General features: G+C 52.2%; 3 protein-coding genes, 3 long non-coding RNA genes and 1 pseudogene across 34 annotated transcripts; 4 read left to right on the top strand and 3 right to left on the bottom strand.

The window, feature by feature from the left end:
• Positions 1-6323: 6323 nt before the first annotated feature.
• Stk32b (serine/threonine kinase 32B) lies at positions 6324-277406 on the bottom strand. Of its 5 annotated transcripts, XM_046423485.2 has the most exons (13): positions 277078-277405; positions 200050-200105; positions 197384-197522; positions 179506-179657; positions 100953-101126; positions 61489-61526; positions 53447-53536; positions 32170-32273; positions 24600-24716; positions 22353-22478; positions 19410-19541; positions 18347-18411; positions 6324-8228 (listed from the first exon to the last, which is right to left on the bottom strand). In XM_046423485.2, exons 1-13 carry the CDS (start codon positions 277084-277086, stop codon positions 8090-8092), a joined length of 1341 nt encoding a protein of 446 aa, XP_046279441.1. In that variant the 5' UTR covers positions 277087-277405; the 3' UTR covers positions 6324-8089. The 5 variants fall into 5 exon arrangements, with proteins under 5 accessions (XP_046279441.1, XP_046279442.1, XP_046279443.1 ...); XM_046423486.2 differs by lacking the exon at positions 197384-197522 and having other exon boundaries at positions 277078-277406; XM_046423487.2 differs by lacking the exons at positions 197384-197522; positions 277078-277405 and adding an exon at positions 263401-263513.
• On the top strand, positions 11045-19841 carry LOC124078615 (uncharacterized). Of its 25 annotated transcripts, none has more exons than XR_006846976.2 (9): positions 11046-11308; positions 11878-12430; positions 12677-12730; positions 13222-13350; positions 13663-13933; positions 15661-15828; positions 17050-17096; positions 17250-18500; positions 18634-19841. It is a non-coding gene; the product is annotated as an uncharacterized LOC124078615 (long non-coding RNA). The 25 variants fall into 25 exon arrangements; XR_006846972.2 differs by having other exon boundaries at positions 11878-12552; XR_006846974.2 differs by having other exon boundaries at positions 11047-11308; positions 13262-13350.
• A 21866-nt stretch (positions 277407-299272) lies between the features above and the next one.
• Cytl1 (cytokine like 1) lies at positions 299273-303078 on the top strand. Its single transcript, XM_046423842.2, has 4 exons — positions 299273-299422; positions 301199-301243; positions 301420-301548; positions 302512-303078. Exons 1-4 carry the CDS (start codon positions 299273-299275, stop codon positions 302593-302595), a joined length of 408 nt encoding a protein of 135 aa, XP_046279798.1. The 3' UTR covers positions 302596-303078.
• Positions 303079-333797: 30719 nt separating this feature from the next.
• LOC124078840 (U6 spliceosomal RNA) lies at positions 333798-333897 on the top strand (annotated as a pseudogene).
• A 5336-nt stretch (positions 333898-339233) lies between these two features.
• LOC124078799 (uncharacterized) lies at positions 339234-354252 on the bottom strand. Its single transcript, XR_009224812.1, has 2 exons — positions 353998-354252; positions 339234-343027 (listed from the first exon to the last, which is right to left on the bottom strand). It is a non-coding gene; the product is annotated as an uncharacterized LOC124078799 (long non-coding RNA).
• Positions 354021-355571, top strand: LOC124078798 (uncharacterized). The gene is made up of 3 exons (XR_006847057.2): positions 354021-354152; positions 354419-354513; positions 354881-355571. It is a non-coding gene; the product is annotated as an uncharacterized LOC124078798 (long non-coding RNA).
• A 47262-nt stretch (positions 355572-402833) lies between these two features.
• On the bottom strand, positions 402834-406853 carry Msx1 (msh homeobox 1). The gene is made up of 2 exons (XM_046423735.1): positions 406170-406853; positions 402834-403880 (listed from the first exon to the last, which is right to left on the bottom strand). Exons 1-2 carry the CDS (start codon positions 406636-406638, stop codon positions 403438-403440), a joined length of 912 nt encoding a protein of 303 aa, XP_046279691.1. The 5' UTR covers positions 406639-406853; the 3' UTR covers positions 402834-403437.
• Positions 406854-417462: the final 10609 nt, after the last annotated feature.

Genomic DNA, 417462 nt, shown 5'->3' with positions numbered 1-417462 from the left:
AGGGCTGTCCACACTCAGGACCTGGTCCCGGCCTCTGGAGTCTGGCAGTGGTGGTGGTTGCTGTCCCGTGTCCACGTGGCAGGGCCACGGTGCCCGGAGACTTGGGGGAGCCTTCCTCTGGGCATCTGTGGGGGCCTGTGGGTGACAGAGCCCTTGTCGGTGGGCTGTGAGTCAAGCAGGTGGCTCTGCCCACCGTGCGGGGCCTCGTCCATCAGTGAGGGCCTCAGAAGAGGCCCGGCACCCGGGGAGGAGGGGCTCTGCAGCAGGGGCCTTTGAACTTGGGTGCACGTGGGCTCTGCCCTGGGCTCAGACGCCGACCTCCAGCCTCCTGAGGGTCAATTTCTTTCTGTGCAAACCCGTCCTACTGGTTCTGCTTCTCTGGGGAGCCCTGACCAGTCCATCTGCACGCTGTTCATGACAGTGACCCCCAGAGTCAGCCACTCATCACCGCAAGGCAGCGGGGTGGTGGGCAGAGGCGCAGCCTGGTGCTGGACCACCCACTGTCCACTCTCTGTAGCTCTGTGGCCTCAGGAAAACCGCCAGGCTGCTCTGTGCCCCAGCTTCCGCTGGCTGGACTGACACAGAAATGGTGCCCACCTGGGTGACCACGAGGACCACGCACGGGTGCCCTGAGTGCTGAAGGGCTGGCTTCCTCAGGGCAGGGAGGGGGTGGGGAAAGGCACAGAACCGCTTAGCGCAGCAGCCAGCGGGCGGGCCATGGGGCCAGGCGCCGTCCTCAGAGCCTGCTGGGTGGCGCTGTCCACCCAACTGTCATCTCCAAGCCAGCAAAGCCTCGTTCTGGGTTGAGTCTGGATTCAGTCAGGCCCAGGAGAAGCCAAGACTATTTTTCAATCAAGAATTTATCTCGTCAGGCGGTCAGATGCCTGGGAGCGTCAATCACGGGAATTGGCTGCAAATCCAGGAACTGAAACGTCCTAGTGACAGCAGGTCAAAGGGCACAGACTGCTGGTCGGGCGGGATGAAGACACCTGGCGCTAACTCACAGCACGGGGACCGCGGTTAACACCCCTGCACTATAGACCAGGAGCTGCAGACAGACCCTTCTCACACGCACACACACACTCATGCACACACACTGCACACACATACACAAACACAGTGCACACACCATGCACACAAAGTGCACACACTCACACACCCATGCACACCCATGCACACACACAGTACACATGTGCGCACACACACTCACAAGCACATGCACACGAACACACACACCCACACAAGGACAGCCATTGTGTGAGGAGGTACATGTTAATCTGCTCGGCTGTGGCAGTCCCTTTGCCGTGTGTGGCAGAGCGCCATGTCTACACTTCCCACCTCTACCAGGTAAACACCTAGGGACAGGGCATCCTAGGGACAGGACATCGGGGGCAAGCGTCACAGGACGCCACACACTCAACCCAGGATGATTCATGAAGTCCTGCTCGGGTCCCCAGGCTCTTAAAGCTGCAGGCACAACCTCATTTGTAAATTCAAGCCTTGGAGACTTGAGGACCTTGGGGCCCTGGGTTCTCACAGGCAGTTTTAGGAGCCTGATGCCTAGCCAGGCCTGCACGTAGCGGGCAGTGACAGTTTACTGAATTGCATATGAAATGACAAGTTAATATCAACCAACAGATCTTTAAAATGGAAGCATTTAAACAGACTGGCAGAGGGCCATTTTTTGTGTAGAGTTGTTAAGGCTCGTGCCCATCAAAGCCTCCAGCGCCCCATAGGGAATCCCACAGAAGTTCTGGAAGACGTGTTTCCAATCAGTGTTTTCTATTCAGAGAGGGAGGGTGGCGTAAACCCTCAGCCCCATGAGGACACCCTGGTTTAGCTCCGATCTTACTTTGCAAACACTTATTGAGCACCTACTATGTTCCTAACACCAGGTTGGTGTGGATGTCAAGGTGTGTTCTGCAGCACGGTGGGGTGATAACCCTCCACGACCATTCGTTGCCTCTTTTATAAAGAACAAGGAGAGCGGAGTGCAAAGGTCCCCAGCACAAAGAAAGGGAAAATGTTTAAGGGGATGGCAATGCTGAGTATCCGTCCACCTTGTGGCACATTGTGTACCTGTGTTGAATCATCGCGCTGCACCCCATAAATACGCACGACCACTATGCCTTAATCTACACTCAAAAAGTCACATACAACGATGTGCTGTCGCCTGAAGGGGCTGGCAGTCCAGTTGCCTTCACAGATCTCACAGAGCACGTCGGATGTCAGTAAAAAGTAACCAGCTCTGGACCCTCCTGGGCGGGAGCAATCCTTGGATTGGAGATGAGGCATGAGGCGGGGCTTCCCTGGGAGGGAAGAGCACATAGAATCACACCGTGAGGAATCCGCTGGTGTCTCTGGTGGATGAGGCGTCTTTCTTTGTCTCCAATTCTGAACTAATGCAGACAGAGGAGAGGGACAGGCAGAGATGGAAATACCACCGTTAAAGGCCGCGTGGGCTCGTGCCCCCAGGCGAAGGTCACAGGGGTCTCCTGTGTCTTGGTCCCTGAATGAGGAGGACTAGGTCCCAGTCACAGGAGCTGCTGGCCAGCACCAGTCTCTGGCCTCGACACTGGCAGCAGCAGGAGCATCGCAAGTTCAAGGCCAGCCTGGGCCATTAGTGAGACTCATGGTCTGGATCTGCAGTGTTCCCTGAAAGCCCGTGTGTGGACGGCTCGGTTCCCAAGGCAGCGATGCCCAGGGGTGGGACTCTTGGGGAGCGGGAGGTCACGAGGACGGTAACCTCATCAGTGGATCCACCCGTCTGATGGGCTGGTGATGGAGCAGACTCCCAGGAAGAGGAGGAAAGTGAAGGCAGGTGGGGCCTGGTTAGAGGAGGGAGGTCACGGGGGTGTGTCCTTGGGACTGTACCTTGTCCCCGGCCCCTTCCTCGCTCTCACTGTCTGCTTCCCACTGCCCTGAGTGAGCAGCTGGCCCCTGCCATGCCCTTGCCTCTCGACCTTCGCCTCCCCCAGGCCCAGGGCAGTGGAGCCGGCCACGGCCCCGACCCCGAAGCCACGAGCAGGTGAGACCTTTCCTCCTCTTGTTGCCTTGTCGGGTGTCTTGTCACAGTGATGAAAAGTGTCCAACACAGGAAACCTGACTCAATTAAAAGTAAAACACGCTGGACGGGGCCGCGTGGAGGGGCAGGCTGCATCCAGGCCCGGTGCTGGAGGACGGGGTGGGGGAGAGACGCCTGAGAGACCCGAGGGGTGTGGGGAGGCCCAGGGAGCGTGTGGTCTTGGTGGCATTTCAGCCTGCTGACCGCGAGGAGTGGGAGGTGACATCTCGGGGTTTGTGTGGCCCAAGGTAAAGGTGCTAGGCTCTGTCCTCCTGCCCTGCTCGGGCACTGGCTGCGGCCTGGGAGGGTGGCGAGGGTTGTCCTCGGCTCGCCCAGCTCTGCAGGGCAGGCCCCAGGGCAGGGCAATCCCTAGAGGTCACAGGGACAGAGCCCTGAGCGTCCAAGCATAGAGTGACGGGCTGTGCTCCCAGAGCTGCTGGAAGGTTCCGAGGGCCGAGGACTGGGTCCACCAGGGCTGCTCTGAGGGCAGTGTGGAGTGGGCCTGCGCAAGCCCCTGACCTGGGCAGTAAGCAGTCCTCCTGGCGCAGTCCAGGGGGGCAGTGTGGGAGGCCGGGGTGCTGGGCTTTGAGTGTTCCTGGCTCAGCCCACCCGCCACATGCGTCTGCTGTGTGGGGTGACAGAGGGCAAGAGGCAGTGTCCCTATGTCTCCAGCATCATCTCTTGTGATTATAAACACTTTAGAAAAATATGATAAAAAAGTTCACACAGCCCTGAATGGGATGAAGGAAAGAGAAGTCCCCGGCCCCAGAGCCACTGCCCGTCCCCCGGAGAAGAGCTCGACTCTGGCTGTCGCTCTTTATCCTTAGACCAACCAACTTATACGTGATGTCTGTGTGCGTTTGTGACGGGGTGTGCAAGTGTAGAGAGTGGCTCTGGGTGGTGCCCGCTTGTTCTGTCCCCGGTCTGTCTGCTCTGCCCACACGGCCCCCTCCCGGGCCTCCCGGTTCTCTTGATTTGGTTTTGCCCGCCTTTGTTGGAGGTAAACTGACTATAAACAGAAATCAACGTATGCCTCCAGCTCCTCAGTTTCTCAGGCTCCTTCCCAGGCCCTGAAGCTGATTTTGAACTTGCAACCCTTCCTTAAAGAAGGTCCCCAGAGTACGCATGCTCAAAAAATCCCTCAGAATCTAGATCTGCCCCATAACTTCATGACATCTACCGAACGACACTAAGATACAACCCTGGGCTACGACGAGGCGGATAGGCCTTCTTATTCGTCACCTGCAGACTCCTCCCATTGTGAGGAATGAGCTGTGGGCCCTGCCGACAGTTCCCTCCACCTTCGCCCGTCCCCTGGCTTCCATCAGCCACGTCACCATCTCATCCTCTGTTTCCTCCTCTATGAAATGGGGACCCTGACTGCCCCTGTCCGGGGGTCGGGGAAATGAGTGTGCCCAGCTGGGTGTAGACCAGCACTCAGTGCCGCTCATGGCTAGCATGAAGGGGTGGTCAGACCTGGCCCCTGCTCTTTCCTCCAGTCTGTGACATTCCTTCCACTTATCTCCCCAGCTGTTTTATGGAGGCTTTACTTTATGTTGGCCATAATTTTTAATTTCCGGGAAACTCCTTCCCGTTCTTCTCTTTTTTCCAGAGCGGCTTGCCCTGTTATTTATGGCTGCAATATCTTTCAATCTCTTTGAGGCTATGAATTCAATATTTTAACGTTCTCTTCTGTTGGGGGAGGGCTGCTGTCTGGGCTCACCCTGGACCCCTCTCCTGTGCAATTGATTTTCCTCCACGGCTGACCGTGCTGGCCTGACCTTCAGGTTTTCAACACAGGATCCAGCCGAGAGCCCAGGTGGCCCTGTGGGTCTCTGCCAAGTTCCTGTGACTGGGTTTGATCTCTTGGCTTTGCCCACGAAGGGAAGGTTGGCTGCAGGTTTTGCACCTGTGGGGGGCATCTGTCAGCCATGCTGGTCTGCACAGATGGACTGACAGACAGGGTGGCACCCCTCTGTCCAGATGAGGTCGGGAGGTCTCCCCTCCAGGTGCATCTCTGTGTCTTTAGAAAGCAGAGCGGTGATTGGGGTCTTGGAAAGAGGAAGCTGTCGTGGGGTGGGTAGAGGAGCCGTGGCATGGCGAAGGCCTAGCTTTTGTTTCAAAACCTTTTTTGAGATAATTTTAGCCTTATCAAAGAGCTGGGAGAGGAAGATCCCGGGGTGGCAGTGGAGCTGGGAGGAGACAGGAGGGCGTCCATAGCTGGCCGTCCCCATGGGGCATTGCATGGGCTCCCGGGACATCCATTCAAGCACTGCTGATGGCCTCTCAGAAGATGGGCACTGTCAGGCAGGGTGGGTGCCTTAAGGAGGGAGATGGCACTAGGACCTGGTCTCTGGGGGGAAGAGGACTAGGGAGGAGCAGTCGGGCCCAAGGACTCTGTGGCCAAGGCGCACAAGGAGTTCACGAGAGGTCTCATCCGGTGAGGTCAGGACAGAGGGGCTGGCCTTCAAGAGACGAATGCTGGACCGTGTCCACCCAGAGCCGGAGCCAGAAGTCATCGCTACAGAGAGAAGGTGTGAAAGGCAATGAGGCATGAAGTCAGGCATCTGCGCAGGAGGGGCGTCAGCTCCTGTGGCCTGGGTGGTCATTGGGACAAGGGGCAGGTAGACCATTTTTCTCTGGGTAGAGAACTTTCTGTATTTTCCTCCTGGTGAATGGACTGTATCTCTATAAGTAAATAATAATGATGATGATGATGTAAAGTGTGACCAAGTGGGGAGAATGTGAGTTGCCAAGCTAAGCTCCATTTTTCTGTGGGCAAAGTGGACCCAGGACTGATGTGGTGTTCCCCGCCCCTGCCTTAATTTGGACCTTAATATCCCCCAAAGGCCTATGTGTAGAGCTCTGTCCCCGGGTGGCACTATTGAAGGTGGTGGACCTTCAGGAGGTGGGGTTTAGAGAGCTACATGGCTGGGCGCTCTCTCTATACCCTGGAGCTGGACGTGGGTGGTCAGCTCCGCTGCACACTGCTGTCAAGTGGCCTCCTTCTCACAGGCCACAAAGCTGTGGTGCTCCTGATCGTGGATTAGCACCTCTGAAATCACGAAAAGGAAAACAAAACAAAACCCCTTTCTCTTTGTAAGTTGACTTCTCCCAGGTATTTTGCTGCGGTGACCACACTGACCCACCCCCATCCCACGTGTCTCTATGCTGGATTAAATTTGAGCCCCTTCACTTGGAGAGGAACGTGGCCCCTCCCGCCCACCCTGAATGAAGAACCAGTTTGTAGGAAGGAACGTCCAAGAAACAGTTTATTCTCAACAAGGAACGCAGACTTGACAGAGCCAGGAAATCCACTGTCCACAGGGCTGGTTCCACTCAGCTCCCACCTAGTGACTCAGCCCCATGAGAAATCCTAACGGCCCAGGGTCACAGTGAAGAGAGGGGCGGCCATTGTTTCCTGGAGGGGCAGGACGGTGCCGGATGGGGACCAGAGACCAAGTAGTGGGCAGAACACAGACTGACGTGGGCAAAGCAGGCTCCACAGAGCCCCAGTCCCAGGGAGGAAAACAAAGACTTTTTTCCTAAATAAAAATATAAAACCTTGTCATATGTTAAAATGTCCCTTAAGAATCTAAGGATGACCTGGACGGCCCCAAGGATAGATTTATCTCATGTAAAAACGAAAAATGGGAACCCCATAAAAAAGTAAAACAATCAAACTCTGCAGGGCGTATGGACATCAAAGCCTCAGGGAGAAAACGCAAAGAATCCCAAAGGTGAGCCAGGCTGGACCCGCAGAAAACCACCCGGCCCACCCAGCCTGCACCAGGTCTCTCCAAATGACGATGGGGCTGCACTGACATGGATGATGGTGATCACAATGGTGGAGTCCAGTGGGTCGTCCACTGTGCCGGGCCTGTCACGTGCAGGACCCCGCTATTGGTCCTTTTATTCCATTTTAAAGTGAGGAGACTGGCGCTCGGGTGATCATGTGCCTGGCCTGCGATCTTCTGGTTGGCCAGCAGCAGGGCTGGAATCTGCAGGCCAGCCTGACCATGCTCCAGCCTTCACTGCCAAGCCTCAGCATCTCCCAGGTCCGGGCAGGCTGCCCCTGACTAGGCCAGAAAGCAGTCTTTAGCAAAAACTTTCCTTTAGCACAGACTTTCCAAACATGCACAATTCCTAATACTGCAACAGGAAGCTGCCCATCAGGGCTGGTCAGGTACCCACGAGCCCGTCTACAGCCCCCCTGGGAAGGAAGATGTGGGTGTATGAGGGGGTGGGAGTTCTGTGGCCGGGCTGAGTTTTGGGGGAGCCTGGTTGACACTGTGGGAGTAAATGCTGACCAGTGACCTGACTTCAGCAAAGGGCATTCAGAGGGGGCGGGGAGGAGGGAGTGAGACTGCTGAAGTTAGAGGTGGGAGGGTCTTCTGTGAACCCGGGAGGAGCACGGTGACCATGGGGACCAGGCTGGTCTGCACGGTTCCAGAAGGCAGGGCGTCTGTGGCCAGCCGAGGATGTGAATGGAGACACGACAGGGTTGCTCCAGGATTTGGGAGTAGAGTTGCCATAGGAGGGTGAATGCGTCCAGCATTTACGCTGTCCTCAGGGATGCTGTCTTCCAGAGTGCCATCTGACAAGCCAGGATGGGCCCAACTGCAAGGTCGCAATGGTCTCATTGCTTTGGGGAATGGAAGTGCACATCAAAGATGAGATTATACGTTGTGTGTACAGACAACTTTACAAATGCCTAAGGTCTTGCATGTCTGTTATCCAACTGGATTCTCACAATGACCTTGTATCTGGAGGTGGGGCAGAGAGCTGTTTGACCCCTTTGGCAGATTCAGAAAACTGAGGCACAGAAGATGTGACTTGTCCAAGGTCACACAGCAAATCAGTGGGACGCAGGGACCAGAACCCAGACTTTCCAGCTCTAAGTCCAGGTCTCTTTCTGTATCTGATGTTTTCAGGGTGAGATGGGGACTGTCTTAGCACAGAATGGGGCTCTGGGTGGCCAGGGCAGAGGCGCCTGTGGCCCACTGGGCACCTGCAGGTGGAAGCTTAGCTGCTGCAGCCCCGGGAGCAGGCGTGGGCCAGGATGTTGTTGTTGCACCCGTCCTGGAGCTTACTCTGGGTCTGACTCACAGCTCGGCCTTCCGTGTCCAACATCTGGCCGCCTGGTCCCTGCTGCCGCCTGAGCCTGCAAACAAGAACAGCGTGGAGCTGCATTAGTGTTGAGGAGCTGGGGTGCAGCCGCAGGTTCAGGGGAGGCACCTGGGCAAGCACAGCCTTGGGCCCGCCTTCCTGCGAGGGGGGCAGGATGCTGTGCTCCACATGCCCTGTGACCTGCTGAACGCACAGAGCCTCGGCTTCTCTGTCTGAAATGGAGATGATAATCCCCATCTCTCAGCTCCCCGTGAAGAATACAGAGGCTACATAGAAATTCACCCAGTTCACAGCCAGCAAGGTGCTGGGTGAGCCCCCCAGCATGGTTCAGGGTGCCCCCGTCATGCCTGGGAGCGGGTGTACCCTGGCAAGCCAAATAGCCAGGATCCCCGTCTTCACAGGGTGTAGTCTAAAGGGGGAGATGGTCACTAATCAAACAATCCCACAAGTAAATATCAAACAGTCAAACATGGACAGACAAAACATCCCGGGGTAATGTCAGGGACTGGATTCTGAACCCTGCATTTCTTCGCAGCTGGCCACCTGGCCATCGTCCGTGTATCTCAACATCCCTCCCTTTTTGATCTTCAAGTTCAGGTTCATCCTCTCCTGTACCACAGCTGCCACTGTCTGTGATTGGTGCAGGCCAGAGACAGAGTTGAGCCCTTCCCGGGGGCAGTGAGGGATTTTAGAATGTCCCTCAACACCCGCTACTTGGGTCACATGGCTCAAGTTGTTGAGCTTCGTCTGAGCCTCAGTGTCCTCGTCTGAAGGTGGAGATTCTACTGGGGACTTGGCGGGAGGCTGGGGGTCGCAGAGCGTGTGCGAAGGGTCTCAATAGGGCTGGGAATGACACAGATGGCTCCTAGTTCTACCTTGTTGTTCCGCTGAGAGCAGCCTGACCTGACACTAGCGGGCTTCTGCCAGTCGGCCCAGAGCAGGCTGTCAGTTACCGCTGTCCTCATGAAACTGATGTCAGCTTACGCAGCAAGTGTCTGTGTGTGCTTGTCACTTGCAGGGCACTGTGAGTGACCTCAGGACAAGCGCAGCACAGCCCGTGCCTTGGGTGGCCACAGCTGTGCCTGTGAACGTGTGTGACAGTGTTGAGCAGAGCGTCTGTGACAGCGTAGGTCTTGGAGTGCGTCCTTTAGGTGACACAGAAGCACCAGGGGCAACACTGTCTCACAGGCCATGAGTTGTGGCTCCTGTCCCTTGCTCTGTCCCCACAAGGCCTGGGATGGGGGTCTGTTCCTCTGCTCCGGCAGCTCCTCAGGCAGGATGGCTGGCAAGTGGCCATGGCTAAGGCCCATCATCCTGGAGCAGGGGGCAGGACCCAGAGGACAGGACTGGGATGTGAGGCAGGGCCTCCTGGTCTGGCTCACAAGGTGATGCTGCAGAGTTCTCTGCACATGAAGGACAAATGAGCCCCATGGAGACGGTCTTTTAAGTGCCCAGTCCTGGTGTTTGGGTGTTTTAGTATAGCAGGGCATGCCTACACAGCTCGTGTGGGGGGCCAGCGTGGCCCCCTCCAGACACAAGCTTCAGTAGTTATTACAAGACAGAGTCGAGATAGTGACACGGGGGCCCGTGAGTGTCAGGTGGGCTCTGACATCTCGTGGGGCTCAGGAGAGACCTTCTGCAGGAGACAGCACTTGAGGTGGCCTTCAGACACTAGATGGGCTTGTGATTGACCCGGTGGGTGAGTGAGGGGACATGAAGGCCAAGGCTGGGAAAGTGAAAGTAAGGACCAGGCCCTCCCGAGAGCTCGGGGCTTCAGCCATCCTCTGGGCCAGAGCTATCAGGAGGAGCAGTGGAGTCACTGAGAGCCGGGGGAGTGGGCCAAGTGCAGGAGCTCAATGACGGGGGTCAGGTCCTTGCAGCTCAGTTCCAGGCTCCTGTCCGAGCAAGAGACATAATCAAGAAAGATACCCCCCTGTTGTGGACCTGGAACGTCTCCAAAGGCTCATTCAACTCAAGACTTGGTCCCCTGAGCAGCAGTGTTCAGGGATGGGGTGTTGGATGGTGATTGGATCAGGAGGGCTCTGACCTCATCAGTGATTGACCCTTTGAAGGATCCGTGGCTCCGTGGATTACTGGGCCGTGGCTGTAACTGGGTGGTGGACCTGGCTGAGGGAGTGGGTCTTCCCCTTTCTCTTGCACTCTGCCCCCAGAAGCTATGAAGTGCGCAGCTTGGCCCCACCATGGTCTTTTCCACGCTCTGAAGGAATTAGAAAAGCTCACGCTGCAAATGGGGATTTGTGAACCAAGACAAAGGCCCAAATCCATCACCCTGCACCAAGTGCTCACTTAGAGGACGCGCCTGCAGCCCAGGAATCTGACTCTGGAGGAAGTGGGGAGATTTTACACACACTACCAGTGGTAGCTCAATTCCATTCATGCAAATTGGCTGGTTATCTCCACAATGACAGGAACATTTAATTTATCAGGGAACTTATCAGATTAATCGTCATCTTTGTGACCAGAATCCTGAGTGATGGGTATGAGCGCCCTCCACCTCTGAACTCCAGCACTAAATGCCTGGGGGAAGTGCTCTGGGGGAGGACCCCGCTCAGCAGAGGGGCTCCGCAGGAGGACACGTTGCAGTTGGTAATGATCCAGGCTCGAGGCAGTTTGCAAAAGCGAAGCCCCACAGAGGAGAACAAGAGAATCAATACTGGCAAGCAAACCAATCTCCACGCTCTGACCACGCCAGGACGGGTCCAGCTCAGCGCCACATCGTTCTTAGGCAACCAGCCACAGGTGAGGCCCCACCTCCCATTTGAGAGAGGCCGGCTTCTTTGTATGTTGCAGTTTAAAAGGCGAAAGTGTTTTGCAATGCTCTCCCGTGACCCACGTCACCGGCTGGTCTCACCTGACCCTGTGGTGTTGGGTGGAGGGCTGGAGGGAAGAGCAGAGTCCCGGCTCCGGCCAGGAGCTTGCCCTCTCCTCCAGCCTCTCTCCTCATCTGTACCCAGGGGACAACTGAGTCTCCTCAAAGAGAAACTGAGGGTCAGTGAGGCCTCCTCCTGACACGGCACCGATGACCCCCCGCCCCCAGCTGGGTCTGTAGGCCTCATCCTGGACGGGGGTCAGGGCAGAAGCCCCTGAGGAGTGGTGGGTACCGATGGAACACGCAGGAGTGGATAGGAGATCAGGACCCAGGGTGGACGAAACAGAGCAGCAGGCTGAGGGGGGAGTCCAGCCCCCGGGATCTCGGGGAGCCAGAGGGGTCCTGTTATGGTGAGATAATGCAAGAAGGTTCGGAGGTGGAAGGACTGGGTCAGGAGAGCCGTGACCTAATCGATTCCTGATGGGGATTAACGGCGTGTAACTGTGGGCAGGTAGGTGTGGCTGGAGGGGGCCTCACCAGGGACCTGCCTTGGGGGTATGCATTTCATCCCTCATGAGCGGAGTCTCTCTGCTCCCTGGAGGCCAGTCCTGACCTGCCTTCCCCCACCACCTCTTCTGCCATGATGCTCTGCCTCACCTGAGGCCCAGAGCCATGGAGCCGGCCCTGCAGGGACGGAGACCCCTGAGACTGTGAGTCCCAGCTGAGCTCTGCCCCTCTGTGCTGTTGTCATCAGGTCTTTTGGTCACAGCAGTGAACAGGCTGATTAAAAGGCCCACAAGCCGGGAACCAGGGTGTGGACCCAGCACCTAGAATCGACTTCTGTCTGTTTCAGGTCCCTCTTCCACTGGGCAGAGCCACAGAGTGCCATCTGAGGCCTCACAGCCCCAGCATGGTGACCAGCCGGGGCAAGTGCCCAGCAAGGTATGCTGGAGGGATGGGGGTAGGTAAAGGCATTGGCGGACAGCCTGCGCCTCACCCTCATGGCAGCAGTGTGCCCAGGCTAGGGGGCTGTCTCAGCATCCCCAGGGGAAAGGAGGTGGCTGTGATTAACCTGAGTACGCAGGGCATCCTAGCGGGACAGGAATCGGGTTGCCAAGCTGGCAGCCCTGGTGGACTTTGGACGGTGTGAGCTCATGTGCCCTCGTGGCTGAAGGAGTCGGGACACGTACCCCTGGTCTTCAACAAATGAAAACAGTGTTTGACGCAGTGCTTACTGAGTGGCAGTGTAAGTCTGTACCTTAATCATTAGCAAACTCTCCTGCCGTGCTCACGATCCCATAGGACGAGGGGTCCAGTCGTTCCTCCTACAGGGCTCCTGGGCAGTAGGTCTCAACGCCCTGCTATCGTTTGGACCTGGAGTGACCCCCGAGGCTCATGTGTTGAAGGTTCGGTCCCCAGGGCAACAATGTCCAGAGAAAGGGCTTTGGGAGGTGATTGGATCACGAAGGCTCTGACTCCCTCAGTGGATTAATCCTGTGATGGTTCATGGCTGAGTGGACTGCGGGAGGTAGGGGAACTGTAGGAGGGGGACTTAGTTGTGGGGAGTGGGTCCTTGGTGGCTCTATTTGTCCCTGGACCCTTATCTCCACCCCTCACCCCCTGTCTCTCTCCCTCTCTGCTTCCTGGCAAAGCCATGTGGCCAGCCGTCTGAGCCCCCACATCCACCGTGATGGAAATGGTCCTCTGTAAGTAAATTCCACTTAGTGTTTCCTAAGGGGCTCTGAGGGGCACAACATCCTTCTAGTCCCTGATGAGATTTCTCTTCCTAAAGTAAACTCCATACGACTCCCTGTTTCCCTTTGAGGCTCCTCATTTACTGGGATGATCACCTGGTAGCAATTCTTATCTCATAAATTCAATAAGAGCCCTTGGCCAGAAGCTGTAGGATTCTGTCTGCTTTATCCTGTGTGGCCTGAAGCAATATGTATTTGAAGAAGCCTTTGCAGGAAGCCAGCTGAACTGTGGGTGGGGGTGTGAGGTGGCAGAGCAGGGTTTGGTCGGAGTCTCCCTCACTCTGCCCCTTTGCTAATGAGATCCGCTCTGGAGAAAGGAAGGAGTGGCAGAGATGGGTTCTGAGTAGCCAGGGCTGGTTCTGTTGGCATCTACCCACCGGGATCAGGAGGAACAGCGCCCACCCAAGGGGGAGAAAGGGACCAGAAATGATAACTGGTTGTAGGTCACAGAGCGTTATAGAGGTGCCCTGGATTTGAATGCAGGACCCTGCGGTTCCTGTCTTCCTGGCTAAGCACCCCTCCCCATGATCCTTCCTGGCCACTGTCACCAGCAGACTCCTCTAGACTCAGGGGTGAGGCTGAGCTGCTGTGTGTCTGCTGGGGTAAGGGTGGTACTTGCTGGGTCCTCTCGACACGGGGAGGACACAGGAAGGGCCTGCACTGGGGGCTGATGGGTCGGTGGCCAATAGTTCCACTGGGCTGCCCCTCTTGGCACGTGGCAGGGTGACACTTCCCAGCTTCCCTGGGGTTGGGTGGGGCCATGTGACTGGTTGTGCCTGGGCGTGAATTGCAGTGTGTAGTGCTCCTGGGGGGCTGAGCATTTAACCAGCTGTGCCAGCCTCTCCGGGGACCCTGCCCTGCTCCTGATGCCTGCCATGCTGCAGGTGCTCACGGGAGTGAGGAGAGGAGGTGGCGGAGCCGGCGGAGCAGCACCCCCGCTGAGCTCCAGGAGGGACAGTGTGTGCAGGAAACAGAACTGAGGATGAGATGGTGTTGTGTGGTGAGTGGAACCCAAAGCGACCTCCGGCCGGTCCCTCCCAATGTCAACACACACTTGCAAATCCAGGCGGCAAGGAGGATTAACTGTGGAGCAAGTGAAATTGATCTCAAGCCCAGGGCACGGCATTCGGCAGCTTTCAACACTCAAGAATCATGGTGAGCTTTGTCCGTGTACTGTTCATTTTCTTTTTCATCTTTTATTGGCTGCAACGAACACGTCAGGATCAGCCAACCTCTTGAAACTGGGCTGCGATTTTCTCTGATTGAAACCTGAGCGAACCTGACACGGCCCTCATTTCCCATGCAATTTCTTGATTTCAAGTTTTGGCTGCACCATGAAGAGCCTGTGGACTGAGCAGCCTTGTGGCCGCCTTCACTCCCACCTGAAGGCCCTTCTGCCAGTTGCAGGTCTATGAGCTGATTGTCCCAGGCCACTTCCCCTCCTGTGGGTGCAGGTCTGGGGCCCAGCCTCCCTCCCCACCTGTACCTGGTGGGGAGAACATCTTCCGGGCTCATCTGAGGTTCCCAGCCACCATTCAAGTCAGAATCGTGTTTTTATCAGTTTCACTCCCTGAGAAACAGGAATTAAATACCCACGGATAGACCTGGGGGAGGATGGAAGGAGGAAGGGGCTGCAGATGCCTCCCGAGGCCCAGCTCACTGAGGTGGCGCTACCTCTGCATCCTCACCCAGACAGCAAGGTCTGGGCCGCCCTGTTTAGCCCCAGACTGGGAGGAGCCTCTGTGTGACAGGCTTGAATTCAGAAACCTGGGCTTTTTATGTTCGCTGTGTCCCGGCAATGGACGGGGTTTGAGAGGCTTGTGCCAAGGGCTTTTCCCACTTCACAAGCCAATCTGCAAAACACAAGGAATTGGGTCTCCCTTTCTCACTGTTGAGGCTGGTGATGAGATCAAAGAAATGTCAACGCACTTTGCAAATGGCACAGGGCTTGGTGGAGTCTAGGAGCCATTGATAGCAGCCCATCTTGCTGGCACAGAAGGGGAACCTGAGGCTCAGAGAGGCTTGGGACCTCACCAGGTCACAGCACCCTGAGAAGCAAGACCAGGGTCTGCCCCAGTCCATCAGGTTCCCAAGCCCCAGAGGAGTCCCACTCCTCAATCATCCTACCACGATCGGTACAATCCACAGCCAAGAACTGACCACAGGAGATGGCAGATTTCAGGAGTAGCAAGATTGAGAAGCCCAGGATTAAAGGACACGACCTAAAACCATAAAATCACATAAGGATGTCGATTGCTGTTAATATCAATAGAATTAAGTGTGTTAAATGCAGAGTTTTAAGGTGTAATAATATCCTTGCGGGTTCCAGAGGCAACTTTAAGGAGATTTTAAATTTGCCGTTTCCTTAGGAGTAAGAAGGACAGAAACTTTGGCTACCTACACCCCCTTTTCATCAGGGCCTTCTTATTCTGAGAAACTCTATCAAATGCTGCTGAACAAACCTCTTGGAAAAGTCATCCCTGCTCAGATCCTTGGCTAAAAAGAAGGGGACAAGCCCCACTGTGCATTTCTCAAAATAAAGGAGCTTAGCCGGTCCCTGGAAGCAGGTGCTCCACCTGGCTTATGGCCTTTTGCTGGTTGAGACCAGTAGCCAATAATAAGCTGCTTTTGCAGGACACCGGGCAGAACTGATTTTAATTTTGCTCTCTGTGTAGAAACTAAGGTCCAAAGAGGGTAGGCCCAGGACACTTCCTGTGTCCCTGCAGCAGGCGCTGGTGACTGTGCCCTGGCAGCCTGCAAGGCTTAGTATTGCTCTGCCCATAGGCTGTGGGCATCCTGAGGACCTGGGTCACTTCTGCATCTTCAGGGACCAGTCCAGGATTATGGTGTGTCTGTCAAGTGACTGAATGCGTCTCCTGCAGGGGCTGGTGTGGTGACGGTCTCCCCAGTGCCCTGGCCCTCAGGGTTTATGCAGATGGCGGCTTGTTCACTGTGGCGGGAGCTGCAGGGACCTTCTCTTTGCCAAGGGCCTTTTCCAGCTGAGGAAGCAGGCAGACCTGCACCATGCAGGAGACAGCAAGTCACACAAAGTAAGCCCACTAGTGTCCTTCAGCCAGGGAGGGAGGGCCAGGCGTTGCACATGGATACTCTGGGGTAGGGGACAAGGGCTGGGAGGGTCTGCAGTGTTAGGAGATCCTATGACTCAACTTAGCACCAAACAGAAGCTGCTCAGTTGGGCACAGTGCTGTCCTGCAGACAAGGCTCTCAGGTGTCAGAATGAACAGAGCATGTTCAAAAGAAGGTCCAGGCCTCCTCTGTCCACTTCTGGTTCAGAAGGTGTGGACCAGGGTGCTGTGTTAGGGGCAGGACACCACCAACTAGGGGCTTAAAGCAATCGAAAGCTCTTCCACAGCTCTGGAGGCCAGAGACACACACCAGGGTGCAGTGGGCTGGCTCCTGCAGGGAGGGCTGTGAGGGAGAGCCTGGTCCTGCTTCTCCGGCTGCTGGTGGCTGCTGGCCTCTGGGCTGCAGACCCACCACTCAGTCCCCGCCTTCCTCCCCACATGGCCTTCTCACGGGTCTGGGTCTCTTCTCCTATTAGGACACCAGCCATGTTGGAGTCAGGGCCCTTCCTACTCCACAACAGCTTCATCCTAACTCATTACATCTGCCATGACCCTATTTCCAAATAAGGTCACATTCACTGGTGCTGGGGCTTAGGACTTCAGCACATCTCTTTTGGGGTACACAATACAACCTATACCAGCTGCACAACTATAAGGTCACCCCAGATGATTCTGACAGGGGCTCCTGGGCCCATGGTGCCCTCCACAGAAGAGGCCTGCACCTGCTGCACGTGGGCAGGGGCAGTCTGTGGAGGCCAACGGCCAGGTCTGCAGAGAAAGAAAGAAGATTGACCCACAGGGCCCAGGCTTGGTCCACAAGCCAGGCTCCGGGCTCAGCATGCCCGGATATCTCCTCCCACACGGCACAGGGAGGATGTTGGGAAGAAGGGCCTTGGTTTAATTTTTTGGATACTTAAGTGCCAACACAGCAGGTGCTCAAACAAGGGATTGAGAGAGAAGAGGAGGACACACGGTCCCACGTTTTCCTTGGTTTCAGGCAGCTTGTGCATCATGATCGACTTTTTTACACTGGAGAAACTGGGGCAGGGCGTGCTGTGGGGAGGAGATGTGTCTCCCATGTGACGAGGCAGGATGGGATCTGCCAGGGAGGGGGGTCGAGATGCTTGGGCTGAGTCTTGAGGGGACAAGGCCAGGCCCTCCCACCTGAGTATCTTCATACCGCAGGTGAGCAGAGGCACCCCTGCCCTGGCAGCCGCCCCGGGAGCAGCCAGGTACGCAGCGAGGCGGACACAGGAGCAGGACGGCAGTCCCGACTCACTGGTGCCCTCTGGCCACCTCATCCATGCTGCCTGTGTGTGCCAACGCCGTTCTCGACGCCCCTCTGTTTGGAAAATGACTCCTACTCTCTTCCTTGACTTTGCCAGCGCCTGCAGTCGGTGCCAGCCTCACTGCAGAGCCATGACCGCAAGTCTCCAAGGGCCGCTCGGCACACCGGGCAAGTCCACGTTTTCCTAATCGATTTCCCTCTCCACGTCGGTGGTGGGGGGGAGCATTGAATTGGGTGAAGCTAAAAGCAGCCAGACTCAACCCCTAAATGACCCCAGGGGAGGAGCCCATTCCCATTTGCTTTCAGAGGGACACACTGTGGAATCCAAATTGAAGCATCTTCTGGGACACAGCAAAACGCCAAATGCTCTTGCTGCCGGCTCGGGCTCTGCTCTGCTCAGCCTTCGCGGGCTCCCATTGCCAGCCGGGCACTCTAGGTGCAGCTGGGCCATTCAGAGCAGATGCCTGACCCAGGAGGCTGCCTGAGCCAGCGGTCACAGACAGTTTCTGAGCTGAAGCTCCTGGGCCCGGTTGTCTAGGGCTGGACTGCCCAGGATCTGCAGTGGCCCGTCACTATGCATGGTGTCACTCCCCTTCTGCAGACCTCACTGGGAGCAGACCCTGCCCTGCCCTGTCCTTCACCTCCCTGCCCCCTTTGGGAACTCAAGCGCCTGCCCATCGGCAGGTCCCCACCTGCCCTGCAGCCTCCCTTCTCTGTGGCTTGTCCCCGTGTCTCACCTGGATGTCTTTCCCCTCTGCCTTGCTCAGACTCAGGTGGGCACAGTCCCCCCAGAAGCTTCCCTGATCCCCAGGCTGGGCCGGCACCTGTGTGGAAGCCACAGCCCAGGGCTGCCTTTCCTGTCAATGACCCCTGTGCTGCTGTCATCTGTTGAAAATGGATGGACCCTCCTGGAGGGGAGGGGGCGCCACTGAGCTCTCTCTGTCAGCCCTGGGCCTGGGTCAGTTGGGTCCCCTGGGGTGTCCCTCCCATGCCTCTGCTCTGACAAACCGGCCTCTGGCTCTTGAGCCCCCAGATCTTAACACCAGCTGGGCCCAAATCTGCGTCCTCCACCTCCTTGGCTGAGCAGCTCCTGGGGGACATGCCCGGGGCCTCAGGGCAGCCTTCACTGACCATGGTTCTCCCAGGAGGGTGTGGCCGAGCTGAAAGGCTCTGCCGGGCTCAGTGTGGACTTACTTCTCTCTGTTGAATATGATGAATTCCTTCCGCACTGTCTCCAAGCACTGCTGCAGGTGTCCATTCTGTCAGAGAGCACAGAGAGGTGACTGAGCATGGAGCACTGTCCAGGGACAGGCGGCAAGGGACACAAAGGAAGGAACAGGAGCTTCAGGTCTGGCCATGCGGGGCCCAGCCCAGCGCCTGGGGAGGTGCGGACTGCGTGGGCGGCTGCTTCTGAGGGGGGATGGCAGACAAGGGTTTTTCTCAGTTTTCAGCTTCACATCCCCCCAAACGCCACGTTACAGGACGATGGATCCCAAGCCTGTGGGTGTTCACTGGGCCTACGTGAGAGGAGCATGGGGAGAAGAAGTACAAGACCGCGGTGCCAGGGGCTGGGGCCAGGAGAATCCTAGGGCTCCCCAGGAGCAGATGCCAGGACCCCCCACACCACAAATGCTCGCTGACACTGTCCCCGAGGCCCCCAAAGCCACACACTGATGCAGGTGGCGTGGGAAGCTCGCTCCCCTCTTGTGCTCCTCGCGCTCGCAGGGCAGGGGGCTCTGTCTCTGCAACACACACAGCTGCTCAGGGCCGAGGGCCCCGAGACTTCAGAGGGGACGAAGGTGTTTATTTTCTTTTAAAATCAGAGGGAAACAAGGAACCTTGGCATCACAGTTCATATTCATCTTGATATCAATGCTTTAAAACCAAACCAGATTCTTTATAGGGGAAGGGGCTGTTGAGGGTCAAAATGCATCCCACCAAATAGGCTCCAGTCCTGAGCCCTGGTACTTGTGCACTCGGCCTCTCTGAAACGGGATCTTGCTGGTGTGATCCAGTTGGTGACTGAGAGTGGGTTAGGGTGGGTCCTAAAACCAGTGACTGGTGTCCTTCTGTGAGAGCCATGTGGAGACACAGGGACACAGAAAGAAGGGGAGGTGAGGATGGAGGAGGGGTCCCCGCGGCTGCAGGGCAGGGACACAGGATACCCAGCTGCTTAAGCTTGGAAGGGCAGGAGGCCCGCCCCTGCCCCTCGCTCGGCACTCTCCCCCAGCCCTGGGGACACTCCTGAAGCACTCACCAGGGGGCAGCTGTCCTTGGTGCCGTCTTTGGACCTGTGCTTTGCCAACCTCTTCTTCTTTTTGTGAAGGGGCTTGGATTCTAGAATCATCTCTTCAAGTTCAAACGTGGGGTCACAGTTCAACCTCCCTTTCTGAAGTGGGAAGAAAACAGGTCACCAGGCTGCGCTGTGACGGGCGCTCCCCTACCCCTGTTCTCTCAGGAGCCATGTCAGACACCCTCTTCCCAGGATGAACGGGACTCTTCCGCCCCTCGCTGTCCCATTAGCTTTCCTGATTCACCCCTGTGCATGGTTTTCATGAGAGTGAGCTCAGTTTTCCAATCTGATCTTCTCCACTGATTAATTCATCACATACACATTCTCATGTCATTTTTATCTTTTTCTAGAAATACATTAATTCTATAAGTATTATAAACCATTTTATAATCATTATGATAGTTTTCATTATTTCATTTAAAATGCCATCCATGATTGACATCTGCCCCGCTCCCTGTCCTGGTTGCCTGTCCCCCACACTGGAGCCCTCGAGCCCTGACTTGAAGGCCTCAGACCCATTTCCCTAGAAGTCATTCTCTGTCCTAAGACCCATCCTGGGTGACTGGCCCAGGATGCCAGTCCCCCTAGCAATGTGGTCAGCGGCTATGACATCTGCAGCCCCAGAGTCACGTAGGGAAGACCCCCAGAGCTGCTGCTTTTTGACTTTGAACGGGTTTCACGCCTGCCCGGGGACTCCGCCCCTGGCCTGCAGTTGGACAGCCAGCCCTCCCTTGGGTTCTGGGCAGTCGCCTCCAGGAAGGACTTGAGGTGGGCCAGGCGTGGAGCCAGTCCTCCCTGCTTGGGTGTTCCTGGACGTTAGGACCCAGGCTGCTGTGACCGGGCCAAGAGGAGCAAGGCCAGCACAGCCCCAGGGTCCGCCTGCCTGGCCTCGCTGGGTGACTGGGAAGACCCCTAACCCTCGGCCTCTACCTCTACCCGTGTGAACTGCGGAGGCTCAGAGGCTGCCCAGGGCTCACTGAGATGGCGCTTGCCAAGCTTCCAGCAGAGCAGCTGCCTGACCGTCAATAACCGCCCTCCTGCTGCTTCACAGGTCCCCTGCTCCTCCCTGGACCCCAGCTCACTAGCCCGTCGCCCACCTGCCATCAGGCTGCCTCACTGGCTTGGTGCCCTCAGGGCCCGGGTGGTGGCCTGAAAGCAGGAGGCGGAAGGGCCTTTGCAGACAGAACTGGGGCAAGTGCTGGCCCTGCCCCCTCTCTGAAGGTCACTGACCCCTTCTGGGCTGAAGAATGAGGGAGGCGATGCGGGCCTTATGCATCTGCCTGAGAGGCCCAGACGAGCTCTTGGGCCCTGCACGCGACCGTCCTTGTTATCGTCAGCTTCCTTCTCAGTCCCAGGAGCCGGGCTACCTTTCCATGGGACCTTCAGTGAGACCCTGTGGATCCCCCAGTGCTGGGGGCTCCCCTCCGCTTGGGGCCTGGGGCTCCCTCCATCATCACCAACTTCTGGCACATGCTGAGCCCCTGTCCCTGATTGCACGCACCCATCCTCCTACACGTGCCCTCTCCCAGGGAACAGCTTCACTCGGGCCTGCTCTCTCCTGGCCTGTTTGTCTGCCGTCCGTCTGTTCACGCATCCACACCTGTGCAGCCCAGGGCCACCCTGGACAGGTGACTTACCCTCACCCAGATCACCCCTGGGATGCACTGCCCAGTGGCCTGAGGCTTCCTGAACACAGGCAAAGCTCAGAACAAGGCCTGGCACAGAGGGCATCTCAGTGGCTGCATCACCCACTCGTTCACCCTCAAGGCAAGCACACACAAGGTCTGGAAAATGGAAGCTGTTCTCACTGACCAGTGGGCCATCACCTCTGGAAGCACAGACGTTGTCACATCACATGCAGACACACTCACACACACACACACTCAGACACGTTCACACAGACGCAGACACAGAGTGAGCCAAACAACACCTGAACTTTCCCAGGAAGATCAGTGGGGCAGGACCTGCAAACCACTCCGTGTTAGCCTGTCCTGGCCCAGCCGAGGGGCGGGGAGCCAGGGAGCCCTCAGGCTGCCCTGGGGCCTGGGGAAGGGCTGGCCTGCTTAAGGACAAGCAGTTGTGCAAGGCAGGGACGGGACACCTGCTTGTTGGGAGAAGGCAGAGGCCCAGGCGGGCTTTGTCCTAGAGGCTTCCTCTGGAACGCTGGGCAGGCCATGGAGGAGCCGACTTCTGAAACCTGAGCCTACGTCGCAACACGTTTGTGTGAAGGGAACTGGAAGCCCTGGACTCGGGGAAACTGATTTGGAGAAACATTGCGCATTGTCATTACCCTATCATCATCGTCGTCGTCGTCTTGCTATTTTGCAGTGCTAGGGATCGAATGGGAGACATTAGGGGCAAACCTCCCCGGCACGGCTGATGTCCCCTCAGTTCACTTCCGGTCACTTTCCCTGTGGTTTTATTCTGCTGCAGCTATAAAATCTTTGAACTGTTCTTTGAAACCTGGGCTTTCTGCCACCTCCAGGTGCGTCATCCTGGTGGCCCCGCTGCCCGGGAGTCTCAGGACCCTCGCGTGCCTGGCTCCTCTTTCATTCAGCTCTCTGCCAAGCGGCCCCGCCTCCTCACCTCCCCTGCACCTCTCCCCTCCTGGCCTTGGCGGGTTTTGCAGGCTCACTGGCGGGCAGGCCCGTCTCTCTTCCTGTACGAGACAGTCCACGCAGGAAGGACAGCAGACCGGCCGCTCCCCCAGTGCCTGCCTGCACCCCTGTGGTATGTGAGGAAAGAGGCTCAGCAGACCTTGAACTCCAGGCTCAAGTCCACCCTGAATCCCAGCAAAACGTGAGCCCATTGGTGCTCCAGTGGCCGTGGCCAGCTGCAGGGGTCATGCTTAGTGCCACAGTGGGGACCTCTGAGGGGAAGTGTGACGTCAACGGGACCCCCACTCACATTGGGTACAAAGCCGGGTGTCAGCGCCTTCTTGAACACTGCGTCCCAGTTCATGTCAGCCAGGTAGGGTGCGCTCTGAACGTCACTGAGGCTGGACAGGCGGCTCTCGGGGTCCTTGGTCAGGAGCTGTGGTCAGGGGGCAAATGTGCTTCCTTGAACTGTGTGTCCATAGAGGCGAGCAAGGACTCAGAGGGTGGGGGTGTCACCTGGGGACCATCAAGCACGAGGTCTCCGGCTTGTCATGCCCATCAGTGTCCTGCCCTGTCTGGACTGCAGTGGCAGCACCAGCTACACGCCCCTCCCATAGCCAGGGAGGACAGCCAGGCCAGGCAGCTTCTGCAGGTCGTGGGCTGGGGGCTGTGGGCAGGGGGCTATGGGGCAGGCCCAGATTCCCAGCCTCCACACTCCTTTCTGGGACTAAGTACCCACAGGCCTCCTCTCCCGGACGCCTGCAGACTTCCCGTCAGAGACAAGGAGGGCACCAGCCTTGACCTAGGACTTCAACCTGGTAAAGGAAGGTGCATTTCTCCCTGGATACCTACGAGGTGACCCAGGGGGGTGGCCCTGTGTACAGCCAAGGGGACTGTTTCTAGCTTCTCTTCAGATGGACTTTCTGCTAGTAAGGGAGAGGCAGCTCGACACGCTCAGAGGCTCCCCCTCAGCTCCAGGTGGGGCTTTCCAAGTGCTCTGGGTCACAGGTACATGGGGCACAGGGCTAGAGGTAAAAGAGCAGGGCCCTATCCCTGGGATGCCACTGAAGGGCCAGGTGGCCTCAGTGAGGTGCTGATGCTCTGCACCTGTTTTCTCGTCAAAGCAGGAGAACGTGGCAGACCCTCCACGCCAGTCCCTCCACGTCAGTCCCTCCATGCCAGCCGAAGGTCAGGGTGAGACCCCATGGTTGGCCAGGACCTGGTATGTGTCTGGGGAACTGTCTGCAGGTGGGAGCCAGAAGTCGGACCCCTCCCCACACCACCAGTTCACTGCCATTTGTCACCTGTCATTGCAGAAGTGTCCCAGCTATGGCTGCTGGGTAGGCTGCTGCCACACCACCTGAAGCCACCTGGCGGGGGTTGTATCTGCTGGTCACAGTGGCTCTGTTTAGGGGCTGTCCCCAGAGGATGGGTAGAGGTTTAAGCAGGCTCCATCTCAGTGCTCTCCGGAGTCCACCGTCTAGAGCAGCTGTTCTATAACATGCCAGTGGAAGCACCCGGGGCCAGAGCTTCTGCCTCGGTGGGTGGGTAGGGAGGGTGGGTTCTGGCGTGCGGGGGACTTCTGGATGCTTCTGGTGATTGGTGAGGGTTGGGAACCACTGGCACTGGGACCAGGTGGTGAGTTGCCTTTAAGATACCATTAGCTGATTGGAAATTCTCAGGCCAGACGGCTGCCCCAGGACTGAGGCAGGAGCGAGGAGGACTGGAGCTCTAGACCTCCCTCCCTCTGCCTTTAGCAGCCCCATGGCGTCCACTGAACAGTTGTGCTCTCCTGAGCCTCCCTCGCCTTTCCTCCCTCTGGTAGGGGGACAGCAGCCAGCCCTGACCACAGGGGTCGTAGGGATGAAACGGGAGCCGTGGCCCTCAACCCAGGCCCTCAGCCCACACTGCTGTGCTTCTCGTGGCTGTGCCGACCACGCACAGGACTTGAGATGCCATGGCAGGACCACGGAGTCGACAGTCAGAGTGAGAGCCCTGGACGGCAGCTCCCGTGGGCTCAGGTTGCGTAGTTAGAAGATGGCTTATTCTCACAGGGAGGGAACCCAGGTCTCCTGACTGTGCCAAGCTGGAGCCAGCCTCAGAGGCATGGGGAGTGGGTCAAGACAATCAGCTGGGACCCCGCGGGAGCTCTGGGGTAGAGCCAGAAGGTGTGCATTTCTCACAAGCCCCCAGATGGTAGGTGGTGCTGGGCCAGGCCTTGCACCAGTGGACAGCCTCTTCCTCTACAGCAGCAGTCCCTGCCCCAAGTCAGGAGATGCCCAGTTGCTAACAGCTCCGTGGGCTAAGAGCCAGATGCATCAAGCATTTGTATTTATCAGGAGTTTGTAGAGGAGTGAAAGGAGCCTGTGGCTTTCTATCATGGGCTCTACCGTCTGTGGCTTTGTAATCTGGTGTCCTCATGGTGTGGCTCGTGCCTGGGTATCAGAGCCCAGCTGAGCGTCGACTCTGTGGTCCTGCCATGGTGTCTGCACTCCTCCACTTGCGGGCACACCTGTGTCTGCCCTAGATGACCGCAGGTAGGGCTGCCCTCCCTTACCTTCTTGAGCAGGGCCACCATGCCCTTGCACCACGTGGAGGAGTAGTGGACACGCTCCACCTTGAACATGCTGAGGATCTCATCAATGGGTGTGGCCGAGTGGATCTCATATGGCCTCTGAAACCAAAGGACAACAGCCAGGTCAGACGAGAGCCCTGGAAGGCAGCACCCGTGGGCTCAGATTGCGTAGTTAGAAGATGGCTTATTCTCTCTTTCAGGAAATGGTGGGTGTTCATCTTTCATGGTGGGGCAGGTGGCCTGGACATGTGCTGACCACAAACAGGCCCAGGGGGCAGTGTTGGAACCCAGCAGGTGGGTGGCACTGTTGTGGCTACAATAGGTTAGTGACTCTCTGAGGTCACCTAGCCCATAAGTGTCAGGTGCAGAACTCACACCTGGGCAGCCTGGCCATAGTGCCTGCTCTGGTCATGGGCTCCTGTGTGGACTCCTACCACCCATCTGGCACCCAGGGACACCTCCAGTCACAGCTCCCACCCACTGGTGGACCTCAGTCACCAGCTTTATGTCCTGGTTGAGTGGGAAACGGTCATTCTTTGGGTCGGGTTGGCTTAGGGGTGGAGGAGGCCGGACTTCTTCCACCTGACAGGGACCTGCCATCCTCTCCCATGTGAGGATGTGCAAGCTCTGCTCTCTGTGCGAGGTGTACCACGATGCCACCTGCTTTCCAAGCCGGGTCACCAGCAGCGTCTGGCTTAGCTTGGGAAGCCTTTCTCGGCCGAGACCATGGAGACGCAGCTGCCGGAGCATGAGTCCCCTTTCTGCCTTGAAGGACGGCTCTCGCAGAGCCCCTTCGCCCTCCCCGTGGCTTTGTGATCCACCTGGTTCCAGGTCTGCACTGTGAGTGACTCAGGGCTAGAGAAGCAAAGGCTGGTGCAGGACCAAGCTGGTCCTGGAGACGTTTTGCGGAGTGAATTCTAATTAGTCCACGTGGACCTGGATGTCTAGGGTGGAATTGCTGCATTCCTATTGGTGGTAAAATGACTGCTATCTCCTCCAGGAAGCTGAGGGCTCCTTGAAGTAGGGGGGGGGGTCTATTATGGTCTTCCTGTTCTTGGAGCCCTGAATCATGTCTGCCATTGAGCAGGGTCCTGGAGCATGAGGGCGAGGGTGCTGCATCAGGCCATCCGCAGGAGGTGAGGGGCCACTGGCCATGAGCCAGGCAGCACCTGGGATCTGAGGGCACACAGTCACCTGCTCCGGCTGCCAAGGCTTCAATTCCACAGGGCAGGTGGTTGACTGGGAGCTGTCCATTCTGTTCCATAACACGCAGAGCAAACCCAAACCCGTGGGCTCTCTTGACGGCTGGTGAACTCGACACACTAACCTTCTTCAAATATGTCTTTGCTTTCAGTGGCCTGTTCCCATCTGCAGGGGCCGCCTGCTGCTGCACTTGAAGGATGGGGTGTCCTTCACCAGCAATGATGACCAGATCAGAAAGAGCAAAAGCCACCTCAACTGAGGGTGCTCATCATGGTTGGGATCGGTCTGGTTCCCTCTAGAAGTGGAGGGAATTGCAGGGTGACAGAGAAGGTAGCTTTGTTCGTGCGACCAACACTCTGTATCCTCCTGAGTTAGTGACCATGAGTGTGGCTATTTTACAGAACACAAATCAGGGGCTCCACTTCCCAGAGCTGGGCACTGAGCTTAAAGCCCAGGCAGGTGACCCACTGAGGCATGGCCACAAACACTGCTGTTCTAGGTGGAATTGTTACTCGCCCCCCCCAAAGAAATCTCACGGTTTGAAGTTCGAGCCAAGACTTCAGAGTACGACCTTGTGTGAAGATCAAGTTGACATGGGGGCATTAGAGTGGACCCAATACCACTAGTGCCCTTATAAGAAGGGTAACTGGGCCCCGAGAGAGGGGCACACAGGGAAAAGAAGAGGGAGGAGACGGCCGTCCACAAGCCCAGGAGAAAGGCCCAGAACACACCCTGCCCTCACGGCCTGCAGGAGGAGCCGGCCCTGCCAGCACCTTGGCCTTGGACGTCCAGCCTCCAAAGCTGTGAGGTGAGGAAGGCCTGTTGCCTAAGCTCTAGGCTGTGCAGCTTTGTTCTGCAGCCACAAAAGCAAATGAGACTCCCACCTTCCTCCAGCGAGTTCTGACGGAGGGTCTGACTCTCCCTCCCTCCTGTGCTGTGCGCTGACGGGCCCATCCTGCTGGGACTGCTGGGGTGGGTAGTGGGGTGGTGACGGTGCTGGTGCACGACAGACAGGCAGCAGAGCCATCTGGTGTGGACGGAGGGCTGCGAGGAACCTGGGGGCTCCTGTGAGTGCAGGGGCAGGGGGTGCTTCTAAGTCCAGTGGGGTGAAAGGGTAGAGCTCGGGACCACCACCTGGACATGGGCCAAGGGCTGGGAGCTGGGCTTCCGGGCTGCTCAGGGTCACTTCTCACCTTTTTCTTCTCAATAAACCATCACCCACCCTGTGCCAGCCCACCCTGGGAACCCAGCTTCTGAGAGCACGAGGACACTGGAGACCACGTAGTCCCACCTCCAACTCCATTTTGAGGACTGAGGTTCAGAGATGGAAAGAGCTTCCCAGTGCTCAGATGATTCCCTCTTCCTGCTCTACCTGTAGCGCCCCGACCCCCAGCTGCAAATCCAAGCACCCAGGGAGAGAACCCCCCGAAACAAATGAGAAGCCTCTTGTGGTTGCCACGTCATCCCTGTTTCCTTCTGGCCTGCTCCAGGCACTCCTCAATCCTGCTGTCCCATCAACCTCCGAGGGAGCTGCCCTCTCTGTCACCCTGCAATTCCCTCCACTTCTAGAGGGAACCAGACGGATCCCAACCATGACGAGCAGGACCACAGCACACCTCCAGGCCAACGCTCCAGGTCAGCGCTTTCAGAAGCACAGAGGCCTGCGACGGAGACAGCCAAGACTTTAGGCTGAGGTTTGGCCCGCGTCTGTCTGAGTGGGTGTAGGGAACCAGGTCCTCTGACAAGAATACTGGGAAATCCTCAGATCAATATTCTGTCTGCTGGAGAAGGATTCTATTGATGCTTAGTTCTCACTCACTGGCCTGAGGACACGTTGACCCAGAAAGCCAGTTGGTGTTTATACAGTAAAGTAATTGCGTGCACTGCTGGTAAAGCGATTTTAGCAGCAGGACACTGGATCTACTCATTATGGAGTGCAGGTGTCTCTATTCTAAGAAACTCAGTTTACAAAAAAAAAATGTCAATTTAGAAGACAGAGAGGGAATAAAGAGGAAGAGAATTGCCAGAGACCTATTATTTTACCTGCTAGAGCCGAGCTGGGCTTTGGAGACCATCTAATTGAATGCCCTTGCCCCAGAATTCCACTACAGAACAAGAAGAGTTGGTCAGGCACCTTAAATCTCCAAAGCCTGAAGCACACTTTCCCCCTGGAGCCGTCAGGCCACCTCTGCCGGGTCCTGGAGCCCAGGAAACACAGAGGGAAGTCCCTGAAGGATTCCAGAAGCCCTACTCTCCTGTGGAAGGAGGGCAGGGGCCTTTGCCTCCCGGACTCCTGGTTCAGGGAAAGTAGCTGTGAGCCTTACTAGGTAAGGGACAGTCAGTGCCCAACCCAAGGGCCACCTCGACCCTCCCTCAGGTGGAGCCGCCCACCAGGTGTGCGCCTGGTAGTTCTCGGTTCTGCACCCCAACCTCTAGGGGGAGCTCCAGAGTCTCCTCTAGTCACTGGCCTCTGCTCATGCCCAGTTTCTCCATCTGCCTGTCCCCTAGGAGTCCCCAGGATAAGCGCTAAGGTCAAAGGCAAAGGGAACACAGGTGAGGGAGGTGGTCAGTGGGCAGGCAAAAAGGAAGACCTGGCACCACAGAATATCACCCCCAAAGAAAATGGGGCAGTGAAACACCACGTCTCTGAATGCCCCTCCTGTTCCCCCAAACCTAGCCAAGTTAAGGGAACAATGAGAACAATGTCCAGACACACTTCATCTCTAAAGACCCTGCTTTCTCATGCACACAGGGACGAGGACATGCTAGTGCCATCTCTAGAAATTGACTTTCCTGTGTGTGACAAGACAGCTGTTCCTTGGGATGCTGGTCAGGCCAGCAAACTGCGCTGGCCTATGCTGATGACGTCACTGCTTCTGCACCTGACATACAAAAGCCCCCTCTGAGTGGGGACGGGCGCAGGACTGAGGGCACTGTGGAGAGGGCACTTGTGCAGCCAGCTGCCCCTGGAGAGAACACCATGTGGGAGAGGATGCGCGGGTTGGTGAAGCACCCTGAGGGTCAGAAGTGCTCCCTGAGGGACAGAAGTGCTCCCTGACAGCCAGTTGCCACTGAATTCTTTGTGAATGGCCACTGGTGTCCTGTATGCGTTCCCACATCTCCTGACATCTCTCCCTACGCTGGTTGCATTAGAGGGCTGGTTGGTGACCCAGGGTGACGGGGAGCCTGCTCTCCAGGTGGCCTGGCTGGAGCTTTCCCTTGCTCCGCAGGCCTGTGGGGAAAGGAACTGAGACTCCCCTTTGGCTCTAGGAAGCTGGATCCTGCCCCTGCCTCCTGCGCAGTCTGTAAGCCCCACCTGTGCTCACCCGAGCCTCACACCCTGCCCGTTCCCTGACTCCTCGTGGGAGACAGGGCTGTTTCCTGGGCAGGACCGTAGCACTCCCAGGCCCCGTGGCCGACAGTCCATATCAATAGCGCCCCTTTCCCAGCCGACATTTCCAGAGCATTCCAGCTCTGAAATCCTAGATCACGGGCAGGGAAATTCCCTCTGACTTTTTCATCTTCTAGAGGGTGGGTCAGGGACACTGCCACTGGGGAATTGCAAAGAGCGTGGGGAACTTTAGATTCACACTTGGCACCAGCAAATGCGAGGGCTTCTCAGTGGAGCTTTTGACTGCAGCAATTGTTCCAGAGTGAGTGCAGAGTAGCCCTTTGCATAGGCCCATTGCCTTCCGGGGAGAAGTTTGATCCAGTCCTAAGTATCTGGGACCAAGGTTTGCACTGTCCATAGCAGGTGTCCTTTCATTCAGTCACCCTGTGCCCATGCCCAAGGCCCCGGGCTGACCATGTGCTTCGTCCTCTTCTGTTGAAACTGACATCTGGATCTCCTAGCAGAATTCCCAGGAGAATGAAAAATGAAGCCATTATTTTGAAGCAGCAAGATTCCCTCCATCCCTGGGGCTTCTCGCCAAGCCTCATCTTTGACTGTTCTGGTCCTTTCTGCTGGTGGGCATCCAGCCAGCGAGGGCAGCTCTGGCCAAGGTCCCTTGTGTGGTGGGTGATGTATGACTAGCAACTGCTGGCAGATGCCCGCGGGCTCTGGTCCACAGTGTCGGGAGCCTCACGTCCTCCTCTGAGCACGTCTATCCACAGAACCAAATGACGCAACCAGAAGCAAGTAAGATTGTGGGCTGTTCATTCTTTATTCAGTGCTGGAGAAAATGAGGAAATTCACATTTCTTTCTTTTTTTTTTTGCATTCTAAAAACGCCGCCAACTATAATCTTGTTTTTGAGGAATTTAGGGAAAATAACTGAGATCAAGAGCAGAAAATAGTGGCCTGAACTAGAGGATGATGACTAACATTTGTCCTCCTGGAATGCTCACGGCCCACAGACGGCACCCATCATTCATTCACACCATTACCACTGCCTGTGGGGACGCCCACCATGAATGACCCTGCCTGGCCCCCGGGGCACCTTCTGCCAACAGGCTGCACACAGCTGTGAGAGCAGGTCACGGCTGCAACCGGTGGCAGGAGCTCTGAGCTCCAGTAAGACCCAGGCCCGGTCTCCCACGAGCAGTGCACAGACCCTCTGACCGCTGCTCCAGAGAGGACTGAAGGTTGGTGTCCCCTCCATACAGTGGAGAAAACTGTGGTCCTGAGGGGTGAGGTGGCCTTATTTTCAAACAATACTTGTTCTGGGAAGGCAGGCCTTGAAAGTAGTCTTATTCATAATGCTTTCTTCATGAAAGAAAATATGGGTGATTAGTTCATGTACAAAACTCAACTTAAAGTGGATCGAGGACTAGGAATTAAACCAGAGACCCTGCACCTATTAGAAGAAACAGTAGGCCCCAATCTCCATCATGTGGGATTAGGCCCCAACTTCCTTAATCAGACTCCTATAGCACAAGAATTAAAATGAAGAATCAATACATGGGATGGATTCAAACTAAAAAGTTTCTTCTCAGCAAAAGAAACAATCAGTGATGTGAATAGAGAGCCTACATCTTGGGAGCAAATTTTTACCACCTGCACATCAGATAGAGCACTAATCTCTAGGGTATTTAAAGAACGCAAAAAGCTAAACACCAAAAAACCCACAAATACCCAATCAATAAATGGGCCAAGGTCCTGAACACTCCTTAGAAGATGATTTATAAACAATCAGTAAATATAGGAAAGAATGTCCAACATCTCTAGTAATTAGAGAAATGCAAATCAAAACTAAGATTCTAGCTCATGCCAGTCAGAATGGCAGCTATTAAGAACACAACAATAAATGTTGGCAAGGATGTGGGGAAAAAGGTACACTCATACATTGCTGGTGGGACTGCAAATTGGTGCAGCCAATATGGAAAGCAGTATGGAGATTCCTTGGAAAGCTGGGAATGGAACCATCATTTGACCCAGCTATCCCTCTCCTTGGTTTATACCCAAAGGATTTAAAAACAGCATACTACAGGGACACAGCCACATCAATGTTTATAGCAGCACAATTCACAATAGCTAAATTATGGTACCAACCCAGATGCCCTTCAGTGGATGAATGGATAGGGGAATTTTGGTATATATACCACAGTGGAATATTACTCAGCATTAAAAGAGAATAAAATCATGGCATTTTCAGGTAAATGGATGGAGTTAGAGAAGATAATGGTAAGTGAAGCAAGCCAATCCCAAAAAACCAAAGGCTGAATGTTTTCTTTGATATGAGGATCTTGACTCATAATGGCGATTTCAGGGGAGCATGGGAGGAATGGAGGGACTCTAGATAGGACAAAGGAGAGGGAGGGAGAGGGAGGGGGAAGGGGTAGGAAAGACCGTGGAATGAGATGGACATTTACTACCCTAAGTACACGTATGAAGACACGAATGGTGTGAACATACTTTGTAGACAACCAGATAGGAAAAATTGTGCTCTATGTGTGTAATATGAACTATAATTCATTCTGCTGTCATATATAACAAATTAGAATAAAAAATAAAAAACAAAAAAATAAAATATGGGTGATTAGTTGGTTGTCAAGTCGCTCTATTACTCATCTCAGCTATTAAATGCAGATGAACCAAAATCAAAATGTTTACCGATCGCCCCAGCCCAGCTCTACAGCACAGTCTCTACCCTTAAAGGGCCTTGATGGAGCCAGGGAACCAGGCTCAGGGATTTCGGGTGCGTTCAGAGGGGAGCTGGAAGCCACAGGGCTTCTGACCTGGTGTTAACCGGCAGCAGAAGGCAGGGCTGGACCAGGAGCCCACAGAGGGCCCTTCTCATGCTCAGGGCCCTCCGGTGACACAGCTGTGGGGACAGAAGCCCATGATCCACCCAGCCCACATGAGAACCTCAGTCCCGCTCCATGGTCCCTCCTGTCCCCACGCATCTCACCCAGCCCCGCAGCAGCTCGTAGGCCGTGACGCCCAGGGACCACCAGTCGACAGGGTACGAGTACCCGGGGCCTCCGTCCACGTACACCTGGAAGACTTCGGGGGCTGCCAAAGACAAGACAGAGAACACGTTGCACGTTACAGTTGGTGACCCCGACCCTGGAGGGGACGCGGGGAAAGAACCCAGCTTCTCGGGAGGTGCAGCCAGGATCCTCTCTCATGGCGGTTCCCGCCCTCGGTCAGCCAGGAGCAGGCTCCAGGGCAAGGTGCAGCATCCCAGGAAAGAGTGGCCATCTGGGCAGAAGGCAAACAGGAGCCCTAGAGGCCCCTGCTGGAAGGGCGGTTCACGTGGCCACGGTAGGTGGGTGCAGTGAGGGGGGGGTTGATAAATAGGGCGGGCGAGACCCGTAGCGAGGAGGGGAAAGCTGAGCCTCCTGCCCAGCTCCCTGGCCAGGTGTCCCCCGGGAGGCTTGGAGCTCTTTGTGCCTGGAGCTGCCTCAGGAGCAGTGCTCTCTGGACACAGGTGGGATCTGATACGAAACACCCAGAACAGGGGAGTGCACCAGAAGGCAGAGGGCGGGGTGCCAAGGGCTGGGGAGGGGAGGGGGTGGAAGCAGCCGCCTTAGGGTTCTGGGTTCCCTCTGGGTGTGATCCTATTGGGAACTAGATGGAGATGATGCTGCACAGCACTGGGGCCGACTGCATGCCACTGAACGTCCACTTGAAGGTGGTCAATTCTGTGTTCTATGAATTTCACAATAGAAAACACAGTGAGGGATGGGAAGAGGGACCACCGAGGTGGGGAGGTGGGCCCCTATCCTTCAGGGCACGGCGGCTGTCCTGGGAGTTCCTGCCCATAGTTCCATGTTTCAGTTTCCAGAGAAGACAAAGTCTGTCCCAGGGAGCCACATGGGTTGTGCTTGAAGCCATCTGGACTTCATTTCCAGGCTGGCACTAGGCATGGGGGCAGGTGAGAAAGAACAGGGCGGCTGGTGGGGAGGTGCAGAAGGGCCTGGGCAGCCCCGGCACGATGGCGGGGAGGAGGTGGGGGCAGGGCCTCGTCAAAGGAGCGCGGAGAGGACTTCTGATGAGGCCGACTTCCTGCTTGACAGAAGCACTTGTGGCCACAAGACACAATCAGACAGACGCTCCCCTCCTTGTGCTCCTAAGCGGGGGATCCAATAAAATAACTAAACAGACACATGACGGAGGGGCACCGATCAACACCAGGAGGAGCACACAACAGGGGAGCAGATAAGGGGAGGAGGAAATTCCAGACCTTGAAAATAACAGGCCTACCCTCCCCACCAGAATCCAGCTCTGGGGCCCCTTCTCTTCAGACAAGTCTGTCTGTGGCTTTTGCAATGACCCTGCGGCTGGCTTGCCATCTCTGTGTCCCGTTCTTCAAGTCTTTGCTGAGCAGAGACCATGCACCCAGCACCCCTAGACGGTCTGACCAGAGGCCCTGTCGAGACTCTCTATTTTCTTCCCATTTCATGTGGTGCTCCTTTCCCTTCTCCAACAGCATCCAGGATGCGCCAGTGTCTGCCACCCTACACAGACAGATTCCAAGAGGGACCCTGAGCCAGCTGCACAGAGCTGGCAAGTGCTCTGCTCTCCGCTGTGTCCCTGTTGAATCAGGCTCACGCCTAGGATCTTTCAGTTTAAAACATGCTCTGGGCCTGGAGGGAGAATGGGGAAATCCGGAGCTTGAGGAAATGTCCCCTTAGGTTATTTGATCTCGACAAAGGCCTGTGGGAAACAGGCAGACAGGCGGCTGGCTGGAGCAGGGTTCAACAAGCTACCTGAACTCCCTTGGCCTCCGTCTATAAAATGTGCCTTAATAGCAGTGGTTTATTCATTGACTGTCGGGAGGATTAACTAGGCTAACACAAGCCCGCCGCTCAGCAGGATGCCCGGCCCAGGGTGCTCTGTAAACAGCAGGCATCATGAATGGGGGTTGAGCGGCTGCTCTGCTCTTCCTTAGCCGTCCCACCACCTGCACAGTCACCCAGACCAGAAAGTGGGTCTGTCCTGAACCCCATCCTCCTCAGCCTCCTCTGGACCCTGAGGGTTTGCATTTTCAGCATCTTTTTGTGGGTCCCTTCCTGTGACCCCCAGTTCAGCCTGACTCCAAACTCAACAAGCTGACCTGTTCCCGAAGCATCTGAGAGAACATATCTACTGGTTTCTCAGCATGTGCTGGGTCCAGGCTGTGTTCGCCCACGTCCCACCTGGATCCCAGGACCTAGCCAGAAGCTGAGCTTGAGCACACCCTGAACCACAAGCCACACGCCTGTCCCCCTTCCCTCTATCCCGAGGGCTCTGGGAGAGGAGGAGCCTACGCATCCCCACATCTGGACAGCTGCTGGACAGCAGGACAGTCCTGAGGAATTCAGGGTAGAAACTGCAGGTGACTGATCCTCCCAGCTGTCATGACCAATCAAGTGACAAACCCCCTCCTCCCGCAGCGCTTGGGGCTGATGATTGAACAGAAACTACACCTACGTCATAACTCTTATGCCATCAAAATGACCGCTTTGGTGGCCTAGAGTCATAGTGCTTAACCTTGAGGGCCAGGTCCAGGTTTAGAGCTGGAATGACGGGCACAAGCCGTGTCCCGGACAGCAGCCTTTCACAGATGGGTGAGTGGCGGCAGGTGCTGTGTTGGGGGTCAGTGCACACGTCTACCTACCCTCCCAGATGCCAGGGAGATGGGGGCCACATGAGCTCCATCTTCAGATGAGGAAGCTGAGGCACAAGGGGGTGTGTTTGGAGGCAGCACCCTGAAAAGATATGTCCAAGCCCCAATGCCCGGTACCTGTGAATGGGACTATATCTGGAATAGAGTCTTTTCAGATGTAATTAAGTTAAATATCTTAGGGAAAAACAAAGGACCCTGGATTTAGGTTGGGTTCTAAACAAAATGATTGAAGTATTAAAAGACCAAGGGGAGTGGGGTTTGGGACACTGAGGAGATAACTCTGTGCAGAGTCCAGAGTGATACGGCCACCAGCCAAGGACACCTGGAGTTGCCAGGGGCTGGAAGAGGTAGGGGCTCCTTCCCTGGGGACTCCTGGAGGAGTATGGCTTTGCTAGTGCCTCGGTATCAGACTTCTGGCTTCCAGAACTGTGAGAAAATAAGTCCTGTTGTTTAAAGGCAAGGGACTTGCCGGGGTCACCTAGAAGCTCAGCAGAGCTGCAATGAGTGTCTCTGGGCTTCAGAGAACAAATCCTTCCCCTGCACCAGGGACCACCAGGAGGGGACTGAGCTTCTGGGATCAGTGTCTGATACATTCTCTGCTTTCTACTCCTCCCTCCCAAGCTTGCTACTCAGCCAGTACACAGTAGGTGCTTAATAAATGCATGTCACTAGCTCTTTCACCTTTATGCCACAGAGCTGGTCCAGCTTGTCCATGTCTGTCTCAGAAGTAAACGCAGCTCTCAGGCTCTTGAAAGGTCTGTGTGGCAGAGGTGACGGGTCCTCTGGAAACCGCTGGGCTGTGTCCCCTCCTTGTTAGAGTTGGCTCTTGGCTCAGGAGGAAGAGCAACTTGCCCCAGCTACCCTCTTACTCCCTCTAGGGGTGACTCCAGGTTCGGGAGTTTGCATTAATGCTGCAGGTGATGCAGCTGTTCATTCCAGGAAAGATTAACAATAGTGAATAAGAGTACAAGAGAGCCCTCCTAATAACACGATATACTGTCATAAAAGTCATGGGAGTGCCATCTGCTTCTCTCTGAGAATATCTTCTTCTTCTGTATTTCCTCTTCTCCTCCATATTCCCCTCCCCTCTCCTCTTCTTCTTCAATACAGGGGATTGAACCTGGGGTACTTTATCACTGAGCTACATTCCCTGACCTTTTTTATTTTTTTTTTTTACTTTTGAGAATGGTCTTGATAAGTTACTCAGGAGTGCCTCAAGCTGTCAATCTTCCTGCCTCAGCCTCTTCGGTCATTGGGATTCCAGGCACACACCACTGTTCCTGGCTTATACTTCTTCATGTGTGGTATGCATGAGCCACCTGATGAGATGAAGTGAGTGGCAGGCATTGCAATGTAGCTTTAGGCTACCAAGTAAGAGCTACACTGTGATACTGTTACTGTTGATCTGATAACATAGTGACTAACGGGAGGGTAAGCTATATAGTATAGATACACTGGACAGAGGCATGATTCACAGCCTGATCTGGACAGCATATTTTATCACACTACTCAGAACAGCACAAACAATTTAAAACTTATAAACTGCTTTATTCTAGAATTCTTCCTTTAGTATTTTTGGATCACAGTTGATCTTGGGCACTTGATGGCAGGGGGACAGCTGTATTGTGCCACTGTGATTGCCCATGCCATGCCGGCTCCCCCCGCTCAGCTCTGGGCTGCTACCGGAACACCTCATCTCTCTCCCTCCCTCTCTCACTTCCCTAATTCACCAGGCCCTGTCATCAAAGATGTAGCTCCAGGGCCACATTCTCCAAGAACTGACCTGTGCAGACAAGGCTCTTCACACAGGCGTGGACCCTCAGGATGGCGCACTGTGCTATTATTGTCTCCTCATCCCTGGGCCACCTGGAGCCTTCCTCTTTGCCCCCACACTCTCTCCACCTCTTTCTGCATTTGACTTAATGGTCTGCTTTCTCTCTGGGCTCAAAGCTCCTTGAGGGCAGGGAACTTCTGTTTTCCCTGGTCCTCCATGCCTCTCCTGGCATGAGGACATACAGGGAAATCTGTTGACTGATTAAAAAGATCAACAATCGTGATAGAAACAACAAGCATTTATACAGCCCTCCCCTCAGGCCAAGCCCCGTTCCAACCTCTTTACATACAGTTTATAAATAAGCTAATCTTGAAGGAGCAGCAGCCGCGTGCAGAAGCCTGTTGTAGGAGCTCAGCAAGAATTCATCCTCCTTCCCAACAACGTGGAGTCTGAGCCAGCTGTCACGTGTCCCACTGAGGAGGGAGCCCTACGCTCTGGGCCAACACTGTGAAGGACTCTTGGGGCAGGAGAACACTGATGACACAGTGAGCAGATCCTCTGAGTAGGCTGTGCCACACCCAGCAAGGCTGTCCAGGCTCAACGTCTGCATAGGCCTGCTGAGATTACGGGTGGATGGAATTCCTTCAGGTCATCTAGGAAAAACACCAGCTGAAATTTCTTCCAATGCCCCATCAAAGGAACAGCCACCAGCAAGTCTGTCAGCAGCTCCTGGAAATGCAACTGCAAACATCACCACCTGTGCACAGCATTTGTGTGGAGCTTGGGAGACACAAAGAGCTCTACCTACATACAATGAGCCATCCCGTCCTTGAAGCAACCTGGGCCAGATGAAGAAACAGGCCCAGTGAGGCCCAGGGAGATAGTGAGTGGAAGAGCTGGACAGGAATGTCCTTATAACTCAAAACTCAGGCTCCAGACAGTGGTTCCCTTGTTACTATGAGAATGAGAAGCAGCTTTGTTACAACACCAAGCGTTGCCATGTTAATGTGGCCGTTTACTGAGCACCTACCAGGTGCCAGGAGCTCTTTAGGATTCTTTGCATGGTATGTCCTCCCTAGAGAGCTAACTCGACACACTGTGCTGAGGCCAGGGACCTACTGAGCTCCACCTGCTCTTTCTCATTTTATCCTCAGGAGGGACTTGCGAGGTGAGTACTATTATCATGTCTATTGCAGGAATTCGAAGCTTGGAGAGATTAAGTGCCATGTCCAAGGGGACCCAGCTACTGAGGCTCCAGGCCCCAAATGAACCTGGTCTCCTCCATTCTCCAGGGCTAACCACAACAACAGTCAGAACCTCGCTCTGTCTCCTGCGAAGTCCTTGCATTTCCCAGCATGATCCCATCTTTATGTATATGATGAAAATAAAACTCTAGATAATAAATATGTATACACACACATGCGTAATTCTGCATATATCTTATGTTTTATAGTGCAACACCTCTCCACAATTGATGTGTCAATTCAGTTGGAATCAAAAGCAAGTGCATTTATGAAGGTCCAGGAACTTCACCTTTGAGGAAATCAGGGTTTTGATACGACCCAAAAGAGAAAACAAGAGGTTTCTCCATAACATGCACGTTAACACGATGAGGGAAACTGTTTGGAAACTGGTTCTGGATTCCCCGCAGCACCCGTTTCCTTCCCCCACCACATGCTTGTTGTTTAAACAGAGAGGGGGAGATGTTGAGAGCCACAGCCAAAGGGGCCCCAGCAAACTTCCAGCTGCCAGCACCCCACCTCCCGAGGACTCATCCACCCTCTGCTGTGTGCTGCTTGCTCTGTGGGTTCCTGGGAACCATTAGCACACCGCTGGGCACCGTGGAGCCTTGGCTGTGCCCCCGGCATGGCCCAGGGCAAGTGAAGACCAGCTTCGCCTCCTGCCACCACCTCCACCAGCAGCTGAGTCATTCTTTGGAAGCAGATTTGAAGTAAAAATTGACTTTGGATTCCCAGGGCAGCAGAGCACTACATAACTGACCTTCCAGAGGGCGAGGGCACACAGTCTGATGAAAGAGGTTGTCTTCCTTCCCCTGAAAAATGTGTGCACGCACTTGCTGGGATTGCCACCCTATGCTACCCACACGGACTTCATTTCTTCACTAGACCAAAACCACCAACAGCATGATGACCTCCTACAGTGACCTTGTCAGCCTGCCGCTCCAGGGCCGTGAGCGCTGCTGAGGGTCCTGGCGGCTGCGGTGGAGAGGGAGATGCCCGTCTGCCCCTGGCCTGCGCTGACAGCTTCCAGGACCTAGTTCGGCAGCAGTCATTCCCTGCTGGGCTGAGGACAGAGAACCCACGTTCCAGCCTGGAGGAGGCATCGAGGGACTTTCCCTGGTCCCCCCAGTGTTCTGCCCTGGGAGGCAGAAGCTGGAGGAGTGAAATGTTTGGCCCAGCCAGGGCTGGCCCCCAGCTCCCCTTCCCACTGAGACTTTCACGGCAAGACCACGTCGCCAGCTTGACCTCCCGGTCCAGGACAGCCGGACTGTGCAGCTGGCACCTCCGCCTGCAGGTCGCTCGGGCACAGCATCCACCTGCCACGCCCACTCCCCCTCACGGCCCCTCTCCTGGCTTCTGTCTCAGCCGATGGTCTGCTCCGTGGCAGTCTGAGGCCGAAGGGTCAGGCGGGCTGACCCCTTGCGAGCCTCTGTGTCTGAGCACTTGATTCCTCGCCAGCCTTGTCACTTTCCCTTTCAGGAACTTCCTCCCTAGCCTCCTCTGCCCTCTACTCTGCTCTTCTTCATCTCTGCCTGCCTCATGCACTGGCCTTACCACCTCCTGCCTCCACTCTGGGAGGCCCACCGCCCCCTGCCCCTGAAAGACCTTTCCAGGTCCACAGGACCAGGATCAGAGAGCTCGAGGTGCCAGGCTTTTACCACTGAGACTCAGCTCCCAGCATCCGGCACCACGGCCTTGGGTCATTTGTATCTCAGTTTCCTTGTTTGTAGGAAGGATAACAACATCTGCTACATTAGCCTTTTGGGAAAATGGAGCCATGTGTACTGTTCACTGAGCACACAGTACCTGCCCCAAATGCTCTCCCATCGAATGACTGCTGGTTACTGACATGCTCAAAGCACTGGCTTAAAACCATTTTACAACTGACTGTTCAACAAAGGTCAAAATCCTTATCACGACAACTTTCTAAAAACAGGCCCCACCACCCCACGGCCTCCTACCCGGCCACCATCCTTTCTCCATCCATTGTGCTGACTTTGAAGAACAGGATGCACTTTTTAACCTTCTATGACTTACTTGCCTGATAATCTTCACTCTGTCCTTGGTTCTCACGAACTCCTATTTATACTTCAAGACCCAGACCAGATTCATGCCCCCTGGGGAACAGTCATGGAGGCCCTTGTCATACCCCTCCTGGCCCAGAGATACAGCCATCCACACTCCAGACTCTGCCAGCCCTTGCCCATTCCTCCCAGGAGCATGCCCAGCAGCGTGCCCAGCAGCATGCCCTGGCTGTGTCTTAGTAAATGACACTCACACCCTCTTTCCTGGACTTTGAGCTCTCTGAGGAAAGAGGCAAGACTAAGTCAGCCCCAGATTCTCAGGGACTCTCACCAACCTGTTCTGGAAGTAAATGCTCTGTGCATCACAGTGGCAAAGAAGTTGATGTCACAGAGTCCTGGCTTGGGATCCTGGAGGCTGCCTTTACTGGCTGTCCGTCATTGTGCAAGCACTTTACACCAGAATAAGTTTCCAATAACATGGCATAACAACGGTCCCCACCACATGACAATATATATTATATATATATATATATATACACACATAAGATGTGACAACTTCAGTTCCAGGGGTGGCACAAAGCATGTTCCAGACAGATGTGAGCTAGTTTTCAATACTGAACAGGCAATAAAATGCATGTGTAAATGAAGGCCCTGCTCCATAGAGGCACCAGCTGGACATGTCCCCAAATGATTCAATAGCTCTGTCATAATTCTGTGCATTAAAATGTACCAAGAATCTGTGGAAAATAGAGGTGAGCAGCAGGCTTACCTCTCCCTGGATTCCTTGGGGTAATTTAATTTGCTCTGCTCATAGCTAGCCAGATGAACTTGGGTATCACATGCTTGCATAGTAATTTGAGATAAAAATGAAACCACCACATCAGTCTGATAATTTTTCTCTTTCTGGGTATGTTATTAGCATTAAAAGCAACAGAAAAAAGGGTTTCATTAAAGTGTAAGAAACTGTTCAGCTATTGACCATTAGGACTTCACAATTGGCAGGGGAAGAGGAAGAGGGGAAGTTTAGTTGGCTAATGAGTAAATAGGGACACACTGCAGAAATAAAACATGAACCAACACCAGAAAACCGCTTCATGGTACTGGGTCAGAATCAACTAGTAGATGGAAAAATCGGTTTCCATGGAGAGTGATAGTCTAGCTGGAAACAGAGGATTGATCAGTGCAGGTTACACAGTTAATACGCAACACTGGGGATGAGCTTCTAAATACCATCTCATGCTGATAGAAAAATTCACTTACATACAGGTTGAGTAGCCCTGAACCAAAATGATTGGGACCATAAATATTTTGAATTTCTGATCTTTTCAGATTTTAGAGTATTTTCACATACCTAAAGAGCTGTCTTGGGGATGGACCCATGTCCAAACATGAAATCCTTTTAAGTTGCATATATACCTTATGCATATAGCTGGAAGGTAATTCTTTATAATATTTTTAGCATGCTTGTGTTTTCACTGTGATTTGTCACATGAGCTCAGGTATAAACTTTTCCGCTTGTGGAATCATGCCAATGTTGAAAGCCTTTTGAGTTTTGGAGTATTTTGACTTTCCTATTTTTGTTTTAGGGATGCTCAGCCCACAGCACCACTCTCTTAAAGGACTCCAGATTCTCTGTTTATCCAAGACAATTAATGCTTTCTAAAACTTTCCCACTGCACTTGCCATAGGGACCGAAAGCTCCAACATGGCGTTCAGTGCTGCGTGGTCTGGCCCTGTCTGTGAGTAGGGCTCCTCTTCCTCGCTTGCGTTGCTCAGGTCAAACTAGTTTTCTTTCAGTTCTACGGGTCACACACACTCTTTTTGCTTCAGGGCCTTGGCAAATGCAGTTCCTTCTCCATGCACTGCTTTGCCATCTCTTTTGAACAATCGTGACTCATCTTTTAGGACCCAGCTGGAAAGTTGACTTTTTTAGCAAAATTGCTTTGGGCCTCTCCAGTCTAGTGCATCTACCCCATCATCATCTCTCTTTTCCCTGACAATTCTTACAAAGATTTTAAACAATTTTGTTCGGTCTACAAGGTACAAGTTGGAGTGTCATGCCTAGCTTAGTGATGGGAAGAAGCTAGAAAATGCACATGACCCTAACTTTTCTGGAACCCACTAGCTTGAAGTCTGGAGAAAGTCAGACGCCTCCAGCAGAGAGGGAGGTGTTGCCTTGGGAGTGTTGTGGGAAGAAGGCAGGGCTGCCGACCAGAGGGTGGGAAGACTTCAGCTGAAATGCTTGATGAAATGCTCAAGGTCGGGTTTGGGCCTAAGTGACAGAATTGAACCAATGTTTTTCCAGATACAAAGGGAATCTGCATCTTCTCACAAGGTCTTCTCTATAGACCTCACTGTGTGGTCAGGAAAAAGACCAGGCCAGGAAAGGAGACGGCAGAAGCTTACCTTGATGGCACAGGACTTAGGGAAAAGAATAACTGCTGTGTTAGGAAAGGTAAGGACTGCTTGACCCATCTCCCCATATCTTGATGGAAAAATGTCTTAGGCTCATGGAGGAAGGCAGCAGATTCTTCAAAAGGCACAGACTAATACCCATGAGGGTAGGGGATTGAACAAAGATCATGAAACTCTGCAAGGGAAAGAGAAAGAAAATCATTCTGAACTCAAGACAGTGCTCTCCTCCTTTGGGGAAAGGGACAAGATCAGTGAGAAATACCTTTAAGAGTCCCAAGACCAATAGACACAGACCTTCCTGACTGAGCCTGGACCAAAACAACAATGATCATGTACGGCCCCCACCAAACGAGATCATCAAGTGTCAGGTACCAAGATGCAGGAGCCCACTGCCAGGGCAAGGCGCATGGAGAGGCAGAGGCCTGCAGGCAAACCTCGAGCTGAAGGTGGAACAGGGCCATTGAGGAAAATACTCACTGGTCTGATTCTAGAGGTGGTGCGCTGAGGGGAACCATAGCAGAACAAAACCCGTGTCAAGCTCAACTCCTGACCAGATTGACTCATCCCCCGCCCACACCAACGCAAAGGCACAGAAGCAGAGAAGTCAGTACCATTCCTAGGAATAGACACAGTCCTACACAATGTCCAGATTTTAACCCAAATACAGGACATGTGACAAAGCAAGAAACAAAACCCCATTGTGAGAGAGAAGGAATTCAATAGAACCATATTCAGATATGAACTAGGTGTGGAGACTGATAGACAAAGAATTTAACATGTGTCACTCTCCCTAGTGAAGAACTGTAGAGCTTGCATTAACCACAGGAACGTAGGCATTCTGTGCAGATTCAATAGGTATTTCAGCAAAAAGATGGAAAGTATAAAAATAATCACACAAAAATGCTAAACACAAACACATACCAAAACAGAGTGCCAGACATGAAAACATGGTTCCAAAAGGCTCATCCACAGACCCAAAGGGAGGTCAAAAGAAGTTACTTAAAATGAAACTCTTAAAAAGAAAAAAAATGGTGGTAGTGGTGGTGGTGATAGGGACAGAGTATCCAAAGGCTGTGGAGGAAGTTCCAAAGGTCTATTTATGTATAATTGGAATCCCAGAAACAGAACAGAGAAATACAGAATGCATCAGAAAAAATTTTTGCAGAGATAATGACCAAAAAATTTGCAAAAACGACAAATCATCAAAGTACATATTCAAGAAGTTGAGAGAACATCAACAAAGAAAAACATTGAAAATAAAAACAAAACCTGATACATCCAAATACATCAGATCTAAAACCAAAGATTAAAAAAAAATCTTGGACACAGCTCAAGAAAAAAAGCCATATAACCTACAGAGGAACAGAGGTAAGAATCACAACAGATTCATTATCAGAAACATTGTAAGTCAGAGGCAATGGAGTGACATAAAGAAGACCTGGAGGAGAAAAAAGCTGTTCACTTAAAACATGTATCCAGTTAAAATGGAAATCGATAGTTTCCCAAGAAAAAAAAATTTTAAAAAACAAATGAATTCATTCCCAGTAGACTTGCATTGTAAAAATGTTTATAGGAAGTCCTTTAGGTAGAGTGAATATGAGGTGCTACCAAAAGAAAAAGTGAAGCTACACAAACAGAAAAAGAATACCAGAAATAAGCAAAAAAGGTAAGCATAAAATTAAATTTAAAAATTTTTAACCACTATAAAATATAATTGAATATCTGAAGCAAAAATAAAATCAGTGAATTTTGAATTTATAGTAAATAGCACAAAAGATGTATGCAAGGATTTGAGAGTATGTTTTTTTAGAGATTCTTACATTATTCATATTCAAGCATAGATTCCAGTTAATCGATAATGCACATTGTAAATCTACATCAAACTCTGAATTGTTGATTTTAAAAAGAGGTATAAATAATAAGCTAATAGATAAGTTAGAATGGAATCATAAATAATCATCAAGTAATTTAAAATAAGGTAGAAAAAAGGAACAGAGATAAAATACAGTGAGTAGAAGAATGAGAAAGATGATATACTTAAATTCAGCCATATCAATAATTACATTAAATATAAATGGCCTAAATATCAATGGCAAGGCAGAGATTATTAGAGTAGATAAAAAATGCCATCTATATGAAGTACACTTTAAGTGTAAAGGCACAGAGACAGGTTAAACAAGGGGCAGAAAGAGGAATTGATGGGAGTGTGCAGGAGGAGGCTTATCCTGACCCATGAGAGAAGACTTTTATCATCTGTTTTTGACAATGTCATGCTTGTACCCCGAAGTCTGCCATGGTCAGAGTCCTTACATCATGATAAACAGCAAAATCTACAAATGAGTACTTTTTTCTTTCTCACCTGAGGACATTTGTTAAGCACTTACCAGAACACTACTGAATACATCATGCAAACACTAATCAGGAGAAGGCTGAAATGGCACATTAATATAGTTGTCCCTCTGCATCTGCAGGTTTCAAATCCAGATTCAACTAACCACAGAGTAAAAACATTCAGGGAAAATAAAAGTCTGTACTGAACATTGTCAGCTTTATTTCTTGTAATAATTTCCTAGATAAATACAGCATAACATTTTTTAATAGTCTTTATATTGTATTTATTATATACAATAATCTAGACAGGATTTCAAGTCCACAGGAAGATGAGTGTTTATATAGTACTACACTGTAACATAAAAGGGCCTTGAGCATTTGTGAATTTTGGTACTCTGAGTGGGGGGTGTCCACTCAGAGTGAACCAGTCCTTCACAGACAGTGAGGGACAACTGTGTCAGGCAAAGTGGACTTTAGAACAAGAAATGAAAAAGATATTACATAATGACCCATGCGGCAATCTGCCACGGAATGTAACTGTCCTAAGTATGGAGTCCCCTTACACAGAGCAACAGAATACATGAGACCGTAGTGGAAGGAAAATAGACAAACCCACAGTTGGAGTTGGGAGTTTCTACCCTGTTAACTTGGTAACTGATATAAGAAGTAGGCAGAATGCAGCATGGATAGATAGAAGACCTGAGCTACACCGTAAAGTGCCTCAATCCCACGTTTAAAGAACGTGTGACCCACAGGAACGTAGGCATTCTGTGCAAGTGTACAGACTACTCACCGAGACAGGCCATGGCGTGCTGTAAGACAAATGACATCCGCAAGACAAGTGAGAAGAAAGGAAGAGAAATCACGTCCCATCTTTCCCCTGATCATTGCAGATTACACCAGACGTCAATGGCAGAAGGGCACATGGGAAAGCCCAAATATTGTCTGAAATGTTTGTAACTGAATGAAAATGGACACGTAAAACATCAACATCTGTGGGAGACTGCTAAAGCTGGACCTCAAGTCTGTAGCACTAAATGCTTACGTTGGAAAAGAAGAGAAGTCTCAGTCAATTATCTAAACTTCTATTTTAAGAAATTAGAGTATGGAGAACAAATTAATGCCAAAGTAAGTAGAAGCTAGAAAGCAATAAAGATAAGAGGAAAAAAAACAATAAATAGAGGAAAACAATAAAGATAAAACCACTTCTTTAAGAAGACCAACACACTTGATAAACCTCTAACAAGAATGACAAGGAAAATCAAAGAGAAAGCGCAGTTACCAACTTGAGGATGGCAAAGGGACATCGTTGCTGAATCTTTATTCATTGAAAGGATAAAAATGGGTGTTACATAGGCTCTGGTTCTAAGTGTCCCCTTCTCTAGAGTGACCATATGAAAGGTTATTTAAAAAGTTAAATGAAATAGGCAAATTCATTCATCCCAGTGGCACACACCTGTAATCCCAGCAGCTGGAGAGGCTGAGGCAGGAGGGTTGCAAGTTCAAAACCAGCCTCAGCAACTTACTGAGGCCCTAAGCAACTTAGCGAAACCCTGTCTCAAAATAAAAATATAAAAAGGTCTGGGGATGTGGCTCAGGGTTAAGAACTGGGTTCAATCCCTGATTTAAAAAAAAAAAAGCAAATTCTTTGCAAGACATAAACTATTAAATCTCAATTAACTTATTTCAGGAAATTGAATTCATCCTTAAAGGCCTTCCTGCAAAGAAAACGCCAGATCCAAACATCTTCACTGTACTGTTCTACAAAATCTACCAAATCCATGCAGATAGAACACTACCCTACGCAAGTCCTTGTTTCAGAAAATAGAAAGGAAGACCCCCACCTCATGCTACAATGCCTGCGATACTCTGATGCCCCAACCACACAAAGTTTTTATGAAAAAATAAAAGGACAAGATTCCTTAGGAACCAGATGTAAATATTGTGAGCTAGACATGAGCAAGCGGATCCCGGCACTGTGTAAAAGGAACCAGACATCAGGACAGATGGATTTATTCCAGGAATGTGGAGGCAGCTTCAGCATTTCAAAATCAGCCAGTGTGTTTCAACAGACTATAGATGTTTGATTATCTCAACAGATTCAGAGAAGCTCTTTGACAAAATTCAAAATGCATTTATGATGAAAACTACAAACTGAAAATAGACGGGATTTCTCAACCTGATAGAGAACAGGCACAAATACCTCACGGCCAACAGCAGCTGACTGGAGGAGCCCCAGATGGTTCCCACCCGCGCAGGCCAAGAGCTTGTGGAAGTCTTAGCCAGAGCAAGCAGGGGGGCTGCATGAGGAAGGAGAGCACCCGCCCTGCAAAGAGGAAATGAAACTGTGGTTGCAAACATGGTTGTCTAGGAGTAATCCCAAAGAATCTATTTTTACAAACTGCTAGAACTGATAAACAAGTTTAGTAAAGTGGTAAGATACAAGGTTCATACGCAAAAATGATATAACTTTAACTTTGAAATTAATGATTGGGAACCCATGATTTTAAACAGCGGTACTTGAAAATCCATTAAATACTTAGGTATAAGTCTAGCAAAATATGTGTCAAATCTGATGCTGAAAATAAAACACACGCACAAAAGAAGTCAAGAGGACTTAACTCATGGAAAGGTATTCTGTGTTGACAGGTGGAAGATTCGTCTCTCTATGATGCACTTCTTTCTAGAATGTCACACAGAGTCACTGTAATCCTAACAAAAACCCAGCAGGATTATTCTCTTGTAGAAATCAACAGCCTGGTTCTAAAATTCACACAGGAGGGCGAAGGACATAGTAGAGTCAAGAAAGCTTTGGAAGGGTTGATGGTTTGTCCCTAATGTCAAGCATCATTACAAAGCTTCAGGGAAATTATCAGCCCAAGGGTGGACGTTTGGCAGGAGCAAAGCAGAATCCAGGGGGAGACCTGCACATGTTTGGTCAACTGAGTTTGACGAAGCCGCAGAGGCGCCTGGATGGAGAAGGAGGGTGCTTTCAACAGCGGTGCAGGAACTACTGGTCGGCCATAGGAAATCCCAGAAGCTCGGTCCACACCTCAAACCTCGTCCACAGGTTGAGTTACGTAGGCTCTGGCTCTAAATGTGAGACCCCAATGTGTAAAACTCCCACAAGAAAGCAAAAGAAAAAACTTTGTGACCTTGTGTAAGGAAAAGAGTTCAGTTGTGACCGAAAATGCAAGATCAATAAATGGAAAGTTGAAGCTGGAACTCACAGACATGTAGCACTTCTGCTTTTTAAAAGATTATTGAAGACAATAGAAAGTCAAGCCACTGACTAGGAGGAAATATTGCAAAATACCTCTCTGACAAAGGAACTATATGCAGAATATGTAGAGAGCTCTTAACACCTAATGAGAACAACAGAAATCCGGTAAATTACTGGGCAAATGGTCTGAACAAGCACATCACACCAACCATAAGGATGGCAAATAGGCAAATGGAAAGAGGCTCAGCCCTGTTAGTCGAGAGAGAACTGCAAATTAAAAACACGCCCTGCCTGTTAGAATGGCCAATAAGAGGGCAGGAGGAGGCCCCGCACTGTCCAGGATGCAGGGCAGCGGCGTCTCCCACCTGTGGCTGTGGGAGGGGAACTGGCAGCCGCTCAGGGAAACCGACTTCTCGGAAAGTCAAGCCTACACTTACCTCGGGAGCCAGCAATCCCAGGGGAGGGGTTCACTCTAGAGAAGGGGACGCTACGGTCTAAAAAACCCTCATGTGGATGTTCATCGTGGCTTTATCCACAGCTATGCAAAACTGGTCACAACTCAAACGCCCTTCACCTGAGGAGCGGACACATGTGCATGCGCCATCCACCAGCGCTGACCGACTCCCCACAGAGAGGAGCCAGCTGTGGGTACACACAGCAGGAGCAGACCCCCCCCCCACGCCTTCTGCAAGAAAGTCACGGAAGAGGCCATGCCCACGAGATGCCAAGCCCACGGCCTTCTGGGACAGGCGGAGCCATGGGTTGAACACCGGCCCCTGGTTGCTGAGGCCTGGGGTCGGGGATCCTGGGAGGGGAGGAACTTTCGAGTATCTTGGTTGCGGAGGAGTTCAGTTCACCTGAGCGAGAGCCTGAGAGAGGGAGCGCACTGCCTAACAACTACCCCTCAAAAATGAGCACCTCAGTCTACAAACGTAGCAGCCTGTGCCTGTCCCCACCATGGCCAGACCAGTGAGGGTGGGGACACTGCGTGAGGAAGGAAGGAGTGAGGCCTGCATGGCCGACTCTCAGGAAGGACGGTGGGCACGGGGCCTCCCTGCTGGGGCTGAGCACCAGCTGCTGCTGCCTCTGGCACAGAGCAGCTCCCCCACTGTCCTCAGCTCCACCGTCAGTCTGCAGACAGTAGGAGTGTTGCAGGAGTGACCCTATTGTGGCACCCTTGTGGGCTCACTATGGCTGCCTTGGGGAGAGAAGCCGAGGTGTGGTGAGCCCCATCTTCCCCTGTGCACCCACCCTCCCTGGGCTACGCCCACTGGTCACGCCCATTGGTGAGGGTGAGGATATCTGGGAGCTCGTCCTGCAGGGAATGTGGGCATGGCCCTGGGCTGGTGCTCAGCACATGCTCAGTAAGCAACCACCTAAGTAGCCGGAAGGACAAGGTTATCAGCTGCCAGGCTCCAACACCTGCCATCTGTCAGGCATTGTGCCGTGTGCCTCCTGCACTGCTGCCATCACGTCCCCTCCACACACCCCAGTGGGACACACTGCACCCACCGCGAACCCCACTTCCCAGATGAGGACACCGAGGTCTTGTGCCCTGGACGCCGGCGCTGGGCATGCACTGTGCCGGGCACTTCGTGCGCCTCTGTTGGGTAATGAGATTCGGCAAGTCCAGCACCGGCCCCTAGTGGAAGGCATCCAGTTGCTCTGAGCTGAAGCCCTCACCTCCCTTGGGCCCACCCCTGGCAAGCCTGGCCCTAACGCCTGTCACGGTCACTGTAAGGGCCTACTCAGAGTCTGGTTGTGCCTGTCCCAGCAGTGACTCACAGGCTTGCGCCCCAGGAGCGCTGGGATCTGAGGACCAGGCGCCATTGTTCCCCTCTGTAGCCCCAGTGCCTGCGGCTGGCCCCGCATGCCCTGGAGCCCCGAGTGGCGGCTGGAACATTTCTGACTTCCAATCTGAGATACTGCAGAGAGACTTTTCCCCCCTTCACTTTCGAATCCCATGTGCTCTTTTAATTAATGAAAATTCAGTTCTATGCAAATGTTTCTTCTGGGACCATCCTCTGTGAGCAGCCTTTTGGGAGCTAACTCATCAGCCTCTTCCCTGAATCCGTGTTTGGAACATTCTGGGAACTCGTTATTGGGCCTTTGAACCGAGGAGCTCAAGTGAGCGAGATCAACAAGCCCGCCGCCACTTGGCACTAGGAGTCGGCAGCGCTGGGAACCGCAGGCTTTGTTTATTGAGAGCTCTTCACTTCCCTGTCTCCCGCCAGACACCGCTGCCTGGTGCTGTTCGCCTTGTGCCTCTGAAAATGCAGCCATTTGGAAAAGCAGGCGTGCTCCAAAGCCCACGAAGGTCTCTCCTGTGCATTCATTCATTAATTCAGGCCTGAGGCTCCTCTAATTAGGACACTAGCAGCCCCGAGTCTCATGCATAGCTGGGACAATATATTTATTTTGTGTCTGACACTACAGCTCTACAATATCGGAGCTCAGTGTCATAAAGGTGACAAACCTTTTATCTCGGCAAAAGCAAAGACTTTACATCCAAATAGATGCGGCTTCAGACTCTGGCCCCTTCACTTACACCTGTGTGACACCAGCAGGGCCAATTGGCCGCTCTGGACCTCAGGCTCCTTATATACCAAATGAGAGGGATGGAGAAAGCTCTCAGGGACCTTCCAAGGATGAAATGTAGCAACAGGTACAAAGTAGGGCCACCATACAAGTGGGTTTCTTATTCCCTTTGCAGCTGGGGCCCCTGTGGGCGTATCCAGCGGGTCCACTCTCCTCTGCTTTCCTTCAGTGGGAGGCCAGGGTTTGAGGTGGAGGAAGGCCATACAGCTCTCCAGGGGCGGGCTCGGGAAATCTGCTAAGCATGGAGTCCAAAGCAGGCCGACTGGTGGGAGCTGGTAGCAAACTGCCTTGAATGTCCCCAGTGGTCCAGGGGCTACATTCCTTGGGATCATTTTGCTTTTTGGAAACAGCCTAGAAACAGAACTAATTTACAGGATTACAGGGGAGGCTCCAAGTGGGGGTTCCTACCGCCATCTCCCCTCTCTCTTCAGCCCTCCCATGGGGGTCCCTCTCTGACTCTACCTGACCTTTCCGGCAGGGTTCCCGAGGCCTCAGGTTGGTGCTCTGCTCTCCTGCTTCCCCGCCTGGGATCTAGCCCCTTCCTGAGGTTTGCTGATCTGGGCCTGGAAACCGCACCACCACACCTCCAGCCCTCCTCACTCCTGGAGGACATCGACTACCAATACGAGGTCCCACAGCCACCTCACCTGCAACGCCCTCACTCCCACCACACCTCCAGCCTGCTGCTGCTGTGACCCCCTCCACAGGAGGTGCTACTGCGACCCCAGCTGGCCAACCCAGAACCTTGCCTCCCCCCTGCTGCCCCGTCAGCTCCCGGGTCCTGCCCATCGGATTTCTCTTGAATCTGAAGGCAGTGACCTCCTTGGTTGAATAGGCTCTGGATCCTTCTGGAAAGGGATTTCAGAAAGGTCGTCGAGAAGGGAAGCTTTGCTGGAGTGGGCAAGCCTCCACCCACGGCCGGGGTCTTCACAGGAGCCGCTAGTGAACGCGCACGTTGTCAGGCCCTTCTGCTGGAGGAGCCACGTCCCGAAGGCCAGGCTGCAGCCGCGCTGCTGAGTGTGGGAGTCCACCAATGACGTCCACCGGGGCCAGTCACCCAACCTCTCTGAGCACCCCCCGCACCCCTCCCCCGTCTGCTCACCTCCTAAATGGGAATAAATAACCGTGCCAGCCTGGCGTTTGTGAACATCAAAGGAAGCGATCGGCTCCGTTCCCGACAGTTAACACTGTGACAAGCCGCCTGTGGCTTTGCCATGTTTTTACAATGTCATCTATTTATTTAATAAGATGAATGAAAACAGCTTAGCTTCTGAGATGGCAGCACAGATTTGGAATCTCCAGATCTGCACTAAACGCAAAGCAAACAGCTATATCAAAACCCCTTGATGTATCTGCTTCAAAACCAGGTTGTCCCCAAATACAAAACACTGCAGTGACGAGTGATGTCTGTCAACAGGAAACAGAGACGCCACGGAGCAGCAGCCGGCCAGCAGGGTTCCCTGGGGCCTCAGTGGAGCTGGGGGAGCCAAGGGTCCCTGTGGGAGAGAGCCGGGGGGGACCGGCATCAGAGCAGCGGGCCCTGCGGACCAGGGAAGCCGTGCCTCAGGTCGGCCTCCTCACGGCCCATTCAGCCAGCAGAGTTCTCCTGAGCCACGTCATCTTCTAAAGTCCACAAGATCGCGCTTCACTTAGGAATGAGCAACAGGAAAGTATCAGATCCCACACAAAGTTATTGTAAGTGGAAGGAAAACGAAGAACAGAAGAACACACTCACAAGGCGAGTACCCAGAAAGAAGGGCCAATAAATCAGAGGAGAAGTGCCATCCCTGCCGCTTCACCAGAGCTGAGTCAGGCGGTGTGTGGTTCCACCAACGGTCACACAAGAACCGGGCCGTCAAGCACCCTGGCCCCGTGCGGTCCCTTCCACACAGCTGCACAGGTGACTTGCTTTGACCGACTGAAGTTCAGAAAATGTGACACAGCCATGCTGCTCAGCATGTGGGGATTATGTGCCTCATGTTGAAACTACTGCCGCTGTGACAGGAGGCCCACCCCAGCCCCTAAGAATGGGAGACCACATAGAGAGAGGCCCCTCCACCTGAACTGACCCCCAGTGGAACTGACCCTCCGCTGGGGCCGAGCGCACGTGGCAGATTGAGCTCAGCCAACATGCAAACAGAGCACCCACCAACCAACAGAATGGCAGAAATGACACCCTGTTGTTTGTCCAAGCCTCTAAGTTTTAATGTGGTTTGTTGTGCAGGAATTGGTAGCTAATATAGGATTCAGAATCAACAACCACCAAAGACATGACACAAAATTAAGCAAGACATGAGAGTACAATACAAATCAGAAAAAAAAAATGCCTCAGAAATCAGTCAAGAGAACTCAGGAAACAAGAGACACAAAGGGAAAATCATTTCAGAAGGAAAAACATCGTAGAAAGCACACAGAGAGACACACAGATAATGCCTTAAGGGAACCGTCACAATGAGGTCATTGTAAAAGAAACAGAGGAAGAGGTAAAAAGGTTTGAGAGAAAGTCACAAATATTGAAGACTGGCAAAGAAGAACCAGCGTTCAGATAAAAGGCACCCTGGCAAGGGGCACTACAGCCAGAGACCAGGCACCTACTGAAAACAACCTTTCCGTGACAAGTCCCCAGGGAAAACCCGCTGGAAATCACACACTGAAGGAGCACTGTGTACCGAGGCATGCAGACCCAGAACATAGCACAGGCGGTATTCTGCAATGCTCCTGGACTCCAGTGAAAAAGGAGACATATGGTTTTGCTCCTACCTGGGCAGGCCAGAGCCGAGGCTTCTGGCTGAGTAGAAACTCCAGCAAACCCAGGGGTGTGGGTCTTGCAGAGGGGACAGCTGGGGAAAGGCCCAGGGCTGGAGAGCGGGGCACACACTGGGAAGCTGGGGTCTGGCGTGGGGTGAGGAGGGCGTGGGGCAGCCGCCAAGGAGGAGAGGCAGGAAAGGCTTAGGTTGGGAGCACTCACCCATGTAGGGCTTGGTGCCAGCCATGGACGAGGCCTTCTCTGCTCCTCTCACCACCGTCGCTATGTTGAAGTCCGTGATGTGAACATGCCCTGCAGGAGCACAGATCACCCCAGTTAGCAAGAAAAACCCGGCTGCCCACCTGCGTCCTTGGGAGGTTTGTGGAAAATGTCAGGACTTCTGCTTAGAGACATGTTTTATCTGACCCTTCAACACTGCCATTCTGTGTGCAGGTCTCAGAATTTGGATTCCTCTGTACAACATACATGTTACTTATGGATACCTAGATTGAGGGCAGGAAAAAGGAACAATGGATTGAAAGTTGAGAGAGGCTGACCTCGAGAATGAAGACTCCTGGTAATCAGCCCAGAGTGTGGCAGGGCTGTGGCCCGGGGTCCGTGGATTGGCTGTGGCTGTGAAGGTGGGAGGGGCTTGTTCACTGGGGTCAGTGGGGTCCTTAGCACAGCCCAACTGGACTTAGCATGGAGGGGGCAGGGATAGGATCGCTTCCCGTCCAGTCTGAGGCCATGGCAAGGACGAGACAGGAAAGAAGAACGGGGACAGGGGACATGGGGTGAAGGTGGGGGGAGGAGAAGTAGGGAGGAAGTTCAACGCGCGAAAGAAAGGCGGCTCCCAGAGCCCCGAGTCCTAGATCTAAAGGCGGCCCACTGTCACATGGTGGGAGGATGGCTGCTCGGCCCTTCACCAGGCCTGAGGCCCCAGTGGGGGGCGTGGGATCTCAACGCGCAGCTGGGAGGGGTGGCATGCACCAAATGGACCTGGGGGGCCTGGAGGACGCCTCCAAGAGATGGACACACTCCTCCTGGAGCAGGTGCCCTGGGGTGTGCAGAGGGTCCCCGGGGACTGCCTGCGGGAGGGGAGTGCCCATGTGAGCAGCCACAGGGGACACAGAGCACCAGAGGTCTCCTGTGCCAGCTCCACAGCTCAGGCCAAACCGCGAGCCCAGGAGTGTGCCCCAGCGGCTGGGTGGCTCCCTGGCCAGTGCCCCAGGGAGACACAGTGGTGAGCCGCTTATTCCGTGATGATCTCCAACTGCTCAACACCTGTGGACAGAGTGGAAGCAACCAGCCAGGCCTCGGCAGGGACGGGTGCTTGCTCTCAGCGTCGTGATCCAGCCAAGGGAGGCTCAAAACCACTCCCCCGCCAGGGCCCTCTGTCCTGCACCCTCCTGCCCCTCACCACGAAGGCTGGCAAGTTCATGTTCCTGCTTGTGCTGTGGGGTGTGTGGAGGTGGGAGTGTTGGTCACTGCTGCGCCCCATGCCTGAGCAGCTCCATGCCTGGTGACACCCACCACCACTGTGATGTGATTTTGGAAACTTCACATAGGGTTTTTATTTGGTTTTCTTTCACTTCCCCCTTTCCTTCAAAAGGTTAGTATTTGCATTATGAACGTAATACTAGCTCATTATAATAAGTCAAAGAAACAGAACATGATTTTCAGTCCACTCTGATCCCTCCCCAGTGACTCTCCCCACCAGGCAATCACACTGATTGGGCTAGCTTCTCCATTAGTTTTCTGTTGGCTTAGGCACAGACATTGGGCCTTTGGTCAGCTCTTTCAATAATGAGTTCATGCTCCATGGGTCATTCTAAAAGCTACTTTTGCATTTAGCCATGTACCATGGATATCTTTCCACATTCATCTGCACAGGTCTATCTACGAGACCTACAATCCCTTACCCTTTGTATCTGCTCTCTGTTGCTATAACAAAATACCTGAAATGTGATAACTTATTTTTAAAAAGAGGTTCTTTTAGCTCATAGAAAGGAGGCTGAAAGTCCACCTGTGTGTGGTCTCATTTCTTCAGCCTCTGGTGAGGGTCCTCTTGGCTGCATCATGACATATGGATGATATTAGGGCTGGAGCCCATGCAAAAGGGGAAGAGTGCCTAGTGCCACAGGAGGCCAGAGAGGGATGCAGGGGCCAGGCTCATTTTTATAACTTGTTCTTGTGAGGACTGACTCACTCCATGAGATCAGCACAAATCCTGAGAACAGTGGCCTAAGGACCTAAACCCTCCCAGGCTCCACTTGACAGGTTCCACCACCTCTTGCTGCCACCAGTCTGAAGCCTACTCACGGAGAAGGCGGAGCTTCAAGTGAGCAGGGCAGTGGCCTCGAAGCCTGATCAAACCCTGCCTGAGGCCAGGCCATGCCACTCCACTGGGCTTCGGGGCCAGCAAGGAGCCAGAGAGGGCAGAGGGAGTGCAAAAGGAGCTGGAAGGGGTGGGGTGTGGACTGCACAGGACGGGGCTCTGGGCTGTGGTGAGGACTGGGGCTTTCAGTCCACACAGGGGCTCTGCTCTGCTCTGTATCCTGAGTAGACCCCAGGACGGGGACAAGGACAAGCGCAGGGAACCCAGTGGCTCACTAGGGAGAGAAGACATGCAAACCCTCTCCAGTCGAAGCTGCTGTTCTTTAGGGCCACAGGTGGCACAGGATCAGACCTCATGTTGGCCCTCAGGACTCAAGGAGGTGGACGCGACCTGAGGATCCAGAGGGAGCCACCTGCCCAAGTTCCTGCAGCTGACGGCGTGGGATCCTGCGGGGTTTCCAGGACCCTCACTCCACAGAGCCCAGTCCAGGGCCCTCACCTGTGTCCTCCGGGCCCTCAGTCAGGGGGCCCTGCTGCAGCTGAGGCAGACCCGCTGGCACACACCCCGGAGTCTGCGCAGAGCGGTGACACCCTGTGTGACAGACAGCAGGATTCCATTTCTGCTTCCCCAGACGTGCTAATCGATGGGCCGTCACTCCCTGGTGCGTCCTCTGATGGTCGTGAAGATGTAGGAGGTGAAAATCAGTGTTGAAAAGCTTTCCTACGAGCGCCTTCTTGGGAGAATGGAAATTCGACTGCAAAATGTGCAGGTGAGAACCAGGCTTCAGGTTATCTGCTTCTCATAAATGGAAAATATCCACGATTCAGAGGAAGGAGACGGGGGCGTCGCCAGGCCCGTTAGCGTGGTTCTAATGAGGGGATCAGCAATCAGTAATGAAGACAGCAGCCCCGCTCTGGGCTGTGCTCGGCCGAGTGCATGGGAAGCAGCTCACCGCCCAGCCTTGGGCACCACGTGGACGTGCTGGGCTTCGCCCGCCCGCTGCCTGGCAGACTCCTGATCATTCTCCAGACCTGCCCTGTGAGCCGCCCTTTATCTCCTGCTTCCGCTACCAGGAGCCTCGCAGAAACCCACAGGGGCTGGGGTTTCTGTGTCATAGTCAGTTTGGGTGACGGTGATGGAGTGCCCCAGACAGGGCGTAAGCCACAAGCACAGCTGCTGGAGTTTAAATGGTGTCTTCCTAAATCACGTGTCGGGATTCCATCCCCAGGGTGACAGCAGCAGGCACCCTCTCAGAGGCAGAGCAGCCCTCACCAGACACCCAACTACAGATGCTGAACCCTCCGTCACCTTGATCTTGGACTTTCCAGCCTCCAGAAGGGTCACACACGTCTATTATTTATGGACGGCCCAGTCCCCGATCTTTGGTCACAGCAGCAGGAACAAACCAAGATGCACGCCCTGCTGGTTTACAGGTGGCCTCTCCTTGCTCTGTGCTCCCACGGTGGCGAGAGTGCTGGTCCCTTTGTCATCGGATCAGGACAGCAATCCCACAACGGGTGTCACCTGTGACTTCATCCAAACCGTGTACCCCAACCCTCACCTTGGGGGTTGGGGTCTTGCCGTATGAACTAGGGGACACATTCAGCCCACTGCAGACCAGGTTAGGCCCCTCCTCTAGATGATCTTGCTCCCCTCAGTTGTCACCCATCCTAGTGTCCACTATTCTGTGTCAGTCAGCTCTGGCCTAGTCTGCAGAAGAGACTCTCTGAGTGTTTGTTGATTGACCGACTAACCCCCAAATAACAGAGTGGGCACAAGAGGCCAGGAGGCAAACCCGTGCCTTCCTCCTCCTGGAGACGGACCACACTGCCACACGCCAGTGCACTTTGTCTCTCCACCTTCACTGCTGTGGCAATGGCACGTTTTTAGCCTGACCTCAGACAGCAAGACTCAACCGCCCTGCCCAGGGTTTTTGTAACCGCCAGGCCAGGGTCAGGTTGGTGCCAGAGGGAGCTGGAACGCTGGCTGCCAAGAACAGGACACCACGGGGCTGACTCGGAAGGCTCTGTGTCATTCCTCCCACTGTCCTCTGGGGGCACCTACTGCCTGAGTTGGGGAGGGGCCGGGCCTGCAGATGCTGAGCACCTGTGGCCACAGGTCATGGAACTGAAGAAGGAGGATGGGGACCAAAGTCCCACAACCCCCACAGTGGGGCTAGAATCGCTGATGTGCAAAACCACCACAATGTTTCCCAGGTGACAGTGGCTTATGCCCTTATGCGCAGGCTGGTTCCGGGGCCTTCCCTACAGGACAAAGCACCCGGAGCTCTCCCAGGTGTGGCCACTTGCCACCGACTGAAGGCCACTGCAGCCTGGAGCCGCTCTTGCCTGGGGCTTAAAGGGTCACTGCAGGAGGAGATGCCTGGGGACAGTCGGCTCTGCAGGGCGGGTCTTGTTTAGTTGCTGTGACACCTTTTAGTCTTGTCCTCTGGAGTCACTTTGGTGGGTGCCACACCTGCCTGGACGTTCCTGGGCGTGGGTGTAGAGAGGGGCCCACGGCCGAGGCGGAGCAGGTGTGACGGGCGGAAGGCAGTCCACAGGCGGCTTCTCCTTCCCAGGAGTTTCACCCAACTTGGTCTGTCGCCGTCTCTGCTGGCCTATGGGATCCACATTAGGCCAGAGCCAGAGGTCAGAGAGGTGCTGCTGAGCCAAGGAAGAGGAGGACCGGGGCTGCTGGCCCAGCTGCTCCAGCGGAGGACAGGCTCCTCCTGCTGGCTGTAAAGAATCACCACGCTCCGTGGTGCGCAGATGGATCCCTGGCTGAGGGACTTCGGCCAGCGTCACACCACAGGGCTGCGCTCCCTCTCCCTGCACGACCACCACAGCTCACACTGTGGGACAGCGGCAAGAGGAGGGAGAAACAAGCTCCCGGCAGGAGCCTGGCCAAGCTTCACTGGCCGCCGGGCGCCGGGAGATGGATTTTGGAACATGTTTTGCCTGATACAGGAGGCCCAGGAAGCACTCTGCCTGCTCCAGGCCGCCCCGGGGACACAGGGAGCTCAAACCACAGTGAGTGAAGGGTTGCTGAGCCCGGGGCTGAGGTTTGGGAGGGGCACTCCCGCCCTGCACTGTTCCAGCCCCTCCCCTGGATGCCCTGGGACTCCGTGAAGCTCTGCCTTTCCATCCAGTGGAGCTGAGGGCCGCTGGAAACCCCGGCCCCAAGGCTTTGGGAGAGTGCAGTTGGTTTCCATAACCTCTTCTCCACTCCGTGGCTCTCCGGGTAACGTTGCCGGATTTCTGCGCTGGTCAGGTCTCACGGCTGACCACGTCTCTGTTGGCTCTTCCTAAACCATGACCCCGGGTCCCCGGGTTCTACGATGAACTCCAGGGAGTTTAGACCATGGCCCTCCCCGCTCAGGAGTTCAGGAGTAACCCAATTCTCTCACTTGGCTCCACCGGGGTTCCTCTTGGGGGAGCACAGACTCCTCCCCAGGTCCTGAGGGGCGGGCGGGGAGCCCCTTCTGGCTCTCACACAGATCCGGCCTTCCTCAGCAAAGAAGGGGACGTCTTGGCCTCTGTGTGCCACGTTCTTGTTTTCTTATTTGTCAAAATCCCACGTGGAGAAGATGGGGTGTCGCGGCTTGAGCTTTGCGCCTCTCTCCATGTACTGAGATCTGAGCCCCCAGGACCTCAGCATGTGACCTTGTTTGGAAACCATGTCCTTCAGGTGTCATCAGTCATGATGAGGCTGTGCTGGAACACTGGGCTCCCACCTGACCCACGTCCTGATAGGGAATCAGGACTCAGACATGCACACCGGGGACATTGTGTGAGGACTGGACCGGTCGCTGCCTGCCCAGAAGCCACCAGGAGAGGGACCTGGAGCATGGCCCTGTCCTCACTTTGTGGACTCCCGGGCCCTAGGCCTGTGAGACAGCACTTCTGTGGCCTAAGTCTCTCTGTTTGTGGGACTTTATTATGGCCGCTCTAGAAAGTACAGGGGCTGTTAATTGGTGGCCTCAGTCTCATGCACCAGGTCTTTAGGACCCCAAGACCCTCCCCTTCACCACCGTCAAGCAGAAACCTCCTGTCCACAGCCTCCAGCCCTCCCAAGGGCACCTTGAGCAGTTCTAAACCATCCCTGGGCTTTGTCCCCAGACTCCCCAAGCCCCTTCTAGAGTGATGGCGTCCACTGTTGGCTGCCCAGACTGAGCCGCACACCTCTGCCCCTTGCTTGCCTGGGGCCCCACCTCCTTCTCGGCTGCCCCGTCCCTGCCTCTGAGCGCCGTGAACAACACCTGCCCAAATTTTGGAATTCCTGGAGTCTCGCCTCCTGGCATGCAGGGGAGAGCCCAGGAAATGTTTTGACAAGGGAGGAGGGTGTCCAGCTGCTCTGTGACACGGCTGCTGTCACCAGGTGCGGAAGAGCCAGGCCGGGCTCCTGATCTCCACTGTGTCCTCCCAGTCCATGCGAAGAGCGGGTCCTTCTGAAGTGCTGGCCCCCAAGATGCTCCCTGGACCCCCTTCATGGCCCTGGTCGAAGGTGGGCGTGCCCTCCTCCCGGAAGCCCTCCCTGGCCCCTCCGTGGCCTCTGCCTTCTGCTTCCCTAGCCCAGCCCTGGCCCTGCAGGGTCACGTTGGCAGTTTGGGTTTCTGCCCCCGCCCCCAGTCCTGGTCACACTAGGACACCTGGAACTGTAGTAAGTCCCACTGCTCAGCACCGTTCTGCAGGTTGGCTTGGCGTGCTCTTGAATGCTCGTTGGTGATGGCAGCAGGGACAGGACTGCTGCCCCAGGACTCAAGGTCTGTGGCCAGAGCTGGTCATCCTTTGGTCCCCAGCTCAGCACCTGGGCTGTGGCAGGTCTGCATGACGAAGGAGCCACCTTCCCGAGTGTGGAAGGAGATGAGGATCATGTCCCCTTGTTGTCATCAATGAATGTTGAATCGGGGCCCTCGGTGACATCATAGGGCACAATGTGCGAGCTTCCCTTCTGGCTCTGGCTCCCCTCTCCATCCCTCTTGGGGAAGTTCAGCTGCTCCCCACTCCAGCCCATGCTGCGAGAGGCCTGGAGTGCTAAGCCCCTGCAGCCACGCCAGGGATTTTGAGTTGAGGCTACAGTGATGGTTGGCGGCAAAGCTGCCGCTGGTCCCCAGTGTGGCCGCTTGTCTGTCTGCTGGGCGTCTTGGGCCGTGCTCTTGACCTGTGGTTCTCAGACCTCACCAAGTGTCACGGCCAGACTGCTGACCTTGACAGAGGCCCAGGCTCCCGAGGACAGGGCTGGCCCTGGATGTCTACAAAGTCCCACAGGTGAGCCAGGTGGGTGAGCCGCTGACCTGGTGGCTTGCTGCTCCAGATGTGGCCTGTGGACCTGCAATGTGGGCCTTGCCTGGAGCTGCAGAATGCAGAACCTCGCCCCCAGCTCAGGCCTCCTCAGCCAACCTAGGAGGGACCAGGATCGCAGGCACAAGGGAACTTGGAAGTCCTGACAGCCAAAGGGGACAGCCTAGGGGATCAGGGACCGTCTAGGGGACTCTCCACGCCCAGCTCTGGCTTGCCGACACACTCCATTGTGTCCCATTCCCATGGCAACCCCAGAGGGGCACTTTTTTCTATTTTACAGAAGATGACACTGAGGGTCAGAGAGGTGAGTGACTTCTGAGTCACAGGTCCATGGATGGGGACTGGGATTGGAAACCCAGAGGTCCCATGCTGGTCCCCACTGCACCCCGTCACCCTTAAGCCAGAATATGATCAGCAATGACTTCAGAGCCAACTTCCCAATGATTTCAGCTTAACTCACCGTGGCAGGACCTAGACAAAATATGACACCAACGTTCATCCGCCAGGAAGGAGACCAGACAGGGTTTCCTCGTCGACCCTAAAGTCCAGCCCCCAGGACAGGACCCCTATGTCCTAGTGCCCCAAGCCTTCCCCCAAGAGTCCCTGCAAAGAGCCCGCGGGCTTACCATGCTCGTCCAGCAGGATGTTGTCTGGCTTGATGTCCCTGGAAAAGAAAACAGAGCGGCTGGCAGTGTGTTCCTGGGGCCCGCTGAGAAGCGTCACAGACTGCGGGGCAGAGGTGACAACACCCTGTGTGCTCGTCCCTCCCCCCACAAGGCCTCAGAGGGGGCGGGTGTGACCGGCAAGGGGCCCTGTCCTCCTTCCTTCTCCTCTGGAGTGGCTAGCAGGTGGAAAATGTATCCCTCAGTGTCACTAACGGGCGGCCTCCTGACCCACCTCCACGGTCATAGAAACCCCGGATGTGGACATTTAGATGTCAGTCTTCACCGTCACCCTGGACTGCAGAGTGGTAGGTCGTCTGCGTCCGCCCTGTGGGCGCCACTGCCTGGCTGACCCTCCTGGATAGCAAAGAGCCCGCGCAGCTCAGCCAGGGCTGGGGATCTGGAAGTTCTGCGCTACGTCCTCATCAGAGCAAAGGCCCCCGGCTCCAGCTGGCTCTCCACAGCCAGGGCCTTGCTCCTGCGCTCTGTCCCTGGCACGGCTGGGTCACTGTGAGCACAAGGAAACCCCGGCGGGCACCGCGGGAGAGTGGACCTGAGGCACCAGCTCCGACGTCCCACTCATCGCTAACGGCACGAGCCTGCTGACGCTCGCAGGGAACCAGAGTGGACAGACACGCGCCCCACGCGGGCTTGAGGTCAGGAGACGAGGCCCACGACCGCTCTCTCCACATAACGAGCAGTCGCTCCTGCGCTGCTCAGGTATCAATCCCACCGACACTCACGGAGGCCATGTGTGACAGGCTGTGCCGTGTTGGCCTGGGGAGGAAGGGGACCCTCAGCCGTGTTCTTGACTTCTCACTTTCACTGTGACCTTTTGAGCCCCTGGATCTTGATGAGCATGAAGTAAGTGGGCGCCTGCTGCCACGTTCACAGAACGTCTGCTGAGAACTAGGGGGTCACTTGGGGAGGTGGTTAGGGAGCCCACGGGGTTCCCCTGGGAAGGATGATCTCGAGAAGGGACAAAACAAAAGGCGGAAGACCCCACGTCACACAGGCGTGGACCCAGTCAGCAAACGCTGCTCCCCGCCCAGGGGGCTCCCAGCAGGTTCTCTCCAGCAGGCGTGAGAGGAGGGGAGACGAGGCGTGTGTCCTGATGTCCACACGCAGCTGGGGCTGGGGATCCTCCCACGGCGTCCTGGGGCTGGCGCGGCCTGGCTGGGCATGGGGGCCAGGCAGGAGGGGGCTGAGGTCCAGGGCACACGGACCACAAAACCCCCGGGAGGGCCACGGCCCAGAGACAGCGTCACGCCAGGACAGAGGTGGGGTGCGTGGGACAACAGACCCCAGCTGTGGCCAGGTGTGCGTGGGGCTGAATAGTGTCCCCCACTCCCGTCCCCCGCCCTCAGAACACCACCTTCTCTGGAAATGGGACCTTCTGGATGTGATTAGTCAAGAATGTCAAGAGGACACTCTCCTGGATGTAGGGCCACCCCAAATCCAGTGACCTGGGTCTTTACAGGGGAAGGAGACGGGGGTTTGGACACACAGAGGAGATATGGGGCAGACCCTGGGGTGGCACAGCCACAAGTCAAGGAGGCCCGGGGCCAGCAGTGGCAGGAGGCCAGGGGAACCTCCCGTGGGCCTGTGGAGGAAGCACGGGACTGATGAGTGTGTGTGTGTGTGCGTGTGTATGTGTGTGTGTGAGTGTGTGCATGTATGTGTGCATGGCCGTGTGTATGCGTGTATGTGTGTGCGTGTGTGTATGTGTGTGTATGTGCGTGTGTGTATGTGTGTATATGGATGTATATGTGTGTGTATGTGTGTGTGTGCGTGTATGTGTGTGTATATGTGTATCTGCATGTGTGCATGTGTGTATATGTGTACGTGTGTGTGCGTGTATGTGCGTGTGTGTATGTGTGTGCGTGTGTATGTGTGTGTATGTGCGTGTGTGTATGTATGTGGATGTATATGTGTGTGTATGTATGTGTGTGTGCGTGTGTATGTGTGTGTATGTGCGTGTGTGTATGTGTGTATGTGGATGTATATGTGTGTGTATGTATGTGTGTGTGCGTGTGTGTGTGTATTTTTTGGTACTGGGGATCTAACTCAGGGGTGCTTTACTACTGAGCTGCATCCCGAGCCCTTTTTCCTTTCTATTTTGAGACAGGGCCTCACTAAGGGCTGAGGACAGCCTCAAACTTGTCATCCTCCTTCCCCAGCCTTCTGAGTAACTGGGGTGATAGGAACGAGCCAGGGCGCCGGGCAGTTCAGGTCATTGTAAACTACCAATGTTGTGGTCATTGGCTGTGACGGCTGCAGGAAGCCAGCCATGGAAGGAGAGGGGGCCACACCTCAAGAGGTAGCCAGGGCACCCACTCACCACAGAATCACTTTAGACAGGGCCACCACCCCTCCAAGCCCCCACCCCCTGCTGATGGCATCTTGTCCATGAGGATCGGGGGACAGACACAACCAGCTTGGTCACCAGACCCCAGACTCCAAGGAAAGGAGCTGTCCTGTCTGGGGGCCCAGCATAGGCACTGGCTCCCTGGTTCTGACCACGCTCACCCAGCCCCGCTGCCTGCTGTGCAAGTCCTGCCTCTCTGCCTCCTTTGCTGAGTGTGTTCAGCGTCTGGATCATGGCCGGTTCCTTCTACAGCACTCTCAGCCCAGAGCAGAGTCTCAAGCATTTATGGGTGGCCCTCGGTAGCTACCAGGGACAAAGAATAAGACACACCTGGCCCAATGGACCTGGTGTCTTGGTGGGCTAGGGGCAGGACAGAGAGCATGTGAATAAGTGTCAAGCAGGCAAGTTGGGACAAGTGCTTTGAAGAAACGGGACACGGGTCTGGAAGAGTCCTACAGGGAAGCCTCTCAGGAGGGGTGGCACAGAGCTGGCATGCCAGAGCAGGGGAGGCTGGCTCTGCACGGTACAGGGGGCAGGTCTGGTTTTGCAGACGAGGTTGGGGGTGGTGAGGAGAGACTGTTGCACGGTGACAAGGTTCTGGCCCATGGAGTATGGCCGAGGTGAAGGGAGGCACTCCCTGATCTGGTTGTCACATGGCAAAGTGACGAGTCCTGCCCCTGATTATGCTAGCCAGTGCAGACTGGGTGAGGACCGCCTTCCTGGCTTGGGATGGAAGCTGCCAGGTGGGAGTGGGCCGTAGGCAGGACATGCAGCTGCCCCCGGGAGTCGGGTAGCCTCTGGCCAGTGAGTAGAAGGAGAATGGGGACCTCGGGCCTCCAGCCATAGGGACAGAGCTCTGCCCACCACCGTGAGAGCTGGGAGAGGATGCTGACCTCCAGGGAAGAATGCAGCCCAGGGCCAGGGGCTTGCAGTCCCCTGAGTCCAGAAGCAAAGGAGCAGGAGAGCTGGCGGCACCCTGGCCCGTGGCTGGAGAGGAAGAGCGTGGGTAGTTAAGCCACCAAGTTGGTGTGGACTGGCGAGGCAGACGCAGCACCCTAGCCGAGACCCTGTGGTCTCCGAGCCTCATCTTCCTTGTCTGGGAAACGGTGGTGACAGCAGCCACCTTGGTGCAGTTGAGTGTAGGAACCCAGAGCAGCGGTGCCGCAGGTCCAAGTGCCGAGGGTGACACGGGGCCGCGAGAGGTTCTCCTTAAAGGAGAGAGCTCTGGGGCCAAGTCTCCAAGTTTGAGCAAGATGAATTCGGTTGCTTTTCCATGAGACTCATGGGGCAGAGCTGTGCGGAAGAGGCCGCGGGTCCGAGGCACTGGGAATCTAATAAGCAGAGCGTTTTATGGCAGAGCATCTTATCAGAGCCGCGCTCAGCGGCTGCAGGGCCGTTTCGGCCAGGCCTATTTTTCACATTGATTGTATCTCAGCTCCAAAGCGGCCTCCTGTTGAAAATGGGCTCCTACATCCAGAAAGGGCATTGGAAGACGGTGTGGATGGGGACGGATGGGACGATGTTTTCTGAGGCCAAACTCATAAATTCAGAGCTGGCAAAATGACACTGTGACAGAAAGCATGCATGAGAGGCTATGCAACCCTGCTCTCGAATTATCCCCGGCCCTCAGATAAAACGCGCCATCAAATGTCAGCCAGGCCATTTTACAGCCACAGGGACGTGGCCGTGATCCAGCAGAGCCCATGCCCAGGCTGCCACGGAGGGTCGTGAGGACGCTCCTGCCCGCACCCCTGCGCGGAGCCTCTGAGGGTGCCTGCTGCCATCTTGCCCAGCAGCAAAGGCAAGAGCAGCCCAGTGGAGAAAGGGCTGGGCTGGTGCAGTGGACACCTGGGTCCGTTTCACCCAGTGCAGGGGATGCACTGTCGGTGTGCATGGGTGGCCGGGAGGTGCAGACAGACGCAAGAGACCAGTCCCCAGCCTGCCTCTTGCTAGCCGTGGAGACGTGAGCCCACAGGCCACCCTGAGCCTCGGTCCCCCCAGCTGTATGCTGGGTGGTAACACCTGCTCCACGTGGTTCAACGAGGATTTGGAGAGCTGGTCCCCATGGGAGGGACCGGAGCAGGGTGGCACAGGGAGGCAGACCTGCTGCTGCCATAGAGCAGGGCCAAGGCTGCCAGGGCTGAGGCCCAGCCCACAGTGCAGGCGCTGGGAAGGGGACGGGAGGCCGTTACAGGGAGTCACCTTGGCCACTGACCCCTGGCTTGGTCAGCACTGATGGGGTAAGCTGATAGGGGGCAGGCGGCTGAGGAGCTGGGCTCTGACGTTGGACTCCATTGGCAGGGATCCAGCTTGTGGAATCAGTAACAAGAACGTGGACGCATGGCTACTCACTGAATGCCCTCCTTTCTCCTGCTTCCTGTGGCGGCAGGGCTGTCACGGACCTCACCCGGGCACCAAGCCTCATGTCAGTGGCAGGGCTGGCGAGGTTGACAGCTGTCCTGGCCAGTGTGCACTGAAGCCCAGTCTGTGGATTTAACAACGTGTGCAGGGTACAGGGCTGGGGACCGTGGGGGCATTTTACATGTCACTTCACTCAGTGCTGCCACAGCTCCCCGAGGCAGCCGTAAGAAAGAACCTTCAGAGAGGGTCAACAGTGTGCCAGGCTCCCTGTGACTCTCCAGAGACCACACATCAGCAGAGGCGAGGCGGTTCTCCAGATCTGTGCTCTCGGGCTGGGGTGTGGGCCTGGAAGGGAACTAGGGATCTCGAGGCCTAAAGCCAGCAGCACTGATTCAAGGAGACACGTACAACAGATACTTCATTTAAAAATTACATTATTTGCATTTCTGAGTGCTTTTTATCTGGTACAGAAAACCTGACAAATAAGGCTGCAATTTCTCTTTTAACATGACCCAAATGGCCTCCCAAAGCCGAACTCAGCCCTGTCCCTCCTCTACCTAAATCCCCTTACGGTCTCTGTTGCCTACAGCACTGGTGGGCAGGCCCCGGGATTCTGTGTTCCAATATGACCTCAGAAATGAAAAGGGAACAATGAACCAACCTAGATGCCCTTCAATAGATGAATGGATTAAAAAATGTGGCATTTATACACAGTGGAATATTACTCAGCACTAAAAATTAATAAAATCATGGCATTTGCAGGCAAATGGATGGCATTAGAGCAGATTATGCTAAGTGAAGTTAGCCAATTCCTAAAAAACAAATGCCGAATGTCTTCTCTGATATAAGGGGGGTGACTCAAAATGGGATAGGGAGGAAGAGCATGAGAAGAAGATTACCACTAAATAGGGAAGAGAGGTGGGAGGGAAAAAGAGGGAGAAGGGGTGTTGCACGGAAGATGGAAGGAGAACCTCATTGTTATATGGAATACATATATGATGTTGTTATGAGAAAAAGAAAAAAAAAGTGTGTCACATTAGATTGGATAGAGAGAAAGGATGGGAGAGAGGGGAGGAGTAGGAGGGATAGGAAGGGCAGCAGAATAGCTGGGGACAGCCGCCGGCTCTGTCATGGTCTGTGAATGAAGCAGTCACGGCTGTGCCAAGGGTGAGAAGCAAAATTCAGAGGCACACGGGGCCTGCTACGGAAGCTCTGCCTCGCGGGAAGGCCCATGCTGCCACTCAATCTCCCTCTGGCTCTATCCTTGAGGCCGAGCCATGCTCGGGGCTGGCTGCTTTCCTCCTGCCGAGAACACACACCAGCATGGTGGGCGCTGTGCCCTCCCTGGGGCAGTCAGCTTGTTGTTCCCAGGTGCATCTCATGGAGATCTGGGAGCCTTCAGGATTCACACACATGTCCGGGACACACTGGGTCAGGGGATTCCTCCGTGCAGGAGTGGGCCCAGCAAGACACCTCCCTAGGCACAACGAGGGGTCACGTTCCCAACCAGCTCAGACTGCATCGGTCTCCCCAGTCGGTTCTTAGAAAGCTGAATGGCGAAGGTCTGTCCAGAGCTGCCTGCTCACCAGAGGGCAAGCTCCTACAGACAGAGCCACCGCAGCAGCCCTGGAAAGCCCAGGCGAGTGGGAGGGAAGTGCCCCAGGGCTCCACAGGGACGGCAAGACAGCCTGTGGGGACTGATGAGGTTTTAAAGGCAAGAACACAAACAACCACTGAAATCCTCACTCACTGAGCTGTGCAGGGCTCCGAGTTCCTCATCTGCGAAACAGGGATTCAGCGAGCTAATGTACTGAAGGAACCTAGCCCAGGTCCTAACGGGGGAGGGCCCCAATGCTTCTCCACTCTGTGCCACCCCCACTTAGCAGGAGGTTGGAAGGATCAGGATGTGGAAGAAAGGAGGACAGACAAGCTGACTCCCAAGTGGCTGTGCCTGTGTCTCACCTTCTTGCAGTTTTATCACCCACAAAGCCCTTCCTGTCCTGCAGGTCACTGAACCTACCTGCCAGGCTCAGAAAACCAGCCCTGTCTGCTTTGTATGAGGGAAGAAGCTGGAGGCTTTCCCTCGGGCCCAGGTGAACAACGGCCACAGCAGGATTTGAACCTGGCTCCCATCTAGTGCTATCCTTTCCCAGCCTCTGGGTGGGGCAGAGACATTGGGCAGCAGAGCCACTTGACTGACCACAAACACATCGCAGTCCTGGTGCCTGTGAGCTCCCTCCTGCAGCTGACCTGGCCCGTCTCCACCAGGCCAGCCCTCTGCACCTGCCAGCTCTTGGCATGGTGTCACTGCCTCTGAGAAGTTCCCCCGGAAGCCCTGGGGACCAGGTCGCTGTCTGCGTTTTCCTATTTGTGGCTGCAGGGGGGACCACATGGGTATCTGTGCCAGAGTGATTATGTCGTTCATGTTTCCTCTCCTAGTAGGAGCTGAGTCCACTGGAGCATGGCCCACAGCTGGCCCTGCAGGCCTGGCACGAAGCCCGATACACAGTAGGTGCTTAGCAGCAGTTGGAGACATTACTGAATCTGTCACTAATCAGGAGGCACCAGGTGGACCCTGCCTGAACTGCATGACATCTCAGTCCGCGGGTCCTGAGAAAGACCCAGGCGTATGTGCACGTGCCAGTTAGCCTCAGGTCCCTGCTTGGGGCTCAGGCCGCTGGTCCAGACAGGGGACCCCACACTCCCTGCCGGGGCAGCTACTCACAGGCTGGCATTCCCCAGACCCCGCCCCCCTCCATTTTACTTCCCTGGCTTTGGGCAGGGGGGGAGTCGCCAGGGAGACTCGGGACCCTTTCCTCTGGCCCAGCAGCAGGTCCTGGCTGCACCTCGGGGCTGCTGTGGCTCTTCCCCAGCACCCCACTTCTGGGAAGATGCCAGAGGAGGCCCCGTTCCCACTGAGACAAGCGCTGGTGAGAGGTCAAGTTTGTTCCTATCTACGCGTGAGAGAGGTTCCTACTGGAGTCTGAGCGCATGTGGCAGGGAGCCCCGAGGGCTGGAGCTCTTCAGGGTACCCAGCGCACAGCCATTGACACTCACCCTGTGCCAGCCAGCTCGGGTTGGAAAGCGCTCCCTGAAAGTCTGTGTGTTGGAAACCTCAGGCCCAGCTCATGTGCTGATGGTACTGGGATGGGGCCCATTAGGATTGAATGAGATCGTGAGGGAGGAGCCCCCAGGATGGGACCAGACCATGTGACACCCTGTGCTACTGTAGGAGGCAGCAACAAGGCCTCCTAACAGATGCCAGCAACTCCACACTGGACTAGCCCACGAAACCTGTGAGCTAAACAAACCCTTATTCTTTATAAATCATCCAATCTACTGCATTCAGTTGTAGTAACAGAAAATACACTAAGACCTGGTGCCTGAGTTGGCTCACAATGAAAGGCTGTAAGCCCTGGCTGATTCCGGGGAGGGTTCTTAATCTCTAGCCCCAGCAAGAGGCATAGCCTCATTAAGCCACGGGGCTTCAGTGGCTGGCCTGGCCCCTTCGGGAAACAGGCAGGATGGCTGTGTCTTATCTGCTGAGTCCTTCGGGCTCCTGTGGGGCCAGGCACATTCAATTTGATTGGCATGATGGGGGTGGGAGATAATCACCTTGTGACTCACAGCCTGAGGACACTGGTGTGGGTGTGGGGCACAGCAGGTGCAGATTAGCCAGAAAAGAAACAAGCAAATGCCCCCAACACATGCCCACTCACCCGTGGTGGCCTCGGGACCCAGGGTGCCCCCCATAAGGAGGGATGTCCCTGCTTTGATTTTACTAGGAATGCAGAGTCTGTGTCCAGACATTAATATTTTAAGAGCTGCTATTTTTAGGGCTCAGGCTCTCTGTAAAGATCTCCCAGGGGGACATGCTGCCAAGATGCATAAGTCACAGAGCCCCAGACAGCCCACGTGAGGAGGGAACTCAACTCCATCTGGAAGGAGCCATCCCTGGGCTGGCAGCCTCTCTGGGCCTGGGTCTCCTCACCTGGGCGGTGGGCTAATTGTGTCCACCCCTCTCTGGGGGCCATTGTGAGAATCAAGTGCAATGATGCATAGAAAACAGTTCGTCCAGCCTTGGTCTAATAAATGCATCCAACATTTAAGAATGCTTAATTCCCAAGTCAGGAAGCCCCCCCAGGGTCCCAAGGAGAGCAGCAGACTGAGGCCGGTGGAAAGGCATCTGGCTTTTCTGCCAGGTGTTGAGATTCAGCTTCATGGATGACACAGAGCGGGACCTGGGGACCCTCTCTTCACTCCTTGCCCCACAGCCCAGAGGGAAGGAGCCAGGAGCCCCTGCAGGAAGGAGGACGGTCCTACAGTTGACACATGGCTCCTTTGTGGGTGCTGTTCACGGGCATCACCTGTTCTTACATCAATCCTGTGTGCCGTCACCCCCACCTTATAGAGGAAGAATTATTCCCATCATCAAGAACACGAATAACAATGAATTGGGTGAGGCCAGGGGACAGGCGCACTTACACGTTGTTGGTGGGACTGGAAATCAGTGAGACCACTTTGGGAAGCAGTGTGGAGATCCCTCAAGAGACTAGGAATGGGACCTCCACACGACCCTGCCGTCCTACTCCTCGGTCTTTATCCAAAAGACCTAAAGTCTGCACTCCACAGGGACACGGCACATCAGTAGTTATGGTAGCTCAACTCCCAATAGCCAAGTTATGGAACCAGCCCTGGGCCCGTCCACAGGGGAATGGATAAGTAAAATGTGGTCTGTAGACCCATGGAGTTTTACTCGGCAATAGAGAAGGATAAAATGAAGTCATTTGCTGTTAAATATCTGGAACTGTAGAGCCTCATGCTGAGTGAAACAAGGCGGACTCAGAAAGTTGAGGGTTGGATGCTTTCTGTTCTATGTGAGAGATAGAGAGAGGGGAAGGGAATAAGAAAGGGGATCCCATAAAAACAGAGAGCACAAGAGCAGAAGAAGGGGACCAGGGGGAGGGGGGGTGGGCAGGGGAGGCACCGGGGACAAAACCCACAGATTATGCTGTGTTCATGAGTGACATATTACAGTGGGTCCTGCTTATATGTATATCACTATAATACACTAGCTAAAGTGACAATGATGATAATAATAGTAATAATGGAAGGGAGGTCACTAGAGTAGAGCCAGCAAATCAGGGGAGGCGGGCGGAGGAGAAGGTGTTGGGAAGGAGGTTGGTCAGATCGCCTTCGTGCAGATGTGGACAAGCACCTGGTGCTCATGTATGCAATGAGCCCCGGGATTACGTATAATTATAATGCACCAATAAAAAATAAGCTGGATGTGTGGCACACACCTGCAACTGTAGCTGAGTGGTGACTGTAGGCAGGCAGGGTGTGCTGGAGGGGTGGGTCACGGCACCTTTGGAGTACAGATTTTGTCCCTAGGCTGAGCTCTGCTTCCTGCTGCCCTGTCCTGAGCGGCTGCCCTCTGCCATGATTTCTGCCACCAAGTTCTGCCTCACCTGAGGCTCAGGGCCATGGAGCTGCTCTCTATGGACTGAGACCTCTGAGACTGTGAGCCAAAACAAACCTTTCCTCCTCTAATTGTTTTTGTCCAGTCTTTTGGTCACGGTGATGGAAAAACTAAGACAGAGAGGAAACTTCATTATGTTCATGAGTGACATGTTACTAGTTACTGTCCTCAGGGGGTCAGAGGGGTCACCGCATCGCCAATCCCAAGAGGCCCTGACAATGGAACCCGTGAGGTCTGGAGAGAGCTCCTGACACCAGGGTACACAGACCTGGGGCAAAAATGCAGCGGGGGGTTGGGAAGCAAAGCCAAGGAAGTGGCCCAGAGAACAGAACAAAAAGCCCCAGAGACGAGATGAGAGAAGGCTGACCAGGCAGGAGTCGGTGCAGCAAGTGCCATCCAGCATGAGGAGGTGCAGGGGACAGAGAGCAAGGCCCGGGGGCCGGGAAAGGAGGCCGGAGCTGCCAGGAACCTGCTCGCGCTCTGCACACAAGGGCCAGGGGCCGTCCTGTGGCGTTGCAGATGCTTGGAAGGGACAAAGGGCTCCGTGTGGGCATCGGGAGTGTGGGGGGTGAGGCTGGGCTGGCAGGCAGGAGCAGGGGAGGACACGTGGCAGGGGGCCGCTGAGGCCTCACCAAGGGGCTGGCGAAGACCACGGAGGTGGGGGGCTAAGGAGTGCTAGGGGGTGACGTGAGGTGGCACAGACCAGCCTCACTCAGTCTCACTGGACTGTGGATGAGAAAGCTGTCCTCTAGATCCTCATTCAGTCCTTTAATTAGGTTCAAGGGGAGCTCAGTTGTGTTCTGGTATCTGACGCCAGGCGCTGGCTAATCTGCCCTCCTAATGAAGAAGGGATTGGCGCTCTTGGCAGGCAGCAGCATCTGGCCAGCCCTGACCTTGGGTTGATTTCACTGTATTTATTTTATGGTCTGAATGTTGATGCCCCCCAAATGTCAAAACCTAACTCCCTATTCAATTAAAGGAAGTGGGGGTCCTTAGGGGGTGATCAGGTCACTGGGGTGGAGCCCCCATGTGTGGGTTAGTGCCCTTGTTAAGGAGGTCAGAGGAGCTGCCTTGCCTGTTCTCCCAGGTGAGGACACTCAGAAGCTGCCATCTGTGAGGACCAGGCCCCTCCAGGGACCTTGGTCTTGGGCTTCCCAGCCTTCAGAACTACGAGCAGTGTATTTCTACCATTCATGAATTAACCCGTATAAGGTAGACAGCCATCTTCTATTTATGATGAGCAAAACATTTCTTCTTTTTTATTGAACACAATACTTTTATTTTTTATTCATTTATTTTTATATGGGGCTGAGAATCAAACCCAGTGCCTCACACCTGCTAGGCAAGCGCTCTACCCGCAGAGCCACAACCCCAGCCCCAAAGCATTTCTTCTTTAAAGGACTTGCGGTAAGTTGCCTGGAGAAGAGGGTTAGTCTGTTATAGAAGGCTACTTAAATAGCAGTGCCAATAGTGTGCAGAGAGGCAAGAGTCTCGAGGTAGAGCACTAGTCTCTTAGATAAGCTCCTGTAGAAAAGTACCACAACTGGGTGGTCCAAAATCAAGGTATCAGCAGGGCCATGCTCTTAGGAGTTTCCAGGGGAGGGGGCTTTCTGCCTCTCCTGATGCAGGTGGTCCCTGGTGCCCCGAGCTGTGACAGTACCACTCCCTCCCCTCCCTGCCTCAACTCCTCAGGGCCCTCTCCCCTCTGTCTCTGTGTGTCCTTCACTGTCTTGGGACACCACTGGATTTTGGGCTCCCCCTAATCCAGTATGGCCTCCTTTCCGTCTCTACATGAACGACCTGCAAAGATCCTGTTTCCAAATGGGGTCATATTTCGAGGTCTTGGGCAGAAATTAATTCTAGGGGACCTCTTCCATCACTGGAAGTAGACTCTGATGGCAGCAGATTTAGCAGAGATCATAAGGGTTGAAGCTAATGGCAGCATGACTGTGGGGGACACTGAAGAGTCCCAGCCAGGGGGTGACACACTCAGACTGCAGAAGGGTCACTGCTGTGCAGGGGAACTGAGGTCAAGATCTGGAATGGGCGTGGGGGGTGTCAGAGACACTTCCTAGGGGCTCAGCAGGACAAGAGGGGAACTCGCTGGTACAGGCTGTCACGAGTCACTGGGGTGGAAAAGGCCGAGGAAGGTCTTGCTTGAAGGAAGGACAGTGATTTCCTGAAACACGTGTGGATAATTGGGCTGGAAACCCTCGGTGGAGAGCATGGTCATGGCGGTGGATTGGTCCCAGCTGCAGGCCTGTCCTGGCCCCTCAGCTTTCCTGGCCAGCCACTTGGTCCTATCCGTAAGAAGTTGCCTTAGAAACCCTTGGAGACTGAGGGGAACATGCCCTATGGCACCTGGCTGTTCCTTGGAGTGGCAGAATAAGAGTCTTACCAAGAGAGCTGATTCAGGAGCTTTACTTGCTCGGAGAGGAAAAAAGTCTATGGACGGTGCACAGGACGCCAAGCAGCTGCCCAGACAGCCTGTGGGCAGCCCCACCCGACAGCCAGTGCCCCACCTGACACCTGACCCAGTCTGGAGAATTCTCCCACGGGGGCGGTGGGGGGGAGCTATAACAGGAAGGAGAGTTTGGAAGCTCTGGAGAGAGACTCCCAATCTGCCTCCATGGAATTCAAGATGGACAAATGACCAAGCCCGGCTACTAAGAGGACAAATTCCTTCTGCCCCTGAGCAGGAAGGAGGCACGCTTGCTGTGTGGCTTTCCTCTGGTTTTCAGCATCTCCGCCCAGGGTCCCAGCTATGGAAGACCCTGACCCAGGGCTGCATCCCCAGCTCATCCGCTCTCCAAGGTCCTGAAAGGCCTGGCTGCTGCCGGCCTGTGCAGCTGACCCTGCTGATCTCCCCAAGGATTTACACTTCCCGAACTTCTCATATCACTACGCTCTAAAAACGGGTTCCCGTGAACCCTATGGCTATGTCTCCTCTGGGGAACTCAGATTCCTCCAAGTCCCCAAGTCATGCAGCCTCTGTGACACCTCCCTAGACACTCAGACACTCCCTACTCCTACTTCAGCATGAGTAGGGCCACTCCAGACCCGTTCACTGTGCGTCTCCCACGCTAGAAGAGAGTGCTCCATGGAGGTTTGTTGCATAGATTAATCAATAAATGGATGAATAATGGATGGATGGGTGGATGGATGGAGAGGTAGATAGATGAATGAACAAATGAGTGAATGAATGAGTGGATGGATGGATGGATGGATGGAATAAAGCATTGCAGAATGAGGGCATGGCCGAGGGAGCATCGGGCCTCTCCGGCAAGGTTCCCTGGGCCTCATAAACCAGCCAATAGCCAGCAGAGCACTGCAGTGAACCCCCAGAACTCTGGACTCAGTCATGGGTTTGACCCACTCTGCCACCTCTGCCTGGGTGACCTGGGAGGCCTTAACTTATTACAGCTGTGCTGTGCCAGACAGTGTGACATCTGCTGCCTCACTCAACCCTCAGCACGATCCAGGGGGCACTGTCTACCTTTGGCATCAGGCAGGCTTGGGCTCCTGACCTGCTCCTCCAGCCACTGGAGAAGCCCAGCTCATACCCCCGCGTGTGTCTGGAGGGAGCTCCCCCTCCGGCCTCCTAGCCACACTCAGCACTCTGTTCTGATCCTCCTGGATCCTTCTGGGACCTCCGCCTCCTGCTAGGCCTTGTGCTACTGTCCTGGTCAGCCCCATCTGTCGCCCCCTCTGCCCGTGCCTGCTTGTGCTCAAGTGCACCCAACAACGGGGTGGACACCCCTCCTCAGCCCTCTAGCCGTGAGGTTCTTGGTGACTCCACATTACACACCAGAACCCAGGACGCTCTCTTCATTCCCCGCCCCAGGCAGGAACCGCCTTGAGCCTGCTTCTTCCCCTCCCAGGGACACTTTCACACGAAGGGGCACCAATCCAACCCTATTCTCAGCCTCAGCCACTTACTGACCTCCTGCAGCATCCTAAGCAGAGTGTTTGAGCATCTGCTGTTGTTCCAGGTACTAGGGATCCAGGAAGGGCGAAAAGAAAGCAGGAGGTCCCTGTTCTTGGGAAACCTATGCTCCATCCCAGGGAGGCAGACTATTAACTGGAACAGCTAACGAGCTGCGGGCTCCAGGTGAGAAGTGACGCATCTAGACTAAGGTGAGATGAATGGACGGGGAAGGTGGGGTGACAACTGGTTTCATATGTTAACTTTGCTGGACCACGCTGCCCAGATGCACAAACCTTATTCTGGATATTTCTATGAGGGTGTTTATAGACAAGATTAATATCTAAATTAGTGAATACAGCCCTCCATTATGTGGTGGGACTTGTCAAATTAGATGGCGCCCCAAATAAAATAAAACCCTGGCCTTCATGGTGAGAGGAGTTCTGCCCACAGTCTCCAGGACTGAGCTGCGACACTGGCTGTCCCCAAGCCTGCAGTCTCCTGGCTCCACCCGCAGACTTCAGACTTGGCAGCCTCCACAGCTACATGGGCCAGTTTCTTAAAATAAATCTCTTTCTAGATACAGTGTGTCCAGCCTCAGGGAGGGGTTGGGCCCAGGATCCTGAACAGGAGTCCCCCAAATGCCCGAGTGTGGAGGCCTGGTCCCCAGAGTGGTGCTGTTGGGAGGTGCTCCCGACCTTCAGGAGGTGGACCTACTGGGAGGTCTTTGGGGCATCAGGGGCATGCCCTGGAGAGGGACTGCAGGATCTAAGTGCTTCCCGTGCCTTTTTGCTTCCTGAGTGATGTAGGGAGTTTGCTCTGCCACATATTTTTGCTGAGATGTCTGCCTTGCCAGAGCCCAAAGGACCCCTTGATCACAGACTCCAAATCCAGGAGCCAAAATAAAGTTACAAGTGATTATCTCAGACATTTCCCTGTGGTGCTGGAAGCCAGCTTGGTCACTCAGGTCCCCTGTATAAAATAGTGTGAATTGGCCAAGAACCTGTGCACATCCTCCTGTATGGTTTAAGTCGTCTCTAGAATAGTCACAAAGCCTAATGCACTGCAAGTGCTATGTGAGCAGATGCTATCCTGCAGTGTTTAGGGAATAATGACAGGGAGGAAAGCCGATACTGGATTGTGTCCAGTACAGAGGCAATATTTTTCACATTTTAAGAATTTGTGACTGGTTGAATCTATGGATCTGGATCCTGTGGATATGGGGACCCAACTCCCTGTACACACGCTATTGACTCCGTTTCCCCAGAGACTGATGCAGGGGAAATGGGTGGATTGGTGTGTTTGGCTGCAGCGACTTGGCAGCTGTGGTTGGGCTGGGAAGCACTGGGCGTCTGGCGTGGGCACTGGCTGCTGTCCCCCGACCTGCTCAGTGCTTTCTCTGTGAGCTTGTGCTGCTTGCTCCTCCCACCTGTCCTCTCCTCTGTCCTCCCTAAGGGGGGGGGGTTGGGGTCAGTCCTGGAATGTCTCTTAAATTTTTCTCCATCACTCAGAATTTGGGGCAAACTTCTTTCCTCTGAATTTTAAACTTCCAGAATTTCACTCTATTAAGTGTAACTTAGGAATGTCTTGAGTGGATCTTTGGTAAGTGGCACGTTTATCACCCAAGTAGTCATGACTAAGGAACAAAATAAACGAGTAAAGTGACTACAGGTGATGTATTGGATACTCAAAAGCAGTTGAAAGAGAGGAGTTCAAATGCCCTCACCACAAAGAAATGATAGCTATTTGAGGTGATGGATATGCGTTTAGCCTGATTTAATAATCCCTCAATGTGTTCATGTATTAAAACACTATGTTGCACTCCATAAGAACATACAATTATTAGTTACAAATAACAAAAATCAAGGGAAATAGAATCAGAGGCCAAAATATTGCCTTTTTCACCAGGAAGAGTAGTGAGGAAGGATGAAGCAGAGCAGGAGGGCCAGAGGGCCTGTGGCCTGCGCCCAGTCAACAGGCGAGGTGCCCACTGGCCGTGGGGACTCTGGGCGAGCGGAGAGCTCTCTGCATGGAGAGGGTCTGCTTAGTCAGATGTGTAGGAAGAGCAGAAGACGTGGTCTGTGGGCAGGACAGAGCCAAGCAGGCAGGACACTAGGTCTTTCCAGATTCACTGACCTGAGGATTCACTCTACTGCTCCTGGTGGAGAGGGCCAGGAGCCCAGAGAGGCCTGAGTCACAGTAACAGAGCTTCCCCCAGCGGAACAGAGGTCAGCACTGGGGTGGGGTGTGTCCATCAGTGCAGTGGGGCCAGCCATCTGTCTAGACTGGTGTGGCTGTCTCTGTTGTGTCCAGCAAACCCAGCCCTCGCTGGCCAAACCTGAGCTCTGCCCATAGCCCAACCTGTTGAGAGCCACAGCCGAAGGGGCCCCAGCAAACTTCCAGCTGCCAGCAAACTTCCAGCTGCCGGCTGATGATTGGCTCACAGCGGCCCCAGCAACATCTAGCTGATTGGCTCTTCGGCCCCAGCAACATCTAGCTGATTGGCTCCTCTGCGGTGATGCTCATTGGGCTGTTTCCCTGCCCTTTCAGACCACGGAGCTGCTCATTGGGGGACTTTTTTGGCTCCGCCACGTGACCCAGCCAATCGGCCTCAAGAGCAGGAGGATTGTGGGAGGTGGAGAGAAGCTTGGGTGGGAGAGAGAGGCTTGTGGAAAGCTGGTGGTGGCAGTTGAGGCTCTGAGGGTTTTTCCTGAGAGGCTGTTTTGTTTGGCGTGTGTGGTTCTAAAAATAAAGTTAGTTTCTTTTGACAAGTGGCTCCTGATTGTGCCCAGCCAGACTGCGGCACCAACCACCCTGGTGGGACTCAGACACCAGGTTGATCTTAGTTGTCAACCTGACCAGGCCATGAAGTACCCAGGTATTTGATCACCCGTGATTCTGGGTGTGGCTGTGAGGGGGGGTTGGGAGAGGTTAACATCTGTACACTGGATCAGTACATTGAGGAAACACACCCAATGGGTTAAGGCCTGCCCAGGACAAAGGGGCTGGTGCTCTTTTCAGCTTGACTGTCTGAACAGTCTTCTGACACCTGGGCGTTTCCCGGACTTTGCACTTGAACTGGGTGATCAGCTCTTCTGGGCCTGAACCTGCTGCTCACCCTACAGATCTTAGGACTTGTTGGCCTCCAAAATCACTCGAGCCTGTTCCCCGTGCTGAGCCTCCTCTCTCGACACCCACCCCACTGGCACTGTTCCTCTGGAGAACCTAATTCAGTGGGGCCAGCTGCACCTGCCAATGATCAGAAGCTGGGCTTCCCCTCACCCCCTTATCTTCCTGGTGACTCCTTCCCATATTGAGCCACGGCTCCTAAGCTTCTCCTCATCCTCCAGAGCTCTTGCTGCTCACAGGCCGACCCCACAGCTGTTCCAACCGCATCTTCCAATTGCTATGAGTTAGTATCCGGGTGAATCCTTGTAGACCTCGGATGAAGGAAAAGAGGATCCATTGCTGGAGCCGAGGGCCTTATATCTTGAAGGAGCTCAAGTGTTCTGGTCTCATCTCCAACTCTGCAGGGCTCATGGAAGAAGACTCAGCTTTTAGGCTCTGTAGCATGAGATCTCTTGCAAAAATCAATCTGAATTGAGGAAAGAAATATAGATGTCTAGTGGAGAGGAACCGCTCTGGTCTGATAGAACCCCCTTCCTTCCTCCTGCTGAGGCCGAGGGCATGAAGCATGCAGATACAGTTATTTTTGTCATGGTAGAGAGGAAGCTGAAATCTTATTAAATAGTCCACTGATCCAGGAAAGGTGGGAACAGAGCCATCGTCTCCTTTTTAAACATTCGGAAATTTGAGGCCTCTTCTAGGATGAAATATTGATGCCACTTTCCTTGGTAGGATGGTATTGTAAAATAGTAATGGCACTGTCTCGGATGCACAAGGGAGCCCAGGGGAATGAGGTTCCGGGAGTCCTGGGTTACCTGAAGCACCAGGGCTCTGTGACAAGGAAGGCTGGCCCCTTAAAGAAAGCCAAGTGCAACACAGCCCAGCCAGCCAAGAGGCCCAAGACCTGGGGGCACCAGGGTCTCAGCACACTTGAAAAGAGCCCACTCCTGCTTCACGGATGGTGGGAAATTCACCAGAGCTGCGTCTGACCTTCTGCTTGTACCCTCCCTGACACCTCTTGCTGGCGCCCTGGTCCCCAATCCTTTGTCTTTGACTTCCCCAAAAGTGTCCCTGTCTGACGGCCACTATGCATCTGTCTTGCATGAGGTCGGTCATTTGTTGGCTAATTTTCATTGGCTTCTGCTGCCCCTTGTGCTGTACCGCCTGCTCTCTTCAGGGTGCGTGGGCCCATGCTGCTCAATCTTTGCCTGTTTCCAGGGCCACAGAGACCTGGCTGGTGCCCTGTGCTCATCTATGCATGCTCTGCTCCTACGGAGGTGCAGCCACCCCTGGGTGTTGCTGCCACCTGCAAGATTACCCCTCCCTGCCCCTAGCTCCATAGACCAGACCTTGTGAGGGCACATGAGATAATGCATTTGAAAACACTCATCCTCACTGTATTCCAGAAAGGTCTGACGAGTGACTTATGCAAATCACCACTGGGTCATACAGCAGGTGATAACGACAATGGGAGGGAAGTAGAACACACGCCCCTGGTAGCCTGGCCTCTGTGCAGTGCTTTGGTGTGGACTGAAAAGAGCTCCCTCCCCAGGCAGAGGCCAGTGAACTATGTTCTGGGGCTCAAAATCTCATTTTTATAAATAAAGTTTTATTGGGACATAGTTACTCCTGTTCACTGATGTCCTGTTATTATGGCTGTTTTTATGCTATAGTGACAGAGGTGAGTGACTGGGGCAGAGACCCTCTGACTGTGAACCTGGACTACTTACTCTGGCCTTTAGGTGAAGCTGGGCACAGCGGCTGGATTCCAGCAGCCACACTCCCCCAGCTGCTGGCTGTGTCACCTTCATATCACCTTGTGAGGAGGCGAGGCAGGAATCAGGCTCAAGACTGGCATAGACTCTCCCGGACCAAACTTGAGGCAGGCTACTCTGAGCCCTCTCTTCCCCTGGGCCTCATCCTTGGGCTCTGACTGCAGGCGGCCAGGTCCAGTTCTACAAGAATCCTGCTGCAGTGGTTTCGTAAGAAGCCCACCCTTGATACCTGATTACCCTCGGGATCACATACCAATGTCCCTGGCCTGCCATCAGCAAGAATCTCACTGCCTCCATCTGGCCAGAAGCCCCTACCCTTGAAGTCCCTCCTAGTCACTTTCCACCCACTGACCCCTCAGGCAGCTCCTGGGCTCTGATCCCTGCCTGTCCCTGCTGTTTTTGGATTGATCCCGCCGCTCCTCGGATGTCCTGAGTCTTGATGTCCACTGCAGTAGCACTTCCTTATAGTGTTAACAAGAGTCAGAAGTGCATGCCTTGGCGGGGGTCCTGTGGCCAGGAAGCGGAGGCCCCACGGCGCCAGCTCAGCTCCTGTGGCAGCAAAGCCTGGGATGGCGCTCTGCGTCACCTGCCTCTCTGAGCTCAGAGCCTCTTTCACACCCTGGACCTGGCCTTGAACACCAGAGTGTCCCCGCTGCCTGAGGGACAGCTCGCTCTTCACCACAGGGTGCTGACGTGCCTGTGACACAGTGCTCACCTGCTTTCACCACCAGGGCCACCATTACTCATGCTCCAGGCTGTCACTCTCCCTAACGGGTCCCCCAAAGCTTCACCCATTTCCTCATTCATTGATGAGTTTCTGCACCTCCGAGGTGGCAGGTGCTGAGTCAGCCAATGAAATGTCACGGTGAGCAACAAGCTCTCTGCAGGAGCGCACAGCCTGGTGCCCGGGTGACCCGGTCCTGTCTGCGTGCTCCTCCACCGCCGCGAGGCAATTCACTGGGCCCATATCTGGCCAAGCATGGAACAGGATCATGATGAGATGCTGCCTGAGAGCTGGCCCCAGGCTCCGGGAGTGGACTCGCCCTGTCGGCACCCCTGCTCTGACCACAGCAGCTGCTTCCCGCACACTCGGAGCCAGTGAGTGCAGACAGCAGGAAGGCTCAGGCCGGCTCCCCTGCCTGGAGGAGGTGGTCTTGCCCCTCCCCTGCCCAGGAGGACGGAGGAGGTGCCCCCATGCTCTGAAGTCAACAGACCCCCAGGTAGACGTCAGAGCGGATGAATGGCATCCTGTCCCTGGCGCACACCTGCTCAGGCTGTGAGCCTGCTGCCAGCCTCTGCCCTTCTGAACAGCAGAAGAAAGGATGAGAATGAGAGACGCAGATTAGCCGGAATTAGGTTTGGTCCCTAGATAACTGGGACTTAAATAAAGAAGGAAGTTATGTATCTTCCATGTAGAAATCTAGAGGTGGCCAATGCAGAGCTGGCTCAGCAGCTGGGGCCAGGGCATCTTTGGGAACCAGGGTCTCGCTGCTGTCCTTAGGGTGTGGAGCCCTGGGAAGGGGCTCTAGGTATCACGTCTCTCTCCAGGTAGCAGGATGGACCAAGGGTGGAAGAAGAGGCAAAGTGTCAGGGGAGTCTTATGACACTCCTTAAAGTGGCCTTGTGACATTTCTGCTCACACCTCATTGGCTGGGAGCCAATCACATGGCCACAGGTAATGCGAGGGAGGCAGGAAGTGTGGCACCTATTCTGGAAAGTCCCGTGCCCAGCCGCAGTTCAAACCCTACAGACCCTGGGAAGAGTGGCAGGGCGGGCGCTTCACCACCTCTGCCCCAGCAGGGCAGTCCTCCCACCCGCCCAGCAGCTCCACCGCAGGGACGCATGGGCTGTGCTTGCTGCGTCCTCAGGGAAGAGCATGAGAGCAGCGAGTGTGGGGGCATATTCTTCTGAGGCCTCCAGAGGGCGGGAGAAGCAGGATCCACTCTTGAGCCCCCATGTTAGGGAGTCCCCTGCCAGGCCCCCCAGGAACCCATTCATGCTCCATGACAGATCAGGCGTAGGCCACCCAGACTACCTGGTGTACGCACTCCTTGACCTTGGACATATTCCTGTCCTTCTCGGGCCCGAGGCTCCTCATTTATGGCTGGCAATAGCAGTAGGCCTAGCTCACGGGTGGTTGTAGGATTAGTGAGTTGTTGAAGGTCAGCCCCTTAGCACAAGACCTGCCAAAGGCAAATCTGCGAGCCCTGCAGTCCCCGCTCTGCCCTGTGTGTCCTCTCCAGCATGCTATGTGAGGAGAAAGGGGCAGCGGGAGGCTGGGTGGCCGGCCACTAGGTTGGACGGCTCCAGCTCCTTCTCTACAGGATGCAGATTGCAGCCAGCTTCCCCGTCACGTCCACTTGGCTCCAGTCCTGCCTTCAGGGCCACCTAATTTAGGCATCTTTCCCCTTCCATCTGACAAAGGAGAAGTCACAACGAGCTGTCCCAGAGCTGCCCTGTGGTATTTCCAAACCACGGGAGTGACTAACTGCCTCTCTGCTGGACGCTGAGACAACATCTTCAGCGAGTAACCTTTCCGTTTCTGCTCAGTTCTTGGGGGAAGCCCGAGTTCCTTCCAGGAGATCAGAACTAAAATCTAAAAAGAAGTGGAAGTGGAGAGAAGGGGGGTGCAGGCTGCCGGAGCCGACAGATGTGGGGCTAAACCCCTCTTACAGCCCTCATAAACCTCCACAGCTTTCACCCTCCCTGGGCCTCGGCAAAAGCAGGAGGGGTGTGGTTAGGGAAGCCCGGCCGTGGGCGGGAGGACTGAGTGAGTCGCACCCGCAAGGCGCTTAACAGAACCTGGGGATGCACGGGGCGTGCAAGAGATGGTGGCCACCCTGAGGTCCGCCACGGGGATCGCCTACCCCGTGTTACTTCTTGATCCTGGTAGCCAAGGAATCTGGATCAACTTCAACAAAGACAAGATCAGAATTGGGACCCAGATCCACCTGGGTAAAGTTCCAAGATCTTCTATTCAACCCAAAATATTACAAAGGCCACCAGGAAGCCAGACACATCAACTGCCATCTGAGTGCCACCTGGGCCAGGTGACCAGCGCTTGCCCGCCTCTTGCCCGCCGCAGTGGGAAGGCTGTGCACGTTTCTTTTCCTCACACGTGTTCCTCTGTCACTTCCCAGGCAGCAGCTTCTCAGGAGCCATCTCATGTCACCTGCACTGTCGGCCAGGGTGTGCGCAGTCACCCCATTGAACAGATGAGGAAAATCAGGATAAAGAGATCAAAAAGCTGGTTCCTGTGACACAGAGAGCGAGTGGCAAAGCCAGGCCCCATCTTGGTTTTTCTTCACAAATGTCTCACCCTGTTTTAATTTATCTTCCTTGTTGAACCCTTCACAAAGGGAAGGGGAGGGGAAGGGGACAAAGGGACCCAGTTGTGAAGGGACACTCTGTGTCTCAGCACTCAGGTCCTTTCTCTTACCCTGGCAGTGACTCAGAGGCTCTGACCCATTGCCATTTCAAGGGAAGAGGCTGGTCAGGGGCCAGGGGTCGAGGCAACTTCCCCAGAGAGCACAGCTACAGTGAGCTGAGCAGGTCCTGACCCTGCGGCGGGCTTCTGTTCACAGAGTTCTCGCTCCTTCCATTCCTCAGTCCCTAGGTCCCCTGGACATGGACACTGGCCACACATGCAGCTTACAGACACTAACACATGGCAGGAGGACACGTCCAGGGCCTCGGCAACCTGGACTACCATCAGCTCTCCTGCACATCTGCAAACACTGGCGTGTGCAGCGCTCAGCTGGCTCTGACTCAGGTCTCCCGGACGCTGCCCTCGGCACCCTGCGCCCTGGGCAGGCTGACTCTCAGCAGCACATCTTTGCCACATGCAAACACACACACTCAAATTTGTGGCAATTTCCTCTTCCCCAGTGACTCACTCATCAGTCCCTTTTGAAAAAATGAGTAACATCAACATCAAAAATGAGCTCCCAAGTTAACTTTTCAATACTCCAAAGGAAAATGTGTGTTGAAGTGTTAAAAATGCCACCTGCTGCCACACTCCACAGAAGCCTCTGGATGTTCATGCAGTTGGTGGGGCTGGAGGCTTCCAAGCAGGAACGTCCCTTCCCCAGCTCAGCATCTCAGGCCATGGCAAGGAAACACTGCGCGGCTCTTGAAGAACGCAGGGAAAGGGCTGGGGCTGGGGCTCAGTGGTGGAGCGCTTGCCTAGCGTGTGCGAGGCGCTGGGTTTGATCCTCAGCACCACATGTAAATAAGTAAAATAAAGGTATTGTGTCCACCTACAACTAAAAAAATTTAAAAAAAAAGAATTCAGGGACAGGATGAGGGAGGAAATGCCAAGGGGTTTTAAAATGAGAACGAAGACAGTTTACAGATAAGGCTTCCCTTAGAGAAACTGTAGAGGTTCTCATTGCTCAGTTCACTCCCTTCTAGAAACACCTAGAACCTCCCATGTGCCGGGCACTGTGCTCACTGCTGACAGTGTGAGGTGCACAAAATGGTTCAGAGAGGGAGGCAGATGTCCAGTGGGACCTTCTGCTATAGACATGTGCAAGGTTCAGTGGACACACAGAAGGGGAATGATGACTTTGTTCAGGAATCGGGAAGGATTCTAGGAGGAAACAGGCATTTTATTTTCCAGGAAGAGTTAATAAAAGTGGGACATTTGGGCTAAGAAAACACCAAACGCATGAAGGCCTAAAAGCTTAAGTGTGGGTAGTAGATGGGGTGGGACGTTCTATCTGCTCAGCAGGGGTCGCTGCCCTCTTCCTCTGGGAAGCCCCCACCAAGGAATGTGGTCCCAGAGGGGCTGTCTGTGGAGTCAGACCACGAGAAGGGGGATTACACGACTTAACTGTCTATATTAGAATATTCTCTCCCTCTGGCTACAGGATTTCATTCAGGGATAGTCACATGACTCAGGCAGAACCAGTCAGAAGCTTCTCTGAGACAGATATGTGACTCAAGAAGAACCAATCAGGAGCTTCTAGGGATTGGTGAGAGAAAAGACCTTCCCCTTCTACTCACATGGTCCAGATGGCCCAGTTGGGAACACAGCAGCATAAGTTGGCGAGAGCCTTGTTGCTGCCTCACTGGAAGACAGCTGTCTGCAAAATAAGCTAGAATAAACCTAGAAAGCACAATCTCTGTCTCTCTATCAAACCAAAAAATCAGATATGCTGATTTTCCAAGTTTTTACATAAAATATTCTGTTTTCATAACCTTCAAGTTGGGTTTTTATTACTCTGCATTCATCCAAACTACTATGACAACTTACTATCCCTTAATAGCTTAAATGGAGCAAGGAATCAAAAGAGAGTTAGGGGTCAAATCATGGTGGGCTTTGAACAACTGGACCAAGGAATTCTGACTTCATCCTGTGGGCAACTGGAGTGAGGGGATGATAATTTAAAGAAGCAAAGTGACACAGTTTGCCTTTGTTTCCAAAAGATGTCTCCAGCAGGGGGTGAGTCAGCCTGTTTCCTATTCACTAATTTATGTAAATATTGGGAAAGTCTCAAAGTACTCAGTGGAGGTGGAGAGAAAAGAATGCACATTCTGAAACTGCTAATTTCACTTGACTATAGCAGGAGGCAGTTTTCCTCTTCAGTAACCAAGATTATTTAATTAGCAATGAAAATTGAATTCTTCTATGTTAACTAATGGGGTAAACACTTCAAAGGACATCTCTCACCCAGCAAATCCCTACAGGTGACATGACATGTGTCACAATTAGTAAGCACATCGATTAGTAAAGGAAACAAAGGCACAGGGGGAGTCTCATGGATGTGTTTCTCTGCCTGCGATTCTTTGACTGTCGAGAGCAGCTCAGCACTGACCTGTTTTATTCCTCATGATCCAGGCCTAGAGGTTGCTTTGCCTTGGCCTACAGGGCTCAGACTGGCGGTCCTTAGAGTTTCTAAAAGAGATAATGCTAGGTGATTATTATTAGTGGCTGAGCCAAGGCCCTGGGTCTATAGCCAAGGCCCAAATCTGCCTTTAAGGAGCAAAGTCTGCCTGGCCACCTTGGGAAACACGAGGCCTGGACTCTGAGTCACTCTCCAGGGTCAGCACTTGGCTCACCCCAGGGCCGTGGCAAGTCATAGCTCTCATCTTCCATTTTCCATCTGTTAATAAGTAGCATCCTAAGATAGAGCCTAAGCTAAAGAGAGACTGCAAGAGTTAAGTGAAATAACGCAAGACTTCAAAGTTCACATTCGACCATCCAAACCAGTCTATAAAAGACACACTCATGTCGGAGGTGTACACCCTGATAATGCACATTCCACAATCCTGACAGCCAGGCTCTGTCAGGCTCTGGGAGGTGTTGATGATAAACATGGCCAAGCTTTTAGGCACAGAAACCTGGTGGGAGAAACCCACAGTGACCTTGAAGACAACAGGGACTGGTCACTGTGGTGGTGGAGGTGTCTTAGGAGGGACCTGGGAAACAGAGAGGGTGAAGCACTGAGCTCTTCCATGGGTTTTCCCCAAAGTCATGGCGGGGATAATGCCTGAGTTGGGGGTGACATCATAGCAACAGTGTTTTATAGGCAAATCACCCAGACTTGGGAGATGATTCCCAAGAAGGAAACTGACAGTTTGCAAACAGATCATGAGAGCATGAGAACTGGCGTGCCCCACCCAGGGCCTGGGGCTCGCTGGCTGTCTGGCATCTGTGTTTGCCTCCCCAGCGGCAGGGCCAACCTCAAGTCCCAACATCCGTGGTACTTTCAGCACCAAGGAGAGTTCCTCCAGCACCACAGGCCATTCTTAGTGCTCAAAAGAAAACCCCGGGGTGTACAGAGCTTCATGATGACAAAGTCTCTCCCCATTAAAGAGAACATGTTTACTATTGCAGAGAGAAACTTGGTTTCCATGTCAGGGTGCTTAGAATTTCCAAGTCCCTATCCTGGTGGTGACAAGGAGGAACCTAAACCAGCGAGGGTGCTACAGGTTAACTCTAATGGTTAGCACCTTCCAGAGCAATTCCACTTCAATTTCTCACTTTACTTCAGTGTCACAGGAGTTCACCTGTGTGGCCATCTGCCACTGGCCACCCTGACCTCAGCTCCTCCTATTAGAATCCCTGCTCTGTGGCTGCTAGATGTCTCTTTCCTAAGTGAATCACTAACTAATCCCCACCATCCACAAAATAAAGTCTACATTCTTTAGTTTAATAATTAAAGCTTCTCATTAGGGAGCTAGTCCAGATGGTTCTTCAAGAAATTAGAAACAGAATTACTGCATGATCCAGCCATCCCTCTTCTGGGTCTGTACCCCACACAACTGAAGGCAGAGTCTTATCTGTGTCCCCAGGTCCATAGCAGCAGTGTTCCCAATAGCCGTAAGGTTGGAAGCAACCCTGAGAGCCACCAGCACATGGAGGGATAAATGAAACGTGGTGCATCCATACAACAGAATATCACTTAACTTTAAAAGAGACACAAATTCTAATGCATGCTACACCACACGTACAACTTGAGAACATTAAATTAAGTGAAATAGGCCAATCACAAAAAGACAAATACTATATGATTCCACTAATAGGAGCACGAGCAAAGTCAAATTCAGAGACGGGAAGTGGAGTGGTGGTGTTCAGGGACCAGGTGGAGGGGACGGGGGACTTCTTGTTTAGTGGGTTCAGGGTTTGAATTTTGCAGGATGAAAAGGGCTCTGGTATCAATCTGCCACCAATCAAAAAATTGTCCCAGCTGAGCTTTCCAGTGTCATTCCCCACCCAGCTAACATCCACTGATCAACCCTCCCAAAGCACCCCTAGGCCTCCCGCCTCAGTAATGCCCCCAGCCTACACCACCTCCGGTCCTCAGAAGCAGCCTGCCCCTCTAAGGGGGTACACTCACCTACTGCCCAGTCTTCTGGTCTCGCCTGGCACCCTCCCCAGAGCACGGCAGCCCTCCCTATTGTCACCATGGGTGTGTCTGAGCTCCCCACCCTGGCCTGTGGAGACTGGCATGGTTCTGCCTGTTTCTGTCACTCTAGAATGTGGCTTCGGGTCTGGCACCCCACAGTGGACTCCTTCAGGTGGACAACAGCCGTCCTCTGGGTTGGTCTCTCCAGGTAACTGGGCTGACATGGGAACAGCCATGGAGGTTTCTGGAAGTATGCTCCTCAGACCTCCAGCAAGAGCCCTGCCTTCTGTCACCCGTGGGGTGGCCACCCCTCTGCTCCTGCCTGCAGGCCGTCTTCCACCCAGCAGCCAGCGTGAGATGGGAAGAGGAGCAAGCTACGGCTCCACTGAAGGCCTGGCCAGCCCACGCCGGTCCTGCTGAGAAGCTGCAAGGCTTTCCCCGCCCGCAGGTGAAGGCCAAGGCCACGGTGGTCCCCATGGCCCCTCACTTCCCGCCACTCTCCTGGTGCCCCTACTGCTCTCGCCCTTCTGGCTCCCCCGCAGTTCCAGAGACACCCGGCCTTCCTCCCAGGGACCTCCATCCCTCTGCCTGGAACACCATGCGTAGGTCGCCACACCTCACGCCCACTCCCTCCAGCTTTCTGAACGCGTGTCTGCGTCTGAGTGGTCCTTCCCCAATGCCCTCCCCATCCCACACTCACCCACAGCATCTATTACCACCTGACACCTTACAGTCAACACTGCATGTCACTGTCTGCCCCCCTCCCTGGAGAGGTGTGCCAAGAAGGCGGGAACTGGGACAGTCTTCACTCCTGCCTCCTTAGCCTTGCATAACACGGGGGTGGATGGAGGAGTGAGTGGATAGGTGGGTGGGTGTGGGAGTGAACAGGGGGGTGGGTGGATGGAGGAGTGAGTAGATAGGTGGGTGGGTGTGGGAATGAACAGGGGGGTGGGTGGGTGGGGGAGTGGATAGGTGGGTGGGTGGGCAGTGAATGGGGGTAGGTGGGTGGGGGAGTGAATGGATGGGTGGGTGGGCAGTGAACAGGGGCGTGGGTGGGTGGGGGAGTGGATAGGTGGGTGGGTGGGTGAGTGAATGGATGGGTGTGTGAGTGGACATGTGGATGGGGGAGCGGTTAGGTGGGTGGGTGAGTGGACAAGGGGGAGGATGGACAGGTGGGTGGATAGCTGGGTGAACACCTCAGCTTTCCCAAGACTGCTTAGGATGCCAGGTCTAACAAAATGGAGGTAATGCCAAATTCCAAACTAGGAGTCACCAGCCCATAAACATGGAAAACACACAGTGGCTTCCCCTGCCCTTTCCTCATCTCAGTCCGCGTCAATGCTGCTAGAAAGCGTTACAAGGTAAGGCTGACGCTTAGTGACCCTTCGCTGAAGATCCCCTACACACCAAGGGAGCAGCAGCAGAGCCCTCGATGGTCAGTGAACCTGCCAACAACGTCTTTCTTTGTCAGTTTCTCCCTTTGCAGAATGTTCCCTCATCTGCCACCAGCAGAATGCTGTTCAGACTTCAAAGCCGCCTCCTCCGTGAGCCCAGGCAAAGGTGAAGGGTAGCAACTCCCCTTGTTGGAAGTCTCAGAGCACCTGTCTCTGCGTCTCTCTGGGTTCTTCCAGCCCTATTTTGTCTTTGCTTCCAAAAAGGAGAGGAGGGGAGGCTGCCCCGATTGTAATAATAAAACAGATACATGTGTGCAACTGCGGGTGTGCATGTGCATGCTTGTGTGTGCCCGCGCGTGTGTGCGTGTGTCCTGGCACCTGGTGGTGAAAGCTAAAATGTGGTAACTGCTATTTTTAATAATCATGAGAGTCTCCCACAAGGATTGTGTCTTCTCGAGTGTGGGGCTTCCCTCTCCTTCCTTCTTTAGTATTTTTCTTTTTCTGTGTCTGTCTCTGCTCTCAGAGCCCGAGCTTTGAAGCTTCCCCATTACTGCCTGTGGAACGGCCCAATGAATGAGAGAGACTGGACTGGGAAGAGGTGATTCAGTGCTGCGGGGAGGGCGCGGGGAGGGCGCGGGCAGAGCTTCCGAGGCCTTGGTGTTCCTGCCACATGCTGACATCCCCCCCAAATGCTGGCCCGACTCCTGATGCTGCGCTCTTCGTCTCGCGTTTGAACATGTTCTGTAAAACAGCCTCTAATTTATTGGATCCTCTTAGAGATTTGTTTTTGGTTTTCATATCCTGCTCCCAGATTTCATCCACTTTCTTTCACATTTAGTTGAGACCCAGGTCCTTATTTCCAAAATTTATTATCTGGCATAAACACTTTCCGCCCAATTGCGGGTGCAATTTGTCCCTAGAAGATGGAACAATCCCTTTAAGGAATAAATTGGATTCTCTTGTATCTCACTTTTCTATCATCACGAAGCCATAAATTACCAAAATGCTCGCCTTCAACAGAAGGGAGCCCAAAGCTCTTGCCTCGAAATAACCAAGTGACTCCTGAAATTGAATTGGAATTTCATCTAAATGACATTCTGGCATGTCTTCAATTTTTTTTTTCCATGTGAATATTTCTCTCTAGCTGATGACCTCAGAACCATAGGGGGGTTAAGGATCACGATGCCGCTCTTAAACCTGATGGGAGTTGGCAATCTAGTTTTAGTTCAACGGGAGTAGAGGGGTTTGGGAAGTTCTTCAGGATATGAAAATATGCCATATCAATTTTATCCTAGGCATGTTAATTTCTATTATTGACGTTGCTGGGGGCTTAGTATGAGTAGGCAAAACCGTGCCATGTGTTCTCTGTAGATTATTCCATCATCTTCACACAGGTCCCTTTTAAACCAACTGGCTAAGGAGTGGCACTGGGATTCCAGCTAGGTGGTCCCATCTAAAGTTAATTATGCTTTGATTTTCTTCATTAAAGGGATGATGTGCTCGTTAAAGAAAACTTCAAAACAGAAAAAGAAAGAAAGGGGAAGGACACGGAATCTCCTTCCGTCCCAGGGCACTGGGAGCTGCTTCTCGGCCCTTTTTGTATAACAACCAATGTTTCTTTCCATGGAACTTTACAAACAATGCTCCTTCTCTCAAGACTATAAAAATAACCCTTTTGGCTGCAGCAGGGTCCTCCTAGGAAGCATCCCATGTGGGCGTGAGAGCCTCCTGCTGTCTTCATAGGACGTACGCAGTCTACTCCGCCATTCCTTTTCTTAGGTTATTTCTAAACCATTGGTTATCACAGCAATGCCATAATAAATATCCTTGTGCCTAAAGCTTTCCTGCAGCCTGGACTAGAGTCTTAAGACATGTTCCAGTAAGTCAAGTTCACGGGCCAAAGTGTGCTGATATTTAAAAAGCACTTGACCCTTCCAGCTAGATATCTTTCCCACCGGGCTGGGACAGTCTATGCTGCCTTGGGGAACGCACGCTCAGGCCTCCCAGAGAGTTCCCTGGAGTGTCTCACATTAGGAAGCAGGCTCCTTTCCCCAGAGGCAAAGTCTCATCTAGCTGTCATCGGGGGCTCACTGTGTCCTTGCAGAGGATCTGAGTTTTGAAGAAAGGATCCCGTCTGTGTGTATCTGTCAGGGTTTCCATCTTGTTCTTTAGACACTGAGTGGCCAGATGTGGCCCTGAGACTTGGTGGACTTCAGCCTCCCTCACAGCAGAGAGAACTCACTACCTGGGCCAACATTCTCAATTGCTTGGGCTTCAATCATTCAGTCTTGAATCAGTAATACATTAAACACCTCTTGTGTTCCGGGACCTGTATCGGGAGCCAGGAAATTGAGACAACCCTGAAAGCACGGGTGCTGCAGGAGAGGGGCCCTGCTGCCTCTGGAGCAGACGGGGCATCTTCACAGGGCAGTGCTCTTGCAGCTGGAGCATGATGGTGTGGGCAAACTATGCCCCTGAGAGCTATGTCCAAGTCCTCACCCTGAATCTGCAAAAGTGACGTTACTCAGAAGTAGGACCTTTGAAAACACGACTAAAATACCTTGAGATGAGATCATCCTGGATTTAGGGTGACTCTATGCCCAGTGACCGGTGCCTTCACATGGGAAAGGCAGGTCTGAAAGAGGGGGACATGGGGGGGGGGTGGAGAGGGGTGGATGCTGCCACCAGTCACCCCATGCCAGGAGCCACCAGCAGAAGTGCCAGGGGACAAGAGCCTTCAGAGAGAATGAGGCCCTGCTGGCACCTTGGTTTTGGACTTCTGTCCTCCAGAATTCTGAGAGAACGGATTTCTGTTGTTTTAAGCCATCGAGATATTGGTGACTTGGTGCAACAGCCACAGGTCACGAACATAAAACAGCACCAGGCTCCTTACACCCCTCCCTTCCTCACCTCCATGCCAGCCTCTACCCCGAGAGGTCAAGGTCTAGGCCAGGGTTGGGCACATCTCCTCAGGGGCTGGCCTGGGTGTGGAAGCAGAGTGCACAGGCACGGCTCTCCCACCACCAAGCCACCTCCTCCCTGACTCGTCCTCTCCCATACTGCAGCCCTGTCCTGGGGGTGACCGGCCCTGGTGAGCTGGTGTGCCTGCTAGCCCCTGCCATGGCCGACCATTCTCAGTGTCTGCCCCTCTTGGGGGAGCCTCCTGGCACTTCTGGGTGTGACGCATGGACATCCCCCTAATGCAGCGATCCCCCACCAGGGCTGGGCTGCCTGCATAAAGCACATCTGACAATGTCTGGAGACATTTTTGGTGTCACTGTTCCCAAGTTGCCAAGTCCAAACTCACTAGGAGGAACGGGTTCTGCTTCACTCTGCTCTGACGGTAGGAACGTCTTTACTGAGAGATTTGGGGCCCTCACCCAGCTAGAAGGTGGTGCTTGGGTTTTCTGCAGAGTCATGTTCCTCAAGGAAGCTCTGTATGGGGTGGCACGGCTGTGGGTTGGGGCAGGATTCTGGGTTGACGTCCCCCTAATGCAGCGATCCCCCACCAGGGGCTGGGCTGCCTGCAAAGCACATCTGACAATGTCTGGAGACATTTTTGGTGTCACAACTTGGGGGCTGGGGGAGTGCCTCAGGCGGTGAGTGGGTGGAGGCCACAGATGTGGCTGAGCCTGACACAGTGCAAAGGACAGCTACCCTGTGACAAAGTATGCCAACAGTGTTGAGGTTCAGAGGTCTGCCCCGAGGCCTCAGCCCCACGGTGAGTCCTGACAGATGAGATAAAGCTGACCAGGTGGCCAGGGACCACGACAGGACTTCTTACAGAGGATCCTCACGTAAAGGAAGGAGACGGCGGGGGGGAGATAGCAGGGCCTGGAGGAGGAGCAGGAGCTGGGGTGAGTGGGCCACTGAGGTCGGTGGGGGGGCCGGAGGAGGGAGCTGAGGCAAGTGGAGAGGGCAGGGGTGGGTCTGCCCAGGGGTTCCTGTAGCCATTGTTGCAGAGGCCCATCTTTACCGAGCTCTTACTAGGTTCTAGGTTAACATGCGACAAACCTTATTTCAGTTTGTTCTCTCAGCATCCCAGGGAGGCAGAGTGTTAGGTTCCTTTGGTGAGTGTATCTCATTACCACAGATTTAGGGGCTTAAAGCAAGAATGTTACCTTCAGTTCTGGAGGTTGGAAGTCCAACGTGCAACATCAAGCTGTCAGAAGACTGTGTTCCTCCTGGGGCTCTTGGGAAATTCTGATCCCTTCCTTTGTCCAGGTCCTAGAGGCAGACACCTGTGTTTCTGGCTCAGGGCCCCTTCCCCACCATCGAGCCAGCCATGGTAGGTAGAGGGTGAGTCCCTCTCTGTTGCGTCTCTGTGGCTCCTCTTCTGCCTCCCCCTCCCACATTTAAAGACCTTTGATCTGGGTGTGGTCCAAGTGTGTCCCCAAGCATTCAAGTATTGGAAGTTAGGTCCCAGTGTGGCAATGTTAAATGTGGGCCCTTTAACAGGTGGAGCCTAGTGGGAGAGTTTTAGGTCATTGGAGTGTGGCCTTGGAAGGGATTAACACGGTTCTCAGAGGAGTCTGGCCTCCTGGCTTCTCTGTCCCTCTCAGACATGTTTCCACCCTGCTATTTGGACTCTCAACCTCCAGAAGTGTGAGCATAGGAACCTCTTTTCTTTGTTAAGTACCCAGGCTCAGGCAATGGGAAGTGAACTCATACAGTTAGGTCTACCTGGCTGATCCAGGGTAATCTCTCTATCTCAGGGACAGTCGTGGATGAGCGTCTCAACCCATCTGTACCTTGATTCCCTTTCCCACTAGTGAAAAGTTGATCAAAAACGTTGAACCAAATCAACTTCCATGAGTTTTGAATCAGTGCTATATTCGAAACAGTGAACAAATGGTTGCTGTGCACAGCTTCCTGTTTATGTGACCCTAGATTTGAAAAAAGACCAGGAGAAGAGAAAGTGGCTGGGGATCCGAGCCTTGTGTGAGGTGTGTGGAAGTTTCCTCAAATTGGTTCTTTTCCTGTGGACAGGTGCAGTTCAAGGCGCCTGCCTGTCCACCAAGACCCGGTGAACCTTGCTTCCTTCTCTTTATTTGACTGAAGGTTGGTTGAAAGCATTTCTTCATGTGAAAAAATCACGACTATAAAACAGTGCTAAGCAAAACCGGAGAAGTGTTTAACACCAAGTTTGAGACGTCTAGGGAATTCTTGCTGTAATAGATATTGGGTCCCCACTAACTTTTGAGGAGCTAGCTCCCCAGCTCTCAGAAATACCTGGCAGAGAAGTTCCCGACAGCAGGGCAGGACGCGGACCCTGCTTCCTGCATGGAGCTTGTGGCTCTGAGTGGTTCTGAGGAGACTCTGCCCTTCCTGCTCTTCTCCTGACTACGGGCCAGGCCCTGTGTCCGTGAGGAAGATTAAAGAGGAGCTAGAAAAGGAGGCATGACCTGCCAGCTGTTCTCGGGAGACCATCCAATCTCACTACTACACGGGGACACCACGGTACCGAGCTCATTATTATGAGAATTAAATGAGATGACTTTGCGTGCGTGTGCATGTGAGTGTATTTCTCTATAAATAAGTTACATGTGCTACATACGTACAATCACATGTATGTGCCACCTGCACCTAGAAACACCCCCCCACACACACACACACACGCCACCTTACACACATAAGCATGTGATTTCCAGTGGTCTCATCACACAAGCACACAATACATTTGATTCACTGTCGTCCTGGTTACTAATTGGATTTTGGACAACCCGTTCCTCTGGAAGCCTGGTGTAACTAATCCTGCCCTGGATGAAGAATCTTCCTGGAAGCACATTCTAGTGCTTCTGATCTTCTGGAAAAATCACTCTGTGACAAATTGGACCACATCACCCCCACGCTTCAACCAGTCGAAACAAACAGGGCCCCTTGTGGTCCGTCTCCAGCACCCTCTCCCACGCAGGGTCCACCCGCCCTGTGCCTTCTGCATTCCTGTCCTCTGGGCTAATTCTTGATTGTTCCCCCAATTGCAGGCCAAGCTGGCAGTCTCTTCCTGCCCACTCTGTGCTCCTGCCCCCCACTGGTCTCCCCGAGTACCTGCAGCTGCTGACTGGGGACCTACCACGGTCTCATCCTTGGTGGCAGTCTTCTGGCCCCTGAGATGGGTGCCCCTTCCCCTGGGAAGCTGCTCAGGTGCAGGGGCAGCATCTCAGCATTATTTACTGCCCCCAGGGGCTCACTCTGCTTAGATGCTGAAAAAACCAGGAGACACTTCAGATGCCTCAGAGAGCAGATCCCATTATTTGAAGACAATGTCTTATTTTGAACCACGGTAGCATTTTCCTGCTTGAACACTACCACACTCACCAGGCTCCACCCTAAAATACCTCCTGTTTTTTGAAGACCCACATCACAGGTCAGATGGAACTCCTGGGTTCAAAGTCAGGTCCTCCAAAGAAGAGAAGAGTGAGCTTTCGAAAAGAAGCCAAGACAACTACATTCCTTGTGAACATTTTCTCATGGAATTTGCATAATAGCCCAGTGAAGTCCATGCCAAGAGGCCATTTTACAGATTATGAAACTGAGGTCCAAAGAGCTAAGTTGATGGAGTTAAGTAACTCACCCACGTCCACCAAGATGGAAGACAGAAACCCATGGCCACTGTTATGGTTTAGATATGAGGGGGTCCCCAAAAGCTCATGTGTGAGACAATGCAAGAAAGTTCAGAGGTGAAAGGACTGGGTAATGAGAGCCTTAACCCAGTCAGTGAAACTAACCCCCAGTGGTGAGTGAAGGTGGGTGGGGTGTGGCTGGAGGAGGTGGGAGTCCCTTTGAGGTTTATAAATGGTGCGCTGTGCTCCGTCTCTCTGCTGCTTTCTGGTCATGTCCTTCGTTGCTTCTCTCCACCACACACTTCCACCATGATCTTCTGCCTTGAGCCCTGAGGAATGGAGCCAGCCTTCTATGGGCTGAGACCTCTAAAACTGTGAGCCTCAGAATAAACTATTCCTCCTTCAAAATTGTTCTTGTCAGGTGTTTTGGTCACAGCACTGAAGAAGCTGACTAAAGCAGCCATCCAGCCCACACGTGCACTTATGGAGTGGTTCTCCCACTCCCAAGTGTGCCCACTGTCAATCAAGCCACATTTGTCTGTGGATATAAAGTACGGGCCTTGAAAGCATCAGGCACATATGCAGTGGGGGGTTTATCAATTCAGCTGTTGAATTAATGCAAAACACCCCACAGCATTGCCATTCATCCCTATGCAGAGCATGAACAGACTCACATAATTTTGAATCTGTACACATTGGAAAAGGGATTTATGAACCATGTGGGAGGGGAGAGATGACTAATCTCTGCCAAGTCTCTAATTTAGACTGGGTAAGGTAATTCAGCTGCACAGTCAGGGTTCTCCAGAGAAGCAGGACCAACAAGACATACCTAGATATGTGGGGGCTGATGACTCAGTCCTCTGTCTGACGCTGGAGGCCCAGGACAGCCAGCGTGTGACTGCAAGACCAAAGCCTGAGAGTTGGGAGGCTGGGCACACAGATGCAGCCTGAGCCTCAGCCAAGATCCCGCAGCAGCATCCTGAGGACAGGAGGGGTGGCATCTAGGCTCCCCATGGGAGGTGAATTCCTCTGCCTCCTCCATGCTCTTCCAGGCCCTGGGGGTGGGTGCTGGGGGATGCCTGGCCACAGTGGGGAGGGCCTCTTGCTCTCCTCATCTCACCTGTTCAGATGCTGATTTCCTCTGGAAACCTGCTCCCAGACATCCCCAAATAATGTTTCGTGGGCACCCCTTAGCCCAGTCAAGTTGACACTCATGTCACACATTTACTTAAGGACTCAAAGCAGTCTTTAGATTACTGAACAGTCCCTTCTCTGGGGTGTGTCTGAAATCAAAGGGCAGGTGACCCCCACGGGAGAAGTGTCTTTGAGAGTGAGTTTAAAACATTGCCAAAAGGAAATGGCTCCAGCCAGCTGTGCTCCAATGGGACAGTCCCCTTTCTGCTGGTCCATCCTGGCCTCTGCTCTGGGAAGCTGGCATCAGCCTCGAAAATGTCTGTATGATTCTGTATCTCAGGGAACTTGGGGACGTGGGTCATGTAGTGCAGAGTGCAGGGATGGCTGTGGTAGTTCACAAAGGGCCGTTACCAGATGGGTGAAGAGCTCGCTCCTCTTGGGCCTTCAGTGAACCCAGCCACAGGAGCATACAGTGCCCTGGCACCCTCCTGACCAAATGGCCCAGTGCTCACGGGCCAACCCCAGAACCACGGCGCCTCGTGCCAAGCTGGTGACGGTCGGGTGAAGCAGCCTCACGCTGACCCTCTGCGTGTCCCACAACAAGCTCTCTGCTGCCCACAGCTGTTCTCCTGTTCCTTCTCCTCCTCCTCCTCTCCCCCTTTATTCCATTGTTTCCATTGTTGTTATTTGTATCAAAATTGCACAGGCAAATAGTCAAAGACAGATCGTTCTGCAAGTTTTGCTATGATACAGCTACCATCCCTACCATTTTCCCTCATTTGTCCTTCCCCATCCATCCACCAGGCTGTAATTGGGGCATTTAACTCCTTCTCTCTGCATGATGGATTTGTATGGTCTTTTCACTTTTTGATTTCAGGCTCTCTCCATTGACAGAGAGGGCTTGACAGCCTTTCTTCTCTCCAGTCCTTGAGACACACACCCATCCTTCCCAGTCCCCTATTTTCTCAAAGGAATAGTATCGTATTTTTAGTTAGATCAATTTTCAGGTAATTATAATGAGGTATTATGTACACAGATGACCCATTTAGTGAGCTGAATGATACGCAGAGGCAGTACAAAATCCACTGTAGAAGATTTTCACTCCCTAAGAATAGTAATTGTTTTACTTGGAATCATTGACTTTTTAAAATTAACTTTTCCCTAATTTCAACTTCAGGTTCTTTACCAGCTAAAACCTCTCCTCTGGAGGCAGCCCTCAATTCTCTCCGTCCTCCCTGAAGAAGTCCCTCCTGGGGTCTTTGACCTACTCAATCACAGCTGGCCTAGGGCTGCCCTGAGGGACAGTGGACACCCTTCCACACCATCCCCGGGACCTCCTCGCCCCTCTTCTTTGCTGGGCTCCAGCTTTCTGGATCATCTTTCTTCTTCTTGATTGGTCCCTTCATTTGAGTCCATCTCATTTTCTGGTACTCGAGAGAAGGCGTTTGGAAAGCACGGGTCTTGGAGACCTGGAAGTCTGGAAATGCACGGCTTTGCCCTTGATTGGCACGTCTTCACCGCCTCCTGGACTCCAGGAAATGCAACCCGTCCCATCCGTCAGCCTTGAAGCTCAGCCTCTCCTCTCCGGTACTTGTCAGATCTGAGCAGTATCTTGCTGGGCTCCAGCCACAGCCCTGCGCCCTTGGGGTTCTTTGAACCTGGAGGCTCATGTATTTCAGGTCTCGGGGGTTTTCTTTCATGATTTCCTTAATGATTTCTTCCTCTGTGTTTTCCCTCTTTCTCATGCTGAAATTTCTGGGCTGGGCCTCTAATTTTCTCATATTTTCTTTTTAGGGTACTTCATGGGAGTACCCTAAAAAGACTTTCTTTTCCAACATAGCTTCTGTTTTCACACATATAATTTGCAAGAGCTCCGACGTTCTTGTATTTTTTTAAAAAAAATGCCTGTTCCTGTTTTATTCTTGCAAAACACTCTCTTATCCCTCTGAAAAATACTGATCCTAGCTATTTGGACACTTCAGAGTCTCCAGGTATTCCTAGTTCTCCGGTTTGTTTGGGTCTTGATGCTCATGTCAGAGGATTCCCTGGATGTCTGATAATCCCAGACCTCTCAGCCCTAGCTGGGAGCTGATAATGAGCGGGGACTTCCAGCTCCACTCCAAGGTGCCCCGGGCCACCTGTGACGTCACAGTTGCTCTCCTCTTGGCTTAGTCACATTGCCACGGAAACCATTTGAGCTTCCTGCTGGGGATGAGGCCCATAGCCATCACTGTCAGACCCCAGTAGGAATGAGGAGGCGGCCATCTCGGCATCTGGCATGGACATGTTTAGGTAGTCTTGCTGTTTTTAGAGCACCCAACCTGACCCTCCGTCACTCTCTTTAGGGGACTGGCCCTCAGCCTCCTGCCAGGGCCGCGAGGGGCAGCCATCTAGTGATGCTGTGGGGAGGGGCCGGGGTGCTCGAGACCAGGGGTTCCACCAGTTCCCGGGCCGTGGCCTGTTTTCTCCCCCTCCCCGCCCTCCATAGCATCCGCTGCCCATCCTGGAAACTCCAGGGGATTCTGAGGTGTTAACAGTCTTGGCTCCCCCAAGGACAACTTAACACCCAGTTTCTGGTGTCCGAGTCATCTATCGCTCTCCGCCTTCTCTCCAGTGCCCTCATGTGTGCTACAGTGTCTATTCAGTGTCCCCATCCTTATGAATTTAAACATCATTTATTTCTGTCATTGCATTGGGACTTTGGGAGGGAGAAAGTGTCGGGGTGTGTGTGTTTCATCTGTCTTCTTCACCAGAAGTTCAAGTCCCTGTCCCCTGAGTCTTCCCAAATCACTCAAGTTAGGAGCAGACGGGCCCAGGGCCAGAGCCCAGCTGCACACCTGGAGCCCCGCCCGCCCGTGGGCTGAAGGCTCCCCACCTAGGAAACCGCTGCTTCCCAGTCTCTCCTGGCGTTTCTGCATCTGCAGACAAACTGGCTTGGCTCACCTTGGCAGTGTGGTGCTGCCAGGGAGAGGCGAGGTCCCCAGGGAGGCAGCAGACACTCAGAGTTTATCCGAAGCTCAGAACCAGCTTTCCAAGGTGAAGGGACCCTCCCTAAGCACAGCACTGACTTCAAAGCCTCCTGCTCCCAACTCAGTAGAATAATGCCACAGTGACCCTGCCAGCCCGGGAAGGAGGGACAGAACCTCCCGTTCTCCCCAAGACACCCTGGAGCAGAGAAGCTGAGGCCAACCAACCACGAACCCCCGTGCCCTTCCAGCAGTGGGCACGGGGCAGTTGTGCAGGCAGCAGGCAGGGTCCACCTCGACCGGGCCGTAGGGTGGGCTTCGGTCTGTAGAGAATGCGCAGCTCAGATCAAACCGCGGTGCTTTCTCTCCTCCCCAGCGGCAGCCACTTCTAACTAAAGTGAGGGGTAGAGCCCGCCCATGGTTCCTGCAGACTGTGACCCCTCCCGCGCTCCAGCCCAGACTCCCGCCAGCAGCCGGTCACCTGTGGATGATGTGGTGCCTCTGCAGGTACTCCAGGGCCAGGGCCAGCTCACAGATGTAGAGCTTCACGGTCCCCTCAGTGAAGTGCACGCTCTGCTGCAGGTGGTAGCGCAGGTCCCCCCCCAGCAGCAGGTCCACCACCATGAACATGTCCTCCTCGTCCTGGAAGGAGTACCTAGGGGCACAGAGGGACAGAGAGAGTCAGGGCGGAGGCGCCACCAACGTCCCCAAGACCAGTGCCCCCGTCTTATGGAAGAGTAAACTGAGGCCCAGGGAGAGGCGCTGAGGGGAAGCGGCAAAAGCTCTAGGTCCCCAGGTGCCTCTTCACTGCTGGGCCTCGCTTCTCACGTGGCCAAGGTGAAGGCCAGCATTGGTGCCCAGGTGCTGGGGGACAGTCTGTGCTTCCACCAGCCCTGGATCCAACACAGTCTCATGTCTTTCTGCTGCTTTCGTTGGACGCTTTAGGTCCATGGGGCTGCAGCTTGGATCTGGATGCTCCCCAAGGCCCTGATTTGAAGGCCTGGTCACCAGCTATGGCACTATGGGGGAGTGGGGGACTTGGAGGAGGTGGGGCCTGGGGAAAGGAAGTCAGGTCCCTGGCAGTACGCCCTTGAAGTGGACGTTGGGACCCTCCCTTCCTCCCTCTGCTCTCTGGCCGCATGCTCCCACCATGATGTTCTGCGATGCCACAGGCCCAAAGCAACAGGCCAAGTGACCATGACTGAACCCTCTGAAACTGTGACCCAAATAACCTTTCCTCTTTTGAAGTTGATTGTCTCAGGTACTTTGTGACAGTGGGGGAAACGTGTTGTCAGGATGTCTTTGCTGTTCTTTGAAGATGCTTCCCTCTCCCCCGAAGCCCCACATTCCCCATGTGTGCTGCTGAGTCCTACTCGGAGCTTGGTTTTGGAACCCTTGAATGCTGTGGTGCTCTGGGACACCCCAGGCCAGGAACAAAAGGAACTGGCAGGGTTTACTTTATGGCCTTAGAAACTGACTAGTCAACCCCAGCCCCAGAAGTCCCACACTGCAACTGGGAGCCAGCAGGAGAGGAGACCCGCGGGCCTGACGCACCCCGACTGCTGTTCAAAGTGTTCAGGATCATTGTGCCCCCCAATCGTGAATCTCCCAGCTGTGTACCTTGTCACAGGCGTTGGGCTGTGTGCTGGGGATGCTTCCCTGCAGGAAGGCACGGTCCCTGGGAGAGGGGGCCTGGCTGACTCTCACTGACGGAGCAGGGACGGGTGCCATGGAGATGAGGAGAGGAGGAGTCAGCTCTCCCGCAGGTGGGTGTGGGTTGGAGGGAACAGGAGGTCAGGAAAACAGGGCAGGACTGACCAGAGGGACAGCCTGAGCCAAGGCCAAGAGGCTGGTTCAGGGACCATTATTCACACACTGAGCCACAGCCATGAGCCACTTAGAGTCACCAAATGGTCACAGCCAGGCCAGGTAAAGTGGGGTACAGGCCTCACTCTTCATAGAGGAGAGATGGGAGGAGTCGTGGAAGACGCATGGTTAGTCTCCTCCTGGGCTGTGGGGGTCGAGGACAGGCCGAAGCTGCCCTTCCCGGGCTGCTCCAGGCTCAGAGATGCGCATTCCTTCCCATGCAATGGCACCACGAGCCTTGGGAGGTGTGTGTCCCAGATGTCCCCAATATTTGCCTGTCTCTGGGTCTGAAGATACCATTTCTAGAAGCTTCAGTGAGAAAAGGTTGCTTTGTACAGAAAACTTTAGTCTTTAAATTCTATTTTACGTGATTTTAAGGTTTACGACATCAAGAAGTTTAAAACATACAGAAAAGTGATTCTATGGGTGCTGTGTCTTGGATCTATTTGCCTGCACAGGGTCAACATCACTCATTCGTTCAAGGATCCTTTCCTGAGGGCCTCGGCTCCCAGGTTCCCTGCGAGGCCCCAGGGGAGGGAGTGACGGAGGGAGTGACTGGCAGGCGGGTCCTTCTCTCTATGAGCTTAGATGCTTGAGGGGGAAACAGGTGAGCAGTCTCTCAGGGAGTAAGCTCAGAGAGTGACAAGGACCACGAGGAAATGAGGTGACGAGGAGGGCTACCTGAGGAAGGGGGTCTGGGAGGCTCTGAGGATTGGAGCAGGGCTGGACACACGGACAGGAGCAGCAGCAGGGGGGGGGGTGGGACACTGAGCTGAGGAACAGTGAGTCCAAGGCTCTGAGACAGGACAAAGCCCAGGGAGGGACCCGAGTGAGAAGCCAGCATGGCCACAGAGAGCCAGAGACACAGCCAAGGCCTCGGGACCTCTGGGGCCAAGCCCTCTGGTTTGAATGTCCCGACCAAAGCTCCTGTTGGAAACCCACCCACTGGGGAGCTTGGACAGGTGACCGTCAGGAGGGGACTCGTGCCATGGGTTAGAGGGTCAGAGGACTACGGGGTTGTGGGAGTGGCCTGGTGGTGGAGGCTCCTCGGACAGGGGCCGGCCCTCCACGTGCTGCCTCCTGCTGTCATGACCCAGCGGGAAGACCCTGCCAGGTGCCAAGCCGATGCCAGCCACAGGCTCGGGCTTACAGAACGGGGAGCTGAATAAACTGAATTTGGGTGGTGAGTTTCCCAGTCTGTGGTCTTCAGTTATAGCAACAGAAAATAGACTGACCTGGAGGGAAGGACTGGATCCCATTCCAGGAAGACGGAAAATCACCTGGGAGGTGAGGCGAGGGAGTTACCCTGCCTGCTTCCTCCCTATGCAGCTCTCTCTGGCACAGGGCGGAGGATGGATGAGAGGGGCATCGGGGGCAAGTCAGCAGGGCTCTCCAAAGGACTGGCTGAGGCAGCTGAGGCCCTGTGGAGACTGCTGGTGCTGGGCGTGCAGGACCCCATGAGCGTCTGGCGAACAGCACCGTGGCTGCTGCCACCAAGGGACAGCTCTGGTCCCTCTTGTTTCACCTCACTTTGGGGTTGGGGGCAGCCACCTGCTCTGGCAGAAGACAGGTGGTCCAGGACCCTCTGAGGGCACCAGCTAGGGTTTGGATCTGTTTCAGGACATGCTCTGCCAAGTGATCTCTGCTCGAAGGGACACGCTGCAGCATAGCGGACTGTTCACAAGAAATGTTAAAATAAGGCTGGCCTGAGACCTCAGGCTGGGGACACGGGCCTTTTCCAGATGCAGCTGCTCCGGATTCACCCTTTGAATAATGAATGTGGCCTGGAAGACCATAAGGAGAGCCCCAGGAAGGGGCTCCTGACACACTGGAGCCCGGGAGGGCGCCAGCTGACGCCCTGGTGGCTGGGAGGAGAAACATCTGTAATCTCGTTTTTCAACGTTGTTTTACTCATCTGGGTGCCTTTTCCACAAAAAGTTAAAAATAGATGTTCCTAGTTTCTTTAAAATCTCTGCTTGATTTTTGTTAGAATAATATTTAATTTACAGATTAAAGAGAATTAACATGTTTACAGTGTTGAATATTTTTTTAACCATGAACATGGGACATCTGTCTTCTTTTATGTCTATCAATAAAGTTACAATTTTCTACCTGAAGGTCCAGTATATATATATTTTTTATCCCAAGATTTTAAAGGCAGTTTTATTGCTATTATGAATATAATCTTTTTTTTTCCTTTTCCTTTTCTTTTTAGTTGGCTAACTGGCCGTTGGGGAGGTAGGAGTGCACTCTGACATCACATATGTTTATCTTGTATCCAGACACCTGTATCCATCTCTCAGTTTTAACCCTTTTCCACCGATGCTCCATGTTTATTTGCCACATAAAGATGACTAGATCTCCTAAAAACTGCCCTGTTTATATTAGTCCAGCCCTTATTATGCCTTATATTTCCTTTTCTTTCTTATTTCACTAGCCTGGGGCCTCCAGTGAAATGTTGGGTATAAGACAGGACTATGGCACTTTCATCCCACACTGAACTTGAATGAAGCATTTCATCATTAAGTAAATGGTTGCTGTATGGATTAACATCATTCATCTACATAGGAAAGTTCTTTCTATAAGGCTAAGAATTTTTATCCTGAGCAGATGAAGATTTTTTGAATGATAAGCGGTCTTTGCATTTCTAACTAAACCCGACCTCTTGATGAACACGTGTGGGCACATGCACACCTTTCACTGAATCAAGATGCCATTATTTCACTTAGGACTTTCAAATCTCGTGCTCCAATTCACCCAGCCCTTATTTTTGACTTGAGCTATTTGACATTGTGCTTCGTCACCTGGATCTTGCCTTTGTTTGTTTTCTTTTGCTCTAATAAATACCTGAGGCTGCGTAATTACTAAAGAATAGAGGTTTATTTAGCTCATAATCCTGAAGGCTGGGAAATCGTCTGCATGGTGCCAGTATCTGTGCAGAAGCTGGTTGGGCTTCATGCTGCACCCCAGCCTGGAGCTGGGTCTCCCAGGGCGGGGAGGGCAAGCTGCCAGCTCAGGTCTCTCCTCCTGGTCTCATAAAGCCACGAATGCCATCAAGTCCCACCCCATGACCTCACCCAAGCCTAATCACATCCTCAAAGCCTCACTGACAAATACCAGCACCACATGACTTTGGAGACTAAGTTTCTAAGACACGAATTTCAGGGGACACAGTTAGATCACAGCAGAACTGGAAGAGTCCTTGGATGCATCTGCTAAGCATGGAAGGGTTTAGGATTCAAATACAACACGCCTCCCAGATGCTCAATTTGTATTCGATAACTGACGGGCTATGAAACATTGCATTAATAACCGCGTGCTCTGGACTTATGATTCGCAGCGGAACTGTCAGAGGGCCTCTCATTCAAAATTCCATCAGATGGCTTTGGAGGAACAACATGAATTTTCACAAGGAAACTTGCAGACTGGAATGAATTCTAACGAGGAAGACCAAATGTAAAAAGAACAATCATTTAAGCAATAATTCAAGTTGTGGCTTTTCTTGCTACAGATCCATATTATGCCCTGGGCCACAGACCCGATGTTCCCAAAGAGACTCGATATGATTCCTGGAGAACAGAGAATGACCTCTCACTGACCCCTCTGTGGCTTCCAGCGGTTCTGCTCTCTGCCATTGTCCTTTATGATGCTGCTTGAGCTACAATCATAATTATGTCCTCGAAACAGCGCCGCACATTGTCATGGACATCTGGAGTCGGCAGATGAGAGCAGTACAGCCGACCGCGGAGAAGTCTGGGTAGGAGGCTTTCCTTGCAGGGCCGCGAGGGCACGCCCTGGTCTGGCTGTTGCAATGTGCCAGGGTCCAGAATGCAATGTCTACCCTTTTATTTTTTATAAAATCATCAATTAACTATCTTGATCCAAACAGGATTCAAGTGACTTCATGAAACTCATAACATGATACAATTAAAAATGTGAGCCAATGATGAGGTTAAAGAATAAAGTAAATCCAAGAAAATCAGGCAAAAGAGCCCCCAACTTATGCCCAAAGATCCTGTCTGCTTGCCTGTCTGCTTGGGGAAAGCTGGGTGACACCGGCCACAAATGTGTCTTCAACCTTCCCAGAATCCAGAGCAAAGGGAGAAATATGATTAGCTTCATGATTCAAGGAAGATGTGAAAAAATTATTTAGGAAAAGCATGATTTTTAAAGATTGACACAATTATAGATATTCTTGGGCACAGTGATTTTCCAACATATATCTACACTATGCAGAGGTCAGATCAGGGTATTTAGCACACCTTCCACCTCGAACAGTCATCATTTCTTCTTGTTGGGAATATTAAAATTCTTCTAGTTATTTTCAGATGTACAGTGAAAAGCATGTTTTTCCTACCACTGAAACCAAAGGGAAAATTTCCCCACTGGATTCTTATAAAGATGGTGTTCCATGATGTGATTATGTGGGAAAGATTGTCTTCGCAACCCTAAAGTCTCAACACAACTTTTTAACAGGGTGACATCAAGGCAAGTCTCAAGTTACATCCCAAATACCGAGAGCGACATGTGAGAACTAAGTTAGTCAGTTGGAAGAATCATACTAAGTATCTGTTGCCAAAGGGGATGTGGGTCTTAGGTACAGCAAGACCCGCTCGCTGCTAAACACAACCAAAGCCACCCACCGGGTGCTTGATCGTGGGACTGGAACACCGAGGGCACCCCACATGGCCACGCAGGCTCCTCTGACCTATTTACTGTGTTTACATTGAAGTCTAAGAAACTGACTCACTTGGTTCTCACATGTCGCTCTCGGTATTTGGATGTAACTTGAGACTGGCCCTGATGTCACCCTGTTAACAGATAGTATTGCGTTTAGGGTTGTAAATATGATTTTCCCCATAAAACCAACAGCTGGAAACCTATTGATAGATGCACACAATGCTGAGGCAGGCAAAATCGTCCACATTCAACTGGTTTTGACTGTGGAAGTGACCATTTCATGTGGCTCAACCTAACACAGAGCAGCTCGCCATTTAAACCACCACGATGACTTCCTGACACCTCTGGAATAAACTCACACTTCCTTGACGAGGGGAGCTCACTGTGCACATTCAGCCATTGGACAGTTCTGCAGAGATGCTACTCCTCCACACACTTTACCCTAAACTCTGCTCCCCACATCTTACAGATCACTTGATTAGACATTCTACCTTTGTTGATCTATTGGGTGTAGAATTGCAATGCAACTTTAATTTTCTTTGATTGAAAGAATGTGTTCGAGCCAGGCACAGTGGAGCACACTTGTAATCCTGGTGGCTTGGGAGGCTGAGGCAGGAGGATTGCAAACTGGAGGCCAGCCTCAGAAGCTTAGTGAGGCCCTGACTCACAATTGAAAATAAACAAAGGGCTAGGGATGTGGCTCAGTGATTAAGTGCCCTTGGGTTTAATCCCCAGTACACCCCACCCCCAAAAAAGGGTATTTGTTCGCTGAAGCTGCTGCTACAAAGAACCACAAACTTGTTGGTTTAACACAGAGATATTTTCTTACAGTTCTGGACACTAGAAGTCTGAGGACAAGGGTTGGTTCAGTCTGAGGCCTCTCTTTAACTTGTAGATGGCCATCTTCTCCCTGTGTCCTCACATGTTGTCCCTCTTGTGTGTCCTAATTGCCTCTTCTTCTACGGACACCATCCATATTGGATTAGGGCCCACTCCAGTGACCTCACTGTAACTTCATTACTTCTCTGTCTAAATACAGTCATATTCTGAGATAGCAAGGGTTGGGGCCTCACTACATGGATCTGAGGTGGAACAACTCAGAGTAAGGCTGGTATATGCTTGGGTCTCCATTTGCCACTTGGGCCTGTTCTTATTCATTGCCCATTGTCTGGAGACCATTTCTTACTCATCTGTAGATGCTCTTTACATATTGGAGACCAATCCTGTAATGAGCATACCTGTTGAAAATATCCTCTCCGACTCAGTGATTTGACCCTTCCATTTTTTTTATGCTGCTTTTATTTTACTCCTGTCCATTAGTTTGAACTTGTTAATTGTGTTTTACTTCCTGTCCCGTTTGATCTACCCAACAACAGAGGTGAGTTAAAATGTATCGATTTACTACTTTTCCTTATGAGTTTAGCAGTTTTTGCTTTACATGTTTTAGCTCACTGTGAGGAGCATCAGGTTCAGAAATGTGACTCATTCTTTTTATCAGGCTGCAGTTGTTTCCAGGAAAAGCCTTCTTCCTGTTACGTCCAATCTGCGCTACGATCATTTCCAGGTCTACCTTTTACACCTTTGTTCGGTCTCAGTCGTGGTCATGAGGGTGCTGCTGTTGGTGTGACTCTCGCAAACAGGCCACGCACAGGGTTATTACATACCCAGTCAGGAGCTGGGTGCTCCCTGGAGTCTGGCCCGTGGGATTCTGTCGTGGTGACGGTCGCTGTCTTCTCTTCCTCCACACCTGCCTTTGATTCAATGGGTGGCTCTATTTTCTTGGCTAGGACCCTGTCTTTAAACTTCAGTGCTCACATTTAAACCACAGCCCCCCTCCCCAGGAGGCATTGAAATAAACAATCCCTCTACATCTTCCTTTTCAAACCGCAGCAGGGCCTTTGAGTGGCTTTCCTGTGACCGTTCCTTCCTCGGCATCCTTCATATCAGCGTTGCCCGAGCCACTTTTTAAGACCTACATTTTAGAAGTGAATCTGCCATGATCTTACTCGGTTTCCTTGTCGCCCTTTAGCCCTGCTCCTCCCTCTCTCGCCGACCGCCTCTGGGTACCCGCTGCTCTCCGCGTCCTCTCTTCTGTTTGTGGGTCTTTGCTTTGTTCTCCTGATGGAAACGTCCCCAGAACAGGCTGCTCTACGCTGACAGCGACTTGCTTTTATCACACGTGACCTACCCTCTCGCCCGACGTGTATGATTTCAGTGTCAGACTCACGTCTGTTCTGTGATTTGTACCCCCCAACAACGTATTGTAGCTCGGTTGTTTTGAAGAGTGCTGTCTTTTGACCTTCCTGGTAGGGCTTGGGCTGCTTTATATCCCACCCTTAAACAGCGTTTGGGAATTCTGAGTATGACTATGGGTCACTCACACCACTGAGATTTTTACTTTTTTTGTTATTAATCACCATGTTTTTGTTTTACCTTTAAAATTTCCTTTTGGTCATCCTGTACTGGCCGAGCAGTGACAAGGTTCCTTTAGTGCTGGTTTGTCTGGGAAGCCCAGCCTGGCCGGGTGTCGCCCTCTGGGTGGGCAGTTCTTCCTGTGCTCTGACTGCCCGCCCCGCTCTCTTCTGGCCTGCAGGGCTGCCCGGGACCTGCCGCGGGCCCTCAGGAGACACCCTCCAATGTAGCACTTCTCGGTGCTGACCCGAGCTCTTCCGTGGTCTCTGGCTGTTGATGATTTGGTCGTGAGGCGTCTGGTGAACCCCCCTCTGGGTGGAATTCTGTGGTCACCTCTGGGAATCCTATACCTGGAGGTTGTCTTTTCCCAGGTTTGGGATCTTCTAGCCATTGCTTAAACACACTTCCTGGGCCCGTGCCCTTGCTCTCCGTGGATTCCCATGAGGTGAAGGGTGGCTCCCTGATGGTGCCCAGAACGTCCCCGGGCCCTCTTCCTTCCTTGCCCTGTGGGCTCCTCTAAGGGGACAAGTACACAGTGGGATGACATTCAGCCTTCACAGGGGAAGCACTCTGTCATCTGCAAGGATGTGGATGAACCTGACGACATCATGCTAAATGAAATAAGGCAGCACAGAAAGCAGGGCCCGCGTGCGAGATCTGACACACGAGCACGCAGGGTGAGCAAGAGGGTGGAGCAGCGGTTGTCAGAGACTCGGCCACGGGGCGGGGTGGGGTCGTGACCAAAGCGTAGGAAATGTCATGTAGACCCGAGAAACAGGTCCTGAGATCTGTGGCACAGCAGGGTCTATAGCCAATGATGATGATCATACATTTCAAAATAAAAGATACCCGTTAAATGTCTCACCATAAAAACTGATATGTGAGGTGATGGACGTGTTAGTAGATTTGATAATTCCTCCTTGTACACACATATCGAGACATTATATTGGACCTCAGGACTGTATGCAGATATGTGTTCATAAAAAAATGATATTAATAGAAACAACCACTCTGGAAGATGGAGATTCCTCCAAAGAGGGGGATGGAACCACCATATGCCCTGGCTATCCCACTCCTTGGTATTTATCCCAAAGATCTGAAATCAGCCTACTGTCGTGAAACATGCACACCAGTGTTTACTGTAGCGCAGTCCACGAGAGCCGAGATATGGAGCCCTTCCAGGTGCCCATTGACGGACGAGGGGGTAAGACAGAGTGGCATATGTCTAGTGGAGTCTGACTCAGTCACAGGAACAAAATCATGCCGTTTGTCGGGAAGTGGACGGAACTGGAGAGCATCACAGTAAGTGAAATGAGCCAGATTGGGAAAGACAGGGGCAAATGTTTATAGTCCTCATATGGAAGCTAGAGAGGGAAAGAAAAGGAAGAAGTAAAAGGGAAACTCGAGAAAAGGGAAGATCCATGGAGTAGAAGTGAAGGATCAAGAGGGAAGGGGGAGGGAGGTAGGAGTGGGGGACAGGGGACGGAGAGGGGGACAGGGGACGGAGTGGAGCAGACTATACTAGGTGCCTGTGTGGATGTACCTCCACGCATCCAATTCCATATATAACTATAACGCACCAGTTAAAATAAATAAATAAAAGATAATAGAGCAGAGGAAGAAAATCAGGGGAGGAGGAAGGGGGAGAAGGGGGTTGTGCTGAGGATCGACTTGGAGAAAACTTTGTCATATGCATTTATGAATATGTCAAAAGGAGCTCTACCATGATGTATAAGTAACTGTAATGTAATAAAATAAATGAATAAATTTAAATAAAAATAATTCAGACAAGAACAGAAAAAAATGTGTACTGCAGATGTATGTGATGTGTAAATAATAACGAAGACCACTTCCTGACAGATGAGGATGGTGGAAACACAAGGCTAAGAGAGTAATCCATAAACTGGGCCACTGTGCCGACCCCCACATGCTTTCTTTTCTAAGAAGCAATTTACCTGCAGCCCTGCCTGGCTTAAGTGGACAGGCCATGTCACAATCCTCAGAAAACTGCCTGTTATCTATCTGCAGGAGAAATGCAGGCCCAAGGTAATGTCCACGGAGGAACCCAGGACTTTGTGACTGGATCCTGAAACTCAGGGAGGTAAGGATAGTTCCTCCTAACAGTGAAACCCGTAAGAATATGTGGTTAAGAATCCAGTTAGCACTGGTCAGCGTGGGCACGGTGACCTGGCGTTGAGTCAGCGGTTACCCTGCTGTCAGTCAAAAGTCAAGAGGTGAACCTGGGCGGGACTCTCTGGAAATGTCTCTGGGATCCCCAATAAAACGTGAGTGCAGGAGAGGCGCGTGGTCCCTCTCCTCTCTGAGAGGACCCACTCTCTCCCTTGAGAGTGTCCCCTTTTGCTTTTCCTGTCCCTTCAATAAACTCATTCCTGTTACCCTGAGCGACAGGTCTGACATCTTTCTGATTTGATCACGAGAATCGGGGTTTGAAGAGGGGGTCTTCGTGCTGCCTCAAGTTCTCAGAGGGTCCCAGCTCCGTAACACAGCCACTACACAACTTAAGAGGTGGAACCTGTCCCGTAGCCCCCAAGCCCCTCTGGTGGCCCCCTGCCTGCCTCCTTCTCTCCTCCATGTCCCAGATGGAGATGGTCTTCTGAAATTTAAATCTACCCCTGTATTGCTTTTTTATAGCATTAATATCATTGTGCCTATGTATATAATGTGCGGTTGGGTTCAGCATGTTTTTAAATTTACATCATGGCATGATTGTCCTGTAGTGCTCCAGCATACACATGATAATAGCTGAAGTGTTGATCATAATCATAATAACTGTGATAATATAAGCAATATAGCTGCAGGCTCCAGTGCTTACGAGGAATACTTCTGGGTTTTCCAATTCGCGTGTGTGTGTGTGTGTGTGTGTGTGTCCTCACCAGAGCCCATCAGAGACCTCCCTGTTGCCTCCCGTGCTGATGAATGATCAGGTGTGGCTCACCCCTGTCTACCCGGGTCCACGGCCTCCCCTCTTCGCCCACCTCACAGTGTAAAGGCACCAGCCTGGGGAGGTGCATGCTGCACGCTCCGCTCTGCAGGCCTCTTCCTTCCTACACAGGAAGGTTGTCCTTTCTTTTGAGCTCAGTTCTGCACTGAACGTAACTCCTTTGTATGATGTATTTTCCAGCCTCTCCTGGAGTTTCTGCTGAGAGGCTGTTCACATCACGGTGGCCTCGCCTTGCTGGGTGGACAGGGAAACTCCCGTCCCTGACTCACTCCCCGGGGGGCCTCGCTGTGGCTACAGGACTCCCTGTCAGTGACTAGCAGTGAGGTCCTGCACAGTGGCTTCTCCATCAGTCCCTCACTGCGGGCGGACAGGCAGGCAGCCGAGGTAGACGCCACACCCGGGGCATTAACATCAGCCCCACCCCTGGGTCACCACTCATGTATTCATTCAGCAGATGGTTGACAAACCCCTGCTGAGTGGCAGGCGAGCTGGAGTTAGCTCTCCCAGCTCCAGTGTGGCCAGAAATATTGTCACTGATGGCCAAGGAAGTGTCCCAGAGGGCCCCATCACAGGCTGTCAGCACCGGGTCACTTAAATAACCTGAAACTGGCAAGGCAACCCTTCCACCCATGAAAGAAAAAATGAAAGGCTTGTGAACGCTCTCAAACAACCTGGCAATTTGAACAGCACAAGACCAGGTAGGGTGAGCAGAGAGGTCACCCTAAGGGCCAGTTCCTACACCATCTTTTAATTTGGGGGGAAAACACATCCTTCTGATTCTCACATCACAGCCAGGTAGGCAGGTGAGGAGGTTTCCACCCACATGTCACAGACGGAGACAGTGAGTCCAAGAGACCGTTGGCAAGCAAACACAGAACCCGGCTCTTCAAGTCCTCACCGCCTGTCCCAGGGGATCCGTGGAGACCCCTCAGGACCGCGGCCGTCTCACTGGTGTCCCAACACTGCTAAGGCGACTTAAGAATGCACTGGCTGCATAAAACACCTCCAGATAATTTTTTTTTTTGGTTTGGTTTTGTTCTGCAAATGACCTTCTGTCTAACTGTCCTTCCACTGTCTTTTACTGAAAATATAAGTGAGACCCACACACTCCTGCAGATGGTTCCGATGGCGTGGGCTCTGCGAAGCCTGCCCTACAACAGGCCAGGGCCTCCCCGCGCCCTCCAGCCCAAGGTTCCTCAGACACTGAATAACACCTCCCGAATGGTTCCCAGATGCCCTGTGTTCACTACAAGGGTTTGGAGCTGGGAGAACCAACTCCAGAAGACGGAGGCTCCTCTGGAGATGCCCTGGCTGCTCCAGGGTGGGCACCACAGGGGGGATCCAGGCCAAGGATCAGCAATGTAGCAGGTACTCAAAGAGGGTCCTGGATCTGGGTGACCTCGGAGGAAACGTGGAGCCTGCAGACAACCTGGGGCGGAGGGAAAACAGGGCTGGGCCTCTGGACGGAGCCGGGTGGAGAGCAGGGCATTGGCCAGGGACGGCTCTCTGGGCAGGTGCTCCGGGTGTCCCAGGGGCATTTCCCTTCAGGTCCCATGGTCATTGTGAAGTCCTAACACACCAGCAGTGTTAGGAGGAGTAGGCCAGGAGGCCTGAGCAGGAAGGCTGTGTAGTACGTCGTGGCACAGACCCGACCAGGACTCCACTGACGTCGGAAGAACTGACAACAGGTGGACAAAGACCCCTGTGTGGTCAGCCCTTCAGCTTGACTCTCGGCAGGGACACTGAGTGTGACGACCCTTCTGCTTGGGTGCCTCGTAATGTGACAGAGACCCCGGGAGAGCACAGTCTGTCTCCAGGCTGCGGCTCTGGGGCGGTGAGGAGGAGAAGCTGCGTGACAGAGGTGCCGACCCCGGATCAGGGCACACGCCAGGGAGCCTGTTGACTTTTAAAGGAAATAAAAACTTGATAAACGTGACGGCACGTCTGCCGGGTTGTGGACCGACCGTGCCCTCACGCGGTGCTGCAGTGCAGGATGCCCTGGGGCCTCGATGACCGGGTCGGACGGGGGTGCGGGACTCCGGCAGAGCTGAGAGCTGCCGCGGGCAGCGCGTGCTGCAGACCTGGGCCTTTCCGAACAGCCGGAAACCCGTCAGGAGCTCCCCTGAGCTTTTGGCTTTAAATTGTATTTTTATGTTATATGAGTGCCATGGCCATCATACATAACAGTGGGGCTCGCTGTGACACATTCACATGTGCGTATAACAATGCTGAGCACTGCCCTGTGTTCGAGGGCACTGTTAGAGCAGGTCAGCTTTGTGAGCCCCTGCGCAATGTCCCCTGAATGCTCAGGTCGGCCAGCCTGGCTGGTGGCTGCAGGATTATTCTCAGTCCCCTGTGGGTCCATCAGTCGTTTGGGACGTGCTTATGCTGGCCATGGGAAGTTTGTCCCCTGACACACTGACCAGCATGGCCCTGACCGTCCAGCAGGGCCCTCTTCACCTCCAGCGCCCTGCCGGCACGCTCCCTGTCTGCAACTCTGCCCTACCGGCTCTCCACACCTGGGCTTCCCAGACCCCTGGACTCTCCTCAGCCCCTCCCCCTGAATCTCAGCCTGGAACCTCCCTTGAGTCTGTAAATTGGGATCGTCACCACAGCCCCTCGTTACCTTCCCCTCCCTCGGGACACTGTCCTCCAGGTCCTACACCCAGTGTCTTCCAAACCACCGCGTCGTGTTCTCTGGTTGGCTGCTTCAGACACAGGGGCGGATTCCATCCTGACCAGAGGCAGAAGCCCCTCACCTGCCGCCTGACACAAAGGCGATTTTCCAAAGAAGTGTTTATGCAACTAAGGTCCACGGCGTGGACTGGTGGCCACACTGTAGAACTCCAGTCCGGGGAGGGTTGACGGTCACCCACCCTAAGCCAGCGTGTGGACCATGTGGACCATACACACTGCTGATCAACAAGGCCACTTCAGAGGGTGCTGGCCACTCGGGGTGATCCTGTGGTGCCTGAGCGGCAGTGGGGGAAACAGCCAGACCCCTGATGGCCAAGGGCGTGTCTCTGAGGAAGAGGGACCTGAGCCACTGGGGAGGCGGCAGCCACACCGTGGTACCAAGGACACTGCTGTTCACACTGACAAAGCTACAAATGTGAATATCCAAGTGGGGGACGAGCTGGGTGCATCTGCAGCACAGGAGGAGGCCAGCGAGGCCGCAGGTAGTGAGAGGCAGAGGGCCGCAGGGTCTGTCAGCTTCCTCCCTAGCCCCAGGGAACACGCGTGCAGTGGTGTGGAAGGGCTGCCCCACACGGCAGGAGGAGCAGGCGGCTGCCACCCCACCCTCCACAGGGACACAACAGGCTCCAGGGGGACTGCCACCGGCTGCAGACCAGTCTTGGCTGCTCCCAAGGGGAAGGGAAGGCCCTTGAAACAACAGCTGTCCTGCGGCTGACCCTGCTCCTGGAGCAAAGAGACTGTCCCGCAGCAGGCCCACGCCCGGCACAGAGGCCGGTTCCTCCCCAGGGAAGGTGGAGCTGAGGAGGACGAGGCACCGACACACTCTCTCAGAAGATGTGGTGCCAACAGCACCCTGCAGTGTGGGCTGCTGCTTGTGGTGACAGTGGCACCACTTCCCAGTCCCTTCCCCACACCCCACGAGCTGGGTTCTCCCTCTACACAGCGGCTGTGAGGACAGGGAGACGTGGGGAGACTCCGAACTTCTGAGGAAACGTGGTTGAGTCCCCGTCGTGTGTGTGACCTTGGACAAGCCCAAGTGTCCCGAGGCTTGGCCTCCTTCCTGAGACCCCTGAGACCCCTGAGGCCACTGTCCTCTCCCATGTGCTCTGGGTCAGCTGCAGCCACCAGGACGGCGATGGGGTGAGCTTCCCCCCAAGACGGAGGCCCGCTGTGCACACCTCCAGGTAAGGGAAGGGGTGCTGAGCTGAGAACAGGGAGCGGGTGGGCAGGGGAGGAGTCAGCGCAGCCTGTCACAGGTACCCTTCCTGCTGCTCAGTGGTAACGACGCACACCCAGCTGGATTGAAGAGCCTGTCGTGGCATTGCACCCAGGGCTCGGTCGCCCTGGACACCAGGCGACACTTCTGCCCTTGCCACCCGCTGTGCACAGGGACCTTGCAGACCCTCTCCCTCACAGTTTCCATAAGATGGCTGCCATGCGGTTTGGTCTTTTGCAAGCAGTGCATGTTCTGAGAGTGAAGTCCTCCACCCAGCTGTCCACGCCATCCTGACTTCAGCGTCCAGCATGGTCTTCAGGGTCCCCATCTTGAGTCCTGTGTTGGTCCATAGGCTGCCCCTCTGGTTGGCCTTCACTTAGCCTGTGTGTAACGGCAAAATGCACCTAAGAGTGTCAGATGCAGGTTCAGCCAGAGATGAGAGAGGCTGGGGAGCACCTCCAGGACGGGTGACCAAGGCTCCCTGTTGAGGGCCACAGCCGAGTCGGGATGACGCATGCCATTTTTGCCAGAAGTAGTGGTTGAGAGGTGACGCCAGCGAGCCACTAAGATGATGGCTTCTGAGTTCTGGCGGAGTTCCCGTTGAGTTCCGGTTGAGCTCTCGCGCGGGGATTCCTGAAGGGTTCGCGTGGGTTGGGGAAGTGCCGGAGGAGGGATTTTCTGGTTGGTGGTTCCTGGAGGAGCCGCTTGGCGTTCGGGAGAGTTCCTGGGGAGCGTGTGTGGAGTGTGCTGGTGGAGTTCAGAAATAAAGTTTGTTCCTGCTTCAGTGGCTCCTGACTTGTGCCAGCCAGACTGCGGCAGTCCCCCACACCCTGGCCTCACCCTGCTTTGCAGTCAGCATGACTATGATCCCTCGTGTAGAAAAGGAGCCTCGGCCTCCCGGAGGTCAAGGGGAACAGCTAAAGATCACAGAGATGGATGGAAGGGCCCCCCACCCCCACCACTTGCCTGCACTCCCCTGAGCAGGCCAGGCCAGGAAGGGCCAGGCGGGAGGACCCAGCACAGGGGAGACGGAGCCCAGAGTCTGGCTGCGACCTCCACTTTGCATTCCTCGCCAACCTCCCGGCTCTTCGAGGTTTCATCACCTTCTCCCAGAGTTGACACCACCCCTTAATTGAGTCCCATCTGTGAATCTAATTAACCAGCTGCTGTCAGAGTCTTCCAGATCATTAATTAAAGTTTCCTTTGAAACCAGACCTACCCTTTACCCTCCGCTGTCCCCTGCAGCCTTCCGTGGGCTCTGAAGGGAACTGCTTATTTTAACCCCACGTTTTATGCTCAGTTTGCAAGTCGAGTCGGGTGTTGCTACCAGCTCACAAAGTGAATTTCTCCAGGGACAGAGTGGGAGCCAGCTCCAAGTAGGGCTTATCAAAATCTAAACGCAAGAAATTGCTTCCCAGTGCTGCTGCTGTTGTCGTCGTTGATATTCGGCAGTTCAAAGAAGTATCGATATAAGGCACCACAGTGGCCTGGCTTAAATCCTGAGCCTACTGATACATTGGGGGATGAGAAGAGAATGTGTGAATCAGGAGCTGTCTGCATATTATCCCTTTCATGAAGGACATGGACACCCAGAAAATTACCTTGAAGAAGTGACTCAAAATAAGGGAAAGATTTGTCCACACAGATGCTCACGGTGTTAAGTGGTATGTGCTGGAGCTGTCTGAGCCTGCTATCTGATGACAGGAGAATGGGTAAGTAGGCCTTGGTGTCTCCAGTGGCGGAACAGTATGTACCACTAAAATCAGCCCTGCACAACTACAGGGAAAGCATTTGGCATATTCCAGTAGACTGTAAAGAAGACAAAAATTTAAAGTCTACAACGATTACATAAAACCAGGTTTCTATGGCCAAAGACCACAATGACCAGAAAACATCAAAGGAGTCCATTTGTGGGAAGGTTCATTTCCACGTTTGAGGTTAAGCTATTATTTATGCAACGAATGAAGGTCAGCCTGCCAGCATTCAAGACATTCCTGCCCACCTCAGGCTGGTGTGACAGGACACCTGCCCTGCGGCTCCCTGTACTGGGCCCTCGAAGTCTCCAGGAAGCTGGCCCTCAGCACTGCAGTCACGCTGAGCCTCTCCCCCGCCCCACGTGCTCCCTTGTCTGAGGACACCTGTGCAGAAGGCAGGTGCGCAGCGGGCTGGAAGAACAAAGGAGCAACTCTCCTCTAGGACTCCAGACCCTCTGCCCCGGGGGCTGAGCTTCCCACCTCCGTGGCCTAACCCTGAGGTGGGTCCACCCCACTTCTGTGGCCTAACCCTGAGGTGGGTCCACCCCACTGCCCTGATTCTGACCAAAGCCCAGGACACTGCTCTCCCCTGTAGGACTGGAATAACTGATGGTCGGTACAGAATAAGAGAGCCTCAATCACTACCTCACACTATGTGCAAAAGATGATTGAAGCTAATGTTAGCTCTATCAGTTACATATATTTTCTAGAGAAATCTAAGAAGGCTATCTTTGACCTGTGGTAGGCAAAAATTAGTAGTGGATAGAAAACAGTGGACATAAAGAAGAAACCTGGTAACTCCAAGTTCACCCAGGTAAAACCTTACTGTGATTGCACAAGGACAGCATGGATGAATTTAGAAGCAAGCCATAAACTGAGAGAAAAGATTCGTAAAATACACACCCAATAAAAGAACTTTTATCAAGAATATACAAAGGACTTCTACAACTAAGCACTTTAAAAAACAACCAAACAGACGACAGATCTGGACAAGCATTCACCAGGAGGAGACAGAGGTACAAAGAAGTAGATGAAAAGTTTCTTACGTCCTTTGTCACCAGGGAAAGACAAGTTCAAAGCACAAGGAAATCCCAGTACGTGCCGACAGGTCATCTACTAACCACCTCAGGGCCGATGAGGATGTGGAGCAAACCAACTCTAGGCGTAAAATTTTGTGATGGCTTTGAAAAACTCTGCCCAGTCTTAGAAAGTGAAATACCTGCTGCCCCCGACTCAGCGTTTCCACCCAAGTGCTCACGGGAGAGAGAAGAAAGCACAGAATGCTCACAGCAGCCCTACAAAAACCTACAGCCTGGGGACCGCCAGCACACCAGTCAACAGAACAGAGCGACAGAATGTGGTATTTTTCTTTCTACTGTAAACTACACAGTGATAAAAGGGAACGAGAGGACTAAACCTTAGAAACATCACGCTTCATGAAGGAAGCTAAGCACAGCTTTTTCTCACTATAAGAAAATACCTGAGATCACTGACTTATAAAGAGAAAAGGGTTATTCCTGCTGCCAGTTCTGGAGGTTCCCTTCCATGGCTAGTTGGCCCTGGAGCTCCATGTCTGTGGTGAGGCACCAGGTCACGGGGAGACGTTGCTACTGAGCAAGACACTCACCTCCTGTCAGGAAGCAGAAGGGGCCACCACACCTTCGAGGAACACATCCTCAGCAACCCAAGGACTGTCCCTATGCCCACCTCCTCCACGTCCCATCACTCCCAACAGAGCCACAGCTGGGGACCATGCCTTTGGGCTCCTGGGGACATTCAACATCCAAACTATGTCAATGGAGGTGGCCACGGCAGCTGAACGAAGAACCCAGCACTCTCCTCGTCCTCCACAGTGCAGGAGGACTGGGAGACACGCCACCTTCAGACAGTGGGTCACTGGATACATCAAAGGGAAAGTTAAACAATTCTTGAAGCAAATGAAAATGGAAGCAGAACTTACCAGAACTTAAGAGATGCAGCCAAAGCAGTACCAGGAGGGACGTTCATAGCAATAGCAAGGGATGCCCAGATCAGAAAGTACGCTTCAAATAGATACTGATGTACTCACCCCAAAAGGAAAAGAAAAGTAGAAGGAACACAACCAAAATTAGTACAATGAAAGAAATGTTAAGAATCTGGGCAGAAATGAACACAATCAGAGGAAAAAAAAAACCATAAAAAATAAGTGAAACAAAGAGTTGGTTTTTTAAAACAAATAAAATGGATGAGTCTTTAGTTAGACTTAAAGAAAAGAAAAAAAAAATCCGATGTGGCTGAGAATGTAGCTCAGTGATACGGTGAGTGCTCAGCATGCACAGGGTCCTGGGTCAGCCCCTACCTGCTGACCCCCCCAAAAAAGCAGGAGAAGAAGGAGATGAAAGAAAGCAGGAAAAGAGAGGAAAACAAAAATTAAATAAGTAAAATCAAAGGTGCACAGGAGACATTACAGCCGATGCCACAGAAAAACAAAAGACCATGAGAGAGTTCTGGGAACTCCCAGGCACCAGCAGATTGGCAAAGCCACGTTCTAGACACCTACAACCTACCAAGATTGAGCCCTGACCATGTAGAAAAGCTGAATGGAGATTAGATCAATAATAAAATTCTCCCAAGTTTAGGACCAGATGTCTTCACAGCTGAATTTTGCCAAACTTTTAAGAAACAGCAATTCTTCTCAGATGAGTCTACAAAGTAAAGGAGAGGGAACTCTTCCAAACTGGTTCTGTGAGGCGAGAATCACCCTGCATAAAAACCACACAAGGACATTAAAAAAAAAAAGTCAGGGGTGTGCAGAGAGCGATGTGAATATGTTACAAAAAGTCCCACCATTATGTACAGCTGCAAGGAAACAATAAAAAAGAGAAAAAAAGACACTGTAGACCAATGGAGATGAACATAGATGCAAAAATTGTCAGCAAAATGCCAGCAAATTGAAACCAACAGCACATCAGGAGGATCAGTCACCATGATCAGTGGGATGTGTCAGGGAAACGCAAGGATGGTTCAAGGTACGTAAATCAATGAACCTAGCATACCCATCAAGAGCCTCCTGTGTATCTTCTCTGTGTGGCTGCTGCCACACAGGAGGTGGTCACCAGGGAGCCACGGGTAAACAAAGGAGGGAAAAGGACACTGCTGTGTCCTGGTGCTCAGCCCAGGCCAGAGCACACAGGGGCTTCCCAGGGAGGGTTTACGCGCGAGAGAGAGAGGTTTAGCACCTTCCATGGGCAGAGTCAGCTTTCAGCAGAGAGCTCACCAGTTCCCTGCCTGTGCAGCCCAGGCCGACCCTGAGCCTGCTCCTCCCCTGAGCTGCAGGTGCACTCGAGAGCCCAGTGAATCAGACTGGTGCGTGCCAACAGAGTGGACACGGGGAGGGAACTGGTACCAGCAGGAATGGGGGTCAGCAGTTTGTCGGAGGCAATGAAACGGAGCGAGTCCCACCTTCTCCTGAGTCACCATATGTGCTGACCGGGCATGCACCAGGGATTGTTGGCTGCTGCGCATTCACATTTGATTATTATATTTGCCGTTTTAATTAAAGTTGAATATTTCTGCTGCTAATACTGTCAAGATCATCACTAACTGTCATCAATTCTCGGTGCTTCTTCTGATAACAAAATTCTGACCTGCTACCAGAGCCTTTGTTTAATCCAAATAAAGATGGCCATCCTTGGGATAACAATGGTCATAAGGACTGCTGCTTTCAGTGTCCACTGTGTATCAGCAGCTGTCTTAGCTGCTGGTCTATAAGAGACAAGGCATAATTTTATGTTTGGTACTACTGAGGTTCATTCCTGCCTCAGTGTTTTCCTAGGCAAGTTACACTGTTTGATAATTGGCAAGTTACTAAACCTCTCTGATCCTCAATATCGTTATGTGTAAAACAGCATACATTGTAGAACACTTGCATAGAGCCGTGAACAACAATAAGTTAAGCAGCATGATGTGTGGTTGGGACTTTCATGTCCCTCACGTCCCCATGGTCACTATCTTTTCAAATCACCTGAAGCGGCACTGCAACTTCCTAATGACCTTGCTGCCTCCTTCCTCTCTCCACCGGTGGATGCACGGTCAGTCTTCCCAACCCCGCATCTGAACGCACGTCTTCCCCACGTGCATAGACTTCTAAAGACCCCCATGTGGCCTGCAGGACGATTCCCCAGCCTCATAACCCGGTGCCCGGCCTTGACAAGCCAGGCCACGCTGAGGTGACGGACGCTGCGAGACGCCCCACCCCCATCCCAGGCCGCAGACTCCTCTGCAGCTGCTGAAGGCAGAGGCTGTCCACTAGCATCGCCTCGGCTACACAGAGCCACTCTGCCAAGGTGACCCCGTCCTGGGGCAGCTCAGTGACGGGCTGGTCAACACGGGGGTAGCAAGCCTGGCCCCCTCGCCCTGACCTGGAGAGCTGCCCAGCCAGGACACCGTGGGGCATCTGAGGCTTAATCATGGACGCACGGGGGCCTTGGCCTCCGCTGCGGTCTGGCTCCTTCCCTCTGTTCCCTTCCACAGATGGCGACCCCCAGGTCCTCCCTGATTAAACACCCGTCGACCACTTCTTGGGATTTCCACCTCAGTCTCCTTTCCCACAGCACAGGAGACTCCTCCAGGCTTCCCTCCCACCTCTCCCGCCTGCCACGTGCCCAGGTGACCAGCTGACCGCCATTGGCTGACCACGCTGTTGGCTGACCAGCTCGCTGCCTTTCCGGGTGCTTCCCTTCTTTTCCAGAAGCCGCTTTCAGCCTCGGCAGCCCGCTGCAGCGGGGTTAGGATCAAAGGGCACCTTCTCTGGGAAGTGGACCCCGCTCGCCTGTCAGTCCAGGCCGAGCCAAGGCCCGGTCCTCGGGGCTGTGGGACGTCCATGTCTCGGGCAGTGTCGACCTTGCTGGGCGGCGGTCCCTGTTCGGCCGCCTGCTTCCCACACCAGCTGGTGCTCCTTCTGGCCCATCGCCGTCTCCGCGGTGCCCAGCAGGTCTGGGGCACGCAGGAGCTCAGCAACGTGCTGAACGTGGCGGCATCTCACCGCGCAAGGTGCCGGGAGCCTGTGGATGGTGGGAGAGGCTGCTGCTCATCAGCCTGTTGGGGAGCGAGGAGGCTCCGGAAGCTCCCCCCTTTCAGAAAGCCTGGGGAGCTGGGCCTTAATGCACAGGTCTCTGCACAGAAGCGGGCACACGTGGCAGTGGCTGGCTCTTCGTCACTGTGACGGCTCCCGACTCAGGCTGCTGGTGGAGAAGAGGAAGTTAATTTCGCTCAGGTTTTGCGATTAGTCCAGGATCTGGTGGCCCACTGGTTCGGCCTCTGGTGACGTGGTAGATGGTGGCATTGTAGGCGCCGGTGGTCCCATCTTGAACAGGAGCAGAGAAAGAGGGTGGGTGGGGCTGGACTTGCTCTTTGTAACAAGCTTCTCTCAAGAGCCACCAGAGGGACGGCCGCAGAAACTCCTCATGCTCCAGGACCTGAAGCCCTCCTGCTGGGCCCCGCCTCCTGCAGCTCCACCTGGGGGCAGGCCCTGGTCCCCAGGGCTCCACGGAGCCACATTCACTCTGCCCAGTGCGTGGGCTGGCTGTGGTTTCCACGCTCTTCCACCGCAGGCTGAGGACCCCAGGCAGCTGGCCAGCAGGACCTGGCCCCAGCCACGCCCCCGGGCTCCGCACACTGGGCCCCTCTGGGTGGCGTCCCCCGACCTAGCCCCTCCTCCCACACTCCCACAGCTGACCGACGCTTCTTCTTCAGGGGCCCTTCCTGGGCTCCGTGAGTGGGGCTGGGCGCCCAGCTCTGCAGTCTAGGGCCTCGGGTTAACCCTGCTCCTCACCCGGCGACCCACTGAGCTGCTTCCTAGGGAGGAGCCCTGCCCAGCCCCTTCCCTCCCGGGGTGCACTGCACCTGCAGCACCCTACAGGCTGTCAGAGGTGGGAGGAGGGTCTGGAAGCCATGGTGAAGGGACATCTGAGCACAGCAACCTTCTTGAGCCGCGAGCGCCAGCTCATCCAATGCTTATCTGAATGACTATGAAACAGCGCGGTCACTCCCTGTGCCTTGGGGAGAGGATGGGGAGAGCGAGGCCCAGAGACGCCGGGTGATGACTGAGGCCCGCGGGCAGAACCAGAGTGCGGATGCCAGCAGTCCAGCGCCAGGGCCTGAGCTGCAGAGCCGCCTGTCCGCAGTGACTTGTACAGCCACTCAGCCAACGCACACCCCGAGCACCTGTGCCAAGTGTGGTCCTATGTGCCAAGAACACTCCAGGGAAGAGAGAGATGAAGGTCATGTCCTTGGGGAGCTCCTCTCTAAACGAGGCAGACGGCAGATGACAGGTCAACGACAAGCCTCGGGGGCTGCTGAGAGCTACGAGGGGGTGTAGATTTTTGAGGGTGGTGACTCTAGATGAGGTGACCAGGAAAGGCTTTCTTGAGAGGATGTCATTGAGCAAAGGCCTAAAGGACAAGGGGAGAGTGTGTGCAGACCTCTCGAGAAGCACCTGTGTCCTTGGAGGAAGGAGAGAGAGTGCAAAGGCCCTGAGGCAGGTGGGCAGCCAAGGAGCAGAGAGGGCACAGAGGGAGGGCGCAGCAGATGGCGAGGGCCAGAGCTCGTGGGGTTCTAGGCCACTCGGGTTGACCCCTGCATGTGAGGGAACGGCTGGGTGAGTCGAGAAGACAAGAGCAACGTGACCTGGCTGAGGCTTCACAGGATCACACTAAGCTGCTCTGGAACCAGCGAGAGGGGCAGGCAGAGCTGGGGTGACCAGGAGAGAGGCTGCCCCACCCAGGAGGGAGAGAGGGTGGCCTGGGCCAGGCGCACGCCGGGAGGTGGTGAGGAGGCTGGGTTCCGGCTGCTCCTACAGGAGGGGTGCAGTGTCCTCATGGGCCAGGTGTGGGGCCGGGAAGGAAGAGCAGCAAGGGAGCCCCGGGGTGTGCGGCCTCTGGGGGGCCCTGGGACGGCAGCCAGGGGAGACGCGAGCGGGCTCACAGGCACGCTGGGGACGGGGAGACGGCGCGGGCCCAGAGCCTGGCGGTCTGGGGCTGGTCGCGTGGACACAGACCCGGAGAGCTCACTGAGGGTGTCGGGCTCTCGCTGCAGTGACACCCTTGGGCATGTCACTCTCCACCCAGGAGGTGTGAGCCCACACCCCACGGTGCTGTGAGGAGCTCGGACTTGGAAGGCCACGTGGTCTGCCCGTCACCTGCTGGTCAGCCAGGACTTGACCCAGGCCTGTCCACCGCTGCGCCCACTCTGCGGCCGCCGCTCTGGGCATTGTTCCACCCTTTGCTGCAACTCGCAGCCTCCAGTACCCGACCATGTCCAGCACCGCCACAAGTGCTTCCTACCAACGGGCTTGGTACTCTCAGTGGGACAGAGAGGACAGGGACTGAGCAAGTCACTCACACAGTGACAGCGGACCTGACCACAGCCGCCTCTCCCCAGTGCACTGGGGAACGAGGTGGGACCCGCGGGAGGATTCCGGGCTCTCCCTGCTCTGCCGAGAGGGCACTGGCGGCAGGAACCCCGTGGTGGAAGCAAGGAGCCTCATGGGGCTGCTGGTGAGGCCAGAGTGGCCGCTGTGGAGTGGGAGGAGCCCACGCTCCGGACTGGAGGTGTCTGCTCCATGCTGGTGCCACAGACCCAGTGGGTCAAGCAGACCCCCTCCTGCCCTCACACAGCCCACTCCTTGTAGGAAGAGGAGAAAAGAAACGCACCATCCCAGGAGCATTCTGAGGAAGTTGAGTTCACTGGAGCAGGGACCTGCGGAGCCTGGTTCCAGAGCCCATGTCCACTAACAGGAAACCGCAGGGACACAGGAGTCACTACGCAGCCAGAGGAGGCCTCCGGACAGGCATCTGACCTTCGCCTTCAGGTTGGAAAAGCAGTGAAGGGGCCTTCAGGTGGACTGGGGGCTGCCACTCAAACCTGGCTGAGTGTCTGCAGAACGGTGGTGCTTAGGGGGCCCCAAAGGGCACGCTGGGTGAACAGGAATGCAGAGCTGGGCGGGGCAGGGCCTGCTGGGCATCCCCTCTTCCTTACACCAACCCTTCCAGCTCCGCGTCCACCAGACAGCCTCAGGCCCCCGTCCTGGGAGCCCACGCCTGGACTCCGCCGGTGGTTTTCAGCCTATGATAAAACTATCCGTCAATTGAATTTTACAGCTGTGAGAGGCAGCCTCTGGCTTCAAAGACATGATGTGTGTGAGATGAAGCACTTGCAAATCCACGGGGCCCTCAGAAGCCACTGATCACTGTGTGGTCCCAGGAAGGTCGTGTCCTCTCTCTGGGCCTGGTGCCTGCGTCTCCAGCACAGATGGCCACCCGATGAGATCAAACACGACCTCCTCGCAGTCAGAGCAGTGTCTGCACGTGGTGTCCGCTGCATGTTCAACGCCTCCCAGAACACCCCAGGAGGCACGCACAGCCTGAGAGACGAAGCGCACGTGTTCTCTGTGGTCAAGAGTGTTCAGAGCAGCTTTATTCACAACAGCCCAAATTATCAGCGACTCAAGTGTCCAACAGCCATAGGATAATTTAATAAATTGCAGTGTATTCATACAGCAGAACGGCCGTGCAGCAGAGAGGCAGAATGGATTTCTGACTAACGAGAGTCGACCAGGGAGGTTCCAACCTCAAAGACATTATGCTAGTGAGAGAGGTCAAACCTAAAAGAAAGCTTACTCTATGACTCTAGGCACCCACAGTTTAAAAGGGGCCATGCTCACGGCCAGTGCTGGACCTTGGAGCAGCAGCAGCCTTCTGGTGAGGTACTGTTGGGGAAGGGGAAAGAGGGGCCCTCGGGGCCCGACCTGGGTGGTGGGCACAAGGTGTGCAGGCGTGCAGAGCCTAGCTGAGCTGAATGGGTTAGACAAATCCACTTTGCTTTACATGGGCCACCTTGATTTAAAAACTGAGTTTATAAAATCCCTTGAGATGTTCCCTAATGAAGAGAAAGAGGAGATCAGATGACAGTAGTGGTCTCAAAATGACACAGAGCCCTGCAGAAGCAAGCCATTAACCTGTCTTCCAGACACCACCGCACGCATGTTCCTATGTCCTGTGGCAACCAAAGCAGGCCATGGGCCTGCCATTTCCCACCTGAGTCCTGAAAAGGCAGGTGAGAGCCCTTGGTCATAGCCCACAGAGACCATGCTCAGAACTCCTGTCCCAGTCTGATGCTTTGATTGATATCTGCCCGCCCACGGGACCACCCATGGGGCCAGAGGGTCAGACTTTACTCATCATAGTCTCTTCTGTAGCTAGACAAGTGCCTCGTGTGCAGAAGGTGCTCAGGATTTTTTTTTTTTTAAAGGGAATGATGGCATCTAGGAATAAGCCAAAGAATCCCTTCAATGAAATGCTGGTTGAAGCATGAAGATAACTCAAAATAAAAAACCCAAATCATAACATTTGCTTTATTTCATGAGTCTCATCTTTTAATTTGTTTATTATCTTACAAAATATTTGTGTAACACCTGAAAAATTCTATCAAAGAAAAACCACGTGTGGGGTCAGAAGACAAGATCCAACTGGTCAAGTTCATCAAAGCCATCCAGCGTACATTCTGCTCCAGCTAGATCTTAATGAGAAAGTATTAACCAGGAAATCCCCAAATGTTTGGGAATTTTGAAATATATTTCTTAAAACTCATGGGCCAAAGTGGAAAGTACTATGGAAATTACAAAGTAATTTGAACTGAATAATAATGAAAATATGACATATTAAAACTTTTGTGATTCAGACAATTCAGGCTTGGAAGAAAATTGTAGCCTCTAAGTGTATTGCTAGAAATGAAAAATACCTGATGATGAGGGATCTGTACATCAAAACAAATTGAGTTAAGGATCTTAACTAAGGATCAGGAAATATTTTTTAAAAGATAGAATCAATGAGATAGAAACAAACATACACTATGGAAAATAGGAAAATAGAAAACAATATCACAGAAAATAGGAAAACAATATCGTTGATATGGGGAATAAAAAGGGGCATCACTACAGATCCCACGGTCATAAAAAATACAAGAAAAAGGTATGAATTTGAAATCCAGGTGAGATAAGAATTTCTAGGAACACAGGCCTTACCAAAACTCCTGTGAAGAACTAGAGACTGTGAGTCCTCCTGATTCTGTCAGAGAAAAAGAGAATGATTTGCCAGTTCTGGGGCTCTAGGTGGAAAAGGCACTCTGCTCGCTCAGTGGAAACAGAACTGAAAACATGCACCGTCGGGGGCCAGACGAGGTGTACAGAGGCTTCTTCAGGGAGAGGTGGGGGGTCCCTCCAGGCAGAGGGACAACACAAGCCCTGCCCAGGAAGCCACAGAGCAAGCGTTTGACCCGTGAGTGGGCAGGGTGGCTTCCCAGGAGAGAGCAGGAGAGGGCAGAGGTGGAGAAGCCAGGGTGAAGTCTGCAAGTATTTTGCCAGGTGTTTTGGAGCCAAGGAGCAGAGAGACGACGGTGAGGGCAGAAGAAAGGGGCCAATGATGGTGAGGGCAGAAGAAAGGGGCCAATGATGGTGAGGGCAGAAGAAAGGGGCCAATGATGGTGAGGGCAGAAGAAAGGGGCCAATGATGGTGAGGGCAGAAGAAAGGGGCAGGCCAATGATGGGGAAGAAAGGGTTCCACCTTTACTAGCCCTGACTGAGCTCCAGGCCACCCACAGGCAAGCCATTCATCACGCTGTGACCTCAGGCTGCTCTTCCACCAGATGGGGAAGCCAAACCCTGGGCAAACAGATCCACTAAGGTCACACAGCTACAAGTGGCACCGCTGCGTGCTGTGTCCAGGTGCGACTCCAACAGCCCAGTTCTTTCCCTTCATTCTTCCCCGCTCCAAAACGACAGTGCAGAGAGAGAAAGGGTAAGCAAACAGAGAGACAGGCTGGGAAGAGACCGGCCAAGCAGCAAGAACGAGGAGGAGGATGGATCTGAGGAGAATCTGCACGTGGGACCCCTCATCAGCCACCTGGGCAGTGCCGCTCACCAGGATGACAGCAGTGACAGTCAGTACCATGGGCACAGGTAACAGTCCAGCTCCTTCCAGAGAGAAAAACTAATGGGAACATTGTGTCCATGAGCTTCAGCTTTGATTTTTATAAAATGGGAACACCGAAACCAATGTCACAGTGTTCCTTGTAAGAACAGAAGATTCCTCAACCAACAGGCTAGCAGAGGTCCTAACAGGCTTCTCAGAGTGGAGCCATTATGGCCAATGAGACCAAATGTCCAACAGGTGGGGAGGAGGGAAAGGAGGGTGACTTTGAGCACAGAAAGACATCTCCTGGCAGAAACCCGTTTCCCTCTGCTGTTCCTGGCGGCTCCTCCCTGAGGATGCTTGAGGAGGCTCCTGCAGCCTGCAGCCTCCTGGGCTGAGCTTCTCTGCTCTCTGGCCAGCCAGCACAGCGCACCTCCCAACTCACCTTGCAAGTGAGGATGCTGAGACTCGGGGCTTAGTGACTTGCTGGGGACTCATGGTGGGGATAGGCTGTGCCACCCCCTTCTTAGTCCATGGCTGCCATAGAAGACAGGCTTCATTTATGGTGGGCGGGTTTTCATGGTGCCTAACTCCTGGGGCAGCAGTGTATTTGGGGTGTGTGGAGGCACCCCTCATTTTAACATGAAAGGCTTTGGTGTCTTATTTTAGCAAAGGCAAAGTGTTTGCATCTATAGAAGGGACTCAGAGGAGGACTCAATGGGACAATCTTGAAAGCAAAGTAAGACTGGTCCCTTTATCCCAGACCGTGCAGAGAAATAATGCGAGCTCAGACACGTCCTCCCAAATCTGGACAGTCACAATTATGGAAACTCACAGAACCAGCCTAACTGCCCACCCACAGATGAATGGATACGTGGCACATACACTACGGAGTTTCGCTCAGCCATAAAGAAGAGTGTGATTCTATAATTTTCTGGTAAATGGATGGAACTGGAGAAGGCGTGCCACGTGAGGTGGGCCGGACTGAGAGTCAGGGGTCGACTGTCTCTCTCACTGTGGAAGCTGGAGAGAAATATGGAATTAAAAAGAGGAGGGTGAACAGTGGAGAAGAGGAAGACGCCGGAGGGAGAGAGAGGAGGGGTGGGGAAGGAGAGGAAATGCGGAATGACATTGACCCAGTTACACCATGGGCAAGTGTGAAGGTATCATGAAGAACTCCACTGTATGTATAACTACAGTGCATCCAATCAAACACCATAAATGAATAGAAGGGAGGCCACGGAGTAGAGGAAGGGGTGGGGGAGGAGGAGGACAGGGGAAAGGGGTGGTTCTGGAGGCAGAAATGGACCAAATTATGGCACATGCACTTATGAACAGGTCAGAATGAACCCTGCCATTCTATAGAACCATAATGGGGTAGCAAAAATATTGAAAAAGAAAGAAGTCTTTCAATCACCTCTAATACACTCACAACTTTACACAAATTAGTCATCACCTCCACTGTCTCCTTGTGAAAGAAGACGTGTCCTTTACTGCCCAGGACGTCAAAGCCACCAGATTCCCCCAAGCATGGCCTTGGTAGCTAGAGACTGAATTCTGCTTGGAGAAGGATGTGTCCTTTGTTCTCCTTGACCTGTCACCTGGTCCCCGAGTGCCTGGCTCAGGCTTGGACTTTGTCCTGCACCAGGCAGAGCCGATGATCACAAAGGACGCAAGAACATGAACGTGAACAAGCTGCAGCGGGTGGCCACTGCGGAGGCCTCTGGAGGTCAGACTGCAGGGGGCCTGCTGTGGTGCTCAGGGCTGGAAAGGCACCCAGGGTTTAGGTCTTGGTGATCTCCCTGCAGATGCTACCTCGAAATGGAGGGAGAGACAATAAACCCCGACATCTGCAAAACGGTTTCCTAAGGGATACCCTAGACAGGGCTGAGAGACCGTCAGGAAAGGGCTCCCAGGAACACACAGAATGACAAGGACAGGCGAGGGCTGCAGACAGTAGAGGTAGCTTCAGTGGCCTGTCATCCTAGCCAGATGGCCGGAGGGAAAGGGTCCGTGGCCACAGACCAGGTGCCTCCATGTACACGGAGGTACCAGGTTTCACTTAGTCACGAGACATCCATGCCAGGTGCTGTTTCTCAGAGGACAATGATGAGCAGTGACATTTAGAAAGGTCAGTGGAGAGAGGAGGCACCTGTTGAATGAGCAGCAGAGCCAGGACCAGAGCCCAGAGCTGTGACTGGGTCCAGCCCAACCTCCTTCGTGTCACTGCCACGGGCAAACAGACATGCCAGAGGGCACTGGGGAAGCCATGGCCCCAGCTGGTGACACCCCCTCTCTCCCTGACGTGAGCAGTCCCTCCATCACTGTCCCCAGCACAGCCACGTGGCCCACTTCAACCGCGATGCTGCAGCAAACAGGAAGCCTGCAGGCGCTTGACCCACAGGTGTGCTCCTGCGCCCTCCTGCTGCGCCGAGGACCGGGCCCTGCCCAGGACAGCACCTGGCTAACCTGCAGGATGACAGCATGGGCCCACTGTCCCTGGCCAACACCCAGACGCAGAGCCGCGCAGCAGGTTGGTGGCTGCCTGCAGATGGTGTCAGAGCTCGGTGGAAACAAAGAGTGAAGTGGCCGGGCTGAGCCAGCCCCAGGACCACGGGCCCAGCGGCCGGTAGCTGTTTCAAACCCCACATTCTGAAGGAGTTTGTCTGCAGCAAAAGTTCAGCAGTGGATGTGCTGCTACGGGTGGCTCTCTGCTGGCTGGATGCTCCAAACTGCCCAGAATATAGATTTTTAGTCAAAGAGAATGCCCCCCGCCGTACGACATTCTGGATAAAATTCTGCTTCACGAGGGGCTTCTCATCAGTGCATTGAAAAACAACTGACTTGACTGACCAGAGAAAGGGCGAGCGCCTCCCTGCTGACCGGAAAGAGCCCCATCTCCCCACGGCCGGCTTCCTTCACCTCAGAGGTGGGCCTGGGCTCGTGGCGCCAGCCAGTCCTCCGGGTGGGGAGCTAGCTGCTCCAAGCCGTGGAAGGGCCCGTCTCCTGCGCTGCCTCGACCCACACAGAGCTTCGCACCTCTGCTGCTCAGAGAGCTGCTCCCAGCCTGCGAGGGGTCAGATGGACTCCTTGTCCCCTAAGAAGCAGAACTGTGCTGCCGCAGGGGGCCCCCCGCACTCTGTGGCCTGCAGCAAGGGGACACAGCAAGTGCACAATAAATGGGGGATGTCATTGAGGTCACATCTGCCACCTGAGCTCAGTCCTCTTGTGTGGAAGACGGAGGACAATAAGAACAGCAGCAGCGTTTACTCTCTGAGAAGCTTCCAGAGGCATGAAGGGACACGGTGTGTGCAGTCGTGTGTGCGTGCTGGGACGCTTAGTGTCTCCGTGGGCGAGGGCGCAGAGGCAGACGCACCAGCTTTAACTCCAGCTCTCCTACTTGCTAACCGCACGTCCCCACAGTTTCCTACTCTGCTTGCTCCTATCTAAAGTGTGAACGGCCACGCTAATAGCAAGGTTTGGATGTGACGTGTCCCCTGGAGCTCCCAGGTGAACGCAGGGCTATTCAGAGGTGAGATAATCAGATCACGAGAGCTGTGACCTAATCAGTCATCCTGGCGTGACTGGACTGACTGGGTGGGGACTGAAGGCAGGAGGGGTGTGCCTGGAGCAGGTGGGTCACTGGCTGCCACTGTCAGGGCAGTGCTGCTCCTCCACACCCCACTGCCATGGTGTGCTGCCTCACCCGGGCCCAGGGCAGTGGGGTTGGCCCCATGGACTAAATCTCTGAAATGGGGAGCCGAAAACAAAACAAAAAACCTTCCCTCCTCTACACTGTTCTTGTCAGGTATTTTCTCACAGCCACGCAGAGCCGACTGACACACTCATGCAAAGTGTTAGGGTCTAAAGAAAATGTGTGTAAAAGGCTAAAGACAAATGCAAACCCACAATGAGATGCCAACTCACACCCTAGGGTGGCTACACACACACACACACCAGCAAGGATGTGGAGAAAGGGAACCCCTTGCACACTGTTGGCAGGGGTGTAAACTGGTGCAGCCACAGGAGAACAGGACAGTGGCTTCTCAAAACCAGAACCAGAACCACCCCGTTATCCAGCAGTCTCGATTCTGAGTCCTCACCCAAAAGAACCCAAAGCCAGATTTCAATCCTGCAATATTCGCAATAGCTAGGAGGCGAAGCCCCCAAAGTCCGGGGACCGATGAGCCCAGAGGGGGAAGGGGCTGCGTCCACCTGGTGGAAGGTCATTCAGGCTTAGGAAGAAGCCATCCTGCATGTGCGGCACTGGGGAGGAACCTGCGGACGCCAGGCTCAAGGAGCCCCGGTCACAGAGAGGACAAGCACCGCTGACTCCACTTACACCAGACCCTGGGGAACTAAGGCAGGGACAGAAAGCAATGTGGGGACCGTGGGGGTGGGGAGGGGCATTATGGCTCAGGGACATCAAGTTTCACGTGTGGAGGATGAGGAAGCCCCGGGGTCCGATGCACAATCCACGCACGTCATACCACTGAGCTGCACGGTTGAGTGGCTGAGAAGGCAAGCGGTTTGTTTTTCTTTATTACAACTAAAATATAAAAAATAAAAAGCTAAGACCCATCTGGCCCCAGTCGATGCTCTGTCGATGCTTATTAAATTAAGGAAGGAAGGAAGGGGGACTTAAGATTACTGGCTATAATTCATTCATTAATCCATGTAGGCAATGGAATTCAATAAGGCTCAGCTTGGACCCTTAGCTCCCTAATAAAACCCACTCTGAACCCCAGACTCTCCTCGGTAATATTTGGGGATGGCCCCCAGTGGCCACAGTTCTCTTGGCAACTGAAATGGTGAAGGCAGAACCGTCCATAAACCACAGGATTCAGCAGCACTACGTAGCTTGGCCGTGGCGGCCGCACAGCTCCTTATGGAAGCGTGAGAACAGAAGGGCACAGCACTTTAAGTGCATATTTTGGAAAAGCCCTTCAGTGAGTCGTTGAAGCATCATCCAGCAAGAATACTCATTGCATAAAAGTACAAATGTCTCCCAAATATCCACCGGACTACCAAGAACCGCAAAATGGACCAGCACAGCTTTTCAACGGGACCCTGTGCTTAGAGAGTGAAGGGGCAATGTGTCTCTCCTGGGAAAACAGACACCTCCAGCCACTCTCTGGGTAACCTGAGACACAGGAGGGCAACACAGTGGCCCTGGGGATGAGGGCGTAGCTGCAAGCTCAGAGCGTCTGCACCCTGAGCTCACCAGACAGAAAACAGGCCTCTGACATAGAGCGTGGACCCTGCCGACTCCGATGCCCAAGTCCATGCTCCTCGACTCCCCAGTGGGGTTACCCTGGACAGAGACCTCACATCACTCTGTGCCTCATCTTCTTGTCTGTAAAACGGGAACCAGGAGCTGAATTTCCAGCAACAGGACAGATTGCCTATCCTGAAAGCACCCAGGGAGTCCCTGTAGCAATGCTGGGGAGAATCACTGCATTCACCTGAGGCTGCCAATGGCAAACAGAGTCTGAAAATAAGAAACCAATTCATGGCTGTTCTGGGCATATTAGCTGAGCGCAGAAGAAAAGAAGCATGGATTTTAATCACCCCAAGGTGAATAAATTTTCACCACCCCTCTACTGTGTGAGAAGAGACGCCCTGGAGACGGCGTGAAGCCACACCTCTCCTAGGGCCACATGCCTGGGGATACAGCTGTATAGGAACCAGAGACAAAAAGCCATCAGCACACAGCAGTGGAGAAGGTGAAACGGAAAATAGTCCTTGTCGGCCAGGGCCGGGAGGAGGGAGAGAAGGAGAGGAGGCTGCTCTGAGAGTCTGTGACCTCTGACCGGCCACCCTACAGTTTTGGCCTCTAAGTGTATTCCACCGGCATGACCCTGAGACCCCCAAGCTCAAGAACTGGGAGTTGCCCTCGGTTGTCTGTAGTCCAGGTGCTGGTCAGGACCAAGGGCAAGGTCACTTTTGTGGGGACACGTGTTAAAGGTATTGATAACACACTGGAATAGTGGGATGTGGGGCAACGATCCTCAGATCTTCTTATGATGCTGCGTCTCTCAACACAACACCCAGGTTAGGAGAGCCTCATTCACAAGCTCGGTTAACAGAAAATCCCTGAAAGAGCATATTAGGAACAACTGGAGACTGTCCCAGCCATGCACAAATAATGTGATATAAGAGAGTCTGCCAACCTAATATACCACCCAGCAGAACAAAGAAGAAAAAGTATGCACAGCTTTAGTACATTCGGGAAAGAATATATAATCAAATTCAATGCTCATTCATAATAATAACAATCTACACACAATGAACAAACTGAACAAAGATTTCTTTCAAAAACTTATAGCAAGATATGTTAGCATTCCCTCTAAGGTCAGGACCAAGATGTGGTACCAATGGTCTCAGCTAATGCAGCATGATGAAAAAGAAAGTAGAAAACTATGAAGACTATCAAGGAAGGAGCAAAACCATCATTGTTTGCAGATTATATAATTGCCTAGAAAAATACCAGATAATCTAAGACAAATTATTAGAATGTTTCTGCATATAAGACTAATATGGAAAAATAACTTATAATCCACTTGCCAGCAACACACAGCATATACAGCCTTATAAAGAACAGAAGTCAGTTAGCTTTCTGTCACCATGACAAAATGCCTGAAATAAATCAACTGAATTGCAGAAAAGGTTTTCTGGGCTCATGGTGTCAGAGGTTTTGGTCCATGGTCATTTGGCCCTGCTGCTTTGAGCCTGTGGTAGCACAGTACATCACGGCAGAGCATGGGATGGAGAGGGCCTGTTCACCTCCAGGAAGCCAGAAGCACAGACAGGAAAAGGAAAGGCCTGGGCCCCCAATATCTCCTTCAGGGCACTCCCCCAGTGACCTAGCTTCCTTCTACTCAGCCCTGCTCCTAAAGGACCCCCCACCTCCCAATAGTGACACAGGCTGGACCAGGCCTCTAGTACAGGGACACTCAAAATCCAGACTATAGCAAAAAGTGTAAAACACTCGGGATTGAACCCCACAGTGGGTGTGCAATTGTGTAGGGAGGCAAATCACAGCCCTTTGACAGCAAGCCCTGGGGAAGCCTCACCCGAGGGAGGGAAAGCCCTGCTCGCCAGTTCAGCAACCGCGTCGTCTCTGGCACCAGCCTCAGCTCCACGTTTCTCCTGCCATTTGGTAGTTTAAAGAAAGTCGACTGTAAAGTGGCCCTGGAAGAACAGAGTGAAGACGCCAAGACACACCCGAGAGGAGCAAGACGGAGACGCATGGCCGGGACCCCATGCTCAGCATCGGGGTATAAGAAGAGGACAGTGAGATGCCGACAGGCAGGGACCTGCAGGCCAGGATCAGATTAGAGGACACAGACGCAGCCCACACAGAGACGGGGTGGCCAGTGGCAGATGAAGATCAGTAAAGAAAGATGCAGAAAAGCGCGACCATGAAGGGGAGCCCGGCGAGGCTGACTCTAATAAGCCCCGAACTCGAGGGACATGTCTACAATGCAATTAATTGATTAAAGATTAATATCCTTGCTGCACAAAGAATCTCCTATGTTAACTTTTTAAACATGAATGTTCACAAAAATTTTAAAAGTATAAAAGGGGTCGGAGAACAAAAGAGTCAACCTAAATAGCAACAAAATATACCCGAAACTTTAAGGTGGTTCCTCTTTGAGGAAATTCTCACCGGAGAATTTCTCACCTCAATAATCAAAAACGATCCAGAAAAAAAAAAAAAAAAAAGCATCATCACAGTTTTTCTAAACCCATGAGGGAGAACTGAATTGTAAAGAATATATGTGGATTAAATTCCAGAAAGTGAGGAGCCAGCCACAGGAGAGGAAAGGGACCCCTTTGGGGCTCATCTCTGGCAGGACAGCAGCAGAGGAGGAGTCCACCGGAGTGGAGTCTCCGGAGTGCAGGGGAGTTGGCCAAAGCTTCAGTGAAGTGACAGCAGACATGGAGCAGGATCCGAGGAGCACCAGCCACAGAGGAGATGGGGGTGCTCACCTCATTTGCCCCAGGGATTGATGTCAAGGCTCAGGGGACAGAAAGGTTGCTGCTGAGACTTCTTCCTGCAGGAACATGGGGGCTTGGGCAAGGGCATTGCAGCTGCCTTCTGAAAGTGGTGCAGGAGAGCAGAGAGACCAACCCCAGGTCCATTGGATGTCACCGCCCATGGCGAGGGCTGCGCAGGAGAAACCCTGTGAGACCCAGGTGGAGATCTGCCTGCCCCTTGGCACCGAGGGCTTGGAGGGACTGGAGGGCAAAGAGCCCCTTCCAGTGGGGCAAAGGCCAGCAGCCAGGCTGAGGAGCAAAGAGGAACCTCCCATGGCTCAGGAGGTACAACCCAGTTCCAAGCAAGAAGAACTTCTAGAATCACTGGTGCTCCATCTCCAAGCCCAACAGAAGGGGGTCAGGAGCCCACAGCCACAGCACCAGAAGCCAGGAGTGGACTCAGACTGAAGTGGGACACACGGGGAGGTGAGGAGAGCCACAGCAACCTGTGGTACATTACGAAGACTCCAAAGAGAAGAGCTCCAAGTCTCCAACCTGGAGAAATCACAGGAGGGGGAATGCTGATTTGGTCACGCATGTCGCTTGCCTGTGCTGCAATGCCACACTGAACCCCACCAGGCTGCTAGTGAAACACAGGAACAAAACACCACGGAAAGAAGAGAGAGAGGATTTTCTCCCATTAGCATTTTAATGTATGGTTGGATTTTATCACTAAATAATTACATTCCAAAAGGAAAAGTTCTGCCGTCTTAGGTTGGAGGAATGGTGCTGCTCCCGCTCTCCCACTTCAACTGCCCTCCTGGGTTAGCGACTACCCTTCACCCTTCAGAACTTAGAATAAACGTCACCTCTGAGATACCTCCCAAGTCTCTCCAAGAGCTTGAAGCAACCGCACCCCCTCCTGCATTTCCCGGGGTACCATCTCCTTCCCTCTTACAGCACCTGAGAGTGACTTTGTGATTAATTACTCAGCCACACTCTGCTCTCCTTGAGGTCAGGGACATTGGTGTATGCTCCTCTTTCCCATGGAGCCCGCCACAATCCCTGGTGTGCCGTAGAAGCTGAGCGCCCAGCTATTGAGCCGACACTTGAATGGACCATTTATTGTGACCTCTGCTGGGGGGACACTGCCTGCCCACTAACCATGCTTGAATCTGTGATGGCTAGTGACTCTGAGGGGACTGCCACCAGCATGGGGCCTGTGTCTGTTTCCTGAACACATCCCACCCACACCTGCCTGCCTGCCTTCACACGGGCTAAGATGCCACCTGCCTGCAGGCCGGGGTCTCTCGTCCCCCTCCATCATGAAGCCATCCTGTCCTGGGTCCTCTCTTATGGGAAGAGAGGATTGCTTTCTTAGAGGTAACTGGGACTCTCACCCCTTCAACCACTTCTCAGTGGAGAACTAGGACTCTGCCAGGACCATCTGGGCTGCCAGGAGGAGTCCCCATCTCCTGTGGCAGCATGACCACACCCCGTAGAGGAGGAAACTGAGGATCACAGAGGCTGAGCTTCTTCCCCAGGTGGCCCACTAGCAAAGGCTGGAGCCGAGACCACCCCCATCTCCACATCCACGCGTCTCCCACCAGCCCTGGAGATGGACTGTCCTGGGGGCTTTAATGTCATAGCAATCTCAACCGTCGTGTGTAGAATTGCCTGGCATTGTGTGTGGTTTCTAGAAAGTTCTCAGCAAGAACACTTCTCTCCTTTCTAGTTATGTGTTGTTCACACTCGTTCTTTTGGTTTGATCTGCAGATTGTATTTTCAAACTCTTTGGGGATAAGGATCTCTTGGAAGAGTGTGTCCTGCTGTTTTTCTCGACTCAGCCACTAGGGCTTTGTGTGCCCATGGGCAGGGAACAAGCACACGATTCTGTTCCAATTTCTTCCCTTCAAAGACAATGAGAATAACCTCGCTGGTCTCCCATGGACTGTCATGGCCCCAACACCACAGCCAGGTGCTTTGCTAAAATAAAGGCTAAAGCCTGCCGGAGAGAAGAGAATCGGTCCAGCCCTGTTATTTTTGCACCTATTCTACAGAAGTAAAAAGGGAAGAGTTTGAAGACCTACCAGGTAAGTTTTATGAATTTTGATTGGCATGAACTCAATGAAAACCGAGTCTCTTCTCTGTGCCAGGCGCTGAGCTATGGAGTGGTGACAGCCCTTCCTCACGGAGGTTAGTTACCCTTCCTCTGGACCCGTCTATAAAAGATGTGCAGTTAACAAATAGCTGCCATCTACCAAGCTCCTCTTGTGGGAGGCAACGCAGGGTGGGCCTGGCATGGAATAGCTCACTCAGACCTAACTGTTACTGTGCCCATTCTACTGGTGAGAAAGGCAAGGCAGGCGGAGTTTTAACATGTGTCAGTGAGTAGCAGAGTTGTTCAAAAGAACAGGCACTCCTTGGTGCACACAGTGCTCCCCACAACCCACTTCCAGGCTCTACTGAAGAGTGATTCGTTTATAAGTGAGAGGAGGGAGCAGAACCAGCCTCCCCAGGTACCAGGAGGCCAGCCAGCCCGACTCTGGTGGGGCATCAAGAGGGCAAGGCACGAGTTAAGTCAGGCCCAGAGATGGGAGGCTGCCCCACACTCTCCCTCGAGGTCTCACCATTTGATGTCCCATCTTCCTTCTGTCTTCCTTGTGCCCCATGCACCTCAGCTCCTGATCTCCGGCTTCTCCAAGTCCATCCTCCAGAGTGGGTGACCCCAGCCTCCGTGTGTGTGGCTTGTCCATCGCTCTGGCCTCTGGGTCATGTGGTGATCCATCCCCAGTGACAGTCTCTCCTACTGTCTACTACTTTGGCAGCACCTCAAATGTGACCATCAAGCAGTCAGTCAACTATTGAACCTCAGGCTCCAACCCTCTGCTCTCTGACCACAGCCCCTCCCTCCTGGCTTCCTTTTGCCTTCCCTTCACCTGTCCTTGAACTTCGACCTCATTGAGACTGCTGTCCTCTCTACAGGCTCCACACATCAGCCCTCCTTCCTTTTTCAGCTCTTCAGTCTGCCCCCCTCTGTCAGGCCAGCCATTCTCTGGCTTTCACCCATGGTGTGGTGGGAGGTGGGTGGGGCCCAGAGCAGCCCTGGAGGGCAGAGGAAGCTGGGGGACAGCTGTCCACACCCGTGCCCATCCTCAGCATCCTCCTCTCCAGCCCAGCAAAGATGCACACCACAGCCTGTCTCACTGGGCACTTGGGACCCGGCATCCCCAGACAGGGCACAGGGCAGAATTTAGGGAATCCTTGAGCGACTAGCTGGCGTTAACACGCCCTTTGGTTAGGAAGCCAAGGAACACAGCAGGCGAGCAGGGCCGGGCACTCTGACAGGGGGAGGGTGCCCTTCATTCCCCCCAGGGACTCCGCCTCGCTCTGCCTTGCCCTGCCTTTAGATTTCCTTATTGAACACATTAATAAAGAAACGCACAGATTATTTCATTATTTATGTATTTTAACGCAGTGATTTCTACGTGTTTAACTTCCTTGGTGATTCTGTGGATTCTACCATCTACGAATAAGAGCATTATTCCAAGAGCCCAGGGCACGCCTGCTTTGAGCTTCTGCCCTGGGCTGTGGGCTGGGCATTGGCAGGGAGGGTCCACATGTGTCCACTGAGAATGGAAGGAAGGAATATGAACTGGGAAAGAGGGACGCATTCTCCCACCCTTGCCCGGGCTCCTTCTCCTTGCCCCCCTCTCTGCTGGCTCTCCTGTCTGGGCGTAGGGTTCTGCCCATCCTTCCCCTCCCTGAAATTCCCTCCCTTGTCCCCACATCCCAGTGCTGTCGACCTCCCGCCTTCTGCTCCTCCTGCCAGCTTCCCGATGGCCTCCTCCTCTGTCATGCACTTCCTCTCCAGACCACGCCCCCTGTTCATGGCCATCCAGTTATTGAGCGCCTGCTGCATGAGAGGTGAGGTGGCCGAGGCACCGGAGGAGCTGGTTTGGGGCTTTTTCCTCCTGGGCTCCAGGAAGGCAGGTGCTAAGTAACAGCGAGTGTGACGAGGATATGACAGGGGGCACCTGATGACCGTGCCTGCTGGGACCTCCCTCTGTCAGATGACCTCAGCCACGCCACACAACCCCACACACCTGGGAGGCCCCACCTGCAGCAGTGCTTGACTGTCTTGCTTCCTTAACTGTCTCTGGACATGGCCACACCCTTGTCCATAGGCCCCATGTGTGCACGCAGCCCCCCTCCCCACCGCGGTCAGGTAGTCCAACCACTCCTTCCCAGAGCCCTCCCTGCACCACTCCACAGACTTCTTTCCAGTCCAGTCCTTAAACGCTGGGGTTCCTGAGCTCCCCTTTGAGGGCTTTTCTCAGCTCATCCTGGGGAAGTGTCCGGGATTCATCCTCCTGGGCTTCTGGAGCCACAAGCTGGCACTGTACGGGAGCTGCAGAGAGCATGCGCAAGGCTGTCTTCAATACCAGCCCATGGTGGGGTGAACCACACTCCGCACACAGGCCTCTGGGGTCTCCCAGGCCCAGTACAGTGTTCACCAGGTCAAAATTAGTTTCATAAAATTTGGACTTAATGTGCCAGAACTTTCACACTCTCTTGAACGTGTAGTGGATGTTTCCAGAGTTGGAGACGCAAGGTGAGGAGATGCTAAGTGGGATGCCGACTTCACACTGTGCTCCTGGTTTAGTTTTTGTGTGTTGCACTTAACCATCATCTCAGTTTGTCCTTGGAACTTCCCCTGTGCCCTCTTGATCTCTGTAACCTCATTACCAACCACCAACTCATTCATCTGAAATCCAGATTTTCTTTACTCTCACTGAGAAACACAAAAGCCAACTACACTTTGTCATCTCATTTTATGATAACAGAAAATAATTTCAAAATACTCTTTCGAAAATAACAATAAAGAAGTTGAAATATTACCTAAAGTCATTATCTAGTGATATTTTACTTGAAATAAAAATTTTTTACAATCTTTTTTTATATCCATGCACAGGTCATCTGCTTTAGAAAACTCGAATGCCCACCTCCTCAGCCCACAGCTGCATCACCTGCGTCTGAAAGCGGTGAAACAGACACTGATGAGTTGTGACTTTAGAGGAAGCTGCTCCAAAGAAACCAGGCCCCAAACTAGGAAACTGCACTGAAAACACACAACTACCTTCTTTCCTTCAGCTTTATAGATACAAATACATTACTGCATTTTATGGAATGGAGCGTTTTAGAATAATAATGTACTAGTTAGGTTTTCACATTATGGTGAGGCCCATTCATGATTCAGAATTTAAAGAGAACAGAAATAATTATGTTTAACAGAGAAGACCCCAGTGTATAAGAAGCAGAGGTAGCTCGCACACAGACCTGGGGCTGGAAGACCGTGATCAAGACACTGCTGGGTACCTGGTGAGGGCCCCTCTCCACTTCCAAGATGGAGCTCCATGCAGCACCCTCAGGGCAGATGCCATGGGCTGGTGTGGCAGTAGGTGGGTGTTGAGAGCCACAGTCGAAAGGGACCCCAGCAAACTTCCAGCTGCCAGCAAACTTCCAGCTGCCAGCAGATGATTGGCTCACAGCGGCCCCAGCAAACTTCTAGCTGCCAACTGATTGGCTCCTCTGCGGTGATGCTCATTGGGCTGTTTCCCCGCCCTTTCAGACCATGGAGCTGCTCATTGGGGGACTTTTTTTGGCTCCGCCCATGTGACCCAGCCAATCGGCCTCTAGAGCAGGAGGAGTGGGGGAGGTTGAGAGGCTTGTGGGAAGCCGGTGGTGGCAGTTGGGCTCTGAGGGTTTTTCCTGAGGAGCTGTTTTGTTTGTCATGTATGGTTCTAAAAATAAAGTTCGTTTCTTTTGACAAGTGGCTTCTGAATTGTGCCCAGCCAGACTGCGGCATTTGGTGGCTCGCAGGGGAGCGACTGAGGGTAAGTGATAAGGTAAACTGCTCGCCCCTGAGGGCAGGGTGAGAGGATGGGTAGCCATTTTAAGATTCCTCTTTTGTTTTTCTTCACTTTTGTTTTAAGTTGCCTGTCCCTGGAGATGTGTAAGATGGAGGAAAACAGATAGGGAGAAAGGACGGATGGACATTTCAGGAGGATAGAAAGACTGATATAATGATTTTGTGTTGTTCCAATTTTGTTTCACTCTGTTTCAGTTTTGTTTGGCGTTATCTTCTTGGGTTGTATTATAGTTATAGTAGAAAGATTCAAGTAAAAGAGAAGGTCTCTCGAGCTAGTCAGACAGAGAAAGAAAGTGTAAAACAGAAAAAGCCATCAGAGGGAAAGTTACAACAGGAGACTGCTACTAACACCTTTCTATCACCAGAGGGCGTAAGTGTCCAACCAACAGCGCCACCTCCATATGCTGGGAGGCCCCCAACCCCTGCAGTTGATAGTTGGGATCCTGAGACAAGATCTCAAATATTAACATGCCCTGTATTTGAGCAGGCAGGAGGGCAGCAAATTCACCATGCTTTAAGTTTCAAAACAGTGAAGCAGCTAAAAGAGGCTGTAACAACCTATGGTCCTCAAGCACCCTTCACTGTAAGCATGGTCGAATCCATTAACAACTTGAACATGACGCCAGCAGATTGGGCTAATATGTGTAAAGCTGTGCTAAATGGAGGACAATACCTGTTATGGAAGGTTGCCAATGAGGAATTTTGCAAGGAGACAGCTAGGCGAAATACAGCAGCTGGTTATCCTCAGAGAAATCTAGATATGTTGTTAGGAAAGGGACCTTATGAGGATCAGCAGCAACAAATTGCATATGATCCTGGTGTATACGCACAAATTGCTGCAGATGTGGTTAGGGCATGGAAGACTTTACAAGGACATGGAGGTTTACAAGGTCAGTTATCTAAGGTAATACAAGGAGCTAATGAATCTTACACTGAATTTGTAGATAGGCTTATTCAAACAGCTACCAGAGTTTTTGGGAATACAGAACAAGCAATGCCATTAATAAAACAACTGGCTTATGAGCAAGCGAATCATTGGTGCAGAGAAGTCATTAGACCATGGAAACATGAAGATTTAAACACATATATTAAATTATGTAGAGACATTAATGAACAAGAGCAAGTCGTGGCAGCTGCAGTAAAACAGGCTTTAGATGCCAGAGACATTAATGAACAAGGGCAAATTGTGGCAGCTGCAGTAAAACAGGCTTTAGATGCCAGGCCAAGAACATGCTACAATTGTGAACAAACAGGACATTTTAAAAGGAATTGCCCCATAGGAGGAGGGTTTAACAAAACGAGGTATCAAAAGAGTAGAATACCGGGTATTTGCCCACGATGCCGTAGAGGGAGACATTGGACTAATGAATGCCGTTCTCAAACCACCATAGAGGGTACTCCATTATCAAAAAATGAACAAGGACCAGGTGTTTATCCACAATATCGTGGAGAAAGGCATCGGGCTCCATTGCCAAAAAATGGACAGGGGGGCCCAATGCTCCGGGGCCCACGACCACAAATATATGAAGCACTGGAGGAACCCAGCAACCCCATCAGGGTAGTGCCCAGGACACATTGTCCATCAGATCCCTCATCAGACAAACCAGAGGGAGCACAGGGTTGGACGTCTGCGCCTCCACCAGAGCAGTACTAACTCCAGAGATGGGAGTTTAAATCATCCCCACGGGGTAAAAGGACCTCTTCCCAAAGGAACAGTAGGCTTATTATTGGGACACAATTCTTCTACTCTAAAAGGACTTATGATAAGTCCTGGGGTAATTGATCCCAATTATGAAGGCGAAATAAAAATTATGGCTAGTTCTCCAAGAGGTATATCAGTAATTTCACCAGGAGATAGAATAACACAGTTACTAATAATACCCAGCCTACATGATAAAAATTTCCAGTCGTACTGTAGAAAGAGGTTCCAAGGGATTAGGCTCCACAGGTGTAGATTGGGCTATGCTTTCTTTAAATTTAGATTCTCTCCCCATGCTAAAACTAAATATTCAAAGACATAAATTTAATGGACTACTGGATACAGGTGCAGACCTTAGCATCATCTCTCGTCAAGAATGGACAAAACATTGGTCATTAAAACAAGACACTCAAACGCTTTGAGGCCTAGGAGTGGCGAATAATCCCCATAGAAGTGCAATGGTATTATATTGGAAGGATCCTGAAGGATGTGAAGGAACTATACAGCCATATGTATTGGATCATCTTCCCATAAATTTATGGGGACGAGATGTCCTAGATCAATTAGGTTTGACATTAACAAATAACATCAGCCAAAATGCACTCACTATTATGACTAGACAAGGTTTTAGGAAAGGAAAAAGATTAGAAAAATAAGAACAAGGCATAGCAGCACCAATACAAATAGATCAAGGAATAAATAGAAATGGATTGGGTTTTCAGAAGGGGTCACTGAGACAATAAAAATTATTTGGAAATCAGAAAGACCAGTGTGGGTTCCTCAGTGGCCCCTGACTAAAGAAAAGATACAAGCAGCCCATGACCTGGTCAAACAACAATTAGCAGAAGGACATATACAACCTTCTGTATCTCCCCATAATAATCCCATTTTTGTCATCAAAAAGAAATCTGGTAAATGGAGATTATTGCAAGATTTAAGAGCCATTAATAATGAGATGGTTATTATGGGACCTGCTCAATCAGGGATTCCTCAATTGTCTGCTTTGCCAAAAACCTGGTATGTTTTAGTTATAGATATTAAAGATTGTTTTTTTTTAAATTCCAATTCATCCTGAGGCTAGTCCACGTTTTGCATTTACTATCCCTGCACTGAATCATGAAGGTCCTGATCAGAGATATGAATGGAAAGTACTCCCTCAAGGGATGGCTAACAGCCCAACTATTTATCAAATTTATGTTAACAAAGTAATCCAGCCACTTAGAAATCAAAATCCTGAACTACAAATGTTTCACTATATGGATGATGTATTATTAGCACACAAAGATAAAAACACATTGCTACAAACTTATTAAAAAATTATAATCTAGAGATAGCAATAGATAAAGTACAATTAAATTTTCCAATTAATTATTTAGGAGTTCTATTATCCTCAACCATGGTCCATCCACCAAAAATTCAAATATGAGTAGATCAACTCAAAACACTTAACAACTTTCAAAAGTTATTAGGAGACATAAATTGGATAAGGCCTTATCTAGGTATACCAACAGGAGAGTTGGGACCTTTATTTGATATCCTAAAAGGTCCATCAGATCCAAATTCACCCCAAATGTTAATGCCTGAAGCAAGAAAGGCATTAAAAATCATTGAAACATATATGGAAAATATGCATTTGGATAGAATTGATATAAGTTTGCCTTTATTATTTATTGTACTACCAACAAAAAATATTCCTACAGGAGTATTTTGGCAAGAAGGTCCATTATTATGGATACATTTATCTTATTCTCCTAACACTATTCTTACTAGGTATCCTGAGGCTGTAGGACAATTAATACTCAAAGGAATAAAAGCAGCAAAGGGAGTGTTTGGGATTTCTCCCAATAAAATTATTACTCCATATACTATGAATCAAATTGATGAGTTAGCTAATGAGTTAAATACTTGGGCAATAATCATGTGCAAATCTAATGTTTCATTTGATAACCACTTACCATCTAATCCTTTATTGTCTTTTTGGTCATTGCATCCTGTAATTTTTCCAAAAATGACAAGAAAAACACCTATCATGAATGCTCCAAATATATTCACTGATGGGTCAAATAATGGTACAACAGCAATAGTTATACCTGATCAAACTTTTACATTTTTAGTACCCAAACAATCAGCTCAAAAGGTAGAGCTTAATACAGTATTACAAGCTTTTGTGATGTTTAAAGATTCTGTATTTAATTTATTTTCCTATAGTCAGTATATAGTAAATGCTATAGTATCCCTTGAAGATGCTGGTAGGATTTCCCCTTCCTCTACTGTTTTCTCTTTGCTTTCCACTATACAAAGTCTAATCTGGGATAGAAAAGATCCATTCTTTATAGGACATATCAGGGCACATACAGGATTGCCTGGAGCCCTTAGTTTGGGCAATGATTTTGCAGATAAAACTACACATGACATACATATTTTCTCTACACTAGAAGAAGCTACAAATTTTCATAAAAAGTTCCATGTCAATGTTAATACTTTACAAAAGCGTTTTAAAATAACTAAGGAAGAAGCTAGACAAATAATAAAACAATGTCAAAATTGTGTGACCTTTTTACCACAAGTTAATCTTGGAGTCAATCCTAGAGGACTGATACCTAACCATATTTGGTAAATGGATGTCACACACTTGCCAGAATTTGGAAAATTAAAATATTTGCATGTTACAGTTGATACTTCTTCTGGATTTTTGATGGGCTCCCTTCATGCCGGAGAAAAAAACTAAAGATATTATAGCTCATTGCTTACAAAATTTTGCCACTGTGGGTGTTCCAAAACAGTTAAAAACAGATAATGCCCCTGGTTATACTTCTACCTCTTTTAAACAATTTTGCTCATCATTTGGCATTACTCATATAACAGGAATCCCATACAATCCACAGGGACAAGGCATAGTTGAAAGAGCTCATCAAACTATTAAAATGTACTTATTAAAGCAAAAAGAAGGAATTGGGAAGGGGTATATATTCCCCAAAGATAAACTTAAAATAACCCCTTTTACTCTAAACTTTTTAAATTTGGATTCATCATGACTTAGTGCTGCGGAAAGGCGTATGTGTACAAAAAATGTGCATAAGCCCAAGGTACTTTGGAAGGATATTCTAAAAGGACAATGGAAAGGTCCTGACCCAGTAATTGTCTGGAGTTGGGGGTCTGTTTGTGTGTTTCCACAGGGAGAATAGCAGCCAATTTGGATTCCAGAGAGATTAACTAAGGTCCTGACCCAGTGATTGTCTGGAGTCGGGGGTCTGTTTGTATGTTTCCACAGGGATAACAGCAGCCGATTTGGATTCCAGAGAGATTAACTAAAGTGATTTCTACAGACCAAAAAGAAGATGATTTGGCTCAAATCCATAACAGCTGATATCCAAAACTCCAGTTTGGCTATCCTTACATCTGTGACAGAACCAGAATGCTTTTTTCAATATCTATTTTATTATTACCCTTTTCCACATCATGAAGTTCTATTTTGTTCTTTGAGCTCATACAGACCTAGGTTAATGTTTTGCTGATCAGTTCTATTTTTTGACTATAGAGTTTTTAACATTGCAATGGAGATTTCACCTGTAAAAAGTTATAAGGCATTTACTATTATGTTATGTGTTGTATGTATTATATTATGTGTGCACACTTGTGTTTTATGTTGTATGTTTGTATGTACGTATGTCCATATATCATGTATGATGAGCGCTCATGAAAAAATGGATCCAAATATTTTTTTTTATTCATGTGATTTAAATTGTTTAATTTAAATTGGGTAAACAGCTGTTGAGGATTGTTTTAATATGTGAACAAAAAAGGAGGTTAACAGATCTGTTTGTTTACTTTCACCTTTCCTTTTCATTATATTTAATAATTCTCTTAAAGATAATGTAAATTGTTCAGAAAATTGTTTTCTTTTAGTGCCTTCTGGAATGTTACATAATTTTTTTCTTTAGCCATTATTTCCAGAATTCCTATCTTCATCCCAGTGCTGGTGAAGACAAAGATAAAACCAATCTATAGCTTCTGCAATAGCCATCACTGAACTGCTTGCAGAACTTGCCTGGACTATGTATCACTTGTATGCATTGTGAACTATCTGTTGGTGCAGCGACTTGTGGTAGTGTTGGGGTATTTTTGCTGATGGTGTCATCGGTGGTACAATTTTTCCAAAAGGAGCCGTCAATTGGCTTGGTGTATCCTCCTCCCTTCTGCTTGTGATGGTCGTTCAGCTATTGGGGGCCAACAGAGGTGAGGCAAAGAACCTCACCCCCCTGCTGGTACAAAGACCTATCCACAGGTGTGGCTGTATGCTGGACCAGTAGTCAATGACGGGTAAGATCCAATTGCAGTGGTACCAACCTAAGACAGGAGGCTGACACCTTGAGGTCAGCTCATCCGATTACAGGTAAGGACCATATGTACTATTGGACAACCTAAGGCAGGCACGGTCCCTAAGCCATGCTTGTTGTTTAAACAGAGAGGGGGAGATGTTGAGAGCCACAGCCGAAAGGGGCCCCAGCAAACTTCCAGCTGCCAACTGATTGGCTCCTCTGCGGTGATGCTCATTGGGCTGTTTCCCCGCCCTTTCAGACCACAGAGCTGCTCATTGGGGGACTTTTTTTGGCTCCGCCCACACGACCCAGCCAATTGGCTTCAAGAGCAGGAGGAGTGGGGGAGGTTGAGAGGCTTGTGGGAAGCTGGTGGTGGCAGTTGGGCTCTGAGGGTTTTTCCTGAGGAGCTGTGTGGTGTGGTGTGTGTGTTCTAAAAATAAAGTTCGTTTCTTTTGACAAGTGGCTCCTGAATTGTGCCCAGCCAGACTGCTGCAGGTGGGAGCTGGAAGGGCAAGCTGGCCAAACACCATTTATAAGGCCCTGAAACCCATTCACAAGGGAGGAGCCCTCATGTCCTAAGTCTCTCCCAGAGGCCCTAGCCCTTAACACTAGCCTACTGCCAACACCTGCAATTTGGAGGGAATGTGTTCAACCATGGAAAGATCCCAGAGACACAGTCATGGGCGAGGGAACTGATGGCATTTTCTGCATCCCCATTTCCCTGCTGAGCCACGTTATCTTCCTCCCACCCAAATGTGTCTCCCTGTGAAGACAGATGGTATGTATAGACATCTCTTATCCATCTCAGTGAAGACATCTTCACAAGTCTGAAATCGTATCTATTGATATGGCACATTATGTAGGGCTCCCTCTTCCCTGGTCTTCCGTTTCCTATAAGAATTTGGCCATCAACTCTGTCAATTTTACTTCCTTGACATCTCAGGAGCGTGTACCTATTAAAGATGCTAGATGCATTTTCATTTCTATGAAGTCGGGGTGAAGAATGTGGCTTACTCTACTGATAGAAGAAGGAGTCCTACTATCACCTCCTTCCAATCACTGCCCTGCAAACTTCAACACTGAAAGAGTTAGAGCTGTATAGCAGACCCTTACCTACCATCCTGGGAGACCAGGAAGTAGCAAGAAGACAGATGCCATCCAGGTTGGACGTCTCTGAAGAAGAGATAGGGCCAGGCCTCCCCAGAGCAATGTTCCAGTGGAGAAGGAGGCCTAAGTGATACTAGAGATCCCGTCACTCAGATGTCCAATGAGGCTCTGAGAGGAAGGAAGGGATGCAAACAGCTCCTTCCCAGAGACTTCCTTAGAGGAGGGATTTTTAGTAGAAATTCTTCTGTGCACAGTCAAGCTTGATAAGAGGAAAGGGAGTGCTTCTTCCTGCACCTTCCGTCACACGCACCACCCTAGGCTGAGGACTGTTCATTTAGTTACCATTCAACACCAGCTCCTCCTCTGGAGGTCTGGCCAAGGTCAAATCATTTCCCCTCTTCCTCTCTCTTGAAAACCTCTGGGCCTCCTCATTGTCCCCAGTTCCTAAGCCTCGCTCAGGTGCTCCGTGATCGGCTTCCTGCCTGTCCAAGCTCCACTCCAGTCGTTTGACCTTTTGCGTCTTGTGTTCTTGTGATTTCAAGCCATGCACATGTGAGATGCTCCCCTTGCTTCATCCTAACACAGGCCTGCCTTGCTCTTCAGCACTCAGCTCAAATGTCACATTCACCAGAAAGCCTCATACACCCCTTCTAGGCCACCTTTTGCATTCTTGACTTCTTGTCAATCATCACAAGAGAATTGCAAGCTCATTGAGAGCTGGGGCTCTGTCCCATGGGTGGCTGGACCCCTGGAGTACATCGCAGTGCCTGGCACACAGAGACCTGGGTGGATGAATGGATGAAAAGCAGAGGAGAGACTTCAGCACCATGGATAGCCCCAGAGCCCTTTGCTGTGATGGTTTCCAAAGCCATGCAAGTGAGTCCACTGGTCTGGGCCCCTTCTCTCTGGGACTCAGGACTGCAGGGGAGCTTGGGATCCTTTAGACTGCCTCCATAGCTCTTAACCTCAGGGTCCGGCCCATCTAACAGTTGACTCAACATCCAAACAATGTCTCAAGTCCCTCCCACTGTTTCTCACAAGTCTAACCCAAGACAGCACCAAAGGCCTCCTGACCGGACCCTTCCACACCTCAGCCCACCTACCCCCTAGCAGACAGAGTCATCTTTTAAGCTTACAAATCAACTTCGGGGATTGAAGATGGACACCAAGTTCTCTGACATCAGCCCCAGCAAGAGGTGGAATCTACTTTCTCCAAATCTGGGCTGGCCCAGCAGCCTGTGGAGACCGCTAGGATACAGAGGCTCTCCGTGCAGCTCCCAGGACGGGGCTGACTAGCAGTGGTGTAGATGGAAGCAGCTTACAAAGCCCTGCAAGAGTAACCCCACGACCCCTGGCCCCCTGATGAACCACCACAACAGTGCGGCAGTAATGGTAATAACGGCATTGGGGAAGAATCCTCAGAAGGCCCAAGACCTTCTCAAATGTGTAGATCTCCAGGCGTCTCAAACTCCGTCTTTGTCATGAGTGCTCTGGAGGACCATTTCCTCAGCAAGCCAGAAACCAGCCTAATGGATGCTGACGGTATCTTCTGGCCTCCTGTCCTGAGTGAGGACTCTTCAAGTCCTGCCTTTCTATCAGGGGACTGTGAGAAAAGCCCTTCCCCAGACATTACACTTAAGAAACAAGTCCGACTGTTGATGAGATCTTATTTTCTACAAATTATTAAAACCATCAGTCAGATGGCTCTTGGATGCCACATTATATGACTGTGATATTTTTCCTGCCCTAAGAAACTCCCCATAAGTGCAAGGGCCAAACCCTGTAATTGAGGCCATATGTCACCCCATGCCCAAATGCTTAACTTTCCCTCCTTCCATGTCTCATTGCTCTTCAAAGCATCCTAAGGAGGTGGAAAGGAACAGCACTCCTGCGTTGCTTCAGAGACGGCAGAGTCTGAGGTCAAGGTCACTTTTCAAGATGTCTCCTCCCCTCTGCCGCTTCCACCTCTTCTGCCCCGCAGCCCTCCTTCCTCATAAAATGTAGGAGGGCCTCCGGCATGGGAGAACTGAAAATATTTCAGCTCTGTAGGTCAGCATTATTTTTATGAACCACATATTATATCCGTCAATCATAATCTTGACTCCAAGTCTGAAAGAATGCAAAATCATGCATCCTCCAAATCAATTTAATCTTTAATTTAAATTGCATACTGCGGAAGGGGGCCAGAGCCTGGTGTTATCCATGCGGCAAGGCGTCATCAGCCAAAGGAAGCTGAGCACTGGAGGTTCACACCCGCACGGCAGCTGGGACATTTATTTACTGTGCCTGGGACATTTATTTACTGTGTCACTCGCACACACATACGATGGATGCCCTGAGCAGATGCAGCGTTCAACACACACACACACACACACACATGCACACACATGTACCACCTGAGGGATACTACTGAGCACTCGCCTTGCACAGGATGGAGCGCCCAGGTGCAGCACCTTGCACTTAACAAGGGTAAGCACTGAAATACAGCCAGGTAAGACTTGTTTGCACAAATTAGCACTCTGTTCAAGTTACATGCTGGTTTAAAACTTGATGGCTTCCTGATAAGCTTGAGATACAAACTGAACTTCTGCAGCTGGTTCAGAGAGCCCCGAAGGCCCCACAGCCTTGCCTGCCTCTGCGCTGCCATTGCCCCGGCCACCCTGACGTGCCTGGCATGGACCGTGCCGTCCACCTCCCCCCTGCTGTGTTCTGTCCTCTCTGGGTTCTCATTGGAAGCTCATTATCTCCCTGCCCTCTTGTCATCTTTTCTGTCTTCCAAATTCCAACACATTTCTCAAGTCATAGCCCCAAATCATTCCTGCAAGGAGACCTCTCTGACTCCAACCTGCAGGCCAGATGGCGTCCCCTCCTGTAGTCTGAGTTCCTCAACCTTTCCCTGTTCCTCAGTCTTTCCAGTGAGTTCCACTGAATCATAAGCTCCATGAGGTCAAGGGTTGTACCTGCTATTCATTGACATATCCTTGGCACCCAGTAAATGCCGCATACATCGATACAGGATGCTCTTTTTTATTTTTTTGGTCCTGGGGATTGAACTCAGGCGCACCATCCACTGAGCCACATCCCCAGCCCTATTTTGTATTTTATTTAGAGACAGGGTCTCACTGAGTTGCTCAGCACCTCACTGTTGCCGAGGCTGGGTTTGAACTTGCAATCCTCCTGTTGCAGTCTCTTGAGCCTCTGGGATTACAGGTGTGTGCCACATGCCCCACCAGAGTACTTTCTTTAAGGTTGGTTCTCAGTGTGATCCCTCTGCACCAGCAGCACAGGCATCCCCTGGGGACTCATTAGAAATGCAGATCCATTGGGCCCAAGCCAGATCTGCAGAATCAGAAACTCTGAGGCAGGACCCGGCAGTCTGAGTTCCATCAAGCCCTCCAGGCGGTCCTGTTACCCTGAAGTTTGAGAATCACTGGCCTATAACACATAGGTGCTTACAGAACAAGGGGCAGAACTTACCCTGTGCAACTAGGAAAGACACAGCTAGAACCAGCAGGTTGACATTCTTTACAGGCTTCTCTGGGTAAGTGACAGGCAGGATTTCCTCTGGGTTCAATTTCCATAAAAGAGTGAAGTTCATCAAGAGTGAGTGCAGAACCCTAGGCCGCTGGGGTGCAGGCTGTTTTCTGGCTTAGAGGCAGAGCTCTAAACGGTGACCTGGACACTGGGGAAGGCAGCCCGAGTCAGGCAGGGTTAGCTGCTGCTAAGCTCCCTCCCATCTGCAGGACTCCTGGAGACACCAACTCTGCCTGCCCGGGGGATTTAAAGACGTCTGGTGAAGCTGAGCTGGCGCAGGTCAAACAGCATCTAATGTGGAATAAATATGACAAAGCTCACCCACACTCCCGCCCCAGGAGAATAATGACAATAAATAAGAACCCTAACAAATCCAAATAGGAAGCTACTTGATAGAACAAAGGAGCCTCTGTCTCCAGGAGACCTCAAGAGGAGAAGCGCCTGGATTGGAAACCAGAAGGAGCTTGCCACCTCTGAAGGGCGGGTCCTGCTGCCCACAGGCTCTTCATTGGAGCCCACTGAAAGGTCATCGTTGGAAGACCCTGGATGCGGGAAGTCCTGCTGTCGAACTAGAGAAAGATGGAAAAGCTGATTGAAGTGAGACAGTCTTCACAGGGTCTCCAACAACCATCCAGAGCCCCCTGCTCGGAAACTGCCCCTCACACACTGTCCCCACAGACACCGGCACTTTTCCCGCTGACCTGGAGCCCAGTCAAGTACCACGTCCTCAGAGTTCTGGGCCCACAGTGAAGGGAAGCCACCACACACCAGTGTCATTATCTGGTCCTGAAGTAAATACTGGAATGACAATCCCACGTGGCACATGACTTGCTCCCATCCAAGGGACTTGGAAAATATCATGCAGACCTCTGACCCATCCATCCCCTTCAGGCGGTCCTGAAACCCCCCCTGCCAAACCTGAACAGGGGACTCAACCTTTTCTGGGTTTGGTTCGGCTCATCCATCAACAAGACGAGACCCTCCTCACTATGCAGTTTGGAGAAAACAAAGTCTTCTCTGATTTCTCTCAAGCACAAAACGCTCTGTTGCCCCCTCTGTAAACCTTAACGCTCTGTTCGCACCTCTCGTGTAATAAAAACAGAAATTTGGAGCATCGGTCCGTATGTACTGAAATATGATGTTAGGGAAAAATGAAAATTCAAGATTGTACAAGCAGTTGCTTCTGAAAATGTAAAAATGTATATAAGCAAAAGGCTAAAAGGAAATGCCAAAGAAGGAGGCAGAAATCATGAATCACACATGGTTTTCAATTTTTTTTCTTAACTTTTTTTTTTGCATGGTTACCAAGTTGTGATCACCAAGAGAGTGGGATCATGGTGTGGGGCTGGACAGACAGACCATGGGAACAGGACAGACACCTGGCTGCAGACCCACAGCGAGAAGGACTGGTACCTGGCACTGCCACCAGTGGTAGGGCACCCTCTATCCACCAGCCACTGTCCTCAGGGACTGGACTAAAGGACCCTCTAGGAAGAACAAATGGAATCTGGACCTAAATATCACCATATGCAAAAATCAACATTTCATGTCTACACAGACAGCGCTCAGACTTAGACATCAAGCATGAAAATCCACACTAGAGACTGTTAAAAAAAACAGAGGGAAATATCAATATGGCTTGGTGACTGGGAAGGACTTTTCAAAGCAGACGGAAAATATACTTTAAGAAAAGTATTCATTTTTAATTCAAATAAAACTAGAATTTAAAAATCACCATCAATACAAGCTGCAAGCCAGGCGCAATGGTGCACGCCTGTAATCCTAGCAGCTTGGGAGGCTGAGGCAGGAGGATCTTGAGTTCAAAGCCAGCCTCAGCAAAAACAAGGTGCTAAGCAACTCAGTGAGACCCTGTGTCTAATAAAATACAAAATGGGTCTGGGGATGCGGCTTAGTGGTTGAGCACCCCTGAGGTCAATCCCCGGTTACTCCTCACCGAAGGGAAAAAAAATACAAACGTCAAGAAGATAGTCAACAAATCTAACACCCCCCCACCAAGAACCATCAGGAAAGAGACGGCCTTGTTGGAAACGGGCAGTGGCATGAAGACAGAGGGGAGGCCGAGGCAGGGAACAGGACACTCCTGGAGAGAGTCGTTCAGAGACAGGCTTCTCTTAAAGGGCAGGAGTTCCCCTAAAGTCCTGTCCCCTGGAAGCCCAGTGCTGAGCAGAAGCCCTGTGCCTCTGCCCCTTCAGCAGCAGGAGTCCTGGAACCTGGACCCTTGTCTGCTCATCTCGGGGCTTTCCCCAGCTGGGTCTAAGCCAGAGCAGGGAGGAAGGAGGGGAGGTGGTGTCTATCAGATCCCAGTTCCAAAACCAGGGAGTCTGATTTTATTCCGGATGGTGGGAACGAGTGCGGCGTGACCGACTGGAGCCTTCTACAGCTGCATGAACTGCAGGGACCGGGGGAAGCAGGAGGGTCATAGCTGGCTCTTGCCACAACCCGGGGCAGGGATTGTGGAGGCCAAACAGCCTTCGGAGCCAGCAGGGTGGCCACTGCACTGAACCCAGGGGGCAGGGCGGGGGGACAGGAATCGAGGATTAAATCAAAAGGAGAAGAAATGATGGCAGGGAAGGCCCCACAGAGGTGCAGACGCCTAGCAGCTCCGTGACGCTCACACCCACACACTCACACACATGCACACATGCACACATACACACACAGAGGCTTCACAATGACAGGTCACACACAGCACGGGGTCCCATACCACCCTCATGGAGCTGGGAACCCCGTCATCTCATGCTGTCCCCTGGCACCTTGGCACTGAGCATCACTCCTGTGTCCTGCCAATGCTGGCCCCACCAGTGTAGTAAGGGCACAGCAGACAATTATGTGCGTCACGTGATCCTCACGAGTGACAATAAGCAACTGCATCTCGGACTCACTACCTCGCACAGCTGTCGGACAGTGTTCCATGTACACAGCTCGGGCCACGCCAGCAGCCGCCTCCCAGCCCCGGGTCACCCCGTCTCTCGCCTGCACAGAGGGCTGCCGAGGGCTGGCCTGCCCTGTGCCATCTAGGAAGGTGGAGGGGATGGTTGTAGACAGAGGAAGTACAAAGAGGCAGACGCGTGCTTGGAGAGGACCCCCAGCGAGCAGTCACTGACCCTCTGCCGGGGTCCTGCACGCTGGTCCACTCTCGGCCCCGGCCTCTGCCAGCAGCTCTGCTCTGAGCATTTCGGTCCCACAGTGACAGCAGCCCAGCCTTGTGCAAATATGACATTTATGTCCAAACCGAACACATAAAATGTCATCCTACCCTCAGCCAACACAGCGACTTCCAATTATATCATGTTTTAAGGGACAATGACAAATGTGGGCGAGATCGCCTGGTGGCCTTTGCCAAGGTAACGGAATTGGAAAGTCAGATGAAATCACAGGATGTGGGGCTTTCTGACCTGCCGGGCGCCCGCCCGCCCGCGTTGACTGGGCAGCGGGGGGAGCTTCTCCGGAGCAGCCGAGGGGACGGGCCCGGCCTCTGGACAGCCTTGTGGGCAGGCACCACCACGGTGCAGAGTTGTGAACGGTTTTCTGAGAGCTCGTAAAGTTGACGGTGAGGCCACCTCTGGGAGCAGCATTCTTCAGCGACTTGTCACAGATGAGCACTTGGGTGGACGAGATTCCAGCGGTCCCGGCTCTCTTCCTTGGTAGCCGAGCCACGTCAGACAGGGTTTCTGCACCCGGTGCCTCAGTTTCCCTGCTTGTGAAATGTTGGTAGTAATCCTACCTCCCTGCCTACCAGTCATGAGGAATTAAAATGTGCACGGTGCTAGGACAGGGCCCGACGTGTCGCAGATATTCAGTAAAGGTCAGCCTGCAGTGCTATGCGCACGTGGGGTCACCACATCACACTCCATCGCAGAGCCGGCACACCGAAGGCAGAGCAGCTAAGCCTTCTGTGCCTGACGCATGCCCATACCCCTCGCCTCCAGCTTCCTCGTTGGCAAAGCCGAGGGTCACTATGACCTCCCAAGGTGGTCACGAACTAATATGGCAAATGCCCAAGAAATGGCAGTCTATAAATGAGCCCTAAGAGTTCCATGCACTGGACTGACGTCATGGAGACTTGTCCTTGGTGGTTTTAGAGTTTGCTTGATTCACAGTGAGTTCATGTGAAAAGGACTCGCATTTTTAAACAGTGGGTGAGATCCTCTGTGGGGTCTCCTGGGGTGGAGGAGGCCCACCCACAGGGGCAGCCGGGCAGGAGAGAGGGCTGATGAGCAGGAGCCACACCTCCCAAGTTCATTGCCACACCATTCACAGCAGCTGAGGGCCCCTAGGACAAAGATGCCATGTCTCTGCACAAGGGAATACATTCAACCATAGGAAAGAACAAAATCTTATGATTTGTGGGAAAATTCATGGAACCCGAGATCATTTAGTGAAGTAAGCCACCGGGGGCGGGAAGACAGACACTGTTCTCATTCATAAGTGAACCCGAGGGTGGAGCAGCAGCCACCACAGGCTAAGGTGGGCAGGGGCTTGGGTTGGGCTGGCCGAGGCTTCCCTAGTGCCACAGCCCATGGTGACCACAGTTCACAGAGATCTGTTATCTGTTCCACAAAGCACCAGAAGAGGAGTTCAAAGGTTCCCAGAACAGAGACAATGCTCAAGGGGACGAAGTACTGTCACACACATTGCATACACATATCAAGGGGTCGCACTGTGTGCCTTAAATGTGTACAATCACTGTGTCAAATGAAATCAAATACATAAACAAAAAGAGCTATTCGTCTGGAAATTTTTTTTAAATGTCCCTGACTGGCAGATCCCCTCCCTAACAAGCCACCTCCTGCCTTGTGCCCAACAGGGAACCAGAGCCTAAGAGCTCCCTCTTCCTCCTCAGCTGCGGCAGAGGCCACCCCACCTGCTGTGGTCCCTCCCAGCAGATCAGTGTGAGCAAGGCCAGGAGGTTCGGGGGAGGAAGGTTGGGTTGGGAGAGCCTTCACCCCATCAGTGGATTAACCCTGATGGGACACCTGAGCGGTGACTGCAGCCGGGGAGGGTGTGGCTGGGGGGTGGGCATGGGGGCGGGGCCTTTGGGGTGTGTGTTTGTGTCTGGGGAGTGGATCCTCTCTGCTGTCTGACCATCATGTGAGCTGCCTCCCTCTGCCACTCTCCCACCAGGATGTTCTCGCTCACCTCCAACCCCGAGGAGTGGAGCCTGCTGTCCATGGAGGGAGACCTCTGAGACCAGAGCCCCAAATAAACTCTTCCTCCTCTGCCATTGTTCTTGTCAGGTCTTTTAGTCACAGCAGCGAAAGGCTGACTAAAATCATGCGACCCCCTTCTCCCAGGTTCTCTGTCCTGGGAGGAGAGTGACATCCACGGTTGGCAGGCCGCTCGGGACTGTGGACGTGGACCTGGGTCCCCGAGTGCAGTGGAGTTGCTCGCCTGGGAGCAGCTCCCTCTCCACCACACCTGCACCCTTCTCCACTAGCCCTGGACAGGGAAGGCGCTGTCTTCCTGAATTTTACAACACACCCGAGGAGACCTTCTGGGGAGTAATGCATACGGTGGAAAATGAGGTCAAAGGATGAATGTTTGGCAGTTACCACGTTAAAAAGCAAAGATGAGCTTGCTCATCAGGCCTCCCCGAGGCTCTGCCATGTCACCAGCTGTGCGACTCTTCAAGAGGGGTACAAGACTGTGGAAGCACTTCTAAAACCCACGTGACCTTGCAGGCCTCAGGGTAGAAAGCGCTCTTGCAGCGGGGGTGCAGCCCGGTTCTAAGTAACCAATTTGAAAACCTGTAAAATCTCATTCATGATTTGAATACCTGCCGAGGCCTCCCGCAGGGTGGGGCACGTGGCAGCAAACCTCCAGCTGCCTCCTGCCTGGGGGCCCTGAACTGGCACAGGGGTGGCTGGCAAGTCGACTAGCCCACAAGTACAGCTCCTCCACACAGCACCAGAGGTCACGGGAGCACAAGGGCACAGGTTTGGCTCCAGCGAGGACAGGACAAGGATAGGAAGAGGAGTTAGTGATCTTAATGGAAGCCGCACAGAGAGGGTGGGAGAAGGAACAGCTCAGACAGGCAGGGAGACGAGAAGCCAGGCCTGGCTTGACCATGGCACGAGGGGCAGGAGAGGAAGAAGGGTGGCCAGCGGGGCGCAAGGGGTCAGAGGATCCTAGGGAGAGATGTAGGAGAGGGAGAGGGAGGAGGAGCAGGTACCCACCCTACAATGGTAAAAAGACTCTACTACTATTTTTGAGCACCCACCATATTCTAATCCCTTTAATAGGCACTTGACATTTCTCAGATACTGTTGAAATCTCCCAAGAGCTCTCCGAGGTGGGGTGCACTCTGGCGTGGCTTGGCAACACAGTAACAGCACGGGCTTCCAAAGCAGAAAGCCCTGGGCTCAACCCTGGCTCCCCACTGAAGGCTGTGTGACATTGGGCGATTTGCTTAACTTCTCTGAACCTGTCTGTATGCGTGAAAGGAGGCTCTGTAGTCCACCTGTGGTACTGTCGGGAGCTGATGCAGCGTGTCACTGTGCTTAGCATTGCACCTGATGTTTTGCAAGCACTAGAGAAGCACTCCTTGACTGAGGAAGTGGAGCCCCAGGGAGGAAAGTGGCTTGTCTCGGGTCACATGGCTGGTGAGTGACAGAGTGGGCATCTCACCTGCAGGCTACCATCAGACTTCAAAATTCGTCCCTTGGCAAACCTCTGCACAGTCATAATAATGAAAATAACGACAACGCCGAGGACGGACGGCCAGTAGCCACCGGACACTCACTGGCCATCCCAAGCCCTCCGTGTGTGTGTGGACTCCTGTGGCGTCCACGGCAGTCCACTGAAGCAGGCACCAAGTAGTCCATCCATTTAATAGATGAGGAAACTGAGGGGCGGGACCCGTGCAGCTTGGAGCTGCCCTGAAAAGCCAAGGTTTGTCGTAGGAGATGAAAACACACACACAGATAGTGCTAGCTTATATAGAAAGTGAGAGTCAGTCATCTTAAACCAGGAAGCCCCCGGGGCCAATCATGGTAAAGGTCAGGTCATCACCTACGTGCAAGCACGTCCACCCTGCATAAGATTCATGGGGGGCACGAGCTGTCCACGAGCACGGAAGACGGGAGGGCCAATTAATTGGTTTTCAAAACAACTTGTTATCTGCCCACTGTCAACTTCCCGCCGCCATGTTACATTAGGGGCCCTTATCTGAAAGGCCCCAGGAGTGGCAATTTGCCCACCGCCATGTCTGAAACGCCCCGGGAGTTCTTAGGGAAACTCCCAACATGCCCCCAAGGAAGGGAAGGAAATGGCCCCTCCCAGAGCCTCTGGGGGCAGCTCAAGCCCTCCCTGAGCTGTGCACATGAAGGGGCCCAGGCTGGGCCCCCGGGGCCTGGGCCTGAGGAAGGGGGGGTGTCCAGCCCTCCAGCACTGGCCCCGACCACACCCACCAGCAGGAAGCCTGCATCTCTCTCTCTCTCTCTCTCTCCCCCCTCTCAGTGGAAGAGCTTCGGTGATGCTGGATCAAACCTTCCAGGAACCGCATTGTTGCACCCAGGCAGATGGCCTCCAACAAGTCCCACGTTGGACCTAAATTCCCGTATGAGCAATGTGAGGCCTGGTGCCCTTGGAGACACCCTGGGACAGTGGGGACGGCGGGCTTTGGGAGCGGACGGTGGTGGCCTCTCCTGATTCTGTTTCCTCTTCACCTTACAACTCGGGACAAGGTCCTGGAAACTTCCCCTCGATCTCCTCTCAGGTGGATGGAGGCTTTACAGATGCTCCCTGGCCCCGGGTGCTGCAGGACAGGTGGAGGAGACGGGCTGGAGGAGGGATCCCGCCAGAGCCCGGCACCCAGTGGCACTCAGGGCTCTGCAGTGGCTGGGTATCACAGCAATCCCCTCTGGGCGAGGGCGGGTTCCAAGGCACCCAGGGAACTGCACACATCACAGAGTGGACCTCTGGAGTCACGGAACCAGAGACCCCAGAGGAAAGCCTGGCCCCTGCTTCCTGGGGCACAGTGGGGTGCATAAAGGAACTCACCACACCACTGCCTAGCACGCCACTTCCCTCGTCTGTTGTCACAGTTCTGGCCACTGGTGGCCCCACACAAGAAAGGCCCCCTGTGCTTCCTCATACAGGTTGCCAGCCCCTCTCCCTCCCTCCCTTTGCATCTGTGCTCAGCCAGGCTGAGACTGACACTTGAACTCAAGGGTCGCAGTTCAGGCTCACATGTCCTCTGTCCTGAACACCTGCATTAAAGAAGCAGCCAGGGGCAGGCGGTAGCTGGGACAGTGGCTGGTGCAGCACACTGCACAAGGAGAGGTGGCGGAGGAGGGGCACCCGGCCAAGCAGGACTTTGACAGTCAAACAAACACATATGACTTTATTTCCTGAAGGTGAGTCATGATGAATTGCATAGAGGAGAGGAAATGGTTTCTAAAAATTGTAGTTTAATGAAGATTTCCCGTGCGGTGTTACAATTTGTCTGACGCAAGGCAAAACGATCCTGCTTACCTGATGGGCTGGATTCTCAACTCTCCATCCACAGTGTTCATCGGCTTTGCGTCACTATGACAAAACGCCAGAGATTACTGGAAAGAGGACAGATGCATCTGGGTTCATGGCTTCAGAGGTCTCAGTCTGGGGTCACCTGGCCAGTCACTTGGAGGCCGCAGAGAGGCAGCGCGTTACGGCAGGAGCACGGGCTGGAGCAAAGGTGCTCAACAAACGCAGTCAGAGAGCAGAGAGCTGCGAGGAGGGCTGGTCCCCACCTCCCCAGGGCACACCCTAGTGCTGAATTCCCCCAACTAGCACCTCCCAAAGCCCCACCCCTGCCACATGGGCCAGGCTGGGGAGTGAGACTTCCACACCTGAGCCTTCGCAGGATATTTAAGAGCCAAACCCTGTGGGTGACCCATCCGCAAGGCTAACCCCTCCCTCTCCCCTGCCCCTGCCAGGTTCCCAAGAAGCCCTGAGATGACTCATTGGCCAGCAGCACTGGTGACATCACAGGCAGGAATCCAAAGCCAGGGTGAGTGGGTGCTGGGGGCCCTTGGGGCACCACGCCCAGAGCTATGCCTCAAGCCCTTCCAGCTGAGTGGCTGTAGTCAATTCATCTTGTCAGCTGCTGGGACTCTGTTCTTCTCCCCTAAAATTAAAGCCAGAGGGGACCCTTCTCATGGCTGGCACAAGATCGAATGTCAGAAGTACAGAGTGTTGTTTATGCAATAAGAACTCAATGAATTGTATATGAGACTTGGTTCTGCTCCAGAGCACAGTTCATGGTTTGTTCTTATGCATCTCCATGTCATCAGGGTTCCACGGTTGTCAATCCTGCTTGGCAATCTCGGGTTTCCCTCCCTGCAGGCATGGGGCAGAAATGTATTTCATGACTCCTGTGGTTGGACGGAGCCCTGCCGATGTGAACTGTGAGCAGAAATGGACATGTGCCACTTCTGACTGAACTCTTTCTCTCTGGCCTTGATGGGAGCAGAGTTCAGGGGCCACCATCAGCCCATACACCTGGGTCACCATGGTGAGTACCCCTCTGCCAGCCCAGGTTGGACTACTACAGTAGGAGTAAGAAAGAGACCTTTGCTGTTTTAAGCCTTTGAGGGGGGGGGGGCTGTTTGTTACTGCGGCATAGCTGAGCCCTGCTTGCCTGATACAGTGGTAACTGTAACATAATAGCAACCCAGAAATGTTTTGTTTTAACATGTACAGATGGTCCCTGACTTTCAAAGGTTCTACTTCATGATTTTTCAACTTTACATTGATATGAAAGTGACGTGCCTTCAGTAGAAACTATACTTTGAATTTGGATCTTTCCCCAGGATAGTAGTAAGTGGTGTAAGACCCTCCTGTGGCGCTGAGCAGCAGCAGGGAGCCTTGGCTAGTGGACAGCCACGTGATCTTGAGGAGAAACCGCTAACTCTGGTGCTCTGTGTGGCTAGATGTGAGGTGCCGTAGGTCAGGGGTAGGGGACGCATCTCGACTTAGGGTATGTTCGACCTACACTGGGAACATTCTTCAGCTGTGCGTCTATTGCCACAGCCATCGCTATGGACACCGGGCCCCAGCTTCGTCAGTCTTTTAACGTGGCCGTCACCAGTGGCTCTCCAGGGAGCTTAAGTAAGACCTTCAGCCTTGGACTGGGCTCCATGGTTGGTCCCTCTTCTTCCAAGGCTCTGGCTTCTTGCACCGAGAAGCTCCTGGTCCCTCAAGTTCTCCAGCCTGCAGACGGCCATTGTGGGGCCACTCAGCCTCTGATCGGGTGGCCGACCTAAAGCCCCCCTCCTGAGGACGCTGGTGTGCTCCCTCTCTGAACTCCACCCCTGACCTGCCTTCCCCTTTTCAGACACAATCTCAGACTCTTTCTCAAGGGATGCTCCAGGTGGCCACTACCAGAGAGTTTCCCTCCTGCTCTGCTATAGCGGCTTGGACTGTGACCAAGTGGCCAGGCAGGTGACCAAATCAGTCCTGGGCAAATCAGGACGGTGGCAAATCAAAAGAGAAAGAGTTCCCAAGAAATGGAAGAGGAGGGACAGTGGGGGTCTCAGGGGCAGAGACTGTGGGGTGAGCTTCAACTTGACATCAGCATTGTTCCCAACCCTGGGGACCAGGCAGGCTCCATCATGGGCTCTGCCACTGAAGCGTGAAAGCAACATACACATGATGACAGAAACCAGTGGCTGTGTCCCAAGAAAACCTGATTTACAAATGCTGGAGGCCCTCCAGATCTGGCCACAGTCCAGAGCTGACCAGACACCCCGGTGCACACACAGCAGGACAGACCGACTGGTCCTGAGGCTGGACCGTCACCCTGGCCTAGGAGTGGCTGGACAGGTGGGAAGAATGAGACAGAGAGTCAAAGAACAAGCACCGTGGAGGCCAGAGAGAAGAGGCTGGTGGAGGCCCCAGGCCCAGCTCAAGGCGGTCAGGCTGGCTCTTACACCACCTCTGTCCTGTGGGCGCAGAATGGCCCTGGGGGATGTGGGCTCACTTAAGCAGAAACAGAACTGGGGTTATGGAAAGGCTCTACAGATGGGCCCTCCCCCCCGCCTCCGCAGCTGCCCCCACTCTGCCTGTGTGCATGACTCACTGTTTGTCATTTCAATTTCCAAGACCTCCATTCACCAGCCCTCCATCTGCCACGGCTCCCACTTGCCAGGCCACCCGCTACCACCACTGGGAGCTAATGACTGTTTTGGGGAGAAGACACGCCTCCGTGATTAGCTCTCGACGGGCACATGGCTGCGCTCTCTCCAAGAGATGACCAACAGCAACCACTGACCACGTTATTATTTCAAGAACAATATGGCGGCTCAGAGAAGGACCATCAGGAGCAGGGGAGGTTTACAGAGCGATATTTAGTGGGGTATCCCTGCAAATGAACTCTCACGGGAAGCCACGCCTGCTCTGTTCCTGGAACCATCGACTGTTGAGGGAAACTCAGGAGTCAAAAGGGAGATCCCGATTTATGGCCACAGGGGAAGGAAGGCTCAGAACGCACTGGAATACAGGGTTGATTTTATTCATGTGTTTATTCTTTCTGGGCTTGTTGGCATGAGAAGGTACTTGACTATGACCCACAGTAGCTCCTTATCGCTGTCACAGGCTTGAGAAAGGAATGACAAAGGACACAGCAGACCAGATCCGTGGGTTTAGTGCTATAAGGTGTTTTAGTCCAACCCCCATCTGAAAAGCCCTGGCCTGCCCTTGACTGAGCTGGGCCACCTGGTACTGAGACTAGTCCTCCTGACCTTGGTAGAGAAAGCCCCAGGGACCTGAATTAAAGGGACCTGATGGAGAGAGGAAGGAGGGGGAGGGCAAGTGAGAGAGAGCTCCTGCTGTGGTTTAGGTAAGAGGTGTCCCCAAAACACACGAGAGACAATGCAAGAAGGTTTAGAGGTGAAACGATTGGGTAATGAGAGGCTTAATCCAGTCAGTGAATTAATCCACGGATATGGATTAACCGGGTGGTGAGTAAACAGGTGGGGGTGGCTGGAGGAGGTGGCTGTGGGGGTGTGACTTTGGGGTCTACACTTGTCCCTGGTGAGCTGAGTTTCCTCTGGGATTCCCTCCATGCCCTCCCACGAGGCAGAGGTACACACTGAAGAGTTCAGGTGTCAGAGCTGACACATGAAGGCCATCTCTCGTAGACAGAGAGAGGCACACAGGCTTGGTTCTGGGACTTTTATGGGGAGGCTCAGGAATCAGAGCTGGGCGGGTCCCAAGCGGTGCTCAGGGTTTGGGGTGGTATGAGGGAGTGGTGAGCCTTTCTCAGAAATGCCCTTGGGTGGGAAAACAAAACTTTTCTCCTTAAAATGGCGGCTGTCACTTAAGATGGCCATCCAGATGCTAAGCAAGGACCTTATAAGGAGCCCCCAAATAAACTTTCCCTCCTCTAAAAGTGTTCTCGCCAGGTCTTTTGGTCACCGTAAGGAAAAAGCTGATTAAAACAATTCCTCTAAGGGAGGGCCAGAGTCTCCCAGGCCCAGAGGGTGTGGTGAGATTTCCAGCCAGCTCTGGGCCCTGCTTCTGCACCTATTCTCCACCTGGGTGCTCAGGGTGCAGAGGGGCTCGGAGGCTCGTGGTTCAGTGGTCTCCACCCTGGCTGCACCTCAGAACCACCTGGGGAGTTTTCCAATGGCCACTGCCTGGGACCTAGCCTCAGATTCATGGAAGCCCCAGGAGCAGGTCTCAGAACCTGCAATTTGTCCACTGACAGAGGCTGGGAATTCAGAGCCCCTGTGGGGCTGTGTGGGTGGGTGCTTGCCATGGTTCTCCCTGGTTCTGCAGCTACACCTGCATTCACGGACCCCCCAACTAGACGTGAGCTGGAGGAAGAAGCTTCCCTTTTGGTTCTGAACCATAGCCAAGTTCTGCAGACCTGCTTTTGGCAGAGCAGTGCGCTGAGGCGTGGGGCTTTGCCAATATATTAATAAAGCAGCACTCTCCCATCTGCCGAGGGATCCCTGTGGACCTGTTCCATCGCCCCGAGCCCTGCAGAAGAGTGGCGTGTGGGCGGAACCGGGCACCAAGATGCCCTCACAAGCAGCACGCAGACTTGCAGCTGCTTTAAAAATAGATCCGCTTGTTTCCAGAGATCTCGCCCAGTTCTGTGAATGACTTCGGTGGCTGACAACACCCACCTGCAAAACAACATGAGGAACAGAAGAGAAATGGAGTCTGGACCAAGGACTCACACTCTAGTAGTCAGCAAAGGGGGGGGGGAAGAAGGGCAGAGGGCGCGGACCCCAAAGCAGGAAAGGGATCCCTGCGGCGGTTCCCGTCGAGGCCGGTTACAGGGTGCCCTCGTCTTTGCATACAGACATTTAGATTTGAGAACTAGACAGTGTCTGTTTAGGAAATGACGCCGCTGAGACCTGAGACTCCACCCAAGCCTGCCTGTCTGCAGGGCCTCTGCGCATGACACCTGGTGGCTTCGCGAAGGTGGGTTTGCCCAGAGCTGCTTTCTACCAGAGGGCAGAGGATGCTGTGTGAGTCAGCTTTCACACGGCAGCAATGGCTGAGCAGACAAAGAGGAAAGGGTGGTTTGGGTGCACACCTCGGGAGGCCCCAGGCTCCAACCAGAGGACCCTGCTGCTTTCAGTCCCCTGGCAGGCAGCACTGCATGCTGGGAACACACGGCAGACTGCTTACCTCATGGCTAAGAAACAGACCTAAGGGGAAAGGGGAGGGGCTGGAGTCGCAGTCCCCTCATGGCACGCCCCTAAGACCAAAAGACCTCTCTTTAGGCCCCACCTCTTAAAGGGTCCACCACCTCCCAGTGCACCTTCCTGCAGACCTCGCTGACTGCCCCTCCAACACAGGAGCCTTTGGGGAACACTTGGGATCCAAACTACAGCAAGGACATAGCCAGACACAGTTTTCATTTTCAAAAAGGTGGATACACTCCGGTGCCTCAGGAAATACACATTTTTTTTCCCCAAGCACTGAATTCAAAACCAGCATCTCTCAGGTAGAATTGGGAAGGCTTTGCAGAGGCCCAGCAGCAGGGTTCCGTGGGCACAAATAGCAGCTCGCCAGGCAGAAGCCATGGGGTGGGGGGGATGCTGGTGAAGGGAACAGATATCCACGGACCAGATGCCAGGGAGCCCCTCATGTCAAGGCTCAGAGGAGGCCGTATTTGTGGAATGCGTCGTGAGACTGGCTAATTCAATAATGTTTTAAAGCTTAGTCAATTTGGAGAACCAAAGGGAAGTGAAAAGAAGATTTAATTTAAAGAGGAAGAGTAAAATCTTACTAAAATGAGTTCCGCTGATTTGGAACATGCAGTAATTCTGGGAGGTAAAAGGAAACATTAGCAGTGCAGATTGACGATGCAACCGAGATTGCAGGCGCCAGTTCAAAGCCACAGAAGGCACCAGTGGGTTCACATAGCAACAAGGATATGCTAATGACAGCCCTTAATATATTCATTAAAACAGGTCCCCAAGGTCCCTCTTCTGTCTACACCTTATTAGTCTTCCTGCGTGGTGCCAGCCTTGGTGCACACACCTGCCTGATTTAGGTTGCTTCTATACAAATAGCCACCTTCCAGCCTAGATTACAGTGAGACTCGGTCCCACGCCTGCCCTTAGTTGGACTTGTGGTTGAGAAGGGGGCCCACACCACCAATCTGCTTTCTAAAGGATGTCGGTAAGCCCAGGACTCCCTGGAGATCGACATCCAGATGCAAAACCTGCTCCAGGCTCCAGCTCCTCAGAACCCTTATTCCTCCCAGTACAGACCTTAGTGGACAAAACGGGACCGTCACAGGGTCAGAGTGATTTTCCCTCAACGTGCCTCCTACAGAAGTGCATCATCAGGAGGGACAGAGGGCCGTGACCACCTCTGTATGAACACTGGACTACGCCAGCCCGACACTAAGGTCTGCCCTGGGTCTCCTAAACAACAGAGCCACCTGAACACCGGGCGAGGACACAGGGCTGTGCACAATATGGAGGCCAAGCTCCTGCACATCATGCTCCTCGCCCCTCCACCTGGGCTGCCTGTCTCCCCTTGGCTACCTCTTGGGACAGGGTGTGTGGTATTTTCCCCCCACCCCCGTCCATATGCGTACACACACACACACACACACACACACACACACACACACATGGTCAGGTTTGAATGAGCAGCACAGCAGCGCGTGGCTGTAGGTGCTGGACTGCGAGGTCCGTCTCCACCTGTCACTCCTCAAAGCAGGTGGCTCCCCAGACAGTGAGGCGAGGCAGCTCACTTCTGACTTCCAGGCCCCGCCATGAACACTCACTCAGAAAGCTCCGACCCACTAAGGCCAGTGAGTGATCTTCTGAAAACGCTGTCAGAATCAACTGCCTTCTCTCCTCCCAAAGCCTCAGCAAATCAGCTGGTGGGAAGGTGGCCAGAGAGAATCTTGATGATTCTTTAAAGGCCTGGACAAAGTTCAAAGTCAACTCCAGTGATTAAAAAGAGCCCCTTTGGGAAACAAGAAGGCGAGGAGGCCACCCTGCAGACGGCAGCACAGCTGAGCAGCCCCAGTGACCCGCACTGCCCGCCTCCCTCCTGCGCCACCTGCCTGCATCTGAGTGGAGCCTGCAGGTGTGCACGGCTCTTGGACCCAACAACATGAAGGTGAAGACCATTTCTCAGGTCCACCTGCTCATGGGAAGGGACCAACTGAGGTCCTGGCAGGCTGGACACCTCCTGCTTCTAAAGACATTTGGAAGGAAAGCGGGGGACCATTCTGCGCAGCTGCCACCATTCCTTCCAGTCTCAGCCACATGACCCAGGGTGCTGCTGTGGGTGCCCGGGGGTGGAGCTGGGCTGACCAAGGCTTGGGTGTTTCCGTAGCTGCACTTTCGATCCCTACATCGATTCCTTTCTCCTTCTGTTTTCTTGCTTAGCAACATATTTTGCCTTGAATTTTTTAAGATTTGTAGTAGTAGCTTTAAGTTTGTTTTGGAATAAAACCATTGCAAAAAAAAACAGAAGAAAGAAGGAGGCACGGAGGAGAGAAGGAGGGGAAGGAGGGTGGCAGCTGGCACTCGGTGGGCTTCAGCAGCAGTGTCACTGGGGCTGTGGCCTGTGTCCCACCCACGCCACCAGCGAGGTGACCTGGGGGCCTTGGGTGTGGCATCGGATGCAGAGCAAGAAAGCCACTCGTTCTGTTCCACTCCTGTTCCCGTGGAGGGCAAGGCTCGGTGTGACACTGGCCTGTCCTTCCCACGTCCCTATTCCTTGTCAGTCTCCATGGTAGATAAGGAAGGACCAGGTCCCGGGCTCAGAATGGTGGCAGGTTTGGTGAGTGGTTAGCCTTTAACGGCATCACATCAGTTTCTTGGTGTGTATTTTTAGGATTGGCTTCAATTTAGGACAATAGAAGCTAGTTTTTTATTTATGGAGAAATACCACGTTTTCCAAATCCAGCTCATATAAATAAAAACGCGAATTGGTAAGAAAATGCCAAGTCCATAAGGGTGTGGGTGGTTCTCAAGTACAAACAGTTGCACTTGAGGCTGGGAGAGACCCCGGGCAGTCGGGCCTTCCAGTGTCCCTCTCCAGATGTCCTGGGGCATCACAGGCTCGCTCGCCCTTTGGAAAGCAGGCAATCTCTCTGCAGCCACATTTCCACAACTTTCACTGGCATGAATGGGCCTCGGTGGCAGGCTGTGGGCACTCAGGAAGGACAGGGCTGTGGCAAGGCGGGCAGGCATGGAGGAGATGGGAGCGTGTCTACTGAATGCCCATTTCCCCACTTCGGGGTGAGCGAGCAGCTACAGACTATCCTGCAGAACATACTGGCAAATCAAAGGCGTGTGCCCTGCTCATCAGAATGAAAATATGCTTCTGTTATGAGTCATGGACAAATCAATTAAAACTGGAAACCGAGAGGAATTCCTGACTCCAGAAGCATTTAAGCTCGCCATTCCATTGCTCTGGCCCCACCCAAACAGGAACTCCAGGGCGACTTGTCATCCGTGCAGAGCTAAGGACGAGGTCAAGAGCAGAGTCCCTGCCCTCAAGGGTCACACAGCTCCCTGGGGAACAGGTGGCTCTTGTTCCTTCGTCTCCGTTCCTTCCAACCTTCTCGGCTGATGTCCCAACCTCAGGTCAGGTACAAACATCCAATTCAACATGGCAGCTGGGCGGTCAGGGAGGATGGCTGGGGACCAAGAGCAGTGGGTGGGGTTGTCTTCCCCAGAGGCAGCCGGGGGGGGGGTGATGGGGGAGCAGGGTTCACTTTGGGAGCTGAGAGTAGGAAGATGGGGGTCAGAAGGCTGGGGCCTGGCCCTTCCATTAGATGCCCCTGGGTTGGAATGTGTGGTCCACACTCATGTGTGAAGGCTTGATCTCCACGTGCACACGCAGCATTTGGAGATGGGCCTCTGGGAGGGATCTGAGGTTAGATGAGGTCATGGGTGGGCCCCACAGTGACATCAGTGGCTCTATAAAGAGACAGGAGGGACCCAGACAGTGGCTTGCTCTGTCCCACCCAGGAGGCCCTCACCAGGTGCTGCCCAGGCTCTTGGACTTCCTGGGATCCAGAGCCACGAGTCAAATAACTTCTGATCTTTATAAATTATCTAGTCTTACAATTTTTTTTATCACCACAGAAAACGGACTAAGACCTAGGTGGCCCTAAAAAGGTCAGACACATAGAGCAGAGAGCAGAATGGCGGTTACCTGGGGCTGGCGGAAGAGGAGCCCCGGTGGTGGGGGCGTTGGCGGGAATGCCCAAGGTTTCACTCACAGGATGGATAAGTTTGGGGATGTAGTGTGGAGCGTGCTAACTGATGGGCAGCCATGCATGTCCACTTAACCAGGTAGAAAGACTTTGATAAAAGTGGCAAAGTCTCTGATCATGTAAGTCACGGTGTGACTTTGATCTTGCAGGGCCCTGAGGACCAGGCCACCATGCTGTGCAACCATATGACATTACCCCCCGGGGATGGACACAGCAGAGTGTCACCGGGGATTCAATAGCATGAAAAATGTCTTACAATGGTCCCTGGTGATGGGCTTTCCAAGAAAATGCCACTTTGGCCTAGGATCTTGAACGTGGTGGACTCTGTCACTTACGACCTGCCTCAAATTGCTCTCCCAGGAGAAGCAGCCCCTGCAGCCTTGACAGCGGAGCTGCTTTCCCGAGAGCAGACCCCACCCCGTCCTGCCTCTGTCTCTGCTGCTTGGTGCGAGTCCTGTGTCCTGGACACAGCAATTCTCTCATCCGACAAGTGCTTCCTGAGCAACTACTATGTGCCAGGCATGGTTACGAGTGCTGGGGACACAGTGATGAAAATGTGGGCATCATGAAGATAAGAGAGGACCTCACACAGATGATCTGAAAAAAGTAAAGGGGTCGCCTTGCAGGCGTCTGGAGAAAACCACCCCAGGCAGAGGGACCTGTGGGAGGAGGCGGGCCTGGGTGTGGGGCTGCCTTGTGACCTGCAAACCCCAGAGGACCCAGGGCCTCACCATGCCCCATGGAATGACACCCCCCATTAAAATGCATCACATTCTAATGCAATTTTGGTGGCTCTTTGGGACATGGGCTTCCCGTAAAACTGCTTGGTCACTGAACCACCTCGGGTCTCATCTGCACGTCCCAATGGCAATGACCTCCCACTAGCAATTTCATGCACACAAATTGTCAGAGAATTTACCGGTCATTATTAATACCAGGGTTTCCTCAGGAGGAACGGTAACAGCGTACATCCCTCCAGCAAATCTTAGTTTCCATAAGGCTTTCTTCCGCCAGATCTCGACAGATTTGAACCTCACAAAGCACAGGAGGGAGGGAGGCATCATATATGGGTGAGGAAACTGAGGCTTCCAAGGATATGCACCTAGGAACAGGGAGGACCATCTTCCACGCTGGCTGCTCCATCAAGTCCACAGTCACCACGCTCCCCTCTTGCGTGTGGGAAAGCATCCTCTTCTTGGAGGGAGGGAGGAACTTGTTTGATATTTTGGAGCCTCACTCTGGGACTGACTCACAGAAGATGGGTCTCCAGGGCACTCAGGCTTTGCTGTTGGATTTGGGACCCCAGAGCGGGGTCTGGCTCATCACCCAGGCTCTCAAGAATCAACTGCTGAATTCTCAGGAGTGCTGAAGCAGGCCGACATCACAGCATAAGATTGAAACAGACCACAGTGGAGCCTTTGCAGCTTGCATAATGACAAATGCTGCACCTCAGAGCCTGACGTGCTCTGATGATCCCCCGGTCCTTCTCCCCAGGGGAGCTGGGCATTAGCAGCCCACCTTTGCTTCTAATCCCAACACTGCCTTTCAGGAGCTCTGTAATCTCGAGTAAATAATGTGAGCCCCTAGTGCTCACTTTTCTGGGTGTAAACTGGAGATAATAACATCTGCCTTTTCAAGGTGGGTCTTGGGATTAATTGAGATGATATATGGAAAGAGAATTGCACCAGGGGTGATCAATAAATGGCGCTGTCACTACTATATTGAATAAGTATGAGATGCATTTGACACTCCCATGGACCAAGGAGGACTCCATTGACAGAACAACCCCTGGGAAGGCGTGAGGGAGTGAGGAGGAGGGGCGTGAGGAGGAGGAGGGGCGTGAGGAGGAGGAGCCAGAGGAGGAGGCACAGAAGGTGCCCCGTTGTACACAGGACATATCCCGCGGACAGTCCTGGCTCTCCACAGGACCGTGGATGAATCCCATGGCCTCCGTGATGGATCGCTGGGTCCCCTACTCATAGGAATCTCCCGACACACCCCGGCCAGCTCCCTAGGCCCAGCTGCTCACTCCCGGGGCTCTGCTTGTGCACATTGTGACGTCTGGCTCCTTCCACAGCCTTTGCACTGCCCACGCTGGCCCTCCGAGTGTCAGGGTGCAGCCTGTGGCTCACAGTCATAGCCCCCACCTGCCTGCCCTCCTCGGATAACTACCCTCTGCCACTGTCAGGAAAATGCGGAAACCTGACATCTTCCAAGTGTAAGCTGAAGCCACCAGTGCTGCGGCACAGGCTGCACAGCCCCAGGTGACAAGATCCCCTGGACAAGTCAGCATAACTCTTCCCTTTGGTGCTGGAGGTTACCATGGTGATGAGGATGTCACAGTGGATGCGGGAACTGAAGACGTCACTCGAAGGAATGGGGAAGAATGCACCAGCTCTCTCCTCTGCCTGTCACGGATGCACAGGACAGTAGATCCCCAGGGCATGGGGGGTGTGTCCCCAGGCCACCAAAGCATAGTCACTCCTGAGGCCGGGGTGGTGTCTGTGTGACACCGTCTTCTCCCACCTGCAAGCTCTATGAGATGGTGAACTCTGGCATCCTCACAGCAGGGCACCCTGCAGGCCCACAACAGCAGCAAACAAGATCTGCTTGATGTCACATGCCTCTCAGCCAGGGATGAGCCAGGTACGGTCCCCTGCCCAAGGGGCTCACTGCTTATGAAATGGATGAACACAGCAAGCTGCCCTGCATGTAACAGGGACAGGAGAAACCTGGGCTCAGGCTGGGTGGCAGTTCCGGGAGGGTTGGAGGAGGGACACCTGGACCACAAATTACACACTCCACAGGGCAGCGGCTGCGCTGACCCTCTTCATCCTGGACCTTAGAAGGTAGGATGTGCCTGGTCCCATCAGGAGCGTAATGAGTGCCTGCTTCAAGGATGTGCATGGTCAGGAGAGGCGCAGAGTTCTCACGTGGACACAGTGAACGGCGGGGGACGTGAGCTGGGCAGAAGGAACAGCAGGGGCAGGGGCCAGGAGAGTCAAGGACACTGGGCCCTGTCACAGATCATCATTATGGCTGGCATGAAGACCCAGATGGCAGCAGCAGGGGCAGGTGTTAGAAGACAGGCTGGCTGAGTCGCAGGGCCCAAGTCACAGAAGGACACTTGTCCTGAGGGCTTTGGGGAGCCCCTGCAGAGTTTTATGAGAGAAGCGGTGGACTGAGTTTGCACTCAGGTAAGACGTGCTCCACTCAGGGCAGACTGGTGATGAATTGGCCAGAGGCTGAAAGGCAGGTTGGGGGCTGTAGCCATGACCAAGGCCAGGGGTGAATTCTTCTCCAGAAATGATCTGTTAACAACTGGCAGTTGCTGATGAAGGCCATATGGTATCCTTTGTCAAAGGTCCCCTGGGGGCATCCCGCCTCTGTCCTGCCCCAGCGCCCCCCCCTGTCCCCTGCTCCAGCCAGAACAGCTCTGCCCTAAAATTCTGACCACACTTCATCTTAACTGAAGATCTCAAGAGTAAGGTTTGGCCACTGATTTAAGTGGTTCTTCCTTGTCTCAGAGTGGTAGGAAGACATCTGTATATTGACTTATTCCATCACCACTTCAAGAAGGTTCTAGAAACATGCAGTTGCTGTGAGAGCCATCTAACTGACCTGGAACATCTGTTCTTATCCCGTCCTGCCTGTGTCCGCTCTCACAGTTGTGCTGACAGTGACTGGTGGCAGGTGCCTCCCTCACCCAATCTCATATGAACCATTTGGTTGTGTGTAGAGAACCCCCAGCCAGGTGGGTGGAGGTGACTCCATCACACGGCCTGAAGACGTGAATGACTACCTGCCACTGGCGTTCAGTCAGGGTCACGGCCTCGTGACACATCTCAAGATGCGTCCTCCCAGGCTGGCCAGGCCTCCCCCCGACGCTGGAGGAGAGTGGGAGAAGAAAGGTCCTCTCACCTGAGGACTGAGGGCCGTGTGCTCATAACAGCAGAGGCCCCCGGGGGGCACGCTGCCCAGGACCTAGGGGAGGGTCAGGTGTCGTCCATTTGATCCAAGGAACAACCCTAGGGCAATGCCATCTTTCATTGCAGTTTTACAAATAAGGAAACACGGGAGGGGGCTGCTGGCCCTCGAGGCCTCTGTTCATCAGCCCCGGCTGCCGAGATGGGCAGCTCACCAAGCTGGAGGCTGGAACTCGAGGTCAGGAGCCAGTGTGGTCAGGTCCTGGAGGGGCCCTCGCTCTGGCTCAAGGAGGACAACCTTCCTGCTGCGTCCTCAATGAGATGTCTCTGTTTCCTCTCGGAGGCCACAGTCCTAACCAGATTAGCACCCGATGACCACATCCAGCCAGAATGACCTCTCAGAGGCCCCCTCTGCAGACACAGTCACCTGGGAATTAAGACTTTGATATGTGAATGTGGGGGACACACTTTGGTCAACAGCTGCCTCACAGCTGGCGAGAGGACGGGGAGGTCAGACGCTTGTCCCTTCCCCAGGCTTGCCCTCCCCCCCGGCCACCAGGGCCCCCCCACACATGGTGCCCCCGCGCTTTGGGCTTCCTCTTTCCTTTCTCCTTGGCTGTGATTGTCTTAAGCACAGGAGAGCAAAACAGCTCTGCTCTGGACAGGGGAAATACAGCCCCCGACAGCTCAGCCTGGGCTACCGAGGCTTGGGAGCACCAACCACTCACTCTTCAGAGCAAAACTGACATGGAAACTAGTTGATGCCGGGCCTTCGCCTGTGCCAGCTCCGGAAAGAAGGACGGGAGGCCGGCCTCGGGGCGCAGTAATTCACCCTCAGGCAACACACTCAGGAGCTGACGGGTAATTAACATAAAGCTCTGGTGTCCCCATGAACCCAGAGAGCAATTCCCACCATGTCCCCTCAGCAGGGGCGAGAGAGGCGGCAACAGAAGCCTGCAGTGGGGTCTGTGCAGGCAGGAGGCGGGGTGGGCACAGGCGGGAGGTGAGGAGGCGCAGGGTGAAGCGTCCCAGGTTCGAGTCCCATGTCCTCCCCTGTGAGTGCTGTGGCTCATGGGCATCTGCAACCGGGATTGGTCAGGGCAGGATCACAGGAAGTGCCGGAGGCCACTGGGAGCACTGAGGGAGCCCAGACCACATCCAGGTTCCAGCAAAGGCTGGGGTCTCTTCCCCCGAGATGAAGACAGCAGGGCAGGTGGGGACCTGAGCCTGGCAGCACACCAGCCAACGCAGGCAGTGACAGCTGCCGAGAGCCCGCTGCGCAGCTGGGAAACGGGCAGGGCATGGCAGGCGGAGCGGGGACCCCGCAAGGAGCCGGCACAGGCTCTGCTTGTTCTCTGCCTTCCCTCTGGGGACCCCCTTCCCTCACCGTCTGCTCACACACTCGGGGCCACCCTCCCGCCCTCCTTCACAGGAATGGGCCCTGACCACCCAGGCCAGTCACGGCCTCGGGCTCTGCAGGGGCTGCACAGCCACGACTGGGGCCAGCGTCAGCCGTGGCTCTGAACACCAAGCTAACAAATGCAGGGGACAGCAGGAAGGCCAGGTCAGTGCGAGTCCAGGCTTAGTTATGGGAGCCAAGAAAGTCCTGTGAGCTTCGGTAAGGTAAGCTGAGTTCCTGTCCCTACAGTCAAATCAATCCTGGCCCCACGGCTCATGAACTCAGTGCTGACCAGCGGAACAGGACTTTCTTCCTGTTAGATGGGGACTTGATAGGTCATCGTCGGCCTGCCTGGGTGCCTACCATGAGCTGTATCTAAGCAGAGCCTACACTGGCAAAACCACCAGAAGCTGACTTACTATCTATCCCGTCATCCATCTGCCTGATCTATCAGCTGTCCGCCTATCTCCCATCTGTCTACCATCTCTATCATATATCTATCTGTCACCCAACACACACACACACACACATATACACACATACACACACATATACAAACACACACATACACACATACATACACATACACACATACACACACATGCACACATACACACAAACACACACGTACACACATACACATACACACATACACACACATACACAAACACACACACATACACAAACATACACACACACATATACACACACATACACACACATACACACATACACAAACATACACACACATACACACATAAACACACATACACACACACATACACACACATACACACACATATACACACATACACACACATACACACATATACACACATACACAAACATACACACACATACACACATAAACACACACACACATACACACACACACACATTTATGGCCTCTTTCAGTGGATAACATTTTCATTTACAAAACATACACTTTCACAGCTTTTCTTTCGGTAATTCTCAAAACAGTCCTTGCGGTGAACAGAGTCTCAGTGTGTCCTTTAGCAAGGGAAGACGCTGAGTCCCAGAGTTCGGAGGTGACTCCCAAGTCAACCATGGATTCAGTCCTTCCTTCTAATGGTGGGAGCTCAGTGCCACCAGAGACCAACATTTACAGAAATTTCTTATCTGTCCAGCACTGTCTTGTTGGAAAGCCCTGTGTCGGTGTGTAGTATCCATGAACTCTCCTTTAGCACACGTCCTACAAGCTCGAGTGTGCATCCCAGTCCCTGGGACCCTGAGCAGTCTCTCCTAAAGGCTGGGCTCCAGACAGTCATCTAAGCAGAGCCTACACTGGCAAAACCACCAGAAGCTGCCTTAGTTACCCATGGGAGAGGACAGAGGTCAAATGGCTCATCATTCTTCTCTACAGTGGAATATTACACAGCCTTTAAAAACACATACTATAAAAAGTGTCAGTGATAAGCTAGTGCTTCTGCCAGACCATCAATTTGAAAGAGTTAAATACAAAATTACCATTCATGTTTCTCATACCTACAGCTTACACAGACAGCCACCATTGATATGAAAAAGGAATAAGAAAAGAATATCAAGCCCCAAATGAATCTGCTGAAAGGCAGGTTGTGGGTTGCAGCAACGACCAGGGCCAGGGATGAGCACTTCTCTAAGAATGATCTGGAAACAACTGGCAGTCGCTGAAGAAGGCCATATGGTGGGATTCTGGGCAGCCGTTACTTTCTCATACTTTTCTTATAGTTTCTTATGTGTTTAATCTTCTGTATTTTGCAACAAATGTATACTGCTTTTCTGATAAGAAATGTGTTTTTAAAAGATTCTCTTGTTCAGCAATCAAAGTCATTTCCCCCACTGCCTAGAGCCAGGACCACCCTTTGGTTATGATGTGGACTCCTCTGGGCCACAGCTAGGCTGGGTTTTCCCCAAGGAGATGCCCGAGTCTGTGCATGTGCCATGCCTGCCTCCGGGTCCTCAGACACAGCAACCTGAGGTCCTTCTTCTTCAACTACTACCCACGGCTCAAAGGGCTTCTAGGAACAGACAGCAATCAACATCATAGATGTCCCCATCAGGGTCACCTTGTTGCCCACAAGGTCAGTGCAGTGAAGAGCACTGGTTTCCTGGAGTAGCCATCTTGGATCCTCCACCAAACCCCGCTCAGGAAGCCTTTGCCAATGCCCCCCACAGGGACTCCTGCAGCCAGAGCACCCGGAAACAGCTGCTTCCAGGGCGAGCATATCTTAGAACCATCAGCCATCCAATGAGGTGGGTCAACACGGAGCAAGGCAGAAACCTCGGCTGTGCCCAGCCTCTGGGTCGCAGAGGGCCTGGGGCTTCCTAACTGCAACCCAGGAGTTGGATGGGGCCCAGGAGGAGACCAGGACGTGACTGTCTCAGAAGGAGAGGCCACATGCCAAGGCCCAGAGGCAGGGACCCACCTGCAGGGAGGGGTTTCTAGGATGCAAATTTAAAGTGGAGATAATGACCAGGGACAAGATAGAGAGTTCTGGAAAGTGAACCATGGCTGGCCTCATGGCCAGATTCAGGACCTGGAGCTCAGACGTCCATGCCGGGCGGCCACGATGCATGGAGTGGGACGGGGGGCTCAGTGGTCCTTCCTGCCCTCAGTGCTATGGTGGCTTTCTAACAAGTCGGACTCCACTGAGAAGTCTCCCCTTGACGTTCCCTTATGACCTGCCACACGTTTCCTCAGACAAACCTCTGCTCCATCTGCGTTCAGCTCTCATGCATCAGGAAAGAGCATGACTGACCAAGCGAATCCCAAGATCTCATCAGAAAGGGAGACCACAGACCCCTGAGAACGCCTGCGCCAGGTCATCGCTCTCCTTTCTCTGTAGCTGGGGAGGAGGTGCCCGGGGCGCGGCGGGCGCCACTCACCACAGGTTGACCAGGAACGGGTGCTCCAGCCCCTGCATGACCTGCAGCTCGCGGAAGACGTTGCGCACCTCGTCCCTCTCGATGCACTTCTGCTTGTTCATGTACTTCATGGCGTACATCTTCTTCGTGTCTCGCTTCTGCACGATGCACACCTGGGCAACGGGCAAAGGAGAGCGTTCAGGCCCACGTTTAAGGAAAACCGGGAGCCGCTGCGTTTCCACCCTGGGGTCAAGTCCGCTGGCAGAGCAGCTCCATAAACTGCCCCCCATCAGTCCCCAAGGGCAGAGTTGGAACCCTAGGTTCCTGGCCCTGTCTAGGTGCTGGGGAGGCAGCCTTGGGGTCAAGAGGGAGGGCCAGTGACCGCAGCCCTATCTGTGCCCAGCTGACTCCCCACATGGTGCCCACCTCCCGACTTCCACACCCCAGCCCTGCACTTCTTCGCCCATGGACTGTCTTTCGTGGGCAGAGCTCCCATTTGCAGCCCATGAGGCAGACCAGCAAAGCCAGGGAATTGGGGTATTCAGTCCGTGGCTGATGGGATGGGAGTCCCTGCACCCCAGCTCCCCTGCAGGGTGGGTGGGACAAGTCTGAGCTGCTGTTGGCACTGTCCCGGGTCTGGGACAGACTCCTCTCACAGCCCCCTCTCTCTGCCCTCCCTGCTCCCTGGGATCCCTTTGCCTCTCCAGGACCCTACACTCAGATCCTTCCTTGGGCCGCCTCTTGAAACCCAGCCACGGCCCCAGGCTCTGAGCGAGGACGACACCCACGTGGTGCACCACCACTGCAGGCCGGGTGCTGTCACCTCCGTTCCCCCGTCAGCCCCCCCGAGAACCACAGGGATAAAGCCTCCCTCCCCCGTCCACAGGAGGAGGCACCGCCCACGAGCAGGCGTCGACCCACCAGGCCCAGCAAGCCACTGTACACTGTGCCCGGCTCAGACCCATGGCCTCTGACTTTGAGTGACTCCCTAAACCAAGGGCAGAGGTGGCTTCCCCAGGGAATCAGGGCAGAGGACGAATGTGGAAGAAGGGAAGAGGGTGGGGGCCAGGGGAGTCCTCTAGACAAAGGGATGGTGTCAAGGAGGGCAGGAGCCCAGGGAGACGCCGGGAGCAGTATGGTTTGCCACATGCGCAGGGCTGGCGTGCATGGGCAAGAGTGACCAAGACGGCGGGGTCAGATGTTCCCAGAAGCCGAGGGAAGCAGCTGCTGCCTTTCTCAGTGGCTCTAACATACCCACAAGCCAGGCAGCCTGAATGGCAGGAACGTATTGTCTTTCCCTTAGGAGTCCAGAAGCCCAGGTTCAAGATGTGGGCGGCCCCGCGCTCATGGGGAGGATTCCCTGGCCTCACCTAGCACTCGCCACTATCCCTGGCTCTCTCTGGTTTGCAGCTGGAGTGCTTCAAGCCCTGCCTCCCTCTTTGCTGGGCCTCCTCCCATGTGCGTCCGCCTCTGTTCCCAAACATCTTGTAAGGACACCAGCAATTACCTCTTGTAAGGACATAAGCAATTACATCTATACCTTACCCTTCTCTTTCCTTGACCGCAGCCACCTTCAGTCAACTGTAGTCTGAAAATATTAAATGGAAAGTTCCAGGGATAAATTACTCATAAAACCCAAGTTGCATTCTAAGTAGTGTGATGAAATTTCACCCCAGTGCCATGGTGGCTTTCTAACAAGTCGGACTCCACTGAGAAGTCTCTCCTTGACATTCTGTCATAACATGCCACGCCTTTTCTCATATAGACAAACCTCTTCTCCATCTCCCAGGACGTATCATCCCTTTGACCAGTGTATCCATGCTGTATATGCTCTTTCCCACAGTCACTTAGTATCCCTCATTGGTGATCGATTGATGGGTGCACTACTGCAGTGCTTGTGTCCAGGTGACCCTTACATGGCAGCCTATAGCTACCTCATGGTGCCTACACCTCAGTCCATCCCATCATGCAGGCATTGAACAATCAGGTCATCACAAGAAGGATGTGACAGTAAAATAACGTACTTAGAGAGAAAAGTTTATAAATTAAACTGTACCGTAAGTCTGTATGTGTAAAAATAAGTAATATACATAGGATTTGTTCCTTCTCAGAAGCACCGATATGCAGGATCATAGATACGCAGGATCCCTGGGCTTCCAAATAAGGCCACAGTCCAAGGTTCCAGGAGGACATGACTGGGACACTATTCCACCCAGGGCAGTTCCACTGCTGTCTCCATGGACAAAGGAAAGGGAGGCACAAAGGCTTCCAGACCTTCCTCCAGGTTCCAGACTCAAGCCCAGCTGTCCGGCTCCCCAGTGGCCCTCGGTCCACCACCCCCTAGAGAACACAGCAGGTGGAGAGACACTAGCCATAAGACAGTGGGCACCCGGCTAGGAACCCGGGCTTCCTCCAGGCACTGGGTTGCTCTTCTGTTGGGAAGTGAGCCCCTCCCAGCTCAGATGTGCGTAGTTTACTCGTGGAAGAGGAGGACGGCTGGGAAAGGCCCCGAGTGCAGCTCCAGCTCCGGTCTCCGAGCCTCAGCCTCAGCCTGGGGGGAGCTGAGGGAGCAAAACCCACGCTGCCCACTGGGCGACACTGGAGGAGGCCAAGGAGGTGGGGGCTGGCAGTACAAGGGGGACGAGGGACGTCAACTGCAGCTCGACGCGTTCACCAGTAGACATCACGGGACCTCCAGGCAGTCAAACAAGTGGCGTGAGGCTGAACGTCCTGGGGCTCCCATCTCTAGAGAACTTGAAAATACAAAATGCAGGGAGAAGAAGGTTCCCGGGAATGGAGCGGAAGTCCAGATCCCAGCCCGCGTCTGAAGGCAGAGGTGGTGGAACTGCCAAACTGGACTTCTCACCCCTGCACCCCTGTTCTCCCTGGCCATCTCAGAAGAGGAGCTCAGCTGTTGCTCAGAGGCTCGCCAAGCTGTGGAGGGAGGCTGCATTCAGAGTCACTGGTGTCCAGGGGACACTGGAGATACTCAGTGGTCACCAAGGCTCTCAGGGGACACTGGAGATACTCAGTGGTCATCAAGGCCCCCAGGGAGGGCCGTGGGGCCCTCACCTCAGCTCAGGGTTGCTTAAGAACCGGAGGAGACTCTTCAAAAGTAGGTTGGAAAGCCATCTTTGGACCAAGAGCCCATGGTGAGGACAGGGCGTGGAAGGTGGACTTTCCCACCCCAGGGGAATCAAGGCTGCTGGCAGGGGGTTGGGAGGGAAGGCGGAAGTGTGGATCTGCAGGTCCAGGAAGAGGAGTCCACCGAGGGTCTTGGCCTCTGAGCACGGTGGGGTGGCTGGGACCTGTCAATTGTAGGCCTGGACCCCTCCTGGGTAAGCTGAGGGCTTGGATCTGCCCCTGGAGGGCATCTTGGAAAGCCGTTTCTCAGGAGCGCAGCTAAGAAGGCTGGCCTTGGGGAGCTGGCCGGCTCCTGCTCCTCTGGCCGACCCTCTGTGGGGCTGTTCACAAATCCTGTCTTGCTTCCTCCTGGTCTGGCCAGGCTGGGCAATGGGCCCAAAGCCTAGTGCCTGGGAGACAAGTGGTGTCCAGAAGACAGAGGCATGGAGAAGGGTCGGGTTCTGGGCCCTTGGACCAGGGTGTAGATTCCATCTCTACTGTGTGACACCAGGCAGGTCACCCACCCTCTCTGAGCATCAGTCGGCTCATCAGAGCTTCTGTGGGACGCTCTTGTTCACGTGAGAACACAGCAGGAAGCCAGCAGTCTGGACCTGGAGGGGCCTCGCGGAACCCAACCAGTGCCAGCCTGCTCCCCACTGTCCACACTCCAGACTGGGAACTAAACTTTGTCATTATGTCACCGGTCTGTCCTGGGACCGCCGGCACAGACTCGGGGAGCCCTGGACCTAGACGGGGTCTTCTCCAACGAAATGAAGGGTCTAACGAGGAGGTCGCCCTGGGTTAGGCTGGGCCACACCAGGTGACTCCTAGAAGAGCAGAGACGCAGGGAGGTGGCTACGGCTGCAGCCACGTGTCCCCAGGGCAGGTCAACACCTGGGGGCCACGGGAAGGCAGGGTAGAGCAGGGCACAGGCTCCTCCGGCCACACCTCCACGGTGGACTCTGGCCTCCAGGACTGTGAGGGACAGAGCTGGGTTACGTGACAGTCGGCACAGCCGCGCCTCTCTCTCCCCACCGCAGAGGGGGTCTGCAGGATGACCTCCCAGGCCTCTAGGGGACACAGTGCATGGGTGGGGCCAAGTGTGTGACCCATGCAGGGAGCAGCCAGGGGCACGGTGGAGGGGTGGCAGATAGATATTGGGACCCCACCTGCAGCCCTGACCTCACGTGCTCCCAGCCCCGGTCCCTGGTGACTGTCCACCCAGGGCATCTGCTGAAGCAGGAGCTGCTCTTGGCCTTGGAGCTTCGGCCAGGTGACGGAGAGGGCAGCTGGCTCTGCCCAGGTCCTGGGGACATTGATGTCAAAGCCGAAGACCAGGTCCCAAGTGGCTGCAGGGCTGCCCCTCCAAAGGAAATGGCAGTTAATGAGGCGAGAACAAGGAGTTTGGCCAAAGCCATCTTGTTGCCAAAAGGCAAGCACCCAATTAACATTCCCATTAGCCTAATCCAATTAGGCCTGACGCTATCACTACTAATTACAGTGTCGGGACAAATAAACGTTAGCTAATGTGGTCTCCACTGGCACTGAGAAAAGCATGTGTCAAACACACTGAGCATCAGAAATTTGGGGATGGGCCCCAGTGGGTGGAGAGTGGGTGGTGGAGGTCAGGAGCCCACAGGGGCCAGCACCCGGGGCTGGGCATCCCGACTTGGGATTCAGCATTCAGCGTGCTGACGGGGCAACTCCACGGCCCGCCTGAGACCTGTGTGTCCTGGAATCGCATCCTCAGCACGCCCCGGGGAGGCGGCACAGCCAGCCTGGAGGACTGCCTTGAGGGAATCTCCCAGAAACTCCTTGACCGGCTTCTGCTCAGGACTCTAACCCCAGTTGGCTCTAGGGGACAGACGATTACCCAGCGCTGGCCTCGGTCCTGAGGTCATCTAAGCACTGTGGCAGATCAGTGCTGGGGGCACATGGATGGAGGATCTGGGGGCTGCTCTGGTCGGGTTGTCATGGGCTGGCCTCGGGAGGGGGGACGTGTGGGGAGGTGGGGAGGAGGTGTGACCCGCAGAAGGACAGAGACCTGGGCCCTGCCAGGGCACATGCCAGCTCCTGCCAGTAGTATTCTCAGCTTCTGGTCTGCGCAGTGGAGCTCGGAGCAGTGCTGACCTGAGCCAGTCAGGAGGGGTCGGGGGATCCCCGCAAGCCCCTTCCTGCGCTGTACTCAGGACCCTCCTCCGCAAGCGTGCCAAAGGCGGAAGCACAGAGCACGGTGCAGACCTGGGGCAACCTGGCCACCCGAGGATTGTCTGGTGTGATTCTTGATTTTACGTCAGTCGACTGGATCACATGTCCAGATATGTGGTCAAACATGACTGCGGCTGTGTCCGTGAGGGAGTCTGGGGATGCGAGTGACACTTAAATTGGTGCACTTGGAGGAAAGCAGGTGGCCCCCTGCCCTGTGGGTGGGCCTCATCTAATCCGCTGAAGGCCTGAAGAGAAGGAAGGCTGGCCTCCCAAGGAGGATGGAACCCTGCAGGAGTAGGCAGCCCTCAGACCTGAGCCGCAGCCAGTTCTCCGCCAGGCCTCTGCACCTTAGTGCCTTTGCCTTCGCCGTGAGGGAGGCTGGGAGGCCGGGGGTGCCCTGTGGATGTGAAGGCTCTGGGGAAGCCCCTGCTGGACCCACTCAGATGTCACTGCCGAGAAGTGAAAGTCCACCCTGCAGACTCCAGGTTGGCCAGCCCTGAAAATGTGCCTGTCAGGTCCATAAACATGTCCCTCTATTACACACACCCACTTCTGCTTCTCTGAGACTCTGGCTGCTACATCTGGAACCCAGCCAACCAGGATGGGAGCTTGGGGCCTGAATTACATTTCCCAGGGGCCTGGGGACCCTCCAGGGCCTCCGGTGCTGGGAGAGCACAGGAGCTCACATGGATTGGTATCTAACTAAAAACATTGTCTCCCGTCACTGTGCAAAGGAGAAGGCACCCCAGGAAAGGTCCCCCTGCGGAGCATGGCCCACAGTGTGACCCACTGTGCCAGTCAGCAGGCCTCCCGGTGGCAGTGAGAAACAGCCTCCTGGCCCTTGTCTGTGAGTGGCAGCAAGAAACAGCCCTCCTGGCCCTTGTTGCAGGACAACATCTCAGAGATGAGGTGACAAAGACAAGCGAGGGACAGGTGGCAGATTGCCCTGACTGACATGCTTCACATGTTAGTGCCATAAAACCCGCTATCCCACTCCTCAGGATTTATCCAAAAGAACTAAAGTCGGCGTAGTCTAGTGACGCGGCCACATTGGTGGTTATAGCAGCAGTTACAACAGCCAAGCCACAGAACCAGCTGCCATTAAGAGATGGGTGAATAGAGAAGACAGGGACACAGACACAGGGAGTGTCACTCGGCCACAGGTAAGAAGGAAGTCATGGCATTTGCTGGTGAATGGATGGAACTGGAGGGCATCCTGCTAAGTGAGATGAGCCAGGACCAGAAAGTTTTCTCATATGAGAAGCAAGAGAGAGAGAAGGAAGAAGAGCAGGGGGTGGATCCTAGGAAAACAGAGGGGAGATCCATGGAGCAGAGGAGGGAGGTGGAGGGAGAGGGAGGTGGAGGGAGAGGGAGAGAGGGGAGGGAGGGAGAGGGAGAGAGGGGAGGGAGGGAGGGGAGAGGGAGGGAGGGGAGGGGAGAGGAGAGGGAGGGGAGAGGGAGGGAGGGGAGAGGGAGGGATGGGAGAGAGGAAGGAGGGGAGAGGGAGGGAGGGGAGAGGGAGGGAGGGGAGAGGGAGGGATGGGAGAGAGGAAGGAGGGGAGAGGGGAGGGAGGGGAGAGGGGAGGGAGGGGAGAGAGGAAGGAGGGGAGAGGGAGGGAGGGGAGAGGGAGGGATGGGAGAGGGAGGGAGGGGAGAGGGAGGGAGGGGAGAGGGGAGGGAGGGGAGAGGGAGGAGGGGAGAGGGGAGGGAGGGGAGAGGGAGGAGGGGAGAGGGAGGGAGGGGAGAGGGAGGGAGGGGAGAGGGAGGGAGGGGAGAGAGGAAGGAGGGGAGAGGGGAGGGAGGGGAGAGGGGAGGGAGGGGAGAGGGAGGAGGGGAGAGGGGAGGGAGGGGAGAGGGAGGAGGGGAGAGGGGAGGGAGGGGAGAGGGAGGGAGGGGAGAGGGAGGGAGGGGAGAGAGGAAGGAGGGGAGAGGGGAGGGAGGGGAGAGGGGAGGGAGGGGAGAGGGAGGAGGGGAGAGGGGAGGGAGGGGAGAGGGAGGACGGGAGAGGGGAGGGAGGGGAGAGGGAGGAGGGGAGAGGGGAGGGAGGGGAGAGGGGAGGGAGGGGGGAGGGAGGGAGGGGAGAGGGAGGGATGGGAGAGAGGAAGGAGGGGAGAGGGAGGGATGGGAGAGAGGAAGGAGGGGAGAGGGAGGGAGGGGAGAGGGAGGGAGGGGAGAGGGGAGGGAGGGGAGAGGGGAGGGAGGGGAGAGGGAGGGAGGGGAGAGGGAGGGATGGGAGAGAGGAAGGAGGGGAGAGGGAGGGATGGGAGAGAGGAAGGAGGGGAGAGGGAGGGAGGGGAGAGAGGAAGGAGGGGAGAGGGGAGGGAGGGGAGAGGGAGGGAGGGGAGAGGGGAGGGAGGGGAGAGGGGAGGGAGGGGAGAGGGAGGGAGGGGAGAGGAAGGAGGGGAGAGGGGAAGGAGGGGAGAGGGGAGGGAGGGGAGAGGGAGGAGGGGAGAGGGGAGGGAGGGGAGAGGGAGGGACTGGAGAGGGAGGGATGGGAGAGGGGGAGGAGGGGAGAGGGGAGGGAGGGGAGAGGGAGGGACTGGAGAGGGAGGGGAGAGGGAGGAGGGGAGAGGGAGGGATGGGAGAGGGGAAGGAGGGGAGAGGGGAGGGAGGGGAGAAGGAGGGAGGGGAGAGGGGAGGGAGGGGAGAGGGAGGGACTGGAGAGGGAGGGGAGAGGGAGGAGGGGAGAGGGGAGGGAGGGGAGAGGGAGGGACTGGAGAGGGAGGGATGGGAGAGGGGAAGGAGGGGAGAGGGGAGGGAGGGGAGAGGGAGGGAGGGGAGAGGGGAGGGAGGGGAGAGGGAGGGAGGGGAGAGGGAGGGAGGGGAGAGGGGAGGGAGGGGAGAGGGAGGGATGGGAGAGGGGAAGGAGGGGAGAGGGGAGGGAGGGGAGAAGGAGGGAGGGGAGAGGGGAGGGAGGGGAGAGGGAGGGACTGGAGAGGGAGGGGAGAGGGAGGAGGGGAGAGGGGAGGGAGGGGAGAGGGAGGGACTGGAGAGGGAGGGATGGGAGAGGGGAAGGAGGGGAGAGGGGAGGGAGGGGAGAGGGAGGGAGGGGAGAGGGGAGGGAGGGGAGAGGGAGGGAGGGGAGAGGGAGGGAGGGGAGAGGGGAGGGAGGGGAGAGGGAGGGATGGGAGAGGGGAAGGTGGGGAGAGGGGAGGGAGGGGAGAAGGAGGGAGGGGAGAGGGGAGGGAGGGGAGAGGGAGGGACTGGAGAGGGAGGGGAGAGGGAGGAGGGGAGGGGGAGGGATGGGAGAGGGGAAGGAGGGGAGAGGGGAGGGAGGGGAGAAGGAGGGAGGGGAGAGGGGAGGGAGGGGAGAGGGAGGGACTGGAGAGGGAGGGGAGAGGGAGGAGGGGAGAGGGGAGGGAGGGGAGAGGGAGGGACTGGAGAGGGAGGGATGGGAGAGGGGAAGGAGGGGAGAGGGGAGGGAGGGGAGAGGGAGGGAGGGGAGAGGGGAGGGAGGGGAGAGGGAGGGAGGGGAGAGGGAGGGAGGGGAGAGGGGAGGGAGGGGAGAGGGAGGGATGGGAGAGGGGAAGGAGGGGAGAGGGGAGGGAGGGGAGAAGGAGGGAGGGGAGAGGGGAGGGAGGGGAGAGGGAGGGACTGGAGAGGGAGGGGAGAGGGAGGAGGGGAGAGGGGAGGGAGGGGAGAGGGAGGGACTGGAGAGGGAGGGATGGGAGAGAGGAAGGAGGGGAGAGGGGAGGGAGGGGAGAGGGGAAGGAGGGGTAAGGGAGGGAGGGGAGAGGCAAGGGACTGGGGAGGGGAGGGAAGGGAGGGGGAGGGACAGGAGAGGGGAGGGAGGGGAGAGGGAGGAACTGCAGAAGGAAATGCATCAAATTATGCAACGTACCTACATGAAGTCACCACGGGGAAGTCCCCCTGTATGTTTGTCTACAAATCACTAATTTAAAAATGAATAAATAAATAAAATGAAGACCAGTAGAGAAAGAGGAGCAGGAGAGGGAGGAGGGGAGGGAAAGAAGAGGTACCTGGGGACTATAATGGACTGAAATGGAGCAAGTCATACTCCATGATTTATGAGGGTGTCAGCCTGAACCCCACTATTGTGTCCGACTACACAGCGCTAACTAAAGCATGGAAAAGCTCGTGCTATGGGTTAAACTATATTCCCCCAAATCCATGGCTGAAGTCCTAACCCCCAGAGCCTCCAAATGTGACCACATGGACACAGGACCTCTGAAGAGGTCAGCACAGCAAAATGAGGTCACCAGGGTGGCCCATCCAATCCGACTGGAGTCCTGAGAAGAAGAGATCAGGCCACGGACACAGAGGGACGACCCTGTGAGGACGCAGGGAGAAGGTGGCTGTCTACACCCAGGAGTGCGGCCTCGCGAGGAATCTCCCATCTCTCCTGGGTCTCCCAGAGCCGGGGCCACCTGTCTGCACCCCGCAGCTGAAGGTGCTGTCCTGAGGGCACGGGGAGCTGCTGGAAGGTTCCAAGGTGGATCTGTGAAGGCCACGGAGGATGGAGGGAGTGACGCACAGGCATCGTGGAGGCCTGGGCTGGGCTGGGAAGGGCTCTCCGCAGGCGGAGGAGAGCCTGGGGACAATTCTAAGGGGAGACGGGTGCTTCCTGATCACGTCACCACCCTGAGCACACGCCCACTGGTCCCTCTTCAGAGTTGTCCTGGAGGCACAGTGTCAGGAAATGCCAAGACAGTGGGAGGACGAGGCCTGGGACCTGCCCCTCCCCCCTGCACCTTGTTGCCTTCACCCCGAGGGAGGCCGGGAGGCCGGAGCGCCCTGTGGATTGAAGGCCTGGGGAAGCCCTGCTGGACCCCCTCAGATGTCACTGAGCCGTCTGCCAGAGGGTCCGCCAGCTCTGGCCCGGCTCTGCAGCCACGTGGGCCTGCACGTCCTGGGACACTAGCTTTCAGTGCAGTCCCCCCAGGAGCCAGCAAAGTCCTCCGAAGCAGCCCTCAGGCCAAGCACATCTGCTTAGTAGGAAATGAATAGTTATTTCATTAAAGAAATGGGTTCCATCCTTCATGAAGATGTCTACAGAACTATGAAGGCTTCACATAAACGCACCATCTTTCAGGATTCCAGGAATGATTCTCACATCATGATAACAGCCAACCCAAGGCTCAAAGAAGTTAGGCAACTTGCCCTGAGTCTCATAGTCGGACTACACTCTGGAGCCAAAGCTCGTTAAATGAGTTAGTTAACTCTTGCAATTTCTTGAAAAGAACAACTACTTATTCTGAACCCTGCTTGTGGTGGACACAGCGCCGGGCACTGAACCTCCTGCCTGAGGCTAACTCTGCTCCTGCCCCAGGGCCTTTGCGTCTGCTGGCCTTTTCTCTGCCCCACTCTGCCCCGTCTTCACCTGGCGTTCTCTTCTTACCAGTGCAGTTTCAGTTTAAAGGTCTCTTCTCAGTGAGGTGAGGCTGTCCCCAAGCTGCTAGCTCTGGGGCATCAGGGACCCTGGTGAGCCTGTCCCCACACCAACACAAGAACCTAAAATAATGCCAGGTCAGAGCAGCTGCCCATAAGCATTCATTGTCCACCCAAACCCCTGCTGGGCATTCGCTGTGCCCCCATTAACTTGGAGACCCAGAAACTTAAAAGACAAAAAAGATCCTAAAAGAATATTTTTAAACAGTGAACAAAAACCTTGATAAGCCAATTTTTCCCTGGACATTCAAACTGACAAACGCAAATGTGAAATCTCGTCCTTCCTTAGCTGCTACATGGACTAGTGGTGGTCTGGGCACTAAGTCCTTCAGTCTGCTGTTACTCAGGTGTTTCTCACTGTGAATCCGCAGGCAGCTGCGCACGCCTGGAGGTGTGGATCGCGACCACGGATCATACGCTGGCGGTGGGACTGGTCTCGAAGGCAGTGAGAAGGCGTGTGGAGTCTGGGAGCGTCATCTCTGCAGCTCCTGCTGAAGTTTGTCCAGCATCTTCCTTTGAGACACACCAAGAGCTATTCTCACAGAACTCCAAGTCACTTTGGGCTCTTAATGAGCAGACGGCCTCCAGGTAGTCCAAGAATTTTAACCAACTCTGAGTTTATTCTGCTTCAAATCTGTAGCCCTTTAAGCAGACGGTCCACTTGCCCATCAAGCAAGATTCCTCTGAAGCAAGCTGCCCAGAGTGCCCCCGGGGTGCCCTCTGCCTTCCCTGGGCAAGGACCCAGCCCTGTTGGCGTCTGAGGGAGTACCCAGTGGGTCACTTTACCCTGGCTCTCCTCTGCTGGCTCAGCCATCAAAGGGGTCGGGCGTAGCCCACAGAGAGCACAGAGAGAGGGCTGCACCGGAGGGAGGACGCAAGCAGCGGGTGAGAGATCCCTCTGGGCTCTGATGGAGAGGCAAAGCCATTCAACCAGATCTCACCTGCTGTGTGCCAGTCACTGGGTTCTTCACCCATTTCTACATACCCATTTCTACTCTGTACATGTGTTGTGTGGATCACGTACATGATAGGCTGTAGGTATACCAAGGAGTCTGAGCGTACACGCACACTGCCCAGCAGGCTAGTGGACCCACGTTAGAGCCCACGTACGTGTGTATATGTAAACATCCTGCTTGGTGGTGGGTGTATGACAAGGTTTGAATATGGATGGTGACCCTCAAAGGTCCATATATAGAGGCTTGGTCCCCAGGTATTGGTATTAGGAACTTAAGAGGTGGTGGGGCTTCATGAGAGGTCCTGAGGTCATCGGAGGAAGTGCCCTGGAAGCCTATGGGACCCTGGGAGAGGATCCAGCCCTGTTGGTGTCTGAGGGGACACAGAACTCCTGTGTCCTGGCTCAAGCTGCGGCCCCCACCACTGCCAGGTGCTTCCTCACTAGGAGCCTAGAACAACAGGTTTGCCCAGCTCGGACTTGAACCCCCCAATCTGTGAGCTTGCATAGTGATTGACAGACCCACAGAGAGCAGGGGAAGCGTTCTTCAAAGGAACAGACACTCTCATGGTGAGAGGGGGTGGGAGTCCAGAGCAGGCAGAGCCTGGTGCACCATGGCCCCCCACCCCCGTCCTCTCCATCTCACGAGGTGCATCTGCTTCCCAGGTGCCCTCACTCCTACCATCAGAATCAGCCCGATTCCCAAATGGACATAGAGAAATTGACCAGCTGTCACAGCGACCCCAGGATGTGGTCACAGAAGGGTTACAGCAGCCACCAGGACATTCTTGCTAAGCACAGCAGCCTGCCTGAGGCTGGGTCCTCGGGTGCCACATGGGAGGCGACTTCTCACATCTCCAGAGTAAAATGAGATTTCTGCGAGTTCACATGTGCTCCTGCTGATAACCAGGGCCATTGTCATTGTTCACAATGGAACGTCTCTCAAAAACTCTTAATAAATGCCGGATATCAGGGCGGCCAGAGGCAGAGAGAAAACCCAAATGTGCATTCACTCTTAGGAGGATGCTTTTCTTTGTCTGACGCCAGCCCACCTGCACACTAGATTAATAATAGCCATGTGGACTTCAGCTGCCTCCCTCAAGAAAAAGCAGAAACTATTTGGATTTTGATCGGAACAAAGCTTTTTTTCCTGTTTCTTTAAAAGAAGCCAAGCTCATCCTAAATACTGGGTATTTATTTGTGTATGTTACACATAAATTCGCGTGTCATCAAGCTATCGCTAAACCTAAGGGTGACATAAAAACAGACCCTCTAGAAAGCTTGGATGTTTCAAAAGATCAATTATGACCATAGGGTTGAGATATTTCATGTCTAGACTAGGTTCCGAGAGCCAGGCCAGAAGCCAACCAGCATCACAGATGGGGACAGAAAAGGTGGACCAGTTTTTCACGAGCTGACTGCAGGCTCTAGATAATTTAAAAATCACACAGCCATGAAACAGATTTGGTAGATTGTCATGAAGAGGTACAAGTGTTCAGGACCCAAACCCTCCCTGCCTTGCGTGCTGATGTGCTTCTAGGGGACACCAACTCTGCTGGAGATTAGAGGGGCTGCTTCCTCAATTCCACAAAATCTCAAGTCCAGTAGGATTTTAAAATGTCTTCTTGCTTATTGTTTAAGTGCAGCCACTGTCTGTGAGATTATAGAGAAACCTCCTAAGATTTCTGGGCTAAAATTCTTCTGAGAAATTCAAAGAATGGCCTCAAATCTGGTTCATAAACTCAGTCCAGTGCTTGCTGACCCCTAAGATCACATTCAGGAAATAGATGGAAAGGAATCAGCCAGGAGAAAAGAGAAGTAGGCTGAGATTTGTGTGCCCACACAAGAGGCCAGAGTGGGCAGTGTCAGTCTGACCAATTAGCTGTTTGTTAAAAATACATGTTTTAAAAGGAATACAACCCAAAGTTTCTACAACTTAACATTCACCATGTCCAGGACGCAACCCCAAAATATTTGATGTACAAAGAACCAGGCAAATGTGGCCACAATCAATGGAAGTGTAGCTTAAAATGACCCTGACGATGCGGTAATTAGCATAACGAGCATGGCAGCACTAAATGAAAATGCTTCATGTGTAAAGGTCAAGATGGCCCAGATCAATGAAATCATGGGAAGTCCCAGCAAAGGGGAGCTCTCTTTAAAAAACAAGAAATCCCATCTAGTCATGTCGTCATAGTTAAACTCCAAAAGTGGGCGGGGGGGAAACCTTTAAAAGGAAATTTTTTTAAAGGCGAGAGACAAAAGAAGCAGAGTACATCCCAATAATATTGATCCAGAACTCAGTGGCTTCTCATGAGAATCATGGAGGATGGCGACATGGTACAAGATCTCTAAAGTAAACCAAAGAAAATAAAATCCTGTTGACTCAAAAATGTTTATCCAGCACAAATATTCTTTAAGAAAGAAGGTAAAATAAATACATTCCAGATAAGATGAAATAAGAAAATGAGTTAATAGGAGCACTGCACTCCCAACAAACTACAGAAAATTCTTCAGCCTGAATGGAGACAATACCAGGTGGGAAGTGAGTCTCCATAAAGCCAGGCGTGAACCTCGAGGACAGCTTTCTTTCTAACATTTATATACAAGGGCATTTGTATTATCTGGCTCTAGTTATACACACGCATTTCAGATCCAAACACTCTAGCATTCTATTGGATATTTTAAGAAGATGTTATGCATTTGACAACTGTAGTATAGAAGCTGACAGGGTGGTAATGAGCCCTACAGTTAAGATTACATGTTATGTAAAGTGTGGCTTTAGCAGACTGTGAAATAAATTGTGGATGCTTATTATGATTTCTAGAGCAGTAGTTCAAAAATATAATAAGGAGAAGAAGAGTCATACAATTAATAGAAAAATTGAAAGGGATGGGGCTGGGGATGTGGCTCAAGCGCGCTCGCCTGGCAGGCGTGGGGCCAGGGTTGGATCCTCAGCACCACATACAAACAGGGATGTTGTGTCCCCCAAAACTAAAAAATAAATATTAAAAAATTCTCTCCCTCTCTCTCTCTCTCTCTCTCTCTCTCTCTCTCTCTCTCTCTCTCTCTCTCTCCTCTCTCTTTAAAAAAAAAATTGAAAGGGGCTCCAAATATTCATTAAATCAAATCTCTTTCTCTCTCTCACACAAAAAAAAAGAAAAGAAAAAAGAAAGGAGAAGCATAAGGACAAAAAATAGAGGAGTAGCAAGAAAACAAATAGAACTATGACAAACCTAAAGTAAACTGTGCTGATCATAACACTAACTGTGAATTAACTAAACAATCTAATTAAAATGCAGAGCTTTTCAGATGAAACTTTTTAAAAGAAAGACCTAACTACATGTTGTCTTCAACATATTTATGTTAAATATAAAGAAAAAAGTGAAAATAAAGGCAAAACAATGACATGTGAACAGCAAGTGTAAGTAGGTTAGAATTGCAATATTAACCTTAGAACAAATGTGCTTCAAAATAAAGAGTATAAGCACATAGAAATTATCTCCTTCTTCTTCTTCTTCTTCTTCTTATTATTATTATTACTATTATTATTATTATTATTTCATAGTGATAATAGAATCAATCCATCATGAGGACATAACAATCATCAATGTGTATGCATCTAACAATGTTTTACATCTCAAAGTAAAGAACCAAATTTTGACAGACTTAAAGCAAGAAGAACAACTCTGCCCTCATAACTGGAAATTGCACATGACTATCTCAAAAACTGATAAACAATTAGATCCCCAGAATCATCTGGGTAGAGTTTTCTTTCTGATAAGTGTTTTGACAACAAAATTAATTTCTTATTCTTTGTCCCAGCAAGGACATGGAAGATATGAATAACGTTATTGAGCACCTTGGCTTCATGGGTATTTATTGAATCACACACAGAACTGCTTTGAAATGCGCATTTTATCAAGTGTGTTGACTAAGATCATAAAATGAGTCTTGATTAATGTAAATGAAATAAAAGTATATAGCATGTTCTTAGAACACAATAAAATAAGTTCAGGGCTGGGGTTGTAGCTCACTGGTAGAGAGAGCACTTGCCTAGCATGTATGTGTGAGGCACTGGTTTTTATCCTCAGCACCATGTAAAAATTAATAATAAAATAAAGGTATTGTGTTCCTCTACAACTTAAAAAAATTAAAAAAAAATAAAACAAATTAGAATCAATAACAATAAGAAGTTTAGGAGAAAACAAAGATTTAGAAATTGAACAACATATACCTAAATCATCATGGGTCAAAGAAGAAATCACAAGTTGAATTAGAAAATACTATGAACTAAAAAAATAACCAAAATACAATATTTCAGTTTTTATGGAATGTAGCTAAAGGAGTACTTAGAAATTTATAGCTTAAAATCTTTATGCTATACAAGAGAAATATCTAAAGTCAATGATAAACCTTGAAAAGTTTTCACCTTGAAATGCTAAATGATCAAGAAAATCAGAGAAAGAAGATAAATTGGTAATATCAGAAATAAATGAGAACTTACCAATACAGATGTCACAAAATTAAAGGGATTATATTAGATATTTTTAAATTAAGAATGTTATGAATTATTCTATGTGCCAAATTTGCCAATCTAGAGAAAATTTATAAATTCCTTGAAAAAAACAATTTATCAAAATTCACATAAGGGGGAAAAAACAGAAAATGTGAGACATATGTTTATAAGGTTGATTTTGTAGTCAAAAGCCTAAACTAAACCTAAAGCTAAAGCCATAAACCTTTTGGAAAATAAACTTGAAAAACTTCATGACTTGAGTATGCTTTCTTGAGCCAGGTTTTCTTATGCAGGTTACATAAAGCAATGACCCTAAAAGGAAAAAGTATTCAAGAAATTAAACCTCACCAAAATTCAGAACTTCCATGCATTAAAACATACCAAAGAAAGTTTACAGCAAACCAGTCTTCTGAAAATAGTTTCATATCTGACAAAGGACTAGCACCTGAATACATATCCCACAATTCAATAATAAAAAGACAAACCACCCATTTAAAAAAAAAGTGGCAAAATGTTTTGAACAGATTCTTCAGAAAAGATATATAACTGGTCTTAACATAGCACATGAAACGATGCTCATCATCATTAGTCATCAGGAGAAATGCAAGTCCAAACCACAGTGAGTTACTAAAAGACGGCATCAGAATAGCTCAAATTGAAGATGCTGGCCAAGATGTGGAACAAATGGAACTTTTAGTGGGAGAGAAAAATGGCTCAAACATATTGGAAAAAAATTTGGTAATTTGGTATAAAACTAAAGACATACTTACTCTATGATCTAGAAATTCCAATCCTAGACTACCTTAGAGAAAGAAATCATGTCCACAAAAAGCCTTCTACACAAAGTTTCTTAGCAATTTTATGCAAAAAAAAAAAAGTTACCACTAGGGAAAGTCCTGAAGCATATCATGTTGAAAATGGGTGAATGAGTGGGTTCATGGGTGGATGGGTGGGTGGGTGGATGTATGGGTGGATAGGTGAGTGAATGGATGACTGAGTGGATGGTTGGATGGATGGGTGGAAGGTGGGTGGATAGGTGGATAGATGATGAATGAGGAGGTGGGTGGGTGGATGAGTAACTAAATAAATGAGAGAATAAATAAATGAACTTATTTTGACTGTTTTTTTTTTAAATTAACTCTATACAAACTTCCAATAACCAGTTAAAACACAGTCTTAGAAAAAAAGCAGTGGCAAGTGTACTGTTCAGCCCAGAGCTTTCTGATTTCCAAAAAGGATAAATGTCATGAAAGACCGTGAGCCTTGCTGGACCTTGTCTTGCCTCACCACTTATCAACAGTGACAGGTGTCAAGCATGGTGAGATGTTTTAGGAATTAAATGTACACAACAGCACTTCCTGTCCCAGTGCTACATTTATGTACTAAAAATTCCTCTCCAAGCCAGAACTCTCATGCCACACACTTCAGAAAAGCACAGGCAGTTAAAGTCTCCACTTCCCCGCCCCCTGATCCCCTGGGGAGCACTTCAAGGAATGACCCAGGAGGGCTGAACATGGGCTGGGAGACGGGTCCACGCTCTCTTGGCCCACCTCATTTACATCTCACACAGCCCCCAGCAGAGGACACGGAGGTGCCCGCTTCATAAGCATGGCAGCCGTCCAAGCTGGGCTCCACCCATGCTCCCACAACACCTGCACCCCTTCTGCCTAGGTCTTGATGTACTTGACCTTGCTGCGCAGACGGCATAGTGCTGGTGACTTCTCCAAGGGGAGCCTGCTTCCCAGAGGTGCTGTGCAAAGGGGGCCACTCCTCATGGTCAGACTCATCAGCCAGTCCCTCTGACACCCCTCTCGAGTGCAGCCAGCCCTATAGGGGTGGGGAAAGGGTGATGATAGGGACGGAGAGCTTGTAACTGTCACCCCACCCCAACTGTGGGGGGCTGGAGTGAGTGTCCAGAGGGCAAGTTACTTATTTGGAAGGACCCCAATGGAGGAAGAGGCCAGCATGGGCTATGGGGGTCAGGGACACAAGGAACACCTTTGGAGGAAAGCTGTGGGTGTACCCAGGCCACCTTCAGGAGGGTGGCAGCCAGCACTGGGCCCCTGGAGACCTGAAGGTTCTAGTCCTGGCCCTTCCTGCCACATCCTTAGACTTAGGAAGTGCAGGCAAGAAGGGCAGGGGAGACCCCGAGTCCAGGTCCTCGTTCCAGCCAGGGTGGAGGCAGGGCATGCTGGGGGCCAGTGCGAGGGCCAGGCAGAGGACAGCAGGCTGGGAGTGGGTGACTCAGCAGAGGTTAAGGGATGTGTCTGAACAGCGCAAAGCCTGTCTGCAGGGTCACGGCGGCTCCTCTCATGGGAACCTCCATAGCTCCTAACCCCATGACCCAGGCCTGCAGGGCTGGTTACCCTTAAGTGGAGGCCGGGAGGCTGGGTGGGCTCCACAGCAAAGCAGGCTCACTGGGGTTCTCCAGCGTTCCCCAAGTGGCACATATCCTGTCTGAGACACCATTTCCAGGGACTCCAGCTGGGTGCAGAGAGCTCCCAGGACTGCTCAGACAGTTCCCCAAGCCACGGCCTCTCCTGGTGGCTGCCCCGAGGCCCTCCCTCACCACCTGGCAGAGGCCTGTGGGTGCTCTCTTTCTCTTGCCTTCTCACCAGGCCTTAGTCGGGGATCTTCAGAGGACAACCCTAGGGTGTGTCTGCAGGTAGACACAGACCAACAGGTTCATTCTAAGGAACTGACGCAGGTAAGCGTAGCGGCTAGCAAGTGTGACCTGACTTTGGCAGGGCAACCGGCAGGCTGGACACGCAGGGGAGAGCCGATGCCGGTGCCAGGCCACCAGGAGGCAGAGCTGCTTGTACCCCACAGAGCTGGGTCTTCTGGGAACGCAACTGGTTGGATGAAGTCCACCGTTTGCTTCACTCAAAAGTCTCCTTGTTGAAATGCCAATCTCACCTTTGAGAAAAGGACCTTCACAGTGCCAGACAGATCAGTGCTGGACTGAATACCTGTCTCCCACATAAAATCACCCGTCACACACCACATTGTAACTGACCCATTTCCACGCTGCTCTCTGAACAGGACTCCTGCCCTCAAGATGCCCTCTGTTTTGTAAGGATGGTAAGGTCTAGTGCAGCTCATGGCCCCCGTCAGCAGCCCAGAGGCTGTGTGTTAAGTTAGCAAGTGCCCCATCTCACTGGGCAATATAAACAGCCAGCATTATTTATTTATTTACTCAGGGCCTCTCTAAGTTGCTAAGGCTGGTCCTGAACTTGTGATCATCCTGCCTTGGCCTCCTGAGTAACTGGGACTACAGGCGTGTGCCACCAAGCCCAGCTTGGCCAATGTTTGTAATGTGTGCATTGAGGACTCAGAAATGGGATTCTGGCAGGGCAGGACGCTCTTAGTACCACACTGTGCCTGTGGTTAAGTCTGGATCATGTGACAAAGAGAGTCTGAAGTTTCAAAACTTGGCTCAGCTCCAGAACGTTCTGCTAAGTGCATGACTCCTAAACACACCATTTCCAGAAAGGTGCTTGGGCCTGCTTGGGTTAGTACTGATCCACGACAGAGTCTAGAATGGCACCCGGCACAAGGTGTGCATTCAGCGACTAACTAACCAGTCCTGCGATGCGTTGGCAGAACGAGGAGATGAGGGAGGCAGGGATGGGGAGGCTGGTCGAGCTCTCCAACGTCTCGGCCGAACTCTCCACATTGTGAATGGGCTGACCAAGGCATGGGGTTGCTGAAATAGCAGGTCCTTGGTCCTCAAACGGACCTGGGTTCAAATCCCAGCTTTGACGCTGCCGGTGAGACCCTAGGTAAGCGGCCCTTCTTGCATGTAAAATGGAAATACTGATAGTTGCTTTAAAGGACAAGAACACCTGGCCTTCAGCAGGTGATTGAAGCAATCGTGGCCCAAGGGAATGGCTGAGTCAGCGGGACAGGCCAGGACTTGCTGGAGGGACGCCTTCTGCTTTGTCAAAGCCCCTGCCCCCTTGTAACTGTCACAGCCTCTCACCTGAGACAGTCAAGGATCACCAACACAAACTCCCCAAACAACAAATGCCCCTGGAAAGAGCTGCCTTTGCGATAAGTCTGAGGAGCTTCCCCGTTTCCCCCCTGAGGTCTGCAGGGCGACGTGGTGTTATCAATCGTGAAATAATCACCTCCGTGATTCCCTGACGCAGGGGCAACTCGATTTTCAAAGTAACATCACACCAGATCCAAAGGAGACCTTTCAGACTTCCTTCCACGTTTCAAATCTGTCAAGTTGAAACCTCTAGTGCCCAGGCGAGCACGAGGACAACCCACGGGACACAGGTGCGCTCAAGCCCGGGCTCTGGGTGGCTGCGTCGGGTGGGTGGGTTGTTGAAATGCACCAGATTCTTACCTTTCCAAAGCTCCCTTTACCAATGGCCCGCAGGATCTGAAAGTGGTCAAAGCTGACTGCAAAAGAGAAAGAAAAGAGGAACCAGTCAGGCTTCAAGACCTGTCCCCCCTCCAGGGCCTCGGCCTGTGCCCGCGGCTTCCTGAGGGGCTTCTGTTCCCACCACGCTCCCTGCCCCAGGGCCCTCCACCCTTCAAGGGCTCCCGAGCTACCGGCCCCTTCCATTTCTCCCCACACACTGTTGACATGCGGTTAAGCTCTCACCAGCGGCACGCAGGATGGCCATGTCTTGGGGGCCCAGGGGAGGACAGAAAGTGCTGGCTCTCTGGTTTTCAGACTCTGGTACATGCTGCTCCCTTCTCTGGGAAGACCTTTCCCCACCCTGGCCCCCAGGCCAGTGTCCCTGCAACAGGTGCCACCACTTCATGGCCCGTTCCTGTCTGTCTAACCCAGCACTGTGGCCACTGGCGGACGGACGCTGTCCACACCATCCTCCTGCAGTGCTCTGTCACGCACCTCCCCTCTGCCATCGCCCCCTAGACAGGCCCCACATTCTGCTACTTGTACACCCTCATTCCTCATCCTGCTCCGACTGGCCTCTACCCATCCCCACACCACAACAGGTGAGCAGTGACCCCCAGACCCCCGAGCTGTCCTCCTGGTACTGACCACTGCCTGCCTGGCTTCCTTGGCAGTACACAGTGGTCCCCTTTGCGCCTGGCCTTGCCTTATCTGCCGGGTATCAGATGCCCCCTCCGTCCACACTCTGTCCTCCTTCCTTCCTTTCCTCGTGGTGTCTGACCTTTAGGCTGTGTGGCCCGCTGCCTACGCCCACCTCCTCGGAGGCCAAGGCCCTCCACCCCAGCAGGGGCGCAGACCCAGGAGGGCGCAGGACATCCCCAGCGGCTCAGGCGCAAAGCCTGGAGCCCTCCTCACCAGCGTCCTGTCCTCATTCTGTCCTGTGTCAGGTTGGGTCCATGTGGCCTCTTCCCAGTGCCCACATCTGTGCACCCCAGAGAGCCCCTCTGGTCTAAGCCACCTTTGCCACTTGCACCAGGGCAGTGGCCTCTCAAGGTCCCTTCGGCCTCTACCAGCTGGGACACGTGCGCCGGGCAGAGCGCTGCTGCTCTGCTCACCCTCCCCGGCCTCCACTCAGTGGAAAGAGCAGACTCCTGTCAGGGCTGCGGGGACCCAGGTGCCTCTCCCCCTGCCTTCCCACCGCGCCCCACACCCTGGGCTCCAGGCAGGGTCTCCTCCTCGCGGGAACCACCGCCCTGTGCCTCTGCCACACGCTCCCTCCTCTGTGTCCCAAGAAGGCTGCAGTCCCCCCAGGAGCCCACAGGCCCTCAGGACACCCTCTCGCAGCACCGCAGAGGGAGCCATGGCCCATGTATCTGGTGAAGCTCACCTTCCCCGTGACCCCAAGGCCCTGAGGTCAAAGGCCGTGCTTGTTTTGTTACTGTCCCCAGGACCCAGTGCAGTGCTGGGACCACAGTACTCAACACACATTCATTAACTCAGGAAGCACTGACTCAGCTCATCTCCGTATTGTGCATGATAAGAGTCTGGTAAATATTTCTGATTGAGACTGAATTGCAGCCAGTTTCCAATAACTAGGAAAGACCGCTGCTCCCAAAGATGAAGGCATGGACTGGTCAGCGCGGGAGGGAGGCAAGGTGTGGGGAAGGAGGGGAGCACAATCAGGTCCCCGTCTACGAGGCTTCGGCGATGGAGGTCATCATGGTGAATGGTGTCTGTGCCAAGCCAGAGTCAGAGCCCAGCGAACGCCAGCCTGGTGCCCAGCACAGACGCGGGTTAACGTTTAACTCAGAGGACCTTGCTGCTTTGACCTGGATTTGTTTACCTTCAGAATAATTTTCCAGAAGAAATTCCTCACCCTCACCTCTTACTCACTCACCAAGGGTCAGGGGAAAGGAAGGACGCGGAGCCCGGCCTGCAGCTCCTGGTGTGACCAGCAGCGGGCTAGCAGACCCACTTCCTTCCAGTGAGCCCCAGGTCCACAGGCGGCACAGCCACCTTGTTAAGGACCCTGCTGCTGCAAGCTGTGGTGACTGCAGGGACCCTGTCTGAAAGGCCAGCCCTCCCCGCCCTATCTGGGGAGCCGTGTGGCCGTGACGTGCTGCCCAGGGGCTTGCCATCTTGGGAAGCTTCTCCCGCACCTGCAAACCACGTCCTCCTGGGAGTATCCTGGGGCTTTCCCAGCTGTCCAGCCAGACGGCTTAGGCCACGACCCACGTGGCCACACTCGCTATGTCCATGGACGAGCCACCTGGCCCTGTGTGCCTCAGTCATCCTCCTGTAACACAGGGCAAGGGCTTCTGCCTTCACAGAGCGCTCAGGACAGGCCAGCACGCCGCCCCTCTCCCCAGGCACGAGCTCTCTGTTTGGGGATGAGAAACATGGCTCCCTCTACTCTGGTGTCCTGGGGTGGGGGAGACTTCCCCAAACACGTGTGGCCTCCTGCTCCATCAAGTGGTATGAGCTACCGGCACGGAGCTGGTGAGGGACTGCAGGGGTTCCCACGCACCCCCAGCCCTGCCATGGCTCTGTTTGTCTCCATCCTGCAGAAGCTGGTCAGGGCCACCACGAGGAGCCAGCCGTGGGGTCCAGACTTGCCTCTGCAGGTGGGCGGGGCCAGCCACCTCCGGCTTCCATGCAAGGTGAAGGGAGCCCTGGCTGCTGCCCTCCTGGTCTGTCCCCCAACCCAGCCCTGAGCCTCCTAGATGTGACACTCGGGTCTCCACCCACCTCCTCTTCCTTCTTGTCTAGGAACAGGCAGGTGTTGGGAGTTAGCAAGAAAATAGTTAAAGGCCAAAGCCACTATTATTTAATACGCAGTAGTGGATGGATCATGTAGTAAGTGTCCCCACCCATCCACGCGAGTTCCTGGGGGGACTCTAACCTAACAGGGGAAAAGGTTCTGGATTGATGCTTATTTGCTGGTTTAGCTACGTTAGTGTAAATGACTTCGAGCATGTGGCTGAAAGTGGATCTCCCTGGGACCTGGCATGCTGATACGCGCACCACAGGCCTAGAGTACACTGGGAACTAGTGAAAGCCACCTGGTGGGTGACGGTTGGGAGAGCCAGAGGCGAGTCCTAGAAATCTCACCATCATGTAGAGTCGTTGGCTTAGACCAGGAGGGGACGGCCAGGTAGTAGGTCAGAGTCACTCTCCAGTGACCCTCCGCCCTGCTCTGCCTGGAACCTTCTAGGTCAGCCTGGAGGTCCTGCATCCCTGGAACCCCTGGTCTGGGGAAGGGGCAGCTGGTCACTACTAACTGTGGCACCTGACACTGCCGCAGCCCTGCAGGGCTGGGGGTGACGGGGATGCTGAGGTGCGTTCTGGAGCAGAACCCTCTGCACCTCCAGACGTGTGCGGTCACCAAGCGTGACTCCCTAAGTGTGCCCCCGAGTGGAAACGGGCAGAGCCGAGGGCGCCAGCAGCCTCACCCCACACGTGGGAACTGTCACAGCTGCCCTGAGAGCCGCCCTAGGCACCGTGAAGGGGCACCTGGGCCCTGACTGTTCACCAAATACCGGGCTCTCTGCTCGGCCAGGCGGACTGGCCTTTCCTCTGGACCCTCAGCTCTATTTGGCACCCGAGAGGCCAGCCCCAGCAATGGGATGTAACCCAGGAACCCAGTGGGACCCTCAGGCTCACCTGGAGCCTCGTGAGGACAGGTGGGTGGGCCCCAGGTCCCTAGCTTCTGGGGAGGGCCAGAGAATTTTCATTTCCAGCCAAGGTCCAAGGCAATGCTGAGGGAGCCACACTGTGAGAACCACTGACTAGTTAATCTGGACACTTGAGTTCCCCACATTACCAGCCACTTCCACAGCCAACAGTGACTTTGTAGCCAGGCCTCATCAGTGACAGCTAAGCAGAGCACTGTTGGAGATATTCTAGGAAGCATTTTTTGCTGATGAGAGAACAGATACACCTTTAACCTTCCCACTTTTCCTGCCCTGAATGTGACTGCCCTGTCAGTTCCATTCTGAGCCATCTGGAGCTGCAGCAGCCGTCTTGTGACTGAGAAGCAACAAACACAGAGGCAGAGAGGTCACTCCTTGTGGTGAGCCTCTGTGCCAGGCCAGCAGCTCCTGACCTCTGCACGCACTAGGTTAGAAAAAGACAGCCTTCCTATTCAATGAGTCAGGTGAGCCATTGCCAGAAGCATTTCTTCCTGACCCTCAAGCCCTGGCACATAGAAAGGGCTTTGTAAACGCTACTTTACTGTGGAATTTACAGCTCCTTTGTGATTTTACTTCAGGCAAAAGAACAGGAGTTGTTTGGGGCAGGAGTACAGGGCCGGGTGCCTGGATTCGAATCACCAGCTGGGTGACCTTGGGGAAGTTGCTTAATCTCCCTGGGCCTCAGCTTCCCCTTAATGATGTACTCATTATTGGACGTGAAACACCCCCTGGTGTGGCTGCTGTGAAAGGTCAACAGGTCGGCACAAGCAAGGTGTGTGGGGCCTGAACCAGTGGCTGCAGGCGGTCACCCTCCTCTCAGGTCCATTCTGAGTGGCCCCCCTCACCTCCCCCCACTGATGAAACACTGGCCTGATGACGTCACAGGAAGGACCAGGTGAGGACAGGGAGGCCCGCTAGGGCCAGCTGCCACTGCTGTGAGCATGGCTGGCTGAACCCACGCGCAGGCCGAGGCCTCTCCCCCCACCTCCCCCAGGCCTGCGCGTCCCGAGGAGCGTCCCTGCTCTCCGGAGCTGATCTGGGAGGCTCTGGTGGCCAGTCACCCCAGCAGCATCCTGGGCACTGCCCGGGGAAGCCAGCACGTCCCTCCTGTCCTGGAGGTGGAAGCCCTGAGCTCCGCTGGCCGGGCTGGTGCCAAGCGGCTTTCCCAGGTGGCCGCCCGGCTTGCTGGGTGGGGTGACGTGTGTGAGGACCAGGACGCTCCGCCAACCGCTCCCTCTCCTCGCCCACGTGACCGCCAACCACGCCACTGTTTTCCTCCTGATCCTCTAGGCCCTTGGGTTTGGGTGGCCACCCGGTGTGGGGGAGGCAGGAGGCATGGGGTGGAGAGCAGTGGCCGTGTCCCCTGGGCTGGTTAAACCTCACCTGCCCCAGGTCAGCACGGACCCGAGGTAGTAAGAACCTCCTGAGCCTCAGTTTTCCTGTCTGTAAAGCGGGGCTCATGGCGCCTGCTTCTCCCAGGCAGGACGGGGGCCACGACAACGGCTTAGCCAAAGGCCGACTCAGCAGAGCCACCTGAGGAACGTCCACCAGAGCTGGCCAGCTGCAGACCCTCGACGTTCAACACCATGGAAGAGTCTCAGCTCCCTTCTCTGTCCTCGCTGAATCCCACGCGCCGGCAGGTTCAGTGGTCAGCTGAGGCGCGTCACCAGCCCTGCCCTGCTACAGAACATGGGGAGGTCCCCCCAGAAGCGGGAGACCGGGCATCAGTCACTCACTCAAGACGTGCCACGGGGTGAGGGGACAGTTTTCTGCGGCAGGCACGTGCTGGGGGAAGCGATGGCTGCGGCTGTGCTGTGTACCAGGCCAGTCCCGGGTACCCAGAGCTGGCAGTGAGCTCCACACACCAAGCCCTGCGTCCAGAGAGCTGGCCTTCTGGTGCAAGGGACGTTAAGTAGGACTCAACGGAGGAAGTCCTGGTGCAGCGCTTCCCAGTACTGCTGGGACAAAGGACGGACCTGCTGGCTTAATAGAACGGTCCTCACTGTGGGCAGGGCCACTTCTCCTGGAGGCCCTCGAGGGGAGGCTGCCCCTGGCCTTTTCCAGCCCACAGAGGCCATGCTGGTCCCGGTGACCCCGCATCACTCCGGCCTCTGCTCCTGGTGGCACCTCTCTGACCCTCCTGCCTCTCTGTCAAGGAACCTGCGATTGCAGATAGGGTCTGTCTGGACAGTCCAGGGTCATCTCCCTGTCTCAAGATGCTCACCTTAATGACCCCTGCAAAGTCCCTTAGGTCACGTAACACAGTGTACACACAGGTCCCAAGGTCGCAGACAGGAGTGTCCTTGGGGGCAGGTGTTCCGCCCACCACCTCAGGTAAGGGGCAACTAGTCAGGAGGTGCTCCTTCAGACAGGGCGGTCAGAGCTGGCCCTCCTGAGGAGAGGACCATGGAGCTAGTCATGAACACAGTGAGGACAGATGGGCAGCCACGGCGCGGGTGGTCCTGCAGGCAGAGAAGAGCTCCCTGGTCCGGAGCCCGTGTGGCAGCAGGTGGCAAGGACGGCCATGGGACAGAGACTGGGACAGCAGGGTGGAGGGCTGCCAGGAGCCAGGCTGCAAGGCCGGGGCTCTGGGTGGTCTTCCAAACATGCTGAGGAGGCTAGAGGGTCCCAAGGAGGGGAGAGGGGTGCCCACTGCGTGTCTAAGCTGTTGGGAAATATCCAGACCTCAGGGAGATGGAGATGCCACGCAGACGGCAGGAACTCAGGACGTGGGACCCTGGCACCTGATTACAGCCTGAGGGCGCCGGGAGACCACAGGGCAGGAGGGCAGGAGGGCAGGGCCAGGGCAGGAGGGCAGGGCCAGGGCAGGAGGGCAGGAGGGCAGAAGGGCAGAAGGGCAGGGGGGGCAGGAGGGCAGGGCCAGGGCAGGAGGGCAGGAGGGCAGGAGGGCAGGAGGGCAGGAGGGCAGGAGGGCAGGAGGGCAGGGCCAGGGCAGGAGGGCAGGAGGGCAGGAGGGCAGGGGGGGCAGGAGGGCAGGAGGGCAGGAGGGCAGGGGGGGCAGGGGGGGCAGGAGGGCAGGAGGGCAGGAGGGCAGGAGGGCAGGAGGGCAGGGCCTCGCAGCGTGGAGGCGGGCCCAGCTGGCCACCTGTGGGGCGGGGTGGGGCTTTTCATTATGGGATTCAGCCGGGGCTGCCCCAGCTTGCTGGGTGTCAGTGCTGTGTCGCTCCCCATGGGTGTGGTGACTGAGCTCTGTCTCCAGGTCCCAGTGTCACCAATCAGGGGGACAGTACAGGGCAGCATCGGGCATAGGGTCCAGGGGAGGGAGCTGCTCATCCTGTCAGGGCACTTGGGGACAAGCCCCTGGACAGGGTCTGGGGACAGGAGCGCTCCAGGTGGAGCTTCAGGGAAAGCAAGACCCTGGGGGCTGGAGACGCAGGGTATACAGGAGAGGGGTGAGCAGAGAGAGGGACGAGGCCTGACCACCAGACGGATGGACACTCCTTGGAGGCAAGCGAGGACCAAGCTCCATGCAGCCTGGAAGACGGTGGCTCCAGGGAGCCACTGTTCTCATGATCAGCTGCTCCATGCTCCTTGTTGATGGTTCTGCTGCCCGGGACGGGGGCTTGGAAAGGGTTACCCTGAACTGGCCATTAGACCATGGCAGTCCTCCCAGAGGGGTGACCTCACTGTGACCCACTGGCTCTGGGCACTGACCTGCCCATAGTCCAAGGTTAAGGAAACCTGTCCTGCCCTCCCAAGTGCCCAGTCTACCCCAGTGCCCTGGGCTCTGCAGTAGCGCCCCCATGGTGTGTGCAAAACCCCAAGCTCCTGGGCCCCCTGCCCCCATACAGCGGCACACAGGCCTGCTCCTCCACCTCGCCTCTCTGCAGCCACAGAGCTGGCCCTCTGCCTCTGCCTGGAGCACTGGCCCAGGGGCCCTGTCACAGCAGCCTCCCACCCTCAGGTCTCACTCCCTGGAGGCAGCCAAAGGCCTCCCCACCCTTCCTGCAGATGCCTGCAGGGAACAAGCAGAAGGGACCCAAGTCACAAAATTCCCACCAGAGTCCAGAAGGGTGGGGAGCAAAGAGCACAGCCAGGCAGGTTGACAGGCCCGGGGTGGCATCGAGTAGGAAAGAGAGGTCCCCTGTGGGCAGGCCGGGCAGAGCGGTTAGCTACCTGGGGAAACATGGAAGTCAAGTTAGTGTCTCTCCTCTCACCAGACTCCAGAATAAACCCCTAGAGGGTCAGAGTCAAACGTGACGATACCAAAACCACAGCCCACTGCCCTCCGTGGAGGACATTCTGGTTTCTCCCCTTCCCTGTCACCCCTGTTGAGGCGTGTGATTTTGACTCTCAGCAAGTCATCTACTTAGATCCAGGCCACAACCTCATGGGCTACCCCGGGGCTGGGGTCGGCAGCTGCCCACAGGATAGCCGCTATCCTGAGTGAGCACGCAGCTGTCCAGCCTCCTCGTACTCAGGGCTCCACAACCACAGATTCAACCAGACATTGAAAATACTTGGGGGCAAAACTGCATCTGCACTGAGCATGCACAGAGGCCCCCTTGTCTATTTCCCGGATGACGCAGTGTGACTGCTGTCCACCAGCACGCACCTTGTGTGAGGTGAGCCGAGCAACCTGGGGTGCAGGAAGGCACAGGGCGCTCTCTGCAAATGCTGGGCCACTCCTGTCCAGACGTGCACATACGGGCACCTGGGTATCTGAGGGGTCTGGAACCAAACCCCGCAGACACTGGGGGCACTGCACTCACTCCAAATGCTGGAAGTTATTGGTTTCACCCCAAAACTCCAACTGCACCTGTTCACAGGTGTGTCCTGGTGCTCCGGCCCTGAGCGGGGCTGTCCACACACACAGCCTCCCTCTGTCTCCAGCTCCTCCAGAACAAGATAGGCCTTCACAGAGCTGAGGTTCAGATGCAGAGAGACCCAGCTCCAGGCCAGTGTCTGCTCTGGCCAGCAGAGCCAGCGCCCGTCCAGCCATTCCAGGAGACATTTTCCACATCGCGCGTCTGGTACCTGGCGCTCTGCCGGGAGCAGGATAGACAGCCAGTGTTTGCTGCTGAGCTGGGGCTGCTCCTTGAAGTCTCATTAAAAATCATTTTGTTGTCTAGTTGACAAATGTGCTTAATAAAGCCCCCAAACCTTTCTTTTTTATTCACTGTACCCTCTTATCAGCAAAAACACTGAATGTCTAAGCAGTCAGAAAGTCACATGCCTAATTGGGACGGGAAAATATTATACAGCAATAAACTCGGCACAGAAGTTAATTTGGATGCTGGTGGAAATGTGGAATCCGTGATAAGAAAAGCTTCAGGGAGATGATAAGAATTAAACTATCAATTCCCTGAAAGCAAAGACCCTTAGACCTGCCTCTCTCCTGCCTGTCCAGCCTGTTCCTCTCTAGGACAGAGCAAATTCCACCAGCTATGTGGCTTAGTGCAACAGAAACTTACTTTCTCATGGTTCTGGAGGGCAGAATCCGCACCAGGGTCTTGGCCGGGCTATGCCACCACTGAAGGTGCGGGGACCCTTCCTGTCTCTTGTGGGGGCTCCTGGAGGCCAGCAGCCCTGGGGGTTCCCTCGCTGGCAGCTGCATGGCTCCAGCCACTGCCCTGACTTCATGTGGCCTTCTCCTCGGTGTATCTTGGTTTTCTCTTTTTATTGGGATACCAGTCATTAGATCTAGGGTTTACCCTAAATCCAGAATGATTTCATCCCAAGACTCTCCACTGACCACATCGCAAACACTCTATTTCCAAATATGGTCCCATTCTAAGGTTCCAGGCAGATGTGGCTCATGGAGAGCCCTTCAGCCCACCACACCCACAGAGCATCTGGCACGGAGGGTGCTGAATGGGGACCGGATGATGACTAAGTGACCAGAGCATGACCCACGCTCAGGTGCACCTGTAGTCACACACCAGCATGTGCACCTGCACAGAGATAATCTGGAACCAAAACTCGTCCTTCAGCTCTTCATGCTGGGTGAGCAGAATCAGAGCTCACCTGTCCTGGGTGAGCTGGGCTTTGGTCACCTCTGAAAGCCACCTGCAGCTGTGGACCGAGAGTGATCTGGCCACATCACTGGTAAGGTCCCCAGCTCACAACATGGTGGTGGAGAGGGAAGATCCACGGACGGCTGCACCACAGCCAGGCATCCTGAAAACCAAGCGGTCCACTTCCTGATCTTTTCAGGGAACAACCACCCTGGGATGCAGGGCTTCGTCTGAGGTCAGCATCTACGGGTACTTCAGCTCAACTGCTGGGCAGCGGGACGGGGCAGGCATGACGGGTACCATTAGGAAAAGGCCAGTGCTCTTCCCTTCCCATGAGAGGCCGCAGGGTCCCCAGGTGCTCAGTGCTAACAGGAAGGTGCCTCAGTGCCTCTTTAGGAGCAGTTCGGGCTCAGCCAGCGAGGCACAGAAGCCAATATTCTAATGCAGATGCCGACGCTTTATATATCTTCTCCTTAGACATAAACATGTGCTGCCAAGACACTCAAATGCCCTGCTTGCACTTGCCGGGCACTAACCACATCCAGTTCTTACACTGCAGACTCCTGGGAGCAGGCCTCGACAGTGCCAGTGGCCCGCGGCGGGGGGTGGGGGGTCCTGCGAGCAGCAGGGGTCTCAGGGCTGCTGTCCAAGTGCAGGGGTGCAGGGAAGCACTGGCTGTGGTGACCCACAGCACCACCTGCCCCAGCTCTTCACCCCATGGATGCATTGGTGGGGGGGCCCCCCAGGGACCCTCCATTCAGCTGTAGCACTGGGCTTGATCTACCCTGCAGGTGCCAGAGACTCCGACAGAGCTGAGGCTCAGGAGACACCATGGGATTCTCCTCTCTGGTCTCTGAGCCCTGTGACTGTTGGCAACACCATGGACAGGGAGGGAGGGAGACGGGAAAAGGCAGGAAGAAAGAGAGAGACAGGGCCTGAGAGGAGAGCTGAGGAAGAGCCGCAGTCTCCAGGGAAGGGAAAGCAGGAGGACCCGCTCTGTCCAATATTGAGGTCTGCTGTGTAGCTCCAGGGCCCAGACCAGGGTGGCATGGTGGGGACAGAGCCAGGGAGAACCCCGGCAGCTGAGGGCAGCAGAGGAGGAGCTGGAGCCGGGAGAGTGGCCAGATAGGAGGGCACAGGAGAATGCCCCAGGCCCCAGGCCAGGAGAGTGCAGAGGGTCCCAGGAGTAAACACCCAGGCCCCGCCAGCGGTCAGCACAGCCTCACGGGAGCCAGGGCCTCAGGCACCTCGAGGGCTCAGGTGAGTGAATGAATGACTGAAGGAACAGATGGGGGGCAGAGTGAACCGCCCTCACTCCCCCATTGCCTGGGGAGGCTCCTCCTGACACCCCACAGGCCGGCTGCCGTGGTACCCAGGACAAGCTGCCTGAAGAGGATGGCTGTCCCCTGGCTGTTGCTGGGAGCAGCCGTCCCCGGGCTCTGGCAGCAAGACCCAGCACAGACTTTGGATCCAGGCAGGCCTGACACCAGCCAGCCCTCCACCCACCGTGGCCTGGGGCTGTTTGCAAGTCTGTCCCAGGGATAACAGCATCACTCACCTTCAGAATGACTGCAGAAATTAGCAGTGACTCTCAGGAGGCACCCAGTGCAGCGCCTGCAGATCAAACCTGCCCCCTCAACTGTGCCTGCCAGCACCCTCTGGGCCCTGTGTCACGCTTTTGCAATGGATGTCACTCCTGGCTGCTGGTGTCACTGATATTGTGGTAATGGTGTGACCGCACACACAGGATCTGAAGCCAGCTCTTTCCCACTAGTTGCGTGACGGGCTCCCTCGGCCCGTAACAGGGAACAGTAGCAACGGCTGGGTGACAGGGTTGCTGTAGGATCAAGTAGTTCAGCATGTGCCAAGTTCTTCAAACAGAGCCAGGCAGCGGGAAGCTCTCCGGCTCTGCCACTCGTCGTTCACTGTGGTTTTTTAATGGATAGACAGAAAAATCTCAAGTTCCCCTGACTTCCCACAGTTGCTCTAAGTAATACAATAATTCACTTAATATAGGCCATCTGCCCTCAAGTCCCTGCCGTCTGTGCGCAAAATAATTGGATATTAAATCACACAAGAGGAAAAATGATCAGAATTTTGAGGAAACAATGGAGGCTATGAAACCAAACTCAGCAACTTCTGGAGCTCTTAGCCACATTAGCTTCAGAGCACGAAAACGTGTCATAGGAAATGGGACTTGCTCACCCACAAGGCCCCTTCCTCCTGTGCACAAGCTCAGTGCCTTCCTTGGGAGCTGAGAATGTTCCTATTGAATGTATTTTTTTAAAAAAAGATATTCTCGTAACAGAATTTTGCAGTCATGAAATCAATTGCTGAGCATATCCTTGGGTTTTGTCAGATTCCTGGAAGGAGAAGAACCCTGAGAACAGAAGTCTGAAAAGAGTGACGCCGTTGAGAGAAAACAGAATGGAACGACAGCTTTCCAGGATTCTCCTGGCTCCCGCTGCCAAGGAGACCTCCCAGACTCATTTGCATGAAGTTGCTAAGAAAAGGATGAAGCGTGTTTCCTCTCTTCCATGGGGAAATGGAGAGTGCTTCGGCTGGGCACTAGAACGCTCTTGAGCCCTCCTTCAGCACGGAAGAGCTGTGGAAACCACTCCAACCTCCATCCTGCCAAGGGGCTGATCCTGCCCCTCGAAGAGCACCCACAGCATCCTTCTCAGCAGGAAGGGGACGGGTGCTGGGGCATCACCTCACTTGCTGATGGGCGGAACCCCAAAACACAAATACTCGCAGGTGATGTGAACAGACACTGTCTTTGGAATCAAAATTCCATGGTCAGAGGAGAGGGAGACAATTTAACACTGTACCTAAAAAGGCCCCTGGCAGGTGAGTACAAATGGAGTTTGGGAAGCACTCATGTGCACAGCGAGGCCAGAGTGGGGGCGGGGGGGGGGACAACGCTACACCATCTCCTGATGCTTTTGACCAGACATTTGTGCAAGTCACACTAGGGTGTTTGTGAACAAGACGTAGAATAATAGGGAAGCCACCTGTGTGAGACACAGGACAGGCACCTGGGAATGAATAGTGAATGAAGAGCATAGGGTTCAGGCTCACGAGATTTCACACAGAAATGAGGCCTCCTGGGAACTGGACTAGAAGCCCTTCATGGTACATTCTACTAAGAACTTGCCTACAGTTGTCCATGCCCTGAGGCCTTGTGTGAGGCTGAGTCTGAAGGTGATGGACTAGTTTACCTGGAGGACATTTCAAGACAGCACAGCATTCAGGCCCTGGCCCTGGGATTGCTAGCTGATTTTATCAAATTCAGAATGACATTCATGAGCAAAAAGCAGAGTGGAAAGATTTAAAAAACTGGCAGTTTAACCAGAAAAATAGCATGATTAAAGTTGTAGCTAAAAAGGATGAAGTTGCTGAAGAGGTTAGTACCCTTGAAAACAAACCAAGTACTTTGCAATAGACAATCAAAAATGCCTTGAGGGCATCTCAGGAATGGCAAGACCTGCCATTGGGTGTGAAAGTGTAAACTCATTTGCAAGACTTCACTTTGAAAGGACAGCCTTTCCTGTTCCCCTAGAGCTGCCAGGAAATAGTTTCCCTGGGACTTTGATTCATTTCCCTACATCCTGACATCCAGGCACCTGGAGGCCACCATAACCATGGCCCAAGCAGGCGCAGCCACTGCCGGGAGCAGACCTTGGTGTCATCCACAGGAGGCTGACTTTGCAGGTGTGTAGAATGTGAGACTTGGAGGGTCGTGAAGGCCTCCACCAAGATTTCTAAGGAAGGCTCAGAGGCCAGGTGACGTGGGGCAGGCGCAGAGTCCCTAAAGCAAGCCCTATCAGGGTGGAGAGGGCCATGCATGGAGCCATGGGAGGAAGGCAAAACTGCGATGGAGCCGCAGGAAGCTGGAGAGGCCAGAGTGCAGATAGATACCTGCCAAGGGAAGCTGCAGGCAGTGGGCAGCAGCAGCCTAGGGAAGAGGCCGGCTGACTGCGGTCAGCAGGACCGTGGGTGCCCACGCCCTTCACAGTCCACACCACACCCCAGAGCCCCGGGGGTTAGACGGGACCCACAGGTTCTCACATTTCCCCTGCTGGTGTTTGATCTGGTGCTCCCTCCTCGTTATTTCCTGTTCCTCTCCTTTACAGTGGGAATGTCGGCCCTGGGCCACTGCATCCTGGAACTATGTGTCTTCCTTTTGATCTCACAGGGGCTCCCAGGTAAGGGTTTGCTGGAGTCTCAGAGGGGACCTGGACTTGGACTCTCGAGCAATGCTTGAGCGGAGGAGACTTCAGGGACTCTGGGGGTCGGACTGACTGCATTTTGCTCTGTGAGATGGACATGAGCCTCTGGGGAGCAGGGTGGTATGTCATGGTTTGGGCCTTAAATCTCCCCCAAAAGCGCTTGTGTTGAAGGTCTAAGGCTGAGCTGACGGCACAGTGGGAGGTGGTGGGAACTTCAGGACGTGGAGTCTGGCTGGGGGAAGTGGGTTATTGGGGGGGTCCCCTCAAGGGTACATTGGGAAATTATGTTGAGTAAAACAGCCAGACCCCCCAAATATGTATACCCTACAATTCCATTTACATAAAATTCTAGGAAATGAAAACTTATCTCTAGAAACACAGGCATTTCAGGACTTGGCTGGGGATGATGGGAGATGAAGGTCGAGAGGGCAGGAGGCGAACACAAAAGGGTGAGGAAACTGGAGACGGATGACGGATGACGGATAACCTTCACCGTGAAGATGGTTTCACAGGCATATACATAAGTGTCTATGTATATGAACACACAGATACGCAAATATCTATACATGGACAACAGAAAACTTTAAATTCATTCATTTAAAACACATGCTGCTTGTTGTCTATCACTGTACCTCAATAAAGCTGTTTAAAAAGAAAGAAGGGGGTACAGGGAACCCTGCCCTTGTCTCTGACTCCTGGCCACCACGGGGTGAGCAGCTGCCTCACTACAGACCCAAAGTGAGGGGGCCAGGTGACCGTGGACAGAGGCCCCTAAACTAGGAGCCAAAATGAACATCTTCTCCTTTGCAATTGGTTTTCTGTGATATTTTGTCGCATGAATGCAAAGCTCACTCAAACATTCTGCCTCTGATAGGCAGAACACATGAAGAATTCCCACAACTCAATAGCAAAAATTAAAATACGAGCAGAAGTCTGAAACAAACTTTTCTCAACAGAAGCTATAAATCTGGCCGGCGAGTGTGTATCACAGGTCACGGGGAAATGCCATTGAATCACAGAGCTCTCCCCCACCCACCCCCCGTTGGGATGGTGGCCAGCAGGAAGTGGGCAGATGGGGCCAGAAAGGATGTGCAGGAAGAAGGTGGCTTGCTCCTTGTTGGAAGGGACACAAATTGCAACCTCCACCCACGGAAAAGAGTAGGGGGCTCTTCCAGAATCAGGGCACTTCTGGTGCATATCCAAGGAAATGGGAGGGACACATGTGGACCCCTGCTTACTCCCTCAGGAGGCAAGAAGAGGAAGCCACCTGAGGCCATCCGCAGATGAATGGACAACTAAAACATGCAATGTCCCTCCACACTCACACGCACACATGCTCAGCCTCCAGAGGGAGGAATCCTGTCCTTGGAAACAGAACAGCACGGACGAACCCAGGGTACCCTGCGTGATTGAAATAAGACAAATTCCACGTGGTGTCACAGGGCAGCATCTAGAAAAGAGACCTCCCGGAACTCAGAACGACGGTCACCAGGGGCTGCGTGGGGCACAGAGAGGACGGAGGAGCTGGGGAGATGCTGCCTGAGAACACGACACTCAGCTGGAAGGAGGAACCAGGGACCACCGCACAGCAAGGCCAGCAGAGTCGGGAGCAACACGCTGGACGCTGCGAAGAGTGGACGCTCCTGTTCTAACCACAAAAAAGAGTAGACGAGGTGGCGGACGTATTCATTAGCTTGACTCAGCCCTTCAGACTGGGTGTGTCTATGTAATATGTCCACATTTGAGACAAATAGCAAAGCACCATGTTGTTCGCCATAAATCCATACGATTTCTATTTCTCAGTTTAGAAAGTGAGATGATGCACAACATGAAAAACAACAAGCTATCAAAAATATCAAGATGGCGACAAAGCATTGAACCAAGCCTATGGCCCTTCTCAGTATGAAGCCTGTGCAACTGCCCAGCTCACACCCATGCAGCTGGCCTGGCTTGCAGGTAATATAGGAGGAGTATGTGTGTGTGTGTGTGAGAGAGAGAGAGAGAGAGAGAGAGAGAGAGAGAGAGAGAGAGAGAGAGAGAGAGACATCTGAGTAGGGCGGCTGACAGTTAACGTTTGAATCGGGAACCGTGTTGCTATAATTTGGATCCACCACTCTCTGCAGTCTCAGGTCCTACCCTCCTACTTACTGGAAGGAAGGAAGCCAAGGAGAGAGGGAATTACCATCAGGAGAAGTTCTGCCCTGTATCAGCCCATCTGTATTCGTAAAAAGCTGGATGAGGTACTCTACCAGACTCACAGCTGGGAAGGTCGAAGCCTGGAAAGGTCACTGCCAGCAGTGCCTCAGAGACCAGAGCACATGCTTCGTGGTTCTTTATGGAAAGCATGTCCACCCCACAGTGCCCTGGGAGGGGCAGAGCAGAGATGCTCGTCTTTATTTAATGAGTAGTCAAGGGACTTGGCCACGTTTCCCTGACAGGCAAGGCCACAGCCAGCACCAGCTCCTGATGACATGTCCAGTGGCTGTCCCCCAGGGGAGCCTCCCCCGGGGCTCAGAGCCAGAGTGGCACTCCTGGGTGCCCAGTAGGGTTCCTGGGATGCATTACTGCACAGGTTGCACTCTTCACTCTGGCCACAAGGAAGCTCACGTCTGTGTGAGGGCTTCTAAGGACACGTCTCGAGCCCTGCCCATCACTGTTTCTGCCCGTTTTGCTCTGTCTTAATCACGTGATCATCTGTGCCATCCTGTCACACTATGGAGCCCTCTTAAACCTTTCCTGGACAGAGGGTAGGAAAGCAATTTCTCACACTGACACAGGGACACCCTCCTTCCTGAACTCAGATCCTTTCTAGGGCAGAGTCTCCGGGGAAGCACAGAGATGCACGGGTTGGAATCAGGTTGGGGCCCAAACCACTGAGTGTCCATTACTATGTGAGGCTCTGGGGACACGGGGAGAGTCCCCCAAGGGTGGAAGGCAGGCTCTCTCCTGTCTAGATGGGCACAATCCCAGCTGGACGATCAACAAACACAACAGAGCCAAAGAAGAGCGCAGGGTGATGAGGGCTGTGACAGCCACGCAGAGCGACCCAATCCCACGGCCCCCAGTGACACAGCAAGCCCAGCGGTACCTGTGCAGTGAGATGACAGTCTCAGGGACCTTCTCCACCCTCACCCCTCACGGCCTCCTGAGTTCATTCCGACAGGCACTCTCTCCAGGCTGGATCTTCAGGTGGGGTCAGGTGCTGAGCTCTTAGGGACAAATGACAGGCACCTCCCCGTGCAATGAGGTGGCTGCAGGATCCCAATCAGGTGCTCCACCCTCCCCAGTGGCTCGGGCCAGGGAGGTGGCTCTTGGGTCCCTGCACTGCCTCTTTTATTGGGAGACAGGAGAGATTTGTCTTAAAAGATATGATCTAAATAGAAGTGAGCTCTGTGTCTACTCCAGACTGTTTTTAAGAAAATCCAGCATTTAATTAAAGCACCTAGTGGGAAAGTGTCAGGAGGGTCCTGTATTTAGTCATTCAGCACGTTTGCTGGGAGCTCATATCACCCGGTGCCCAGGAGACTCAACCAGGAGACCTGGGGCTGACACCATCCCCGCGTCTGGGGAGTCTAGGGCAGAACAGGAAGCCTCACCCACGCGGAGGGTGCCCAGCGCTGTAAGAAGAGCGGAGGGGGCCGCACGGAGGAAGTGAACTTTAAACTGAGCCTGGACAATGCCCAGGAGCTGGACGGTGTCCACAGAAAGCACAGGGCGAGGATCCTCCTGTCACGTGTAACTAAAAAAAACCAATAAAAGAAAAAAGGAAGGATATGGGGCAGAACTGGGGAGGAGAGGACTGTTCCAAGCCGTGGACAGCAGGCTCAGACTAGATGGGGAGAGGAGCTGTCCCTGGAGTCCCCCAAGGGACTCACCAGGCTGGGCTTGGGAGGGCTTGGTAAGGATGGGGTCCTATCCCAAGGGAGGTGGGGAACCCGGCAGGGCTCTGAGTGACATGTGCACGTGCGTGTGTTAAAGGTGTGGGTGACAGAATTGGTTGTGCCATGTAACAAGTCGACTCATCTGGCCAACAGCCCAGACCCTCCGGGGATCAAGAACTGCTGGCCTCTAGTGGCAACATGTCCCCAGACCAGACCATGGCTCTGCTCACTGCACTCAGTGTGTTGGTATGCTGGGCTGCTTGACAAACGGCCATGGACGGGTGGACACTGCCTTCTCATGCCCTGGAAGCCGAGAGTCCAAGGCCAAGGTGTGGGGGGATCTGGTGTGTGACGAGGCCCCTCCTGCTTTCATACTCTTGGGGCCCCCTCACTTGGCAAGAGGAATGGGGATCGGGCTGGCGCTCTTTCGAGGGCACTAACCGCATTCCCGCGGGCTCCATCCCATGACCTCACCCATGTTCCTGGGGATGGGGCTACACCACAGGATTCCGAGGGACACAGACAGCCTGGGGGGCCCAGTTCCCTCCTCTGGTCGCCGTCCCTGTCTCCCTGCAGGAGGCGAGCTGGCCATGATGTGGCTCCCTTGCTCCAGGGCCTGGGTCAATCTAGGGTCAGTTGCCTGCAGTCAGGCCCACTCACTGGCCCTGCAGCAAGCCCCGCCCTGCCCTTCCCTGCCTCCACTCCCGCTCCACATGGTAACCTGTGCTGGTGTCACCTCAAAACTTTATGTAAAGTGCAGCTAAAATTTATTAAATACATGGAATTTACAAAAACAATGACTTCACCATGAGCTTCATAAAAAGAAAAATCTCACTGGATAACAGCTGGATTTGCGAAGAGACCAACTTCCCTGAAATTTGAAGACGGAGGGGAAGAAGCCCCTTTGGTTCTAGAATGATCTGTATTCCAGGGTAAGTAAGCCGTAGAGGAGTTCTTTCACCTCCCCGGCGCAAGGAGAGGAGTCGGATCCACCATCTTGCAGCTCTTAATTAAGAACCGATGCCGGCAACGTCTCTGCTGGATGCTCTGATTACCAGGCGGAGGAGGAACGTTATAAGGGAGAGACCACATGGTCACTCTCCAGTCCACTCGCCAGCCTGGCCACCACGAGGTGACACAGCCCAACCGTGTACAGCCCCACGAATGAGGAATCGTGATGAAAATCACTCAACCCAGACCTGATCCATACTCCACACAAGGGCCGGGGGAACAAATGGGAGAATAATAATGTCCAGTGCACTAGACATTTTTAAGACCAGAGTAAATGTCACGGAAAACTAATTTTTAAACAGATACAACAATTGTGGGCAAAAGCAGTGATGAAAATGGAGAAATCAGAATCTCAACAACAGAAGGGCGGGCGCTGTGCACACACTGCAATCCAGGGCTCGGGAGGCTGAGGTAGGAGGATCACAGGCTCCAGCTGAAGAGTGAGGCCCTAAGGAATTTGGCAAGACCCTGACTCAAAGTAAAAATGTACAAGGGCTGGGGATGTGGCTCAGTGATAAAGCACCCCTGGGTTTAATCCCCAGTACCAACAAATGAAAAATAAGGAAAACAAAACACAGAGAACGGATGAATCTTTGTTTGGATCTAATTTCAATAAACGACCTATAAAAGGCACATTCTAGACAATGGTGGAAATTTTACCACTGACTGAATGACATTAAGTAACTTTTATTAGCTCTCATAGAGGGGCTGGAAATTAAAGAGATACAAATAGGAAAAGAAGAATTCAAACTATCCCTATTTGACTTCCACATGATTCTATATTTAGAAGACCCCCCCCCGAAAAAAGAAAAACTCTTTCAGGAAACTTCTAGAACTCATGAATGAATTTAGCAAAGTAGCAGGATATAAAATTAATAACCATAGATCATTTGCATCCCTATATATCAATGAGGAATCAACTGAAAAAGAAATTAGGAAAACTACCCCATTCACAATAGCCTCAAACAACAACAACAATCTAACAAAAAAAGTGAAAGACCTCTACAATGAGAACTACAGAACACTAAAGAAAGAAATTGGAGAAAACCTTATAAGATGGAAAGGTCTCCCTTGTTCTTGGATAGATAGAATGAATATTGTCAAAATGGTCATACTACCAAAAGCGCTAAACAGATTTAATGCAATTTCTATTAAAATCCCAGTGACCGTTCTTCATTGAAATAGGACCTGGGTTCAATCCTCAGCACCACATAAAAAAATAAAGGCATTGTGTTGTGTCCATCTACACCTAAAAATTAAATATTAAAAAAAGAAAAAGCAGCTATGAAATTCATTTGTAAAAACGAGACATAGAATAGCCAAAGCCATCGTCACCAAGAAGAGTGAAGCAGGAGGCATCACAATACCAGGCCTTAAACTGTACTACAGAGCCATAGTAAAACCAGGCATGAAGAAGACCAGGAACAGAAGAGAAGACAGACAGACAAACCCACCTAGACACATTTACCTCATACTGGACAAAGGCGCCATAAACATATTAGAGAAAAGTGGTCTCTTCAACAAGTGGTTCTGGGAAAACTGGAAATCCTTATGTAATAAAATGAAATTAAACCCCTGTTCCTTACCCTGCACAAAACTCATTTCAAAGTGGATCAAGGGCGTAGGGTTAGACCAGAGACCCTGCGTAACTTTCCACCATGTCAGCTATGAACCAACTTCCTCAAAAAGGCTCCTAAAGCACAACAAGTGAAATTAAGAATCAATAAATGGGACAGCATCAAACAGAAAGCTTCTTCACAGCAAAGGAAATAATCAAGAGTGTGGAGAGAGCCTACAGAATGGGAGAAAAGTCTTTGCCTCCTGCACCTCAGATAGAGCACCAATCCCCAGGACATATAAAGAACACAAGAACTTAACACCAAAAAACCAAATAACCTAATCAATAAATGGACAAAGGAGCTGAACAGCCACTTCACAGAAGAAAAGATGAAATGGTCAACAAATACATGAAAAAAATATTCAACACCCTTAGCAATCAGAGAAATGCAAATTAAAACTACCCTGAGATTCCACCTCACTCCAGTCAGAATGGCAATTATCAAGAATACAAGCAACAATAAATGTTGGCGAGGCTGTGGGGGAAAAGGCGCACTCATCCATTGCTGGTGGGACTGCAAATTGGTGCCACCACTCTGGAAAGCAGGATGGAGATTCCTCAGAAAACTTGAAATGGAACCACCATTTGACCCAGTGATCCCACTCCTCAGCATATACTACCCAAGGGAATTAAAATCAGCATACTACAGTGACACAGCCTCATCAATGTTTATAGCAGCTCAATTCACAATAGCTAACCTATGAACCAGCCTAGGTGCCCTTCAACAGATGAATGGGTAAAGAAAATATGGCATGTATACACATGGACTACTACTCAGTCATAAAGAAGAATGAAATTGTGGCATTTGCCAGTAAATGGATGGGACTGGAGACTATCATGCTAAGTGAGACAAACCAGTCCAAAAAATCCAAATGCTGAATGTTCTCTCTGATATGCAAATGCTACCCACAATAAGCAAGGATTAGGGAAGCAGAGAAGAATAGAAGCTCGGTGCATTAGACAAAGGGGACTAAAGGGAAGGGGGATGGGAATGGGAAAGACAGTGTAATGAATGGGACATCAATTTCCTATGCAGATATGAACACATGACCAGTGTGACTCCACACCATGTACAACCACAAGAATGGGAAGTTGGACTCCATGTGGGTATGATATGTGCAATTATGCTCTACTGTCATGTATTATCTAAAAAGAACAGTAAAAAATTATATTAATAAAAAAATTTCCAAATAAATAAAGGGGTTGGGGGTGTGACTCAGTGGTACAGCCTTTGCCCAGTATGCATGAAGTCCTGGGTTCCCTCCCAACACACTGCATGGTAAAGACCTACTCCAGCAGGTTGCAGATCTGCCTATGACGGGTAGAACCACGGTCCTGGAGGAGGCTGGGGACGTAGTGAGCGTCTTCAACGTGTCAGAGTGAGTCAGAGCTGTAAACAAACACCACCTCTAACGTCAACTTGCAAACAGCATTTCCACTAAAGTCAGGAGTGACAGGAGTCTTCCTATCGCTGATGCCATTGAGGGATTCCACCTCCTGAAAGCAGATGGCGGGCAGAGGACGTGGAAGGTCGGTACTCAGGATCTGAGGGGAAGCCAAGCAGCCACGAGGGGCAGACTAATCAGTTCACCTGAACCGAGAGCATCTGCTCACAAGACCCAGGCAGAGTGTGAAATGCACAGCCCAGGAGAGAGGGGGGCTTGCCCGCCACAGAGCTAAGGTCCCCCGGGTAGAGGGCATCTCCAGAGGGCACAGAGGACGCCATCCGTCAGCAAAATGGAAGCAAATGAAATCGAAAAGCTGGCAGGGATCCAAACAGGGAAGTCACACAAGAGGACATCGAAATGCAAGTGACTGTATTAAAACACTCAGCGTCACTAGTGAGGAGAAACGTGAACCAGTACTGCACAGGGGTGTCACCGCCACCGACCCGTACGGCCAAAATCAAGTGTCAGGCAGTCACTGAGGGAGTGGGAAGAGAGGCCTCCTCAGGACGAGCGCAAATCCGCACGGGAGCAGCTGCCTTGGCCATGGGCACAGGCACAGCCCGGGACCAGGCGCTCAGCCTGGGCCACGTGATGCTCATCTATTCCCAAGGTGTGTCAGGATCAGAGCAGCACAGTCCTGTCATGGGACATAACGGTGGAAACCAACTGAGGCCACCCAGGACAAGGTGGGTGCATGTCACGGACTCATGCAAAAGTTTGTGCTTGTGATTCTGTTCATCCACAGTTAAGGCAAAACCAACCCACAGGGTAGAATTCCTGATGGGGTGCAGCTTTGAGCAGGTAAGGGGTTGAGCTCTGTGAACGGCCGCCACTCACGTAGGCATGCGGACCCCCTGAAACGTGCCACGCTGGACCCTTGCCTCATGCACATTTAGATACATAATGTCTCACTAAAAACATAAAGTCAGTATCCATTTATCATAGATCATAAAACCCTTAGCACCTGGGAATATAGTGAGCTTCGTCACCTGCTCATAGTACAATACCAACAACCGACAGCATGCATCATTCTTGAGGTTAAGACTTGAGAAGAGTTTCCAGGAATAGACAAGGATGTCCTCTGTGGTGGTGGCTATTGGAGAAGTGGGCAAAGACCCAAATGCACCAGGCCCCTTTCCTTGGAGAAATCAGAGTGGACAATAAGTATTTCCCAGGGGCTCAACCTCAGTAGTATTAGGCGATGCAATTTGAATCCACAGTGAGCTACTAGGTCATCTCACTGGCCAAAAAATTAAATCCTGATAGTATCAAGTGTTGGCTAGGTACAGGCCGAAAAGAACTATCAAAATTACAGGAGAAAATCAGAGTTGTCCCTCAGGGGAATAATCTGTCAACAGCTTGTTAATTCCAGGATGTGCAACTCCACCCCTTCTCAGTGTGTGGCCTTGTGATGCGAACCACCCAGACTCCCATGGATGTCCTCAAGGAAACCCAAACAGAGTGCCCACCCTCCTCAGCCACAGGAGGATGTGTCAGCAATTCTGGAATGATCACAGGGACTACCGGGGAGCAGGGAATGAAGTGTTCACATCCTAAAGCAAATATTAAAAGTAATGGCCGATGAGGAAAATCAGAGGCAGAATGATCTAATTTCATTTTGTAGAGTTTAAAAATAGGACACGATGCTCTGGGCTACACATTAATCAGCAGAAGGGTAAAAACTTGCATAGTAATGCCCGTGGTAACCCTAGGGAGGGAAAGGGTTAGGGTAAGTGGCTGTGATTGTGTATGACATTTCATTTCTTACACTGGAAGGGTAGACCCACTGGTGTGCATTACATTGCTACCTTTGTCTGTGTGCTTGACACATTTCATTCAAATGTCTAACAAAAGACTTATGAACTTATGGGTCCTCAAATTCATGAAGGACTCTAGACATACCCTTTGCAAATGGTGAGGGTTGCTTCATCCGCTTACCTTTAAGATCCCACAATTTCTCCACTGGGAGAGAGAAAGACTGGTACATTGAGAACATTCCCCCCACCCCCCGTGAGTTGCCAAATGGATGCTGCTTCTAGAACACGGCTTATGTTAGTTAGCTTTCCGTTGCTGTAACACAATACCTGAGATAATCAACTTATACAGAAAAGGGGTTTATTTTGGCTCAGAGTAATGGAGGAGTCCATGATCTGTGGGAATCTTGCTTTGGGCCTGTGTGGAGGCAGCACAGTATGACAGGGGCACCCTGTGGAGCAAAGCCACTCACACTGCTCACAGCTGAGATCCAAAGGAAGGAAAGGAAATGGAGAGTCCTGCAGTCCCCGTCAAAGGTACCCCGGGTGACCTAAGGACCACACCACCTCCCAGCAGCAGCTCCCTGCGGCCCAGTCCTTCATACATGGGCCTTTAGGGGACCCTGAGGGTCAAAACCACAGCAGAGGTCATGAGACAATGGCAGACACAAACATCCAGGATGCCCGAGGTCCGTGGCGTGACGGCTGTCCCGCTGAGAAGCCAACCCGGTGCCCTCCTCGGAAGCTGCTCCACCCTGGTCTTGGTCCTTCAGAAAGCCTTTGGAGTCCACCTCCTCGCTGCCACACAGACTCCCTGGAGTCTCAGGGAGCGGCTGGGCTGCGGTCGGCTCAGGGCAGCCCTGAGGGAAGGCCAGGGAGGGGGCGGCCCGCAAGCCCGTGGCCAAGCAGTGGAGGAGGCGGCCCAGGTGTGATGGCACCTGACTCTGCAGCTCGGCCACCTGGACCTCAGGGAGGCCGCGAGGGCAGGGACAGCCATTCAAGGCGCACGGGTGGGTGGCACAGACAGGTGTGCCCACAGCCCTGGAGGCTGAGGTCCACGGGGCTGTGGAGGGCTGTTCCTCCTGCAGACTCTGAGGACTGGCCTGGCCTCCCTCCTGGGGCCTGGCCTCCCTCCTGGGGCCGTCCCTGCCCTCATCTCCGCGTGCTCTCCGCCTGCACACGTGTCTGCATCCAAGTCCCCCTTTGGGGTCAGGACCCACCCACTGCCCTCGCAGCAGCCTGACTGTCCCTGGGAAGGCTCGGCCTCCATCTCCAGCCACGTGCTGAAGGGCTTGGGGTCAGGTCCGAGCACAGGAATTCTGGGAGGACACAGCTGAACCGCAGCAGCCCCCGGACCCCGGAGCTGACCAGGGCCTCCCTCTGCGTGGACCTTGTGCGCCCCGTGGCCACAGGAGCTGGCGTCCTGCCTGCGCTCCGGGTGCAGAGACTGTTCCTCACTCCCCAGTGACTGTCCAGGACCATCCACAGCCCAAGACTGTTTCAGAAAACATTTCAACTATTTGTTAAATGAACCCATCAAAACGCCTTTGCTTCTCGGTCGGCCACCGGTGGACGCAGGCCCCAGCTCCCCTCCTCCCACGCGTGCACCAGCCGGCTGTGTTCCCTCCGTTCTGAGGAAACACTCACTGCTACGGTGGGCAGGGGGTCTGTCCCTAAATGTCCAGGTCCTGGAGGCCAGGTCCCCAACACAATGGCTTTGAAAGGCAGTGTCACTTTGAGAGAGAGGGCTGGGGGTGACAGTGAGGCCACTGGGCACATCCGTGGAAGGGGTGAACGCCATCTCACAGGAGCGAGGAGGTCTCGGGGCGAGTAGCCGTGAAGCAGGTAGTGACAGAGCAGGGCCAGCCCCAGGAACCGCAGCACGGTCCCAGCTCAGCCAGTTAGGACAATAACATGCTGGTGAGGCGGGAACGAGGCCCTGGGTGCTGGGCGGAAACGGCACCGGCTACGGGGGTCCAACTGTCCCATCTCAAGGTGCACCTCTGAAGGACATGAGGTCAGCAGGCAAGGAGACCCCTGTTTGTCACGGCACTGTCACAACAGCCCAGGTGTGAAGTCAGCCCAGGTGTCCGCCAACAGGTGGATGGATAGAGATTATGTACACACACGTGCGCGTGCACACACACACGCACACGCACACACAATGAAATATTACCCAGCTATAGAGAAGAATGAAGTCCTATCTGTACGGGAAAATGGATGGACTGGACTGTATCATCTTAGGCAGAACGAGTGTTCACTGAGACACAAATATCACATGCTTTCATATGTGGAAACTAGGAAGGCAGAGAGGGGACAGGCAGGCCCCAGGGGCTATTAGGGACTGGAAAGGGTGGTGGGGGAGAGAGAGGGAAGGAACAGGGGGGCGGGTAGAAGCGTGGATGGACAGGATCCATGTGTGACATATGTGTGTATGAAAACATCACAATGAATCCTATTAATTTAAACCAGGCTACTCCATGCATCTGGCCCTCTCACATGCTCCTGTTGGGCTGTGATGCAGGATGAGGCTCTGGCCAAATGTAGCTGCTCAAACTTGGACTTTCAGATCCCAAAACCATGAGTGAAAACAAACCTCTTTTTCTTCTAAAGTAGTCATCCTCAGGCATTTTGTTTTAGCAGCCCAAACAGACTTTGATGATGACTCTAGTAACTAATATCGAAGCCCTGCTGTCGCTGTGCCAGGGGCTGTGTTGTGTGTTTGTGTGCCCTAGGCCACCTACTCCTCACTACACCTTGCCAGGTACATGCAACCACCTGCATTTTATAGATGAGGACACAGAGATGAGGTGATACTAAGTGTTGTCCCAGGTCACAATGCTACAAGATGATTATGTCAGGAAAGGGCAGGGAGGGTCTATCTATCATGGCTTCCACCCGAGTGGGAGCAGGACGGGTCCCAGAAGAGGAGAAGGGACACAGTACAACCTTTACTTCAGCACTGGAAGCAGGACACTTCTGCAAACAAAAGGGGACATACACTCAGCCAAACCCCAGTGAGCCAGGAACTGAAGCCAGTGCTTTGGCGAAGGGACTCAGGCTGGCCTCGTGGGGACCTGGACTGTACCCACCAGGTGACCTGGAGCAAGGCATATTTGCAAAACTGAATTTGACTTACAAGAGGCATTTGCTTAAGAAAAGTGTGCTCCTAAATGTAAATCTGCCGCGTCCACATGGGCAGGAATCTGGGTTGCATTTCATCTCTGCATCCAGCCCCAGAGGGCAGAAATGCAAATTAAAGAAATGTTCTGAATTCTTTAAGAAACAACTCTTCCCCAAGCCTAAGCCACTCTGGTATGTAATTGGGGTAGGAGACATGCCCATGTGTCGCGATGGAGACCTCCTCTGTCACTGCAGTCTTGAAACACAGCAGTTTCCAGTGAACTCCCAACAGGGGTGCTCCTCGCCATCACCCCTCCTGCTCCGTGAGCCCCAGGATGTCTCTCTGGGCTTTGACAAAGAGGTCATTTTGGTTTTTCTGTCTTTTTCTGCACCCCCTTCTTTGGCTACTTGCTTGCCTCCTCCCTCTTCTCTTTCTTTCAGAGAAGCAGCTGAGGTGCCCAAAGGCCAGACAGCCCCCAGCCCCAGCTGCGTTGCAAAGGGACAGCGCAGTGTGGCCCCTTTATGGAGCCCAATCTCCTGGCAGGGGCAGCATCTCAAGGTTCAGGGGACTCTGGTGCTCTTGCCCCAAGGCTCCTGTGATGCTGCTCTCCAGTCACCTCCTCTTGGCCCAAGTATCCTGTGGACACCCACTGTGGCCACTGAATCCGCAGTACTGCATCAAGAGCCTGAGATTGCTGGCTATGCTCCCCTTGAGCTGCTCAGCTGTGTTGCCTCTGTGAATCACTCAACCTCTCTGTGCCTCCATTCAGAGGGTATGACTGGAGACCTTCTGATGTCCACTTGACTTATTCAGTGTATCTCTTTAAAGAACTGAATTAGACATGAGGTTCAAAAATCAAAACATTTCACACAAATATCCAGATTTTGGCCTCTTCAGAAAACCAGTCGCCTGGCCACTCCTGGCACAGGGTCCTACAGGACAACTTGGTAGAGCTGGTAGCAGCTACCCTCCCTGGATGGGACAAGCCACTCTTGGAAACACAGGAGCTCGTGAGTGGCCAGGGGCCTCTCATACTCACAGCCACTGCCCCCGAGGTCACTGAGCTGGGGACCAACGTAGCGCTCATCCTGTGGCAGTAACTTTCTGGCCACTCTCTTTGCCTAGAATGTTCTGCCAACCAACCTCCCACCTCCCAGGCCAAGTTCACAGACAGACCATCTCCACACAAGCCCCTCTGCCCTCCATCCTCACCTGAAGCCAAGTTCCTCTCCCACGCGCTCGAACTCCGAGGGACAATCCTGCCACAGCACCTGCCACAACAGCCCTTCCCTCCACCCAGTCATGAACACATGTGCATGTGTGCATACACACACGCACACACACACACACATGCACACGCACACACACACGCACACACACATGCACACGCACACACACACACACGCACACAAACATGCACATACATGTACACACACCGGCCAGGCTGTGGAAGTCTCCTGAGGGCATGCGATGGAGAAACCAGGCCCGATTATAAAGTGAAATTCTAGGAACACCACGGTGAAGAGCTGATGGCTGGGAAGGGCTCATCCGCCCTCCTGTCGGCTCCCAAAGGAACCCGCCTCACCACGGTGCCACCTGCTGGACTGTACCCAGTGGTCTCTCGCAGCCCGACTACCTCTGGAAATGTGGACACCCAGGGCCAGAGAGCCAATGGACGCTGTGAGAGGGTCCTCTCCCCACCTGTAACTTCCTGGCCTCTAGAGGATGCAGGGCCTCACTCATCGCCAGGTCCGTTACCTGCTGTCTGCACAGAACCTCGTTGGCCTGGCTCTTAGGAACTCAGCCCTTAGGGAGGGATAGTCAAGCCATCGTGAGTCACTGTGGCCTGTGGTGACAGCCGCTTCGCAGTAACACTGACTAGTGGTGCCCTGTCTCTGTCCTGCCTGTGAACTACCTGCCACACACTGTCTGTGCCCGGGGCTGGGTCCATGCAGGTCAAGAACTCAAACCCACCGATGCTGTCATGGTTAAGGAACGGCGTCCAAGTCCCCATAACAGCCCCTGGAACCTCAGCTCAGGGCCCCGAATTCCAGAGCACTAGCTCACCTGGGTCCCCTGGGCAACTCAAGCTGAGTCTCCAGCCTCCGAGTGGTGCTTGGCCGCTTGCTGAGCGCGGGGTCTGTACCAGGTGGAAAGCACTAACTCCCCCAGGACCCGCGGGTTAGAGGATCCCTGTAGTGGGCAGACTAATGCCCTCCCCCAGGTGGCCACCTCCATTTCCTGGCACCTGCCAGGGCTGCCCTACATGGAAGGGGGATTCCGGGTGCCGTGGAGCTGGGCCTGCCGATCCCCGACCCTGAGAGGGGACAGCACCCTGATGTCTGGGTGGGACCAGTGGAGCCACCAGGATCTGAGTCCGAGTGGCCGGTGGGAGGACTCCATCAGCCTCTGCTGGTGTCGAAGACGGAGGGTGGCCGAGAGCCAGGGGGTGCAGGCCGCCTCTGGAAGCTGGGAAAAGGCAAGGGATGGGCTCTCCCCAGCTTCCCACAAGGTCCAGCCTGCGGACCTCGGGGTATTACTCTAGAACCGCAAAACAGAGGAGGGGGAGGAAGAGGGGAGCGGGAGGGGGGCGGGAAAGAGAGAAAGACGCGCTGCTTGAGCCCGTGTGGTGGTGACCTCTACGGAGCCACAGGAAGTCCCTCACATGCCCTTCACACCGCGGTGCTCACACGCTCTGCAGATGCTGAATCGGCAGCCCCTTCTTTCCCTGGAACCCACCAGGATTGACTGAGGTGCCGCAAGTCACCCCACACTGCTGAGCTGGTGGGGTGCACAGCAGGGTTCCCCTCGAGAAGCCAGCTAGGAGAGGCAGGACATCTGGGAAGAGGAAGAGGGCGTGGTTTGGCTTAGGAGGGTGGGGGCTGAACCCTGGCCTACCCCCTGGCAGCCAAGGTGGCCTGAAGCAAGGTACTTCACTCTGGGGACCTCAGTTCCCCTCCTGTGACATGGGGCTGGCGCATCCTCCCACAGAACCGCGGTAAGAGGTAACTGATGCACACACTCGTGACGAAGCATTCGGACAGCACCGGGCCCTCTGCTGTGGACAGTGGGTTTTCAGACCAGGGACCTAGCTCGGTTCTGAGGCAAGCACAGCCTGGGGTCCCTGTGCCAGGAATAATGAAGGCAGCTGCTACCTCCCCACGCTCCCGCACCCCCGTGCACATGCCGGCTCTGCGCCATGGCTCACCCCCGCTGACTGCAGCTTCCCACACACTTTGCAACTCCTGCCACAAAGAGGTAGAGTTCCTTTCTGTCCTCTTGCACCCAAGCTGGTTGGAGACTTGATTGGGCTCGTGAAATGTGGAAGTGATGTCATATCAGTTCCAAGCCAGAGCCTCAAGACACTGATGTGACTGTGCCTTTCCTGATGGAGCCCTGGCACCACCCGTGACCAAGCACAGGACAACCAGTAGGCAGATGACTGACCACTGCTGGAGCAGAACTGCTTCACGCAGCCATGTCCATCCTAGACCAACCAGGGCCTGGCTGACCCACCAACGAACAGCCAACTTCTAGTGATCCAAGCCTAGCCCACATAAGCAGCCTACCCAGCTGACTTGTAGACACATACGCAATGATAAATGCTGTTGGTCTAAGCCACTGGGTTTTGGGCTGGTTTGTTATACAGCAATAACCAACTGATACACTATCTTCCTTATTTAATGATTGGAGAAACGTCTTAACTGCACTCACTGGGTGACCAATGAGTGGATTATCAGGGTCCCGTCTTGAGTGTCAACCTTCAAATCCTTCAGGAAGAATAACGCCAACTACATTCTTCACAGAAACAAACTACAACAACTCAAACATTCACGTGGAACCCCAAGATACCTCCCGTCATCAAAGCAATCCTGAGCAGAAGAACACCCCTGGAGGCATCCCGCTACCTGACTGCAAATACACTACAAGCTGCAACAGCCAAACAGCATAGTGCTGCTCAGACACCAACGAAACAGAGAAAAAGAAGCCAGTCCACCTCAGTACAGCCCAGTGTTCAACAAGGGCACCAAGGACATGCACTGGGAAAGAATTCTCTTGAATAAATGATCCTGGGGAAATTGTATGTCCCCATAGAGAGGAAGGGACTAGACCCCTCAAGTAACCACAAATGAGAGTCAGCACAACTGGACTGAGCACTGGGCCCTGAGACCAGGACGGTGAGCCTGCAGGGAGAAACAGAGAAACACTCAGGACATCAGTGGGGGCAACACATTTTTCATGGATTTGATCCCAAGAGCTCAGGCAACCAAAGCAAAAATTCACAAATGGCTTACATCAAATTAAAAAGTCACTTCACAGTGAAGGACTTTTCTGTGTTGATAACTGTTCTGTGTAACACCAAAGTAACAGGCAAGTTTCGGGAAGGGAGAAAATACTTGCAAACCATTCAGGCGACAAGGGACCCATGTCCAGGATACATAAGGAACACGCAGTCCAGTAGCCTATGGGTACATGAAATGTGCACAGCACTGATCATCAGGGAAAGGTGAGGCAAAACCACAGTGAGCCATGCCTGACCCGTTAGAACAGCTGCCGTCACAGGCCCTGGCCGGCAACACGTGTGGGCAAAGGGGCAGAGAAAGGGAACCCTCACGCACCTCGGTGGGAATATGAAATAGCATCATTGCAAAAAAGTCAGGAGACTCCTCAAAAAGAGAAGAAAAAACCCGCCAAAAATAGAAATGCCATTTGACCCAGGCATCCCACCACCAGGTACACATCCAAAGGACATGAAATCAGCTCGTGGAAGAGATGAGCGCACTCCATGGTAACCGCAGCATGGTTCCCAACAGCCAGGAAGGAAGTCAAGCGCGGTCTTCACTGATGGGTGAAGGGATGAGGAAAACGTGGCCCACATACACAGCGGAGTAGTACTCGGTCAAGCCAAGGAGGAAGTCCCGCCATTAAGTGAATAAGCCAGACAGACAATTGAGCACCGGGTGACCTCACCTACACATATGGAGACAGAACAGGTGATAGGAGCCAAGAACTGTGGGTGCCTGTCTCGGTCAGCTTCCCTGAGCTGGGACTGAAGGACCTGACCAGCACAAGTTTAGAGGAGGAAGTTTATTTGGGGGCTCATGGTGTCATGGTCTCAGCCCATAGATGGCCGGCTCCATTCCTCAGGGTCTGAGATGAGGCAGGACATCATGGTAGAAGAGGGGTGGAGGAAAGTGGCTTAGGACATCAGACCAGGAAGCAGAGAGAGAGAGAGAGAGAGAGAGAGAGAGAGAGAGAGAGGCCCTCCTCTCACCAAGGACCAAATATATACCCTGAGCACCCCCCGTCCCCCCCCCACCTGCCTCCTCCAGCCACACCCGACCTGCTACAGTCACCACTGAGCTACTCTCTCTCAGGGGAGTGACACACAGATTAGTTCTGGCTGTTGTGACCCAATCTGTTCACCTTTAAGCCTTCTTGCATTTTGTCTCACACATTAGCTTTTGGGGGGCACCTGATATTTAAACCATAACATTCCACCTCGGGCCCCCAAAAGCTTACGCCCATCTCACATTGAGAACTGTATTTAGTCCACTTTCAGGAATCCCCCTAGTCTCAACAGTTTAGGCACTGCCCAGAAGTCCAAGTCCAAAGTCTCCGGGTCTCCAGGCAAACTCTCAGCATGAGCTCCTATAGAAATCAGAGCAAGCTGCACGTATCCAATAAATAAAGGCACAGATTGAACGTTTCCATTCCATAAGGGAGAAACAGAGGCATAGATAGAAGGGAGGGACCAAAGCAAGATGGAAATCCAGCTGGGCAAATAGATCCTGTGGCTCCAGGTTGAGCATCTGGAGCTCAGGGCAAGTGAGGTTCTCTCCAAACGGCTGGGGTAGCTCTGGCCCTGGAGCTTTGCTGGTTGAACCCCCGGGGCCTCTGTCTTGCCTGTTTCTGATCGATTCCTGTGCTTTCCTCAGCAAACACCCCATCACACCGGCATTTCTTAATCTCGAGGGTCTGCACTGCAGCTTTGGCTTCCCTCCCGGGAGCGGCCTCCGGGAACGCTGATCCTGCTGCACTTTGCCTGGCCCCTTAGGACGTCCTTTCAAATCTCGGTGGAAGCCTCCATGGCCCCTAGTCCAACATCCAGCATTCCTGCAGAACGAGCACCATGTGGTCAGCACAAGGTCCGCCGCTGTCTCAAGTAGTAGCCAAGCCTCCAGGGACCATGTCTGCCGCAGCCTCTGACTGGCCGGGTGGCTGAGCAGAGTGGAGCAAATTCCTAAGTCCCCTGTGCAAGGAGGGTGCCCCACCGGTCTCTTCTCAAAATAATTTTTACTTTTACTCTCTGGAGCCTGAGATGAATGTGGTCTTGCTCATTCCCAAGATGCCCTCCTCTTTCCTATTGTCTCTGGACAGTCTGCAGCATTTCTTTAGTGATTATGTCCACGCCTTCTTTAGCCTGAGTTTTACTCAGTTTTCTGGTCAAACTGCAAGTTTTTCAAATCATTCTGCTTTGCTTTCTGCCCCTGATTATCACAATTGATTTGTCTAAAAGCTTCCAGCAATATCTACACAGTGTCCTGAATACTGTGCTGCCTAGGAATTTCTTCTGCCAGATTAAGTCCATCACAGTTAAATTCAGCTTCACAGAGTCTCATGACATGGACAACATGTAGACCTCTTCTCAATCGGATCGTAGCATGAACGACCTCTAGTTCCATTTCCAGCAGAGTCCTCCTTTTCCTGAAACCCCACAAGCCTTGACTTTACTGTTCGCAGTCCTATCTGCATCAGGGTCTTCTGGACTCCCACCAGAATCGTCCATGAAGGCTCACTTACAACATTCAAAAGCTTTTCCTGTGTGCATCACCAAACTTTCCAAAATTCTCCCTACAAATTTCTAAAAGTTCCAGAAGCTTCTGAACCACACGGTTAGGGTCAGGTTAGTCACAGAAACAACCCCACTTCTCAATACCCATTTCTGTACTAGTCAGCTTTTTTGTTTGCTGTGACCAAAAGACCTGCCCAGAACAATTTTAGGGGAGGAAAAGTCTATTTGGCGCTCATGGTTGTGGAAGGCTCAGTCCTAGATGGCAGGCTCCGTTGCTGTGTGCCCAAGGTGAGGCGGAACATTATGGAGAAGGGTGTGGGGGAGAAAAGCAGCTGAGAACATGGCACCAGGAAGAATAAAGAGACACTAAGCTCAGGTCACAAAATATATACCCCCAAAGCATGTCCCCAGTGACCCTCTCCTCCAGGTACACCCTACCTGCCTATAGTCACCACCCAGTTAGTCCCTATCAGGGAACTGACACGTTGATCAGGTGAAGGCTCATAACCCCATCATTCACCTCTGAACTTTCTTTCATTGTCTCACACATGAGACTTGGGGGACACCTCATATTTAAACCATAACATTACCAAAGACTAGGAAACAGGGGTGTGGGGAGAGTGTGTTTACAGGTGCAAGATCACCATTGGGAGAAATGAGTTCAGTAATGGCACAGTAGTGTGACTGCAGTGAACCGTAATGAATCATGTATTTCAAATAGCGGGATCTTAAGTGTTTCCGACACAAATGACCAGTGTCACAAGTGAGGGATATGATCACCACCCTGATCATCCTCACTCATTGTACACATGGATCAAAACAGCACGGTGTACCCCAAATATGTACAACTATGATGTGTTGATGTTTTAAAATTCATGAAAAGAATCTGACTACAGTCACCCACATCAGAGACTAAGACTCACATGTTACTTTCTGGAAGACCCTTGTCCCTTACCTCCCCTCAGGTCTACATGTGAGTGCCCTGCAGCCAGAACTTCAAGGACAACAGAGGACAGGGGAGAGACAGTACTTGGCAATGCCAAGGATCAGCATGTATAGACAAGCCTATCAAAAAGCATCTGTTAGATGCAGCTAAGGTGCCCTCCTGAGCAAGTGAGGAGCTGGGTGACTTCCAAATCCTGCGTGGTGTTGAGGAGGAGTGGCCAGTTAGCAATGACAATAAGAAGCAGCACACGCATGGGGGAAGTGTGACATTCGCTCATCAACGAGCCCTGAGGAGACCTGAGTCTGTTCTGCAGCTAACACAATTCGCAAGACGGGGTCATCTCTAAAGAAAAGCAGCTGACCTCTCACAATCTGAAGCCTGGGAAGTCCAACGTCAGGGACTGGCATCCGAAGAGGGCCTCTGTGCTGGGTCACCAGGTGGAGGGCACGATGTGGCCAGGGAGCCTTTGGGAAAGGAGGAGGGAGCAAGAAAAGGCTCACCGCAGAAGATCCCTCCCTGGAGACGCTGCGCTCCTGTGGGACACGGTCCTCCACTGTGGGCTGCAGCCCTCCCAGCCCTTGTCCCTAGGGCCCTGAGCTACTGTGGGGACTCTGCCCCATCCGCCTCAGGCAGGAATCAGGCAGGCTCCAGGGTTCCTTTTCCCTCCAACAGTGGAGATGCCAGGAGCAAAAAGAGCAGTTGGAGTGACGGCGCCTCCCAATCCTAAAGCAGCAGTCAGGACCAGGAAACAGGCCCGGAGCGCTGGGACCAGCCCCGCCAAGCTCCCTCTTTCTCAGCTTCCATGTCCCCTAAGCACCTTCCCCGGGGCTGGGGGCCCAGGGAGGACTGTGGCTTCCTTGGCTACTTCCTGGAATGGTCCCGGCACTCCCTGGAGCTCTACAAACAGCCAGGGCATGAAATCCCACTCCGGTTGCTCTGAGGATTAACATTTGGCCCTGCCTTTCTGCCTGTTGGCCGCAACCCAGGCTCCTAAGTGGCAGCAGAAGTGTCCACCTTTACAGGGGGCAGGTCTCTGGCTGTGGGCTGGCAAACGTGGCCGCCACCCCGTCCCCCACCAGCTCAGGTGAGCTGCCAGGTGTTCCCAATTGGCCATTGATGCCAAGTTTCTAAAAGTTACCAAACAAGATCCACGGAGGCTTACAGCAGACCAAGAGCACCCTCCCAGTGACAGTTTAAAACAGAGCCTCCTCCAGCAGAGCCCCAGTGGGAAGAGGGCACCCCTGAGCGGCTGTGCGCTGGGCCTTTGAGAAGCTCCTCTTTGTTGTCCAAAGGCCACTGGAGTGAGGAAACCCGGAGATGGGTTTTCTTGGATCCCGGGGTCTCCCCCCAGCGGTTCTAGGAACTGCAGCAGGTGGCCCTCTGCCTTCTGCCAGGCTGCACCAGCGGCTGGGGAGGCAGGAGGCTTCCTCATCCTTCCTAACAGGAAAGTGCAGAGAAGGGGCACCTTGGTGCTCACACCTGCAGCCAGCTGCCTGGAACCCCAAGGGGGCATTTTAGTGTAGCTCCGAAGCTTTATCTTTTAGAAGAATGATGTTCTCAACAATCACGTTATAGCACTCGCTCCTGGTAGGAAATATTTCTAAGGCATTTAAACACTTCCTAGTGCTAAGGGCACATGCTTATTGCAAAAAATACTTCTCTATATAGTAGGAAATACAGAAAAATGCACGGAAGACAACGACATCGTTTGTGATTCCACCACCCCACGGGCTCACTTGTGCCACATGCAACAGTGAAGATTTCCCTTTCCATAGGCCACCTGCTCTTTCACTTATGTCTTGAACGTCTCCCACCACCGTCACCCGGAGACATTACTTTCAGTGAGTAATAACAGTTCGTCATTCCCCTCTGCCACCCCAGTGCCCCTCTCAGGGGCTGCCAGTCGGGAGGGGAGCAGCAGACAGAGTTGCATGACTTTATTGGTTGAGGTTCCAGCTGCCAGCAGCCTGCGATGGCACTGCTGACTCAAACAACTGGGTGACAATCTCAAAGAACAAATAAACACAAAGAGAAATAAACACATGGCTCTTGATGTTTACTTTTTCCTTTGTCCTCTATTATTTTTTCAACATTTTAGTTGATTTAATTCACTATCTTATAATGCCCCCTTCCTTGGGTTTGATTGAGTATGCTCACATTACTGTGCAACTGGGCCCTAATTCCTTCCACCACCCCAAGAACACGCATGGACCTATTAGCAGTTGCTCCCTTTTCTACCCTCTCTCCACCTCCTGCACAAACATCAAACTACTTCCTGTTCCTTCTGTGTGTTTTTTTAAGGTAATTCCTATTAACAAAATCATAAAACGTGTCCTGATGGGACACTTTTTCAGTTAGCATGATGTTTTCATGTGCCTGGAATGTCACAGCGTGTACCAGGAGTCTGCTCTTTTTATGTCTGAATGATAATCCACTTAGGGACATGCCTCATTTTGTTTATCAGCTGATAACCATTTGGATTGTTCCTACTTTCTGTCTCTTAGGAATAATTCTGTGTTTTTGTGTGGACATGGGTTTTCAGTTCTCCTCAGGATACACCCAGGAATAGAACTGCTATGTCCAGTTGTGGTTCTCTTTTCCCTGTTTGAGGAAATGACAGAGTGCCTCTTGCAACATCTGGCACCCACCAGCAAGGTGTGAGGGTGTAAGTCTAGTTATTCTGCTTCACCACAGTTCTTATTCCATCCTACCGAGAAGGAAGACGCACATCACTGTGGTTTGGGTCCACATTTTCCTAATGACTCACGATACACAGCATCTTTGCATGTGCTTATTCATCATCTGTATGGATGATAGATAAGTGTTTCCTCAAGTCCTTTGTCCATTTTGAAATTATCTTATTTGTCTTTTTATTGTTCGATTACGACAGTTTTCATATATTCTGTAAAAATAGACCCTTATCAAATACATGATTTGTAGAGTTTCTCCTGTTCTGAGGGTTGTCTTTACACTTTCCTGATAGTATCCTTTGATACCCAAGTCTTTAACGGGGATGAAATCCCGCTGACCTACTTTTCTGCTGGTTGCTTGTGCTTTTGGAATCGTCTGTGGGAAACCTTGGCCCTGTCCAAGGTCTGGCTTTCAATAAGGATGATATTGGCCTCATAGAACCAGCAGGAGGTGTTCCCTATTCTCATATGATAAGAAAGACCGAGAAGGATTGGTATTCAATGATCGCAGGATTCACCAGTGAAACCCTCTGGGCCCGAACTGTTCTTTGTTGGAAGCTTTTTGATTACTATCCAAGAGGAATCTACCTCGATTTTCTATTTGTTCTTAGGTCAGGTTGGTAGTTTCTGTGAATCTGTCCCTTTGATACAGGTCATATAATTGATTGACACACAACTATTCCAAGGTTGCCTCACACTGTTTTATTCCTACAGTTTCTGCTCTCGTTCCTGACTTCAGAACCTCGAGTCTTCTCTCCTTCTGAGTCTAGCTAAAGCCTTGACAATCTCAAAGAATAAACTTTAGCTCTGTGGGTTTTCTCCTTGTTTTGCTGTCTCTTTTGTCATTTATGTCCCTTCTGATCTCCATTACTTCCCTCCCCCGTTGCTTATTGACAGCTCCCAGGCTGCCAAGCTGCGCGGCCAGCCTCCTGGCCCTGCTGAGAAGACCCAGCAATGTGTGGAGCAGCAGAGGGGCCCTGGTGGGTTGGAGCGCAGGCCGCAGACCGGGCCTGCAGACTCACGGAGCCCACTGTGCAGGCCTGCTGGGCCCGAGGCATTGCGGCCAAGGCAGGCCAAACTGTCACCCTTTGGTGGTCAGGCCTGGGGACACTACAGAGGCATGGTGCAGAGCCTGCTGCATGCAGCACCACAGCCAGGAACCTGCAAGCACAGACCATGCAACGACCTCAACCTCCTGCTTCCTGACCTGCAGCCAGAAAATGGAAGATTAGGACTCAGGTTGGCCAACAGTGTTAGGACTGTTCCCATCCCTAAGTAGCACAAGGTTGGGCCAACAGCAGTGGCCCTCGACTAGCACCCTCGGGTGGAGAAAACCTGTTATCGGGTTCCCTCTTGCGCTACCAGAGTTCTGTTCCTGTTTCTGTTTCTTCAATAAATCCTACTCTTACACTCACTTGTCCTGGTCTGTGGGTTTCATTCTTCAAATTCATGAGACCAGAGCCCGGAAAGAAGAAGAAATTGATGGTGGGCTGCTGGGGTCTGCTGCAACCCTGGAGGGCCTGGCCCATTAAGAGCTGCCACACGTCTGGACTGCAGAGGCCTGCAACCTTCCACAGATCCCAGCCACCAGCACAAGCAGAGAAACTCCAGCCTCACTGCCAGCAGGAACAGGGAACTGAGTTTCATCTCAAAACTTTGGTTTCATTATTACCATGTATTATAAGCTTTCTATATCGTATTTGTATTATATTATATTTCTATATGATGTGCCCATTACATAGTCCTATAAAAATTACTCGGTGAAGTTATCTTTTAGTTCAATAGAATAAAAATAATTACGAAGAAAAATGCATTTACGCTGTCTTGTACATTTATCTATGTAGTACACTTCACTAGTGTTCCTGATATTTCATGTAGATTTGAGTTACTCTATATCACCCATACATTTCCTTTCTGAATGGTTGTCTAGCACTTATTGCAGGTCAGGTGGTTGCTAGCAACACATTTTCAGTATTAGTTTGCCTAGGAATGTCTTAATTTATCCTTCATTTCTCTGGATAGATTTTTCCAGATAGATAATTCTTGGTTGAAAGAACTTTTATTTTTCTTTCAGTCCTTTGAAGATGTCCTCTCACTGTTTCTAGCCTCTATGGTCTTTAACAAATCTGCTGTTAATGTTACTGTACATGGTAAGTCACTTTTCTCTTGCTACTTTCAAAATTCTGTCTTTAACTTTTGACAGTTTGATAGATATGGTCTTTTTAAGTATCCTACTAGAAGTTCATTGAGCTTCTTGGACATGTAGATTAACATTTTTCATCAAATCTGAAATTTTTTGGCTAATATTATCTTCAAATATCCGATCTTCCTTGGCTCTTTCCCCTCTCCCCCAGGGCCCCCGTGGTGAGGTCCGTAGGCTTGTTGGCACCCCCTACATCTCTGAGACCATGTTAATTTCTCCTTGTTCCTGTTTTCACTCTGTTTCTTAGACTGGACAGTCTAACTGACCAAGGTTGTCTTCACATTTACCAATTCCTGCTTCAGTCTGCTCAGATCGGCAGTTGAGCCTTCTATTACATTTTTCATTTCAGTTCTCGTACTTTTCAACTCCAGACCTTCTGCTTGGCCTCTTTTTATTATTTCTACTTCCTCATGGCTATTCCCTGCTTGGCGAGATGTGGTTCTCACCCTTTCCTTTAGTCTTTAGATGGGATCTTCCTTAGCTTGTTAAGTATATTTCAAATACCTAATCTAAAATCGCTGCCTAGAAAGTCAGATTTCTGGGCTTTTTCAGGGGCAGTTCCAGTTGATTTTTTCTCTCCATCTATAGGCTGTTCATTCTCATTTATTTGTACTCCTAGTAACTCTTTGCTGGAAACTGGAAAGTTTAAATGCTATAATGTGGCCACCTAGAAATCAGATTCCTTTCTCTTCCTAAGGTTGTTCTTGTTGCTCTTTGTTGTAGTGTTTGTTTAGTGTTTTTCTAATTAGTTCTGCAAAGTCTGTTTTTTATCACGTGTGGCCATTGGGGTTTCTGTTGAATTACTAGTGGTTCAGTGATAATCGGAAAGGGATGCCATGAACTCCTGGGTTAAAAACAAAAACAAAACAATTCCAAAAAAGGGGGCTATGTGTACATGTGTGTGTGCGTGTGCATGTGCGTGTGTGCGTGTGTGTGTATCCTGGAGCACCCCTTCAGCATTCAGCCAGACAGTTGATACTTCTGTTTTAGTCTTCACTTCCTGCTCAAGGTTAGTCAGAGGTGACAGTTTAAGATTTTCTCAAGTCGTTCTTGAGCATGTGCACAGCACTGAGAATGCACATAGCCCTGTAGGTTTCTAGAAATAGGTAGGAATTTTAAAAAGTCTTATTTCCCAAATCATCTCATTCCTCAGTCTTTCTTCTAAAGTGTTTCCATCTTCTGTTAGTCCTACCTATTATCCATCACCTCATTCAGTTGTGACTAGAACATCTGTCCATAAATGTTTTAAACACACGCACCTATTTCCTCACAGGTAGCAGCAGGCAAGTTCCAAGCCAGGTGACATAAGGATAAGCCTTTCCAGCTAATCTTCTTCCAGGGCACCAACACAAAAACAGATGATTGTGATACTTGTGTTTGGCTCCTTCTAGTTCAGGTATGTGGCCATTGTTCTCAAGGCTCTTGCTGAACTAGGAAGCAGGGAATGAGACAAGAGTAGAAAACCCAAAGTTGTTCTTGGTTCAGTGGCTTTTCTTAAGTAAGTATCTCTTGGTTTTCTATGCTTTTTGTTAATTTTCAGAGTTCCAAGGAGTTGTTTCTGGCGCGTTCTGTCAGCTCTCCGTTGCCGTCAGGGAGGATGGAGTCTGGGAGCTCTCACTCGGCCTTTTCACTGCTGTGCTGTTGGTGTTTGTTCTGAACATGGTGAAGGGTGGTTTAAATGGCGCCCTGGGCTTCCTTGGAACCCTCTGAGCCATTTCCCAACACTGTTCTCCATGGGAACCATGGGTACCACATCCCATCATGAGATGTGTTTGTGACGTGCTGCTTAAAAAAAATCAGACGCATTCCCTTACTGCATGACTTCTCAGAATCCTTGATATGCGATCGCGTGAATCCTACACAATGTCAAAGGAGGACAGAGTAGAAACATGATTATTGGAGTAGACCGCTGTGGACCAGACACGTGCAGGACGTGCTGTATTTAGGACCTCCCTGAACATCCATGCCACCATTCAATATATTTCCCATTTTACATACATGGGAGTTTAGGTAAATGATCTCAGCTAGTAATTGCCAGAGTCAAGAACTGAATCAAAGTAGCTCCAGACTGTGCCCTGAGCCAGTCCCCCACAGGGCAAGATTTCCCTGACTTGATGTGGCCTCAGGAACAGCTGCTCACAGAGCATCTTGAGCATTAACCTGCCTCAGAGTACATTCTGGAAAATGCTGAACTAAAGCACCGATGATGGCTGAGGAGCGGATGTGTGCTGTTCTCAACACTTTCTCTGTCATAAATCAGGCCACAGGCCCTCACAGCAACATGAGATATTGATCTAAGCGTGGGACACAATCGTTCATCCTATGGATTTCCAATACATCAGAGCGTCTATATCTGGACGTGTCCTCTGGTATTGAGGAACTAAAGCTGTCTTTAAAACAAACAAACAGACATAAGATTCTACCCTGAGGCAGAATGGAACAACATAATTTTAACTTACAAAACTATAGAAAACTTAGGTGGACTAAGTTGAACTTTCAGATTTATTTTCCTCAATTTTTATACAAGTTATTTTTTTTCAGCAAAGAAACTAATTTGTCCTCAGTATAGACAAACAGTTTTAAAAATTAGGTAAAGGAGCAGAAGATAAAAACCTTAAAAATCTTCCACTCAGAGATCATTTCTCTCACTCCATCTCTTTTCATAATTTTGAGTATTTTAATTTTATATTTTTCCTGAATTTCCACCACAACCTTAATTTTTTACTACAGTTATTTTCCATGTCATAAAAACTTCATGAACATTATTTTCACAACTTCAAATATTCTAATATAAGGAAGCGTCATACTTTGCTGAACCTCCCTGCTCCTTTTGACTACTGAGGCTGTGCGGCCTCACTGTTGTGGGTGATGCCGTGATGGCCCCTCTGGGTGGGTGCACTTCAGTGACACAGGAGTTGGCACTGACTCAGGGAGGCCAGCTGACGAAGCTCCCTGTGGCCACCACTTCCCAACACTGAGAAGTGAGACAAAATAGGTAAACAGGGTGGGAAAACATGGACGGAACTCCTAAACTCCCCAAAGCGATTACGTCTAGCGTATGAGACCTCCAAGGAAGCAGAAATATCTCAACCCAGAGCTCGGAGGACAGCTTACTGACAAGCCTAGTCTTGAACAGCCATGGAAAGCAACCTAGGAAAGCAAGCAGAGGCTGTCTGCCCTCTGCATGTTTATTATAGATGAATAAACAGGAACTGATTACTGGTTTGGTCCTTAGTGAATTCTGGGGATGGTTCTGGTCCTCAGAGTCTTAAACAGCAGCGATGTCCACATCCATTTATTGAGCATGTCCTATACATCTCTCCCTGTGGAAGGTGCTATGTGAACTACATCTCAGTTGGCCCTTGTGATAAAGGGAATATGATTCTAGATGGCTGATAAATGCGGAAAATGAAGCTCAAAATCAGAGCAGCCTGCCCGAAGCTGTCAGCAGCAAGAGAATAAAACTCAGGCCAGAGTCTGTTTCCTTCGATAAAATCAAGTGGTCTCACCTCTCCACAGAACAAAGTGAAAAATCCTCACAGAATACTTGAAACAAAGAGGACACAGATTTCCAGATACTTTCTGAAGAGGAACTATTAGTTGAAGCGTAATTTCAACCTTCTCCAGGGCCTGCCAAGAAAAGTGGTAAAGTAGAAAAACTGTCAGAGGTTTAAAACTGCTCATCAGCTTCTCAGCTTTAGAAAATCTAGTGCAAGAAAATGATCTGAAGGCAGACACAGCGACGGACACTAGGCAGCTCACCACAGCATCACTTGGAATGAGAAATAAGAAGTAACAACACAAATACCCCACCTAAAAAGGCAGAGAAGTTTATGTCCAATCACTGAAGATTCTATGTAAGGCTTGTTATCATAGCCATGGAAACCACACATCAGTCACAGAGAAAAAGTGGAAATTCGAATGCAAAGGGTACTGAAAATGAACACATTGTGAAAATATTTATGCTTAACGAGTCAACTCAAAGGAGATCAAAGAATTAGAACAGAAACTTTGCAACTGCTCAAAGAGAACATGGGGCAATACTCTGCCAACTAGGCTCAGGCAATGACTTCCTCGATACGACCCCTACCACTCAGGAAATAATACCAAAATCAATAAACAGGATGACATAGATTATAAAGCTTCTGCACATCAGAGGAAATGATTAAGAGTGTGAAGAGAGAACCTACAGAATGGGGGGAGATCTTTGCCACTTCTAACAGAGGATTAATGTCCACAATGTATATATAAACCCCCAAACCGCAACACACACACACACACACACACACACACACAAAACTAATAATACAATCAGTAAATGGGCACATGAACTAAACAGGCATTTCTCAAGAGAAGAAATTCAAATGGCCAATAAATATGTGAGAAAAATGTGCAACGTCTTTAGCAATCAGGGAAATGCAAATCAAAGCCATACTGAGATTTCCTCTCAGTATGCCTGTCAGAACGGCAATTATCAAGAATACAAGTAGTAATGAAGGCCGCCGACAAGGATGTGGGGGAAAGGAACACTTATACCCTGTTGGTGGGATTATGAATTAGTAAAACCAGGGTGGAAATAATAGTTTCCTCAAAAGACTAGGAATGGAATTGCCATATGACCCAGCTGTCCCACTCCTCTGTATTTGTATGAAAGAATTAAAGTCAGCCTATGATACCAATGAACACATGCCCGCGTTACACAGCACAATTCACAATACCCAACTATGGGACCAGTCTAGGTGTCCACCAACAGATACGTGGATATAAAACATGATATATATATATATATATATATATATATATATATATATATATATATATATATATATACCCAGCCATAAAAAAAGAATGAAATTCTATCATTCACAGGAGAATGGATAGAACTGGACAAAGTTATGTTCAGAAAAGAAAGCCAGACTCTAAAAGTCAAGGTTTATACCTTTTCTTTCATATGTTGAAGCTAGAGAGAAAGGGACTTCTGAAAATAGAAGAGAGACCATGATCAGAGGGACGGAGGGAGCAAAGGAAAGGGGAGGTATCTACTAGGGAACAACACTGATCAAATCATGTCATGGACATGGATGCATATGGCATAATAAACCCCAGTATTACATATAATCATGATGCACCAAAAAATAAAGAATTATAATTTTGCCTAAAAAAAATCCTTCCAGTAAATGAAGCAAAGTTTTATACCAATATCTTTTCAAAGTTAGAATCCTACAAATGATTTTTTCCTTTGGTATTTTTGGACTTTTTACAATTCACTTGTGATGAACATACATTATTTTTATGATGGGAAAATTTTCGTGGGTATACCAAACATCCCAGTGCCAGAGGGGTCTAGGTAGGAAGGGCACTGGCAATGCACGTGCATCCCTCCTTGGTAAAACACTTGCAGCTGCTGCCCCAGTGGGCAGTAGATGATAATGATACAGGGTGGAAGAAAAAAAAACATACCCGGGACCTCCCCCAAAAGAGGGCTGGAATTCCCACACCTGCCTGGCAGACTCCATCAGAAAGGCTTCTCAAGCTGGTGACATGTCACCTGTGGATTCCCCACTGGGTACCCATAATGCCCTGCATACTGCACACACCTGCATGGACTTCAAGTGTGAGCTTCTGCAGAAGATTTTCAAGCACATGCAGGTGGCTGGCCTGACTGTCAGATGGGGAGAAGACACAGGCACTTGGGCATTTCAGGGTGCCTCCCTAGGGGACACCACAGAAAGCTCTCAGTACGGACCTGACTGCGGAGCAGATCACAAATCATGAAGTCAAGTAGAAAAAGAGAAAAGAGAAAAGAGAATGTATTAGTTCTCCAGAGCGAGGTAGGAGTATAAAAGGGGGGTAATTATTAGGTTGGCTCTCACAACCAGAAGCTGGACAGTCCACAGTGGCTGTCCGCAGGCTGGAGACCGGGAGGAATCAGTAGCTGTGCAGTCCAAGAGGCCGAAGCCCCAGAACAAGGGGGATCAATGATACCCAGACTGAAACCCAAGGCTCTGGAAACTCCTGGACAATCACTGGCAGGGTCCACTTTGGAAGAGGGAAGGATCAAGGTCTGAGGTCCTCAGGCGATCACAGCACAATCACAAACTGTTCAAGAAGGACCGAGCGTGCATCTGTGCTGCTTCCTTGTTCTTCCAACTTTCCTTCCACCCAAGCTCCAGCCTATTAGACAGCGGGAGGGTCTCCACTTCAGTTCACTTCCCACTGCCAACCATTCTAGACACACACTCACTGACCCACACAGAGGCCTCGTCATTTAAGGGAGTGGGTACCAAGGATTGAACCCAGGGGCACTGGACCACGGAGCCACATCCTCAGCCCTATTTTGTATTTTATTTAGAGACAGGGTCTCACTGAGTTGCTGAGGGTCTTGCTTTTGCTGAGGCTGGCTTTGAATTCATGATCCTCCTGCCTCAGCCTCCAGAGCTGCTGGGATTATAGGCCTGCGTCACCACACCCAGCCCCACAAGCTTCTTAATCTTCAGCATCTCTTCATCCAACCAAGGAGGCAAATCAAATTCACCATTTCGGACACACCAGGCCAAAAGATGGTTTTGAAAAAAAATAATTAAAATAATAAACTTCTAACTAGGACTAAAAGGAGAAAAAGAACACTCATTACATCTGGCATCACTGAAATACAAATGGTCTGAAGACCCCTGGGAACAATTATATTATAAATATATTATCCTTACAAAGATGATAACCTGGAATAAGTGGATACAGTCCTACAAAAATAAGCCTACCAAGATTAAACCATGAAGAACAGAAAATCTCAACACCTGATATCAAGTAAGAAGATTCTAGCAGTAATAAAAAATTTCCCAACAAAGAAAACCACAGGACCCGAGGATGAATTCTGCCAAACCATTAAAGAACGGATATCAATGCTTTTCAAGCTCTTGCCAAAAACTGAAGAGGAAGGAACACTTTCAGGTGGTTTTATGAGGCTGGCATTCTCCTGAGGCCGAATCCACACTAGGACACTACAAGGGAAAAATCACAGACCAAAGTCTCTGAGGAACATAGGTGCAGAGATTGTCAACCTGGGCAGCAAACCCAGTTCAACAGCACGTGGAGAGGGTCCCACATCATACGTGGGAGACAGGAAGAGGAAAAGAAAGGTGGGGTCTCATGAAAATCAAAGGGAGATCAGCAGAGGACTGGGGCATAAGGAAGCTCTAACAGGAGGACCGGGGGAGGGGAGGGATGGGAAAGGGAAAATGGAGAATGATATTGGCCAAATTATATTGTTAAGTTGTGGGCACGTGCGAATGGGTGACAAGGAGTCCCACCATTACGCACGACTATAATGACCAATAAATGTGGGAAAAATAAATAAATTGTTGTCCTTTTAACTAGCAGACATTTACGGTGTTATATACCCCTTTGCTGGCTGAGATGTGGGGAACCAAGCACTGGCATTGATTTTATGAAAAAAAAAAAATTGGGAGTAAAAATCAAGACTCTTAGCATGTTCACAAATTTCACCTTTTTTTACTTCCCTTTAAGTGATTAAGAAAAGAGCACAAAGTGCATAGGACTTAGGCACTCTTATTTTCTTACAACATTATACATAGCTGCATTCATTTTGACAAAATCGTATCTGCAAGGAATTTGATTTCAGTCCCCATCCCCCACTTCCCTCCCCTCCCCTCCCCCTATTCTCCTTCCTCCATTGACCTTTCTTTCTCTTGTTTATTTATTTATTTTTGATTGGTACTTTCTACAGGTACATAAAGGTAAATTCCCCTTGGTGTGTATATATGCATATGACGTGATTTTGTTACTTATTCCAAATTTCCTCCATTTTCTGGTGGTTCTTCCTACCTCTCAATCTCAATCTTCTACTCCGCTGGTCTTTCCTATGTGTTTATGAAGATTCTCCAGCCCCTCCCCACTCAGTGCCTTCTTCCCCTAGTTTTGCTCTAACTTCTGCAAATGAGAGAAAACATTCAGCCCTCAATTTTCTGAGTCTGGCTTACTTCACTTAGCACGATGTTCTCAATTTCCATCCATTTACCAGCAAACGCCATTACTCATTCTTCTTTTCTGTTGAGTAAAACTCTAGTGTGTGTGTGTGTGTGTATGTATTTAACCCATTCATCTACTGGTGGGTATCTGGGCCGACTCCATAATTTGACTATTATAAACCTGTTGCTATAAATGCTGATTTTAGTTCTCTTGGATAAATACCAAGGAGTGGGATAGTTGGGTCATACAGTAGTTCCATCCCTAGTTTTTAGAGGACTCTTCATACTGCTTTCCAAGTGGTTGCACTAATTTACAGTCTCACCAACAATGTAAGAGTGTACCTGTCCTCCCACCTCCTCACCAGAATGTATTATGATTTGTGTTCTTGGTGACTGCCATTCTGAGATGAACTCTTAATGTAGTTTTGATTTGCATTTCCCTAATTACTAGAGATGTTGAACATTTTTTTCACATATCTGTTGGCCATTTGTGTTTCTTCTTTTGAGAAATGTCTATTTAATTCTTTTGCTCACTTAATGATTGGGTTATTTGGAGTTTTTTGGCATGTAATTTTTTTTAGTTATTTATATATTCTGGACATTAATCCCCTGACAGAGGAAGAGCTGGTGAAGACGTTCTCCCACTCTGTAGGCTCTCTTTGTGCTCTTAATCATCTCCTTTACTGTGCAGAAGGTTTTAATTTAAGGGCATCCCACTTATTGATTCTTGGTTTTATTTCTTGAGCTTTAGGACCTGTTGAGGAAGTCTGTGCCTGCACCCATATGACAAACTGTTGACCCTGTTTTCTTCTAGCACTTGGAAGTTTTCTGGTCTAATTCCTAAGTTTTTGATCCATTTTGATTTGACATTTGCAGAGTGAAAGATAGGGATCTGATTTCATTCATCTACAAATGGATATCCAGTTTTCCCAGAACCTTTTGTTTAAAAGGCTGTATTTTGGGTGCCTTCATCAAGTATTTGAATGCTGTTAGTATGTGGGTTTCTCTCTGTGTCTTCTGTTCTATTCCATGGGTCTTCGTGTCTATTTTGATGCTCACACCATGGTGTTTTGTTATGACAGCTCTGTAGTGTAATTTGAGATGGGTATTGTAATGCCTCCTGCTTCACTCATCTTATTCAGAGTTGCTGTGGTTATTCTGGGTCTCATGTTCTTCCAAATGAATTTAAGGATTGTTTTTTCTAGTTCTATGAAAAATGGCATGGGTATTTTGATGGGGATTGCCTTGATTCTGTATATTGCTCTGGGTAGTATGGTCATTTTGACAGTGTTAATTCTGCCTATCCAAGAACATGAGAGATCTTTCCATTTTCTAAGGTCGTCTTCAATTATTTTTCTTCAGTATTCTATAGTTTTCATTGTAGAGAGCTTTCACCTTCTTGATTTGTATACAACCAGAGACATAATAATAAAATACATAGGTTTTTTTTTTATTTTTTTGAGGAATGGTTTTCCTGAAATCTTTCTCAGCAGAATTGCTGTTGGAATGAGGGAAAGCTATTGACTTTTAGAGAGTTGATCTTGTATCGCGCTACTTTGCTGAATCCGTTTATCAGCTCTGGAAGTTTTCTGGTGGGATTTTCAGGATCTTCTAGGTATAGGATCATGTCATCAGCTAATAGAGATGGTTTAACTTCCTCTTTTCCTGTTTGTATCTCTTTAATTTCCTTCTCTTGCCTGATTGCTCTGGCTAGAGTTTCAAGAACATATTGAGAAGAAGTGGTGAGAGTGCACATCCTTATCTTTTTCCTGATTTTAGAGGAAATTCTTTCAGTTTCTCTCTGTTCAGTATGTTGTTGACTTTGGGTTTGGAGATATAGCCTTTATGATGTTGAGGTAAGTTCCTTCTCTCTCCAGTTTCTCCAGTGTTTTTAACATGAATGGGTGCTGGATTTATGGAAGGCCTTTTCTGCATCGAGTGCAACGATCATATGATTCTTGTTCTTAATTCTATTTAAGTGGTGAGTGACATTTATTGACTTGCATATGATGAACCAACCTTGCATTCCCTAGGAAGAAACTCCCTTGACCACGGTGCATTACCTTCTTTGATGTATTTTTAAGTGCAGTCTGCTAATATTTTACTAAGAATCTTTGTATCTGTGTTCACCAGGGATATTGATCTGCAGCTTTCTTTCCTTGATGTGTCTTTGCCTGGTTTTGGTATCAGGGTTGTACTGGCTTCACAGAATGTATTTGTGAGTGTTCTCTCCCTTTCAGTTTCATGAAAGACTCTGAGAAAGCAGCTTAGTTCTTCTCTAAAGGTCTGGTAGAACCCAGCTGAGAATCTATCTGGTCCTGGGCTTCTCCTTATTGGTAGGTTTTTAATTGCTGTTTCAATTTTATTACTTGGTATTGGTCAGTTTAGTGGACCATATGTGCCTACAAATTGGTTAATGTCTTATAGATTTTCTAGGTTATTGGAGTATAAAATTTCATTTTTTTTAAACATTTTTTAAGAGAGAGAGAGAGAGAAAGAAAGAGAATTTAATTTATTTTTTAGTTTTCGGCGGACACAACATCTTTGTTTGTATGTGGTGCTGAGGATGGAACCCAGGCCGCACGCATGCCAGGCGAGCGCGCTACCGCTTGAGCCACATCCCCAGCCCCAAAAATTTCATTTTTAAAAACAAAAAACTGGAAAAGCCCAAATGTCTAATATGGATAAAACTCAATACTGGAATGTTATGCAGCCAATAAAAGTTTTATTAAGTTTAAAACACAACCTTAAAGAAAATAGTAACATAAAATATAAAGCACTGTGGCTACCATGTAAGATAGGCCATGCATATTGAGCAAAACCACTTGGGGAGGACTCACTGATGTGTAACCGTTATCTCTAGGCCATGAGAATTTTTTTTCTAACTGCAGCATTTTCAACGTTTTCATTTGAATTTATAATGGAAAACAATTTCATTCCATGTGAATGGAGATTCTAATTTCACAGGCGTTGTAACAGAGTGAAATACACTCAAACCCAGGGGAAGGCCAGTTCCACTGAAGTGCTCCCTTCCTCCCCGCGGGCTCCACTTCTCAAAGGCAGAGACATGGCTCTTCTGGAGCCGATGGGCAGTGAAGGAGAGCTGGAGGCTGGACAGGAAGTGCTGGTGACATTGTCTTGGTGCAGGAGTTGGGCGGCTCCCAAGTCCCGGGTGCTGCTCCTGAGTCCAGCAATGGAGGCATCCTGGGTGACACTGAGACACAGCAGACACAGCCCTAGAACCTGTACCTTGATCAGAGTCACAGTCAGCAGATAAACCCCAGTAGGGGCACCAGGGAAGGGTCACACCACACACGCCACAAACTCCACTAGTGAAGTGCTGGCTCCCCCTTTCCCATCATGGCAGCGTGCTCTGTTTTGCTTTTGTAGGCCGCAGCACACACTGCAGGGGTCTGCCTGACCCACCTCCTTCCTGGCTGGCAGCTCTTTTGGTGCAATCCCAGGGAGCATCCCCTTGATCTAGGACGCATGGGGCAGCTAGACACATTTTTTAAAATTTTTATTCTAATCTGTTTTATATGACAGTAGAATGCATTTCAGTTCATATCACACATATAGAGCACAGTTTTTCATGTCTCTGGTTGTATATACCACACTTGTCTTCATACATGTTCCTAGGGTCATGATGTCCATCTCATTCCACCATCTTTTTTTACACCCTTGCCCTCTCCCTTTCCCTCCCACCCCTCTGCTCTATCTAGAGTTCATCTATTCCTCCCATGCTCTCCCTCCCAACCCCACAATGAATCAGCCTCCTTATATCAGAGAAAACATTTGGAATTCCTTTTTTGGGGATTGGCTAACTTCACTTAGCATGATAGTCTCCAACTCCATCCATTTACCAAATAATACTCCATTGTGTGTGTGTGTGTGTATATATATATATATATATATATATATATATATCACATTTTCTTTATCCATTCATCTATTGAAGGGCATCTAGTTGGTTCCACGATTTAGCTATTGTGAACTGTGCTGCTATAACACTGATGTGGCTGTGTCCCTGTAGTATGGTGTTTTTAAGTCCTTTGGGTATAGACCGAGGAGAGGGATAGCTGGGTCAAATGGTAATTCCATTCCCATTTTTCCAAGAAATCGCTATACTGCTTTCCATATTGGCTGCACCAATTTGCAGTCCCACCAGCAGTGTATGAGTGTGCCTTTTCCCCACATCCTCACCAACACTTATTGTTATTTGTATTCATAATAGCTGCCATTCTGACTGGAGTGAGATGAAATCTTAGAGTAGTTTTGATTTGCATTTCTCCAATTGCTAAAGATGTTGAACATTTTTTTCATATATTTGTTGATTGATTGTATATCATCTTCTGAGAAGTATCTAATAGAAGAAAAAGTAGGCCCCAATCTCCATCATATCCGATAGGTCCCTACTTCCTTAATAAGACTCCTATAGCACAAGATTCAAAGTCAAGAATTAATAAATGGGATGGATTCAAACTAAAAAGCTTTTTTCTCAGCAAAAGAAACAGTCAGTGAAGTGAATAGAGAGCCTACAGCTAGATACAAATTTTTACCACTTGCACAACAGATAGAGCACTAATCTCCAGAGTATATAAAGAACTCAAAATCTAAACACCAAAAAAATCAAATAACCCAATCAATAAATGGGCCAAGGATCTGAACAGCTGGGCACATTTTGGACAGTGACTGGTCCAGGGTGTGTACGTGTGACCTACTCATGACCACTGAGCTGCCGTGAAGCAGCTGTGGCCGGCAGGGAGCTCCCTGAGGGAGAGGGAGACCTCCTTGCCTCCTCCACCCTGGATGCCATCTCTGGGAACACACGGAAGCTGTGGAGCCGCACTGGGACCCCAGGAGATGGTCCTGAGGGAAGAAGCCACACTCAGAGGTGGGTAGGCTGGACAGAAAGGGGCGGGGTTTCAATGGCTTTGCATCCTGAGCCGTTCCTGGACCACTTCCTTCAGAGTTCTTGTGAACCACACAAGAAAAGCCTCACAGTTTACTCTCTGCTGCATTTTCTGTTACCTGAAGCCAAACGCATCCTGCCAGACACAGCCCCTGCCAGAGTCGGCCCTAATGTGGGCCTGAAGCTGTCAGCATGCTTGGGCTTCTCCAGCACCCCAGGACCCTCCGCTGGCAGAAGGGGAAGCCCATTTGCTGCCTTCCCAGCAGCCTCTCTGCTAAGGGCAGGGAACTCTAATCACAAAGTGCCAGGTGCCTCAGGCCCAGAAATAAGTACTTCAAGCATGTGACTTGGGTGGAGAGAAAAGAGTGGAGGCCTGGAAGAGAGGCCAGGCGGGGCACTCACAGGAAGGCTGAACAGGGGGTCAGATGGGAGTTCTTCCGTCGGGTGCCTGTTCTAACCATTGGAGGGGACTTCCTGGAAGAGCCTTGAGGAGGACTTTGAAGCTGAGCTGAATTCATCAGGGGTTTACCTCCACACTGTGGAGCTCAGCAGTGACATCTTAGTGTCAGCGGGGAGACTGGGGGCTAAGAAGCTCCAACAGGAGGACTGGGCTATAAGGGGACGTTCCTCCAAGCAGCAGAAAGATGGACAGGGCTACGAAACAAGCCATATTTTTGCTGGGATTTTTTTTTTTTTTTTGTCATGTCACTGGTAAAAACTGACACAGGACAGGCCACAATAAACATGACAGACCCTGGCAGGCCCACTTACTCACTCAACAAATATTACACAACAACCACTGTGGGCCTCACACTATTCTGGGAGCTGATTGAAAGAAACATGGTAAATGAGGGTCCTGCTCCCATGGAGCTGATGGTCCAGGGACACAGCTCAGAAATGACAATTCAAAAGAAAGAAAAATCACTGCCCGGGAGAGGTTTACAAGGAAGGAATAAAGATTTCCTCTCTGACCTAGACGTAGTTGCAAGAAAAGCCCCAGTACCTGACGATATCAATATCTCCTCCATAATTGTTGTCTGTAATCATGGCAAAGACTTGGACACACAGACTTTACCATCATTACCATTTTGCAACCTACAATTACCATATGCACAGTTCACCAGCTTAAAATTCAACATCTTCTTAGCACATTTTCCACAGGATTAACTGATAAGATGCAAAATGAATATTATGTCAGGATAGATCGACCTTATGAATATGTAGTATTTACTAGTCAGTAAAAAAAACGTAAAGAAGAAAATCTTGACAGTGATCCGGAGTAACATTATGATTCATAAGACATTAAATATGGCCCCCGTGCTTGGGCCCAGTGATTCCACCCTGAGGGATTAGCAGCTGTAAGAAACTGATCTGGAATGCAAAGAGAAAGAATTCTAAACAAAGATGGTTAATTTGGGATCATTTATAAGAAAATGAAGTAGGTAATAAACTCTATGCCCCCCAAATGGCACAAGTTAAGAATATTGCAGTACATCCTCACAATGTGACAATATGCAATTGTTACAATATACCCACTACCTTTTTTTTTTTTAAGATCGGATTATTTGTCCCTATTCTTCACTCCCAGGCAGTTGTGCTGTGCATTCACCTGGATACCATGACCTCAGGGTTGGCACAGTCTGTCTCTGGCTTTGACTTTGGGGTTTCCTAGTCACGTGACTTGCTTCAGCCAATGAGATGGAAACAGACACAACCCAAACATGACCTCGCAGGGGTTGATCCTCCCGAGCCCCAAGTTTCTGCTGCGTTTCCAGCCTGGTCGCCATCCCACAGATGCATGATCCAGAAAGAAATGCTGAGCGTGGCATGTCACTGGATGTTGGTGGCAGGCTATAAGCAGACACTGTTGGACAAACAGGTAGCATTATGGACTCTGGCGCTGGGGACAGCAGACACACAGTGATAAATATTTTTTGAAGAACATGAGACTCTTTATGTGACATCATTAAGTGGAAAGTAGGATAGAACAGCATTTTCAGCATAAAGTAGGGAAAGCAGGGCTTAAGAAGACTAAGAATAATCCATCAAAATGGGGCTTATTGGCAACTTTTTCAAGCTGCTACGTTTTTTGGCAATAAGAATGTATGAATAGTAGGAAGAATTAAAGTACTGCACAAGAACTGAATTTGGTAAGCATTCAATTTATCCAGAGACAAACTAATCTTAAAAGAAGGAAAAAGTAGCTGGTTGCAGTGGCTCACACCTCTCATCCCAGTGGCTCAGGAGGCTGAGGCAGGAGGATCATGAGTTCAAAGCCAGCCTCAGCAAAAGCAAGGTGCTAAGCAACTCAGTGAGACCCTGTCTCTAAATAAAGTACAAAATAGGGCTGGGGATGTGGCTCAGTGGTCAAGTGCCCCTGAGTTCAATCCGTGGTGACCAACAAAAAAAAAAGAGAGAGAGAGAGAGAGAAGGAAAAATTAAATTGGATATGAGGTGGATACAAGAGTTACTTGCTGAAATGGGTTAAGAGCCTATTCAGATATATGTTTTAAAATTTTTTAAACATAGAAAATAAGCGCAAGCATTTAAAAAGCAACTTTCACAGAGGAAATATGTAAACAAAAGTTATATTGTCTGGAAATCAATATCACAAGCATTTCATTACACCCTCAAATTCCAATTTAAATCTTTTAAATTAAGAAAACAAATTCAACAATGCTAACACTTCTTTGAAGGGAAGTTATGGCAGAATTATTACACTGGTGCTGGTGACAGCAAAACTTGAGACAGAAGTTTTGAAATGTCAGCATCTTATGAATTATAAATTATAATGATATTAACACCCTCTGGTCCAAAAATCACATTGCTGGAAATTTATATGAAAGAAATGGTTCAACCGAATACAGAAATTAATTTTTGCATTCCAAAATGTGCACACAGACTCCCTTCGGACCCTTGGCTGATTCCTGAAGTGGGCAGGAGTCGGGTGAGACCCCAATAAATCCAGTCGCAGAGACAGGTGAGAACCCCAGAGAGCTGAGCAGAGACCACAGCAGCTGCCCCGTGCCGGAGGCGCATAATCGGGAGTGAATTAAACCCAGTTAGAGTGTGCACCAAGTCCCAGCCGGAAAGGCTGCCCGCTCTAACCAAACAAGGTCTGAAACCAAAAAACTGAAGATCAAAATGAAGTGCAAGTCGTTTATTTTCCTACCTGAATAAACCCAGCTCTCTTCAAAGAAAGACAACAGCCAAGTGAAAGGACTACGACCGAAAAATACAACATCTGAAATTAAAAGGTCACTGAATTCTATTTTATAGCATAGAATTCACAAAAACGTCCTGCAAGAAGAAGGCCTGCTCATACTTACGCTGCCAGGTGTGCATGGAGTGCTTTCTGTGAGACAACTTTTTAAAAATTTTATTCATTTTTTTAACATTTTTTTATTTGTTCCAATTAGTTACACATGACAGTAGAATATATTGTACCTAAATGGAGCACAACTCCTTTTTTCTCTGGCTGTATGTGTGACATCTTTATAAGATACCATCTACAATGTCCAGCAAACAAGGGAAATTAGCAGACATGAAGAAATACAAGAAGGTAGTCCATGGTGAGGAAGACCACAAAAACAGACTTGGGATACTAAGATGTCATAATCGTTTATTGGTTCCAGAAGTTTTCTGGTGGAATTTTTGTATCCTCTAGGTAGAGAATCATGTCATCGGCAAATAGTGATAGATCGAGTTCCTCTTTTCCTATCTGTATCCCTTTAATTTCTTTCTTCTGTCTGATTGCTCTGGCTAGAATTTCAAGGACTATGTTAAATAGAAGTGGTGAAAGAGGACATCCCTGTCTTGTTCCAGTTTTTAGAGGGAATGCTTTCAATTTTTCTCCATTTAGAATGATATTGGCCTGGGGCTTAGCGTAGATAGCCTTTACAATGTGGAGATAGTTCCTGTTATCCCTAGTTTTCCTAGTATTTTGCACATGAGGAGTGCTGTATTTTGTTGAATGCTTTTTCTGTATCTATTGAGATGATTGTATGATTCCTCTCTTTAAGTTTATTGATGTGATAAATTACATTTATTGATTTCCTTATGTTGAACCAACCTTGCATCCCTGGGATGAACCCCACTTGATTGTGGTGTACTATCTTTTTAATGTCTTTGTATTCAACTTGCCAGAATTTTATTGAGAATTTTTGCATCTATATTCATTAGAGATGTTGGTCTGAAGTTTTCTTTCTTTGATGTGTCTTTGTCTGGTTTTGGAATCAGGTTGATATTGGTCTCACAGAATGAGTTTGGAAGTGTTCCCTTTTTTTCTATCTATTTCATGGGATAATTTGAGGAGTATTGGTATTAGTTCTTCTCTGAAGGTCTTGTAGATCTCAGCTGTGTATCCATCTGGTCCTGGGCTTTTCTTGGTTGGTAGGCTTCTGATGGTCTTCTATTTCATTGCTTGAAATAAAACTAATAAATGCATTCAGCAAAGTAACAGGATAAAAAATTATCAATAAATCAAAGCATTTCTGTATATCAGTGACAAATCCTCTGAAAGGGAAATTAGTAAAACTACCCCATTCACAATAGACTCAAAAAAAATACTTGGGAATCAATGAAAGAGGTGAAAGACCTCTATAATGAAAACTACAGAACACTAAAGAAAGAAATTAAAGAAGACCTTAGAAGATGGAAAGACCTACCTTGTTCTAGGATGGACAGAATTAATATTGTCAAAATGCCCATACTACCAAAAGCACTATACAGATTTAATGCAATTTTAATCAAAATCCCAATGACATTCCTCATATAAATAGAAAAAAGCAATCATGAAATTCACCTGGAAAACTAAGAGACCCAGAATGGCTAAAGCAATCCTTAGCAAGAAGAGTGAAGCAGAAGGCATCACAATACCAGACCTTAAACTATACTACAGAACAATAGTAACGAAATCTGCATGGTATTATCACCAAAATAGACTTGTAGACCAATGGTACAGAATAGAGGACACAGACATAACCCACATAAATACAGTTATCTCATACTAGACAAAGGTTCCAAAAACATACATTGGAGAAAAGAGAGCCTCTTCAACACATGGTGCTGGGAAAACTGGAAATCCATATGCAGCAAAATGAAATCAAACCCCTATCTCTCACCATGCACAAAGCTCAACTCAAAGTGGATCAAGGACCTAGGAATTAAACCAGAGACTCTGCATCTAATAGAAGAAAAAGGAGGCCCCAATCTTCATCATGTCAGATTAGGCCCCGACCTCCTTAATAAGACTTCTATAGCACAAGAATTAAAATCAAGAATCAATAAATGGGATGGACTCAAACTGAAAAGCTTCTTCTCAGCAAAAGAAACAGTCAGTGAGATAATGAGAAAGTTGACAGAATGGGAGCAAGTTTTTACCACACACACATCAGATAGAGAACTAATCTCTAGGATATATTAAAAACTCAAGAAACTTAACACCAAAAAAACAAAAACAAATAACCCCATCAATAAATGGACCAAGGACCTGAACAGACACTTCTCAGAAGGTGATATACAATCATGATATACATGAGAAAATGTTCAACATCTCTAGCACTCAGAGAAATGCAAATCAAAACTACGCTGATTTCATCTCACTCCAGTCAGAATGACAGCTATTAAGAAAACAAACAACAATAAGTGTTGGCGAGAATGTGGGGGGAAAGACACTCATACATTGCTGGTGGGACTGTAAATTGGTGTGACCAATCTGGAAAGTAGTATGGAGATTCCTTGGAAAAGTGGGAATGGAACCACCATTTGACCCAGCTATCCCACTCCTCAGTCTATATCCAAAGGACTTAAAAATGGAATACTACAGGGACACAGCCATATTAATGTTTATAGCAGCACAATTCACAGTAGCTAAACTGTGGAACCAATATAGATGCCCTTCAGTAGATGAATGGGTAAAGAAACTGTGGCATATCTACGCAATGGAATATTACTCAGCATTAAAAGAGAATAAAATCATGGCATTTGCAGGTAAATGGATGGAGTTGGAGGATAGCATGCTAAGGGAAGTTAGCCAATCCCAAATACAAAGGCCAAATGTTTTCTCTGATATGTGGATGCTGATCTATAACAGGGTGTGGGGGAGCATGGGAGGAATGGAGGAACTTTAGATAGGACAAAATGGAGGGAGGGGAAGGGAGGGGGCATGGGGTAAGGTTTTATGTATGAAGACACAATGGTGTGACTCTACTTTGTGTACAATCAGAGACATGAAAAATTGTGCTCTATATGTGTAATATGAATTGAAATGCATTCTGCTATCATGTATAACAAATTAGAATAAAAAAATAAATTTAAAAGATGTTATAATCAGCAAAATCACTAAGGAATTATAGGGGAAACAGAGGATACAGATAGAAGGAATTTCTGGAGAGATCTGGAAAATTTGAAAAAGAAACAAATGAAAACCCTAGAACTGAAAAATACATCTTAAAAAATTTTAAAGTTCAGTAAAGAGAAAGAACAGACTGAATAATGCAGGAGGGAGGGTCTGTGAGCTGGAAGACAGGTCAATAGAAAGGTTCCCCAGCTGAAGCAGGGTGGAAGATAAACCTCACACGCGCACACACACACGTGCACACACGCACACATGTACACACACGTGCACACACACATACACGTGCACACACGCACACGTTGCACACACACATACACTTGCACACACATGCACACACATATGGTCTCCAGGAGCCTGCAGAGTGTTGTCAAGTGGTCTCACATAGATGTTGTTGGAGTGATAGAGAAGAATGTGGCAGAAAATGGGAAAAATATTGGCAATTTTTCCAAATTTGATTGAAAACGTCAATGCACAATCTAAGAAGCTCTGCAAACCTTAAGCAAAATAAAAACAAAGAAAACCACACCTGGACACGTCATAGGCAAAGTGATAAAAGCCAAAGATGAAGAGAAATCCTCAGAGCAGCCCAGGATAAGACACGCTACCAAGAGAACTACGGCGTGGATGGCCACTGGCTTCTCATCAGAAGCAAGAGGTGAGTAGACACAGTGGAGGAAAGGTGCCATCAAAGGCGGAAAACCTGTCAACTCAGAACTCTGTCCAGTGAAAATACTCTCCTAAAGTGAAGGTGCAATATAAAGGTAACTCAGTTCAATAAAAGCTGGAAGATCTGCTGCCATCAGCTTGCCCTGGTGGACAGGTAATGGCACATCCTCAGGCTAAAGCAAGCTACAGGAAATACTAGGACACTGGAATTTATATAGGTGGGTAAATAAAAGACATTTGTCTTTTCTTAGGAGCAATTGATATTAATGAGAATATCAATCACATAACATGGTTTTTATATCACATGCAGAAATGAACAGATATGACAAGGTAGGACAGATAAAGGAATCACGCTGTTGAAAGTCTCTTTTACTACATAGGTAGGGGGTACCAATGAGAATCAGACTGTGGCAAGTTAAGGAAGAATATTGTGATTCCTGCAGCAACCATTTAAAATGCAAACAGACTTAGCTAGAAAGCCTACAGTTGGAATAGAATGGAAAGCAGAAATTATTAGACTAACAAAAAAGACAAAAAAGGAAAAAAGGAAAGCAAAAAAACAGCAGAAGTAAATGGAAGACAAGTAGGTGGCAGAATTAAACCCAACCACACCAATAACTGCATTAAATATAAATGAACTAAACATTCCAATCAAACAGCAGAGAGTTTCAGACAAAAGACCAAAGGAAGGTCCAACTATATACTGTTTAAAATAAGACTTAAATTCAAAGATAAAGATGTAGTAAAAGCAGTGACCATATTAATAGGAGCCATGTAGAATTAAAAATAAGCAGCATTTCCAGAGGTAAGGAAGAAAACTTCACACTGATACATTAATTCACCAAGAAAACATAAACACTGACAAAACTAAATAGAAAAATTTGCTATTATACATAAAACCGTCAACACTTCCCTCTCGGTAATTAGCTTTTTAAAAACTCAGCAAGGGTGTAGCCAGCATGAACAACCAACGACCCACAGTGACATTTGCAGAATACCATGCCATCACCATGTGATGTCCTCTCCAGCGTAGGTGGCCTGTCTACCACGGCAGGTCAGGTGCTGAGCCCTGAGTCTCAACAGATCCAAAGGGCTGACAACAGAACTGGGAGTGGGATTCTGTTCTGGTCTCCTCTTCTAGCTTTCCCAGAGTCCAGTGTTGAAGTGGTGGGGATCCAGGGACAGGACAGCAGGGTACAGGTCGGGGACATGTATGATGTGCAAGTCATCCAGGGTGACTCTGAATGGCAGCTTGTGACGTAGGGGAGGCTCGGGAGGCAGTGGACTTGAGCACAGGGAGAGAAGGGAGGGTACAACTGCAGGACATTAAAAGTCAGTTTCCTCCCAATAAGCCAACGCCGGGTGTCTGTTCTCTCGACTAAAAGGCTCAGGGGTCACTCCAGTTGAACTGGGCTGACTGGGCTGCACGAAATAACCACACAAGAGACACAATATCTTTTTCTTTGGGGTTGCTGTGACGGCTCCTCTGACCTTAAGGGTCCGCAGGAAGAGAGAGAGCGAGAGCACACGCTGACCCCTTTTATTGAGGAGAAGCTATTCAAATGAGGCAAGGGGTCCGGTTTCAGGGGCTGAGTCTATCTTCATGATGTCCACTGTCAGCAGGTTGACTGACACCGGGGTAGGCCACACCCAAGGGCACAGTAAGAGAAGGGGACACACGCAAGGCACTTCCATGGAAGATTTTATCCTAAACAGGGCAAGGGGTTATATTACAAAGGAACAGGTGAGCGTAGCTTCACCCAGGGGCTGTAGCAAGACACACCCATGCACAAGACACCGACCCTCGAACCAAGAAGGGTGGGGGAAACTCTGCCACATTTCTGTGACTGAGCGCCTCAGCACCTATCCGGGGAGTGTGACCCAGTCACATGTAAAGTTGGTCTCCCACAGTTTCCTAGTTAGAAAGCCATGTAGAAATTTAGGGTCACCAATTAAAAACTGGAGTTTGCAGGTTACAGGCTGAGCCTGCTAACAGCAACATCATAAAAAGAGAGGGGGCAGAGGGGGTGGTCAGCATATGGCATACCAGTGGATTTTAAAATAGATGTTACTTTCAACTCATCTCAAACCAACATGACATTTAGGAAACTCTGTCCAAAAGACCTCTGCCATGAAGTTACACCAGAATCCATTCTCACCAACCACGAACAGATTAATGCATCCAGAAAGAGGACGCTGTGGGATAGTCAGCTTTCCGTCACTGTGATAACACAACTGAGAAAATCAAATTAAAAAGAGAAAAAGTGTTTTTACTCATCATTCAAGTTTTCAGTCCATAATCAGTTGGCCCCATTGCGTTGGGTCTGTGGAGAGGCAGAGCATCATGGGGGCTGGGGAGAGTTCATGACAAGCAGCTCACCTCAAGGCCCCCAGGAAACAAAGAGAACAAGGGCCAGGGTCTCAATATCCCCTCAACCTCCTTCCTCCAGGCCCCCCACTTAAAGGTCCCACAAGTTCCCAATATCCCCACAGACTGGTGACCAGTCCTTGAACACACGGGTTTTGATGGACATTTAAGATGCAAGCCACGATGAGGGGACACTGTCACAGGGATATCAGAGGCACAAACCACGAAGCAAACCAAATTGCCAATCAACATGCCAGGGCCTGATCTTGAACCTTCCTGGCCAAGAAAGGCAAATTATCATGAATCATAGTTTCATTTCTCTCCCTGATCTCTGCTGTCCTCTACATCACAGAGTTAAAGGAGCTGATATAACAGAAGTTCTGCAAGATTTATAACCTGGATTTAAGACCACGATACCCCCAAAGATCAGAAGCATTTGTTATTTTCTGGGAGGAAACAAAATGCCAATCCAAATCGCTTTCAAATGCAAATCCAGAGCCACTACAGTTCTGGTTAATGCTGGAAAGGTGTGTTCTCCTAAGACCCTTTGATTTCTCCTGCAAGATTGATGAAGTAATTACACTCTGGGGAGGAGGGTTAAGAAATGGTGTTGGAACTTATTAAAGATTACATGCAGTGACTTTTAGATTTTGTTTGAAAAGTGTGCTTTAAAATAATTACATTTTTAATGGCATGTATAAATATCCTGCACCACTTTCGCCATCAGCAGAGTCCAGCGGCTGCACAGTTCTGTTGAGTTTGATGAGCTGCACTGCCTACTGTGGGTGCTGAGTGGTGTTCTCCATACGCTCCAGGGGCTAGAGGCTGGGGGAGCCTGTGTGGGGGCGTTTGTGTTAATGTGTGCACTGGTGTGTTGTGACAGCGGGAACAGGGCACAGGCCTGCCAGCAAGGCCAACAGCGTGGCCATTAAGGAGCCTCCTCCCTCTCTTACAGAGTCTTCCAGCCCCAGTTCCCTCCCTGCCAGCCCAGCAGGATCTTTATAAAAATGAAGATCTGGCGGCCTCCTCTCAGGAGGAAGCTGAGTGCCTCCCAGCTCCCCCGGGAAGCACCCTGAGTGGCTCACAGAGCTCTATGGTCCCTGCTCAGTTGACAGTCTGCTCTTCCGCCTTATCTCCAAGATTTTGCAAGCTCCCTATTCCCTCTGGTGCCTGTAGCCCTGGGCACCTTTGCATGCCCTGGCGGCCCGGGATTCTGGGGGACCCACATGTGGAGGTTTGGCAAGACCCAGAGGGAGTGGACAGGTCAGCAGGATTCGTCTGCAGCTGAGTCACAGAGACAGAGGGAGAGAGAGAGAGAGAGAGAGAGAGAGCGAGCATGGGGCCTTAGGCGGCTGCACTCTGCCCCAACCAGAACCGCCCTGCTCCACACAGAGGCAGGCAGGGGTGCACTAGACCGCAGTGACCACAGAGCCCTGCCCCATGCTTTCTTGCTGGTCGCTGACTTCACATCCACCCATCCTGCTGGATCCAGATCTCGTCCATGACCTTGCTGCAACTCCATGCCTCTGTACATCCAAATAAGGTCATGCTCTGAAGTGACAGGGGAACACAATTCAGCCTCCACTGCTGGGTACCCACAGTCCTTTCCTTCCAGCACCCGAGATGACAGGTCCCCTGAAGGACAGGGCTCCACATCTAGCCCTCACTCACCTGCATCCCCCATCTCTCCTCAAGGCTGCCAAGAAATTCTGTAAGAAAGGGCTCATGACTATGGAAAGGCCTGAGGGCCGCCAGCGTCCGCCAGCTGCAGAGCACGCCGTTCGTTCCGGGCGCTGGTTCCACATGACTAGCCCGAGTCAGGCTTCTAGAAATGGGTCCGCCTTCCTGACAGGGGTGACAGGACTCTGGCAGAGCAGCTCTGAGGACAGAGTCCTCAGCACAGCCATCGCCTAGGAGAATGGAAATGAGGAAGAGCCACCTGCCTGGTTGGAGGAAAGTGGGCTGGAGGAAGCCACGGCCATCCATCGTCCCTGGCGCATAAACAGCCCCCTTCTCTGCTCCTCCAAGCCCTGGTGTGGACCAGCACCTCCTGAGCACCGCACGCTGCTCCCCAAAGCCTCGACACACCTCCTCACTCCACCTTCACAACAGCCAAGAACCTCCCCTCCCTCTTGAGGAAGACCCTGGGGCTCAGAAGCATTTCTCGTTTAAAGCAGAAATGCAAACAAAGTTCCACTGCAAATTCTCTATTAGAGCAGTAGCCGCCAAGAGCAAGGAGCCACAGCACAGGCAGCGCGTGGCTGTGGAAAAAAAGTGAAAGCCGCCTAATTCTGCAGGTGGGTGCAAATGGCTGAGTCTTGGACAGACTGGCACAGGGACAGTGTGTGTCAGCCATACAAAGGAAGTGAGGGCAGAACCACAGTTTTATCACCTGAGATGACTCAGTCCACCTCAACCTCCCCAGGAATCAAGTGGCACTCGCAGTACTTCCCTTTCACTGTTGTTCTAAAGATCGGACGCCATAGTGCATGCAAAATGCCCACAGTAGGTGCTTATTAAACTCCATTCTGCTTTCCCTTTCCCCAAGGTCTGTCCTTTAGATACCAGGAAAGTAACAGTGATTTTTCTTTGTCTTCTCTGACACTCTCAAAGGCAAGCAGGGACAATGACAGACACTTTCTACAGTAGTGGGACCCAAGGAGACACCTGAGAGCCACCGGGATTCATGGGGGAGACACACATCAATGACATGTCGCAGAAATAACCGTAAAACTATTCTGTGGTGGATGTTGCAGGATTAAGAGTCCAGGAGCCAGGTGAGGGCCTCTGAAGCAGGACCAGTGGGCTGCCACCAAGCTGATGGGCAGGGGGATTCAGGAAGAGAGGAGAACAGAGGGTCAGGGCCTGGAGCAGGAGTGAGCGTGGAACTTCCAAGAAACTAGAAGAGTCTGCGAGGTTGAGAGTGTAGCACTACCACTGACCGTGGGAGGGAGAGAGCGGCAGCTCTGCAGGACAGTGCCCTGGGGCGAAGACGGGGTCCCAGCATGCTGACCGACTTCACTCCTGCAAGTCAGGAGACTTGGCAAGTTCCAGGCCACGCAGGGCCTGGAAGACCATATGACAGTCTAACCTTTACCCTAAGTACACTGTGAGCCCTGGACACTGACACAGCCACGTAGGGACCCAAAGCTATTCTGGCTGTTGGGTGGAGGATGTTCTGAAAGCACAAAAGGGTGTTCAGGGGGCCCAGTTAGCAAGCCCCAGGGGAGTCCAAACGAGATGTGGCATTTAAATGGGGTGATGGCGGTGGGGCTGGAAAGACAGGCGATTTGAGACGTTTAGGAAATAAAATTCAGTCCAGCCAGGTGCCCAAGTGGATTTGTGGAAGTGAGGGAGAGGGAAACGTTGAGGAAAACCTGAGCTATCGTGGCCTCTACACCTGGGTGGACGATGACCCTGCACATGAGGCTGGCAAGCTCCGGAAGACCGCGAGGGAGGCGCAGTCATGTTGACTGGGGTGTCTTCCGAGCCATCCAAACGCAATTAAAAATAGGAATGCAAGTTTGGAAACTAGAAGAGAAATACGAATTAAGGTAATAAGTTACTGAGTCACTGTCATATACGATTATGTGCCAGTTATTCATTGATTGTCCCTCACCTCCAAATCAAACTTGTGATGCTAGAGCTGGGCCCTGTGGATACGGCTCCTTTTGCAACTGCCAGTAGGGGGCGCAGGAGAGACCTGCAAGAGCAAGTGGAGGGAGGGGTTTTCCTTCCTTCTTCCAAGGTGCATTCTCCTTTGACATCTGATAGATGGGAGGGAGGGTGCAAGCCTGCTAGCCCTCACCTCAGGGCCATCACCTGCGGCTGGTACCCTCCAGGAGGTTTCTCTGCCATCCAGTGACCATGCTTTTTCCCAAAGAGATGGGTGTCCCAGCCTTGGGGGTGGGGGTCAGTGTGGGCCTTCTAAGTTTCTTTTCCTGTCCACTCTCTCCCAGCCCCCGAAGGAGTATCCACCTTGCTGGAGCTGCTCCTGCTGGGCCCCCTAGAGGAGCATGCACTATGGTGTTGACCTTTTGACTGGTTGGCGGTTCTCTGAATCACATTTTCCCCCTTTTGAAAACTAGTGTGGTTTTGGGCTCTGCTGCACCGTGATGATACACAGAATGCATAGAAGTCGGCCAGATCGCCTAAGAAGGCAGCAGAGAGCTAAGGAAGAGACCCAGGGGCTCAATCTAGAGACCCCAAAGCTTTGCTGCCAGGGCGAGAGAGGAGGCTGGCCTCGCAGAGATGAAGGACGGACGAGCAGACGGAGGTGTGGAGGAGGCCCAGGAGCAGGCCCCGCTCCAGAAGCCGGGGACAGCAGAGCTTCAACAACCATTAAGCATAAATCTCTAGGTAGAGGCTTTCTGATCCATAAAAAGTAAACCACAAGAAAAGTTTGATAAATATGATTACATTAAAATGGATCCATGATGTCAACAAGCATGATAGAGGACTTGAAAGGTGTCATCGCTGTGCTGGTGAGCTTTGCATCACTGTGGCCACTCTACCTAAACAGAACAACCAAGAGGAAGAAACGTCTGTTTGGCTCACAGTTCAGCGTTTCAGTTCATGGTTGGCTGGCTCCACTGGTCTGGGCAGAGGTGAGGCAGAATGTCAAGGTGTCAGGGGGTGACCCAGAAGAGCTGCTCAGTTTAGGGCAGCCAGGAAGCAGAGAGAGCTTGAGTGCAAGAAGCCAGGCACAAGAGATGATCCCAAGGGCACCCCCCAGTCACCTATTTCCTCCAGCCACGCCCTACCTTCCTAGAGGTACCACCCATTAATCCATTCAAAGGATTAATCCATCAAATGGCTTAATCCACTGATTAGGTCACAGCTCTCATAATCTAATCTCTTCACCTCCAAAATTTCCTGCATTGACTCACACGTGAGCTTTCTGAAACACCATTAAACCCTAACAATCCCAAAACAGGAGAAAATATCTGTAACATGTAACTGACAAAGATGTGCAATCTAGAATATGTAAAGAACTCCACAAAGCAAAAAAGCAGACTTATAATAGGAAAAAACAATCAAAACTGTGAACAGGCCCTTTCCCAAAAGCAGAAACATCCCTGAAAACCAAACACAAGAAGAAACTTCAACCTCATTAGTTAGGAAATGAGTTTAAACCAACAACAAAATACCCTTTTATGCTCATTCAATTGGAAAATATGAAAAAGTCAAAGATGAGAAATACTGGCAAGACCATACATGAATGTAGTCCTGCAAAGAAGCCAGTAGCCACGGTGGCATTTGAGTGCTTTAAAGACAGCTAGTCAATGGAGACGTGCTCTGTAAGTGTAAAGCTCAATTTCAAAGATTTAGTATTAATAAAAGGATGTAAATATCTCATTAATCATTTTAAACTTCATTTGCACATTGAAATGATATTTCAGGTCTTTTTTTGCTAAATGACATATATCATTAGAATTTGGGTCATCTCTTTCTCTCTAATTTTATAATAGCACTACTAGAAAATGCAAAAATACCTATGTGGCTCATGTTTATTGATGGAATCTAATTTCTATAAAACCGTGCTGACGAACAGGAATGGCTGGCATAGATTGGCCAGGTGTAAACTCATCCTACCTCTCTGCAAAACACCTATCATTATTTCAGGAAGCTGTACGTGTAGCCACTCCATGAACCTGCAGTTCTCGCTTGTTACACACCCTAGAGAAGCCTTGCATACGAGCATCAGGACACATATACAAGATTGTTGAGAGTTCGTTGTCCGTGATCCTCAGAAGCAGATGCCATGTGAATATCCAGTGTTGGAGGAAAGGGTAAGGGCACTGGGGATAGAGACGTGATTGGAACTAGAACACAGCAGTGTGGGTGGATCTTAGAAATCCAATCTACAGAAAGAACAGCAAGCTCTGGAAGAATACGTAAAACATGCTCCCATCTTTATAGATTTCAAAACGACACAAACTAAACACTGTATTGCTTAAGAACGAGAAAGCATGGGGAAGGGAAGGAGTTGGGGGCAGGTCCAGGAAGCGTTGATTGAACTGGGCGTGATCTATTTCTTTAGTTAAGTGGTGAGTTCGTGGGTGACTTAATTTTACACTCAAGGGGAAAAAACTTACCTTTTTCTGCTATTTTTAAGACAAAAAGATCACAATGACCCTCATCAGAACAGTTTCCCTAAAATGTTAAAGAGAAGCCAGATATAGGGGTTTGAGGAATGAGTTGTTGAGAAAGTTAGGGCACAAGAGGGACTGGTCTTGCATGACGCATGGCTGTGAACAGGAGGACTGCTGGGTGGGAAAGGCCAGAGGCACAGGCATCGGGGAGAATGCACTCTTACAGTAGAAAGCTCCTTCCTGGTGATGGTATTATTGATAGATAAGGGGCTTCTGCTTCTGGTGAAGTGGAGTATTTTTGGTCAACCTTCCTTCTAAGAAGAGCTGTAACTAACTGTTCAAAACCGATACTTGAAGAAATTGCTTAAGAAAGAAACTGCAGGCGAAACACCCAGGAGAAAGGAAGCTCAAAGAAGTGGGCCAGCATCGGGGGTCACTTGTCCTCCAGGGGCATCTGTCAAGTCTGAGAGGCCGAGAAGCCAAGCAGGTTTGGAAGCCCCCACAGACTGTGGGGAGGGAGCAACTGTAAACATCCCAGTCTACCAAAAAGAAGGAGGCTTGCCACATGCCCCCGTCTTCCTTTAAGGACACCAAGGGACTAAACCGTGTGGTAGGAGTCAGTGAATCAGAGTTAGTCCAGCCTCGGGGGCTTTCAAACACCTTGATCCTTGTGAGGATTAAGATGAAACATGAATCCTAGCACCGGTAGCAGAGCTGCCTACAAAAAGCAAAAGGGAACCCTTTCTTGAGAAAATATCACTCAAAGCCTCAAATGGTCTCCACTGCTTCCTGTAGAAGGCACAGCAGGATGAAGGTGCACATCACACAGAGGAGAGAATGAGCTACGTCTAAAGGGAGACAACAGACAATGACAATAGACCCACAGGGTCGCCGAATAAAGGAAATGTCCAACCTGTCTTCAAAGGAACGTGAACGCGATAAGTATGCTTATGAAATTAAAAGGGAAGTTGTGAGAATCTCATCAGGGAATCAGAGACCATTAAAGAGGACAAACTGAAAATTCTAGAGCTGAAAAGGACAATGATTAATGTTAAGAACTTAATGGTTGAAGTGAGCAGCAGAAAGACAGACTTGAAGTGATTAAAAAATAAGTTCGTCAGAAGGAAACATTCAAATCATATATAAACAAAGAGAGATAAAAGGGCAAAAAACATATTGTCGGAGCCACGAGGTGGCATAGTGATAAGGCATAATATCTGTGCAGTTTGAGTTTGACAATGTGAAGAGAAAGAGAAAATATCAGAATCAATATAAAAAATAAAACATAAAAATCCTCCACACAGTGGACTAACACATCACTAAGTCACCGATTCAAGAAGCGCTGACCACAAGCAGAAAACAGGCAGAACATCACACCTGTGCTCACTGTGGTGAGATTCCTGAACACAGAATGCAAAACCTGAAAAACGGCTGGGCAGGAAGGACATGAGAGCTTAAAAGGAACAAAAAGTAGTACTGATAGCTGTCTTTTAATCATAAACAAGAAGAACAAAAGACCAGAAATACATCTTCAAACTGCTGGGAAAGAGCTGCCAATGTAGAACACAGCCAGAAAAATGATCATTCCTGAAGTCTAAATAAAGACATTTTCAGACAAACAGGAGTTGAGAGAAGTCGGCACCAGTTGCATACACTAAAGGAAATGCTAAAGAAAACACTTCAATCAAAAGGAAATGATTTCAATGGAAACTTGTAAATGAACTAAGGAATAAAGAATAAGATCTATGAAAAAATGTAATCCATGATCTAATACTGTCTCAGAAACCTAGAAAAAGAACATAAATCAAATCAGACAAGTAAACAGAAGAGAACGATTAAATTTAGAGCAGAAATCAGGGAATCAGAAAGTAAATAAATAAGAATCAAAGCTGAAAACTGTATTTAAATTCAAAAGAAGGGCTGAAAATCCACACAAGACCAATCAAGAAAAATAAGAAAAAAATAGATGAAAATTAGCAAAATCAGAACTGAAAAAAGGAGAAATCACTACAGATACTACAAACTAGGGAAAAGACGATAAGAAGATACTATGAACGATGTCATGCCAATAGAAACTTACCCATAATAGCAGTCCTTCACAAACCTTCCAGAAAATTCCACGCCACTGGATACTTCCCAATTCTTTTAGGGAGGCCAATAAACCTCCTTAAATTAATGATCCAAAAACTTGATAAAGCCATTAGAAATGTGTCATTTCTTCCTACTTACTGGAAGAGTTTAGGGAAGATTATTATTATTTCTAACATTTGAGAATTCACCGAGGAAGACATTGAAGTCTAGACTTTTTGTCATAGCAAAGCTTTATTACAGATTCAATGGGAATTCAGCTATCGAGTTTTTCTGATATGTAAGTTCTCTTCTTGTTATTTTCAGTATGTTGAGCTTTTTCAAGTGTATTGACATCCTGGTCATAATATCTTCCCATGAAGAAAGTTGTCATAAAATATTAGCAAATCATATTCAACAATATACCACATCTGACCAAGTGAGGTTTACCCCAATAATGAAAAGTTGATTTAACCTTTGAAAACCAATCAGTACAACAATTATTCTGAACAGAAAAAGAAAAGTTCACGATCATTCCAATAGAGGCAGAAAATCATTGCTTCAATTTAACCCCCATTGATAATTTTAAAATCTCAGTAGATCAGGATAGAAGGAAATTTTGTTGGTAGGATAAAGTGTATATATAATAACACCACTGCTAACATAAACTTAAACCATAAAATAGGGAATGCTTTCTGCTTCATGGAGGGCTGATTTTGGTTCATGTACCAGTCAGGATAGGCTAGGGTATGCTTTGGTAACAAGCAACCCCAAATCTCAGCAGCTTAAAGCAGCAAAGGTATGGTCACCTGTGCCACATTCCACTATGGACTGCAAGGTAGAGCGTATGACCTCTGTTCTATTCCTCACTCTGAGAACTGGGCTGAAGTAAGTTCTACCATGTGGGTCTTTGTGGTCGTCCTAAGGTAGAGAGAGATGAGTGACATGCACCCTAATTACTCTGCCCAACATATGACGCGTATCACCTCTGTTCACTTCAGTCAAAGCGATTCACATGGCCCCCTAACTTCAAGGGGACAGGGATGCATCATTATTTTTGTATGCATGGAAGTAAAAGTGAGCAAGATGTTGGTGAACAATGGTAATATTCCACATTCATGGACCTTTGATATTAATGATTTCCCAGAGGACTTCTGTGAGGTGGGACAGGTGCCAAAATAGCCCATGAATAAGGACACAGGGACACTCCCAGGGGGTCCAGGGCTGGTAACAACACTGCCCTCCACGTTTTCCTCTCCTGGCTCTGGCTCAGAGAATCACCTCAGTCTAAAACAGTAGTTTTAATCAGCTATTTCCCCATTGAGATGAAAGGACGCAACCAGAACAAATATAGGGGAGGAAAAGTTGATGGGGGCTCACAGTTCCAGCGAATCAGGATGGAAGGAATGATAAAGTGTATATACAATGGCAACGCCACTAACATGATACAAACCACAAAATGGGGAATGCTTGTCACAGTCCATAGACAGCCGGCTCCTTCCTTGGGACCTGAGGTGAGGCAGAACATCATGGCGGAAGAGTGTGGTGGAGGGAGGCCGCTCACATAGTGATGAGGAAGCAGAGAGAGACTCCACTCACCAGACACAGATATATACCCCAAAGCCACGCCCGCAATGAAGCACTTCCTCCAGCCACACCCCACCTGCCTCTAGTCACCACCCACTCATCCCATGGGGGGGGGGGGTTGATCCTCTGATTGGGTTAAGGCGCTCACAACCCAAGCGTTTCTCCTCTGAGCCTTCTTGCATTGTCTCACAGTGAGCTTTTAGGGGACACCTCATCTAAACCATAACAACAGTCTTCACCTACTGGGTAGCTCAGGTTTGCCGTTCTCCCTGGGCATCCTAAAGGGCTCATCCTCACTACCTTCTGAACGAGTATGGTCATTAGGGTGGAACGCACCAAGGCTCTGTGTAGAACACTGTCTGCATCTTGAGGTGCCTGGACTGCTCTGTCCCTTCCAGTTCTCTCAGGAACATGTCTAGGCTCAGTGCTGGCTTAAGCTGTTTGACTCCCCAAATACTGATCCTCCTTCTCTCAAGGGCTTTGACCTTCCCTGAAACCTCAACATGATTCTGCCTCCATCCTAACACCAGTTCATCCCCATTGGAGAGCCATCTCCCCACCAAAGCAAGGATCTGGTCTTTCCCAGAAATGGGGGAAGCCTCTGCTGTCCTTCTCAACGGGAAGAGGTCAGTATCCAGGGTCATGAAGCACAGGTCTCTGACGGTGGCCAGTCCTTCCAGGCTGCTGAGCAGGGGTGCCCCGTGGGTTCTCTGAGCACCAGGACAGGGGGCCGCCAAGCTGCTGGCAGGGTGGGGCCCATTCTGCAGAGTTGAGTCTCTGATCCAGCAGCTTTCAATATGGAAATTGGGAGACAGGAGCAGAAAGGCCATTCTGGTCTCAATCCCAGTGCATGATCTCCAAACAAAGTTTACCGGTAACAAATCTGAAATGTCTTCATTTCTTAATAGTTTCAAAACCAGAGGAATGCAGGAAATTGGCCCCTGAGAAGTGATTGCTTTCATCTTTCATTAAAAAAGAATAGTTGCCATATGCTTTCAGTGGCCCTGGTCTAGCTTTGCAGATGGAAAAGTTTAAAAAAAAAAAAAGATAAAAAGTAAGTGCTGCTCTTAAGAGGCCCCAGTCTAGTCAGAATGTGGACACTGACGTCACCTGGATGTCAAAAGTTCCCCAAGGGCCCATATGGGAAAGTTGCCCATGGTGGGCTGTTGGGAGGTGGTGGAACTTTTAACAAGTGGGGCCTGGTGGGAGGTCTTTAGGTTGCTCAGGGTTTATTTTTGAAGGGATGGTGGAACCATCTCCCCATCCTACTCATTTACTTCCTGGTCATGAGGTAAGTGGTTTTCCTCTACCACACATTCCTAAAACAACAGGACCCACCAAACATGAACTGAAAACTCCAAAACTGTGAGCCAAATAGAGACTTTTTTCTTTATACAATGATTATCTCAGGTATTCTGTTATAGTAGTAGAAAACTGATTAACACAACATGGAATCAAAAAATTGAATGAGATAAGACAAAGTGTCACAATCTGTGTTCCAAAGAACACAGCCATAACAGGTGATGGAGTGAGTGGGCTCTTTGTTTTTTTAATCTGCCTGCCAGCAGTATGCACCTGCCCTCTATTGATATTCCAGTATTCTTTGGGAAATTTTTTAACATATACCCTTAGTCCAAATACCTTGAGTAAAACCAACTCCACTGCTTAAATTCAAGCATGGCCTGTGATCCAGCTTGGCCAGTATGGACCTTCTGTCTCCCAGTGATCAGTTCAAGAATAGCCCAAGACCTAATCAGAACCAATAAGCAGTAACCCTGGTACGTTCTCGGAGTTACTATGAGAAAGATGATCTCTTCACACTCTGAGAGGAGGCTGTGAGCCTGGAGGTGGGGGTGGGGGTCTCCTGAGGGGAGAGAGCAGGTCGGAGAATAAAACTCAGAAAGGAGAACAAAGAATCCAAGGCACAAGATTCCTAATGTGATTCGGGAACCTGTGTCCGGCTGCGGCTGATGAGATTGGCATCTTCATTCATTCACTTGCCAAAAACCTACCGGGCACCTCTCACATCCCAGGTGTTACTTGGGGCCTTGGAGATACAGCAGGGATAAATCCCGCCAGATCCCTGTCTTTTAAAAGGCTGTAATGCTTTAAGGGGAGGCACTGCCACAGAACCTCTGCTTTGTGTTATTTTTCAAGATTGCTCAGTGCTCTAGCTGAGCCACCTCCCACCCTTTTTTCTATTTGCTTGTTTGTTTCTGCGGTGCTGGGGATTGAACCCAGGGCCTTGCGCCTGCGAGGCAGGTACTCTACCAACGGAGCTATGTCCCCAACGCTTTTTTATTTTCTATTTTGAGACAGAGTCTTGTTAAGTTGCCTGAGCTACCTTCAAACTTGCCATCCTCCTGCCTCAGCCTCCTGAGTAACTGGACAAAATCCCCGCTGTTAAGGCACTTGAAACTGAGATGGGAAGAGACCACACTAAGAAAATAAGCAATAAACACACGCTGGATGGTGAGACTGCCACGAAGAGAAATGAAGGAGGAAGGGGTGGGAGTGTGCCCACAAGAGAACCCCAAGGAGGTGAGAGAGGGCTGTGGGGAGAAGCCTCAGGCAAGAGGAGCAGGGGCCAGCAGCAGGGGGGCCGGGGAGCAGGGGAAGGCAGGAGGGCTGGGGACAAGGAGGGGAGTGAGGTCCCGGAGGGCAGGGTCTCCTGGGCATCTGCAAGGACTTCCTCTGTTACCCTCCCCTTAATGTGCGCTGCACCTGGGGCCAGGGGACGGGGAGGCCCTGGGGAAGCAAGCAGAGGCGGGATGGGGTGTGACGCACATCTTACAGGTCACCTGGCTGCTTCATTGAGGTGACTCTGAAGAGGGTGGGGGCAAAGTGAGGAGCCTAGGGAAGGAGGCTGTGGGAATAATCTAAGCAGGCGTTGTGACCGCAGCTGGAAGCAGACCTGCGTTAATGAAGGGGGTGAGGACTGGCAGTCAGTTCCCTTAAAAGCACTTCATGTTGTTTTTCTGTCATTTGCAAGTCAAGGAGGCTCCGCCACTGCACCCGGGTCCACCTGACTCAGACGCCATCCACAGAAGAACGCTGGTATTTTATGCACCACTAAGAAGCGATGGCGCCACTTAATCTATGACATGATTCTTTCTCGTCGCATGACAGAGCTCTGGCCACCTTGTTACGTGGTGTTAGCAGAGCAGCGGTGCTCACGCTGGGCTACGCCGGGCCCTAAGAGTGGAGATGGCCAAGGCACGGTTACGCAATGGTGAATTTTCAGCCGTGGCTTGGCATTAAAATACTCACAAATCAGACTGTCTCGGGTGCTTGCGCCTCCAGCCACCTGATGGCTACAGTCTGGGAGCATGCACATTCGTCGGGCCACATCACTTCCCTGCCTAAACCTTTCAGTGGCTCCAGAATGCCTACAAGTTCAAGTCTGAGCACTTTTTCCTGGTCACCAGGCCCGTTAAGACTGGGCTGGCATTTCAGGGGCATGTCTTGTACCTTCCGTCCTCACAGTCCACACTACAGCAGGATCAACCACCCCCAGGCCTGGAGTCCAGCCACGCTGACTCTTCGCCTCTGCCTTGGCACATTCTGTTCACTCCTCTGGAAGCACCCTTCCTCTTCCACCAACCACCCCTTTCCCTGGGTACCTCCTGCCATTTCTGCAAGACTGAAATCTAAAAGGAGCAGCTCTCTGACTTCTTCCCCCTCCTCCCTGGGCTAGGGATCTTCCATCGGCACTATGTTCCTGGCATCCAGTACAGGGGTGGGTGCAGGAAAAAATGACTGGTAAATGCTTGTGAAATTAATGAACCTGTTGGTGACAAATAGCATGGTTTATTTGCACAGGGAAATATGTGAGAAAGTCGCTGGCTAAAGCAAACAAGTTAATGTTTCACGGGGCTGGAGAGTCCCACCTTGTATTTCAACCAGCACCAAAGTACGCAGCTAGCTGAGGCTCAATCCACTTTCAGAATGAGGAACCCCAGAGGGAAAAGCACAAGGTTGTACCCCAGACATAAGTATTTTGTCAATAAATACTAAAAAAAAAAGAGAATGAAAGGAAGAAAAGGAAAGAGGCTTAGAAAACTACCCACAGCATGACCTTGACCCAGGCTAGAACCATGAACCCTTAAAACTGAGGGTGATACTACACCGTGTCCAAACTCTTCCCAGGACACACGAGAGCCTCCACTACCGCTCCTCTGCCGCCAGCTCCTACTTGCCCATGCTCTAGCCTCAACACCAGGAAGAGCTGAGGCCCCCAACCCTAGCTGGCCCTCACTGCCCTTATCACCACAGAGGGTCATTCAGTTTCACCAGATCAGGAACCCCTGCGAGGAAGGACCCAGGGCCTGGCGCAGCAGGCACCGGCTTAACTGACACTGACGTGCCCACCTATCCTTTCCAGAGGGGCTGTTCTGGGGGCATCTGAATAGCACCATGGCCTGGGCAGCCCTAGAATCCACGGGCTGTGTGCACACAAGCCTGCACCCTGGGCAGTGATGACCAAGCACAGATCCCAGGACAGACTGTCCAGCCTCAGAGCCAGCTCGGCTCTACCTAGCCATGACTGCCCACTGTATACACAGACACAAAGTACAGTCCCGTGGGGAGCTACACGGGCCTGGCGAACACCCAGGCAGTGCCTGGCACCAGGCAGGCTCGAGGTCTTAGGTCTGATTTGGGGCACCAGGGAGATGGGTCAGCACAATAGGAAGCAGCCACAGTGGGGCAGCTCTGGGCTGCCTGCACTTAGGAGGCACTTTGCTCTTGGTTAAGCTCTGGGCAGCTCGGTCAGGGCACGTGGAGGTTCTGTAATTCTCATCTCACAGGTGAAGGAAATGAGGCTTCAGAGAAATTGGGTAAGTTGCCCAGGGCCACACAGCATTGGAAACAGAGTTCTGCTGTGGCCAAATACAGAGCTATGTCCACCTGAGCCTCAAGGCTCCAGAGCCCTGGAGTCTGGAAGAGGCTGGGCAGCCTACCCCATTCCTTGACCAGGGAGGCTGCCCCTAAGACGCCCTCCTCAGAGCCCTGGAGTTTAGCCAAGAAAGTTTCCTTAAGCTGCCCTGGAAGGCTAAAGAGAGCAGCCTCCGCTGTGCAAGGGGCGAGGGGCGGCGCGTGCTCACATGCTCTCTCTCTCACTCACACACACACACACACACACACACACTCACACTCACGTGTGCGCGCACACACACGATACAGCCCGCCCACCCAGGCCACTTTCTTCTGCTTCCAGCTCTGAAGGCGATCTGGGCTCCCGGAGCCCAAGCCGGAGCAACCACGGGACTCGCCCATGAAGCCAACTCTCCCAGTTACACCCCCAGTGGAGGCTTGGGTTCCACTCCCCGCCACCCCGGAATCTGCAGCCCCAGCCCCGGGCTCAGCACCGTCCCAGCCCCTCAAGGGCACCCAAGGCATAGGGGTTGCCTCGGTAGAAGCCCAGCGCTTGGCACAGGGCCCGGCGCACCGCTGGCGCGCGGCGACTTTGCTGCGCCCGGATCCCCGCGCCCAGCTGCGGCGTGTGGCACCCAGCAGGCGCTCGGCGAAGGATGGCGGAGGAAGGGATTCCCGGCCCACGCCCGAGCGTGGCGGGGAGCGGCGGCGGGTGCCCTCTTACCTTCTTCATTCTCGTCAAACACGGGGGGCTTGTGGGAGTGGTTCCCGCCCATATTCCGCCGCGGCGGCCGCCGCTGCTACATGCCCGGCCGCGGAGATGTGGGGTGCGGGATGCTCGCAGGGATGCGGGGTGCGGGATGCGGGATGCGCTGGGAGCGCCCAGCCCAGGTTGGAGCAGCGCGCCGAGCCGGAGGGGGCCAAGAGCCGTGCAGGGGCGGGGACCGCGCCGCCGCGCCCCCTGCTCCCGGGCGCCCCCAGGGCCGCGCTCTCCCCGCGGCCGCGCCTAGCACCAGCGCCGGTGTAGGAACCCGGGGACTCCCCGCGCCTGGCCACCGTGCCGCGCGGCCGCCGGCTGCAGAGGGCGGGAGACGGTGGCGTTGGGGGCGGAGGAGGAGGAGGAGAGGGAGGGAACCGGCGACGACCGTACGGAGGGGGCGCGGCGTTGGGCGCAGCCCGGGGCGGCCGGGGAGGGGCGGGGACCGCGGCTGGGCGCACGGCCCCGGTCGGGAGCGGACACCAGGCGGGAGCCGGCGGCCGGGAGGAGGTCGGCAGGACGGCCGCTGTTGGCGGTCAGTGTTCGAGCACCTACTACCCGCCAGGGCCAAGCCCTTTGTAAGCCACCCCAGATCCCCTCTCAACAGCCCAAGAGTTAGAAACCATTGCTCCACGTTCGAGCTGGTGGGCTGAGTTCGGGGTTGGGGGCGGGGCTCTCCATCCCAGGCCCCCGCCTGGGGTTTCGGGCCTGGGACGCGCGGCAGCAGTCGGTGGACCTGATCGCCAACAGGCGGGTTTGTTCTTTGTGTTTTTCTAGATACGTAATGAATGAAAAGTGCAGCCTAGACCCTCCAGAGCCCCGGCTGGCCCCTCGTTGTACATCAGGAAACTAAGCTCGAGACACTGGCGCTTTGCCCTGATCCGTCCTCTCTGGGAATGGCCAGGCGTGGACCTCGGGATTCCCCCAAACTGTGCCGTGTTGGTGGCCGACTTGGAGGCTGGGGTTCTGGTCTAGGTGCCTGTGCAGCGCAGGTGGGAGAAAGGCGCACCCGGGACAAAGGTGCACAAGGAGTGGGGTGAGACCCGTGCACCCCGAGGCTTGCGGGGCGGGAGTGAGCGGGCACGGGCTCGGAGCACGCTCCCTGGGCGACAGGCTCTTACGGTGCCACGCTGTGCTATCCGCTATCCGCGCGGCCTGCCTGGGATTTTTGGCCACATCCTGCCATCTGCTGGGCGCCTGGAGCCACTGTCCGTGCTTTGGTAGAAAGCAGCGGTTCTTTTTGTCTTCCCATCCTCTTTATCCCCACCTGGGTGTGTGTCTGTAGATCTCTCTCCTCGCCCCCCATCCCCTCCCCTTCCTTCCCCTTCCCCTTCCTTCCCCCTCCCCTTTTCTCCCTCTTCCCCTCTTTCCTCCTTTCACTCTCAGAAAGTGACTCAGACGTGGCTCACTAAGGCTGCTAAAAACATCCAGGGACAATAAATGAGCTGAACTTGGAGCCAGCCCCATGCAGCAGGTTCCAGCGCAGGTTTTAGTCCTCATTTGCAGAAGTCAGCCTTGGAGTTCTCTTCTGTGGAATGGGTGGTGATGCCCAGGGCTGCTGTTAGGGCGGTATCAGCCAAAGAGCAGGACACAGTGCCTGGCATGGAGATACTGATGGATAAATACGTCCTCCGTTTCGCTCTACTGGCAAGCACTGATGATGTGTCCAGCCTGCACCAGGCCATGCACTGACAAAGGGGACCCTCATGAGGCAGAGGAGGAACATGGATAGGCCCTGGGCTGGGCTTTCTTCCACTCTCCAGTAGGTAAAGTTGAGTAGGTCTTTTAACCTTTTCTGGCTTTAGTTCCCTCATCTGTAAAATGGGGCTAATAATAGCACCTCCCCTTCCGAGGGTTTTTACGAGGAATAAGTGAATTGATGTTGGTCCTTGGAACACAGTAAGCCCAGCTCAAGCATCAGCTGTTATCCTCAGCAACAAGCTACTGTGTAAATTGTGCCAGTTGCTCATTTTTTTCTCCTTTCCCTGACCTGGCTCTGCTATCTGGGAGCAAGTGACTGTGCCACTTCAGAGATGTCACAGCACTTCCACCATGCCCCACAGAAGAGTTGACCAAGAACAAGACACCCAGGATGCAGACCTGAAGCCCACATGCATCCAGAAACCGCTGCAGGTTCACATGCAAGAAAAATGTGTGCTCTTATAAGCCCCTGAGATGGGGGGGGGGGCGTTGTTTTGAAGCATTATCCCAGAAATAGCTGACTGATACATATGTGAAATTAAGAGCCGTGCACACTAACAAAGATTCTGAATGTAGTTTGTGCTGTGGTTGAAGGAATCCCAGCAGGCTTGGGGACAGCAAGGGTACCAGCCCTAGCTCTGAGAGACCAGGAAGGCAGCGGGTCCCCAGGGACAGATTTGAGCACCATTTCTTGCCCTTTCCCCTTTCCAGCATTTTCTACACATGTTTCGTGGCCACTCAGGTGAGTGAGCCGCGCTCTGCCTTTGGGGAGTCTTGTGTTTAGAAGTTCTGGACAAGCCTGAGAGCAGGTTGGGTAGCATGTGGGGTAGCATGTGGCGAGCCCAAGGCTGGGAGGATCAGGGGAGACCCCAGAACTGCACCTAGGGTCAGAGGGGCTTCCCAGGAGAAATGGTACTTGAGCTGATGCTGGAAGGGCAGTGAGGAATCTGCTTGGAAAGAAGGGGGTGCCCACGCAGACCCCCAGGCCAAGAGAGGAGGGCCCTTCATAGCAGCTGGTAGAAGCTGGGTGGTCTGTAAGGATCCCGCACCCTCTCTGTGCAGAGCTCTATGCTAGAACTGCATGGGCACTCAGGCTTGGCAAGCCCTCTGCTCCTCTGCATGTTTATAGATGATGTGCCAGGCCCTGGTACTGTGGGTGCCTTCTATGCATTACCCCTTTATAACCACACAAGACCCTGGCAGGCAGGTGTTATCAATATCCTGGGCCGAGGGAGATGGAGTCACCAAAAGGCTAAGGGCAAACGGCTGAGAAGGGAGGAATCTGAGATTCAGGGTCAACAATGGAACATACATATCAAACCTACTAAAAGGACATAGGTGGTCATCCAAAGTGCAATAATGGCCTTTTCTAGAGTTGTAAAAATTCAGATTTTTAAATTTTCCTTTTTAAGTGCCTTTGTATCATTTTACATATTATTTTAATCATTATTTAAAACAATGAAAATTTCACTTTGAAAAAAAATCTTTGGACACTAACCCATCCTGATTTTTTGAGACATGTGTCACCGTTTCTTGCCAGTCAGAAGGGCAGTATGGCTGCCCCCAGTTTGCAGACAGAGACAGGGAGGCTCTGGGAGACTCGTGGCTGGTCCTGAATGCCATGGTTCCTGTCTTCACTTCCCAGGCTGCTGTAACAATTAGCACACGCTTAGTGGCTTGAAACCACAGAAATTTACTGTCCTTGTTCTGGAGACCAGAAATCCAAAATGAGCCCCTGAGCAGGGTGGTCTCCTCTAGTCAGCGTCAGGGAGGACGGGCTCAGGCTTCTTCCAGCTTCTGGGGGCTGCAGACGGTCCTTGGTTGGGCCTCGGGACTCTGCTGTCTGCTGCTGGCTTCCTGTGGCCCTCTCCTGTCTGCCTCCCTGGGCCCTCTCCTCGTCAGTGGCTCAAGTGGTGTGGCCGCCACGGTGAGGATCATCTTGTTCTGTTGAGAAGACAGAGGCGAGGGGAGGCTGTGAGCAGCAGCACCGGCTTCGGGCTGCATATATAATGCAGGCAAGAAGAGATGGCGTGGGGTGAACGGCAGGGGCATCGGGGACAAGGGGTCAGGTCCCACAGAGACAGGGCTCATAGGTTTTCCTGGAAGATGGGTTGAAAGATACAAAAAGAGGAATCAAAAGCCAAAAGCTTTTGGCTTGAACACCTGGAGGGATAAAGCTGGGGAGGCCGTGGGTGGACAGGCCCCTGTGCTCTGGTGTGGGGGGTGAGGGGGGAGGTGGAGATCAAGAGTTTGTTGTGGGGCCTGTTAAATTGAAGAGGTCTGTTAGGTTAGTGCAGGCTCTGGGCAGATGTGCGAGAGAGTCAGGGGAAAAGTGGAGACTAGAACTTTAAATGGGGAGTCCTGAAAATATCAGTGATGTTTGAGGCCCTGAGTGTCTTGGGGATGCAAAGACCAAACCCACGGCCTCCAACAGAAAGAAGCTGGGGAGGTTCAGGGGGAGCAGCCAGGCAGAGAGGGTGCTGGGGTCACCTGGAGGGGGAGCAGCACAAGTCAGCCACGTCTAGTGAGGGGAGAGGAGGCCGGCCCTAGAGGACGCTGTGAGAACTCTGGTGCCTGGGAAGCCACAGAGCAGCTCCTGGCACATCGCAGACCAACAAAATGTGCTTACTGTTGGCCACGAGGACAGCACGACAGCACTAGAAGTGTAGCTCACAAAACCAAGTTGCAGTGGGGTCTAGATGGTTGGCAAAAGGCTTCCTCACCGTCACTGACTCCTTAGCAAAATGCCCTCAGCTGGTGTGCATCAGACCCCGGCTGGAGCAGCAGTGGCCAGGTGCGGAAGGACATCTGCCTCCTGTGCAGGTGCTCAGGTCCCCAGGAAGTGGAGCAGACAGTCTGCATCTAGTCACACAGAAGGCATTGGCTCACTCTGCGGGATGCAGAGCCCGAAATTCATGGGATCCCGGGAATCCATGCGCAAGCAGACACGGGAAAGATGCTGGAAACCCAAGGCTGTGTCTTCACGCCTCACGTGGTTCAATGCTTAACTTTTCCTCATTATGAATCTCCAATAGATCCACAAAAAAGGATTTTCCAGGTCTTTGGGGGAAGAACTTGAGACAAGAAAGACTCGATAGGCATTTGCAGTCAAAAGCCCACTGCCTAAGAAGAGAGTTGAAAGTTCGTTCTCCTACAGGCACCTGGACAGACACCTTCTCCTGTCGGGGGACAGAGTCAAACATTTAACCTAGCCACCCTAAACCAGGCTGCCCCCACCCTGCAAGGTCCACCAGGAAGTCCCAGGTGTGAGTAGGGATGGACAGCCAAGCCCTGCCCTCTCTCCCACCTCTGCTCTTCTCAGCAGACTGCAGAGAGTGGATCCCCAGAAACCCTTGCCATGACGCCCCATGGGCAAAGGCGCTGGTCCTGTAACACCGACACAGTCTGAAGGGATATTCTAAGTACACACCCTTCCTACATCCTGCCCAGTGTCGGCTGCCAGCCCTTCTCAGGAGAGGAGTTCTTAAGTAAATTCAGCAAGAATCATGTAGCCTTTTAAGAAACTGTGAAAGATTTTGATTCTCTCCCTACAAAAACAGTCAAATGCACACACATACAAGTTCAAGTACAATTTCAGTGTTTTCCTGATGACTCCCTTATGCCCCTAAGAATCTTATCAGCCCAGGCAGAAATTCAGTGAGATGCACTCTGTGGACATTGCTAAACTTGACTGAAGCCAGCTGCAGGTCTTGCCCTCTTGGCTGGCTCACAACTGATACCTCTGTGAAAAAACCCAACATAACATAATGCAAAATAGAAATCTACGTACATCTGTGCTGAGCCTACTAGGCTTTCCAGAGAGGAAGACTCCGTGGCACAGGAGTTACCCTTTGGGACTTCTCCTTTCACTCTGACAAGGGATTAAGTATGTGATGTGTTACCTTCAACCCCAAGTGCAGACACAGAAATGAGACTGCATTCTTTTTCTGATCTGACCTTAAATGAATGGAGTCTTGCAGCGGCCGCTCCCACTGCCTGCCGACAGCATGAGTCAGTACTGGCCATACTTGCATGTGGAGCTATCAGTGCCAATGGTGGTGACATTTAAGTTTAGTAGCAGGGGGCTGCTCTCAGGAACAGGGTGTCTTCTGTGCCGAGCCAGTCTTTAGAGTCTTCTAGATCAGGCTTTATTATCATTTTAAAGCCTGTTTTATTTAAAACTCGGGTCTGGTTTGCTTAGGGTAAATACCGCTGGCTTGCACTCTGTTTCAATATGTTCTGTTTGGCAGCATGTGCATCAGAGAAAAAAACGAGAAGGCTGTTGTGTGTCACACCAAGATAAGGGATGGTTTGCACATGCAGTTCTGCTGTTGAAAAGTCTCACCCAGATAGCAAATCATCCCTGATGGTTGAAAATGGTGATTTCAAAAGCAATATCTTATTTAGAGTCTTCGTGTGTGAGTGTGTGTGTGTGTGTGTGTGTGTGTGTGTGAGAGAGAGAGAGAGAGAGAGAGGGAGGGAGGGAGGGAGGGAGGGAGGGAGAACAAGCATATGCACATTCACTCCAAGTAGGGATCCATAAATTGCACAATGTGTGTGTCTATGTTTCCTGGCATTTTATGAAACTTCCCTAGAGGCGTTTTCATAGAATTGGGACTTGGTAGCCCAGCAACTCTGAGCTTCTTGTCCTTACATTTAAACAATTTGCATAGTAGCTCCATGGTGACTTCTGATGAGGTGTTGGTGGAGAACTCCAGCTGTAATGCAGACCAGGCGGGTCAGGGAGGCTCCCTACTGCCAGATGCAACATCCACCCATGTGTCCCCCTGTATTTCTGCCTGGGCTTAAAGATTCTTGGGGGCATAAGGGAGTCATCAGGAGCACAATGAAACTGTACTTGAACGTGTGTGTGCGCGCGTTTGCACATTTGACTATTTTTATGGGGAGAAAATCAGAATCTTTTACAGTTCCTTAAAAGGCTGCATGAATCTTGCTGGAGAACAGGGCTCAGGAGCACTTGCTTAAAGAGCATTCTACACGGGGAGAAGAGAGGTCCACTGCAGGGAGCAGGAGCTGCATGTAGTGGAAATAATGAGGATTTCCAGAAGGACAGCGCGTACTGAGATAGAATGAGCATGGCGTGGGAGCCAGGAGACAGCCCTAGCAGGTCTGCTGCCACTGCCTCATCAGATGACCTCCGACGACAAGTTACTGTCCCTGCTGGGCTTCAGTTTCTCAGTCTGTAATCTGAAAACCTGGGCCACGTGGCAGAGATGGCTGTGGGCTCCTTGCCATCCATTTGCCCCTCCTCTCTTTACAAACAGACACACCCTCAGCTCCAGCTGAGCCCAGGACTTCCCGCTGTACGCTGCATTTCCCAGCTTCCTCTGCAGGCAGGAGTGGCCACATGACTAGGTTTCTGCCAAGGGGCTGCGAGGAATGACGGGCACACTGATGCACTCTCCTGCCACTCCTACAGGCCGCCGTGCCCACAGGCCAACGCGAGCCCCCCCAGCCAGGCAGAGGACACAGCCTATACGGTGACAGAGCGATCAGAGGCAAGAAGTCATGGTCGGGGACGCTTCTGGGTCGGAACCCCCACTTGCCTTGGCCGGTCCACACGCCTCTGCTCTGTTGAGGAATAATGCGCCATCTCCATTGTACCACGGGATTGTGGATTTGGGGGTTCCTTTGAGCAACTTAACTCACATCTTAACTAATACAGACTGGGTGAGGCCAGGTCATCACAGATCTCCCTCACATCAGGAAAGACAGGGACACACCCCAGACACTCAGCAAGCTGAAAGAATGAATGAGCCATTGAAGGACTGAGCCGTGTTCGTGGGCAGGTCAGGAATGCGTGGTATGATTCATGAGCCAGCTCGGCATGGCTAAGAACTGTTCCCACACCAAAATCCAGCCATTTTAGCACTGACTCTCAGGACCAGGGTTGCTGGGGAACACAGTGGTGACTCTTTCAAAGGAAGGGTGGAGGAGTCCGAGGGAGAGAGCTGTAGGCACATGCCCCCTCCCTGCCACCTCCCTTCCTCCCGCTATTGACCACTCACTCCACCACGGTGGGTCTCCCCTGCCAGGGCCCAGTGGGCACAGAGGCGAATAACCAATCCTACACCTGCCCTCCCGAGTCAGGAAACGGTGCCATGATTACAGGAGTCATGCCGAGCCTGCCTGAGGCTGAACAGGGCAGACAGGCGATGTTCACCATGGGAACTTCCAGAGGCCCCCAGGCTGCTTTCTGTGTGCAGTGGGGAGCTCTCGCCATGGGACCCAACTCTTGGCGTCCTCACCTAGGTGTGCCCCTCACCTAGGGCACAGTCTCGGCCTGCAGAGCCATCGGTACCTATTTGCCATGACCCAGGGGTGCTGGAGGGGCAGCTTCCAGACGGGGATGGGAGGATCCAGGGTGAGTGGACACCCCCACAGCCTGGGCAGTCATTCACTTATTTAAGTCATTCAACTAGAACAGGTCACACCTTTCAATGTCTTCATTTGTGAAATGGGAATAATTTTTCCTAAATGTCTGGACTCAGAAAGTCAGACCCCAAAATGTGGCACTTGGACACACAGAGCTGCAGGAAGAGTTTCAGAATCACGATCTCTCTGATCTCCCGTCCCATCTCTCAGTCGCTTTGATCCTCTTCCTCTGGAGAAGCCATGCAGAGAGAGGTCTGCTCTGAAGCTCCCTTATCTGACTGAGGACACTTCTTCCAAGAGAAATGCAGTTGTCTAGCCTGCCGCTCCCCGCCCACCAAAACCCACCCAATAACATGGAAATGCTCATCACTGGAGAGGAGGAGGCTGGGAGCCCTCACCTGGACAGGCAGGTTGAGCCTGCACCCTGAGGGCGGCTCTCAGAGCTTACCCGGGGGACTTTACCTGCAGTGAGACCACCTTTGTTGGGTACGGTTCCACCCCTGCCATCTCCAGGAGCCAGAGACACTTTGTCACAAACTATCACCTGTGCTTGGCCCATTAGCTTGCCCTAAAAACCACCTTCTATCTGTCTAGTTTCCTGTCCCCCGTGCCCCTCTGTCACATGACAAAGTGTATACATGTTTCTGAATCTCACTGGATTATCGGATAATCATTCTGTGCTTGCCTATGCTTATGCACTTTAATAAATGTGTATGCGTTTTCTTCTGTTAATCCACATTCTGTCAGTTGATCAGACAGCGTAACCTTCAGAGGAAGGAGGGAAATCTCCCTGTCCCTACACTGTCTTATGGTGTTCTTGTGAACTTTGCGTCAAAATACCCTACAGAGTGCCTGCCAAGGGTTCAGGAGAGAATCTGCAGGATTCTCACCTATGAATGGATGCTGATTTGGTGGAAATCTGATTTTGGTAGAAACGTGCCCAGGAGTTACTCTAGTCACCAGGGTGTGATTCCCCACCTGGGGACAATCGGCAGTGCCTGGGGATAATTCTGACTATCATGACTGAAAGAAGAGGGAGAACAGTGCTACCGGTGTCCAGCAGATGAGACCAGAGATGCTGCTCAGAGTGGGTCTCTAGTGCACAGCCCACCCCCAGCAAAGAAATCTCCTTCCCCGTATCAGTAGCTGAGAAGTCTTGCACTGGCCAATCAGAAATGACTGTTTCAACAGGGTACGTTCACACTCTCACTAGTTACCTTGTCCTGAGCAATTTTAAGTGCCATCCTTGCCTTGGAATTTAATATATAATCATAAAACAGTATACTTGTGCCTGCCGACCAGAATTCTGCAAGCATTTGTCTCCAAATGCTACAGCATATGCTTAGTTCTCCTCTTCGTGTGTGAAACACACCTGGAAGGACCTCACCCAGCTCCTCAGGCCCGCAGGAGCAACCTCTGAGAGGCATCCCCGTTTCCTGGTCTGTCCTGCAACTGTGGAGTTTATATTCTGACTTCAGGGACAACGGGACCCAATTTGCAACATCAGAACCAAAAGGAGCCCAGAGAGAGGAGAAGTGAGAAGTCAGTGACAACTTCCAGTGTGCATTGCAATTCTGCTGCGTGTCTTCAGTTGATATTCACTGAGCACCTAGTGTATTTCAGGGCCAGCTAAGTACTAGGTATTCAATGGGAATAAGGTACATATAGTTGCTCTTCTCCTGTGACTTTCTGGTGGCTTTAGCACCCAGACTTTTGAGATAGGAGGAATGGCATTTGTTACAGATGAGAAAATTGGATATTTTGAAAACAAACAGGAAGAAATATTTAAAATATTTGTCACAATTACTTTAATTTGCATTTCTGATAAAAAACATTCTAATTTTATAAAATGTAAATGTTTAAAAAAAAAAACTCCTTTAGATCACTGAATGTGAGTCTGAGCCTCTTGCAGGGCCCCAGGGCCCCTTTCCTGGTGGACCCCAAGGTACAGCTCAGCCACCTCTCATCTGGAGAGCAGTCCTCTGGTATCCCCACCTCTGACGAAGCACAGAGATTCCTCCACCCAGCAGTGCTCTGGACCTACCACAGGTAGGTTTTTGTAGGAGGTGGGGTTTACCCAAAATGTTGGGTAGCCAAGCATTGTCCTATATATTTCCCTTGCTATGACTCTTCCTCCTGCGCGGTGTCCCCATCCCTCCCCCCAGGACTAAGAGCATTAGCCACCATCCCCATTCCCCAATCACTATGTGTCAACTATTATAATCAAGATGCTACAGGCATCTTTTTAATGCCAGCTTTTAGCCACCTGAAGACATTCCATTTCAGTATGTGAGAAGTAAGCCTCAGGGATTGGCAGGTAGATTCATCCCTATGGCGAACACGTGTTCAGACCAGCTATGAAAGGGGCACTGCCAGGCGTGGTGGGTGAGAGGCTAAGGGTGAGCTGCTTCCACCCAGTGGCAGTGCTGATGCACAGCAGATGGACGTGAGCCACAGGGACACGGAGGTGAGGTAGTCTATAGACCGGGCGGCTCTGCTGGCCCTCCACGTGTTTTCTTTTAAGCAGCAATTTACCCAAGGCCACTCTGGCCCTGCTCTGGCGTGTGAGTCAATAGAATATGTCACAGTCCTCCACAAGAACCTGTTATCAGCAGGGGTACTCCTGGGGCTCAGGAATGTTTGTCCAAAGACTCCTCCAGATAAGAATACAGGCTACCCTGAAAGGGGCACTTGGTGACCTTTACGCAGACCAAAGATCCAAACTCAGGAAAAAGGATAATTAAAAGCAAAGCCCACTGACCATAAAATCTGTTAGAACAAGTTCCAATTAGAACCAGTCAGTGCAGGGTACAGTAACCAAGAGCCTTTAGGCCTTTAGCTGTCTTTTTAACTTCACTGTAAGTGGAAAATTTCTCGGCACCCCCTGGGCTTTGCTTGGGTACCCCTGCCCACCCACCCCCCTGGGCTTTGCTTGGGTACTTGTGGGTAAAATCATGCACAGTAGGAACTTAAAAATCTGATGCTTTCAGTCAAAAGTGAAGAGGTGGTGCTTGGGCCGGACTCCAGAAACTTCCCTAGGACCTAAGGAAACTAGGAATGAAGTTGGAAATGCTGTTCCCCTCTCAGAGATGCCCCACGGTCTCCTTGAGGGTGCTCCTTCTTCTAATAAATAGCTGCGACTGTTAAGGCACTATTCCAGAATCCCAAATAAAACGCCAAGTCTTTTAAAGCAAAGAAGAAGGATTTATTCTGTCCAGGGCCATGGGAGCAGACGGTTCTGCAGCCCAAGACACTCAAGGCTGGTGGGAGGCAGCTTAAAAACAGAAAAACCACAAAGAAGGGATCAGGAGAGGTGAGTACAACCATAAGACACACTTCATAAAGAGGGAGGCACCAAGTTACGTGCATTCCCAGAATCTGCCCTTTTGTACCTACTCAGGAAGCAAGCACCAGTTCCATCGTTTAAAGATACTGTGGTTAGGGTGAACGCAGGTGAGGGTGGATTTGTCAACGTCTATGGGAGTGGGCTCCTGTGGAAACAGGGGCTCATTCTGCGAAGGTTGAGGTGTCTGAGCAGAATGGGGTCAGCCTGACCTAATTTCCAAATCAGCCCATGACACTGGTATACCTCATGGCTTGTTTGAAATCCTGTCTTTCAGGAACACCAGCCTGAGAGACATGATGTGACCCCTAGGCCTTGGTAACAAAATGCTTGCTGGAGACCCACAGCCAGTATGTGGCTGGGCCAGCATGCCCAGCCAAGGCCCACTGGGCTCCGAATTCCCCCCAGTGGGGCTGACGGCTGGGGGTGCTGGTTTGCAGACATCACACAGGTTCTTCTGGGAATCTGTGGCCAAATCTACATGTCACCAGGCAAAGGCATTGTCCACACCACTGGACGGAAGCCTCTGCTGGTCAGCGGGAGGGGGAACAAGCAGAGAGCAGTGCTCATTAGCCCTGTCTACTCCCTTAGCTCAAGACCCCTGTGACCAGGTTGCCACTGACTCCATTGACCAGTGCCTGATGTCACAGCTGGAGAAGACACCCCCAGCCCACCAGCGGATTTGTTCCAAGGTTTGGATCAACTTTAGAATCAGCTGAGTGCATGGGGGGGGGTCTCTGTTTTGCTTATTTTTGGATGATAGTTTCAAGCAGGAAAATGCGAAGATGTCTCTGTGAAACCCCTGGCATGTGCACAGCAGGCCACTTTGCTTTTAAGTGTTGAGATCAGTGTTTGTAAAGCACAAGGCAAGAGCTGGGTACCAGCCTCAGCAGCAGGGAGGAAGCCCGGCGGGCAGCCAGGGAGCGTCTGCCCAGGGAGGGGGGTAGGAGGGGCCCTCTGTCCTCCCCTCAGCCTCTGTTTTGGGGAAGGGAGCCCAGAGAATATTTCTAATGGCCCCAGGCAGGGGGCAGCTCCAGAGACCCAGGGGCTGAGGGAAGATAACACATGGGGCACATGTTTTGTAGACTTTGGACGCCCACGATTGAGAGGTTATTATTTTAGTGCATCTGGTGAGAAAGATAGGATTCATCTCCTTCATTTTATGGTTCCTTTTTCGAAAGACTCATTCCGTGGTTGTGAGAGTGACAGTGACTACTTAGTGCATCCCTGGTGCACAACTTGCTGAGCACTGAAATAAGAGTCCCCAGCTCCACTGGGTGAGATGGAATTAGGGAGAGCCGTGTGACATAGCAGGACAGCTCTGTGACCCCCAGAAGTCGTAGGCCATCCTCCTGGATCGGCTTCCTCTCCCTCTCCTCTGGGCAGCGTCCTGTGGCACGGCTCTGCCATGTGCTTGGGGCCCCGCCTCTCCCACGACAGCGAATTCAGCTCACTTCACAGAAGGCCTCCTGAGCGCTGTGGCCAGTCCACAGCCCCCAGGTTTCCGCGTGTGGGGGCCCTGGGGACAAAGCTGGCTTTCACACATCCCGGGCCATGGCGAGGTGGGCTTGGGGTCAGGATGGGCTTATTGCCACCGTCAGCAGCCGCAGCCGAGCTTTGGCCGTCATCTTGCTACGTCTTCCAGCTCCGGGCTTCCGGCGTAGCGGGCTTCTCTGCCGTCTCTCAGGGCCTGGAACGAGAAAGGCCTGGAAGTGCAGCCATGGTGTCCGTGTTCCGCCCTTTCTGCCTCTCGTAGGCCCAGGAACTCCATCTTCCTCATGAAGGGGAAAAAGGAGCTGTTCAAATAGAAGGTCTAAAAAATAAACTGGAGGTCACACTTAACCCAGCCCGGCGTGCCAGCGACCCTGAGACGCTCAGCCAGTTTCTGAAACGCTTTCTGACCGAGGCTTCGGTTACTCTCGCCCACTTCCTGCCCTGGTGTGTGTTGGCTGGGGGGCTTCCTGGAAGGACAGAGGCCAAAACACTCAAACTGCTTCCCCAGGGAGGAAGCCTTAACTTCACAGAAGCTGGAGGCCGCGGAACTGGAGGGAGAAGGGGCCTGCAGGAAGAGGTTGTTTATGCCTCTGCAGCTGCGGACTGAGTGGCGGTCCCTGTGAGGGGGACGGCAACAAAGGGCACCATTTATTCCTTCATTCCCCCAGCCTCCTCTTCTGCTAGTAGGCCCCAAGTCCTGGGCTCACGTGCCAAGCCCGACCCGGAGCCCCTTGGCCTAGCATGCATGGGTGTGTTAGGAACCGGGCTTCTGGGGCTGGAAGTGACGGGAATAGTGACAACAAACCTGTGGCACTCGCCCTCCACGGGCACGAGTCTGAAGGACCTGCACATACCGGCCATTAATCCTCCCAGGGGGTTTGAACATGCTGATCACAACGCGGTAAGGTCACACTGACCACCCTGATTCCATCATTATGCAGGGCGTGTGCGTTGAAATGTTATACTACACCCAGGAAGATGGACAACTGTCCTATGTCAACTCTAAATACAATTGTTTAAAAAGTTGAAATCCCCTCTACCCCTGTGTGTGTTGGAGAAGGGGGCGGGGGGTATATACCAGCATCGTCTCCATTTTATAGACAAAGAAATAGGAAAATTCGCACAGCCGGACAGTGATTGAGCTGGTACACGAGGCCAGCTTGACTGTCTAGTTTGAGTTTAAAACTTTAAATCAAACTGAGCCTCCGAAACACAAGGATTATAATGAGGATTGCCAGGGGCCAGCCAGGGAGTGGAGGGTCAGTGTTGAATGGGGACAGGGTTTTAGTTTGGGGAGATGAAAAAATTCTGGAGATGGGTGGTGGTGACGGTCTCACAATGTGAGTGTGCTTAATGGCCCTCAACTGGAGACCTTGTGAAAATGATGTATCTGTGTACGTATGTTTTACTGCACTATTTTTTCCTCAGGTGCAGGGAAATAGCTCCAGAGGTAATCATCCCATTGCACAAGAAATGGATCATCTTCCACTATAAAAGGCATCCGTGAGGAGGAAAACCGCAGGCTGGGATTTTTGTAGCCAGCTGCTGGTCTCAGGTTCTGGTTAAGGGGAACCTGCAGGTAGCTGTTGACGTGTGACACAGACACCACAGACATATCTGCCCATCCCAGTCAGTTGTGCACATCAGGTGAGCTACAGAGAGCAAATGGCAAAGCTATGTGACATCTCCAGATAGGACATCTAACACAAGCTGGGACCCTTTGAGGACTTTCTAAGTGCTCCTGAGACGCAGGGCTATGCAGGGAGGCTCACACTGAGGGCGGACACCACTCTTCAGTCCTCACAAACACAGCCTGGTGAGGGGTCTGGGGAGAGCATCCCCGCCTGGGCCAGGCACCTTGCAGATATCACTCAGCGTGGCACTGGACGGGCCCTGTCCTGCCCACGAGCCACACTCTGGCCTCCGAGGTGTACAGCCTCTTACTCTCCCAGGAAGAGGATTCATCGTTCTGATGATGGAATCCTTGAAAGTGACAGATCACCACACGTGGAGATGAGTCACAGAACCATTATGTCATGGTAAGTGAAGACCCCCCCTCATTTCCCAAGAAAAGTGAAGTTCATGACTCTCCCAGGGTCCTGTAGCATGATGGCTAATCTCATGTATCAGCTTGGCTGGGCCACGGTGCCCAGGTATTTCTTCAAACATTACTTAGGGGTATCTGAAGTTCCATGTGGTCAACATTTAAATTACAGATTTTGAGTAAAGCAGGTGCCTCTCCATATCATGGGTGGGCCTCACCCAATCTACCGAACACCCACAAGAGGAATGAAGCCCACCAAAGAAAGAATCCTGACTCCCAATGGGTGGACCCGACCTGCAGCGTGAGCCTTCCCTGGACCTCGAGTGGCCTGCCGGCCCTACAGGCCTTTGGTTTGCCCAGCCTCCACCGTCACCTCAGCCAATTCTTCAAAATCAACTAGTCCCCACTGGTGGATGGAAGGATGATTGATAAATAGAAAGTGTTGTGGTTTGGATGTGAGGTGTCCCCAGACGCTCATGTGTGAGACAAAGCAAGAAGGTTCAGAGCTGAAGTGATTGGGTTGTGAGCGTCTTTCCCCATCAGTGAATTAATCCCCTGATAGGGATTAACTGAGTGGCCACTGACGCAGTGGGGTGTGGCTGGAGGAGGTGGGACTGGGTATCTGGAGAGTCGGGGGAGTCTCTCCCTCTGCTTCCTGATCACCATGTGAGCTGCTTCCCTCTGCAGCACTCTTCCACCGTGTTGATCTGCCTCACCTGGAAACCTGAGCAATAAAGCTGGCTGTCAGTGAGCCCTCCCACTTCTCCTCATCTGCAGTTGTTCTGATCCTGTCTTTCAGTCACAGCAGTGAAAAAAGTTGACTAAAACAGACAGAGGCAGACATAGAGAGATATAAAGTATATGTACAAACACAGGTGCATCCCACACATATATACACAACACACACAGCCCCTTAATGTCCCATCCCCTTGTCTGTGAAGTGCGGATGGGACAGCAGCGGACCGGCCTCAAATGGTTTTAACTAGTGTCACCCTGGTTGAGGTACCTAACACCCTAACAAAAGCACCAGGCACCCAGCCCCTGCTGGATACCTGCATTAGCTAGAACTCATTTCTAGATTCCAGAAATGTGCATGATGGGGTGTGGCAGATGGGCAGAAAAGTTCCACCAATGTCACATGTTGCCGAATGTCAACCTTTAGAGTGTCTCTCTGCTCCGCGCTGAGTGGCAGGACTAGGAGGTGATCAGCACCACGCCTGCCACCAGGAAACCCCAAATCTGATACAGAAATCAGCAGATAAACCCTGGTGAGGCTCTATGGGGACTATACACATGTGTCACCAGGTGGAAAAACTATAGTCCCCAGTGAATAACTTCAAATAATAACATATTTGTCTGACTATCAGTTTTCTATTACTGGGTCACAAATTGAGGGCCTGAACAGCACCCACTTATGGAAGTCAGACATCTAGGAAGAATCAGCAGAGTTCTTGGCTTTGGCTCTCCTAAGGCCAGAATCAAACTCTTAGCCGACCCGGGTTGGTATTGGGAGCTCTGTAAAAAACCTGCCACTGGCCCTTCCAACCAGGGGTAGAGCCCAGTTCCCCATAGCTTCCAGTCTGAGGCTTCCCTCTCCTCTCTGGCTGTGTACCAGGACCTCTGCCCTCCTGAAGGTGTCCCCCTCTCTACCGCCTCCCCCCACACACCTTCAAGCCAAAAATGGGAGGCTGAACCTGGATTCTCTCCGACTCCCGCACCACCTCCTGTCGGCCTGCAGAGACCTGTTGTTAAAGGGCTCTTGTAATGGATTAGAAGCTGGTGATCTCTTTTGAGGAACCAGAAGTCAATGGATTAACAACCTTTATCACGACTGCAGGATCCCTTTCGCTGCATGACTAACCCAACCACATGAGGCATACCCCACCCTATTCACAGGATCCCCCCACATTCAAGGGGAAGGACATTACATGCCCTTGGTAGAAGTTGCCCACATGGTCAGGATAGGCTAGGCAAAGCTGCAGTGACAGAAAGCCCTTAGTGCACACCACATGTTGGCTGGGCGTGGCTCTGGGTCATCTCTACGTCTGGATGAGGCTGATACGTGGGGTCAGGTGACGGAGAGAAAGACACGGCATGGCAGAGTGCATGGCAAAGCACACACAGGCCCTCACAGATTCTGCCTGTGGTAAATCCCAACATTCCTTTCCCTTGGTCAAGGGGCCACGGATGCTCAGTCCTGACCTGGGTCCAGGAGAAAGGAGGCTAGACATGTCTGAGGACCAGCACTAATGACTGGCACAATGAGAATCCTCCAAAATGGAGCAGCCCCGAGGAGAGCCAGCTCCTCCCTCTGCAGGGTGCTGTACTGACTGGACTCTTCATTTGCAAGAGACAGAAAGAAACTCCCAGAAACCAGCTCAGGCCAAAGAAGTCAGTTCTGTAGCCATCAACTCAGTGGCTGGAAATGGCCCGGACAGTTGGCAGAGTCGCAGGACTCAGAGACTTCCGGAACTGGAGCCAGGGTGCAGCCCCGTGCTGGTCCTCCTCCGCCTTCCATCTCTGAGCTCTGCTTCTTCTTTCCCGGCCTTGCCCACTCCTCCTGCAGACAGGCCTGTAGCCACCACAGCGCAGTCTCCTCAATGAAACCAGCAGGTGACCGTCCTCCTGTGCTCGTGTTAGCCCCAGGGAAGACTCTGGCCTGCCCATCTGGTTCATATGCTCACCACCCCCACAGCAGGAGGCCAGAAATGGTCCAAGATGAGGTTGAGGAGCAGGTCTGTAACCAGAAGGAACAAAGGAAGAGGGAAAGGGGGGGCACGCAGCCCCGAGGGGCACGCCAGCAGTCACGATCAGCTCAGTCGCAGGTAACAAAGGGAGCTCCGAGCTGTAGCACCCTAGGCTGTGGTCTTTCTTCCGAGCCCAGCTGGGACCTTCTTGGAGAGCTTCTGCTGTTCACGCAGGGGAACTGTTTGGTTCAGAGCTCCTGCTGTATGCGCTGTCCTCTGAAAGCTTGAATCCATGTTGGGGCTTATGGGGGGGCTCGCTTCTAAAACACGGGGCTCTTTTCTTTTTTTATTAATTTTTTAATTTACATATGACAGCGGAATGCATTACAATTCTTATTACACATATAGAGCACAATTTTTCATATCTCCAGTTGTATACATAGTATATTCACACCGATTCAAGTCTTCATACATGTACTTTGGATAATAATGTCCATCTCATTCCACCATCATTTCTAACTCCATGCCCCCTCCCTCCCCCTCCCACCCCTCTGCCCTATCTAGAGTTCAACTATTCCTCCCATGCTTCCCCTCCCTAACCTACTATGAATCAGCCTCCTTGTATCAGAGAAAGCATTCAGCATTTGTTTTGTTGGGATTGGCTAACTTCACTTAGCATTATCTTCTCTAACTACATCTATTTACCTGCAAATGCCATGATTTTATTCTCTTTTATTGCTGAGTAAAATTCCATACTGTATATATAGCACATTTTTTAAAATCATGGGGCTCTCTTCTTAATCCCTGCCCTAAGCAAAGCCCAGCCTTGGTGTTTGCCTTCTCTCCTTCACTCCTGCACGGGCTGGGCCAGCTTTCCAGGTGGGTTTGCCAAGAGCCAAAGCGAAAGCTCAAAAACATGTCCCACAAACATGGGGGAAGCACAGCTTCTACGAAGGATGCTAGGTCAACAGGAATCCCAGAGGCAGCGCCTGGCTGAGTGCTCACCCTCTCCCCACCCAACACTCCCGGCTGTCACTGCCGGGTCAGCTGCCATGGGCTCTTGGCTTCTGACCCCAACTGCTTGCAGAAATGGGGAGGCACCGAGGGGCCTCTGCCCCCCAGGTGGCCTCCAGCCCAGCTCTGGCATCAGACCCAGGCTGTATGATCTAGTGCACTGTTTTCTGCAGAAATTAGGCTGCTAGCGGCTCAGGTTGGGTGACAAGAGAACTGGCATTGGCTACAGCCATTTCAACCTCAGATGCCTCAGAAGGCCACAGGGTAGGAACACCAGGGGCACACAGGAAACGGGCCTCTCTGTGTTTCAGCCAAGGTGCATGGGCCAGAGCAAACAGCCAGTTCCTGTTTCTTACTGCCCCTGGGGCTGAGAACAAAGAGTGTCTCCCTGGCCTCGGCAGCGCTTAGAAACAGGCTGCTCTGAACAGCCAGAGGGAAAAGGCCAACCGCTCTTGCTCCGGAAATCCTGAAAAAGAGTCCCAGGTCCTGAAAACGCAAGGTCACAGACAGAAAACACAAGGACACTGTCTCAGTCTGTTTTCTGCTGCCATAACAGAATACCTGAGGCTGGGGAATTTATAAACAATAGGAGTGTACTTAGTGCATGGTTCTGGAGGCTGAGAAGTCTACCAGCCTTGGTGCTGGCATCTAATAAGGGTCATCATGGTGGAAAGTTGAAGGGCAAGCACACACAAGTCAGAGGGGACGAGAGGTTGTGCACTTACACTCCCAACATAACCACCCAGTTCCTCAATAATTCATTCACGAGAACTGAGCCCTTACGACCTAACCCCCTCTCCAAGTTCCGCCTCTGAATACTGTTACAATGGCAATTAGTGTCTTAGAGGGAACCTTCGAACCACATCAGAAGTTAAGCTGTGACAACTGAAATTCAGTATCTGCCAAAATGGTGTTCTCTTCCTGTGCAAGTCTCAACTGAAGAAAGCCTGCAAAGGGAGGGAATTGTGGATGCTTAGAGAGGTGTTGGCCATGGACGTGGGTCCTGTTCATAATGTACTGCTTTAGAGTGAGATGAGGGCAGTGGACATTGTGGTGACCTCTGGAAGGCAGCCTTAGCAGGAGTGAGCTCCACATCCAAGGAGGTATACAAGCAGATTCTGGATAAGCACTTAACAGGAAGGCTATAAAGAAAGCATAAGCATCAGACAGGTTGGTTTAGATGATTTCTAAAGTTCTACTTCATAAGTTTATTTTCTGTTACTATAACAAAATACCTGAGGCTGGGCATATAAAGAAAAGAGATTTACTTAACTGACAATTTTGGAGACTGAAAGTACAAGACCAGTAGTTTTATTGGCTCAACTTCTGGGGAGGGCCCTTGGGCCATGTCACAATGTGAAAGATGTCATCACAATGGCAGGAGCACTTTTGAGATAGAGATCACCTGGCAAGAAAGCCAGCCAGAGACTGTGACTCCTTGGGCCCCAACTTGTCACCATGTCCCAGTTGGAACCTGGGGGCCTCTCACCCGTTCTACCTACAGATGCCAGGAACTGGAGGCCCCCTGCAGCACTGAGCTCAGGAGCCCCAGCCACACCCATGCCACGTCCTGGTGGGAAACAGGTCCGTCTCCCAGCCACTCACCTGTCTCTGCCTCGCTGTCCTGGACGTAAGGGTGCGGGACTTGTTTTCCCTCCCTGGCCTGAACTCGACGCTCTGATGAAAGGTCCCTGGAGCCTCTCAAAGCAGACCTAGAGTCCTGGGCTGGGGCCAGGGCGTGACCAGGGAGGCACAGGACCAGGGCCCAGTGCAGAGAGGAGCCAGGTGCAGACTCCGCGCGGAGGCAAGAGGCCTGGCGGGGCGGCCTCCTGGGGCTCGGTGGCCTCCTGGCACTCCTTGCCTCCCGACACGGGCTCCTAACGGAGTCTGGAGCACACGCTGCTGCTCACAGAGCAGGAAGGCACAGCTCGCCATCCCTGCGCAGGGCCTTGAACACTGGAAACTGGAAAACATGGGGGTGATGGAGGACCAGGGTCACGGCCAGCAGGGCCAGCTGCTGACCACGGGTCGGGAGGCTTTCTCCAGGCGGGAGAGGCGGGGCCCGGGTGCCTTCCCTGTCTGACCCCTGGCTCCCGCTCCCTGGGCTCTTGTCTTCAGTTGTGTTCCTCTGGGACCCTGCAGCCCCCTGGTCCCCCTTGTGCCCTGCCTCTGGAGGGGGCGTGGGGCCAGGCCTGCCCAGACCTGGGTCCAGGGCCCGCTGCTCGCCCCATCCACTGTTCAGGTTTGTGCACGGCTCACGGCATTTGCACTGGCAGCGGCTCTGGGGGCTGCGGGAGCACGGGCACCGCTCAGGTGACCCGGCCATCAGCCTTCCCCTCCTGGCTGCCCCCGTCCCTTGCCTGCTCCTGGTGTTGGCAGCCCAAGGACCCAACTCATCTCTGACTGCAAGACTCCTGCTTCTCAGGATTCCATCCTGGGGGCAGCAGGACAGGAGGAGGACAGGGCAGGGCTCCTCACCTGGGCGCTTGGCCTCCAGCTCTGTGACCCCAGTCGGGCTGCTGGAGCTCTCTGAGCCCCGGTTTCCTCCTGGAGAGAGGGACTACTTTCTGTGGCCTGTGCCTGGCAGGGACCTCACAGGACTGAGTGGAGACAGCCGTGTGAGCTCAGACCTTGTGGAAACTCACAGCACGCAGGCGTGGGCTCTGCTCAGGTCACACGGCACCTCCCTGGCTCCACAGTTGTCCCCAGAGCTCCCACCCCACTGCGCACAGGAAATGAGGGAGACTTAAGAACCTGGCCTCGGCCACAGCCCGAGGGCACGGCCCTGCTTTGCCTGGGCATCTAGGTGGGAGCTCACTCCTTGAGCCAGGCTGCTTCCACCCTGACAGACATGCTCAAGTGGACAGCCCGCCCTTCCTGCATCCTCGTGGGTCCATGCGGGGGGCTCAGGGATGCTCACACAGCCAAGACCACCTGTGCAGTGTCAGCCTAGCCTCCAGGCTACAAGAGGGCACAGCTGCTCAGGAGGCAGGTGACAACCCACCCAAGGGTCAGCTGCCTGGGGTGGGGGCGGGTGACCCAATACAATGACACTCAGGCCGCTGGACCCCAGGCAGGTATCACTGTCCCACCCCGGCAACCAGAGGGGCCCCAGGTCTGCTGCAGGACATCAGCCAGCTTCATAGAGTCAGCCCTCCTGGCCTCTGCCCCTCACGGCGGCTCTTTGTCAGTGTCACAAAAGTTCCCAAGGAGGGACACCGCCGGTGGAAACCGTGCCAGAGGCAGGGCCCGCTTCCCTCCAGATGCGCCCCCAGGTGCCGGCAGCCATCCTCACCTCATGGGATCCTAATGAAAGGACTGAGTGTCCCGGCCCAGGTGGGCGTGCCAAACCCCCTCTCCCACCCACTGGGCAGCTGGCTCTGGCGGGGCCCACAGGAAATGGAGGCGTGGAGCCCTGGCCCTGGGCCACCCCCAGCTGCTGCTTAAAAGGGAGGCGGGCCAGGCTGCAGGGAGCCCAGCACCATGATACCCTGGACGTCCCTGCTCCTGCTGCTGCTGCTGGCCGGGCTCCCTGCTGCATGGCCCGCTCCCCCGACCTGCTACTCCAGGATGCTGACCCTGAGCAGGGAGATCACCAGTGAGTTCCAGGGGCTGCAGGCCGCAGAGCCAGGGGTGAGTGCCCCCCACACCCACCCCCGCCCCGGAGCCAGGCCAGGAGGCTCCGTGAAGATGCACCTCCCAAACACATGGCTTTGGATGAAAAAGAAAGGGTGGGGAGAAGGAAAGAAGGGAAGAGAGAGAGAGAAAAAGAAAAATAGAGAAGACTGACTGCCATTCTTGTCTAGTAAAAGATAATCTCAAGGGCTTTTGTATATTTCCCTCCTACTAAATATGCCAATTATTTGCCTTTTCAAAGATATAAGGAAAAGTAACCAAAGACAGCACAAGTTTTGTCTGAACTTATTAGCAAATATCAGAGACGCTGTAGTAAAATGTACCAAAAGAAAAGACCAGCTCCCCACAGAGTCTAGGACTTCAGAGTCACCTCACAGCCCAGTGACCCCTGTGTGCTGAGGGATGGTGACCCCTTACCTGCTGGGGACCCTGGGCAGATCACTCAGTCTGCTATCTCAGTTTCCTGCCTGTAAAATAGATGACAACAGCTTGCCCACCCCACCCGCCCCGGCACACAGAGGGTCAGAGGAGTGAGCAAGGGTGGCTAGCTGGGGTCAAGAGGACACCCAGGAATTCAGAGTCGGGTGTCCAGAAGGGTGGCTGAGTCGAGCATCTGACAGAGAAAAGCCATGAATTAAGCTTCATTAGGAGCTTCAGCACAATTGAACAGCGTCTCTTGACTGCTTGTAAATGCTTCAAAAAGAACCTGATGATTCTCAGATGTTGGGGTTTACAGGACTCTAACACCCTCTCTGTGTTTTCTTTTTTTAAAGCCAAATAACATGTATTTATGTCTCATTATAAAAGTAACATACTTTGTAGAACGGTCGGAAAACGCACACAAAGAGGAAAATAGGCATGGCTGTGACTCTGTCACCCAGAGGCGACTGCTCCCATTACATTCCAAAGGCTGGCATTTCTGCCTCCTGTCTGTGCCAAGGTACCCAAGCGCCAGGCTGCAACAAAATTGGGATCAAATGGCACAAGCTGTTTTGCAACTTGCTTATTAACGACATTGTGGAGTAAGTTAATACCCTTTGGTACAAAAGAACTTGGCTGGGTAGGTGCACCACGATCCCTTGCCTTGGAAGAGACAGAGCAATCGTCTTTTAAAAGAATCCGATTTTTAAAGGTAAAAAAAAAAAAAAGAAAAAAAAAACCCATAGGCTCAGAATGTTAGAACTAGAAAGAAGTGGAAAGATTATACATTCCAGCTCTTTCATTTCCCAACCGAGAAACTAGGTCACAGAGGAAGATACGAGCCCGAGGTCACGCAGGCGGGCAGGAATTGAGGGCTTCATCCCTGAACCGACCAGGAGTAAGATGTAGCAATAGGAAAGTACCACGGGGGTGCTGCAGAGGGTTACACAGGACCCATTTTACTCTATGTAACTAATTTATAATAATACATATTTATGGATATGTTTGTATATGTTATACTTGTTATATATTACATGTATCTATTTGTAGGTGTAGAACTATCATATAACTAAACAGCTATAAAATTGTTTTATTATGTATATATATACCTGGTGGTTATCAAATATTACTATGTGTTTACGTGTGCATCAAATGGTGCCTCGATTCAGAGTAAATATGATAATTCTGTGTTCTAAAAGGCAAAATCTGGGAGACCAGTTGTCCACTTTGGGGTGCATGGACATGTAAGACTAGCAAGTTTTTCAGGTGTCATAGCACCAAGAAATACCCCAGGATCTGGGCTGGGCTGGCCAGAGCCTCTGTGGCCAGGCTGAGCCTGTGTCCTTTCTGCAGGAGCCCTGTGTGAGGTACCTGCCTGGGCTGCACCTGGATATCCACGTAAGTGGGCTCTGCCTGGTGGGGGCAATCTGCATCCTCTGCTGCTGACCATCCAGCGTGGGGTGGGAGAGGCCCCATGGGGCGGGAGAGGTATAGGAGGACACAGGCGCTCATTAGCTCCTGTCCCCCTGGCTGCCGACTTCTCCCGTGAACCCTCTCCTACTGCCCACTCCCAGAATTACTGTGTGCTGGCCAAGCTGCGGGACTTCGTGGCCTCACCCCACTGTTGGAAAATGGCCCAGGTGGATGCCCTAAAGGACAAAGTGCGGAAGCTGTACACCATCATGAACTCGTTCTGCAGGAGGGTAGGTGACGCCATTGACCACCCCTGTTCGCCTGCTGGGAGGAGGGGGCTTGAGGAGGAGCAGGGGGCTTAGGAGGAGCTCGCATCCACAAAGCCCTTCTGCAGCACCATCTCCCTCGCTGAGTGACGGGGATTCATGAGACAGCTACAAGGGGCGCCACTCCCGGCCCCTGAGACAGATGGCCCCGAGCCAAGCAGGGCCTGTGGGCGGAGCTTTCTGGAGGAGCAGGGGCCCCAGGAGTGCTCTGTGAGGGGGGGAGCTCTGGTAGGAGGGGGGAGGGGAGAGCCACGGGATCCCAGGGCGCAGGCTGCAGCCCCAGGTGGCCCTGAACTGTGGCTTCATCTTCCCCTACCCAATGCAAACACGTCAACTGGGGACACACTAGTCCTCACCTCAGGACATCACTGGAAGGGTAAGAATCACACCCTCCCATGCACCAGAAGCATCCTGACCCCCTTGATCCCAAGACACCCAACAGAGCAGCCACACCTGGTCTCTCCAGCCCCTGCCTGGCCAGAGTGAGCCTCGGGGAAACCACTGGCTATTAGTTGACATTTCTTTGTGTAGCAAAGATGTGTTACCCATTTCCCCATGTCCAGTCCCTCCCGGTCCCCCTCTCCCCCTGGTCTGTGGGGGACAAGATGGCAGAAGCAGGTGCAGTGACTGTCCAGCAGGTGAGCTGAGAGCCACCCTGTCCCACACACGACCCCAGTGCTGGGCCCCAGGTGTTGCCAAGAAGCAGGGTGAGCTCGTCCCTTGCTCGGTCACCCGTCCAACCCACGTGACATGAGAGTAGGACAGGAGATCCTGTAGGGATGTGGAGAAAGCAGGGACCGGCTCTCCTGGGAGGAGGGAGTGGAGGTTTTCCTCCGGGAACACTTGTGTGACCTTCGAGGACAGGATGACCCAGAGTCCTGGAGCTGCGCCTGGCTCCAGGGCCCCCTCATTGCCCGTCTTCGGCAGGACCTGGTTTTCCTCTCTGATGACTGCAGCGCCTTGGAGCACCCAATCCCGGTGACCACGGGCCCTCCCGAGGGCCAGAGCTAAGGCGGCCAGATGAGAGAAAGAACCCAGAGGCCTGAGGCTGTGCATCTGCCCAGATGGAGGGCGGAAGCCACAGCCCCACAGGCCTCCTGCGGCGGGCCTCAGCCCCCTGTGGAAGGCGGCACTGCTGCTGGGGGGGGGGGGGGAGGCCTACTCTGCAGTGCCTTGGTGGTCAGATGCACCAGGAAGAGGGCTCACAGCCTCTCCTGCAGGGCCAGAAACTTGAGCCCACACAGAACGATGGTCCTGACCATGGCAAGAGCGGGGTACACATGCACCCGCCTCTTCCTTGTTGGGAACCTGCTGACCCCTGACCAAGCTTCTGTTTTATGCCTTCCCTCATCACAAGCTCCTGGTCCCTTCTTTCATTTTTAAAGAAATGTTACTGCTTTTAAGATGTATTTGTGAGGTTTTTACGTAGCACTGCAAAAACACTCTTCTCCTGAAAGCTGATGAAAATCAAATAAAAACATCTTCACCGCAAAACCCGTGTTCTCCGCGACTTGCTGAAATCTCCTGCTCTCCACAGGAGAGCGTCTCCCTCCCCCTTTCCATCAGGAGCAGGAGTCCGGGTCAGCTGCACTGGACTGCATGAATGTCCACTCCCACAGCGTTGGGAGATGTGCCAATTTATGCTGGAGGTGGGAGGTCCCTTGGGGTGCAGACGGTGGGGACAGATTACATTGCCCCCACAGACAGCTTGGGGCCTGTGGGGGCAATGTAATCTGTCCTTCTTTCAGTTCTTTGGCTTCAATGACAAACGTGGAGACGGGCATCTCACGGGGCTGAAGCTCAGGTTGGTGAAGCGGCCTGAGCTGCCCAAGGTCAGGGCTAGTGAGTGGGGAGCAAAGCCCCACTCTTCCAGCAGCCCCAGAGGACTGTGCTTGTTTAATAATTTATAAACCAACAATAAAATCTCAGCTAAGTAGCTGGATTGTAGAAAAATATTTCCAATGTTGATTTTGTGAAATTCCACATTATATTGGGTCTTCTCATTTCTTTGACTCCCTGCTGTGTACGAACAGGCGGCTCTTCCTCCTTGATCTTAGATGCCTCAGTCTTCTCAGAGGATTCATGAGAAGGAGCCACTTGGCTTTTATTTTCTATTTGGAAGCACAGGCCCACAGGACCGCTATCCTAGCCTCCTAGGGCTGCCACGGCATGGCACCAGGAACTGGGTGGCTTGAAATAAGAGGAAAGTGTCATGTCGTGGTTCTGGAGGCTGAAAGTTCTGGATTGAGGTGCCAGCAGGCCAGGAGTTCTCTGGAAGCTGCAGGCCAGGGTCCCACCTTGCATCTTCTAGCCTCTGGTGGCAATCCTTGGCATTCCTTGCCGCAGTCTGGCTGGGCACAAAATAACCGAGCCACCACACAGCCTTGTAGGTTCAAAACAGGAACTCCTTTATTCTCCGCACTCCCGCGAACGCCATGCATGCGGCCTTCTCCCGGGACACACCACACACCAACCGGAAATCCCTCCTCCGGAAATCCCTCCTCCGGCACTTCCCCAACTCCCCAGGAATCCCCGCCCCCCAGAACTCCAAAGTAGCAGGTGAGGCGGACAGCAGGGGTCTAATATGCAATTGAACACACAGCTTAACATAACCATCATCATCTCAATGGCTCCCTGGCGTCACCTCTCAACCACTCCGTTCTGGCAAAAATGCCATGCGTCATCCCGACTTGGCTGTGGCCCTCAACAATTCCTGGTGGCTGGTGGCAATCCTTGGCATTCTTAGATGTCAGATGCATCACATCAACCTCCCTGTATATGTATGTCTGTGTCCATCTTCTTATAGGGATGCTGATTATGGGGTCAGGACCCACCTCATCCAGTATGACATTTTGTGTGTGTGCATGTGCTGGGGATTAAAGCTGAGTCCTTGTGCACATGAGGCAGGTGCTTGTCCACTGAGCTACACCCCAGCCCTAGACCTTGTCTTCATCTGATAACATCTGCATAGTACCCATGTCCAATTAAGGTCACAATCACAAGTACAAGGGGTTAGAGCTTCAACATATATTTCTGGGACACCCAATTCAACCCACAAAATAGAAGAATTGGCCCTTTCACATAGGAAAGTACTGCAGTGGTGCGGGTCTTGTCCATGAGCCCCTCAACCATGGGGCACTGCCTGGCCCAGGAGTGGCTCCCGCCAGCCCACTGCCTCTTCACCACGACGCTGCAGGATGGGCGTCCTCAGCCCCCATTGATAGTGGAGGAAACATCCTCAAGTTCAAAGGTGGAGTGATTTCCCAGACAGCTAAGGGGCAGTGGCAGAGGGATTCCAGACGGGTGGACAAGGGCCAGAGTCTCCCCCTCACTGCCGTTCTAAGGAGTGGAGGACGCCATTGGAGACAGGCCCCGTGGGAGCATTTCAGACACCTCTTTGCTCATTTCTTCCATCTTTACTAAGAGCGCATTACAAATTCAGCAAATTTTGAGATGAAAGGTGAAGAGTTCCTCTCGTAGTTCCCCAAGGAGACCTTTGCAGAATCTGGGAGATGCCAGTGGAAGGAGCAAATAACTCTGAGATGGGGCAGGAAGTTTTCTTAGAGGATTTGGAATTTGAACAAGGACTTGCAGAAGGACCGGGGACTTGCTGGGCTGGAAGTGGTGGAGGCAGAAGACACGTCAAAGCCAAATGCCGGGCGGCATCCCACAGAGACGACTGCCTCCAACACAGGCGTGTGGCTGGGAGCCAGGTGAGGAGCGACGACGTGGAGGGGTCAGAAGGCCAACAACATGACTATGGGAAAGCCTGCGCCAGGTGTGCCCAGGAGAACCCTTCTCTCACAGAGCAATCAGGATGACGGTCCCCCTGGAGGCTGTCAGTTCCTGAAGGGGCCCCTGTGCCAGGCCTGGTGTCTGAGCAGGGCCCTGGTCTCTTCTTTTGTCTTTCTGCATTGCCAACTGGTCAACCCTGACTTCTCTAGGTCTCTTGACTTCTCCGTTTGCACTTTAACAGTTGGTCAGAACCTTCTCAGAACTCACATGTCACCCGGCTGTGCTCAGGATTCAACCATCCTGAGTGAGGGTCTGCCTATCTAGGGTCCTTCTGCCCAGGGGCTCCCCATTGGAAGGGGATTGTTTTCTTCCGGGGGCTTCTTAGCAGCTGGAGCCTAGCTCGTTTCTCCAGCACCTTTAATGCACCTGGGGAAGCCAGCAGAGGCTCAGGGGCCCTGAGGGACGCCGTTCTGAGGAAAGACCTCAGCCCAGCCCTGCTGCTGTTATTTGTTTAGGTGGACGGTTCACTTAGACGCCCTGTGCCTCAGTCACCTCTTCTGTAACATGGGGGTGGCGAGAAGACAGGTTTGTGGGTTTATTTGGGGAATGACATGAGTTGGTACAATCCAGATACTAGGAGTGCGGTGCCCAGATGGAGTCCCCACCAGCTGCAGTTAGCATCAGCACAGACATTGCTCTAGAGTCAAGTCCAGGCCACTATTGTCCATCAGGCACCTGCAGGCTCAAAGCCCAGGCGCCCCACCTTTTCTAAGCAAGATCACAGGTCAAGGTGAGCCCTTCTCCTGGCCCGAAGCCTTGGAGCCTGAGACCTTCACTGGAAGAATGATTCTCTTTCCTGGACGGTGTTTCTCCTGGATGCACTCCACTCCTGTGTGGTGACCACCAACAAGGACAGACTCACTCCAGCGGGCCACTTCCTCCCCTGCCATGTGCTTTCCTCACCCAGCACCTGTGGTGAGGGGCTCATCTCACCGAGGCCTGTGGTGAGGGGCTCATCTCACAAAGGGAGCTCATGGTGGAACAAAGTTGCTCACCTCGTGGCCAGAAAGAAAAGAGAGACGGGTGGGGAGGGAGAAGGAGACTGTGGCCCACAATCTCTTTCTAGATCATGCCCCAGTAACTTAAAACCTCTCACTAGCCCCCCTTTTTACAGGTTCCACCACCTTCCAAATGGAGGGCCAAGCCTTTCGCACAGGGCTTGGGGGTCATGAGAGCTACCGCAACACCCAAGCCTCCCTGAGCCACGGCACCCACAGCCCCTGGCTTTACCCTCCTTCTGGTGGCTTTGTCTCCTCCTTTGCCGGTCCCCCCTCCCTCACCCCATGTCTAAATGCCAGTGCGCCTGTGCTCTGTCCTGGGCCAGTGCCCCCTCCTCTGTGCCCACCTCTGGGGGTCCTTGTCTGCTTCTGCTGCCCTCACATGTGGTCATAAGTCTCTGCCCCCTGCTTAGACGTTCCACCAGGTGGACACTCGTGTTCCAACCACCCAGCGTGGGCTCTGGGAGGACTCACAGATATGCACACATCACCTGTCTGTCGACGGTTGGTTCTTCTTGCTTGATGGTCTTCCCTGTCCTGGTGAAGTGGCCCTCCGTACCCCCTGGCTTCTCCCAGGCTTGTGCCCACTTCTCTTTCTCTACCCGCCCCACCTTCACCAGTAACCAGCAGGTCTAATTCTTTATGCTGTAAAACAGGCATGCGAGGTTGACTTTATGTCAACTTGACGGGCCTGTGTCCCCAGATATCTAATTAAACGTTATCTCTGGGTGGGGCGGTGGGGCGGGGGCTCTGGGTGAGAGCAGCACTTCAGTTGGTGAGGTGAATAAGGAGCCGGTCCTACCCCGTGTGTGTGGGCCCAGAACAATCCCCTGGGGACCTGAAGAGAACAAAAAGAAGGGAGAATGTATGCTTGAGCTGGGACACGTGGCCTCTCCTGCCTTTGGACTGGGACTTCCACAACCAGTTCTCCTCACTCTCAGGCTGTTGGCTTGGACGAGGGCTTCTGCCACCCTGGTCTTCAGGCCTTCAGACCCTTCTCGAGCTACGCCACCCACTCTCCTGGGATCCAGCTCACAGGTGGAGACTGTGGGCCTTCCCAGCCTTTGTGATTACACGAGCTGATTCCTTACAGTAAAGTGCACACACACACACACTCGCTCACACACACACTCACACTCACACACACACTCACACACTCACACTCACACACTCACACTCACACACTCACAACACACTCACACACAACACACTCACACACTCACACTCACACACTCACAACACACTCACACACTCACACACTCACACACTCACACACACACTCACACACAACACACTCACACACTCACACTCACACACTCACAACACACTCACACACACACTCACACACTCACACACTCACACACAACACACTCACACACACTCACTCACACACTCACACACTCACACACAATACACACACACACTTGGTTCTGTTCTCTAAAGAACCTTAACTCATACATTGAGCCTCTGCTTTTTCCTCCCTACCCACTGCTGGCACACGAGTCAAGGTCACCATGACCTTTGCCTGGACCAGTGCCATCGCCTCCTCACCAGGCTCCAAGTTCTCATGCCCCTCATCTAATTCCACACAGCACCCAGATGATCTGTTTAAGTGTTGGGCACCCATTAGACCACGCCCCTCCCTTGCTGACGGACATCCTATGGCTTCCCACTTGAACACAAATGGAGCTTCTCCCCTGGGCCTACAGAGCCCCCACCACCTCTGCTGTCCACCAGGCATCCTGTGGTACCCGTGCTGGGACCCACGCCTCCTCCTCACTTGTTTGGTCTCCCCTGCTCGACACTCCAGAGAGCAGGGACCACAGCTCCTTTCCCCCCATTTCACCCCTACACCTGGACTGGTGCCTGACTCAGGGATGCTGGGTAAATACACTTGGGACATTTATGGATTCCACTTACTGCAGGGACCAAGAAAAGTCACCAGTTAAGATCCTGCAGTGTCCTGGTGGCCCAGGCCCCTTCTCTCTTCACGAAAGACAAGAGATTTGCACACAAGGAGAGATGCACAACTTCAGAAGGGTGGCCATGTGTTTTCAGAAACTGCTGGTTCTCATGGGTTTGATCATCTTCGACATCACACACACACACACACACACACACACACGCACACATGCACCACCCCCTGTGGGGCCCGTGCTCACGGGGCTCTGAGCTCCGTAAGACAGGCTGTCTGGACCATCGCCAGGAGCAGGTGCCCTGAACGAAGCCTGTCTTCCTTCCTGCCTACATCTCAGGGCTTGATCAGCAGCCCTGGCTGTCTCGGAGCGCTTGGCAGAAATCAGCAGTGCTCCATCACGCCCAGGGGCGATGGCAGCCAACTGAGAATTATTAGGCAAAAATCCCCCTCGTTGAAGCCTCGCTGAGGTGCAAAAGTGCTAAGGATGCAGAATTGCCTCCTGGTTGCAGAGCGATCGGGTCTACAGAGCGTCAGATCAAGAACTTGCAGGACAGAGGAAGGAGCTCTCCCGACATCCATCAAGTGCGAGACGAGAAGAAGGAGGAAAAAAATAGAAAAATGGAGGGCAATTATGTGGGAACGGTCAAGTCAGCAGGAATAACTCAGATTTATGTTCTTCACGGTGAGGCATCCCAGGAATTATTTGGGCACCAGATACACATTTCTCAAATGTTTGCAATCAAGTTTCTGAAATGGAGTTCTGCTTAGTTTTCAAGAATTTTCTGGCTGTCAGACAAAGACAAGGAAACGTGCCCACAGTCACTGCCCTTCAGTTCCCTTGATCTTGATCCGACTGCCGCAGCACCAGCCCAGCTCCCCGGTGGGACGAGGGCTCCTTCTTAGCCCTCTGCACACCAGCCTAAGTGACAGGGACTTTTGCCTAACAGTTCTCCGTTGGCCTCCGTGTCCTGGGTGTGAGCATGCAGAGCTGACTCTACGGGCACTACTCAGGCCAGGGTCACTGTCACAGCAATGGGCACCTTCCTCTGGCCTGGGAAGTTGCACAGACATTCAGAGCGTGGGAATCGTGGAGCGATTGCCCACCTTGCTTTGGCTCCTTGTCATTCATGGATCAAAGCACAGCCCTCTTGTGTGGAGAACTTCGCAGTTGACACTCCACTTTCCTGACTAGCTTTCCTTTGTCAGCCTCCGTTTCTGTGCTAACATTGGAGAATGGGTGCATCAGGAAAGCTCATCTCTATCTCTACGTTTAAAGGCCAAGCTTCAGGTACATACTGACACCCACACACTTACAGTTCTTAAATCTGACAGTATCGAGTGTTGACGAGGACATGAGGCAGCCAGAACACTTCCGGCTACTTGGAAATAGGATTTGGTGTCTCTTAGTGAGTTTGGAGACACGCCTCCCTATACTGACCCAGCAAACTTTAGCCCTAAAGTTTATCCCAGAGAAATTCTTTCCCATGGGCACCAAGCAAATGTGTCTAAGGATGCTCACAGCAGAACTTCACAATAGCAAATGACAGGAATTGACCCTAGTGCCCTCCATGACGTCACACAATGGCTCTGATGACAAATGAATTGTAAACATGAGCAGTTGTGACTAAGTAGCAGGGCCGACCCACAGGTCCTGGTTTTGAGGAAGGAAACACAGCGCAAAAGAGGTAAAATGACTCCATTTACTTTAAGAACAAAAAGAGGCAAAGCACAAAGTATCTATTTGGGGGATAGAAGCATGTGAGATTCAACTTTAAAGAAGATGAAGAAAGTAGTTGAAACAAAATTCAGAACAGAATCCTCCCAAAGGGCAGAGAAAGAGGGTGGCATTGGGGAGAACAATACAGAGGACTCTCAAAATAATAGCGACACTCTGTTCCTAAACCAGCGACGGGTACCGGGTACCCCATGGTCCTTGCTTGTTTTACTTGTATAATTAGCCGATACTTCATAATAAAAGTAAAAATTCACTAGCACTCATAAAACATCAACAACTAATTGGAAAATTCAACTTTAAAACTAATCTCATTTACAATGGTAGCAAAAACGCCAAGGTACCTGGGAATCATAAGAAGAAAATATACATACAAGTGTCACAAAGAAAATCATAAACTTTGTTAAAGGATATAAGACAGTGTCCTGTACAGAGATAAGCCATGTTTGAGAAAGTCAAATGAGCAAGAATGCTTGTATCCAGTGGACATCCGAACAGGACGGGCCTTCACATGCTGAATCTAAACTGCACCGAGAAATGTCAGAGACCAACATGTTATGGAAAAGCATAACGTAAGGACGGACAGGTGCCGAGGTGACCCAGTGAGGGATCAAGACTCCTTACAAAGCTGCAGAAATGGATAAACTGGAGTACTGTGCTCAGTGAGCCAGACAGACCCACAGAAACGGGGTCCCTCGCTGCCAAGGCAGACAGAAGAACAAAGGGAGCTAGTTCAACAGGCCACCCCACCCAAGACAATGAAATGTGGCCTCTCCCTCGCAGCCCACCTGGGAGGAAGTCTGAGCGGACGGAGTTAACAAGAAGAGCCATGTTTCCAAACGTATAGAAGAATGCAGGCAGAGTACCTTGGAACTCCCCGGATGAGGAAAGAATTCTAAACAAGATCCTAAGAGCGCATCCCCCAGGGAAACTCGGGAGCATTTGGAAAATACTGATAAATACTGTATAAAAGACCTTACAGAGGACCTTACATGACACTTAAAAGACGCAATAGGCAAAGCTAAAGGGACGCCCATGGGTTGGGAAAGAATGTGTTAACTGACAACCATTTTTATCCAAATTGCCTAAGAATCATGGAAGAGAGAGAAAAATGGGCAGGCCGTGGCCGGCATCATCCAGAAGAAACTGTGGTTGTTGACTTGCATGAGAAGTGTTGGTTCATTAAAACCACAGGGTAAAACTTTGTTCCCATCAGATAAGAAGGCCATTGCACCAGTTGTCCTGCTGAGGAGGAGGAGGAGAGGAGATCCTGAATCGCTCTGGGAAGTGCAACTTACCCAAACTCTCTTTATAATTGCATTAATTTTAATGGACAAAAAAAAAAAAAAAAAAAACAACTCTGTGCAGCCCATCGAGATGCTGTGTGATGTTTTGCAGTTGGGCTTTGCTGGGGAGGGGGCCCTAGTGAACCACCCTGCAGTCAGCATGTCGTGTGGTGATCACGAGGGTATCCACTCAGCGATTCCAGTGTGGGACACGCTGTCACTGACCATAGTCCCTGCTGTGCAATAGACCCCGGTCCTATCATCTAAATGAATGTCATATCCTCCGTGACCCTCCCTGGGTGCCCCCAGTAGCCACCGTGTACTCCTAACTCCCATGAGACCCTTGTTCTCAGGCTCCACATGGGAAATCACACTGTCTGTCATCCTGGGTCTTTTCTCATTCCACGTAGCAAAACGTCCTCAGCTTCTCTCACATTTCAAATGACAGAATCTCCTTCTATTACGTTTGAACACAGAGAGTGTCTCCCAAAGTCGATGTGTTAAGCACTTAGTCCCCAGGGTGGCCCTGCTGGGAAGTGCCATGGTCCTGGCTGGGGGGGGGGGGGTACTTAGGTCACTAGGGGTGTGTCTTTGAGTGGGATTGTGGGACCCCAGTCTCTCCTGGTCTCCTCTCCCTGGCTTGTGAGTCAGGTGACTTGCTCTGCCACGTGTCCCATCTGCATGTGAGGCCTCTCCGGAGACCAAAGCCCTGGGGCTACCTGATCATGGAGTGCAACTTCCAGAACTGTGAGTTGCCTCTAGTATTTCACTATAGTAACACGGAGCTAACTGACACCCTTGAAAGGCTGAGCGGTATCTTATTCTTAAATATTTCAAAAACATTCTAGAAACTAAAACAATTCCATTCGTTGGAATAACTGAACTTCCAATTAATGTTTTAATTATCCAATAGCCCTTCCCCCCACTTTTCTAACAGATCACTCTTCCTGCTGAACTTCAACATCACTTAAAGCAAGTCCAGAGACAGCTTCTGAGGAGGACAGTGACACTCAGAGGGGCTCAGTAATTTCTAAATGCAGCACAGCCATGCAGTGGTAGGACCGGAGGCAAACCCAGATTTCAGCCCCTGAGCCCACTGCTCTTCCCAGGGATAAAGAATCCCCCAACAAGTCGACCGAGGAGCACTTTTAGGGACTGGTATCGTGCCTGCAAGTTCAAAGGCAGCGCAGGAGGTTAGACAATTGCTCAAGAGGCCAAGAGAGGCCGAGACTGGCCAGGGCCACACCGTGGCTCAGATGCAGACCCAGTGAAGAAGGACCCGGCGAGATTCCTGAGGCCTGTGGGCGCAGGCCCACACCCTGGGCCGTGATTCATGAGAGAGTTGCTGTTCTGGTTTGGAGTGGAGACAGGAGGGAGCGTTGCTGTAAGACGAGTTGGGACAGCAGCCCCCTCTCTGGAGGGCAGAACATCCTGGTTAAGACAGTGAGCAAAGAAAATGAATTGGGATGCAGTTTTGATGCTGGAAAATTGATCCGGAGCTCCAGCCCCGCGGTGGCGATTGAAAACGCTTTTCTGAGGGGAATCACCGTGGGGTTAGGAGCCACTAGGGGCAGGATGCCCTTGAGTCCTGTTGCCTGGCGGTCCCCAGCCTGGGGACGCCTCCCTCTGGCCCTCTGGCCCTTGGCGGCCCCCCAGCACAGCCCCTCTGGAGTCATGGGGACCAGTTCCCATTTCCTCTTACCAGTGCGGCAGACCTCCTGAGGCGGTTGATAAGCTTCCTCTGGCTCAGCCTGTCCTGGGGTGCAGCCTGGCGTGGGGGGTGCAGCCCGGGTGCCATAAAGCCACATACAGTGTCTGTGGGGGACGTGACTCTGGCTCAGAGAAGTGGATTTATAGCCCCGGCTTATCTCTGGCCAGAGGGGCTGCCCTCTCCAAGGAGCCTGGAGAAAGGAGGAGGGTCTCCTTCCAAGCACAGACACGGCCAAGGGACGCACCCGAAGAATCATCAGCCAGCTCCCAGCCGCGGCTCTGAGTGGCCCCGTCCTTGCTGCGCGAGGTTTTTTCCGCAGTGGATGGTGCACAGGCACACACGCGGGTGCACGCTGCATTTTGTTTCAGGATGCACCTGAAATTCATCTGGAATAAAGCAGATTTCTCCATCTTAAAGACGGTGGAGCGCAGCCTTCATTAGGGAAGCCCAGGTTGTCTGGCAGAGTCCCTTGAGCCAGCCCCACAGCGCGAGGTCACCTGCGGCAGTTCCCAGGGCGCCCTTGGACCTGCCGCGACAGAATGCCCCTCCTCCCTCACGCCTGCATGTTCTTAAATACTACTTAGACCAAGTTCTCTTGGGTCCTGTGTTTGGGGAGTGAAGTGGCTAAACATTACCACTCGTAGGCTAGGGCGGGGGGGGGGCGAGGTGGACAGGAGGTGGGACTGGGGACTCTTCAATGGTCCGTGGGAGATGTCCTTTGCTCCGCTGCAAAGCGGGTTGGCTTTGACCTTGAGATCCACCCAACCTGCTTGTCACTTTCCAGTCAAAAAAAATCAAAGTGGACAAACCCACGGATTGTACACTGGGATCACAGAGGGGACAGAGTGCCCAACCAATAAGAGGCATCTTGGAAAGATGGCAGGAATGCCTGCTGGCGGGCACAGGCCGAGGGCACAGATACAGCAGGAAGCAGCGAAGAAGAGCGGTCGTCACGGGCGCCTGAGCACAGGTGCAGACTGAGAAGTCCCCACAGCTGCCATCGAGGGGCCCGACAGTAAGAAGGCTTCCTGGAGGACGGCGGCCAAGATACTGCAGTTCAGACGGAGGAAGGAGGGGCAGGGAGTGTGGTGGGGAGCAGCCGACCCGGGGGAACAGCCCCTGAACCCCTCACCTCAGGAGGAAGCTAGAGGGACCCGCTCTCTGGCTTGACCAAACTGCACCCGACTCACTTTCCCTGTTTACGGTGTTGGCCTATTTCTTATGCAGTGGACGACAGAATCCAGCCAGCCAGGTTCCAGGCAGGTTCCCCGGCGTGACACAGAACCGAGGCACAGAGCGTGACCCCACAGCGCACCCAGGAGCACCCCATGGAGGGCACCGCACCTGGCCAAGGAGATGCTCCTGGCAGCAGGGAGCTGGCTCCAGCTACTGTCCCCCTCTAGGCAGCTCCTTGCCTTGGTCATAATGACACCCACTTCACATTGCCAGGGAGGGGTCTGAGTGCACAGAGAGGGAGAGGGGCTGGCACTCGGCCATAACCGGGGCCCGGCAGTCTCTGTCAGTACCTGCCATCCCACACCACACCAAGGCCATGGGACGGATAGAGCAGAAGGGCAGGATGGTCTTCCCGGGCATCGCCTGTCGTGAAGAGCAGAGCTTGGCTGGACACACTGACCAGCAGCAAGAGAAGCCTGAGCTGGCTGCAGCTGCCCAGGATTGTAGAGCAGAGACCCTGACGAATGGCATGAACGATAAACAGATTTGCACATGTAAACCAGATTCTGGCTAGCAGACATCCGTGCGGGGACTTTCCAGACAGAGTCTCAACGTGAGGCTTCTGTGTGCGGTTCTGAAGTGACCGAGCAATCTGGAAGGTCACGCTGCAGTGGTCTGTAGATGCTCAAAAGTCAATCCGCACTCGTTGGTGCCATCGACAACCAAGCCCGCTCAGCACGCTTTGCCTGTAATAATCACTGCTCCCAGTCTCTGCCTAAAACACAGACCAGAACCTGGACAGCGAGTGGCCCCAGGTGAGCTTCCCTGGATGAAAAATGGCCCCTCTGCCCACACTGTCCTCACGGGAACCTGAGTGTCCTTCTAAAGACCTGGTGTATCCTGTACAGCCCTGCGTCACCTGTGATGACTGGCGCCGCCTTCCGTCCCAAGAGCGGTCTCCTGGGAGAAAGCTGGAGCTGGTCCCAGAAGACTGAGCACCAGCACCAGCACCTTGTCCCCTGTGGCCTCTGCCAGTCCCTTCTGCCTCCTTGGCCTTGGTTTCTCAGGCGTAAGGGCAGCCACTGTGGGTCTTGAAGGTCTTGTGCAGTCTCCCTCCTGGGTCCTTGCCGGGGTGGGGGAGTGGGGGGTTCTCTCCCTCCAACCCGGGCAGGGGTTGGGGTGCATGGAGGAGCGCTCACTGACAAGCCCCTCCCTTCCTAAGGCCACTTGGGATCCGAGGAGATGGGCCAAGGACCCTGGACCACAAACTCCGCAGAGGGAAAGCAATGCTGCCCTCTAGTGGCCACGGGTCAGAACGACCCTGCACTGCGCAGTGGGCTCCCTGCATGGTACAGTAAACCCACATCTGATGGCCTGAGACCTACTGTGTGCAGGACCCAATGTGCTCAGCGTGGGGCACAGCATGGCCAGGCAGACTCGCCTCCTGGGGGACAGGCGGGTGGACTGCATGGGTACCATACACGGCCCTTTTTAGCTTTGTGCTCTCTAGCAGATTTCTTAACCCTCTGTGTTCCCACCTCAGCAAGACAGACTGACAATCAAAGGAGTCCCCACTGCAGCAGGTGGCCCACGACCTCTGCCCTGAGCCAGCCCCTCTGCACCCCCACAGCCCCCTGCTGGACCAAGCCCAGGCCCCTCTGCTGGGTCCCCCCACCCTCCTGTCCCTTCTGGGCACAGCAGATGGAGGGGTCCTGCTGAGTCCCTTGTGAAGGCTTGTCCCCTGCCCCCATCCTCCATGACTTTCCATCCCACTTGGAAGAAGCCCAAATCCCAGCCAGAGCCCCCAAGATCCTAGAGGAGCTGGGCTGCTGTGCCCAGCTGCCTCCCAACCCACTGCGTTGGCCACAGGGGTGGCCCTCCAGGTCCAGGGCACGCCGGCTGGCCAGGAAAGCTGTGCCCCAGGAGAAGCTTGCCTGCCCCTGGCCTCCTCCAGGACCTTCCTGCACCTCCCCTGACCTCAGTCTCCAACCCCAGCGCCCACCCCCGTCCGCCCCTCTCCAGCTGCATCCTTCTCTTGATGGACTCTGTCATGCATTTCGTCTAATGGACACCTCTCCCCACTAGAATGCCAGCTCCAGGGACAGGGCCTCTGTGCATTCGGTCCCCTGATGTGTCCCCAGAATCTGTTATGGTGTGTGACACGCAGGCATCTGGTAAATATCTGTTGAATAAACAGACTCACCGGTGAGTGTGAAGCGCGTGACCCTGAGCAGCGCTTACTGCCTGCTGATAGCGTCCCTCCTGCTCACGCAGAATCTGAAATGACCTGCAGAGGTGTCCTCACTGCTGTGGAGTGTGAGAGTGCCCAGGACAGCACCCAACCAGGGGGGCTCCCCGGAGGAGGCAGCAGGAGAAAGTCAGCCTGTGCCCGCCCCAGCCCGCCCCAGCCCAGCCTAGTCCAGCCCGGCCAGCCACATCCTCCGAGTCACCAGCCTCTCGGCCCCGCTCAGCCCTGGCAGCGAGCTTCTGTTCCCAGAAAATGTCAGTCCCCACGCTTGTCATGGGGTGACTCATGACATTGCCAGCCAGCTCAGGGTCCCAGGGGCACTGCTTTGCTTCATGGGGAGCCCAGGCCAGGGTGGGGACAAACTTGCGGCAGGCCAGCCTCAGCTCCCATGTCCAGTTCTGCCCGGCGCTGGGAACCTCAGCCGGGCACTGGGGCCGTCCAGGGCATGGGGCCGCTCAGCAGCCCATTGCTCTCGCCCACTAGATGCTGGGAGTGGCACCGGATGACCACCCAGTCATGACAACCCCAAATGTCTCCAGACATTGCCAATGTCCCCAGGGTGGTGGGGCAGATCAGCCCCAGCTAAGAAGCCTTAAGCCAGGACCAAGGCATCGTCCCTTCTGCCTTGTTCCCAAAATATTCTTGGGAGGTCCGACAGCAGTGGGGAGGGGACAGTTTTTGTGTTGGAACATGTACATTAATGGGTAGGCAGAGACCTGGCTTGACCCTGGGAGGGGGAGGCACTTCTCCACGGTTGTCACACATGGACATCACCTAGTTAGCACCCGGAGGCATTGAATGTACCATCCCAGATCCAGTCCACCTTCTCCTTTCATGGAAGAAGAAACAGCAGCCCAGAGAGGTTGTGTAACCAGCCTGAAAGCATACAGCAGCTGAGCTGTCCCCCACCCCACACCAAGCCTGCACCAAGTCAGCTCCAACCAGGAGGCTAAGGCTTTGAAGGAGGCAAAATGTGCCCTTTTGACAGGCCAAAGACAGGGCCAGAGCCCCTCCACTGGGACAAGGGCTGGGAGAGTGTCGTGGCGCATCCACCAGGCCAGCAGCAGATGAATAAATGCTCTTCTTGCAAGCAAGCGGCTAATAAAAGGAAGAACCCAAAATTGTTTGTTGCTATTATAAGGGTCATTTTTTCCCTTTATAAAAAAGAGTAATTTTCATTTACAGGGACCCCGGGCAGCTTTCCATCCAATTTGGCGTTTTATGACGTCTGCAGAGCCGCGCAGCCTCCGCAGGCTGCAGGGGCCGGAGACGTTTTATTTTCCGATTTCCAGGGTTATTAGTTCATCAAGAGCCCTGGGCTCACACGCTCGGGACAGTCTGCTGACTGGAAGCCCCAGCCCCCTGGAGCGTCCCAAGGGCAGGCCAGCAGGCGGGAGGCTGGTCCTCGCCCAGGCCCCGAAGCCCCCCAGCACCCAGCACCCGAGGGCGCGAGGCCACTGCCCCGCCCTGCCGGGCACCACCTGGCCTGCGGGATTGTGGCTCTCATTTAATCACCTCAACAGCCTGGGGGCCCGTGGGGCAGCGGGCTGATGGACCAGGGAGGTGAGTCGCCCCTGGCATGGGGCTCCCTGTGCCCACTGCCCCACCCTGGCTCCCCACTGTCCTGTTCTCGGGGCTTCCCTGGGACTGGACCCCACCTGGTGGTGGCAGCACAAAGCACCGGGTGGCTCAGGGCAGAGGGCACAGTCCTGACTCCAGACGCGGCCAGATGGCTAGAGACTTGGAACAGGCATCCACAGTGGATCCCAGCCTCCAGCTCGTCCCGAGGGCCTGGTTTCCCTTTCTTTACCACGGGCATGACTCCGTCTGTTTCACTGGGAGGCTGGGAGGCTTCCCTGAGAGGACACAGCTGTTTGGGGAAAACCTCACAAGACATGGCCTGGTTGGGGTGTCCGCAATGGGGCTGCTCCCCTCTTACCCAGTGAGTGAACGGGGGACTATGGGAGTGAGGACTAGACCAAAGGGCAAGACAAGGTGGTGTGTCTAATAAGGACGAGGAAGGGGAGCAGCCGGAGGCCCATCTGGGAAGGACACAAGGCAGAATGAACAGGACCGGTGTTTAGTGAGCACCTACTACGTGCATTAAGCCATTCAATTTGCACATGTGAACAGCAGAGGCTAGTATTTCTTTTTGCAGAAAACCCTTCCATGTGGGGGCATGATGGGAGATGTCTCCCCCAAGGGAGCCACAGTAGGTGCTCAGCCCAGCCTGGGGCCTGGGGCCTAGGAGACAGGTCTTGGAGCAAGAGGAGGGAACAGTCTGTTTCCCAGCTCCTTTGGGTAGACCCATTAATTCCTAAGAGCTCTCTTTCCAGTATCGTCTCTGTGCCCAAGAACCCAGGCTTGCTAGAGACAGGGAGGAACCCTTTTCAATGAAACATTTTTGTTTTACACAATACCTGCTGATGTGGAGTTAAAGATCCTGCGGATGAGCTCAGAGAACACTAAAATCACCAAAATCCCGATGGGTACACATAGCTGCTACATTTCCAAACGAATGACCAAATGGAGTCACAGTGTAGATCACGTATGGAAAGTCCTTTCTGAAATCAATTATGATGATGAGTGACTTTCCACATCTGTTTATATTGTCGTGAAGCATTTGTGGGGCAGCAGGGTGTCCCCCACAGCCGTGGCAGGATGTTCCCTTGCCACCTCCAATGGCTGGACACCTAGGTTGCTCTCAGTACTTCCTGATGAGTTAGAAAGCGGAGCTGGACATCCCCAACCAAGGTGCGGCATCATCTGCAAGAACCTTTTAAATGCGGCAGGATGGCACAAAGGGCCTCAGCGCCCAGGAAATCAGACCGGCCCACCGCCTGCTGTAAGGAGCAGCCCAGAGCCCCCCAGGACCTCGCCGTGCGGCATGGGTAGAAGCCCTACTTCCTGCCAGCTGGGTGGGCTGGACTGCGCGGGCACATGACCCTCCAGGCCCCAGCCTCAGGACCGCCAGGGAAGAGAGCCACGGGGGAAGGGAGGACGCAGCAGCCGCAGTTCCCACCAGGCGGTGGGCGATGCTCAAGGCCCCACTGAGAACCGCAGAAGGGATCTTGCGCAAGAGCAAGTCTCTCCCTCGCGGGTCCCGAGGGCCCCTACCCCACCGACTCCAGCAACCGTTCTGAGCCGTGGTGGCCCCTCTGTGTGTGCCCGCCTGGCCTGGAGGGCCTTGAGGACCAGGGCCGCGTTCGGGTCACTTCTCTGTCACCAAATGCCGCATGCCAGACCTGGCGCAGGGTCAGTGATGGGGAATGAGCACTGGACAAGTGGCTCAACAGGTGCTGAGGGGGACACAGAGACACCAGCTGGGGACAGTCCCCCAGCAGGGTTCTGAGGTCCAGGGAATCCGCAAGATACTGACTTGGCCCCTCCCTGCGGCTGTTCCTGTCTGTGACCCCCCAGTTCTCTATTCAGTCAGGTACCCAAGCCACTCAGCCATCCAGTGTCCTCGTGGGTCAAGGGAAGGGGACTAGGATTGGTGAAGATGGTGCCTGTGGCATTGTATGTAGTAGTTACAGGGAGAGAGAGAGAGAGAACAAGCGAGGTTCAAGTCCCCCGGTGGTTAGGGAGCCTGTGTGTCTTGGGGTCCCCAGCCCATCCAGGGGTGACATATCACATGCAGTGAAGTGGCACAGACACCACCCTGATGGTACCAAATGAAGGTTTTACACCCCGGATCTCTAGGACCCTGAGACAGGGCAGTGCCACCCTGCCCAGGGCAAGTGGGGTCAGCAGGAGCAGGAGGCTGTGGGGGGCCTGGATGTGGTCTCTGTGGGCAAAGGGAAGGCAGTGTGTCCAAGGAGAGGGCAACTCTGGGACATAGGAACTGTGCCTTCTTGTCTGGTACCTGGACCTGGGGGAGGGGGAGGGGGAGGGGACAGTGCCCAGAATGTGAGAGAGGTGGCCAGGGTGTGGGCCTGGACTGGGGGGCTGACTCTGGCACTGGGAACTCTGGGAGGACAGTCCCTCCTGGATCAGCAAATGCCCAAGGTCAAAGCAGAAAAGCAGAGGCGTTTCGATACACCAGAGGCCCAGCCCAGACGGAGATGGGCTCTGGGGTCCACTGAGGTCACATTCCTCTCCATCACGGACCAGCCCTGTGGCTCTTAGTGAGTGGCCTCTCCTCCCAGCTGTAAACAGGACTGCTGGGGCTTCCTTACTGGACAGCCACCATCTGCCTGGACAGCCATCAGCAAGGGCATAACAACATCCCAGGTGTAGACCAAGAGTCCAGTGCTGGGGCCCAGGCTCTGCCCAGGGCTTACACAGGGACACGGTGGGGCCTAGCCTGCCCTGCTGTCGGGGTGCGACATGGAGTGGAAATGAAAGCACACCCCCCAGGGGGACCGCCTTTGCTGGGCATTTCTGCACGGGGCTGGCCAATGGGCACAGACCACCCCACCACAAGAGGGCAGTGAGGCAGCGGGTCCTGGCCAGCTAGACCAGAAGCAGGATGAGGTACCATCCTGGCCTGGTGGGCTGCTGGCCTCGGATGAGGGCTCGAGGGTATTGTCTGCACTCTAACACTCCTCCCAAGATGCCGCCTGTTTGGAAAATCACCTCCAATGACGGCACCGGATAAATGTCTTATTTTCATGTGCAAAAGGAAGCTCCTCTCTGGCCTCACCCAATAAGTGGTCAGCTAGTATTTAAAGAAAATCCACTGCTGGGGTGCTGGCCGCTCAGCCGCTCAGAGCAGGTGGACACTCCCGGGCCTCCTGCTCACAGGTGGAGGGTGTTCTGGGCGGGGCCAGCACTGTTCCCCTCCCTGTCTCCATGGGGTCTCTGCATTCCCAGCCCGGGCCAGTCCCTCCTCTCCTGCTGTCCTCGGAGAAGCCACACAGGGCACAGCCCCTCCTTTGCCTCCCTTGTCCTCAACGAGACCCCCATCCTGCCATCTCTGGGCTCCTGGACTCCTGGCTTCCTCCTCCTTCCTCAGACCCTGAGCCGGACGCCCTGGGACAGGGAGGGCAGACGTCCATTACTGGGGGAATGGAGGGGGCCTGGGCTCCCCTGGGGTTTAGAAGTGCCGGGTCATCCTGCATGGCAGGACGGTGGGCCTTAGGACCCCACCCAGGCGGGGAAGGAAGAGAGAGAGGACCCAGTCACCCCCGCTGGGTCGTCCAAAGAACTAAAACATGGCCACCCACAGCAGCACGTGGTGGGCGGTGAGAAGACGCACAGCTGCAGAGCGGCCGCTCAGGGCAGGGGTGAGTTGGACTGCGGGGGAAGAAGGGAGAAGTGAACAGGAATGAAGTCACCCAGTCAGGTCCCCAGTGACCTCCACCTCTGCCCCCGAGATCCAGAAAGAACCAAGAAAAAGGAGAGACCAGATGTGCTCGCCAGCTCGTGCCCAAAGCATCCTGCCGACTGGGGCGCTGCTTCAGTTACTGCCCCCACCCTCGGTCCCTCACACCTGCCCCCGGCCTCCTCCCGTCTCCCCCGCCCTCCCTGCCGGGTGCTGTGGTGGGCGGCCCGGCCTGCCATGGTGGAGCGCCACAGACCAGGTGGTCCAGACAGCAGAGGGCAAAGGCCTGGCGGGCAGCGCTCTCAGGACGTGCTCGCAGGGCCCTCTCTGAGCCCAGGGGGAAAAGGCTCTGGTGTCTGTCCCTCCCATCAGGACGGCCCCAGTGGGAGAGGGCCAACCTCTGACCTCCATGAATCTTATTACCTCCTGAAGGTCCGGTCTCTGTGGCCATGTTGGGGCTCGGGTTAAAGTCTGAGTGGGACACTGGGATCAGCTCACCTCCCTCCTGGCCCTGTGTGCTCCCTCGAGAGCTTCTGTGACACAGGCATGTCCAAGCCTGTCCTCTGAGCACCCCGAGGTCTCAGCATCTCCGCCGCCACTCTCAGGCCTCTCTCCTGCTCCCTCATGGCCACAAACCCCACAGGTTCCTCTGACCTTCTTCCACTGGCAAAGCCAAAGGCCCCTCGGTCCCCTCAGTCCTGGGCCTGGCCAGCGCCTGCTCTGCTGAGTCCAGTCCTCTGGCCCCAGTCCTCTGCCTTCTCCTCTGTGCTCCCTGACCACCCTGCTCCCGGGTAGCCGGGCCCTCCACACCATGGTTCTGCCTCCTCTGACCCCCTGGCCGTGTGGATGCGCCGACCCTCAACTCATTAGACCTTGCGGGAGGTCACCATCCCCTCCTCCAAGCCCACTCCCCTGTCTGCACCATCACTGAAGAAAGTAACACCCGGGGCCATCTGGCTCTTCTCAGCCCTCCTCAGCCGAGTTGTCACCTGCCTGTCCAGAGCTTGTCTTTGGTGGCCTTGTCTCAGGTCCATTGAACAGCTACCAAGCGGTCACCCCCCACCCTGTGCCGGTCCCCTCACAGGATGCCTCACTCTGGGGCCTGGGGGGCTGAGGGGCGGGAAGCAGCCGCCAGCTCCAGGAGCCCTTGAGGGGGGTGGGATGGGGGCTGAGACCTGCAGGTGGAGTCTGAGCGAGGGGGGCGCTGAGCGGGTTCTCGGGTGGCGGGTAGGCAGCAGGAAGTGGATCTGTTCTTGGTGTGCAGGCAGAACCCTGGCGGGAGGCAGGCCTCAAACCGCGCCACTGAGAGGCTCCTGATGCAAATACTGTGAAGGTGGGGACCAAGTTTGGATGCCCAGTAAGGGACAGTGCAGAGCCCAGGGGCTGACCGCAGGGGGCTCTGTCACTCTCCTAGGCCTGCAAGAGAACCAAGGACGTTGGCCCTGGACACAGAGATGGGAGACAAGAACTGTGGGGCTGCGGGGGGGGGGGGGGGGGACAGCCTGCAGCAACCACGTGCTTTAATGTCGGCTTCGGGATCATTCAGATTGGGTGAGGCCAACAGATCAGGAGCCGACTGCCTTGAAAGGAGAGCTTGTCCTGGTCACAGATCCCAAAGGAGGGGACCCCATTCCGTGGAGGGCCACCAGGGAAGCATGGGGTCCGTCAGGAGGCAGAGGGAGAGGGGGGCCATGGCAAGAGCCTGCCTGCTGGTTTCTCTGGGACTCAGGCTTGGGGTTGGCCGACGGGGATAGTTCCAGCAGGCTCCGGGACATGCAGCTGCCCCAGTTGTACCTGGCCCTGGGGTGATCAGGGCCATTGCGCAGCTACGGGGACATGAGAGCCCACAGAGGCGGTGTTGGAGGACAGTTCAGGGTTGGTTGCTTTGCATTTGAAGATGTGCTGAGTGAGATGCTTATTGTCTGGAGAGGCTGGCCAGCGCTGAGGGGCGGTCCCTTCAGGGTCAGCAAGGTCAAGGCATCAGAAGACATGGTCAGTACACTGCCCAGAGAGGGAGCTGGAGGTGCCCATGTCCACTCCTCACTCTCCTCTCACTCCCAGATCTCTGGAGTTAGGCCCTGTGCTGGTGAGGTCCTTTCCACCTTCTGAGATGTCCCAGGGAGCGCCCCTGCCGGTCCGGGGTCCAGGAGGGCTGGCTGAAGGAGGCCTCTCCCTGGCTGGTTTTGAGGGCTGCAGAGGCGTCTTCCAGGCCATGTGAGGCAGGAGGCTGGGTGAGGTGTGGGGCTCAGCGCAGACTCTGGCAAGCTGCAGGCCCTGTGGGAGCTGATTGCAAAACTCACTGATTGCGGAGGAGGGTGTCTGCACATCCTCGAGGCCGGGGGTGTCTCTGTCCTCAGTCATCTTATGCTCCACTCGGCCATCAGCAAAGCGATGCGTCCTGGACGAGAAGTGCTTCCGGGGGCTGGTACTGTGTGGCCGCCCAGTCAGGGCTGCTTGGTGCCACATGACCATGAGTGTGACTGATGGAGTCTCCAGGCCTGCTTCCCAGGGCTCTGGGGAGCCTCAACCAGGACAAGCGTTGGACAGGGCTTTGCAACCCAGAGCACCCGCACAGCCACCACATGGGCAGGGACACTGGGCTCAGAGAAGCAACTACTGGGTGTCAGGACCCGGGAGCCAGCCAGAGGCCCTGGCACCTTGGGCCGGGGCAAAGTTGACCTCTTTGGGCTCACTGGCCTCATCCATCAGATGATCCAGTGGACAAGGGAGACGCCAGGGGCCAAGTCCCATCTGTGGTCAGCCTTGACTCTAAGCCCACACTCCACACCCGGTTTTCTGGAAAAGGGAAAACAGCTCTCAGGGGCTGGAGAATGCAACACCCTTGGACGCCCCGGGCCCTGTGAAACCGTCTGCGCGGCCTTTATCAGTGCCCGTGGCGGCTGCCAAGTCGGATGGAGCCCCTTCCCGGGAAATTCTTGGCTCTGCTTGAGCGTCCGGCTCTCTCATGGAATTAATTTCAGCCGATGTGACGCTGACACCGTGCAAACAGAGACACATAAAACAGCACTCCTGGGCCTCTGCACGGCAGTCAACGCCGAGCCGAGCTCAATTTGCGCACATTGTAAGTCGGCCCGCTGCAGGAAAGCACAAAGCCATCCCGCACGGGGGCTGCCGGCTAAGGGGCGCCTGGTGCCCGGAGCCTCGCCGAGGACACTCACTCCCTCTCTCCAGACCCCTTCCGTCTTTCTACTTGGACTCAGCCCTGGCCTTTATCAGTGGGTAGCCAAGGTGGAGGTCAAGCCCCAGGGACGTGGGGGGAACGGGCCTGTCCTTAGGTCCAGCGAGCCACAGGGGAGTTTCCTCTGGGGACTCGCAGCCTCTCTGCAGAGCGTCTCACAGAGAGTCCAGCCCACTCCAGTGAGCTAAGAGGTTTAAAATGGCCTGGCCAAGGGCACCCAACACACTCGTGGAAGGCCCAGAGCCTCGGAGGAGAGTGGAGGACAAGGTCAAGACGCAGGGTCAGATCCCCCAGGCTCAGCGCCCAGCCTGCCAGGTCCCGGCTTTCTGACCTCCAGCAAGTGGTCTCGACCCCGGGTGCCTGGGGTTCCCTGTGCAGAGGGTGGATGGGGGAGGGTCACAGGAGCCAGTGTCTGTCCAGCACAGTCACGATGCCCGGCACTCAGCATGCCCAGTGCACCTTAGTTGGAGTTTATCCCACGCAAAGACCAGATTTAGGCCCGAGGGGATTCTCGGTAACCACAGAAAGCAGGCAGAAGGAGGAGGAAACAGGAGAGGCAGAGGAACACACATACACCTGCCATCGTCCTGGTCCTCTCCAGCTCTGCCTCAGAGTCCCCAGACATGGCTTACGAGCAGCAGCCGGCTGTCTCTCCTGGTTCTGGGGCTGGAAGTCCAAGGTCAAGGCCAGGGGTAGACTCAGCACCCGGTAGGCCCCACTTCCTGGTCCACAGATGAGCTTCCTGCTGCGTCCTCACCTGGCTAAAGGGGCAGGCAGCACCTGGGACCCCTTTTATCCCATTATGAGCACCCCACCTTTGTGACCTCATCACCTCCAAGGCCCTGCCCCCAAGCACTGTCACCCTAGTGATGAGGTTTCAACCAAGGTGGAGTATTGGGGGCCGCGGGGTGCCCTGTGGGCAGTGGGGCTCACTTCTGCTGGGAGGCTTTGTGGAGGGTGCTGTAGACCTTTACAGAACCTGTGAGACAGGCTAAATGACAGTGAGTGGACACAGGGACGCCCTGCTGTGGGGTCAGACCCCACCAGGGTCTGATCAGGATCAAACTGCCCTAGGTCCTTGCTTTAGGGACAGTTGGGATGTGGAAGTGAGCGGTTTCCTTAGCCTTCCAGGGTTTTAGTGTCGGAATCGCGGTCCCTGGAGTGGCAACTTGAGAGGTGGGGGATCCGTGAGAGGCAGGGTCTGGTGGACAGGACCAGGTCACCGGGGGCCTGCCCTCAGACAGAATCAGAGTAGCTCTCCTGTGACCCACATGGTTTCTGAGATAGTGGGTTTCCATAGAAGAAGCAAGACTGGCCTGCCTACTTTCTGGCTTCCTGTCTCACCAAATGAGCTCTTCTGCAGGTGGTGCTTTACCATGTGCCACTCCTCTGACACATTGAGGTGCAGCCATGGGGAGGGGGCTCACCAGAGGCTGAACAGAGGGGTCTTCCCAATCTTAGACTTGCAGCTTCTAAAATGATGAGCCAGATAAATACTTTTCTTTATAAGGTATCTGACCACAAGTATTTTGTTATAGCAACAGAAACAAAAAACAGACTAGAACAGAAATTAGTATTGAGAAGTGGCGTTTTTGCCATGACTATCCCTGAAAATGTGAGAGCAGTCTAGAAAGTGGGAGTATTTGGGATTCAGAGCCCGGTGGAGAGTGTGATTTTTGCCAGAACGTGTGTGTAGAGTGCTGGTGAGAGGTCGGGAATAAAGACTTGCTGTTTGAATCTACAAGGCTGTGAGTGGCTCGTGATGTTGTGCCCAGCCAGACTGCGGCAGCTACACTCTGTGGTCCACATGCACAAGGAAGCTTTCCACAAGAAAATACAGACGTCCACTGCAGCACCACGTACAATATCGGAGCACTGAGAGCAATGCCTGCATCCCTCAGTGGGAAACAGAAAGCCCGGTGGTGTGGATGACGGCACTGGATCGTAGAAAGCAGATGGAATCAGTCAGCTGGCCTCTTGTGCAGACCAGGGTGAGGACACGAGATCGGAAAAGACAAGGTGCCCAGAAGCATTTCTAGCATGGAATCTGTCCCATCCGAAGCCACAAAACACTATTCCGGTTACTTATGAATATCTGCACACACCAGACAATGTCAAGACCCCGCGGGCATCACCCTCTCCGTCAGGTGACAGTTCTCCCTGGGGCAGCACAGAGAGATCAATAGAGGCGAGACCCCAACTGCCTTGTCTCCTTTCTTTCAGAAATGAAAATCTGAGCAAGCAGGACACAATGCCGACACCTGACAGCCCTGGCTGTGGGGCGAGGGGACCGTTGTGCTGCTGGCAGCACTTCTGGGTGAATTTGAACATTTTTACGTAAGAAGGAAAGAGCTGTCCTCTGCAGTGTTCAGGGGCCCTTCACAGACACCCTCAGTCCTATGTGAAGCCTAAAGCCCCGGAAAGAAAACCAGATGTCACCGGGCGCCTCCAGCTGAGGGATTCACCGAAGGGAGCTATAAACTTGGGCCTGAGGACTCCCTCTCCGTGCCTCGGTTCCTCATGGATGACACGGAAGCAGCGTAAGTGGCTGTCCTGTGGGGCTGCAGGGAGGATTAAGGGCTGTGGCTCCTGGCACAGGAGATTGCCCAGCTAATCCTGCCGCCTCCCAGCCGTTGGCTTCATTCTGCCAACTAGTGACCTCCGTCCCATCTGTCACCAAGTGGGGGAGGAAAAGCAAGTGTAACAGTGTCTTCTGCATCCATGACCTTCCTCCCTCACCCGCACTTCTTCAGTATTGGAAGTTGGTGCTGCAGGCCAGGGCCGCCTGACCGGCAGGTGTGGGGACTCCTGGAGGAGTGGAGGTTGTGCTGGATGTCAGGACTCAAAGAATCTGCAGAGACTGAGGGGGCGACAGGGAGGGAGGGACTAGGAGAGATTCGCCAGAAGCTCCAGAACTACAACGAGGAGGGACGGGTTCTGATGTCCTGTGACGCGGCCGGGAGACTGGAGTTAGCAGTAATGCCAAGTGTGTTGTGAAACAGTCGGCAGAGGTTTGGAAAGTCTCACACGGCGATGATTGGCGGGCGGTGGAGCTGAGGGCAGTGCTGACCGCCCTGACTCGACCCTGGCAATCATTTCCCATCGAGCTGCTAGGAATAAAAATAAATTAAATAGGAGCCTCAGAGAATGACTATCTAGTCATCGTGTCAGATTCAGAGGAACTGGAACCAGCCCCACACGGGGGCCTGCCCGGGCTCAGCGCAGATCCCGAGAGCCCGGCCACATCCTCAGATCCTGGGAACGGGCCTGTCTCAGAGCTGGGCTGACTTTCCTTCCAACACAGACAGGAGCCCCGCCCTGGTCAGTTGAGGCGCTGAGCCACAGGCCATGGGCCCAGGCTGTGTCCTTGAGTCAGGCAGATGAGGCCCTCAGGGCAGGGCTTGGCCTCCTGTCCGTTAGTCACTCCAGCTTGGTCCAGAGTCGGTCCTAGGAGCTCCATGTTCCCAAAGTTCCCGTCAGGACATGCCCTGAAGGCCCCGGGCCCCGGGTCACCACCTCTACCTCTGCATGTGCACGAAGCCGACCTTTCTGGGCAATGTGGAAGGCGGCAGTGGCCACACAGGCATGCTTCACTTGGTTTCCACGGGGTCAGTGCGAGGAGTGGGCATCCCCTGGCCCCTTCTTCAGGCCCCGTCGCTGAGCTTGGGAGGGGGCAGGCCCCATGCCCACGCTGGGCCTGGGCCTCGGCACTGCAGACACGTGACCTGCTCTGTCCTCTCCTCCCTGGGCCAGTCCAGGTCCTCCAAGGGGCAGACACACACGGACACTGCAAAGCCTGTGGAGGAAATGCCTGAGTGTGGGAAAGGGAGGCTGGGAGAGCCCGAGCCAGGGCGCCGGTCAGCCCAGCAGAGACAGCATGGGGAGGCCCGTTAAGGTCCTGGGGGCTGCACCGTCGAGAGGCTTCCTCCAAGCCAGAGTCAGCTCCTGCTAGGCACGGTGACAAACTCCCCAGAGCATTGCTGGGGCCGGGGTCCGTGGGCTCCTGTGGTAGCAGGTCGGGAGAGCACAGTCTCCTGTTGGCGACACTGTCTGACTCTCCTGTCTTTCAGCTCAAGGAGTGAAGAAGAACTCACCAGTACATCTGAGGAGCCCCCAAAAGGTCCAGCACACTGCCCTGGTGTCACCATGTCCTGAGGAATCTGACCTGCTCCCAGGAAACCCCGGGCACAGCCTGGTGGAGGACAGAGTCGGTTAGCAAAATGAATCCGTGTGCCAAGCCGCGTACACAGAGATGGTTCACCTGAGGGCAGCCTGCCCCTTCTTCGTGACATTCTGACTCATCTCAGGCCCAGAGTAGTGGAGCCAGGCGACCATGAACCGAAACTCTGACACCACGAGTCAAACCACACCTTTGCTCCTCCAAGTATTTTGTAAGGTATTTTGGTTACAATGAATGAATGACTATCGCAGAGACCCTGACTCAAAATTTAAAAAATAAAGAGTGAGGCTGTAGCTCAGGGGTAGCTCACTCCTGGGTTCAATCCTCAGCACTGGAAAAGGAGAAGTTGCTATGGACAGAACAGAAAAGCAGCATGCAGGAGAGGAGAGAGAATTTCTAATCACGCACGTGATAAGGAGTCAACATCCAGAACCAGACTCCTGAAACTCAACACCAGTAAGGAAACACTCTTCAAAAATGGGCAAAGGATTGAACAGACATTTCTCCAGAGAAGATATACAAACAGTCACATGAGCAGTGCTCCCCACCAGTGGTCATTGGGAAAGCAAATCCCACCTCCATGAAATGCCAACCTCAGCTCCCTGGAATGATGGCTCTCAAACAAACGGGAAGAAAGAAGGAGGAGGTGGAACGATCGGACCATGTGCAGCGTTGGTGGGTGTGGAAAATGGGGCATCATGGAGAACCTGTGGCCACTCCTTGGAAAGTGAGGGAAGAATGATCATGGGATCCAGCAATTCTGCTTCCGAGTCTATTCTCGGAAGAATTCAGAGCAGGGAGATATTCAGGCACCATCAGTGATGCTGAAACATGGAAGCAACTCAGGTGCCCATTGGAAAATGAGTGGGTTCAAAAAAACGTCGTAGATCCAAACAATGGAATGTTGTTCAGCCTCAGAAGAGAAGGAAACTGTGACACGTGCTAGACCTGGGCGAACTTTGAGGACGTTATGCTAAGAGAGAGAAGCCAGGCACAGGAGGGCAAGTGCGGCTGGGCTCCCTAGAGGAGTCAAAACCACAGAGAAGAAAGCAGAACGGGGTTTTGAGGGCTGGGAAATAGGGAGTTACTGCTCCATAAGCAGCAGGACCCTGGGTGCCCCCACCCAGGAAGCTCGCTGCAGTTTCAGGCCACAGGAGGCCAACCTCCTGAGATGGGGGACGGCTACTTCTATGGCAAGGGAGGCTTGGCGGAGTTCAGGGTTCACGGTTCTCACTGTCATCAGAATCTGCACGTCTGTCTGTCTTTCAGTTCTCAAGGCCCCATTCTTTCCCAAAGAATGCTATAACGCTAACATTATATAATAAAAATGAAAATGTATGCTAACAAATATTTATAGCTTTATTATAATAGCCAGAGCTGGAAACTGTCCATTAATGGAAACACAGGTAAACAATCTGTGGTATTCATGCAGTGATTTACTACTCAGTAATAAAAAAACAAAAAAATGAACTTCCAATAGACCCACCAGGCACAAAGAATCTCCAAACTATAACGTGCACAAAAGGGGCCTCAAAGAGTATGTGCTGTGGCCTCCGCCGACGAAGCTTTAGGCAGAGGCAGCCTTGGCAGTGTGGCTGCAGGGGTGGCTTGGGAAGGGGTGGAAGGGTGTATTGGGGAAAATGTTTAGAAACCCGCTCAGCTAAATTTCCACTTTCAGAGCTGACAAGTTCTGCTTTTCCATTAAAGTGGGTCACGAGCCCACGAAGTCCTCTGCCACTGTCCAGGACTCTTCTCACTCGGGTTCCCAACAGCAAGCTCCAAGTTTCCTCTGAGCCTTCACCAGCAGCACCTTCCAGATCCACGGCTCAACTAACAGCTGATGGCAGTGAGCCAGATGTTCTCCAGGACAATGCGGGTTTCTCTGCTGCCCTTGCCCGATCCTGAGGACCCACCACACACTTGCTCACGTCTGTATTTCTGTGACCAGGCGGTTCAGGGCAACTTGGACCTTTCCTAAGAATCCCAGAATGCTTCTAAGCTGTGCCTCTTGTGCAAAGCCACTTCCACACAGTTCAGAGTTTGTCAGAACAGCACTTCACCATGGAGCGGGTCTGTATCATGGTTTCCTGTTGCTGCTGTAACAGATCGCTACAACATTAGCAGCAAAACCCCCTGGGGCTGGAACCTGGTGGTGGAAGAGGACAGTTCCCTCTAGATGCCACAGTTTCTTACCTCGCCTCCCCTGGCCTCTGCAGACTGCCCAAACTTCTTGTTGGGGGCCAAGCCCTTTCTCTCACTGCCCTCTGTCTGGCTCTACCATGCCTCATTGACCTTCTTCCTCATTAACCTTCTTCCTCATTAACCTTCAATGATCCTTGTGGTTACAGTGGTCCCCTCGGATGATCCAGGATGATCCCCTTTTTTAAAGTCAACCTGATTAGCAGCCTCACTTCCACATCCAGCCTGAATTCTCCTTCGCCAAGTAGCATAACATATTCATAGTCTCTTGGGATTGGGATGGGGGTCTTTAGGGGGTCACTTGGCTGCCTGTCAAACTCAGCCTCAGGAGATGTTCTTGGAAGTGGCGGGAAGCAGCAGCCCAGGTGGAGCCCAGTGAGCTCCCTGAGTGGGAATGACTAAGCTGAGGGCCCAGGGAGGCTAAGCAGCCAGAGCTCACCAAGAGACAAGGCAAAGTCAGAAAATGTGAGGAGTGCAGCGACTGAGGCTGGGAAGGAAACTCAGAAACTGGGAGAGGGTAAAATCTCTGGGTCTCATGCACGTCCAGGAACACCTCCTCTTCCCATTGGCTACAGGGCAAAGCCTGATTATTTGTGCAATGGGGTAAATGCTCAAGTGGGGGAAAAAACCTTCCCTAAACTAAGTGATGTCCTTTTCCCACATAACAAGACTTTTAAAAGTACCCCAAAGAATTTAACTGTTTCCAAGTAGCTTACCTATATCCCCAAAGAAAACTCGTGATGACTTATGGGCATACTAAAATATCCAGCATCCAGCAAGATCAAATGCACAATGCCTGGAACCAAATGAAAAATCACTAGGCATGCAAAGCAGTATGAAAATACAACCCATGAATGAGAAAGATCAATCAATAGAAACAGACCCAGAAATGGCACAGATGTTAGGATTGGCAGTTCATGACTGTGGTTATAACCATATTCCGCCTGCTTGGAGATCTATATGAATGATTTACATATTAAAAAGTAACCCCCAAAATCAAACTTTTAGAGATGAAAAAAACCACAATGTCTAGAACTAAAAAATACACTGGATGTTACTAATGACAAATTTGACATTGCAAAAGAAGTGACTAATGAAATTTATGACATAATAACAGAAACTACCCACAGTGACACAGAGATAGAAATAGACCCCCCCCAAAAAAAAAAGTTAACACACATGTGAACAGAATCATAGAAACAGAGGTGAAAAGGATGGGAAGGGAAAGTATTTCAAGAAATAGCCAAAATCTTCCAAAGTTGATAAAACATCCTTAACACAATTCAAACAAAAGAAACTAGAAGAAAAAGACACTGAAGACTCTCATAAACTGACTGACTTAAACCAGAGGTAAAGACACAACACTAAAAGCAACCAGAAGAAAGCACACACATCACACATGGGAGAGATGTGGTCAGAATGACCGGCAGACCGCTGATCAGAAGAGGGGTGGGGCATAAGACAGGGAGCAGGATCTCAGGTTCTGAAGCCAACCACTGTCAGCCTAGAATTCATGCTTTACAAAAATACCTGCAAGAAATGAAGGCGAAACAGAAGTCTTTTAAAACATAGAAAAGCTTAGAGGAAACATCACCATCAACATCAAACCTCCCCTAAATAAATGTTTAAAAAAGAAAAGTCCCCCAGACAAAAGAGAAATAAGCCCTAAACAAAGGAAGCTACTGAGGCTGTATGAGCATCTGACCTAGTAGATCTCAGCAAAGAATATTACCAGGGACTCAGAGGGCTACTTCACAGTGATAAAGGACTCAATAAAGTGGACATAAAAATTCTAAGCATTTATGCACCTATAATATCAGAGTTTTAAAACGTTAAGCAAAAACTGACAATTAAAAATACACTTAGGCAAATTCACAGTTATAGTCAAATTCAATACTCCATCTCAGTAACTGGCAGAAATGATATGATAGAACACTGAGGAGGACAGCAGTTATTTACCATACCATCAACTGACTTAAGCCAACTGAGATTTTAAAAACACTCAACAACAGCAGAACACATATTATTTTCAAGCATACATAAACATTCAGCAGGAGCTGGGGATGTAGCAGCTCAGTGGTAGAGTGCTTGCCCTGCATACACAAGGCTCTGGATTCAATCCCAGAACTGAAAAAACATCACCAACATAGTGCATATGTTGGCCATAAATCAAGTACCCAGAAGTTCAAATTCTTTCAAATCACACAAAGAATGTTCCCTGATTATAATAGAATTATATTAAAAATCAATTTTAAAAAGGTATCTGGAAAGCCTCTACAATATTTAGAAACTAAATAATTCACTGATAAAGAAATCCATAGGTAAAAGAATGAATCAAAAGAGATATTTACAATGTCTTGAATTGAATGAAAATGAAACCACACTATATTGAAAGTTTCAAAATGCGGCCAAAGCAGGATATATATAGCACAAAAAGTGTCTATATTTAAAAAGAAGTAGAGTCTGAAATCAATAATCTCACCTTTTTCCTTTTAAAAAAAAGTAGCCAAACAGTGCCATATACTAAAATTGGAACAATACAGAGAACATTAGCATGGCCCCATCCAAGGAGGATAGGCAAATTCAGGAAGCATTCCGTATTTTGGTGTCCTAAATTTCATACCAAGAACATAATTAAATAACTGATACATTTTTTAAAAAATAGAAAAATAGGAAACAAAATCAAATTAAATAGAAGAAATAAAATAATAAAAGTCAGAATGAAATCAAGGAAGCAAGAACTTATGAGAAAACATAATTAGTTCTTTGAGAAGCTCAATATTATTATCAACTCCTCACTGGACTGATCAGAACAAAAATGATAAATACATAAATCACCATCATCAAGAATGAGGGAGGTTACTTTACTAAAGATTCTACAGATAGCAAAAATAAGAGATTATAAGCAAATTTATACAAACGAATTCAACAATTCGGATGAAATTTTTAAAATTCCTTAAAAGACGCAAATGACCAAAGTTCTCTCAGGAAGAAATAGATAACCTACATAGTCCTATATCTATTAAAGAAATTTAATTTGTAGTTAAAAGACTTTCCTCAAACTAAACTTCATGCCTAGGGGGCTTCATTTGTGAATTCTACCAAAAATGTAAGAAATATATAATATCAATTGTATACATAATCTTCCAGAAAACTGAACAGGAGAAAATATTCAACATCTCACCCTTTGTAGCCATTATTACCCAAAGAACAAATATAATCAAAAATAAGGAAACCATGACCAACACCCCTCACAAACATAGATGCAAAAAAAAAATTATTAAAACTTTAGAACCAACAATATATTTAAAAGGTAATAAATCATTATTAAATGGGGTTTATCTTAGGAATGCAAGCTGGTTTAACATAAAAATCAATTCAAAATATTCAACAGAATGAATAAGAAAAAACATATCATCATCATAAATTCACAAAATCTAACATCCACTTCTGGTTTTTGAAGATCTCAGAAAACTCAGAAGGTGAGAACTTAAAGATAATTCTTAAATCTACAGTTAACATTATAATTAGTGGCAAAAATTCAATGCTTTTTCCCTAAGATCCAGACTAAGGAAAGAATGAGTGTTTTTAACCTCTTCTGTTCAACATTTTATTGAAGATTATAGCTATAATATATAAGTTATAATAAGGCAAGAAAAGGAAATAAAATACACCCAGGTAGGGAAGGGAAGTATAAGACTCTTTTTTACAGATTACATTGATCCCTATGTACAAAACTCTGATGGAACCTACCAAAATAAGTTAATAAGAAATAATAAGTGGGTTTATGAAAATTACAAGGTAAAAAATCAATACAAAAAATCCACTTATGTCTTTTTTTATTTTATTTATTTATTTTTGAAATTTGGGTGTAGACAGATCTTTTTTAATAGTTTCTGACTTTAGACACTCTCCCTGTGCCAGTTACTTCAGGAACATACTTTCCCATACTTTTTTTTTTCCTCTAAAGAGAGAGGGAGGGAATTTTAATATTTATTTTTTAGTTATTGGCGGACACAACATCTTTGTTTGTATGTGGTGCTGAGGATCGAACCCAGGCCGCACGCATGCCAGGCGAGCCCTCTATTGCTTGAGCCACATCCCCAGCCCTTATGTCTTTTTTTAAATTTTCAAATTTGTTTTAATTAGTTTCACATGACAGTAGAATGCATTTATGCACTTTGATATACATAAATGGGATATAATTTCATTTTTCTGAGTGTTCATGCTGCAGAATCATATTGGTCATGCAGTCACATATACACATACAGTAATAATGTCTGTTTCATTCTACTATCTTTCCTATCACCACATCCCCTCCCCTCCCCTCCCCTCCCATCACTTCCCTCTACCTAATCTAAGATAACACTACTCTTCCTTAGTGCCCCCGCCCCCTGCCTTATTGTGAATTAGCATCCTCACATTAGAGAAAACATTTGGCCTTTGGTTTTGTGGGATTGACTTATTTCACTTAGCATGATATTCTCAAACTCCAATCATTTACTGGCAAATGCCATAATTTCACTCTTCTTTAAAGATGAATAATATTCCAGTGAGTTTATATACCACATTTTCTTTATCCATTCATCTATTGAGGGACACTTAGGTTGGTTCCATATTCTAGCTATTGTGAATTAAGCTGCTATAAACATTGACGTGGCTGCATTACTGTAGTATGCTGATTTTTAAGTCCTTTGGGTAGTGCATGCTGAGGAGTGGGGTCAACTGGGTCAAATGGTGGTTCCATTGTCAGTTTTCTGAGGAATCTCCACCTATGTTCCATAGTGGTTGCACCAATTTGCAGTCCCACCAGCAATGTATGACTGTACCTTTTTCACCGCATCCTCGCCAACATTTGTTGTTGCCTATATTCTTGATGATTGCCATTCTAACAGGAGTGAGATGAAATCTTAAAGTGGTTTTGATTTGCATTTCTCTAATTGCTAGAGATGTTGAACACTTTTTCATATATTTGTTGATCAATTGTATCTCTTCTTCTGGGATGTGTCTGTTCAGTTCCTTGGCCCATTTATTGATTGGGTATGTATTCTTTTGGTGTTAAGTTTTTTGAGTTCTTTATATGTCCTAGGGATTAATGCTTTATCAGAGGTGCGTGTGGTAAAGATTTTTCTCCCAATCTGTAGGCTCTCTCCTCATGTTATTGCTTTTTAATTTGTATCTATTCCATTTATTGATTCTTGATTTTACTTCTTGTGCTTTAGGAGTCTTGTTAAGGAAGTCTGATCCTACACCAATGTGGTGGAGATTTGGGCCTATTTTTTCTTCTATTAGGCACAGGGTCTCTGTTCTAGTGCCTAAGTCTTTGATCTACTTTGAGTTGAGTTTTGTGCAGAGACACAGAGGTTTAATTTCATTTTGCTACATATGGATTTCTAGTTTTGCCAGGACCATTTGTTGAAAAGGCTATCTTTTCTCCAGTGAATGTTTTTGGCACCCTTGTCTAGTATGAGATAATCATATTTATGTAGGTTTGTCTCTGTGTCCTCTATTCTGTACCATTGGTCTACAAGTCTATTTTGGTGCCAATACCATGCTGTTTTTGTTACTATAGCTCTGTAGTAGAGTTTAAGGTCTGGTATAGTGATGCCTCCTGCTTCACTCTACTTGCTAAGGACTGCTTTAGCTATTCTGGGTCTCTTAGTTTCTCAAACAAATTTCATGACTACTTTTTCTATTTCTATGAAGAATGTCATTTGGATTTTAATAGGAATTGCATTAAATCTGTATAATGCTTTTGGTAGTATGGTCATTTTGACAATATTAATTCTGCTTATCCAAGAGCATGGGAGATCGCCCCATCTTCGAGGTTTTCTTCAATTACTTTCTTTAGTGTTCTGTAGTTTTCATTGCAGAGGTCTTTCACCTCTTTCGTTAGATTGATTCCCAGGTGGGTTTTTTGTTTTGTTTTGTTTTGTTTTGAGGCTATTGTGAATAGAATACTTTTCCTAATTTCTCTTTCAGTGGATTCATCACTGATGTGTAGAAATGAGTTTGATTTTGGGGTGTTGATTTTATATCCTTATACTTTGCTGAATTAATTTATTAGTTCTAGGAGTTTTCTGGTGGAATTTTTTGAATTTTCTAGGTATGGAATCATGTTATTGGCAAATAGTGATAGTTTGAGTTCTTCTTTTCCTATTCATATCCCTTTAATTTCTTTCTTTTGTTTAATTGCTCTGCCTAGAGTTACAAGGATGATGTTGGATAGAAGTCGTGAAAGAAGATATCCTTGTCTGGTTCCAGTTTTTAGCGGGAATGCTTTCAATTTTTCTCCATTTAGAATGATGCTGGCCTTGGGTTTAGCATAGAGAGCTTTTACAATGTCGAGGTATGTTCCTACTATCCCTAGTTTTTCTAGTGTTTTGAACATGAAGGTGTGCTCTATTTTGTCAAATGGTTTTTCTGCATTTATTGAGATGATTGTATGATTCTTATTTATAAGTCTACTAATATGATGAATTATGTTTATTGATTTCTGTATGTTGAACCAAACCTGCATCCCTGGGATGAATCCCACTTGATTGTGGTGCACTATATTTTTAACATATTTTGGTATGTGATTTACCAGAATTTTATTGAGACATTTTACATCTATGTTCATCAGGGATATTGGTCTGAAGTTTTCTTTCCTTGATGTGTCTTTGGCTGGTTTTGGTATCAGGGTGTCATTAGCCTCATAGAAGAGTTTGGAAGGGTCCCCTCCTTTTCTATTTCATGAAATACTTTGAGGAGTATTGGTGTTAATTCTTCTTTGAAGATCTTGTAGAACTCAGCTGAGAATCCATCTGGACCTGGGCTTTTCTTAGTTGGTAGGCTTTTGATGGCATTTTCTATTTCATTATTTGAAATTGATCTGTTTAATGGCTGGGGATGTGGCTCAAGCGGTAGCGCGCTCGTCTGGCATGCGTGCGGCCCAGGTTCGATCCTCAGCACCACATACAAACAAAGATGTTGTGTCCGCCGAAAACTAAAAAATAAATAAATAAATATTTAAAAAAAAAGAAATTGATCTGTTTAAAACATGTATCTCCTCCTCATTCAGTTTGGTAGGTCATGTGTCTCTAGAAATTTGATGATGTCTTTGATATTTTCTATTTTATTAGAGTACACATTTTCAAAATAGTTTCTAATTATCTTCTGTATTTCAGATGTGTCTGTTGTGATATTTCCTTCTTAATCTTGTATTTTAGTAATTTGAGTTTTCTCTCTTTTTCCTCTTTGTTAGGATGGCCAGGGGTTTATCTATTTTGTTTATTTTTTTAAAGAATCAACTTTTTTGTTTTGTCAATTTTTTAATTGTACCTTTTGTTTTAATTTCATTAATTTCAATTAATTGATCTAAATTATTTTCTGTCTTCTACTGCTTTTGGTGTTGATTTGTTCTTCTCTTTCTAGGGCTTTGAGATGTAGTGTTATGTCATTTATTTCTTGACTTTTTATTCTTTTCATGAATGCACTCCTTCTTGAACGTTTCTTCTACTGTGTTCTCAGTGGCTTTTCTGTTGAAACATCTTGTTTTGTTTGGGGCTCTTTATTCCCTTGTTTTTCCAGGGATAAATTCTATCCTGCAGACCTATAGTGTCCCTGAAGGTTTCCAGTGCTTGCCTTTACTGGTGAGACCCATATCAGCAGCACCCAGTGTACACAATATACAGACTTAAACCTAACAGCTTCAATTTCAAGTGGTAGATGAGGGAACAGAGGTAGTGTAGTACACGATATTCACGAGGGAGGAAGAGAGAAGCTAGAAGTAAAAATTCACAGGAAGAGTGGAAGAGGAGCCAACAGAGATTGGCTGTTAGGTGGAGAAAAGTTGGAAAGAAAATCCAAGAAAATAGACAAGAGAGAGGAAGAATACGAGCAAAGAGAAAAAATTAAAGACATAAAAATACAACAAAAATGCAGAACACCATTCATATATCATTGTCCTCCGCACACTGATGCATAAAAAACATCCTGTTCCAAATATGGTAGAGAGATCAGTGAATCAAAAAATAAAATAAATCTTGCTGGAAAATCGAACTGTCTCTGTCAGAGTTCAACAGTTTCTCAGCCCTGTATCTGACATTTCTCGGGATAACCAAACCCAGATCAGCCTTCACAAACCCAGTCTCTATCCCGCTGACCTGGGCTTCAGATACCTCAGGCTCAGCCACACTGCAGGCCCAAGACCTCATGCTGCTCCTACTTGCAGAGAGACCACCAGGGATCCACTCATGTAAAGGAGCAACCCCGAGATGCAGCAGCAAGACAAGGGCCACCAGCGCTCTCAGCAGGAAGACCCCAGGCTCCTCCAAACCCACAGGCACCCCACACTGGATCTGCAGGTCCCAGCTGGAGTCCCCAGGCAGAGGCTCTTGTGGTGGTAAACCTGCTGGCACCCAGGCCCCAGGCCCTGGCTGGTGTCCCCAAATGGGTGCAGCCACGTGCAACCAAACCTGGAGTCTCCTCCGCAGCAGTCCTCTAGGCCATGGCGGCAGTGGTGGTGGTGGAGGGGTGGGGGTGGTTGTTGGCAGCAGGCAGCAGGTCAGCAGTAACGGTGGCTGCTACGGCAGCTGCAACTGCATCTGTGTGGGCAGCATCATCAGGATAACTCCGGTCGTCAGCAGCAGTGTTGGCTTCAGTTGCATCCGGGCAGCAGTTTCTTCTGTGGCAGCAGCACCCAGAAAGAAGACCTCCAGACAACCTCAGGCTGGCAGCAGCGGAATGAGAGGCAGCAGCAATGGCGGTATCGGTGCAGGTGGCTGTTGATTGACAGGAGACTTCCGGTTCAGCAGCAGCGACCATACCATAGTGGTAGCCTGCGAATTCCCTTCAGAGGTAACCGATTTCCTGTTCAGAGAAGAGACCTCAGGGCACAGCAGAGGCTTCTGTGGCAGCCCCTGTTATGTTTCTAAATGCCAATTATTAACAATGAGAAATTGAAATTAAAAAAGCATTTATAATGTGTCAAATATGCAAATCATCTTGGTGGATAAGACTGTCAAAAATGCACAAGTTTTGTTGTGAACTATAAGTACTGCTGAGAGAAATTAAGGAAAAGCTCAATAAATTAAGAGACAAACTGCATTTGGAAGTTCATTGACTGTGTTTGCAGATCAGAAGACTACAGCGTTCAGAAACAGTTCTCCCCAGACTTATTTATGGAGTCAACCCTCTCCTAATTTATTCCCAGAAGACTCTTTTGGAGAAATTGACCGAGTGATTCCAAAATTCATATGTATATAAGAGCAAAAGACCTAAAATGCTAAAACAAATTTGAAAAAAAAATGAAGTTAAAGAATTTACTTACTTGACTTCAGGACTTACTAAATGAAAACTAATCAAATGGGTACATTGCTGTGTAAATGCACTACAAATAAACAAACCAATGGAACAGACAAGTGTCCAGAAATAGAGGCACACGCCTAGACACGAATGGTCAGTTGACTTTCAACAAAGGTGCAAGGACTATGCCATGAAGCCAAGGCAGGCTTTTCAACAAAGGGTGCTAGGAAAACTGGGTGACTTTGCACAACAAAATGAACCTTGTTCTCTTTGTTGCAATGCATGCAATAATTATAACTAGGGTGTTGGAGACCTGAATGGGATAGCTAAAGCCATTAAGCCTTCAAAAGAAACCATTGGAGAAAATCTGTGCAACCTTCAGTCTGGCAAAGGTCTCTTAGATATGACACCAAAAAGCACAGTCCACAAAAGAGAAAAATGATAAACCCATCTTCATCAAAATGTAAAACCCCTGCTTTTCAAAAGACACTGTTAAAGAGATAAAAATACAAACCACACAAATGGGAAAACAGCTTTGCAAAGCATATAGCTGATAAAGGCCTGTCATTTAGAACATAGAAAGAAACCTCCACTGAGTACATCAGTGCATGCATAGGATCCCAGCAAGTCAAGAGGCTACGGCGGGAGGATTGCAGGTTCAAGGCCAGCCTCAGCAATTCAGCAACTGTCTCAAAATAGAAAGTAAAAAGAGCTGGTCATGTGGCTCATGACACAGCACCCCTGAGTTCAATCCCCAGTACTGAGGAAAAGTGAGAGAGGAAGGAGGGAAGGAAGAAAGGAGGAAAGGAAAGAAGGAGTTTCAAGACTCAATAATAAGAAAATAAGCAATCTAACTTTTTAAATGGTCAAAATAATGCAGGAGGCATCAACCAAGATGATGTTTGGATGTAAATAAGCAAGTGAGAAGAAGATGTTCAACATTATCGATCATTATGCAAGCAAATGACATTACAAAGAAATATTACCCCATAACTATCAGTGTGTCTGGAATTAAAAAGACTGATGTCACCATGCTTTGGCCAGGGTTTGGAGCAACCCAAAGTCTCACATGCTGAGGGTGGGAAAGTAAAGTGAAGCAAGAGCTGTGGGAAACAGCAGTTATTTAACATTGAGCACACATCTGCCATCAGATACCCCCTTCTACTCCTAGATGTTTACCCATGATAGGTGAAAATATGTATCTGCACATATACTTACCCACAAACCTCCAAAGTAGCTCTATTTTTCAATAATAAAAAAAAAGCAACAATCCAAATGTCCATCAACAGGGAAGTGGATAAATGATCTATGATAAATCCACATGATACATTCAGAAATGCAGAAAATCAAAATAATTACACTGAGGGAAAGAAGCCAGGCATAAATGAATGCATACCATATGATTCCGTTTATAGAAAATTTGTGAAGATGCAATCTGATCGGTAATGACAGAAAGTAGGTTGATGACTACCTGGGAGTGGAAGGGAGTGGGGGGAAACAGGGGTGCAGAGGGAGGTTTAAAACATGGAACCCCATGAAGTTGATCTCACTGAAGCTGAGAGGACAGCAGTGGTTATCAGAGGGGCAGAGGAGCTGGGGGTGGGCAGCACAGTCTTGTAGCAGATGGGAGGGGTCGGTCCTAGCATCCTGTCGCACAGGACGCAAGAGAAAGGATTTTGAATGTTTTCACCACAAAGAAAGACTGTGTGTTTGAGAAGGTAGATTTGCCCCAGTTGATCATTATACGATATTATACAGTGTGTGTGTGCGTGTGCGTGTGTAGAGAAATACCACACATGACCTCCTGCAAATATGTACAACTTATGTCAATGAAAAATAAATTTTTAAAGAATTCTTTAAAGGGGCTGGGATTGTGGCTCAACAGGGAGTGCTCACCTAGCACACGTGAGGCCTTGGGTTCGATCCTCAGCACCACATAAAAATAAAATAAAGGTATTGTGCTCAACTACAACTAAAACAAAATATTTTTAAAAAAATTATCTAAAGGGGGTACGTGGAAGTTTGGGGGTGATGATCTGTCACTCTCAGGATCAAGATGTTTTCACGATACATTCGTCAACCCTCAAGCTGTGTGCATGACATGTAGCACATCATGTCCATCACGCCAGCGCCCATGCTACAGACGTGCCCATAGAAAGCCCACATTCAGGCTCAGCCCAATCCAGGCTCTCTGGCTCTTGGCGCCACCCGGCAGGCCATGTGGTTGGTGTGGGTTTTCTCCTCTTCTCGCTGAGCCTGCAGAGGACGGGCACTTGGTCCACTTCCACCGAAAGGTAAGCCCTGGGGGAGTCCATTCTCCTGGAACTGAGTTCCTCTGAGAAGAGCAGCCGCCCTTGCTGGGAAGGTTGCTTGATGGTGCTCAGAGTCAGGCTGAGGATGCAGGGCCACATGAGAGCTGGTACCAGGACTCTGCAGACCTGGGGAAGCTGCAGGGACAAGGTGGGGACAGGAAGTGGGTGGCCAGAGGGCGGAGTACCCCCTGTGACTCCACACCTTCTCCACCCACTTTTCTGAAAATGCTACAAACAGATCAATGCTCAGGGCTGTGGATTTCTCCCCGCCCCTCCCCCACCACGCCTACCTGGGTCTCACTTGAGGGGACAACAATGAGACCCACTTCATAGAGGTGAGTGGGGCTGGGTGAGGCCAGGAGTGTGGAGGGTCAAGGTCACACTGAGGGAGCTGAGCCTCTTGCTCTTCCAAGGTCTCTTTTCTCAGGGCTCATCAGAGAGAAAAGTCATTGTATATGTCTCCGTGGTGAGGCATAAATATTGGAAAGAAAGAGAAGAGAGTAACAGCCAGCTCCTCCCCCAGCCAATTAGTTGCGGAGAGAAGCCGCTTTCCCTGGGCTGGGGACCCCTGGCCAAGCAGCCTCCTGGAATCCTGGGGCGAAGGCTCCAGACTTGGGGGACGGCCCCCTGGGTGGCGACTAACAGAGTCTGGGGGAGAACCAGCCAAATAATCAGGGCATTCACTTGAGGGGCCTTGTTTGCTGTTTCAGTGCAAATTAGCAATTAGCGGGGGCTGGCGCCGGGCCACCTCCCTTACAAGGCCGGCTGGCAGCACGTGTCGTTTTGTTCTTGGCTGGGGACCCACAGGCTGGGTGGCAGGGAATAGGCCCTGTCGGCTGCAACCAGAAGCATCAGGGTGCTCTACCTAGAGAAGGGCTTCCATCCAGGGCGTCTGCCCAGGGACCCCCAGCAGGCCACCTTCACTGTTGGGTAGAAGACCAGACAGAAGGGACTCTGGGGTCCTGAGTTCTACCATTGTCCCCAACAGAGAGAAACAGAACAGGAGCCGCAGCACCCACTGGGGAGGCTGGAGCAGGGACCCTCCCGCTTCCTAGTCCAAAGTGGTTTCCCTAAACCAGGATTCCCAAACTGAGCAAGGTGCCCTGGAGGATTGCGGAAGCGCACATGGCCAGACCACACCCCGTTTCCATCATTTGCTTTTCCAAGAGGTTGCCAGCGGGTGCGGTGGGTGCTGGTGCTGGTGGTCCTGAGACCACACCTTGAGAATCATTGCCCTGAGATATTTCTCTTAAGGTAATGAGGGAGAATGTTTCCTTCCTTTATTCACACACACACACAGTGGGACATCAGCAAAGACTAGCAGGAAAAATGGGGTGCTAGGCAGATTATTTGATTGGCATGGGAAAGCAAGCAAGAGAAGCAGGGATTCTGATAAATGATCCACTTCATCAACTAAAAACACCTGAACGTGGGGGCTTTGCAGATAATACACAGGGCCTGTGCAGAAAACTAGAAAAACAGACTTGGAGAGGGTAGGGATTTAACCCAGTGCTTTACCACTGAGCTACACCTTCAGCACATTTTAATTTTTACATTGAGATGGGGTCTCACTAAGTGGCTGGGGCTGGCCTTAAACCTTTGATCCTTCTGCATCAGCCTCCAGAGTCGCTTGGGATTGCAGGCATGTGTCACACACCGGCTGCAGAAACAGACTTAAACAGAATGAATGATTTGCTGATGATCTCTTTGGGATCGTCAAAAAAGAACCAAGCTCTCAGGAGATGGGAAGATGGCCTGGAGCAGGCACAAGAGTGCCTTCTCTCCGGACAGACCTGCTTGGCAGATGGAAAGCTTACTCCTGCTGACTCTCCAGGTCCCTAGAGCCCAAGGAATAGCACACAGGAGCCTTAACCTTTGGTTTTAATTTGAATTTCAGATAAATGACAAATAATTATTCAACCTAAGTATGTCCCAATATTGCCAGAGTGTAGTTAGACCAAAAACTTTATCTGAAGCCGTCTCCAGCCCTGCTCCTGCCTGTCTCAGCTCCAGGGCATCTCTGCCCACAGGCATCTGACCCACCGTGCGGAGGGCCCAGGATTCAATGCTTAACGTTCATCACGTCTGGCCCAAGGGAAGTGCTCAAGGAATGCAAGCTCTCCTGCTTTGTGTGGGTGCCGTGTTTAAAAGTGTCAGGAAGAGATGGAGCTGGTCTAAACCACACCCAAGCTCACCCCAAAGCTATTGTCCCTCTGCTGCACCCAACAGCACACCCTGCTCAGCTGAGCAGGGTCTTGAGGCTTGAGGCTGTTCAGGGGAAGCTGAGGGCCCTGGGAAACGTGTCAGGGTCCCCACGGCTCAGCACGGGTGTGCGGGGCTCTTCTCATCAGGTGCTTCATAGACACTGGTGGGTGGGGCAGCCTTGCCCTGGAGGTGCCAGAGATCTCGGCTCTGCATGGTGGAGACTGACTCAGAGAAACAGTAGGTAACTGTCAAAGGACCACGGAGGTGGGGGTAACCAGACCTGGCCTTTGACCCCGAGCACGTGACCTTGGGCAAGTGAATTGACTTCTCAACCAGCTAATCTGAAAAATGGCACTAAGCCCGCCTGCGGTTCTGCCCCTGGACTGCAGGAGACTGGAATGGCTTCCAGGGGTGGTGAGGGTATGTCAGGCTGCTGGTGACCCTGGGGCCTGGGGGGTGGAGGGCGCTGGCTCTGGGGTGCCAGGCCCAAGGGCATCTGGATTTTCTCCATCTCCCAGAGACACCTTCGACCAATGCCCGGGAATTGCTTTCCCAGGTACCTAGAGTGGTGCGTTTTAGCCACGGTTGGAAGAGGCCGCAGAGCTGGGTGGTCAAGGACTTGAACGGAGGAGTCCGCTTGTCTACGATGCTCATCATCACGGGGCGACTGGTGTGCCAGCTTGCCCAGGGCGGGGCACCTCCTGGCACACAGACTCCGTTTCTCAGCTGAACTGAGACAGTGGGTCCGCCTAGTTACTATCATGCTCGGAGTCATTCAACCGCTCATGTTAGTCTGAGCCCTCTTCCTAGCTTCCCTTGTCACAGCCCTTGCCCACACCCTCGCCTCCTGTGACAAGCAGTCGTCATGCTGCTCAGACTGCATGGAGTCCACGGTGGCTATCCACTGTGTGTTTAGGTCCTCCTGCTTCTCTGCGAGGTGCACGTTGGAATTCCCGGGGACTTTGGAGAATTAATACATCTCCCTCCCTCTCCAGGGATGGTGGCCCCCGATCCTCCCATCTCTGGCAGGTGGTCAGATCCCCAAGCTGCTCCTGGACAATGAACCCTTCATCACAGGAACTGACCACAGCAGAGGTGGAGGAAAGCCTTGGGAAGAAGAAACGTGGGCCCCTGCACCCTCTCCCACGAAGAGTGCTCGCTGCGAGCAAACCAAGTGCCACCTTCCACCCTCCCCTGGCCTGAGCAGGAGGAGGAGCAGAACCCGGTGCTCAGTCCAGAGTGGAACCCACGGACCACCGCAGCCCAGACAAGTGATTAAAAGCCTGCGGGGTGACCCCGGAGTTCCAGCACTGGCAGGGCGCGGATTAGAACTGTGGCTTTGTTTCACTCATTAATTCAATCCAGACCTTGGGTTTTTAGGAATCGTAACGTTCTCGGCACCCCGAGAGGGACCACAGAGGTTGGAGAATGAGCTCTGAGAATCAGACACTAAGGAAATCAGCCCAGAGGAGGGCTTGGGAGTCAGAGAGAATCAGGTCAGCATCCGGGCTCTGCCTGTGCCCAGGGAAGGGCCCTGCCTTCCCCAGCTCTGCCACCTGGACCTACCTAGCTCACATGATTGCTGTGACACTGAGGGGCAGTTCTACAGGTGGACAAGGAGAGCCAGGCACACGGAGGTAATGGGAAGGGGTCATAGTGCATGGTGGTGACAGGGACAGGGGCCTGGCAAGACAGGACCCCTGCATCTCTGTTTAAACAAAGACTTGGCAAAACACAGAAGCCAGCAATTTAGGTATATTTCTGTGATAGGATCATGGATATCTTTATTTTAATATTCTTTTTTTGTACTGGCAATTAAACCCAGGAGCATTTAACCACTGAGCCCCATCTCCAGCCATTTTTATTTTGAGACAGGATCTTGTTAAGTTGCTTAGGGCCTCACTTAATTGTTGAGGCTGGTTTTGAACTTACAACCCTCCTGTCTCAGCCTCCCAGACACTGGGATTCCAGGTGTGTGCCACCATGCCTGGAAATTTTAGTATTCTTATAACCCCTTTTTACCTTTTGAGACATTCAGGGAGCGCTGGTCATAACAAAAATAAGAACATAATGAAAACAACGCACTCCAATGGGCTGCTCAGTACCTGCCAGGAAACGTAAGCAAATGCAGGAACCGGCCACTTTGAATGATCCTCCAGGAGATAAAACAGAAGACACAAGTACGGGCAATCAAGATGTCTGTCCCTCCAAACCACAGGACATTAAGATACTCCAAGACTGAACGTCTTGCCTGGTAAAGGTGGGATTGGAGCCGGGCGTGGGTCTCACTGTCTGCACTCCTAACGTCCTGGTCTGGGTTGGGGGCCAGGCCAGGAGGCAGGGCTCCTCCGCGGCCTGCCCAGTGGAACCTGGCGTGTGAGAAGGAGTTCAGGCAGACCTCCTGTGGCACGCAGCAGCAGAGCTCTAGACCTGAGATGAGAAGCCCAGGTCCAGGGAATTTTGTGGTTTCTACAATAAAAACCTCCTGGGCCTGAAACAGCATGTAAGTGTGACGGGCACTGGACGGTCCCTTCCCTCCGCCCTCTCCTCCCACAGCACCATCCTCTGACCCAGCTGCCTTTTGAGGGCCAGCAAGTGACAGTGGGGTGAGCAGGACAGCTCTCACTCTGAAAGGGAAATGGGAAAATGCTCAAGAAGGCGCCGAGGGAGGAAATCCACACCTGGCTGGGGTGAGCTGGCCGGGAGAGCTGGCCGGGGCTCTAGTCTCCACCACCACACGGCCTGCAGCCGTAAACAAGAGGCTCCAACTTGCTGTACTGGTCAGTTAGGTCTGTGTGACAAGTACCGCAGGCCTGGTGGCTTCAACCTCAGAAAAGTATCATCTCAGTTCTGGAAGCAGGAAGCCCAGGGTCAAGGTGAAGGCAGGGCGGGCTCCTTCTCAAGGTGTTGGTGAAGGATCTGGAGATCCACCTTCTCCCTGTGAGCTCACCTCATCTTCCCGTGTGTGTGTGTGTGTGTGTGTGTGTCAGGGTCACCCTAGGGACCTCATTTTACCTTAGTTTACTCTTCCTGACAAACTGTCACTAACTAGCCTGGTGACCCTCAAAACTCACATGTTTGGAGCTTGGTTTTCTCACGGAAAATCGGTGGGTTGGGTTACGTCAGTGTTTTCAAACTCAGAAGAATTCTAGAAATTTCTCTTACTCTTCAAAGCTTGTGTCTCCAAATACAGTCCCATTTGGGGGACTGGGGATTGGGATTCCCATGTATGAATCTGGGGGGACCATGTTCAGCCCGTCACACTCGCCAAGCCCCATCTTCCTGATCTGCACAATGTTGGACCTCTTTCTCTCTCTCCACCTCTTTATTTGGTTAAAAACTTCTTGAACCTCCCCATCCCTGACTTCATATTTTTCAAACAACCTTTACCCATCTCCCCTCATGCACCAGACCCTGTGCTAGGCTGAGCAGAACCAAGATGGCCCTGGAGACTCCTTTGGTCAAGAGGGGAACCCACACTCAAAGCAGATGTTCATACAGAAGAAGGTTTGGTACCATGGTTACCAAAGCGCCGTTCTTTTAAGGGGCTAAAGAGGTCTTCATAAAGGAGGGACCCCAAATGGGTCAGAAGGAGTGAATAGGATCCACCTACTCAGAAGACTTAGTGCTGCGGGAGGGTACTTGAGACCAGGTGATTCACAAAGAATAGGGGTTGGTCTGGGCTCGCGGTTGTGGAAACCAGGAAGTCTCCATTTGGATGATGTTTCCATGCACAGTTGAGCACATCCATGGAGAATGTGTGCAGGTACTTATCCAGAGGGACTTATGGCTCCCTGCCAGGGTTTGAATATGGGTTGTCCTGTCCATTGTGCTGGTGTTGGAGGTGGGCCTTTCATTAGGTCAGTAAGAGGGGTCTGTGCCTTTCTTGTGGAACAGGACTAGTCACAGGGAGACCAGCCCCTCTTGCTTGGCTCTTCAAGTACCCATTCCGTTTTCCATCAGGAGCTGGAGCCGCATGGCCCTCACCAGGAACGAGGGGCACGAGGCACTTGTAGACTTCCTGGTTTCCAGAACCACGAGCCAAAACCAACCCCTATTCTTTGTAAATCACCTGGTCTCGAGTACTCTGTTACAGCAACAGGAAGGGGCTTCAGTGTCTCGGGACCAGCAGCCTGGTCTGTTGAGTTCACTTCTCCAAACCTCAGATTTCCTCATCTGCAAAATGGGAAAACATAAGATGTAAAATCTAACGGGTTTGTTTATGCAAAGTGCTTAAATGTGCTCCACGAATGTGCACATCCATCTGCTATTTTTATTTTTAGAGCTGTTACTTCATAGACCAGGTGCAATGCAGTGAGGCCCATGGGCCAGCCCTCAGAGCAAGGCCACTGAATACCTGGGTGCTCCACGAGGAGATGAAGTCAGTTTTAGGAAAAAAGTAGAAATGTTCACATTCAAAAATGCCTCTGTTCAGGTGCCTGCACAGAGCTGAATTAGCCCAAGCTCCCCGTGGTTGGCATCAAGATCCCAGTCCGGGGAGAAAAGCAGCCACTGTCTGGACCATTCCGAAGCCCCCCCCACCCCGGCCCCCAGTGGCACATGAGAGTAGCCGGCCTGGCCCAGCCCCTGCAGCCTGCCGGAGCAGACTCCTGCCACGCCACGGCTGGCTCCCGGTGCACACTCAGCCAGCCTCAAATAACCATGGCAAATCCATTTCCTCTGACAGCTCCAAGCCCAGCTTGTCCCTGCTCCCCAGCCCCTGCTCCTCTGCCAGCCCCGGTGCCCTTCACAAGGTTCCTCTGGGAGCCAGTGGGTCCCACGGAAGGCTGCACAAGTGGCAGCTGCTGTCTCAATGTGTTAAGTGTTCCTGGACCCCCTCTGCCTGGGCTTCTGCACCCTCCAGCAGAGGGGGTGATGGCTGGGGTCTGGTCACTCACTGCAAGAAGCTGTCGGTAGCCCCCTGACCCTGCAGCCCCTTTCTCTTGGTGGAGTGGGTGTGTGCCTATCCGTGTGAAAGGGACAGGGACTGAGAGCTTCCTGACAAACTGTCACTAACTAGCCTGGTGACTCTCAAAACTCACGTTTGGATCTTGGTTTTCTCACAGAAAATCGGTGGGTTGGGTTACGTCAGTGTTTTCAAACTCAGAAGAATTCTAGAAATTTCTGGATGTGTTTGCCTAATTTAAATTCCTGAGCTGGATGGAAAGAGAATCCTATTCTAAAGACCATCGTCTGCTGAGAAAGAGCTTCATGGAGTGCCGCTGTGAGTCAGGCGGTGCCCTGAGAGCTGGGGTGCCAAGAGCCACCCCTCTGTTCCCCATCGTGCCTCATGGCACATTGCTAACGTCTTAACAGTAGTGTGCTCACTCCCAAAGCAATCAAATAGCAAGTGTCTAATGCCAGTGCTGGAGAAAAGCAGCCACTGTCTGGACCATTCCGAAGCCCCCCCCCCCCGCCCCCAGTGGCACATGAGAGTAGCCGGCCTGGCCCAGCCCCCGCAGCCTGCCGGAGCAGACTCCTGCCACGCCACGGCTGGCTCCCGGTGCACACTCAGCCAGCCTGCTGAGCTGGTCCCTGAATTCAAGTCCCACACGCGCTCTGAGCCCAGAGCCCATCTGTTGGCCATGGACACTCAGAGCCGTGAGATCTGAGCAGCTGGCATCTGGAAATGCCCAGCACGCCGTGGTGGTCACCAACAACATGTAAATCTTCTTTTCTAAGATTACCAAGTTTGGGGATTTGATTGGGATGGAGAATGGAGAGAAGAGCTCTGGGCAGAAGAACTGTTTGATTAGGCCAAAGTGAAAAAGCAAGCATGCTAAGAAATGTTGAGGAAACAGGCACACACATTTACAATGCATCTGCAGAAATGAGAGTCACTTCTCAAAGCAGGTGAAAGTCTGGCTTCCTTGAGTGCCTCCTCATTGAAGGGTTTTTCTGAAGTTCCCATTTGGAACTAATTTTAAAGCTAGAGAAATGTTTTTAAAACAATCACTGTGAGGGTCATTCATTCACTCATCAAACATCCATTCGAGTAAGTACTATGCCTTAGCATTTGAAATAAAACTGTTCCTGTCTTGTTACTTAATCATTGATGCTGTGGTTGTTTCCTTCCTGTTCTAACGCTTTCAATAGCCTAGGTTTTGTGATTTCTTAAAGTCAAATGTTATTTGCACTGGACATAGTGGTGCACATCTGTAATCCCAGAGACTCAGAAGGCTGAGGCAGGAGGATCACAAGTTTGAGGCCAGCCTCTGCAAAAAAGTCTGGGGATGTAGCCCAGTGGTACAACACACTGATCTGCAACTAAGGAAAACAGCTCAAGAAACTGATTAATAGTAACACCTTCACAAAGCTTTCTAAGGAAGAGCCCCTTCATACAGCTGTTTACTTTATCCTGCTAACTACTATGAGAAAGGAATTATTGCTCCCACATACAGATGGGGAAAGCAAGGCTCAGAGAGAGCAGGGTTTTGTCAGAGGTCACGGGGCTCAGAAGTAGCTGAGCTGCTGCAGAAATCCAGATCCCCTGCTCAGGTCTTGGGAGTGACCCCAGGTAACCTGGCTGACTAATTCATGCTCTGGGTTTCTTAATGGCCCCCAGTTCCCTTCCCAGTGTACTTGCTCCCCACCAGGTGATCTTTCAGTTCTTTGCACTGAATCAATCAATCAATCAATCAATCCCTTTCCCTACTCTGACTTTGGGTTCAGCTGTTGCTTGCTCTGGCCAGTGGGATGTGAGCAGGTGTGACATGGCCAGTGGCTAGGCTATGTTTGGAGAGCAGGCATAGCTGAGGGCCTGGTCCCTGGAGGGGATGAGAGACTCAGGGAGCAGAGCCGCACTTCCCTGTGAGCCAGGCCAGCAGATCCAGGGCCGAGTCCAGCACAGGTCAGTGGCCTCCAGCTGGGTACTGCTGAGGTTCCCAGCATCATGGCGGTAATGTCCACCACCCCATCCCATTTCCAGGCCACAGTGGTGGACATGGCAAGATACAGTCCACCTCAGCGTGAAGTTAAGCACTCCGAGGGCCTCCCCCAGTGACCAGGACCTGGGTAAAGGTGGTAGGTCTTCTTGGAACATCTATGCTGTCGGAGCAGGCTTTCAAAGTATCCTTCTGTGTTAAACACACACCTGGTCACGATACACGGCAAGATGCCAGGTACACGAATCAAGACAAAACTTCGATCACATTTCCTCCTTGGAGGACTCCACAACCCCAGACTGGCCTGCTCTTTGGCAGGAGCCCTTCTGTGGAAGATGGAGGTCTTGGTCTAAGGGAAACGTGGCCCAAGAAGTACTGGAGAAAGCTCTGGTGCTTTCTGATTGTATGGCCGCCCCAAGTCCCCTAGGGCTCCGGAGCCTCCGCTTCCTCATCTCTGGGCTGCCCAGCATGCACCCAGGAGTGTGAAGATCACATAACACGAGGACACCTGTAGTGCAAGTGCCAGGTATGGGCAATGCCTGTGACCTAAAAAATGTAACAGAAGGACAAGTTTCTGTTGGCCTGGACACGCCCTCCCAGCTTCCCAGAGCAGCCACGGCCTTGGCCGCACAGGGCACAGGGGTGGGCTGGGTGCTGGCACTCACGGGCTCCCCCTGCTCAAGGGGGCTCCTGAAGTCATGGTGTGCAGAGCCGAGACCCTGACGAGGGAGCGACACCGGCCCTAGTGTTATTTACCATCCAGCAGTGTTTACAGAGGCTGTGGGGTTTGGGGGTTGTACAGAACCCCCAGGCAGACACGGTCTCTTCCCCGAAAATAAACGAAGCCTTGAAATACTATATTTTTTATGTGTGCCTTGGGTTTTCTAAAATTCACCTTGCCCTGGGCAGGGTTTTCTTTTCTTGCTTAAGTGCCCGGCCCTGAGCAGGGGAGGGTGGCAGTGGGGGGCCTGGCGGTGGGCAGGATCAAGGGATTTCAGAAGACTGTCAACCCCAGGGGCCCTCTGGGCGCTGCAGAGGGAGAGGTTAGGGAACGGGGCTGCCCGTGGGACTCCGGGGCTGGCACCAGCCTCCACTGTCTCCCCCGCCTCTGCTCAGAGGCGCCAGGCTCTCTTGGTGGTCCCTCTTAATTCTCCTCCAACGAAGCCCACCTGCCAGCCCTGCAGCCCACCCAGTCCAGACCCCGCTCCACTACCTGCACTGCTGCATGGCCAGCCCAGCCTCCCTGCGGCACGGTCCCCTTTCTGAACCAAGATCCCCCACATCTTCAGAGGCTGCCTGTTGCCGTAGGCAGAGGCCACCAGCTTCCTCTAGAAGAGACACCTTTCCAAGCTGGCTCCAGCGTCTCTCTTGGGTCCATTAGCCTGTCCCACCTGGCACAAGACCATCTGGCCAATGTGGCTGCACTCGCCCGTGCCACTGGCTCCTCCTGCCCCTGCCCAACCCCCTTCTCTGTCTGGGACACTTCCTCTCCACTATCTATCCTGAGTCAAAGACAGTCCCCTGGGGAAAGGCTGCCTTCCTCTGCCAAAGTTGGCAGAGGCCTGGCTCCGCACGGCAACGCTCTGTTGCCCGTCTTGACTGTTTTTCTGGTTTTACTCGTAAGTCGATATGAACAGGGCAGGAATTTCTCCCCTGCAAAATACGAACCAACCCCACACCACCCACGTAAGGCCACCTTGTATGGGAACTCGAATGCTGCTCAGCAGGGGCTGGAACCAAACAGCAGAGTGACACCCAAAGTATGGACCATTCCCCACCAACCCCTGGAGCTGTCTGTAGGCCACACCTGAGCGCCACAGCTCCCGGGAAACGTTCCTGGCAAAGATGAAGCTCGAACACACTGAGTTCAAAGTGGCAACCTACCCTAAGAAAAATATAAGGCACAATCAGGGGTTAGTCTTTCTTGAGAAGACGATACTATGCCTCAGATATCATCACCCAGGAAGCATGTCCCGCCCGTCTTTCTGAAATCAATATTCTGAATGATTGACATACCTGATGTTGAAATGGTCAATGATTTTGTCTTTGAACATGTGACCTGTAAGGAAGGCTGCTGAACACAGTGGATGCCCGCCACCCTACTCCTGGGCGCACTGACCAGCCCAGGAGTGCAGGAGCCTGTGTTCCGCCAGACTTCAAGTGGCCGCTGGGTAAGCATGTGGCATCTGTGACTGCGGCTAGCATTCCAGCAACCCCTGGAGGCCAGGCTTTGTCACAGCCAGGGCTTGCGCGAATGCAGGAGGCGGAACCTTCCAGAGGTGGGGCCTAGTGGGAGGAAGTTAGGTCGCTGCTAGCATACCTTTGGAGGGGCTGCTGGGGTCTGGGCCCCCACTTCCCTTTTCTTTGCTTCCTAGCTGCCCTGAGGAGAGCAGCTTCCTGCTACGCATTCCCCACAGGATGTCCCCTCTCTCCACAGGCTCAAAAGCAATGGACTGACAGGTCAGGGACTGAAACCCCTGAAACTTGAGCCAAAAGAAGAATCCCCACCGCTTTTTAAGTTGATTTTCTCAGGTATTTTGTTACAGTAATGTAAAGTCATTTAAGACAAAGGGTGAGGAGGGGTGGGGAGAAGTCACCGTGAAGGGGACTAATCTGGGCAGAGTCAAGGAAAGACTTCCCCACGGAATTTGCACATGAGCTGAGATTGGAAGGATAAGTAGGAAATACTCAGGTAAACTAAGGGGGTTGGGAGAGAAATAGGGTCCTGAGATAAAACACAGGGCACCCCGGTAAGTCTGAATTCCCCATAACGATGAATAACGCTCAGTGCACCATCGCCGTGTGGCACGGTTATACCAAGAACTGATTCGTTGCTTATCTGATGCAGTAATTCAAGGGCACCTCCTGTGTGTGTTTTGTTTGCTCTGCTTTGTGTAAGTACCTGGCAATCCAAGAGGAAAGGGACTCAGGCCAGGAAGAAGAGCTTATGCAAAGCTGTGGTCACAGGAGGTGGCAAGGAACTACAGGAGGTCCAGGTGACTGCACAGACAGCCCCGGTCTCCTGGCGTGCGCCCTGGGAGTTGTCACCGTCTGGAGCCCACGGGGTCGCCTGTCTGCAGCAGTGGTAACATCACCTGGCTGAGGTCAGCTGCTCCCTGCCTTGTCCTCCTCAGCATGTCTCCGACAGTGCCACGTGCATGTCCGTACCCTGGCCCTCGCCTCCTGGCTGCCTTCACTTAGGAAACAAACGTCCAGTGCTGACCCCATAGCCCCAGAAGCTGAGGATTTTGATGGACTCAGGTTAAGCTACTGTGGAAACACTGGCTCTATCTGGGATCTGGAGCGTCCCCAAAGGGCCAGGAGTCAAGGGCTTGGTTCCCAGCTCAGCGCGCTGGGAGGTGGAGGAGCTGCTGGGAGGCTTTAGGTCACAGGGGCTGTGCCCCTGAAGGAGACGGGGACACTGGCCTCCTCCTCTCTCTCCCATTTCCTGACTTCCCTGCCATGAACAACTTCTCCACCACATGCCCCATCAGGAGGCACGGCCTTGCCCCAGGCCCCCAACAACAGCTGACAGACCATAAATTAAACCTCCCACACTGTGAGCCAAAACAAACCTTCCCTCTTGCTAAGTTGGATTGTCTCAGTTATTTGTCTCAGTGATGGAGAGCCAACGGGTGTCGGGGCTAGTAAGTACATTATGCACCCACACTATGGGAGACAGTAACTCATGAATGGAAACAGTGGCCACAGAGGGCCTGTGAGAGACGGAGACCAGCCAGCTGCTGCAGAGAGGCCAGGGTAGCCCGTCCTGCCCCTCGAGGATCCAGGCTGGCCAGGCAGCCCCAGGCACAGGACCCGTGCATCGCCCAGCTGGTTGCTCTATCGTCTCCATGACCATGTCGTCCGTCTTCCTCCGTCGTTCCAACATCCGACATCCTTGCGGGGCTACTGCTATCATCTACTGCTTCTGCTGGCCATCCCTCGGGGAGTCTGGCTTCCTCGTTTGTTGATTTTGTAGTTAATGAATGAACAAATGCTCCAGAGTCCAGGGACACCGCGTTGGCATTCCAGCCAGCGGGAAGGAATAAGGGATGATGAGGAGGGCAGACTGTCCCTCTAGGGGCACAACTCAGAGCTGTGCCACTCTCTTCAAACCCTGTGGGTAAAGCTTAGCCAGGAAGGCCCAGCTTGCTGTAAAGAATGCTGGGAAATGCCATCTCTATCCTGGGGGCGGCCACTTGCTCAGCCAAAACGTCAGGCTTCTGTCACCCAGAGAGGAGCCCGGGGAGCTCGGTGTTGGAGCGCAGCAGCCTGCTGAGACGCAGAAGTCACTGGAAACAGACTCAGCTGGCGCCCCTCCCTCTGGGCTCTGTGCTAACTGCAAGGAATGAGAGGCAGGGGCCCTGGGACCAGGGTGGCTGCTGGGGATGTTGGCGGATAGCAAGACAGAGACACAATCTCAGGATAATTAGGACAGGCAGCTAAATGTGACGTCGACTGCCGGTCTCAGCGAAGGAGCAAGTTTTCCATGCAGTGGCTCATAAATTCAAAACAGCTTCAGTGGAGCAGAAAGAGGCTTAAAACACTCTGTGAGCGTGTGTGTGTGTGCACATGTGTGTGTGGGTGTGTGGAGAGACACTGACAGAGGAGGCAGGCCACAGCTTACCCTGGAAGGACATCAGCGTTGGATTATGTCACATAACCAGAGACATCAGTGATTCTAATGAGAAAAGTCACCACATTGTATACAACGTGTTTGTCATTCTTTTAAAATCGGTCCTTGTTTTCTGTCTGTGTTTATGTCTGCCAATTACGGGGCAGCTGAACATTTGTGCTGCTATTTAAATAAAAGCAGCCCTTGTGTGAGCTCCCCTGCTGGCTCCTCGGAGCTGTAGCGGGTGCCTGATCTCTGCCACCCACGGCTGCAGGCCAAGAGGGGACGCGCACATGGCAGGGGGCCTCTCCTCAGGGAAGTGTAGCCACCACGCTATCTCCCACTCCCAGCAGCAGCAGCACAGGGATGCAGTGTTCTGGAGGCTCCCCCCATTGTGTGTCAACAACGAGGAAACAGACTGCAGGAGGGCCTCTTGGGTCAAGTCCTTCCTCCCCACTTCCCGCTGGGGTGGCCTTGTGTCCTGTGAGTGTGAGGCTGTCACAGGAAGGAGGCCAGTGGCTGGCATGGCGGGGAAGAATGACCACCAGGTTTTGGGACCCGGTGGTCCTGGCTGTAATCGTGGCCCTGAAGCCTCAAGGGTGACCAGCCGCTGGTTTGTCCAAAACTAATGGTTTCCAGGGAGGTGGACATTTCAGTGTGAAAAGAGCCAACTGGGACAGTTGGTCACCTGCTACTCAACGTGTGGTCCTGGGCAAGTGACCAACCTCTCTGAGCCTCAAAGTGGGAGTGCAGCAGTGCCCCCCTCGTCCCTGCTCGTGTTGGCGATCTCCCCCTGTCGCTCCTGCACTCCTGGTTCATACGTGCCCTCAGTGACCAGGGGAGCCCACACAGCCGAGGAAAGGCGGCCATGGTGAAGGGCTCTCTCCCTGGGCGTTCCTCCAGGAAGGAGCTAGGTGTTTCCCAGCCTCCAGGGCCCACCAGGCGGGAGGAAGCCGGGGTGTCCCCGTGCCCTTCCAGCAGGGGTCGTGGGTCATGCTGGAAGGCAGGGTCAGTGAGGAGAGTGCCTGCAGCCCCAGCCCATGGCTTGTTTGTTACGGCCCTTCCTGGGCTCTGCGCTTCTGGGACGACCCCAGGTCTCACCTTGTCCGCCGGCACCTTTGTTGCACTCAAGAGTGTGTCCTAAAATTAACTGCCAGAAAGAAAAGCAGAACCTGCTGGTGTTTCTCTGCCGAGGAAGGAACGTCCACCCTCCATGCCAAGTAAATTGCTTCACAGCGCAGTGACCTCATCAGGGCTCCCAGAAGGAGCCAAAGTGCTTAGAACACAGTTAGCGGGGCGCCCAGGGAAGGTGTGAATTGGCCGGGATGTGAGAACTTCTGCCTGGTTCTTTCACAAACGAGCGCCCCCCTCTGCCAGGTGGCCCCCAGGCGCTGGAACGAGAGGCACACAGTAAGCTGCTGCCACACTGCAGGGGAGAGGGAGGTGGCACTAAGGGACACCAGCACCCGTTTCTCCTTTTCTTAAAGAAATGCGCAGCTGATCCGGAGCTCAACCCTGCTCTGGGTCCCTTCCTGAGGAAGTCTTAGGGGCCACCTTGCAGAAGTGACAGAAGGCTGCCCCTGTGGCAGCTGAGACCTGAGCCACAGAGACTCAGGAGCACTGGGGCACAGGAGCCCGGGGCCTCCCTGAGGTGCTCGGCCAGGCATCTGGGTTGTGCACGATGCCATCTGACCCACAGGGCAGGAAGACGAGTCCTGGCCCAGGAGAAAGGAAGGCACTATGGTCGGCAGGGACCCCAGTGCTGGGTGGCAGTCAGCACCCCACGAAGCCATGGCCGTGAAGAGAAGCACTGGTGTTGGAACAAACCTGGGGCATGGTGGAGACCGAGGAAGCTGGGGTAGAGATGACAGAGAGCTGCCCCCCATACCAGGCACCATCCTAACACTGAGACCACCTCATGTGATGCTCATGTCACCTGATTATTGGACACCCCTATTACTGTCCCTATTTTGTGCAGGAGGCATCCGGTTTTCGGGAATGCCAGATGTGGGGATCCCCTCACTTGCAGAGGTGATAAATGGTGGTGGGAACCAGGTCTGATGCTCTCCCTCGGTCCACCAGCTAGCCAGTGGCCACCCAAACCATTTCTCTTTTCAGCAACCAGATTGATGGGGGACTCAGCACAGCACAGTACTGCCAATGTTGTTGCTAGGTGACCATGATGCAGACACATCCCCTGCATGGGGGTCACCAAGCCCTCACAGGTCACAAAGTCCATCCCACCACTATCTCCTCTGAGTTCTGCGTCACCCCATGAGGTGGGCAGGAGGATTTCTTGCCCACCATTTATACTCATGAGGACACAGAGATCTTGGGGTGCCAAGTGACTTCTCCAAGGCTGCACAGCAAGAAGACAGGATGAGGAAGGGACCAGAGAGCCAGTCCCTGTCTGTATCACAACTGGCTTGATAAGCAGCGCTGGTGTGGGGGTCCATGAGTGTGAGAAACCACGCCTGGAGGAGAGTCTGCAGGAACAGAGGCCCCACCCGGAGGACTCACAGTCATGAGTCAGTTTCAGAGGAGTGTTCTCTCCTGGGTCCTTCTGCAACTGGCCAAGTCAGAAGGACACAGCCCAGCTGCCAGGGAGGCCAGGCCAGCTCAGACTCCACAGCAGGCCTGGAGATCTGGGAGGCCAGTTTCTGCCTGCAGGTCCAGAGATAGAGCTTCTGAGAGCATCTAGAGCCAGCAACCCTCGGGTGCATCCGTTAGAGAGATCTTGCACCAGGTACGCTGGGACACGTGCCCCCAACCACCTTGCCACCAAGGGGCTAAACAAAGAAGAAATGGGAATGGAGAAGCTTCTGGAAGGCTGTAACTGGCCAGGCTCTTAAAATCAGCATGTCCAAGACTCTTATTCATGGATCAGGGAAATGGAGGCCTGAGAGGATGACTCACCCACCCCAGGTCCCACGGTGCTCCCAGCTGGGGAGTCCCAGCTCACAGCCTCTGCCCCACGGCCATCTTACATTTAATAGGAAAATCACTGCTTGTCACCTTGAACCTCCCTTGTCTTCCTAGCATCCCCGTGACGCTGGCAGAGGAACTCTTTTCCTCTTTCCTAGGAGAGGAAACAGACGCCCAGCATCACTTGCTGAGGTCACCCAGGCCACTGGTACTTGTTATCAGCTTTTCATTGCAGAGACCAAGGTAGCCAACAAGAACAACTTAGAGGAGAGGTCTATGTCGGCTCACAGTTTCAGAGGGTCAGTCCATGGTCAGCCATCTCCTGCCCCGAGCCCAAGGGGAGGCAGAGCATCATGGTGGAAGGATGTGGCTGAGAAGCAGTGTTCCCTTCATGGTGGCCAGTAAGCAGAGGGAGGCAGGGGCCATGGGGAAGATGCACCCTTCTAGGGCATGCACCAGGTGACCCACCTCCTCCAGCCACGCCCCACCTGTCCACAGCTACCACCTACTCAGTCCCTTCCAACTGGGGTGGACTGCTAAGGTCACAGCTTTCATATCCAATCATGTCGCCTCTGACCATTCCCACATCACCAGGGGCTTTCAGGGATGTCTCATCTCCACACCATGAAGGGTCTGGGGTAGTCAGAAGACAGTAAGCGAAAAAAATTGAGGCAGCACTGAGTCTCTGGTCCACATGGCCAGGCCAGGGGCTCCCTGCAGCTGACTTGTGGGATCCTTGGACCCAACAACCTTTGAAGGAGAAAGGCCTGACTTGGACAGAGCAGGGGCACAGTGTGAAGTTCTTGAGAGCGAACCTTCTCCCCACTTTCGAGAATCCAGCCTCTATGGTGACCCAAAGAAATCTTAAAAATTAATGTTGAAGAAGCTGAGAGACTCGAGAGCATCTGGGTGTCCTGCCCCCCACCCCCACACTCCCCTCACTCCCATTCCCACAAGGTGCAGGCAACGGAGGGCTCACAGGTCTCACCAGCTGACACATCACAGAAACACCATGGGTCTCCATTCCACTTCTCACCCCCACTGTGACAGTCCACACGTAACTTGGAGCAGAAGGTCATGTCCCATGTTCTCCCATGGCCAGAGGTTGTCAGTGGGTGGCTGAGCAGGGCCTGATTTGGGTCTTCTCAGAGCCACAGGGCCTCGGATGAAAAGTGAGGCCTGGTAAGTTCCCAGAAAAAGACCCAGGGTTGGAAGGTTTGCCCTCCTGATTGCCAGGCCAGCATTTCCCACTTCTGCCGGGTCTTTGTTTAGGCTCCTAGAGTGTAGAGGACCACCTGGGGGTTCCCTGCTGTGCAGGAGCTCAGCCAGCAGGAGGAGGCGCTGGCAGCTATCACAGGGCAGAGAGATGGGCTGTCACGAATGTGCACATCTGAGTCTCCCTGGGGCACAGAAGAAGGCAGTCAAGTCACCAGGGTGGGGGCAGGCTAGGGAAGGCTTGGCGGAGGAAGAGCTGAGGACCATCATGGACACATGGGGATGGAAGAGCACATACATTCCTGCCATCTCTGGTCTCAAGAGGAAAAGGGGGAGAGAGGCCAAGGAAGGGGAGGCAGATGGTGGAGTCAAGGAGACAGGGTGCAAGGGCACAGGGACTCGTGCCTGCCTGAATGACCAATGGGCTCTGCTGGAGCCTAGAACATTCCACAGTCCTAGAACCTCAGCGTTCCAGGGTTCTGTGTGTGTGTGTGTGTGTGTGTGTGTGTGGTGCTTGGGATTGAAGCCAGGGCTCTGTGCATGCTAGGTAAGTGCTCTACCAACTGAGCTAAATCCCCAGCCCGGGAATTCTAGGGTTCTAGAGCCTGCCTGGAATGTGGGTGTCACAGTTTGGAAATGAGGTGCTTCCCAAAATCTCCTGTGTGAGACACTGCACAAATGTTCCGAAGTGAAAGCCTTAGATTATGGCAGCTGTGACCTGATCAATGGGTGGGATTAGTTATCTGAAAGAACTGCTGTGGCTAGAGGAATTAAGTCACTGTGGGGCATCCTCTAGGGTTTATATGTTGTCCCTGGCACCTCACCCTCTCTCTCCACCACGCCCCTCCGCCATGATGTTCTGCCTCACCTTGGGCCCGAGCAATGGAGTCAGCCGACCTTGGACTGAACCTCTGAAACCCATGGGCCCCAAATGACCTTTTCCTGCTCTACGTTGTCTGATCGGGTATTTTGGTTGCAGCCACACCAAGCTGACTGATTCAGCTGGGGAAAGCTGGCTGAGAGAGGGTGGGAGGTGCTGGCGGGGACCACCTGGTAGCTCTCCTGAGAATTTAGACGTCCTCAAGCTGTGGTCAGGATGAACGGGGTGGCAGGGAAGGTGGACAAAGGGGCACAGAGGGGAGCCCAAAGCCTCAAGGACAGCCGAGGGGCCTTCCAGGTGGCCTGTACATACAGTGCTAGCTGCTCTGGACACTCTTCATACACGTGGTCACCTGGTCCTCCCCAGGGGCTTGAGAGATGGGTTCCCTAGGACCCACCTTTCATAAATGGAGATGCTGGGGCTTGGGAAAGCCCCCAAATGCACCAGGATCCCACAAATTGGAACTGGCCATCCAAAACCTGTCACAGAGAGAGGGACCACTGCCCAGAGGCTCTCACCGCAGGCTGACCCTGCCTTCCAGCCCCGTTTCAACCTGGCCTCAAATAACCGCATTCTTCCCTCGCTTCCCAACCTCCATCGGTCTCTGACAACAGCAGTGGCAAGGGAGAGGCCCAGCAGAGCCCAGGCGTGTTCGAGAGGGCCAAGTTCTTAATGCTACCCAGCTGTGCAGGGGGTGGGCCAGGGACCTGGCCGGGCAACCAGAGGCAATGACTCGAATGGGCTGGGTGGGAGCCAATGAGTCAGGACCTCAGCAGCCAAGCAGACCTTTGACCTCAAGCTCCAGGCAGTACAGAGCATGTCCTCTGGACTCCTGGCACAAAGTGGATGCTGAGAGGCTGCTGCTGGGGCCAGACTGCCTTTACATCTGTTTGATTTAGGTGGAATATAGGACCTGCCCTCATCACCTGAGAGCTTGTTTCCAATGAAGTAAAGTCAGGAAAAGCCACCAGAACCCTGATCCTGAGGTCATTAACTCTCAGAGAGTTCTGGGACGGCCTGGCCTGGCCAGCAAACCTAGTTGCTTAGTAAGAATGGCTCTGGAGCTCCTCCAAGATGACCTGGTGAAGGGAGTGTATCTGAGCCCCACGCACCCCCAAGAGTCTTTCCTTCATTTTCCCCAGCCTGCTGGTCCCTGGGAGGTTGCGCCCGTCTTTGTGCACCTGTGGCCCAAGTCATGTCCTTTCCTTGGCCTCTACACCCTGGGAGACAGGCAGGGTGCACCAGAGACAGACAAGAAAACGCTTCCCACCCAGACACCAGCCCTGCGATGGCCGAGGGCCGGCCCATAGAAAGCTCTGCAGACAGGAGCTCGGGGCTCGGGTCTGCCTTGCCCTCCGCCCTCGGGGTCCTCAGTCTGCTAGGAAGCACGTGGGGACAGAAGCAGTGACTTCCCAAAACACCTGGAGGAGCTGGCCCTGCTGTGGAACCTCAGAGCAGCCGGAGTTCGTTGGGCCCGGGGGTTGAGGGCAGGGCACAGTGCTCTGCCGTGGAGGTGGGGACAGAGGTGCCTAGACAGGCAGGACAAGAGCTCGCCTGCCCCAGGCACCGGCCAGTAGCAGGCAGAGGGATTCCACAGCAGGGACTCCCAAGCAGGCGGGGGCCATGTAGGTGGCCCCCAGTGGGAGGTGAGGTCCGACCGCAGACCAGATCCCAGGAGGTGACTGGAGAGGCGGCTTCAGGTCGTCCTGCCCCCTTCTTCCTTCTCCCCATCACAGAGCTGCGTGTGGGACTGATCTCTGCTGCCCACTGCCTCATCCCTAGGTTAAAATGATGGGTCCAGGGGAGCTCATGACCAGCCAGGCTGACCCTTCCTCCCCCAGGATTCGCAAGACTCCTGAGACAGAAGAGCCTTTCCTCCCAGGCTTAGAGCCCCTGGACCCAAATTCCTGATAAACCACAGCAGAGGAAAACAGCCTGAAGCACAGAGAGAAGCCGGTACACACACAGCTGCAGAAGGGACTGAGTCCTCGTTGTTTGGCCCGTTGGGAGCCTCCACTCTGCAGCCTCCACTCTGCAGCCTCCACTTGCTCTTCTCCAGTTTGACAACTTGAGCCAGATGTTTCTCTTGGACTTCGACTGGCTACATTTGGGTTTGGGCACCTGGAGCCGAGGACATACAAGCACCAGCCAGGATCCAGCTCTAGAAGGCCATGGAATTATTGCCTCCCAGGGCACCCCAGGGCCCAGGCCCACCCCAGCCCCTCCAATGCTTTTTGGTCTGTTTGCTTGTCTGCCTTCCCCCATCTCCAGATTTTAAGCTTAGAGGACAGACCCCACCCATTGGAGACCCAGAGCATTGTTGGTGGCATCATGAGTGTCAGTATCAAAATGGAGTTATTTGTGTCCACCCTAACAAAGCACAGCCAGGGAAGGGGGCACTCCTATGCACGCATACCTGATAACTATTGCCATCACGAGCCACAGCCTGGTGCAAAGGTGACTGTGGACTTACACGGAAATAATTCCACAAGGACGTCTGCCCAGCCACTGTGTCCCCCATGAGAACGACACCACCCTGTTGTTGATCCTTGCAGCCAGGGTCACTGTTTCACGATGACTTCTGTAACCAGCTTCGCTTCACCTTTAAGAGCCCTCACCGTCCTTTGCCTCTCTGAATACACCCAAGCTTCCCAGTGCACTCAGGGGTATGATGCTCCTGAGCAAACTCTTCGGGGCGCCACTCTCCATTGTCACCAGGTTGATGGCATTGGCTGATTAAGGCAGGTTTGCAAGCCCACACGGCTCAGCAGTGGGGAACATGGTGTCAGGATTTCCAAAGTTGGCAGTGACCAAAAATCAGGGTAGGACGTGGGTTTAGGGCAGTGCAGGTGAGCAGCGGGGGTGTGGGGGGGTGACTGACAGCTCAGAGTGGGGGTGGCACCTGCGGGGACAGGGGAGGACAGATTCCTCGCCAGCGGGAGGCAAGAGGTGCATTGACAGGTACCCCCTCATTTAACAAGAAGTCCTGACACCCGTTGGCTGCAGACACTCTTCTAGACACAAAGGACCCGGTGCTGAGCAGGGGAGTTTCGGTCCCTGCCTGAACTGACCCTCACTGTGTGGAGGGAAGACAGACAATGAAAACACAGGCAAGGCAACCTGTCACCTTGCAAACGGTGGCCGGACTCCAAGGACAGAGGAAGCCAGGCAGAGGGAGCGCCAGGGCAGAGTCTGAGGTGGCCTGACTCTCCAGGGGCCCAGACCCTTGGGCCAGGAAATGCGTCCTTCCTCCCGCCTCGGCCTGCCCAAGCCCACACGAGGTAAGAACTGCTGCTCCTCTGCAGACCCAGACGTGGGGAAGAGGGGTCTCAGGAGTGAGAGGGCCAAGCGGAACCCTGGACAGCAAGGAGGTGCTGGGCTGAGGGGTGGGGCTGGCGGGACGGCATGGACCGCCTGTCCAGGCAGGAGACTCCAGATGGGAGTCAGGGCATGATGTCTGAGTCATGAACGGTGAGCCAACCTGGCAGAAGTGCAACCAATCTGGTGAGATCTAAAGCTGAACGGGTGACCCTGCCCACATCCGGTCCACCCAGTTACCAGGGCAGACCTACGGTCATGGGGCAGATCCCAGCTCAGTCCAGCCCTGCTGCTTGTCCCTCTGCAAATCACTCCAGAGCTGCCTTCTCCACCAGGGCCTGGCAGGGTTGCTGGGAGCTCATGGACACTGGCTGCGAGTGTATTTTGAGGCTGGTGACACCAGAACTAAAGGGGGGGATTGTCACTGATAAAAGGTCAGAACTCAGACTTCTGCCGGTCTGCCTGCAGAGGACAGGCAGCTTTCTTGGCCAGCTGTGCACTAGGAGATGCTGGCCCAGAAGTGACAGCTGGTGCTCGCTGTGGATCAGGAGAGGCGGGGCTCCGCAGGGCTCTCCGCCCCCGTGTCACTGGCCAAACCTGTCAGATCCAGCTGGGGTCTGGGGACATCACCAAGAGACTGCAGCATGTGCCCCCAAAGACGCGCCACAGGGGCGGGAGGGGTGGGAGGGGGCTGTGTCTGGTCCCGCTCTGCGCACCCTGCAGGGTCCTCGTCCCTGGAGCACGTGACACATTCCCATACCCAGGCAGGTAACATGGATGAGTGAGAGGGCCCCGGGGTAAAACACAGGGGGCATTGGGCAGGCCACCCAGCAGCCCAGACAAACAGGCAGGTGGCTCAGCTTCAGTCCCTGCCAAGCAGAAATCAGGTCCCATGATATCAAATTTTCCCAGTTTCTCAAAAGAAGCCAGAAACACAGATTTTTATGTGATAGCGCCAACTCTAAATGTTGGCAATTAAGCCTTTTTTTCTTTTTTAAGAAAACAACATATGGTTCGAAGCAGACATGTCTTTGGGGACTGGCCCACAGACTGTGTCACCCAGGGTCCCCTGCACCCTGCCTTCCTGGTGGGGCCAACCCGTGAGGGCACTGGCAGGTGGGGGTCAGAGGGGGAAGAGAGGAGGAGAGGAGGGTGGGAGGGCCGGTTTCCTGATGCCCTGGTGGTAATTCACAGCCCTCCAGGGAGACCCTTCCAGATGTGGCTGGCACGCAGGTAGCCCCTGTCCCCACTACTGGCCTCCAGTACCACCACTGACCCCTGTCTCTTGAGTCCCACGTCGCTAGTCCTGGGGCCTCCACATCTTCACCCAGTTTCCTCGACCCCCCCACAGCTCTATGAATGGTCCTTTCATTACAACTAGCCTCCACGGGCTCTTTGGGTGGAATTGTGCTTCCTGTGGATTCCTGGCTTGCACAGTATCATGCTTCTTTGCTAAAAATCCTTGCAGGTGCCCCAGGGAAGGAGGGAGGGGATGAACGCCTGGCTCGTCCCCCAGGGCTGGGTCACACATTCTTTGTATGCCTCGGTTTCCTCATCTGTCACACACTGGAGGACCACAGACAGGATTACTCATGGCGATGTTTCCCAGCCAAGGAAGGTAGGCGAACTGACTGGCTTTGAACCTGAACTAACAACAGTCCATGTGCAAAACCATGGTGCTTCCTGGGATTGAAGGGCCAGCAGTCTTCAGACAGTGTGACTGGCTGAACAAGGCCTTGCACTCTGTTTCCCTCCTCCAGCTCAGCCTCTACACTGTGTCAAGGAGGCCCCTTCCATTCTGAGAGCCAGGACATTTTGAGTACAGAGGACAAGAACAGAATTAGTGTTTCCTGAGGCCCCGACTCAAGTCCCAGCATGGCCACTCTGTGATCCTGTGCAGGTCGTTTTCCCTCTCTGGGCTGTGTCCACATCTGTCTAAAATCTGGAGCCTCCATGATTTCTACCACTTTCCTGGTGCCAGGGGCCCATGGTCTTACCTCAGCAGACCAAATGAAAGTTCTTCTGCACACGCTGTGCGACACTTTATCTTAATTAAGCATAACAATCAGGAAATTCCGAGCTAAGCTCTCCTGAACTGTGTGGGTAGAAGAAATGTTTGCATCTCTCCTTTCTTGGCTGAGTCTTTGCAAGGCAAGCGTTTCCAAATGTTTGGCCCAGTCCCTCGGCCTCCCCCTCCCCCTCCCCCTCACTGCCTGGCCTTGGGAGGAAGGCTCCACAGATAAGGGGGGCAGGCAGGGGCCAATCAGAAGGCCCCCCCGCTGACCGCGGGTGACCCGTTGGCTGTGCCTCCCCAACACCTGGATGACTGACTCTGTTGGCTTTCCTCTGTGCCAGATGTGTCTGGCAGCCGCCCAGTCAATCAGGGCTTTGGGTTTAGAAAACTGGAGCCACAAAAAAAGGCAAATGCATCCTGGTTGCCCTCCAGCACGAAGAACAGGCTGCTCTGTGGCTCCCAAGGACCACAAATGAGCGAGAGTAGGCCCTTACGTCCCATTGAAAGTGGCTCAGCCGCCATTTTGTAGGATTAGTGAAACCCTCTTCTCTTCCCTTACTGGCCTGCTCACCTGAAGGGGTAGCACCTGAGGGAGCAGCACCGAAGGGGATGGAGTGGGAAGGACCACAGCTTTGGAGTCAGGCCCTCCTGACCAGAGCCGCCTCTTGCTGGTTGAGAAAGTGGGGCGAGTTACTCAAGCCTTGCTTTAGTTCACTTTCTGTTGCTATAACAGAATGCCTGAGACTCGATGATGTAGAAAGAATAAATGTTCAACTTGGTTCACGGTTCTGGAAGTCCAAGATCAGGGGTTTCATCTGGGTGACGGCCAGCAATTACTTTAACTCACGGTGGACAACTGGCAAGCGGATCGTGTGGCAGAGACAAAACTCAAAGGTGGAGCAGCCTCACTCTATGACAAGGTGCTCTCGTGACAGTGAATCCAATCCTGCTAGCGTGAGAGCACACTGAAGAGAGCCGGGCATTATATCCTCCAGAGAGCTCTGCCCTGAACCTCAGTCACCTCCCCAAGCCCCGCTCCTGCCACACTGCAGACCAAGCCTCCCCATGAGCTTCGGGGGAGACTAACCATGTTCCTATCACCACAGGCCTCTTGGCCCCCACTGAAATGGAGAGTAATGCCTCCAGGGTCGGCAGGAGGGTCACTGCGGACCCACCTGGAGGGCTAGACATGGTGCGGTGGGGGTGTCATGGCAACATAAATAGCACTGCAGCCCTCATGCCCACCCGGGTAGTATCAGAGGCTCAGGGGGAAGAACTGAGTGTGATGAGAAGGTCCTGGAGCAGGGTCTCGCTCTTCTCCCAGACACTCTGAATCACCCCCATCCCCCGGAAGAGTACTGCTGAACGTCCACTGCAGGGCGACCAGTTGCTGCGTTCAGGACTACTGTAGGAGCCAGGCCACTGCAGTTACCGGATGGCATTGTTGAGGACACTGCTCTCTGCTCCCAGTGTCATGTTCAGAAGGCCCACAGAGATGCCTCTCTGTGCTCCAGCATCCAAAAGGGTTGTTACCGCCAGCCGCGTCCAGGGGGCTGAACAACTGGCTTAGTTTTACCTCTCAGGACCTGCAGTCACGTGTCCGTGGCACTGGCTGCCAGACAGGCAGGACACAATCTGGGGCCCAGCTCTGCCAAGTTTCCTGACATCACTGTCCAACTTCTGTGGACCAATTTTACCCTTCTTATCTTTGACTGCTCCCACCCTTATTTCTCCTCAATCTGTTTTTAACCCAATATTTGAAAGTTATCGTAGATCTTATGGGGACAGCTGGATTGTTAGATGACAGGAGACAGAAGTGCCAGCCAGTGCTCAGACATCGGGTGGTCTGTCTTGGTCGGTTCGGGCGAACAGAGCAAAGTCCCGTGGACAGGCTGGCTCAGAGAACACAGACTTCAGTTCTTGAGAAAATTTCTGGAGGCTGGAGGGACGAAAGCAAGTGTCCCCGTGGGTGGGTCCTGGCGAGGACCCTGTTCTGCAGTGGTGGACTTCCAGCCAGGCCCTCCCAGGTTGGCTCCCGGCTCCCCTTACTAGGACTCTGATCCCACCCCAGGACTCCAGGACCCCATCTCCCAAAGCCCCCTGTTCTAACACCATCACTTTAGGGGTTACGACCTTAACACATGGAGTTGAGGGGACACAAACACCGAGTGAGTGACACTGCCCTTCTCCTGTAACTCTGTCATACACCAGTGATGAAGGTAGGAACTGTTTTCCTTCCTGAGACCAAGGGGTGGGTGGGGCTTTCAGGGAACCATCCTCCTGTCCCAAGTCCTCCCTCCCTACTCTCAGCTGGTGTCATCCTGGGACATCACAGTGGGTGCAGGGTCAGCCCCGTCTTCTTCATGCCTGGCTTCCCCTAGGTGGCCCTTGGTCCATCAGCTCTTGGTCCTCAAGCCCCTACCTGGCCACCGCCTGCTCCCTCCCTGCCTTTGATCCCTGCCAGAGTGGCGGTGAGTGGGAGCTCCTGCCTTTAGCCTTTGGGAATATATCTGAGGAGCCACACCCCGATCCGGTGCCGGCTGGAGTCTGTCTGCAGCCAGCTTCTATTAACTTGTAGGTACAACGTTTCGTGCACCTTGCTTTAAAACTAGACAGTCCAGTACTTCCCCGGCATGTGGCTATGGCCAGGCTGTAGCTGGCCCTCAGCTTTGCCACTTGCTCTGCTCTGTCTGGCTTCCCTTGCTCCCTTCCCAGTTCCACCTGGAAGTTCTCCCTCTGCATCTTGATTACTCATGGGCCCTTGTCTCCAGCTCTGGTCTTGGGGAGCCCGATACAACACATCAGGTACCAGGAGTTGTCCTAAGAAATAGATGCTGGGGAGGAACAGGACCTAGTACCTGGTGACAATAGGACCCCCTCATTGGTCGTGGGGGCCCCTGGCATGGTGTAGATGCACCGTTGATAAGGACCTTACCTGTCTTCACTGGGGCAATACATAGGTGGAAGGGCAGGCACCCTCCTGGGCAGTGTCTGAAGCTCAAGGAGGGCTATGGACTGAGCGTTTGGATCCCTCCCAGTTCATACACTGAAGCCCAAACCCCACCAATGGCATCAGGAGACAGAGCCTTTGGGAGGTTGTTGGGGTTAGGTGAGGTCATGAGGGTGAAGCTTCATTGTAGGATTTGTGTCCTACTAAGAAGAGACACCAGAGGGATGATCTTCCTGCCATGTGAGGATGCTACCAGAAGGTGCCCATCTGCAAACCACGAAGAGGGTCCTCACCAGGAACGGAATGGGACTTGATCCAGCATCTTGATCTTGGACTTTCTAGTCTAAGCCACCAGTTGGTAGTATTTTTATTATAGCAGCCCAAACTGACTAAGAGGAGAGGCAGAGGATAAGTGGTGAGTCTGCGATCGGTGGCTGTTGTCAACTCTGTTGATGGGAGGAAGGGAGAGTGCCCAGACCAGTGAGTCGCCAGTCCAAGCCCAGCGTGAGACCAGAGCTTCCTTGGCAGTTCAGGGGCTTCTATCTCTGCAACTGGAAGTCAGGTCAAGCTGAAGACCAGCCACACTGTGGCAGAACTTCAGGGAAAGTCAGACTTCGGCTTGGGTGAGTCTCCTATGCTGAAGTCAGGACAATGATAAGGACAGAAGGGTATCTTTGAGTTTGAGACTAGAAATATCCAAATGGATGTTACCAAGAACTTTGAATTTCCCTCAAAACTTAAAACCTGCAGAGTGGCCCATCTTCCTTGCAGGAAGGTAGAGGGGTTGGCTGCTTATGATGGTGTGGATGCCCTACAAGACAACACTGGGGCCCTCTGTATTTTCTCACTTCCCCTCTTGCCATCAGACCACTAATTAATCCCACATCTCAGCATGTCCCAATGGGGAAGTGATAAGTCTTCTAAGGAACCAGATGGACAATATGTCCCCCAAAAGTTTGAGATTGGCTAGCGTACATCAGCAGGATCTTAAGAATCATCTTGGAAATAGACTCTGAAAGGTCTTGAATCAAGGAGATGGAATATAAACTGCATAAAAAAGATTCTGTTGACATGGGGCATGCTCCCATTTTATAAGATTTAATATCTTAGCAAGGGATTCAGAAGATGATTCTAATACTCTGTTCTTAGAAGCTCAGAAAAGGCGGTGAACCTAATTACAGAGATGCTAGAACTGTGGTCGAAGGCTGTTATGGTTTGGATAGAAGTGTCCACCAAGTCCCTGTGTTCATGCAGGAATGTTCAGGGGTGAAATTATTTGATGATGAGAGGTTTAACTAATCATTGGAACAGTTCTTTTGCTGGATTAATAATTTGAAAGGACTAACTGGGTATTATGGTAACTGCAGCAGGTGGGATGTGGCTGAAGGTCTCTAAGAGTATGACCGGCTCCTCCCTCTCTACTTCCTGGCTTCCATGAGCTGAGTAGCTTTCCTATGCCACATTCTTCTGCCAGGATGCTCTTCTTCACCTCAGGCCCAAAGCAATGGATTTGATCAACAATAAACTGAGAGCTCTGAAACTAGGAGCTCAAAATAAACTTTTGGCTCTTCTAAGTTATTCTTGTCAGGTATTTTGGTTACAGCAAAGAAAAGTCAACTAACACAAAAATTGATTCTGAGAAATGGGGTCATTGCTATGATATTATCCGAGCACGTGGTTCAGAAGCATTTGGAGCTGGTTTGTGTGAGGAGTTTGGATAAGTTTGGAGATGAAGGATAGAGAAGGCTTAAAATTTTATAATCAGAGTTTAATGGGTGATTCTGTTGGGAGCACAGAAGCCCAGAAAACTGATAGGAATGTGGACAATAAAGACTGTGCTCATGAGATTTTAGAGGGGAATGAGAACTCTATTTGGAATTGGACTAGATGTTATCCATGATGCATTCTGGCAAAGAACTTATCTACATTTCACCATGTCCTGAGACTTTGAGGCTGAATTTAAAATCGATGCACTAAGTATTATGACAAAGGAAATTTTAAGGCAACACTGCATTTAGACAGTAGTATAGATATTACTGGAAGCTGTCAGTCAGGTTTGATGTGAGAATCGGGATCAAAAAGCAGATAAAATGTACTTAAAACTTACAGCCATAAAAGCACATGTAAGATTGGGTCCAAGGAAGCTCTGGTTGTTGAAGAGATTACTACCACTAAAGAGAAGCTAAGTACTTTGCATAGAGACAATAGGAAATATGCCTTGAAGGCATCTCAGGAATCAGGAAGACCACACCCATTGCAAGCTCAAGCGTGTAGAAGTAAAAACTGGATTAAGAGATCTGGGGGATACCCTGATTACACAGGGGTGCCTAGGAAGTTGTTTCCTAAAGAATCATGTTCAGCCACCTAGGCATCAGCAGCCACTGTTGCCATGGCCCAAGGGGAGCCAGCTACTGCTAGAAATTGTGGCAGACCTTGTTGTTATCCACATGGTTCTGATTCTGCTGGAGCTAAGGGATCATGGAGGCTTCCACCAAGTTTTTAAAGGAATGCCTGGGAGGCCAGGCAAAGTACAGCAGGGTTGGAGTCCCTGTGGCAGCTCCTGAGAGGCTGAAACTGTTAAGACCAAGGGGATTCCTGGAGACGGACTAAATGCATTTTGCCTTGTAAGAAGAACATGCAGTTTGGGGGGACAGGAGTAGAATATTATGGTTTGATATGAGAAGTCCCCCAAAGCTCCTGTGTTAATGCAGAAATGATCAGAGTTGAAGTTAGCTGTAACCTAATCAGCTAATTAATTTATTTAATGGATTAATAATATGAAGGGACTAACTAGGTGGTAACTGTAGGCAAGTAGGGCATGGCTGAAGGAAGTTAGGTCTCTGTGGAATGTGCTCTTGGGGATTACATCTTGTTCCCTTGGCTCCTCTCTCTCTTTCTGTTTCCTAGATGTCCTGAGCTGAGCAGCTTCCCTCCACCACACTCTTCCACCTTGATATTCTCCCTCACTCAGACCCAGAACAAGGGCGTTCACCAACCATGGACTGAGACCTCTGAAACCATGAGCCCAAATTAAACCTTTGCTCCTCTATGTTATTCTTGTCAGGTATTTGGATCACAGTGGTGAAAAGATGAATAACACAAAGACTGAAAAAAAGGATCGAAAACGAAGAGAAGTGGACAGGCCATAGTATCAATGTATCTGACCAGCAAGCTGAGAGCTGACCTTGGTCTCCAGGAAGGCTTGGAAGATGCCCTGTCTACCATGGCTACATGAAATGTGCTGGTAAGTAGGAAGAGACATTGCTCAGAAGTTCCTGAATGGCTGTCCTCTGTAATCTGGGACTAATGGTAGAAGATGCAGTTATAAACTAGGATATATAGCAGTAGCAATGGAGATGATAAGATCCCCAGATGTCAGAGGAGATGTGGTAGCACTCTCCTAGGCACCTTGGAGGCCCTAACTCACAGATGTCTTGCATGTAACAGGACTTGTGTTCCTAAAGTAAAACAGCTAGGAACCCAATAAAGGGCATCACTTAATGCACAGTCAAAAGAAGCCAAGAACAAATGAATAGAAATGTGAATAGCAGCTACTTCAATAGAAAGACCTAATGCCTTGCCCATTTTTTAGAATGGATCCTCAGAATCTCATTCATTATAAAATAGCCTGAGTTTCCAAGGTCAAGATCATGTAACACCAAAGAATATACAGAAATGATATTTCCAAAAACAGCCTATAGAGATTTTGTTGGCTAATGGTATACTAGAGAAAGGAAACATCCAAATCTTTTGAGAACTGTTGAATACATGGTCTAAGTCCACACTAATACGGGCCAAAGTGTTTCCCGTGGGCACAGAGGCATAAGGGGATCAGGTATGGGTGGGTTCTGGGTTCAGATTCACATCACAGTAGACCTGCTCAGTAATTTCCCTGGTGCCTAAGGTATAATCAGAATAACAGCATGGTTGGAATGCTCTCATTGGCTCCTCAAGCTGTGGAGCAAGAGCTATTGTCATAGGAAAAGTCTTTGAAATAGCCTCTGCTTCTGGCAAGGAGAGCAAATCAAAATCAATTTCATATACAGGGAGATTAGTACCACCCTCAAGGGCTTATGGAATAAACAGATGATAATCCCTGCCATAACCCTATTGAATTCAGCAGCCTTTTCTGAAAAACTGGATAGATCATGGCAGACAACAGTAAATTATCACAAATGTAGCCAACTAGTAGCCCTACTGCAGCTGCAAAGACACCCTTTTAGCACAGCTTCTGATGTGCGGTCTCTGTCTATGGGTGTGTTATTATAATTCATTACTTTTATCTATTAGAAAAAGAGCTCAGAGAAAAGTGGAAGATGGCGGCGAGGGGAGTGCATTGCCCCCGTGTGCTGCTTCACTGTGTGGGAGTATGACAAGTCAGGACGGCTAAAGGATATCTTGTTAGGAATTTCCAGCAATAGTGGGGTGCTCCGGAACCTGGAGGAAGGATTTCCATCGCACGAGGATCGGCTACGGGGACTCAAACGCGAGAGGTTTGTCACACGGAGGGTAACACTGCTTATTCAGCAAATCGCCCCGCGGCTAGAGTCTGCAGCGCGCGCTGGGAAACGAGGAGATAGTGACGCAGGGATACAGCGCTGCAGTTTCTGCCAGCCGTGCAACCACTGTACTCAGGGCTGAATTCTGGGTTCGAGACGGGGGAAGGAAGCGGTCCATCTCGGTTCCCCACACCGGTCAGACCACAGAGGAGGCCAGCAGCCACCATGTTGGAAAGCTGACGTCACCATCCCTGTTTTCGACTGACCGCAGCGCATTCAGCCATAGAACAGGTAATTTCAGGCTGCCATTCGCCTGCGGCTTGCAGACAGATTGCTAGGGTTCAGTGCCTGGGGGCTTCTTAGAACCTGATCTTATCGGAGCGAACACCGAGCACGGGGCGGCCGAGTTCCGGCTCCCGGAACCGCCCTGGCCCAGGGCTGGGGAGCCTGCGGAGGCTGCTTCTTGGACCCTGCTCCTATCAGAGCATACACCAAGCAGTAAGCGGCCGAATTCCGGCTCCCGGAACTGAGCCCACGGGGACTGCTTCTTGGAGCCTACTTTTATAGGAGCTTACACCGAGCACGGAGCGGCCGAGTTCCGGCTCCCAGAACTTCCCTGGCCCGGGGCTAGGAGCCCGCGGAAACTGCTTCTCGGTCCGGGTCCTGCTGAGGGCCGGTCAGGACTCACCCGTTGCTTTGGTTGCCCGGCAAGGGGAATGAAATGCTGCCATTCGCATAGGATACCAACATGGCAGAGATCTGATGTCATCAGAAAGCGGCGGAGGAGAGATCTTCATCAATACCAGCAGCGACAGAAACAGTTGGTCTCCTGGTAGGGGGGGTGAGGCACAAACACCCGAGTCTCCTCAATTTGTCGTCGAGCCAGAGGGGAGGAGCCGGGCCGCCGCCAGCGCCCGGAGCAGGCCCAGCGGCTCGCCAGCGTGGTGACCGCGTGACCCCAATTGGAGAGAGGGCAGAGCGGAGCCGCCACCCGCACCCGCAAGGTGGGCAGACCCGCGACCCAGTGGTACATAGGCGTGGTAGGAGGGGCAGGGCAGAGCCGCCGCCCGTGCTTGCAAGGTAAACAGACCTATGACAGCCTGGCGGGTCAGGCCCAGTGGCCTGCCAGTGTGGTACACACGTCACCCCAACTGGAGTAGGGGCAGAGCAGATCCTTCTCCCACGCCCGGATCAGGCCCTGCCGGTGTGGTGGCCACGTGACCCCAATTGGAGTGGGGGCGGAGCGGAACCGCCACCCGTGCCCGCAGGGTGAGCAGACCTGTGACCAACCTGCAGATCAGGCCCAGGGGTCCGCAGGCGTGGTAGGAGGGGCAGGGCAGATCCGCTGCCCGCGCCTCCAAGGTAGGCAGACCTGTGACAGACAGGCGGATCAGGCCCAGGAGCCTGCCGGCGTGGTACACACACCACCCTAATTGCAGTAGGGGCAGAGCAGAGTCGCCGCCCGTGCCAGGAACAGGCCCAGCGACCTGCAGGCGGGGTAGTCACGACACCCCAATTGGAGTAGGGGCAGAGCAGAGCCACCACCCGTGCCCGAAAGGTGGGCAGATCTGCGACCGACCAGCGGGACAGGCCCAGTGGCCTGCCAGTACGACAGACACGTCACCCCATTTCGAGTAGGGGCAGAGTAGAGCCGCCGCCCGCGCCTGCAGGGTAGGCAAACCTGCAACCGACCGGCGGATCAGGCCCGGTGGCCTGCCGGCGTGGTACACTCGTCACCCCAATTGGAGTAGGGGCAGAACAGAGCTGCTGCCAGCGCCCAGAACAGGCCCAGTGACCTGCCGGCGTGGTAGCCATGACACCCCAATTGGAATAAGGAGAGAGCAGAGCCGCCGCCCGCGCCTGCAGGAAAGATACGCAAGCAGTATGAAAAGACAAGGAAAGAAAGGACCACAAGCAATGCAGGTCAACGCAACTTTAGAAGAGGTAACAGCTGCAGCAGATGGAATGTCAGATAAAGAATTCAGGATATACATGCTTCAGATGATCTGGAGTATCAAGGAAGACATTAAACAGCAAAATCAGACAATGAAAGATCACTTCGACAATGAATTACGCAAACAAATCCAGGAAGCAAAGGATCAACTATACAGGGAGATAGAGGTTATAAAAAACAAACAAACAGAAATCCTAGAAATGCAGGAAGCAATAAACCAACTTAAAAACTCAATGGAGAATACTACCAGCAGAGTAGAACACTTAGAAGATAGAACATCAGACAATGAAGACAAAGTATTTCAACTGGAAAAGAACATAGACAGCTCAGCAAGACTGTTAAGAAACCATGAGCAGAACATCCAAGAAATATGGGATAACATTAAGAGACCAAACTTAAGAGTCATTGGGATACAGGAAGGTACAGAGCTCCAAACCAAAGGAATGAGCAGTCTATTCAATGAAATAATACGAGAAAACTTCCCAGACTTGAAGAATGAGACAGAATCCCAAATCCTAGAAGCCTACAGGACGCCGAATGTGCAAAATCATAAGAGATCCACACCTAGACACATTCTAATGAAGATGCCCAACATACAGAATAAGGAGAGAATTTTAAAAGCTACAAGAGAAAGGAAGCAGATTACATTTAGGGGTAAGCCAATCAGGATAACAGCTGATCTTTCAACACAGACTCTGAAAGCTAGAAGATCCTGGAATAACATATTTCAAACACTGAAAGAAAATGGGTTCCAACCAAGAATTGTGTATCCAGCGAAATTAAGCTTCAGGATGGAAGATGAAATTAAAACCTTCCAGGATAAACAAAAGTTTAAAGAATTCGCAGCTAGAAAACCATCTCTTCAAAACATCCTCGCCAAAACATTACAGGAAGAGGAAATGGAAAATAACAATGAAAACCAACAGTGGGAGGTAGGACAGTAAAGGGGGGGAAAATAATCAAAGAGGAAAACAAACTACGTTTAGTAACAGAAATAAACAAATATGGCTGGAAGAACAACCCATATCTCAATAATAACCCTAAATGTTAATGGCTTAAACTCACCAATTAAGAGACACAGGCTAGTAGAATGGATCACAAAACAAGACCCAACAATATGCTGCCTACAGGAGACGCATTTGATAGGAAAAGACATACATAGGCTGAAGGTGAAAGGTTGGGAAAAATCATATCACTCATATGGACTTCGGAAACAAGCAGGAGTGTCCATACTCATATCAAATAAAATAGATTTCAAGCCAAAGTTAATCAAAAGGGATAAAGAGGGACACTACATACTGCTTAAGGGAACCATACACCAACAAGACATAACAATCATAAATATATATGCCCCAAACAATGGTGCAGCTATGTTCGTCAAACAAACTCTTCTCAAGTTCAAGAGTCTAATAGACCACCATACCATAATCATGGGAGACTTCAACACACCTCTCTCGCCACTGGACAGATCTTCCAAACAAAAGTTGAATAAGGAAACTATAGAACTCAATAACACAATTAATAACCTAGACCTAATTGACATATATAGAGTATACCACCCAACATCAAGCAATTACACTTTTTTCTCAGCAGCACATGGATCCTCCTCAAAAATAGATCATATATTATGTCACAGGGCAACTCTTAGACAATATAAAGGAGTAGAGATAATACCATGCATCTTATCTGATCATAATGGAAACTGAAAATCAACGATAAAAGAAGGAAGGAAAAAGCATACATCACTTGGAGAATGAACAATAGGTTACTAAATGATCAATGGGTTATAGAAGACATCAAGGAGGAAATTAAAAAATTCTTAGAGATAAATGAAAACACAGACACAACATATCGGAATCTATGGGACACATTGAAAGCAGTTCTAAGAGGAAAATTCATTGCTTGGAGTTCATTCCTTAAAAAAAAGAAAAAACCAACAAATAAATGATCTCATACTTCATCTCAAAATCCTTGAAAAAGAAGAGCAAAACAACAGCAAAAGAAGTAGAAGGCAAGAAATAATTAAAATCAGAGCTGAAATTAATGAAATTGAAACAAAAGAAACAATTGAAAAAATTGACAAAACTAAAAGTTGGTTCTTTGAAAAAATAAACAAAATCGACAGACCCTTAGCGATGCTAGCGAAGAGAAGAAGAGAGAGAACTCAAATTACTAGCATACGGGATGAAAAAGGCAATATCACAACAGACACTTCAGAAATACAGAAGATAATCAAAAACTATTTTGAATCCTTATACTCCAATAAATTAGAAGATAATGAAGGCATAGATAAATTTCTTAAGTCATATGATCTTCCCAGATTGAGTCAGGAGGATATAGAAAACCTAAACCAACCAATATCAATTGAGGAAATAGAAGCAACCATAAAAAGACTACCAACTAAGAAAAGCCCAGGACCGGATGGGTATACAGCAGAATTTTACAAAACCTTTAAAGAAGAACTAATACCAATACTTTTCAAGCTACTTCAGGAAATAGAAAAAGAGGGAGAACTTCCAAATTCATTCTATGAGGCCAACATCACCCTGATACCTAAACCAGACAAAGACACTTCAAAGAAAGAAAACTACAGACCAATATCTCTAATGAACCTAGATGCAAAAATCCTCAATAAAATTCTGGCGAATCGGATACAAAAACATATCAAAAAAATTGTACACCACGATCAAGTAGGATTCATCCCTGGGATGCAAGGCTGGTTCAATATACGGAAATCAATAAATGTTATTCACCACATCAATAGACTTAAAAATAAGAACCATATGATCATCTCGATAGATGCGGAAAAAGCATTTGACAAAGTACAGCATCCCTTTATGTTCAAAACTCTAGAAAAACTAGGGATAACAGGAACATATCTCAATATTGTAAAAGCAATCTATGCTAAGCCTCAGGCTAGCATCATTCTGAATGGAGAAAAACTGAAGGCATTCCCTCTAAAATCTGGAACAAGACAGGGATGCCCTCTCTCTCCACTTCTGTTCAACATAGTTCTCGACACACTGGCCAGAGCAATTAGACGAAAGAAATTAAAGGCATAAAAATAGGAAAAGAAGAACTTAAATTATCACTATTTGCAGATGATATGATTCTATACCTAGCAGACCCAAAAGGCTCTACAAAGAAACTATTAGAGCTAATAAATGAATTCAGCAAAGTGGCAGGATATAAAATCAACACGCATAAATCAAAGGCATTCCTGTATATCAGCGACAAATCCTCTGAAATGGAAATGAGGACAACCACTCCATTCAAAATATCTTCAAAAAAAATAAAATACTTGGGAATCAACCTAACAAAAGAGGTGAAAGACTTATACAATGAAAACTACAGAACCCTAAAGAGAGAAATAGAAGAAGATCTTAGAAGATGGAAAAATATACCCTGTTCATGGATAGGCAGAACTAACATCATCAAAATGGCGATATTACCAAAAGTTCTCTATAGGTTTAATGCAATGCCAATCAAAATCCCAACGGCATTTCTTGTAGAAATAGAGAAAGCAATCATGAAATTCATATGGAAAAATAAAAGACCCAGAATAGCAAAAACAATGCTAAGCAGGAAGTGTGAATCAGGCAGTATAGCGATACCAGACTTCAAACTATACTACAGAGCAATAGTAACAAAAACAGCATGGTACTGGTACCAAAACAGGCGGGTGGACCAATGGTACAGAATACAGGACACAGAAACCAATCCACAAAACTACAACTACCTTATATTTGATAAAGGGGCTAAAAGCATGCAATGGAGGAAGGATAGCATCTTTAACAAATGGTGCTGGGAAAACTGGAAATCCATATGCAACAAAATGAAACTGAATCCCTTTCTCTCGCCATGCACAAAAGTGAATTCAAAATGGATCAAGGAGCTTGATATCAAATCAGAGACACGCCATCTGATAGAAGAAAAAGTTGGCTACGATCTACATTCGGTGGGGTCGGGCTCCAAATTCCTCAATAGGACACCCATTGCACAAAAGTTAATAACTAGAATCAACAAATGGGACTTACTCAAACTAAAAAGTTTTTTCTCAGCAAAAGAAACAATAAGAGAGGTAAATAGGGAGCCTACACCCTGGGAACAAATCTTTACTCCTCACGCTTCAGATAGAGCCCTAATATCCAGAGTATACAAAGAACTCAAAAAATTAGACAATAAGAGAACAAACAACCCAATCAACAAATGGGCCAAGGACCTGAACAGACACTTCTCAGAGGAGGACATACAATCAATCAACAAGTACATGAAAAAATGCTCACCATCTCTAGCTGTCAGAGAAATGCAAATCAAAACCATCCTAAGATACCATCTCACTCCAGTAAGAATGGCAGCCATTATGAAGTCAAACAACAACAAGTGCTGGCGAGGATGTGGGGAAAAGGGTACACTTGTACATTGCTGGTGGGACTGCAGATTGGTGCAGCCAATTTGGAAAGCACTATGGAGATTTCTTGGAAAGCTGGGAATGGAGCCACCATTTGACCCAGCTATTCCCCTTCTTGGTCTATTCCCTAAAGACCTAAAAAGAGCATGCTACAGGGACACTGCTACATCGATGTTCATAGCAGCACAGTTCACAATAGCAAGACTGTGGAACCAACCTAGATGCCCTTCAATAGACGAATGGAAAAATAAAATGTGGCATTTATACACAATGGAGTATTACTCTGCATTAAAAAATGACAAAATCATAGAATTTGCAGGGAAATGGATGGCATTAGAGCAGATTATGCTAAGTGAAGCTAGCCAATCCCTAAAAAACAAATGCCAAATGTCTTCTTTGATATAAGGAGAGTAACTAAGATCAGAGTAGGGACGAAGAGCAGGAGAAGATGATTAACATTTAACAGGGATGAGAGGTGGGAGGGAAAGGGAGAGAGAAGGGAAATTGCATGGAAATGGAAGGAGACCCTCAGGGTTATACAGTGGAGGGGGTAGAGAGAGAGGAGGGGAGGGGAGGGGAGCGGTGGGGAGGGGGGAGGGGGGAGGATGGGAAAGGCAGCGGAGCACAACAGACACTAGTATGGCAATATGTAAATCAATGGATGTGTAACTGATGTGATTCTGCAATCTGTGTATGGGGTGAAGGTGGGAGTTCATAACCCACTTGAATCAAAGTGTGGAATATGATATGTCAAGAAATTTGTAATGTTTTGAACAACCCACAATAAAAAAATAAATAAATAAATAAATAAATAAGAAAAAGAGCTCAGAAACAAAATGCATTCATGTGGGAGGGGCAACAGTACACACTCACAGCTTCTCCCCTGCTCCAAGTTCATTCTTCCACCTCCTGTTCCAACATGAAGGAACCTGGACCTTCTAAACATATCTCAGAATATCATATTGGTCCCCCACATGATGGCTTTAAGTTCATTGAATCTGATTCCTTGCTAAGATGCATGAGCTCCAAAGAGCAGGAACTACTACCATATACTCAAAATTTTGAAAGGTTTAGTGACATAGGATATGCCGGGACATGCCCTCAAAGAGGCATAGGCTACTGAACTGTGCATCTCCTACCACTTCCTGCACAATTGCTAGACCGCTTTGGGCTATGATATCAGCATATTCCACACTTAAAATACAGCTTGATCTACTTATCAGGCAATACAAAAAAGTCTGCTAGTTTTGAATGGGACTATGATCAGGGAGCAGCTCAGCAGCAGATCCAGGCTGTGGGAGAAGCAGCCCTAAGCCAGTGACCACATGAGTCAGGGGACCTACAGATCTAGAGATACTGTAATAGGAGAAGAATGCATTCACATGGGCAGGGTAACAGTACAGTCACAGCTCTCCCCAGGTCCATGTTTATTCTTCCACCTTCTGTCCTAACATAGGCTGAAGGAAACTGGGCCATCTGGGAGTATCTCAGATTACATACTTGTCCCCCTATGGATGACCTCATTCACCCCCCCCCCCACTGTGTGGGGTATCTACAAACCCCAATGCAAGAGTGCAGACCCCTAGGTTTTGGAGTAAGTCCATGCCATCTGCGCATCTGCCATCTGACCTTTTGGGAAGTAGAAGCGAGCATGCCAATAGACCCTGATGGAGAGGGTCTGACCTCAGGACCCTGGGTGATGATGCAGCAGAACTGCCCATCACGTGCTAGATGCTGTCAGGCTCTCCAAGCCTTGAGGTCAGGCATGGCCCTCAGCACTCCCCTAAGATGTAAGGGGTGCAGCAGAAACTGAGATTCAACACATCCCCAGGGCACAGACCCCATGTCATCTACCACTATTCATCAGCAGCTCTCCTGCAGATCATCCCATGCATGGGTGCTCCCTAAGACAGAGGGGGCTCAGTCCAACACCTTGGTGAGAGACAAAAATGGACTGCCACTGCCCCATAGCACACTCAGAGATGGCCCTGAGAGCCCAACGGGCAGAAGCTCCAAGTCAGCACTGCATGCAGTGGTTCAGCTGCTCATCTTCTGGGGAAAAGCAGTGGCCAGGGCTCCGGACACGCATTCACAGACAGTAGCAGTGGCTTCTCTGATTCGTCAGTTTCAATGGTAACTGGAGCGAACAGTGCTATTAACATGTGGCTATTGCTGCTATTGTTTTAAAAGAGGAAATATTCAAAGGATATTTTTTTAGTGGCTGTACTAGGTTGAGTGGTGGTCTCCAAAGGTATGTTCACCTAGAAGCTCAAATATGGGTCTTTGCAGATGTAACTGGGGTAAGGATCTTGAGAAGGAATCCTCCTAGGTCGGGATGTACCCTAAATCCAACAAGCCCCACAAGAGAGAGGAAGGGAGAAGACAGAGAGACACTGACAGAGGAGGCCATATGAGGTCGGAGGCAGACTGGAGAGATGCAGTCCCCAGGAACACGGGAGCCACCCACAGCTGGGAGAGACAGAAGGTTTGGAGGCAGCGCGGGCCTGTCAAGTCTGGGTTCCAGGAAAAGTGTAGCTGGTGGGAGGAATGGGTTTGTTGTATTGACCTGTCACCTTGGATGAACACTGAGCGCGCCTCCTGTGCCCTGCTCTGGCCCTCATGGCTCACTGGTCTGCTCCCAAGCCTGGTATGGTGCCCAGCTCCCAGCAGTGGCAAGCTGACCACATCCCACCCTGGCATTTGTCTCTCAACACTGGGCCTGGATGACCCAGGAAACAACCTTGTGCCCACACAAGGACCAGGAGGAGTTGACACCACATGGACCAACCTTTGGCCAGCAAGGGGTGGCTGCCAACAGCAAATGGCGCTGCTCTGTTCCCCCAGATGATCTCTCTGAGGTAACTCATGGGGCAGCTAGAGGTGATCAGATGGCCAATCCCCAAAGGTGGGGCCAGTGAGTCCTTCCCTGCTGCTCTGGTTGCTGTGCCCCACGGCCACTCCCAGGGCTACACTCCCCAAAAATGGCCTCAAACCAAAGCTCTTGTCTCCCAGATCTGCTCTCTGGGATCCGGGCTCGGGCAGGGCACACACATGGCTCTTCTATTTATCTCTCTATCCTGAGCAAATGATGTTCCTCACAGCCAAGGCCAGGAACAGCCCCGAGTTAAATTAGATCCAGATGAAGCTGTTGAGCAACAGCCCTCAAGTACCCTGACTTCAAAAGGAAGAGGTTGATTTTTTCATTTGTCTCAGAATCTATGTGGATGGTGCAGGGCGGGAGGAGTCAGGGAGCAGGCTGCCTCCGCTTCACCTTCCGCCATCAAGGTACCTGTGCCCAGGCTTCCTCCTGTCACCTTCCTGGTGGCAGCAAGAGGAAGAGGGAAGGAGACTCACGTCAGCACTTCTACTCACACCCCCTTGATCAGAACTGGGTCTCATGGTGGTGCTTGCTGCACAGGGGTAAGGAAAAGTAGTTTTATCTAGTTGATCATGTTCCCAGCAAAAATGGGGTGTTCACTTGCCAGCGGGAAATAGGAGGGTGGGTACCGGGAGACAAGATCCTCCTCTACTGCACAGCAGACAGCTTCCTGGAATCCACAGTTACCGATGCCCTGCGTCACAAACATAGAGCCAGACCAGTGGCAGTGAGTGTGAACGACACTGACCACGAGCAGAGTCCTCCACGTTCAGAGTTAACTAGAGTCTTCAGAATAGTAGAGACAGGTGCTCCATCATTCCCATTTTACAGATGAGGAAAACGTGGCTCAGGGGGCTGAGCAATTTTCCCAAGTCCAGGCTGTGCCATAGTTTGGGATCTGACCAAAGCACTTTCTCCAGAACCAATACTCTGGGTTCCCATGTCACCTTGCCACGCTAGAGTCACAAAATTCCTGCTTCCGCCTCTTAACCGTCTCATCTAGGGCAATCCCCATGAGATGATGTCCATCCTCTGGCACAATGCCCTCCCCTGGGATGTACGCGGGGCTTGTGATATTTAGGATCACTGTACCTACAATTGTGCCTCTGTCTCCGGACGTGAAGAGGCACCCCCCATGCAGTGAGCTGTCCTATGGAGGGTGGCTCACATCATGAGCTAGGGCTCCAGCCACCAGCCTCCAACCAAAAACAAAAACAAGGCTTTCCGTCCAGCAGCCTGCAGGAAGCAGCCCAACCTGCATGCTGGGCAGGGGACCCCTCCCCGGGCAATCCCAGGGGGAGGCGCCAGCTCGTCATCACCTTGAAGCAGCCTCCCCGCCAGCCCGGCGCAACTCCTGACCCCAGAAATCAAGAGATTATCAGCTGAGTTAGTTCAAGCTGCCACGAGTGTGGTCACAGTACCACAGAGTCAGACTTACCCTAGTCAGCCTCCATTGTCCCTCAGAACAAACGAGCCACGGGCTTTCAGAAGCACACTCGGTGGGCAGGAAGGAGGCCATCTCCTGCCCAGCTATCCCGGTTCCCTGTTGATGCCCATAACTAAAGACAGCTCACTTAGGGGCTTAAAGCAGCACAAGTGTATTCACTTATTTCGCTTGGGCTGAAGTCAGGTGCGCGGGGCTGGGGGACTGTCTCCGCAGGCTGCAGGGAGGACCCTCACCGTAGCTTCTGCAGCTTCTCACGGGCACCTGGGTTCCTTGGTGTCCCTCCCTCCCTCCTTCACAGCCAGCAGGGGCTCCAAATTCCACCTCCATCACTGCTTCACTTTTCTGCCTCGGCCTCTCCGCCTCCCTCTGATGTGATTACCTTGGGCCAACCCAGAAAATCTGGGATGGCTAATGTGTATTGTTTTAAGATGTTAAAATTGTGGAAATGTTGTTACAAAGTAACAAAAACTAACACTATCTGTATAAAGGCTCCTGGACCTAAGAGCCCTTATGTCCCCACAGATCATGGTAAATTGAAAATAGTATAAATTGAAAACACATCAAATCCACCTAACATACCATCACGACTTAGCAGAGCTGCACACTGCAAAGACCAGTGCTTGTGGGTGTTGAGAGCCACAGCCCAAGTGGCCCCAGCAAACTTCCAGCTGATTGGCTCACAGCGGCCCCAGCAAACTTCCAGCTGCCAGCTGATTGGCTCCTCTGCGGTGATGCTCATTGGGCTGTTTCCCCACCCTTTCAGACCACGGAGCTGCTCATTGGGGGACTCTTTTGGCTCCGCCCATGCAACCCAGCCAATCGGCCTCAAGAGAGGAGGGGGGGTTGGAGAGGCTTGTGGAAAGCTGGTGGTGGTAGTTGGGCTCTGAGGGGATTCCTGAAGAGCTCCTGTGGTGCAGGGGTGTATGTTCTAAAAATAAAGTTCGTTTCTTTTGACAAGTGGCTCCTGAATTGTGCCCAGCCAGTCTGCGGCATGTGGGGAGCTGCAGCTCACTGCCACTGCTGAGAGAGAGAGAGAGAGAGAGAGAGAGAGAGAGAGAGAGAAGAAGAAGAAGAAGGAGGAGGAGGAGGAGGAGGAGGAGGAGGAGGAGGAGGAGGAGGAGGAGGAGGAAATCATAGCCCTGTATGTCATTAACCTGGGAAGATCGAAATTCAAAATTCCAGGTATAGTCTCTACTAAATGCATATGAACTTTTGCATCTTTATAAGACAAAACACTAAAAGTCAAACCATCCTAAGTGGGGGACCATCCCTGTCAGTCAGGCTCTCCAGAGAAACAGAACAACTAGGATACACACAGGTATAAAACAAGGATTTTATTATGGGACTTAGCTCATGTGATTATGGGGGCTAAGACCCAGAATATGCCATCTACAAGCTGAAGACCCAGAAAAGCCCCTGGTGTACTTCAGTCTGTGTCCAAAAGCCTGAGAACCAGAGGAGCTGATGGTGTAACTTCCAGTCCAAGGCCAAAGGCTAGGGGCTGGGAAGGAGTCATCTTGCTGTAAGTCCTAGAGTCCAAAGGCCTGAGGCTCTGACACCCAGCAGAAGGCGATGTCCTCTCTGGAGCAGAAGCAAGTGTGCCCTTCCTCCAGCTCAATGGGTTGGAAGATGCCCACCCACATCAGTGAGGGCAGAGCTTCTTGGCTCAGTCTGATTCCACTGCTATTCTCTCCTAGAACCCACACACACATACAGAGAGAGAGAGAGAGAACTGTTTGATCAGCTAGCTGGGTACTCCAGTCAAATCAACACACAAAATTAGCCATCACACTTTCTCAGGTCTTCTATCTTAATCACCTGTGCAGATTCCCTTTGCAACTAAGGTAACATCTTCACAGATTCTGGGGACTCGGATGTGCATGTCTGTTGGGGCCATTATTCAGCCTGTCACACGACCATCCATCAGGAATGCAACCCATGTTGCCATAGTAATTAGGTCTTCATCTGTTCTAGAAGCCTAGGTGTGCTTGGCATGGCTCTGATCGCCGTGCGTTTGCGCTTCTGCCCTCTAGGGGCCGAGAGGAGGAACCTCTGAACTGCAAGAGGAACATGCCCGGTGCTGTCTTCAGCTCTGCTCTGTTGGCTGGTTTTCTATTGTTCCTGTGACACACCACCAACTTAGTAGTCCAGATCGACAGAACAGATGTCCTCATAGCTGTGCAGGTCAGAGTCCAGCAGGGATCTGGCCGGGCTAGCCTCCCGGGGCCAGCAGGGCACCCTTCCTTTCTGCTTTGCTGTCTTCTCCGGCTTCTTCAGGCTCCCCTGTTCCCGGGCTCCTGATCCTCCACCATCCTCAGCAGTAACTTTGGACCAAAAGCTTGACATGCTGCCATCTCCAGAGCCCTCTTCTGCCTTCCTCGTCTCCTCCTGATTGCAATGGGCCACCAAGATAATTCACGACAATCTCCTTGTCTCCAAGGTAGTGGGTGGGTAGCCAAATCCCCCCCCCCTCCACCGCCACCGAATGACACCATGGTTTCCCTCTGTCATGAAGCCTAATGCATCCTGGGAGTAGGTATAGATGTCCTCGGGGGTCACTATTCTGCACCACGACATGCCACACTGGGTGCCAGCATTTTGAAAGTACCATTCCACTTAGTCCTCGGAACAGGGAGTACTCGAGCACAGTGCAGAGGGCACATGCAAACCTCCAGAGCCCCACACGGGGGTGGGCACATTTGAAACAGTGTGGCTCTAGAGCCCACTCTTACAGACACTCACCTCCTGCCTCCGGGAAACGCCTTCCGCGAGCCAGGCCTGCGGTGTGTGTGTTTGTAAGTGGCGGTAAACAGCCAGTTTCCTCATCCAAAAGAAACTCTTAAAGTTCAAGTCCTATACAAGGAAAGAAGAGGGATGGGATGGGACCCACAGGGCCCCAGCACTCTCCGCTGCATGGACCTCAAGCTGCTGGCGGCTGCTAGCACGATCCACCTCTCTGGTCTCAGGGAGGCTGAAAGGAGCAGGTGCCCCCCTTGGACATCCTGGACAATTAGAGTAAGAACCAGGTGCTGGGCGGCCCCGGAAGCCAGCCCGGGAGAGGGACAGATCATCCCTGGGACAGGAAGATGAAATAATCACAGAAATTCTGTGGAGGGCAGCGTGGCTGAAAGAATTCTGAGAGGGCCCCGTGGTTGAAGGATAAGAACCCTGAAGGCCGACTGGGAGACCGGCCGGTGGTTGGTCTAAGCAGCGGCTCCGCTCATGGCTGCAGTGAAGCTGCAAATCTGGGCCAGAGCAGAATCGCTCCGACTGCAGAGGCGACCTGGAGACAGACACCCACTGCACCTGCCACCCCTACCCACCCCCCACCCCACTCCCCCCAGCACAGCTGTGAGGTCAACTTGTTTGAAGGGCAGGTTGGCCGCCTGCTCGGATCTCCCAGGGGTTTCCAGTCTCTTTACAGTGGCTTCCCTTTAATATCCTGTAGCACTGTGATTAATGACTCGAAGTTTCTATCAAGATTTTTTTTTCCCCTAAAGGCCAATGGATTCCAAAAAGGAAAGAAATGTGGAGAGCAACTGAAGCATCATCCTGTGGGCTACACCACCCTGGCTGCTGACTCTTACCCAGCACCCTCGCGAGGAAGTATGGCACAGTGAACATCGTGCAGGCAGCTTGTCCCACCCCCAGGGCTCAGGACACACTGGAAAAAACCCAGTAGAGGTGATGAGCAGGTGAGCCTAGAGGCCATTTCTGCTAAATCCTTCTTGATAAGAGACACTTGCAGACCAGAAAGGCCACACAGCACGTTCCTGGGACTCGCAGTCACCCTCACAATGGTGCAATGAAGCAGGCACTCTGGGTCTTTCTACACGGTAGGCAACTGAGGCTCTGGAGATGAGGGGATTCTGCAGTCCACAAACCTGGTTGCAAAGCTACAGTCTGACTAAGCCTTTTCAGACTGCAGAACCCACGCTGCCTCCCTAGGACAAAAGAAAAACAAATAAATAAGTGTACACAACGTTTTTGGCCTTGCTACCCTGTACCCTTCTCAAGTCACCACTTAATATTCAAATGTGCAGAATTTCCACATTGGAGAATAAAAAGCCCAAAGATTTTCCCTAGAAGGCCTCGGAGCTTAATTTCTCACAAATGGCCCCAAGGATGGAAAAAGTCTCCCAAATTGAGATTGGCAGGAGAGTGGGGCCCATTTTGTCTGAGTTTCTTCTCTCCTTTCTTGGCACCAGTAGGTTTAGCTTGCGCCAATGGAAAATTCCCAAGTGCCAAGCAGTTCTCAGATAATCTGCATGAAAAAAAAAGCAGGGGGTGTTGGAGGGAGAAGGAAAAACGAAAAGAAATCCTTAAGAGAGGTTAGGGCGGGGCTCCAGCCAAAACATATTTTTTCAGATTCCTGACATCCTTTTCTTGTGAATCAGGATGTTTGCACGCAGCCTCAGCCTTCAATGGCTCAATTCTGCCACTGAGACCAGCACTGGGCTATACCACAGCCTGAATCTGGGGTCAAGAGGGCCCCTGGCCCAGAGAGTTGGACCTTGGGCAGGCCTGGGCATGAACGAGCCATGGATAAGAGAGAGAGACCTGGTGAAGGGTCCCACAGATGTACTAGAAGATGAAATCTAGCAAACAGTGCTCAATCCATAAGACAGAAATCTTGTTGATTTTATCTCACGCAATCTCCTGTTACCAATGAGACCAGTATATTCATTTACCCAGTATTCATTAAGCACCTATGTGTCAGGCACAGCTGGAAACCAAATTCCACGGCAAGTGGAGTGAGGACCTATCCACAGGCAACTTTCACCTGACAACAGAGACAAGCACTAAAAGTGACAGAGGCCGGGGCACTAGTGGAGTGCCCCGGATGGGCATTGGGTGTGTGTTTGGTGTTGACGTGTTTATAAGGCATATTCCCACCCGCTGTCATTTTTAGGTGCTGCTGTTGCGTGGTGATTGTAGTTGTCACGTTAGAGATGCCGCCCTGAGGCTCAGAGTCCTTCAGGAGCTGAGGTCCCATGGGGCAGTCCAGAAGCCAGGCACGGCCCTGCCCATGTCAAGATCCTCTGTCTGCACAACGCAGGCCCCCCCAGGCAGAGGGTGGATGGCTGGCTCCGTGTCATGGAGAAGCTACCCTCCTGCCACACACATGCCCAGAGCCCTTTTGGGGGAGGTGGCCAGGACCAAAAGAGAGATGTGGGGGACTGACCTGAAGACCCTGCAAGCTGACCCCTGGTGCGCAGGGCTGGTGGAGGGGTCCCGCTTGGGTTTGGCTCAGCAACATCTGTTCTTTTTCTTCCCCTTCTTCCACTTGTTCCTTCTGTCCTCAGTAGCAAGGGGCATTCTGTCCCTCCAGCCCCAGCACCCAGCATGGGGCCAGACATAGAAGAGGCACGAAGAGTTTCTTTAATAAGACGGGTTGCTTTTCTTCTGTCTTATTTTCATCTAGTGACTCTGATGTGGGATTTGGTCACGTTGACTCAGCCCACACATGGACACATGGAGCAACCATGACGCTCCCCAGGTCTCAAAGATACACATTAAAAAAAAAAAAAAAACGGAAGCAGGAGTTTGGAGTCAGGAGACCCATCTCCGGCTGAGGCTCAAGTTCCAGGTCCCCTGTCATTTACTTCCCAGTGTCGTTTGGGCTGGTCACTGCCTGTTGAGAGCCACAGCCAAAGGGGCCCCAGCAAACTTCCAGCTGCCAGCAAACTTCCAGCTGCTGGCTGATGATTGGCTCACAGTGGCCCCAGCAACATCTAGCTGATTGGCTCCTCTGCGGTGATGCTCATTGGGCTGTTTCCCTGCCCTTTCAGACCACGGAGCTGCTCATTGGGGGACTTTTTTGGCTCCTCCCACGTGACCCAGCCAATCGGCCTCAAGAGCAGGAGGATTGTGGGAGGTGGAGAGAAGCTTGTGGGGGAGAGAGAGGCTTGTGGAAAGCCGGTGGTGGCAGTTGAGGCTCTGAGGGTTTTTCCTGAGAGGCTGTTTTGTTTGGCGTGTGTGGTTCTAAAAATAAAGTTTGTTTCTTTTGACAAGTGGCTCCTGATTGTGCCCAGCCAGACTGCGGCATTTGGTGGCCCATACGGGGAACGAACCCGCGACCTTGGCGTTATCAACACCAAGCTTCCAGCTGCCAGCAACTGCCTCAGTGCCTGATGGTTGCCCAGATCTTTCCCACAGAGCTCTTGTTCAACTTTCTCACGCCATGATGACCACCAGCCTCCAGAGGAACATCCCTTGACACAAAAGAGGGAGGTGAAAGCCGAAAAGGGAACTCAAAGAAGAGATGCAAGGCAGCAACCATGAAAAAATGAAATCCAGGATCCTGAGCCTCGGAGAGAGGAAACGTCGCCCCCGGGCAGTAAGAGCAGGACTTCCAGGGAACCCGGAGGAGCTCCGAAGTATTACCAGTGTGGGAACCGACACGCAGGCACCTCGGAAAAGAGAAGAGACAAAATGGGAGGAATCTCCTAGAATAGAACACAGGAGAGAAGAGGGTTAGAAATATTTAAAAAAAAAAAAAAGGATAAATCTAAGCAGCCTAAGATCCAAAAAACAGGACATGATGAGGATTCTGAAAAGATAAATGATCAAATGAGCAAGCCAGGGTAGCCCCAGCTGACGGTTGTGAGTCTCCAGATTGAAAGGATTCATGCGGGTCCCACAGGAACCGTGAGAAGCACAACAAGGCAATGCGGATGAGATTCCAGAGCTACAGGTCCAGGGGAGAGACCCCAAAATCCTGTAGGAGGAGAATTAAGAATCAGAAGGACATCTGACTACCAATAGCAGGAAGTCAGATTACAGAGAGATGATCTGGTTCCGAGGTTGGAAGAACTACAGTTCTACTCATGCTGACGGCCCCTGAGATGTAAGGGCAAAAATGAGGACAGACATGCAGACATTTGAAAGTTTTACCTCCATGGCAGCCTGTTTCAGGAAGCAATCGAAAGATGTGCTCGCCAAGACGGGAACACACCAAGCAAATGGAAGGGTTAGAACCCAATAAGTTAGGGATTCGGCCCAGGAGAGAAGCATAAGAGACTCTTATGATGATGAAGAAGGGAAACTCAAGACTAACACCTGTGCAGTGTCTAGAGGACTCTCCAGGAGAAACAGCTCCAAGGAAAATAATGGAACTGGGAGAGGAGACCGCCTGGCATGGTGCAAGCTTGCCATAATATTTCTCCATGTCTGAGAGAGTCAGGGGATTAATCAATGACAGGCATGTAGGAAATTAAATAAAACATAATGGCAATTGTTAACTCCAGGAAAAACAAAAGGTTATACAAGACAGGAAGTGTAATTAAAGTTAGCATATTGTGTGGCCTGACTGTGGACACTATTTACATGGTCATAACAGTAAACCCTGAATATTGACTTAACAAAAAAAAAGAGACTTTAATTAGATTGGTGAGAGAATAATTAGGGAAGCAGTATAAGAGTAAATCTTCATCTTTGTAGTAGGAAATCCATCAACAAAATTACCAGAAAAATCAAGGATTTTCTGTTTAAAGATGTTACTAGGAAAAGGTTAAAAAATGCCAGAAGAAATAATTACAAGTTGAAATTTTACATCTGGAGAAAAGAGTTGGGGTGGTCATAGGTGGGGTAGGACCTGCTCTTTTTCACTGTAACGTTTTTAGAACCATTACTTTCAAAACTATGTATGGCTTCCTTAATTTAAAAAAAAATCTAAATTAACTTTACAAACAACTTTTAAAAACTGAAAACCTCTAGGGAGAAGAGTGGAAAATATGTTGTCTCTATTTTTTCTTTTTTTTTTTTTTTTTTTTTGGTGCTGCAGCTTGAATACAAGGTCTCACACATTCTAAGCACAGGCTTTATCACTGAGCTACAGCCCCAGCCCCGTAGGCTGTATCTTAAACACGTGTAAATGTGTTTAAGTGTGGTTTGCATCAAAACGAAACTAAATTTTTAATGGTTAAGAAAAAGCAGCCTAGGGGCTGGGATTGTGGCTCAGAGGTAGAGCGCTCGCCTAGCACGGGCAGGACCCGGGTTCAATCCTCAGCACCACATAAAAAAATAAAGGCATTGTGTTATGTCCATCTACACCTAAAAAATAAATATTAAAAAAAAAAAAAGAAAAGCAGCCTAACTTGAACCCAGGACTCTCACCGTCACTGGGGACAGGGCTGGCATCTAAGGACAGTAGAGAAGGAACATGGATCGGCAGGACAGGGAGGACTTAGACCAAAAGAGAGAGGGAGGAGGGAATTCCCAGCTGGGAAAAGACATGGAATAGTTGGCCCCAAACAAGAAACCCACACAAAGATTTTGGTTTGAAGCTTCGGAAAACATTTGTTTTCGTTCCTCATAAAAAAAGTGGATGACGAACGGAATTATTTGAAATGAGATTTTAACAAGGAAAAAACTCATAATATTTCATTAGCATTCTCCACCAGCCCATTATGAACAAGTCGAGGGCTGACTTTACGAGTCTCTGCTTCTTTATGTTCTCCAGTGGAAAGCCCAACAAGAGAAGGGCTTCAGTTTGTTCTTGTTTTATTTATTTATTTTTTTAACATTCTTTCTTCTTCCTTTGAGTATTTTACTTGATTTTCTTTCCGAAGCCACTTTCCAGAGTGCGTTTGAAGTGCATTTATGGGTTTCATGGCTCTTGAAGCACACTTGGGCCCTCGGTGTGAGTGCCTTGGCAGAGCCCGGGCCTGAGAGCTGCACAGAACCTAATCTGAATTCTAGATCTGGTCCTTGAACAGGTGACTGACCCACCCTGAAACCCAGTGTTCTCTGAAAAACAGAAATGGGACCCTGCTTCTCTGGGCTGTTGGCGTAAATGTCAAATTCAGGAACAGGCGCGACAAATCCAGTAGATACTCAGCAACCAGAAATTGCGCTTTCCTTCCCCTGACTGCATACAGAAAAGCACTCAGGGGCTGATGAGCTAAGTGACTTTTACCACAGTCACCTCCAAGCTGGATTTCCTGCTTTTACCCACATTTTGAGCCACTCTTGGAAATCCTTGTCCATAATTATCAGAGGAGTGCCTGGTGAACCCCTGTGAGGCTTTGGGGCCCTCAATCCTGAGCTGCCACCCAGTCCACTGCCCAGGAAAAGGGTCACAAGGTAGGCACCACTCTGCACACCGGGGCTCAGGGGTGCACCCACCAACCCCCACCCACAGAACCCGAGCACTTTATCGTGCCAGGTAGTCTCTGTGCTCAGCCCCGCCTGCCCAGGCCAGAGCAGGCTGATTTACCACTGGGAGGAGCTTCGGATTTCAACCCAGGGGAGGTGTGGCTTCTCCAAGGAGCCTTTTATGAGCAGAAGCTCTGGGTGGGGGGTGGGGGCGGCAAGGTGCCTCCCTTGTCCCTGCAAGGGTCACCAAGCAGTGAAATTTCCATCTCAGCCCCACTTTTTGAAGTTCCCCTGGGAGGGCCCCCAGGGCAGTAGGGAAAACTGGGGATCTGGCCTGAGAGTCCAGGCTCTGGAGGTCACTGCTTGGTGACTTTGGGCATGTTACTTGACATCTCTGGGCCACTATTGACCTGCCCCTCAAAGAGAGCAAACTGAGCATTTTCTAACTGGAAATGAGGGTGTGGATTAAATGAGATAATGCCTGTGGGGCACCTGGCCTAGACGTTGGCTCAGGGCGAGCCTCCCTGGGGACTGCAGTGATGGACTTCCCCACCAGTCATACTGCAAGTCGGCATGAAAACGGTAAGGCGGCTCATGAAAGAGAGGGTGGACAGATGCACCAGGAGCAACAAGTGGAGCTGAATAAAATCTGGGGTTCTGGGAGAGGCAGGGATCCGGGCAGAGACCAAAGACCAGGAGAATCTCGGATTCCAGATCACCTCTGTGAAATGGGCTCCGTAACTACCCCAAGAAAGCCGAATCAGACAATATTCAGAGAATCAGGCGAGTGCCTTCCTCCCTGCATGTCCTGCCGCCCTTGAAAAAACCTCCTCTTAATAGGCGCCTTGGGCCACCCGCTTGCCTTCCTGAGTTGGCCTGTCCAGGAGCAACCCTGAGCCTCTCTCTGAGCCCCAGGTGGCTCCTGGGTTCAGTGGGATGCTCATCATCATCCTCGTGGGGATCAAGGGGAACCGTGGCACCCGCTCTGTCGCGGCATTGTGATCCCTGCTCTGCGCAGGGAAACCAGGCCTCGCCCTTCCCAGTTTGCGACGTGCGCTTGGGGAAGGGCCAAACACGAGGACTGGAGCTCTCGGAGCGCACGTCTGCCGGCAGAACAGCTGGCGAACAGCTGGGCCAGAGGCGCAGCGAGGGTGTCAGAGGGGGGGGGGGGCCAGAGAGCAGAGTCGGGAGCTGCGGTTGACCTGGTGTCCGCGGCGGACTCCGCCCCCGCAGCTGAGGCCCAGTGGCCCCCAGCCCCAGCCCGCAAAGCGGATCCCGAGGCTCCAGGGCGTGCGCTGGGGGCTCGGGCACCGGGTCTTGGAAAGGGCAAGCCCAGGTGAGCTCAGCGGGAAAGAGAAACACCCGTGGGTCTTGGGCCTGCTTCGCTCCGAGGGCCGCGAAATTTCTCCCAGAATTCATTTGGACCTTGTTGGGGGACACAGCAAAGGAGGGATTTTCTGAGGGAAAGACACCTCTCCACATCAATACTGGTGTGGTCCAGCCGCCAGCACTTCCCTGTGAGTGGGGTCCAGGACATCTCTGTCCTCCCAGAACCCACAAAACGCAAAGCGGACCCTATGGGCCCCTCCTCCAAGCACCAGAGGTCAGTTCCAGCCTCCCACTGTCTCAGGACCTTGGTGGGTCCCCTCTATGGGAGAATTTTTTTCTCTTGGCCCCTCTTTGAACTCCATTTCTTCTTCATTCTTGGGGTCTCGGCTCACAAGTCCTCTGTAGAGAGGCCCACCTCGACCACTCTGCCCCAAACAAGCCGCTACTGTCCTTGGAATCATCTTACTCCCCCCCTGGGAAGCATTCCTCCCACCTGACATTCTTTATGGGGGGAGCCCTGGATTGAAGTATGGATTCTGACTCTACCCACACTTTCTGTGTGATGGTGACCAGATTGCGTGATCCCTTCCAGCCTCAGTTTCTCATCTGTAAATCAGGATAGAGAATGTCCCATTGGTGACATGGCACATCTCCCAGATGGCATTCAGAAGGACTTCTCCACCCAAACCTAGACAGGAAGGGGATTCTGCCAAGTGCAGGAACAGACCCAGGCCGGGGCAGCAGCACTTCTGGAATGCCTTGTGGGCACTGGATGCACTTCTGTATCACACCATAAGCAGAGGTGAGGTGGGTGGTACACACAGATGGGTCTTAGACCCCTGTGTGCCCAATGGCAAGTCACCTACCCTCTGCTCCTTCTCACCTGTGTCATTGGGAGATTAAAAGAGGTGTCTTAATTCTGGGTCCACAGTGGCACAGAGACAAGGTCTTCCATCCTTCCTGTCCCAGCTCAAAAACAAGAACACCCCTGTCCTCCCAACCCCCTCAACCCTTCGGCCTGAGACACCCTCCCCCACACCCTCAGCTGACCGCACAGAGTCTTACACATAACTTATGTTATGCCCAACTTGCCAGTGGAGGCACCCTGCCTGGGGGTGGAAGCCCCAGTCTGACCTCTCTAGCTGGAGACCTTGCCTGCGCTATTCAACCGCGCTGGGGTTCCTCCTCTATGGAGTGGGGATAACAACGGTGCCAACACACCTGGCCAGAAGAATTCGTTGCTATGATTGACATGGTGACTTTAGCAAGGTCCAGCACCTGCGAGGATTCCACACCCGTGGATCTGTTGCAGACCCATCAGGGAGAAGGCTGACATGACTCTGGGGAACCCTGGGGCTGGTCATTCTGCCCATTTAAGAGATGGAGCCTGAGTCTCAGGAAACCTGAGACATAAGTGAGCCCATCTACCTCTCAGCCTGTCCCAAACACTGGCTCCCAGTCTGTGTGGCCTGGACCCGCAGATTCTCCGGGAAAAGCCCCCCTCCCTGCCACCCAGAAGCCAAGGGGACACCATCCAGAGAAAACAGGGTATCTTTTTTTTAAAAAAAGTAGTATCATCAGAGAGGCCGAGGCACAAAAACGCCAGCGTCCCTCCCACCCTCCGGGCAGCCTGAGCAGGGAGCCGCAAGGGAGTCCAGAGAGCTCTGGACCGGAACCGGGAAGTGGCCCGGGAAGGGTCGCCTGGATCTCCCTCCCTTTCGATAGACATGGCAAAGGCCCGCAGCCCTTGCACGCAAGCGCACACCCGCCGGCACAGATCCGCCTGGGCCCCCGAAAAAACCCATCTGGGTCGAAACCGGGTTTTGAATACCTGAACCGGCAGAGGCGGCCCGGGCGGCGCGGGTCTAGCCAAGCTCTCCCGAACCTGGACGGCAAAGTCCCCCACGCGCAGGGATTAAGAACCCTTCATTTCATCATACCCCGCCCGGCTGCCTCAGACCCCCAGTTGAGGGCAGGCCTTTGGATTCGCATTTAATAGGATATCATCAAAGGCACATCTTTAGAGCACCAGCCCAGGTGCGCTAAGCCCGGAAAGGCGGGCTTTAGGGCCGGATTTCAAAGTCTGGAAGAGGCACAAAGACTTACTAGATAGAGGTGACCATACAGAGGAGGGTAAACCTGGATTTGAGCCCTGTGTCTCCGTCCTCTCTGGACTCTGGGAGTCTCCTGGGGAGGCACGACACTACCTGCCCTGGTTTAAAATCTACTGCTTTTTAAAGTACTCATAATCAGTGTTTATTGCTGGAAGTGCCAAATATCTCACCAAGCATTTCACAGGAAATAGGAAAACATCGTTATAATTCCACACTTTATATGTGGGGAAAGTGGGGATCAGAGAAGTTCTGCATCCTGTGACTGATCCCACAAATATGTGTGTCTGGGAGCCTGACTGCCCCCCACCCTCCTTTCACACCTGCACCCTTGGATGGCTTATCTCCCACCCACACCCCGAAGGTGCTGGGCTGCCTGCCTCACTTCCAAAGATGAGCTCTGCAGGGAGCACTCTGACTCTGGGGGAGTCTTTGTGTCTGTTTCTCCAGGCTCTCTCTCTCCATCTGTCTCTATCTCTGAGTGTCCCTCCCCATCGATCCCCAAGATATATGTCTCTCTCATTGTCACCAGGTCTCAGATCTCAGAACTCACAGTGAGAGGCGACCTTGAGGGGGTAATGTTGGTCTTTGTAGGACTGTGGAAGTTAGAATCTGTATTGGTTGTGGGTGTTGGTGTGTGAGATTGTGTGTCATTTGGGGGTGCGTGTTGGTCTGAGTTGTGTACGTGTGTTGTGTATTTGTTAGCTGTGTATTTGTGTGCATGGGCTGTGTGTGTAGTTGGTGATGAGAGCTGATTTTGTGTGATGTGCTTGGTTGGACATGTGTGTTGGGTGTCTGTGCGGTTGCATGTATTTTTGGTGTGTGTGTGTGTGTGTGTGTGTGTGTGTGGTGTGGTGTGTGCTGTTGATGATGTGTGCATGCGCTTGTAGGCTCTGTCTGTCACCAAGAGAGCCGAGTCCAGCGTGGGACACACGGGACTGGGAGGAGCTGGGGCTGAGGAGCGCAGCGCCGCGGGGCGGCGCTGTGGAGGAGGCCGGCAGTGCGCGGCGAGGGTCCCCCAGGCCTGCGCGGGCCGAGTGGGAGCTGTCGAGTAGAGACGAAGGCATTCGGGGAGCGTGGGGCGGGAGCTTGGGTTGCCCTGGAGAGTGGGCATTGGTCGTGGAGGCTGGGGATGAGGTGCTTCCCGGGGCGCTAGGGGACTGTCCCGGCTGTGTGGCAGTGCAAGCGGCTGGGAGGGCGGGACGGAGCCAGGGAGACCGCGCGGCCCCGGGGGCCCGGCCAGGCCGGCGCCAGCCGCCGAGTTGAAAGGCGGCCGCGGCCTCTCCTCGCCGCTTCCCATTGCGCCCCCAAGGGCTCCGGGCGGGGCGCAGGCTAGGGCCGAGCTGGGCTCACCTCGGGGTCTCGGGTCACTAAAGGAGGCACAGCGGTGGGATCACGCTTGCGGCCCCCGCCTCGAGAGCCACGGTTTTCATTAGGCCTCCTGAGCGATCTGCGCGGTCATCCGCAGGGCCAGCGAGCGGAGAAAGGAACCCTAAAACAAGGCGCTCTTCACTCAAGCTCTCCAGCCCCACCCGGCCTCCCGGGCCTCTAGGCCCCGAGCTGGGTCGCCCCAAGTCCCCTGAGGTCGGCTAACCTCTCTCCAGCCCGGCTTCCACGCCTTGGGCTGCTCTAGTCTTGCCATCGCGGTCGGTCGGAAGCTGAGTTTGCAGACTGAGGCTGGGTCTCCTCCCAAACGAAATGCAAACGCCATGCAAACGCCATGCAACGGCGGGAGGGCAGGTGAGAGACGTCCCTCTCACCACTCCGAGGATCGCGCTGGCTTGGTCAGGACGGACTCAAAGGGGTTAAATTCACAACTAAGTCCCAGGTCCCTGGTTGCAGATATTCCCAGGGATTTTAGGCGTCCTCACGGAAGAACCCTTCCAGCACTCGGAGAAGAGACCCTCGAGTAGAGGGACGTGGGGACTAGGGGGAAATCGGGGGTCCCTAGTGGAATCTGTGTTCGAATCCCTGCTCTATCCCGTAATCAATTCTGTGACCTTGAGAAAACGCGCAATCCCTGGGCCGAGGTCCTCACGCTGTAAAAATCTCTAGGTTTAGGTCCATGTATGACTGCACAAATGGAGCGGCGCTACATCGTGTACAGCCAGAGAAGTGAAAAGTTGTGCTGCAATTGTGTACAGTGAATCAAAATGCATTCTGCTGACATATATACCTAATTATAATAAACAAGTTGATTAATTTTTAAAAATCTCCTAGGTTTGATGGAAGTCGCGGGGCCGGCGCCATGCACCCAAACTCTTAGCACACAGTAGGATGGGGAAGCTCCCGGCTCCTCCTCCAGCACAGCCCCCAGCGTGGTAGGTGGCGACTTCGCCGCCGTGGATCCGAAGTTTCTTGCCAGAGCACCAAATTGATCCGCGAAGGACCTGGTCCCGGAAGCCCCAGGCCACCCTGTCCTCGCTTGATAAACAGAACCGAGTTTGGATGGCCCGCGTAGGTGAGGAGAGCCCTGGGTACTGTCGCGAATTCCCGCCGCCCCGGCTGAACATGGATCGGGATCTTCATCCCACACCAAAAGCCGCTTCGATCCAGGAAACATTTATTGAGCACCTTCTGTGTGCACACCCTATCGAGGAAGGGAATTCGGAAACGAAAACGGAGAACAAAGAAAGGGCTAGACGAAAAGAAATAAAAATGGGGAAATGAAGGGGCCCAGAAGGGGAGGGAAACCCCGACCCAAAGCCTGCAGCCAGGGCAGAACAGCGCGCGGGCGGGGGTCCCGGGTGGCGGGCCCCTTCCACGGGCCCCAGCGCAGAGAGCGGGAAGGCGCGCCGCCTCGCCTGCAGCTACCGCCTCTCTGGAGCCGCGGCGCGTCTGCAGAGCGCGAGCCGTTGCTCATTACCGCAATTATGTTGCTCTAAATTTGCCTAGACCCTAAATTGCCAACTCGGGAGAGCCAGAACACCCCGGAGGAGCCCAGGCTGGAGGAGACACCCGATCCAGTCCTCCCATTCCTCCATCCCGGATGAGCGGAAGAAGCCAGGGGAAGACCACGAGTTGAGAAAACTCGGACCCACTGGGTATTCCCTGGGACCTTCCCCAGGGGGGCTCCTTGACACCCCAAATCCTGGGGGTGGGGAATGGGAGGAGTCCCAGGCCATTGGGCAGGTGAGAAAAGGGATGTACGGAGAGATGGCATGATCTTGCCACGGTCAGACTATCAGTAAGGGGTAGGCAGGCTCCAACCACCTTGGACCCTACCGGCTTGTCTGACTTGAAGCTCAAGGCTTCATGTCCCCAGTGGAGTCCTAGGAAGGAACCCTGAAGAGTTGTTCTGGGGATCAGGGTGTACACACACCATCCCCCCAGCACTGCATAAATCGTAGAGAAAAGTAAGAAAGGGGAAAACCTTTTAGTGGGTGCCAGGTACAGCAGGCCTCCAACTTCCACGCTGACTTAAAGGGCCATGTGGGGTGGGAGTAAAAGACCTCGTAGGTGCAACCCCACACTCTTGGGGATGGGGAGGCCCAAGTCCCTGTCCCGCAGTGCTTCTGGAAGATTTGAGGCTGAATGCCAAGGCCCAGGGTCTCCCCCACTGTCTGCTATGGTGGAACTGAGCTCCACAGCAAGCCATCTTCCTCCCTTCAGAGAGGCTGCTGCCACAAGCTCAGACCCAGCAACAAGGGCCCAACGGCAGGGAACCCCTGAACTTGTCCAGAGACAGGGTAGAGCCCACACACGCTGAAGGGCAACACTGGGCACTCCTGAATTCCAGGCCAACCTTGTGCCCCTGGGGCTAGAAAAGCACATTGTGCCCTAGACTCCATTTTTACTCTTTCTCTATTACAGGCATGTGCCACCATACCCAGCTTCTATCTGTAGAAATGATGGCCCCTAGCCGGGCGCCGTGGCACATGCCTGTAATCCCAGTGCCTGGGGAGGCTGAGGCAGGAAGATCATGAGTTCAAAGCCAGCCTCAGAAAAAGCAAGGTTGCTAAGTAACTCAGTGAGACCCTGTCTCTAAATAAAATACAAAATAGGGCTGGGGATGTGCTCAGTGGTCAAGTGCCCCAGAATTCAATCCCCAGTGCCAAAAAGAAAAGAAATGATGACCCCTTTCTAAGTCCAGGTACTGGGTTCCTAGTTACCCTTGGCCTACTGGAGGACCCTCTTAGTGGCTGAGGCAGAGGTTGTCCCAGGCTTCCTGCGTGAAGTTTTGGGCATGAGGCCACCACCAAGTAGTTTGCGGAAAAGGGAGTGAACAAATTTGGTGAGAATTTATCAGGTGACCTCCAACAGGAAAGAGACTATTAAGTGTGGGGAACTTAATAGACTATTTATTAAAGGGTCATTTTCTGTCTTCAACATCCTTGCCGAATTCTTCCCAGAAGGCTAAACTTGGCACTTATGCATAAATATTCACCTTTGGAAGCCTGAACTTGACTTACTGCAGAGAAGAAAAAACAAATTTGTGACTGTTGGGAAGCCAAGGCTCACAAAGCAGTAACCAAGGTGAGACGTGTGGTGGCCTTGGGTTTTCTTTGAAGTTTGACGCAGTTGTGTTGTGTGTGTGTTTGTGAGTTGTAAGGGGTCGTGACAGGGGTGCAAAGGCACTCACATTCTGGCAGCTCAAAATTGGTTCCACAATCTACACAGTCAGTCATTCAGAGAAGCAAAGCAATTGCTTCCACCCCCCCACACCTGCCCTCCTGTGGGAAAAACAGGTTTGTGGGGGGTGGGAATTGTCTGGATTAGCTGTCTACAGTCATCAAACCATTTGAGCGATTCACTTTGTTTTCACAGACAGGTTAAAAGGGGAGGAAAAAAGAAAGAGTCGGTTATGGGTCGCCTGAGCAAGTGTCGATTTCAGCTTAAAGTGAATTGGAAAATTGAGCCTAATTATCCTAGGTAATTGCTTCAATTCTCCACTTGACTTTGCTAATGCAGATCTGTCCTGTGTGTTCCAGAGATACCCCCCCATCTCTGCAGATCCTGTTGTTGCCTTTGAAAGTTGCTGGTATAAAACTATCATCAAACTGAAAGGCAATTGTTGTGTGTGAAAAGACAAGAAGTAATATTAAAATACAGGACTAAAATAGCAAACAGATATTTTCTTGTAGCTTAAAATTAATTTATTTAACAAATATAGCTATAATATAAATGATAATAAAATTTCAAATATACAGTATATTACATAGTACACAGACTCCCTTCCAAAGGGAGGCTTAAGAGCCACGAGAATGAACTGTTAAATAGAAACAGATTTTTTTTTTTAATTTTACAATATTTTTCTGGCACTGGTAAGAGAAGTCCCTTCAACCTACCTTTGCAACGCATCTGTATGCCCTGCCCCCAAAGCAATGTTTGGCTGCTGAAGCTCTTAAGATTTTCAATGGAAGGAACCGGGGTCCATCTCCCCGGGAGGCTCTTCTCTCTTTCAAACTGTTCTCATTTTGAATCCTCAACACTAATTTCTCTGTGCTTTTCCTGCCTGATGTCAGGGCAGGAAGTAGCTCTGCAGGAGTCACAACCTCTGCTTCTCAGTCTGCTGGGGACACTGGGCACATCTCGCAGCCTCTCCAGCCTTAGTTTCCCCACCTGTAACTCCAAGGTGAAGATCTAGATTCTGGAAGAGAACGAAGGACCCTTCCAGCCACTTTTTCCGAGGGGATCAGACATGAATGAGAGTGAACTCAGGGAGAAACCAGGGGAAATGGGAGCAGCGTGGGGAGTAAAGGGAAGGGGCAGGTGGTGCAGAACAGGGGAGCCCCACCCCGGGACTCCTGCTGCTGTAGAAGACGGGCTGGAGGGATCAGCTGGTACACAGGTGAGCCACCCTGGGGCCACCTATGTCAGGTGGTACATGCTGTAGCCCACGTGAGCCGTGTAGAGTCCCACAGGTGCCACGGGCAGCGCAGCACGCTGGAAGGGGCCAGAGGCACTGTAGAGTGAGGCACCCGCCGCGGCGGCCACTGCGGCAGGACCGCCCAGAGGGAAAGAGAGGCCGAAGGCGGCGGGCGGCAGCATGGGTTTGGCCGCCATTTTCAGCTTCTCCAGCTCTGCTTCCTGCAGTCTCTTGGCCTTGGCGCGGCGGTTCTGGAACCAGATCTTCACCTGCGTCTCGGTGAGGCTGAGCGAGCTGGAGAACTCGGCGCGCTCGGCGATGGACAGGTACTGCTTCTGGCGGAACTTGCGCTCGAGCGCCAGCAGCTGCGCGGTGGTGAAGGGCGTCCGCGGCTTGCGGTTGGTCTTGTGCTTTCGCAGGGTGCAGGCCGGTGGGCTCAGCCGCCCTAGGGTGCCGTGGGAAAAACAGGCAGGGGGTTAAGACAGCGGCGCTGGAGCAGGATCAGCCCATAAAGTAGTAATAATTGTCAATACCCAGGTTAGCTACTGCTTTTCGCCACGTGCCTTGGTGCTGGACCCTAGGGGAGGTACTTGAAAATGCTTCCTCAGAAGCCCACTGCAACCCCGCAAGGAAGCTCTTGTCTACTTTGTGCAAATTAGTAAACTAAGATTCTAGATGAAAGAAACTCACATTCATGGCGATGCCCACGACGTTCAAGGCCAGAACAGAGCTGGGCACCTTTATGCTCAAAGGCAGCTTAGGAAGCAGTTCTCAGCAGGGCCTCCTCCCATGCCAAGCACAGAAGGAAGGAGGTATTAATACAGACGATGGCATGTGCAGAAAGAGGCCCATAAGCAGCCCAAGGTCACATTGAGTTTCATGCTTGGCCAAGCATTTATCTGTGTCTACCAAGCGCTCAGCTTCGGGCTAGGCCGCAGTGTGGCATAGAACCCGTGTCTCCAAATCCCACTGTCCCTGGAACAGCAGGTTCCTACAGGGCTTCACGGACAGGACTCCACAAACCAAAGGTGGAGAATCCTGGCCATCACAGAGGTCACACTTGGCCACCTAAGTATGTAAAGAGCCACTTGGGGCAGTGAAGAAGCCTCTTCATATCAACCGGGTTCCTCCAGACTGTCTCAGTTTTCTCTTGGGCCTCTCCCTCTCACCTGTGGGGCCTTTGCCCTGGGCCTCACTTAAACTATAGGATAGAGGTAGGTGGGGACACAGCTTGTGACTCAGTTTGCAAAGACCAATGGTGCCCAACTCTCCTTTTGGTTTTCAAATACACCTCGAGGATGAGCAGAGAGGCACAGCCAGACCCAGGTCAGGCGCTGGGCTGCTGTGTGCACCCGGCCCTGCTACAGCACTCACTACCGCCTTAGAAAACACACAACCAATTACTCCCAGGAAAATGGGAATCGCCTTGACTTTGGGGTTCCAGGATCCAAGGCCCTAAGCCAAGTTCTCAAGTCCTGGGAAGGATGCTTTTCCTCCACAGCAGGATTTCCTCACGGAAAAATGAATCAAAATTGAGGATGTTTTACCATGCGGGTTTTGCCCAACTACGCATTGTTTTCGTGCTTTAAAAAATAAAAACACCCAAAACAAAACGATCCTTTGGGTTCTCCAGCCACTAGGATGTGAGTCAAACGAAATCCTGGGTTAACATCCCCCCTCTTCCCCGTTGGAGGCCTCTGCGGGAAGCAGTTGGCCCGGGGCTCACTTTCCGCTGGGCTGAGGGAGAGGCGGGCGCCGAGGGAAACTAAGTCTCTTCAGCAGCGACAGCCCAGCACTAGGCCACCTTCTCTGGCCACTAGGCCCAGGGAGGGGCTGGCTTTTCAAAGACGTTTAATCCCCAGATAAAAATCATTCCTCAGCATCACGCCATTGAATTCGTGCTGCTATTATGCCGCGCAAAATAATCGGAGGAAACGAGGAAAACTTGGGAATTTCCCGTGCTCCTGAAATATCTCCGAGACTGTTCGCTGGGCAAAGCCAGGGGCCCGCGAGGCCTTGGAACCACCCGGGAACGCGCCTGGAGCTGCTGGAGTCCGTTTGGATCATCCAGTCCGCGACGTTGGCGAGCGCCAGGCAAGATTAGAGAGGGCTCCGTCCCCAACTGCCTTGGGGCCCCGCCCCCTGCTCGGGAAATTTAGTGCCCCCTTCCCCTAAATCGTCCAACCGCCTAAAGCACCAAGTACTGGCTTCAAAATTGATGGGGAGGACGGAGTTTTGTAAGAACTTCGGCACCTCTCCGCTGGAGGTACCTTCAATGAGAGGGGCAGCAGGCTTCCTCCATGAGAAAGTGAAACTCCGCCCAAGGGTCAGGATGTCCGCGCCACACCGACCCATCCCTTGGGGTCAAGACAAGTATCAGAGTTTCGGGTCAGACGGGACCGCAGGGACTCCCGGGGTCGCTGGCAGTGGCAGGAAAAGAGGGTGCCCGGGTACCAGCGTCCTACAAGTGAACTTCTAAGGCAGCGTCACCGCGCCAAGGCATAGAGCCCTGAAAACGGACCGCGAGCTGGGCCACAGCCAGGTCTCTAACTGGGTGGGGTGGGAAGAGGCTAAAACCCGGCATCTCCGCCAACGCCTGGGCAGCTCGGCCTCCAGGTACCCAGCTGCAGGTACGAGAGGCGCCCGAGACAAGCAGGCGCCGGCGCGCGGCCTGGCGCCCTCGGTCCCACACCCTCCCGCGCCCTCCCTGGCTGCCTGAGTTCTGGCTACTCACTGGCTGGGGGCGGGGAGAAGCGAGGGCTCTGCATCCACTGGGTCCTCTCGGGCTTCTCGGGGCTCTCGGCTTTGACCAGAGCATCCTCTGGCAGCTTGAGGAGTCCTCCCACGGTGAAATGGCCGAGCGGCCGCGGCGAGGAGGGCGCGTCCGGAGCGCCTAGAGACCCGGGCCGGGCACCCAGCGGCTGTACGGAGCCGCCCGCCGCCTGCGCGCCCTCGGAGGCCGCCAGTGCGCTCTCCTTGGCCCCAGGCTTCCTGTGATCGGCCATGAGTGCCTCCACGCTGAAGGGTAGGAGCGAAGGGGACACTTTGGGCTTGGCCCCCTCCTCATCTGCGCCCATCGCGGCCGCCGTGGCCGCGGCAGCTGTGGGGGCCTGGCCCGCGCCTCCCCCCGCCGGCGTGCCGAAGGCAGAGTCCTCCACTTTGACACTGAGTGGCAAAGAAGTCATATCAGCAGCCGGGGCCATGCAGAGCCGGGCCCGCCCTCCTGCCGTAGCACAAGCCAGCCGCCAGGCATGGGCTTCGGGCGGGCTGGGAGCGCGGCGGGCCTCTGGGAGCGCCCGGGGCCCTAGCCCGGCGGGCCCTCCCGCGCGCGCCTCTCGCCTCCCCCCCAGAGAGCCAGCTCTGGCGCGCTGGGCCTGGCTCCCTGCCGCTGCCGCCGCCGCGCAGGCCGAGTTCCCGGGCGCACTAGCCGGCTCCGGGTCCGGCCGCTGTTCCCCAGAGAACTTGTTAATAAGGCGAGGCCAGCGCGGCGGCGGCCAATCAGCGCGCGAGGGGGCGGGCCCACAGCGACCCATTGGGCCGCGCTCCTGGGGACAGGCCCCTAGGCGCGCCGGCCTGGGGGCGCGCAGGGCTGGGCTCCGCCGGGACCGGAGGGCAAAGGAGGGGAGGGTGCCAGGGAGACTTTCCTCCGCCCCAAAGCCCTAGTGGCATCCGTCCCTCCGGGTGCCCGGGGTCCTTATCTTACTGTGTTCCTGGGGCTTCTCTCTGCCCCCTCTCTCCTGCCCTCCCTCATCGCCGCTGCCCTCTCCTCCCTTTCTCTACTTCCCTTTTTCTCCCCTCTCCCGCTTCTCCGGAGTTCTCTTCAGTCTGTCGCCGCTCCCGTGTCCCTCTCCGCTATCTGCCCGTCCTTTTCTACCACTACAATCTGAGTTCATTTCTTACAAATTCCTTTTTCATTTGAAAAAAAAAAAAAAAACAATCGCAGATATTTGTCCAAGTGGAAAGACATTTTAAAAAAAGAGAGACTTCTTTTTAAAAACGCAGTCACGTTGTTCTTTCAAAACTTCACCTCAGGACCAAAGCCGGCCTTCGACTCTACCTAAAAGCTGGGCTACAGTTTGCCAAAGGAAGCCGGTTCCTGGCGGTTCTTGGCTGTAAGAATACACACCATTACTCCTAATCTAGAATCGGTTTTCGTGCATGACGTGTACTTTCCCTGCTCTGAGCATCTCTCCCGAGGGTCACATCTACACCAGCGACCGGCTGCGGGAAGGAGCCACTGGATCCTTTTGAGAGAAATTTATTGAAACAAACCCAGCAGAAACGCCAACAAAACACAGATCTGGCCTTAACATGACCTCAGACCATGCGCCCGTGGAAACAATAACACGTCCCTATCTCTGGGTCGCTGATCTCTGAGGGGAGAGGCAAATATGGGGAGGGGGCCAGGAGAAAGAGGACGGTGCCTGGAGGTGGGTCCTTGGTGCTGGGCTTGAGAACTTTTGTTTTGCCAATTTCGGAGGAAACGTGATTTTATTTTTGCTGTTAAAAAAAAAAAACGAGTTGGGATGTGCTCTTAAAAGTGAGATCTAGGCAAACAGGGGTCGAGGTCCGCGGGTTTTTGTACCATCTCTTTTATGGCCTCTTATCCCCGGGCCCAGGCGGGCGGCTCCCGGGGAGCTAGCGGAGGTGATTGGCGGCTCACCGGGACCGGCCATTGATGACTGCAGGGTTCTAATCTCCAGGAAACACAAGGGGCTGCAGTGGCCATTTAGGGGTAATTATCCGAGCGCAGAGGGACAGTGAATTCCCTCGCCTTTTAACTGGGAGCAATAAAAGCTGTAGATTAGGGGCGTCCAGATTAAGGGAAATGAATTACTAGAGCAGGAGCTTTATTACCCCGACGGCGTCCGGGGTCTGGCAGGAGGGGTCGGGCTGCGGACGCCAGTGAGATCCTCGGCCTCACATCTGCCCACAGGCTCCTGAGATATGTGAAGGCCTGAGGCGGGTTCTGGAATACTTCCCTCCTGGTGAAATTTAGGCGGCCTTCTGAGATTCTTAGGATCCAAAATGCAGTTTAGGCACTGGGCTGGGGCCTTTAGGTCGTGCGGTGGACTGGGGGCCCCCCGGGGTTTGCCCGAATATACTTGGGTAGAAGTATTTTAAAGCTGAGCGAGTGGAAGCTGAGCACAGATGTGGACCGAACACCTTGCCTGCAGCGCAGCAGGGACGAACTTCGGTCCCTAGCAGTTCTAAGTAAACTGTAGCGGGATCAACAACCCACTCTGCGTCTCCATCTGAACTCGGGTTAAAGAGCTTTGGGGGCAACATTTTAAAAGCGATTAGAATATCTTTCAGGTCCGGGGCCTCGTCCCCCAACTCAAAATGTTTGACTCCCAGTTAGTTCACTTTAAGAATGATATACTTAAAAACTTTTCCCGGAATAATGCACATCAGCAAGAACACAGTACACGCAACTGTGCCGACGGCTTCCGGGGCTCTGAACCCACTTGGGCTCCTTTAGGGCCCAGGGGGCTCGAACCTGAGAGTGAGCACAGGGCTCAGAATGACCGGGATCCCGAGGAACTCCCGGCGGTCGCGGGTGACCAGAGCAGCGAGGCCGGCCGCGGCCGGCCAAGGGGGAGGCGAGTGGCCTGAGAAGGGCCGCATCGCTAATTGTGGGGATAAACAATCTGTCACGATCCTTCAGCGCGCCTAATAGGCAGACGAGGATGTTGTTTTTAGGCGCCAGCGGCGGCCGGATCAAAGGCTGCAGCCGGCGCAGGGGCCCTTGAAGTCGCGCCCCCGCCTCCAGGGAGCAAAGAGCCTGTGCCCGCAGCCTGGGGCTCTGCAGCCCGCCGCTCGGGTCCCGAGCTCAGTCCCGAACCCCAGCGCATCTTCGTTTTAGGTTCCCTGTGCATTCGCGTCCGCGGTCGCTGGAGCGGCGGGTTAGCCGAGTGCAGGCGTCGCGAGGCCGGGGAGCGCGTCTGCCGAGGGAAGGGGCACACTCCACGGCGAGGCACAATAGCGCAAGACTCTTGCACGTAGCTGCCACTGGACTGCGGAGGAAAGATGCCCGCGCGCCCTCAGACTCAGAGCAGGGAGTTAGAGAAAAGAAAGAAAATCGGCGAGTTGTCGGCTCCCGCCAGAGGAAAGGCTCGAGTTTGGGAGCAGAGAGAGGGAGCATTCTTTGAGTTCATTTTTGTCTGGGCCTTTACTGATTTCCCGGTTGGTGGGTTCAGCGAGCTGACCGGCCGGGGGGGCTGTGCCTGTTATCTCGCCGCCAGCACTAACCCGAGGCGCTTCTACCCCGGCATTTCTTGGGGCGGCCGCTGCAGCCGAGAAAGCCCGGCTGTAATTCATGCCTGGCAAGAGCAGGGCTGGCCCGCAGCAGATAAAGCTCGGGACTGGCGCTCCGTGTGCATCCTCGCGCTCCCCTCCCCTCCCCCTCGCTCTGTCGCCCCTCGTCCTCTGGCAACCTAAGCCCCCCCCCCCAACAAAGCACCTCTGGAATTCGGAACCTAAAGACAGTTTGTCCTGCGTCCACTTTCTAAGCAGCTAAACTGGTTGTGCCCCACCACCGCCGCTTGTCTTACGGGGGTGTGCAACGGCGGGGGCAGAATAATGTTGTTCCTAGACATTGTTACCCCATGGGCAACGATTAACTTTTAGAAGGACCTTCATCTGACGGCTGTCACTCGCTAAGTATTGTCCTACGGACTGGAAGGGCCTGCAGGCTGGCCCATCACTTCTTCGAGGTTGTTGTCGCCTCCGTCGTTTTTTTTTGTTTTTTTTTTAATGCCCCCTTCCCCCCTTTCCACTGCATTTTGTGGCCTCGGCCCAGGAATCCCGCGTGCATTTTTTAAAATGTGTAGCTCAGTGGGATCCCCCGGCAATTAGCGAGCCCCAAACAGTCCTCTTTAATAGAATGAATGTGCTATGAAAACCGATTACCCGGAACGATTTATTTTGGTGGGAATTCACCTATCGCCAGGAGGGCGGCCGAGGGGGAGAAAGAAAAGGTATTTTGTCCCGGGGTGGGGGTGGGGGTTGACGGCCGGCAGACAGCGTCGTCAGAGGATCTTCTAACCTGCCCAGGGGCCCTCCCGACCTCACCATCTCATCTTTTGGCCTCTGTCGCCTGGGAGTGAGGCGCTGGGAATCGTGTTTTAAAAACTCTGCGCGAGTTGCTCACTCCAGGAGGATTACACTGCTCTTCAGAGAAAAAGCCCCCAAAGAGCAGGCGGAATCTTCAGCAGATCACAGATTCGGCGACCCGGGTGGAACTTGTGCCTTTGAAGAGTTTAGGTACCTTTCCTCAACATGACGGCAAAATAAAACTACTCATAAAAACTGTTTTCTCCTCGAAAATTCCTTCGCTGAGCCGGCCCCACTAGTGCGGAGGGACTAACAGCCCGAGCGCAGTGGGTTTCGACTGCAGGGCTTCGGCCCCTTTCCCCACCCCCCACTGGCCTCCTTCCCCCCCCTCTCAGGCCGGCCTTCCTGGTGCCTTTAAATTCTGGAGGGGGCGAGGGGGCCAGGATCCGCGGAAGAGAGAACCCCCTTTCAAATGGCCCAAATTAATGTGATCGCGACATGAGGGTGCACTTGGGGAAGATGAAAGTGGAGGCCGGCCGGCTCCTCCTAGAGCTCTATAATTATAGATAATATATCCCATTTCAAAGCAATTAGACCAATCAGGCGTAACGAAGCACTTTGCTGCCGACGAATAACAAAGACGCAGGGTTATTTAAGCCTGGAGATGTCAGGCGGACCCCCAGGCTCCGGCCGGCCAAACGTCTTCCATCCTGGCTCCGCCACCCCCAGCGGAGGAAGGCTCCTCGGCTTCCCCCAGGCTCTGCCCGGCCCCGCTGAGGGCCCCATCTCAATTCCAGCCAGGGCCTGGGAGGGCAGGGGGATGGAGGGAATGGGAGAAAGAACTGGCTTAAGGAGTTGAGTGTCAGGCCTGCCCGAGGTTTCACAAATTGTATCTGATTCAATCCTCTCTACTCTGGGAGAAAAAGTATTAATATTGGCCACCCCCAACCCCATGGAAGAACAAAATCGCAGGGGTTAGCGTCTTGTTCAGGGTCACACCACTAGTTAGTGGTGGTTGGCAGGGGTGGGTCTGAACCACCAAATCCACTCTTTCAGCACCTAGAAGCAGTCTCAAAAATCCAAGAGCATTAAAGTACAGCGATGCTTGCAGCATTTGGTGGAACAGCTCCCAGCCACACCCCCCAATCCAGGAACTAGATCTTGGGTCCAATTTACTACCCCTTCTCCTGCTCTCCCTCCCCCTCCATCCCCTGGCTGAGATCTCTGAAGGATGTGGAGTTCTTTTTCCCCATGAATTTACCAAATGTCTAGTGTATCAGGTCTGAGAAGAAAACAGGCCAGGACTCTAAGTTGCAGGACCAGTGAGGGCCTTAGTTTGTGGGCTTTAAAGTGCACAGAGATGGGCAGAAGAGTGATGGAGAAACTCAGGAGGCAGAGAGGCTGGGTAGAGGCCCAGAGCACAGGAGCCCTAGGTACAGCCTACTGAGAACCAAGGCCCCAGGCTCAGAGCTGGTGAGTCCTAAGTGTTGGAAGCCCAGGAGGGGGTGCCCAGAAGGCCAGAGTCAAAGCTGGAAAACGGGGGACTCAAGGGGAGCCCAGCAAGAGTGTCCCCCGGAAGTGGGGATCCACCCCACTGTCTGGGGCGGGGGCAGCTGGACTGCAGGGACCCACTGGGCAGAGCAGGGCATGGGGAGGCCCCCTGGACCACGGGGACGACTTCCTCCCCACTCCCTTATTCCACCCCGTGGGTTCAGGCTTTCCACATTCCTCTCCTGTCTGTCCACACCGGATTCTGAGGCCCAGTCTCTAGTGGGTCTCTGTGTCTGAGCTGGCCTCTTGGTCTCTGCGGATGGATCTCCCCACAGCCAGGACACCCCATCTCTCTGCACTCTGTGAGTCCTTCTGTCTCCGTGGTTACCATTTCTCTTTCCCTCCCTGCCTTTCAGTCACTTCCCCCAAATCTCCTGCCCCCTGCCCTCAGCTCTCCTGGCCCCGTGATTCAGTCTGAATCACTCCTTCAAGTCACTCAGAAGCTAATGTGACTTCCTCCGGTGCCCCACAGCAGCCAGCAGGCACACCTTCAGGAGCGGCAGGAAGTGCCCCTCCCGCGGGTCCTGCCACTCCAGTCCTGCTGGGGCCTCCAGCTAGTAATTTCTCTCTGGAGCCTCCGTTCCCAGGTTACCGACTGGCCTGGGAGCGCACCATGGGCCTTCCCTGGTTCTCAGGTGTTCTCATGGGGGCCCAAAAGGCAAAGGCTGCAGGAGGCCTGGCAGATCTAGGAGGTGACAGCTTAGTCCTTCACCCCCACTGGTCTAGAACTCCAGGGTGGAAATAGCTAGTGAAGATGGAACATTCTGGAGGGGACTAGGGTGTCCAGACTGACTGGGACGGCAAGCAATGCACTTTTCTGGAGAGAAGTCCAAGCTCAAGTCGGGTAGGCGGGCCCCAGTCAGGTCCCCTGTGGCGACTCACTCCCCCTCTCCAGGGCCCCTGCTGCCAGAGTCTCCACCCTCTTGCACTTAACCTCCAGGCCTCAGAGTGTCCAGGAAAGAGGGCAACCAGCCTCCACCCTGCACCCCGCTCCTGTGGGCCTTTGCATTCGCCAAACCGATTTTGCTCACCCTGGATCACAGAGCAGAGGAGCTCAAAGAAGTGAAGAGGGGTGTGCACACCAGGGCTTCCTGATTCCACAGCAGTGCCTCAGGTGGGCACCCACTTTCCGGTGAGAAGAGTGACACTCCAAGAGTTGAAGCAGCACTCCCCTGCACAGCTGGCCTGGGGACACTAGGACTGGCAGTGCCAGGGCAGTCCCCACTGCAGCTCGCTGTGATAGGGCTCCAGCTTTCCCGCCTGGCCTCTGTCTGGGGAGGGCGGCAAAGCCTCCAGCTTTGGTTCAGTTCCCTGTCAGGGTGAGCAGGTTTGGCTCTGGAAGGTGGAGGCTGCTGGAACTGCCCCAGTCCTGCAGAACCCAGTGTGAACAGAAGTGGGGCGGGTGGTGGTGATGTGACTCTCTGCAGAGCCCTGCTAGGACTGGGCTCTGCCACGGCCTCAGAGCATGGGACATGGGCAAATGACTGCCCCTGCAGACTTCAGTGGGTGTGATGGGCAGCTGCTCCTCTGTCCTCCTCCCTGTGAGAGGAGGGACTGAGCCTCAGAGACCAGGAGGAGGAGGAACCCAACACTAGGAGTAAGAATAGCGTTTCTTAGAAGTCAATGAGCAACGCCCTTGAACATGCACTTTGGCCAAGGGCGCTTCTGAGTGCTTAATAAGATTTAGCTTAGTCTTCACAGCGACTCTTTATCCCTAGTCAACACCTGGGAGCAGCTTACACTAGCAAAAGCACACAAAGTCAGTGTCCTAGGAAGTCTCCCGGCACCCAGGGCTTCTCAGTGTGCACCACTCATGAACAACCCCTACTGAGGACTCCCTGATGCGGCACAGGCACAGGCACAGGCACAGCCTGGGGGACTGGTGCTTGTGGCTGCCCCAGCTCTGATCTCTGCAAGGTGGGGGCTGCAGCTGCACTGGTCCCTGACAGAGGTGGCTCCCCAGAGCCTGTGTGGGCCCCGAGATGGGAACAGAGCTCGGCATCGAGAGGGGCCACCAGAGGGACGTGTATGGATGACCACCAGGCAACACCTAACCTTCGCCCCTGCTAGGCCTGACCCCGAACACCCCCTACCTGGCCAACTGCTCTGGGGTGAGGGTCAATGCCAGAGCTTGAGGTCAAGTGTGAGAATGGTCCACCCAAGTTCTGATCAAACACTCCTTTCAGAGCATCTTTAAAAGCAACCTAGAGCCACGGTCCGTGGATCACTCTGCAGTGCTGTTTAGTTCTCTTCTAGACCTGAGGATAGATCCAGCTTCCTGTTCTGCACAGATAAGCCATGGCCCAGAGTGGTCAGACAGATGCCCCAAGTCACTCAGAAAGGTCTGTGTAGCCTCCAGGCCAGTGGCTGTCTCTGCCATGGGGTCCTGTCTCACCCTGGGGCACTTCTCTGGGCGGCTCAATTCCTGGTGTGGGTGGCATGGAGGCAGGCTGGGAGAGGCCCGGCCTCCAGAGAAGGCAGGGGAGAGGGAGTTGTCCTGGTAGCTCCCTCCCACTGCCCCAGCAGGGAGGAAGGAGCAGATCCCCACAGGGCCCTCCCTGTTCTGGGGTGCTCCCAGCCCCCTTTGGCTTCTCCTGACTTGCCAGAGCTGCAGGAGAGCCCCACCTGAAGGGGACCCACTCCATCTCCAGGGAGACCCCCTATCTGATCAAATGGTGGGCTCCTGGCCACAGTCCAATTAAGTGAAAATAGATCTGGCCTTATCAGGTTCAGGCATAGTCCCTGGGGTGGTCCCCGCAGTGGCCCTGGAGGGTCCCTGTCTGTTTGATTTTCCTGCTCAGACACACTTGTTTAAACAGACCCCCGGGGCCTTCAGTAACCTGAGCCACCTGCAGCATGATTGCCAGGTAGGGAGGCCAGTTCAGATGCTGGGTGGGGGGGGGGGCGTGTGGAAGAGAAGGGAAAGGGTCCTGGGGAGAGCAGGGCCAGCCCCCTTTAGAATGCCTGCCCCAGATTCCCTGGAGTGTTGTGCAGAGCCCCTTCAGCTCTGCGGCCACTGAGAAGTTACTGAGCCTCTCTGGGCCTCCATTTCTCATCAGGGTGAGGATTAAATGAGAAAGAACACCTTTAAAGTTCCTGGAGTGGTTTGACCCAGCACAAGGGCTCTGTGATGGAGAGTCGGGTGTCCTGAGCTTCTGCAGTCTCAGCAGCCCTGTGAGGTGAGTGTCCTGCTCCCACACCCTGTGGATGGCTCCTAGGAAGGTCAGCAGCTGTGCACAGCCGAACTCCCCTCCCCATCCCTAAGTCCTGGCCAGATTCTGCAGGCCCTGCGTGCCCTGTGCTCCCTTCCCCACGTCCTGTCCTTGGCTCCCATCCTCCCCTCTCCACCAAGTGAGGCCCCCTAACAGCCAACTGGGCTCCTTGCAGTTGCCCAAACGTGCCAGATGCCCTCTTGCCTCAGGGCACCTGTGCTGTCTGTTCCTGCTGCTTGAAATGCCATTCCCTCTGTGGTCCTCATAACCCCTGCTGTCCCTCCGGGGTCTCTGCATGGATGCCACCGTCTCAGAGAAAGCGACTCTGACTTTCTGGAACACCCCCACCCCTCCCTCCATCCCGCTTGACCCTTCCTCAAGGTGTGCATTGTACCCAACATTTCTTCATCTCAGTTTATTCTCTTCCTGCTTTGAACCGCAGCCCTGTGAGCGCAGGTGTTCTGTTGGCTGATGACGGTCCACCCAGTACCCGCAGCACGTAACAAATGCTCAGGAAATATTTTTGAACGGCCAAGTGAATCACAAACCCACAGAGACCCTGGGAAATCACCGACTTCTGTCTCTTTTCTCCTCCTGTACTGGGGCCTGTTCAGTCTGCCCACGGTACCAACGAGGAGCGGGGCATGCTTGGGCAGTGCCCAGCCCAGAGGAAGCGTGCAGGGAGTGTTTTTTTTCTGACCAAAAGAGGACAGTGGGTTTTCCAGAAAATTCTCCTCTTTGAGAGAAGCAATTCCACGAAAAAAGTCTCGGGCCCAGGTTTGCAGAGGACACCTGGAAGGACAGCCACCTCCACCCAACCCCCCCCCCCTCCGTCCACGCCTGGAGTGATGCTCGGGGTGAACCAGGAGGTGTCTGGTCTTTTTGCAGGTGGAAGGACAAGGCCCAGAGAGGTCAAGATGCCACCTGAAGGTAACACCGCTGAGAAGCTCCTTCACGTCCAGGAGATCTCTCAGCCCTGCTCTAAGTCCCCACCCAGGGGCTGGCAGCCGTGGCTGACCCTGCCCCAGTGGCTATTTAGGAAAGCAGGTGTGGGGAGGGCGGCCCCTTAGCAGGGGTGGGGGCCAGGGGGTTTCCCCAAGGAGGACGCTGAGGAGGGCAGCCTGGGAAGTGGACCAGGAAGACGGGAGAGGGTTTGCACAGTGAGGGCGGGAGGACAAGGCAGCCAGCTGGGGACAGCCTGAGCAGGGCCGGCTCCAGCAACCACCCTGGCTCCTGGCATTCCCAGACCTCAGGCCTCCGGAGAGGAGGGCAGGGGCGGGGCAGATGCGGCCAGTGACAGTCAATACAGCTGCCCCCCGGGCCTTCCGCTCCTGGGTTCACATCCCTTTCAGCAGGGAGGAAGGAGCAGACCCCCGCTGGGCCCTCCCGCCCCTCCTTCCCCGAGGGCAGGAGTGTTGGCTCCTCTTTCTGAGGGCAGAGAGCAAAGCCCCCCTAGAGAATCCTCGGGGAAGGCAGTGGTGTTTGCAGGCTGCCTGGGGTGAGTGGGGTGTGGGGGAGTCTACATCTTCTGTTTTGTTTCTGCGATGCTGGGGCGGAACCTGGGCCTTGTGCAGGTAGACCAGCACTCCACCCCTGAGCCACACCCCAGCCAGGGCTCATTGGAAGCAGCTTTGGACCACCAGACTGTCCTCTCCTGGTACACAGAAGGCAGTGAGCACAGGAGGAGAGGTGAAGCTGGCTCTGGGGGAAGCCCTCACTGATCTTCTGATGCACTCAGTGACTTATTAACCCATTGCACAGATGAGCAGACTGAGGCCAGGATTGGCTTCATGGGCTGTGTTTGTCTGACACATGGAGATTAAGGGTACAATACCACCAGCAAACTCACCAAGGACCTTCTATGTGCACACTCTTCACACACGTCACTGGCCTCACAGGTGTATGACATGGTCTCCATCGGACAGGTGGAGAGAATGAAGAGGTCATTCTGGGGGAAAGACTGTGGGGGCCCAGGGAGTGTGAAACTAAAATGGAAGAAACAAATGTTAGCATTGCCTTGTACCCTGGCAGGGAGGGCTTCCTCTGCCTACCTGTGCAGGGCATCAGTGGGTGCTGTGGACAGGATGCCCTGAAGTCCCAGGTGGGGTGGGCGCCAGGATAAGAAGAGGAAGAGAAGGAGCAGGAGGAGGGAACAGGAGGGGGGGAGAACAGGGCGGGGAGGGGTGGAGAGGAGGAGCAGAAGGAGGA

The sequence above is a fragment of the Marmota monax genome, unplaced genomic scaffold, assembly GCF_021218885.2.
Source record: "Marmota monax isolate L192 unplaced genomic scaffold, Marmota_monax_Labrador192_F-V1.1 WCK01_AAM20220418_F8-fsc00009, whole genome shotgun sequence".
NCBI classification, from domain to species: Eukaryota; Metazoa; Chordata; class Mammalia; order Rodentia; family Sciuridae; genus Marmota; species Marmota monax.
The sequence above is the reverse complement of the archived record's forward strand: the minus strand, read 5'-3'. Positions and strand labels throughout refer to the sequence as shown.

Coding starts and splice junctions, on each gene's coding strand:
- Stk32b (XM_046423485.2), bottom strand. Junction 197,523..200,049: donor GTAAAGGGAGCTTTGGAAAG/GTAAGAATCTGG, acceptor CCACCCCTATAG/GGCTGGCTGCACTCGAGAGG. Junction 101,127..179,505: donor CCGTTCCTGGTCAACCTGTG/GTGAGTGGCGCC, acceptor CTGTGCCCCTAG/GTACTCCTTCCAGGACGAGG.
- Msx1 (XM_046423735.1), bottom strand. CDS start 406,638: ATGGCCCCGGCTGCTGATATGACTTCTTTGCCACTCAGTGTCAAAGTG. Junction 403,881..406,169: donor CTTCTCCCCGCCCCCAGCCA/GTGAGTAGCCAG, acceptor ACGGCACCCTAG/GGCGGCTGAGCCCACCGGCC.
- Cytl1 (XM_046423842.2), top strand. CDS start 299,273: ATGATACCCTGGACGTCCCTGCTCCTGCTGCTGCTGCTGGCCGGGCTC. Junction 299,423..301,198: donor TGCAGGCCGCAGAGCCAGGG/GTGAGTGCCCCC, acceptor TCCTTTCTGCAG/GAGCCCTGTGTGAGGTACCT. Junction 301,244..301,419: donor GGCTGCACCTGGATATCCAC/GTAAGTGGGCTC, acceptor GCCCACTCCCAG/AATTACTGTGTGCTGGCCAA.